The sequence below is a fragment of the Homo sapiens genome, chromosome 2 (assembly GCF_000001405.40).
Source record: "Homo sapiens chromosome 2, GRCh38.p14 Primary Assembly".
Lineage (NCBI taxonomy): Eukaryota > Metazoa > Chordata > Mammalia > Primates > Hominidae > Homo > Homo sapiens.
In genome coordinates this window covers 48,402,473-48,957,653 of record NC_000002.12, presented here as the reverse complement: position 1 = coordinate 48,957,653, position 555,181 = coordinate 48,402,473, and the positions used below count along the sequence as shown (strand labels likewise).

Below are 555,181 nucleotides of genomic sequence, written 5' to 3'. Positions count from 1 at the left end.
AAGTGCTGGTGACAAAAAATAAATCAGGGAAGAGGGATATGATGTGCGACATTGGGGGCCTCCCTGAGAACGTGACTTGAGTAGACCTGGAGGGAATGGAAAGTGAGACGTGTGGATACTGAGGGAAGAGTGCTCCAGGCAAAGGGAACAGCAAGTGCAAAAGCCCAGGGACAGTAAACCTGCTTTGCTCCAGAAAAACAAGATCGGTGTGGCTGGAGCAGAGAAAAAGGGGTGAGGGAGAGTAGCAAGAAATGAAGACAAAAAAGTACAGGAAGCTATATCATTTCAATTTCTCTATTTCTAAAAGGGTGGAAGCAGGGTGATTAAGAATAAAAAAAAAAGACACCTGAAAGGTTGTAATAAGTATTAATTGAGCTTGTGTGTGTAGATTGCCTAGCCTAGTATTTAACACTAGGAAATTTTGAATTTCAGTCACTTTTCATTTCTTTTAACAGCTTGCTGCACCTAATCCTCCCCCTTTTCCACTCTCTCCTGGTTTCCCAGCCCTCACTCTAATTCTCTCCTGCCATCATCTCTCCAACCACCCCACAGCAAAGCTGCTCTCCTGTGGGGCTGTCACTTTCTAAAGAATATGATACATGGTTCACACCACGGTGATAATAATCTCCTATATTTCAATGGGTTTTTTTTACAAATTCCAGAAGACTTTGGCTTGCATTGGCTCATTAGATCCTCAAAACATTCCTGTGAGGTAGAAAGGAGGACAGGGTTTCCTTGTTATAAAAGAAGAAATTAGCATTCAAAGGTTAAGTGACCTCTCTAGGTTGTGCACCTATACAATGACAGAATAAGCGCAGAATTCAAATCCCTTGGTTCCAGTCTGGACTGTCTCTTTAATGACTGTCACAACTGAATGTGTCCACTTCCCAGGGTCACATAAAAGTAGAGGTATTGGAAACACCAGCCTTAACATGAATAAGGGCAGCAACCTAGTTCAGACACTTCTGGCAGCAAGACCAGGCCAGCAGCTGACCAGGGACTGTATTCTCACACAGCTGATGCTCACTGTCCATGCTGAAGCCTTGATGATGTGAATTTAATCAGATGAACAAGGAAAATAGAGTCACAAAGCAAAGCCCAGTGATCCAGTGAGCAGAGCTTTTTCTAATTCCCTGTAATACCTTTTCTCCTCCTGATCCCAAGCACAGGGCACCCCCTGACTGGCACGCAGTTGAGCTCAGCAGAAGCCAGGAAGAGAGAAAAATAAAAGTCAATGAAATGTACTGTGGCTCAGGAGAGCCCTAACTCATGGGCCAAACTTGACTGTGAGCCAGTGTAGTTAAGAAAGAATTTGACAGCTCTAAGGTGTTTCCTCCAGAGGAGAATAACCTTTAATTTAAGCATGTCTTTGTTCATCCCTAAAAGAGACCATTTGCTGGAAGAGAATAAGACCATTGCCTGGCCGTGGCTATTTTCTCTGCTGCAATCAGGCATTTTACATTTAGGTGCTGGTTTGTAATGAAGCAAGTTAAGGGCAGATATGTGGTCCCCTTCCTGGACACCATGCTTTAGAGGACCCTGCTCTCTCTTGCCCTCCTCTGGCCATGCCTTACCCATAGGCAAGGAATCTGGGAGCCCATGAGGCCAACGGCACATGAGCACCCAAATTTGCACTGAACATGTTCTGATACTTGAGGCCCCAAAATCTCCTGCCTGAGTACTCAAGGTTTGCCTTGACCCTCTCCACCCGAGGGTGGATTACACCCACAGTGTGCACACTACAGGCCTAAGGATGGCTGTTTGCAGTGTGTAAATGGAACTCAGAGGTGCAGGCTGAGTGGCATAATGCATGCTCAGTGCAACCAGGGCACACACAGAAAAGGAGCTCTGCAGGGCAGGGCTTCCATTTGTACCCTTGCTTGAGTCCTGAAGATGTGAGTGGTGGTCTTCATGAAGAAGTAGAGATGAGTCAGTGTTCTCCCTCGCCGACTGCTGAGAAAACCATTCAAAGCACAGCTTGCAGGCCAGTGTTGTCACCTTCACTTGGGACACATGCACTTTGGCTATGGCTCTGCCATTCAGATCATTCCATATTTATTAGAACCCTTGGCACTTAACTCAGTTGCCATCTCCTTCCCCACTTCTGCACCTTCCTGATGACTTCAGCATCCTCATAGATCACCCAGTCTGGACCTCAGCCTCACAATGCTTTGACTTACCCGTTCCCAGTGCTTTACACTTTAATAGACCTGGGTAACTTGTAGCGACAATCCCAATCCTGAAATATCCAGAAATCGTCCCCTCACCTCGGAAATCTTCACCTTCAGAAGCCGACTCCCTCCTCCCTTGCTATTCTACCAACCTCCTCAACTTTCCTCCTGGAGCATGCCTTGCCTTTTAGGCTGCCATGCCTTTGCTTATGCCATGTGCCCTGCCTAGGCCCTCCCTGCATTTGTCTGCTGGATATGCCTTCTTTATCTATAAAACTCAGCTCAAATATCACTTTTCACTGAATGTCCATGACTAAGCACTAGGAAGCAGGCACCATGCTAGGCAGCAGGATTACAAAATTAGTAAAGTATCTTCCTTCCCCCACACAGACCAACTCAGGAAATAGACAAGTAAACATAATTCCATCTGTGTGGTCATTTGAACAAGTTACTATGAGAGCACAGAAGGTTTTACCAAATTCAGTTTTACCAGGCAGGGCACTGTGCCCAATGAGAGAGAAGGATGCCCTGCCTGGAGTTTTACACATTCATTTACCTTCTTCAAAACAATATATTCATTGGAGGCAAAATGGGAATAGCCCATCTGATTTCTTCTACTGACTGGCATGCACTCAGACAGAGGTTCATCTTAGGAAATAAAGGAGCTAATATTAGTTCAGCTCTTATGATGTGCCTGTCAAAGAGAAAGTTTCCTCAACCTGCCTAGGGTTGGCAGAGAAAGATTAATAGGAGAAAACGTACGAATTTATTTGATCAAAGTTGTACACGTCACAGGAGCTTTAAGAAATGAAGACCCAAATATCAAGGAAAATTGTCCATTTGTATGCTCAGATTCAGTGAAGAACAGACAGCTGTGTCAAATTTGATTGGACAAAAAGGGTATGGTCTAATGGTAGCAGGCAGAGGGAGGAAACCCCGCAAGACCTGTCTGTTCACATTCTTCTTTGCCTCTCTGTGTGGCAGCTCTTTCTCCTGGGTTTAGGGCAGGACTCATTCTGGAATGAGGGTCTCATGATCATGTATCAGACAAGTTAGGTCAGAGAATTTCTTTATGGCCAGCCCCTACACAGAAAGGCAGGGGAACGTTAGAGTAATATGTCTAGGTTTTATGGCTGTCTTTAGGGAAGAGCTCTGGTTTCTATGACCCACCTTGGGGAAAAGGAATTCTAGTTTCTCTGGTCTGCCTTGGGGAAGAAAGGAGAGCAGGAGAAAGAAAGGTGGGAGAAGGCCAGAAAGACTTTGTTTCTGAAGCTCTTTCAGTTTCCTTCAGTTCAAAGCACTCATCACACCAAGACACCATACTGTGGGGTATCACATTCTGAGCCCTAACACTTCCAATATTATGCTATGAATTTACATCATGATTTCAGGTAATTATTCCAACAATGCCACAAGGTGAGCATTTGTGTTATCCAGTTTCACAGATGCAGAAACTGAAGTGGAAAAAATTGACTAGCATTATATGGCTGGCAAGTGATCAAACAGGATTTTCTCATTATTTCATTCACTCAATAGTTATTGAGCTCATAATATATGCCAGGCATTATGTCAGACTTCATGGATACAGACAGGTACACAGTAAACAAGGTGGCCACTGCCCAAATGGAGCTTGCATTCTGGTGGGGAAGACAGATAATAAACAACAAGAAAGAAGCAATATAACAGATTGGGACAGTGCTATTAATATAAGTAAATGAAGGAGGGATATCATCAGGAGAATCTGGGAAGGAGTGGATGCTACCTGAGACAGGATGGTCAAGGATCTGCCTAGTTGCAAAGCACTAGACTTTCCACAACCCCTTCTACCCTCCAGTGGGCCTCTGCAGTATATATGGCAACCAATTCTGGTTTCATGTATTCTACCACTTACTCCAACTCTAGTAAATATCTGCAAAGCTTACCATTGCCTACGACTCTCAGATTATTTCCCCAAGATGCTGCAGAATCCTTATAATGTTTCTCAGCCTCAATAGAATGAAAAGCAGGTCTGTGCTTATATCACTTAATGACCAAAGAGGAAGGAAATTTACAATTAAAGTGTACTTTGCCAACTGTGGATGAATTAGTTAGGTCACTGTGATCTACAGGTTAGATGTCTGTTCAGCAGTGTCCTCTACTTGAGATTCCAAGGAGGTTGAAGCTCACTACTCGCCACCCCTCGCACCCCCCTCCGTTCTCTTCTTTCCCTTACCTGCTTCCTCACACTGATTCAAAATCTCCCCCATGGCCCGGGCACGGTGGCTCACACCTGTAATCCCAGCACTTTGGGAGGCCGAGCCAGGTGGGTCACCTAAGGTCAGGAGTTCGAGACCAGCCTGGCCAACATGGTGAAACCCTATCTCTACTAAAAATACAAAAATTAGCCAGGTGTGGTGGTGGGTGCCTATAATCTCAGCTGCTCAGGAGGCTGAGGCAGGGGAATTGCTGGAACCCAGGAGGCAGAGGTTGTAGTGAGTTGAGATCATACCGTTGCACTCCAGCCTGGGCAACGACAGAAAGACTCCATAAAATGAAAAAAAAAAAAAAAGAACAAAAAACAATCTCCTTCATATCACCTTCATATCAGTACCTCACAACACCTGAAATCCCCATCCTATCAATCAGATGCATGATGGTGGAAAGAGCGTGAAACATGTCCAAAGTCCTAGTTTGAACTAGCTTGAAGTTTGAACTCTACCCTTCACCCTGTTTTGGAAAGAATGTGTGAGTTGGAGTATGTGAAAGAATGTCAGAAACTGCCCAAACATCATGAATATGGGTCCAGCTGGAATACAAATGTTGTTGGGAACAGTCTCTAACTAATGGGATTTAATTAGCTGAGCTCCTTCCACCACATCACTTTACCCTTAGGGAATGGGTGCACACAGCGCTTGTGTGATGCAGCTGGAAGAGTCAGGGCACTGGGGAGCCAGAGTGAATCCATGTGGAATCAGTGCTTACTAGGCAGCCAGACGGGCAGCATTAAAGCTTTGGGGACGTGGGTGCTTAAGGAGAAGAAACAGCCAAAAGGAAATGAAGGAGCATTAAACAGCAACCCAGCCATGTCACGTGACTCACACTCCTCCTGCGCCAGAGCCCAGTGTGAGCCCCTGTCTGACAGTCAGTCACAGAGGACCCAGCAGCAAGGCATGATTATCAACAGAAATCAGCTTAGCAAAATGCAGCTGTAACCCCAGAGGGCACAACTGTGACCCTTTCTGCCAACATTGTTCAAATGCAAGGACAGAGATGGTTTTCCAGAAGGCAATGACTGCAAGAGCTGTCCACCCCAGACCTGCGAAGAAAAGTAAAGCCATAGGGAAATGGGGACTATAAGAGATAAGGATATAAGGCCTTGTGATGCTTTGGATAAGGAAAGAGATATAATAACTTTAGATGTAGACAAAATATTTTAGTTAGGAATATATGCTAAAAATGAAATGGCAATGACTGAATGAAAACACAATAAAGATAGAAATAGATCTTTTAGCTTCTGAAAGCTAAAACTATAAAACTTTTCTGTAAAACTGTCTTTACAAGTTTATAGCAAGCCAAGATTTCCTAGTCAGAACTCAAAAAGCATTAATATATAAAAAATTGATAAATTGGGCTTGATCAAGTTTAAACATTTCTGTTCATCAAAAGACACATTAAGAAAATGAAAAGGCAGGGCAAACCTGTGAAAAAACACTTAAGACACCTCTAACCCAGGACTCATATCCAGAATACATAAAGAACTCCTGCAAATAAACAATAGAAAGATAACCCAACAAATAAGGGAGGGCAAACACATCTACTTTAGGACCCAGCAGCTCCTCTTCTAGTTACTTACACAAGAGAAATTTTGAATGTACATAACAAAAAGGTATACAGCAGCCTTATTCATAAAAACCAAAAACTGGAAAAGCACCCAAATGTCCATCAAAAGGTGAATAGATAAATAAATTGTGGTATATTTGTACCATGGAATACTGCTCGGCCATAAAAAATGAATAAATTACTGATATACAGCACATAATGATGACTCAATCTCAAAAACACTATATTAAGTGAATGAAGGCAGAGCCAAAGAGTAAATACTGTATTTTTCCATATATATAAAGTTCAAGAACAGGAAAAACTGATGCACAATGATATAAGTCCAAAAGCAGTCATCTCAGGGATAGAGGGTTGACTGAAAAGGAGCACTGTCTATAATAACGGAAATAGTCTATGTTTTGTGTGGCAGTTACACAGATGTAAAGAATTATCAAACCGATCAAATGAACACTTAATATCTATGCATTTTGTTGTATGTAAATTATACCTCAACTTATTTTAAGTCCACAAAAGAAATCTAACTGTGTTCCTTTAGTAACAATTAGAAAATATAGTAGAAAAAGGGAAAAAAATCCTCACAATAGCAATAACTGTAAGGTACCCAAGAGTACATACAATAAGGACAAGACTTTCACAAGAAAACGTAAAACTTATTGAGAGAAGGCCTAAGTAAACGAGGAGATAAATTACGTTCATCAATGTGAATTTTCAATACTACAAATGTATCAATTCATTCCCAAATGAATGTATAAATTCAATACAATTCAATGAAATTCCAAACTTTACTTCATGGGTAGGGATTTATAGAACTTTAGAGATCAATTTGGCTATAGTAAAAATGCGCTTATCGGCTGGGCACGGTGGCGGCTCATGCCTGTAATCCCAGCACTTTGGGAGGCCAAGGTGGGCAGATCAAAAGGTCAAGAGGTCAAGACCATCCTGGCCAACATGGTGAAACCCCATCTCTACTAAAAATACAAAAATTACCTGGGTGTGGTGGTGTGTGCCTGTAATCCCAGCTACTCGGGAGGCTGAGGCAGAAGAATTGCTTGAACCCAAGAGGTGGAGGTTGCAAGGTTGCAGTGAGCCGAGATCGCACCACTGCACTCTGGCCAAATATGCCCCAAGGAAGACTTAGAATATTCACTTCTGGGAATATGCCCCAAGGAAGACTTAGTCTTATGCACAAGAAGACACATATGAGAATGACCATTGCACCATTCTTTAAGAAATGCCAATAAATATATAAGTTGCTTTTAATTATTTCTGATTGTTGAACTGTTTCCTTATAGTTGAAAAACGGGTCTGAGGCTGACTTTTTGGATTCAATGATAAATCTTTTGTGGGATAATTTCATGGTTAATTTTTAAAAATAAATCTTTGTGTACTCAAAATAATGTGCATTCTGTGTTTGTTCATTATTTATTCACCTTTCCTCCTGGAGTCATTGCATCCTTTTGGATTTAATTGGATTTAATTGCTTCATCCAAAATTCACTTAATTCACTTAACTCCAGGAGTTCTTTCAAAATGATAGTAATTATGTGTATTTCAATTTCACATTATAGTAATAATTTGGCCCATCATGAAATTTTAGTTTTACTGTCTTCTTTTCTTCTTCAACACTTTGAAGATATTAACTCATTGCTTTCCCACATCTAATGTAGCTGCTGAAAACTATGATTGTAATCTAATTTTCATGTTCCTTTTGGGTAATATGCTTTTTATCTTGAAGCCTTTTAGAATGTTCTATTTTTAATATTCTTTAATGTTACTGTAGAACATTTCTATGTGAGGAGGTCACCTCTCCTGTTCAGCACTCTGTGTCCTTTCCATTTGAGGTCTATTTTTCTTCCTACACGATGCTCTTGGAAGGATACTTACACTTCAACTTCAGTCCTCCATATTTGTTGACTTGCATTCTTTCTATCTCTTTATCCTTTTCCAATGTCTTCTGAGGAAGTTCCCGGCCTCAATATTTCAGTCTACTGATATATTATTTTGCTGTATGCATTCTGATATGTGGCCCATCTATTGAGCAATCTCAGCAATTATGTTTAGACCCTCAATATCTCCAATTTGTTCTTCATATTTTCTTCTCCCTGTTTGTTTCAAGAGTCTCCTTTATGTTTCTAAGGATAATTACTACACCTTCTTTTTTTTAAATTATTGTCCATTCTGTTTCCTCTGGTTTAGCTTATTTATTTTGTTAAATTACTTTCACGGAACTCTTACTATTCACATCTTACCATTTTTCCTCGTAAGCTCATCTTTTATTTCTTTAGACTATTGACTGCTTTTGCAAATGATGTCTATGTGGGAGAGGGGTAAACACTTAGGCCTTGCCCTTTTCTCTATGTGAGTTGGAGGAGGATGGTCTTCAAGGCAGAAAGTCTCAAAGGTTGCAACATGAATTCAGCCATCCTCCAAACCCCACCACCACTCCACCAAACACTCTCTGGCCTCTCATCACCAGGCGTGTTCTTAAGAACAAAAAGCCTGTGTAATTTCCTACTCCACTTGGTGGAAGGAGAAGGCAAGAATGCTCAGGGGACATCCAGGTGTTGTCACTACTAGCTTCACATTTTGACTCCAGAGCTGCCCTGATGTTACCCTGCCACTTCTGCCTGATTCTGTTGCTTTCCTGCCCATAGATCTAGGCAACCGGTCACCCAGAGTACTGTGGGGAAAAGAAAGGAAACACTAGAAAGCTTTCTGCCACCCGGATGTCTCTGGCTTTCCTCCTCTCCAGGCTGTCGTTTCTCCCAGCCTGGCAGCCAAACACATTCATCTTCCTAAGAGTTCTCACATTTTCATGTTAGCTAATAAAAATGGTTGAGATCTGCCAGCGTTTTCCCTGCTGCTGTTCTCCATTGTTGGGTTCAGAAAAGAAAACCAACAATTTGCAAAGACTTGAGCCATGTGGGACTCCAAAAATAGTAAGGCTACATAACAAAAACTTTGTCATTAATACCCTATCTCTTACAATTTATTTTAAAAAGTTTATCTTGGCTAAGTACAGAGCTAAGTATGTTCTAGCTGAACTCAGCCTACACAGCTTTCCTGACCATCGTCAAACCAAAGAGAGAGTTTCAGAATCAATTGAGTTTGATCAAAGTTCACCAGGAGTACTTTAGAGAGAATATTTGACTACTTTTAGCCATTTCTCAGGGCAGGCACAGTGGTTCATGCCTATAATCCCAGCACTTTGGGAGGCCGAGGAGAGAGGATTGCTTGAGGCCAGGAATTCAAGACCAGCCTGGGCAACATAGGAAGACCCTGTCTTTTTTAAAAAAATGTTTAATTAGCTGGTTGTTGTGGTACATGTCTGTATTCCCAGCTACTTGGGAGACTGAGGCAGGAGGAGTATCACCTGAGCTCAGGAGTTCAAGGTTACAGTGGGCTATGATCATGCCACTGTAGTCTATTTCTAGCCCGAGTAACAAAGTGAGACCCTATCTCAAAACAAACAAAACAACGAAAATTTCTCAAAGGCAGAAACTCATGAGAGGAGTGAATAGACAGTCACAAAACCATATCCTCTATAGGGTACAGTTCCTGCCATAATTTAATTCATTTTTTTCTCTCAGCATATGCTTTCAAACTCCCGTCTCTCTTTAGCTGTTCCTTTCCTTCCAGGAAAGATCAAATCTTCATCTATTTTGATTCTATTCTATTCTAATAAGAAGATATAGAATGGTTAGGATAAAGTCTTTCATGGCTTCTCCTATCAGAAAGGATACAATCCAGTTCCTTCAAGTAATTCTGGGTAATCACTAATTACTCTGAAACCGAGCAAGACGCTTTCTGTGGCTCCATTATGGAATTTCTGGATTAGAGAGGACAGAATCAAATTCCTTTTCTCTGCCAAAGGCTATTTATCATTTGAAAAGCATCCTGTGAAAAACTGAGAAAAACAGTTATAACTTGAGCCTCCAAGAAATTTACCCCACTAAGGACATTATTTTCTCCTAGTAAAATAGTATCAATTTATAAGCCAAATAATTTATTTCTGCATAACTGGCTAAGATGTCCCTCATACAAGGCCCTTTGATTAAGCATGAAATAAAACCCACTGCCATTATTTATTATATTGACTCTCAGATTGAAAATAAGGCCTTAACATTGAATAAAGATGTATCATAAGCCCTCCTTATGTCCCTCAACTGTAAAATTGGAACACAAGACCATCATCATGGCTTTTTATGAGGCTTCAGTGACAACTAAGGGGGTTCAACTAATCAATAATAATAATGGAATTCCCAACAATGAACATCTTCTACTTCACCTTTCTGTGGCTCTAGACACACATGCAGACACACACACACCCCACAATGCCTTTATAGAACATTTTCCCTTTCAGTTTTTTCCTCTATTCCTTTCTCTACTCTCAGTCTGTAGCAAAGACTCTCACTCCCGGTTCTCCCAGTGAGAGAAAGATCTTTTACTAAGACTCCATCCACGTGACCAAGGAAGAAAGTTAAAATTAGAAAAAAAGTAGACCAAGACCAACCAAGATTCCTCAGTGCCTTCTTTCTTCTCCTACTGTAGACACACTACACCTCCACCTCTTTTTCCCCACCACTAAAAGAACAGGAAAAGGTCTTGGGGAAAACTGGCACAGCCGCTGACAAGGTAGATATCATCATCTCCCATTTTACAGGTGAAGTAGCTGAAGCCCTTGGAAGGAAAATGACTTCCCAAATATGCTACAAGCAGCAACAGGTGAACTAGAATGCAGATTTTGTGCTTCCTAAGACAGTATTCTCCCCATTTCCCCCACTGTAGGTTTCTAACCAGGTACTCAAGTGTTCTCAGTTCATCATAGTCTGTATAGTCAGAAGGACACTAACATTCCCTAATTTTTATTACTTCAAGTATCAACCATTTCACAACACCAAAAAAGCTTCTCTATGTCAATGTAATAGGTTTCAACCACCTGCAGTCGACTGTATGCCACCCTTTGTTAGTGGGCAGCTTGCCAGGCTAATACAAGATCACCATCTAGTGGTGAAATCAAGTAACTACAGGCTACACAGTAAATCAGATTCTTCTCTGCACCCCCCACATCTAACCCCAAGCCTATGGGCTAAGCCACTGCTTATGTTATTTTCAGCAAACTTCCAGAAATAATTTACAAATAAAATTGATAATTTTCCATTACATAAAACATGACATAATTTTAAAATTCTTTTGAGATTTAGGCATCTACCAGGTCAATATAAATATACTTAGACTCACATACACATAATTTTCTACCTGCCCAGCTGATTGCTCTTAGCAGCCTGCAGCTTGACATCCAGTGAGGCTCCAAGTGAAAACTAGAGATGAACCACATTGCAGATGGTTGTAGATAATCACAACTTCAGGTAAGTGCTGGACTCTACTTTCATTAAAGTTGTTCCAGAGGCAGTATCAGAAAGTACTCTCCAAACAAAAATAGCTGCTTCTAAAAAGAATGTGAATGTTGATTTCACTCCCAAACAAGTATTTCTTGAACATCTATTATAAGCTACAAAAAATAATATGAAGTATCTTAGATAAGCATTGAACGGTCCTTTAGCAATCTAGATTCTGCCCACTACTCATTATTTTATGGAACCTGCTACCATCATAGTAAACAAATATACATATTTTAAACACAAAACTCTATAATCATTTTTTAACACAATCACCATGAGCTTCTCTGCCGCCCTTAACACCGTTGACAAAGTACTCATCCTAAAAGCCTCTCCCATTTTTAATTCTTAGACCTGCACACCTCTGATAATGCTTCTAGTTTTTAGTCTCCCCATGCCTCCCAACAATGTATGTATCCTCCAAGGATATAACCTGGGGCTCCCTGTCTTTTTTTGTCTTTATTTTCACAATCTATCACATTTATGATTTTGACTATAGTATCCGTATATCCATTCCTGACGTCTACTCTAAGCTCTAGTTTAACTTTTTTTTTTTTTTTTGAGACGGAATCTCGCTCTGTCACCAGGCTGGAGTACAATGGCGGGATCTAGGCTCACTGCAACCTCCACCTCTCGGGTTCAAGCGATTCTCCTGCCTCAGTCTCCCAAGTAGCTGAGACTACAGGTGCACCACTACGCCCAGCTAATTTTTGTATTTTTAGTAGAGACAAGGTTTCACCATGTTGGCCAGGATGGTCTCTATCTCTTGAACTCATGATCTGCCCGCCTCGGCCTCCCAAAATGCTGGGATTACAGGCGTGAGCCACCGCGCCGGACCTAGTTTCACTTTTTTAATTGTCTTGTGGCTATCTCCCACCGGAACTTCAAACTCAACGTACCCAAATCAGAGATCACAGCTTTGCTCCCAACTTCATTTCTCTTTGCTCATCATTTCAATCCATCAGGCTCCACACTTCGCTGTTACTTTAACTCCTTCCTTTCCCAGTGCCCTCTATCTAATCAGTTCCCAGGGCAGTCAGCACTACATCTGCACTGATTGCTCATCATCCCAGTTTTCCATTTCTCTCCAGGGTCACTACTGTGATTCATGTTCTTATTCTCTCCTACTCTGACCACATCTGTCAGCACATATTTGTTCTAAGCATATTTTTGAAGAAATGACCATATACCAGACACTGACTAGGTATTGGGAATATAGCAGGAACCAAACAAGACAACAGCCTTCCTCTGATGGGCCTTATGTGTTATTGTAGGGAAAGAAAAAACAAAGGAGGAGCAAAGAAAGGCATACAGGAAAACTTCAACATTCTCTCCCTCAACTCTTTTATTCAACAGAACAAGATGCTCTATTACCATCTCATGCCGTATTCTGCACTAAAGTGAACTGTAATGAAACCCAGAAAATTTGAGAGACATTTTACATAGCTAATGGTAAAAAAGAGGAAAAGCAAATGCCTATATTGTTTCCCTAAACCTCAACTCTTGCTTAACTTTATAAAGTCATTTTTATATGTTAAGAAACAACTCCTAAACATTTGAGGGAAGACGGAGTTAATTAGCCAAAAAAAAAAAAAAAAGTGTACTTATGCCTTGCTGTAGCTAAGACTGTGAAACAACAAGCTTTTGTTACTAGGAGGAGAATTAGTTGTGTGTGCCTGTTTCGATCATTTCGTTGGAAACCTAAAAATCTAAATTATGGGTATTATACTTGAAAGGATTAGCTCATCAAATTGATGCTTATTGAGCCTAAAAAGCAATCAACAAGACTTGTGTTTTTTCATAGTCCCAACATTAATTGCTGATTTTAAGGACTTATATACTTGAGTGATTGATTTATCCATTCTTTCATTCATTCACTGAACAAATGTTTATAAAATGTCTACTATGCGCCAGGGATGGGGCTGATTTCTGGGGTAGAGAAATATGATGTTGTAATTATCCTTAAGAAATTTGCATTCTAGCATGACAAGAAATTGTGAAACAATGAGAAAGATGAAAGCTATAATTACAAATCAGACAAGGTTCTACACAGAAGGTTCTGTGGAAGACGGTAGGGTGGAGTCCCACAAATGTTCACCAAAAAGAGACACCTAGGTTGGGCCTTGAAGGATGAATGTTTTTCAGTCAAGAGGAAGAAGAATGTCACAGACAGAAGGAAGAGGATGTACTCAGAGCATGGAACAGCAGAACATTTTCCACTGGGGCAACTGCTAATAGATGACATGATAAGAGCTCCTACTTCAGACGACAGAGGAGGAATGGACCAGCTACCAAACTTGAGCAGAAATATCAATATGGTATCAGACTTGCACAAAATTAGCAGATATTGGCCAGTTTCCGGTGTTAGCTTGTTTGACACGTACTCAAATGACCAACAACCATGCAATATGAATAGACATATGCATGAATCTATTCCAGTAGCATCAGTCAGTGGTAAACTTTCAGACTTGTGAGTCTGTCTTTAACCACTTCACAATTCCTACACAACCTTAAATTAACATACCGTGAATGTGCTTGGTTTGTCTAAGGCAACCATGAATTTATTAAAAGGAATTTTTGTTCTCCCTGCCAGTTTGTGTTATCTAGTATTTGGCTGTTTGTGTTGTTACCACAGCAACATTTGGACAGATAAATTTGGCACAGAACATGTGGTACTGCTAAAATACCGCTTTATGAAGTACTTTCTGGTACTATTTCCACCAGGATAGTCAAAGATAATGTAAGGGAGCCACTGTCTGGGCAGGAATCAAAACAGAAAAGGGGATAAAAAATAAGGCACTGGGTTAGATAAGGGCTTCGTGGACCATGTCCTGTAGCAAGTGATCAATAGTTCTTTCTGGAACAGTCTCTGAGGCAAACCGTGGGTTAAATGATGCTAATAATGCCAACGTGAACTTGGCCCTCCCAAAGGAGGAAAGGGTAGTCAGGTTTTCCAACCTAATTGGCCGTCAATCACTTTTTCACCTAGAGGCTCAGTGACCTTCCAATGAAACACACATTTAAGAAATGCTGGGTTAGATAATCTTATAGCTTCAAAAAATTATATCAACAGAAGATACTTAAATGCATATTACTAAGCAAAAGACGCTTATCTTAAAAGACTACATATCACATGATTTTAACTATATGACATTCTGGAAAAGGCAAATCTATGGAGACAGTAAAAAGATCAACAGTTGCCAGGGGTTAGGGATGGAGAGATGGAGGGAAGAGCACAGAGGATTCTAGGGACGGCGAAACTACTCCACATGATACCATAATGGTGGACACGTCCATTTGTCCAGACCCATAGAATGTACGTCAAGAGGGAACCCTAATGTAAACTATGGGCTTGGGTGATAATGACATGTCAATGTAGCTCCACTGACTGTGACACATGTGCCACTCTGGTGGGGGAAGCTGTGGGTGCAGTGGGGAGGCTGTGGGTGTGTGGGGCAGAGAGTATATGATACTGCCCTAAGTTTTCTGCTTAATTTTGCTGTGAATCTAAAAGGGCTCTAAAAATTAAAGTTTTTCAAAAAAAATTATATTACATTCTACATGGAATAACTACAAAATTAGAGGAACATCTTCTCACTGAGCTGTGATCCTCAAGGTCCCTTTTCTATATAGTAAAAACAGTATTTGGATTTTGTTTTGTTTTTTCAGTTACAGCCTTACCTGCATTTTTAAACACAACTTTCAGGTATTTGGGGACTACATTATTACCAAATCTTGGCTTTGGGAGTACATTATATAGGTCTTATGAACTCATTTCTACTGAGAATGAATTTACTTGCCCCACGTGTCTCTGTACCTAATTGTCAGGAAATGTCTACTTTTTTTGTTGGGGGTTGGGGGGGTGCGTATTTCTCTATTTCTCCTCAAGCTGTAGGCACAATTATTGAATAAGCCCTGTACTAGGTACTGTGGTAAAAAGACAAGAAGTAGAAATCTTGGTCCCTTAAACACAAAGAGTTTGCAAACTGATTGGGGAAAATTAAAAATTGCAAGGGGCAGAGATGAGACAATTAGAAAAATATATCTAAGATTGATTGGCCAGGCATAATAGTAGGCCTAGGTATTTAGTAATAAGATGTGGCCCTTCTCCTCATGGAGCAGAAGTCTATGTAGGGAGAAAAATGTTAAATCAGCAAAAACACAAACAAGCATATGTGATAAGTGGCACAAAAAGAGCATGTGTCATGTAGCCTAATGAAGCTAATTTTGGATCTGGAGTAGGCTTCTCTCACGATGTGACATTAGTCCATTGAAAAGCCAGGGAGTGGTGTTCTAGGCAAAGGAAGAGCATGTGCAAAGTCTGAGATGAGAAACTGCTTTCAGTTCCTGAAAAGATGCATTGCAAAGGGGAGTGGGCATAAGGGGAAAATGGAGAGGTGAGCAAGGCCCAGCATGCAGGGCCTTGAGGCCAAGGGAAGGAATTTGCCTTTTATTCTGGTGAAAATGGAAAGCTTTTGGAGCATTTTAAGCAGAGGAGTGTCATCATCAGCTTAATGTTTTAACAGCATAGGACACTGGGAATCACCCAAATTTGCTGATTCAGTCACTGATCCATTCTCTAATGAAATGGAAGTCCAGAGAAGGAAAAAGTCACGTGGGTTGAAGTTTAAACGTGACATGAGTCAGTTAAAACTGACTCTAGCTATTCGGGGAGGGGGTGGATCATTCACTGGGAAACAGAGCCTATCCTAGAGTTACAAGAAGCTTCCTAAGCTATCAGTGGGGGTGATATCTGTGTGTGTATGTGATGGAGAAGAGGTAGGTCTTCTCATTCAAAGATCTTGATTTGAGCCGGGAGGAGAGAAAGATACTGCAAACAGGAAGGACAAACTAAAAGGCCTCCCTTGTTCCTTAGCATCAGTGCATCGATCTTATGCCCCAGCCTCTGCTATTATAACAAAATCTTCTTTGAGAGATGTAACATCGCCAGCTGCTATTTGAGTTGGTGACATGCTTTAGCCAGGGATTAGGTAGTTAACAGTCAGCTGAAAACAAGATAGGTTAGCAGGGCCCAAGTGAGTGGAACTCAGAGTAAAGAAGTAGCTGGTGATGTGGTACAAGACTCCCTCTTCCACATTCTTTTCCTTCCCAATGCTGAACTAGGAATCAGGAGACTCAATCCTAGACCTTGCTCTGCTGCAACCTGGCTGTGTGGCCTTGGGGAAATCATTCACTTCTCTGAGCCCCTTCTGAAGCACATGTAAATTGTGAGAGTTGAACTATATGCTCATGAACGTGCTTTTCCATTCTCACTTGCTGTTATTCTATGATTCTCTCTACTGAAAGAAAGCCCATCCTTGAGAACTCTTCATAGCAAAAGTAGGGGGAGGGTGTGCAAGGGAAAGAAGAGGAGGAGGGTTCTACATTTGAACAGCTGCCAAGCTCACAACAGTGTTGTAATATGCCTGTGTTGCTCCCTAGAGACAAGGTCTGGGCTTAAAGAATAGCCCAGGGGCTGAGATAATACAAAGAAGCGGAAGCATTTTGCTGCATGCTCCACACAGCCCATTTCATTTTTAATACTGCAAGCAAACCCATGACGCGCAACTCTGCCTCACACTACCAAGGTGGAGAGAGCCTCCTGTCTTGGGAGGCAAAGATGCTTTTAGAGCATGAGTTCAGAATGTCTGGTTCCCAGGAGTCACTGATTATAATCAAATAGCATAAGATAAGCTTGCTTTTGAAAATATGCAAAGTTTGATTTGTGTAGATTAAAAGGGCTCCTAGTTTATCAAATGATCTTTGAATTTTTATTGTATTTTAATATAAAATGTTCTCATACATAAAAAAGTATAACAGGGTGGGTAGCCAAAATAAGATTTGTCTTGTATTGATAATTGTCAAAACTAGGTGACTGGGTACATATGCATTCACTATACCATTGTCTTTACTTTTGTATCTGTTTGAAATTTTGCATACTTAATTTCTAAAATAGAATAAATTTGGTCAATTTAAAATGTACCCAAATTGGATTTTTCAAATATATTTCTAAGTTCCATTGAAAAACCAGATATCTGCATAGGTCAGGGATTAGCAAATTATGGCCCATAGGCCAAATCTGGTCTACTACCTGTTTTTGTAAACAAAGTTTTATTGAAACACAGATAGGCTTATATTTTTTTGTATTATCTGCAGGTGCTTTTATACCATGATACCAAAGTTGAATAGTTACAGACCATTCAATAAAGACCATATAGCCCATGTAGCCAAAAATGTACTTATATGCCTTTACAGAAAAAAATTGCTGACCCCCTAATCTATAGATTGTAGTATAAACTGCCTTTGGCATATGTGAATTGTGGAGACAACACATACCTAATTCTAATCCTAATACCTCAGACTGGACCACGATACCAAACATCCAACATAGACAAAACAGCTAGTCTCGGGGGTCCAATACTTTGTCATGATGGAAACATTCCTTATCTGTACCTATACAGTAGCCACTTGGCCACATGTGATTATAATATTAAGCATTTTGAATGTGGCTATGGAGACTGAGAAACTGAATTTTAAATTTTATTCCATTTTAATTAATTTAAACGTAAATATCCACATATAGCTAGTGACTACCATATTGGACACCACAGAGCTGGAATTTTGATGCTTTAGCCAGTGAGTGGTATACTGGTAAATGTTAAATAACAAGGTGGGCACATGCATACACACACCCTCCTCGATTTGTAGTGTTTGCCAAGTTTGCTGATTTCCGTGCTGTAAATACTCCCACTACGGCAGATTTCAAACCACTGATGTGATGTCACCAAATGCTGAGTTGAGAGATACACAGGATTGGTGCTCACGAGCCAGTGCCAGCTGGCTGCAGCATACCAATGTCTAGCCTTCTGGGGATACAGGCTTCTTAGCCACACATGATAAAGCATACAAGGTGGCAAAGAAGCTCAGATAAGCCAGAAGTGAGCAGAGATATCAGATTCATTTGTGGCTCTGAATAAAGGCAGGAAAAGAAAACAAATACAAAGAGCAAAACTACTCAAAAAGGTAGTTCTACTAAGGAAGAAAGTGGAATCCAAAGGGGCAGCACAGGGAAGAAAGCTCAATTTCTACAGAATAGCCTCCTTCCAAATAAGCCTCATCTTTTTGAGGAATATCTATGCCAAGCAGGATATCTTTCCATACATCTCAGATTTTCAGTGCCCGAGAGGACCAAGAACAAACAATGTTACCCACTTCTCAAATCTTGAATGCTTGAAGATTCACATGAAATTTATCATTAGGAATAGAAGTCATCCCAGCAGCCATCCTGCTTCAAACCTACAGTTATGAAAAAGACCAAACTGTAAAGGGAGATAGCAGAGGTAAAGGCTTACAAACAAGCACACCTGCTAAAGGGAATTCATCACTGACTCAAAATAGAAGCAGAGATCTTATAGGCTAGCAAATTCTGGGATCCTATTTTTCTTATTCCAAAGTCATATAACCTAGACACTTGTATTCTTGGAGTGCACTTTCACAAAAGGAGCCAGCCACTCAGCTTAGGCACTATTTTAAGATGGGAAAACAGCGAAAAGAGAATTTAAGCTACATAGCACAGGACACAGCGAAAGCAGGGAAGAGAAAAGGATGAGCTTGGTGGAAGGAAAAAGGATGAGGAGGAAAACTGAGGAACGGCGGAACCAGAAGTAAGCCAAAACAAAACTAAATGCTGGCAAATATTGTAGAGGATACTAAAAACTCAAGGCACCAGAAGAGAGGAAGGAGAGAGGGAGGGAGGGAAGGAAGGAGGGAAATCAGTGTAGCATTCAATAAATATTTACTAAGCTGCAGTCAACAAGCTAGCTGCTGTGCTGCAGAGACAAGGTAAATAGTGCCCAGCCCCAGAGCCCTGTGTGCATACTCATGAGAGAAAGAACATGTGCCCGTGTGTGAGAGTGTGATGGCGTGATAGGGAAGGGGAAATTTTGTTGATTTTTTCATTTCTAATTTTGATTTTTGTGGGTACATAGTAGGTGTATATATTCACAAGTTTCCTCAGATGTTGATACAGGTATGCAATGTGTAATAATCACATCGTGGAAAATGGGGTATCCATCCCCTCAAGCATTTATCCTTTGTGTTTCAAGCAATACAATTATACTCTTTTAGTTATTTGTAAATGTACAATCAAATTATTATTGACTATTGTCACCCTGTTGTGCTAGCAAATATTAAGTCTTATTGATTCTAATTATTTTTGGGGAGGGGGGAGAAAGGGGAAATTTTGGAAGCAGGATCTCTAATCAGCCCAAGGGAGGATCAGGGAAGTCTTCCTGAAGAAATATCATCTGTAGCGAAACCTGAAGAATGAGTGAACAGGAACTAACCAGGATAAGATATGGGAAGATCATTCCAGATAGCCAGAAAGGCATATTTAAAGGCCTAGGGCCAAAGAATGCCTAGTCCATTGGTGTGGGGACCATACATCCCTGTTTGCCTGGGATGGTCCTGGTTTGTTCTTATAGTCCAGATGTAATTATCAATGCCTAACTATCAACAGACAGTCTCAAAAAGTATCCCCTATGTGGTCTCTGGCAGAATTTGGAAGGGAACCTAATGGGACAAAGAGTGACCACCTCCCCCGACCACCTGTTTTCTGCAGCAAAAGGAACCCATGCTGAGGCCCCAGGGCCCCGTGATGGTGCGGTGTGTGTGCTGGAAGGGTAGATGGGCCAGCGTGAAGTGTGGTGAGCTGAATTAAGGATAGGTCCTGCCAGTATGGAGAAACAAACAGGAAAAAAAGACTGGGGAGAGGCAAGTATTTCAAAAAGCCAGAACCAAGTACAACAGCTAACCCCCTGATTCTCCCAGAAAGTGGTTTAAAAGTGCCTCCAGGCAAAACCAGAGAGAAACTTGAGTGTTATCGACCAGTTAGCACATGATTTTGATCCTTCATCTAAATTATTTAGAACAAAGTTACAGGGGAATTTAATTGTAGAAAATAGACAACGAGAGTCAGATCCAGAGGGGAGCTGAAATTCCTAAAATGTTCTGTTGCCATCACAACGAAAGAGACTATAACCTCTTTATTACTACAGCAGGCAATTATTTGAGTGCTCTTTGAGCCCCTCTGTGAGTTGGAGTCGATGGAACAATAATGAAAGAAAGACAATTCTTTTATCACCAGAAAATAAGTGCTAGTTTTCAAATAACATTTACACTTCTCGATGCCTGGGTGATATTTTTCAGTGACCACCATAGGGCTTAGAAAAAGAGAAGTTATGTCAGACTGCTCAAGGTGACTCACAGCTGGTCTTGTCCCTGGTTTGATGTGGGTAGAGCTGACCTCAAGAGACTGAGATAGGACACTTGAGCTACCCAGGATTGTTCTGGGTCACCAGGTCCTAACTCCATCCCTCAGCAAGACAGGAAGCCAGAGACTCTTACCTTTAGCACTTTTGTTTGCTTTCCCGCTGAACATTCTGTGGCATCACCTCTCCCATCCCAGGTTCCTAGCGCCCATATGTTCTATGAGCTTGGTTCTGTGGAGTTCCCAAGTTACTGCCACAATCACTGAGAAAGTGACCAGTGTCAACCAACATCAATGGCTGGTCCCACCAGTTGCCATTATTCAACTAAATTCTACTAATTTTGACCTGTTCTGCCTATGTGAGCTCTCAAATTTCCATTAGGACCCAGGAGAGATTTGGATAGCTGGGTGTCCTTACAGCAAAATCTGAATTAGCCAAAATATTCAAGGAGAGAGAATTGTTCACTCCAGTTCTCTATGGAATCCAGTTCTCTCTGAATCAAGAATCAAGTTGGACTCTCTGTTAAACAGAAGATTCAAAACCAGTGCCAGAATTACAATAGGCTATGGCATAATGGAAGATGAGGGGGGAGACCTTCACTGCCTATTGTTTATGCCTGAAACCATGGACTCTTAGAACATTAAAGCTTTAAAATATAGTTTGGAAGTCATCTAGTTCAGCCCATTCATTTTACAGATATACTGAGTCTAGGGATATTGAGTTACCCAAATGGTGTATCTTATTATAGCAAAAGGATATTTGTTACAAGGGGAATGGCATATATAAAAGACAGAGATGGGTCCCACCTTCTGATGCTTCTGATGACTGTTAAGGTCTCTTCTCTCTTTTGATGTAGTTATTTATCAAAGGACTAACATGTGGTCCCCAATATTCGGGCAAGAAGGGAGGCACAGAGACTGGTATTCAAATAGAGAAGGGACTTAATGAATATTAGGTCACACATCCAAGAATCTCTTAGAACTTTTTCTATTTGGGTCAAGGTTATATTTTCTACAGGGATGGAAGATTGGTGGTGGGACATGAAACTGGCCCTGGTCACCTCTTGGTGAGTCCAAGAAAAAGACAGAATTGTTTCTTGTATCCATGGCAGGTAAGGTATGGCCAGTAAAATTATAATTCGATGAAATTCAAGCAATGGCAAACTTTTGTAATTTGCTGCTACACTGCAACATGAACTAACATCACTATGAGAAATGAGAGGAAAGCCAGCACAGTGGCTCATGCCTGTAATCCCAGCACTTTGAGAAGCTGAGACAGAAGAATCACTTCAGCCTGGGAGTTTGAGATCAGACTGGGCAACATAGGGAGACCCCATAGCAACAACAAAAAAATAAAATTAAAAACAGCTCGGCATGGTGGCACAGGCCTGTGGTCCCAGCTAGTCAGGAGGCTGAGGTGGAATGATCACTTGGCCCCAAGAGTTCGAGGCTATAGTGAGCCATGATCACGCCACTGCACTCCAGCCTCTGTGACAGTGCAAGATCCTATCTCAGAAAAATAAAAAAAGAGAGAGATTATTTGTTTGTTTGTTTGCTTGCTTTTGAGACGGAGTCTCGCTCTGTCGCCCAGGCTAGAGTGCAGTGGCGCAACCTCAGCTCACTGCAAGCTCCGCCTCCCGGGTTCACACCATTCTCCTGCCTCAGCCTCCCGAGTAGCTGGGACTACAGGCACCCACCACCACGCCCGGCTAATTTTTTGTATTTTTAGTAGAGATGGGGTTTCACCATGTTGGCCAGGATGGTCTCGATCTCTTGACCTCGTGATCCACTCGCCTCGGCCTCCCAAAATGCTGGGATTACAGACGTGAGCCACCGTGCCCAGCCGAGAGATTAAAATGGTAAATAAAAAAATAGAAAACTAAAAGGAAAAATAACAGCGTTCTGTTTTCTTGATTTTGCTGATACTTCACATTTAATAACTCTTTGAACTAAGAACCAGGCCCATTTTCCTGGTTAAAAATGCCTACTCATACAAAAGTGCCCTGGGGACATGAGTTACCATGGCTAATACCAAGTTTGTTGGCATAAAAACTACAAAACCATGACCAACCTAGCAGACACCTCAGAGATAAGTCACAGTTAAAGAGATACAGCCTAGGAAACCAAAATGTATTTTCAAAATAATTTTGCTTGCGTTTATCAAACACTGAATGGAGACATGGTTCATAAAATTCCCTTTCCCTCCCCATCCACTTTCCTTTCATGGGCAGTTCACAGAGTTCCTCTCTAATCCAAACCTTTCAAAAAACTCTTTTCCCACCTCTGCCACAAGAATCTTATTTCCCCCATCACTTTATGGTGGCCTTGATGATTCATTTAACCCAGTCTCTATTTTTCAGTCCTAACATCTTGATATCATCGTGTCCAATCATCCTGCAATTCCTAATATCCAGGTATCATTCCACAGAGACTGAACCAGAGATGGCCTGAGGTCTGTCTCTATACTCAAAAGCAGTCCCCCATTTCAGCTGGAAACTCTGGTCTAGCTAACAGGACTTAGCTCGCTCTCTCTTTCACTGAGAAGTTGTTCATTCCCAGACACTCTCCAGTCTCCCATGCAAATAGATTATTGGCAAGCACAACCCACCTTTCCTTAGGACTCATCTGCACTCTAGAGTAAAAGTTTAATCTCAAGCCAAGATCCCTTCTACTTAGAAGATGTCTCCCTAGGGAGGTAGGGCAATGCCATGAAGAGGTCAGCTGTCAGCCTCACAAAGACCAGGGTTTTAATGCAGATCTGTCATTTTCTATAAAATCAGATTAACAATATCGACCTTTCAGAGTTGTTGTGAGGATAAAAATGAAATACTGGATGTAAAATACTCAGCAAGGATATCTGTTATTTTTATTTTTCATTATCATCTTGGTCATTCTAGAGGCTGGCAGCTACACTGGCTTTGCTCCCATCAGTATCATTTATCAGTTGCATTCTGCATCTCATCTCCATAAACGGCCCCTCATCTCCCCTCCCAAGTGGCTCATGTATATGTTTTCTATCTCCCTTTGCTCCAGGGCTCAGTGTCTCCCACTTCAATCACTGATAAACATGTGTGCATGGTCATGATGATCTGCCTGCTATACCTGCACTGACACTAACCCTCGGCAGTTATATGTCCATAAGAAGGAAGTCATAGGGCCGGGCAGGGTGGCTCACGCCTGTAATCCCAACACTTTGGGAGGCTGAGGTGGGCGGATCACCTGAGGTCAGGAGTTCAAGACCAGCCTGGCCAACATAGTGAAATCCCGTCTCTATAAAAATACAAAAATTAGCCGGGCATGGTGGTGGGTGCCTGTAATCACAGCTACTCAGGAGGCTGAGGCAGGAGAACTGCTTGAACCCGGGAGGCAGAGGTTGCAGTGAGCCAAGAATGTGCCACTGCACTCCAGCCTGGGTGACAAAGCAAGACTCTGCCTCAAAAAAAAAAAAAAAAAAGGAGGTCGCCCTTATCCCTTTTCCCCCCAAGGCCCAGAGCATCTGCTCCCTAAGTCATTGAAATTGCCTTGGTTTTGAATGGAGGTTTGTCAAAATCTTCATAAAGTGCTCATATGAAATTCTATTATCAAGAGGCTTCTCTGGAAATGACAATGGTAATGAAAAATATGGACTAAAGTATCAAAGCTCAATTTTTTAGCAGTCAAGATTATATTTTTTCATTAAATTGAGGCTGCAAAGCAAAAAAAAAAAGATCATTAATCAGACTTATAATGAAAAATTACAGATAACATATTCCTGTTCAGAGTAACCAGAAGTATAGACACTCAGAGAAAAAAACTGATGTAGAGGAATCTGGGGGAGCTGCCTCTATGGGGCATTTAAATTGTCATCTCTTCCCACAAAAATCAGCCTCCTCAGCACTCCTCAGAATCAACCTTTGAATCAGTGTCAGAGCAACAAGTGACATCTCTGACCTCCAGGAGAAATTCAGGGAGCTCAACAACAACAAACAGAGTCCCATAAAAGAAACTGCAGAGGGCAACATCTGGGCTTGCAAAGCATGTTACTTATTCCTCTGCTCAGAAACTGCCAGGGGTTGCTGCCATCTATTGTAGCAAGGCCTAGCTACTCAGCTTGGCGTCCAAGGTTCTCTCTAAACCTGCACAGGCCTGCTTTCCCCACCTAGGCTCCCACTGCTCCCCACCAATACCCTCTCTGAGGACTAAGCCAATTCCTTCCCGACATCATGCTCCCTCCCACCACCTCCGCTTTGTCCATGCTGTGTCCACAACTACCTTTTCCAACCTTCACCGATGCCTCATGTCTCCAAATTCTCAATGCAATGATGTCTTTATTTGTTCCAGGTCAGTTACTACCCTTCCTTAATTAGACTGTTTGTTCATTGAAAGCAGGGGAAGGAACGTTTACATTTCTGTATACCCCGTAGTCCCTGCCACAGGCTGGATTCATAACAAGTGTTCAATAAATGCCATTGAGCAGTTAACTTTTTTCTGGGTAAAGAGAGTTGAATGTAAATGAATATATTTCTTGGCAAAAGTGAAGATAAAAAAGAGAAAAGAACATTCGATGAATACTGACAAGGAACTACACTGTGCTTTTCATGTTGTCTCAAAAATTCTTCACGATAATTCTATGAGATTATTTGTTAATCTGTAAAATGGGGTAGCACAAAGTTCTGAGGAGGTTAAGCAACTCTGCCAAGGGTATACAATTTGTAATAAACAGAGCACAATTTAAACTCAAGTCAATCTGACTCCAGAGCATATGCTCATTCCAAGAATTTTTATGATTGCCGTCACTGTCATCATGGTCACCTGCAATAGTGCTGAGCCATTTAGCTGTAGAGAGACTTTTCATGGCCACTCTCTGTGTCTTTGCAGGCCACAGGCCTCAGGTAAACAACTGCAGACATAAATCTATCCACGGCAAGGCACAAGCCTTCACATTTTCCTTGACCTCTTCTCCAGAAGGGTCAATAAAAGAGGCAAAGAGCACCAGTTCTTTGGGCCCCTTCCCACATGTCTATGCTCCTCCTACCTTTGGTCAACTCACCGATTAGGACAATGGTGAATAAAGACTTGGGTCATGGCCGGGCGCGGTGGCTCACGCCTGTAATCCCAGCACTTTGGGAGGCCGAGGCGGGCGGATCACGAGGTCAGGAGATCGAGACCATCCCGGCTAAAATGGTGAAACCCCGTCTCTACTAAAAATACAAAAAATTAGCCGGGCGAGGTGGCGGGCGCCTGTAGTCCCAGCTACTCGGGAGGCTGAGGCAGGAGAATGGCGTGAACCACAGGGGGCGGAGCCTGCAGTGAGCCGAGATCGCGCCACTGCACTCCAGCCTGGGCGACAGCGAGACTCCGTCTCAAAAAAAAAAAAAAAAAAAAAAAAAAAAGACTTGGGTCATTCAAATACACAATAACTAAAGGGTAGTATGAGAAAAAGGAGACTCCTTTCTCTACCCCATCCCAGCCATGTGTCCCTGGGTAAATCTCTTCATTTTTCTGAGATTCAGCTGTCTGATCAGTAACTTAAGATCCTTTGAGACTCCAAAAGCTGGTGTGACTCTAAGTGCTACATAAGTGTTGAAAATTAAGACCCTAGATTTTCACATTAAAGAGCAAATTCAATTTTGCCTCTTTTGGAGAAGGGATTCAGCCAAATAATCAAAGTTCATTTTAAAGGACAATTTTTAAGGGTAAAACTGTAACTCTTGCACAAATATAAAACATAAAAGGAACATGTGTCAAATATTTTATATAACCTATTAATTGATGATAGAACAGTAAAATGTTACACTCAATGAAAATAATTCAAAGAACATATAGACAATCAGGAATGCTAAAATAAATTTAAAAATAGATGTGGTCTATATCCATACGGCAATAATGCATTGCATTTAATGGGACAAGAATCATTGGCTTTATGCTTAGGTTCTATTATACAACTTAAAGAGTTTTAAAAACAGCTCATAAACAATGAGAGGAATAGACGACTATAGCATCAGATAATCCAGATGGGTATGCTAGACAATACCTAGAATCCCAAAGAATACCCAATAATCTCTTTTATTCTGTTTCTTTTGGTGGGCAGGGGGTGCGTATTGCAAAGTCTTTTATACAATTAACACATATCCTATCTGTCTCAGATTGTATTCCATGGGAGAAGCAGGAAAACAGTGACAAAGTCAACAATGAAAGAGAAGAAGTTGAGCTGAACAGTCAGAGCCTTATAAGCCAAACTGGCTTCTCTGATTTTACAGGACATCCTCACTTTAGTGGGCATGCTGTGGTGAGAATCCACACCAGGTCAGTAGTCTTGGGCTCCTGAGCCTTCTTCCATGTCTTAAAACAATCCTTTCTGAAGGAGGTACTGAGGAATGGCTTGCGATTAGGTCCCTGTAACATAATATTTTAAAAATCATAGTGTTGCCCAGGGAAGAGAAACATCAATATCACCTGGGAGAATGTTAAAAATGCAGATTCTAGGCCATGGCTCTAATGTCCTGAATTAGAATCTGCATTTTTCACATGATTTCCATGCGATTTGGATGAAAATAAGTGTTTGAGAAGCCGTGGTTTAATTAAAATATCACAGCACTCCCACTTATCAAGTAACTGTGCCATCTTCATCAAGTCAATTCACTTTATGGGCCTCAGTTTCCTCACTGTAAAATAAGAAGGCTGGATCCCTGGCCTTGAAGATCCCCTCCTGGTCTCTGAATCCATTTTCTGAAGATCTCTCTCTGATGTCAAGCTCCAAGACCAATGTCATGCCACCTACCTCTGGAGCTTGAGTAACGCAGAGATTTAGCTGAGCTGTGCTTACATTTTCCTCTGTGTCCTTCTCTGGGAAAAATAAATTGACACAGTGACTCTAATGACATTACCCCTCTGTCTGGAGTACCAGCAATGTGCCAGGATTCCCTGAGAACCGCATGAGTAAGAAATTGCACCATCTGCTTTCACGTCAGGAGTTTCCACAGTTTTGCTCCCTGATGGAGTGTATTGCCTTTTAAATCCCAAAATAATCAATTCTGACAAGAAAAAGTCAGATATGCTTTTCAAATTATGAAAACACACACAACACTCAACAAATTTCCTGACAACACGGTATAAGGAGAAAGTGAATTGCCCACTTATTTTTAACTTATTTGTTTTCTTCAAGTAAGCCTGCTTGTTCTGCAGGGAATCTCTGACCTCAGGGCTACACAGAAAAGCACAGAACTTTACAAAGCCCTCTCCTCACCATGGCAACCTACAGCCCCCTCTGTAGTGAGCCACAACTGTACTAGGTCCATGTTTACGGGGAGGGATGGGGTGGGGAGGATCCTGTAAGGAAGCTTCCACATTTGGATGCAAATAGTGCTACCTACATGAAGATGAGGTATTTTCCACTATTGTCCTTTATTACACGAACATGGGTACTATCCCAGAATTTGTTCCAAGTTCAACTCCAGTGCCTATTTGAAATCTATGTAGGGCACAAAGATTCTGAACCAATGGGCTCCACAGCAATATTTAAGCCCTCACTGCAGTACAAGCACCACCACACTCATCAAGAGAAACTAGCTTGCAGCAATTTCCCACTTGTGTTCATTCAGCTCCCAACTCTGCCCCTGGGTACCAGAACCCTCCTGCTACCACACTGATCTCTTCTCTCTCCCCAGATTATTCAACTATTTACTGGGAATTTGTGGAACACCTATTCTCTGCCAAGTCCTGAACCTAGAGCTCAGGCTTTGGTGGTAAGCAAGACAGGCACAGACACAGTCTTAGATCTCTCATGAAGCTCAGAATTTGTTGGGACGCACAAATGTTACACGGATAGAGACCCAAGTCACTTCAATACATAATTTCAGACTAAAACAGTGAAGCCTGATCCAGTCGTGACATTGAAGCAGCCTTCCATGGTGGATTAATTTCCTGAAAAATGTTTTTCTCCCCATATCCCACAGTTTCTTAGAGTGACTCTCCCCTATACAGTCAGAGAAATTCTGTACTCTGAAAGACGAACAGAATTTTTATAATAAGAATACAAAGACAAAGAAACAGTCCATTCACAGATTTTGAGTTCCAAAATACACTTTTAAATCTGTTATAAGAGCAAACTGACTTGGAAACCAAAGCTTTCATTGGCAAGAGCTGGGTTTCTGGAGAAATAAGAGCTTTCTGAGTTCTCAAAGCCTACACTTGAGGATCAATCAGAAAACACTGAAGGAATCAGAGTATCAGATTACTCCATGATAATGCTTCAAAAGGAGAATAATTGAAGAGTGAATGTACATATTTACATGGTCCCAGGGGTTAGCTGTAAGAGGGAAAGTCAGCACATTTTGTGGATGTCTTATGACCAAGAAAAGAAGCATGTTAACAGAGGTTGGGTGGTGGACTGCCCTGCTACGGAGGATATGAGAATGTTCGTAAGTCTCTCTTGACAATGATTACCCCTCCATGGTCAGACAAGATGGAACACCTTGATAGAAGCCAGAAGGACAGACACCATGACTAGAGATAAACCTAAAAGCAGTCACAGAAATAAACGCTATGTGGCTAGAGACCAAGGACTTGATATCTTCCCAAATGCCTTGACAATTTGCAAGCACCCCCACAAATTAGACATATTCCCATGGAGACCCAAAGGTGAGAAAAAACATCGCAGATGACTAAACTTAACTCTGGAGTTACAGAGAAAATCCTGGAAGTGATTGGGTTTAATGGATTAGCAAGATTGTGGGGGTTTTCCCCACCATTAGACAAAACAAGGCTTAAAAGTAAGGTAGCTGAGAAACAGAATATAGAATAGTCCATATCTGTTGCATACCTGAGTTATGTGGGTTAAACAGAGGACACCTACTACACTTTTCTGAAGGAGGACATTAAACAGGGACATACTAGAAAAGTAGGTATTTGCAGGTGAATCGAATTCTGAGTAGGAACAGCACAAATGATGTTGAGGCCCTTAACCAATGCAGGATTTGCTTAGCCTAAGAATTAATGGTCAGTGTGTCTGGAACAGTGTGAGGTGTGACAGGCGAGAGAAGGTCCACATCAGGCAGAGGTGTTTTTTTTTTGTTTTTTTGAGATGGGGTCTTGTTCTGTTGCCCAGGCTAGAGTGCAGTGGTGCAATCTCAGCTCACTGCAATCTCCTTCTCCCGGGTTCAAGAGATTCTCCTTCCTCAGTCTCCCAAGAAGCTGGGATTACAGGCACATGCCACCATGCCCAGCTAATTTTTTTTTTTTAAGTACAGATGGGGTTTCACCAAGCTGGTCTTTAACTCCTGACCTCAGATGATCCACCCACCGTGGCGTCCCAAAGTGTTGGGACTACAGGCATGAGCCATGGACCCAGCCTGAGGTTTCTTGCTAAAAAGTTTGGACCTCATCCTCAGAGCAAGCAAGGGGGAGGCACTATAGAGTTGTAAACAAGATAGTTATATATTAACAGCCATATGTTTTCACAAGATGATTCACTGATTTCAAAAGTTCATCCTCTGCTGCCATCAACCCCACACCCACATCCTCACACACATTCATCTGCCCCAAAGTTTCTCCTAGTTCACTGTCCCATGTTCCAGGACTCCTTTCTCTCTCAGGTGGTGGGCTTTCCCCTCTTTGTACAGAGTATTTCCTGCCCTTTGTTTTTATTTCTCAATGAGGTTACTTTACAAGTTAAGATGAGAGTATCAGGTGCTATTATAACAATATTTTGGTCAGGAACCAGAGAATGACCTCATCTTGCCCAGTTAATTACCCCTATCCCTCCCAACAAAGTTCTAGGAAGGTATTCACAGAAAACAAATGCAGAATGGAAATCAGGGTACCATTTTATTCCCAGCTGCATAAGAATGCTCTATGCCTGTGCATAGCTCTAATTAAAGGCTGAGTTGGATCAATGTTCAAGGTCAAAGAAAGGACCCCTATTTACTCTCTCCCTTTTCTAAATATTACAACAAAGATACTCATAAGTATCAACTGCGAATTAGAGAAACAGCTGAGACCATTAAAAAAGGTAAAAAGATTGGGTTCTGATCTTTTTTAGACATAATTAACCCCACTCTATCCCTCCCTTTGAAGCTAATCAAAGTCTCAGGCTTTGACCAATCAACCTGAGCAGAAGGGAGATGAAACCTCAAACCCCACAACCAGAGATAGGTAAAATTATTCAACCCCATCTTTGTTGCCAAACTTGACATTATAGCTTAATCCATTGGATTGACGGGCTAATCCAATATCAGTCACAAAATGTGGCTGTCACCCTTGAGGGAAGAACCAAAAAATTCATATCAGTCACAAAATGTGACTGTCACCCTTGAGGGAAGAACCAAAAAATTCTCGGGGAAATCTTGCTCAAAGAACAGTTGTGTGAATCAAATGAGAAGACAGGCTCATAATCAGCTCACTGCTGGTTAAAAACATGTCCTTGGTGCATTGCCTCACCTGTGAAAATCTGCATTTTGAAAAAGGACTGCAGGAGAAGCCTCAAAAGAATTCATTACTATCCTTGCAAAGTCAAGCAGGAAGAAAAGCCCATGTAGGACACATTTTTGACCACGGGGGTTTTCAAGAGTCTCTCAAAAATCACATACCAGAGATTACTTTCATCTTTCTCTTCATCTCTTCATTGTTCTTATCAGGCTAGATCTGAGATAATTTTATAAGAAAAGCTGATTCAAGGAAAAAAAAATCATAAAATATTTTAACTATCATGCCACCAATTAAGCATGATCAAAGTTCAAACTTTATTCCCAGGTTTTCCCCAAAATACTATCTCAAACACTGATTTGCAGTCTGCTTTCTACTATTTAACAGTAAAAAGTTAAAGAGAATATTCCTTTTTTTTCTAGAGGAAAACAATAGATACTTGATTGTTACACCTTATAAATCAGATTTTTTTTCAAATTCAAATTTTTAATCTTTAGTTCAGAAAATGAGACATATTAGGAAATATATGAGTGGATTGCTATTGCTTAAATCTTTATATATATATATATATATTTTATTATACTTTAAGTTCTAGAGTACATGTGCACAACGTGCAGGTTAATTACATATGTACACATGTGCCATGTTGGTGTGCTGCACCCATTAACTTGTCATTTATATTAGGTATATCTCCTAATGCTATCCCTCCCCCTCCCCCAATCCCACGACAGACCCCGGTGTGTGATGTTCCCCATCCTGTGTCCAAGTGTTCTCATTGTTCAATTCCCACCTATGAGCGAGAACATGCGGTGTTTGGCTTTTTGTCCTTGCGATAGTTGGCTGAGAATGATGGTTTCCAGCTTCATCCATGTCCCTAAAAAGGACATGAACTCATTATTTTTTATGGCTGCATAGTATTCCATGGTATATATGTGCCACATTTTCTTAATCCAGTCTATCATTGTTGGACATTTGGGTTGGTGCCAAGTCTTTGCTATTGTGAATAGTGCCACAATAAACATACGTGTGCATGTCTCTTTATAGTAGCATGATTTATAATCCTTTGGGTATATACCCAGTAATGGGATGGCTGGGTCAAATGGTATTTCTAGTTCTAGATCCCTGAGGAATTGCCACACTGACTTACACAATGGTTGAACTAGTTTACAGTCCCACCAACAGTATAAGAGTGTTCCTATTTCTCCACATCCTCTCCAGCACCTGTTGTTTCCTGACTTTTTAATGATTGCCATTCTAACTGGTGTGAGATGGTATCTCATTGTGGTTTTCATTTGCATTTCTCTGATGGCCAGTGATGATGAGCATTTTTTCACGTGTCTGTTTGCTGCATAAATGTCTTCTTTCGAGAACTGTCTGTTCATATCCTTCACCCACTTGTCAATGGGGTTGGTTTTTTCTTGTAAATTTGTTTAAGTTCTTTGTAGATTCTGGATATTAGCCCTTTGTCGGATGAGTAGATTGCAAAAATTTTCTCCCATTCTGTAGGTTGCCTGTTCACTTTGATGGTAGTTTCTTTTGCTGTGCAGAAGCTCTTTAATTAGATCCCATTTGTCAATTTTGGCTTCTGTTGCCATTGTTTTTGGTGTTTTAGACATGAAGTCCTTGCCCATGCCTATGTCCTGAATGGTATTGCCTGGGTTTTCTTCTAGGGTTTCTATGGCTTTAGGTCTAACATTTAAGTCTTTAATCCATCTTGAATTAATGTTTGTATAAGGTGCAAGGAAGGGATCCAGTTTCAGCTTTCTACATATGGCTAGCCAGTTTTCCTAACACCATTTATTAAATAGGGAATCCTTTCCCCATTTCTTGTTTTTGTCAAGTTTGTCAAAGATCAGATAATTGTAGATGTGTTGTATTATTTCTGAGGGTTCTGCTCTGTTCCATTGGTCTATATCTCTGTTTGAGTGCCAGTACCATGCTGTTTTGATTACTGTAGCCTTGTAGTATAGTTTGAAGTCAGGTAGTGTGATGCCTCCAGCTTTGTTCTTTTGGCTTAGGATTGACTTGGTGATGCGGGCTCTTTTTTGGTTCCATATGAACTTTAAAGTAGCTTTTTCCAATTCTGTGAAGAAAGTCACTGGTAGCTTGATGGGGATGGTATTGAATCTATAAATTACCTTGGGCAGTATGGCCATTTTCACGATATTGATTCTTCCTACCCATGAGCATGGAATGTTCTTCCGTTTGTTTGTATCCTCTTTTATTTCGTTGAGCAGTGGTTTGTAGTTCTCCTTGAAGAGGTCCTTCACATCCCTTGTAAGTTGGATCCCCAGGTATTTTATTCTCTTTGAAGCAATTGTGAATGGGAGTTCACTCATGATTTGGCTGTTTGTCTGTTATTGGTGTATAAGAATGCTTGTGATTTTTGCACATTGATTTTGTATCCTGAGACTTTGCTGAAGTTGCTTATCAGCTTAAGGAGGTTTTGGGCTGAGACGATGGGGTTTTCTAGATATACAATCATGTCATCTGCAAACAGGGACAATTTGACTTCCTCTTTTCCTAATTGAATACGCTTTATTTCTTTCTCCAGCCTGATTGCCCTGGCCAGAACCTCCAACACTATGTTGAACAGGAGTGGTGAGAGAGGGCATCCCTGTCTTGTGCCAGTTTTCAAAGGGTATGCTTCTAGTTTTTGCCCATTCAGTATGATATTGGCTGTGGGTTTATCATAAATAGCTCTTATTATTTTGAGATACATCCCATCAATACCTAATTTATTGAGAGTTTTTAGCATGAAGGGCTGTTGAATTTTGTCAAAGGCCTTTTCTGCATCTACTGAGATAATCATGTGGTTTTTGTCTTTGGTTCTGTTTATATACTGGATTACGTTTATTGATTTGCATGTGTTGAACCAGCCTTGCATCCCAGGGATGAAGCCCAGTTGATCATGGTAGATAAGCTTTTTGATGTGCTGCTGGATTCAGTTTCCCAGTATTTTATTGAGGATTTTTGCATCGATGTTCATCAGGGATATTGGTCTAAAATTCTCTTTTTTTGTTGTGTCTCTGCCAGGCTTTGGTATCAGGATGATGCTGGCCTCATAAAATGAGTTAGGGAGGATTCCCTGTTTTCCTATTGATTGGAATAGTTTCCGAAGGAATGGTACCAGCTCCTCCAGATTTTTAAAAATGAAGACTATGGATATGACGACTTAAATGCCACCTGAAGTGGAGAAAACACAGAGAGAGAAATAAATTGATCTAGTCACAGGAGTGGTGGAATTTCTTCTTTTGAGTGAGCCATGCTGAGGGACATTCCTAGCCACTGCCAGATGCCATCATTCCCTGGTCCTCCTACGGGAACTTTGAAATGATCATTTGCACATGATGGCAAAGAGTGGCTGGAGTGTAGTGGTCCTATCTTGATCTCAGAGGAGGTTGCAACATTTCCTACTTATCATCTTGCAAAAAAAAGATAAAAATCATGCAAAAGTGGCAAGAACAAAAAGAAACAAAAAGAAAGTCCACTTTCAGCAAAACTGGAAGATAGTTAAAACCTCAGATCCCTGCCTTGAATGTTCGTATCCCTCCAAAATTCACGTTGAAACTTAATCTCCAATGCAACAGTATTAAGTGGTGGGGTCTTTAGGAGTTGATTAGGTCATGAGGGCTCCTCCCTTGTGAATAGGATTAGGAAAGTTTTTCGATGGAGGAAACTAGCTTGGTCTAGTTTGCCCTTCCAGCTTCTGCCATGTGAGAACACAGCAACAAAGCATCATCTTAGAAGCAAAGACTGGGCCTTCACCAAACATCAGACCTACTTGTGCCTTAATCTTAGACTTCCCAGCCTCGACACTGTGAGAAATAAATTTCTATTATTTATAAATTACTAGGTCTCAGGCATTTTGTTATAGTAACACAACAGACTAAGACAAAAATTGATACTGAGTGTAGGATGTTGTTATAATAAATAATTAAAATTGTGGATGTGGCTTTGGCACCACATAATGGGTGGAGGCTGAAAGAGTTTGGAGGAACAGGCAAGAAAAAGCCTGAATTGCTGTGAACGGAGCACTCAGGGAGATCCTGGTGAGGGCTCAGAAGAGAAGAGTTGTAGAAAGAGCCTCATTTCTCTCAGATTATCTAAGTGGTTGTGAACAGAATGTTGGTAGAAATAAAGACACTAAAGACCATTCTAATGAGGTCTTAAATGGAAATAGGTATCAATATATGATATTGGAAACTGGAGGAAAGGCCATCCTTGTTATAAAGTGGCAAAGGCCAAATTGTGTCCTTGACTGAATTGTGTCCTTGTCCTAGTGTTTTGTGGAAGTTGAAACTTAAGAGTGAAGAACTAGGATCCTCGGCAGAAGAAATCTCTAAACAAAGTATTGAACGGGCTGCATGGCAATTACTTCACTGCTTATAGTAAAATGCAGAAAGAGATAAACTAAAGGCACAATTTTTAACTAAAAGGGATGCAGAACTTAATTGGAAAATTCTCAGCCTGTAAAAATGAGAAAACACATTCTGGAGAGAACACCAAGGATGTAGCTAAGCAAACATTTTGATGGAGAGATTAGTATAAATAGAAGAAAGTTGGGTGCCTTGATCAAGATGATGGAAGAATGACCTGAAAGGTATTTTGGAGAACTTTGAGGCTACCACTCTCACCATAGGTCAGAGTACCAAGGCTTTGAAAGCAGAATGGTTTCCAGGGGCGAGCCCAGGGTAGCATGGGACTTGGGCCTTGCTGCCCAGGGCCACCTCAAGCTTCTGCTCCACACATGCTAATGCAGCAATCCTTAGCCACCCTGGTGTGGCTTGGGCTGCCATTCCAGAGGGCACAAGCTATAAGCCTTGGTGGTGTCCATATGGTACTGATTCTGCAGGTGCAGGGTGCACAAGCTGAGGAGGCATGGCTACCGCCACCTAGATTCCAAACAGCACCTTGGAGAGACCTGGGGCCCAGGCAGAGAACTTCCACAGAGATGGGCCACCACAGAGCATCCCCATTAAGGCAATGCCCATTACAGCTATGGGGTCAGGGCCACTGCAGACAGCCTCCACTAAGAGGATGCGCTATGAAGCCTTAGTGGTGTGGCTTACCCCAAGACTGAACAACTGTAGATCCACCAATGTCCAAGTCTAGCCCAGGAGAGCTACAGGCTCTAGGCCTCAACCCATGAGAGCTGTAGCATGGGCTGTACCCAGCAATGCCATGGAGCAGAGTCCCCTGAAGCCTTGGGAACCAAACCCCAACCAAGTGACTAAAAAGTAAGACATGGAGTCAGAGATTATTCTCAAGCCCCAAGATTTAATGCTGTTTGCCTTGTTAGGTTTTAGACTTACGTGGGACTTGTTACCCCTTTTGTCCTTCCTATTTCTCCTCGTTAGAATGAGAATGTCTATCCTATGCCTGTTCCACCATTGTATCTTGGAAGCATATAGCTCGTTTGATTTCATAGGCTCACAGCTGGAGGGGAATTTGCCTCAGAATGAATCATACCTTGTGTCTCAGTGATATCTGATTTAGATGATATTTAGATAAAACTCTGAACTTCAGACTTTTGAATTCAATCAGCATTGAGTTAAGACTTTAGGTGCTATTGAGATAGAAAGAATGTATTTTGTATATGTGAAAGACTTGAACTTTGGGGGGCCGGGGGTGAAATGCTATGGTTTGAATGTTTGCCTGCCTCCAAATATCACGTTCAAACTTAATCTCCAATGCAGCAGTATTAAGTGGTAAAGGCTTTAGGAGGTGATTAGGTCATGAGGGCTCCTCTTTTGTGAATGAAATTAAGGCCTTTAAAGGGGCTTTATACAGTGTTTGACCCTTTTTGCCCTTTTGTTTCTTTGGCTATGTGAGGACACAGCATTAGTCCCCTCCAGAGGGCATAGCAACAAGGAGCTATCATGGAAGCAGAGACCAGAAAGACCAAGCTTTCACCAGACACTGAATCTGCCAGTGCCTTGATCTTAGACTTCCCAGACTCCAGACTATGAGATACAAATTTCCGTTATATATAAGTTACCCAGTCTCAGGTATTCTGTGATAGCAGCACAGACAGACACCCATGCACACACCAACTCTGCCTACAAAAATTCAAGAGCTGCAAACAACAATTGTAATTTAGAAGGGGCCATGCAGCAAGGAGCCAGAAAACAGATTCTAGAGAGAAAGACTAAACTGCGGCTTCCAAAAAGCGTGAGACAACATTTACTCCTTGAAAGTGAGGGGCACACACTGTGATGCCAATTTTAGTTTGTAATAGAAAGACGGGGATATGCAAACTGAGGGTGTATCTGTGAGATCCAAGAAACAGGGAAAGCTGGGATAAATGAAGAAACATGTGTTTTCAATCTGTGTCTATGGCGTCAGAAGAGAATAGAGAAACGTATTTAAAATAATAGTAAATTAAAAGCAGTAGAGCTGACTATCTTTGTTGAGTGAAGACTAAATGAAATTACACACAAAACTCTGGATCATAGAAAAAAATACTAATCTGAATAGCCTTTCTCCTCCCTTACAGTTTAGTGGGTCAAGAAATGTTTGCCTCTTTTAAAGTTGAGTCATTTTTTTAAAAAGCGTAGAATTCATACAAAGATAAGATGGAAAAAAGAAAAGAATAAAGAAAAGCAAATGCTTTTTAAAGAAAGGCGAAGAAGAATACAGAACAGTCCCATGGAGAAAAGGAAAACTGCAATAGAAATTTAAAAGAACTAAAAAACAATGTCCTCTGTTAGACATGCACACAAAGCTCATATGCGAAAACTCAAGGAAGAAAGAGCAAAACCAGAAGAGCTAAATATGGGCTGGAAGCATTCAGAAAAGAAAAAAATAGGGCCCTCACAGAAATAAAAGCAAAATTAGAAGGAGCAAAATGGAAAACAACCACCAGTTAACACAGTATGAGACATAAAGAGACATGAAGGAAAGAAAAAAATTAAGTGGAAATAAAGTTTAAGAAACTTCAGAGAAGGTAATTGATATGGAAGACAGTTAAAGTTAGCCAGAATAAAAATAATCAGAATGTCCAAAAAAAGAAAAAAAAAAGCAAAATTGAGAGACTGAACTATACAAATGGACAATATCAAGACCATATATACAAACACAACTATGACCTACACTCTGCAGTGACCAGAAAACCAAATAACAACCCCTGTAGCAACTGGCCCAAAACAGCTAGGACTTGGTCAAGAACTATCAGCTTAATTCCATGTTCTCATCCACCCCTGCAACCCTTCCCACCCGCTTCCAATTAGGAACAGCCTGAGAAAGCCAAATACACTCCTCAAACCAATCATAAAACACAGCACTTCCCCATTTCTTCTTTTTATCAGGTTTGTCAAAGATCAGATGGGTGTAGATATGCAGCATTATTTCTGAGGGCTCTGTTCCATTGGTCTATATCTGTTTTGGTACCAGTACCATGCTGTTTTGGTTACTGTAGCCTTGTAGTATAGTTTGAAGTCAGGTAGTGTGATGCCTCCAGCTTTGCTCTTTTGGCTTAGGATTGACTTGGCAATGCGGGCTCTTTTATGGTTCCACATGAACTTCAAAGTAGTTTTTTTCTAATTCTGTGAAGAAAGTCATTGGGAGCTTGATGGGGATGGCATTGCATCTATAAATGGTGATGGGAAAACTGGCTAGCCATATGTAGAAAGCTGAAACTGGATCCCTTCCTTACACCTTACACAACAATTAATTCAAGATGGATTAAAGACTTAAATTTTAGATCTAAAACCATAAAAACCCTAGAAGAAAACCTAGGCATTACCATTCAGGACATAGGCATGAGCAAGGACTTCATGTCTAAAACACCAAAAGCAATGGCAACAAAAGCCAAAATTGACAAATGGGATCTAATTAAACTAAAGAGCTTCTGCACAGCAAAAGAAACTACCACTGGAGTGAACAGGCAACCTACAGAATGGGAGAAAATTTTTGCAATCTACTCATCTGACAAAGGGCTAATATCCAGAATCTACAATGAACTCAAACAAATTGACAAGAAAAAAACAACCCCATCAAAAAGTGGGCAAAGGATATGAACAGACACTTCTCAAAAGAAGACATTTGTGCAGCAAACAGACACATGAAAAAATGCTCATCATCACTGGCCATCAGAGAAATGCAAATCAAAACCACAGTGACATACCATCTCACACCAGTTAGAATGGCAATCATTAAAAAGTCAGGAAACAACAGGTGCTGGAGAGGATGTGGAGAAATAGGAACACTTTTATACTGTTGGTGGGACTGTAAACTAGTTCAACCATTGTGGAAGTCAGTGTGGCGATTCCTCAGGGATCTAGAACTAGAAACACCATTTGACCCAGCCATCCCATACTGGGTATATACCCAAAGGATTATAAATCATGCTGCTGTAAAGACACATGCACACGTATGTTTATTGTGGCACTATTCACAATAGCAAAGACTTGGAACGAAGCCAAATGTCCAACAATGATAGACTGGATTAAGAAAATGTGGCACATATATACCATGGAATACTATGCAGCCATAAAAATGATGAGTTCATGTCCTTTGTAGGGACATGGATGAAGCTGGAAACCATCATTCTCAGCAAACTATCCCAAGGACAAAAAACCAAACACTACATGTTCCCACTCATAGGTGGGAATTGAACAATGAGAACACGTGGACACAGGAAGGGGAACATCACACACTGGGGCCTGTTGTGCGGTGGGGGGAGGGGCGAGGGATAGCATTAGGAGATATACCTAATGTTAAATGATGAGTTACTGGGTGCAGCACACCAACATGGCACATGTATACATATGTAACAAACCTGCACGTTGTGCACATGTACCCTAAAACTTAAAGTATAATAAAAAAAAAAACACCACTTCTAGTTAGGCTACCATCTAGTCTCAACAACAACAACAACAACAAAATAGAGTCACAAAGTCAAGAGGGAAAATGTTCATAGCAATGTTCAGTGGTAGAAGAGAGTAGCACAACACCTTTGAAACCTTCTGAAAAGAAGATGAGATTCAAGGATTTTTATGTGGTTTAAATAAAATGGACAAATTGGATTATTTGCATAAGCCCTCTTATTTGCAACAGGAATCTACTAGAAGCCCAACTCTATCCAACCAAAGATTACTAGTAAAGTTATAACAAAAAGACAAGTAAAACAAAGTCCCCTGTGCTTAAATGGATTACCAAGCTTAAAACAAATGCCAAGTGAAGAGTGACAGAACAAAATGCAAATGTGATATGCCCTGACTATGTAGAATTATTATAACCAACAAATATCAACAGAGGAAGAAAAAAAAATGAGAGGCATGGTAGATACAATGATTCTGCTGAGGATAAAGGATATGCTTTTAAAAAATCAAATCCAAGACCTAATTATATAGAACAATACAAAGGTAAATGGTAAGAAGATAATATAATTGTATTACCAGGAAGCAGAGCAGGAAACAGAGAGGAAAAGGTATGCCCTCACTCTGTCCATTGGCCGTAGGAGAAAATCAATAGGTACTATATAAAGAAATAGAGGATTGGGATATTATATTTGTTATACTAATAAATGTGAAAGAGTTGAACTCACCTCTTTAAAAAGACATATTCAGATTATATCACAACATAAAATTGAATTCTGTGCTGAATATAGAGTCTCAGAAAAGCTGAAAATAATAGAATGGACAAAAATATATTAGGCTAACTCATACAAAAAGAAGAAAATCACCATCTGAATATTATACAAAGTTAAATTCAGGCTAAAAAGTATTTAACAAGTCAGGGAGGGGTATTTTTTTAATACCAAAGGGTACAAATTTCAATGAGGATAAAACAGTGTGAATATATATGAGCTCTAGAGTAATATAAAGCAAAATCTTTAGGACATTCAAAGTGAAGTAGAGAAAAAAATCACATCAGGCTATACAGTTAGTGGACAGATTTATATTGGGTTCATGGTGGCGTCATGCACGCAGACTCCTGCAAGTTTCCCTAAGTTCTTAGAGGATTGCTTTGCCATTTGATCTGAGATTTGCACAGTTCCATAAGAATGGCCCTTGTGGATAAGCACAAGGTCAAGAGGCAGCGATTGGACACAGTCTGTGAAGGTATACGCCCCCACGTCCTGAACGGCCCCGAGCACCCCACCCCCTGTGGCGTTGCTGGACCACTGCAACTGCACCGTGGATATGCCCATCCTGAAAGACCTGACCACCGTGGCCTTCTGTGATGCACAGTCCACGCAGGAAATCCACCAGAATGTTTTAAATGAAGCCGTGGGCGCCATGACGTACCACAAAATCACCTTCTCCAGGGAGGACCTGGAGAAGTTCAAGGCCCTAAGAGTGACTGTTGCAGATAGGCACTGGCCACGACAATGTGGATGGACATCAAGGCTGGCTGTGAGCTCGGGATTGCTGTGTGCAACATCCCTTCCGAGCCGAGGAAGAAACAGCCGACTCCACCATCTGCCACATCCTCAATCTGTACCGGAGGAACCGTGGCTGTACGAGGCGCTGCGGGAAGGCACGTGGGTACGGAGCCTGGAGCAGAGGTGGATCCGGAGCAGCCTGCATCCCTGCGAAGACGCTGGGCCTCTTCGGCTTCAGTGGCACGGAGCAGGCAGTTGCAGTTCGAGCCAAGGCCTTCGGATTCAGTGTCTTACTTTATAATCCCTACTTGCAGGGTGGGACAGAGCAGTCCCTGGGCCTGCAGAGGGTCTATGCCCTGCAGGATTTGCTGTATCAGAGTGACCACCTCTCCATGCACTGCAGTTTCAAGGAACATAACCACAACCTCACCAATGACTTTACTGTAAAGCAGATGGGGCAGGGAGAATTCCTTGTGAACGCAGCCCGTGGTGGCTTGGTGGACAAGAAAGCCTTAGGACAGGCCCTCAAGAAGAGCAGGATAGAGGCGCAGCCCTCGACATGCAGGAATCAGAGCCCTTTGGCTTTGCTCAGGGTCCGTTTAAAGATGCAAGGAATTTTATCTGTATTCCCCACACTGCCTGGTACAGTGAGCAGGCGTCACTGGAGATGAGAGGCAGCTGCCACCGAGATCTGTTGAGCCACCACAGGTTACATTCAGAAAGCTTAAGAAACTGTGTGAACAAGAATTCTTTGTCACATCAGCGCCTTGGTCAGTAATAGACCAGCAAGCAATTCATCTCGAGCTCAGTGGTGCCACATACAGGTATCTGCCAGGCATCGTGGGTGTGGCTCCAGGAGCACTCCCTGCAGCCACGGAAGGGATCATCCTTGGAGGCATCCCAGTGATTCACAATCTCCCGACAGTGGTACATCCTTCCCAAGCTCCCTCTCCCAACCAGCCCACAAAACACGGAGACAATCGAGAGCACCCCAACGCACAATAGCAGAGAATGCCAAAAGGTAATCATTCCAATACACTTGGGACCAAGAGAGTGAACAAATAGATGGAATAAAATAATTTGACGGTCTTTTTAACTGATTCTGGACATATCCATCATTGATGTTGCAGTGTTAAAACTACAAGAGCTAGAAAACTGAAAATGTCATCTGCTTGTGGAAGTGCTGAAAGACTAGGATGTGATTTATTAACAACCAACTTCTGTTATTGTGTGTTGAGTTTTTCATCCGTGCATGAAATCACACAAAATAAACAGAGCTTTTTCCTTTGTCAGTCCCTTGAGCATAGCAGGTCCTGACACCCTGTTCTAGAATATTGCATCAGGAGTTCAAACATCAAAATAAAAAATATTAAGAGGAAATCCTTATCCTGTGACTCTGGTCCCCTCAGTCTACAGGGGCTGGTTGCCTCTTTTTGCTAATAGGAAGATTGCATTACTACAAAATGGGGAAGCAAACTGTTTGCCTGTGGTAGACACTTGACACATAGGATTGAAGACAGTACAGGCTCCTGTACAGAGAAGTGTCTCTCACATCTGAAATGCCTACTGAGCAGACAAGTTGGTTGTTTGGTAAAACCCTCTAATGATGAAAAAAGTGTTAAGTTTCACAAGCTGTTTGTACTCAAATATATTTTCTCAGTTTCAGATCCTCTGCTATTTTATTGAGTGGAAAGACTTGAACTAAAAGGTTTAAGAAGATAATGTTGCATTTCCTTATGTCTCAGGAAACACTTTTTATGGTAACTTGTCAGATTGCCCATGAGCAAACCCACTTTTTTAGATGTTGATAAAGTCTTCTTTTCTTCATGTGATACTTCATACAAGAACACTTCAGATGTGTTAGATGTGACTGATTTTAACAAATCCTATTAGATTTGTGTCAACTAGTTACATGTTCTATTCATAGTCTTTTGTGAATCATTGCCTTTTTGTTTAAAAGGATGGCCTGTTTTGAGCCTTTGTATAGGTACCTTCCTGTTTTTGTGACAAACAAGATTTTAAAATTGTCCTAAACAGAAAAATAATGGCTATCAGAAGTATGTTTTGTTTTAGTTTGAGTTGCTATTACTGTACTTATTGTAAAGCTGGACATTTAGCATTCACTGCCATTTTTAGTAAAACGTTAATTTTAAAAAATATAGTGTCATAGACCTGACAAAGAGCTCATATGCAAAATAAATAAGGAATGCCTATTTTTATATTGGATTGCTAAATAATAACCCAATATAAAAATAGGTAAGGAGCTTACACAGTCACTTAACAAAAAGAATATTCAAATGGCTTATAAACATATGAAAAGTTACCTAGCCTTATGAGTTCCTTATGGAAATGTAAGTTAAAAATACAATGAGATGTCACTTTATTCCCACGAATATAACTAAAATTAGAAAGATCAACAATATCAAGCATTGGTGAGAATGAGGAGGAACAGGAACATTCATATCCTGCTGTTACAAGAAGAAACTTGTACAACCACTTTGAAAACTGTTAGTGCTTTTTTTTTCTAACAATGCAATGCCTAAATCTGTACCAATAGAAATGGACACACACAAACACACGGACACACACAACCCCAAATGAATGTCTGAGAATCTTCACAGCAGCATTATTCATAACAACCCTAATATCCAGTAACAGAGGATGGATAAATTTTGGTGTATTCATATAATAGAATACTGCAAAACAATCAAAATTAGCGTATTGCTGCTACATATAACAGTATGTATGCATCTCATGATTATAGCTCTTTCAGAGAAGTTAAACACAAAAGTATACATACTTTATGCACATCAATGGCCATATATGATTTCATTTATATGGTATATGAGCACTAGCAAAACTAAGTTATGATTTTCAAAGTCGGAATGGTGGTTGCTTTGAAGAATTTGGAGGGAGAGTGATTGGAGAGCTATAGAAAATGTTCCTGGGATGCTGTTACAAGGGCATTCACTTTTTCATAACTTAATTGAGCTACACGCTTTTGATTTGTGCATTTTTCAGCATGCATCCCATACTTCAATTTTAAATTTCATTTAAAAAAGAAAAAAAACTTCAACAGCCAAAAGTATTTTAAGTTTATTTCTATCGGATTGAGCCACTGGAATTGTGGAGTTTATTGCAGCAGCTAAAACTATCCTAACTACTACAGAACTTTAGAGGTCATCAACAATCATTTTACAGATAAGTCAACTGTGGCCTAAAAATTAAGGGACTTAACCAATGTCACAGAGCTAGTTGTCTATTAGCCTCCAAATCCAGTTATTTTTTCTTTTTCACTATGTTTCACTGCCTCAACTTAATGTGCACACCACTTAACACTCTCATCCCTCTTGGCTCCCAATAAACAAACCATAATAATAGAAAGTGTTATCTACCCACTCAACAGACAATTTCATATGATAGTACCTACTGCAATTGCTTCTGAAATTACCCAAATGTCTTCCTGTAAACCTTAGTAATTGAGTTTGGCATATAACACACTTTGAAAAAGAAATAATACTTTTCCCAAATCGAAAACTTTAATTTATTTATAATAATTTATAATTAATTAATTTAGTTAATTCCAAGTGTTTTGCTACCCCTAAATCATGCATCTATTTTGTAGTTTTTTTAACCTATTAGCGTTGTGATGGATTAGATGTCTCAATTAAGCCAAATGATGCCCTATAATGTCCCTAAAGAGTGGTATGAATGGAAAACTTTAAAATAAACATGTCTGGACAAAAATCAAATATATGAACAAAGAAAATCATATGTTTTAGACACTCAAAAGAGCAAACTACAGAACCTTAGGAATCTTTTAAGAGAAGGTTTCTTAGGAAAAGGATTCTTAGGAAAGATTCTTAGGAATCTTTTAAGAGAAGCATTTCTCGGCATTTGTCTTTCAGTGAAAATCTCAGCCAGTCCTAGGCAGCTGTCCCCAGTTTTCAGCTTAAGTGAGACACCCACTGGAGGCTGAGAGAGTGGCAGAAGAGAACCCAGTCCCACACTTCATCTTCCCCAGCTAAGACTCCTGTTCTGGAATATGGGAGTCACGTTCAGAGTCCTTCAAGTAAGAGTTGTGTTGATCTCATCTCAAAGAAAACTCAGCAGAATAATTTTGTGGAACAACGGTGAAGCCGGCCTTCCCAGTTTCTCTCCCTTTTTTTTTTTTTTTTTTTCTGAGACAGGGTCTCACTTTGTCACCCAGTCTTGAGTGCAGTGTCACAATCACAGCTCACTGCAGCCTCATCTTCCTGGGCTCAAGTGATCCTCCCACCTCAGCCTCCAAGTAGCTGGGACCACAGGCATGCGCCACAATGCCCAGCTAATTTTTGTATTTTTTGTAAAGATACAATTTTGCCATGTTGCCCAGGCTGGTCTTGAACTCCTGGGCTCAAGTGATCCTTCCACCTTGGCCTCCCAGTGCTGGGGTTACAGATGTGAGCCACTGCACTCAGCCCCCAGTCTCCATTCTTGACTACACCCTATCTTCTAGTATGTTGCTGTATAGATTGAATTGTGTCCCCTCAAAATTCACATGTTGAAATCCCAACCCCTTGATGTAACTGTATTCGGAGATAAGACCTTGAGGAGGGTAATTAAGGTTGAATGAGGTCATAAGGGTGGGCACCTAAATATGATAGGACTGGGGTCCTTATCAAAAGGGGAAGAAACATCAGAAATCTCTCTCTCCCTCCACATGCACAGAGGAAAGGCCATGTGAGGACACAGCAACAAGATGGCTATCTGCACTAGGGAGAGAGCCAGTATGAGAAACCGAATCAGCTAGCACCTTGATCATGGACTTCCCAGCCTCTAGAACTGTGAGAAAAAATAATGTCTGTTGTTTAAGCCACCCAAGCTTAAACATTTTGTTATGGCAGCCCAAGCATACTAATACACTTGCTAATTTGGGCAACTGTGTTGCTGCCAGATCATTTCTGGGCAAAATCCTTTCTTAGTGACATTTGCATCTTCAGAGGGAGCACTTAGAGACCCCAAACTCTTCATTATCAAAAAAGATTGATCCCAAATGGTAAAACTCTAGTCATCATGACAGATCTTGCAAGGAGTTATGTGTAGAAAATAGACTGGCAAGTTTAGATGGAGACAGATCAAAGAACTTTAAATATCTAGCTAAGAAGTGTGGAATTTATTTCAGAGACAATGATGAGTCACTGAATGTGAGAAGAAGCTATCATGGCTAAAGCTGTACTTTGGAGAGATAACTCTGCCAGCAGTGCAGAAAATTTTTATTATTACTATTATTTAAATGATTTTTATAATAGCTAGCATTGATTGAGCACTTACTCTTTGTCGAGCACTCTGTATGCATTATCTCTACTTAATTAAGTGAGGGAAAATTGTAAAAAAGACTAAAATGGACCAAAAAGATTACTGAGTATTATAAATGGAAAACAAGCCATGATCTGGGTTATGATCATTTTTAGCTATTCCTCAACACTGTAAAATGCAGAAAACTGACAACGATGCAAATAACTTTCATCCACTGAAATGCAAATGAATCTGCCCAGCGGAATGCAATCGATTGTTGCCTTTTAATAGACTCAGCTTGCACTTATTTGTACATTCATTTCGGCATTCCTTATTGCCTATATTATGTGTGGTTCTTTGAATTGTTCTGTAAGCCAGTTATGTCATCTCACTGGTTCCCTCATTTATTGATGAGTTACATAAAATCTGACATACTTATTATATATAAAATTGGTATTATTATCTCCAATTTAAAGATAAAGAAACTGAGGCTTTGAGAAAGAAAACCTGCCAAGTTCACATGGTGGCCTTCCAGTCAGAATGGAAGATTAATAGACTTTTCTGACGACCAGATTGGCTTCCATATGCCCTATTTCTGGAGCTTGTCTTTGAAGTCCTCCCCATCATCCCTCTGCAGGGAAGTCTCCCTTCTGTATCATATTATGCCACCATCCACAGTGCTCCCGCCATTGCCTGACCCATCTGACCAAGTAATAACTGTAAACCAATAATGGAAAAGTAATCACAAGAATTGCTATTCTGTAAACTGGATTTGGAGAAACATAGCCTCCATTTTTTTAATATATTCTGTCACCACCTTTGTGTGTAAGTAGGTGGAGGAGGTGGGGACAGGTGGAATGGCAGGAGGAATGGTCGACCACTTACAAACACTGCCCACCATCATAAACAGAGGCTCTACTTCTCTGCCTCTAATGATAGCAGTGGAAATATTAAAGATACTATTCATAATGATGATTCCTAATCATTCACACTCACATATTCCTAGTACTACAGATTTATAGTCTAAATGAAATCATAACATGATTCCCAAATGAAATAGTAACATGACAATGATTCTCTTTAAATATGTGTACTACTATAAGTTTTAAGTGCTTTCAGAGTACTATTATGAAATAGCCTTAGGAAATAGGCCAAATTTATATTATTACTCTCTCCATTTTACAAGTTCCATACAAGTGAAGGGACTTACCCAAAGTTGGCCAGTAAGACATTACAAAAACTGACTTTTTCCTCCTTAATCCAGATCAGGTCTTTCTGACTATCCTAAAGTGCACCATCCCATCTCATCTTTCTTTCCCCTTACACACATATACAACACATATGCATATATGCACACACAGTATTAACCTTAGCCCACATCAGCAGGTCAGTACTCACAGCCTCATAGACATTCCTTCTACTTTCCACAATCCCACCCATTCCCCAAACCCCACAGCTTTAGGCTAAACCCTCCTCCACTGGGTCTTTGGAGATGGAGTTTCACTCTTGTTGCCCAGGCTGGAGTGCAGTGCCCCGATCTCAGCTCATTGCAACCTCTGCCTCCTGGGTTCAAGCAATTCTTCTGCCTCAGCCTCCCAAGTAACCAGGATTACAGGCATGCGTCACCATGCCCAGCTAATTTTTTGTATTTTTAGTAGAGATGGGGTTTCACCACGTTGGCCAGGCTGGTCTGAAACTCCTGACCTCAGGTGATCTGCCCACCTTGGCCTCCCAAAGTGCTGGATTTACAGGCATGAGCCACCGTACCCGGCCCTCCTTTGGGTCTTCATTTACATGTTTCTTCTTCCACCATCCTGGACTGGACGAGCTGCGTCTCCCACTTGCTTCCATGGTGTCCTACACTTCTCCCATGAGAAAATTTGTCACATTACAATGCAATTGCCTCTTTACTTTACTATGTCACCTAATAAATTGTGAGCTCCACAAAGGCAGAAACATAGCATATTGAAGATGATCAATAAATGCCTATTTCATGTTTAAAAGAACCCGTATGGTGTCTTTAAGAACAGATCCAACCTCAGGCGAGACCCAGGTCTTCCCTGAAGTCTCATATGGAAACCAATAGCTGGGCTCAAGCATGGCTTTGAGTGAAGCTGAGTAGTCAAGTCTTGAATTTCCAACAAGCAATGTTTTCTAAGAGAAATAAATATGCCCCTCAGGGCCAGCATTTCCCCAGGCCCAAATACATTCCAAAAAAAAACAAACTAAGCTCTTCCAAAAACTGCTTACCAGCTTGCAGCCACCAAGGGAGTCACTCACTTATGTCTTCAGGGGTGTCAATAGGAAAACATTTTGCCCTCGGCTGTGTCACTGGGGAATGGGAAGAGTCAGGTCTCCTGCCTTGGCTGGGAGGGAAGGTAAATTTAACCTGAATTCTCTTTCCTGCCTCTGAGATCTGGCTTCTCCTCTCTGACTACCCAAACCTCCCCAGTCTTTAATAAAATTACCTAATATTCATTCAGCTTTTACTATGTGTCAGGCACTGTTTTCAGCACTTGAGATATACCAATTCATTTAATCCTCAAAACAATCTATGAGGTAGGTGTTACTATTATTCCTATTTTTATAAATGAAGAAACCGATGCACAGAAAGATGCAGAAAGCCACCAAGGTCACTAGTAAGTGGCAGAGTTGAGATTCATACCGTTTAAGTCTGGCTTTTATCTGCCTTGAGGACTATTTTGGGCCCCACTAGTTCAGGACTGTGTCCTCCAAGAAACCTACCTGACCACTTCATCCCAGGCATCAATTCTGTCCCCACTCTGAAGGCTTCTAGCAATTACTTTCAGCACAATCTAATGGGTAATTAACTCCCCTTCTGGTGTTCTAGTGTGGAAGTCAAGGCTAAAAGATGCTGTCCCCTCATCTGCCTTTAGCCCCAAATGGGAACTTCACTATGCATAGTATTTTGTCTTCACAAAAGGAATGGAGGGGTTGGTCAAGTGAGGATGAGCTTCGGCTATGCAAAAGGACAGCTTCTTACTAGCTAAGAGAAGATTTGTCACTCAGCAGAATTGAAAAGCTGTGTATATTCCCAAAGAAAACCTCCACAAGACTATTTAGAAAGTTATTATAGCTCTAAAAGGAGAAAAACCTCTAATGTTTCTCATTGCCTAAAATAACAAAAACTACTAATAGATATACTTTGCCTTCCATTACATGACAGGTGAGCTCTGTAGCACTATTAGGAGACAGCAGAACAGGGAGTTAAGCTCTGGGCTACAGAGCCTGTTTCCTCACCTTCATTTTATAAATGCTTCATAACTAATGATGCTGAGATGACAATCTTTATCCTTTGGCAGAAATCAATAGTCTGTCAGAGGAAATCCTTTCAGGCAGAGATTATTTAGTCATCTTCATATCATCATCATGATGAGAGATAACATTTATTGAATTCTTATTATGTGCAAGTCATTGTAGATGAATTACCACTTCTCATTCTCCTTCTAGCCTTGGAAAACATTAAATATCAGGGGGCACGAGGCACTAATTACTCACATTAAACCAAGCCAGTGCCTGTCCTCAGACAGCTTTATTTCAAGCAGCCTGAAAGAGGACCCACAAAGTGGAACAACAAAACCTGTCCTGCACATCGTTGAAAAACAAAGTTTCTACATAAATGGTGATATGATTTGTAATGTCCTAAGAAGTAGGTTCAAATCCTTCCTCAGCTACTATTTGACTACAGGCAAGTTACCTAGTATCTCTGAGCCTGAGTTTCCCCAAAGGAAAAATGGAATAAGAATACCTCACCAGAGCTGTGATGGCCGAATGATACAATAGTTGAGAGCACCTAACAGAGTAAGCTCTCAGCACGGGCCCACTCCCTTCTCTCCGATGTGGACATCTGAGACTTCCCCTTTGATATGTCAACATTGTTGACCAACTTTTATAGAAATCTTTCTAAAACTCTTTTCTAACTTACTACACAGAACAAAATGTACATCTTTTAGCTTTTTCTTTATAGTCCAGGGTCATAACCGAGACACAAGACTGCTTCTACATTGAGTGGCTTCAGACTACAGATTCTGCTATGTTCTTCCTCTTTTCGGGAACTTTTTGGAGTGTCAGCTTCAAGCAGCCCTCCCTCCCTCCACCCTCATTCCTCCCTTGCCTGGGCTTTGCCACATCAGCAACCTCAATTTTCACAAAACTAATTCAAAATAGATTCTGGCCAGAAGACATCTCTGCTATTGTTTCCTGCAGAGTGACTTCACAGACAGGCCTTGTGACAGCTCCTTTCCTTTGTCCTCAGAGGTCTTTGGCACTGACTTCCATATCTGATGATGTTTTCCAGATGTTGAAGTACCTCCCCGCCTCCCAAAAAATTCAGGAGATAGGTTGCTACTAAATACTTATGTAACTTACAAAATGTATTTTTCCTTTAGCCCGCATTAGTTACTTAGTTTTTAAGCCTTAGGTGGGAGAGTAAAAAGTAGGAAGAGATAGAGATAGCTTTCTGATAATTCCTTTTTTTCCTGACGTTCCCAGATAGTTGGTCTGAGTGTATGTAGCTAAAACTGAACATAGTTCTGAAATTGATAAGTTTCTCCTTACAGTGGCAGACAAGTCCTGGCTGAAATCCAAACCAAAGGGAGGTCTTTCTAATAATCCTCAAAGTGTTTCCTCTTCCTCTTTGCCTGTCCAAATAAACCCAAGCTTGCAGATCCAGTTAAAATCTTGTCTTTTTATGACATGAAGTCTTCCCTAACCAACCCACTCTGACATGTCCTTCTCTGCTCTGGGCTCAGTTATTCATCCAGCCCCTTGAGACCACATTGGCAAGGTTGCCTCCCACTGGGATTTAACTCTTCATGTGTGACCTTTCCTCATTACTCCCATCATCCCTCTGACCACATATAGAGCTTGTACTATCTGTAAATTTTACTGGAAATCACTGTGGGCAATGAATCTGTAGAAACATCTGTCCCACCCCTATTCCCAACACCTAGTGGTTAAAACTTCAGCCTTTCTGGGTCAGCCTTTGGGCTTTCAGGGTATATGTGGATGGCTACACCCTGGAAAAGTAGCACCCACCTCTACAACACACACACACACACGCGCGCGCGCGCGCGTGACCTTAAGCCAAAGGGGAAGTTGTTGGCAGCTCAAAAACTCTTGCCTCCAACCGGCCTGTTGTCTCAAGGGTAGAACTACTCAGCCGATTTGGGTGCACAACTAACTGGCTCAAAATAAAACTTCAGGCTTCCAGAGTGTGAAGAGCTAATAAATCCTTAGTGAATAAAGCTTTCTAAATTGAGTTTATTTTATGAGGCAATTCGAGAACACTTCTGGCATTTTGTACTGGAAGAGCAAACTGCAACCGTAAATATTAACAAGATGGTAGAAGGGGTTCAGGGGTTGGGAGGTGTGGAGTAAGGAAACTGGACATCAGACATGGTTCCCAAACAGGATATCCAGTTAAGTGAGATTGCTTATCACTGACCCCTGCTCGCTAATCCAAGCTACTTTTAGGAAAATACACTTTCAAGCAAGACGAACAATGTGTACTCCGTTGGAAGGGGACAGTGCTTCATTGTGTTAAAATCACATGAGCGTGAATATTATTAACTCTGTGTTTGTCAAATTAAGGGTCTGTTCCCAACACAGATTCTCCTACACTACCTCCATCACTTGTAGAAGGTTTTGTATATGTGCATGGTGTGTGTGTGTCTATGTGTGTGTGTATGTGTGTTTGGTTGTGGTTGCTTTGTGTTTGTTAAGTGCCAAGTGTATCTCTCTGTGGGTTGCTACAAAGTAATTTGATAAAAGTAACAGTTAAAGAGATAATTATGTGCCTTAGGGTTTACATGGATTATCTCATAATCATGTTGCCATTATTCTCAAATTACAGATGGGAAAACTAAGGCCCAGGAAACAAGTCACCTGCTGAAGGTTGTACAACTTGCAATTTATGTATTATATTGTATTTTTTTGACACAAGGTCTCACTCTGTCACCCAGGCTGGAGTGCAGTGGTATGATCTCGATTCACTGCAACCTCTGCCTCACAGGTACAAGGGATTCTCCTGCCTCAGCCTCCTGAGTAGCTGGGATTACAGGCACCTGACACCACACCCAGGCTAATGTTGACATTTTTAGTAGAGACGGGTTTTCACCATGTTACAACTTGCAATTTAAACGTAGAGATTCAAATGTCGGTCCCCTCACTCCAGGGACAGGCTTCCGAGCCCCTGTGTGATGCTGCTTCAAAGGCAAGGAGTCAACAGACCAAAGCTCTGAGGTTCTGAAGGAGTTTATGAGCCTCAGAGCTCTGCACTGAGGCTCTCACCCTAAGGGGTAAGTGAAGTTCTCCACTAGGCAAAATGTGTACACTATGGGAGGCATTTCTTGGCAATGGGAACATTCCCTGGAACTTCCAGCATTCAGGTATCAAGCAACCTATGCTCTTGCCTGGGCTCTGCCTTTGAAAGCTTCATAAGCCCGGGCAGCTCAGCCCATCTTTATATTCTACTTCAACAGGACACAGAGCTGTAACTCAGCAAGGAGCTAAGAAAAGGCTGAATCAGGGCCAGGGAGAAAGATAGGCTTTGGAGGTTCCTCAGTGTGAGCCAAGGCATTAGCATCACAGACACCTCCTGCTCTTTCTAGGTGGGTAGCTTGTCCTTGCTAAGTGCCAGTGGGCTTAGGATTTAGGCTAATGTGATCCAAAGATTATACCCCCTCCCTAGGATACTGCAGTCAGCTCATATGGATCCAAAGTCTCATCTAAAGAACTCTATCACCATGGGAGATATGAGGCCCCTTTCCTCCACCCACTTATCCCCCAATCCCACCCTGATATCCTCTGCCCTTTTCAGCTGCACCATCCCAAAACCCTACTGCTCTGTGGATATGGCAGGTATGTGGCGTGGTAGGTATGCTCGTATCACTGTTAAGACTCCTGTGTCTCCACTCAGAGAGACAGTGTACCTGAAGAATAACAGCCAACATCAGATGGATCATGCACAGGGTATTAGAACAGAACACATCTGTCCTAATATCGGTCGTTTGTCTTCAGTTTTTAATTTAGGCATCAAAATGATAGATATCAGTATATCAAAGGAAATGGAAGGCAGACCTCCCAGGCCGACATGCACAGTGTAAGAATTTACAAAGAGAATGAAGACAAATCTGTTCCCTGAGGCATGAACCCCTCAACCAGATTAAGGATATAAAATTGAGTCATAGAAGGATCTTAAATTGATTGAGAGAGACTCCTAAAATGTCTCTCCCCCATTTCTCTCATTGGCCTGACCCACTGTAGAAATCCCATCATTCTTTGTCATAGCCACATGTTAAAATTAAAAATTTCTTTGGAGGGAGTGGTTTTAGGCTGTGATTCGCCACTCCACTCTCTTTTCAGGGATAAGGATGAGCTGCCTCTAACAACTCACCAAAGAGGGCCTCCAAGGCAACCACTCAGGATGCTCTGTACTATGGCTTCTACAACAGGAGAACACTGGGGACTGGTGCCTGGCTCATGTCTGAGGAAGATCAAAAGGACTGTAGACTGAGGTCTGACTGTGGCACAGGAAATGTAGAATTTGAGTAAAAAGCAACTGCGTGGTGACAGCTGAAAGAGGCTGCTGCATAGGAACAAGCCCATGAGTGACATGTGAGCCACCCAGGAAAGAAAACAGACATGAGGTCTTCGTGGGCCCTGGGAGGGATGCCAGTAAGAGGCTGGCAGTATATCCAGTGTCTAAAAGCTGAGGCAGGAGTCCCAAGGGAACACCTGGAATAAGAGAACAAGGAGAGAGGCCCAGCTGGAGAACCCCAGAGAGCCTACAAAAGCACTCAACAGAGAGAAACTTCGCTTTAACCACTTTCCAGTCCCCGGAAGCGAAGCACATATCCACCCAGCCAATAAAAACTGTCCTCTTCTGTCCCTCCCTCTCACACCAATTCATGGTGTATCAAAACAGCAGCCAAAAAAAAAAAAAAAAAGGTAGTGGGGGAGTGGAGGGGAACATAGAGCAAGATCCCCCATTCCCACTCAAAAACTCCCACAGTGAGGAGGTGCAATCTTGAGGGTGGAGCAGGGAAATATTTCAGTTGGTCCACTTCAGAATTTTGATATACATATATTTTAGACTGGCTATTCTCATTTCTGAATTGAGTCTGTGTGAATGACGGTGTCCACCCGACTGTCTATTTCCTAAAGATAAGCACAAAGGCCATGAGCCTGCCAGTATTTGCCTCCAGGGGCACAGAACGAACCTCCGCAATGAGTTAATCTAGATCTAGAGAAGGTTGTGTTCTCTCTCCCTCACAAGTCCTGTTTCTTCCCCCTACTGGTTATAAGCAAAATGGCTACAACCACAGTCAAGTTAAGTCCTCTCAATTAGAGCAAAATGATCCAATGGGTTCTCTCTCCACCCCAAACAAGGTCTTCTGTCCTTCACGTCTTCATCCCCCACCACAAACACTCTGGCCTGAGAGCAGCTTCCCTAGGAGCAGAGAACCTTCATGGAGTCAAAGTTACCACTGAGAGAGTCAAAAAGAGCAGAAAGGACTTGAATCTCCCCATAACATTTTCAGCCCCTTCATTGGGCCCCATGGAGTACAATTTGGGGCCGCTGAAAAGCCTCCTACTCCTAAAATGTCTCTCCCCCATTTCTCTCATTGGCCTGACCCACCGTAGAAATCCCATCATTCCTTTGTCATAGCCACATGTTAAAGTTAAAATATTCTGAGAAAGGTGAGACACTTTATATTCATCTTTCAAACCTTATTGTAAATTACTATACTTCTTAAAATTTTAGTCTGTGGTGCTTTTTGATAAACTGGTATTTCATGTATTCATGTATTCCTTTAATATTATTTAACATTATGATACGGTTTGGCTGTGTCCCCACCCAAATCTTATCTCGAACTGTAGTTCCCATAATCCCCAAGTGTCATGGGAGGGACCTGATTGGAGATAATTGAATCATAGGGGCGGTTACCTACATAATGTTCTGATGATGATGAGTTCTCCCGAGATCTGATGGTTTTATAAGGGGATTTTTCCCACCTTTGCTGTGCACTTCTCCTTGCTGCTGCCATGTGAAGAAGGATGTGCTTGCTTCCCCTTCCACCATGATTATAAGTTTCCTGACACCTCCCCAGCCATGCAGAACTGTGAGTCAATTAAATCTCTTTCCTTTATAAATTACCCAGTCTTGGGTATGTCTTTATTAGCAGTGTGAGAATGGACTCATACACATTATCACAATTTAAGTATCATGACTAAAACAAATCAAATTATAATACTGAATATGCTTTTTTTAAAAAAATAAAAACATCGCTCCAGAAATTCTGATCATTCCATATCTGAGGACTCATGCCACCACTGCCACATCCTCTTGGTGGAATACCAGCTTAGAACTGTCAGAGAGCATAGTTTAGAAATAAAAAAAGTAAGACTGACCCATACTGGATGGTCAGAAGGAGCAGGGAAAAGGGAACAGGCTTGCTGATGATGGTACCAGAATAATAGGGTGTCATCTTAGGTCAAGGAGGCACAGTAGGCATGTCGGGATCTTAGGGTTTAGGTTTTCTAACCACTGATACAGAACCATCATGTTTTCCAAAAGGATAGAGAACAGTATGTTTGAGTTTAGGACTGCAAAACTCTGTCTCATAAATAGCATCCCATTTCTTATATATAATAATTCATTGCTCATCTACAAAGATGTTTTAGAAAACCAGCTGGGAATCAGAGCATGCAGGAGACAACTTTGAAAACAGACAGTTTTGCACCTTTTAACAAGCCACGTGACCCTGGGCACATCCCTTACTTTCTCTGAGACTATTTTTCTCAGTGGTAAAAATGGGGTAAAAATAGATATCCTGAACATCTGCTGTGAAGCTTGAACCATCACTAGAAAGTATGTTGAGCACAGTACATTGCACACAGTAGGTGTTTGACATCATTTTCAGCAACTTGTATGACAGAAGCTTTCCCTACAGACTCTGAATACCAGGAACAACAAAAAGATGAGGGTTTCAGGGCCGCAAAAGATAAACAACAATGTGAGCAAGATTTTTCCCAAGGGGCATTGATGCCATCTGCCTGGAATGTCAGACACAATGATAGCATCAGCTGGTAAGCAGTGGCCTCTGAGCAGATGCTGCTTCACTTTTGCTGTCTTGGGCTCTTAAGAGGAAATCATTCTAGGAAAAACCTAGGATAATCCTACCCCCAGCTTACTGCAGGTCAACCAAGGGAAGGGATGTGGAGGAATTCCAAAGGAGCTGGGTAGCTGAAGAGGAAAGGGGTGTAGAAAGAGGAAATGGGAAAGTCCCAAAAGACTATCTCTGTCAGATTCCCAGTCCTGCCCCAGCCTCTCCCTCCTTCCATGGCCTTTCCCCACCCCTCCCTGAATACCAGACACACAGACACACACAGAATTAATTTGAGCCACACAAAGCCAGTCTTGTCACACTCCAGGCTAGGAAATGACAGGCTGCATTATCTGTGCCCAGCTATTCTTTTGTTGGCACTAACAGGAAGGCTTCCTACTATCTCTGCCATCTCTCCCTATCTACAGCCCCAGGCGGCAGCCCCAGCAGCCCCAGCAGGTGCCTCCATCCTGAATCAGGATGGGCCCCTCCCCTGTTCAGACAGTTTTGTTCCTAGAAGGAAGTCTCACATCCAAGCTGCACAGGGCTCCAGGAGGAAGGTCTCCTCCTTACTGGGGGCAGTTAGTACTGGGAGGATCCAGAGAAAATGGATGGCAGCTCATACCTGGTGTCCCTGGGCTGATAAGAGGAGCCTGATCCCCAACTTTAGAGGAGGCTCCAGCCTGCTGGGAGCATCCTGACCAATCTTATAGGACAAGTGTGGTCCTGAGGCTGTTTCTCAGCCTCTCAGTAAAACAGCCTCTCTCCTCACTCCCTCTTTCCCAGCCACTACAGAGAGCCCCTCCCAACTCCCTTCAGTGAGAAGAGTCTGCAAAGATCCCACCTCTGCTCTATGCCTGTCCTTTCCAGCATCATAACAGACATTATCTTATTTAAAGACAAGGTAGGCATTTTTGTATCGTTATTATAAAGCCTTTCAACATAGACATAATTATACATATTTTACTTTTGGGAAAAATGAAGATTAAGGATGTTAACTAACACACCCAAAAATCACAAGCTTAGTAAGCAGTAAGTGAAGATTTTAACCAAGTTTGCCTGCTTACAAAAACAACACTCTTTATTACAACAAACTGCCCTCTGGACATTGACAAGAATGTGGGGTGGGTATGGCTCCCAAATCCAGGGCAAACAGGTGATACCCATTCCTCTCACACATACCCCCACCCCAATACGGGCTCTTTGAATTAACAACAGCCCTAAGCTTCTGTGCCACAGGTCAGGTCTCACAGGGTCTGGGGAAGTCAACCTGTTGGCCCCAGGACACAAATAAATAAATGACCAAAATGCATGTCCCCTCGCCATAGTATAAAGCCACTGCTAGAAAGTATCACCCAACCTAAGACTACATTTCACAGCCTACCTTGCACTCAGGGCAGCCATGCAGCTACTCTCGCCAGTGAAATGTGAGCAGATGTCCTCATCAACCATGGGCTGAGGTTTTTAAGAAGGAAATTCACCATCTTCACTGTTTCTTTCCCTCTCTGTAGCCAAAAGAACTCCAAAACACGCTAGTGGTTCTCAACGCTGACTACACATTAGACTCCCCTGAGCCTTTTAAAATCCCATTACAAGCGCCACACCGAAAACCAATTAAACCAGAATCTCTGGACTAGGATCCCGGCATCAGTTTTTAAAGCTCCACAGGTGATTCACATGATCAGCCAAGACTGGAACCACTGCCCTGGGGGGATGGTGAAGTTGCAAAGTGGAAGAAACCTGGGTCCCTAAACAGTTCAAGGAAAAAACTCACTCGCAACAATACATTTGACTGTGACAGGGAGAAATAAACTTCTAATATTTTAAGCTACTGATACTTTTGAAATGTAGTTCTTACAGCAACCAGTATTATTCTAACTAATGTAGTCCATTAGGAATCCAGACCTAATGAAATATTTTCATTGTTATTCCAAAACAGACTCAAAATGCTTTTTGCTGCCACTATTTCCTTTCCATAGGTGGGGCTCAATCCTTGATGTCTGGGAACTAAAAGGCACCTTTCTGTGTCCACAGATCCATGAGATCAAGCCAAACTGTGCTGAAACAGCCAACAAGCAACCATATTTCACATATAGCACAAATACTACTTCAAACACCTTCTCGTTTATTATATTGGTTTATCCTCTGTCTTAGTCCATTCAGGTTTCTATAACAATATCATAAACTCACAACAGAAATTTATTTCTTATAGTTCCAGAGGCTGGAAAGTCCAAGATTAAGGTCCCAGCAGATTTAGTGTCTGGTGAAGGTTCACTTTCTAATTCATAGATGGCCATCTTCTCACTGTGTCCTCACATGGTGAAAGAGGCAAGCAAGCTACGTTGGGCCTCTTTCATAAAGGCACTAAATCCTGTTCTTGAGGGTGGGGTCCTCATGAACTAATAGTTGCCTTGAAGGCCTTACCTTGTAATACTATTACTTTGGGGATTAGATTTCAACATATGAAATTTGGAGGGACACAAAAATTCAGACCATTGCATCCTCATAAAACGTCTAGGAGGAGAACCTCCTCCTAAGTTATACGATATCATTTACAGATGGAGAAATGATAACCCACAAAAGAAAACTATTCCAAAACTTACATGGTCGATGAGTGGCAGAGCCAAAATCTAGAAATAATTTTGCAGAATGGTGCGCTAATTTTCCCAATTTTCCAAAGCAGAGTTCTTTCCACCATACTCTGAAATTCTTACCCATTTGTTGGAGCCCCCAAGACAAAAGACAGGAACTAAGTTGCCATGGGAGAAGATCCAAATATAAGAAAAGGAGAGTGAGCCAGGTGAAAAACATTGGCTAAGCTTGGGGTGTGCCTCAAAAGCCTTTATGGTGGCATTAGATCCTAGATATAAAGGCTCAGAATTGACCACTTATGGGGTCCCCTTATGGGGCTTATGAAGAGCCCCCATATCCAGAAACAGGGCAGATCCACAAGTTCTAATGTAAGGGACACCTTACATTAGACAAATTAATGTAATGTAAGGAACATAGCCTAGTCAGCAAGACTTAAATCACTTATTGAAGCATCCTCCTCCCTTTTGGAGCAAGTATTGCTATTTTCCAGTCTTCTGCTAAAATCTCAGTGTACCCTTAGCACTGAGTCCCCGCCATCCCAGGGTGATGAATATCAGAAGTTCCTCACCCCTTCCACCTCCCCACCCAGTAAGAGAGACCTGGGAAAGCATAAGAAGACTTGGTTTAAAAAAATCCTGCTAATTTCCTTCCCAAAAGGTTGCCAAAGGCTGAGCTTGCAGCCCGCTTTGCCAGACTCCAATATAGTGCTGAGATATGTGGCAAATAAAAGAGGCCCAAGTTTGCATAAGAGAAAACCTAGAAGTCATACTCATGTCCCTGATGACATCACTGTGGCCCACACCCAGTTGGGCTTAAGCAGCAATGATACCCCCGTAGAGCTCATTTCTTTTAGCAATGCAGTCTGTTCACACTGCTTACTGTCTGACCATGTCCTGCCCTCTAGACAGGTCACTGTGATCCAGAAAGTGCATTGGTAAGTACCTTCAAAGGTTTTATGTAAATCATCTCCAATCTCCTAGGCTCTGAATTAAAGGCAGCTTTCACAGGTCCACCACATTGCAAAACTATGATGGCACCATTCCCATCATAGTCTACATTAATGACACCCCCTAGAGTTGTGCAGTGGACAACTGGCATGGCAGAACACTCTCAATTACAGCCCTGCCTCCTGCCTTCTCTTTGCAGGAAATTACACCTCATCCAGCTGAATGCAAGATAACTCTGATAGGAATTTGCTGACTAGAAGAATATCAGCTGACAGCACTAAATGAAAATTAGGCAGCAGCTTAAAAGAAAAGAGAACTGTCCCCTCAACTTGCCCTAGTATTTGGTAACACCCTGAAACATATATTTAAATTGAGTTACTGGTTCATAAATCTGTTTCCCTCACCAGATTATGATCTCCTCTTGGTAAGGGATGCTATCTTATCCTAGCACCTGACACAGAGTCTGGCACATAGTAGGTGCTCAATATCTTTGATGATAAATGGATGAATGAGTGAGCAGATGCATTCATTTGTGAATGTTTTGACTATTCTACACCAAACACTGTTATAAGCACTGGAGATGCAACAGTAAACAAAGCAGACAAAAATCCCATTCCTGCCCTCATCAAGCTTACATTCTAAAAATTTAATGAGTAAATAAATGAGTAAAAGTGCTGACTAAATTTGGGCTTCGGGGGGGGCAGTATACAATAATAGGTGACAATTACTGAGTCCTAACCACATGCCAAAGTCTGGACTCATAATCTAGGCTGTACGGTGAACCATTTGAGAGAAAGCCTGCAGAGTCATACTGTTAGAGTCATCCCCAGTTCTGCCACTTGCTAACTATGTATCTTTGGGCAAGCTAACCCTCTTAGCCTCAACTTCCTCCACTGCCAAGTGGGCATAATACAGTTATCATAAGCACAAAATTATGCAGCTCCTGTAGAGACCATTTAGGCTGGTTCCTGGTACACACTAAGCATCCATAGGTAAATAGCTATTGTTACTATCCCATTTAACCTTCACATCAGCCCTATGAGACAGATAACATCAGCATTTTGGTAATGCATAAACTGAGGCTTTAAAAGGTAAAAGAAGTTATCTACGGTTATACAAATGAGGACTCACAAGGCCAGATTCAAACCAAGCCTGTTCAGTTCCAAAATCCATGCTCTTAACTGCTAAGACTTGTACAAAGACCAGCATTGCCACAGTAAGTATCATAAAGAGCCTAGAGGGACTATGGGAAGAGCCTCCACCCAAAATATATCCTTATTAGCCAAGTACAGTGTTTATTGGTCTTTCAAGGTAAAGCATATCACTCCAAGTTCCTTTTATAAAGTAAATAAATTTTGACCAGTGCAGATGGCCAGCTGCAAAAGGATCCCAAGAGAATGAAACTCTGAGGCTACTGATTTTATTCTAGGTTTTGTTTTATTTAGGGGGTTGGACTGGAGACCAACCTATCATCTGGGAAGATTAGGCTTGGGCAGAGCTACACTGAGCTGGTAATAGGAGGGCTCCAAAGGAGAAGTGGTTACAGAAGGGAAAATTACCATGAGGATACAACAGGTTGTGGGATATCATATTTTTGTACAATCTGGAACAGAAGAAAAAGCAAGTAGACACGGTGAGAAGGTGGTGCCACTGGGACACATATGTGGGCAGACTCAGTGCAAATGCAGCCCTTCAGAAATGCCCCTTACGGTTGGTTCCTTAAACTGACTGATAAGGAGGAAAAAGGTAAGTTTTCCACCCTGCTATAAGCACAGACCATTCTTTTTTTTTTTTTTACACTTTAAGTTTTAGGGTACATGTGCACAATGTGCAGGTTAGTTACATATGTATACATGTGCCATGCTGGTGTGCTGCACCCATTAATTCGTCATTTAGCATTAGGTATATCTCCTAAAGCTATCCCTCCCCCCTCCCCCCACCCCACAACAGTCCCCAGAGTGTGATGTTCCCCTTCCTGAAGCACAGACCATTCTAATCTTCCTCATCTGGTATCACAGGACAGGGACCAAGCACACAGGAGAGATAGAGACTGAGCTGAACCCACTGTCATCCCCACTGAAGAGGAAACACAGCTGACCCCAAACCTCTAAGAAGGCTGAACTGGAATGGGTCAGTAATTTCACTCCAGCATAGAGAGGTCAGAAGAGCCCCAAAGGAGAAGAAAGAAAGAAGAGAAAATAGAGGTCGAAGGGGGGAAGAAGGAAGAGATAGAGAGGGATCTCCCACCATCCCAGACCTAAGCAACAGACCAGGTGGAGTTTTCTTCTCCTGTTCCTTTGGATGCCCCCACCCCTACACATTTTTCATATTACCCTTTCCAGAATCTGGAATGAAAATTCCACCCGTGAAACAGCTCACCCAACCCCACTTCCCACCAACCACCACAATGGGACTCTCTCTGCTCATAGATCACCTGCCCATATTAACAAATATCAATCACTATATTTCACATAGGCAGGGAAATAAGCAAGCTCTAGACCCTGGAGACAAAGAAGGAAGGATGGAATTGCTGAGAGAAAGAAGAGTGAAGTGCCTAAAGTTCACTTTTGAGGTTTATAAAACATTTTTAAGACTGACATCTGACCTCTGAAGGCTCTGCAATCCCTTTTTCAGGTTTATTTCCCCAGGTGCTGAAGAAGTAAGAGGGAAAAGGTCCAAACATCAGTTTTAGGGTTTAGATCTGTTTGACACTTTTGCTCCAAGGAAAATTTCACTTGAGTGTAAAGATTTATCAGTAGTGCTAAAAAGTCCCTATTCCTTAGCTTATTCTAGAATAACCATAAATGTTGCAGAGATTATGGATAGGTGAGTGGGTGGATGGGTGAGTGGGTGCATAGGTGGTTAAGGGATGGATGGATGGATGGATGAATAGAAAGATGGATGGATGGATAGAGAGATGAACAGGTAAATGGATGTGGATGAATAAATGGATGGATAGATGGGTGGATAAATGGATGGATCTCTATATCACAAAGAAAAATTTATTCTTTGCTTTCAGACAGTAGTATTTTTAAACAGTGGTCATTAGGAGTTGGCATATGGCATTGGAAATGGTACCATAACTAATTTAGCTTTCTATGTGACTAAAGTATATTTAGTCAAACCCACCAAACTCATACAAAGACTGCTTTCTCATCAAGCGACATTTTTCAGCCATTCTTGGATTCTCTTTCCACTCCATCCCTCAGATATCTAATTTTCTCCTACAGCAAATATCACACCTACTAGAAGAGAATTCCAGCATCCCTACCCCCAGCTCTGACCTCTGTCCTGACCTCCTATTCTGACCTCCTATCTTCTCTCCTGCTGTCTCCTTTGTGTTCATCTGGAGGCCCCAGTATCACTTCCAGCCCAACATGCCTATACAATGTTGACATTTCCCTTCCCCATGTCAATCCTGGTCCCTTATCTAACTCCTCTATTTCTAAAGACATAATATCTCCATTCTCCAAAGTTTTAATAATAAACCTAAAATCAGTTTTTATTATTTTCTTCCCTCCATACATGATCAGTCACTATGTCATTTTATCTCACTGTTACAAAAGCCTTTTGAAAATGTTCCAACCTGTGATTTTTCCTCTTCACAATCAGTGCTATGCACACACTTATTCATTCATTTATTCATTAATGCTACTCAAAGTATTCATGCCTCCATATGCTTGGTGCTGAGCTCTACACCAGGGATTCAGAGATGAATAAAACACAGTTGATGACCTGAAGTATCCTAAAATCTTAGTAAATACTTTATAAAATAATACATTGACTATGTCTATCTCCTTCTCAAAATTTTTGGCAGGTACTTTATTGTCTGAGGTCTATAATCATTGCCAAAAACTGATTGTATTCTTGGTCTTGAAGGCTGGGTTTTGGTGCAAACTGAATTTAGTGCTTATAGAATAACTACTTTGAGTTGCAACCAGCTATATCAGAATTTGTGTCCATGCCCTATATATTCTCTTCTCAGAGTTATGCTGCTGAGACTTGGGATGCTAACTTGGGGCTCAAAGAAATAGCAGAATTGGCTAAAATTAAAATATTGGTGATAAATAAGGTAGTCATCTGGAGCTAGGAATGCTGACGCTGAAAGAGCATAAAAAAGAATACCAATAATAATAGTAAAAACACTCTCTTAGAATATAATAAATCAAGAAGCATAACCCCAAGTTAGCAGTGCTGGCACTTCTAAACCACACTGGGAACAGACCCTAAAAATATCAGAATGGCTCCTAGGAGGACCTCCATGATCTATCCTGTTTAGCATTCCCTCTGATGGGGGCCCCAAAGGAAAATTCTCAATAAAAACAATATTAATGAATTTCAAAAAGAAGAAAAAGAAAAGCAAGAAGTCGAGGGAAAAGTTAACATTATAAGAAGGCTCAATCAACTACAGAGGTAAATTGGGTCTTTTCAGATTAAGAAGAATTTCTGTCTCTAAAAAAAGCACCCTCTCCCTGTCATTCTGATGCTCAAATCCCAGAAATCTTCACTCTGAGGGCTGTAGGGGGAAGGGAAAAAAAAGGAGACATAAAAGAGAGTGTGAACCTGATAGGCTAAAGCTCTCTTCCCCCGACACTTTGGATTTTCAGCTGGGTTAGGGACTTTGGGGCAGGAGATTCTCTGAAGGCTGTGATTTATCCACAGAAAGCAGAAAGTGAGCTAGGTAGAAACCGGCTCCAACATATAGAAAATCTACCGATGGGCAGCACACACTGAGTGCATGCCCTTCCTGAACAGAGCACAGAGGCCAGGCCCAGATAGGAATCAATGTAGGTGATTTCAGTCATTAAAAACCCAGAATGTGAAAACCAGAAAAAAAATCTTTACATTCTATCTCAGGAACCAGAAGCTGATAGATGCAGATGAACAAGGACTGGAGGCTGACGGACTGCCTGAAGCTCCAGGAACAGTCATTTCACTTTTTCTCACCCCTTATTGTCGTCTCAAAAGAGATTAATCTAACAGATTAATTTACTTCACTGGCTTTACAATTCAAACATAGCCAAAAGGGTTGGGTTTGTTGGCCCTGTGTCTCTTTAAGAGACAATGAGATGCTGCTAAATTTTTAACCCCTAGTCTTTGGAGAGAATAAAGACTCTCACTAAGAATATGGCTTCTAAGTACCTGAGGAGGAGAATGGGCAGAAATAGAAGTGGATAGGTGCCCGATGCTATTGGCTTTAGAGGAAGATTTGAATCTCAACTCGGCCACATGCTTACCTGCTTGATCCCAAAAATGTCTCTAACTCTCTCTGAACCCCAGGATTTCTCTTTTGCAAGCTGGGACTCACCTACCTTGCAGAACTTGAAAAGGATCGACTAAGACATTGTACCTGGGACAAGTATTGCCTCTCTTTCCATTTCTTTCCCTACTAGATTTGAATTTTTCCTTAAACCAGTTCTAAGTCAACATTCTAACTCCCCTACTCTACTTAATTGTGGCCACCTCTTTGCCTATCAGTGTTGACCAGCTCTGCCCAATGACAGTGAAGGAGATAGATTTGGATTTACTTTTCCTTCCCAGCTACAATTCTTGGGGAATTTTAAGGGGGTGGCGGGGAGGCTCTGTATCACCTGAGTTAATAATGGAACTAGTGATAGAGGATTCTGCAGCCAACAGACTACCACGTTGGTTACTAGTCCTTGCTGCTGGAAGGTCCTTCTTCCCTCAACCTGACACTCTATTCTTGGACATACCTCAACCACTGGCCAGGAAACCTGAGTTCTGCCTATACTCTAACATTTACTTGCTAGATTATCATGTGCAGCTAATTTATCCTCTTAGAACTTCATTTTCCAATGCATAGACATGCTTTGGATAAAAAACATGCTTGACCCCCCACAGAAAGTAGTCATAAAGATCACAACAGATTTAAAAGTTAAAATGCTTTACAAGTGTAAGAACTTACTAATGTTATTTGTATCTGGATAGCTTCAAGGAAGAAATGGAAACTGTTTGAGAGGAGAGTGCCAACTTCAAGAAGAGCCTGCCCTTATGAACTGAAAGAATGGAAAGAAAGGAGGGAAGGAAGAAGGAAGAAAAGAAGGAAGCAGGAAGGGAGGGAGGGAGGGAGGGAGGGAGGGAGGGAGGAAGGAAGGAAGGAAGGAAGGAAGGAAGGAAGGAAGGAAGGAAGGAAGGACTAGGCAAATTCTACCCCATGTGCTAACAAGCTGCTCTGTTTCTATATGTGCTTGGAAGAGTTGGGAGGATCAGAAAAAATTCTTATATTTACAAGCTAAGCAAAGAGAAAAATGCCACCATAAAAATTGACAGGGAGGGAGGGATAATATAATAAAGCAATACAGAGTGTCCTATAACCACAGAAACAATAACAACGCTAAAACAGAAATAGCTTATTAAGTTAAAACAACAGTAAATCTGTCAGAACAGCCCATAGAAACTCTCATCTTATGATAGTAAAAAGCCTCTACCAGGCCTATTGTCTTATACTTTCATTAAACTACAGTTTTATAAGCTAAATTATTGCCAGTTCTTGCTCAATTCCCAGAATGAAATCTAGTTAAACTCTTAATTTGGGAGATATATCATTTGCAATTGACAGGGACTTAATAGACAGTTCCCAAAGCCTGACTTGACTTAGGAAAACAGAGAACCGAGGTGTAGAAGCGCTGAGCCCAATATTTTGGGTTTGGGATGTTATCCAGATGTGACTGATTGTGACTGCACAGAGGGGACTGTCCAGGCCACTCTCTTAGACTCCCCAGCCACTTTCTGACCAAGGCAGAGTGGAACAAGGAAGCTGATGTTTTCTCCCTTCAGCTAAGAGGGAGTTCACATCTCACAGGAAGGTAAAGTTCAAATGAGACAGCTCTACTCCCTCATTAGCAAACTAGGACTGTAGTCCTTGCAAGTCTCCACACCAACCCAGCACTATATGTACCAAGCAGCCTGTAACTGAGGAATGGGAGCATGCCCTTGCTGGTTCAGCACTGGTTCTGAACCACTTACCTTACCCAATCCATGGATTAATTTGCTCTCAATTCTCTTTGCTTCTAAAGGGATTGATTGTTTGCTTAGTCTGTTCCCAACTTCTACTAACTACATCATGGTTCTCCACTACCATGTCCTCAGGTTATTCTTCCAGCAAGCCTGCCTGCAGCTGCCAGCCTCCCAAGCCAGTACAACCCCAGGGGCCTCTGTTGGGCTCTGTTTTCTGAAAGACAAGTCCTCCCCCTCCTAGGATCGCCCAGATCAATAAGCAGGGACTAGACATTAACTGCTGCACACAGAACTATTAATGGACAGGGATCCGGGCACTGGAAGGTACACGTGCTGCCCCGGGCCCTTAATGCAACGAAGAATTAGGTATTGGGTAAGTTAATGTAAAGGAGTGCACTTTGGATAAAGTTATCTAAGTACCCGTTTGGCTATGATTGCCTGGATTTTCTCTGGTATCTGGTGGAGAAGCATTTTTGTGGTAGTGTCTCAGAAAAGCATTCTTGTTTTCAGTGCCACCTACATATCCAGTTTTATAAGTGAAATTATTTCCACTACTTGAAAACTGCCAAACATCATCTAAGGACTTGATAGAGCCACGTTATTTTTTTATACTGCTTAGCACCCCCGCACAATAGCCACCAACCTACCTTCCACTTATTCAAACCCCAGCCCCACTCCCACATCCCCCCGCCCCATACCTCACCCACACACACAAACCAAATAAATATTCTTTCCAGGCTCCATCTCCCCAACTGCAGGCCTGATTCAAGCTTTTCCCTCTACGTGAAATTATCTCTTGCACAAAGCAAACTTCTGCCAGCCTTCACAACCTTGATCAAGTCTCACCCCTTCCATGCAGCCTTCCTTGGTTCCTGGTTCCACCATGTTTGAAGTAATCTCTCACCCATAGTATGCCAAGGCACCATGTTTCTAGTCCCATTAAAGCATTTACCCTTGTCCACCTAGTATAAATGGGAGAATTACTGAGAAAGAAACTGGTATGAACATTGTTTTCCCTATATCCACCTATATTCATTGTTGGAATAAGGGAGCCAACAATGTTTTCTTTCCAAGATCCAAGTTGATTTTTACAAACACATACATGTGTGCACACACACACACACACAAACACACACACACCCAGAGATTCAGGAAGGAAGGGATTTATGTTTCAGGCCCATTAAAAAAGACTGAGGTCAGGTGGTTGCAGGAGAAGCATGGACATGAGTGCTGTAAGGAGAAAGGGAGAAGCCAACAGACATGAGGGGAGTTGAAGTTTCTTTTGAGAGAGAGGTTAGGGCAAGATGCTAGTGCCCTCACTCAGAGGCAATGCCCTGGATGGGTCAGGATAGGAGATCGGGGGCTTTTGGATGGCAGTCTGCAGTCACTGGGGGAGACATAAGAGGGGCATCTCTGTGACTTCCCACAGAGCATCAGGACTGGGAGACAGAGGAACGGGATCACTCTCTACATTGCCACTGTCTAGACAAAAGGGCAAATGTGAAAATGAAAACACCACGGACCAAGGACCTGGCTCCTCCCCAGTTTGGGGAACCAGGTAAGCCCCATACTCTGCTGTGATCTCATAGATTCAGGGAGGAAACCCCAATAATGACTAAGATTTAATTTCTCATCAAACAAGTAGATGGAGACTCATAGCGATACACTTTGATCTATTAAAGTATAGAATGACAACATGGATTGTATTAAAAATTCAACCCTGCTACATTGGTGTTCAATCACTCCTGGGTGTGTCTGCCTTCCCCACTGGATTGGAAACCCTTGGAATCAATACTCTTCTCCTCCCTCATCTGATGTTTCCCTATCCCACCTCAAGTTTTCCTAGTCTACGTTATTGTAAGCAGTCCCCCTCACCCCAGGTCGCAAAATAAAAACTAAAGGAAATGGTGCCATTTCACTGGTTGCAAGCCACAGCCAGAAAAGGCAAGTGGGGAAGTCATCTTTCTATAAATCCCCAATTCTGCTGGAAAAGCAGACAAAGGCAGCTGGGGAGCTAGGCTGCTGCTTTGTTTTTGCAACTCTTTCCATTGCAGTGCCCTTTATATATGCAACCCGGGTGAAATGCATCATAAAAGGTGACATTTTATCACAGCAGTTTGTAAATTTTACAGAAGCAGGAGCCCTGTAAATCACCCAGCTTATTCCCTCGCTGACTTTATTACAGCAAATCCAGTCATGGATAAACTGTATGCCAGTTTACTTGAAATTTATCTTTTTTCTTCAAGCTGAACTGAGTCCTTTTAATATTCTTCTCTCTTCTAATGATAAGACATAATGATAACCTTATTTTCTATTCAGACAGCTTTAAGGACTCTCATTTCTCTAGAAATGCAGTTCCTATTCGGGCCCTCTTTTCTGCCAGAGCCATTTAGAATTCGTTTGTTGCAGCAGAAAATGTGTGTACCTCCTTGCCCCAAGTCTTTTAACTCCCTAGAACTTACAGTTATTTTTATTCCTCATTTTTCCAAAGTCTTCTGCTTTCTTGGTCCCAGCCTTTTCCCCCCTACAACAGCTGTGCCCACCTAGCCCATCCCCAGAGTCCCCTCCTCCAGATCAGACATTTAGGGATCAACAGCCACATGAAATTGCTCATCCACCCACCCCCTTGAGCTGCCCAATACATGTGGCTATTGAGCATTCAAAATGCGACTAGTTCAAATTGAGGTGTACCATATGTGCAAAATATGCCCTGGCTCGTGAAGATTTTTATATCAATTACATGTCAACATAATAATAATTTAGATTAAAAAAATTGGTTAAAAGACATGCTAAAATTAATTGCACCTGTTTCTTTTTACTTTTTAATGTGGCTACTAGAAAACTTAGAATGATATTTGTGACTTGTATCACAGACTGTTGGACTGTGCTGCTCTGGCTACATCCTATCACCTTGCTACATGAAGACTCACTTTCTCCAAGAAGGTTTCTCTGACCTCTCTCATCACAATGTTTTCTTCCTCCTTTGGCTTCCATTTCACTTACAGTGAAATCTCACAATTTAGAAGGTGATGGTTACTTTAGTCATCCCAACCCCACAGGTTTCTCTGTATAGACCCACGAGAGCAGGGAGAGTATTTTATGGTGACTTGAATTCCCCTTAGCACTTTTGATAGTTATTGGTGCACAGTGAGGTGCTCAGAAAAAGGGTGGATGAATGGATGTGAAAGACAATTCTTGAACCTCACTGGCACAGTGCCAGGACCTACTGATCAGGATCACAACTCTCTACAAGATTACAGTGTTCTTGAAATGAGGGACCCCCTCCTGACTTCTTCATATCCCTATGGGGCCTGAGTGCTGCAAACAAAGACGTGTTTGAGTGTGTACTAAATTGACTGAGGTCCTATTGCACCAGGGGACAAGACAAGGTGTTTTCCTCAGGCCGAAGAAGCAAGAACAGGCCTAGAAATGGGCTCCCTGCTGGGAAGCAGCCACAGCCACAGATTAGCTCTTTGACTAATATTACAATTGCTATCTCCCTTCTCTAGACCATTGTGTAGGCCTCCACCTGAAACTATATTCCTAGAATATAATGCTCTGATCACATCCTTGCCTCATTCAAGAATCTACCACAGATCCCTTTTGCCATGGAACAGTGTCTGAGTCCTTTATTTTTTTTTAACTTTTATTTATTTTTTAACTTTAATTTTAATTTTTATTTTATGAAGGTTTGTTACATAGATAGACACATGTCAGGGGGGTTGTTGTACATATTTTTTCATCACTCAGTACCCAATAGATATCTTCTCTGCTCCTCTCCCTCCTCCTACCCTCCCCACTCAAGTAGACCCCAATGTCTGTTGTTTTCTTCTTTGTATTGCACCAGGAGACTTGTGGCTAAGGATAATAGCCTCCAGCTTCATCCATGTTCTTGCAAAAGACATGATCTCATTCTTTTTTATGGCTGCATAGTACTCCATGATGTATATGTACCATATTTTCTTTACACAGTCTGTCATTGATTGGCATTTAGATTGATTCCATGTCTTTCCTATTGTGAACAGTGCTGCAGTGAACATTCACAGGCATGTGTCTTTTTCGTAGAATGCTTTATATTCTTCTGGGTATATACCAGTAATGGGATTGCTGGGTTGAATGAAAGTTCTGCTTTTAGCTCTTTGAGGAATCGCCATACTGCTTTCCACAATGTTTAAACTAATTTATACTCCCACCAATAGTGTATAAGTGTTCCTTTTTCTCCACAAACTTGCCAGCATTTTTTTTTTTGACTTTTTCATATAGCCATTATGACTGCTGTGAAATGGTATCTCATTGTGGTTTTGATTTGCATTCCTCTAATGATCAGTGGTATTGAGCTTTTTTTCATATGATTGTTGGCCACATGTATGTCCACTTTTGAGAAGTGTCTGTTCCTGTCCTTTGCCCACTTTTTAATGGGTTTTTTTTTCTCTTGTAAATTTATTTAAGTTCCTTAAAGATGCTGGATATTTGACTTTTGTCAGATACATAGTTTGCAAATATTTTCTCCCATTCTTTAGGCAGTCTGTTTACTCTCTTGATAGTTTCTTTTCTGAGTCCTTTAATATGCCAACCTGCCTCCCCAACCTCATCTCATACTCCCTAGGACATTCCTTCCAATTAGTCTCCCATCTGTTCCACAAATAGTCCCGGATGTGTGTCCAAGATGATCCTCCTTCCTGTATCAGCCTCTCCTTTCTTCTGCGCCCACCTGACCTCTACCTGTGCTAAAGACTTGGTTGAAACCAAGCTGGTGAGCTTCTCCGTGAAGCCTCCCAACTCCTCCAGCCCACTCCAATCTTCCCAACCCTGAGCACCTAAAATCCCATTTGTAGTCACTGCCAAGTTCAATGTACTGACATCGTCTTTCTCCAGCCAGATGACAAGCCACTCATCTGCAGGAACCATATCTCATAAACTCTGGCAGAGTGCTAGACATGTTGTAATGTGGAGTGAATTGAGGCCAAATTGAATTAAGCCGGTTAAAACATTACTACTCTGAAAATGGTAATATCTAGTGTCTCCACATGACTGGTAAGGAAGAAGGTAAGTCCTTCTTACCTTCCACCCTTGAAAGGAAGATCTCTGTCTTGCATCCGAGGATGAAATTCACAAAGGCTAAACGAGGAACCACACCTCACAGGATCTTCACTGGAAGTGATTCTGAGGTTGGGATGAGCTTTTTCTAGGGCCAAGCAAACCCAACTGAGTCTTAGGAAGTTAAAACTATGAGGAGCCAAAAAAATTACCTAACTCAACTCCTCATGTTACAGGTGTGAGAACAGTGGCCTAAGATAGGGGAAATGATCTGCCCAGAGCCCCAGGAATAAGTGGTGACCAGGTTCAGCTTTGATTGCCAGCCTGGTATGAGGGTGTTTTTCCTTCTATACACAAGGTTCCCAAACCTTGATCAAAGAACAAGCTGTATCAATACCACCTAGAAAGCTTTTCTAAAAATAAACACTATAGGTCCCCATTTGCAGAAATTTTGAATCACTAGATCTGGGTGACACAGGGAATCTGCATTGTTATAAAGCTTCCCAAGTGGCTCTGATACATTGCTAAGTAGAGTCAGTGGCTGCCACACTGTTCTTGGTGGGGCCTCCATGGAGTTGATGCCCTTTTAGGGATCCTCTGGTGTGTGAAAGGCAGTATCAGAAGATAAGCACATGAAATTTCCTCCTCCCCATGGCTTACTAGCCAGGCTCTATCCCGCTGAGATCACACAGAAGCTGCAGGTGTGGTCGGGGGAAGGTAGGACTGGGAGAAGGAGCAGAGGTTGGGGGAGGCCAAGGGAGAGGGGAGGCACCTCTGTCCAACCCCAAGAGGATCCTATTTCCTGATATTCACTGCCCACCTTTATATGCCATTTGGTTAAAAGCTAAACAACTCAGCCAGGCATAGTGGCTCACATCTGTAAACCCTGCACTTTGCAAGGCTGAGGCAGGCAGATCACTTGAGGTCAGGAGTTCAAGACCAGCCTGGCCAACATGGTGAAACCCTGTCTCTACTAAAAATATAAAAATTAGCTGGGCGTGGTGGCAGGCACCTGTAATCCCAGCTACTGGGGAGGTTGAGACAGGAGAATCGCTTGAACCCAGGAGGCAGAGGTTGCAGTGAGCTGAGATTGGGCCACTGCACTCCAGCCTGGGTGACAGAGCGAGACTCCATCTCAAAACAAAAAAGTTAAACGATCCAATCAAAAGAGTAATGAATGAAATATTGAGAAAAGACTTTAAAAGGTATTAGGTTCTGAAAATTGCAGAGGATTAAGTTATCTGGTTAATTCGGAGAAAATTACAAAGTAGGTGAAAAGCTCTGTGAACTTTCAAGCACGCTTCCATGTATAAGATGTCTTGCCTTCCAAGGGGCTCTCAGCAACTAGAGCCAAACTGACATCATACTTACCCCCGACTGCCTGCTCCACAGTGTACCTCTGCTGAAAGCACTGCCTGGTTAGTTAGAGTGTGTGGTCTGCTAGGGTATTAGTTCCAGTTCTTAGTCAGAGACCTGAAATACCAGGCTTGACCTTAGTGTGATGGGCAGACTTGGGATTTTGGAATGAAGGGAAATGAATGTGAATCCCCGCTCTCCTGCTTGTTTGAGAAAGTCATTTATCCTGTCTAAAATCGGTTTTTACAGCCGCAAAACCAAGAAAGAAAAAAATCCTACCTCTCATGTGAAGATTAAGTAAGGTAATATGCTCAGAAAACATCCGTTCCTTTTCCGGATTCTAATTCTAGGAAACTATTTGCAGAGGTTCACATGTATGCACACGTATTCACGCACAACTTGATCATGAAAAATTATCTAGATCCCTGCTTAAAGAGTAATCTGTGGGCCAGCAGCATAAGCTTCACTTGGGAGCTTGTTAGTAATACAAATTCTCAGGTCTCCTTCTCAGACCTACTGAATCAGGGTCCCAGAGAAGCCTTTCTCTAGAAGTCTGATTAAAGCTAGAGGTGTGACATAAGTAAAGAGTCTGGGGGCATGTTTTAATCCTGGACTTAGAGAACCAGAATAGTATCCATAGCCCTGACCTTCTTAGCATCCTGTTTTAATCTAAGGAGACTTTGAGGAGTTGAGTCACTAGGCTAACCAGGACCCAGACCAGTGTGATCCACTCTATTCTCAATTGTAATCTGACCTTAAAATAGGTGAGTTCTGGGCTTCAGGGATGCTAGTCTCTTTGCACATAAATCAGGTCACATTCTCTTATTGGCATAGGATGGATTTCAAATTTTAACATGAACTCAAAAAGGAAGACGTACTTAGCCTACAACTGGAAAGAATGGATGTCTGATTGATGATGAACCATAGTTCTTGAAACATGAGGAAGATTCAGAAAGGCAGAAAGGAGGTGAGGGAGGACACTCCAAGAGCAGCAAAGGCCATGAAGGGAAACTATGTAAAAAGAAAAAGCCAGCAACAAGAAGGCCAGTTATGTCCAAGTGGAGGATTAGAGAGGGAGAATTGTAGAGAGAAACAAGTAGTGAAGGGCCTTGAATGCCAAGCACAGGAGTTTAGAGTTTATCCTGTAAGTCATGAGGGGCCTCAAATGTTTACATGCTTTTGGTTTTCTATTATTTATTTGTTTATGGAATAGGTGTTGCCTACATGTATGTTGGAAGATAATCCTCCAAGAGACTGGCATGTCTGCACATCTCAAACTATCTCTTCCAAGAATAGCAAACAACCTTGGAAACTAGAGATGGTATATTCCTCCAGGTCAGAGGAAGGATTTGTCTCCTGACCAATGTAGTAAAGCTTAAAAACCCTTCCCCAGAGATATTCCAGAATAATAAAGATAAAGACTTCTCCTACCACAACCTGGAGAAGATTGGCATACTTCTTAGAGTAAAGATAATGTCTTTACTAAGAAATGAATGATGGGCAGGTTGCCAACTCAGAAGTGAAGGATGGGCAGGTTTCCAACACCCATATATAGGATCAGAACTTCCTAATTTGGGGGTTTCTCTCCTGTAATGCACCCCACTGCATATACAGGTACAACCTGGTCATCATGTCACCTGCAGATATGAGGCTTGGAGAACTGGTGCTAAGAAATTACCTTGGCCACAGTTTTGCTGTATATATGACTCTTTTTCTCTAACTCAGAGGTCGTCTGCAGAGTGTGTGTGTGTGTGTGTGTGTGTGTGTGTGTGTGTGTGTGCGTGCGTGCACACAACACAGTGTGGCTGTCTAACTTGTTAGTTTGCATGAAGAGTAAAATCCCAGACCCTTCACAGTTTCTGATTTAACAATACAGTGGGCTTAAAATAATTTAAAAAAAAAACACAATGCTGTTGACCCAGAGTAGAAAAAACATATGATGCCACTGTTCAGCAAAACCAAATAAGAAAAGATTTAACGCTGTTTTACAGGCAATGACTAAACTCTCTGGTCTTTGTTCTCAACTGGAAAAAAAAACTAGACTGAAAAACTTCTTATTACTACAGCACAAGTCTAAGCAGTCCAGCTCTGTGCAGAGATATAAGCCCAACAGACTTTGTCAGCATGAGAAAAGTGGCAAGAATTTTTTTTAAGTATGAATTAGAAGATTTAGTATGACATGGAACAGTGGGAATGGGCATTAAGATAACAAGAGCTTCAGAGATGCAGTCCATTTAGAAATGTAGTCTTAAAGAATTCTATGAGAAGATGCTGACAAGTTTCCTTAATTGATATTAAAGTTCGTCATTCAATAAAGAAACCATTCTAAGGCAATTCAGTGTGGAATGTGAACTGCAGTGAACACAGACAAGAAATTAAAAAGCAAAATGTTGAAAGAAGAGAAGCTGAATAGAAACCAGAAATGGCTAGCATTTTTTCCAATTCTTATTAAGGAGAGATGAGGTAATAAAAAATCATACTATATAATGATTGTAGTTCTGCCTATAAGTTACATTTAAGTTAACTCCTCTGTAAGTTATATATCCACTCCATAGTATGAGCTTAGTCATCCAAAATGAATCTTTTTATTATCCTCCTCAAATTCTGAGGGAAAAATACTCTCTACCTATTGTAAGAAAAAGTTCCTGAGGCACACTGGCAGCCCCAGCCATCTCAGGAGTTAGCACTGAACAAACCACATGAAACTATAGTGTTACAAGAACATGGTACTATACTTATTGGCCATCATTCTGGATCTGCCACTCAGCCTGCTCTATCCAAAGCCACAAAGTCACCTCCCTCCATAGGATAAAAAACTACCTGACACACAGTCTTCTCCACAACCCTAATAACCTCTACCCCTCCATTCTCATCTCAGATCCTCAGAGTACCACCCACTGCATAAGCCTACACATACTGCAGAAAGCAGAGCCAGTTCACCATATGCTTTTCATCTTCATCCCAAGTTTTCATAATTTCCCCAGGAAAGCTTTGTATTAGCTCACCAAATGCAATGCCTGCCTCCTCCCGCCTTTTATGAAAGGGAACTGTTGAAAAGCATCCACATTCAAATCTTCTGTAGGGAAAATATCAATATGAGAAAAAGTCTGCTATCCTCCTAGAGATATTCCAGTGAGGGCAGATGGTGTTCCCAACTTCACTCAGTTCCCAAGAACAGCACCAGCCATGTGTAATAAGGGTGATTGGAAAGGGCACTTGATTGGGAATCAAAAGAATTGTATTCTAAAATGGCTCTATTACCAACTAACTTTCAACCTTTGGCAAGCCATTTGACCTCTCTGGGCCTCAGTTCCATCTGCAAAATAAGGATATTTTGTCAAGACTCCTGCCAGCTTTAAAAAGCTATGCTTGTGTGAATAAGAGGAGTAAGTAATGACTTACATAAAGAAAATGGAAAGGCATCAAAAAGATACCCACTGTCCCCAAATAATAATAGAATTTTAAACCTAACACAAATATAGTACTTTATAATTTTCTTTTCCCTTTCTCATACCCTTTGTCCATTTGATACTCACAACTAAACAAACTAAGGGAACCACCCTTTAGGTACACATATTCCAAGTGGAAAAAAAAAAAAACAGAAAAATCACAATGCTTGTCAATGGCAGAACTGGCACCAAAATTAAGTATGCAAACTCCCAGATGAGGACATATCCTCTACCTTATAGGGGCTGCTCTCAAGTTCTAAGGAAGGGGAACAGTAGAGGCCATATCATTTTGCCTCAATGTGTCTCAAATATGAGCCATTCTTTATGGTTTTCTTTTTTTTTTTTTTTTTTTTTGATACAGAGTCTTGCTCTGTCACCCAGGCTGGAGTGCAGTGGCATCACCTCGGATCACTGCAAGCTCCACCTCCTGGGTTCACGCCATTCTCCTGCCTCAGCCTCCCAAGTAGCTGGCACTACAGGTGCCCACCACCGCACCCGGCTAGTTTTTTGTATTTTTAATAGAGACGGGGTTTCACTGTGTTAGCCAGGGTGGTCTCAATCTCCTGACCTCGTGATCCGCCTGCCTCGGCCTCCCAAAGTGCTTGGATTACAGGCGTGAGCCACAGTGCCTGGCCTCCTCATGGTTTTCTACTCCACCAATATGGCAGCTGCTCACAACTCTTAGTATATTCACAGAACAGTAAGACATGCTCTTTTTTTCTAATGAAAAGGAAGCAAAAGATTGACTTGGAAGTTTTCTGGATGCTATCTTAAGGACCATGCTTGCAAATCCATTTGTATAACTGGGGGCCTCACAAATATGAAGCATTTCTATCATCTTGAAACCCCTACAATGAATTTTCCAAAAAAGAAAAATTACTTACATCTGAAGTACACAAAAATTAGTCAATATAATTCCAAAGACTGATTATATGACTTCAGTTCTACTCATAAAATGCTATACCTGGATTTCCTTTTTCAGAATTCAAATCACTGTTTCTAAGCCCACCACATTCTATTTTACATGCTCGGAAATGAAACCAGGATTTCTTTTACATTTCAAACCCCCTAATTGATTCTTTTAGTCATACATTTTTTTAAAAAGTATAAAAGAAATTTATTTTAACTCTGTGACCAAAGTTTGATTTAAAAAACAATACAAAGCTATTTCTACCTAATGTCGGCGGTGGCGGGGGGTTTGGGAGGGCAGGCAAGTGCTGTTAGCAATTTACAGGAATAAAACCCATTCAACTGTAAGGTAAAGTGGACTTCTTAAATGATCTGTATGTATATTTGGTACAATTTTTGACAAAGTAGAATAAGAACTCTAAAATGGTACTACATTTTCAAGTCTCTAATTACAAGATGTAGTTACCTAATTACACATTGTTAGTACCCAATTATATAGATCCACAATAATTTTGTAATTGTGCTTAATTACACTAATTAAGTCAGTAACCCACAAAAAATACAAAGAATTCTTATGAAGAAAATCCTTAGTAAACTGGATTATATTCAATACTTAGCAAGAAATAACCTTTAAAAGCAAAGCTATTTCTCACATTTTGTCACACTCACAACTTCTTAACCTGAAACTATTGCCTAAGTATGACTCTACATGATCCATTCCCAGTGTAGACTGAGTCACAGGATGAGAGAAACAGTGGCTTAGAGCAATAAAAGGAAACTTTGAGATCTACTTTAAGTCTGTCTTTATAATACGTGAAATTGAGCCCCCAAAGGCTATCTGACCTGTCCAAATTTACACAATTAGTGAATGGTAGAACTGGAGTAGGAGCTCCATTTTCTAAATTCTCAATCCATTGTCCTTTACCTACATCAAGTCTTCATGCAGAAAGCCAAGGATGCCTCAGAGACCAGGGCTATTAAAGATATTAATCTGAATGTATCAGCTCCAAGATCCTGCTTTCTCTGTTTAACTGGGTGTTATCTATCTGGGACTGCATTTAACAGCCCAAATTCCAAACAGCAGTGCCTTCGCTAGACAGGGATTTTTATTTTCTTCATGTAACACAATGGCAGAGGAGATATATGGGAGCTCCACAAAGGTTATCTAGGACCTGGGCACTTCCAGCTTTCTGCCCTGCCATTCTTGGGATACAAACCTTGTCCTCATTCTTAGAATGGCTGCAAGATCTCCATCCATGATGTCTGCATTCCAGGTGGCAGGAGAAAGTAAAGGGGATGGATGGGATGGTGCTTAAATTAAGAAAGTAGAGTTTTCCTAGAAACCCTCAGCATATTTCCCATGAGCCAGAACTTCGTTACAGGATACTATTAGCTGCAAGCTAGGCTGGGAAATCAGGTTCTTTAGCTAGACATGTGCCACTGACAACAAACGGAAGGAAGGAAGGAAGGAAGGAAGGAAGGAAGGAAGGAAGGAAGGAAGGAAGAGAAAGAGAGAAAGAGAAAGAAAGAAAGAAAGAAAGAAAGAAAGAAAGAAAGAAAGAAAGAAAGAAAGAAAGAAAGAAAGAATATTTCTGGGAAACTGACAGTGTCTGCCACAGCTTGCCTGTCCTCAGGGGTGTCAGAGATAAAGACAGGAAATAAAGAGGTGCCAGTCATGGTATAATGGAAAAGTTACCTTGTTGGAAGCCAGAGAAGCTGGTCCTCAATTTCCTCACCTAAAAAATAAAACAGCTGGACAAGAGCAGTGATGTCCAAACTTTTTAAGCAAGAGAACACATGTTTTTACTCATGTAGAAATGCTATCTATAAAATGGACCAAGGCAGAGCTGCTTCTCTCTTACTGAGGCTGGGTGGGTAAGCAGAGAGGAAGGCTGTGGTGGACACTGCCATGTGCTACTCAGATTCCCCCTTTAAGGGATGTCTTATTACCACAGCTGCTGGGGCTGAGGGCAGCAGACAGCCTTCAGCCACCAGCCCTCCAGAGATTGCCTCAGCTGCTAAGAGCCCCTCAACGAAGATTATACTCCCTTCTCTGGGTGGCCCACATTCAAAGACTGATCAAATATAAGCATCTGGCATTAACAGTCCAGCCAACTTGGCTCAACCTGGCCCAACCCAGGACAGCTATGGAAGGCCATCCTAGCTCCAGACTCCTGTGCAGTAGACAGACTCTGGTGTTGGGCTGCATCACCCTTCAATCTCCCTTGTACCTATATCTCAACAGCCCCTGGCTAGGCTAAACACTGGTTCTTCCTGGAACCCAGTGTGAAAATCTTCAACTGATTTCTTCAAGACTTCAAACAGAACACAACAATGCTCTAAATCAAACTGGGGAAGACTGGAGTATCAAAGAAGTTTAGGGAAAGCTGGAAGCTGAGATGGCCAGGCTAGAAGGGCTTTTCGGGAAAGGTAAATTAAAGCCAAGAAATGGAAGAGCAGAAAATGAAATCTATCTGTGGGATAAAACATGGGGAAAGACAAGTATCATATCTTTAGTAAATCCTGGTATTAGCAGAGTACTTCAGTGGCATGAAATACTTTCATATACATTCATCAATTTCACAAATTCTGGAGAGAAAATATAGTGGCCACTGGCCGTTTGTTTTGTTTTGTCTTATGTTTGGCCATCTATTAATCCCAAAATCTTCCTGTTGGGGGGAATTCCTTTCTTTGGGAGTCTCAGGAGGAACTGTAGAGACCGAAAGGGCAGACTCGTTTCTTCCAGCCTTCACCAACATAGGCTCAGCATGGAGCCTGGATGCACAATCAGATGCTCCTTCCTGGAGCTTTGCATCTGCAGGGAGGGACCCACAGACACAGAAGCAATTAACAATGATTCAGGGGCAGCAGTGGAGTAAGGAGGTATCTAATACCTGTTTTACAGATCAGGAAAATGGGTCCCAGAAAGACTGACATTTTTCAAGGCCCCACAACCAGCATATGGCTGTGCTGGGACTAAGATCAGTGTTTTTTCCAAGACATGCAGTTTCTAGAATTACCAGCAATGTTTTTTGAATAGTATGTGAAATTGTCCCCTTAGTGACTTCTCTGATTTTTCTTCTGAAAAATGAACATCTTTTTGGTTATGGGTTCTTCCGACAGTTTTAAACTAGTATCTGACTCTATTAAAAATGAACGCTGTCAGGAGCATATGTGAGCTAATTTCCTTGCTGATTAGCAGTCTATTGCCTCTCATACTTACTAAGCCTTCAGGGAAGCCTTCTCCAGGAAGGATAGAGTCTTTGGGAGGTATTTGCTGTAATCATACTTCATCGTGCATGTTCATGACCTCACTCTTTTCTTTGGAGACGGCAATCAGGCAAGTGTTGATGGAAATCTCTCTTCTGATCAGCCAGAGAAAGAGTCATGGCCTGGGACTCCTGGCCTTTGTTCTACGGCACAAGGTGGGCATTAACATTGGCCTTTCCAAGAAATAGGCCCGTTTGTCCCCACTACTGGCCAAAAGAAAATTGCAGGCCAGTGTGCAGCCTGAGGCTGGGAGAAGACAGTCATAGACAGAAGTGGTGCACTTTCCCAGGGGTCGTGGTACCCTCCTTCTGGATATGATAGGGCAGAAAAGGCTCCTTTAAATCACAGAAGCTTAAGGATTCAAGTCCTCTCCAAAACCAAAACTACCCTTTCCTGACTTGACTTCACTTTTGCAAACAGCCTCCCAGCTAGATATTAGCAGCACTAGAAACTCACCAAGACATCACTATCTCACCTTTCTCTGTCCTTCAGAAAGTTCTTGCTTATATCGATCCCAAATCTATCTTCCCATAGTTTCTAAAAATTTGGGCCCAAATAACCCAGTTATATTATTGACATAAAAATTAAATGTCATTCCACATACAATGCCTCTTTGCATATTAGTGGAATCCCTTCCCCCATCTCTACCTAAAGACTTGCAATTTGTCCTTAAAACCCAGCTCAAGCCCCTCCAGGAATCTGGTGACCCTGTTAACCACCAGTATCACCACCAAGCTGTGTTCCTGGTGCTCTTTGTTCATATAGACATCTTGGTACATATCAGCCTCCATTAAAAACTGCTGTGCTCCTCTAGACTATGAGCTCCTTGAGGGTAGGGTCGGTTTCTTTCCTATTGGTATCGCTGGCATATGGCATATCAATAAATACATGTCAAATTTTAAAAATCTTTTTGAAATAATGAATAATAAACCACTTCTGAGATGCCTTCGGGAACTATACACAGCATGTCTGGTGTTGAATTTTCTCATCACCACAGCCACCCTATGGGGGCAGACATAAGTGTGAGCCTCGCAATCTCCCAGCTACAAAGAGTTTAATCAGCCAAGGGCTATGGCTGCTTTCTCAGAAATCCACCACCTTGTTTGTACACAGGATATGCTTGCCCTGGGCTGCTTCCACTCAGTGCCTAAGTGCATTCGTGATATTAAATCCTGATAAACACAAAACACCTCTGCCAGCTAACTTTGGTTCAAGGACTTCCTAAAAGTCTTGCTAACCCTTCCTTAGCCTGCATGGTAGTCTGGGATGCTTCCACTCAACTTCCTTCCCCACTCTTGCAATCAGGGTCAGACTTGTATTGTGGTCTGATGGCTCTCCCAGCCTTCCCTGGCTCTTTTCCTAACATTCTCTCAAGGCATTTCCCTGAAAAAATCCTTACATGTTTAATCCCATATGGTCGTCTGCTTCTCAGAGGTCCCAGACTAACCATCCATTCAATTCTATGTCTAAAACCCTCTTTAAAAGAGGTACCAGTTGTGGTGGTGCATGCCTGTGGCCCTAGCTACTTGGTAAGCTCAGGTGGGAGGATCGCTTGGGCCCAGAATTTCAAGGCTGTAGTGAGCCTGGATCATTCCACTGCATTCCAGCCTGGGTGAGTGACAGTAGAACCTGGTCTAAAAAAAAAAAAAGCTACCTTGATCTCCACATAACAACTCTGTGTGGTCAGAAGAGCACCTCACAACCATCTCCTCCTTCCTTCTACAAACTATGTTTTCATTAAAAGCAACCTAAATGACACTTTCTTTGCAGCCAGCTCATACTGTTGACCCATATTGAGCAATATCATCCAGCAGCCTACTTTTGAATAGGACTAATTCATAACCTAAAATGCCCTTTCTCACCTCTCTCCCCAACCCATCTCTGCTTGTGATTAAGATCCAACATGAATTTCACTTCCTCTGTGGTTTTCTGGCCTCACACAGCAAAACCCATCCCTTAGCACTCAGCATAGACCTCTATTATACTGCATCGAACAAACTTTTCTGGAAACTTCTGTCTCCCCAGAACCCAACCGCTTCTAGGGCAAAGACCGTATCTTAGTCTTCCCCTAAGTTCAGCACCAAGATGGTAGAGTATGGCTGTATGTTAGATTAATAAACAAATGCCTTTTCTCTTTAGATAATTTTAAAGCTCCTTGGGGACAGAAATCAGACCTTTGTCTCTTGCATCCCCTACAGTGCCTTGCTCAGGGACGAGTACATGTAAATATTTAATAAATATGTACTGAGTTGAACTGAAGTCCTGAAAGTCTTTTACGGCACCTCAGTCTCATGCCAAGCCCAAGGTCAGAAAGGATGCTCAGGGGGAAGGAACCAAAAAAGAAAAGAAATTAAATACATCAGGCTTTCCTGTGTGAGTGGGAGGATCTTGTCTCCAGGCTTCCATTCTTAATGCCCCTCTAATCTGGCCTCTACAGGACAGCCACAGTAATCTTTCAAAAGCCCAGCAGACCATGTCACTTCTTTGTTCAAACTGCTTTGAAAGCTTCCCATTGCACTGAGGACAAAAATCCAAACTCAGTTCTAGGGCCACAAGGTCTGCCTGACCTGCCTCCATCTCTTCACTGCAGCCCAGCTGCTGGTGAGTTCCTTTAATTCCCCAAACTCAACCTGTTCCCCTGCTCCCTCTGCTCCCAGAGCCTTCATGTACCGTTCACTCTGCCTCGAACCCTTCCTCTTCTGCACGACTGCTTTCTTCTCATCCTGCCCCCAACTTCAATGCCACCTATGCAGCTCATTACACCTGTAATCCTCTATCGCCACGCTTCATTCATTTCCTTCATAGCACTCATCATAATTAATAGCTGAGTGGTCTAAGTTCACTTTCCTCAGGAATATCCTGTCATCATTTCTCTTAACATAAGAAAGCCTAGGATTGCCCCAGGAAAGACTTAGATTCCTCTCTCATCAGCCTACACCTTGGCCTTTACTGGCTCTGCTGGCCCTCAGCCCCAGCCACTTCTCCCTAATTTATTCTCAGACTTGAAATGTCCACCCTACAGCACCTGCTTTGGGCTCTCTGACTTATCCCAAGGTGAATCCTTATCACAGGTTTTACCTATCATTATTATCTGAGAGACTTATTAGATATTCTCCATGCCTTATAGAAGCCAAATGAGACCATGGTGGAAAGGGAAGGAGGGTGTCTAACGCAGGCCCTCTTTCTGCCTAAAACTGCGTGCTGCCATTTCTATGCTTCAGAAGCCATCACATTGTGGGCAGGGCACCCTGCTGAACCTCCTCCTCCCAAAATGCCCCCCAGGAAGTGAGGTGTGTACCGCCTCTGGTCTTAGATCCCAAATCTATCCAGACGTGTCTACTTTCCATCCTCCCAACCCAGGGTTTGAGCAGGGCCCAAGAGTAGCTCTCTTTTGTTTTCCTCTCCTACTTCTCTCAAAACTCCCCACCAACAGCCCAGAAAAAAAATTCTTACCTCCAAAAACTCCCCAGTAATCATCATGCATTCTGTCCTATTTTGTGGTTAATGTTTTTTACAAAACATCATCATCAACAACAACAAAAACTTTTGCTTTAAGTCATTCACATATTTTTCTTAATATTCAAAGCTTTTAAAATTTAAAAACAGTAACTTTCTGTTCAAGCAGCTGGCTCTTTGAATACTCAGGGCAAGGAGAAACAATACGAGAAGACGAAGATGGGAGCTTTGTCAAAAGTAAGATTTAAGGCAGACTTCAGACCGGATTAGCCTTTACCAGGTGGTCTTTAAAGGGGATGAGAGCTCATCCCCTGTAAAGGAACAGATATGGGGATGGTGTGACTGAAATGGACAGTGCTATTTGGGGAGAAGTGGGAAAAAGGATTGCAGAGGCATGGGAATGGGTAGATCATGGGAGACACTGAGAGACTGATGGAGGAGTGTGGATTTTACGATTTAGTCATGGGTGGCTATGGTAGCTTCTGGAGCAAGGGGCTACATGAGGACAGCAGGATCTTAGAAACGTTAGTTGGGTGCCTCTGTAAAAGAGCCACTCAACTCCTTCAAAAGTGATTGTGAACAAATAGACAGTTACATAGTGACTAAGTGACAGATTGCAAATATTTTACACTGATTTCGTCGCTGAACTATTGGACAAAAGAAAAGGCTGTGTGGGCATGCAAGGTCTGTGAAAGAGGCAGCAAGTGCAGCACAAAGCAGGAGAAAGCAGGGATGCAGACAAAACATCAGTATAGATTATATAGAATTTTTTCAAAATTGAGGAGTAACGCTAACCACAGGTTATTGCTCACTGCAGTTCACAGGTAGAAAGAGCCCTTGCTCCCTTCATGCTCCTGATTTCAGATTCTCTTTGCCCTATCTCCAAATTCTCCTCGCCCCATAATTTAACATCACAGGGCAAACCTCAGCCAGTCTCCTCAGCTCACATTTAATGAATTCTAAAAACCACTCCTGCAATTACTAAGGAAAATGCTTGCCAAGTAGCCCATCCTTACCCTCCCTTAGCAAAGGTCAACCTGAAGACAGAGCAGTAGAAGGCTTTTCCAGTGAGCTCCCGGGGTTTGCTGAGAAAAACACAGGCTTGGCCAGTGACTTCAAAATGACAGACTGACTTTGCCATCCACATCTACTGGTTTGGAGGAGCTATCACTTAAAGGCTGTCTGATTGCTTGTGAGCCCCCAGACCTACAATGGACTTTCAGCAGACAGGCTCAAGAAAGGAACGTGCATCTCTTGTAAATGCAGCACCCCCAGATGGCCTTATGTGTTGAAAATCACTCACATCTGCAAGTGGTATATCCTTTTGACAATAGGTAAAGTGTTTTTAACCACTTCTTTCTTCTCTGTCTCCTAACCTCCTTGATGCTCCAGAAAAGAGAATCTTCCAGAGCTCTAGGCAACTGTAAGGCTTCCAGACAGGTAATCCTCCAGACACATGCTGCCAGGGAGGGAGACCTGGTGCAGCCATGTGGCATCCAGAGCTGCTTCTGGCACAGACAGATTTGTAAACCAAGGCGTTAACCTGTTTCTCTTGAGCAAGAATGAAGGCAGGCCTAAGGCAAACTAAAATGGAAGAAGTGGAGAGGCTGAGCACTATGGCTGGAAACAAGGAGCTGGGACTGCTCAGCACTGTCCTCGTCTCCCAAAGATGTATAATAGGACAGAAGGGGCCTCCCACTTCCTGATGCACAAATGGGATTTCAGTGACAAAAGGCTCATGAGGGACCTGTCTCTGGCTAAGCAAACATACAAAGCATGTCTTGCTACCGCCTCTAGTTAATTTCCTCTAATCTTATGCATATACTCAATGTCAAATCTAGATTACTTTCTTAGAAATATAACCAGGCGGCACCTCCCTCCATGTTAACTTTCTGAATTCTTCCAGGCATTCTGTTTCTTGGAATAATGCCAGGGATAATACCCTCTCTCCAGCTTGCTCTCTTTTCCTTTTTCTCCTGGGTACATTTAAAATACTGGAGAAGACTTCATTTCACAGAATTATATTAATTAGAAAATACAGTATGACACACATGTATTTTCAACACTAAGGATAAACTACACAGAGACATGGGAATTCGTGGGATACTTGAGCCTGGAGAAGCCATCCATCTCACTTGCATCTGAATGTTGCTTTATGAGTCAGGGCTTTCCTTATGCAGCGACATCTGCCAGGGCTCATTTCTCACAATATGAGCTCCTCTCTGCTGCAGCTAGCACCTATGGTAAATCTGTGAGCCAGGCCACCATAGTGACCTGTTCAGCTGACTTATCTTGGTTCATGATTTTTCATAACTGAACAAGTCCTGTTTCTATAGAATGAGTGGGAAAAATGTAATCCCCTTTATTGTAGCACTCTCTCTTTTTCCTATCCTTTCCTTCTTTTATCGGAGAGTCCTGCTATCTACTGGGACCATTAAGGTACCCAGTACCCTAGTCCAGTTTCACTAATATTAAAGCTGTTGGCCAGGTGCAATGGCTCACACCTATAATCTCAGCAATTTGGGAGGCCAAGGTAGACAGACAACTTGAGCCCAGAAGTTCAAGACCAGTCTGAGCAACATGGCAAAACCCTGTCTCTACAAAAAAAATACAAAAATTAGCTGGGTATGGTGGCATGCACCGATAGTCCCAGCGACTTGGGAGGCTGAGGAGGGAGGATCATTTGAGCCCAGGAGGATGAGTCTGCAGTAAGCCATGTTCACGCCACTGCACCCCAGCCTGGGTGTCAGAGCAAGATCACCCTGTCTCAATAATAAAAAAAAAAAAAGCTGCTAATTTCCACGTATTCTAGTGACACTTTGCAGCCTATGGTCCCTGCTCAAGAGACAGACATAGATTGCCATGTTTTGTCCCACAAGTGACTTCCCCACCCATGCCTTGGTCATAGTTTATGGGGCCAGAGGTGAAATTCTCAACCCAAAGACAAACAGTAGGCTGGTTAGCAGCCCATACAAAATATTTTTTCTCTCTGAAATTTGAACTGAGAAACATAGGAAAAGATTGGTCCATTATTAGTAAAAGCCAAAATTGAAAAGATGCCTTAATGGAAAAGTAAAGTCAAGGCATGTTGAATTCATGAGCAAGGCACATATTTATGAAAGAGAAGAAACTATGAGTAATGAATAGAGGAGCAGTCATATCACGTCTTGAAAAGTCTTAAAAAGACACCAGGCAGCAGCCTATGATGCTGAAGAATCTGCTCCCCAGATCCTGGGATGTTTTCCATTCCAGCTGAGGTCAAGAAACATGTAGCTTATCCTTTTACTTATTCACTGGGTCTTTGCCCCTTGTAGTTGAAATAACCCTATACGCACATGTGTGCACACACACACACAATCTGTCTCTCTCATCATAACACCTATTTTGGTCTCACACAAACTTATCATAACTCATAATTTCGGTCTCACACACACTTATAATTTTGGTCTTTTACTTACAAATGTAAATACTTAAATACACATATACAATACTGATTAGAGACATGTGCACATGAAGCTAATATGAAGCTAGTTTCTGTTCCAGTAATATTATTATATCAGCTTTAATGCCTGTATGAATCCAATCTTAACACATAACCTATTGTAATAACACCTTCTTGGTCAAGCACATAAGGCACAGCAGAGAAGATTTTTCAAAGAATTTAAATTTTTAAATAAAATTTTAAAAATTAACGAGCTCATGTACACTTAAGATGTATGCTGTTTATGAAATGCATGTTATATCTCAAAAAGACAATTGTTTTAAAGAATGAACTCAGAGATGCCTAGAATTCTTAGAAAAATCAAAGTAATACTTTATATTTGTCCCATATTTTAAACTTTTCTAGGCAATTCCACATTCAGTGAGCTAAAAAAATCTTGAGATAGATTGAGCTGCCAACATGCTGTTTTTAGAACAGAGAAATGGTAACTTACATGGGATGTTAGTGGTAGATTCTGCACCAAAACCTTTGTCTCCACCAATTCCTAATCTAGTAACAGCATTTTAATTATTCCCACCTGGATGAACCTAACGTTAATGCAATTCAACCCTGCAGATATTGACAAAGACATTAAACAACCTATTCCTTTTTATTTGAAACAGGGTCTCATTCTGTTGCCCAGGCTGGAGTGCAGTAGCATGATTTTGGCTCACTGCAGCCTGGACCTTCCAGGCTCAAGTGATCCTCCCACCACAGCCTCCTGAGTAGCTAGAACTATAGGTGCTGGCTACCATGCTCGGCTAATTTTTTGTAATTTTTTTTATTTTTTTATTTTTATTTTTTTGTAGCGACAGGATTTCTCCTTGTTGCCCAGCTTGTCTCGAACTCCTGAGCTCAAGCAATCCTCCCCCTCAGCCTTCCAAAGTGCTGGGATTATAGGCATGAGCCACCACGCCCAGCCAACCACCTATTTTTGAGACAGATATTTCCTAGTGATGGGACAGATGTTGTGACATTTAATCTACTGATTTATACTTACTATACGCTAAATTGCAGATGTTTTTAATTGCCTAAGGGGTGTGTGTGAAGCCACCACTGACCCAGCTGATAAACAGCTTTATGGTTCCTGCTTTAAATATTCCATGATACTGGACACTTCAAATAACCAATGACAACATTGGCATTCTACAGCAAGTTATTTCTAAAAAAATTTTATTTTAGGTTTGGGGGTACACGTGGAGGTTTGTTATATAGGTAAACTCGTGTCATGGGGGTTCGTTGTACAGATTATTTCATCACTCAGGTATTAAGCCTAGTACTCAATAGTTATTTTTCCTGCTCCTCTCTCTCCTCCCACCCTCCACCCTCAAGTAGGCCCCATGTCTATTGTTCCCTTCTTTGTGTTCATAAGTTCTCATCATTTAGCTACCACCTGTAAATGAAAACATGTGGTATTTGGTTTTCTGTTCCTACATTAGTTTGCTATAGATAATAACCTCTAGCTCCATCCACATTCCCTCAAAAGATATGATTGTATTCTTTTTTATGGCTGCATAGTATTCCTTGTGTAAATGTACCACATTGTCTTTATCCAGTCTGTCATTGATGGGCATTTAGGTTGATTCCATGTCTGCTATTGTGAATAGTCTGCAATGAACATTTGCATGTGTGTGTCTTTATGGTAGAATGATTTATATTCCTCTGGGTACACACCCAGTAATGGGATTGCTGGGTCAAACAGTAGTTCTGCTTTCAACTCTTTCAGGAATCGCCCTACTGCTTTCCACAACGGTTGAACTAATTTACACTCCTACCAACAGTGTATAATTGTTCCCTTGTCTCTGCAACCTCGCCGGCATCTGTTATTTTTTTACTTTTTAATAATAGCCATTCTGACTGGTGTGAGATAATATCTCACATGGTTTTGATTTGCATTTCTTTAATAATCAGTAATATGGAACTTTTTAAAATATGTTCGTTGGCCGCATGTATGTCTTTTGAAAAGTGTCTGTTCATATCCTTTGCCCACTTTTTAATGGAGTTTTTCGCTTTGCTCTTATAAATTTGTTTAAGTTCCTTATAGATCACAGCAAGTTCTTAATCTCTGCTGTCACCATTGGAACCACTGTTCTTTCTAGAGCTATGATTCTTTAATGTTCTTTAGATTCTATTGGTTACTTCCTGTATTGATGTACAGGTAAATGGACTCAGGCATACATTGAGTTCTTCAGATAAGAGATTCCTGGGAATCACATATTTTGAAAACCAAGAAACAGATCATTATCAGGAAGAGAGGAGATTCCAAATGCTGCTGGTTTGAATTTTTTAACTTTATAAAAATGATATTTATTTTGAACTGGGTTCTGGTCATTAGGCATCAACATAAAGACTGATACATCTTTTCACCATGGCTTTCTATTAAAACCAGGCCTAAAATAACAGTACTTTTTGGATTTGGGTCAAGTTAATGTTGCCCCAAGAAGTTCCCCACCAAGTCTCTCATTTGACTCTCCCAAAGACTTTGAAGATAAGACAAGTACCATCCCCAGTCATAAGCTGAGAAAACTAAGGACGCAGGGATTTGTTTTAAGTCACACACCAGACTAGTGACAGGCAGGAACAAGATCTCAGACATCAGTACTACTACTAAATACGTATGTAGAATTGACCTTCATCAACCACATAACAAATTATCTCTAAACGTAATGACGTAAAGAGAGATCTGAAAAAAATAATAATATAAAATTAAATCCCAAGGCTAACCTAGGATCAGCACAATCAGCCAGCAGCACCATCATCTCAGGCTGTAGCAGCACCAAGCCCTTCCAGAAAAGCCCGGACTTTCCAGAAGCATCCTCAGCAAGTGTCACAAGGAAGGAAGCCAGAGGCTGCCCATCGCATACCTGAAGAGAGTCAACCTAGTCTCCTTAAACATTTCTTCTGCTCCACCCCTGAAAGAAGCAATGATTAAACTTTGAAGCCCTGTATATCTTAATACCTTGGAAACATTTGCTATGTATATCCTCATTAAATGAAAACATTGCAACGGCATTTAGAGTTTGGAGCTGAGGGGGCTGGGAAACATCACACTGCAGCAATAATGACACAAACAGAGAAACATTAACATTTCTGATTGTTCATTTCAATCCACAGTCAGGAGCAGCAGCAGCCACTATCAATTTATAGAAATGGGCTTTAATTCCTGAGTGACAATCTCTGCTACTCAGACTCAACATAAATGAACTCTGTGTGTGCACACAGATAAGTGTAGTGCCATGAACTATACACGTATGTATCTGGTGAATTAAAATGATAGCTTTTCCTTACACCAGTTTTAACTCCTGACTAATGCCCATGATATAGTCAGAAAGTCAACTGCAAGTTCGTGTTTGGCCAACAGTTATAAATGGCATGTGGACATTCTTAAGAACAGATTATTTTAATACTCCTTCAAATAAAGGCAAATAAAATCCAGGTCTAGATTTTGTAGCTCTCTAAGATAACCTTTGTCAAGTGGGGTTCAAAGACTCTTGTTTCAAAGTCAGCTGGTCGTGGCTGTTAAAATTTCAGACTATTTGGCACTTGCTCAGACCTAAAGAATGAGAATCACTAGAATGGGTCCCAGGAAACTGCAATTTTAACAGGCACTCAAGGGAATGTTATGCATCTAGGCCTAAGGAAGAGCTGGGAAAGTAGAGAAAAGATTAGAACCTTTTCTAGAAAGAATCCCAGAGAGCTAAGAGCAATACCAAAAGAGAGAGGTCCAGTTATTACCCCAGCCCTGTCTCCCCAGCTGCCATTAACAACCTCTGCCCCTTGAAAGTTCAAGGTCAGCACTGCCAAGGCCTGTGTCCACAAAGTCCAGACTTACTGATCCTATACAGATCCCTACCCCACCATCAAGTAAGGCCCAGGCATGCACCTGGCCCCCAAGCACCTGGTCTCTAACTTGGAGATGATGATTTTTTAGCTCCTGTATGACACACCTGTATGAAACCAACACTCCCAGGGGGTGTCCTGTCTCTGGAGCTGTAAGTCCAGTTCTCCTTTAACCCCAGCTTTCCCACAGGGAAACTCTGACCTTCTGGCCTAATCCCTCCAGCCTCTCCTTTGACTGCACTCCAAAGTTGGACTCCTCTATATCATCCTTTGCCAGCCACTTGAGAGATCTTGGGAAAGACATTAGTTGCTGTGTGTGAATATTGTAATTATACAGATGCTATGACCATTATCATTAGAGCTTGCAAAAGGAAGACCTTTCCCTGTGTGAAAAAGGAAGGAGCTCACCTACAGGCTAAATCACTCTTGGCTTTAACTAGTTGGGAATGTAAGCTATTGCCTGTTAAACTGGAAGTCTGAACCCTCCGGGGACTACAAACAAAGTGAAAAAGTGGCTGTGATATATGTTGGTGGCCTATGTTAGTTGTCATCTCCAAATGAAGAGAAACTAAGATGCGAGAATGAGGAGCTCACAGCCTGTAAAGTTGTGCCAATCCCTCCACCACACACACACACTATTCCCCATCCTTCTGTCCTCCCCACACCCTGCCCACACACGCACACAGCATTGTGTTGATTATCAGGAAGAATCAAAGAACAAGGCCTGAAAACCTTGAGTGCAAACTACTTGTGGCAGGATCAGAAATCTGAAGTATGTAAACCAACTTTCTTTATCCTTGTTTTTATTTCCTATTTGTTGTCCTCTAACATTTAGTAGTACTTAAAAATTCCAGCTGCTTCAGCTGTGCTAAGAGAATCAACAGAAATGATTTTTATTTTCTTAGGGAAGATGTCTTCTCATAGAATGTCTTCTTAGGTCATGTATAAGTAAAACTTCCAAGTTGAGTTTTGAGTATATCCATGCCTTGGATGAGGCAATTTAAAGTCAGGGAATGGTGGTGAGGAGGATATACTCCTAAAATAAGCAGGATAATCCTAACAATAACTGAATTATAAGAACTCAAAAAAAAATGCAACATGTCAAGCAAGATTTGAGCTTCTTGCCACAACTGTCTTCCCGTTATTTTTCTTTGTTTAATAAAAGGGGACAAGGAATGAGGTGGAGAGGGAGGAGTGGGAGGAGATGTGTGTACCAACATAAGTCCACTGGTTTTGTAAACTAAAAGGCAAAACCCCCTACACGCTGATTAGAAAAAAGAGAAAAGTTTACTGAAAGCCAGTGAAGTTTCCAATATTTTTCTAAACCTTTGCATAAACAGCATCCTGCAATGTAAACAAGAAAAAATGTGAAGTTGGTATTATTATATTCTTTTTGCAGATGAGAATATTGAGCATCATAGAGATTTTTGCAAAAATAAATCTAAGGGCCTGATATGGTTTGGATCTATGTCCCCACCCAAATCTCATGTCAAATCATGATCACCAGGTATGGCCTGGTGGAAGTTGATTAGATCATGAGGCAGTTTCTTATGTTTTAGCACCATATCCCTTGGTGCTATCAAGGCAATAGTGAGTTCTCATGAGATCTGGTTGTTTAAAAGTGTGTGGCACCTCTACCCACCTGCTCTTGCTCTGGCCATGTAAGACGTGCCTGCTTCCTTTTTGCCTTCTGCCATGATTGAAAGTTTCCCTGAGGCCTTCCCAGAAGCTGAGAAGATGTCAGCATCATACTTCCTTTACAACCTTTGGAACCGTGAGCCAATTAAACCTCTTTTCTTTATAAACTACCCAGTCATAGGTATCTCTTTAGAGCAATGCGAGGACTGACTAATACAGGGTAAATATCTAGCAAGTAGTAAGATCCAAGTACCATTCCAGGTCTGTCTGGTTCCCAAATGTGTTCACTTTCAGCCATGCTATATGGCTTCCACCAGAAGCATACTTAAACTTAACACAGAGAATCAATCAGAATCACCACTGCATAATAAAACTTCAAAGTTGTATTTTCCCACATCTGCATCCATAAATCAGACCCTCTGGACACTGACACCAGCCAGACCGCATAGGCAATGGTCAAAATGTCTTGGATCCCCTGGCCTGGAGTGCTAACTTCTGCTGCCCTGCTCAGCTTTCCTCATCCCACTCTATTTATCAGCACTTAGTACAAATTCACCCATCATTCCCACTGAATATCATGCTTAGAAGCCAGGGACATGCAATTTATGATACATAAGATAGTTTCTCCCACAACAGAGCTTGAAGCTCCTCGATGAATTAAAACTCACATATATGATCACATTCTCCAACTGCTCTAAAACTAAGACTACTAGAAAATTTGCTTTTACAAAGCCTGAAGGCTGGGTTGGTTGACTGTCTTGAAAAAGACAGCCCATGGTGCGCATCTCTGGCAGTATGTTTCCTAGAGAGTCAGCCGACGCCACATGGAAGTAAAGAAGCAAAGATGCATTTGACCCATCTGAACGCCTGTTGGCAAGCTCCAAAGTGAAGCACTCATCTACAAGAGAAGCTACAATACAATTAATCTTTCCTTTCTTCAAACCTAAAAAGAGATTTTTTTGCCTTGACTGAAAAGGTGTGTTTTATCATAACAATTTGCTACACACTTGCAAGTACTATCTAGATATCCATTAATCCAGATGCAAAGCAATCAATGCATTCACTATCTGAAAGACACAAGATGCATTTCAACACTACGACTGTAATTCACAGACCCCTCCTGGGCTGAGAGATCCTTTGCTTTAAGCAAATCACTGGGAGACTGTGGACTTGATCACCTGAGGCTTCATGACAACTGAAACTTGACATACACTATTTGCCATGACTTTGTGCTGCTTCCCACCTGGGGATGACAGTGCCTTTGCAGTTGTAGGCTTGATAGTTAGGTCATATTAGCTGTGGTCTCTTTGGAAATAAATATAAAGGGAAAAAAGTGGTGTGTGTGTGTGTGTGTGTGTGTGTGTGTGTGTGTTGTTCTCAAGGAGTGAACTATCCTAGTTCACTTGTGAGATGGCCTCTCCCAGTCTTTCCCTTAACTAAAGCTGCCTGGAAGACAGCCCCTTTTTGCGGAAGTGGTGCTAAAGCTGACTTTGTGCAGAAGGGGCCACTGATTGTACTAAAGACCAAACGGGAGCACACTCACATTTTTTTAGTGCTCTTTGTCACGGCCTGGCACAAGACTATGTCCAACCGGAGGGAGAAGTTATTAGCTGATTCAGATACATTAACTTTCTCATGAAAATTGAGTTGAATTGGAGATAGAGAATGAAACATGGTAGTGGCACAGGAGTATATCCCAGTGAGTATGTGAGTTCTGTTTCTAAGAGGATACCAGAGTCCCTAAACTCTGGATATAAACAACTTGAAACCTCATGCTCTGGAGCCTTCCAGATCTTAAACGATATCTCAATCTCCATAACCTCCAGCAGTGTAACTATATAATTTTTAGAAAGACTTATGTTTTCCATATTATTCCACAAATCTTACATTAAGTATCCCCATTACTGGAGGTAAACCAAGGGGCTTTGGAAAAAGCTGCATACTCTGTCTTCCTATTGGGAGGTTCACAACAAAGCACAACAGTATATTAAAGGCTCTGGTAAATGCTGCAAAAAAAAAAAAAAAAAACACCTTTTTACCTTTAGCTCAGCATTCCCCAAAGATCTTTGTTCATAAAACTCCATGCCCTTCTCAGAGTAACTATTAGTTTGTTGGGAAACTAATAGAAACCCCTCTTAACATTATGGGCATGTTTACAGACAATATTGCCCTGGCCATTGAAGATGGAGACATCAGTTTTAAAGAAAGTTGGGAAAGGTGAGAATCAAAAGGATCCTTTGGACTAGAGAGCTTTAGATGGGTCCAGCACAACAGAACAAAGAAAGAGCATGAGCAAAGGCACAACGGCAGTGATGAGGGAAGAGGCAGGAGCCAGGAGAGAGGAAGGGGTAATCTCAGGACAAGTTGAATAAGAAAGAGTGTGCCTGAACCTTGCCATCAGTGCTACCATTATGTTGCCAATTTATCAAACAGTAGTCTTTTAATACATCTATGGTAGCAAACAATAGTCTTTGAATATATCTATGGTAGCCCTTGATTTGTTTTAGTCTGTATTCACATCCCTATTCTTGTTTTAAATTCACGGGGGAAATCTTTAAATAAATCTTCTAATTTTTTCTCCAAGAGACCTCATTAATAATAACTGAAAAGATGATTAAAATAACACTCTGTGTAGAACAAACTGAGTCAAAATTACTGTAAGGAGTAAATTACTCTAACAGAGATATAATATCAATGCCATCATTTATTAAAGATTTGCTGCCAAATGCTATCTCAATTCAAATGTATCCTTGGGTTGTAGCCTGGTCTTTGCCAGGGCATCTAGAGAGAAAAAAGATAAATGAGACCTGGAGTTTGGTCTCCACTGGCCTACCTGTATTGTAGGAAAGACACGGATGAAGGACTCAGGGTGAGGGAAGCTCTAAATCTCTTCCAAATCCAGCTCTGTTTTATAAGCCCAGTCACCTTCCTCAGCTCAGCTAAGCCCCTGCTTCTAAAAGATTCCCTTTCAAGAACATTTAGCCCCAGAAGCAAGGGGCATGACCCAGGGACTCCATGGCCTCCATCACAGGACAGAGATTGTACTCAAGCTGGGAATGTCTTCCCACAGAACACTTTAGGCATTTTTCCTACTACAGGCTCCTGCGTCCCTGTAGTAGGAAATGTCAAAATGGTCATTTTGACATCTCTCAGCAGGACCAAGGGTCTCCACCTGGCAGGGCTTGACAGGCTGGCCACTGTGACAGACTGTGGCAGAGAATATTAGCCAGGGCAGAAAGAGGATCAGTTAACAGGGACCTCAGCTAAGGAAACTCCCACTGGGGGCTGAGCTCCTGCTGGTGATGATGAGCCCCGCACTCGAGGGCAGTGACTCACTGGAGCACAGTCCCCTGAGAGTCCCACAGCAAGGAGGACAGGCATATGCATTCATGTATTCACTCATGAATACATTCATTCTCTGCTGAGTATCAGGGACTGTGTTGAGGGCTGGTAAATCTAAGGAGGGAGATAGATGGAAAGGAAAGGGGACATGAGAGGAAGGGAAGGAGGCAAAACTCCAGCTAATAAACCAGAAACCAATTCAACACTAGGAGTAACCAAGAGACAAGAGTGCTAACACAGATGCATCAGCTCAGATGACCTCTGTGCTTGAAAATCCTCATCAAGGAGGGGAGGAGAATGGAATAACTGTTGATTATCAGATGATAAAGCTCTTCCTCCTCCCTATTCTCCCCTACTCATTTACTTGTCCCAAAGTCAGAGGAGCATGGCAGGTTACAGCAAGAGACACCAAAGGTATGAGTTGTTTCCCTTAGTATTTGTGTTAGTCCATTTTGTGTTGCTATAAAGGAATACCTGAGACTTGGTAATTTATAAAGAAAAGAGGTTTATTTGGCTCATGGTTCTGCAGGCTGTACAAGAAGCATGGTGCCAGCATCTGCTTCTGATGAGGCCTCAAGATGCTTACAAACATGGCAGAGGGCAACAGGGGAGTCAGTGTATCACAAAGTGAGAGAGAAAGCAAGAGAAAAGAGAAGAGGTGTCAGGCTTTTTTTAACAACCAGATCTCATGGTAACTAATAGAGTGAAAACTCACTCATTACTGAGAGGATGAGAATGGCACCAAGCCATTCATGAGGGATCCACCTCCAACACTGTGACAACGTTTCAACATGAGATTTGGAGGGGACAAATATCCAACCTATGTCAGTATGTTACTAACAAGTGATCTTGGCTAGAATTAATAAGTCCTCAAAACAAGACTAACTTCCTCCTGTGAAGTGAACAGAGATACAAACCTGAAAGGCAAACAGATATTTGTACATAAAGGGTCCTAAAGAGAGGGGTATTATTTAGTAATATGAGGTAGCCTCTGCCCTCTATGAATTGGGGTGGAACCCAAGAATCAATTTCTTATAGCTCCCCAGATGATTCCCAGATGCAGCCAGTGCTGAGAATCACTACCCAGACTCCTTTTCCTGCATAGAAAAGACTCTGCCAGTGCCACATGGTTAACCCAAATGAGCCTCAAGTTAACCTTCCTCAAGGATTTTACTCCTAGAAAAATCCCTAGAGAAGCTGCCTATTCCTTCCATGATCTCCCACCCCTCTGAGCACCCAGCACCCCAAACCTCTCCTCCAGGACTTCATCACAGCATGTGTTTGGGAGAGGCTCAGTTGCAGGTCATTTGTATAGTAGTGAGAATTAGAAGCTGGGTTGTTTCTTCAACCACGAGTCACCTTGGGCCTGGAGTCTCACTATGCAATCTATGAAAGGGCTTTTGAGGCATCAGAGATTCAATGAAGCCATCAAGCTTGGAGCAGACTTTCATTTTGCCTCAAAAGTCACACCCAGGAAGTGATTATCAAGAACTGAATACATTCTCTGTTTCTGGAAGTTTTTGTCCTGTACAGATAAGGCAAGGGCTTTGAACTGTTAGTCTCACTCTACAGTAGGCATTCCCAGGATGGGAGAACCTGCACCTTTTTAGCTTAGAGCAAGATGTTAAGGCAGCTAAGACAAGGGTTTGGCTTTATGGAAACCAATTGCTGATGCCAAAGAGCAACACCTCTAACCACATTCACATACTTGAAGCTAATACATACGTGCTCAGTTCTTTTCATCATTATCTTACTTATCTTTACCATAGCCCTAGGAGATGAATACTAATATGAAGCACACAATATAGATAAAGAAATGAACAGTTAGGCTATTTAAATTACCTAAGTGCAAGTAAATCGCAGGGAGGAATGAAATTTGAACCCAGGTCAAATTGCTACTAAGCCTTTTTAAGGCCCTGGCTATACATCTTCCCATGTTCCACCAAACATTGCCCCACAGTGCCGGCTGACTCAGAGTCTCAATCAGCCTTCATGCTTACTGATAGGAGCCATGGGTCTTAATGGAATCTGAGTTGGACAAAGTGACCAGATCACTATAACCATTCCCATTGCCAGAAAAACAACCAAAAGAATAATCTTGCTTATGTTATTGGTCAAGGTCTTAGCAAAAAACAATTCTACTTAGATGTTTCAAATGAAGAGAACGTAATGAAGGGACTGCCCTGAGAGGAATGGGCAGCACTAGAGAACCAACAGAGTGCTGAGCTTAAGGAACTAATCACAGGAGAAAGCCATCCCATCCCCACTCTGGGGCCTGAACAAGCAAGGGAGAAATCATTGTAATTACAGGTAAAGGGGGAGCCACCCGCAGGAGCTGTGGTCACCCAGGGATGCAACCAGACCCTTGGTGATGAGCAAGGAGGAAGCTGGGAAGAAAGTCCCCAATTCTGTCTCTCCCACACTCCCAGCTCCTGCTGGTGACTCCCCCTGGCCAGCCCAATCCCGGAGCCCAATAGCAAAGGAACCTGGGCCAGGCAGTCCATAAAAATCAGCCTTCTGGGGCAGAATGCAGCAGAAAAATGGGAATAAATGAGTCTGGGGTGGGAGCAAGTAGGGAATGAGCATGAAGAGAAAAATGTAGTTTTACTGGGACAGTTATGCACATTGTAATGGATTTTTTTTTTTTACCAAAGAATTCAAGTAATTTTCCTAATAACAGTGTCTGTGGTTAAAGGTGTTCACTGTATGCCTGGCACTGTTCTAGGTGCTTCACAGATGTAGCAGATATAAATCTCAGTCCAGACTCAGGGGTGCATGAAATAGTGGACCTTTCTATTTTCTATAAATTAATATTTATTTTGAGATCCCATCCTACCAGGCTGGCATGGCATTTCACCTCAGTCATCTTTTGGGTGTTAGCAATCCAAGAGGCAATACACAGTGTCAAGGTACTAGAGCCCTCCAGCCTGGGTCGTGTGTGCACACAGCCTCTCTCAGGTGTATCCATTGTCCCAGCCAACATGGCATTTCTCATCCAGTGGCTCACTCCATCTTCCAATGCTCCCTAAATGGGGCCAATGCAGGGAACCCCACCTAGAGATGCATGTACCTGCAGCCATTCTTGTCTGGGGTCCTGTCAGGAAGTAGGTCCTGGATCCCTGCTTCTCAAAGAAATGCAGAACCTCTAGAGGAACTAGGGAACCTTTTTTTTTCCGTCTGAGGAAAGCCCCTCCCTTCCTCTTGCTTTTTCTAACCACTCTGTTTCTTCCACAATTCTCTCTTCTACTTCCTCTGGAAAACCTCTACATTGTCTGATAGCCTTGTGCATTTAAAAACAAAAGCTGGAAACCATCTGCAGGCTACTTCTGCTTCTTTTCCCCTCACTTAGCTCTTCTTGGACATTGCATTCTGCACAACGTGTGGGAAGCAGGGAGGTGAAGGAGAAATACAGGCAGGAAAAAACAATTAATACCTACAAATACAATGCAGCTGAACGTATTTCTTTGAACTTTAGGACAACTGTATTAATCATGTTGGTTTTTTAAAAAAATTTTGTAATTTATAATGGTTTCACATCTTGGGAACTCGCTAATCCTGAGAGACTGCCCCTCCCAGGGCTAGCTAATTCCTAAAGCCGGTAAAGGACTTGTTCATCAGGAGCATGCCTGTAATACACAAACCAACAAATCCAAAGCCCATACTCTGAACTAGCTCCTCTATCTGGCTTTGATATGCCAGGAGGCAACATTCCTCTACCCAAATTATCCCAGGATAAGGCATCAGACAACTAGGACAGCCCCTACACCCTGGAGCCGGCTAAAATTTTTCAAACTAGCCAGTACCAAACCTGGTCAACATAACCACCCATTCCTTCCCACAAAAACCACAAAAAGACCCTGTCCTGCCCTTTCTTTCTTTCCCTTCACCCTCCTTCTGCCTCCTGTCCCAGTCTGGTGCTTCCCCCATGTGGCCCTGCATAGTGTGCTATATACCTCCTGTTTCTAGGGATCTGTTGAACATAAAAGTCTTATTCATGACAATCATTTCCATATCTGTGTATCTTACCATACCTGAGTAAAACAAATCCAGGGTAAGATTTAGTACAACATATGCACCATTTTTACCAATGACGCTCAGAGTAGTTCAGTTACTTTCCCAAGGCTACATAGCAGGTAAATTCTCACCCATCTGCCTCTAAAGCCTACTCTTCTAATTTTCCAGAAGTGGCAAACAGGTTTTACAACATAGACCAGTTCGGAGTGGCCGGTATGGCTAGCTAGAAGCTGTGTTAAGAAGAATTCTGATGCAATAAAAAACTCATTGAGAAACAGTGCCATTATTAGTTGGCGAGGACTTGGTGAGTGCAGGAGGCATGTGTATTTTGCATCTGTTTACTGAAAGTTAAGCCATTTCTTATATATAATAAAATGAATTGAAAAAGATGGTTTGAATTTGTGCAATGTATCAATAGAGCCATAAAGAGAATCCATCAAGAGGATCTCCTAAGAATCAAGCACTGAGGGAGTGGAGGAAGAAGAGGAGCTTATGCACACACGGAATCCCCCACCCAGAGTGGTGCCAGGAGGACACAGATGGACACAATGCCACACCCTTTTACAGCCCACCCTTTCATCTCCAAGCAGGTTTTTCTGTTGGGTCAGCTCTCCTTTGTTCTTGTGGCACTTCTCTTCATCTTTATTTTTATTTCATATTTCTTTTATTCAAAGGCAGAAAAAGATAGCCACTGTGCCTGCATCATGTACCTTCTGCTTGGGATGACACTAGAAATTAACTTGTAGATCCCACTACTTATCTGTCACTTCACTTCACCTTCCCACCCCAGCCAACCACCTACCCCAGGGATATCAAGTCAGCAAAGTGTGGATTTCATTACATTTTTTTTTCTTGCACTCTCCTTTCAGCAGCTCTTAATATCATTCCTTTTAGTGCTGTAGTTTTGTTGCTTTTTGTTGATTTGTGTGGAACTGGGGATCTTTGTCAGTTTAATTAAGAAAAAAATCACATTGCTGTATATGCTTGTCAACTTAATTTTCAGGATTTGCCTTGTTTTACATTGTAACTTTGGGGACAATTTGTTCTGTCTTTAATCAACACTTGCAGGTTTTGTTGTGTTTCTTTTAATGTTTTGCTATTTTGCTTCCAAGCCCAGTATGGACAAAGATGATTCACATTTTCCCTTGTTTCACAGCCTGTACCATCATGTTTATATCCACTTTGCTTTGAAGAAAAAGGCAACCCATTTGTGTTTTCATTAGAGGAAGCAGTTTGAGCATAATATAAACTAGTTCAAAATGTACTGAACAAAGAGTCAAATGAGCTGGTGCTAGTGCTAGCTCCACCAATTTTCTGGCTGGCTGTAAAAAGTCACTTGCCTTCTCTTATCTGTAAAGTGGGAGTATCTGAACTTCACTAGACAAGGCGTGAAGCCGATGTTAACTTTGGAATTCATGGATCCTGTGTTAATGTCTTTTGGTTGCAGGCAACAGAAAATTACTCTGCCTAACATAAATATAAAATTGAGAGCAGCTTGAGATCATTTACAAAATTGCAGGAAGAACTGAACTGTCAGGCATAGGGAAGATACAAATCAAAGTGTTGGAAATCCAAAGAGCAGAAACCTGCAGTGCTTCATTCAAAGGCATTGCCATAGGTGATTCAGCTCCAACAGCCTGCCATCCACCCATGCCTTGGCTCAAGTTTAGAAGTTCTGGAATAAAGACTGCAATTGGCCCAACTTATCCCTGGAACCAGGGCGTGGGATACTATTTGAAGGCCCAGCCTGGAACAGTATCAGGGGTAACAGCATCTGTTACCAGAAAAAGGAATGGGAAGGGGGTCAGGAAAGTATAATAGGCAGATAAAAATAAATAACTACCATGGTCCATTGCCTGGTAGCTGCCCAGGACACACACACACACACACACACACACACACACACACACACACACACACACACACATATACACAGAGTTCTTTAGGTCTCGAACTCTCTAGGTCTCGAACTTCTCATGATTATATCTCTATGGTCTGCACTTAAGTGTTAAATGATAAATGTTAAGCAACCCCAAGTAAACTGAGTAGAAAAGCGAAAATGCAAGAAAAACTTTTTTTAAATGTTATACAGTATGAAAGAAGATGCAAGTAGAGGCTGTAACTTCATTTCTCCAGCTGGCCATAATACTACAGCTGATGTTTATAGTTTTCCATGACTTCTAATATCCACTCTATGTTCCTCTGACCTTTAACCAGAACCTCTGAAGAACCAGCTGGGTTGTCAAGACAGGAGAAATGACTCTTCCAGGGGGTTTGAGCCCCTGATGGTTTTTCCTGTAGAGGGATACAGCAATTACACATTAACCTTGACCACTTGGCTTGGCACCATAAAGGCTTCCTCAGATTGCACCCATTTTTTACATAGTAGCCACCTGTCTTCTCCTTGGTAATCAAGGTGAGTCATCCAGTCAACTTCATAACCACCTTTTTCTGTTTGCAAATAGTGTGAGAAGCCTAACATGGGCCAAGTGGCAGTCTCAGCTTCTGATTCAATGGACCTATTCCTGTCACTGATGGAAGAATTTCCCCTTTAGATATCAAGACCTCTAAATCAGCAGAAGCAAGATTCACAGGAACACGAACCATAATTCATAAAGCAGGTTACTTGATAAAATCATCAGATTCCTCCCCTACCTCACTGAGTGTCTGACAAGAAGGATAAGAATTAGGCAGGTGAGAGTAACAAAAACCTCAAATAACAATAGCTTAAGCAAGACAGGATTATATTTCTCTCCCGTAAAAGTCCAGGTAGGTGGCCCAGAGCTAATATAGCATTCCATGGTGCCAGGAACCCAGATTCTATTATCTTATTGCTCCATTATGTCCAATAGGCTCCTAATGATTCAATAGATTGATTTGATCTAAGCTATCATATCTGAATTCTAACCAGTAAGAAGGAAAAAAGAGAAAGAGAAGAGAAAAATCCATTCCTGGAAGTTGCGCCAGTCACTCTTATCCCACTTGCCAAAATTTAGCTACATCATCCCACTGAACTACAAGGGGTCTCGAAAATGGAATCTTTACTCTGAGATGCCTTGGACCCCTCAAAAAATCAGAAATTCTATTTCTCTAGAAGAAAGGGAGAAAGAGTATTAAGGGATAACCAGTGGTCTCTGCCACTGAGAATGAGGGAGAACTGCCAGTTTTCTCCCCTAAGGAAAGGGTAGTGTGATGTGCCTACAGCAGTTTGGAGAACCAGAGTCTCCAAATGCCCAGGATTCTCTTGGAAACCCTCATCTCAGTTGTCTAGATTCCACTGCTTCCCAAACAATGTTCTAACTAGCCACAGCCCTGGCGAAGATGTAAATCTAACTGATACTGTAATGTAGCAACTATAAATGCTATCTCTGTGTTTCATTTTCAGCATTCTCAACCCTGTAGAGTTAATAAACAATAAGAGATTCTTTCTACATGATCACATAAAAGCTTCAAATTTCATTCCATGCTTTGTGGTGAGAATTGTGAAATATAACCCTTTCAGAACAGTTGTCAGAAGACCCTTGTCCCCAGATTCAACATTTATCATCCCTTTTGCATGAGTCTATGGTTACAGCTATCTTACCCATTTCCCCAGAGCTTCATTTTCAAAGAGCATGCGGTCCCAAAAGAACAGTGTTGATAACTTGAGTAGTTATTTTATACTTTATAGCATACATTATACTTACAAACCTAAAATAAAGGGGAGGGGGTGAAAATCTCATTTCCTTTTGCCCCATCTTGGCCCAGTAACCAATTCTAAGTGGCCCATATATCTCTTACTTGCAACCCACTCACTATTACCAACTCTGGCATAAGTTAAGGTGCCATGATGCAGTGTTGGGAGGAAATGTCTTTTAAGGCTCATACCATTAACCACTATAACTTTATCCTCCTTATAATGTCATTTTTGACCTCCAACTCACTCCCTCATTCACTGAAGATGAGGACAACTGTAGGCTTCCTGAAGTAAATGCAAAATTTTATGCATATGTTGTGTACTTTCCTAGAGAGCCCATACTTTCCATTTTATTGTCAAAGGACCCCATGACCTCCCCAAGGATAATTAAAAATAACTTCCCTGGCTATTAAAATTGCCCTAAGTGTTTTTCACCTGTGACATTATACATTCCAATGTCCTACTGTCAGTGCATAGCCTCCCACCTTCCAGCTTTCCTTAGCTACTCCTCTGATGTCTGGATGTTCACTACCTCTTCAAGGTTTCACCTTAATCTCTTTCCAATTTAAATTCCAAGCTCCATCCTATCCACAACTCTTCCTTTATTCATTCATCAACTAAATCAATGTTTACTGAGAATTTACCATTTGTTACAGACACAAAGACAAGACAGAGAGTTTCCTGCCCTACTAGAGAATACATTCTGATAAGGAATAGAAAAAGAAAACAAGAAAAGAATGAAATAAATTCAAATTTGTGATTAGTTTCATGAAAGTAAACAAGAGCTAAGCAAGAGAATATTAGGGAAGCCTACTTTAGGTAGTGTGATAGGCAGAATAATGACCCCCAAAATGTCTACATCTTAACCCCTGGAGCCTGTGAATGTGTTAGGTTACAGGACTAAGGTTCCAGATGAAGTTAAGGTTTCTAATCAGCCAATCCTCAAATAGGGAGATTATTCTGGAGTAACTGGGTTGGCCCAATGTAATCACAAGGGTCTTTAAAGGTGGAAGAGGGAAATGGAAGGAAGAACCAAAAATATGGCAGCATGAGAAGCACATGACCCACTGTTGCACATTTTGAAGGTGGAAAAAAAGCAGCTACAAGCTAAGGAATGTAGGTGACTTCTAGAAGCTGGTAAAGCAAAGGAAACACATTCCTCCCTAGAGCTTCCAGAAGGAACTCAGTCCTGCCAGCACCTTGATATTACACTTCTTACCTCCAGAAGCATAAGATAATAAACCTGCATTATTTAAACCTCTATATTTTACAGTGATTTGTTATGGAAACAATAGAAAACTAATATAGAGTAAATAGAAAGGCCTGTCTAAAAGGATGGCATTTAAAATAGACCCAAAAACATTAATAAATGTCATGAGATGAGTGGAGGAAAAGCGTTCCAGGCAAGGGGAAGGGCATGTGCAAGAGCCCTGAAATGGGAGAGAGCTTGGTGTATTACAGAGGTGACCGGAGACTGAGGGGGAAAGCCACATATAGGAAGTTATAGCAAGTCAGAGCAAGATTCTGCAGACAGATCACATGAGTCATACTAAGGAATCTGGATTTTATTCTAGATGTATTCTAAAGTACGAGGTAAGGCCATCAGCTAGAAGTGAGGATAGATACATAAGAGTTTTGAGAAAACAGGTGGTGTGAAAGAGTCCTCTTAAGGAGTAGGAAGGCTAATTTACCAATGAAACACAGTAGGTTCAGTAGCAGAGTGGAATATTCACTTAAGGTTCATGATCACAAGTTTTGAATGAAAACAGTCAGCTTGTGGGTATGTTTTCTCCAGTGACATTCAGCTAACATTTATTGAGCTTCTTAATGTATGTCAAGGACTGTCATAAGTACTCTAAAAAAATTAACTCTCTTAATCCTCGTCACAACTCTACCAGGTGGGTGCCCTGTCATTATCTTCTCTAAGTTACAGATGAGTGATTATAAACATAAACATGGCATCTAGGCAAGTCAAAGAAGGATGAAAAGCCAGTACATTGATGAAGAGTGAGAAACTGGTGGAAGAGGCGGGCGCTGTGGCTCACGCCTGTAATCCCAGCACTTTGGGAGGCCGAGGCGGGAGGATCACGAGGTCAGGAGATCGAGACCATCCTGGCTAACACAGTGAAACCCCGTCTCTACTAAAAATACAAAAAAAATTAGCCAGGTATGGTGTCAGGCACCTGTAGTCTCAGCTACTAGGCAGGCTGAGGCAGGAGAATGGCGTGAACCTGGGAGGCGGAGCTTGCAGTGAGCTGAGATCGCGCCACTGCACTCCAGCCTGGGTGGCAGAGTGAGACTCCGTCTCAAAAAAAAAAAAAAAAAAGAAATTGGTAAGGAGGAAGAGGGAGGATGACTGGATTGAAGATTTAAGTAAGGTTGAAAATGGGAAGCAATGGGCACACTTCCACAAGTAAGCTAGAAGGGTGGGAAGTTAAGGTTGGAAAGTAACATGTTTAAAATTGAGATTTTATATGTGATGGCAGTCCTGGGGTCCAAGGTGTGGCCATGAGATTTTGTGGTTGAGGAGGAGGCAACAGAATGGTCATTAAAGATGAGTAGGTTTAGCTAGGTGCAGTGGTTCATGCCTGTAATCCCAGCACTTTGGGTGGCCAAGGCAGGCAGATCGCTTGTGCTCAGGAGTTCAACACCAGACTGGGCAACATGATGAAAACCCCATCTCTGCTAAAAATACAAAAATTAGCAGAGCATGGCGGTGTGCACCTATAGTCACAGCTACTCAGGAGGCTGAGGTGGGAGGATGGCTTGAGTCCAGGAGGCAGAGATTGTAGTGAGCCAAGATTGCGTCACTACACTCCAGCCTGGGCAACAGAGCCAGACCTTGTCTCAAAAAAAAAAAAAAAAGATGAGTAGTTTTAACTACTCAAGTTCTCAAGCACCGGATGGTTCATGTTGATGATGAAGTCACCAAGAATTATATGAAGAATTAGACTATGAGTCAGATGGTAAAATAATGAATAAAAGCGGTAAAGAAATCTCCATGATAAACCAGTATAGGGCAAGGGTATTCAGAGCTGAGTGGCTAACCCTCAAACCTAATAATTTTGAAACGCAGAAAGGAGTTCATGGCCTGGAAGCAGGATAGATACTAACCCATATCCTGCCCTAAGGTATGTGAAATGTGGAACACAGTGTCCACTTAAGAGATGCCCTTGGGGGCAGGCAGGTTTTTATTATGCAGGGGTTCCAAGCTTAGATACACATTAGGACCACGTGATAAATATTTAAAAATCCAATGCTCAGGCCATATCCCCAGGCTGATTAAATCAGAATCTCTCAGAATGAATCCTATGTATTAGAACTTTTTTTTTTTTTTGAGACAGAGTCTTGCTCTGTCACCCAGGCTGGAGTGCAGTGGTGTGATCTCAGCTCACTGAAACCTCCACCTCCCTGGTTCAAGTAATACCCCTGACTCAGCCTCCCGAGTAGTTGGGATTACAGGTGCATGCCAACATGCCCAGCTAACTTTTTTGTATTTTTGTAGAGATGGAGTTTCACCATGTTGGCCATACTGGTCTCGAACTCCTGAATTCAGGCAATCCGCCTGCCTCGGCCTCCCAGAGTGCTGGGATTACAGGCGTAAGCCACCCCGCCCAGCCCATATAAGAACTTTTTAGGATCCCCAGGTAAGTACAATACGAAGCCAAAGTTGATTCTAATAAGTTAAGATGAGAAAGTGAAAAAAGAAATATTTTAAGTATAGATTGAGGATACATGGCAGGGGTGAGCAAACTTTCTGTTAAAGGTCCAGATAATAAATATTTTAGGCTTTGTGGGCCACAAGTCTCTGTCACAATTTTCATGCAGTGAAAACTTATGTTTTAACCACTTTAAGATGTAGGAATTATTCTTGTGAGCTATACAAAAACAGGCAACAAACTAGATTTGGCCTATGGGCCATCATTTGCCAATATCTGATATAGGGGAATTTGTGGTCAGAGAGCTGAAGTTCCAGAAGGCAGAGCAGTAGAGGTTGACAAGGTTTTATGTCCTTCGTGTTTCCGATACACCTCCTGGACCAATCTGTGACCCTAAATAAACCTAAACATCTTACACGTAGCAGATGAACACTCTTGGCAAAAATCACACACCTGTGAAGCCTCTTAATCTGTCTCCCAGCCTCCACTCCTACCTCCTCCAATCAATTCATGGCAGCCAGAGAAATATTTCTAAAACACAGATCATGTCATTCCTCTGTTTAAAATCCTTCCAAGGCTTCCCAAGGTCCCTCAAGTTTATCCAAATTTCTCAACATGTTTACTACCAGCTGGCTTCTGCAGCACTCTGGACTACCTGCTTCTTGCATTCTAGTCATCGTACATTTTGTTTTTCAGCTCCTTAAAGTCCCCTTTGCTCACTGCTCACTGTTCTATGGGTCAGGACAGCCCTTCTCCACCTTTACTCTGCTTCTTCCATTAGGTTCCAGTTTTGATGTCATTTCCAGCAGGTCTGGATTCAGTACTCTTCACATGTGCTTCCTTAACATCCAGCCCACACTCCCATTCAAGAGCTTATCATGCTGCTTGGAACTGGTGGTGTCACCTTAAACAAGTGTCACTTGATGAATTAATCATCTTTATTCTTTGTTTCCCACTGACCCTGAAAACCTTATCATCTGGGGAATTTTTCCCCTGCCACTAGATAAAAACTCTGTCAGGCCCTCTGATGTAATTTGGTCTCTGATGTAATTTGTCTGTGGTAAAACACAGACTCGATTGAGAAAATATAATTTCCACTCCAATATATTAATCCACATTTCCATCTTCATTCATGGTTAAGACTCTTTTGCGTTTCTTTACCAGTTAGAAACCTATGATAGACAGGCTTCCTGCCTTGAGAAAAGGCATATGGTTGGCTTCATCTCTCTTTGACCTCTCCAGAATTGGAACACCAGGGAGGGAGAAGAAGAAAGGGACTCAGAAAGCCCTTACTTGACTGATAGGGTCTTAAATTGGCATCTTACCCTTGGCCTAACTAATTTTTAAACTTGATTCTTTCTTTGTGAGTGATTTCAAGGTTCTTTGGAGGCTCCTTCTGACTTGCAGCTCCAATGCTGGGTCACTGTCATTGGTTCCTCTACCGTTGCTTCTTCTTCCACCTCAGGTTTTCCCACCACCCAGAGATTCTCTTCATTATCAGTGTCTCCTTCCCTTAAAGTCCACTTGGACAGGAGTCAAAACAGCTCTAGGCAGATTTTTTCTCCTGCATGACCAAACGGTCCTTACCCTTTTGGCCCTGATATATACTGGGAATGCAGGCCAATCTCAACCCATCCATCCCAGTTTTGCTGAGTAAGAGTCTTGTCCTCTAGATTTCTTGGAGAAGAGTCAAACCCAAGTCCAATTGCAGGGGGCACATATTAAGTTCTTCAGTTGGTCTTACTGAATCCCCTCTCTACAGATTTAAGGTGACAAGGTGCAATTAGATAGTAATAGCTATCTAATTAATAAGACAGTAATAGCTTCTTTAACACACCCACAAATCTCAGTGGCTTACACAATAGAATTTATAATTGGGATGGGAAGGTGGGATAGGAGTATCTTCTCCATGAAGTCATTCAAGGTTCCAGGATAATGGATGCTCCTCCATCTTTAACACATTGCTTCCGAGGTTGCCCTGAGCATCAATATCTAGTTAGTAAATGGGGGAAGAGCTTGAGGCTTGTGCAGGGAAGTTTTTAATGGGCCAGGCCTAAGAGTGAGCATTCATACTTCCCGAGACGTTCTACTGGCTAGAACTCAGTCACATGGCCACACCTAGTTGCAAAGAAAACTGGGAAGACTAGCTTGAGCAAGAAGAAATGAGTTTGGTTCATGGTCTTTGCCACAAAGGAGAAGCACATCTTGGTTTCCTTTCAAGATAGTGGGTGATGATCTAAGAAGACCATGGGACTCAGAATCAGGACACCTGGTTTTGATCCCACTCTACTACTAACTACCTGTCAGGCCTTAGACCAGCCAGTTTACCTCTCCATGAACCTCATTTTCCTCATCTGTAAAATGAGAGATTGGACTATAAGCTCCCTCGGCCCAAGCCCTCTCATTCTGTTGTTCTATGACCCTAAGGAAACTCAGCTGGAAATGGTGCAGAGCCATAACTCAAAGGGCAGTAGTGCCATAGGTGGAGTGAGGGAAGATGTCTGTGTCACACACAGGCAGCAATTACCCTCAATAGTATTTTTTTAGAAAACTGAAAGACAAGGATCTTCTGGGAAGGCAGCACATACAGAAGCTAAAATGATACTGGAAAGTCTAAAATATGCCTAGAATCACACCCTTTCTCACCACATCCATTGTTACCCTTAGTTTCCTAATTCATCTCCCTCTATGCATGCTCTTTAAAAGTTTCAGACTGTTGGACTGCATTACTCCAAATGATACCACTTCAATTTAATTTTAAAAGTAATTATAGAGCACACCATTCTTATTCCTCACATCACTTAAGATTGGGATACCAACCAATCCCTACTCATCTTGACCTCTGCATACCCCACTCCTTCAACTCCCCACCAAAACCCTTCCACCTGCTCCATGAAATAATTCCTAGCCAAAGGTCACTTTCCCTGCTTTCAAATCCTACTTTTACTATTTCTCATCCACTTAGTGCTCCCACATGACAATCTAGTTAATTGTGTACGTCTTAACTTCTCTACTAAATTGTAAGTTCCCTGAAGGAAGATACCATAGATTATACTATTTGTATTATGCACCATGCTAGGTGCTTAATTATTTATTGAATGAATGAATAACTAATGACTGTGGAGAATTGTTAAAAAGCAGCCCTGCTGGAAACAACAGTGAGCCCTGTTTCAGCTTGGCAAGTACATTGTTTTCTGATTGTTTTTCTCAGAGTCCACTGTGGCCGCACTGAACAATCTATAGGAAGAACTGTAGGTGTGAATCTTCAGCCAAGATAACGATTGAACCAGGGTCTGATTCAATTCAGTCTTGCCCAGGGGCAGTATTAAGAAGTGAGTTAAGTGAGAGATCATATTCTGTCAAATTCTGAGAAAATGGCTGGGTGCCTGCCAAATGAGAAATCGCAGCTGTACAGTAATTTTTCTTTTTCTGTCTTTTAAATGTGAAGCTGTGTGCTCTGAAACAAAACAGAGGAGGGAGATGAGAAGATTTTTGGAAAATTCAATCAATGTGGACAATTGTTCTGTTAAATTCAGACAAAATAAGACTTTCCTCCTCAGTAGCAGGAAATTATGAGCTAGTTATATGAACCCATGTTTCACCCTCCATTTCCCTTTGGCCTGTCTGAATCAAAGGCCATAAGCTGGGCTGCAGCTAGTTAGCTTAGACATGCAGAGCCTGCAGTTTTCATCATATCAGCCAAAAGCCTGGTACCCTGGGGGTCCATTAGCTACACTTTTTCCATGTATCCAAAATGTACCCTGACCGCAGATGTACAGCATGCCACAAGCACAAACAGATCCAGGTGAGGTGAAGGACCAGCACAAACACATCCTCACTATTAAAGAAGCAGCACAATGGCACATCCTACCAGCATTAATAGCTCCACCTCACGGCACCAGACACAGTATCTTGCCCACAGGACGACTGTATCCATCTGATCATGTGTTTACCGTGATGACACTCAGAAAATAACAGCTAACACGGAGCTTCTCCTCTGGACCACACACAGGGCTAGGCACTTCACACACTTTGTCTCCAATCTTTACACCAATCCTGGGAAGCAAAAACCCATTTTATTAATTGGGAAATTGAGGTTCAGAGTGGTCCTTCACGTGGTCCAAGGTCACAAAGTCAGTATGTGGTGGGCCAAGATTCCAACTAATGTTCAACTCAAGAGCCATGTATTTTCCACTTAAGCACACTGCCCAATTCTTTTGCCAAGTCCACCAATCCCACTCTTGGGTCATGTGGATGAGAAAATGGGGATAATGAGCACTCTGCAGATAGCAGTGCCCTTTCATATACACTATCTCTTTTGTTCCTTGTGGCAGCCTGGTGAGGTATATAAAGCAGATAAAAACTCCATTTCACAAATCAGGAAAGTTAGGACTGTTTGAGAAGTGAGAACTCAATCTCATTTCTTTTTCTAGATCCTGAGCCTGCCCACTGTTATGTGAAAACTGAGGTATAAGAGTAAAATTATGTTCTTTTTCCCAATGAGTAAGTCACATTTCTGTATTTGTGAACCTCTTGTGGTTTTCCATGACTGAAGGATTAAATCTAACCACATTATTACATCATATAAGGCTTGTCTAATCTGCTGCCTGCCGGCTTACTAGGCTTCCCTTAGCTCCCTTCCTGCCGCTCCACCCTTGTTCTGCCATCTTGAGCAAACTATTAATATTATGCATTCTTTGAAGATGTCATGACATCACACATCCTAGCCTTTGTCCATGCTAGTACTTCTGCCTGAAAAACACTTGATACTTCCAGGCTCAGCTCTTCCCCAGTGACCCCTGGCAGAGATGGCTATTCTCCATCAGCCTTGCAAAGACACCTGTTTCATCAACCCAAATGAGATGATCCAAATGTAGTGCACTTGTAGGATGTTCACCTTGATTCACGAGACTCCACTAGTAGTGACTGTCTTCCTCACCTCATTGGCAATGAAAGCTGAAGTCCTCATAAGGGACTACAAAGCTCCACACACTTTGGCTACCCATTATATTACTGAGCTTATGGCCCCCGACTCCTCTCCTGTCACTACTCACATTGGCCTGTCACTCTTCAACATTCCAGGCATGCTGTCACTTCAGAGCCTTTTGTCTTACTCTTCCCATTATCTGGAGTATCTTCTTCCCAAGCAATCCACAATGCAGACTCTCTCACTGGTGCCTTTTGAGCGAGACCTTTTCTGAACCCCCTATTACATTTCCATCCTTCCTCCTACCCCAGTGCCCTTTATTCCCCTTACATACTTTATTTTTCTTCAAAGCACTTTTCAACATCTGATAGACTACATATTTTATGTATTTTTAAACTTTTCTGTCTTTTGAATGAATAAATAATGAGTCTTTGTAGCCCCAATTCCTCCCACTCCCAACTAGTCCCCAGTACAATGCCTGGCTATGGAATTATCTGATCCTCTCCACTGCCTAGAAGATCCCAAAGGATTGACCAAGCTCATTTGGTTTCTGTGGGCCAGGAACAAACCAAAGAACCAAGCGCAAATCACAATCCAGGAACAGAGCTGTGGGTTGGGGCAGGCAAATTGTGTCCAGGCAGTCCTTCAAATCAAGTGGGTCCTGGAATACTCACTATGGGGAACAAGGGTGCAACCAACAGAGCAGATAGCCAGGGACAAAAGAAAGCAAGCCAGGGACAAACTAAAGCAAGCCAGGAACAATGAGTCAAAATAGGTAAGGGAGAGGGCAGTGTGAGAAAAATCATAGAAATGGTGGGCTTTGATATGTGCCTACTGATTAATTCCATAAGCAGACCAGAGTCAATAAAGCTAATAAATGTTTGCTGAATAAATGAATAATCAATGGAAAAGCTAAGGGGACAATCCTAAGCTTCTGCCTTTCTGGCTTCTCTATTCTATACATTCCCTGTGTGGAAGGTGTGATTTGCATCCCTGAGGTATAGGTGCCATGCCAGCACCAACCTCTAATTAGCATGAGCCAATGCAGAGCACTCCAAATGCTCAATGCAGGCTCTTTATCTTTTTTTCCTGGGAAATAACACCAGGGTTTCCAACAGATCCCTTTGGCAGAGCTATTCCATTTGATAAATAAAGTACGGGCTTTGAGTTCATGGTCTGCAGTCCTGGTCCCAGCATGAGAAGCTCTCCTTTGTGGTTCCACTAAGCAAGTGCAAAGCAGAGTGTAAGACAAATTGCTATTCCACCTACCGAAAGCAAGCAAGCACACTCAGCAGCACCAGGGACATCAGCCAAGCACAAGAAACAAGGCATTGTAAAAACATTGCAAATTGGCACCATCCACTTAGAGAGATATAACCTCAGGTGTTTGTTGACTAGGAGTCATGAAAAGGTTGGGCAAGCACACATAGGTGCCACCAGATGCTCTCTACCGCTACAGGTTATACTGGAAAGATGGGAGATGAAAGAAGGAACCAGAGCCAAGAAGTGACCATTTGTTCCTTTCTAGACTTTTCTCGCCATCCCCTTCATTCTACTGACAGTGATAATTTTCTGAGTGAATCCAGGACTAGGTTGAAGGGCCATTTTTTCTTTAAAAAGGTTATTTGTATTACATGAGTACTCTATGAACTCAAAGCCCAAAACAATACAGATATAGAAATCTGTATCAACATTGACAAGACATAGGTATAGATATAGACATAGATCCAGATACAGTTATAAATATAGATATATAGTGTAAAATGGAACATTGTATCCTTTGCTTCCACACCTCCAAACACGTGCCACTTTCCAAAGGCATGACAACTTAGGGTTTCCTTTAAGTTACTTACTTATATATTTCAATCATATATGAACACATACACACTTTTTGCATTAATGGGGTCTTTATACATATTTTTCATGCTTTTTGTCACTTAACAAAATGTCTCAGAGCAGACAGGCAGAGCAAGATGGCTGAATAGAAACCTCTACCAATCATCCTCCCCAAGGAACACCAAATTGAACAACTGTCCATACAAAAAAAGCACCTTCATAAGAACCAAAAATCAGGTGAGTAATCACAGTACCTGGTTTTACCTTTATATAACTGAAAGAGGCACTGAAGAGGGTAGAAAAGACACTCTTGAATCACCAATACCAACCGTCCCCTACACCCCAGCAGCAGCCACGTGGCACAGAGAAAGAATCTGCACACTTTGGGGAGGAAGAGTACAGTGATTGTGAGACTTTGCATTGGAACTCAGTGCTGCCCTATAAGAGCAGAAAGCAACACTGGACCGAACTCAGCTGGTGCCCACGGAAAGGAGCATTTAGACTAGCCCCAGCCAGAGAGGAATGGCCCATCCCAGCAGTTGGAACATGAGTTCCAGCAAGCCTTGCCACCATGGACTAAAGTGCTCTGGTATTCCAAATAAACTTGATAGCTGGGCGTGGTGATGCATGCCTATAATCCCAGCTACACAAGAGGCTGAGGCAGGAGAATCACTTAAACCCAGGAGGCAGAGGTTGCAGTGAGCCAATATCATACCACGGCACTCCAACCTGGGCAATGGAGTGAGACTTTGTCTCAAATAAATAAACAAACAAACAAACTTGAAAGGCAGTCTAGGCCACAAGGACTGCAATTCCTAGGCAAGTCCTGGTGCTGTGCTGGGCTTGGAGCCAGTGGACTTCTGGGGCACAGGACCCAGTGAGATACCAGCTATGGTGGCCACTGGAGGGCTTGCATCACCCTTCCTCCAACCCCAGGCAATGCAGCTCACAGCTCCAGGAGAGACTCCTTTCTTCCCCTTGAGAAAAGGAAAGGGAAGAGTAAAGTGCTCTTTATCTTGCAACTTGAATACCAGCTCAGCCACAGTAGGATAGAGCACCAGGAAGAGTCCTGAGGCCCCTATTCCAGGCCCTACTTCCCAGATGACATGTCTAGGCATGCCCTGGGCCAGAAAGGAATCTGCTGCCTTGAAGTGAAAGGCAAAATTCTTTACCTGCTGACTGAAGAGCCCTTGATCCCTCAATACTCATCCATGGTACCCACAGAGTACTCACCATAGGCTCCCGGTGAGACTCAGAGAGGCGATAGGTTCAGAGGAGACCCAGCACATTCCTAGCTGTGGTAGCTATAGTGAGGGGACTCCTTATGTTTGAGAAAAGTAGAGGGAAGAGTAAAGGGGATTTTGTATTGCAGCTTAGATACCAGCTTGACCACAGTGGAGTAGACCACCAAGCAGTTTCTTGGGGTTGCCACTTCCAGAACTTGGATCTTAAATGGCATTTCTGGAACTGCCCTGAACCAGAGGGGAGCCAACTGCCCTGAAGAGAGAGTCCCAGGTCTGGCAGCATTCAAAACAAGCTGACTGAAAAGCCACTGGGCCTTGAGTGAACATTAGTGGTAGCCAGGTAGTACTCACCACAGGCTTGGGATAAAGGTGGCTGGGGAAAGACACTCCTCTGCTAATAGGAAGAAGAGGAATGAGTGAGATGGACTTTATCTTTTGGCTTGGGTGCCAGCTCAGCCACAGTAGAAATACAGCACCAGGTAAATTCCTAAGGTTTCTGACTCCAAGCCCTGGCTCCCGATGGCATCTCTGGACCCAGCCAGGACTGAAGGAAACTCACTGACCTGAAGGAAAGAACACAAGCCTGATGGTTTCACCACCTGCTGATTGTAGAGTCCTAGGTTCTTAAACAAACATAGATGGTAGCCAGACTGTATTTACCATGGGCCTTGGGCAGTACCTAATGCGGTGCTTGCTTCAGGTCTGACCCAGTACAGTCTCTGTAGTAGTGGACACAGAGGTGCTTATGTCACCCCTCTCCCAACTCCAGGCAGCATAGCACAGACAGACTGTGTTTATTTGGGAGAAAATAAGGGAAAAGAAATAGAGTGTCTGCCAGATAATACAGAGGATTCTTCCAGATCTTATCCAGGACTACCAAAGCAGTACCTCTACCAGTCTGCAAGTGCCACAGTGTTACTGGGATTGGGGTACACTTTAACACAGATATGGCTGCAGTGACCAAAAACTTAGATCACAACACCTAAGTCCCTTAGAATACCTAGGAAGCTTTCCCAAAAAACGATGAGTACAAAAAAGCCCAGATTGCAAATACTACAATAAATACCTAATTCTTTGATGCCCAAACACCAATGAACATCCATAATAATCAAGACATCCAGAAAAACATGACATGACCTCACCAAATGAACTAAATAAGGCACCAGGAACCAATCTCAAACAAAGACATGTGACTTTTCAGACAGAGAATTCGAAAAAGCTGTTTTGAGGAAACCTAATAAAATTCAAGATAACACAGAGAAGGAATTCAGAATCCTATCTAATAGATAAATTGAACAAAGAGGTTGAAACAATTTAAAAGAATCAAGTAGAAATTCTGGAGTTGAAAAATGCAACTACCATACTCAAGAATGCATCGAGTCTCTTAATAGCAGAATTGATCAAGCAGAAGAAAGAATGAGTAAGCTTAAAGACAGGCTATTTGAAAATACACAGTCAGAGGAAACAAAAGAAAAAGGAATAAAACATGCCTACAAGATCCAGAAGATAGTCTCAAAAGGGCAAATCTAAGAGTTATTGGTCTTGAAGAGAAAATAGAGAAAGAGAGAGGAGTAAAAAGTTGATTCAAAGGGAAAATATCAGAGGACGTCGCAAATTTAGAGTAAGATATCAATATCCAAGTAGAAGAAGGCTATAGAACACCAAGCAGATTTAACCCAAAGAAGACTACCTCAAGGCATTTAATAATCAAACTCCTAAAGATCAAGATAAAGAAAGGATCCTAAAATCAGTAAAAGAAGAGAAACAAATAACACAAGATGTAGCTCCCATATGCCTGGCAGCAGACTGGAAACCTTATAGGCCAGGAGAGAGTGGCATGACATATTTAAAGTGTTGAGGGAAAAAAAAACTTTTACACTAGAATAGTATATCTGGTGAAAACATCCTTGAAGCATGAAAGAGAAATAGACTTTCCCAGACAAACAAAAGCTGAGGGATTTCAACAACACCAGACCTGTCCTACAAGAAAAGCTAGAGGAAGTTCTTTTATCTAAAAGAAAAAGGATATTAATGAGCAATAAGAAATCATCTGAAGGTACAAAACTAACTGGTAATAGTAAACATACAGAAAAATACAGAGTATTATAACACTGTAATTGTGGTGTATAAACTACTTTTATCTTACATAGACTAGATGATGAAACAATCAAAAATAATAACTACAGCAACTTTTGAAGACATAGACATAAAATAAGACATAAAGACAAACAACAAAAAGTTAAAAAGCAAGGGGAAATAGTTACAATGTAGAGTTTTTATTAGTTTCCTTTTTGCTTGTTGTTTATGTAATCAGTGTTAAGTTGTCATCCGTTTAAAATAACAGGTTATAAGATAGTATTTGTAAGCCTCATGGAAACCTCAAATCAAAAACATACAACTGATAAACAAAAAAGCAAGAAATTAAATCATACTACTAGAGAAAATCACCTTCACTAAAAGGATGACAGGAAGGAAGGAAAGAAAGAAGAGAAGATCACAAAACAACCAGAAAACAACAAAATGGCAGAAGTAAGTCCTTAATTATCAAAAATATCATTGAATGTAAGTGGACTAAACTCTCCAATCAAAAGGCACAGAGTGGCTGAATGGATTCAAAACAAACCAAAAAAAGGCCCAGTGATCTGTTGCCTATAAGAAACACACTTCATCTATAAAGACACACATAAACTGAAAATAAAGAAATGGAAAAAGATATTCCAAGCCAATGAAAACCAAAAAAGAGCAGAAATAGCTATTCCTATATCAGACAAAATAGACTTCAAGACAAAACTGTAAGAAGAGACAAAGAAGGTCATTATATCATGACAAAACATCAATTCAGAAAGAGAATATGACAATTGTAAATATATATGCACCCAACACTGGAGCATTCAACCATACAAAGCAAAGATTATCAGAGCTAAAGAGAGAGACCTCAAAACAATAATAGTTGGAGACTTCATCACCCCACTTTCAGCACTGGACAGATCTTCCACACAGAAAATCAATGAAGAAACATCAGACTTAACGTACACTATAGAACAAACAGACCTAGTAGATATTTACAGAACATTTCATGCAGTGGCTGCAGGATACATTCTTCTCCCCAGCATACGGATCATTCTTAAGGTTAAGTCATATGTTAGATCACAAAATACATCTTAAAACATTCAAAAAATTAAAATAATATCAAGCATCTTCTTTGACAACAATGGAATAAAACTAGAAATTAATAGCAAGTGGAATTTTAGAAACTACAAACACATAAAAATTAAACAATATGCTTTGGAATGACCAGTAGATGAATGAAGAAATTAAGAAGGAAACTGAAAAATGTCTTGAAACGAATGAGAATGGACACAATATACCAAAACCTTTGGGATACAACAAAAGTAGTACTAAGAGGAAATTTTCCAGCTATAAGTGTCTACATCAAAAAAGAAGAAAAACTTCAAATAAATAACCTAACAATGCATCCTAAAGAACTAGAAAAGCAAGAGCAAACCAAACCTAAAGTTCGTTGAAAAAAAATGAATGATAAAGATCAGAGCACAAATAAATGAAATTGAAATGAAGAAAATAATACAAAACATCAAAGAAATGCAAAGCTGTTTTTCTGAAAAGATAAACAAAATTGACAAGCCTTTAGCCAGGCTAAGAAAGAAAGAGAAGACCCAAATAAATAAAATCAGAGATGAAAAAGGAGACATTACAACTGATACCACAGAATTTCAAAGGATCATTAGTGGCTATTATCAGCAACTACATGCCAATAAACTGGAAAATCTAGAGAAAATGAATAAATTTCTAGACATACACAACCTACCCAGATTGAACCAGGAAGAAATCCAAAACCTGAACAGACCAATAGCTACTAACAAGATCAAAGCCATAATAAAAGTACCCCAGTAAAGAAAAGCCCAGAACCTGATGGCTTCACTATTGAATTCTACCAAACATTTAAAGAGAAACTAATACCAATCTTATTCCAACTATCCCCAAAAATAGAAGAGAAGGGAATACTTCCAAACTCATTTTATAAGGCCAGTATTACCCTGATACCAAAAGCAGACAAAGACATTTCAAAAAAAGAAAACTGTGGGGCCAATATCTCTGATAAATTTTAATGCAAAAATCTTCAACAAAATACCAGCAAGGCAAATTCAACAATATATTTAAAAAGATAATTCATCACAACCAAGTGGGATTTATCCCAGGGATGCAAGGATAATTCAACATACACAAGTCAACCAATGGGATACATCATATCAACAAAATGAACCATATGATCACTTCAACTAATGCTGAAAAAGCATTTGATAAAATTGAACATCCTTCATGATATAAACCCTAAAAAAAACGGGTATAGAAGAAACATACCTCAACATAATAAAAACCATATGTGACAGACCCACAGCTAGCATCATACTGAATGGGGAAGACCTGAAAGCCTTTCTGCTAAGATCTGGAACCTAACAAAAATGTCCACTTTCATCACTGTTATTCAACATAGTACTGGCAGTCCTAGCTAGAGCAATCATAAAAGAGAAAGAAATAATGGGCATCCAAATTGGAAAGGAAGAAATCAAACTATCCTTGTTTGCAGATGATATGATCTTATATTTGGAAAAACCTAGAGAGTCCACCAAAAAACTATTGGAACTAATAAACAAATTCAGTAAAGTTGCAGGATACAATATCAACTTAAAAAAATCAGAAGCCTTTTAGTATGCCAACAGCAAACAATCTGAAAAAGAAATAAAAAGCTAATCCCATCTACAATCACAACAAATAAAATTAAATACCTAGGAATTAACATAATCAAAGAAGTAAAAGATCTCTGGAATGAAAACTATAAAACACTCATGAAAGAAATTGAAAAGGACACCAAAAAAATGAACATATATTCCATGTTCATCAAGTGGAAGAATCAATATTGAATCAATATTGTCAAAATATCCATATTACTCAAAGCAATCCACAAATTCAATGTAATCCCTATCAAAATGTCAATAACATGCTTCACAGAAATAGGAAAAACAATCCTAAAATGTATATGGAAGCTCAAAAGACCCAGAATAGCCAAAGCTGTCTGTATTAGTCCATTCTAATGCTGCTATGAAGAAATACCCAAGACTGGGTAATTTATAATGAAAAGAGGTTTAATTGACTCACAGTTCTGCATGGCTAGGAAGGCCTCAGGAAACTTACAATCATGGCAGAAGGGGAAGCAAACACATCTTCCTTCACAAGGCAGCAGGGGAGAGAAGTGCCGAGCAAAGGAGGAAAAGCCCCTTATAAAACCATCAGATCTCCTGAGAACTCACTCACTATCACAAGAACAGCATAGGGGTAACTGCTCCCATTATTCAATTACCTCCTACTGGATCCCTCCAACACATGGGGATTATCGGAACTAAAAATTCACCATGAGATTTGGGTGGGGACACAGCCCAACCATATCATTCTGACCCTGTCCCCTCTCAAATCTCATGTCCTCACATTTCAAAACACAATTTTGCCTTTCCAAAAGCCCCCCAAAGTTTTAGCTCATTTTAGTGTTAACCCAAAAATCCAAGTCTGAAGTTTCATCTAAGAGAAGGCAAGTCCCTTCCACCTATGAGCCTGCAAAATCAAAAGCAAGTTAGTTAATTCCCAAATACAATGGGGATACAGGCACTGGGCAAATACACCCATTCCAAATGGGAGATATTGGCCAAAACAAGGGGGCTACAGGCCCCACACAAGTCTGAAATCCAACAGGGCAGTCACCAAACCTTCAAGTTCCAAAATGATCTCCTTTGACTCCATGTCTCACATCCAGGTCATGCTGATGCAAAAGGTGGGCTCCCATGGCCTTGGGCAGCTGCACTTCTGTGGCTTTGCAGAGTACAACCCTCCTCTTGGTTGCTTTCACAGGCTTGCATTGAGTGTCTGTGGCCTTTCCAGGCACATAGTACAAGCTGCTGGTGGATCTACCATTCTGGGGTCTAAAGGACAGTGGCCTTCCTCTCACAGCTCCACTAGGCAGTGCCCTAGTGGGGACTCCATGTTGGGGTTCCAACTCCATATCTCCCTTCCACACTGCCCTAGCAGAAGTTCTCCAACAGGACTATGCCCCTGAAGCAAACTTCTGCCTGGACATCCAGGCATTTCCATACATGCTCTGAAATCTAGGCAGAGGTTCCTAAACCTCAATTCTTGACTTCTGTGCACCCACAGGCTCAACACCACGTGTAAGCTGCTGAGGCTTGGGGCTTGCACCCTCTGAAGTAATGCCTCAAGCTGTGCCTTGGCCCCTTTTAGCCATGGCTGGAGCTGAAGCAGCTGAGATGCTGTGCACTATGTCCCAAGGCTGCACAGAACAGGGTGTCCTGGGCCTGGCCCATGAAACCAGTTTTCTCTCCTAGGCCTCTGGACCTGTAACGGGAGGGGCTGCCATGAAGGTCTCTGACATGCCCTGGAGACATTTCCCCATTGTCTTGGCAATTAACATTTGGCTCCTTGTTACTTATGCAAATTTATGCAGTGGCCTTGAATTTCTCCTTAGAAAATGGATTTTTCTTTTCTATCACATTATAAGGCTGCAAATTTTCCAAATTTTTATGTTCTGCTTCCTCTTGAATGCTTTGCCGCTTAGAAACTTCTCCTGCCAGATACCCTAAATCATCTTTCTCAAGTAATAAGTTCCACAGATCTCTAGGGCTGGGGCAAAATGCCACCAGTCTCTTTGCTAAAGTATAGCAAGGATCACCTTTATTCCAGTTTCCAACAAGTTTCTCATCTCCATATGAGACCACCTCAGCCTGGACTTTATTGTCCATATCACTATCAGCATTTTGGTCAAAGCCATTCAACGAGTCTCTAGGAAATTCCAAAGTTTCCCACATCTTCCTGTCTTCTGAACCCGCCAAGTCTCTAGGAAGTTCCAAACTTTTCCACATTTTCCTGTCTTCTTCTGAGCCCTCCAAACTGTTCCAACCTCTACCCATTACCCAGTTCCAAAGTCACTTCTACATTCTCAGGTATCTTTACTGCAGCACCCCACTTCCTGTGGTACCAATTTCTGTATTAGTCCATTCTTATGCTGCTATGAAGAAATATCCAAGACTGGGTAATTTATAAAGGAAGAGGTTTAATTGACTCACAGTTCTGCATGGCTGGGAAGGCCTCAGGAAACTTACAATCATGGTGGAAGGGGAAGTAAACACATCCTTCTTCACAAGACAGCAGAAGAGAAAAGTGCTGAGCAAACAGGGAAAAGCCCCTTATAAAACCATCAGTTTTCATGAGAATTAACTATCATGAGAACAGCATGGGGATAACTGAACCCATGATTCAATTACCCCCCACTGGGTCCCTCACATGACATGTGGGGATTATGGGAACTACAATTCACAATGAGATTTGGATGGGGACACAGCCAAATCATCACTATCCTAAGCAAAAAGAAAAAAACAGGAGGAAACATATTACCAGACTTCAATTTATGTTACAGAGCTATACTAACCAAAACAGCATGGTATGAGTATAAAAACAAATGCATAGACCAATGAAATAAAACAGAGAAACAGAAACAAATCCATACTTCTACAGTGAACTTATTTTTAACAAAGGTGCCAAGGAACATACATTGGAGAAAGGACAGTCTCTTCAATAAACGGTGCTGGGAAAACTGAATATCCACATGCAGAAGAATGAAACTAGACCCGTATCTTTCCCATATGCAAAAATCAAATCCAAATGAATTACAGGCTTAAATCTAAGACCCCAAACTCTGAAACTACCACAAGAAAATACCAAGAAAACTTTCCAGGACAATGGTCTGGGCAAAATTTTCTTGAGTAATAGCCCAAAAGCACAGGCAACCAAAGCAAAAAAGAACAAACAAGATCACATCAAGCTAAAAAGCTTTTGCATATCACTGAAGACAATCAACAAAGTAAAAAGAAAACCCACAAAATGGAAGAAAATATTTTCAAACTACCCGTTTCACAAGGGATTAATAATCAGAATATAAAAGGAGCTCAAACAACTCTATATGAAAAATATCTAATAATCCAATTTCAAAATGGGAAAAAGGATCTGAATAGACATTTCTCAAAAGATAACATACAAATGGCAAACAGGCATATGAAAATGCGCTTGACATCACTGATCATCAGAGAAATGCAAATTGAAACTACAATGAGGTATCACCTCACCCCAGTTAAAATGGCTTTTATCTAAAAGACAGGCAATAATGAATGCTAGCAAGGGTGTGGAGAAAAAGGACCCCTCATACACTGTTGGCGAGAATTGTAAATTAGTACAACGACAATGCAGAACAGTTTGGAGGTCACACACACACACAAACTAAAAATAGAGCTACCACATGAACTAGCAATCACATTGCTAGGTATATAACCAAAAGAAAAGATATTATCATATCTAAGAGAGGTTCCATGGTGTAATGGTGAGCACTCTGGACGCTGAATTCAGTATATTAAAGACATATCTGGGCCAGGCGCGGTGGCTCATGCCTGTAATCCCAGCACTTTGGGAGGCCAAGGAGGGCGGATCATGAGGTCAGGAGTTTGAGACCAGCCTGACCAACATGGTGAAATCCTATCTCTACTAAAAATACAAAAAAATTAGCTGGGCGTGGTGGTGCATGCCTGTAATCCCAGCTACTCAGGAGGCTGAGGCAGGAGAATTGCTTGAACTCGAGAGGCGGAGGTTGCAATGAGCTGAGATTGTGCCACAGCACTCCAGCCTGGGCAACAGAGCGAGACCGTGTCTCAAAAAAAAAAAAAAAAAGGAGAGCTCTGCATTACCATGTTTGTTGCAGCACTGCTCACAGTAGCCAAGTTTGGAAGCAAACTAAGTGTCCATCAACAGACGAATGGATAAAGAAAATGTGGTATATACACATAATTGAGTACTATTAGGCCATAAAAGGAATGAGATCCTGTCATTTGCAACAACATGGATGGAACTGGAGGTGATTTTGTTAAGTGAAATAAGCCAGGCACAGAAAGACAAACAATGGGTTCTCATTTATTTGTGGGAGCTAAAACTTAACACAACTGAACTCATGGAGATAGAGAGTAGAAGGATGGTTAACAGAGGCTGAGACTGAGAGTTTTTAACATGAAGCATTGTCGAATTATATCTAAGGCCTTTTCTGCATCTACGGAGACAACCGCATGGTTTTTGTCTTTAGTTCTGTTTTTGTGATGAATCACATTTATTGATTTGCATATGTTGAACCAACCTTGCATCCCAGAAATAAAGCCTACTTGATCATAGTGGATTAGCTGTTTGACGTGCTGCTAGATTCAGTTTGCAAGCATTTTGTTTAGGATTTTTCCATCAATGTTCATCATGGATACTGGCCTGAAGCTTGCTTTCTCTGTTGTGTCTCTGCCAGGTTTTGGTATCAGGATGATGCTGGCATCATAGAATGAGTTGGGGAGGAGTCCCTTCTCCTCAATTTTTAGGAATAGTTCCAATAGGAATGGTACTAGCTCTTCTTTGTAGAGCTAGTATGATTTTACCAGATCTACATCTGGTAGAATTCAGCTGTGAATCCATCTGGTTCTGGGCTTTTTCAGTTGGTAGGCTATTTGTTACTGATTCAACTTTACAGCTCATTATTGGTCTGTTCAGGGAATGTATTTCTTCCTGGTTCAGTCTTGGGAATGTATGTGTCCAGGAATTTATCCATCTTTTCTAGGTTCTCTTGTTTGTGTGCACAAAGGCATTCATAGTTGTTTCTAATAGTTATTTTTATTTCTGTGGGGTAAATGGTAAAATCTCCATCATCATTTCTAATTGTGTTTATGTAGATCTTCTCTCTTTTCTTCTTTGTAACTCTAGCTAGTGGCCTATCTTATTAATATTTTCAAAAAACAAATGCCTGTAATCCCAGCACTTTGGGAGGCTGAGGTGGGCGAATCCCAAGGTCAGGAGATCAAGACCATCCTGGCTAACACATGAAACCCCGTCTCTACTAAAAATACAAGTTAGCTGGGTGTGGTGGCGGGTGCCTATAGTCCCAGCTACCAGGGAGGCTGAGGCAGGAGAATGGCGTGAACCCGAGAGGCGGAGCTTGCAGTGAGCCGAGATTGGGGCACTGCACTCCAGCCTGGGCGAAAGAGAGAGACTCCATCTCAAAAAAAAAAAAAAGAAAAGACGAAAACAAACAAAAAAAAACTTCTGGATTCACTGATCTTTTGAATGGCTTTTCATGTCTCACTTTCCTCCCATTCAGCTCTGATTTTGGTTATTTCTTCTCTTCTGCTAGCTTTGGGGTTGATTTGTTCTTGCTTCTTGAATTCTTTCAATTGTGATGTTAGATTGTTAATTTGAGATCTTTCTAATGTTTTGATGTGAGCATTTAGCGCTATGAATTCCCCTTTTAACACTCCCTTAGCTGTGTCCCAGAGATTCTGGTATGTTGTATCTTTGTTCTCATTAATTTCGAAGAACTTTTTGATTTCTGCCTTAATTTCATTATTTACCCAAAAGTCATGCAGCAGGAACATGTTTGATTTCCATGTAATTGCATGATTTTGAGCAATTTTTTTAGTCTATTTTTATGGCACTGTGGTGCAAGAGTGTGTTTGGTGTGATCTTGGTTATTTTTCATTTGCTGAGGATTATTTTATGTTCAATTATGTGGTCAGTTTCAGAGTATGTGCCACATGGCGATGAGAAGAATGTATATTCTGTTGTTTTTCAGTAGAGAGTCCTGTAAAGGTCTATCAGATACATTTGATCTAATGTTGAGTTCAGGTCCTGAGTATCTTTGTAAATTTTCTGCCTTGATGATCTGTCTAATACTGTCAGTTGAGTGTTGAAGTCTCCCACTATTATTATGTGGAGGTCTACATCTCTTTGTAAATCTCTAAGTATTTGCTTTATGACTCTGGGTACTCCTATGTTGGGTGCGTATATATTTAAGATAGTTAGGTCTTCTTGTTGAATTGACTCCTTCATCATTATGTAATGCCCTTCTTTGTCTTTTTTGACCTTTGTTGGTTTAAAGTTTAATTCTGAAATTAGGATTGCAACCCCTGCTTTTTTCTGTTTTCCATTTTGTGTGGTATATTTTCCTCCGTTCCTTTATTTTGAGCCTGTGGGTGTAATTACATGTGAGATGGATCTCTTAAAGACAGCATACCATTAGGTCTTGCTTTTTTATCCAGCTTGCTACTCTGTCCCTTTTAAGTGGGGGCATTTAAACTTTTATATTCAAGGTTAGTATTGACATGTGTAGATTTGATCCTGTCATGGTGGTGTTAGCTACCTTTACCTTTCCTCCACAACCTTGCCAGCATGTTATTTTTTGACTTTTTAATAATAGCCATTCTGACTGGTGTGAGATGGCATCTCCTTATGCTGGCTTGTTGGTGTGGTTGCTTTAGAGTGTCACTGCTGTGTATTTCAGTGTGGTTTTGTATTAGCTGGTAGCAGTCTTTCCTTTCTATATTTAGTGCTCCTTTCAAGATCTCTTGTGAGGCAGTCTGGTGGTAATGAACTTATTCAACATTTGCTTATCTGAGAAGTATCTTATTTCTGCTTCACTTAGGAAGCTTAGTTTGGCTGGATATGAAATTTTTGGTTAAAGATTTTTTTTTCTTTACCAATGTTGAATATAGGTAGGTCCACAATGTCTTCTGGCTTGTAGGGTTTCAGCTGAGATAGCTGCTGTTAGCCTGATGAGGCTTCCTTTGTAGGTGACCTGGGCTTTCTCTCTAGCTGCCTTTAAAATTATTTCATTTTGACCTTGGAAATTTTAATGATTATATGTCTTAGGGATGATCTTCTTGTGTAGAATCATGCAGAAGTTCTCTGCATTTCCTGCATTTGACTGTTGACCTGTCTAGCAAAGTTGGGGAAGTTTTCAGGGATGATATCCTGACATGTGTTTTCTAAGTTGTTTGCTTTCTCTCCCTCCCTTTCAGGGATGCCAGTGATTCACAGCCTTGGCCTCTTTACATAACCCCATACTTCTCAGAGGTTTTGCTCATTCCTCTTCATTCTTTTCTCTTTATTTTTGTCTGACTGTGTTATTTCAGAGAGCCAGGCTTCAAGTTCTCAGATTATTTCCTCATCTCAGTCTATTCTTCTGTTAATATTTGTGACTGCTTTGCAAAATTGTGTTTTTCAGCTCTTTTAGATCCATTAGGTTCCTTTTTATACCAGCTATTTCATCCTTCAGCTCCTATATTGTTTTGTTGTGATCCTTAGTTTCCTTGGATTGGGTTTTGCTATTTTCCCAAATGTTGATAATCTTTATTCCTATCCATATTCTGAATTCTATTTCTGTCATTTCACTCAGCTCAACCTGGTTAAGAACTCTTGCTGAACAACTGGTATGGTCATTTGGAGGATATAAGACACACTGGCCATTTGAGTTGCCGGAGTTCTTGTGTTGGTTCTTTCTCATCTCTGTGTTTGAGTATTCCTTTAACTGAAGTGTAGATTGAATACAGTCAATAGACTTCTTTTCTGAATGTTTTCACAGGTCTGAGGCTTTGTGCGTGGTCTTTATTTGAAGCTGACTTCTTGTCTTTGGTTTCACAGAGGGTTTTGTTAACAAAGTATTTTTGGTGTTGAAGCTTTGGGGTGTGATCCAGTAGCTGGTGCTTAAGTGTACTGGTCAGTTGGTAGACTTGTTCTCAGTTGTGTGGCTCCCCTATGTTTCCTCACATTGCAGCCATGTTCCCTCTCAAGACTCTGAAAGTGTGGGCTCTTCTGCCTCTTGAGTGCCGGCCGTAGATCATGGCTTGGCACTTCTATGCTGCCCATTGCAGCTCTGGGATGATCTCAGGGTTTATGTTCCTCCCCAAACTTACAGCAGCAGAGGAAGGGACCTGGTGGCCAATGGTATTTTTCTTGTCTCCTGGGGGCTCCATACCAAAGAGATAAGATCAGCAATTGCTCAGTGCAATCACCTCAGGATGGAAGGTCTGTGCTGTGGGCCCAAGTCAGGATTCCCTGTCTACTGATGAGCAGAGGGAGTGGGCGGGACCTGTGGGAGATGAACTGGCCTCCTTTCTTTGGGTCAAATGCACCTTGTTGGAGGTGTGGATAAGGCACTTAGTATCTTTCCTCCTTCATTAGTCCGAGGGCAGCAAGGGCAGTTCCACTGCAGAGGCAGTGGTAGAGAGGCTTTTGGTTGCCCCTGGGGACTCTGTCTAGTGAGTTACAGAGTTGCTACTGGCTCAATAGCCCCAGTGGTGGCTGGCTGCGTACTCAGACCTGGAGAACCTGCAGGTGAGGAGATATGGGAATAGGCACCCACATAACATTTTGGCCACTTTTCTGTAGGTTGATGCAGTATGCTGGGGATCCCCTCCAGACCCTAGTCACCTCAAATTTTCTAGTTCCTGGAGGTATCGGCAGTGAAGGCTGCAAAACACAAATATAGTGGCCTGTCCCTCCCTCTGGGAGTTCTATCCCAGGGAGGTACTGACCTGTTGCCAGCCTGAATTCACCTGTAGGAGGTGGCTGGAAATCCTGGTTGGGAGGTCCCACCCAGTGAGGAGGAACAGGATCAGCAACCTGCTTAAAAAAGCAGTCTGGCCACATTTTCATAGAGCAACTGGGGGTCTGCTTCCCCCAGTCACCTTGGACTCTCCAAAACCCAAAGGCTGGAAAGGTTAGGTCACCTAAATAGCAAAGATGGCAGCAGGCCCCTCCCGCTAGGAGCTCCATCCCAGGGAGGTTTGAAACCTCTTTCAGTGGCAGAACTCTGGCAGGGGTGGCTGGAGACCCCAGTTGGGAGGTCCTGCCCACTGAGGAACTGGAACAGGAACCCGTTTTAAAAGGCAGTCTGGCCACGTTTTCGTAGAGCAGCTGTGCTGTGCTGGAGGTCTACTCCAGCTCCCAGACACCCTGAACTCTCCAAAGTCCAAAGGCCAGAATGGCTAAATCAGCCAAACAGTAAAGATAGCAGCCAACCCCTCCCTCTGGGAACCCCACTCCAGGGAGACTCTAAACCTCTGTCAGCTAGAGATCACCAGCAGGGGTAGCTGGAGACCCCAATTAGGAGGTTCTGCCCAGCAAGGAGGAATGGGATTGGGGACCTGCTTTAAAAAGCAGTCTGGCCACACATTTTGAGCTGTGCTGTGCTGGGGGTCTGCTTCAGCCCCTAATTGTTCCGAAATGCCCAAAGCCCAAAGGCTGACACAGCTAAGTTGGCCAAACGGCAAAGATGGCAGCCCACCCCTTCCCCTGGGAGCTCCGCCTCAGGGAGGTATAACACTGCTACCGGTGGCTGGCTGGAGTTCCAAGCCAGTGGGTCTTATCCTGTGAGGTGTCATGCAAGTTGCGCCTGCAGACTGTCGCTGCTCAGCCCCTTGCATTCAGCCCTTTTCCTAGGGATATATATGGGAGAGTCTAACCTCCTGCTTTGCCAGATTTGCAGCTGCTTTTGTCAGGAAGCCCAGAAAACCCAGGTATCTAAGGCTCCCGGGTCTCTGCATGTGCCTGAGCAGCTGCTCTTCCAAGACTCTAAGTAGCTCTGTATGTCAGCTGAAGGCCCTGGTGGAGTGGGTTCACCAGGGGAATCTCCTGACCTGAGGGGTTGCAAGGATCTGTGGGAGAAGCATGGGTTCCCAGGGTTGCACGTTTATTCACCACTTTCCTGGGTGCGGAAGGGTCCCCTAGCTCCATGTTGCTCCTGGTGGGTCATCATCCTGCCCGGCTTTTCTCTGTTCTCTGTGGGTCGACTTGTTTCCTTGATTAGTCCCAGTGCATGTACCTGGATGTTTCAGTTGAAGGTGCTCTATTTACTTGCCCCTTCCATTCCTCTCCATTAAAGTGGCTCACACTAGCAGTTTCTAGTCACCCATCTTGACCACCCTCATACTTACTTTTCAAATTAATTAATTTACTTATACTCTCTCTCATCCTTATAAAGAGGGTTTAAAGCAGTTTACAACATGTAAGACAAATTGGTAAAGACAATTGATAAAGAGATCAGAGCAAAGAAGAAAACAACAGTAGAATAGTATTTGAAATTACAGATGGTCCCTGACTGACAATAATTCAACTTATCCCTTTTTCAACTTTTAAGTGTGAAAGAAATACACATTCGGTAGAAACCATACTTTGAGTACCCATACAACCATTCTGTTTTTTACTTTCTATATACTAGTCAATAAATTACATGAGATATTTAATACTTTATTATAAAATAGGCTTTGTGTTAGATGATTTTGCCCAACTGTAGGCTAATGTAAGTGTTTTGGGCACTTTTAAGGTAGGCTAGGCTAAGCTATGATGTTTGGTAGGTTAGGTGTATTACATGCACTTTTTACTTGCAACGTTTCCAAATTATGATGGGTTCATCTGGATACAACCCCATCATAAGTCAAGGAGCACATGTATAAGCAAACTGAATATATTTAAAAAATGATATCAGATTGTCATATACAAATGTTAAGTGTCCCAAATTTACTTCTAAGTGTCAAGGCAGTCACAGCTTTAAAAAATGTATTGACAGGAAATACAAAGAACATAAAATTTTCCAACTCCATTTGTTCAGGAGAATGGTAGATTTTCCTAGTATTTATGTCTGAAAAAAAGTTTCTCCTATGGTCCTCATTACAAGGCATGGTGAGATATAGTTGACAATACCCTCACCAATACTCCTTCAAAAAGTACAATAAGCAACTTTCATATGACTTGCTTAACCCCAAAGTCCAGCTCAGTAAAGTCCAGTTTAGAAGAAACCAAAAACAATGTCATCCAAGTATGCTGTTCTTTGATGGTCTAGTTGGACCTAGGGATGGATTTTGGGCTGCCTGGAAAAACTGATAGCCTTCCAACAATCCACTGAAAGTTTTATTTCTCATAATTGAGCTCTTGATAAGAAATGAACAACAGAGTTCAAGGTCATGGTCTCTAGCAGAAACCTGGAGTGCAGACATCCCAGGGCAGGTCTGTATCCTTTAACAATCTACTGAGGAGGAACATTCTCTTCATACATCTCTTCCATAAGAGACATTCTCTTATGAAAATCAAAGTGCCTGAGTAGCACAGCACCTGAAAAAGAGGGTCTCCCCACTTCTGCCAAGGAAGCACCTGCTGGGCAGAGTCAAAATCCTTCCTCAGCAAATGGTTCACAGTTGGCCCTATTGCACAAAGTGGCTTGATAAGGCCTCAGCATTCAGGCTGACCATGTTTCACTGAAGTTAGGAATTCTAGGAACATTATATTCAAGGTAGATTCTTGTTTCATGTCCTTGGACCCTAAATATGGCGGTAAAGCAAAGAAGATTCAGGTCAATGGAAGTATGAAGAAATTGTTCAGGAAGCAAACAGTTCAATTTAATACTGAAAGGGGGGCAGGATTGAAAGGAGGAAAAGAAGTTATTTGGCTTGTCATGGAAAACTACAGAACAGAAAACCCTAACATAATTCAGCTCAGAATCACACTGACTGCATCTCTCTTATCTTTTCAGGCTTACACACACATAGTGTGCAGCAGGTGCTGCCCCTTGTTGGCAGGGGCCTACAGCCAGACTGGGACCAGAAATGAAGTTCTGGAAAGCCTATCAGCCAGTGGTCCAAGCTGCATCCTTCAGTATAGTTTTGTCAGTAAAGCTAGCATGTGTTCTTCATCTTTCTGACTCCTCAGAATTGTGGAGTGAGAATAGAGGAGTGTTATTTACCGGCCCCTGAAAACCCTAATGTAGGATACGGACAAGAAAGATGAGGAATGTACTGATGGACTGCAACTTCATTCCTCGTAGGCTCTGACAGACAACAGGAAAAGGATTTAGCAGCTGAAGCTCTATACCAGAAAGAGCAGCCAAAATTAGCTAACGAGCTGCTGGCCACTCCAGCACAGTTAGGAGGTAGTAACATATGCATATGGAATTTCCTATTCTTGTTACAGTCCTGACAATGAGGGTAAGGTGTCAAGTGTCTTCATTCCTCAAGCTGCAACTCAAGGTGACTGAGTCATTAGCTCTGTTACTGCTTAGCCATGGTCTTGCTCTCCAGAATCTTCTCTGCCAGCTTTTAGCTACTATTCTCAGTTTTGGAAAGAAAGCTCTGGAGCCTCTCAGAAAACTTTTTGCACTAGGGTCAAAGTAAGCAGAATATAAATGCTCCCTGGCATTTCCAAGTATAAATAGGTCCAAGATGCCTCATTAGGAGCCTCACTGCTTGCTTCTGAAGCACAAGTTCCATCTCTGTCTTCACCTGTTTCTCCAGGAGAATAACCTCATTACCTTACTACAATTACCGATTTGCTGGAAAATAATCTACATCCCTCACCAGCACCGGTAACCTACTCCCAACTACACAGCCAAGATTTCAAAACCATTGATCTTCTTTAGGGAAAATATTCTGATGCCTTTTCCTTTTCTTTTTGAAAACAGTAATCGAACTCATCAATAAGCTGCTCAGGACTTAAATCCTACAAATCTCTAGCCAGAAGCTAAGAGGAGTATATTAATTTCTGGTTGCAAGCAACAGAAATGGACTTTCTGGAATTAAATGGTAACGTAAGTAAAAAGAGAATATTCTGGAAAGCTATGGTGCTGCTCACAATACTGAAGGCAAGACTAGGGAACCAAGCTTGGAAAGACAGAAATTAGGAGACTCCACAAGTTCTTACTGTCAATTGAGCCCAGGCCCCACAGCTGGAAGAGCTGAACTTAGACTGTTCCTCTACCTTAGGTATACTGTACTCAAGACCAAAGTTCTGATAGAGAAAGAAACCAACACACTAAGTTTTAGTCCTATCCTGCCTCTTGCTATACCTAGGCTGTGAAAGACAGATCTTAGGAAACGAGCTTCTAGAGTTTCCTTCAGCTGCCATGATGGGACAGAAGGCCCTGAGACTTATCTACCCATCACAACTGCACACAAAGGAAGGCAGTAAATTCCCCTAAAGGAAATCAAAGTGCTATTAGGAAAAGGCAATGCATACTGAGTAGCAAAACATAACAAATGTCCTTCCTGGGAATGCTAAAGCCAATTCTCTTCTTTTACAGTTAAGGAAGCTGAGATCAAGAAAGTTTAAATAACTTAAAGGTCAAAGAGCAAGTTAGAGGAAGAGATGGAACAGAAATTTCATCAAATATTCTATACCCTTACTACCCGAAGTGTGGTCTGTGGACGACCTCAGCTGGGGGCTGGTTAGGAAGGCAAACTTGCAGGCCCCACCCCAAACCTACTGAGTCAGAATCTGCATTTTAACAAGATGCTGGGGTAATTCACATGGACACTAAAGTCTGAGAAGCACTGCTTTATTTTTATAGGTCTCTACTTCTGTGTCATCCAGTGGAAACTGAACCCAGGTGTTTCTCACATGACTTTGACTGATGATGGTCTTTCCTCAATTCACAGGAAAAAAAGACATAATTGTTTCGTCATTATGTTCTAAACCCTACAGCCTGTCCCTGTGTTCTATTAGCACACTCAGACAGAGAGCAGATTATGTGATCACCAGAAATGTAACAATAGGATGCACCTAAGCCAAATTCCAACAGAATGATGGGAGGAATTCTTCAAATCAGGACTTCATATAGGCAATGTTGAGGATGACCAGTCCCAACTGTGAAATCGGAACCAAAACTGTAATGATAAGAATTGTTCCATGGTACTTGGGTGCAAGAAATATCACATTTCTTTATTGTTTTAAATCAAATTAAACAGTCCCACCTGTTGAGCAGAAAATCTATGTGCAATTATTTAGGACACCCTCTCCACCTTTCCTTGGTTGAATCAGAACCCAGAGGCTTATATAGTTCTAAAAAAACACAAATTAAAAATTTCAAGAGAAAAGGGGTTGGCAGGGGGAGGGGGGAGAAATGGCTCTTTGTCCTCCAGATGGCCCTGGCCACTGACTTTCCTTCTGCTCAAGCCACTGCTCTAGGAGGGCTGCAGCCACACCCAATATCTGCAGACCTTCTCTCTCTGTCAGCAGTCTGGAGAAGTCATCCTTCCCCTACTCCAGACTGAGGTGTCATGCTTCATTATGTATGGTGCAAGTGTGTTCCTGATAGTGAGATTCTATTGCATACATATAATACAGGGGTGGTTTCTGCTAGCAACATTGTTCCTTGTTTGCCTGCTGGAGTGAAGTATATCACCATTTTATGGTGCTCCACAAAGAGTATGGTGTAAGCAAAGAACACCGGCTTGTTCAGGTGATATCACCCAAACTACTTTGAGGGCCGCTGATCTTGGCTGCCGGCAATATATAGATAGCCTTTGCTGCTGTTAGGCTTTGTGACTCAAGCACTCCTGCAACTGTTACATCTACACCAATTCTTCTTAATGTTAAACCTATAATGTGTTGCTCTTCCAGTTCCTTATCACCGCTTTCCTCCTATTACATATTCCTTACCTACCAGAGAACATGATGGGATTATGGTAAAGGCTTCATGGCTCAGGTTATTTGAGAAACTTAGGAAAGGGTTTCCTCAATGAATGACTAGTGTTATTAAGACTGTAGATCCACTACACAGAAGGCAGTTCCATCTCTGTGTGTGTGTATATGTGTGTGTTTTAGGGATGAAAAACAAGGGTATAGATGTTAAATTCCATGGGGTGATTTTAAGCATGAGCCATACTTACACACTATCAGATGCCTGGACTATCTTTTACACACTATCAGATGCCTGGACTATCTTCACCAGAAAACTTTTTCATGCCATAATTAGAAATAAGATTTTAATTACAAGTAATCTTGTAATTATAATTAATTATGATTATATAATGATTATATAATATATTATATAATTATTATATATTGATATAATAATTATATAATTATATTTATCAGTAATTATAAAGAATAAAGAAGCTGCCATTAAGCCTAGGATTCAGTTTAGGAGAGGGGATACTTCAGGTACATAATGTCAGGGAAGAGCGAGCCTTGAAAATAGAGAAAAGGAAAGTGGACACCCCAAGAACATATTCATCATCTTCACAATTTTGCCAATATCCTATACTAAGTGACGGTCTCTTTATTGCATCCCAAAAGGCCCTTAAATATCGACATTACCAGTTTCCTTTATTCCTTCTAGATCAGGAATTTTAGAACCAGTGGTCACTCTGATAATCATTCCGGTAAACTTACAGATCAAGAGGTCTTCCAGAATTTTCAGGTTCTAATTGACCCAGTGAACATGGTGAGCATAAGAGGGCTCTCTAGAACATGTTCTACAGCAACTAGAGTAGAAGAAGAAAATAACTGGATTCTTATATATGCCTGATTGTATTATTTGACCAATCAAAGCAACAAACACTGAGTTATATACAATTCCAAGAGATACATAGCGGGGCTTTACCTTCAAGGAGATTTTAGTTTGTTTGAGTAAACAGGCCATGTGCATAGAAAGAAAACAAACAACACACAATGGTCTTCAGTAAGTACCAAATGAATTGAACAATTTCAGTGAAGTTCAGAAGAGAAAGGAAGGGGTAGAGAAGTTATCAACATTAGCCAGAGTGATTTAGGAAAGTTTCATGGAGGCTTGAGAATTTCAACTTGACCTTGAGCAAGGATTCTTAATTTAAGGTCAATGTTCTCCTAAGGAGTGCATGAATGGAGTTTCAGGTCTCAATGAACCCTCTAGAGATACATTTTTGTGGGATAAAGTTAATGGCCTTCATCAGATTCTCGAATGGATAACTGAAAACTTTACAAGCCATTGCTTTGCAAGAAATTGCATAAGTAGTGACAAATAAAGGCAGCATCCTAATTAGAGGAACAAGTAAACAAGAGAATGGTGAGAAAATGAACAAGCCATGTTTAAGTGGAAAACATGCAGTATCAGTCTGGTTGTAGAACTGGACTCATGTTCATACAGAAATTTCAGGAGATAAGCTTGGAAAGCAGATTGGAACTGGTGCTAAAGTCAAATCCTTGACTATCAGGATTATCCTGTGGGCTGTGTTCAGGTGAACACTCATAGAGTTTAGGATGATTAATCTGACCACTTTGCGCAGGATGAGGTAGAAGTTGCTGAGCCATGGCTATAGCCATGGAATGAATGAGAAGGATTCTAAAGCATTGAGAGAAGAACTGATAAAAATTTAGTAACTTTGGAGTATAGGAGGAGAGAGGAAAGAACTAAGGATGACTCAAAGCCTCAAGTCTGAGTGTCTGGAGGGAGACTCACTTGTAGAAATAGAAACAGTGGATAGAAAGCTGGTTTCTCAGAGAATGGTAAAGGCTTTTATTTCCAACAGGTAAATTTTGAGATGTTATCCCAGGAATAGTTGACAGCCCCTTTATCAATGTTGCCAAACATTCACATACCCAAATATACAATCAGAGACATCTCTAATAGTATTCTTCCAGCCCAGTGCCCTCTATACCAGACAACAGATTTGGTCTGACTTCTTGGGGTACTCTGGACTGTTAACTTGAGGCTGTATTATTTTTGGTTTTTATTAGCAATCTTTCCTGAAGCATTTTCTCCAAATGACGTTACCACAGTGTGATTAGGAGACGTGCAAGGACATAAACATTCCAGCAAGATAAAAGCAGCCCTGCTTTCCCAGTACTCTCATAGCACTTCAACTTCATTAGGTTCCATGTTTCATTACAGTCAATGTCATTTAAGTTTTTATGTGCATTTCAAGGCTATTTGTTTTGACAAAGGATTTTAAGAAAACGCAGTTGGAACTTTCTGGGTTTTATTTAACTTTATAACCATCTAATTTACTCACCAATAAAGGGATAACTAAGCATTCCTTTTATGCTTCTAAAAACCTCTTTGCATAATTTTGAAATGCAATGCAAGATTCTGCAAGGAGGAAATTCATGACAAGGAAATGCTGACACAAGCTATCTAGTGTTGGGTGCCAGGGGTTAGGGACTCGGGAATGCCTCTCTTCATTAGCACACAAACACCCTATAGGACCTGAAGACACTTCCTCTATCATTATATGCTGCTTTTCTAAACAAGTGTATCTCTGACCCTGATGCTTACAGGGATAGATGAAACCCAGCAGGGAGCTCCCCAAAGCCTAGGAGTGCCAACAGACTGGAAATAATAGTAACTAAGAAGAACCAGGATGACTTGTGCAGAAATGTGTAGATTTTACAGATATGTTGTTCATCTCTCCCCAAGATGACACTCCAATTGATCCAGATAGATCATCTAACTTGCCCCTTCATGAATCAAGCCACTGCTCAACTCTTCAGTTTTGTTCAATATTCTCCACTGCTGGGTAGGACTTCCCTCTTATCTATCTAACTACAGCGGATCTTTCAAAATCCAGTTCAAATCCTGCCTTTTGCTTGAACCTCTTTCTGTTTATTTGAGGATTCTAGATTGTTAACTTCTCTCAGTCACTCTACCAACAAATGCTTTTGAGCACCTAATATTTGCAGGCATGAGAGTCCAGTTGTACTTACTCCTTATTTTTTCCTCTGATTATTTGAGTATATTAATCTCATCACTCTCATACAGGTGATCACTTCACTTCCTTTGTATTTCCCATGATGCCACAGCAATTCCCAGGCAGAGTATCAATTAAAACCCATATGTGAACATGTGCCTCATGTGTTCCAAAGATAAAAAAAAAAAAAAAGAAACAAAGAAAAATCGGGGAAAATCCAGAACTAGCCGTCATTTCAGCACAATTAGATAGAAAACTAAAATAATGAAAATGTGAGGCTTTTTTAATTTAAGCAGAACCAAAAACAAGCCCATTGGAAAGTACTTCTGATATGATAAGCTGAGGAATGTACTTGAATTGCTTTGTAAAGTACAGGAAGGGAACAGAACTAATTCCCACTTGGATCTCAGTGACTAGTCCTGAGAGGGCTTTGTGTTGCTGCGTGCAGGTTGCCCTCGGACGTGGGCAGCAGCTCATTCACCTCATCCATGACAACAGCCAATATGTGCTTCCAGAAATGGCCCTAGAAATTACATACTCTAAAACTCATGTCTAGTAAACTTCTCCTCAGGTCACCCTCCAAGCATAAAATTTGAACTCCCTGGAAAAAAAATAGCATCATAAGCAAAAGAAAATACAAAGTCATTATCTTTAGAAGAAGAAGGTATTTTTGAGACAGGAGAAATATGTGTTAGTACATCCTCATATTTAGGTTTTTTTCCCTAATTACGAAGTCAATGCCACTACACTCTCTTTCCCCAATGCAGGCAAGGGTCTCTTTTTTATTTCATGGCTCCCAAGTAACTCATATGGCCCTACAGGAAGCAATAAATACTTACCCACCTGAACTGCTAGCTTTTCACCAAACATATGGCAAGTTTTGTGGGCTTCTTAACTATTGAATTTCCATATCAAATACATTTTATGTTTAAATCTTTTATTTATAATACTTTTGAGTAAATCCAAACCAACAAAATATATCTCTGAGGCAGAGAGTTTAGCAGATGAATAAAATTTGCTAACTTTTATAACTTTCATAGCATGGCTTTTATAATGCAAGGGGAAAAAAGCAGAGCAATTAAAAATATTGTCTATGGACCCAGAAGTAAGAAAAAAAAAGAAAAACCATTATTTAAGTACCCACTGAAGAAACATCTGCTCAAATACACGATTTATCCTTCTCCCAGAACAGAGAGAAAAAGATATGAGTGTGCTCTTTAAATGAGAGGCATCTTTGCAAAGTGGTTGCTGAGAAGCTTACCTTTGGTTTCAGTTCTAAGAAAGCCATAGAAATTTCAATGACAAGTCACAGACACTGGGGAAAATGTTATCAACACATACTCCTGTGAGCTCTAAAATTATATAGTCCTGGAGTTGAATATTAACTTTGTCAAATGTTAATAAAATGAACCCACTTAATAATAGCCTGAAGGTCTGTGTGACAATGGGAAAGTTTCATAGCCTCTCTGAGCTTCATTTACATAATGAAGATACAAATCATAACCTCTCAGTACTGTTGTAAGGATTAAACAAGATCATGTGTGACCTCTGGTACAGTGTCTGGCTGGCTAGCATACAGTAGAAGTTCAATAAATGTTGGTTGTTCCTCCCTCCATCTTGAGACCCCTCCTTCTATCCCATGGACCCAAGCTGCTTAGAAATTGGGGGTGCCATTCAGATCCATCCTAAAATAGCATTTACTAAAAGCATCTTTGAAAATAGCTCTTCATCAGTTTGTCCATCTATAAAATGAAAATGATATTACCTTCATTATCTACCTTATCGCTGCTTTAAAAACTATATAGGGCTGGAAAAATATGTCAGTGAAAAGACAAAAATCCTGTGCTGATCTTCAGAAGACTGGGTTCCAGTCATGTAATGCTGGTCAAGGAACTCAGCTTCACAGTCCTCATTTTCCTTGCATTTAACATACAGATAATGATACTGCATTACCTACATAGGGTGTAATTACATATTATATAGGGTGGTGGTAAACCCTTCTTTCTCATTCTCTTTCTTGATCTTCACACCTATGAACCCCGGAAGAGATTTGGCTCATAGTAACACAACTATTATTTGAGCCTAGATTTTACACCATATCTGAAATCCTAAAGTTTTGTCTTTCCCAATTCTAGATGTTGACATTGAGAGGCAGAAAGTAAGTTCTTTGAAGGCAGGGGCTATGCCTTTCTCCCTTAAGAACTGCACTCCTAACATAAAAAGGAGGAAGATCATGTCCTTTGCATGGACATGGATGGAACTCGAGGCCATTATCCTTAGCAAACTGATGCCAGAACAGAAAACCAAATACCATATGTTCCCACTTATAAGTGGGAGGTGAATAATACATGGACACATGGTGGGGAACAACACACATTGGGGTCTGTCAGAGGGTGAAAGTGGGAGGAGGGAGAGGATCAGGAAGAATAGCTAATAGATGCTGGGCTTAATACCTGGGTGATGGGATGATCTATGCAGCAAACCACCATGGTACACATTTACCTATGTAACAAAACTGCACATCCTACAATGTACGCCTGAACTTAAAATAAAAGTTTGAAATTTTTTAAAAAAAGAGCTGTACTCCTACCTCAGCAAGAATCTATATTTTACCTTGTACATCAAATGCCAATTATGTGTACATCAAATACCAGTGTGTTCATCAAATTGATTTTGACGTGTTCTCATTTTATATATTTATAAATGAATACTCATGCAATTTAGCACAATGAAGCAGCATAGTATATTAGCTAAAGTATGGACTTTAAACCCAGAGCAGCTGACTAATCATAGCTCTGCTACTTGATATCTGTGTGTCTGAGAAAAAGACTACATCTCTCTAAACATTGGTTTCTCCATCTATCCCATGGGAAAAAAAAACTAGACCTATGTACAAGGTATTAGAGAAAATAAATGAGATGCTGAATGCTTATAAAGAAGTCACGCTAGGTGCGGTGGCTCACACTCATAACCCCAGCACTTCCGGAGGCCAAGGAAGGCAGATCACTTGAGGTCAGGAGTTCAAGACCAGCCTTGCCAACATAGCGAAACCCTATCTCTACTAAAAATATATATATATATACACAAAAATTAGCTGGACTTGGTAGCATGTGCCTGTTAATTCCAGCTATTCGAGAGGCTGAGGCATAAGAATCACTTGAACCTGGGAGGCTGAGGTTGCAGTGAGCTGAGATAGCACCACTGTACTCCAGCCTGGGTGATAGAGTGAGATACTGTCTCAAAAAATAAAAACAAAAAATAAAAACAAAAACAACAACAACAAAAAAAAAAAACAGAGAGAGAGAGAAGAAGAAAAAGAAGAAGGCATTTTGTATCTTCAGAATCTATCCAAGAAGTGGGCAGAAACAGAGATCCCTACATAAAAGGTAAGAAGGAAGTGGAAGTTTGGGCACCTAGAGAACTCTAAAAAAGTCCAAAGTCACCAGGTGAGGTAGTAGAGAGAGTTTAAAAGGCTCTGGAGAGGGAACAAAGTTTTCTCTTTCCTATGTTCAATCCTACTCCCAGTGTTTCTGCTTTAAAGAAATGAGCTAAAGGGCCAGGTTAAGAAAAGGAAATATTCATTGAGGTAGAACATTACCCCTGAAGGTGGAGAAAAGATTGCTTTTCTCTTGCATCCCTAGGTTCATGGCTGAAGCCCCTGTAACAAAAGACAAGATAAAAGCATACAAATTTATTTAATACAAGTTTTACATGATATAGTAACCTTCAGGAATGAAGACGCAAAGAATCAGGGAAATCTGTGTATTTTTATGCCAAGTTTGATGAAGAAGTGGATAGTTGTAGAGATATTTGATTAGACAAGCCAGTTTGTTCAGATTCTTCTCTGTGTTCCTGTGGTTCCAAAGTTAAGCATATTCCTTTCCTCTGAGTATGGGGTAGGCACTTCTCACATGAGGGTCTTAAGAACTGCTTTAGAGGAAGATCAGAGAATTCTTTTAGGGCCTGCTTCAGGAGAGAAGAGCAGGAGAAAGTCAAAGAGATCTTCTTTCTTCTGCTGTTTCCTCAACTGCCAAGGTGCCATATTTTGGGGTAACATGTCCTGAAACCCATCACTCCAAAACTTGCAGGTTTGCTTCCTTTCTCTTTTCTGCTCTTCTTCTCACCTTCTAACTCCTGAAGCTCATCATTCTAGTCCTATTAATAGTTCCCCAGCAAACACACTTGTTTTCATTTTAACCACTACACACACACACATACAATCTCATACTATAACCTCACATATACACAAAGAGATAGAAGCATGCACACATGTATGTACATCCTTTACTCCTAATCCCTAGCTTCCAAACAGCTCAAGAGACCCACATATGAGTAGTAAGAATTGATGGTATTAATGCTGGTAAAATACAACTGATAGGGCTTCTGGTTAAACTTCACAGATTGAACATGTGCATTTTTCTCCACTTCCTCTCAAATACCATTAAAATTATGATAATATTCAAATTGTGAAAACTGGAGAGTAGATGGGCTGTGGTAAATTACTTGTCAGACCAGAGAAAACTGAAACCTAAACTAGGAGTCAAGGTGGCTTGTGCTGCAGTCCCCAGAAAAACTTAAGAATTGAAATCACCATGGACTTCTGAAGAATCCCCCTCTAGGGAAGAACAAAGGAGAGGGTTATGCAACACAGGATGGGAAAAAAACAATGCAAGGAAATATATCCATTATACCTCAATAAATCCGTTAAAAAGCAACAAAAAACCCCACACACATAAAAAAAAAACTACAAAGGAATTAATTGGAAGTTAGCATCCTAAGTGGTGAGACATCACCCCATCCCCAGTTTCTGGAACTCTAGGAACTAAGCTTATACTTCCAGGCAGAAGATGTGAGGATCCTCTGCAGAAACTGACCAGCTCAAGAAAAAAAAAATAGCGATGGTGATATTTAGGGGTCCTCCAATGAAACAGCTAAGTCTGCATGCCATCATCCATATTTTGGCACAACCCCCTTTCCTTCATGCGCATCTTCCAATCATATTTTTAGCACTTTCCTCTTAAAATGGAAAGGTATTTGAGGGAAACCTCCAACATAAAAGAGAAAGATACAAACAAACAAAAAGAAAAGAAACTCAAAAGAAAAGAGACAACACAAGAAGCAGAAGAGAATTTCAAATACACTCAAAAAATGTTATCTCAAAGATATAAATAAGGAATCTATGGATGAATAGTAAAATGTCATATAAAGGAATATAATTGGAGAACAAGAAAGATGTGTTGAAATTAAAAATATAAAGGCATACTTTTTAAATTTATGTTATGGTTTGGCTGTGTCCCCACCCAAATCTCATCTTGAATTGTAGCTCTCATAATTCTCACGTGTTGCGGGAGGGACCCAGTGGAAGATAATTGAATCACAGGGGCATTTTCCTCCATACTGTTCTCGTGGTAGTGAATACGTCTCATAAGATCTGATGTTTTATAACACTTGCTTGGCTTTCATTGTCTCTTGCTGCTGCCATGTGAAACATACCTTTCACCTTCCACCATCATTGTAAGATCTCCCCAGCCACATGGAACTGTGAGTCCGTTAAACCTCTTTTTCTTTATAAATTACTCAATCTTGGGTATGTCTTTATCAGCAGCATGATAATGGACTAATACAGTAAATTGGTACCAGTAGAGTGGGGTGCTGCTGTAAAGATACCCAGAAGTGTGGAAACGACTTTGGAACTCAGTAACAGGCAGAGACTGGAACAGTTTGGAGGGCTCAGAAGAAGACAGGAAAGTGTGGGAAAGTTTGGAACTTCCCAAAGACTTGTGGAATGGCTTTGCCCAAAATGCGGATAACGATATGGACAATGAAATCCAGGCTGAGGTGGTCTCGGATGGAGATGAGGAACTTGTTAGGAACTGGAGTAAAGGTGACTTGCTATGTTTTAGCAAAGACACTGGTGGCATCTTGCCCTGCCCTAGAGATTTGTGGAACTTTGAACTTGAGGGAGATGATTTAGGGTATCTGGCAGAAGAAATTTCTAAGCAGCAAAGCAATCAAGAGGTGACTTGGCTGCTATTAAAAGCATTCTGTTTTAAAAGGCAAACAGAGCATAAAAGTTTGAAAAGTTTGCAGCCCAACAATGTGATAAAAAAGAAAAAACCCTTTTCTGAGGAGAAATTCAAACTGGCTGCAGAAATTTGCATAAGTTAACAAGGAGCCAAATGTTAATCACCAAAACAATGGGAAAAATGTCTCTAGGGCATGTCAGAGACCTTTGCAGCAGCCCCTCCCATCATAGTCCCTGAGGCCTAGGAGGAAAATATTTTTTCATGGGCCTGGCCCAGGGCTCCCTGCTGCGTGCAGCCTAGGGACTTGGTGCCCTGCATCCCAGCTGCTCTAGCCATGGCTAAAAAGGGCCAAGGTATAGCTTGGGCTCTAGCTTCAGAGGTTGCAAGCCCCAAGCCTTGGCGGTTTTCACATGGTATAGCGCCTGCAGGTGCGCAGAAGTCAAGAATTGAGATTTGGAAACCTCTGCCTGATTTCAGAGGATGTATGGAAATGCCTGTATGTCCAGGCAGAAGTTTGCTACAGGGGTGGGCTCTCATGGAGAACCTCTGCTACGGCAGTGTGGAAGGGAAATGTGGGGTTGAAGCCCCCATACTGAGTCCCTACTGGGGCACTGCCTAGTGGAGCTGTGAGAAGAGAGCCACCATCTTCCAGATCTCAGAATGGTAGATCCACCAACAGCTTGCACCGTGTGCCCGGAAAAGCCTCAGGCACTCAACGCCAGCCCATGTAAGCAGCCAGGAGGAGGGCTGTACCCTACAAACCCACAGGGCCAGGAGCTCCCCAAGACCATGGGAACCTACCTCTTGCATCAGTGTGACCTTGATGTGAGACATGGAGTCAAAGGAGATCATTTGGGAGCTTTAAGATTTGATTGCCCTGCTGGATTTTGGACTTGCATGGGGCCTGTAGCCCATTTGTTTTGGTCAATTTCTCCCATTCAGAATTGCTATATTTACCCAATGGCTGTACCCCCATTGTATCTAGGAAGTAACTAACTTGCTTTTGATTTTACAGGCTGATAGGCAAAAGGGAGCTGTCTTGTCTCAGATGATACTTTGGACTGTGGACTTTTGAGTTAATGCTGAAATGAGTTAAGACTTTGGGGTACTGTTGGAAAAGTGTGATTGGTTTTGAAATGTGAGAACAAGAGGTTTGGGAGGGGCCAGGGGCAGAATGATATGGTTTGGCTGTGTCTCCACCCAAATCTCATCTTGAATTGTAGCTCCCATAACTCCCACATGTTGTGGAAGGGACCATGTGGAAGATAATCGAATCATGGGGGCGATTTCCCCCATACTGTTCTCATGGTAACAAATAAGTCTCACAAGATCTGATGGTTCAATAAGGTGATTCTCCTTTCACTTGGTTCTCATTCTTTCTTGTCTGCTGCCATATAAGATGTCCTTTCACCTTCTGCCATGATTGTAAGGCCTCCCCAGCCATGGGGTACTGTGGGTCCATTAAACCTCTTTTTCTTTATAAATTACCCAGTCTTGGGTATGTCTTCATCAACAGCATGAAAATGGACTAATACAATTTACTACATTAGAAGATAAGGTTGAAGAAATATTTCTAAAATTAGAACAAAAAGGCATAGGTAGAAGATAAAAGAGAAAATAGAGTCAATCCAGAAGATCAAATCCAATATCAGATTTACATAAGTTCTAGAAATCAGTACAGAAGGTCAGAGGAAAGAAAACAATCAAAGAAGTAATACAAAGAACTTTCTGGAACTAAAATACATGAGTCTCCAGATTGAAATGGCCTAGTAAATATCCTGTAAAATAAACAAAAAAAAGGCACAAACCATCCCCATGAAATTCCAGAACAATGGAGATTAGAGAAGATGCTTAAAGCTTCCAGACAAACAAAAAAAGCAGGTAAGAATAGCATCCTATTTCTTAAAAGCAGCAGAAGCTAAAAGAAGATGCCTACAAAATTCTGAGGGAAAATACTCTCCAGCCAAGAATTCTATGCCAGCCAAATCATGAATCAAGTAAGAAGGTCAGATAAAGATATTTCTAGACATGCTCAATCTTTTTTTAAAAAAATAGAAAATTGCCCATGTATTCTTTTTTAGAAAGCTTCAGCCAAATGTGTTCCAACCAAACAACTGAGAAAACCAGGAAAGAAGGAGACATGAGGATCAAGAATAGGGACTCCAACACAGGAAAGAGGTCAAAAGAATCTTAAGATGATAACTGGGCAGCAAACTGAGATAGCAGCTCGTCCACATTTGGAGTAGTTGACTAGAGGCTCCCAGGGAGATGTCTCCTACAGGAATAAAGGAACTATTTGATTACTTCATGTGTTTAAATGGAGTAAAACGAGTTTTACAGCTTTAGTGAAATATATGGGAATGAATTATTGATAGATACATAGAAAACTAAGCAAATGATACAGGAAGTCAATTAATGATTCCAAGGAAAAGTTGCAAAAGAAAAAAATGAAGTTGTAGAACACTATGTCTCAGCTGTAAATAATATTGACAAAGTCAAGATGAACAAAAATAGTGGCTTCGCTATATTGAGAGACAGAAGGAGAGACATTAAGACATTAAGGAAGTGTATAAAAGGAGTTATTTAAGAGAGCAAAATCATCATCCTTTTATTTTACCTAGTTAGCTAAACAGCAAAGAAAAGCAGCTAAGAGTTGAAAGTGGTTCCCTACCAGAGACAGAATCAGGATGAGCAGGCATGAGACAAGGAACTACTGATTTGTGTAAACCAAGTTAATTAAGATACCAGTAGCAGGGAACTGGACTAACGGTGGCTTACTATGTGAGGATACTTGTTGTTTACTTTTTCAAAAAATGTACAGAAATAGATGGGCTTGGAAGCTCAGTGACATCACTGAGGACTCATTGCTTTCCAGCTTTCTGCTCCACCATCCTCAGTGTGTTGCTTTTCAACCTTGTTCACTCAGGGCTGCAAGGTGGCTGCCACAGATGCAAACATTGTGTTCACAGGCAGATCATGGGAGACAGATTGCCCGTGACTGAGCAAGAAAGTTGTCTTCATGTAACTCTTCCCTCTCATTAGTGAATCAGTTAGGATTAGTTTTGATAATGAGTGATAGGGACCCAAAATTAGAATGTCTAGAGCAAGGCAAAATCTTGTTCTCGCCACTCTAGAGGAGGTAGGTTGTCCAGGATTGGTATGAGGTTTACTTACTCTGTGATCCCTTCAGAAAACAAGCCTCCATCTCTCTTGTCATTCTACTAGTCACAGCTTCCTTTCTCAAGGTGACTTCATAGTTCCAGAAGGTTACAGCAGCTCCAGCCATCATGTCAACATTACAGCCAGCAGGATGGAGGAATGAGGAATAAAAAGGACACATGAGAGCTTTCTTTTGACGAAATTTCCTGAAAGCTGCCACAAAACACTTTTGCTTATATCCTACTGGCCAGGATTTAGTCACAAAGCCACAACTAGCTAGAAAAGACACTGGAAAATGCAGTATTTATTCCTAGTAGCCATATGCACAGCTAAAACTTAAAAGTTCTAAAAAAAAAAAAAAAAAGGGAAGAACAAAATAACAGATACCTGGCAGTCTTCACCACAATTAGAAAGGAAAATATCTTTCCTGGAAGACCCTGAGTAGAGTCCACCTTACATCTCGTTAGCCGAAACTGGGTCACATGGCCACCTCTGCCTATGAGAGAGGCTGGTGATGGGAGAATCTGGACTTTCATCCTCTGCAGTAGAAAGCAAGCAACAGAGACAGGGGTTGAGAATGGCTGCAAATAGCCAAACAAGTGCCTGCCTCACAAATCTTGTAGCACAATTTGACCTTAAAGCTATATACACATATTACTTTTATGTTTTAATGTCTATAAATTTTAAAATGTATATAAATAACAAATAAGTAAATTTGTTTTTATGGGAAAACTTGTCAAGATCTGCTGCCACACTCCCTCCATCTTCTTAGTGAATAAATAAAAGAAAAAAGTTACAAAGTCAAAATACATACACACAAATAATAGCAATGGCTATTCATATAGTCTGTTTATGTCATGCTTTGCCACATTGATTCTGTCATTTATTCAACAAACATTTATTGAATGCTTGCTATGTACAAAGGTATATGGACATGACTGAGTCTCAGTTCATGCCTTCAAAAAGGTCACAGGTTTGAAGGAGAGAGACACAAAGCCCATTTTTTACAATACGGCATGACAAGCACTAGGTTGGAGGATTGCAGGGGATGACAATTGCAACAACCCAGAGAAGGGCCATTGAAGTTGGCCCAGCAGACAGGGGAGGCTTCCCTGAGGAGGTAATTTTTGAGCTGTTTTGAAAGATAGGCAGAAATGTGCCAGGAGATGAAAAGGGCATGGAAAGGACATCAAGCCACAGAAGAATGAACACAAAGGCATGCATCACATTATAGCTAGGAAGAATAAGCCACATTATTACCCTGTCTATCACAGATATGAACAGGTAAGCATGCAATTTACATTTAACAAACATTTGGTAGAGTGAATCAAGAGGAATAGCAACTCTCTTAATCTACTTCAGCTTAACTAGTACTCTAGATCAGGAGTTGGCAAACTATGGCCCTCAGGCCAAATCCCATCTGCTGCCTGTTTTTGGAAACAAAGTTTTATTGGGATATAACTACACTCATTCATTTACACATTGTCTAGGGCTGCTTTTGTGCTATGATGGAAGAGTTGAGTAGTTGGCCATAGAAACTGTAGAGTCTTGCAAAGCCTAAAACATGTACTACGTGGTCCTTTATGGAAAAAGTTTGCTAACCCCTATTCTAGATGAGCTGATATCCTTCATTCCCTTTAAAACATACAGCACTCTGAGCTCAAAGCTAACAAGTAATAAATAATAATATATCCTTGCATCCCACCAATTTAGTTATATTCTTTCCAAGAGTAAATTGTTCCCAAATGTGTTTTGTCAGTTTCATGTGTTGATGTAAATATCTAATTCAATAAAATATTGTGTATATTAATAAAATGAGTGTGAAAAGGAAGAATGTTTCTATTTTAAAAATTAAGCAGAATACATTGAAAAATATCCATCACACCATGCTAATAAAAGTTATCAGTGAGTCAGATGTGAATGAGACAACTATAATTATAAAATATTAAGATTTTACCTTGCAAGTGTGTATAACTTTCACTCCATGTTTTAAAACCCTAAAATTAGAAATCAGAGATGATGCATTTAGGGGAGATGTTTATACAAGAAAGACAACACAAAATTACGATTAGCAATACATCCTTAGAGAGCAGTCTTGGCTCAACATCAACTGACAGGAGTTCCCCTAAAAACTCAGATTAAAATTAAACTAAATATTTTAAGTAAGTAAGTGAGTGATTAAGCAAATAGTATGTAGATAAATATTAATGTATATTTACTGGATTCTTTTTAAAATGATTCCATGACTTAACCAACTCTTTACTGTAAGGAGAGGAAAAGACAAAGTAACTGTGTTTGTTTGTGTGAACAGAGACATAAGATTTCAACTCCCTAAATTTTCTGGGGCCCATCTTGTTCTGCAAGACTCATCTCTCAACCAACCACTGCCTTGACCCCAAAAGGGGTCCAGCCTATGGGCACCCATTGCTGCCCAGTGCCAGCTCCTGAGAAAGTCAGACAAACAGGACTCAGACCTCACACTCCTGGCTCTGGATCAGAAAGGAAGAATGAGCTGACACTGGCCCCATGATGAGCAGAAATTAATTACCAGGTTAGCCTGTGAAAATGTCAACTCATTAAATCCCCAAAGTGCGACATCTAAGCTCTGACAAGCGATCTAGGAAATAAAATGGAAAAAAATAAAACAGCCCCTCTTCCTTACAAGTTACACAAATTCAAAGTTCAGAAAACTTTTTCTTTGGTCTCTTTGCCCGTCACCTCATAGAACCTTGGATCCACCTTTAATCTGGAGCTTCAAACAAATCCCTGCTTCCTTAGGGCTCTAAAAATAATTGTGTTCCTTGTGGTACATTAACTCTTTTCAAAAGAATAGTCAAATTGCTCATAAAACAGCTGGTTATTTTCTCAAGATCCTTGATTAAACCTTGTTTTTTCAGAGAAGCCTATTTGGTTTTTTTCTAGCTAATTTCCCCTCTGCCCCCAAAGGCTATCCCTTCCAGAGAAAGAAAAAATGCTTCTTATTCAGTTTTCCATCCTGGAATCACAGCGGTGAGCAATGTGACATCAGATATGGCATTAAGAAATCTTGAGCCCACCAGGAAGCTCCCTAAAGAAGGGCCATGTTCTCCAGAGTCATCCTGGGCTCTCAGGCTCTCCACCACCACCAAGGACAGAGCTATGCAGGCAGGAGATGCCCCAAAAACACACACTGAAGATGAGGAACAAACAATGATGAAAAATCCAGGACCCAGACTCCATATAAACCTGCCCTCCAACTAAGTCAGTTTCCAAAGACATCATTCTTCCTCTTTCTAAACCTCTGCCCACATTGTTTGCCCCCACCTCCATCCCCAAATTTCCAATGCAGGTCACATTTCACCTTTTCTTCAAAATCTTTTCTTAATACTAAGTGGGGCCCTCTGACATTCTCCCTGCCTCACCCATCTATCACTATTTGGTATGAACATTTATTGTGATCATTGGCTTAAATTCAATCCAGCACTATTTTCTATTCTGTCTTCTAGATTCCAACTTACCCATGTCACATCTGAGAGCAAGGCCGTGCCTTATTCCTCCTTTTTCTCTTGCATTGTATTCAGCAAAACAAAGTATTTTGCAAAACATGTTTTCTTTTCCTTCTCACTTACCTACCGTCTTTTCACAGCCCCCAAATAGCAACCAGTGTCCTTTGAGTGGAAGCCCTACTTGGGCCAATTCCTTAAGCATAGGAACCATATGAATACAAAGCTTCCAAAATGCTTCGTACTAGGAGTCCATGAATTAACAACCCCAGAATCTCATATTCTATGCCATAACATAATTATGTTTGCTTATGAATAGAGGAAACAAAATTGCCCTCTCAAACTCAGGTGTAGTGGGCAGTCTGTATGGTGGTATTCACCTTACAGACTGGTATTCATGCCCTTGTACAATTTCCTGTCTTTGTATATGACCTGTACCTACCAACTTACTTCTAATTAATAGACTGTGGCAGAGCCATGGAATGCCATTTTCGAGATTAGGTTACAAAAAGACTATGCCCCTGTATTAGTCTCTCTTTCTCTCTCCCCACACCTTGCCTTTTCTTTTCCCCAGTCTATCCCCCTCTCTTCTCCCTCTGTCTCTGTCTGTCTGTCTGTCTGTCTGTCTCTGTCTCTCTCCCTCTCTCAGCCTTTTCTCTAAGGTAATCAAGTTGCTATGTTGTGAGTAATAGCTCTGTGGAGAGGTCCACAGAGCAAGGAAATGAGGTCTCCAGTCAATATCCAGAGAAGACTTGAGGCCTGATACATGACTGAGCTTGGAAACAGATCTTCCCCCAGTCAAACTTTGAGATGACTTCAGTCCCAGCTGACACATTGATTGCAATCTTATGAGAAACCATGAGCCAGCGACATCTAACTAAACATTCAGTTTTGTTTTGTTTTGTGACAGGATTTTACTCTGTCGGCCAGGTTGCAATGCAGTGGGGCAATATCAGCTCACTGCAATCTCCGCCTTCCAGGCTCAAGTGATCCTCCCACCTCAGCCTCCCTAGCAGCTGGGACTACAGGCACATGTCACCACCCCTGGCTGATTTTTTTTTTTTTTTTTTTTTTCTGGTGGAGACGAGGTTTCACCATGTAGCCCAGGCTGGTCTTGAACTCCTGAGCTCGAGCAATCCACCCACCTCAGCCTCCCAAAGTCCTGGGATTACAGGGTTTGGTATTTTAAGACACCAAATTTTGGGGTACACAGCAATAAATAACCAATACACCAAGTTTTCCACAAACATTAGATTTTTTTTCTGCAAAACTAAATCTAATGTAGGCCCCCTCCTCTCTATGCCAGATTGGCAAGAAATTATCTTATTCAATCCTGTAACTCTATATGCACATCTATATCTCCCAGAGTACTATCAAAGTCTCAGGGTATTTGGGACAGGGTATTTGAGGAAGGGCCTTCAGTCCTTGGTTTGTACTGGTTACCACTACTAGGCTCATTGCCCAGCTGTGCATGGCCCTTGGAGTTAGCGGGTGAAGAAGCTCCACACATTCCCTGCCAAGCCTCTGCTCTACCACTGGGACTTTTGCTGAGGCTAGAGCCCAGCACTCAAGGCCAGCCTACCCTCTGCAGTTCTCAGTTGCCAATCAGGGATAGGGGCATCCGGGCCCCTCATAGCCCTGCATCCCTTCCCAGGCTTCTCAGAATCTCCTTTCTCTGTCAGTTCCAACTCTTTTCTTCACATCTCTCCATCCCTGCATATACATACACATGCCCTTACACAATTTCAAAGAGTTTAGAGTTTTGAGAAAGCCTGAAAGATAATTATCTTCAAGCTGCTACTGCAACAAGAACACAATGGCCTTCTCAGAATTCAGGAAAATTTTTAAAAAAAATTGTTCTCATTCTTTCTGATGCTTCCACGCCCTCAACCAAAATACAAATTAAGGTTTCAATAAATAATCTCACTGCACTTATTTTCCCCACATATTCAAGAAGAGATTTATGCTCCAAAAAGGGTTGCCATGTTTACCCTAAGGTTTGTAATACCTTCCAGCACTCTGCAGTGAACCACCACCTACCACCTCCCAACACACACCACCACACACACAGCACTGTAAGCAGCTCAATAATGGTGGAATGAGAGACTTCCTAGTAGGAACCTACTTCTTCCAAATCTCCCTCACTCTATTAAAGAATAGCCCAAGCAACCAGCCACAAGGCAGGCATCATGCAGGCATAATTGGAATAAGCTTCTACTAATTGTGTGTGATTTAAGTTGAACCAGGGAAGTCTCTCAGACACAAAATATCTTCCTAGTGGCCTGTAACAATCACTAAACTTCATTTTTAGAGCCTGGCTCATTTGGGTTTAAAGCATTGTTACTCCAAAGTTAAATTATCTATTATGCTACTTTTAGCCAGGAGCACCTTCTTGGAATTTAGCTTATCAGTTCTTTTCTAAGAGTCAGCTTATTGAAAAAAAGAGTGGGTTCTGCTATAAATGGAGGAAGAGGAATAAAGAGGTTTTGAACAGCAGCAGTGAAGGCATCTTGACTGCTCGAGGCAGTCATTGGGAGTGGGATGAGTAGAAAAATGCTCCTTATTACTGTAAATGTGTCACGACTATTGGGGTTATAATACATTATATTCTGTTATGGTTACTCCATGAAGACTGATTTTTCTATGAAGGCCTCCCCTGTAACTAGATACGGCCTCATGAAGGGTCATTGTTAGTGTTCAGTAATAAAGGTATACGCTAATGTACGAGAAGAAACCAGAAATGAAAGATCTAGACATCAGAGTCTAGATGTCTGGGTGGATATCCATAGGTGGTATGTACAAAGATAATGTCCTCCCCATAAAGAGAGACCAGGCTGGGTCTCTTCCCAAAGATACCTGAAGAATACGGTAGGAACTGTCTGCACTCAAAAAAGATCTATTTATAAAGAAAATTTCATAGTGTTCTTTGTATGGTAGTTACTTGACCCTCAGCTTGTGAGAGACCAAATCAGTTGAGCAACTGCCTGAAATGTCCCTCTTGAAGGGGCTACAACACTGCCAGAAATTCAGCAAGGAGTAAATTGTATTTACTGAAGCTCCTCTAAAAGAAAAAGCGTACTGATTGAAAATAATTTGGGAGGGAAAGATTGAGAGAGACCCTGAGGGTCAGGTCTTCCAAAAATGGTAAAACTGGTTAATCACTGGACTTTTGATTTTCTGAATTGGGTATGAAGATGTGGGTTAGTGGTTAAATTACTCAGGGATCATCAAGGAAAGGCTAAGTGCTACTATCATGAGTATTTCTCTCTGCTCCCCAAATACATCACTTGCAAAGACATATCAGATGGAAGAACACCACACTACTATCCTGCTTGTGGGCTTAGGTCTACCTGTCCTACTCATGAGAAAGTCTAGTCTTAGTTCAGCTGGACTACTGAGAATCAAGGGAAAGGAAACTTGTATCTCACTTGGATCAGTGTACTCGTGAGGCCACTTGTGTTGGTCTCATCCAAGAAACAAACCGCAAAAACAAGATAAATCTATGAGCAGTCCAATCCCCGAAGCCCTACCCCACAGGAGATTCTCCTCCATATAGGGCCAACTTCAGAAGAGCTAGAGTTTGCTGCCATTAACTAGGAAGGTATCATTTCCTTCCAAGGTGGCACTGAGAATGCATGATGAAAGAGATCACAAGAAGAGATAAGAGAATTTTAAAGATGGATAAAGACTACCTTGTTCACAGTTCAGAGGACCATCCCTGGACATAAACTTATTGGTTAGAACGTGCTGTCATAATAAACATTCATAAAATAATAAAGGACAAATATTCCAGATATTCTTCTCTTTACAGGTGAGGTTCTCTATGCAGCAGCAATAGAATGAGGAGGAAAGCTGAAGAATGGCTCATATTGTCCATTTCTCCTCACCAATTGCATTCACTCCCACTTTCTACTTTCTCCACTGGCCCCACCATCAAAAAGCACTGGATTTCAGATCCATGGATAGCTCTTCTCCTTTTGTCCCAAAGCAAAGAGTATGTACATAAAATGTTCAGGGCACAAACACTATATTTGGGCTTCCAAAGTAGCCTACCTCATGTAAATTTTTTATTCTATGATGGTTCTCTCTCTTGTTCCTAAGCTCATCCCTGGACTAAAAATCATGACACTGTTAGAGCTTACAGGGTCTTTAAAGAACATCTGACTTGCCAAAGAAAACCAGGTCTAGAAAGGAACAGTGATTTGTCCAAGATTCCACAGTTGTTTGTGGAAAAGACACAGGCCTTTCTGTGTATTTACACAGGAGGACTGCTGCCTCTAAGGCTGGCTTCCACTGTTTTTAGCTTGATTTCACTCAATTTCGATTTATTTAGCTGTGGCCTCAAGCCACCTTCTCTGAAGGGCTTACTCAAGGCCACGCTCTCCAGAATCACCTCAAAATGCTGCTGCTGAGAGCCAACATGATTCATGAATCACTTACAAATTTCCTATATTCTTCTCTCTAAAGTATTACCAACATTAATTTTTCTTTTCCAGGCCAGCTCAAGGAAGAATAACAGCCCCTCTGTAGCCTGAGGTCCTCACTGAAACACAGCATTAGGATGAGTGAGGTGTGGAAGTCAGCCTGGGCAGGAGACTTCCACAGAGCTGTTCTCAGACCACTGAATCTACAGTTTCACAGCAAATGAGATTGGAAATTTCACCTTCTATGCTTGATCTTTAGGTTTAAGACTTTTGTCCTTGTGAAAATGCAAATATCGGCTGGGTGTAGTGGCTCACACCTGTAATCCCAGCACTTTGGGAGGCCGAGGCGGGCAGATCACCTGAGATCAGGAGTTCAAGACTGGCCTGGCCAACATGGCGAAAACTTGTCTCTACTAAAAATACAAAAAAAAAAAAAAAACAAAAACCAGCCGTGGTGGTGGGTCTCTGTAACCCCAGCTACTCAAGAGGCTGAGGCAAGAGAATCATTTGAAACCAGGAGTCGGAGGTTGCAGTGAGCAGAGATCACGCCACTGCACTCCAGGCTGGGCAACAGAGTGGGACTCCGTCTCAAAAAAAAAAAAGAAACGAAAAAGAAAATGCAAATATCCCTGTCAATGGGTGGATCATTATAGAGCATCAACAAATGATCAGAATGCATAGGTGATAGGAAGGGAAGAGAGAGCAAATAGCAAAAGGCCAATGTTGGAGAAGGCAAAGATGAGAAGAAGAAAAATAAGGAAAGAGGTCCTCCAAGGGCTGAGAGGTTAGAAGACAAAACAGAGAACCCTAGGGAAGCATTTTGGCCCACCCCATCCCTCACCACTGCACTTAGCTTTTAAATAGTAGCTTTCCCTGTCTTCTTGGCTATTTACAGTTACCTTATTAACGAGGTGGATCCTGTGATTCCCATTGCATCTCCATTTGCAAAAAATAGAGATGCCCAAATAGCTCCACCTTGAGAAGAGATTTGGAATTATTTCACCATCACCACCACCTTCAGCCATTCAGGATTCCAACATTTTTGATCCTAAATACCTAGAGGTTGTGGGCTATGTCCCCTGCCTAGAAAAATAAGGGGGCTTTCTCAAAAGTTTTATGCGTTAAGTTCAACAGAGGAAACACAGACAAAAAAAGAAAAAACAAAAACAAACAAACAAACAAAAACCTCCAGTCTTTTCCCAGCTTTGTTGTAGGAGAAATAGGGTTAAAAAATTACCTTTAGTTATCTGGGTTTCATGGTTTAACATAAATATTTTTTGTCTTCTTCTTCTTTCTATTTCCTGTTTCTTGATAGACTACTACAGTGAGTTAGAGAAAAGGCAGTCTTTGGATACAGTCCCCACAAGACTGCTCCCACTTCAGACATCGGTTGCAAGTTCAGAGGTCCCCAGGGCCACCCACACTTCAGACTAGCTGGTTAAAAAATTGGGGATTCCCACAATCACCCTTAGGTTCAAAAATTTCCTAGAATGGCTCACAGAATTCAGGAAAATATCACACTTTGGATCACAGTTTTATTATAGCAAAAGGATACAAATTAGAGCCAGCCAAAGAAAGAGTGAAGCACAGAGTAAGATCTGGGAGATTTCCAAACACAAAGTTTCCACTATCCTCAGGGACTTGTTACCCTCCTAGCATTGATGTGTGACAACTCACCCAGAGTATTCCCAAGCAGGGAAGTGCACCCAAGCTTCAGTGTCCAGAGTATTTGGGTTTTTTTTTTGTTTGTTTGTTTGTTTCATTATACAAGCACGATTGATTAAATCAGCGCCCTCCCGAATGAACTCAATCTCCAGCCTCCCTCTCCTCCCAAAAGGTAAGGCTGATATCACGTGGCTGAAAGCCCAAACCCTCTAATCACATGCTTGGCATTTCTAGCATGGACAGCCTCCCCCCGAGTCATCTCACTGGCATACACTATCAGGTCAGGTGCAGTCTGAGGAATCCGCTATGAATAGCAAAGACACTCCTATCATTCTGGAAAGTCCAAGGGTTAGAGATTATCTTCCAGGGGCAGGGACAAAGGTCAGGCCTCTCATTGTGTAAATTTAATTCTTCACTACATAAAAAAGCCCTAATATATATATAAAACATATTTAAAAGGTGTAAATCACTCATAGTGGATAGTAGGCTCTATTATAATACATACCACAATATATTATTTTAATAAATGTCAAACATCTAATGAAGAAAGTGATTGATTCCATTGCTTAAGTAGGGCTCTATGAGGTAAAAATGACCTGCTTAGGCTAACTATAAACTGGGCTTTTTAAACAGAGTCAAACCTAATCCTTCCACATTGACCTCCCAGATGAGTTAAAATGAATGAGGGTGGTAGAAGAAACAAGCATGTATTGTTACCTTGAAACCAAATGGTTGGAGGTGATAAAACTCTCCAAAAATATCCAAGGACTCTCCTTTTTTCTGGCAAAAAAAAAAGTACAAAACATAAAAAATCAAATTATGTGTCCCTTGTGTTAACAGGAGAAATTCCAAATGTTCCCTGCTGGTTCTTGAAAAGTGCAGTTTCATAGCCTTGCCCTGTGCCAAGGCTAGGGTGAGGCTCCCCGGACCATCCATCATAGCCTCTCCTTCATGGCCCTTTCCCATGAGCCCACAGAAGGGATGTAAAATTCTTGTGATAGCAGATGTTCAAATTAGACTTAGAATGCTTTTGTGAAAAATTGCAGCAGCTCTGAGACATATTCCTCTAAAGATTTCAAAGAGCGTATTCTTTCCATGTGCTTGTTTTTAAAGAAAAGTAATGAGCCTTCAGCCTTGCTTTCCTAGATGCATTTCCTTTCCTCAAGTTTTCCAAAATTTCAATCCAATTATATTAATATAGTGTACCTAAAACTCTTCAAAGAATAGTAGGGAGTCATAGAAAAAGGAGAAGTGGTCCCCACCTTCAGTTTATAATCCATCTCAGGAAATAATACTAGCATATTCAGATCCTTTAAATAGGAAAACAATGTGACATTTAAGTCAGTATCTCAAACTCTTGGAACCAGGCAATCCTCTTGCCTCAGCCTCCCAAAATGCTGCGATTAGAGGTGGAGCCACAGTGCCCAGCCATTCAAGTCAGTTTCAAGAAAAAATAGTTAACATAATGAATATCTTAAGAATTCAAGGTGAAGAAAAATTGAGGCTTGACTAAATATGAAGAAAGCCTTCTCAAAGGATGTGAAAGTTAAGTTAGGCCTTGAGAAAGAATAGGAACTTTAGCCCACAGCAAATGGGGAAGGGAGAGACATTCCAGAAAGAAAAGCTAGCATATGAGAAGGTATAGACGTAGGAGAGAGAAAAATGTTTACTTATCTAGGGAAGTTTTTTTTTCGGGGGGCGGGGGTAGGGCAGGTAAGGGATAACCTGATAGAGAAGTAAAAAGCATCCGTGCCCCTGCCCCTGAGAACTTTGAAGTCTATAGTTTTTTAGAAATATTCAGATTAGAGATAGAGGATTTATAACTAGTTGTCTTATTACTAAAATGGACCTGCAAATGCTTACATGACAGAAGAACTATGAACAAATATTGGAATAGGTATTTGAATAGGACTACAGCATCCATTCTATTATGGAGGAAAATTATTTCTTAGAGAACTATATTCCTTAATTATGTGTTAGCTCAAAAGATACTTTTCTCACCCCAAGTTCCTACTGTGAAATATAATACTGGGTGAAATTCAAGCACATAAACAGGTATTCACAAGCCAAACAGCATCAGAGGAAAACAACTTAGAGGGAGAATTCTATTTTAACAAATGTCCTTCGAAGTTCCAGCCACACTGGGCACAGGCCAATAACTCAAACTAACATTATTTTATTGTCACAAGTCTGAGAAGGCAGGATAATACACTGGGTAGTAGAATTGGGATCCAGTGTAAAATGTGACATTACATGATGGTTCAAGCCCAACCAGATGCATTTTAACAGGAATAAACTCAATGCTCAAGTGTACAATGTAGAAAATATGTCCTGATATCATAGATTAAAAAAGAAAAACCTAAAAGTCATAAATATAATACGGTTGTACCTAGAGAGCAAAAGCAAACTTGGGCTGTGTTAAAAGCAGGTCAGTGTCCAGAGGCAGGGAGGAGATTGTCTGATCTGTTCTGCACAGGTAGCATCACCTGGGCTCACCACACACTTTAAATAGGAGCACAGAGATCCAGAGGTAAGTCAAGAGCAATCTATGAGCTTTCACCTGGAAAAAAAAAATCAATCTAGGGAAAAAGGAACATAATTGTTGACTTCAGTATCTGTGCTAAACAGGCGGGATTAGATTGGTTCTCTACTGTGCAGTTCCCCAACTTTCCAAACCAAAAATCAAGACACAAATAGTTTTTGTGCCACTTCTGAGTGTAAGACTTAACCTAGGATATATGGTTTGAATACGGAGAGCTGGAAGTTCCAGCATGACCCTGTGATAGCTTATAAAATAGTAAGTATTTGAAATCAGATATTATGTTCTAGAAAATCTGGGGCTTATAGTCACAGAATACAATTATAATGAATTAGAAGAAATTCTAAGACAATAAATTCCAGCTCATTATGAGGGAAAATATTCTAACAGAAAGAGTAATCCAAAAATCAAATGCTCTACCTCAGGGGGTACAGATTTTTGCAATAAATATTTATTGTGAACTTGCTAACAACCATTATCCTGCCCTAAAGTCATTCAGGGTCTAGGGTAGAAGCTAAGCAAGGGAATAGACAACGACAATGCTCAAGATTAAAAAAACAAAAGAAAAGTGTAATAGAGGTAAGAAAAAATGTAGAACAGGAGCCTGCATAGTGAAGAGTGGGGAAAATGATGCTTGAATTTAATCTCAAGGTTTGGTTGCAATATAAAAATTTATTAGATTGGAGTCACCCAGGAATCAGAGATATAAGTGGAGAGGGCATTGTCATAATGCAGGAATGATACAGCAATGGCCTGAGCTAGGGCAGAGCTAGGGGTGTTAAAGAGCAATTAATATTAAAGAACCATTAAAGAAGCAGAATAAACAGGACTTCAATTAGGCTATGAGTATGAATGGTGTCAATGATAGCTGGGTTTCCTTGAAAGATGGTAGTTCCATTCAGCCAGATAACAGACAACAAGGACTTTCGCCAAATATGAATTTAGTCCTGGACAGGTTGAATTAGGAAAGTCTGGAAAAACAACCTCGTGCAGGTGTGCAAACAGTTGAATACGTGGGTCTAGCATTCAAATAAAAGAAAAAGAAAGAATTAAAAGACAAAGTTGAGGATATCTCATAGGAGGTATATCAAAAAGACATATCAATAAAAACTAGGAGATCTAAGCAGTCAAACATCCAAAACGAGGAATTCTTAATAAGTAGAGAAAATACAGGATGGTTGAGGGAATTGTCAAAGAAAAAGATATAAGAGTATTTTTGAAGGAAACAAATTTCCAGATTAAGAAGTCCAAAGGCCCAACATAATGATGAAAAAGAAATTCACAGCATGACATGACTATGAATTTTAAGAATCCTGAGTATAAAGTAAAGATTCTAAGAAGAAAAAACAAATAACATACAAAGAACTAGAAATAAGAATGGCATCAGACTTCTCAACAGCAACACTGAAAATTAGAAGACAGTGAGGTATGTCTTCAAAGTAATCTGAGAAAAAAATGCCTAACTTACAATTCTATACCCAGCCAAACAGTGAATCAAGAGTGAAAATAGAGTTATTTCCTTACATGCAAGGTCTCAAAAAATATACTTCTTATGCATTCTTTCTCAGGAAACTTCTAGAGGATAAGTTCCTACAAAACAAAATAATTACTGCCAAAAAGAAAGAGGAACATATGGGAGCCACACAACAGTGGGCACAGGATAAAGGAGGTCAATAGAATTCCCACTATAATAAGAAAGCAAATCCCATGACTACAGCTGGGCAGCCATTTTATAGAGCAGCCAGTCCAGATTAAAGCAGAAAAGAAAAAGGCTCTGAGAGACAGGTTTCCAGAAGAAAATAAAAGTGATAGATTTTCTGATAGGCTTATAGTGTGGAAGATTGGATTGAGAATAATTTTATAGTTACTGAAGGATATAGGAAGACTTAGCAACAGACTGGAAGAAAGGTAAGTAAATTTAATAACAAAACAAAAAGAACCAAAAGTTGAGTCATTCATAACATAGCTCTGGGCTCAGCATTGAGCAATGTTATGTTGACAATTATTAATTATGAAAATAATGAATATAGATGTGATCAAATGCATTATAAAATTATATTAGGAAGATACAAGGTGATGAAATATGCATGAGCAATGAATAACATCAGAAATCTATTTCTGGGTAATAAATCATCCCAAAACTTAGTTAAAACAACTGAAGTCTGCTTATGAATCTGTAGCTTAGCAATTTGGACTGGGCTCAGACAGTTCTTCGCTCCCATGGCTGTTATCTGGGGGACTCCAGATGACCTCACACTCATGTTTTGGGACTGGTGCTGGCTGTCTACTGGTAGGCCTAAGAGCCTCAGCTAGGATGCCTTGTCTGTGTTTCAAGTATCTTATCACCCTTCAGTCAGATCGGGTTTGTTTACATGACAGCCTCAGAGGAGTGTTCCAAGAGCAGAGGTGAAATGGTTCTTCAAGTCTAGGTTTAGAGGTCCCACAGGGTCATTGCCAGAACATTCTCTTGGTCAAAGGAAATCATATGGCCAGTCTAGATTGTATGGGTAGAAAAACAGATCCTACCTCTTGACAGGAGGAGCTACAAAGGCACTTTGGAAAGCGGTATGCACACAGGGATGGGAGAATTTGTTGTAGCCACTTTTTCAAAGACTCCACCATAATGATATGTAAGAAGTAAGCCTTTATCTTCTATAATGGGAAGTGAGTATAATGGCCAATGTAGGAAAATCAGCAAATCCATATGAAATTTGTAAATATGGTAAACAGAACAAACAGCTGAAGAGTTTAAAGTGGGTGACTTTGAAGAAGCGGTCTGGGTGAAGAGAGGCAGGACAGGTGACTGCTGTTCTTTGTTATAAGCTGTCTATAACTTTTTGACTTTCAAACTATGAAATTTGATTACTTTGAAAAGCAAAACAAAAGTAAAATGTTTGGCTGTACTAGCAATTCCATTTCTGAATATATACCCCAAAGAACTAAAAGCAGAGACTCAAACAGATATAGCACTGTTCATAGCAGTATTATACATACCAGCCAAAGGAGGAAACAACCTAAATGTCCATCAACAGATGAACAGATGAACAAAATGTGATATACACATATAATGGAATATTACTAAACCTTAAAAAAGAAGGAAATTCTGACACATGCTCTAACATGGATGAACCCTGAAGATGTTATGCTAAGTGAAATAAGCCAGACACACAAAAAAATAACTATCATATTACACCACTTGCATCAGGAACCTAGAGTAGTGAGAGTTAGTCAGAAGCATAGAGATAGAAGGTAGAATGGTGGTTGCCAGGGACTGGTGGGGAAGGGAGAACGGTGAGTTATTATTTTTTTATTTTATTTTTTATTTTTTGAAACAGAGTCTTATTCTGTGGACCAGGCTATAGCGCAGTGGCACGATCTAGGCTCACTGCAACCTCTGCCTCCCGGGTTCAAGCGATTCTCCTGCCTCAGCCTCCTGAGTAGCTGGGATTACAGACGCGCACCACGCCCGCCTAATTTTTTCTTTCTTTCTTTTTTTTTTTTTTTTTTTTTTTGTAGTAGAGACGGGGTTTTACCATACTGGCCAGGCTGGTCTCGAACTCCTGACCTCATGATCCACCCGTCTCAGCCTCCCAAAGTGCTGGGATTACAGGTGTGAGCCATGGCACCCAGCCGGAATTTCATGAAAGAGTTCTGAAAATAGTGGTGATGATTGCACAACAATGTAAATATACACAACAACGCTGAACTATCCACTTAAAAATGATTAAATGGTAAATTTATTTTATGTATATTTTACCTCAATAAAAAATAAACAAGTGCTGCAGGAAAAAACAAACAAACAAAAAACTTTGGCTACTAAGGGAAAGAAAGGTAGTAAGTGGTTAATAAGAGAGGCATGATGTTAAGGACTGGACTTTGTTTGCTTTTCCCTCTTTCTTTTTTTCTTTTCTTCTTTTTTTAAGAATAGAGACGTCTTGAGTTTTTTATGCGCTAAGTGAAAAGAACCAGTATAAAGCTGAGGTTTGACACAGCTGATAGGGGGATAACTGGTAGAGAGAAGCATCTGCTAAAGGAGTATCTGGGCAATTGAGGCTTGCCTGCACTGGCTTGTGCTAAAGATTGTTTGAGTAAGCCCCTGGTGAGCTGTCACAGACTGGAGCAATGACTGCCTTCCACTCCTGAGAGCTCTGCAAAATCAGACATGCCTCACAAAATCCTATGGAGTAAAATATGTCACCTGACAGGAGCATTCACCAATCTCTTACCATTTATGCGTTTATCACTCAATCTGCTTGCTGAACTAGTTGGAGGAAAGAGTATTTTTTATAGATTGTATGGTCAAAATATTGGTCATCTGTTTTAAGAGGAAACTTAACTGCATTCATTGTTATTGTTTTTCTAAAGAGTGGACTATAACTACTTCCCTTATTTTCTAGGATGATTTAAGGAGCAAACTCTCTGGCCATCATAGGAAAAGGATGGCTTTTGAACGGTTTTGAGCTTTTGGCTTCTGGGGTCATCAGAGTCCATTGCAAATGAATAACAGCAGAATCAGTATGGGGGCTGAGGAGGTGAAACAAGAAAAGAGGAGTGTCTCTGAGATAAATCAAAAGAGAAATGAGATTTTTTCCAAACTAAAAAGAGGTCACAGGTCTTAGTGAATCTTGCTCAGTCCTCACCTAATTAGCCCATTGCCTTCGCCTCTATCCATAACAGTACCTAATCTTTAAGAGTGATATGACCTTTGGTGCCATATGGAGCTGTGAAGAGAAAGGAAAACTGAGTGTTCTAGAGACCTGGTCTGAGACAGAGGTGACACCATATTACCTAGCTTGAAATACTGGGCTTATATGAAACAATCTCGATAAAATCTGATATACTTTGCAAAGTGTGATGTTACTGATTTAGGAGAAGAAAGATGATGATGGCATATATAAAATCACCAAACATTCTTATTCTATTGAAAAAGCAATTCTTTGCACCAGGTTTGATATGAGAGAGTTGGCAAAATATCTTCAAACTGCGACCCTTCCTCAAAGACATAAACCATATCATTTTACAAATAAAGAATAAGAAAATACTGCAATTATGCTTATTTTTCAGTCACACTGACAGCCACATTCATCTATATTCTTAACAGCAAATGTAATTATGAAGAGTGCGAAACAAAGAAACAACTATTTAGATGCCACTTTTCCTAGCTTTTATCTGTGGGCACCGACTTATATTTCAAATGACATTATATTTCCTGGTTTCCCTTATCCAGAAATTCTAGGGACAGCCTTAGCCTCTGACCCAATGAGGGTCTCATCCTAGATCATGGTGGCAGGACTCAAGGTCTTGCAATCTGTGTGTTTCCATGACAACCAGGCACCATTATAGAGTCTGCCTCTTCGAGAGACATTTTATAGCCTTTTTTCTGGAGAAAAAGGAAAGAGGAAAAGAAAAGAAAGGAGAAGGAGAAAGATAGGCAGGTGGGGAAAATAAAAGGGAAAGGAAGTAAGAAAAGAGAGAACATGATACTAGAGAGAAGATGAAAAGCCATTAAATATGGAGATAGCACATCAAACAGCCTAAAGCGTACATACACTTTATTTGCAATCAGAAAGACTTCAGGGAACTTTCAACGATATTTTTTTCTTTCTCTATTTCTCACTTTTTTCATTCTGAAGTTCCCAGCACCCTGGCTTTTCTCAATGTTTTATCTGCATGAAAGTTCCTCTTGGAATTTCAATCAACCAGCACTGTCAAGTTTTTCCCTTTCCTTTTTACATTTACTATATAAAAATGAGCAGGGGGTCAACTGCAACTGAAGGAAATCACTAATCATTACAATACTCAAATTGCAGCCCCCTGGTGTATGAAAAATTGCTTTTTTACTGCAGCCAAACGTGTGCTGGGTTCATCCAGAACTTTACTATGAAAGGGAGCACAGATATTCGTCCTACTACAATCTTGCCAGCAATTGTAGAAAACTCATGAGACTAGAATGGATCTTCAAGATGCTGCAGAAACAACAATAACCACACACACACACAGAGAGAGAGAGAGAGAGAGATAGACAGTTTGTTCTCTGAGCAGTTTCCCTTCTGTCACTTAACAATACCCACTCTCCCTCCCTTTTGATTTATTAAAAGTGGCACTGCATTGCTCCTAAGTTCTTTAGTTCTTCCTTTCCACTTACAGGCAATTACTTTGAAAACTGTACAAAAATTGCAATAAAGTATTGCTCAATTCTTGAAAATATTTTACATCCCTTCTAGGAGAAGGACAGAGAATAGGAGAGTGAAAAGTCATACCAGTATTTTTTTTCCAGAAAATCTGTGAGGAGAAAAATACATTTCATAATAGTTAATATTCTCTTCAACTGCATCCCTTTAAATTTCCAAAGGAACAGTGATACAGTTTTCAGCCTACTTATGTTTGGATTTTACAAAGAAATCTGAGGACATCTAATTTAATGATAAAAGAAAACAATTTAGGACCAAATTAACTGGTTATTTTATGCTCTACCCCTCTGCTTCTCTCAGTCATACAAAAATGCTAAAAGAAATGTGAGAAAGACAAAGAAGAGTGTTGAGTGAATTCGCCCCCACACACAGCTTGCACACAGCAGGCCGGAGAAAGTGCTGCATCCTACAGGGAGAATATGCGAGGCAGTAGGAAATGAGGGTGAAGAAGAGAGGAAAGCAGGTCCAAGGAGAGTCTGACGAGGGTGGGAAATTGAAATATGTGGAGAGAAGGTGAGAGAGAGATGGTAAACGCAGAGTAAGGTGGAGAAGAAAAAGAACAGGATTTTTTTTAAGAGAGGAAAGTGGAGAAGCAGAGAGGAGAAAGAAAAGGAGCAAAGTATAAATGACAGCAAGACAGCAAATAATACTGCCATATAGAAACAGAAAGAATTGGTCAAAGGAGAAATGGTAGTATTGAGATGACGACACATCCACGCCTGCCAGGAAGACCTTGCTCTCATCTAAAATGGCGGCCATCGAAGCCTTCCTGCTCTGGGTTCCTTTGAATTCTTGAGCCAGTGCCCCTGAGGATGATCTGATTAATGAATTGTGGCGGGACCTCATTGCATCTTAACGATTTAGGATTTTCGTTTCACTTCCTGCCTGTGGTTATGGATCTTTTATCTGCTTTATCTGTGAAGCCTAACGAATTCCTGTTAAGTCTTTATAGCACTTGTCCTTTCCACTTAAATCTTCCCCCGATCCTATTTACCAAGTTTACAGTTCAGAGTGTTGTGTGCTAAATTGCTTGTGTTTTTACAACCATCACTAAATGCTGACTCTAGAAAGTGGTTAAGTTGCCAAGAGGAGAATCCTTGGGCAAGGAATAAGTAGAGCCTTATAGGTAGTGCATCCTTCCTTCTTCCATCTGCTGTGTCTGCTGTCGTTGGTGCAGAGATTCAATATGCACTGAGGGGTCCTCCTAGGACCTCTGCTTTCCTAAGGTCTGAAAGGAGGGAGGTTAAGTGAAATGGATTAGCAGTCAGTAGGCCGAAATTCTGTCCCAGACTTGCCATGACAAACCAGGTGAGCTAGTCCAAGTTGCTTAAGCTCTCTGAGCTGCAGTCTTCTCATCTGTAAATTGGGATCAGTATACCTCCCTCTTCTACAGGAAAGCTGGGAGAGAAACATGGTACAATTAGGGAATAACAAAAAAGGTGGTGTGATGGCTACAGTCGGTGATACTAAGGGACTGAAGATAAAAAGGAACAGGTACGGTGGAGTCAGATAAAACATGCCTTGAATCTCTCTATGCTTCTCAGTTCCCCACCTGTAATGTGAGTAGAAATTATGCCATAATTTTTTATACAGACATTGGGAGAATGTTTTAGCCCTTTGGATGTATAAAAAGTGCTAAGGAATCCAAAAGGGCTGCGTCCCTGCTCTAATCACCAACACCCTCCTGCAACCCCAGTCCTTCGATGTCTTGTCTCCTGAATTCCCCTAGCTCTGCATATAGGCCTATCTCTGTTATGGCTAAAGCAGTACCAAGGAAATCACTGGCTGCTCACAGTGCCTCTCAGCACAGGATATTCAGAATCATTTTATCATGAGGTCCAGGATCCTTAGAGAAGTATGCCAAATGTACCTCCGTCAAATAGTTTCATTACAAAAACAGAGCCCTGTTAAGACAAAACAGCAACATTTGGAAAGACTATGGTGTTTAGTGTGCTGCCACTTATTTCCAACCCAGTGCCACGTCTTAGTCATTGTCTCTCTTGCATTACTTTCTTCTCCTTCTATCCTTGCCTTCAGAGATAATAAAGTTCTCAAGTTAGGAATTCCATCAATAGTGAAATTTTCAAAAAGGAAAGATACCCTAATACTGTGAGGTATAACGTACTACTAAAACAACTCAAATATCCTTCTAGGTCTGTGTGCTTGGATTCAAACTACTAGGTAAAATTTAAGTAACATCTGACACCAAATATTTCGCTATTTAATTTTTAATTGTTAAAGCTAACACAGTCTCTGAAATACACAGAGGCCCACAAAAAAACCCATTAATATGGAATAAAGAAATGAATGAGCTAATTAACTAAACTAAAATGCAAATACTCCAAAGAATGGTAACTCATTAAGCATCTTTATTAGTCTTTAAACCTTTTTGTGAATGCAACTTTTTTAGGGGAAAAAATTGAGAGGAAATAAACAACAATCACTGAATGTGGACTACATGCTTAGTGCTTTCTAGACACGTTACACAACTACTTATGTAGGATTCATATGTTTAATCCTCACACCAACCCAGGACATATTGACATCATGCTTATTTTACATCTGGGGAGATGAGGCTGAGAGAGTTTATGTGACTTGCCTTGGGTCACAAAGTTGGTAGAAATGGGGAGAGTAGGAGGGTCCTAGGTGCTTAAAGTAAAGAATGGCAAGGAAACATTGTGAAAAAGGATAATGGGCCCAGCAAGGAGCACCTAGATATCCAAAGATAAATTTTGGTGACTTAATAAATTTGGAAGACTGCCCTACAACTCAGTCTCCTACTTAGTTCATGCCATTTCCTCATTCATTCATTCATACTACAAATAGTTACTGAATTCCTACTACATGCAAGGCAGTGTGCCCACTATTGCAGGATGATATCAAGATGGAAAATATGGAACTCTGTTCTCCATGGGCTTACAGCCTAGCAGGGGAGAATATATATGCGTAGAATCCTGGTATTTTTAATGCAAGTAGATAATTATGTCTGCTAAGAAGAGCAGAGATAAAGCCCTATGACCATTTGGAAGAAAAAGAGACAGCTTTTAAATAGTGAGGGTTAAGGAACGCTTCCTAAAATAGATTGCCCAGAAGGATGGCCAGATTTTATATATGTAGAGAAAGGAAGGAAGGGCATTCTAAGTGGGGAAACAGAACCAACAAAAGTACAAAGCAGGAGAACATAGAACATGTGTGAAGAGAGAGTGGTTTCATTTCACATCTTTATTTATAGTCCAGAATTCTTTCACAAGCGCTAGATTGATTTTCTAACTGCATGCAAGATATCTCTTCTTAAAGTTTCCAGGACAATCTCAGATTTGGTACAACCAACACTGAAGTCACGTGTTCTCTATGTTTGCTAATGATACTATCTTCTTGCCAGTCACCAAACTTGAAACCTTATTGTCACCTTTGACCCCTTCTCCTTTGTCCTTATTTCCAACCCAGTGCCAAGTCTTACTCATTGTCTCTCTTGCATTACTTTCTTTACCCAGGCCCCTCACCACAGTCTCCTGTAGCATCTAGTCTTACTGCCTCCTGCCTCCACTGCCATCAATTAAGTACTTTGGAGGCATAGTCGTGATCACGTGACTGTCCTCGTTTTAACGCACTCTATTCAGAGTTTACCACAAACGTTCATTGAACACTTTTCATGTGCCAGACACTATGCTAGCTGCTTTGTGTGTATTACCTCGTCTAATGTTTGTATCAGCAGTAGAGGTAGGATTTTTATCAGCACCGTTTTATGTAGGCACGCTGGAAGGAGCTTAATCTGCTCTTTCCACTGTGGTACAGGTATATCTGGGCATATCTGGAGGATCTGGGCCCAATCTACATTTTCAACCTCATATTCTGCTTTTTTCCTTTGTAGAGGAGGAAAATGATTTTTTCCTTCTGCCCATTGTAGGTTCATTGCCCAGAGCCCTTGTAACAAAAGACAGATTAACAAAAGAAAAATATACTAATTTATTTATCATAGGTCTATGTGACACAGGAGCTTTTATTAGAAAATGAAGACCTGAAGAAGAGGTCAAAACTGAGTGTTTTTATACTAAGTTTGATGAAGAGTGGAAAGCTGTGAAGAAATGAAATAAGACAAAGGGAGTATGAGCTAAGTGTAATAAACTGGAGGAAACAGAGAGGTTTGTTTTATCAGATTTCTCTTAGCATCCCTGTGTTGTCTTCAGGGATAAGTGTGCTTCTTTCCTCCATGTATAGGGAGGGCACCTCTCACATGAGGATCACAGGAGAGGGCAGTATTCAGTCCAAAAGAACAAAGTATTTCAAGAAGGAAATGGGTAGTGAGCAGGACAAAATGACCAAAGAGAAGTGGCTTGAGCAGAGGACTTCATTGATCTCTTCAAGAGCACATTTGGTGAGGAGTTAAAGAATAAAGAGTAAATGAAGTGTATATGTGCCACATTTTCTTAATCCGGTCTATCATTGATGGACATTTGGATTGGTTCCAAGTCTTTGCTATGAAGTAAGATGGAATGAAAGCAGCAGGAACAAGCTACTCTTTTGAGAGGTCTGGCAGTATGAGGGAAGGAAAAAAGAGAACCCCTTTGTCAAGGGAGGGATGTTAGGATGCTGCAATCACCTGAGCACCTTCCCAGGCAGAAAGGGAAGAGGCAGGAAAAGGAACACTGACGGCATAAGAAATAGGAACCCTTCGCAGCTCTTTCCAAAAGATTCACCAGACAATGAAGTTAAGGGAAGAATTACCCTATACCATTTAAAGTAAGATTTAACTTGAAAACATTTCCTTTTTTGGAAAATATATATGTCTTAAAACAGGGTATGCCATCACTAAGAGGTTTGATGTCTTAGCAGGTGACTAAATGGCAGAATGGCAAAAAATTAGACAATATACTTCTTCCAAGAGCCCTCATGACCTGCCAGGACCTGCCATGTCTTGTATAAGTTGATATTAAGTGCTTAATTTCAGTATAACTATAAGCTAACAAAGAATGACTCATGATAAGCTACTTCAAAGGAGTCTTCATTTGAAACATTTCTATAAGGTCTTGCTAGAATGTGTAAAAATCCATGGGACCATCAGAGAAGGGACAAAAGTTGTTGAATGAAACTACTAATATCTGAGTAACAAAACTGAAAAGTGTTTATTGAGGAATCAGACTTGGAAATCCCTACTCCCCATTCTTATTTAGAGGGACAAAGATAAAACATACACATGTTCCTGTTTAAATATTGCCAATAACTTAATCACTTTAATCTTATTTTGGTACCACAAATGATTATCTTAAATATTTGGGGCTCTGGCTTTCATTAATTTAAATCCAGTATTTTTTCATGTGGACATTTACTTTTAATCAGCCTCTACAAATGAGCCTGATTACTGTAAGTATTAATAATAATAATAAACTTGTTAATGACTTCTTTTCCCTCTTAAGTTACAGGATTAAGCACCACCATTTATTTATACTCATTAGCATTTTCTTGACTGGAGAAACTAAATCAAATGCAAATGCAAGCTTATTTTCTATGCACAGCCACACAAACTTGTCAACAAATTTTTCCATTCTTTTCTTGTTTTCCCACTTTTATGTGCATGCCAGAAAGCCATTCACTCTACTCTCCAAAGTAAACTGGGCTTATGTCAGATAATCATCAGGGGAGAGTGAGGGGCCAGATCACTTGTACCACCACCATCATTAGTTATAGCAACAGCTGCTATTGAACACTCACAGGCCAGGCACTGTTTTTGAACTCCATGTACATCTTGAATAAAATCTGTGAGGTAGATACTCATAGGATGTCCATTTTGCAGATAAGGAAACTGAGATGTAGAGGAGGTTAAATAGAAAATGGCAGGGTTCCTGTCTCTTGGTTTCCAAAGTTGGTAGTCTCAGTCACTGGACTGCCAACTCACCCATGAAATACTCACATTATTTTGCAAGACCCCCAGCTGTACATCCTTCAGAAAGTAAATGACCCAGGCCAAGATGAATCTGAGACAAAATTAAGCCAAGAAAGTGGATGCCATTTTAAATCCACCCACAGTCATGTTGAGCATCAGGTAAAAGGACCAACTCCTGGGACCTAGAGGGGTCTGATCATCAATAGTCTGGGGCCTTGGAGGAAGGAGCCTCTAACTTCCCAGTCATTGACTGAGCCACAAACCAACCCAGTAGCCAAAGACAGATGTAGGGAATATGCACAGACTGATAAAGCCACAGTTGCTGGGAGCAGATATTGAGACAAGTCCAGTGTCACCCTACAGAAGAGACTGGGGCGACAATATATTAAAAGCCTAACAGAGACAATCAATCCCAGGTGAGTGGTATAAAAGCTCTAAAACAATATGGTTCCAGATTTTCTTTTTCTGACTTTATCAAGTGTCTCCTGTTCCATTCTGCCCATTCTTCCCTCCACTCTGGCCCCTGCCCAAGGCACAGCTTTACACACCTGTGACTCCCAACCATGTTCAGACCATTTATAATTTCCCAGCTCCAACACCTTTCACTATATACCAGATCTAGCTCTGCTACCTCTACTCCTGATCCCTTGGACAAGATGACCATTCATTTTGTTGCCCCTAAAGAATACATAGTTGTCAGATCCCAGTTCCTTCTGGGAGTAAATCTCAGGATTAAGTTTGGCAAGATATTTACACATTCTTACCTTTAGGCTAGGCCTAATTCAAAATCAAAACCTCAAAAAGCAGCAGAAGACAGCAACCAGGCTTTTTCAACTTTTCATGGGCTTAGCAAATCCTAAAGGCTTGAAAGCAAGAAAGGAGTCCCAAAGTTGGTTTAACATACCAAAGTCAATCGATGTAATACACCATATTAATATGATAAAGTATAAAACCAAATGATCATCTCAATAGATGCAGAAAAAGTATTTGACAATATCCAACACCGTTAATGGTAAAATAATTTTAAAATCAAGATAGTGTAGTACTGACATAAGGACAGGCGTATGGGTCAATGGAATAAAACTGAGAGTCTAGAAATAACCAAACATATTTATGAACAAATGATTTTAGACATGCATGCCAAGACAATTCACTGGGGGAAAGATGGTCTTTCAAGACATGGTGCTAAGACAACTGGATAAAAAATTGGACTCCTACCTCATACCATCCACAAAAGCTAACTCAAAATAAACCTAAATATAGGAACTACAATTGTAAAGCTACCAGAAGAAAACGCAGGAGTAAATCTCTGTAACTTTCAGAGCTGGGCACGGTAGCATGCACTTGTGGTCCTAGCTACCCAGGAGGCTGCAGCCAGAGGATCACTCAAGTCTAGGAGCTGGAGGCTGCAGTCAGCTATGACCATGCCACTGCACTCCAGCCTGGGTGACAGAGCAAGACCCTGTCTCTAGAAAAAAAATGAGCAATCTTTGTAACTTTAGGTTAGGCAATGGTTTCTCAGATATGACACCAAAAGTACAAGCAACAAAATATAGATAAATTGGACTTCAGCAAAATTAAAAACTTTTGTGCACCAAATGGTATAATCAAGAAAGTGGAAAGACAACTTATAGCATGGGAAAAAAATATTTGCAGATTTTATATCTGACAAGATACTTGTACCTACAATATACAAAGAACACTTACAACTCCCCAACAAACAGAAAAACAATTCAATTAAAAATGGGCAAAGCGAGGCCGGGCGCAGTGGCTCACGCCTGTAAACCCAGCACTTTGGGAGGCCGAGGCGGGTGGATCACGAGGTCAGGAGATCGAGACTATCCTGGCTAACACGGAGAAATCCCGTCTACACTAAAAATACAAAAAAAAAAAAAAAAATTAGCTGGGCATGGTGGCAGGCGCCTGTAGTCCCAGCTACTCAGGGAGGCTGAGGCAGGAGAATGGCGTGAACCCCGGAGGCACAGCTTGCAGTGAACCGAGACTGCACCACTGCACTGCAGCCTGGGCGACAGAGTGAGACTCCGTCTCAAAAAAATAAAAAAAATGGGCAAAGGGGGCCAGGCACGGGGTTCTCACCTATAATCCCAGACTTTAGGAGGCTGAGGTGGATGGCTTGAACTTAGGAGTTTGAGGAGGCCAGCCTGGGCAACATAGTGAAACCCCATGTCGACAAAAATAATTTAAAACATCAACTGGGCATGGTGGCGTAAGCCTGTGTTCCCAGCTACTTGGTAGGCTGAGGTGGGGAAGACCACTTGAGCCTGAAAGGTTGAGGCTGCAGTGAGCCATGATTACACCATTGCACTCCAGCCTGGGTGGCATAGTGAGACCCTGTCTCAAAGAAAAAAAAATGGGCAAAGGATTTGAATAGAAATTTATCCAAAGAAGACATATAAATGGCCAATAAGCACATAAAAAGATGTTCAATATTATTAATCATTAGTGAAAGGCAAATCAAAGCCACAATGAGATGTCACTTCACACCCAATAGGATGGTTATAATCAAAAGGAGAGCCAACAAGAAGTGATGCTGAGGATGTGGAGAAATTGGAACCTTCATAAATGACTGGTGGACTGTAAAATGGTACAACCATATTGGAAAACGGTTGGACAGTTCCTCAAACAGTTAAGAACAGAGTTACCATAGCAATTCCACTCCTAGATATACACTCAAGAGAAATAAAAACTTACATTCACCTAAAAATTTGTATACAAATGTTCATAGCAGCATTACTTGTAATAGTCAAAAAGTGAAAACAACCCAAATGTCAACTGAACGACGAATGGATAAACAAAATAAGGTATATCCATTAAACATAATATAATCTGACAATACAAAAGAATAAAGTACTGCCACTTGCTATGACATGGAGGAAACTTGAAAATAGTATGCTATGTGAAGAAAAGCCAGACACACACAAAAATACACATACTGTATGATTCCATGTATATGAAATGTACAGAATAAGCAAATCCATAAAAACAGAAAGTAGTGTAGTGCCTGGGGATGGATCAGGAGAATGAGAGAAGGGAGCAAGAAGAAAGAGTAAGTGCTAACGTACACAGTTTCTTCTAGAGGTTCTTAAAATTGTTCTAAAATTAGATTGTGATGATAGTTTTTCCTTGAGTTTTTAATTTAGAACAAAAAAAACACAAAGAAAAGTAGTTGATGGCATGCCCAAATTCAGGTCTCTCCACCACATTGAAGAACAGGAACCTGGTAGAAGATGTAAAAATAAGTCCACTCTTTTCATTTATGTTCCATATAAACTTATATGGATCTACTCTACATAGTCATATGCTTTCAAAACTTTACAGGATAACAAACAAATGGTGTCCATCAGAAATCTGGAATGTAATCCCCATCTCTGTCAGTAGCTTGCTGTAGGACTGGTTTACATCAAAACCTGTACATTATTTCCTCATTAATAATGTATCCCTGTTCTGTGTGCCTGCACAAGTGTCAAATAAGCAACAAGAAAAAAAAATGGAAACCTTTCATGTGTTCAGAATACCCATGGATAAATCCATCTGAATGTATCTGAAGAGCTGGTAAAAGAGCCGCCAGGCTGTGCCAAGAGCAGTAATGTGCTGGAGAAGGCTCATTCCACTTCTCAAGAGCCAACCATGCTCCTCTCATCCACACTCTATATTCAATGACATCACATGAGTAGCTTGAGATCAGCCATAGTTTTAGAATGACATCCACTTTCTCAGCTTAATTTAGTCCAAGGTGTCTCACGGCTTGAGCAATTTCCTTTCTGAAGACCTTTCAGTAAGGGAACTTATGAACTAATGTGTCTTATGAGCAGTCCAGTGATTAAAAGCATCTGCTTTGGAGTCTGAGAGACAGAGGCTCCAGTCCTGTCTGGCTCTGCCATTTCCTAATTACTTAACCTCTTTTCCAGAGAGCTGGTTTACCAGCACAGCACTGGCAGCTTCCAAGGAAGCCTCTCATTTTAATGGCATCATGGCTCACAGCTTGACTTAAAGACCATGGGTTAGGACCTAATAGAAAGGCCATTTTGAAGACAAAACAGTGTCTGTCACTCAAAATTGTCCTCCAGCAGAGAGTGAGTCCTAGATAACAAGGGGCTATAATGAGGAGCAGATGCTTCTTAAAGATTCCTGCACCATATGGAACAAGAGCCCAGGGTATCCCTCAGGTTTCTTTACTGGCAGGCAGCTAGCAGAAGCTAGGGCAAGTTGTGGAGCACTCTGCAGAATCAAGTGGACCCTGCCCAAGCTGGGTTTGGACTAGCTCACATTTGGAATAAATGGAAAGGAAAACGAGACAGCCACTTGTGGACTTGTGAATTAGTTTGCACACACACACACACACACACACACACTGCTTACTAACATGAACAACCTGCTTCAAGGGTCTGATGGCTCATTCTTATTCTTTGTGATCCCTGCTGACTCTTCTCCAAAGCCCAAGAAACTTAAACTCTTAGGTCAGATGGATGGCTCTTTTATTTATTTACTTATTTTTTTAGATACCCAATTATCTTTTATTGAGGCCTCTCTGGGGTAGGTCAAATAAGCCTTCCTCACTGGAAGGCTTATTTATTGGTGCTGCTTCCTGAGTCCTGGGGATTCATCACATCAGGCAGCATGGGTGGGCTGAAGAAGGGCTCGATGTGCAGGGCCTCATAGGTGTCTCTGACCCGACCCAGAAATCCAGCCCCACTGCAGCTGTGGCCTGTGGCTGGGGAAGCCAAACTCATGCATCGTCTTGCCATCACCAGGAGCTGGTCACCCTTGTACAGCCGTTGCTAATCAGGCAGCCATTTCAGGATATCTTCAACAGCATGGTGCTGGACTCCTTGATGTCCGTGAAGACGGTGGTCATGGCCCCAGCCCAGCCCTACTCTTTTTTAATAACAGCTTTATTGAGACCTAATTCACACATCATACAATTCACCCTTTTAAAATGTATAATTTGGTGGGTTTTAGTATATTCACAGAGTTCTACGACCATTACCAATATGTAATTTTAGAACATTTTCATCACCCTAAAAAGAAACCCCACACACATAGGCAATCACTACCCATTTCTCCCTCCCCCAGCCCCTGACAACTACTAACCTACTTTTTGTCTCTATGGATTTGCCTATTCTGAACATTTCACAAAAATATAAAAATTCAACATATGTCCTTTTGCAACTAGCTTCTCTCGTTTAGCATAATGTTTTAAAGGTTCATCTATTCTGGAGCATGTATCAGTACTTCATTCCTTTTTATTGAAAAATGATGTTCCATTACATGAATATACTACATACTGTTCATCCATTTGTCATCTGATAGACATTTGGGTTGTTTCTACTTTTAGCTATTATAAATAATGCTCCCGTGAACATTCATGTACAAGTTGGTGCCCAACTCTTTAGGCATTTGAATCTTTCCTGGCTGTGCTCCTGGGCAGATAAATGGACCTGCAATAACACGTCTCTTTTAGGCTCCCCTAGCACTTTCTTCTCCATTCTGTACTTTTTCAAGAAAACAGGTTGATACTCTTTGCTGGTCTCCCTGCCTCTAAGCTCTCTCCAAGTCTAGTTCTCCACACATTTTGACATCAGGTATATTTTTATTGGAATTGATCTTTATGGCATCAATTCCATGCTCAAGAGCTTTGGCTAACACTCAAAGCCTAGAAGCCCCTGTCTCTTCACACCACCAATCCCTACCTTCATTCAATCTCTGTTTATCAGGAGTCACCTTGCAAATCTCTCTGCTATCTTATGCCCACCTCATCATTTATCCATCAAACATTACTGAATTCCTAGGCACGGTGCTGGGTACTGGAGGCATCAAGAGATGACTGAAAAAGATCCCTAGCCTTGAGTTCATTTTCTGGATCCGAATGGAGTAGGGAGGGTTGGTGGTATTGGAAAGGGTGAGTAGACATGTTAACGGAGAACAAATAAGCAATATGCAGAAATGGACTATTGGTCCAGTCCTGTTGGTGACTCATCCAACCCTCTTAGAATCTTTTTCTAACTCCAGATGAAGTTTTTGATAAAACTTTTTTGGCACAGGATTTTTATAACTGAAATTTTGTGAACTCTTTTTTTATTTTATTTGCACAAGAATACAAAAAAAAAAAAAGAGTAAGCAAGTAAGCAAGCTCCATTTGCCCCAGGCAATGCTGAGGCTAGAAAGTGGGAGGCATTCTCAGATTGCCCTGAACAGTCACATCTGTATGTCGTCAGGATTATCAAAATTGCCATGACAATGACCCAAAGGTTCTTCCTCAGATAAACCCTGCAAATACTCAGCAGATTTCAGCCAGACTCAACTGCATGCCCTTGAGGTTTGCAGTTTGCATGCTGTAAAAAAGCTGGAAGTGGGGGTGGGAGGGTGGAAGGAGGAGGTAGGATGTGAAGCAAAGGGCAAGAGGCCAGCTGAGGCTGCACAACCTTGGAATAATGTTTAGCTCAAATATGAAGAGAGCTCACTTGACATCCTGACTTTGTCTTTCTTTAGAAATGCTGAGGTAGATCTGTAAGCAGCTTCAGGTCAAACTGTTAAGTGTCTAAAAGTCTCAGAACTCTTCCCCATCTATTGACCAGAGGAGGATGGACCTGTGAAGAGGGAAGGTACGTGTAGTGTTTTATTCCCCAGAGAGTCTTCCTCAGACCCTATACCTAGGGCTTGGCCCCTTGACAAACTCTGATATCATTACATTTAGTCTTCAGAGTCCTGGCCTCCAGTTTCTTGACTCTCCTAGCCTCATTTTCAGACCTGATTCAAATGGAGACCTGTTCCTCTCATTGGATGAACACACTTAGGCCCAGAAAGTGAAGAGACTAGATACTCTTCAGCTGGGGATGCTGTAGATGAAATACTTTCATCAAAAGAAGGTTGGATAAGATGATCCCTAATTTTATTCCAATCAAAGGTTCTACAATTCTAAGATTTACCCAAAGGGACCCAGCTATTTTGAGGCAAAGTTTGGACCAGATCCCCGGTCTCTCCCCTCCCAATCCAGAAGCCACTGGAGAATGAGCCCCAGTACATCTTTGATGATGAGCTTATCACCAATTTGGATTTTTAGCTCAGATCTTAAACATCTGTTAAGTACCATGTAGACATTATCTTCACAGTTTTCATGAGAAGGAGGAGTGCATGGAGGGATGAAAGGGGAACAGAGCAAGAAGACATGCAGAACTCCCTTTTTACAACTGATATTTTCCTTAAAAGCTGAAAACACAATCACATTCTGCAAACCAAATTCCATTTTCAAATGAAAGTTCAACTGCCCTATAAATGGATATTACTGTGAATTTTTATAAAGGGGGCAATCCTATCATTGTAAAGCAAATGACCACTCCTTAATGTATTAATGTAGGATATTTAGATGTTTGTGTTTGGTTTTGATTAAAGCTCTGCCCATATTCTTGTAGCCATTTTACCATAAAACTAAGACAGTAAAACCAAGCTCCAAAAAGACCTCATGTCTTGTCCAAGAACGCCCTAAGACTAACTCCACACTATCATGACTCAAATCCCTTCCCTAGTCACCCAGTTTCACAGCCTAGATCTCTAAGGAACTAAGGGACTTGATCTGATCTCTTCAGTTTGCCCACATCAGATCCGAGAGCTCCAAGTTGGGCATACCTCGAGATTTTTTTTTAAGCAAGGCTTTCAAACAACCTTGTGCTGGAAACTGGCATGGAAGCAGAGGCTCATGTCCCTGACATACAAAGTCACTCTGAATTCCCCTAATTCCACAGCAATTCTCTGCCTACTGGGTCTTATTGCTTAACAGGAACATAAGCTCCTCTGACATTGACCTGGACAAGTGCTGCATATTTGGGAAGACGAGGAAAAGGCAAGCACAAAACATCTTTGAGCACGTTACCCACCTGCTTGATTTCTGCAGGCTGTTCCAGTGGCCTGACTCCCCACTCTGGATGGGGAACTCTTGAGACCACAGGCTCACAAAGCATGGGCTCCCTGGGAAGTGGTGAGCTGCAGAAATAAACTGCTCCTTTCCTTAAAACAATCAGCCGGTGACTCAGCCTGTAATCCCAGCACTTTGGGAGGCCGAGGCAGGCGGATCACGAGGTCAGGAGATTGAGACCATCCTGGCTAACACGGTGAAACCCCGTCTCTACTAAAAATACAAAAAAAATTATCCGGGCGTGGTGGCGGGCGCCTGTAGTCCCAACTACTCGGGAGGCTGAGGCAGGAGAATGGCGTGAACCCGGGAGGCGGAGCTTGCAGTGAGCCGAGATCGTGCCACTGCACTCCAGCCTGGGCGACAGAACGAGACTCCATCTCAAAAATAAAAAATAAAAAAATTTAAAAAAATTCAGCCCTGCAAACTCACTCTTAGTAAAACAAAAGACATTAAATTCTTACTGTTTTTCTTTTTTCTCTCAATTCCCTTTAATATGATAGCAGCTGAACTCACTGCTCATTGACCAGGCCATTCATTTACCAATTAGGTACAGGTAGTAGCTCGCTTTTGTCGTTTGTTTGTTTTTCTTTTTTTCTTTCCTTTTTTTTTTTTTTTTTTTTTTTTTGGAGATGGAGTCTCGCTTTGTCCCTCAGGCTGAAGTGCAGTGGCACGATCTTGGCTCACTGCAACCTCCGCCTTCCGAGTTCATGCCATTCTCCTGCCTCAGCCTCCCGAGTAGCTGGGATTATAGGCGCCCGCAGGTGGTAGCTCTTAAGTTGCTATCAGACCCTGATGGATTACCCCTTGTAAGAAATTAACCTCCTCCTACCTATTTGAATATTCTGTCTCCAAGCAGGCTACGTGTTCTCAGAAGACTGAGGCAGGGCCATATGTCTTTGCTTTACCCACAAAAAGTCTTGCTAATAATGTTCGGAGTAGAGATGGCACTCAATAAACTCATTAATCTACGGATGATAATTTTTAAGTGCCTACAACCATTATGAATCTCAGTCTACAAACTGGGATATGCCAAAACAATTCTTCTTCTTTATTTTTATTAAATCAAATTAATTTCCATTTTGAGTTCACATGCTCCTAGACTTGCAGGAATTTCAATGTCAGGCATTTACAGGAGTCTTCTTTCTCCTCAAGGTCTCCCTAGAATCCAGGGGGCTTCCATGGTGCTCAGAAAATTAGGATTAGGGCCTCTATCTTCTTGTCCATCGTAGTCATTGCTGCCCATGACGAACCCTGGTATCTCCCTGCTGATAAAAAAGATATATATACCATTGAGAACACAGGGACCTAAGGTTAGGCCTCCCTAGGTTCACCATTCGCCCCCTCTCAGAAATCTTGCTACGTTAACTAAACACATTAAAGAGGGGACATAGCGTCCTCCCACACCAAAAAAGAACACAGTACTATTACCAAATGAAGAGGATACTGGGTAGGCAAGACAACCAATGCCTATCACAAACAGAAGAGAGCATTCCAGGTAACAAGTTGCCAGGAGAAGAGCAAAACATCCTCAGCAATATTAATTATATTTGATGCTTAAAATGAACTTGGAGCATTTGCAGATACAAATACCAATAACTGACTGAAGAAAAGTGATATAAGCATTAAAATAAAGAAATGACCAACCCCACAGAAGACTGTGTGGGAAGAGAAAAGAATGAGCCATATCCTATATAACGAAGATAAATGGGAAAGAAAACTGTGGAACAGATGATAAAGAGGACTGTTTTCTTAGGAATCAAGATTTTCTCAGTTATCTTGAAAGGAGCAACTTGAGATTTATTCAAGAATTCCACTTCAAAACCATATGTCATTGCTGTATAGAAGTATGTCTAGGCTAACAATGTAGTAAAATCTACATACTTCTCATAATAATGTGTGGGTTTAATTATCGTTAACTATTTTTTATGGTCTTCAAAGTGCCTGGTTAAAGAATTCTTCCTATTATTAAATATGGATACCTTAACTAGATATAATTCCAGGAAAGATTCTTAGCACCAAAGTAGGCAAAAACCAGGTAAGCTGTGCTGATTAGAGATGATGTCTCAAGATTCATTTCTCTGTGTGTGTGTGTATACTGCACATGGATTAAGTCTGAAATGCAGAGTTTTAAAAACAAAATAGCTATGTCAGGGCACCATTTCCCAAACTGGTATCCCACAGATTAGCTCTTTAATATTCTGTTTGAGAGAAAAAAAAGGGAATGAAGTTTTATAAGTTAAGGGGAGTAGAAATTAGAGACAGAAGTCTCCTATTAGAAGACCACTGAGGTAGTTCACTGGCCAGGTATTAAAGACTGTGATAAGGAAAATTGATTGTGGGGGCAGGGGAAGGAACAGCTAAGTGAGGCATCCATCCAAGAAGTAAAATCATCAAAAGAGTGTCTATTAATGACCCAAAAACCCAGGAGTCATAACCCTTTGTTCTTAACCATCAGCTTATCTTTCCTCAAGAATAAGTAGTTCAGCAATGACATAGATAAATCTTAAAATAATTATGCTGAGTGAAAGAAGCCAGAAAAAAAGTGCATAATGTATGATTCAAATTATATAAAATTCTAGACTATGCAAACTAATCTCAAGTGAGAGAAAGCAAATCAGTGGTTGATTGGGGCTGGGAAGCTGAGATGGGTGGCCCAAGGAGGGCAGAATTACAAAAGGGCAGGAGGAATCTTTTGGGAGTGATGGATAGATTCATTTTCTTGATTATGGTGATGGTTTTACATGTAGAGATGTCAAAAATCATCAAACTGTACACTTTAAGTATGTACAGGTCATTGTATACCAATTATACCTTTATATCTGATATAGCTGTTGAAAGAAAGTAAAAAGGAATGGAAAGGAAAAGAAAGGAAAGGAAGAAGAAAGAAGGAAGAGGGAAAGAAGGAAGGAAGGAAGGAGGGAAGGAAGGAAGGAAGGAAGGAAGGAAGGAAGGAAGGAAGGAAGGAAGGAAGGAAGGAAGGGGAAGGGAGAAGAATATGTATTTCATTGAATTTTATCTATAGCAGAACTTCTCAACCACAGCACTACTGACATTTTAGACCAGATAATTCTTTGTTGTGGGAAGCGAGCTGTCCTATGCATCTTAGGATGTTTGGCAGCATCCCTGACTCTACCCACCACATGCCAGTAGCACTACCCACCAGCAGTGATGACCAAAGATGACTCCAGATACTGCCAAATATCCCCTTGTCAGTAGAAAAGGAGAGAGAAATGCCCCCAATTGAGAACAATGTGTCTGCAGGGATTTAGCAGGTTACCAGGAGGTTAAGGAAGAGAGTAACCTGAGTTCATGTAAGCCAGGATATCCATTCAAACCTAAAAATTAATGCTGAGGATGGAACAGAGCTGCAAGCTAGATGCAGAGGGAGGGTGCTGGAGGGCTGTGTGGCTTCTGACAGCATGCCATGCCATTCCTCTTCTACAGCAAAGCCAGTGCTGTAGAAAAGGAGGATGAAACTGCAGCAAAGCAAAACTCAAAGGAAAAGAGAGAAGTATTTAAATAATAACTTGAATTTGTTTATATTTCCCAGAGTACTTTTAGTCACATTATCTTACAGGGTTTTTACAAAGTCCATGTGAGGAGGAGGGGGTAGATATTGCTCTCCTCATTTTTCAGATGTGGAAACTAAAACCTACAAGGAGTATCCATCAGCCTCTGAGTTACTAGGTGTCTGAGCACACTGTTAGACTTCTGAGCCTCACCAGTAAAGGAGGGTCAGATAATCCCTCACCATGTTAGATCTTCCAGATAAAAGTTCTGAAGGGATGTGATTAAGAATTCTTAATCTCGGACGGCAATCCAACAAGAAACAAGCTGTAACACTGCAAGTAAGGAATTTAGGAAGTTTGGCTTAAAGAAGTATTTCTAGGGTGAGTTTTGTCAGAAAAAAGAATGTATGATTGAGGGATATTGAAGAACATCCTCTTCTAGTGCTTAAAAATAGGAGATACTTACTTCATTGGAATGATTTAAAGTCACTGATGGAGGGTAGGAGGGTAAACAGAAGACCATGCCCAGCCCCGTAATTCCTTGCACCAATAAAAGGAAGGGAGATCATTCAGAAGTGAGGGATGGAAGATCATTTGAATTGAGAATCTAGATTCAACTTTGGCATGAGTAAGAAGGGGCTACATTTCAAGTGTACCCAGCCACTCCTTCCTGCACCCTTTGTCCTTCAGAGATATTAACACTCTCCATTTAGAAAGACATAATCATTTACATGTAGTGAGAAGATCATGATGCCTCTCCTCAAACAAAGAAAACATTGCTCCCCAGAAAAAGAATCTCAGGCCTGTGAAGGAGGTAGAGAGATATTTGGCAAAGGGGCCTTCATGAACCACACCAATATTACAGTTGGAAGTTAGTTAGTTATCAGAATGTAGTGACTATCCGTGTATGTGTGTGTGTGTGTGTGTGTGTGTGTGTGTGTGTACAATGCAATGATATTTTGATGGCCATGCTTGCATTTAGGAGTGTCTTTCTTCTAGATGAGCTCAAAGAAAGTTCCATATGGGCTTTTAAATTTTGTAATTATATATTTTAACAACTTTATAGTGAACTATAAACAGAATAAATGAAAAAAGAAAAAAATCCAACCCTCCTTAACACAAAAGCTAAATGAGAATCAAGATACAATGGTCCTCCTTGCCTTAATATTGTAAGATACAAATTTTTTATAATTGCAATAAACATGCCCATATTATTTTAAGGTTCTATTTCACTCAATATCACATAATCTATATTTTTTCACATCCCTACTTCATACACATATTTTAAAAAAGCAATGTGATCTTCAAATTGTTAACATGCTAGATTATTTAACCAACTTGCTACAGTTTGATCATTCACATTGTTTTTCACTGAAAGGAAAAAAGTCTCAATGGAAGTATGATAGTTCCCTTCCATTATTTTGCTCATTCATTCATTCCTTCATGGAACATGATAGAATGAAAAGATGGAAGCATCTTGAATCCTTGGCAGTATCTTATTGCCATTATATCAATGCTAGACTGCCTACCTCCTAGACCTCTACTTATTTAAGCCACAATAGTCAATTTCCTGCTTCATGCAGCTAAGAGATATCCTGATACACCACTGAGGCATCTTTAGGTCTGCATCTCATTTCTCCTACGTTTGAAGGAGAGATGGCCCTCCTGCTTTTTGAACTAGCTCTCCGCATGCATTCGTGACCCCGTTTCCTCTTCTGCCTCCTCTTAGGCCGCGTTCTTACAATCATGTCCTTTCTTGTTTGCATATTCAATCTTTTCCTCCATTCTGGCTCTTTTTTATGTCCACTAATAAAACTGTTAGGAACTTCTTAGCCTAAAAAAAAAGACCCTTTCCTTTGAAATATGTTTCAAAGTACTAAGCACACCCCTAAGTTAATGCTGTCTTCCTTGTTCTCCCTTTACTACCAGACTTCTTGGCAGACTGCTCTATACCTACTTACTCTTTTATATCTACTCAGTCTCTTTCAAGCTGGCTTTCACCCCATAACAGTGGAATCAGCAATAAGTTCACCAATAACCAACCTCCTAATTAGCTAGTCACACAAGCTTTCTCAGCCTCCATCTTCCCCCGACTTTCTGCCTGACACTTCTGATTACCTTCTCTTCTTTTAAACTTTTTCAAAAAGTATAAACATATTACAGAAATGTTGGAGGAAAATTATTTTAAATAAATAATTATTTAAGTAGTTATTAAACATTTAATTTATCTAGTAAATGAATTAATTAATTTAAATATTTATTATTTTAATTTATTTTGAAAACGAACGTTGAAATGTAACCATTTATTTCCCTTCCTTTCCTAAACACCACTAAAATATTTTTCTTTAAAGAATATAGCCTCCCCCAAATAAAAGGAACACACCCAAAAGATAAAGGGAGAAAAAAACAATCTTTGGTTGCCATGAGACTACTCATGCCCCTATCCATGGGAGTGGAATTGACCAAGGATCCCCACTGCTGGGCTCTGAAATCCTGCTACATCCACAGCTGATCTTGACCCAAGCCATGCTTCCCCAGGGCAGCTCCCAGCTAATCATTACTCAATGAGTATGCTAGGGAAATTCAGGCAGGTCCATTCCCAGGGTCCAACAGCCAGCTTTGACTCAAATACTCTTGTCAGCCTTGTTGAACTTTCCTCAGACTGCACTGTGGTCTAGGACATTACCACTCAGCATTCCTTTCTTCTCTCCTTCATTCTCATTTCAGTCTGACACTTTCCAAGTCTTTTCTGGCTCCCCCCACACCACCATTTTCTCGCACAGAGGCAGTTCCCTAACAAAATCCTTGTACATTTAATATCGTCTTGGTATCTGCCTCTTGAAGGACCTGAACTAATGCACAACTGTAGGTGAAAGATCTTAACAAATATTTGGAAGGCACGCAGATGGATGAGCAGTAGTCAACGTAGCAGGATACCCTGAAAGCCCTACAGAAAGAATCTGTAGGATCTGATAAGCATTGAACTGGATTAGCAGAAAGTCTCAGGTCTTGGAGACTCAAGTTATTGCAGTAAGGTAGGGGTATAGTGTGGAGCTAAAAACAGATCTATTAATTGAAAGTCTGTATACAGAGAGGTTAAACCACCAGATCCTTGCCCATCCTCCACCAGCTAAGCTTCACCAAACTTCTGATCTACAGAAACTGTGCAGGCAAGTATTATATTTTTCACTATTAGCTTTTTTTTTTTTTAAGACAGGGTCTCACTCTGTCACCCAGGCTGGAGTGCAGTGGCATGATCATGGTTCACTACAGACTTGATCTCCCCAGCTCAGATGACCCTCCCACCTCAGCCTCCCAAGTAGTTGGGAACACAGGCTTATGCCACCAGGCCAAGCTAATTTTTTAATGTTTTATAGAGATGTGGTGTCCCTGTGTTGCCCAGGCTAGTCTCAAACTCCTGGGCTCAAGCAATCCTCCTGCCTCAGCCTCTCAAAGTGCTGGGATTACAGGTGTGAGCCACCACACCTGACAATATTAGCTTTTAAAAGCCATTTGGCTAGTTTTACCATGAACATTGCTTTAATGTAATTTTTCGTAAGTAAAAACTTAAACACAAGTACTTTTATTACAGGGCTGTTAGAGTGGGCTTCAATAGCTGAGATTATCTGAAACTGGGAGAGCTGGTCCAAGCAATCTGAGAAGCATGTAAAAGAAGTGTGAAAGAACAGATGCTAGTATAAAGTACAGAGTCATAGGCAGCATCCTAAACCAGACAAAGAGAGAAGAGTTGGAAAGAAGAGTTGGAAACCAACTCAATAAGGAAAGGATGGGATTTAGGATATTTACACAGCTATTTTGGCTATCTGAGCACCTTATAACTGCCAAGAATACCAGTTGGTATCCATGGCTTGCTTTATAGGCTACCAGGTAAATGGTACACATACTTAACTGACTTAAAGGTACAAAATTGGGACACAAAATTACTTTCCTTTTTTTCTCAAAAAACATACTTACATTTTTGTATTTACAATATAAGTTTTACTTTGTATTCTAAGTTTTTCAATATACAACTTTTTCTATATCTCTAAATTAGCCAAATTGTCATTTTAAATTATTGCATACTTCATTAAGTGAATCATAATGTCTTTATATCACTGTAATGTTGCTGAGTATTCAGGGTATCTCAAATTTATCATATAGATACTGCTATAATGATCGTTTTCATTCTTATGGCTTATTTACTGTGTTCAGTTATTTTCTTTGGAAAGTTCTCAGTGCTAGAATCACTGGATTGTGGGATATACACATATGCCTGGCTCTAGATGGGAATTACCATATTGCTTTCCAAAAGGCTTAAATCATTTTAAATGCATGAGTGTATGTTTTATAATTATTTCTCTGCCATTTGGTGCTTCCTTTAAGTGACTTTTCTCTTGGCTAATTTAGGAGTAAAGTCATACACAGGGTTTTAATTTTCATGTCTTAATTTCAAGGAGGAATAAACTACTTTGTTTTCGCCTGTCCTTTGTATGGTTTCTTAGGTGGATGGTCGATTTCACTGCATGTTCCACTCTCCTCATATCTCTCTGATGGCCCCTACTCCATCTTCTTCCCTGGCTCCTCCGATTCCTCCTTTTCCCCATTGTGGGCACAGGCATTCCCATGGTGCTGTCCTTAGCCCGTTTTTCTTCACCATGGGTTTCTCTATCAATCTGAAGAAGTGTTTTCCAGAAGGCCTTTGGGGCCCCTCCTCCCTGCATAAAAGTCTCCTCGGACACTTTTTAAATTCACATTTCCTGTCCTGACATCAAGTATACAGAAGCAGAATCTCCCAATGCGCCCTCCCAATCCATCTCTTAAGGAACTTCTCAAAAGTGATTCTTAAACTTTGACAACGACAAATGTAGGATTCCCAAATTTGTCTCTCCCATTTTAGTGTTTCTCTTGCTTTACGTGAGTGTATTTCAGCTGCCTCCTGAATCTCTCCAGGCAGATGTCACCTCAACTCTGCACATCCAAATGGCACTCTTGGTCTTGATCACTCCCATCTCTCTCAGGCATGCTCAGCACTTCTGCAAATCAGCTTCTCCTTTTGCCGAAAGAATTCTCATTTCCTGAAAACAAGAGCAGTATTCTTACAGACTGTCAGCCCCACATGCAAAATTCAGTACCGCCTGCTATTTCTAAACTATTCTTTGAAGGAGATTCCCCTTTTGATAAGGGCCTTATTAGCCCTAGGGTAATGACTGGCCTCTCTGTCTGCATGCCACATCATGCCCAGAAGGCATAATTCAATGTGACAGATATTATCAGCAGCAGGCCTTCGGATAGTGCATCTCTAATAGAGCTGGCATCCAAGCAAGCAGTGTCTCAGCATGCCTGAAAGAAGACCCTATACAGGCTGAGGAAGAGGATGAGAAAAGAGGGCCATTGCATCCACTCAAAGCAAGCCAAGAGTTAAACATGGGTTTCCTTCACTCCCCCTAATCTCTGGGTTCTGAATGCATCTGAGAGAAAGCCGTATGTAGGGTCTACTTCCTGGCACAGCCTTGATGGGGGGAAGCTTCCTATGGGGATTCCTCCCCTCCCTTTAGAGGGCCCACCTCCTATGCTCTACATATCCAGTATCCTCACACCACCCTGAGGTCTTCCAAACTTATTCTAAAAACAAATAATTCAGATGAAGATACAATTGATTCAAAGTGCTCCCACCCTGTGTTGTATTTTCATTTCAAAAAGGAGCCTGGAAAGGGCAATGCCCTCAAGGAATATATTGATAACCCTGGAATTTCTAGACCTTGAATATCTGGATTGAGGTATGGAGGGGAGAAGAATAGGAGTCCGGATGATCTTTCCTGTCCTCACCAGGCCCACACATTAGTCTGCTAAATGGATACTAAGGTGAGCTCTGGCTTCCAGATCAGTGAAGGGGTTCTTTGCCATAAAATCCATGTGCCTGAAAATTTGTGAATAAGTTCATTTTCTCAAAGTGTATTCCCAAGTCAGTATTCTTGAAGTTTCTTAAAGAAACACCAGGTTGGTAGCTGGCAAGATGGCTGAATAGGAAAAACTCTGGTCTGCCATTCGCAACAAGATCAATGCAGAAGGCAGGTGATTCCTGCATTTCCAACTGAGGTACATGGTTCATCTCACTGGGACTGGTTGGACAGTGGGTACAGCCCACAGAGGGCAGGCAGAAGCAGGGTGGGGCGTTGCCTCACCTGGGAAGCACAAGGGGTGAGGAGATTTCCCTTTCCTAGCCAAGGGAAGTCGTGAAAGTCTGTACAGGGAGGAACGGTGCATTCTGGCCCAGATTCTGTGCTTTTCCCATGGTCTTCGCAACTGGCAGACCAGGAGATTCTCTCCAGTGTCCGGCTCGGTGGGTCCCACCCCTACGGAGCCCAACAAGCTAAGATCCACTGGCTTGAAATTCTCGCTGCTAGCATAGCAGTCTGAGGTTGACCTGGGATGCTCAAACTTGGTGGGGGGAGGGGCAACCACCATTGCTGAGGCTTGAGTAGGTGGTTTTACCATCACAGTGTAAACAAAGCCACAGGGAAGTTCAAACCGGGCGGAGCCCACTGCAGCTCCCTGGGACAGAGCAACTGGGGGAGGGGTGGCTGTGCGTGCAGCCTCAGCAGTCTTAAATGTCCCTGCCTGACAGATCTAAAGAGAGCAGAGTTCTCCCAGCACAGCATTCGAGTTCTGATAAAGGACAGACTGCCTCCTCAAGTGGGTCCCTGATCCCCTGACTCCCAGTGTATCCAGACTGGGAGACACCTCCCAGTAGGGGCCGACAGATACCTCCTATAGGAGAGCTCTGGCTGGCATCTGGCGGGTGCCCCTCTGGGACGAAGCTTCCAGAGGTAGGAACAGGCAGCAATCTTTGTTGGGCAGCAGCCTCCACTGGTCATACTCAGGCAAACAGGGTCTGGAGTGGACCTCCAGCAAACTCCAGCAGACCTGCAGCAGAGGGGCCTGACTGTTAGAAGGAAAGCTAACAAACAGAAAGGAACAGGATCAATATCACCAACAAAGACCAAAGATAGATAAATCCATGAAGATGGGGAGAAACCAGCACAAAAAAGCTGAAAGTTCCAAAAACCAGAATGCCTCTTCTACTCCAAAGGACCACAACTCCTCACCAGCAAGGGAACAAAACTGGACGGAGAATGAGTTTGATGAATTGACAGAAGTAGGCTTCAGAAGGTGGGTAATAACAAACTCCTCCAAGCTAAAGGAGCATGTTCTAACCCAAAGCAAGGAAGCTAAGAACCTGGAAAAAAGGTTAGACAAATTGCTAACTAGAATAACCAGCTTAGAGAAGAAAATAAATGAACTGATAGAGTTGAAAAACAGCACAAGAACTTTGTGAAACACACACAAGTATCAACAGCTGAGTTGATCAAGCGGAAGAAAGGATATCACAGATTGAAGATCAACTCAAGGAAATAAAGCGAGAAGACAATATTAGAGAAAAAGACTGAAAAGAAATGAACAAAGTCTCCAAGAAATATGGGACTATGTGAAAAGACCAAATCTAGTTTTGATTGGTGTACATGAAACGGACGGGGAGAATGGAACCAAGTTGGAAATCGCTCTTCAGGATATTATCCGGAAGAACTTCCCTAACCTAGCAAGGCAGGCCAACATTCAAATTCAGGAAATACAGAGAACACCACAAAGATGTTCCTCGAAAACAGCAACCCCAAGACACATAATTGTCAGATTCACCAAGGTTGAAACGAAGGAAGAAATGTTAAGGGCAGCCAGAGAGAAAGGTCAGGTTACCCACAAAGAGAAGCCCATCAGACTGACAGTGGATCTCTCAGCAGAAACCATACAAGCCAGAAGACAGTGGGGGCCAATATTCAACATTCTTAAAGAAAATAAGTTTTTGTTTTGTTTTGTTCGAGACAGAGTCTCGCTCTGTAGCCCAGACTGGAGTGCAGTGGTGTGATCTTTGCTCACTGCAACCTCTGCCTCCCAGGTCCAAGCAATTCTCCTGCCTCAGCCTCCCTAGTACCTGGGACTACAGGTGTGTGCCACAATGCCCGGCTAATTTTGTGTGTGTCTGTGTGTATTTTTAGTAGAGACATGGTTTCACCATGTTGCCTGGGATGGTCTCGATCTCCTGACCTTGTGATCTGCCTGTCTTGGCCTCCCAAAGTGCTGGGATTATAGGCATGAGCCACTGTGCCCAGCCAGAAATGATTTTTCAACCCAGCATTTCATGTCCAGCCAAACTATGCTTCATAAGTGGAGAAATAAAATCCTTTACAGACAAGCAAATGCTGAGAGATTTTGTCACCACCAGGCCTGCCTTACAAGAGCTCCTGAAGGAAGCACTAAACATGGAAAGGAAAAACCAGTACCAGCCACTGCAAAAACATACCAAATTTTAAAGACCATCGATGCTATGAAGAAACTGCATCAACTAGCTAGCTGGGCATAATAACCAGCTAGCATCATAATACCAGAATCAAATTCACACGTAACAATATTAACCTTAAATGTAAATGGGCTAAATGCCCCAATTAAAAGACACAGACTGGCAAACTGGATAAAGAATCAAGACCCATTGGTGTGCTGTATTCATGAGACTCATCTCACGTGCAAAGAGACACATAGGCTCAAAATAAAGGGATGGAGGAAGATTTACCAAGCAAGTGGAAAGCAAAAAAAAAAGCAGGGGTTGCAATCCTAGTCTCTGATAAAACAGACTTTAAACTAACAAAGATCAAAAGAGACAAAGAAGGGCATCACATAATGGTAAAGGGATCAATGCAACAAGAACAGCTAACTATCCTAAACATATATGCACCCAATACAGGAGCACCCAGATTCATAAAGCAAGTTCTTAGAGACCTACAAAGAGACTTAGACTCCCACACAGTAACAGTGGGAGACTTTAACACCTCACTGTCAATATTAGACACAACAACGAGACAGAAAATGACCAAGGATATCCAGGACTTGAACTCAGCTATGGACCAAGCAGACCTAATAGACATCTACAGAACTCTCCACCCCAAATCAACAGAATATACATTCTTCTCAGCACCACATCACATTTATTCTAAAATTGACCACATAATTGGAAGTAAAACACTCCTCAGCAAATGTAAAAGAACAGAAATCACAACAAACTGTCTCTCAGACCACAGTGTAATCAAATTAGAACTCAGGATTAAGAAACTCACTCAAAACCACACAACTGCATGGAAACTGAACAGCCTGCTCCTGAATGACTACTGGGCAAATAACAAAATGAAGGCAGAAATAAAGATGTTCTTTGAAACCAATGAGAACAAAGATACAATGTACCAGAATCTCTGGGACACATTTAAAGCAGTGTGTAGAGGGAAATTTATAGCACTAAATGCCCACAAGAGAAAGCAGAAAGGATCTAAAATCGACACCCTACCATCACAATGGAAAGAACTAGAGAAGCAAGAGCAAACAAATTCAAAAGCTAGCAGAAGACAAGAAAAAAAATTAAGATCACAGCAGAACTGAAGGAGATAGAGACACAAAAACACTTCAAAAAATCAATGAATCCAGCAGCTTGTTTTTTGAAAAGATCAACAAAATAGATACACCACTAGCAAGACTAATAAAGAAGAAAAGAGAGAAGAATCAAATAGATGTAATAAAAAATGATAAAAGGGATGTCACCACCGATCCCACAGAAATACAAACTACCATCAGAGAATACTATAAACACCTCTATGCAAATAAACTAGAAAATCTAGAAAAAATGGATAAATTCCTGGACACATACACCCTCCCAAGACTAGACCAGGAAGAAGCCAAATCCCTGAAGAGACCAATAACAAGTTCTGAAATTGAGGCAGTAATTAATAGCCTATCAACCAAAAAAACCTCAGGACCAGACGGATTCACAGCCAAATTTTAAGACGAGATGGTACTATTCCTTCTGAAACTATTCCAAACAAAAGAAAAAGAGGGAATCCTCCCTAACTCATTTTATGGGGCTAGCATCATCCTGACACCAAAATCTGGCAGAGACACAACAAAAAAATAAAATTTTAGGCCAATATCCCTGAAGAACATCAATGCAAAAATCCTCAATAAAATACTGGTAAGCCAAATCCAGCGGCACATCAAAAAGCTTGTGCATCATGATCAAGTCACCTTCATCCCTGGGATGTAAGCCTGGTTCAACATATACAAATCAATAAATGTAATCCATCACATAAACAGAACCAATGACAAAAACCACATGATTATCTCAATAGATGCAGAAAAGGCCTTCAACAAAATTGCCTTTCATGCTAAAAACTCTCAATAAGTAGGTATTTATGGAATGTATCTCAAAATAATAAGAGCTATTTATGACAAACCCACAGCCAATATCATACTGAATGGGCAAAAACTGGAAGCATTCCCTTTGAAAACCGGCACAAGAAAAGGATGCCCTCTCTCACCACTCCTATTCAACACAGTATTGGAAATTCAGGCCAGGGCAATCAGGCAAGAGAAAGAAATAAAGAGTATTCAATTAGGAAAAGAGGAAGTCAAATTGTCTCTGTTTGCAGATGACATCATTGCATATTTAGAAAACCCCATCATCTCAGCCCAAAATCCCTTTAAGCTAATAAGCAACTTCAGCAAAGTCTCAGGATACAAAATCACTGTGCAAAAATCACAAGCATTCCTATACACCAATAACAACCAAAGAGCCAAATCATGAGTGAACTCCCACTCACAATTTCTTCAAAGAGAATTAAATACCTAGGAATCCAACTTACAAGGGATGTGAAGGACCTCTTCAAGGAGAACTACAAACCACTGCTCAAGGAAATAAAAGAGGACACAAACAAATGGAAAAACATTCCATGCTTATGGATAGGAAGAATCAATATCGTGAAAATGGCCATACTGCCCAAAATAATTTGTACATTCAATGTTATTTCTATCAAACTACCATTGACTTTCTTCACAGAATTGGAAAAACTACTTTATATTTTATATGGAACCAAAAAAGAGCCTGCATAGCCAAGACAATCCTAAGTAAAAAGAGCAAAGCTGGAGGCATCATGCTACCTGACTTCAAACTATATTACAAGGCTACAGTAACCAAAACAGCATGGTACTGGTACCAAAACAGAGATATAGACCAATGGAACAGAACAGAGGCCTCAGAAATAACACCACACATCTACAACCATCTGATCTTTGACAAACCTGAGGAAAACAAGCAATGGGGAAAGGATTCCCTATTTAATAAACGGTGCTGGGAAAACTGGCTAGCCCTATCTGGAAAGCTGAAACTGGATCCCTTCCTTACAAAACTGGATCCCTTCCTTATACAAAAATTAACTCAAGATGGATTAAAGGCTTAAAGGTAAGACCTAAAAACATAAAAACCCTAGAAGAAAACCTAGGCAATACCATCCAGGACATAGGCATGGGCAAAGACTTCATGACTAAAACACTAAAAGCAACGGCAACAAAAGCCAAAATTGACAAATGGAATCTAATTAAACTAAAGAGCTTTTGCACAGCAAAAGAAACTATCATCACAGTGAACAGGCAACCTACAGAATGGGAGAAAATTTTTGCAATCTAACCATCTGAAAAAGGGCTAATATCCAGAATCTACAAAGAACGTAAACAAATTTACAAGAAAAAAACAACCCCATCAAAAAGTGGGCAAAAGATATGAACAGACACTTCTCAAAAGAAGACATGTATGCAGCCAACAAACATGAAAAAATGCTGGTCATCAGAGAAATGCAAATCAAAACCACAATGAGATACTATCTTATGCCAGTTAGAATGGCAATCATTAAAAAGTCAAGAAACAACAGATGCTGGAGAAGTTGTGGAGAAATAGGAACACTTTTACTTTGTTGGTGGGAGTGTAAATTAGTTCACCCATTGTGGAGGACTGTGGAGATTCCTCAAAGTTCTAGAACTAGAAATATCATTTGACCCAGCAATACCATTACTGGGTATATACCCAAAGGATTATAAATCATGCTACTATAAAGACACATGCACACATATGTTTATTGTGGCACTGTTCACAATAGCAAAGACTCAGAACCAACCCAAATGCCCATCAATGATAGACTGGATAAAGAAAATGTGACACATATACACCATGGAATACTAGGCAGCCATAAAAAAGGATGAGTTCATGTCCTTTGCAGGGACATCAACGAAGCTGGAAACCATCATTCTCAGCAAACTATCACAAGAACAGAAAACCAAACACTGCATGTTCTCACTCATTAGTGGGAGTTGAACAATGAGAACACATGGACATAGGGAGGGGAACATCACACACCCAGACCTTTTGTGGGGGTGGAGGGCATGGGGAGAGATAGTATTAGGAGAAATACCTAATGTAGATGATGGGTTGATGGGTGCAGCAAACCACCATGGCACGTGTATACCTGCGTAACAAACCTGCACGTTCTGCACATGTACCCCAGAACTTAAAGTATAAAAAAAAAAAAGAAAGAGAAAAGAAACACCAGTCTCCTGCATATACTGTGGCCCTCTTGGAGATCCAGAATGCATGTTAAAAGTTCTCAGAGGCCAGTCACAGTGGCTCACACCTGCAATACCAACACTTTCAGAGGTCAAGGCAAGAGGGTCGCTTGAGATCAGGAGTTCAAGACCCACAAGGGCAACAAGCAAAACCCTCATCTCTACAAAAAAATAAAAAAACTAAGAAAGTTAGTCAGGTGTGGTCCCAGCTACTAAGGAGGCTGAGGCTTCAATGAGGTATGATCATGCCACTGCACTCTAGCCTGGGTGACAGAGTGAGACCCCAACTCTAAAGTAAAAATGAAAATAAAAAATGTTCTGGAAAACTCTTTAGTAAAGAACCTTGTTTAACTTTTTTAACCCAATTTTCCTCAAATTTCTTGAGTTTTGGTCCCTTTCCCCTAAATACTGCTAATTAGCCTGGCAGAAAAACAGTATCCTGTGGTACAAGGATTCCCTAACCCCCAGGGCCTGGCCTGTTAGGAATCAGGCTGCACAGCAGGAGGTGAGCAATGGCCAAACAAGCATTACTGCCTGAGCTCTACCTCCTGTCAGATCAGCGGCGGCATTAGATTCTCATAGGAGCATGAACCCATCATGAACTGCACATGCAAGGGATCTAAGTTGCATGCTCCTTATGAGAACATAATGCCTGATGATCTGAGATGAAAGAATTTCAACATGAAACCAGCCACCCACACCATCCGTGGAAAAACTGTCTTCCACAAAACCAGTCCCTGGTGCCAAAAAGGTTGGGGAAAGCTGCTGTAGCACACACTTTAATTAATTCGACACTGATTTTAAACAATCAAATCTTGTTTCTTTGTTGATTTATATCATCATTTCAGAAAACTTTCTCACTTTCCTTGTGTTGCCTCTGTCTAATATTTTAGCTTGAAGTTTAATTGCTAAACCAAGTTTTCAGTAAGAGGCCTTCCCTAAAAGAAAAATGATGTTAGGTAAATTATGTAACAAAATGCAGTTTCTCTACAAAGAGGAATAACGTGATTCTACTACACTACTTCTTTGTGCACTCATTCATTTGTTCATTCACTCATTTGACTTGTTTATTCCTAGAAGTACGATGATAAAGGCTGTCAATGCAAAGGAGAAAAATTCACTATGACTATAATGAGTCCTGTGACAGAGATAAGAATAGAAAAGCCCTATTTCTCTCCTAACTGGGAAGGGATGAGGGAAGTTGGCAGGTTAAATAAAGTTCACAGCAAGGCTGATAGTAGAGATGAAGAATTTTGGTTGCAAGTGAGAGAGACTCAACTCCAACTAGACTAAGCAGGAGGGGAGTGTGTTAGCTCATTACTTAGGAAGTCCAAGGGTAGAGCTGGCCTCAGGCATGACCAGTTCCATGAAGTCAAAGGACATTAACAAGACTGCTTGCCCCCATCTATTTCTCATCTCTACTTTCCTCTAGTTGTTGCCAGCACAAACAGGCTTTTTCCATGAGACAAGAAGGACAGCAGCCCCTAATTCATTCACATCCTTCCAGCAACATGACCAAAAAGGCAAGGCCCCTTCTCCAACTCTCTCTCTCCATCAGCCTTAGAGTAGGATTCTCATGCCCCAGACCAATCATCACATTCCAATTACCAGCCCAGCTTCCTATCATCCTGCAGCTTCAAACTCCTGCTGAGGCCCACAAGAACCCCAGGGCTGTGTGGGAGGTGGCACAGATGATCGCAGCTCTGATTTTACATTATGTAGACAGTGAAATGGAGATGAAAATTCTAAACAAGCAATAAAGAATTTGCATGAAATTTTGGAGTGTAACTTTCATGGACTGTCTTTTTTATTCTCCTTATTTTGTTTTGTTTAGTTTTTTTACCCCAGGTAAAAAGGTGAACAGCTCAGAGATGTAACTGTATTTTTCTCTTCTTAAGCAATTTTTTCTTCCTCTGCCTACATTCACCTTTTCTTCCAAGGGAAAGGTAAAACCACTGCTTTTAAGTGAGAAGAAATACCAGTTATTATACTAACAGGGTATGTGTTCAATAATCAAAAAACCTTGCCTATTCTACTTAAGGTTTTAAAAATTACTTTGCTAATCCCATTACTGGGAATACCCAAAGGATTATGAATCGTTCTACTATAAAGACACATGCACATGTATGTTTATTGCAGCACTATTTACAAGAGCAAAGACTTGGAACCAACCCAAATGCCCATCAATGATAGACTGGATAAAGAAAATGTGGCTCATATACACCATGGAATACTATGCAGCCATAAAAAAGAGTTTATGTCCTTTGCAGGGACATGGATGAAGCTGGAAGCCATCATTCTCAGCAAGCTAACACAGGAACAGAAAACCAAACACCACATGTTCTCACTCATAAGTGGGAGTTGAACAATGAAAACACATGGACACAGGGAGGGGAACATCACACACTGGGGCCTGTTGGGGGATGGGGGGCAAGGGGAGGGAGAGCATTAGGACAAATACCTAATGCATGCGGGGTTTAAAACCTAGATGGCGGGTTGATAGGTGCAGCAAACCACCATGGCCCAGGTATGTCCATGTAACAAACCTGCACGTTCTGCACATGTATCCCAGAACTTAAAGTAAAAATTTTTTTAAAAATTACTTTGCTAATGTCTTTCAACTCCAATGTGTTAATGTAACTTCAGATGCTATTGAGTTTTGACCTAGGGTGGCATAAAGAAAATAGATTCCATGATTTTGCAACATGGCTCATTCCATAAATAAATAAATAAATTTCAGCAATATAACCAATTAAATAATTTTAGACATTTAAACACAGGTATACAGAATATACTATTTCTATGCTTATACATATCAAGGTTTCTTTTAAGATGCATCAAAATTATTAGGCTTCACTCAAAGTCCTTAATAAAGATTCTTGAGCTTTGTTTTCTTCAGGCAAATTTAATTCTAGGATTACCATTTTTGTATTCCTCAAATTGTGCTCTAGGACTACATGCATCAAAATTACACGAGAAAGCTTGTTAAAATGCAGATTATTGGACCCCACTCTATATCTATGGAATCAGAATCTCATAGGGAAAGTTCTAGGAATCTTCGTATTTAAAGCTTTGCAAATGGTATTTCTGCACCCTAAAATATGAGAAGCTCCATTCTAAAACTTTGGAGAGTTTTAATTGCAATTTCTGAGTTACGGTGTCAGTATGTTTTTCTATCTCTAAAGTAGGATAAAATATTTGTGAATTCTGTGAACTTTATTTTGTCATTAAAATGTAATCAGCAATCTTTGTGGGTCATGTTGGTTTGAAGTTCTCTGACAAAGTAGCTATAAGCATAGTTAATGAAACAAAGTCCTTTGGATTTAAAAATACTCACTCATAATGAGTATTAATGAATAAGATAGGTAAATTCCATTGTAACAAACTTTTGTGATTATAACAAATGAATCAATATGATTTTATTATAATAGTTACATTGCAAGAACTGATGTGATAATTAAGATCCAACTGAAATTAATCTAGATAGTAAAATTTTATGAAAACTCATTACAGTTGTTAGCTTTCTTCCAAACGAACAACCTCAACTCCTCATAAACAGGATTTTATTTCCAATCCAAGACAAGTTATAAGAAGTCAATATATACAATCCAATTCCTCCCACTAGCAATTCTGTAGGAGCTGCTTAGAAAGTCCTTGCATCTTTAGAGCCAGAAGAGCCTTAGGGATAGTGAACTTCAACCCTTCTTCTTACAGATGAAGAGACTGAAGGGCAAATCTCATGATTGACAGCAGAAACAGAAGGAAAATCCTAGTGTTCTGATTGCCTAGTCCTCCTACTGGAGTACAGAATTAAATGATTCTTCTGGAATATCCATTGTTTTCAAAGATTCAGGGGTGGGTGGGAGCAAACTTTTTTTATATATAACAGGTACACTACAGGGTTAAAAAAAGAAAAAAGTCACATAAAACATGAGACTTGAAAGAAAAGCCATTCAGGCACCTTGAGTTATTCATTCTTTCTCTCCTTCCATTCAAGATACATGGTGAAAACTTTTAAAAATCCCAGTGCCTACCCCAACTTCCCTACCAAAATCTGACAAAACTAAAAGAGAACAGAGAACATGACACCCAAAGTCGTCATGTATAATTACTTTTTACATATCCAGATAGATCCAGCGTGGTTGAGAATAAAGCAAGTGAGGGTATCAAGCTCTTCTCAGATAGTTTACTGAGCATCTACTACAAATCTGGGCCTCACTTATTCACTCTATTATTCAACAGACACATATGGAACACCTACTAGGAGCTAGAAGCTATGACATGCTCTGTTGATATTGAGATGAATAGAGAGGGGAAAGCAAAATTAAACCCACAATTACAGTGTGTTAGATTACCTGCTGTAGAACCAGGTGTTATGGCCACAACTACTCAACTAGGATGACTCAGAGAAGAATCAAAGTGGAAATGACATTGGGCTGAGTCTTGAAGGACAACTGGGAGTTTATCTAATGGAATAATGGAAAAAGAAGAGAAAATAGTGGGGACAGCCCATGCAGAGGTATTAAAGGGTGAGGAGTCATCTATAAGCAGTTGAAGAGAGGATCCAGAGAAGACAATATTATAGACATGAGCATTGTTTTTGTGCCATCTAGCACAATGTGGCCAAAGCCAAACAAGTTTTTAAAATAATAATAATCTACCCTCCTTGAGCAACAGACTGTAGAATGGTGAATGAAGGAGCCCATCCTTGAGAACTGGCTTCAGAGTGAAAGAAATCTATTCTTATATTTCCTCTCTTCAAAGCCTTAAATGCCTTCCCAGCTTTCAAAGTCCACCTCTTCCAGCAAAACTGCTAGGATTTCCAGAATCCAAACAGAATCCTTGGAAGGAAGAAATGATCAAATCAAAGAGGGGATATTATGGATCCCCATGATTACCGTAAAATTTTGTCTCCTAAGTTCTTTGGTATGTAGATCATAGCAGCTTTTTGCATTGGTGAGAGGTGGTAGGTGATAGACATGAGTTCCAGGTTTCACTACTTTAAAACCGTGTGACTTCAGGGAAGCCACATACCTCTTGGGACATTTTTCTCATCGCAAACACCCTGCTAGTTCAATGTGGAGCTTAAACATGATGTGAGGCAGAGCACCTGTTACAAGGTCTAGCCTATCCTGGGCCTTCTATGGGGCAGCTGCTACCAGTATTAGGCAGTTTCATTCATTCATTCAACAAATCTTTACTGAGGACTTACCATGTAGAAGCCAGAAGGAATACAAAAATAAATCTGAATTGGATTTTGCTCTCAAGGACCTCCCAATCTATAGAAGAGATACAGGACCAAGCCAAATAGCTATACCATAAATAAGAAAGCATTTACCACCAAGAGAAATTACTGGGGTAGTTGGGAGGATGGGCAAAGATTACTTGTAGAGTGGAGGGATTTGGTGAAAGAGAAGGGGAAAGGATTAGGGGTTGAGGATAAAAGAGAGGAAAAATGTCTGAGCCAGGCACTCTTACGCCTTCTGATGTGGGTATAGCGAGTATCCATCGGACCCTTTCACAAATGAAATAAAAGGGGTTCCGGGAAGCGTCACAACTCACTCAATTCAGAACTCCCCACCTCTAATCCAAAACATTTGCCATTAAATCTCTTTACCTCCTATAGCTAGGGCCATTTGCAGATGGTAGGGGACAAGACAGGGGAAAGTAGCAGGAAGGAGGTTATTGGGTCACTGGGCACTGTCGCAGGTCAAGGCAGAGCAGACTCAGCGGGGTGCGCGGTAAGAGGGGGAGGGCAGGGGCGGGCCGGCAGGGAAGGGTGTGTGGAAGGGCAGCCAAGGGGCGGGGAGAGGGGTGCGGGCCGCACTCAGAGGCCGTCCAAGACACTGGCAAGCCGCAGAAGCCCAGTTCGCCGGCCATGAAGCAGCGGTTCTCGGCGCTGCAGCTGCTGAAGCTGCTGCTGCTGCTGCAGCCGCCGCTGCCACGAGCGCTGCGCGAGGCGCTCTGCCCTGAGCCCTGCAACTGCGTGCCCGACGGCGCCCTGCGCTGCCCCGGCCCCACGGCCGGTCTCACTCGACTGTGAGTACACAGCGCTCCCGTCGCGGCGCCCTTGATGCAGGACCCTCCATCGCTCTATGCCACCTTCCCTCCCTACTCCTTTGGCCCCCTTTCCCTGGAAGCTTGGAGAAAAACGCTTTGCCCTATCAAATTTCCCCCACGTTTTAGGGTGATGAGAACCCAAAACTTGGTGGTTGTTTTTACCACCCCATGCCTCTGAGAGCCCCAGCCCCATTCTTTACCCCTGGTTGGGGCTGTGGCCGGGGGAGTAGAACTATTCAGGAACCTCAGGGGAAGGCCTGCTCTCTGCCGCTGCTTGAAGGGAATATGGGTGTGACGCTCCTCAACTCCTCTGGCAGGGGTCTCTGCCAGAGAAGTCTTACAGGCCTTTGAGCCTTGGGCCAGCCACGTCAGGGAAGGTGAATGTGAGCTCTGGCACCCTGTGGTCCTCTAGGAATGGAGTGCTCAGGCCCTATGGCCAAGGGTGACCTAATCTGTCAACTGACTGCTGGCAGTCACACGGGCATCTTAGTGAGCACACAAGCCGCTGCTCCACCGTGCCCAGATGTGCTTGAACTTCAGTCTCATGGTCTAATGGACCAAAGGCCCTGTGCCCTGCCGCTGGCACCCGCGCACCACCTCCACACTCACAGGCCTGATTGAGGGATTGTATACATCAGCAACCTGGGGGAGGGCGTTGTTTCTGGAGTAATGGGGTAAAGAGGAGAAGGGGAGCCTTTAGTACTAGACTATCAGGGTGTCATCAGGTCTCCTTTCTCCTATTTAGAAAAAAAAGTACCACATATTTTATAATACTATTTACATGAAATGTCCAGATAAACTGAAAGTAGATTAGTAGTTACCAGGGCTGGGGAAGCGGATGGGAGGGACAGTAGGTGACTACTAATCAGTGGGTATGGGCTTGGGGCGGGGGGGTGGTGAAATTTTTGTAAAATTAGATTGTAGAGACAGTTGCGTGTGAACATATTAAAAACAATTGCATTGTCCACTTTAAATTCTATAGTGTAGGATTTACATCTCAATACAGCTGTGAAAAGAGAAAAGGAAAGAAAAGAAAGGGAAAAAAAGACAAAAGACAAGAGTATCTAAAAGGCTGGTAGAGGTCTTGATCATGTCCTAACAATTAGAGATGATGGAATTCTGTGCTGGGGAAGGAAGGAGACCACCCCCTCTGCCATTTCCTTTGAGCCCCCAACAGTCTGTCACGGGCTGTTTCATAGAGGAGACTCACCCTCCCTGCCAGGCCAGGCTTCTTCATGTGGAAAAGTTAAAGGCCTTCTGGGAATAATTGTGGTTGAGAGATACAGTTAAAGGGTTGAGGGGTTTATATTAATTAGTTTCCATTAATTATCTTGTCAGGTCCATTCCCTGAAGGAATGGACCATGCTGATAGAATTTGTTTCAATCAATCCACAAATCCATGCAACAGGCCTTCCAAGTTCCAGCCCTGGTCCGTCCCTGACAAGCATGCCATGTTGCTCTTAAGAATGACTGTACTACTAACAGACTTTCTCACTTGCCTGCTACTTATCATACAGATTAGAAGAAACTGAGATCCAAGGAGAAGGAATAACTTGCTCAAGGTCTCACAGCTATTGAATAGCAATTCAGGATTTTATCTATTAATTATCTTTTTAAATTTGCTCATCTTTGTAAGAAAAACTACTGCTTTCTTAATAAAACACACACACACACACACACACACTCAGTTTCTCCAAAATTAGTACTGAGCAAAGAACTCCCACTGGGGGCATGAATGGGTGGGCCAAGTCCCAGTTCCTTTTCAATTCAGCTTTTCAGTAAGATCTCTCAAGGGCTCCTGCTGCCACGTGCTGTTCTCAGGAGGGGACCCCCTTCCCTGGAAAAGGCTGAAGTAAATTTTTTTTAAAAATCCCACTTTCTCCTGCTGCCTTTCAGCAGGGTTTCAAGAATCCTAGAACCCCTCAAAAATATCTGATAGGGCTGACTAGGTTTGGGGGTAGAGACCCTGAGCATCCACCACCAGGAACATCCTCTGCCAGTCATTTAGCCTCCTTAGCCAAGCGTGGTGACCCTCACAAGGTTTCATTTCCTGAGCACCAGATGGTTGAGAGATGCCCTCATCTTTCAAGAGATGCCCTTGTCACTCTGTGGAGGTTGAGCCTATGCAGGCCAAAACAGGGTAACTTTTGGCACAACATAGTGACACCAACATCCATATGACAAGAGAGGTGCATGTTAAGCAAAGGGAGGGTTGTTACTTCAAGGCAATATTTCTCAAAGTATGGTCTTAGCTCAGCAGTATGAACATCACCTGGGAAATGTTAGACTGCATATTCTCAGGCCTCAGCCCCAACCTACTGAATCAGAAACTCCAGGGGTGGGGTCCAGCAGGCTACAGATTAACAAGCTCCTCAGGTGATTCTGATGCATACTAAAGTTTGAGAACCAAGGCACAGCTCTCCAGGGAGGTATCATCTTAGAGAGGAAAAAGTATATTTTAAAAGTCCTTGTGCCATACACTTCCCTTCCCCACCCCCCCCCCCCCCCGCCAAAATCCGGCATAACACCTATTTATTGCAAAAAGGCATAAAATCAAAATCCTAAACCCAGAGGCAGACGGAAAATAAGCAGAATTGAGGGAAGTTTTTTTTTTCCTCAAAGAGGACTGCAGGAAGGAATCCATGGAGGACAGACTGAAGATACAGGGAATGAGGGAGGAATGTTAATTGTCAGATCTCAATGGGGGTAGGAGGAGAGCATCAGTCTAACAACATGGGGGAAAGATTAACCTTAGAAAGAATAAGAAGTTTTGAGTCCTGAGGTAAGAAGACCTATGGGTAAAGGAATAACTCAATATTAAGACAAAGGACAGGAAAAGTGGACAGGTTCATACTGAAATCCTCTTTTCTTGATGATGAATGCATGAAATGATAAACAGTAATTATGAGACAGAAAACTGCTATGATGGCAAGTTATCAGTTCATAAAAAAAAAAAAAAAGAAAGCTTAAATTATGAGGTAAGTCTTCCAGGAGGAGAGGATGTGGTCTTGCACTACATTATCATAGACTTTGCCTCTGCAGAGAGAAGGGGAGCACTCCAAGTTCTCAGGGTTGGAGGAGGCAAGTACTGCAGAGCACCTTAGGATTCAGCATTAGTCCCTCAATAGATGTTAATTTATGCTTTAGTCATTTGGGGTCCTAGTAACCTTACCTTCTAAGACCTCCATCCAAAGTTCACTATTTGGTTTAAGAAGAAGAAAAAAAACAAGGTACATGGATTATAGCTGCTTATCACTGACAAGCCTGCTGCTTACAAATTTTGAAAATGGCATCGTTCAAATTTTTCCTCCCCTTTCATATTTTATGAAAAACATAGGTATTTAAAATCTAAAATGTGATACAAAATATAACCTCCCACATTTCACTCACTTTAATTGGGGAAAAAATGAAAGAAAAAACTGATTTAAAAAATTTCCTTTCCTTTCTTATTAGTTCTAGGCAACTGGAAAGAGGAGAAAAAAATCTCACCTTGCCCATGGCTATATAAAGATCTTTGTCTCTATGACAACAGAAAGGTTGATCTGCTTGATATGGAAACAGCTTTTGAAAAATCTGTTAGTAAGAAAATGCTAATAATAATTATGGCAATTTATTTTTTGCATGTTGTACCTACTGAACAGAAATTAAACTTTTAGATTTTGTTGAAGACATAATCCAGAGGCCTTGGCAAGATATTGGCTTGGTACAAAAGTAATTGCCATTACTTTCAATGGCAAAAACCATGATTACTTTTGCACCAACCTAATGCAATGTTCATATCGATCCAGCATTACTCTTTCCTGACACCTTTCTTGAGTGTCTTCCTCTTCCTCTCACTTGCAGTGTAAATCAGGGTCCAAAACAGTGTTCAGTGCCGTAGTGTCTTTGAGAAGCCCACAATGTAAGTGGAAACACACCCCCAAGAGACTGGTATAGGTGTAGAGAGAAAGACAACAAGGCTCTAAGGAATTCACAGAATGAATTAATCACTATGAACTGAAGTCTCCAAGGGAAGGCTTCATGGGCCAAGTGTTAAGAAGCTGAACTGTGAAGAAGGAAAGAGGGGTCCTGGTGGAAGAACCACAGGTTAAAATCAACTAGAGATTCGTTGCTGAGAAGCAAGGAAGAAGGTTGAATAAATTCTTCCCAGGCTGGGGGGGAAATATTTCTTAAGAGAAGACATAAAGTTATTAGAGAGCTTTGATTACTCAGACGTTGTGCAAAAAGAAAAAAAAATCCCAATATGTAGTTATTGACTAATAAGCTTTCAATTAAAGCCATTATTTGATGATTGGTTGCAAAGGCATTAAGTAAAAACCATGATTAGGAGTCACTTCCCCATGAAGCCTTCCCTGATGCCCACTGCCCCACCCCCACTCCACCTCCATCTTCCCCATCCACATACTCACTTCAATATCCTGGGCTTACATATATTTTTGTACATATCTCACCATAATGCAGCCATTTGTTCAACATGTGCCTCTTCTGCCAGAGCAGGTTTCTAAATCTTAGCAATATTGACAATTGACAATTGGGGCCAGATAATTCTTTGTTATGGGAGCTGTTTTGAACCTTGTAGAATGTTTTCCAGCATCCCTGGCCAGGAGCGCTGCCTTCCCAAATTGTGACAACCAAAAGTATCTCTAGACATTTGGCAAATGACCCCCGGAGGGGGCAGGGGGAAATTCCTCCCCACCCCTTGGTTTTGAATCATTGTGCTAGAGTAAGAACCACCTGAAGAAATGTCATTCAACTCAGGGTTCCCAGAATTTCACATGTAGTATAATTAAAGTGTTACTGAGTTTCATGATTAAACTGAGATAGCTGAATAGGAACAATTAACTCATGCAGAAAAGAAGCATGTCTACATCAGCTAGCATGTATTACAGCTAAATGTCATTTTTTAAATCTCTGTTTTAGAAAATGGGGAAGTGAGAAAATGCTATAGGTTCTGAAGGGAGTTATTTGTGTTATGTCAGCATCCAGGTCCTATAACAGAATTTGTAGGCTTCCAGTCTATCATTTGAATGGGAAATAGCAGACATATCAACTTCAGGGAAGCAAGACCTGAAGCTTACCTATATCAGTATATTCCATCTAGATTGTTTTCATTTTATTTTTTTAGACTCAGTAGGGAAGAATCAATCCCCAGCCCAAGATTCCTTAATAAAAACAAACTGAAAGCAAACAAAAACCACCAAGGCAGCCTGAATTGAGACAGATGGCCTCCTGGTGTAGCACACAAGGTAACAGCCCCCAGGAAAGAATCCACAGACAGAAAGAAGACTACCACACTCTTGCAAGCAAGACAGCTTGGCCCTACCCTCAGCTTTCCTAAATCTGGGCCAGCCAAAAAATCTCAGAATTAAGAAAGTTTATGTCCCACCTCCCTAGCCTACCCTCACCACCACCACAACCACCCCTAAAGAAACAAAGGCCCAAGGTTGAGGTTAATCTGGAACCTTAGTTCTGACTCAGCTCTCCCAGCCATGCCTCAAGGCAACTCTTAAACCTGACCTTGCTGATACACAGACTCCTCGGGAGAAGCTCAGGAAGGACTAGATTTTATTTGTTTAAAAATCACTCTGCTGGGGAAAGTGAATGATAGCCCCTAGCAAGACACTAAAAAACAAGCAACAGAGTTCCCAAAATCTCAACGCAAGTGTAGAGCCAAAAGGTTCACACACAGATCTCTTTGGCATTGGACCCAGCTCCCTCCTTGGAGAGTAGTAATTCCTTGGGTTTTTCTTCTTTTTTTTTTTTTTTTTTAATTTCAAAAGCAGTAAATCAGATTAATTCAGGGCTCCAGTTCTGCTCTTTTGCCCACCTCTATCTTCTTCCTAAGCCCCTCAGTTGGCTTCTTTTCATGTCTTGAAATGAGGCAACAAAGGTCTCTTTCCAAAATATAATCTCCCAGAGTGGCTACACCAAATGTTGTCTTGGCCATGTGTAATTCTGATCTTATACTTGAGGTTTTAAAGCCAGTTGAGTCACAGTGGTGAAGAGAAGCCCTGCTGCTCACTTCCACAGCTGAGAGGGCTGGCTCCATGGGAGCATATGTGCTTTGTTCCAGCAGCTCCCCTTGGCTGCAGAAAAATCATATTTAATGCAGATTTTAGCAAATTCCCACCCAGCTTTTTTTCTTATGAAAGGAATTAAAATAATCCCTCCCACCAGGCAGGTGGGCTTTCTGACTTGGTGGGCAGCTTCTAGCTGCTTCTCCACAGGGTCCTCATGTACTCCCAGCTTCTGCCTCACTGGAAGATGACACCACCTCCTGGCAAACCACTCACAGCTGCTCTCTATGTGGCCCTGAACCTCAGTTCCTTAATGCCACCTCAGCCAAATTCAGAAAAGTACAATTTATAAACAAAACTCAACTTTCAGAATGAAGATTTAATTCCTTGCTGCTGTTACACTTGTCCTTGACTCTGATGTAATGAGGTTACGCTACTCCTGGGTTCCTAATTGCACCTCATGAGTAGCAGCAGACAGCATTTCTGAGCCCACAGAGGTGAGGATGCTGTGGTGTGACAGGGTAGGGTCCAATGCAGTCCCCAAATTATTCAAACTGATCAACAGGACAGACTGGGCAGAACTGGGTTCTAGCACCAGGTCCCCTTTTTCTAATTTGCACTGTAGGTATTGGCTCAATGATGAAATCTCTTTGCTGTCTGTAAAAGGGACATGATGATTCCTGTCCCTGAGTGGGACCAGATATAGTGAAGATAAATGAGACCAAAAAAAGCCAAAAGTATGGAAATAAAGTTTTCACATAGCTACAAGGTATTATTGTAATAATCTGATGATGCAGAGAAGACTAAAAAACCCACAGCCCATATGTGAGGTTGAACAGTAAATATCTATCATCCAAGGGGCAAGCCTGATGGAACAGTTTTGTTCCTGGGAGGTGTTAATTAGAGAAAATGACCCACTAGGCCTTCTCAACCTGGAAAGTGAATAAGTTAGAATCCCAAAACAGCAGAGCTCATTATTGCCTTGAGTCTAATTTCTGGCCTTTTCAGCCCAAACTTAGCTGCCCCTGACACATACCTCCTAATACCTGATTATTGGCTGTTTTTGGTCCTGTCTGCCCAGCTAAAGCATCCAAGCCCATTCTGGATCTTTTCCTCCCCCCTTTCCCCATCCCTAAGCCTCAGACTGGACACACAGAAAGCCTTCAGGTGAGACTTGTTGGCCACTCAGGAAATACGTACTGAAATGTACAAGATAGCATGCAGGATCCAAAGATACCATCTCTGCCCTCCAGGAGCTTATAGTCTTCCAGATGTAGAAGAGGTATCCTCTTCTCAAATGACTACAGGGAAATGGAGAATGTGATAAATGCTAGATAAAGGTTATAAACAAGATAGGAGTTCAGAGCAGGGAATCATCTCTTCTAGCCAGAGTAACAAAGAGGCCTCAGAGGAAGTGTCATTTGAACTTCCTCTGAGTGTTTTAAGGCTCATTCTCTATAGAGGCAGCTGGACTAGCATGGTTATCCCCTAAGCTCAGTTCTGGCCAGCTTAGAGAGACCACTGAGGAATCGCTATTCAAAGCCTTCGGTCCTCTCACTGAGCAACAACATATGCCCTGTGTTATGGACTGTCCATAGAATAGTGGATTACTTCAACCTGGAAACCTTGGGTGGGGCTCTGGGTAAGTCTTTTTTCATTTGCAAGCACCAGAAATCAATTCTGACCATTTTAATCATAAGAGATTAACTTAATAGAAGGATAAGAAGGTAGAAGTATGCTGTGAAGATGTAAGGAGAATATCTGGCATCTTAGCAAAAGCTGCTCAGGGAGCTTTCCCCTAGATTTACAAGGAGTCGGTTCCAAAAACGACTCCTCTCTGTCCCTCTTTTATAAATTTCCAATTCCCAAAAAGAGAATCTGACTGACCCAAGCACACCCAGCATAGAATCGATCTGCTCAGTCAGCAAGATTCTTCCACCATAATGTGGCGAGTTCTGAGGTACTTCCAGAGAAGGGCGCATTTTTGATACAGGCAACCTCATAATGGTTGCTACCAGAGGGGATAAGTTAGTAAAAAGTGAAGGCACACAGGCCAGTAATTTCAGGCACTTCAAACCCATTCTCAGGCACAGTGGCTCACGCCTGTAATCCCAGCACTTCTGGAGGCTGAGGTAGGTGGATCACTTGAGGTCAGGAGTTTGAGACCAGCCTGGCCAACATGGTGAAACCTTGTCTCTACTAAAAAATACCAAAAAATTAGCCAGGCATGGTGGTGCTTGCCTGTAGTCCCAGCTACTTGGGAGGCTGAGGCAGGAGAATCCCTTGAACCAGGAGACAGAGGTTGCAGTGAACCGAGATCGCACCACTGCCCTCCAGCCTCTGCAACAGAGCGAGACTGCCTCATAAAAAGAAAAAAAAAAGTAAAAGAAAAAATAATAATAAATAAAAGTATGTAGTATATCAGTTGCAACCAACTTTTACACAGTTACTTTAAAAAAAGTTTTTAAGTGTTGGGAAAGAGGCGCTTTTAATGAAAGAGCTTCCTGAAGCATATCTGCAATGTCACTGCCTTGGCAACATAATATTCTCAGCTTCTGAAAAATATTTTCAAGAAATCATTACAGGTGAGGCAGACATTCCCCAGGGAGAACCCAACATGTAGTTTTATTTACCAGAGTTATTCTTGTCATGTTATATTATTGCTAGACAAATTCTAGTTTAAGGAGATAGAGATTGGGTTATTTTGCTTTGTTTCTTTAGAAAATGTTAAATGGGTTTTGAGTAAGGGCTTAGATATACTTACCATTTTCCTCTGAGGCTTTATATTTTTAATTTACTTGTTGCACAAATGACATGAAAAATCCATTATCCAGGAATCTTCTTAACATCTTGGTTCACATGATAAGACATAAACTCCTCACACCATCTTGGGTGCTGCGGAATGGCTGTCTTAGAGGAGAGTCACTCAAATTGCATTTTCCAATGGGAAAGTTTCAACTGACTGATCATTAAAACAATCAATGCTCAAATGCAAAATCTGCAGAGTGGCTCTCTAGAGTTGAAATATTTAATTGAAGGTTGTTCTTTATCACTTCTTAAAAAGGCTATCAGAAGAGTCCTAAAAGAGATATCTGAGCCCAAAAGAAAGATACCAATTGAGAGTATTTATTCTCCCTCTCAGTTGTCCTAATCAGAGGAAAGTCAAGATTTAGGAATAAGCCATAGGCATGCTATAGACTTAAAAGTGACTGACCCATGACAAACAGAAGAATCAATTCCTAAGTATGGAACCTATCCACCCCTACCCCCTGCCAAGGAAATAGAGATGTCATAAAATGTAGCCTAGGTGGCCTAAATCTTTCACAGTAAGCAGCTGTGAATTATTAATAAAAATACTTATTGAGTCTTCATATTGTACTGCATGCTATATTAGTATTATGTAAACATAGATTTTTTAGATTATACACACTTTATAGATGTGAAATGAAATTTTGATTTGAACCCAGGCTGGCTCCAGAGTGTGCGCTCTTAACTACCACACTATGGGACTTCAAGAGAGAAAGCAAGTGCCACTGGTGATGAAAACCCTTTCCATAGAGTATGTAGTACCTGAGACGGACCTTTTTTTTTTCTTTTAATTTTTAATTTTTTATTTATTTATTATTATTATACTTTAAGTTTTAGGGTACATGTGCACAACATGCAGGTTAGTTACATATGTATACATGTGCCATGCTGGTGCGCTGCACCCACTAACTCGTCATCTAGCATTAGGTATATCTCCCAACGCTATCCCTCCCCCCTCCCCCCACCCCACAACAGTCCCCAGAGTGTGATGTTCCCCTTCCTGTGTCCATGTGTTCTCACTGTTCAATTCCCACCTATGAGTGAGAATATGCGGTGTTTGGTTTTTTGTTCTTGCGATAGTTTACTGAGAATGATGATTTCCAATTTCATCCATGTCCCTACAAAGGACGTGAACTCATTATTTTTTATGGCTGTATGGTATTCCATGTTGTATATATGCCACATTTTCTTAATCCAGTCTATCATTGTTGGACATTTGGCTTGGTTCCAAGTCTTTGCTATTGTGAATAATGCCACAATAAACATATGTGTGCATGTGTCTTTATAGCGGCATGATTTATAGTCCTTTGGGTATATACCCAGTAATGGGATGGCTAGGTCAAATGGTATTTCTAATTCTAGATCCCTGAGGAATCGCCACACTGACTTCCACAATGGTTGAACTAGTTTACAGTCCCACCAACAGTGTAAAAGTGTTCCTATTTCTCCACATCCTCTCCAGCATCTGTCGTTTCCTGACTTTTTAATGATCGCCATTCTAACTGGTGTGAGATGGTATCTCATTGTGGTTTTGATTTGCATTTCTCTGATGGCCAGTGATGGTGAGCACTTTTTCATGTGTTTTTTGGCTGCATAAATGTCTTCTTTTGAGAAGTGTCTGTTCATGTCCTTCGCCCACTTTTTGATGGGGTTGTTTGTTTTTTTCTTGTAAATTTGTTTGAGTTCATTGTAGATTGTGGATATTAGCCCTTTGTCAGATGAGTAGGTTGTGAAAATTTTCTCCCATTTTGTAGGTTGCCTGTTCCCTCTGATGGTAGTTTCTTTTGCTGTGCAGAAGCTCTTTAGTTTAATTGGATCCCATTTGTCAATTTTGGCTTTTGTTGCCATTGCTTTTGGTGTTTTAGACATGAAGTCCTTGCCCATGCCTATGTCCTGAATGGTAATGCCTGGGTTTTCTTCTAGGGTTTTTATGGTTTTAGGTCTAACGTTTAAGTCTTTAATCCATCTTGAATTGATTTTTGTATAAGGTGTAAGGAAGGGATCCAGTTTCAGCTTTCTACATATGGCTAGCCAGTTTTCCCAGCACCATTTATTAAATAGGGAATCCTTTCCCCATTTCTTGTTTTTGTCAGGTTTGTCAAAGATCAGATAGTTGTAGATATGCGGTGTTATTTCTGAGGGCTCAGTTCTGTTCCATTGATCTATATCTCTGTTTTGGTACCAGTACCATGCTGTTTTGGTTACTGTAGCCTTGTAGTATAGTTTGAAGTCAGGTAGTGTGATGCCTCCAGCTTTGTTCTTTTGGCTTAGGATTGACTTGGCGATGCAGGCTCTTTTTTGGTTCCATATGAACTTTAAAGTAGTTTTTTCCAATTCTGTGAAGAAAGTCATTGGTAGCTTGATGGGGATGGCATTGAATCTGTAAATTACCTTGGGCAGTATGGCCATTTTCACGATATTGATTCTTCCTACCCATGAGCATGGAATGTTCTTCCATTTGTTTGTATCCTCTTTTATTTCCTTGAGCAGTGGTTTGTAGTTCTCCTTGAAGAGGTCCTTCACATCCCTTGTAAGTTGGATTCCTAGGTATTTTATTCTCTTTGAAGCAATTGTGAATGGGAGTTCACTCATGATTTGGCTCTCTGTTTGTCTGTTGTTGGTGTATAAGAATGCTTGTGATTTTTGTACGTTGATTTTGTATCCTGAGACTTTGCTGAAGTTGCTTATCAGCTTAAGGAGATTTTGGCCTGAGACAATGGGGTTTTCTAGATATACAATCACGTCGTCTGCAAACAGGGACAATTTGACTTCCTCTTTTCCTAATTGAATACCCTTTATTTCCTTCTCCTGCCTAATTGCCCTGGCCAGAACTTCCACCACTATGTTGAATAGGAGTGGTGAGAGAGGGCATCCCTGTCTTGTGCCAGTATTCAAAGGGAATGCTTCCAGTTTTTGCCCATTCAGTATGATATTGGCTGTGGGTTTGTCATAGATAGCTCTTATTATTTTGAGATACGTCCCATCAATACCTAATTTATTGAGAGTTTTTAGCATGAAGGGTTGTTGAATTTTGTCAAAGTCCTTTTCTGCATCTATTGAGATAATCATGTGGTTTTTGTCTTTGGTTCTGTTTATATGCTGGATTACATTTATTGATTTGCATGTGTTGAACCAGCCTTGCATCCCAGGGATGAAGCCCACTTGATCATGGTGGATAAGCTTTTTGATGTGCTGCTGGATTCGGTTTGCCAGCATTTTATTGAGGATTTTTGTATCAATGTTCATCAAGGATATTGGTCTAAAATTCTCTCTTTTGGTTGTGTCTCTGCCCAGCTTTGGTATCAGGATGATGCTGGCCTCATAAAATGAGTTAGGGAGGATTCCCTCTTTTTCTATTGATTGGAATAGTTTCAGAAGGAATGGTACCAGTTCCTCCTTGTACCTCTGGTAGAATTCGGCTGTGAATCCATCTGGTCCTGGACTCTTTTTGGTTGGTAAGCTATTGATTATTGCCACAATTTCAGATCCTGTTATTGGTCTATTCAGAGATTCAGCTTCTTCCTGGTTTAGTCTTGGAAAAGTGTATGTGTCAAGGAATTTATCCATTTCTTCTAGATTTTCTAGTTTATTTGCATAGAGGTGTTTGTAGTATTCTCTGATGGTAGTTTGTATTTCTGTGGGATCGGTGGTGATATCCCCTTTATCATTTTTTATTGCATCTATTGGATTCTTCTCTCTTTTTTTCTTTATTAGTCTTGCTAGCAGTTTATCAATTTTGTTGATCCTTTCAAAAAACCAGCTCCTGGATTCATTAATTTTTTGAAGGGTTTTTTGTGTCTCTATGTCCTTCAGTTCTGCTCTGATTTTAGTTATTTCTTGCCTTCTGCTAGCTTTTGAATGTGTTTGCTCTTGCTTTTCTAGTTCTTTTAATTGTGATGTTAGGGTGTCAATTTTGGATCTTTCCTGCTGTCTCTTGTGGGCATTTAGTGCTAAAAATTTCCCTCTACACACTGCTTTGAATGCGTCCCAGAGATTCTGGTATGTTGTGTCTTTGTTCTCGTTGGTTTCAAAGAACATCTTTATTTCTGCCTTCATTTTGTTATGTACCCAGTAGTCATTCAGGAGCAGGTTGTTCAGTTTCCATGTAGTTGAGCGGTTTTGAGTGAGATTCTTAATCCTGAGTTCTAGTTTGATTGCACTGCGGTCTGAGAGATAGTTTGTTATAATTTCTGTTCTTTTACATTTGCTGAGGAGAGCTTTACTTCCAAGTATGTGGTCAATTTTGGAATAGGTGTGGTGTGGTGCTGAAAAAAATGTATATTCTGTTGATTTGGGGTGGAGAGTTCTGTAGATGTCTATTAGGTCCGCTTGGTGCAGAGCTGAGTTCAATTCCTGGGCATCCTTGCTGACTTTCTGTCTCATTGATCTGTCTAATGTTGACAGTGGGGTGTTAAAGTCTCCCATTATTAATGTGTGGGAGTCTAAGTCTCTTTGTAGGTCACTCAGGACTTGCTTTATGAATCTGGGTGCTCCTGTATTGGGTCCATATATATTTAGGATAGTTAGCTCTTCTTGTTGAATTGATCCCTTTACCATTATGTAATGGCCTTTTTTGTCTCTTTTGATCTTTGTTGGTTTAAAGTCTGTTTTATCAGAGACTAGGATGGCAACCCCTGCCTTTTTTTGTTTTCCATTGGCTTGGTAGATCTTCCTCCATCCATTTATTTTGAACCTATGTGTGTCTCTGCACGTGACATGGGTTTCCTGAATACAGCACACTGATGGGTCTTGACTCTTTATCCAATTTGCCAGTCTGTGTCTTTTAATTGGAGCATTTAGTCCATTTACATTTAAAGTTAATATTGTTATGTGTGAATTTGATCCTGTCATTATGATGTTAGCTGGTTATTTTGCTCCTCAGTTGATGCAGTTTCTTCCTAGTCTCGATGGTCTTTACATTTTGGCATGATTTTGCAGCGGCTGGTACCGGTTGTTCCTTTCCATGTTTAGCGCTTCCTTCAGGAGCTCTTTTAGGGCAGGCCTGGTGGTGACAAAATCTCTCAGCATTTGCTTGTCTGTAAAGTATTTTATTTCTCCTTCACTTAAGAAGCTTAGTTTGGCTGGATATGAAATTCTGGGTTGAAAATTCTTTTCTTTAAGAATGTGGAATATTGGCCCCCACTCTCTTCTGGCTTGTAGAGTTTCTGCCGAGAGATCTGCTGTTAGTCTGATGGGCTTCCCTTTGAGGGTAACCTGACCTTTCTCTCTGGCTGTCCTTAACATTTTTTCTTTCATTTCAACTTTGGTGAATCTGACAATTATGTGTCTTGGAGTTGCTCTTCTCGAGGAGTATCTTTGTGGCATTCTCTGTATTTCCTGAATCTGAATGTTGGCCTGCCTTGCTCGACTGGGGAAGTTCTCCTGGATAATAACCTGCAGAGTGTTTTCCAACTTGGTTCCATTCTCCCCGTCACTTTCAGGTACACCAATCAGACGTAGATTTGGTCTTTTCACATAGTCCCATATTTCTTGGAGGCTTTGCTCGTTTCTTTTTATTCTTTTTTCTCTAAACTTCCCTTCTCACTTCATTTCATTCATTTCATCTTCCATCGCTGATACCCTTTCTTCCAGTTGATCGCATCAGCTCCTGAGGCTTCTGCATTCTTCATGTAGTTCTCGAGCCTTGGTTTTCAGCTCCATCAGCTCTTTTAAGCACTTCTCTGTATCGGTTATTCTAGTTATACATTCTTCTAAATTTTTTTCAAAGTTTTCAACTTCTTTGCCTTTGGTTTGAATGTCCTCCCGTAGCTCGGAGTAATTTGATTGTCTGAAGCCTTCTTCTCTCAGCTCGTCAAAGTCATTCTCTGTCAGCTTTGTTCCGTTGCTGGTGAGAAACTGCGTTCCTTTGGAGGAGGAGAGGCACTCTGCTTTTTTGAGTTTCCAGTTTTTCTGCTCTGTTTTTTCCCCATCTTTGTGGTTTTATCTACTTTTGGTCTTTGATGATGGTGATGTACAGATGGGTTTTTGGTGTGGATGTCCTTTCTGTTTGTTAGTTTTCCTTCTAACAGACAGGACCCTCAGCTGCAGGTCTGTTGGAGTACCCGGCCATGTGAGGTGTCAGTCTGCCCCTACTGGGGGGTGCCTCCCAGTTAGGCTGCTCAGGGGTCAGGGGTCAGGGACCCACTTGAGGAGGCAGTCTGCCTGTTCTCAGATCTCCAGCTGCGTGCTGTGAGAACCACTGCTCTCTTCAAAGCTGTCAGACAGGGACATTTAAGTCTGCAGAGGTTACTGCTGTCTTTTTGTTTGTCTGTGCCCTGCCCCCAGAGGTGGAGCCTACAGAGGCAGGCAGGCCTTCTTGAGCTGTGGTGGGCTCCACCCAGTTCGAGCTTCCTGGCTGCTTTGTTTACCTAAGCAAGCCTGGGCAATGGCAGGCGCCCCTCCCCCAGCCTCGCTGCCACCTTGCAGTTTGATCTCAGACTGCTGTGCTAGCAACAAGTGAGACTCCATGGGCGTAAGACCCTCCGAGCCAGGTGCGGGATATAATCTCCTCGTGCACCGTTTTTTAAGCCCATTGGAAAAGAGCAGTATTCGGGTGGGAGTGACCCGATTTTCCAGGTGCCATCTGTCACCCCTTTCTTTGACTAGGAAAGGGAACTCCCTGACCCCTCGCGCTTCCCGAGTGAGGTGATGCCTCGCCCTGCTTCAGCTCGCGCATGGTGCACGCACCCACTGACCTGCGCCCACTGTCTGGCACTCCCTAGTGAGATGAACCTGGTACCTCAGATGGAAATGCAGAAATCACCCATCTTCTGCGTTGCTCACGCTGGGAGCTGTAGACTGGAGCTGTTCCTATTCGGCCATCTTTCTCAAATTGTCGGACCTTTTTTTTTAATTATACTTTAAGTTTTAGGGTACATGTACACAACATGCAGGTTTGTTACATATGTATACATGTGCCATGTTGGTGTGCTGTGCCCATTAACTCGTCATTTAACATTAGGTATATCTCCTAATGCTATCCCTCCCCACTCCCCCCACCCCACAACAGGCCCCAGTGTGTGATGTTCCCCTTCCTGTGTCCATGTGTTCTCATTGTTCAATTCCCACCTATGAGCGAGAACATGCAGTGTTTGGTTTTTTGTCCTTGTGATAGTTTGCTGAGAATGATGCTTTCCAGCTTTATCCATGTCCCTACAAAGGACATGAACTCATCATTTTTTATGGCTGCATAGTATTCCATGGTGTATATGTGCCACATTTTCTTAATCCAGTCTATCATTGTTGGACATTTGGCTTGGTTCCAAGTCTTTGCTATTGTGAATAGTGCCGCAATAAATACACGTGTGCATGTGTCTTTATAGCAGCATGTTTTATAATCCTTTGGGTATATACCCAGTAATGGGATGGCTGGCTCAAATGGTATTTCTAGTTCTAGATCCCTGAGGAATCGCCACACTGACTTCCACAATGGTTGAACTAGTTCACAGTCCCACCAACAGTGTAAAAGTGTTCCTATTTCTCCACATCCTCTCCAGCATCTGTTGTTTCCTGACTTTTTAATGATCGCCATTCTAACTGGTATGAGATGGTATCTCATTGTGGTTTTGATTTGCATTCTGAGATGGACCTTTAATCCAGGGTAGAATTTGACCAGCAGAGAAGGGAGATGTGCCAAACAGTAGGAACCATGAATGACATCAGGAAAGTGTGAGTCAAGTTCAGGAAGTACAAATAGTTTGATTTGCCTAGGGAGGTGCTGTTCAGTAGAAACATAATGTGAGTCACACGAGTAATTTTCAATTTTCTAGTGCCCACATTTAAAAAGTTTTCAAAATGTGAAATTAACTTGAATAAAACATTTAATTTAGTCTAGTATGTATAAAATATTCTCATTTCAATATGTTATCAATACAAAAATTACTGAGATATTTTACATTCTTTTTTCTTACCAAGTCTTCAAAACCTGGTATGCATTTTATACTTACAGCTCATCTCAATTCAGACTGGCCTATATTTCAACTGCCCAGTGGCCACATATGGCTAATGGCTGCCATATGAGACGGTGCAAGTCTAGTGTATTGGTTACATGAGGGCAAGAGTGGGTGATACAACTGGTGAATAAAGATTGAGCCTTGAATGCCAGGCTGAGACATTTGTAGATAGGTTGGCTGAGGGGGTGGCAAAGAAGCTGCTTGACATGAGAATGACATAGCAGGAGTTGTCAGGAAGAGTAATCTAGATTGGTCAGGGGAAAGCAACGATGGAGTGACAGGAAACCAATTAGGGGACTCTAGAATAGTCCAGGTGGAGAAAAGAATGGCCAAGAGTAGCAGTGTGTAAGGAGTAAAGGGGCTGGAAGCAAGAGACAATGTGGAAAGCAGAATCTACCAGAGACTGGGTGTTCGATGGGAGAACAGAGGAAATGTTCACGCATGGCATCTGGTAAATTCTCAAATAATACTGAAGGGAAAAAAAATAGTGTAGTAATTAAGTGTAGAGGAGGATAGAGGAAGAGAAAAAACATTCTGGTAGGCTCCAAAGCTTCATGGAGAAGCAGGGATTTGAGCTGCATTTTGAAACTGAGCTATGTCCTCAAGAAGCTGATGGCTCTTTTCAGGAGGCTAAGTTTTCACACACAAAAAGCAGAGGATCATGTAGTAGAGTGTATCGACAAACATCCAAATGAACAGTACTGATGTGACTTGATTGTTGGAGGACAACAGCACCAAGCCAGGAAGGAAGAAACCAATGCTTTAGTCCAGATCTGCCTCTGAATTGCCATGTGGTTTCAAAAAAGTCATTTCTCTTTTCCTAAGATTCTTTCTCTGTAAAGTGAGGGGTTGGACCAAATGACTTGTAAGCAACCCTTTCACTCTGACTCCTTGAGCCTAGTACAGTAACTGCAGGGAGCAATCAACAATAATCAAAACCACCTGGATGTATTTTTAAAGACTGTTCCAAAGTTTTCTGGTGTAAAGCGTAACATATTGGATGTTCATCTATACTGACTTCATATTTCAGTTAACACTGAAGCCTCAGCTCCCTCTAGGTAAATGCTGAAGACAATAGGCCAATAAGTGAAGACATTCCCTGTAATGAAGCCACCAAATAGTCCGATGCCTTTGACAGCTCAAAGATTTAAAATCATTTCAAAAGAGGAAAGCTATTTTTATTTTATTCTAAGATGAAAGCAAGTTTATTATCATTGTGAGCAGCTTTGAAAAGAACACAGAACTTCTTAAGACACTGTTAAGTGTAGAACAAGATCTTAATAAATACAAAAACACCAAATTCTTTTGAATTTAAATAATTAAATAAACCTCTTCCCATTTCAACAAGTTCATTAGGCAAAAAAGCTTTAACTCTCTGATTTCTCTCTTTTTTCCCTTCATCTGATTTTGTAGTGTTTTAGAATTCAGGATATAGCTCTAGCAATAAACTCATTATCTGTGGAAAATGAATGGATGTTTGTAGCTTTCTTAAATCAATAATATAGTTGGCATTTTTAACAACAATTAGAAGGTAGTGAATAAAAACACTTCACTTCTGCCATGTGTTGGGCAGAAGGAAAAGTAAAAGCTCTGGCAAGTGACCAAAGAGCCTATACAGTCTTTGGAGACTCCAGATTGGTGCTGCATTTCTTCCCTGGCTCTTCTCTCCCTCTGCACCTCCTCAGCCTGAGGGCATCAGAAGGCTTCCCTGCCCTGGGAAACATCTTGTATTCAAGCTCTGAAAAACCAAGGGGAGGTGAGAAACCTACAGTTATAATTTGCTTTATGCAATACCTGTCCTTAAAAAGAGAGAGTGTGTCAATTGAACTCTATTTTCCATTCACCCAGGGAGTTTGCTATTTAAAGCAACCCTGCAGTAAATCCATCTATAGAACAAAGAAATATTTGATAGTGCATATGTCTCCCAATTGATAGGTTTTTATAAGCAAGGATTTCCAGATTTTTTTAAAATTTTTAATATATATAACATACAAAACAAATCTTCTATTTTCTTAAAGGGGGACACTAGAGCCCACCTGACTGAAGCTCTCCAGGTAACATTACTTTGAGGATTAGTTAACAAAAATTAAACTGGACAAATTGGCTCCTTCCAAGGCCATCTGTGTCATTAAACTCAAAAGAAAAAAGAAGAGGGGCCCAAGCCCCAATCCTGGGTACCCAGGAGACATTAGAAACCACCAGGGAGGACATGATAAGGTGGCGTTATCTTCTTTAAGGTAATTAGATTTATCTGGATGCTGTAAATTTTCCTGTCACTGGACTCTGACACAGCTGCACTGAGTGCTTGGCAATTGGATTTGGCTGGGAAGGGGATCAAGTCAGGGCCCAGGTAAGAATTGATAGGAAGAAGGTCTAAAGATAGGATGGTCCTTCTGAGTAGTCCCACCCGGAGGCAAGGGGGCTGGGCCTTTATTCTATACATTGTCCAGTCACTGGATGAGGGCTGCCCAAAAGAGAAGACATAATCCTGGGTGAGGTAGCAATCTTGGTCTGTGTATTGGTCCATTCTCACACTGCTATAAAGAAATACCCAAGACTGGGTAATTTACAAAGAAAAGAGGTTTAGTTGGCTCACAGTTCTGCAGGCTGTACAGGAAGCATGGCTAGGGAGGCCTCAGGAAACTTACAATCATGGCAGAAGGCAAAAGGGAAGCAAGCACATTTTCATGTAGCCAGAGCAGGAGGAAGAGAGAGAGGAGAGGTGCTACACACTTTTAAACAACCAGATCTCATGATAACTCACTCACTCTCATAAGAGCAGCAGCAAAGGGGAAATCTGCCCCCTTGATCCAATCACCTCCAACCAAGCCCCACCTCCAACACTGGGAATTACAATTTGACACGAGATTTGGGTGGACACAGACCCAAACCACATCAGTCTATAAGCATAATTCTAGGAGAGCAACTCAGCTGAGAGCTTCAGCCACCCACTCTTTCCTAGCAGTTGGCGAAATTGGTGCGTCAGTACTAAAGAGTGACTTGGGTAGCCCACCACAGTATCCACTACAGAAAGTAACCCAACTCCACTGGGTAGTCCTAACACAGGGTCACCGTCTGTGCCAAGGGGCCCAGTTTGAAAGTCAGAACTAAGCAGTAAGAGATACTAGCTTGACCCTAACCAGACAGCAACCAGGAACTGTTCTAGGGCAGCAGTGTTCCCTAAGGGGTAGAGATACAGGGATCAGGATCTGGTGATTGAGAAAAAGAGAAGGCAGGAACTAAGAGAAGCCCTACTCCTAGATGGATTCTGGGGAGACCAAGCAAGCTACAGAATAAGAAATCGAGACAAAAACAAACACCAGCATAGCATGTGGGAAGGCACTGCAGGTGCACTCCTGCCCCCAAATATTAATATTATTGGGTCCAGTTTAGACGATGCACAAGCCTCGCCAGAGTCATGACCAATCACAAGATCCCAGTACTAGGATGAATGACTTAATTCCAGCCCTAAGGAGGACAGACTGTTTCGATTTCAACTTTAACACACAACTAGAAGGGTTGGGGACCTGCAGATGAGATTAATGAGTAGATGGAAGTTCCAAGCTGATGAAGCTAACGCAGACTTTGTAATCCAATTGAAGCATTTGTTTCAACATCTGTGGCAAAGGCACTTGGGCAAGGTGCCACCTGCGTTGCCTCATCAATTTATTTAAAAACAAAAGTTCAAAACTGCAAAAAAGACTGTGAAAATATAATAAATTTAAGTAGCTGCATAGTTCTACAGCCATATTTTTCCACAGCCGTCTCACCTTTCAAGAGAGAATCTCCACCCTGCAAGTTCAACCTCATATTTTCCCAGTAACCCTAATTCTTTACCACCCATCTGAGGTGCATAGTTGTGGTGTATCACCCTCTTTTGCTGAGACAGAAAGGGCTCTGTCCTTCCTTTATTTTCTTTGCTTTATGCATAGCTTTCATTCCTTTTTTGACCCTGGACAGCAGAGCTGCTGAACTGTCCTTGCCTTAGGCATTTTTGCCCTCAGTTCTCCTTGGCTTCTGCTCTATATCAAATGATACCGACTAGACCTTTCCACAATAGTTCACAAAACTATTGGAATACAAGTATGCCTAACTCCAAAAAAATATGAAGGAAAGGAAAGGAAGGAGGGAAGAAGGGAGAGAGGAGGAAGGAGGAGGAAGAAAGGTAAGCAAGCAGGCTGCCAATACATCAAAATAAACCTTTTTTATTTTCCATTTGTCTCTCTAGTACAGAGGGTTAAGTTGGTCATATTTCTTCATTCAAGTAACATTATCACTAGTCCATTCAAAGTCCCTCTCTGTTTTTAGTTATTTATTTTATCTCCTTCTCCCACTTCTGTTCCTCTCAACTCACCTTAGATAACAATCCTAGTGTATGTTCATGTGCAGGAGGAGGTTAATGTCTAGTGTTTCGTTTACATATATTTTAATTCTGCAAACAGTATATTATATCTCCGTAATTTCTTGTTTCTCTCAGTTCCATGATTTGAAGATCCACCCATGCTACTCTGTGTGCCTTTAGACTCTCACTTCTACAGGCTCTCCTATTCAGTTAGGTGTGTACGGTCCAAATTTTACATACTCCCTCACCTAGTAATGGACACCCAGGTTGCCTCCAAGCCCCTGATGCCACAATGCTGTGAAGAAAACGTTTGTACAAGATTCCTTTAAGTATCAATTTGAGAATTTTTCTCAATGTATACAGGAGTGGAATTGCAGGGTTATTAAGATCATTGTTCACATTGCTAAAAGTTTCTGGCATCATGGAAAGAATCATAGATGCATCCAATAGAGAGTGGGACACCTTCAAAGGGAGTACATTCAAACAGTTATCAACAAATCATAAACTTTATTAATAAATTCTGGAGACAGATACTTGAATGCTTAGGAACTGCTACCCATCAAAGACGAATCAGAAATGAAGATGTGACATTTCTGAAAAAAAAAACATATAAGTCTGTAGGGAAAATGGTTTTCGATTCACAGGACCACATTCTCTGTGTTGCCTCATGGGAACACATCTGTTGTGAAAAGCACAGTGCACCTGCCTAACCCCACCTCTCTCCCCATTCCCTGGCCCCCAGGACTCTTTCTTGACCCAGCCATATCCACAAAGTCACCTGCTGTTCACTTGGTGTCTCTTTTATAGGGGAGGCTCTAGTTTCACTCTCCCCACTGCTGCCTTTCCTGCTCTGCAGCATCAACATCAACGCTGCAAAATTTCAGCTTGCACCAGGGCTGCTTCTGTAGCCACTGGAGACTGCCATTGCATGATCTACAGCTTCTTGCACTTCTGTCCGACCTTTGCTCCTCATCCCTCCTCCCTACATCAATCAAAAGCTCAGGCAACCTCCCTGATCAAATCTGAACCAAACTGCTCCTCTGGGAGTCACACCATGCTCCCATTTGGAGGAGGAGGCTGCCTGCTGAGAGACTTCAGCTTCTGGGCTCCATTTGCATGAATAAACAGCTCTGAAGTGTTCTGCTGAAGCTTTTATGTAAACACTCTCCAAAATATGTTCTGCACTGCATTATCCCCAGCAATAAAGATTCTGGAATCAGAATTTGGCTGTCAGTTTTATTGATGCTGCAAGGGGTACAGTGGAATACAGCTTTCTCTTCTGTAAATTTATTGGTTTGGCAGTGCAGAGAGCAATAAAACTGTGTTTTTAATCAGGAAGCCAAGCGAACATGATTCCAGAAGAAATATAGGAAGCAAATATGCCATCACAAGAAGATTTCTTCCCACACTGTCCCTGTTCTTCTCGGATCCTTTGTTAAATGAGTTTAGGTGTTAAACGATGTCCTTCTTGGGAATGCCTTCGGGAATAGAATCAGAGACCAAAGTTGGATTACTTTCTCTAGGTTATATCATTTCTAAGAGATTATTGAGTGAAAATATTTTTCTGAAATGAAATTTCCTCCCTATTAGCACCTAGGGAGGAACGGCTGGTAAACCGCTTTGCAGAAGAAATAGAGCGAATGTGACATGCTTCCTCTCAGGAGAAGCAAGGTTGCAATGTCTGTCCCTCCACCTTGCTCACCAAGACATGGGATTAAGAGTGACATGCTTTGGCCAGTATTGCACAGGGAAAGGATGTCTGGAGTCATTCTGCCTCGTTGTAACCTTGTTCAGGTTACTTAGTCTCTTTGTGACCCAATTTCTTCTGCTATGTAAGAGAAATTCCCACCTCACACCATTGTTGAGTGAGTAAAAGAAGGTCACAAATGGGTGTGTATAACTCACATAGTAGCTTACAACTGTAGCAAGTCCCTTCTGGGACTGTAAGAAATCTTACTTTCATCTGCCCATCATGGAGGTGTTCTTTCCTAGAAGCTTAAAGCAGTCTCTGCTGCATAGACATGTTAAAAACAAGACAGCATCTTTCACCTTTGTTCTCATATTCCTGATACTCACATACTCACTTCCCACCTGAAATATCCTTGCCCACTCCCTTCCTCTCTGCCAGTCCTTGGGCCAAAACATTAAACCATTGTAGATACTCAATAAATGTTGGCTGCATGTTCGTCCCTGCCTTGCAGTTGCTTTCTCCTGAGTTATCTTAACCTCCAGTTCCTTTAGCATTCACACATCATCCTATACTGGTTTTGCATTTCTGAGTGTCACTCTTTTCTCAAATCTTAAGTACAGCATAGATTTTATTTCAATTTCAAGAATATTTAGATTTTTCCTGTGGGTATAAGTGAATGCCTGAAGGAAATGATCTCATAGACATTCCCCGCAAATGACATGAGATGCCCATGTGAGTTAACCATAGGATCAAAGTTGTCTCTTTGGAATAATATTGAAATAGGCTACCTGGGAAAGACAGTAGAGATCAAGATGGGAGCATGTTCTTAATGAATCTTCTGTTTTCCTGCCTGCATGATTTCCAGTTGTATTTTCATCATTAATGTCTCCACTCTACTCAACATAGTTTTTGTCCATCTTCCCAATCAAGTCTATAGGATCACTCTACAACTATTTAACTATATACTTGGTGCCAAGCCCTGTTCTTTACATGGATTATCCTGATTAATTATCACAATGACCCTGTGAAGTAGGAATTATTATTGCAATTTTACAGACAAAGAAACTGAGCTGGAGGGCTTAAATAACATGCTTAGAATCACATAGCCAAGTAGTGGGACAGCGAAGATTTGCGTCCAGGTATGCCTAATCTCAACGTTCACAGTCTTAACCGCAAAATTATACACTCTTTGATAAAGACCAAGAATAAGTCATGGCACATCTCTTCATTGATTTAAGTTAGAATCCTCAGCCTGAATCCAGTTCTTGGGAACTCTGAAGTCTCTGTCTCTCACACACATACACATACCCATTTTATTCATGAACTTAAAAGGCACCCTATCATAAATCTTAAACTCTTGGATTTCCTTTTTTCTTTTCTAGATCACTTGCCTACCTCCCTGTCAAAGTGATCCCATCTCAAGCTTTCAGAGGACTTAATGAGGTCATAAAAATGTAAGTAAGTTACTGCATATCAAAAGACATTCGTAATTGGAATAATGAATTTTTTCTAAGAGAAAACACATTTGAAAGGGGATAATTTTTCTAGGAAAGAAATTGTGTTTAGGATACTCACATATTTTTATCTTTGTAATACAAATAATAACTAGAGACCTTTGAAGAAAAGGTATGATTTTTAAGAGTCATTAAAATACAGATAATTAACCTTGCTTCAAATGACTGAATGCATTTTATAAGTGATGATATACCTTTTAAGGAGAAAAAAAGATAGATTCCAATCATAAAAATTCTCCTTCTGCTAGAGCAGCTATTCCCTTGTGTCACATTTTTAGATAACACCCACATAGGAAAAAAAATGTGTTGGAAATTTATTGTGCATCAGAAGATAATCTTTATATCTAAAATATAAGTATATGACAAAAACACAGTATTTATAACTATATTGATGAAAGGCATTTATCAAAAGTGTAAAGCACCTGGATAATGCAGTATGATCTCATGTTTGTCAGACATAACTTCGATCATTTGTTTCTGGGTTTCAGCTTCTAGGACCAAAGTTCCCATACTTGGAGAGAGAATGTTCTCAAGGGCCCAGTATTCCAGCATCTTTCTTAATATTAGCCTGAGTCAAAGGACCTCATGGCCATTGAGTTCTCACAGTGCATCTCCAATCTTAACAATCCACTGGACTTTGGAAGCAGATTTGCATCTCTAAAGAAGATGCTACAGCATTGATCTTAGCTCCTTTGGGAACCTCTATTGCCCTTTAGGGTATTAGTAAGCAATTAGAATATTTAAAATAATTCCTCAAGAATTACTGCATATTATAGGAAATTCCCTGCAGGTTACGGACTTGTCGGTTTACTTGAGCTTAACCCACACTCTTCTGCTCTCAAGTTGGAATGTTGAGTTTTGATAACCTTTAATGCATTAAGACCTCCTACTGAGAAAAGGAGCTACAGTTAAATAAGCAAACCAATAGGTAGGAATAAGATGAATCAGCCAAGAATAATCCATTCCTGTGTTGTTAAGAAAAGACATTAGCTACCTTAGGCTCTGCCTTTCTGTGGGCTAATGCTCTCATCAGTCTGAAGCCTTCAGTGAGCCTTAACCTTAGAAATAAGCAAATGTACAGTTTGTGAATTTGAGACTTTTTTTTCAACTGGCAGGAAATGGTAGCGTATGTTGGGATTTTAGGGTAACATTGGCATGACTTACATGCTTGCGAATCATATATGACAAAACTGGTTTCTTTATTTTTGTATTGTTTTCAAAAAATTCAATTATTCACTACTGCATTCACTTATTCATTCATTTTGTACTCTTAACGCTGTGCCAAGCAACATGAAGCCACCAAGGATTCAGAAGTGAATAGAATATACTCTTTGTCCTCAGTTTGCTCACAAGTGAGAAAAACAGTCAAGGAAGTAGGTAATTGTAATTCAGGATGGATACCATGTGCAGGAGTTGACCACCTTGCAACGGCCTCAGCACGAGATTTTGGGAAACTAAGGGTTAAGAGTTATGAAACAATTCAATCCATATTAAAGCCTCACTAGAGTGACAGAATTGGGACCCAGAGATCCATATCCTAGTCTTGAACCTTAATACAAATACTATTTGCCTCTCCTCTCAGGGCCTTAATTTCCAGAGCTGTAAAACAAGGGAATCTGACTAGATTTTCTCAAAGGGCCTATGCAATTCTAACAATCTGTGGCTCTGAGTCAGAGATAAATAAGAGAAAAACTTGTCACATAAACAGGGGCTACTAAAACTTGCATTTCAACTGCACTTGGGTTGTAGGTGCCCATCAGTGCTCCTAAAGGGAGATGTTAGCACTGTATGATTTGGGGACAACTTGCACATCTTTGTTCTTTTCAGGGGGACACAGTGGTGTCCCCAGTTGTTGGGTCACACACATAGCTCATAATCATGCAGACACGGTCATTTCTTTCATGTTTCTTTCTCTTTTTCCCCCTCCTCTCTTCCCTAGTGAAATCTCTCAGATTGATTCCCTGGAAAGGATAGAAGCTAATGCCTTTGACAACCTCCTCAATTTGTCTGAAATGTAAGCATCAGCTAACAGACAGTTTACTGCTGTACACTATTACCCTCACTGGCTGGAGCCCACTTGGTATTTGTATTCAAGCATCCACTGCTAGGAATCCAAAAGGAAAAGACTACAGCAATTACTAGGTCTGGGCAGGCACTAATTTTTCTCACTGCAGTGGCCTGTAGGTTGCTATGGTGACAACTGCTTCTCCCTGGGAGCTGTATAAACTCTGAAACATCACAACACAAAGATAGAAATTAAAATTGACATTATGAACTCCTGCCAAGTAGCTCTTGCCTATGGAGGGTATGGAGTACTTGGGATAGTGGGAAAATTTGGAAAAGAGCTTAGAGATCATAAATTGGTTCATTGGGGGCTGTTTTGGCACATTCACTCATTCAGTGAATGTTTCTTGAATACCTACAGTGTAAAAGCTGTGTGATAGGCATGTGTGTGTTGGGTTTGTTGGGTTTTGTTGTTGTTATTGTGATGTTTTGGAATTAACTCTTAGAAACAACCCTTGCCAAAGTATCATTTCCCCAAAAAATCACAAAAAGGATAGGAAAAGACTGGTTCAATTCAGTTTTCAAGTGATGAATCTGTGGCCTGAAGAGGTTAACCTATTTGCCTGACATCACACCGCAAGTTAGTGCCAGAGCTGAAATTAGAAATCAATGCATGTGACTTCTACACCAGGCCCCCTACTGCTGCTTTTACTCAGGCGCAAACCTGAGTTTCCAGAAGAGCACTCAAACTTTACCTACTTTGGAGTTTCAAAAGTTAGGGAAGGGGAAAAGTATTAGCATCAAACATTTTTTGAGCTCTGTGCTTGGCATTTCTTCTATGTTGTGTCATTTAATCCTCACAGCTACCATGCAGAGTGGGGGTAATTATCCCTTTCGTCCAGGGGAAGGAATGGAGGCTTGGAAAGGCACAGAAACTTGACCGATGTGACACTTCAGACCAGGGGTATCCAATCTTTTGGCTTCCCTAGGCCACACTGGAAAAAGAATTGTCTTGGGTCACACATAAAATACACTTACACTAACAATAGCTGATGAGTTTAAAAAAAAAAAAAAACTCATAATGTTTTAAGAAAGTTTACAAACTTCTATTGGGTCGCATTCAAAGCCATCCTGGGCCACATGTGGCATGCAGACTGTGGGTTGGACAAGCTTGCTTTAGACCATGGCAGGACTGGGGTTCAATCCCAGACTGTCTTTCTTCAAAGCTCCAGATTTTCCACTATACCACAGGGTCCCCCTATAAATGACCCAATGAATAATTACCTGAAGAGAATAATTAATTGGTAAGTACGTGAGCAACTACCATGTGTCCAATACAGGGCCAAATGCTGTTGGAATACAGAAGAGATAAAATATAAATGTCCACCATGAGATGACAGTGTAGCCAGGGAAGTGAGACTACTCACCAATTACAGAGAAATCCAAAATAATGAGTAAGTGCAAAAGACATAGTCTGGACTTAGCTGAGAAGCAGAATCACACATTGGGCTCATTACAATTACAGACGACAGTCCTATCCCAGACCTGGAAAGCTGCAGTTTTAACAGACTTCCCAGGTAATGCTAAAACACAGCTTATATTGAGAACCACCAGGGCAGCTAATGATAAATAAAGCTTCCCGTGATGCAAAGCAACATTCATCAACAGAAAGAAACATAAAGCACTCTCAGGGAAAGTTTATGGATTCCCAAAGAAGGTCCTAAGACTAGCATGCTAGCTCCATGAAGGCTTTTTTTGCTTTGTTCACAGCTGTATTCCCAGCACATAGAACGATGCTTGCCACATGTAGGTGCCCAATAAATGTTTGTTAAATGAATGAATGACTGGGCTAAGGTCAGGCCCCAAAATTCTTTTATTAAATTTCTTTTAATCTTTTTTTTTTTATACAGGGTCTCACTGTGTTGCCCAGACCGACCTCAAATTCCTGGGCTCAAGTGATCCTCCCACCTCCTTGCCAAGTAGATGGGACTACAGATGCACGCCACCACACCCAGCCCAAAAGACCTTTAGAGATAAAAGTCCCTTCCATCCCACCCACATAAGGCTCTATATGGCCTATGATTGTTTGACTCAGTTGTTGTAGAAATAATTACAACAAAATATCACTCACATCTGAAGAATCAAAAGGGCTGAGAAGATGGAAACAGGCACAAGTGGTGGGTAACTGTAGTGTGGTGGAACAAGCACTAAACTGAGGGTCAGAAAAACTGGGTCACATCCAAGTTCTGCTACTTCTCAGCTGTGTGACCGAAGACAAATCATTCAACTTCCTAATTTCAGCAACTATTATAACTATTGTTAACACTGGTTGAGGCCTTACTGTGAACCAGACACATATATTTATTCCTCAAAAACAACACTATAAGGAAACCAAGACACAGAGAACTTAAAGTGATATATCTAAGGTCATACGATTAGTAAAATCAGAATGAAAAACCAAGTTGACTCCAGAGCCCATGCTCCTAACCAATATACTACATTCTCTCTATAGAACAAGGTAATTATTATTTCCTCAGGTGGCTGTCACCTGGATTAAGAAACCCAAAGGCATTTACTGGCCTTTTATTTAATACAAAGTAGACAGGACTTAGCAATGGTGACTACTTTTTGTAGAGTCACAGTAATTAGGGGAATGAGGGAGTTGGGCGGGGAGGGCAATAACATCACAGTGGTGTATGGCTGTACTTTTATACTTTGCCAAACCCTGCCTCATATTATCTCTACCTGTTCTATTACTTAAAACCTACTAACCTGTGAGGCAGGAAGACTATGTAATATTATTATACAAATTTTACAGAAGAGACACTAGCTCAGGGAAGTTAGGAGGCTGGACATCATGACACAGCAAATTATCTTCAGCATGAGTATAAAATCCCCCAAATTCAAGCCTCTGGCTTTTGCCCTGTGCCATTCCACAGACTGGTGCCCCTCGGTATAACTGCTCATGTGATTGCCGGCCAATATGAAGAGGACGAGTTTGCTTACAAGGGAGAGTAGGTAATTTGCTCATCTCTCCTGAGAGGAGTCTCTCATCACCCTCAGTGTACAGGGTCCACAGTGGGGCAGAATCTGCTTGGCCAGGAGCCCTGGATGTCGGTGCTGTCTGTGGTGGGGGAGAGGGGTGGGAGGGTGCAGAGACAGACTCCCTGCTCTGATCCTTATACCCACCTCTTTAGAAGCTTGAGAGCAGTGCTTCCTGGAAATAGGGAACTGGCTCTCACCAAGCCATTTCCATCCCCAGAGTCGCTAGGGGTCCTCCCAAGCATATGAAGGTCGCCTGCTTTTGCTGATGCCATTTTCAGCCAGCAACTTCTGGTGACCATGATCTCACACATTTCAAACAATACACATCTATTAAACAGCAGCTTTTTTTTTCCCTCTCTCTTTACAGACTGATCCAGAACACCAAAAATCTGAGATACATTGAGCCCGGAGCATTTATAAATCTTCCCCGATTAAAATACTTGTGAGAAATTTTCCTTTTTAAGCAATTGGGGAGGGGAAGATGGGCATCTGATGAAAATCAAAACAAGGAAAAGGTTGGAAAGATTTTGTTTAACCATATACATGGCACTATTTGCATGTTCCTCTTCAGCCTTCTGATTTAAATTTAATTGTCATTTCTTGTCAGCCACCGAGCTGGGTGCTTTTACATACATGTAAGTGGTTCCCAACATTTTATCAGTCCTAAACACCTGGGAAGAACGTCACCCCTCTGTAGTGATTTTCAAGGTTGACAATGGGTATGGGAGATGGAGGTCATAACACTTTAAAAAGGGTAAATCAGAATCTCTGAAGTGAATAGAGAGTAGGTGAAAGTGAGAGTGGCAATTCTGGTCTGACTCTCATCACGGGTTAAGAGTTTCTGATCTCCTTTATCTCATTTTTTTCATTTGTTCATTAAATGAAAACTTTTTAAGTATTGCCTTAAGGTAGACACTGTGCCATATAAACTAAATCATTATTTTCCACTTCCCATTAATTCTAACTAAGTCTGTCAGTTAGCATTAGAAATTGAGTACCACTGTAGCCTGCCACAATCATTGCCTTGTCAGCAATACCAAAATTCCTGAAAACTATGAATTTATCACTATGGATCTTTTCACATATCAAGTCATCCCTATTCACAAAGAAAAATTTGCGTCTCCCTAAAACAGACATCCCTCTTTTTTCTTTAAATTTCATAAACTCCTCAGAGAATGTAAAGCCCACCTCCCATCACTGCCCAAAAAAAGGAAAACAGAGAGAAGGGACATCTCTCTGGTACTTCACGTCATCAGTCTTGCTCTGGGGCCTTCTATAAGAGCTGCTACTGGAACTGGCATAGCTCCTTTGTTAACTCTAACACTGAACAATTCCAAACTCAGGTGTTCTGTTTTTCCAAACCTCCAGGGTGTCTATAGGGCACATAAGCATACGGTAGCATCAACTACTTTGAAAAAACATAAGAAACTCCCAGAACCAAATTTGACCACTGCAGCCTCTTATTATCTAAGAATCATTGTCTTTATTAAATAGTATTTTCATCCAAAACTGTGATATTCACCCAACCCAAGTACACGTTGCAGTCTAATCCCACACTGCTATCCCCAGCTGTAGACAGAGCAGAGATCCAGTGTGACCTGGGCTTTTGGATAAGAAGGAGAACCAGAGAGAGCCAGAAGAGAAACCTGGCTTTGTTTCATTGTCACGAGGGTGACAGACAGTTCATATTAGTTGTCCAGATCCCATGACTGGTGAATCTAAAACTCCAGTGGGGAAATCCAGATGCCTAGACTCTGAGGGAGCCCCATTCTTGTAATAAAATACTCTTCAATTTCACCTATCACTTAAGCCTCTCTCCTCTTCAGAGGCTAAATAAAAGGTGGGAAGAAAAGAAGAGCCTTGAATAGTCCCAAACACCAAAACAATGTTTAGTGATTTCAATGAGATGCAAAGAAGAACTTCCTGAATTGCAAGATAGCTAAATAAGGGAAGATTTTTAATAATGAGCAATATGGATTTATCATAAAAGATTAATTTTCTTGAAGTATTTGAATCAAAACCTGCTCCAAAATTTAAGGATGCTTTCTCGAACTATCAAGAGCTTGTAATAAACTAATTACCAAAAGAAAGTGGAATGCAATACGGGAAAATGTGATTGATTTAATAAGAAAAGACAGGCTACAAATATAAATGAAAAAGACCTTTAAATTTGGCCCCAGTCCCCAGGTCTCTAAATAGCAGTCATTAAAGCATCTTCTCCCACAGCATGAGGGACTTCTAAATTGCAACAATCTTTCTCAGCTAAAAGTAGTCCTGATAACACCAAACTCAATATTTTTAAATTTAATGTGAAAGTTGTATTTGCAAAATGCCTTTGTACTCTCTTTTTATCTTTATGTCTTAATGACAATCACTTTTACCCACTCTCTGCCCACACCACTATCCTGTCCCTAATCACAGGAGCATCTGTAACACAGGCATCAGAAAGTTTCCAGATGTTACGAAGGTCTTCTCCTCTGAATCAAATTTCATTCTGTAAGTACCAGGCTGATTGCTATGCATAACAGTTTCCTATTTGCAGCTAAAATTTAGAAAGTAAATATTTCTCATTTCTTTCCTCAAGGGAAATTTGTGATAACTTACACATAACCACCATACCAGGAAATGCTTTTCAAGGGATGAATAATGAATCTGTAACACTGTGAGTAAACTCCCAGATTTGTGTTCTGCCATACAGCCTCCTGCTAGTCTCACTACTAGGTTGGGGTGAGCTTTTTCTCATGTTTTACCACATTCCTCACTCACTGGTGACATTCTTCTTAACCTAAAATGCTAAGGGTGAAGGGAGTTGTGTAAGATCACAGCTGGGTCATATGTTCACATGACAACCAACCAACCAATTCAGTTTAACCAAACAGGCCCTGAGGATTTTTAGTGACTGAGTCTCAAACTTATGAAATTGTTCACTGCATTAATGGAGAATGCTCTAAGGCTGGGAAGACACAGTCTAGAGAGGAGTGGCTTTCCTGGCTTAAAAAGAGCATAGAAATTTCAAGATTTCAACAGAGAAGAGTTTGGAAGGATATTCTCCAAGTAGGAAAAGTAGTTGATCAATGGACCTTGCTCTGTCTCTCTCATTTTCGCCTTCCTCTTGGGTCCCTCTCACTTTGCTTCTGAAGCAACACTATCTATACTCATTCTCTCTATTCCTTAATGCTTAAAAATAATGTGTTTTTATTTGACAGTTACTCGTCAGGTTACCAGGCTATCCCTTTCATGGTGTTTCCTAAGGCCTCACTATTCAAACTATGAGCCATGATCTTCAGCATCTTCTGAGAGCTGGTGTATAAGTCCATTCTCACATTGCTATAAAGAACTACCTGAGACTGGGTAATTTATAAAGAAAAGAGGTTTTAATTGGCTCACAATTCTGCAGGCTTTGCAGGAAGCATGATTCTGGCATCTGCTCAGCTTCTGGGGAGGTCTCAGGAAACTTACAATACTGATGGAAGGTGAAGGGTGAGCCAGCACCTCACATGGCCAGGAGCAGTAGGAAGAGAGAGAGCAGGGAGATGTCACGCACTTTTAAACAATCAGATCTCATGAGAACTCTATCACAAGAACAGCACTAGGGGGATGGTGCTAAACCATCCATGAGAAACCACCCCCATGATCCAGTCACCTCCCACCAGGCCCCACCTCCAACACTGGGGATTATAATTTGTAATGCAATTTTGTGGAAACACAGATCTAAACCATATCCTCTAGTTAGAAATAGCTCACCGCAGACCTACTAACTCAGAATATGCTTTTTACAAGATCCCAAGTGATTCACATGTACATTAAAGTTTGAGGAGCACTCCACTAAGATAACTCAACCCATGTTCTTCACAGGACACTTGCCAGACTTCCTTCCCTCTGGAATCCCTGCCATACATCTTCACATGGGAGCCCTCCACTGCCGTACCATTCAGAAGCAGCATCCTGGGCAGCATATTTTATTTTATTGCAACTGAGTCTCGCTCTGTCACCAGGCTGGAGTGCAGTGGCGCAATCTTGGCTCACTGCAACCTCTGCCTCCTGGGTTCAAGTGATTCTCCTGCCTCAGCCTCCTGAGTAGCTGGGACTACAGGCGTGTGCCACCACACCCAGCTAATTTTTGTATTTTTAGTAGAGACAGGATTTCACCATGTTGGACAGGATTGTCTCCATCTCTTGACCTCATGACCTGCCCTCCTCGGCCTCCCAAAGTGCTGGGAAAACAGGCATGAGTCACCACCCCCCGGCCTCATTTCTTTATACCTAAAGCCCAGTGACCCTGATTTAATTCTGCTCCTAAAATCCATATCCCTCTCACTCTTTCTGCTTTGGTTACAGCCCATGGCAAAATTGTGATGAGGCAATAAAGGAGCTCACCCTTAAAGAAAAAAGAGAAAACATGGATTGGAATGACTCTGAAATGAAGAGATAGATGTGAAGCAAAAGAAGAGATCATCTCAGAGGACTCTCTTTTATATCACTGGATTCTAAAAATTGGTATCCTTGGTGCACTGCCTTTGTATAGTACTTTTACTTTGTGTAGATGTAATTTTACATGTATAATTGTCATGTTACAAAGCTGTGACCATGTAGCTTCATCTCAGATTAATGCAATCAAAAGAATACAGAGCAGCAACCAAAAATAATTTCAAAAATAACCCATACTCTTTACTTGCAACTCTCAAACACCAGGAAAGAGATTCTGTTGATCCTAGAAATATTTCTCAACAGTCTCTCCACTCCTGCCACTTCCCTCACACACCACAGCTCTACCGGCTGCTTATAAAGTGTTTTCAACTCACCATTGCATAATGGATCTGGAACTACTCATTCATCATGTCCCCCACCAAAAACAAGGTATTCAACAAACAAATTCCGAATGAGGTGATATCACATGCCTTAGGATTTGGGGTCTCCCCACATGTCTATATCAAGAACACAAAAGACACAGGATTAGATTCATGTCCTCGAGAAGTTCATAGTCTCAATGAGGGGGAAAACATAAAATAATAAAATAATAATACAAGCTAGTAGATATTCACTATGAGAGTGTGTGGTACCTAGAAATAAGATCTTAGAGAAGTCCTTTTGGGCTGGGGAAGTCAGAGAGGCTTTATGGTAGAGCTAACAGATTTGAATTAGACCTCATGGAATCAGTAACGTTTATATGGGTAAATGTGAAAATAGCAGCTAATATGTATGTAGCCCTTATTAAATACCTGCACTGTTTTTAAGTACTTTTTAAGTCCCATAGCAACCTTATGAGATAGGAACTATCAACCCTACTTTTAGATGAGGAGACCAAGGCATCAAGAGGTTAAGTATCTCTATCTCAGGTCAAGATTTGGTCCCAGACAGTATGGCTCCAGAGTCATGTTCTTAACCGTTATGCGGTACCACAACATACAGAGAAAGGCAGAGTAAGGAATCCAAGTGAAGAGATGGCAGGAGCAAAAGCATGGCAGGAGGAGAACAGGATGAGGCTACTACTTGGGAGTAAACATGCTGTTTAAGGAATGGAAAGTGAGTTTAGATAACTGGCTGAGATGGAGAGGACACTGAATTGCAGAGACCCTTAAGTGCCAGGACAAGGAGACAGGCTTGGAGGTAACTCTGGAAAAAGTAATAAAATAATCTATTCAATAGAGTAGGCTTTATTCAAAGATCACAAATATCCATGACTCCCTTCAACTTTGATCTAAATCTAAAAATAATCAGAGACCAATAGGTATTCCTCCGAGGTAAATGTACAATGATGGGAGTGGAGTGAAGTAGGAACGAAAAGGCAGAAGACATGGAGGAGGGTGAAGAAGAAAACCAATGTTGGGATAATCCATAGGTAACTATGAGCTCACAAGACTGGGCCACCCCACGAGACTCAAAGAGTAACCAAAGATTCCTTCTCACACATCATACTTCAGTATGTGCACAGAGAGCTTCATGGTTTTCTAATGACAGGGACATTAACTTATGTTGCTCATGATTTTAAGAAAAAGAGTGCATGCCAGTAGGGTGTAATTTCCCCACTCTGAAGTTAATAAAGATTGAGGCTCCGTCTCTCCCAGAGAGCCTGTGGGACATTGTAGTTCCATCCCCCTTCTCATTCTTGGCCCTTCATCTGGAAGGGGAGTGATTAGTCATTTATTTGCCTGGCACTTGTTCTCTGCTGAATGGGCCCCTCTGTAAGCAAAGGATCGTGTGGAGCAGCCTGCTGGAAAAAGGGCATTACGCTTAAAGAGGAAAGCCTTATTTTCTCAGCTATAAAGTTCAACTCTCTAATTAGAAAATAATGAAAGCAAGCCTTCTCTTTTCATTATTAGTGGTATTTGAGATTTTGCTTTTTGTAGAACCTGTCTTGCCCTCCCCCTACCCAAATCTTTACCAACTGTGAGCTCATTTAATGAAAACAAAACACTTCACTTGATGCTGGAGAAACTCAGTGGGGCTAATGCTAAAACTATGCATTATGCTTTTATGTCCCTTTATAGCCACTTTGGTTGTTCATTAAATCTCCTCAAGAGGCCACCTTGAAATGCCCCTCCTTCCCAAATAAGCAGAATTTAGCTGTGCCACCTTCAAAATATTCTAGGTGATTGGTCACACCAGTCTCAAAAAAAGAGACAATCTTGATTCACATCTTAACTCCACAAAGAAATGGAAAGGTCATAGCAATTAATTTTCTAAGACCCTACAGAGAAGTGATGTCTGGAAAGGCATGATGATTCCAGGCTGCACCCATGACAAGCCACAGTAGAGAGACTGCTGGGTCTCTCTACTGTGTTGAAATAGGGAGTCTGGGCTTCAGTCCTGGCTCTGTGTCTAACCAGCCAAGCAGCCTTAGTCAGGTCATCCCACTTTGACATAGCTCACTGGGTTCAAGCGATTCTCCTGCCTCAGCCTCCCAAGTAGCTGGGACCACAGGCGCCCACCACCATGCCCGGCTAATTTTTTGTATTTTTAATAGAGATGGAGTTTCACTGTGTTAGCCAGGATGGTCTTGATCTCCTGACCTCGTGATCCGCCCGCCTCAGCCTCCCAAAGTGCTGGGATTACAGGCGTGAGCCACCATGCCCGGCCTAGAATCCTTTATTGTTATCATTCTTTCTGATGCCTGTCACCCTTTTTATTATTACATATAGTAAAGACATATAAGTTGACATGAACATGGCTGAGGTAGAAGGAAACATGAAAACTCAGTGCTGCTGAGAGGCAGGAGGCACAGCAATACAGGGAGAGGGATCCATTGCTATAGAGACTATGAACCCCCAGAAATGGGGGGACCCTGATTCATAACTAGAGTTACAGCAGCACATAGTAGTAACCAGGTCACAGTTACCCATCTAACCACTGCCGGCACATCCACTAGAGAAGTGTCTTCATACGTAAGGAATTATTCAGCTATAAAAGGACTTCAGCAAAGTTCCACATAGGGAAGAAAGTGGTGAATTTAGGACTTCCTTTTCTTTTCTTTAGAATTCTGTTTGTATAGTCATTTGAAAAAAAAAATTGCTTACAAATATACCACCATATTTTCTAAAAGATATCTTCTAAAACGGTATGCTTTGCCTTTTAGCAATGGGTCCACTTTTTTGAGACCCTGAGTATCTGTAAACATAAATTAAGCTTTCTTCTTCAAAATCATCCAGAAACCAGGTGATCCAAAAGGAAACTATAGAAGAATGTCTAATACTGTTAATATTAGAATCCCAGAAGTGCTTTTAGAGCCCCAGGAATATTTGGGGTTCATTATAAAGCAGCATTCAGAATTAGAGTATCATCTGTGATTAATATCTAAAGCCCAAATCTTATTTTGAACAAAAAGGTGCCATTCTGTGTGATTCACAATTACTGACATTTGAGTAGAGAACCTAGACAATGCTTTAAAGTTAGGTACAGCTATTGTAATAGAGAAGTTGGGGGAGGCGAAAAATCTTCATTTTTGTGCCTGTGACAAAATCCTCAAAGTAAAGCAAAGGAAGCCTTCCTCATTTAATTCTGACACCATGATGTTTTGGAAAAAAGTTATCTGAAGTGACTCTCCAGATGTTTTTTTAAGGGCATTAAAAGCATTGTGCAAGACTGACAGCATGAGGTCTCCCACTCACATTTGTAATTTCTCCAAAGTAAGGAAGCTTCTCTTTTAATCACAACAAGGCAGCACATTCTATTGTGTGTGACCGGTAAGAAAAGAGACAAGAGCAACTGAAACAGTGGGCCACGTTGTTTAGAAAGTTGAGACAAGCAGGACTGAGGCTATTCAGAAAAAAAAAAAAAAAAAAAAAAAGACATGGAAAATGTCTAAAGGCAAAAAAGTCCATGACGCTAGTACAGACCAAAGGTGTTTGAGAGCCTTCAGCACGTGAGTACATTTAGTGCAGCCCAGGCCACTGACCTGACTTGCTCTGCCCAGGAAGAGAAAGACCCCCTACTTCATTGGAGAAGGATGATAGTGCAATTAAACAAAATGCTTGTATTTCACAGAAATCCTGTCCAGAGCATGGAAAGGGAGATCGTTTACCTCTGTTCTTGTCAGAAGGCTAGAGGCTACTGAAAAATATAATAATAATAATAATAAGATCAACACATTAAGCATTTATTGTATTCCAGAACCTACTTATAAATGTTTAACATATATTTACATTTTCAGTCCTTACAATAGCTTTATGAGGTTGATACTATTATCATACTTTCAGATTAGGAAACTAATGTAGAGAGATGGTAAGTAACTTGCCCAAAGTAATTCAGATTGTAAGCAGCAGAGCTGGGATTCAAGCAATTGGGTTCAGTGCCTGCAGACTTAACCACAAGGGTACACCTGTGACACTGTGAGTCTAACAGAAAAGCATAAAATCCTAACATGTATCAAACAAGGATCAGGGCAGCATGCAGCTGTGATGAATAATGGGCATCTAGACAACTGTTAGCAGCTTTGGTGAAAACAAAGCAAGGGCTATCTTTTCTTCATCTACTCCATGTGTAGTGCGATCATCACTTAGAAGGTAGAGAAAGCAATCCAGGGACTAGACTCTGGACACAATTCCAAGCCAATGACCATCTGATTTGCCCCATGGGAATGATGAGAACAGTATCATCCTATGACATACCCTAGGGCAAAGGTTCTCAAACTGGCATACTGAAGGCTCACTAGGAGAGCTTGTTATAAAAGTGCATATTTTTGGATACCACTATTAGTTTCTGATTTAATAGGTCTGAGTCTGCATTTTTGACAAGCAACTCCAGGTGATTCTAATTCAGTGGATGGAGGAGAAAGTTTTGACAAATACCGGGCAAGAGTCTAAGAAATCAAACTTAAGGAAGTTCAGAAAAAGAGTGTGATTCCTTTATCTAAAAGAGACTGCTATAAAGGAATTCAACCCCTAAAATGACAGGAGACTGCCAAAGACTAACATCCTAGGTGCAAAATTTTAAAAAATTCTGGTGAAATTGAGCTTCTAAGGAAACAACAAGGTTGTGTATAATTATGCAAGACAACAGGCATCAACCCTGTACCTATGTTCTCAGATTCCACAATATAGAAGGGGAAGAAAACTACTGAGAGTGGCATCCAGTAATCCAACATGGTAGAGCTAGTATGTGAAACTGATGATTGGCTTTGCCTCCATTGCTTTATCATCATCTGACCCATGATTATATTTTATGTTTTTATTGTTTGCCTCCTCCAGAGAAACATATCCTCCTGTATCTAGAACAGTGCCTGGCACCTGGGAGTATTACAGTAAATATACATTAAATGAATGGGATGACCAAATGAGAATATGTAAGATGAATTTCTTACCATAAATCATAACCAAACAATTTTGAAGGCTACTGACTTAGATGGAAATATAAGTTATTTGAGAAAGGCCTGTGGTGTGATGTAAAGTTAAGCTCCTTGTATCTGCCAAGACCCTAGCTTCTCTTTGCAGGGTTGCTGGAAGCTGGCCAGGGACAAGCTGTGGGGTGTAACTTGAGAAATGGTTCAGAAACATGCTTCAGATTCTGCAATATAGAAAGGGATGAAAACTATTGAAAGTGGCATCCAGTAATCCAATATGGGAGAGCTAGTATGTGAAGCTGTAAACTCTGAAGAATCTCAGAAGAAAGCATATGAGAGCCTGGGAAACCATGGAAGCCTCCCCTTCCCGGGGAAGGGCAAAGCTGCTGCTTTACTCAGGCTATTGACTGAGCTAGGCACCAGGCATTCTGTGAGGCCCCAGGAGTTTAAGAAATGAATTAAATATTCTCCCCTGCCCTCTTTGAACTGACTCTAACGAGGAGACTTAAGAATTATTTTGTAATCTCTAGTTATATTTTCTGAATTTCAGAGCTTAAATATTATACTTCAACATGAGTCACACCTTTATTTATATGTTGGTTTGTCTCAGCTGTGTTGTGGGTTGGTGGAAGGAGACCACACATACATACACACAGAGTACATACATGCTGTTGATGTTACACACATACTCACACCCCACAAAGTGAAGCTCCATGCTCATTTTGTTTAACAAAGACTAGAGAGGCCTTGCAGACAACAGCTACCTGGAGCAGGAACAAGTGAAGCATGTTTCTGAACCATTTCTCAAGTCACACCCCACAGCCTGTCCCTGGCCAGCTTCCAGCAATCCTGCAAAGGGAAGTTAGGGTGTTGGCAGATATAAGGAGTTTAACTTTACATCACACCACAGCCCTTTCTCACGTGGGTTTTACATCATCATTCACAAAGAATTTATACAAATATTTCCATCTAAGGCAGTAGCTTTCAAACTTGTTTGGCTATGATTTATGGTAAGAAATTCCCATTTGGTCATCCAATTTATTTAATATATATTTACTGTAATACTCCCAGGTGCCACGCACTGTTCTAGATACAGGAGGATATGTTCTCACGGAGGAGGTAAACAATAAAAACATAAAATGTAATCATGGGTCAGATGATGATAAAGCAACGGAGGCAAAGCAAATCAGGGAAGGAGTATAGGGAAAGTAGGGGGAAACAGGAAATTGGTGTTTTAAATAGGGCAGCCAGTAAAGGCCCCACTGAGAACACGACACGAAATACAATCCTGCAGGAAGAGGATGGGTAGCCCATGAGGATATCAGTGGAGGAAAAGTAAAAAGAATCAGCAAAATTGATGTGCTGGATGTAGCCCCAGACAAAGCATATCCTAGTCCCATTTATGCCAGTTGTAGGCTTTAGACAAGTCACTTTCCCTCACTGAGCCTATTTCCTTCTTTGCAAAATGACAATGTGCTGCTTGATTCCCTCTAGACTCCTTTGTGGCTCAAACATTTCCCCATATCTGTGTTCTAAGGATCCTCTTATGTCTTATTCTGGGTAGAAGTATACATGTATGTGTGTGTGTTTGTGTGTGTGTGTATTTATAGGTATATACCATAAAAAATGGTGGGATAAAGTTTCATAAACATTAATACCCTAATCACTTGCAAAATGCTCTAATACTTTTTATTTTTTCTATGTAGATTTTTTAAATGCTGGTTATGCCCAAGTAAATTGATTCACTATGCACTAATGGTCTTAAAGGACTGTTTACAGACATTGAAATCTTCTTGGTTGTGGAGCCAAATCTGACATCAGCAAAACCACATACTCATCCAAGAAAAAAAAAAAAAAAAGTGGGCTCAGTGCTGGAGGCTTCCTCTGCCCTCAGCTTTCAACACCCAGAAAACCCATATGCCCACACCGGCCTGCAAAACCAGAGGAAAGGCTTAAGTGTTAAACATCTCTGGCCTTGGATCCCAGCTATGCCACTGTTTTCCTTTGACATTAAGCAAGCTACATAACCACACTGAGGGTTAGGCTTCTTGTCGGTATAATGGAAATGATGATGAGGATTAAATCATAAAATAAACATAGAGTGGCTGATGAAGTATCTAGCACTTAATAGACACTTAATAAATTGATGGTGGTGGTGATGATGGAGAACTAGATATTATGAATGCCTGTAATAACCTTAGTAATATATGTTACAGGAGGAAAAATGTGTTTCCAAACTGTTTCTTTCAGTTTCTTCCCATTCCTAAACCCTCTCCTCCCTCCTTCAGCAAACTATATGGAAATGGATTTGAAGAAGTACAAAGTCATGCATTCAATGGGACGACACTGACTTCACTGTAAGTATTTGCTTATTTCCCCAGCTCAGGAATAAAAATGAAATATTACTCTGGCTACAAGATCACATTCAATCTTCAGCAACTAACTCAGGGCAAAAATAAACTTTCAAGTGGCTAGCCCTCAGTGTTTCATGCATGTTACTAGGCAACTGGCTGGCTAGAAACCCCAGAGCACCCTGATTTCAAAGACAGATGCAGCCTGGATACATTGAAGTTGACAGTTTACTGCAATATTCAACACCCTACTTTATGCCTCCTGCAACTCAATGCCTCCCTCTCTAGCCCCCTCACTCAGGTTGATGGTGTGTTAGAGGAAGCAGAATTTCAGAAAGAAATTCTTCTCCTGGCCCCACTGCAGAGAAATCAGATAACACCACCATTTACCAGTCTTGTCAGCCACAACAGACCCACTCAGAGAGTCCCATCTCTGTACTGCTAGTGTGGGAGGAAGCTCATTTTCCACAAGGTAGGGAGCTTTGTGTTTTCACCACACCCTACCCAGTTCTTGATGTTAACAGCCTTTAACTCAAGAAGAGCATCGCTACTGTTTCCCTCACTGTTCTCAACCTCTCTTTCCTTCTATGGCTCCTCTTCTAAAAGAGTGGCATATTCACAAAGTTTGTGGGGCTGGGGACATTTGAACCATAGCAAGTACAGGGTGAGGTCACAGTCACCCTGCAATTTGTGCATAATAAAAACTAAGAGCACATGAAAAGTTCGATTAAAGCCAAAATTATGGAAAATAAACAAAAAAGGCTTTTAAAATCAATAAGTTGTATAAACCATGATCTATACTAATGCTTCTCAAATTTTTACACACCTACGAAGAATCTGCAGATTGTTAAAACACAGATTCCTGGGCCCTACCCCCAGAAACTTGGATTCAGTGGATCTAGGTAGGGCCTGAGAATTTGCAATTTTAACAAGCTTCAGGAGATGCTGATGCTGTCAGTCTGAAGTTGGGTAGCACAGTCTAATGTTGGGTAGCAAAATTCTGTACAATATGCTATTTATTTTTAATTATAGATATGTAACCAAAGCCTCTATTATATTGATATGTGCTATATCGTTTGGTGGCTAAAAGAATAGACTTCAGAGTGAGTGGGACTCAAACTCCAGTCCCACTATTTAACAGCTGGTATGACCTTAAGCAAGTTACTTAACCGATCTAAGCCACAGTGTCTTCATTCATAAAATGGATCCAATAATAGGCTTGTTTTGAAAATGTCATATCCTCAGTACTTAACGCTGTGCCTGGCATAGAGTAGGTGCTTATTTATTATATAATATATAATATAATTAATTATAAGTAAACAATTCAACAAGATTATACTTTTGTGTGCTTAGCACAGCATAGTTGCACATACTAAGTGTTCAAGAAATTGTAGAATTTTTTAAGTTGTTCTCCTATCATGGGGTGAATTTGCTCTCATGTTCTTTTTGACTTGATGACTTAATGAAAGGTTCATTAACAAAAACCCTTAAGTTAATGAAGTGTTCACTCTGGCCAATTAAATCGATTTCTGACAAACTTAAATCAGAGGCATTTATATCATCTCCTGGCACAGTTCTCTCAGATGCCTCATTCCATTATTCACTCTACAAATGTTTACCAAGCATCAGCTGTGTTTGAAGAAACATGCTGTATTTTGAGGGGGAATGAAGATGATTAAGTCCTAGTGTCGCCCTACAGGAGCTTACAGCATAGGAAGAAGCATCTCCAAATAGTGTATAAACTGCACATTGACTACTAACTAAAACAGAAGGCAAAGCATGAAGCCTCCCCAGAGAGAGGTAAAGTCCTCTGGGATTTCAAAGGCAGCAGGAAAAGAAAGTATAGAAAGCCTCTGAGAAAGGTGGGCTTTGAGCTGGGCATAACTTAGGCAAAAAGAGAGGAAAAATGCCTTCCAAGCAGAGGACAGCCAGAAGAATGGTCCAGAGGAGGAATTATAAGATGTGTTCATAGACCAGCAGATAGTACTTTCTAGATACGAGTTAGGGACAAAACAGGAAGGGCCTTAGATGCCATAGTAAAGAGTTTAGACTCTCTTCTCCAGAAAATGAGAAGCCATTGAAAGTTCTGAGATGGAAGTATGAGATGAGTGCTTAAAGAAGGTTCATCTGTTAGCAGGAAGGACGGAAGGCTGGAAGGGGTAGGGCAGGGCTAGAGACACAAATGCCAGGATCATCTGAATAGAGGGGATAGCTGAAGTCCTGTGTGGCTGAGGTCACCTGAACAGGGGGAAAAATAAAAGAACTGAATATTAAATTAAAGGGAAACAAGATGAGCAAGAGAAGCAAGAGCAAAATAAAACAGACGGGAGAAAAACCAACACAGTATGTCTGTGTGAGGTCAGGAAAAACAGAAATTTAGGAGGGAAGATTTCAGATGGTCAGCAGCATATCAGCTGTTACAGAGATGCCAAAATGGACGTGAACTATGAAAAGTTCAATTAGTCAACGTCCTGTATACCCTGTATCTCACTGTTGCAAGAAAGAGGAAATCAAGAACATGAGTCAGTTTGCCAAGAACAAACTTAATTTCATTCAACAAACATTTATTAAGCACCACTGATATACTAAGCACCGTGTTAGGTACTGAGTCTGCAATGGTAGAGAGGTCACAGTCCCTGCCCTTATGTAGTTTCTGTTCTATCAGAAAAGACAGACAAAAAAAAGCAAATAACAGATAAAATTATTACAAGGGTAATATATACTATGAAGGAAATAACCTGTTACTGAGATCTGAGAGAGTATGAGGGGTGAACGATTTAGGCAAGGTATCCAGGATGGCCTCACTGAGGACGTGATATTTAGGCTGAGCCTGAAGGATGACAAGGATTCCACTGTGTCAACAGTGAGGGAAGCACGTTACAGAAAGAGGGAGCAGATATGCAAAGGTCCTGAGCTGGAAAAGGAACTAAGTTGGTAAGTCCCAGGAATTGAGGGGAGGCCAGTGTGGCTGGAGGGTCTTTAGCAAGGGGGAGACTGGAGATGAAGGAGATGGAGCAGGACTGAGCAGCCATGGGAAAGGAGTCTGAATTCTCTTCTAAGGGCAAGGTCACCCATTAAAGAGTTTAAGTAGCAGGGGAGGAGCAGTTTTCAAAACTGTCAAGCAAAATTTTCAAACGATACATTCAACCCTTCCTCATAAATAGACCTGTCCAAAGTTGTTCAGAACACAACGATACTGAAGTCCTGCAAAGTTCGCAAACACCTGACTTACTAAGGCAGCACAGGAAAGACAGGGGCAGCCGCAGAAGGTGGCCCTGAGGCACCTGAGGGGTCTAGGAGTCAGTCCATACTGTTCCCAGAGCACCCAAGCTGGGAAAACTTTGGCGGAGCTTGTGGGTTCTTCCCCTGTGCTTCAAAAGGTCATCCTGCCTGTGCTTCTCACACCGCAAGGTCACATCATTGGGAGAATTCTCAAAAGTGACCCCCAGGAAAATGTGGGAAATTGATTTATTTTTTGACCAAGTTGCATAATACAGAGTTATCAGTATACAGAAAGATCTGAGTTTTAATAAAACGTGTGAAATGCTCTGTCACGAAATTTGAACAATTAATCTGACTGGGCTGACACAAGAATAATTTGCTCACAGAGCCCAGTTTCAATGATTTATAACTATAACTGAACATAATTAAAACAAACGGAATCAGGAAGAAGAGCCATGGAGGTTTAGGAAGAAAAATTTCTTTTGATTTATATTTTAAACAGCAGTTGATTCTGACAATCTCATCTCTTTGAAAGTAGAAATATACCCAGGGGATGGGACGATGTGAGATTGACAGGTGGATTCTGATGAAAGGGCTGAGGGTTTCCAAAGAAAATGCTTAGTAGAAATGTGGAAAACAGCCACCCAGAGTGAGATGCAGGGGTTTTTGCAGTTCTTAAACAGCAATGAAGGCGGGGAATGGGTGTTAGTATGTTTGTTTTGCTGTGTACACTGTAATGTGGTAAGAGAATCATGTTCCCACGCTTGAAATCATCACATCAACGGTAGATGCACACTGTTCCCACCATCCACGGTTTTCCAGATGCTCTGAATCACAACCATTCTCTTATAGAGAGGAAGTGCTCAAAAGAAGGCTGGCAGACTTGAGCCCAGGGATTCCTCTTCTAGCTCCCTCGACTACTCAAAGAAGGGCCTGTGCTTAGAGATACCAGTGTCAGGGCCCAGAAAGGAGGCTGCCTAGGAGGACCAGATTGTGCTGCTCCTAAGGAGTTTAGCCTGAATGACTTTGAGCTCAAGGCAGCAGAGCCCTCAGGGAGCTACTTCCATAACAGCTTTTGGCTTCTTCCACAGCCTTGAGAGTAGAGGCCCTCAACACTTTTTCCATGACACACACATACACCTGGCGATGATCATTTACACTGCACAGCCCCATGGGGCAATTTTCTACAGAGGCTGTAAGTCCTCCTCTTTCTCACCCACAGAGAAATGCATATCTGAAAGAAAAAGAATGCAAATTACACTACAAAAGGGATAACTTTGAATGGACCCTACTTTTTCAAGTATTTGCAAACTTCAATAAATTACTATTAGCACACTCTGAGACCTCCACGGTCACAATGACTGAGAGGCTAACAAAGAGTAGGCTGCACTTCAGCCGTTCAGTCTTGGCCTCTTGGAGCAGCAATCTCATCCTTATCCAGCTGTCTGGTGGTAAACTTTCATAACTCCAGGACAGGAGGGGGTGAGTACTTTAAGCTGTAGGACAGAGTTCTACCAAGTGAAGGGGGGAATGGAAGAAAAAAGGTGTGGCCAACACACATGCCAGTAATTTCATAATTTCATTAAGAACTAGCTTGTCTTTTTCCCACTTTCCCTCCACTTACCCTTTTTCCCCCTTTTAACCCTATACATCATGCACATAGCTTGGTCTAAACATGTGTATATGGAGCTACGAATGCTTACACATGAGGTACAAACTCCACTAAGGGCAATATCCTTCCCCACAGGGAGCTAAAGGAAAACGTACATCTGGAGAAGATGCACAATGGAGCCTTCCGTGGGGCCACAGGGCCGAAAACCTTGTGAGTAGAATGGTGCTGCCTCCCCTCCCTGCCCAGTGTACCCCAACAGGACTGCTTAGGGTGTCCCTCCACATCATCCCCAAGCTGATATGTGAGACATCAGCCTCTACACCTGAAAAGGCTGCTGTTGGAAAGACAAAGTGTATCACAGCTGCCATAATAAAGTACCCCAAACCGAGAGGCTTAGACAACAGAAATTTTGTCTTATGGTTCTGGAAGCTAGATGTCCAAAATCAAGGTGTCAGCAGGGGTTGGCTCCCTCTGAGGGCTGTGAAGAAAGCATCTATTCCAGGCCTCTCCTAGCTTGTGCTAGTTCTTTCTGGTTGTGGCAGCATAATTCCAGTCTTCACATGGTACATTGTGTATGTGTGTGCATGTGTGTGTGTGTGTGTGTGTGTGGGTGGGTATCTCCAAATTGCCCCTTTTAATAAGAATAGCAGTCATATTGGATTAGAGCCCACCCTAATAAACTCATTTTAACTTCATTACCTCTGTAAAGACCCTATCTCTAAATAAGGTCTGAGGTACTGGGAACGTCAAGATATGAATTTTAGCTGGAGGATACAATTCAACCCCTAACACCAAATATGAGGGGTGGCCTCATGTGCTGGCAAAGAGGCTGGCTACCCACCTGGAATCCACTCATGGGAATCTAAGGCCAAAGATCTGGCATGCCCCTGGCACTTGGTTGGACGGGGCTGAGCTGCTGTCAGACTCTCTGAGGGTGCAAGGATTAGGGCCAGGCTCTCTCAGTTAAAGGGGTTTTAAAGGATACATGGGAAATTGTTTCCAAGACGGCCGAATAGGAACAGATCCAGTCTGCAGCTCTCAGCGAGATCGATGCAGAAGACGGGTGATTTCTGCATTTCCAACTGAGGTACCTGGTTCATCTCATTGGGACTGGCTGGACAGTGGGTACAGCCCACAGAGGGCCAGCTGAAGCAGGGCAGGGCGTCACCTCACCCAGGGAGCACAAGGGGTCCAGGGATTTCCCTTTCCTAGGCAAGGGAAGCTGTGAGAGACTGTACCTGGAGGAACGATACACTCCTGACCAAATACTGTGCTTTTCCCATGGTCTTCACAACCAGCAGACCAGGAGATTCCCTCCCGTGCCTGGCTCGCTGGGTCCCATGCTCACAGAGCCCAGCAAGCTAAGATCCATTGGCTTGAAGTTCTTGCTGCTAGTAGAGCAGTCTAAGATAGACCTGAGATGCTGGAAGGGACATCCGCCATTGCTGAGGCTTGAGTAGGTGGTTTTATGCACACTGTGTAAACAAAGCTGCCAGGAAGTTCGAACTGGGCGGAGCCCAATACAGCTCAGCAAGGCTGACTGCCTCTCTAAATTCCACCTCTGTGGGCAGGACATATCTGAACAAAGGCAGCAGCCACAGTCAGGGAATTACAGAGAAAACCCTCATCTCTCTGGGACAGAGCACCTAGGGGAAGGGGCAGCTGTGGGCACAACTTCTGCAGACTTAAACGTCCCTGCCTGACAGCTCTGAAGAGAGCAGTGGTTCTCCCAGCACAGTGTTCAAGCTCTGATAACAGACAGACTGCCTCCTCAAGGGGTCCCTGACCCCCATGTAGCTTGACTGGGAGACGCATCCCAGTAGGGGCTGACAACCACCTCACACAGGAGAGCTCTGGCCAGCATCTGGCAGGTGCCCCTCTGGAACAAAGCTTCAAGAGGAAGGATCAGTCAGCAATACTTGCTGTCCTGCAGCCTCTGCTGGTGATATCCAGGCAAACAGAGTCCGGAGTGGATCTCCAGCAAACTCCAACAGACCTGCAGCTGACGGGCCTGACTGTTAGAAGGAAAACTCACAAACAGAAAGGAATAGCATCAACATCAACAAAAAGGGCATCCATACCAAAACCCCATCTGTAGCTCACCAACACCAATGACCAAAGGTAGATAAAACCACAAAGATGGGGAGAAACCAGAGCAGAAAGGCTGAAAATTCCAAAAACCAGAACATCGCTTCTCCTCCAAAGGATCACCACTCCTCACCAGCAAGGGAACAAAACTGGTCGGAGAATGAGTTTGATGAGCTGACAGAAGTAGGCTTCAGAAGGTGGGTAATAACAAACTTCTCCAAGCCAAAGGAGCATGTTCTAACCCATCACAAGGAAGCTAAAAAACCATGAAAAAAGGTTAGGCGAATGGCTAACTAGAAAAATCAGTGTAGAAAAGAACATAAATGACGTGACGGAGCTGAAAAACACAGCATGAGAACTTCGTGAAGCATACACAAGCTTCAATAGCCAATTAGATCAAGTGGAAGAAATGATATCAGTCATTGAAGATCAAATTAATGAAATAAAGCAAGAAGACAAGATTAGAGAAAAAAAAGTGAAAACAAACGAACAAGGTCTCAAGAAATATGGGACTATGTTAAAAGACCATATCTACGTTTGATTGGTGTACCTGAAAGTGATGGGGAGAATGGAACCAAGTTAGAAAACACTCCTGAATATTATCCAGAACTTCCCCAACCTAGCAAGGCAGGCCAACATTCAAATTCAGGAAATACAGAGAACACCACAAAGATACTCCTCCAGAGGAGCCATCCCAAGACACATAACTGTCAGATTCACCAAGGTTGAAATGAAGGAAAAAATGTTAAGGGCAGCCAGAGAGAAGGGTTGGGTTACCCACAGAGGGAAGCCCACCAGACTAACAGCTGATCTGTCAGCAGAAACCCTACAAGCCAGAAGAGAGTGGGGGCCAATATTCAACATTCTTAAAGAAAAGAATTTTCAACACAGAATTTCATATCCAGCCAAATTAAGCTTCTTAAGTGAAGGAGAAATAAAATCCTTTACAGACAAGCAAATGCTGAGAGATTTTGTCACCACCAGGCCTGCCATACAAGACCTCCTAAAGGAAGCACTAAACATGGAAAGGAACAACCAGTGCCAGCCACTGCAAAAACATACCAAATTGTAAAGGCCATCAATGCTATGAAGAAACTGCATCAACTAACAGGCAAAATAACCAGCTAGCATCATAATGACAGAATCAAATTCACACATAACAATATTAATCTTAAATGTAAACGGGCTAAATGCCCCAAATAAAAGACACAGACTGGAAAATTGGATAACGAGTCAAGACCCATCAGTGTGCTGTATTCAGGAGACCCATCTCACATGCAAAGACACACATAGGCTCAAACTAAAGGGCTGGAGGATGATCTACCAAGCAAAGGGAAAGCAAAAAAAAAAAGCAGGGATTGCAATCCTAGTCTCTGATAAAATAGACTTTAAACCAACAAAGATCAAAAGAGACAAAGAAGGCCATTACATAATGGTAAAGGGATCAATTCAATAAGAAGAGCTAACTCTCCTAAATATATATGCACCCAACACAGGAGCATCCAGATTCATAAAGCCAGTTCTTAGAGAACTACGAAGAGACTTAGACTCCCACACAATAATAATGGGAGACTTTAACATCCAACTGTCAATACTAGGCAGATCAATGAGACACAAAATTAACAAGGATATCCAGGACTTGAACTCAGCTATGGACCAAGAAGACCTAATAGACATCTACAGAACTCTCCACCCCAAATCAGCAGAATATACATTCTTCTCAGCACCATATCGCATTTATTCTAAAACTGACCACATAATTGGAAATAAAACACTCCTCACCAAATGTAAAAGAACAGAAATCACAACAAACTGTCTCTCAGACCACAGTGCCATCAAATTAGAACTCAGGATTAAGAAACTCACTCAAAACCGCACAACTACATAGAAACTGAACAACCTGCTCCTGAATGACTACTGGGTACATAACGAAATGAAGGCAAAAATAAAAATGTTCTTTGAAACCAATGAGAACAAAGACATAATGTACCAGAATCTCTGGGACACATTTAAAGCAGTATGTAGAGGGAAATTTATAGCACTAAATGCCCACAAGGAAAGGCAGGAAAGATCTAAAATTGACACCCTAACATCACAATTAAAAGAACTAGAGAAGCAAGAGCAAACACATTCAAAAGCTAGCAGAAGGCAAGAAATAACTAGGATCAGAGCAGAACTGAAGGAGATAGAGAGACAAAAAACCCTTCAAAAAATCAATGAATCCAGGAGCTGGTTTTTTGAATAGATTAACAAAATAGATACACTGCTAGCAAGACTAATAAAGAAGAAAAGAGAGAAGAATCAAATAGACGCAATAAAAAATGATAAAGGGGATATTACCACTGATCCCACAGAAATACAAACTACCATCAGAGAATACTATAAACACCTCTATGCAAATAAACTAGAAAATCTAGAAGAAATGGATAAATTCCTGGACACATACACCCTCCCAAGACTAAACCAGGAAGAAGTCAAATCTCTGAATAGACCAATAACAGGTCCTGAAATTGAGGCAATAGTTAATAGCCTACCAACCAAAAAGAGTCCAGGACCAGGCAGATTCACAGCTGAATTCTACCAGAGGTACAAAGAGGAGCTGGTACCATTCCTTCTGAAACTATTCCAATCAATAGAAAGAGAGGGAATCCTCCCTAACTCATTCTATGAGGCCAGCATCATCCTGATACTAAACCTGGCAGAGTACACCACAAAAAGAGGGAATTTTAAGCCAATATCCCTGATGAACATCGATGCGAAAATCCTCCATAAAATACTGGCAAACCAAATCCAGCAGCACATGAAAAAGCTTATCCACCACAATCAAGTCGGCTTCATCCCTGGGATGCAACGCTGGTTCAACATATGCAAATCAATAAATGTAATCCATCACATAAACAGAACCAATGACAAAAAAACACATGATTATCTCAATAGATGCAGAAAAGGCCTTCGACAAAATTCAACAGTGCTTCATGCTAAAAACACTCAATAAACTAGGTATTTATGGAATGTATCTCAAAATAATAAGAGCTATCTATGACAAACCCACAGCCAATATCATACCAAATGGGCAAAAACTGGAAGCATTCCCTTTGAAAACTGGCACAAGACAAGGATGCCCTCTCTCACCACTCCTATTCAACATAGTATTGGAAGTTCTGGCCAGGGCAATCAGGCGAGAGAAGGAAATAAAGGGTATTCATTTAGGAAAAGAGGAAGTCAAATTGTCTCTGTTTGCAGATGACATCATTGTATATTTAGAAAACCCTATCGTCTCCGCCCAAAATCTCCTTAAGCTGATAAGCAACTTCAGCGAAGTCTTGGGATACAAGATCAATGTGCAAAAATCGCAAGCATTCCTATTCACCAATAAGAAATTAACGGAGAGCCAAATCATGAGTGAACTCCCATTCACAATTACTACAAAGAGAATAAAATACCTGGGAATCCAGCTTACAAAGGATATGAAGGACCTCTTCAAGGAGAACTACAAACCACTGCTCAACAAAATAAAAGAGGACACAAACAAATGGCATTCCCCATTTAATAAATGGTGTCAGGAAAACTCGCTAGCCATATGCAGAAAGCTGAAACTGGATCCCTTCCTTAAACCCTTATACAAAAATTAACTCAAGATGGATTAAAGACTTAAATGTAAGACCTAAAAACATAAAAACCTAGAAGAAAACCTAGGCATTACCGTTCAGGACATAGGCATGGGCAAAGACTACATGACTAAAACACCAAAAGCAATGGCAACAAAAGCCAAAATTGACAAATGAGATCTAATTAAACTAAAGAGCTTCTGCACAGCAAAAGAAACTATCAGCAGAGTAAACAGGCAACCTAGAGAATGGGAGAAAATTTTTGTAATCTATCCATCTTGACAAAGGGCTAATATCCAGAATCTACAAAGAACTTAAACAAATTTACAAGAAAAACACAAACAAACCCATCAAAAAATGGGCGAAGGATATGAACAGACACTTCTCAAAAGAAGACATTTGTTCAGCCAACAGACCTGTGAAAAAATCCTCATCATCACTGGTCATGAGAGAAATGCAAATCAAAACCACAATGAGATACCATCTCATGCCAGTTAGAATGGCAATCATTAAAAAGTCAGGACACAACAGATGCTGGAGAGGATGTGGAGGAATAGGAACACTTTTACACTGTTGGTGGGACTGTAAATTAGTTCAATCATTGTGGAGGACAGTGTGGTGATTCCTCAAGGATCTAGAACTAGAAATACCATTTGACCGAGCGATCCCATTACTGGGTATATACCCAAAGGATTGTACTATTAAAGGATCATGCTGCTATAAAGACACATGCACACGTATGTTTATTGCGGCACTATTCACAATAGCAAAGACTTGGAACCAACCCAAATGTCCATCAATAATAGACTGGATAAAGAAAATGTGGCACATATACACCATGAAATACTATGCAGCCATAAAAAAGGATAAGTTCATGTCCTTTGCAGGGACATGGATGAAGCTGGAAAGCATCATTCTCAACAAACTATCACAAGGACAGAAAACTAAACACCGCATGTTCTCACTCATAAGTGGGAGTTGATCAATGAGAACACATCGACACGGAGGGGGAACATCACACACCAGGGCCTGTCGGCGGGTGGGCAGCTGGGGGAGGGATAGCATTAGCAGAAATACCTAATGTAAATGACAAGTTGATGGGTGCAGCAAACCAACGTGGCATATGTATACCTATGTAACAAACCTGCACGTTTTGCACATGTACCCTAGAACTTAAAGTATTTAAAAAAAAAAAAAAGATACATGAGAAAGTTAGGAGGAATAGAACATTGAATCTGACAAAGCCTGAAACATCCAACATGAAACATCCAACATCCTGCAGAGAGCTGAAGCTGCAGTCAGGCTTCAGGGAGAAATGCAACAGAGTTCCAGATACTGTGCTGCTCTCACACACGGCGACCAGTTATCCCATCATAGAGGTGGCAGTCCACGACACCCTACTCTAGCAGATGTTATTTATTCAACAAACATTGATTGAACCTATCCTGTGTACCAGGCACCGTGGTGAACAGACAGTAGTAAGTAAAATAGCCCTGGTCCTTGCCCTTAGTGAGATGACAGTCACATAAGGGAGACAACAACAAACGCAAAGCAATAAACAGGCATGTCATTTTACAATGAGAAAAGTTCTAGAAAAATGGTGAGCAGGGTAACCCAGTTCATTTGTTTGTTTATTCATCCGTTTATTCACTAACTCTTATGAACCCATACTATGTGGTAGTCACTGGATTAGGCATCAGGGAAATGGCAGAGAATAAGAAGAGACAAACACTTCTGCCTTCATAGGATGGGGAAGACAGACAAGGATTGAATAAGTAAATAAAATATGTAGTTGTCCAAATGCTATTGGTTGTAGAGGAGAAAACTCATTTGGTTGGGGGGAAAGGAGTTCTGGAGAGGGGGAATTACTATTTTAAAGGGGATGGTGAGGGAAGACTATCCTGAAAAAGTGTCGTTTGAACGAACACCTAAAGGAACTAAGAGAGCAAGTTACGTGATTATCTGCAGGAAAAGTGTTCCAGGAGGGGGAACAGCAAAAGCAAAGGCCTGAGACAGAATCTTGCCTTGTGTATTTGAAGAACAGCAAGGAGGCCAATATGGCAGAGGGAGCAAAGAAGGGAATCACAGAATATAAGGACAGAGACGTGGCAGAGAGCTGGATCATGGCGGGGCCTGTGGTCACTTATATAGACTTTGTCTTTTTTTAATGAGATGGGGAGGCTTTGGGGTTTTGAGCAAGGGAAGGAAATGAGCTGTCCTTGTTATTCTTCGTACTGTAGATCCCGCCAAGATCAACTCATGGCTCTGTCTAATTTCTGTTTCCACCATTATAAAACCCAAAGTCTGTCTACTTCCTAGCTCCTGCCCCTCAGCCCCTCACTCTCTATTTCCTAACTCCTTCCTGCTATCCACTTTTGACTCTCTACTTCCCATTCCTGCCACTGTTGAGCCCTGACTGTGCTAGTTCCTAGCTCCCACTGTCAACTCCTGACTTCACCTATTTCCTAGCTCCTGCCACTGTCCAGTTCTCACTCTGTCTACTTCGTAAGTCCTGCCACTATCGACTTCTGACTCTACTTCCTAACTCCCACCACTAAAATTCCTAGATCTTTCTGCTTCCTAACTTCTGTCGTTGTCAATCCTAACTCCCTCTAATATCCACTCAACCCCATAACTTCTGTTTACTTATGACTTCCACTACCTTGTGGCTCCTGCCCACTGCTTTCTCTGCTCTCAACTTCTGGCAACCTTATCCTAGGGGTCTTTTTCTGCATGTCTCATATGCAAAGCATACCAGACTCCGAATCTTGTAAGTTGGCTGAATACTCTCCAGTTTAGCACATCCTGTAGGCAGAGCTGTTACAGCAAGCTGGCCATCTACTTGGTCACTAGGCAAACAAAGAGAGCTGCCTCTGGCTCAGGTGCAAAACACAACCAACCCACTGTGTTCCCAAGACTCCTGCATGACAGTATTTGCTTGAAGAGCTGCTTGGTTAGCTCCTTAGAAGTGACTGTGGGCACTACAGACCCCTACACTCTCATGTCCAAAACACTAGCACCAGACCTAGGTCTCTTCCTTCCCAAGGGGTTGTTCTCATTATACCCCTAGGACTTGAATCGTATCTAAAAGCATCCACTCCACCCTTACTCAAAAAGCATTTCTCCCACTAGTCTGTTACTAAGACTGAAAACCCACTATCAGAGGTTCACTGCCTTGTAACGAGGCCTTACTGTTTCTAAGAACCTAATTTTAAATGTACCCACTCAAAAGACAAACAAAAAAGCCACCAGATCTTCAAAGAGCTCAATCCCTAACATGTCTGAGATAAAAACCCTATAAAGCAGAATGAGAACCCTGGTTACCTAAATCAACAGGGACACAAAAGCAGGAAATTCTGAAGCCCCTGAGACAAATTTTGCTGCCTTAATTTTTCCACTGAGGGCCTACACCATCATCATTCCATGTTGTCAAGTTCATCTTCCATCTATCACCTATTGGTCCCCTCCCATGTGCTGAACACCAAGTCTTGGGAATGATTGCTGAGGGGAGCTGTGCTGCTTGGAAAAGTTTTGTGAGGCACCAGCAGCAGCCACTTAGAAGATAAGCAGAATTGTTTAATTCCCATTGACTCTTTTCTCCTAACACTTAATGTGTTTGGAATTTTCTTGGGCATTGCCTCAAGTCTAGTAAAACCAAAGAGTTCAGGACCTTGTTGACAAAGCCTGAGCTTTTCACACAGTTCAGCTTGCAAGGCTGAGTGTTCGCTTGCTTTGAACAGATGAATCATTAGAGAACATGCATTCTGCATTAGAGAATGCATTAGAGAACATGCATTAGAGAACATGCATTCTGCTTCCTAGGTAGATGATGGCTAATGCCACACAGAAGCTCTTAATAAGTAACCAGGCTGTGCTTCATGAAAACCTCTCCTGCAGGGCTTAATCAATCAAAGACTGAGGCATCTGAAGCCCTGAATAATTTCCCCTGGGGTAGAGCACAAAAGCTGATGTAACTGCATGTGCTGGCTGTCGCATAAAGCAAGTGGTTATTTCACTTCTGCTAAGTAGAGAGAAGTGGAGGAAGAGAGAGGGTGGGGAGGAAGAGAGAGGGTAGGGAAAAGGAGTTGGAAGAGGGGAGAGAGAGAGAAATGCTAATAAATGTATGGTAGGTGCAAGGAGTTATACTTAACCTTGAAAAGAATAATGAGGCGCACATGAGAAAAAATACAGACTCGCTTTTCTGAATTCAGATCTTAGTGAGAGTAATTGAAATGGAGAATTAAGGGGAAAGCAAGATGGAGAAAAGATTCCTCAGAGCCTATAATGATAATATTGTTGAGGGGAGGTTTCATTCTCTGAATAAAATGTATAAAATATGGCCGGGCGCAGTGGCTCATGCCTGTAATCCCAGCACTTTGAGGGGCCGAGGTGGGCGGATCACGAGGTCAGAAGATCGACACCATCCTGGCTAACACGGTGAAACCCCGGTCTCTTAGCCGGGCGTGGTAGCGGGCGCCTGTAGTCCCAGCGACTCGGGAGGCTGAGGCAGGAGAATGGCGTGAACCCAGGAGGCGGAGCTTGCAGTGAGCCGAGGTCGTGCCACTGCACTCCAGCCTGGGCGACGGAGCAAGACTCCGTCTCAAAAAAAAAAAATGTATAAAATAAATAAATAAAAAGCATTTCTCCCCTTTATTGTTCAGGGATATTTCTTCCACCAAATTGCAGGCCCTGCCGAGCTATGGCCTAGAGTCCATTCAGAGGCTAATTGCCACGTCATCCTATTCTCTAAAAAAATTGCCATCAAGAGAAACATTTGTCAATCTCCTGGAGGCCACGTTGACTTACCCCAGCCACTGCTGTGCTTTTAGAAACTTGCCAACAAAAGAGTAAGTAGAAACCAAAAGGTAAAGCCTACCCAAGCTGTGGCAGAAATTCAGATTTCAAAATAGTCAATGAGTAGACAGCTCCACTCCCCTTCACTCCCTACCTTCTTGGCCAGCTCCGTAGACATGGGGTCACTTTCAAATAGACAAGAAGAAAACAAACTGTTCTGTTTCCTTGTGGAAACTGCTACCAAATAGTTGATTCACCCTGCAGCTAGAAGACCTTTGTAGCCAATTCTGGGTAAACTGAATTAGAGGCCATTTTAGCATTTGCAGAATGGAGTACAAAACTGGCATCTCAAAGGATTTGTTCTAATCCTTATCAGAGAGCATCATTTTTTTAAGTGAAGGAAGAAGCCTCAGGAGGGCAAAATTTACCTAATGTTTAAATCTTTGATTTAAAAATGGACACAAAATATTACAGAAAGTTTTCAAAACTATTTCTCTCCTAGTAGACGAGCATCTTCTATTTCAGAACAGAATTACAGCTAAAGATAAGCTTAGCATGGGAACAGGAAGGGAAGGAGCTCCTGCATGGTTTGCATCCAGTAGTGGGTATCTGATTCCGTTCAGTCCAGGGTGGGGGACACGGTGGCAGAATTTCGTTCTTTCCTCAGAGCACTGTTTTCCAGACTTTTTTGACTGAGATGCACAGTAACAAATACTTTGGTATTGCAACCCAGTACATGTCACATATGTAACAGAAATAAAGCTGAGTGATACTTAACTTTTTAATATGTAATATGCTGATATTTTCTTATTTTACTCTATTTTATTTTATGCTTTTTTTATTTTTAATGCCAGTCTTGATGCACTCTATTGCTTTCATGACCCACCAATGGGTCACACAACTCACAGTTGGAACAACACTGCCCTAAAGGGTTATTATTGCAGCCTAAGGAGATAGGATCCATTCAATTACTTAGATAAGGCACTGAGAGAGTGACACCAGATGCTGCTGTCTTTGTTTGGAATCAACCAAAATGAATTATTTATAATTAATCAACCAGTATGCATTATTTGTACCTTGCATATAGGAGGTTCAGCTCCACCTGAGGCTTTTTGGGTAGCTGAGAAGACAAAACACTTGCTGTATTCACAGAGTCATGTGCCATTAACTGATCTTCCAAAACATTAACTGAGCACTTACTATGTTTCAAATACTGTGTGAAAGCCTGAGGTTACAAAGATAAGTCACAGACAGCTGTATGGGAGCAACACACAAGAGAGCCAATATTTAAGTCCAACACGGCAAATGTTATGACAGATCTGAGAACAGAGCAGAGTGTTCTGGGAGCACTGAACAAGAGTTTGTTAATGGCAGCAGGGATTATGGAAGGCTTCCTGAGGGAAGTGATTTATGCTGAGTCTTGAAGAACAGGCAGGAGTTGTCTAGACAGAGTGAGAAAAAGCAAAGAAGATAGAATAGCTCATGTGAAGACAAAAAGGCAAGAGACAGTAGATGAAACTCACTCAGAAAAATTGAAACATGGACACATGGAAGAAGATGAGTCAGAAGAGGAAGCCAAGGAGATGTGGGCCATGATGGTCTGAGTGCCAGGCCCGGTTGTTTAGAGGATGGGGAGCCATGAAGACTTTTAAGCAAGATGACTCAAATTTGCTTTTATAAAATACCACTTTGCAGCAAGGTAGAGGATGGTTTGGGGGTGAGCAAAGCTGGTGAGAGAACAATTAGGAAAATGACAGAGATACTGGTTTATGATAGAGCTGATTCTGGATACCCACATTTTTTGGCAAAGAAATCACACCCCTTCTGAAATCACTGGCATGTGAAAATTTTAGTTCAGGGATTTTTATTCCAGTAGGTGAAAGAGACAAAGTATTCCTGCAAGGAATTGTCTCATAAGTATTGTAGAAGAATAATACATAGAAATGTCCAATTTGAATTGCCTCATTTATCCTTCCTCATCAGTAAAAGTTGAGGCCCTCACAGCCTGCTCTCTTTTCCCATTTTTCTTTTTTCTTGGCGGGGGCAGGGAGGAGGTGTGGCTTATTTTCATTTATTGACCTGACTAATGGGTACGTAGGTGATCATTCTGTGAGAAATCATTGAGCTATACATTCATGTTTTACCTGCTTTCTGTGTGTTACAATTCAATTTTCTGATGTTTTACAAATTGCTATTACAATATAAGTCTATTTGAAACTTATGAAAAGGAAAATAGGCAAATGTCACATATCTTTTCTGGTTGCGGCCTTGCACCCTACTGCCCTCAGGGAAACTTGATCTGACTTCACCAAGCAACCTTTTGGAAGTAGTCCCTTCTGAGCCTGTCCTTTTCCATAATGTCCAAATTCTTAATGAATGCAGTTGATAAACCTTGTAATAATGTGTCAACAGCATGATACTTCTTTCATAGAATATGCATGAACTGTGTAGAAACAATGCATTGTCTCATCAGAGAAGATGCAAATTTCATTCTCTATGAAAACAAAGATGGACTGTCATGAGAATGCCATCAGGGCACTGAATATGAGGAGAGAAGAAATAAGAGACAATCAGGGGCATTTGTAATTATGAAGAAACCACTGTTTTTTTTTTTCTGTAGACCTCCTCTGTGGACAACCACTATTTTTTTGATTCAACTTTTATTTTAGATACAGGGGGTACATGTACCAGTTTGTTACATGAGTATATTGCATCCAGGAAGTGAGCATAATACTCGATAGATAGTTTTCAACCCATGCCTCCCTCCTTCCCTGACCCCTCTAGTATTCTGCAGTGCCTGTTCATATGTTCCCAGTTATGTTCATATGTTCCCAGTGTTTAGCTCCCTCTTTTAAGTGAGAAGATGCAGTATTTGGTTTTTTAATCTTGAATAAATTTACTTAAGATTATGGCTTCCAGCTCCATCCATGTTACTGCAAAAGACATGATTTTTTATGGCTGCATAGAATTACATTGTATATATGTACCACATTTTCTTTATCCAATCCAGGCACCCAGGTTGATTCTATGTCTTTGTTTTTGTGAATAGCATAGCAATGACCATATAAGTGCACATGTCTTTTTGGTGTAATGATCTATTTCATTGGGTATATACCGAGTAATGAGATTGCTGAGTTGAATAGTAGCTCTGTTTTAAGTTCTTTTAGAAATCTCCAAACTGATTTCCACAGTGGATGAACTAATTTACACTCCCACCAACAGTGTATGAGAATTCCCTTTTCTCAGACTGTAAAAGTCCTAAATGAAAACCTAGGAAATACCCTTCTTGACATCAGCCTTGGCAAAGAATTTTTAGCTAAGTCCTCAAAAGCAATTGCAACAAAAACATAAATTGATGAGTGGGACCTAATTAGACTACAGAGCTTCCACACGGCAAAAGAAACTATCAACAGAGTAAACAGACAACCTACAGGATGGGAAACAATATTCACAAACTATGCATTTGACAAAGGTCTAATATCCAGAATCTATAATGAAATTAAATGCATCAACAAGCAAAAAAATAAATAATCCCATTAAAAAATGGGCAAAGGGCATGAATAGAACAGCATTTTTTCATATGCTTATTGGCTGCTTGTATGTCTTCTAAAGAAAAAATGCTCATCATCACTAATCATCAGAGAAATGCAAATCAAAACCACAATGAGAAAAACAACAGATGCTGGCAAGGCTGTGGAAGAAAAGGGAATGCTTATACCCTATTTCTTTATTCATTTGTATCTCCCTTAAATTTCATCTCTAGGTAAGTGCTCCCCCAGGTGAGAACAGGCCTCATTTTATTTTATTGGTATTTCTCTTCTTTCCACAGGCTAAACTTCTTAGAGGGAAAGATGGAGGAGTAGGGAGCACCCACGTATGTTTCTGCACATAAGAAAAAATAACCTGAAATTCACATCATAATGTCAGGTCCAGCATCTTCAAATCCTTACAAAAAAGATGCCCAGTTACAATTCAAAACCATGAACACAGAATGACTATTTGTTAAGGCCAATGTGGAAAGGAGAGTGGTAAGGAGCAAACCTTAATATATCATAAAAGTAGCTTTTAGTAATCATTGGAAAATCCTTGATTCAATATGACAAATTTAAGTTTTTTCATCTCTAGTGCCCACACAAAATGCTTAGTATTCAGAAGCATTTTATCTAAGCTGGAAGCACTCTAATGACAATTCAGAAGCCTTTACTCTCTCCTCAGGAAGCATTTCAGTTAGGACAATGGTGCAGAACGAGATGCTGGTGTAATAGGTAAAGAATTTGCATGAACAAAGCATAAATAGACGCACAGTCAGGTTTAGCCTGAAGTCCAAAAGCTCAAATGCTTTTTTTAACCTCTTCTCTTTCAGACAGAATTTTTCACATTCCATTTCTGAAAACTTTTCCAAACAATGTGAAAGCACAGTAAGGAAAGTGAATAACAAAACACTGTAAGTATTTGCATGCAAGGAAACTCAGAAGTCGTATCTTGTTCTGTGTGCACCTTATTATCAGCATCAATTATTTTCTTTTGATACAAGTCTTGGTTACGGAGCTGTTGCAAAGCAACTTTTAATAGTTTTAAAATGGGAATTTTTTCTTTGCAATTGGCATCAAGTTGATCAGGTATGTCTTTCAACTGTTTAAAAAAACTATTTTAAAATGTTCCTTAATATTTATTCTACAATTGTATTAAAGCCTCCTCAAAAATTAAAATTTTGCAGGTATGTTGATGTCACCAAAGGCTGATACAACTGATACCTTCATTTGTAAGAATTTTCCCTAGTCACATGGTCAACATTCCACAAAGATTAACTAATTGCAAACGTAGCTTAAAAGTAGCCACTTCCCTTAAAGGAGACTTAGGCTACCTCGACAACTATGCTCCTGAGCTTAAAATGAGTCTTAATGCTATCGCTACCACATACACTGGATGGAAGCTACATCTCTGTTTTACTGACTAACTTTTAACACTTTTCTGCTATAAATGCTGGCTGCCTTGGCATTTCACTTATCTTCAACTGTAAAAGAGCATGCCTCAAAAGATAATCCCAGTGTCCCTATGGCACATTTACTAAGATTTAGAAGTTTTATTATGCCCCCATGAGTCCTCCAGACTACAAAACTAGATGTCCCTCTAAGATACTTTGCCAATCTCTTTCTGAAATTTTCTCTTCTTTTCTTTTCCTATCAATCTCCAAGTTAGACAGATGCTTCAGGTTGGTACGGTGGAATGACCCTGGACTTTGGGGTTCCATTCCAAGTATATGAATCTTTGGAAGTAACCTTCCTGTAACAGAGTATCGCTGGCAAAATTTATCCCTTTTGAGACCTTTCTCCTCATCTGTAAGGAACAGCAGAAATACCATTTGGCTTTCAGAACCATGAGAATGAAGGAAGTTGCTAAGCAATGCGACAACACCAAGGGTAAATAAGTATTACTGTCTCTTCTTTTCCTTTTCTCGCAGTAGGTCTGGCACCCATATCCTCCAGTGGCCTTTTCTTCACCCTTCCCTCTCTTCTTGCTCAGTATTCTATCAGCAACCTTCTGTGTAACTCTTTTGCAACCACATGACTTTATTCTTATCATCAAGAAAACATTTATGGATATAGTTAATAATAGCACCAAGGAGTGGTTTGAGGGGAAGGAAGACTTTAAACCATCCTCAATATAATCCTCACCAGTCCTCACCATAAACCTTCTCAAATGAGCATATACAACCTTAAGTTTGCTATGCTATCACTGCTTTAAGACAAGTCCCTAATCTCTAGCATCTCCAAAACTAACTGAAATTAACATAAAATCTAAGTAAAAAGAGCATTCTTCTTGTGAAAGCATTTTATGATAAATCTCCTACCTCCTACTTCCCACCAGATAGCCATTCCTCAGTCCCTAGAGTTTAGAAATTCTAGAGCCAGCCACTAAGGCTTACGTATTCTCCCCAAGATAATGTGTCCTTACCTCTATGGTTGGCCCTATTGTCCTCCTAAAATTCCCATCTTTTCTCCTTTCTTTCTTGTGACTGGAGCAGCGGTGCTACAGCTCTCCTTCCTCTGATTCAATATTACTAAGCCCATGTGAGTCCATTCATACTCCCCACATAGCCTCTAATACTAAAGACAGCTCTGTGCTGGGCTTTGTCAATAAGCATGATGCTGCCCTCAGGAGCCATCCCAGGACACAAATACCAGTAACAGCAGGTGGGCATTTAGTCCAAAGATAAATCACCAGGGAGAAAAATTGCTAGACATATGCCCAGAAGGGCAAAAAAAGAAAGGACAAAGGACCAGACAGCGAGAGGAAGTGAGAAAACATGTTTGACCTCTTGTTGATATAAATTTAACCAGAAATCATGGCAGAATTTTTAGAAGTTTTACAATAGTGCTTCTAACAGCTGAAGTAGTTTTGATAAGGGGAAAGGAGTAAAGGAAATCAGGAATAGCTGGACTGTTTTCATCTAATTTAACAAAGGCTATTATTTTGTATGAATCATCCAGAGAACTTACTTAAAATGCAAATTCTTGGGCGGTGTCTCTATAGATTTTTTATTCAGGGTTTGGGGTAAAGCCAGGGGTCTGCATTTTAACAAACACCATGGTGATTCTGATGGAGCTGATCCAAGGACCACACTTTGAAAAACAATGAGAGAGAGTGAAGTTAGGGGAAAGGTCTCTGAACTGTGATTATGAAGACCTCATGCTGCCACTGTCACTATCCCCAAGAGACCTTGGACAAGTCACTTACCTCCTTTAATCTTGGTTTCGTTACCAATAAAATGAAAGGATTCAATCAGATGGCCTTTAAAACCCTTTTTTTTTTTTTTTTTTTGAGACAGAATCTCAGTCTGTCACTTAGGTTGGAGTGCAGTGGCACGATCTCAGCTCACTGCAACCTCCACCTCCCGAGTTCAAGCGATTCTCCTGCCTCAACCTCCCAAGTAGCTGGGATTACAGGGGCATACCACCACGCCTGGCTAATTTTTGTATTTTTAGTAGAGACAGGGTTTTGCCATATTGGCCAGGCTGGTCTCAAACTCCTGACCTCAGGTGATCTGCCAGCCTCAGCCTCCTAAAGTGCTGGGATTACAGGCATGAGCCACCGCGCCCGGCCTTAAAACCTTTCTAATGCTAAGAAATTTATGATCTATTTTCTTTAATAGTTCTTTATAACCATCTCCTCCCTTTAAAGATTAAAAAATGATAATTATATTGATGTCTGTGAGAAGAGGACAAACAAATGTGCTGGTTATAACAATATTTAATAATAAAACACGAGAGGTTCCTATGCGGTCTTCTGTACATAGCAGCAGCCCTTCTCTAGTTCCAAACTGGGCTCCACAATACTCTAACATATTTTCTTTTTAAAAATCTGTGTTCTTTCCCTTCAGTATTGTATTCTTCCAATTTATTATCTCCTCCACTCACTGAACTAGGTATGCACTTAAAATACAAAACATGGGAAGTTAGCTTTCGAAAGCAGAGAAAAATATGCTTTTAATAATATGTAGGAACCATAAGGCTCCTCATGTATTATACAAAAATGTATTATAAATACATATATGTAATGGCCTTGACACAAAAATTATGCCCATTTCTCCAGTTCCTAAGATTGTATTAGCAGAAGATGGGTAAAAACAAAAATGTTTGTTGAGCCTACATGCATCATGCTGTGTGCTCATTGTCCCTGTATCCTCTCAGTTCCTTTCAGAGCTAGAATCATCCTGGTTTAGAATTATTCACTCTACAAACATGTATTGAATGAACACTCTGAGCCAAAACTGTGCTAGGCACTGGGATTTCAGAAATAAGTAAAACCTAGTCCTCTGTTTTCAAGAAGTGATTAGACAATTAAAGAAGATAGACATGCATCATCACTTAATTGCAATAGGTTTTGATAATTGCAATTGTATTAAGTGCAGCTCTGGCAGGAGGATAAATAATACTTGGGTACTATAATCAAGAAAGCCTTCATAGAAGAGCTTATCTTTACAGATGAGGAGGAATTCACCAGAGAGATGAGGAAAAGAAGAAAATTCTAGGCAGAAGTACGTACAAAGACAGAGGAGTGAAACAGTAGAACTTATTCAGAGAACTACGAGTCATTTTATGTGACCAAAGGGAAGGTTGCCCAAGGGATCTGCAAGAGCTAATTTTAAGAATCCCTAATATTGATTGCTTCAAGAATTATTCTAAACATTCTACATGTATGAATGCATTCAACTCTTAGCACAACTCTAACATAGAAGGTATGATTATTATCCCTACTTGGCAAATAAAGAACTTGAGGCACACGGATATTAATTAACTCTCCTGGGATTACACAGCCTGTACGAGCCATGCTAGGAATGGATCCTGGCAATCTTGCTCCAGAGCCCATTCTCTGAATTCTGCAGCACTACTGCTTCTTAGAGATGAGGTTGGAGAGATAGGCAGAACCCAGACCAAGGAGGGCCTTGGAAGTCATCACAATGAGTTTGGATTTTATCTCATAGCCAGTAAGAGCCTGGGGCAGGTTTGAATTCGATAAGTGAAATTAGTAACTTTGTATTTGGGAAAGGCCATTCTAGAAGGAACATACAGAATGGACTAGGGAGAGAGCTAAAATTGGAGAAAGGATATCAGGAAGAAAACTAATTGCTCCATAAGAGAGGACAAAAACCTGGGCCGGGCGTGGTGGCTCATGCCTGTAATGCCAGCACTTTGGAGGCCGAGGCGGGCAGATCACGAGGTCAGGAGATGGAGACCAACCTGGCCAACACGGTGAAACCCCGTTTCTACTAAAAATGCAAAAAATTAGCTGGGTGCGGTGGCATGCGCCTGTAGTCCCAGCTACTCAGGAGGCTGAGGCAGGGGAATCGTTTGAACCTGGGAGGCAGAGGTTGCAGTGAGCCAAGATTGTGCCACTGCACTCCAGCCTGGTGACAGAGCAAGACTCCGTCTCAAAAAAAAAAGAGAGAGAGAGGAAAAGACCCTAAACTCAGGAAGTATCAGTGGGGTTGGAAAGGAGTGGCAAAGGAAGGACTGTTCTTTCACTAGGGACAAAGTACCTCTTAAGCCTCCCTCTGTCTTTGACTCATACCCCTAAAGAGCAATGTTTTCACCATCTCTTCCTATTGTCCACAACTATATTCTTCCTCTGCTCCTAAATTTCTAATAATCTATCCTTGGTTTCTATTTCTCTGTTGGACTATTTGATTAGCTAGGGACTTAAGTGCAAACAAGTCCACCAGTAGCTAATGACTTTCAACAACATGAGCCTTCCAATTCCATTTGTGTTCTACTACATACGAACAGCTTGGTAGCAGTTTGGTTGGCAACTAAATGAGAGATAAATAGTTAAGAAAATGCCAAGAAAGGATTATTTTAGATTTACCAAGCATAGATTGTCTTTCTAAACTTGTTTTCCAAAGAAAGTCATCCTTTGTAAAGAGCTTCATTAAGTTTTTGTATCAATGTTATATATATATGTATGTATGTATAGTATATATATGTGTGTATATATGTATATATGTGTGTATATATGTATATGTGTGTACATATGTATATATGTGTATATATGTATATATGTGTATATATGTATATATATGTGTGTATATATGTGTGTATATATGTGTGTGTATATATAGTCTAAATGGCTTTTCATTCCCTTCTTAAGGTACTCCTACATCAAATCAGAGTTCTCAAATAATTTAACAAATAAATGTAAGGCTGAGGCTATTATGGCTTTGTTTCCTTTTGTTTCTTTGCCTTTAAAGAAACATAATTCTTGAATTTTTTAATACTCAGAGAAAATCCCTTACCTCAAGCCAATAATTCTTCTTACAGTTATTCTTCCATGCTTGCTGAGAGTGAACTGAGTGGCTGGGACTATGAATATGGTTTCTGCTTACCCAAGACACCCCGATGTGCTCCTGAACCAGATGCTTTTAATCCCTGTGAAGATATTATGGGCTATGACTTCCTTAGGGTCCTGATTTGGCTGATTAATATTCTAGCCATCATGGGAAACATGACTGTTCTTTTTGTTCTCCTGACAAGTCGTTACAAACTTACAGTGCCTCGTTTTCTCATGTGCAATCTCTCCTTTGCAGACTTTTGCATGGGGCTCTATCTGCTGCTCATAGCCTCAGTTGATTCCCAAACCAAGGGCCAGTACTATAACCATGCCATAGACTGGCAGACAGGGAGTGGGTGCAGCACTGCTGGCTTTTTCACTGTATTCGCAAGTGAACTTTCTGTCTACACCCTCACCGTCATCACTCTAGAAAGATGGCACACCATCACCTATGCTATTCACCTGGACCAAAAGCTGCGATTAAGACATGCCATTCTGATTATGCTTGGAGGATGGCTCTTTTCTTCTCTAATTGCTATGTTGCCCCTTGTCGGTGTCAGCAATTACATGAAGGTCAGTATTTGCTTCCCCATGGATGTGGAAACCACTCTCTCACAAGTCTATATATTAACCATCCTGATTCTCAATGTGGTGGCCTTCTTCATAATTTGTGCTTGCTACATTAAAATTTATTTTGCAGTTCGAAACCCAGAATTAATGGCTACCAATAAAGATACAAAGATTGCTAAGAAAATGGCAATCCTCATCTTCACCGATTTCACCTGCATGGCACCTATCTCTTTTTTTGCCATCTCAGCTGCCTTCAAAGTACCTCTTATCACAGTAACCAACTCTAAAGTTTTACTGGTTCTTTTTTATCCCATCAATTCTTGTGCCAATCCATTTCTGTATGCAATATTCACTAAGACATTCCAAAGAGATTTCTTTCTTTTGCTGAGCAAATTTGGCTGCTGTAAACGTCGGGCTGAACTTTATAGAAGGAAAGATTTTTCAGCTTACACCTCCAACTGCAAAAATGGCTTCACTGGATCAAATAAGCCTTCTCAATCCACCTTGAAGTTGTCCACATTGCACTGTCAAGGTACAGCTCTCCTAGACAAGACTCGCTACACAGAGTGTTAACTGTTACATCAGTAACTGCATTATTGAATTGTTCTTAAACCTGTAAAAAAAAATTACCTGTACCAGTAATTTTAACATAAAGGGTTGGATTTAGGAAATTATTTATTTTTAGGTACATTAGGCAAGAGACCTCTACCTAGTAGAAAGTGTAGTCTATGACCACTGCCACACTAAAAACTATTTGTCATTGTTACATGGCATAAATACTGAAGTTGAGAGTGTTTAGAAATTTTTATAGAAATTTTGACACAGTAATTTTGTTTGATGAATCTTTTAAAAAACTGAGGAGGTATTTTGCATATCTTTTTTTTCATTTTCGTAATTTGTATTGCATTCTATAAAAATATTAGTTCATAACAGATCAGAAATTTAAAATAACTGGCCTTTTTCCTCAGGTAGTTTGAAAAACACACTCTAGAGATGCACTGTCCAATCCGGTAGCCACTAGCCACATGTGGCTAAATTAAAATTAAATAAAATGAGAAATGTAGTTTCTCAGTTGCACTAGCCACGTTTCAAGTTCTCAATGGCTACGTGTGACTAGTGCTTACCATACTGGACAGCACAGACACAGAATATTTTCATCACCACAGAAAGTTCTATCTGTTCTATTATAGAGACTTTTATCTATGCCCTATCTGGATTCTACTTATTTATAATTTAAGGTAAACATCTGAAAGCACATTTCAGCCTATTTGCTTAGTGAAACATTAAGCTGTAGACTGTAAACTCCTCGTGAGTAGGAACCCTGTCTCAGTGCATTTTGTTTTCCTGCTTCCTACCTCAAGATCTTGGCAATGGTACACTACAAATGTGCTGAGTTAGAATTACTCTGAAGTTATGAAACATATAATGAAAACAATTTTTTCTAGAGCTTATATTTTTATTTGAATGAAATAAAATGTTTAAATATTTAAAAATAATTAAGTTTCATCATTTCTATCCTTTGGAGAGTATAGGAAAAGACATTCAATATTTGCTGGAAGATATTTTTACTTACTAGAATTGTCTCTTATAGGACAACAAAACTATGGTTTTAACTACAGTGTTTTTTATATGCTCCTTTGACTTTTTTAAAGTAACTCTTATTGAAAGCTAATTCTATACCAAACATCTTGAAAAACGTTATATAATTTAACCCATTTAATCTTCATAAAACTCTATGATGTAGATACTATTCACATTTTATAGGAGAGCAAAACCTACAATTTGTCAAAGTTCTCAAAACGAATAAAAGATCCAACTAATAGAATTTAAACTCAAAGCTCTGATTCAGGACCCCAGCCTCTTAATCACTGTATTTTACTGACTCCCATATTGGTAAAACAGTCATCTAAAGGTTTAATATGCATTCAAAGTTCCTTAAATTTTCCCCAACGTTTTATTATCTTTTCAAATGTGCAGAAAAATTGAAAGAATTGTGCAGTGAACACCCATAGAGCACCACTTAGGTTCAACAATATTTTACCACATTAGCTTCATTACATATGTATATAATTATTCATTATTTATCAATTCATCTTATTTTTGATGCATTTCAGAGTAATTTGTAGACATCAGTACTTAGCCCTAAACATTTTGGCACTTTTATTACTAACCAAGATATTTACATTTCTAGATAAAATTTATATATAATGAAATGGACGAATCTTAAGCATACCATTTAATGAGTTTTGAGAAATGCATACACCATGTGACCCAAACTTCTGACCCAAACTTCTATCAAGGCATAGTAATATAATATCATCACCCTCAGAAAGTTCCCTCATGCCCCTTCCCAGTTAATTCCTGACCCCCAGCCCCACAGGGAAGGATGGTTTTTTATTTTTCTCCCACCAATTAGTTTGTCTGTTCTAGAACTTCATATAAACAGAATCATATAGTATATACTCTTTTGTATAAGGCTTGACTCAACCCAATGTGTTTGCTACTTATCCATGTTACTGCTTGAATATTGCTGATTAATATTACATTGTATGAATAGAATATTGTTTCTATTCTTCTATTAATGAATATCTGTGTTATTTCCAATTTTTAGCTTTGAGATTTTATTATATAAATGTATAGACATAACTAGACACTCTACACATCCAATCTGTTTTCAATCCTTATGCCACTGTGCAAAGTGATTCAAAGAGATCATAACATTATAAATTTTATAAAATCTGTTCTCTGTACTGTGTTTTTCACATTTCTGATTTTTCTGCTGCATAACAAGTTACTTGTCTTTATTCAGATGCAGGCCTCTCTCATAAGCTAGTGTTCTAAAATTTGTCTCAGCAATATAACAGAATACTAATTAGTCATGTTGCTGTATACCTAACACAAACTTTCTGTTTCATATATAAATCCCAGAACCAAAACAGCTAAGTAAGCAAAAAAAGCACAAAGGAAAAAAGGGAAATAAAATCTATTCTTGTGGAGAAACTTTAAATTACACACTCAAATGCAGTTTGAGACCAAGCTACTTGTACGCATACTCTCAATAACTTTCATGACCTTTGCACAAAAACTGATGTTTATTTTCTACATTATAAGTTTTAACACATGGAGTTACAGTTTATTGTCTCCCTCATTCTCATTCCCATATTCCCATATTCTTCAGTTGCTAAGATCTACCAGTTATTCTTTTGAATTGTCTTCTACACCAGTTAATATTCCAGGGCCAGGCATGGTGGCTCATGCCTGTAATCCCAGCACTTTGAGAGGACAAGGCAGGAGGATCACTTGAGGCCAAAAGTTCAAGATCAGCCTGGACAACATAGCGAGACCCCATCTCTACAAAAATTAAAATTAAAAAATTAGCCAGGTGTGGTGGCAACATGCCTGTAGTACCAGCTACTTGGGAGGCTGAGGCAGGAGAATCACATAAACCCAGGAATTCGAGGTTGCAGTGAGCTATGATCATGTCATTGTACTCTAGCCTGGGCAACAAAGTGAGACCCTGTCTCAAAAAAGAAAAAAAAACTTCCCATGTAAATGTAAACTGAAAAAAATATTGTATTCCTATTGCCACACCCACATCTCAGATCATTTTCCCCTTACTCCTGGAGTATCTCCCTAATTTTTATTCCTATCCAATCTTTCCCATGTCCATACTCTCATACCCACTACCACTGATTAATTGTCATAAAATCCTATTTCACCTTATTATATACCTGCAAAAAAAATCCTGAGCAATTCATCAGACCTATAAATTTAAATTTCAGAGCTTAGCCTAACATTCAGAGAGCTCTAACTTTAATTCTACTGATCTACTTTAAATCTACTAACTTTATTTCCTGCTGATTTTCTACATGAAACAAACTGTTCTAATCACTTTTCCCTAGCCATGCCCTATGAATATCCATGCTGGAGCCCATGCCATTCTCACTGTCTGAATATCTTACCCCTTACCTGTCCTTCCCTGCATCCTTTAAGGCCCTAAAACAACCATAGGTTCATCTTTTTTATCTTTTTTCTTAAAGAAAAACAAAACAAAACAAAACAACCAGAGTCTCACTCTGTAAGCCAGGCTGGAGGACAGTGGTGTGATTAAGGCTCACTGCAGCCTCTACCTCCTGGGCTCAAGTGATCCTCCCTCCTTGGCCTCCCAAGTAGCTGGAAATACAGGCATGCACCACCATGCCTGGCTTTTTTTTTTTCTTGTACAGATGGGGTTTAGCCATATTGCCCAGGCTGGTCTTGAACTCCAGTCTTCAAGAAATCCTCCTACCTTGTCTTCCCAAAGTGCTGAGATTACAGGCATGAGCCACCGTGCCCGGCCTTTTTTATTTTTAAAAAATTAAACTCTCTTTACTTTCTCCTTAATCTACTATAGTCAGGACTCTTCCTTTATCCAAAATAAAGTAGGGCATAAATAATGTATAACCCACAGTGGTCTCTCTCTTTGGACTTCTTTAGCATTTGTCCTCTGCATCACTCATTTGTCTCTTACCCTACACTGCTGGGTATTATTAATTATCTTTACAAGCACACCACTTATTCACCTATGATAGGAGTTTTTTTAGTGATACACTCATCTCTGTTTCCAACTATATCTAGAGTCTTACACATCATAGATGATTAATAATTTTTTAGCTGATTCACTTTTATAACTGAAAATAAAATTGTCCTAGTTAAGAAGCATTTCCTATATGAGATGGTCTCATAGAAAACGTGTATCCTTATTCTGTATAATCTCTCATACCTAAATCATAAAAATGCAATACTTGATAAATTTATATTTCTATTTTGTATTTTTTAACCAACATTTGATATTATCACTAGTAGGTTGCAAAATGGCTAAGAGGGGTTAATTCATCTGGAATAACTCATCTAAATTTACAAAATGATTTTAAAGGGCAATGGTATTTTTTCCTCCATTTATAACATTTGCTGTAAAAGGCATGATTTTGGTTTCCTCAAATTGTAGTGGGTCCACATGTAAATTAAGAATCTCTGTCACAAATATTTCAATAAATGTGTTTATAATTAGAAATAATGTTTTCCTCAAAATGAGCAATATTTTTATCTTTTTCCCCCTAAGAGTTATTACCTAGGGCTTTCTACTTATAATTTAGCTTTCTAGTTATAAATCACAACATTCTCACCTGGCTTAGTGTGTATTTACATGAAAACCAGGATAATATTAACCTACTAATATGAGTCAAAATAAAATCTCCCACTAAATCCCCTCCCTTTTTACCCACGACAATTAACTGATGCTATTCACTCTAAAAGTTATTCTTTTTCCTACACAACCTAAGTGACTGAAACTGAGTGTGTCAATAGATTTCTTGCTGCTCTATGGAGACTGAGCTACAGAGGTGATTATTTACATATATTATAGCCATGACTGAGGTGTTCTGCACATCGAATAAAATAGGTAAATGTACCAGACAAGGTCAGTTGGTCAGTCCCTAAGAGACTAACTGTACGAACTCAGCAAGATCTTCTTAGTCTACAGAGAAAAGAAGAAAGTATGTAGGAAAGAGCTATAGCATAGGCCAGGTGTGGTGGCTCACACCTGTAATCCTGGTACCTTGGGAGGCCAAGGCAGGCAAATCACTTGAGCTCCCAAGTTCAAGACAGGCCTGGGCAACATGGCAAAACCCTGTCTCTACAAAAAATACAAAAATTAGCCGGGCATGGTAGTGCATGCCTGTAATCCCAACTACTTGGGAGGCTGAGGCATGAGGATCTCTTGAGCCTGGGAAGTGGAGGTTGCAGTAAGCCAAGATAGCACCACTGCACTCCAGCCTGGGTGATAGAGCCAGACCTTGTCTCAAAAAAGAGAAGAGGAGGAGAAAGGGAGGGGAGGAGAAGGGGAGGAGAAAGGGAAGGGAGGAGAAAGGGAAGGGAGGAGAAACAGAGGGGAGGGGAGGGGAGAGGAGAGGAGAGGAGAGGAGGAAAAGAAGGAGGAAGACAGGGAGGGAAGAAAGAACTACAGCATGCTAACAAAAATACTTGAGAAATTCTCAAAGCATACTGACATAGAAATTTCTCTACCTATAAAAGAGCTTAGAAATGACATTTGCCAAGAGACTGTCTTTATAAGAACTTAAGAAACTTAGAGTATTTTGTTATAAAAATGCAATAGGAAATGTTTACCTCGGACATAATAAAGAGGTTCCTGAAAGTAAAAGTAATATGATATCAAAGCCAAGTCTCAGGTAAACTCTCCTGACTTACAGGGCTTTTAAAGAATAATTTTCTCTTTTAAAATTAACTAGTGTCTCACCCTATCTTTACTACACAGGTTAAAAATGTAGGTAGTGAAATCAATTTAGTGGGTCAACACCATCAATTTTTTTAATGAAACAAAACAGAATCAAATAGATGATGTCGGGAAGGCTATCATATGCTAAAGGCAGCATGATTTTCTGAAACTTTTGTTTCATTTGTGTTATGTGTGTCAGTAGACATGCAAATATATACTGAGTTGCTAAACTGTATTTCTTAGGGTAGATTCTGGCCAAAAAATGTTAAAGTCACTGTTCAGATGACTTCTCAAGAACTAGGATTTTTCCTAGCATTATCTGAGACCAATAAAAAGGTAACAGATCCAAAATAATTTGGTGATCTCTTAATTCTCTCTGTAGTCACCAGTGAAACTATGTAATTGGTTTATGTTAGCATGCAAGGAAAATTATTATTATTGTTTTGTGATAAGCGTACATTTAAATTGATTTTTTGCATTTTTAAAAGATGAGGGGCATGAGGGCAAGCAGAAACACAAATGGAACAACCATGACTAATTCTTTAATGATAAAGTATACTACACAAATAAAGAGGCCCAATATCATAACAGTATTTGTAATATACCATTTAAAAAATCACTAAAGTAAAATGAGATTTTAAAGTTCACAGTGAAAAAGAGGAAAAGAATTTTAGAAACAAATATTATTGCCTCCCCCAGGCACTTGAACCAACACATTAATTCCCAGTTCCCAGGTGTGTACACCTTATCAATAAATTCAGCCCTTAATTTGCAATAAAATTTGCCTGGGGAAAATACAGAATGACTGGGTGGGCCTGAAAGAAAACAGGAAGAAGAAAGTACACTCCTCAGCCCTGGAGTGGGTACATTTCAGAGACAGATGCAAAGGGCTCTCTTTTTGCTTTCCATGTAGAGAATACAGACATTTCATGGAAGGCAACACCCTTGAAAAGAACCCACAGCTCCTGGGAGTTCTCAAGATCCAGAGAAGGATCTAGAATAGCACTGGTAATAAGGAAAAGGTCAATCACTCTAAGGATGAAGAGGGCCTAGTGGGAGAATACAGTTAGGGGACCAGCCCACTCACTAGTACTAACTGAATCCTCATGCAGCTGCCTACTTTAGGCTGGAGACAATACCCCATCCACATTGCCCAGGACCCAGAGGAGATCCATCCAGATTTCAAGAAGATATACCAATAGCTGAGCCTCCTGGGTAGGACAGAAAAGTGTTGGAAAAAAATTAAACTCCCCAATAGGGTTGCTTTCCAAAAAGATACAGGGAATTTGCCCTGTAACCAGTCAGATCCAGGCATCGAATCCTTAAGGAGCTTTAATAGGCCATAACCTACTCATCCCTGCACTGCTCTTTTTATGACAGTTACTGTCCTTAAAAACACCATTCAGGGATAAAAACAGAGCTCCTAGACTTACAGACCATATGTGCCCCACCTGTTAAGAGCAGCAGAGTGATGGGGAAAATATTTCTTTGAGAGACGTGAATCTACTAAGGAAAAGAGTATTATAGAATAACTTATCGGAATATTAATTTGCTTTGGTTTTTATTGCCACAGGAAAATGAGGGCTATTTATCTGATGTTTTGTTTTCTCTCTGTGATTTCAAGACAGTTATCCAGTCCTCCGTATCTCAAATGAGACTGCCAAAGCAGAAATTCCTGAAGAGAACATCTCTTCTTGACTTTTGTTTCAGAAAGCCTAAAATCAATGAAGGAGATCCCTGTTAAGAAAAAGAGAGTGAGGTACTGCCTTTGAAGAGGAAAGGGTTTGCAAAGGGGTCTTCCACCGCACGAAAAACAGAAAAAGTAGGGAGAGAGAAAAAAAACGCACCATGATTAGGAAAAATACAGACATATGAAATTTCAAGAAGTAGAACAGGAACCTAACCTACTTCCTCACAATTCCCCAGAAATATAAAGAAGAATGGCCTAGCCAAATGATAAGTCCAGAGAGGCTGATCCTTAGCTACAGGGATCCTAGCCTCAGCAAAGATTTTCATGTTCAGATAATAGTATAGGCGCCTGCCTCCAGGGGACTATCTGGGCTTAAACAGTCAACATACTTCCAGTGATCAGTACAGAATTAAAACCCAAAGACGCCTTCTTGAATATCCCACTACTTAAAAGACTCCCAAGGACGTTCTATAACATGGTTTGGTGAGAGGTGGGAGGAATGCTGATCCCAATCTAATAACTGATACTGACTTTACCATGAAGGGGAACTGAAGTGTGATTTAAATTTTACTTCAAGAAAAAAGAAATGTGATACTTCTTCATGTTCCATTATCCTGATGCATCTATGCTTTGTAATGGTATAGAATGAGAGTTTTAAAAAACCCTGTTAAGACATAAAACAAAATACATATAAAATTGTGTAATTGTATCTGCATCTGAATTATAATTTTATTAAATTCCATACAGTGAACTAAAAATTTGAACAGCTCTGTGCTGGACTATATTCAAAATAAAAATGAATTCACAATATGCAATATAATCCAACTGATGTTCACAAAATAGATGTACTGAGCTCACAAGGTTTACCACTCTGCATCACCAATGGCTTTTGCAAATACATAGTCTCTCCCTCCAAAACACATAACACCATCTTTCAAATAGAATTTCCATTTGTTCTTGCTTCGATGAATCTGGAGGGAGAAAAGTAGTTTACATTAATTAATTTTACAAGTTAAAGGATCACCTGCATTTCTCTGCTACAGTAAATGGGATTATTCTCACCCGAAATGTGAGTGCCTTAAAATTAAAATCTCCTCAAGATAGTTTGTTTATTCCATAAACATTTGAGTTCCTATGTGTTAGACACTGTTTTAGGCACTGGAAATATATTAGTTTAAGATACATATATTTCTATACTGTATATATTATATATAAAAACACACATCCTGTATATGTAAAACCAAAAAAAATCCCTGCCTTTTAAGAGTTTACATTTTAATAGGGAAGGACAGAAACCTAATACATAAGTAAATTATGTAGAATATTAAGCTGTCATTTGAGGTGACACTTGAGCAAAAACTTGAAGAAGGTAAGGAGTAAAGCAAGGCAGATATTTACTCAGGAGCATTCCAGATAAAAGGAATAGAAGTGAACAGTCCTAAAGAGGGGCATGCCTGGATTGTTCAAGAACAGCACAGAGTCCAGTATGTCTGCAAAGGAATAAACAGGGAAGATGTAGCCAATATTATCAGAAATGAAAAAGTGATACTTCATCATGAGGAAGAAAGTCCCAATAAAGCACTGAACAAGGTCAGAATATACAGCTTATAATCTGTAAGACTCTGCTGGCTGTTTTCTAGATTCCATAAATCAGCCTAGACACAGACACAATAAAAAATAAGAAATTTTAATACTTCAAGAGGTAACAAGCCATAAAATCATTGCTACCTCTAAGTAAACTGCAAGTGACTATTTAAAAGCCCTAGGAATATATGATCTGAGATCAAGAGTAAAATTTAAACCTAGTTGTTGACTACAAATAGTCAAATCCAAGAACAAAGGCTGTGACTGGTATTCAGATGCATTTTGTGAAGCATAAGAAAACACACAGGATAAACCCCTATTTTTGTGGGGGGGTTTTAAAGTCCTAATAAATTTTTTCTGAGTTTTATTCCCAAATTGTCTTGCACAGTCACTTGCACGTGTCTTAAAAATCTCTCGGGAATACAACGGTGACAACAAACATCCCAAACTCAGCACAGGTAATAAAATATAAGCAGCATTAGGAGAACAACAGAAGCAACAACTAATTGTGGTACCTTTATCTAGTGACTATATTTTTTCTAGATATACAACAATAGTTCAATGTTAGGAACTTATTAATATAAAAATCATATTACTTCAGTTACTGACAAATCATATAATCACCTCTAATTGTGTTGAAAAAGTATTTAATAAAACTATTGCATATTAGATTTTTTAAAACTCCAGAAAAAATATTAAAGACTGTGTATTACACACACACACACACACACACACACACACACCCATCTCAGAGTTTACAACTATGACACTTATACTGTCTTCCCCAAACCTCACAATCTTCCCCATCTCACTGGGAAATGACCACTTATTCTTCTAAGAGCTCAAGTCAAAAATCTTAGAGGTATTCTTTATGCTTGCTACTTACATCCCATATCCAGATCCATCAGTAAGTGTTAGTTCTACCTACAAAACATATTCATATTCCAAAAACTTCTACCACTTCCACTACTGTTACTCTTATCTCAGCCATCATCTTCTCTTGCCCAGGTCAATACAATAGCCTCATAACTAGTTCCTGTTTTTACCCTTGTTCCCTGACAACACCCACTTCAGTCTACTATAAACAGGATACCCAGAGTGTCTGCTAAAAACATAAATCAGATGTCATTTCTCTTGTCGAAACTCTCCAATGACTTCCCATCCAAAAACTAAAGTCCTTACAATGGACTACAAAATCCTTTATTTTTCCTCACTTACTGCTCTGGCCTCTGCACTGTTCCCTGAACACACGGGCATACTCCTACCTCAGGACTTTTGTATTTCTTGTTCTTTCTGTTCAAAATGCTTACACTCTAATATCCTCACAGTTCATTCCCTTACTTCCTTCTGATCTTTACCCTATTACATTCTCAATAAGGCCCCCCTAGACACTCCATCTAAAATTGCAATCTATTCCTCCCCAGCATCATTAAAATAACAAATTTTATTAATTTAATGTGATCTCAATGAAAATACCAACAGGGTTTTATTTTGAACCAGACAAGTTGATTCTGGAGTTAATATGAAAAATGAACAAGAATATCCAGGAAAACTCTGCAAAAAAATTAGTAAAGAATTACTAACCTTACCAGACATTAAAAATCTTAATAATTAAATCAGAGTAGCATAGGCCTATGGACAGACAAACCAATGGAACAAAACAGAAAATCAATAAGTAGACCCAAATACATTTAGAAATGCAGTAGCAGATGATAAATCATGTCTTAACATTAGGGACGAAATAGATTTCTTAAAAAATGTTAGGAAGATTGAGTAGCCACCTGGAAAAAAAAAAATAAAAAGTTGAAACCATATGTTACATTATACACCAAGACAAACACCAAATGAATCAAGACTTGAGTATATAGATATAGATATAGATATAGATGATATAGATATAGATATAGATATATAGATATATATGAAATACTTGAAGAAAACATGAGCTTCCCTTTAAAACTCTGAGGTAAGAAAGAACTTTTTATTCATGGCTCAAAATGCAGAAGACATAAAATTAAAGATTGACAGATCCAAAATCTACATATTGAAAAGAAAAAGCAATGAAAATAACTGAGTAAAAAGTACTTCTGTGTATAACAAAAAGCTCATTTTCTCCAAAATAATATTGAGCTCTTAGAGATCACTAAATATAAGACCAAATAATCCAATTTTTTAAATAGACAAAGATTATGAACAAACAGTTCACAAAATGTAAATACAAAAGGCCCTTTAACATATGGAAAGTTAAAAATTCCAACAAGGTATCACTTTTCATCTTTCACAATGGCAAAATGCTCTTAGAGAGCATTTTGGGAATACCTAACCACGTACATTTGCCCTTTGACCCAGAATCCCATTTCTGGGGATTTAATAGATATATCTGCACACATTATGAAAATGTCTTATATACATAGTGGTTCAAATCAAAAGACTGAAAAATCACAAATATCCATCAGTAGAGGATTGGTTAAATGAATTTTAGTAATCCTACAATAGGATATTATACAGCCATTAAAATATCATCACAAAGAAAGCCTCCTCATATGGGAAGATCTGACAGATACGTTGTTTAAAGAAAAAAAGCAAGGTACAGAATATAGTGTTATTTATGCTATCTTTTGTATTTGTATTTGAATAAAGAAATTCGATGAAAACTAATATAACTACTTATTTGCATTCAAAACAGGAAAAGGAGCTACTAATAGAAAGCAAAAATGATGAAGGAATGTGAACCAGACTTTTCATTGTATACCTTTTTACAGTATTTTGATTTTTTAACCATGTGTATGCACTATCTATTCAAAGGAAATGTACATATATATAGACTATTATATAGAGAGATATATAGATACATATAAAGAGACTATATATACACATATATACATATCTCTCTCTGTATATATAAAGAAACCATGCTACACACCTAGAAATTAATCATTGTATAGCATCTAAGGGATAAAGTCAGCTATAAGCAAGTCTGCTAAACTGTCAAACGAAGATATAGGATATTCAAATGGTTTCACATTCCACTATAAATAGTGTCCTATTTGTAGCACAGAACACCTCCATCTGTAGTAAAAGGTTTCATTTCACCATTAATTTTCGCTATAATATCTTTATTATTTAAATCCTTATATTAATTTTAGACATTCTCTAGGCCTCTGAAACAAAATATCTATACCATTTAACTAATTCTCACCCAGTATGTAAACCAGTGGCCTTCATTTAGCCCTTTTGCACTGTACATGTTTATATTTTCAAAGTTTTCCCCCCAATTGTTAATCTCTAAATTTTAAAGATAAATTCCATCTGTTAATCAAATCCAAATAAAATATACTAAAGAAACCAAACACTGCTTCTCAAAATTTAACGGCCATACAAATCATTTTGGAGTCTTGTTAAAATGTACATTCTTATCCAGTACTCTGGCGTGGGACTCAGGATTCTGCATTTGTAATAGTTTCCCAGAGGAACTGATACTACCTGCCTTTAAAATAAGCTGAGTAAGTTAGCAGAGTGGCATAACAAAAGCGTGCTAAGCCCATAAAACACACTGAATTAGTAAAGCTCTAAAAGAGACTACTGAAAGTTCTTTCAATTCACTTGAGTTGGGTTACATTCAATACTATTTGAAACAAATCAACCAGTGACCAGCACTGGAAAGTTTTTCTTTCATAAAGATTCACTATAACAGTGTTCCTCACCCCACTTTGACCTTTAGATACATTCTTTTGGCTATCTTCTGACTACATCACTCCCCTTTTAAAATGTTTCAATGGTTCCCCAATGCCCTGCTTTCCATTAATTTTTTACCACTGTTCTTAAAATATTCACTAAGTAGAAGGGTTCTCAGATACTAGATTTGTTAGCAGTGTATATTTAATATCACCTCTATCTATTCCATAAGGTTATTATAAGAAACAAAAGATAATATATGATAAAACACCGCAAAAATACAAAGTACTACATAATTAATTACAAGGTATCTCCCACATTGCGGCAAACAAAGGATACCACATCCATAATGGTCTAGAAAATTCTGCATGAGACTTTATGGAATGTATATATAATTAAGTACCTTATAATGTTTTTTTATAGAAGGCAATATATTGTTTATAAGAAACTAAAACAAGTTTCAAACTAAGAACTGTTCCTTTTCTATCCCCTATTCCTTCTTATGTTTATATTTGTATTCAGCATCTAAATTGCGGTTTTCTATTTGTATAAAATGTTATAGTGGAGAAAGTGACCTTATTTTCAGAGAAAAAGATTTCTTTTTACAGCAATTCAAAACATTATTCTTTGTTTCCCCCTAAATATATTCAAATTGTGACTGGAAAAAAAAAAGGCTAAATATGTAAATACGCATTAGTTATCAGGGAAACACAAATCAAAACCGCAATGATATACCATTTCACACTCATTAGAATGGTTAGAATTAGAAAGTCGGATTATGGCCAGTGCTGGCCAGGATGTGGAGAAATTGAAACCCTCGAACACTGCTAATAAGAATGTAAAATAGTACAGCCACTTTGGAAAATAGTCTAATAGTTCCTTAAGCTGTTACCACATGACCCAGGAATTCAACTCCTGAGTATATGCCAAGACAGATGAAAACATATGTCCACGCAAAAACCTGTACCCAAATGTTCATAGAGGCATTATTCATAGCAGCAAAAAGGTATCTATGGGGTTCAGAACACATTACCCCATATGTGTTCTGGCATCCTGACATTTGAAAAAATGGCAGAAGCAGGAAAGTCTTTCTGACCTTGCCCTCACCCTTCTCCCCTGAACCAGGCCATAAAAGGATTATCTGACCTTCCTTTAAAGTAAGTCATAAAACCTTTATTACAGAGGTCCCTACCCTATACACAAAGGAAAATAAGTGTCCTTATCTCTGAAGACACAGAGACACAAAAATCTGAACAAACAGGCCTTACTACGTTTCCTCCAGTTTATTGTCATTAGATCATATCCTTTTTTCCTCCTATCATACTTCGGTATGACTGTCCAGAAAAATAGTTTTCCCTGTTTCTTTGGGTCTTCATTTCTAAATATTCCTGTGTCGGCTGGGTGCAGTGGCTCACACCTATAATCCCAGCACTTCCCAGGTGGGTAGATCACGAAGTCAGATCCAGACCATCCTGGCTAACACGGTGAAACCCCATCTCTACTAAAAATACAAAAAATTATCCGGGCGTGGTGGCAGGCGCCTGTAGTCCCAGCTACTTGGGAGGCTGAGGCAGGAAGATCCTTTGAACCCGGGAGGCGGAGCTTGCAGTGAGCCAAGATCACGCCACTACACTCCAGCCTGGGCGACAGAGCCAGACTCCATCTCAAAAAAAAAAAAAAAAAAAAAGTTTCCTGTGTCAGTAAAATGTACGTTAAAATAAATTTGAATGATTTTCTCTTGTTAATCTGTCTTTTTTATAGGTGCCTCAACCAGGGAAATAGCAATGGGTAAGGAAAAGGTATTACTTTTTTCTCCCCTACAGTGGAAACAACCCAAATGTCCCTCAAAAGACAAACGGAAAAAGAAAATGTGGTATATCCATTCAATAGACTATTATTCAGCAATTTTTTTAAAAAACGAAGACGTGATATATGTTACAACATGGATGACTCTTGAAAACACTGTGCTAAGTGAAAGAAGCCAGTAACAAAAGACCACATATTATATAATTTCTTTCATATGAAATTCCAGAATAGGAAAATCCATAGAAATAGAGAGTAGATCAGTGGTTTCTTAGGCCTACAGGCTTGGAGTAGGGAAAATGGGGAGAATACTGCACTAAGAAACAAAAAGTATGGGGTTTCTTTTTGAGGTGATAAAATGGTTCTAAAATTGACTGTGATAATTGTTATACATATCTATGAATACACTAAATAAACCATTGAATTGTATACTTTAAATAGGCGAATTGTATACTATGTTCATTATATCTCAAAGCCACTTTAAGAATATAAATATTCATGAATTAAGGACAAAAACTCCCATTTGACTACATAATCACAGCTGTAGTGTTTTTTAAAAAGCAGTATTATTTTTAGTTGCTAGAGTTAGACTGCTACTAACATAATCTCTAGGCTGGAAACCTGAGAGACACCTTCAACTAATGACCAAGTCCCACCGATTTTTCCATCATAACCTCTGACTTCTCCATGTTCTTACACTGCCATCCTCTGTCTGGGTTCTGGGCACTTCACGTCTGCCCTACCCACTTTTACCATTTGCTTTTTCCAAATCAAACACATCTGGCTTTTAAACCCAATTACAATTTTCTCAATAACCTTCTCAGAAGGCTAGTGTCCCTCAGACCAAGTTCAGATTTTTCCTACTAGCATTCAGGATATTCTAATCTGCTTCCTATTCTGTCTCCCACCCAGCTTCACTTCCTAGTACTATACATCCAATAAAAGACACTTTGTTCAAGCCAGAGCTATCTCTTCAGTGTCCCTTGTACATACTACATCCATTCATTTCTCTGCTTTTTATTGGGCTATTCTATCTGATGCTTATTCTCCATATTTACCTGTATCCTACAAGTCATTCAAGACCCATTTCAAAACCCCACATCACCCATGGATTTATGGGGAACTCCAACTACAAATGATTTCTTACATTTCCTAGCCACTTCTAGGGCTTACTATCTGTGCTGCATATCTTAGCATTTGATTTACCTGCCACTCATCTTAGCATTTGATTACATTCCACATATTTTAGCATTTGATTTACCTGTCACATATTTTAGCTGTTGATTTACCTACCATCTCATTGTATGTCTTTCTAGTTTTCCAAAAGAAACATCTTGTTTCAATAAGATCATTACTTCCTTAAGGACTGTCACTTTTTCTGGTATCACTGAGATCACATAGCACAGCGCTAGACCCAAAATACACACTCAGAATTTCCAGAATTAAACTGCTGTTTTGATTAATTGTGAAGTGTAACTCTTCATCTTATTTCCCATCATTTTACATACCTTTCTACTATAAATGCAGTTAATAAACCCAAAGTCCAAAAGGTAAATACAGTACCTTATCATACTGACAGACAATAACATTATCCGTGTCAAACAGGTCTGGCACATCCTGTTCACTAACATCATCTCCAGAATTTAAAGGGTCCTAAAGACGAAAGATGATCACATTAAGGAATTTTATGATGCTTTAAATTGTTTAAAGATAAAGAGACATATAGAAATAAAGGAACTTGTCTCGGCGTGGTGGCTCATTCCTATAATCCCAGCACTACGGGAGGCCTAGGCAGGCAGATTGCTTGAGGCCAGGAGTTCAAGACTTACTTGGGCAACATGGTGAAATCCCATCTCTACTGAAAATACAAAAAATTAACTTGGCATGGTGGCACACACCTGTAATCCCAGCTACTTGGGAGAGTAAGGCAGGAGAATCATCTGAACCCAGTAAGTTGAGGCTGCAGTGAGCTGTGATCACACCACTGCACTCAAGCCTGAGCGACAGAGCGAGACTCCATCTCAAAAACCAAACCAAAACAAAACAAAGAAATAAAGGAACCTAGAGCAGCAGAATATAATTGTACTAAAAGTCAAATAGCCTGGGTTTAAATCCCTGTTTGAGCCGGGTGCAGTGGTTCATGCTTGTAATCCCAGCACTTTGAAAGGCCAAGGCAGGAGAATCACTTGAGGCCAGGAGTTCGAGACCAGCTTGGCCAGCATGGTGAAACCCCATCTCTACTAAAAATATAAATATTAGCTGGGCATGGTGGTGTGCCTGTAATCCTAGCTACTCAGGAGGCTGAGGCATAAGAATCATTTGAACCCAGGAAGCAGAGGTTGCAGTGAGTCAAGATCACACCACTGCACTCCAGCCTGGGCAACAGAGCAAGACCCTGTCTCAAAAATAAATAAATAAATAAATCCCGTTTGGCCATTTAATAATTACAAGACTGACCTTAGGCAAGTTACTAAAACTCTCCATATCTCAGTTTCCTCATATCTAAAATCAGGATAGCAGTAAGAACCACAGGACTTTGGGACTATTAAGATAAGGCATTTAAGACTTAATATGATGCCTGGCACATATATAAGGCTGCCATAAATTATAGCTAATACTACTTACACACTTTTTAATAAGCACACTCTACCTGGATTTTATGACATTTACTAGAATTAGAGCAGATACTATATGTTTCTACCTAGGCTGCCTTCTTTAACAGCCACTCCCATTGCCTAGATCACCTACTACCTCTAGTTAAGACCAATACAGAAGCCCATTCCCAAATATTTATTATTGGTTTTAAATTACAGTTGAAGATTAAAAGTTTAAATCCAAGCATATAATAAGTCTTTTTTTTTTTTAAAGAGTCTTGCTCTGTCACCCAGGCTGGAATACAGTGGCATTTCTTGGTTCACTACAACCTGTCTCCTGCAATGCTTTTGCCTCAGTCTCCTGAGTAGCTGGGTTTACAGGCATGTGCCACCATGCCCTGCTAATTTTTGTTTTATTAGTAAAGACAGGGTTTCACCATGTTGGCCCAAGCTGGCCTCGAACTCCAAACCTCAAATGATCCACCTGCCTCAGCCTCCTGAAGTGCTGGGATTACATGTGTGAGCCACCGTGCCCGGCCCCAAATAAGTCTTATTTCAAAAGAGTAAAGAAAAGATTAATCTTGCTATTCCTTTTGGTTCCAAGGCATAATAAAGTAGAAATGTTATAAATTAATAAAGGAAGTCTCAGCTCAAAAGTCATCCTCACCTCTTCTACAATGTTTACTTGAGGGTCTTCATTATCACTACTGTTTGTGGCTGAATCCTCATTTGAAATACTGTCAGCTTCTTCTTCAGGTACCTTCAGATCTCCCCCGTCAATATTCCCTAGAAATTCATTCTCATCTGCATCTCTTGTACTTCCTATTTCTTCATTGGAAGATGTATCACCGCTTCCATCTACTTGAATTATTTCACCAATATCATCATCAGTAACCCGAATGCTTAAATCCACCTGAGAATTAGAATCCTAAAAAGAGAAAGAAATACAATAAAGTTCAAGTCAAATAAGGTATATAAAATATTGAATCCAAATTTAAAATTAACAAACATTCCACAAATGGTCAGTTCAAGCAAACTTCTCTCTTATGACATTAAAATCTAACTTTGAATTTTAGAATAAGCCTAGCATTTCTATGTAACATAGGAATAATTTTTTAAATTATAAATAAAGTAACCCACTTACAATCACAGGGAGACAGCAAATGAGTTTATTACTTTCAGGTAATATTTACCAGTTTTTATACATACCGTCTTAAATTTATATAGTACCTATTAGGATTTAACTATTTCATTTGACTTTAAACAGTAATTCAATGAAATAGAAAAGACAAATGTCATTGTGCTTAATGGATAAATAAAAATGTAAAGGATTACACTAAGTGAAATAAGCCAAACACAGAAGGACAAATCTTACATGATTCCACTTATATGAGGCACCTAGAATAGGCAAATTCATAGAAACAGAAAGTAAAATCGAGGTTACTAGGGGATATGAAGAGGGGAATGAAAAGTTATTGTTTAATGAGTACAGAGTTTCTGTTTGAGAAGATGAAAAAGTACTGGAAATACAGAGTGGGGATGGTTGTACAACATTGTGAATGTACTTAGTACCACTGAAATGTACACCTAAAAATGGGTAAAATGGCAAATTTTTATGTTATAGATAATTCAGCACAACAAAAGTAAAAAATATATAAAGGAAATTTAGTAATCACCTCTGGTCACGTAGATGGTTATTATTTTATCATTACCTTCATCCAGCACAGCTAACAAATAAACCCCTCTGCTAAGTATTTTATAGGCATTTTCTAATTTATTTGTGTATTTATTTATTTATTTATTTATTTATTTTTTGAGGCGGGGTCTCGCTCTGTCGCCCAGGCTGGAGTGCAGTGGCGCGTTCTCGGCTCACTGCAAGCTCTGCCTCCCGGGTTCACAGCATTCTCCCGCCTCAGCCTCCCAAGTAGCTGGGACTACAGGTGCCCGCAACCATGCCCGGCTAATTTTATTTTTGTATTTTTAGTAGAGACAGGGTTCCACCGTGTTAGCCAGGATGATGTAGATCTGCTGACCTCGTGATCCGCCCGCCTCGGCCTCCCAAAGTGCTGAGATTACAGGCGTAAGTCACTGCGCTTCACTCTTCAGTGTAGGCTTCTATATTGGTCATACAATACTACCCACCCCAACCCATTAGTTTGTCATAGACAGGACAAAGATCAATAAAATGTCAAGCTCCTTAAGATCAGGGGCTGTTTTATATGATTATATATGCTTCAGAATCTATAGCAGTAGTTCTTAACCTCTTTGGAAAAGTAAGAGGCCCCTTGAAAACTTGGTGAAAGCTCCAGATGCTATAATGCTGGTTGTTTTGGAAATCCATACATAATGTTGACACACATATTACATAAGCAACAGGTTACATTAGCTTTAAGACTGGAATATAGAAATGTAGCCCAAGCAAATGGAAAGGATGACTTTCCATCCTTTACAATCAGAAATATAAAGGTTATAGTAAGTGAAATAAGGCAAACACAGGACAAATATTATATGATTCCACTTATATGAGGTACCTAGAACAGGCAAATTCATAAAAACAGACAGTAAAATCAAGGTTACCAGGGGCTATGAAGAGGGGAATGAAGAGTGATACAGCACCCAAAAAGCCTTCATCGTATCAGCCTGGAAAGTCTTGGGAATTTGCAGAGTCAAGAAGGCTCCTAACAGAAGCCAAGAAGTTTTACTAAGGTTTGAACAGATGCCCTTTATTCATATTTCTTCTGAGTTTGCAAGTCATGGGTGATGTTTAATACAATAATACACATCTCAATAACTTAAGATACAACTTTAATAATATGCATATACTCAACTTATTTTTTGAGTGGACAACTGCCCTTCTAGGATTCAAACCCATATGAATATTACCAATAATGAACCCTCAAAAAAGTATACCCAACAAATAATACTGTGTAGAAAAATTCAAATTGACTAAAATTATGTAAGTTTACATGTAATTAATTTTTACTACATTGGAAACAGATTTGCTTCACAGATGAAATATAAGGAATATCACATGTATGCAAAAATTAATGGCTATGTGCTCAAAAATGAAAATAAGTCCAAATTACATAAATAAGATAAATTTGTATTCTGTTACGAATAAATTAGAGAAATCTTAGAGGGCCCACAGCCCATAATGTAAAAGCTGAAAAGAATGCCACTACCATACTAACAATGAACAAAAGCTGGATAAATTACAAAATCACAACTTTTCTTGAAGCAGCCTGAAATCCAAGGAGGGACAGCCCTTACAGATGGGACATACAAACATATCTCTCTATAAGAAGAGTAATGTCCATTCCCAACTATAAATACTATTTACTTCAGTCTCTCTTTATATATAAGATGTCTGACATTCAATCAAAATTAATGAGGCTGGGCATGGCCACTCATGCCTGTAATCCCAGCACTTTGGGACACTGAAGCTGGCAGATTGCTTGAGCCCAGAAGTTCAGGACTAGTCTTGGAAACATAGCAAGATCCCATCTCTACAAAAAATACAAAAAAAAAAAAAAATTAGCTGGGAGTGGTGGTGCATGCTGAAGAGGTGGAGGCAGGAAGATCACCTGAGCCCAGGGAGGTTGAGGCTGCAGTGAGCTGTGATTGCACCACAGCACTCCAGCCTAAGTGACAGAGTGAGACTCTTCTCAAAAATAATAATACAAACTAAAAGCAACAAAAACCAACCATCACACTGCAAAGCAATCAAGAGAACCAGACTCAGAGACAGTTAGAAATGTCAAACTATGATTGATACACCAAATAATTTAGGGAAAAAAGTGGAAAAAAATCCATGAACAAATAAAGAATTTCAGCACAGATAACAAGTTTGGGGAGTTAGGAAAATAAAGAAAAAAGAAAAACAAGAATTTTAGCACAAAATTCTAACAATAAAAACCACAATATGAGAGTAAAAATTTCATGTGAAGGGGTCATCAGTAGATGTGACACAGCAAAAAAGAATCAAAAGCATTCAGGAAAACAGAAAAAAGGAAGAACACAAACACACACACACACAAACACACACACACACACACACACACACACCCTGACAAGTTGATTAATAACTATATTGAATATAAATGGCCTAAACATCTCATTTAAAAGATAGAGATTATCATACTGGGTTAAATTAGCAAGACCCAACCATATGGTGTCTATCTGGCAGGCCGAGGTGGGCAGATCACAAGGTCAGGAGTTCAAGACCAGTCTGGTCAATATGGTGAAACCCCATCTCTACTAAAAATGTTTTTTAAAAATTAGCTGGGCGTGGTGGCACATGCCTGTAATCCCAGCTCTTCAGGAGGCTGAGGCAGGTGAAATGCTTGAACCTGGAAGGCAGAGGTTGCAGTGAGCTGAGATCGCGCCACTGCACTCCAGCCTGGGTGACAGAGCGAGACACCATCTCAAAAAAAAAAAAGAAAGAAAGAAAGAAACTCACTTTAAATACAATGACACAGGTAAGTTAAAAGTAAATGAACAGAAAAAACACATACCATGCAAACACTAATCAAAATAAACCTGAAACTGCTATATTAATATCAGAAAATGTTAACTTCAGAACCAGAAATATTATCAGAGATAAATAAAAAACATTAAATATAATAAAGGGATCGATTGAAGATGACAATCCTAAATACTTATATACCTACAAACATAGCTTCAAAACTAAACTAAAAAGTAATAAAAATAAAAAATAGACAAATCTAAAATTACAGGTGAAGACTTAAAATTCCTCTCTCAGTAGTCAATAGAAAAAGTGGACTGAAATTCAGTAAAGATATGGAAACCCTGGACAATGCAATCAACCAACTTAACCTAATTAATATATAGAGAATACCCCACCCAAAAATAGCCAAATAGCTTCAAGAGCACATATCATGTTTGCCAAGATAAACCATATTCTGAAACATAAAACAAACCCTAACAAATTTAAAATATATAAAGTATATTCTCTGACCACAAAAGAATTACACTAGAAACCAGTAACAGAAAGATATCTGGAAAATCCCCCAAATATTTAAAAATTAAACAACACAATTATAAATACCCAATGGTCAAAGACTAAATCATAAGATAAATTAGAAAATAATTTTAATTGAATGCAAATGAAAACATAATGTCCAAACTTTTGAGATGTACCCAAAGCAGTGCCTAGAGGGAAATTTACAGCATTAAATTATTATATCAGAAAATAAGTACGTCTCAAATCAATAGCATAATATCCCACCTTAAGAAACTAGAAAAAGAAGGCCAAAATAAGTCCAAAGTAAACAGGAGGAAGGAAATAATGAAAATTTTAAAAGGGAAAAAAAGTGAAATTAAAAACCAAAAAAAAAAAAAAAGAGAGAGAGAAATCAGTAAGGTCAAAAGTCCATTCTTTGAAATTATCAATAAAATTGAAAAACCTGGCCAGGCAGGGTGGCTCGCACCCGTAATCCCAGCACTTTAGGAGGCCAAGGCAGGCGGATCACTTGAGGCCAAGAGTTGGAGACCAGCCTGACTAACATGGTGAAACCCATTCTCTACTAAAAATACAAAAATTAGTCAGGTGTGGTGGCACACACCTGTAATCCCAGCTAGTCGGGAGGCTGAGGCACGAGAATCACGTGAACCCAGGAGGTGCTGGTTGCAGTGAGCCGAGATCATACCACCTGAACTCCAGCCCGAGCAACAGAGTGAGCCTCTGTCTCAATAAATAAACAAATAAATAAATAGAAAAACCTCTAGCACGACAGACAGAGAGAGAAAGAGAGAGAGACAGACAGAAGACACAAGCAAACAGTATTAAGAATTAAAGAAGGGATGTTACATAGATCCTAGAGGCATTAAAATAATATATTATCAACTTTCAATAAATTTTACAACTTAAGTAAAATGGATAAATCCATTGCAAGAAATTACCAAAATTTACTCAAGAAGAAACAGATAACCTAAAGAGACGTATCAGTTAAAGAAATTTAATTCCATTAAAAACCTTCCCACAAGGAAAAATTCTAAATTCAGAAAGCTAAAAACTCTATCAGAAAACAGAAGAGATACAGATACATAGCAATTCATTCTATGAAACTAATATTACCCTAATACCCAGCACAAAATAACAAAACTACAGACCAGTACTCCTCATGAACATAGAAGCAAAAATCCACAACGAAATCTTAGCAAATTGAATCCAGCAATATATAAAATGAAAGCTGAACATTCAAAAATCAATCAGTGTATCTCACCATATCAAAACATGAAAGAAGGAAACCCATTTATTTCAATAGAGGGGAAAATTGTTTAAACATCAACTCATGATTTAAAAAAAAAAAAACTACATTAAAGAAAACTGTTTCCATCTGATAAAGGATATCTACAAAAAAAAATTAAAACCATACAGCTAACATAGCACTTGGTGAAAGATAGAATGCTTTCCCCTTAAAATCAGGAACAAGATTTCTGCTCTTGGCACTCTTATTTAATTTTGTACTGGAAGTCCTAGTCAGTGCAATAAGCCAAGAAAAAAAAACACTCTGGGAAGAAATATTTTTTTTTATTCATCAAAATAGATTATAGTCTACATAAAGCAACCCCAAATGGTCTACAAAACAACTACTAAAATTATTAAGTGGGTTTAACGAGGTCACAGGATATTAGGTCAATTTACAAAATTCAACTGCATATCTATATAGTAGCAATAAACAATTAGAAATTGAAATTTAAAAACAATACCTTTAGACCAGGTGTGGTGGCTTATGCCTGTAATCTCAGCACTTTGGGAGGACAAGACAAAAGGATCGCTTGAGTTCAGGAGTTCAAGACCAACCTTATCTCTACTAAAAATTAGCCAGGTATGGTTGTGTGTGCCTACAGTCCCAGCTACTCAGGAGGCTGAGGCAGGAGAATCACTTGAGCCTGGGAGATCAGGGCTGCAGTGAGCTATGACCTGCCACTGCACTCCAGCCTGAGCAATACAGCAAGACCCTGTCTCAAAATATAAAAATAAAAAAAATTTTTAAATGTTTATTATATAGCATTTTATGTTTTAAATTATTTTCAAAAAATACATTTTTACATTAGAGATCTCAAAATGGGAAAATAACAGTGCTTTACACTTTAATACTTCTAGGGACATTGTTTTAGGACAAGTAAAATAAACATATTTGAAGGATTAAGTTTCAGTTTTGATTGATTGAGATTGATTCAGATTGATTGAGATAGGGTCTCACTCTGTTGCCCCGGCTTAAATGCAGTGGTCCAATCTCAGTTTACTGCAGCCTTGACCTCCTGGGCTCAAGCGATCCTCCCACCTCATCCTCCCGAGAAGCTGGAACTACAAGAGGGCACCACCATGGCCAGCTAATTTTTTTGTATTTTTTATATTGATGGGGTTTTGCAATGTTGCCTAGGCTGGTCTTGAACTCCTGAACTCAAGCAATCCTCCTTCCTCAGCCTCCCAAAGTACTGGGATTACAGGTATGAGCCACTGTTTCCAGCCAAGTTTCAGTTTAGAATGCGTAATATTTTAATCTATCTACAAGGGAGACCTCTTTCCTAAATAAACCTCTCTCTTTTTTTCACTTTTACTTTAAGTTCAGGGGTATATGTACAGGTTTGTTATGTAGGTAAACTATGTGTCACGGGGGTTTAGTTTACAGATAATTTCATCACCCAGGTAATAAGCATAGTACTCAGCAGGTATTTTTTTCTGATCGTCTCCCTCCTCCTACACTCCACCCTCAATTATTCCCGTGTTCATTGTTCCCCTCCTAGTATCCACGTGTTCTTGTTGTTTAGCTCCCACTTATAAGTGAGAACATGTGGTAGTTGGAAATAAATTTAAAAAATATATACCTTTAAAGCATCAAGAGAAAAGCAACGCATCTATGTACAAGGAATCCCCAGTAAGTGTTTTGGCAGATTCCTCAGCCGAAGTTTGAAGACCACAAGGCAGTGGGATGATATATTTAAAGTGTTAAAAAAAAAAAAAAAAAAAAGATCAACCAAGATTTCTGTATCTGGCAAAATTATCTTTCAACAATAAGGGAGGGAATTCCTTCCAGTCTCTCTCTGCCGCTGCAAAACCCAGCTAGAGTAGTTCCTATTGCCATGGATCCCCTTGAATAAACTCTGCCTTACCATCCTTTAAAAAATGAAAGATAAATTAAGACATTCCTAGATAAAAACCAAGGGAATTCATTATAGTTAGATTTTCCCTACAAGAAATATTAAAAGGAGTCCTTTAAGTTAAAATGAATAGATGCTAGATAGTAACTTGAAGCTACACAAAATGTAAAATTATCTGGTAAAGTTAAATACATGGACAAATACATAAATCAGTGTTAACATAATTTTAGTTTATAATTGATTTTATTCTTCTACATCATTTAAAAGACAAAAGCATTAAAAAACTATGTTAATGTGTAAATAAAATATGAAGAAGTAATCTGTAACAACAATAAGACAAAGTAGGGGAGGGCAAAGTTGTAAACGAGTAAACTTTTTGTATGTGATTGAATTTAAGTGACTATCTGATTAAAACAGGTTATTATAAGCCTAAAATATTATATGTAATACCCGTGGTAACCACAAAGAAAATATCTATAGAATGTACACAAAGGAAATGAGAAGGGAAACCAAAAATCAATTAAACACAAAGGAAGGTAATAAAGGAGGAAATCACAGAAAACCTAAATACATATAGAAAACAGCAAAACGGCAAGAGTTAGTTCTTTCCGATCAGTAATTACTCTAAACGCAAATGAATTAAACTCCCCAATCAAAAGACATAGTTTAGAAGAATGGATAAAAAACAAGATCCAACTATATGCTCTCTATAAGAGACTAAAGATCCAGGATATGAATAGGTTGGAAGGGAAAAGATGGAAAAATAAATTCCATGCAAATGATAACCAATAGAGCTGCAGTGGCTATGTTACCACCAGAAAAAAAATGGATTTTAGGTCAAAAACTGTTATTTAAAAAGGAAAAAATAATTTTTAATCACATAATGATAAAATAATCAATATACCAAGACGATATAACAATTATAAATACATGTGCACCAAACATCAGAGCCCCCAGATATATGCAACAGGCCAGGTGCAGTGGCTCATGCTTGTAATCCCAGCACTTTGGTAAGCTGAGGCAGGCAGATTACTTGAGGTCAGGAGTTCGAGATCAGCCTGGCCAATATGGTGAAACCCCGTCTCTACTAAAAGTACAAAAATTAGCCAGGAGTGGTGGTGGGCACCTATAATCCCGGCTACTCAGGAGGCTGAGGCAGGAGAATCACCTGACCCAAAGGCAAAGGTTGCAGTGAGCGGAGATTGTGCCACTCTACTCCATCCTGGGCAACAGAGTGAAACTGTCTCAAAAAAAAAAAAAAAAAAAAAAAAAAAAGTTTGGGGATGCAGTGAAAACAATGGGGAGGGACATGTATAAGTGCTTACATTTTAAAAGAGCAATCTCAAATTAACAGTTTAACTTTACATCTTAAAAAACTATAAAGGAGAGAACAAATCAAAACTAAAGCTAGCAGAATGAAATAAATAATAATGTTAGAGAAAAAGAAAACACAGAATGAGAAACAATGGAGAAAAATCAACAAAACCAAGAGTTGCTTCTTCAAAAAGATCAATAAAATTGATAAACCTTTATAACTAGACTGATAAGAAGAAGAGAAGACTCAACTAAAATTATCAATGAGGGTCGGCCATGGTGTCTCACACCTGTAATCACAACACTCTGAGAGGCCGAGGCAGGTGGATCACTTGAGGCCAGGAGTTAGAGACCAGCCTGGCCAGCATGGCAAAACCCCAACTCTACTAAAAATACAAAAATTAGCCGGGCATAGTAGAGCACACCTGCAATCCCAGCTTCTCAGGCGGCTGAGGCACAAGAATCATTTGAACTCAGGAGGCAGAGGTTGCAGTGAGCCAAGATCACACACCACCGCACTTCAGCCTGGGCGACAGAGACTCTGTTTCAATAATAATAATAATAAAATAAAATTATAAATAAAAGAGGGGACATCATTAATAATTTTACAGAAATATAAAGAACTTTAAGAGAAAACTATGAACACTTACACCACAACAAATCAGATAATCTATTTTAAAAATTAACAAAGTCCTAGAAATACGCAATCTAGACTGAACCAGAAAGCAATAGAAAATCTTAATAAGTATATTAACTGGAAAGTAGACTGAATAAGTAATCAAAACCCTACCTACAAAGAAAAATCCAGAACCAAATGTCTTCACTAGAAAATTATACCAAACATTTAAAGATGAATACCAATCATCCTCAAACTCTTCCAAAAAATGGAAGAACAAAATATCTCCAAACTTATTTTATGAGGCCAGCATTACCCTGATACCAAAGACAAAGACAAAACATAAAAATTACAGACCAATACTTCTGATGAATATTCATGCAAAAATCCTCAACAAAATACTGGCAAATAGATATAATAGCACATTACAGGAATCCTACACCATGGCCAAATGAGATTTAATCCTGGGATGCAAGGATAGTTCAAGATAAAAAAAAAATCATACTGAATGGTAAACCCCTGAAATCTCTAAGATTAGAAAGAAGGAAAGGACAACTACTTTCACCACTTCTAATCAACACAGTACTAAAAGTGCTAGCTAGGATGATTAGGCAAGTAAAAGAAATAAAAGACATCAAAATTAGGAAAAACTAAAATTATCTCTGTTTACAGATGTTATGCCTTTATATGTAGAAAATTCTAAAGTTTCCATACACACAGACACACAAAAACAAACTGTTAGGAAAAATAAATAAATTCCACAATGTTAAAGAATACAAAATCAACACACCAAAATCAGCTGCATTTCAACAAATAATTAAAAACTCAAAAAGAAAATTAGGAAAATAATTTCATTTTCAATAGCACCAAAAAGAATAGGTTATTTAGGAACAAACAGAACCACAGAGGCAAAAGACTTGTATATGCTGAAAACAACAAAAATTGCTGAAAGAAAATAAAGACAAAAATCAATGGAAAGACACCCCAAGTTCATGGATTCAAAAATTAATAAGGTTAAGATGTGAATATTATCCAAAGCCATCTAAAGAGCCAACACAATCTCTATCAAAAACCCAACAAGAGTGTTTGCAGAAAAAGAAAAAAATCTATCCAAAAATTCAAATCTCAAGGAATGCCAAATAGCCAAAACAATCTTGAAAAAGAAGAATCAAATTGAAAGTCTTAAATTTCTTGATTTCAAAACATACTACAAAATTACAATAATAAAAATAGTGTGATATTGGGATTATGTAAAGCAATCAAATATATGAATTACTGGCATTCTTGAAAGAGAAAAACTAAACAACCTAGAAAACATATTTGATGGAATAATTCAAGAACATTTCCCTAATCTTGCTAGAAAGGTAGACATCCAAATACAAGAAATTGAGAGAACACCTTCAAGACACTATACAAAATCAACATTATCAAGGTGTATAGTTACCAGACTATGGAAGGACACTGCTAATATATATATAAAGGCAACTAGAGAAAAAAGTCAAGTCATGTACAAAGGGAAACCCATCAGATTAACAGCAGACTTCTCAGCAGAAACCTTACCAGCCAGGAGAGATTGTAGGCCTATTTCTAGCATCTTAAAGGAAAGAAATTCCAACCAACAATTTCATATCCCACCAAACTAAGCTTCATAAGTTAAGGAGATATAAGAGCTTTTTCATACAAGCAAGCACTAGCTAGATTAACAAAGAAAAACAGAGAGAAGATCCAAATAAGCACAATAAAAAAGACAAAGGTGACATTACAACCAATCCCACAAAAATACAAAAGATCCTCAGAGACTATTATAAACACATCTATGCACACAAACTAGAAAATCTAGAGGAAATGAATAAATTCCTGAAAGCAATCTCCCAAGAATGAAACAGAAAGAAATTGAAACTCTAAACAGACCAATACCTAATTATGAAATTGAATCAATAATAAAAAACTTACCAGCCAAAAAAAATCCCTAGACCATTCTAAAATTAATGTGGAACCAACAAGGAGCCTGAACAGCCAAAACAATCACAGACAAAAAGAACAAAGCTGGAGGCATCACATTACCTAACTTCAACCCATATTATAAGGCTACAGTAACCAAAGCAGCATAGCACTGGTACAAAAACAGACACATAGACCAATGGAACAGAATAGAGAACTTAGAAATAAAGCCATGCATCTAAAGCCATCTGATCTTTGACAAAGTCAACAAAAATAAGCAATGGGGAAAGGACTCCCTATTCAATAAATGGTGATGGGATAGCTGGCTAGCCATATGCAGAAGAATGAAACTGGACTCCTACCTTTCACCATATACAAAACTTAACTCAAGATGGATTGAAGATTTAAATGTAAGATCTCAAACTATAAACAATCCTAGAAAAAACTTGAGAAACACCATTCTGGACATCAGCCTTGGGAAATAATTTATAACTAATTATTCAAAAGCTATTGCAACAAAAACAATAATTGACAAGTGAGACCTAATTAAACTAAAGAGGTTCTGCACAGCAAAAGAAACTATCAACAGAGTGAACAATCTACAGAATTAGAGAAAATATTCACAAACTGTGCATCTGACAAAGTTGTAGTATCCAGAATTTATAAGAAACTTAAACAATTCAACAAGCAAAAATCAAATGACCACGTTAAAAAGTAGGCAAATGATATGAACAGATACTTCTCAAAAGAAGATATAGAAGCAGCCAACAAACATATGAAAAAATGTTCCACATCACTAATCATCAGAGAAATACAAATCAAAAATGCAATAAGATATCATCTCACACAAGTCAGAATGGATATTATTAAAAAGTCAAAAAAAAAAAACAAGAGATTCCAGCAAGGCTGCAGAGGAAAAGGAATGTTTGTACAATGTTGGTGGGAATGTAAATTAGTTCAGCCACTGTGGAAAGCAGTTTGGAGATTTCTCAAAGAAAATAGAGCTACCGTTCAATCCAGCAATCCCATTACTGGATATATACCCAAAGGAAAAGAAATATTTCTACCAAAAACGTACCTGCACTCTTATGTTTATTGAAGTACTATTCACAATAGCAAAGACATGGAATCAGCCCAGGTGCCCATACATGGTGGACTGAATAAAGAAAATGTGTTACATATAAACCGTGGAATACTATGCAGCCCCAAAAAAAAGAAATCATGTTCTTTGCAGCAACATGCATACTGCCGAAGGCCATCATCCTAAGTGAATTAACACAGGAACAGAAAACCATAAAGAGATGTTCTCACTTACAAATAGGAGCTAAATATTGGGCACATACGGACACCCAGTGGTGGAAATAATAGACATTGGGGACTCCAAAAAGGGAGAAGGGGAAGTGAGGGCAAGGGCTGAAGAACTGTTTTGGGTACTATGCATAGTTCCTGGATGACAGGATCAATCACACCCCAAACCTCAGCATGATGCAATATACCTATGTCACAAACCTTGCACATGTACTCCCTGAATCTTAAATAAAAGCTGAAACGATAAATAATAAAAATTAAAAAATAAAACCAGTGTGTTATTAATGTATAGACAGGTGTATACACCAATAAAATAAAGATCCCAGCAACAAACCGTTACATAAAACGTCAATTTTCCATAAGGGTAACAAGACCATTCAATGTGGAATGGACAGTCTTTTCAACAAATCATTTTGGGAAAACTAGCACCACATTGAAAATAATGGAGTTGAACCCTAAATTTATACCATCTACGAAAATTAACTCAAAATGGATCAAAGAGCTAAAGATAAGAACTAAAACTATAAATCTCTTAGAGGAAAACAGGTGGTGAAAATTTCATGACATTGGATTTGAAAATAATTTATTGGATATGACACCAAAAGCATAGGCAACAAAAGAAAAAAATAGATAAAATGGACTTCACCAAAATCAAAACCTTTTGTGCTCAAAAGACATTATTAACAGAGAGTAAAGGCAACCCATAAAATGGGAGAAAATATTTGCAAATCATACATCTGATAAGAGGTGAATATCCAGGATATATAAAGAACTACAAGTCAACAACAACAGAGCAAACAGTCCAATTTTAAAAAAATGGGCAAAGGACTTGAATAGACTTCTCTACAAAGAATGCATACAAGTGGCCAGAAGAACATAAAACAATGTTCAACATCACTAATTATTAGGGAAATACATATCAAAACTACAAGATACCACTTCAAACCCCTTAGGGTAGCAATTATTAAAAAAAAAAAAAAAAAAAAAAAAAAAAACAGAAAATAAGCGTTGGTGGGGATATGGAGAAATCAGATGCTTGTGCACTACTGTTGAGAATGTAAACTGGTGCAGCCTCTATGGAAACTGTATGGCAGTTCCTAATAAGATTAAAAGTAGAATTGTCATATGATTTTGCAGTTCCATTTCTCCATATATATCCGAAAAAATTAAAGACAGGAATTTGAAGAGATATTTGTACGCCATGTTTACAGCAGCATTATTCACAATAGCCAAAAGCTGGAAGCAACCCAAGTATCCACAGACACTTGAATGAATAAACAAAATGCAGTATATACATACAATGAGATATTATTCACCTTAAAACAAGGAGATAAGTTCTGATACATGCTACAACATGGATGAACCCTGAGATATTACGCTAAATGAAGAAGGGCAAGTACTGTCTGATTCCACTTATATGAGGTAACTAAAGTGGTCAAATTCATAGAGATGGAAAGTAGAATTGTTGTTTGTCAGGGACTGGGAGAGTGAGAAATGGGGAGTTACTGCTTAATGGGCATGGAGTTTGGGAAGATGAAAAATTTCTAGAGATGGGTGGTGGTGATAGCTACACAACAATGTGAATATACTTACTGTCACTAAGCTATACAGTTAAAAATTGTAAAAATAATTTAAAAATAAAATAAATAGTTAATTTTATGTGTACTTTAGCACAGGAGAAAAATTGAATTTTTAAAAATCAGTAGTGATATACTATACTATGTGGCAAAACTGATCAAAGTACTGGTGGCAGGAAAAACTGGCACAACCTCTTTTTAAAATATTGTGGCAATGTACTTCAAATGCCTTAGAAATTTTCAGTTTTTTCTACCTTTTAAAAAATGTATTTTAGGCTGGGCATGGTGGCTCATACGTCTATAATCCCAGCACTTTGGGAAGCCAAAGTGAGACAAGTGCTTGAGGCCAGGCATTTGAGACAAACCTGGATAACACAGTGAGACTCTGTCTGTCTCTACAAACTAATGAATTAACTAATTAAAAATAAAAATATATTTTTAAAAATGCAATGCAAATGAAGCTTAAAAATAAGAATAAAAATGTTCTTGATGGCAGTTTTAGGTACCATTTATAATAGCACCAAAAACCATGAAATATTTAGATAAAAATATAACAGAATATGTATAATATGTATATGCTAAAAACTAGAAAATATTAGTAACAGAAGTCAAAAACCTAAATTAAAAAAAAAACTTATGTCCATGAATTGGAAGACTCAATATTGTGAAGACGTCAATTCCCCTTACTGATCTATAGATTCAACACAAACCCAAATCAGTCTTAGCAATTTTTCTTTTTAGAAATTGACAAGCGCATCCTAATATTTATATGGAAATATAAAGGAATTAGAATAGCCCAAACAATTTGGAAAAAAGAACAAATTTGAGAGATTCACACTCTCTGATTTACTATAAATTTACCATAATCAAGACAGTGTGGTCCTAGCAAAAAGATAGTCACATGAATTAATGAAACAGAGTGAACCTTCAGTAATAAACCAACACAGATGTAGTAATTTTCACTAAAGGTGAAGTGCTTTAGATACATAATGTGCACAGACAGCTAACTCAGTGAGACAAGGCAGTCTTTTTAACAAACAATGCTAAAACAATTGAATATCCATATGTAAAAAAAAATGAGCTATCCAGGCACGGTGGCTCACCCCTGTTTCCCCAGCACTTTGAGAGGCTGAGGCAGGGGGATCACCTGAGGTCAGGAGGTCAAGGCCAGCCTGACCAGTATGGTGAAACCCTGTCTGTACTAAAAATACAAAAAATTAGCCAGGCATGGTGGTGGGCACCTGTAATCCCAGCTTCGCGGGAGACTGAGACAGGAGAATCGCTTGAACCCAGTGAGCTGAGATCATACCACTGTACTCCAGCCTGGGCGACAGAGCGAGACTCTGTCTCCAAAAAAAAAAATGAACCTCCATCCTAACCTTGCACCATATACAAAACTAGCCCAGAATAGATCACAGGCCTAAATGACAAAACTATAACTATACAGTTTTTAGAAGTATTATAAAATCTTTGCAGCCTTTGATAAGACACATGAAGCAGAAGTCAAAATAATATACGGGACTGAAAGTCAAAATAAATAAACTGGAAGATAAAAATAATAAACTGGACTTCATCAAAATTAAAAACTTCTCCTTACCAAAAGATAGTGTTAACTACCAAGGATGTGGTGTACCAACAACAAATCTTATACATTGCTGGTAGAAATGCAAAATTCCACCATACATTGCTGGTGGAAATACAGCCACCTTGGAAATGAGTTTGACTGTTTCTCATAAGCATACGTTTATCATCTTATCTAACAATCCCACTCCTAGGTATTTACACATATAAAATCTACATATAAATGTTTTCGGGGCTGTTTCTTTTTTTTTTTTTTTTTTTTTTTGAGACACAGTCTCACTCTGTCTCCCAGGCCACAGTGCAGTGGCATGATCTCAGCTCACTGGGTTCAAGCTATTCTCTCTCATGCCTCAGCCTCCCAAGTAGCTGGGATTACAGGTGTGTGCCACCATGCCCAGCTAATTTTTGTATTTTTAGTAGAGATGGGGTTTTGCCATGTTGGCCAGGCTGGTCTTGAACTCCTGACCTCAAGTGATCCAACCGCCTCAGTCTCCCAAAGTGCTGGGATCACCCAGTGCCCGGCCCTTTCAGGGGCTTTATTCACAAATACCAAAAACTGGAAACAACCCAAATGTCAAACTGGTAAATAAATGTGGTATAACCATACAATGGAATATACTGATACATGCAACAACATGGATGAATCTCAAATGTATTGTGCTAAAAATGCATGCTGCATGATAGTGTCTAATATTCTGGAAAAGGTAAACCTACCCCAAAAGAAAACAGGTCAGTGAGTGACCGCCAGGAACTGGGGGTTGAAAGAGGGTATTGACTACAAAGGCACATGAGGAAACTGGGAGGTAATGAAAATGTTCTCTATCTCAGGTAGGGTTGTATAACTTCATGTTTGCCAAAATTCATATGGTAAATCTAAAAGCTACCTTTTAAAAGATGAATTTTATTGTATATATATCATGCCTCTTTAAATTTGAGTTATTTTACTTTTTTTTTTTTTTTTTTTTGAGACAGAGTCTGGCTCTGTCACCCAGGCTGGAGTGCAGTGGCGCAATCTCGGGTCACTGCAAGCTCAGCCTCCTGGGTTCATGCCATCCTCCTGCCTCAGCCTCCCGAGTAGCTGGGACTACAGCCGCACGCCAGGCTAATTTTTTGTATTTTTAGTAGAGATGGGGTTTCACCATGTTAGCCAGAATGATCTTGATCTCCTGACCTTGTGATCCACCCGCCTCAGCCTCCCAAAGTGCTGGGATTACAGGCGTGAGCCACCGTGCCCGGCCTAAATTTGAGTTATTTTAAAGTCAATTAGTTCGAGTCCAGCCTGGCCAACACGGTGAAACCCCCGTGTCTACCAAAAATACAAAAACTAGCTGGGCGTGGTGGCATAGGCCTGTAATCCCAGCTACTTGAGACGCTGAGGCAGAAGAATCTCTTGAACCTGGGAGGCAAGGGTTGCAGTGCGCCGAGATCACACCACTGCACTCCAGTCTGGGCGACAGAGCGAGACTCCATCTCAAAAATAAATAAATGATAATAATAATAAAGTCAATTAGTATAAGATTTGTCCTAGGCCTAAACCACATGTTGAAATTGGCTGTTTGTTTGTTGTTTTTGAGATGGGGTCTCGCTCTGTTGCCCAGGCTGGAGTGCAGTGGGACGATCTTGGCTCACTGCAACCTCCGCCTCCCAGGTTCAAGTGATTCTCTTGCCTCAGATCCCGAGTAGCTGGGATTACAGGTGCCTGCCACCACACTCCGCTAATTTTTGTATTTTTAGTAGAGACGAGTTTTCACCACGTTGACCAGGCTGGTCTCGAACTCCTAACCTCAAGTGATCCATCCGCTTTGGCCTCCCAAAGTGCTGGGATTACAGGCAGCAGCCACCATGCCCGGCCTGGCTTTTCATTTTAATAGCAACAAGTACTGAAAACTTTAAGCCACAAGATCTTCTGTTGAAAAATGAATCAGAGCTTCTATGTTACCTTGCCAGACAAGGATAAGCTTATAAAGGAATACTGAAGATTCCAGGACTCTTCTACTTGAATTTACGTAGCCTCATACCATTTTCCTTCAATCAGTGAGGCCCTCTTTACTCTGGGAGAGGATTAAAATTACAAATCTAAACTTAATTTCAAAACAGCAAAAGAGTTATCATTCTCAACTTTTTTCTTCAGAAGCACTTCCACCAGGCATTGAAAAATTCACATGATTATCTGACTCCAATCTCTTCTGAAGTGGTAATTTGACCAAAATAGCCAGGAGTTGTACAGCAACATCCATAACTGATACCACAGGACCATGAAAACAAAGATTTAAGTCTTTCATATAGCCAAACGTCCACCACATAGATCATCAATGAACTCCTCTAGATCAAATTGTTATGAGGGGGCTTTTGCTCCCTCTCAAAAATAGTAAATGTCTCCCCAAGGATCAAACAAGGGCTTCAAGCATTGTCCTTTGAAAAGCCAGAAAAATTCTGCATGAAGAATTTAATATTCTGCCTACATTTTTTGATAAATGTCTTGGGAAACACAATAATTCAAAACCGTGGCTCTAATATATTTGAGTTTTATGTCAGCAGATGAGACTTCTTTTAGAATTATTGGCTGTGTCTTAGCACTAATGCATGCCATGTGCTGAAATAGACAGCAACGCTTTCTTTACTAAAGCAGCAAAACCATGTTTGCCAAGCATCTCAGGAGCTCCAATGGTATAGAGTACCAAATTTTACTAACCAAACTTTTCATTATTACAAAGATGTCAGTTTCCAATTTAAAAAAAAAAAAAAAAAAGAACTCACAACATAAAAATTCTTTGATGGTATCAATGTACAAATAATGATTAAAATCAGATGTTGGCAGCCCTAAGAAACACTGGTATTTTTAGCCTGTTGAATGTTAAAGGAAAGTCGCTGCTGATACATCTATGAATTCCAGCCAAACGTGAAAGAAATGTCAACAATTCTAATGCAGATGATGTCATCTGACAGAGGAAATGCTTCCTTTTTTTTTATTTTCTCTGCACTAAAACAAACCAGCTCAATAATGTCCAATATTCTCAGCTTAACCAAGGTGTCTTTGATTGTATGTGGCTTCTGTGACTGGGTAGTACAATAAGCAAGTAAATAGGATGCTTCATGATAAAGCTTTGTTCGCCAAATCCAGCTTCCAGTCTTTGCAATTTAAGCTTCCCTCCAATGAAAGAACCCTATTTTCCCAATGGCTAGTAAAAATTTGCAGAACTTCATACCCATATGTGGGGATAAATATAAAACAAGATAAGCCTAACCTACAATACACATTCTTTTCACATTTTCAACGTAAACTATATCAAATTCAGTGGTCTATAATTGTAATGGCAGGGCATATTTTCTTTAATTCTTAACAGGAATTTAATTTATTACAATAGAGTAACAATGATAATTATATATTGCCTGACCATGTACAGTAGCATCCCATGCCACTCCACTCTTATTTGGAATGAAATATATCTTAATATATTTTGACAGATATAAAAAATTATTTTGTTAAATTGGCTTTCTTCTTATAATGAAGAAAAAGTCACATATCTGGTTTAAACATCTCTGATTTTGATATATTAATTTCACAATGGCATATAGAGACTCAAAAAGTATTTACTCAATTTAAATGAATTCTAAAGTCAATTATTGATAGGACATTTTATATTTTAGAGGAATATGTGTGGACTTAGAAGAAAAATGAAAACTCTTACTTAGAAGTTATATATTCTCTTATCCTCTCACTCCATTTTTCACTCATACATTGATTTTGAGCTACATCAGTGGTTCTTAGCCTTGACTATATATTACAATCACTCCAGAAGCTCTTAAATATTGATGACTAAGCCTCATTCCAGATCAATTAGATTTAATCTCTTAGGGTAGACCTGCACTTTTTTTTAATGGCCCAATGATTTGATCATTCAGCCAGGATTCAGAACCACTGAGCCAAATAAACGTAATTCTAGATCCTATCCTTAAAAGCTTATACTCCACTACACACGAGTGTGTATATATTCTTAGATTACTGCATATACAAAGATAAATGTAACTGTCAATGCAAAGAGAACATATCAATGTATCTTTGAACTACATTATGACAGACATACTTCAGGTGACAAAACAGAAGAGCTACATCCAATTTAATAATGAAGGAAAAATTAGGTGGAGAAGTACTGAAGATTTCTGGAGGAAGTAATGAATAAGCAGGAATTAACCAGAGGAAAGGATGGTGGGAAGAAACTCCAGGCATCAAATAGAGGGGATAACAAAAAGCAAAAAGAGAAGTAGGAAATAACAAGGTTGAAAACCAAGAATCACTCACGGTTTGGTGTTCCCAGTAAAGTATATTCATGTGAGGAAGGAAGAGTAAATAGGAAACTTTGGCAGAGAAAGAACGCGTAATATGCTTTGTATATGTATATTAAGGTGCCTGAAGTTTATTTATTATAGGTGAAGGGCAGTCGGTGATGTGTTAAGTGGAGAAAAGACACAACCAGGCTGCATTTGGGACAGATCTCTGGAAGCCACCAGGAAGAGAGTGCTAACATGCACTGAGCATTTACCACGGTGCCAGTGTGCTGCTGAGCACTTTACATTAATTTTCTTAACTAATCCTACCACAATTACATGGTAGATACTATTATCTTTATTTTACAAATGAGTAACTTCTCTAAGTCATACAATTATTAAGGAATAGAGAAGGGATTCAAAACAATTCTGATCCCTGAAGCTTAGGCCTTTGACCTCTAGGATGGATGGATTGGCAGGAGCAGAGTAAGAGGTAGAAGAGACTACACACTGATAAATTAGTTAGATAAAATTATCCCACATGAGAAACAATTAGGGCAATGGCACTAGGAGTGGAGATGAAGGAACAGATTCCAGGAATATTTACAAAATTTAAAAATTGTCAAACTCACATGATTCAGCCTTAAAAAGGAATGAAATTCTGACACATGCTACGATATCGACTAACCTTGAAAACATTATACTAAGTGAAATAAGACAGTCACAAAAGGGCAAATATTGTATGATTCCATTTTTAAAGTACCTAGAAGAGTCAAATTCAGACAAAGAAAATAGAACAGAAATTACAAGGGGCAGAATTAAAAGCTATCAAGAATATATTTTGTGAAACAGAATGTTCAAACAACATAGATCCTTACCTCTTAAACCTATAGATCCATAAGCTCTCCAGTAGTTTACAACACAGGAAAAGTAAACAAGTATAGTTGATTATAACTTGCTTTAAGTTACTTATAAAAAGAAAAACTACTTGTAAAGTCTTTGAAAATTAGTTCAGCATAAACCTACCAAACTGCTTACTATCTTAAAGGTAACTTACAATAAATAAATAAGCATTTTACATATACTCTTGTACGTTTGGATTTTGTGTGTTAGACATAGACCTTTTTTAAAACTAACAAACAAGTTACATGAAAAGTTACCCAATATATTACAAGCTCATAGAGCATAATAGCACTAATCTAAAGCTTACTATGGTGCCAGAAGCTTTAAATACTTCATATATATTATCTCTGATAATTCTCAAAATTACAAGATTGGTATTAGGGGCCAATTTAAAGACTAAAATTGAATTTCAGGGAGTAATGTTATATAGTTTGCTTGCAAGTAGTGAACCTAGAATTTGAACCTACTGTGGTTCCAAAGCTTATGTTCTCAACCACTACCCCCAATCAATCCTTGATTAATATCCCTTAACTAATCTATTTCCCCATATCAGAAAAAGTACATGATGACATACAATACATAACAGTAGAATAAGTCCTTGACTCATCACACCAAACATCTGCAAAATTCACACAGAATCCAGGTAAAAAGTGCCTCCAAAAGTAGTAGTGATGAAAACAAACATTTTACATTTGTAGTTAGTTTTACCTCAAAATCAAATGTTTCATACTTATTAGTTTAACCTACATTTATTTACTAAGTGTTATATGTTATGTTAAAAAACGTAAAAAAAACCTCAATAAAACATTTTAATATGAACACTTATAGAAAAACTAAAAACAGATTTGCTCAGAGATCTTGAACAGGTTTCAATAAATATCTGAAACATTCTAAAACAGGCCAAATAGTTTCTGATTGTCATTTTCTTTGTTCCTGGCCTTTCACTATGCCCTATGTCTTTCCCTAACTAGCAAAATTTAAATATCATGAAGATAAAATATTAAGGTTGTGCTTAACTATCCATTGCTACAGATTTGTACAGTGGGTCTAGATGATGGCTAAACCACTAGCTGGAGCAAAAACCTTTAAGTATTTTTCACATGTCCTAAATTGTGTAAATAGAATTAGCCACAAGATGTATTTTATATTTGTAAAAAGAATGCAATTTTTTTAATTTTTATAATCCAAAATTCTCCATGAGTCTTTCTGCCATTACTATGAATTCCTTGAAAATTAAAAATTCAGACCTATTTTCAATATCAAAAGTTAACTAGAAGCTAATTTTTAGTGGTTTCAATACCAAAAGAAATTAAGTAAAACTAGTATTTTAGTAGGCAGGGAGAAACAAAATTACTAGCAACATAATCCCTCATGTAGGGAAAAGTTTCCATATAGGAATTCAGAAAAATTAGGTAGAGCAGGAAAAAAAAAACTTTGTGGGCTTCTTTTGTATATTACATTTGATAATTAATTATCTCAAAACATTCCACAAACTACTGGTCTGGATTTCTGGGTCTTTTAATTTTTATCTGCAGACATAAAATAAGTTTCCCAGTATAAGAGACTGGTAAACAGATTACCTTTTAAAACAAACGCATTTTCTCTGAAGAAGTATTATAATTCATTTATTGAAATGAAAAATTTAGAAATGCTAAGCATGAATATTTCAAGGACTGACAGTTATACTAAAAACAACAATAAAGAAAGAATCTTCTTGGTTGTACCACATGTGAATGTATATAACACTACTGATCTGTACACTTAAAAATGGTTAAGTTGGTAAACTTTATGTTACGTGTATTTTATCACAATTAAAAATTTTTTTAAATCACTAGAAAAAAGAAATAATCTTCTAAAGAAAAAAACAAAATATATATAATTCTGATTAACATTACAGCTTGAAAATATTCAGGATATCCAGTTACTGGCCACTATCTGTCCCCTGATACCAAGAAGTTGGACACAGAACTATACCTTCTCTGATACAGGTATGTTGCTGGGTTCCTCTATATTTCTTGGTTGCTTTACAGAATCACATCCATACATCCTATTTTTAAGAATATGAAGCTGAATATCAGTCACGTGCTGGTGGAGAGCCCCATGAGGGCTTGTGGAGAGGGACTCATCATGCAGATTTTGAGCCATGCTAGCTGAACCACTGAGCACTGACTCCACATTAGAATTTGTTTGAGAGACCTGTGGAGAAAATACAACACCTGGAAGACTGATATAGTGAGAACTTTCCTGATGACACAACAAAGCTTCAGGCACGATTTTATGCTCATTTCCAGGAGATACAAGTATATCACTGGTGGCATTTTCTAAGTGTTTCCTATCTACTGGCCCAGAAGGTAGAATTGCGGGTTGCTGTAGCACGGTTTCAATTCTCTGTGATTTTTCAGTAGTTGCTTGAAGAGACCATGGATTCAATTGTGGAACACTAGTTTGTATTACTGAAGGCTGGCCAAGCTGTTGAAATACTTGCTGAATTGGATGCTGAAGAATACCTGCTCTTCCAGAAGTCTCTGTCACCATAATTGGTACATTGACTTTATAAAGGTGACCTTAAAAAGGAGAAAGCAAAATTGTAAGTATAATAGAATTAAAATTTCCTTTGACAACCACCACAAAAAAAAAAAAAAATCTCATCCACAAAGGCTGGAAAAAAATACACCAATATGTTAATGGTGGTTATCTCTAGGGGTTTTTCTTTTATTCTTCAGACATTTTTGGATTTCTACAATCAATATATAAATTCTTATTTTTTTAATTACATATGTTTTGCTTTAATTCCAGACTTTTCCCACAATTGCTTTTATGGCACACTTTGAGATACATAAAGGACACCAATATTTAATCCATGAACCTCTTCCATTGTTTGATAAATTAATGTTATCAGCCAAAAAACTGGATTTTAACAAACATAATCATGTAAAATATACTTCATATATTTAAAATGCCATATAGCAAGACAATGCTATCCAAAAGAGAGTTTAATGATTTCAAAAGTAATCAAATTTCTTCTCCTTTCTTCCTCTAAAATAACACTATAAAAGAAAAAAAAAAAAAGGCCAGGCGCGGTGGCTCATGCCTGTAATCCCAGCACTTTGGGAGGCCAAGGCAGGTGGATCACGAGGTCAGGAGATCAAGACCCTCCTGGCTAAAACGGTGAAACCCTGTCTCTACTAAAAATACAAAAAATTAGCCGGGCGTGGTGGCCGGCGCCTGTAGTCCCAGCTACTTGGGAGGCTGAGGCAGGAGAATGGCGTGAACCCAGGAGGCGGAGCTTGCAGTGAGCAGAGATTGCGCCACTGCACTACAGCGTGGGCGACAGAGCGAGACTCCATCTCAAAAAAAAGGACTTATTTTTGAGTGTTGAGTTAGGTGCTTTACTTAAACTTTACAACAACCCAAAGAAGAGGTATGATCCTCTTCAAAATCAAGAGATGGTGCTCGGAAAAGCAGAAACCGGTTAACCTCCAAACTATTGGATGTCCTATCAGACCATGCAATCCCTAATAAGAAAGGGGGCAAAGGTTGATCATCCTAATCTTTAATCCGTAATTAGAGCTAGCAGGAATGCAGGTAAGTTATTTTATTTTGTATTTGTTAAAATTTAGATAACTGACTTGAATTAGAAAAAATATATACAAAGAACCCCTATACAATGTTGGGAAAGAGAACTGGGAATCAAATATAGGACAGGCCTAGTACAGTGCCTTTTGTGGTAGATTGTCTCTATAACAATCAAAACCACCATTTATCATTACTTTTAAAATCAATTTTATTAAAAGTTCTTATAACTTCTGGTATATAGTTTATTTAAAAATCATGAAGCTTAATGTCCAAAAAATAGTACCAATGCTGAAAACAAAAAGATTCTTAGAATATACTCTCACCAGATACAGTCTGTAGTGTCACACCTGCTGGTACATGAATGGGATAACCAGGAAAAGTAAAGTTTGCACTGGAGTTTGAAGTGCCCTAGATATAAGAAATTTATATTAGAAAGTTAGAAAAGGACTTTACTTGTATCTTTTTTTCCCTGATCTCACAGGGAGTCAAAAAATCTGATTCTGGACAATAGTTTGACAATACTTAACATTTAATATTAGGGCTGAGTTCTTTGAATAAAATAGTTTTCAATATCGATCATCCCATTAAGGATCAAGAGGAATCCTATTCTACAGTTATTAGCAATGAAGCTAGTAAGTCCTAATGAACAGTATAAACATTAACTCAAAAAACTTGCCCAAGACATAGCTTTGCAGGGCCATTGGTTCTCAGACCTGCAAAAATTTGAAAGACTGATAACATCCAGTGTTGTTGAGAATGTGATAAAAATTGGTTCTCTCAAACTACTGTTTGTATGAATGTATATTGGTACAACCCTTTTGGAGGATAATTTTTGCAATATATATACCAAAAATGAAAATACAAATGACCTTTGACCCATGAACTCTACTTTTAGAAATTTATCCTGATTATCACAGAAACACACAGACATATACACAAGCATAATCAATAGAATACTATATTAGAAAAATGCTGGAAATAATTTAAATGTTCACCAACAAAAGTTTGTTAATTAAACTGTGCTGCATCCACGAAGGTCAATTTGTACTAACTGAAATTGAAAGCAGTCCATCTATATTACTAAATTAGAAAACAGAAATTACAGAAACAGTAAAAAGAGTATCCCTACTTTTTATCCTAAAAACTAATATAGCTTTCATGAAAGAAGTCTGGATGAATAAACATCAAAGAGTTAAAACATTTATTCTTGGAGTATAAGACTACAGAACTCTTTATTTTATTTATAAATGTTTTGCATTTTTATTTTTAAGAGACAGGGTTTCATTCTGTTGCCCAGGCTGAAGAGCAGTGGTGCAATCATAACTCACTGTAATCTCCAATTACGAGGCTCAAGTGATCCTTTTGCCTCAGCCTCTCAAGTAGCCAGGACTACAGGCACACACCACCATGCTTGGCTAATTTTTTTAAAAAAATTTTGTACAGGCCGGGCACGGTGGCTCACGCCTGTAATCCCAGCACTTTGGGAGGCCATGGTGGGTGGATCACTTGAGGTCAGGAGTTTGAGACCACCCTGGCCAACATGGTGAAACCCCATCTCAACTAAAATACAAAAAATTAGTTGGGCATGGTGGCGGGCGTCTGTAATCTCGTTACTCGGGAGGCTGAAGCAGAAGAATCACTTGAACCTGGGAGGCGGAGGTTGCAGTGAGCCGAGATCATGCCACCGCACTCCAGACTTGGGTGACAGAGTAAGACTCTGTCTCAAAAAAAAAAAAAAAAAAAAAAATTGTATTAATATGGTCTTGCTATGGTGCCCAGTACCTCAGTCTCCCAAAGCACTGAGATTACAGGTGTGAGCCACTGTGCTCAGCCCATTTTTACTTTTTATTAATACAAGCTTATTACTTATTTTAACAGGAAAAAAAATATTTGTTTGAATTCCAAAGGCAGAGGTATTTCTTCATTGGTCTCCTATCAAAAGCAGCACCATTCTTTCCAAAAATCCTATTAAGGTGTGTGGTTTTGGCTGTTCTTAGTGAAGAAATGGAAATAACTAGCCCACTAAGCATTTGCCCTACAAAGGCAACCTATGGGCTGAAAGAAAATTAAAAAACAGTTAGTAGATTATGTACTACTCTCAGTACCATGGAAGAAAGATAAAAGTGAAAAGCTGCTATTCTTCTCTACCCGAAAAACTACTTGGTTTTCTATGTTAACTTGTAAATGTATCTTCTGCCTTCAAGTACTAAGGGGGAAAATATAAACAAGCTATACTTCACGAAGGTACAAAATGACAAAAATATTCCAGTTTAATTAAAGTCAAAACTATGATGTTGCTCCATTCTAGAGGGGAAAAAAAATCTGAAAAAAAACCTCAAAATTATTTATTTAGGATGTAACAAGCATATAACATTATATAGTGTATTAAAACCCCATACAACATAACTTCAGACATTTCCTAACCTTGTAGGTACAGTCTTGGAAGATGCTAACAACTGCTCTGAAAGACAGGAAAACTTGGCAAGAAAATGTCAATTCTGGAACTTCTGCGTTTTATTACATCTATGCTACAGATGCTATTCTGTCACCCCACTCTTTACCACATCTTTTTTTTTTTTTCTTTGAGACAGAATTTTGTTCTTGTCACCCACGCTGGAGTGCAATGGCATGATCTCAGCTCACTGCAACCTCCGCCTCCCAGGTTCAAGAGATTCTCCTGCCTCAGCCTCCTGAGTAGCTGGGATTACTAGGCGCCCACCACTACACCCAGCTAATTTTTGTACTTTTAGTAGAGACAGGGTTTTGCCATGTTGGCCAGGCTGGTCTCAAACTCCTGATCTCAGGCAATCCACCTGCCTCAGCCTCCCAAAGTGCTGGAATTACAGGCGTGAGCCACCGCGCCCGGCCACATCTTTTCACTTTCAACTGGAGGGTAAGAAATTACATCTATGTTCAGCATTTTGCCACCACTCGCTAACAGTGGGACATGTCTTTTAAAATATATTTTAAGTAAGCTACATACCAGTTCTGCTGTGGTAAAACTTGGAAGAGTTCTACCAGCAGGAATAACTAATGATGCTGCATAGGAAACAAAATAAATATACATTCATTAGAATTTACCAATTTAATAAAATCACTAAATATAGCTTATTTTTAAAAAATATTTTCTATCACTAACAGGTTAAACCATGGTGAATTCTAAACTTCCTGATTCCAAGTGCGGTAAAAAGTAATTATATTTTTTGCAACAACTTCACATAAAGACTTTACAAATAAACTCCTTTAAGTGCTGAAAGAAAATATCTCATTGTAATCAACTATACTGTACTTTGGAAATCCATAACAAAACACCTAGATTGTCCTTATTAAGTCAAGTAATATTTATTAAATATTTATTAAAGTGGCACATTTCCGTGAGACTATAATATTGAGCATAAATATGTTAACCCAACATAAACCCATTCTAAATTGTATAGGTTCAACATAAATTCCAATTCATTATTTTATGAAAAGTTATTTACAGTACTTTGGTCAAGTAAGCAAGCACACCTGAACAGTTTTAGGAACAAATGAATAAGAACATGTCTCCTCAAGTCTCTGCAATAAAACAGGTACAATTGCTAAAAATATGTAAGAAAACAAATCCCCAGAATGACAACTCGACCTACATTAGACCTACAGTCCCATATATCTTTCCTTTATTATCTACCAGTTTTCTATGCTAACCAGCCTTTCATTTATAATACATCTCAAAGATTGACCAGCTAGTTGTAAATGTAATCTATCATTTAAAAATAAGCATAAAGAAAAAATAATAACTACAGTAGAAGGATCTTAGTTGATCAATGTAACCATATACCTTAGATACTCAAGGTTCATTTTACCTGAACATGACTAAATATAGCTGTTAGAATGTCATTTTCCCTCATCTTTAATAAAAACACAAACTTTAGCATGTTTATATGTTAATGTAATATTTATTATGGCCTGTTTTTCACAAACTGCATTAAGGAAAATTGCCCCAAAGATCTGTTCCTGACATTAGAATGGCTCCGTCACATAAAACAAACAACTCATAAAAGCAAACATTTTTTTAAACTAACCATTCCTTCCACGTTAAGACAACAGAAGAAAGGCTACAGATTGATGGTTAATGAAGCACAGAATTATTTTTATCCTCTGTTCATCTACGACCTTGCTTATTAACAGGCATTATTTTAGAAAAGCTAAATTAGAAAGAATTGAACTGGCAGGAACACAGTGGTATTAGTCTTCATTAGCTGAAGTGAGCAAAGCTTAAGCTGCTGCAGCTTAAGTAATAGCCGGAGAGGAAATAAAAATCTGTTAACACATTGTCTAAAGCAATTAAATGAATTCCTTGAGAAAAAATAGCAACAATCATCCTCTTTTAGGTACCTTGCAATAAATCCTGTAAGATAATTCTCTATATTTAAATAAATCAAACAGTACAATAAGAGAGTTTTTAAAGTTTCTTTATAGACATTGGAATAAAAGCATTGAACAGTTTTATAATGAAGTTTCATGCAGCTCCTACTTAATTTTGATACTAAACTAACAAGTTATATACTTGAACATATAAAAATAATAACTTATTTTTATATGCTCACAAGTTATACCTTTAAATGTGCATCAAACAAATTTTAATATTCAAGATGGTTTTAATAACAAAGTAAGTTTTAAATGAGTATATATTTTTACTCAAACTAAAAGTGTCATAACTTTGGTCTTCATGTGTATGTTCTAGAAATACTAAATTTTTTAACTTTTATTTTAAGTTCAGGGGTACATGTGAAGGTTTGTTCCACAGGTAAACTCGTGTCACAGATTTTACAGATTATTTTGTTTTACAGATTATTTCATTATCCAGGAATTAAGCCCAGTACCTAGTAGTTATCTTTTCTACTCCTCTGCCCCCGCCCACCCTCCACCCTTAAGTAGACCCAGTGTCTGTTGTTTCCTTGTGTTCATGAGTTCTCATCATCTAGCTCCCACTTAGAACATGCAGTATTTGGCTGTCTTTCCTGCATTAGTTTGTTGAAGATAATAGCCTCCAGCTCCATCCATGTTCCCACAAAAGACATGATCTCATTCTTTTTTATGGCTGCATAGTATCCATGGTGTATACGTACCACATTTCCTTTATCCAGTCAGTCACTGATGAGCATTTAGGTTGATTCCCTGTCTTTGCTATTGTGAAAAGTGCTGTAATGAACATTCGCATGCGTCTTTATGGTAGAATGCTTTATATTCCTCTGAGAATATCCAGTAATGAGATTGCTGGGTCAAATAGCAGTTCTGCTTTTAGCTCTTTGAGGAATTGCCATACTGTTTTACACAATGGCTGAACTAATTTGCACTCCCACCAACAGTATATCAGTATTTCCTTTTCTCTGCAACCTCACCAGTATCTGTTCATTTTTTACTTTTTAACAACAGCCATTCAGACTGGTGTGAGATGGTATCTCCTTGTGTTTTTGATTTGCATTTCTCTAATGATCAGTAATATTGAGCTTTTTTTCATATGCTTGTTGGCTGCATGTATGTCTTCTTTTGAAAAGTGTCTGTTCATGTCCTTTATCCACATTTTAACGGGACTGTTTGTTCTTCTCTTGTAAATTTGTTTAAGTTCCTTATAGATGCTGGATATTAGACCTTTGTCAGATACATAGTTTGCAAATATTTTCTTCCATTCTGTAGGCTGCTTCCTCTGTTGATAGTTTCTTTCACTGTGCAGAAACTCTTAAGTTTAATTAGATCTCACTTGTAAATTTTTGCTTTTCTTGTGATTGCTTTTGGTGTCTTTGTCATGAAATCTTTGCCTGTTCCTATGTCCAAGATGGTATTGCCTAGGTTGTTTTCTAGGGTTTTTTACAGTTTGGGGTTTTATATTTAAGTCTTTAATCCATCTTGAGTTGATTTTTGTATGTGGTGTAAGAAAGGGGTCCAGCTTCAGTCTTCTGCATATGGCTAGCCAGTTATCCCAGCACCATTTATTTTATTGGGAGTGCTTTCACCATTGCTTACTTTTGTTGACTTTGTCAAAGGTCAGATGGCTACAGGTGTGCAGCCTTATTTCCTGGCTGTCTATTCTGTTCCATTGGCCTATGGGTCTGTTTGTACCAGTACCATGCTGTTTTGGTTACTGTGGCCCTGTAGTATAGTTTTAAGTCAGGTAATGTGATGCCTCCAGCTTTGTCCTTTTTGTTTAGGATTGCCTTGGCTATTCAGGTTCTTTGTTAGCTCCATATGAGTTTTAAAATAGTGTTTTCCAGCTCTGTGAAGAATTTCATTGGTAATTTGATAGGAATAGCATTGCATCTGTACATTGCTTTGGGTAGTATGGCCATTTTAATAATATTGATTCTTCCTACCCATGAGCGTGGGATGTTTTCCCATTTGTTTGTGTCTTCTGATTTCTTTGAGCAGTGTTTTGTAATTCTCATTGTAAAGATCTTTCACCTCCCTGGTTAGCTGTATTGCTAGGTGTCTTATTCTTTTTGTTATCCTGGTTTACCTCTCTGCTTGGCTATTGTTGGTGTATAGGAATGTTAGTGATTTTTGTACATTGATTTTTGTATCCAAAACTTTGCTGAAGTTGTTTATCACCTGAAGGAGCTTTTCGGCCGAGACTATAGAGTTTTCTGCATATAGAATCATATCATCTGCAAATAGGGACAGTTTGACTTCTTCTTTTCTATTTGGATGTCCTTTATTTCTTTGTCTTGCCTGACTGCTATAGCTAGGACTTCCAAAACTATGTTGAATAGGAGTGGTGAGAGAGGGCATGCTTGTCTTGTGCTGTTTTCAAGGGGAATGCATTCAGCTTTTCCCCATTCAGTATAATGTTGGCTGTAGGTTTGTCATAGATGGCTTGTATTATTTTGAGGTATATTCCTTCAATACCTAGTTTCTTGAGAGTTTTTAACATGAAAGGCTGTTGAATTTTATCTAAAGCCTTTTCTGCATCTATTGAGATAAGCATTTGGTTTCTGTCTAGTTTTGTTTATGTGATGAATCACATTTATTGATTTGAGTATGCTGAGCCAACTTTGCATTGCAGTGATAAAGCCCACTTGATCATGGTGGATTAGCTTTTTGATGTGCTGCTAAATTCGGTTTACAAGTATTTTGTTAAGGATTTTTGCAGTGATGTTCAACAGGAATATTGGCCTGAAGGTTTCTTTGTTGTGTCTCTCCCAGGCTTTGGTATCGGGATGATGCTGGCCTCACAGAATTAGCTGGGGAGGAGTCCTTCCTCCTCAATTTTTTGAAATCGTTTCAGTAAGAATAGTAGCAGCTCTTCTTCGTACATCAGGTAGAACTCAGCTGTTTATCCATCAGGTCCTTGGCTTTTTTTGGTTGGTAGGCTATTTATTACTGATTCAATTTTGGAGTTCCTTATTGGTCTGTTCAGGGAATCAATTTCTTCCTCGTTAAGTCTTGGGAGGGTGTATGTGTTCAGGAATTTATTCATCTCATCTAGGCTTTCTAGTTTGTGTGCATAGAGGTGTTGTTCACAATAGTTTCTGATGGTTATTTTTATTTCTGTGGGGTCAGTGGTAACACTCCCTTCATTTCTAGTTGTGTTTATTTGGATCTTCTCTCTTTATTAGTCTAGCCAGCAGCTAGACTGATGGTTTCTGATGGTTATTTTTATTTCTGTGGGGTCAGTGGTAACATTCCCTTCATTTCTAATTGTGTTTATTTGGATCTTCTCTCTTTAGTAGTCTAGCCAGCAGCCTATCTATCTTATTAATTTTTTCAAAAACCAACTCCTGGATTCATTAATCTTTTGAATGGTTTTTTGTGCCCTGATTTCCTTCAGTTCAGCTCTAATTTTGTTCATTTCTTGTCTTCTGCTAGCTTTGGGGCTGAAGTGTTCTTGCTTCTCTGATTCTTTCAATTGTGATGTTACGTTCTTAATTTGAGATCTCTCTAACTTTTTGATGTGGGCATTTAGTGCTATGAATTTCCCTCTTAACACTGCCTTAGCTGTGTCCCAGAGATTCTGGTATATTGTATCTTTGTTCTCATTAGAAATAGTAAATTTAACAATAAATTTTAACATAGCAAGAATTCAACTCCACAAACATAATTTTAAGAATGTTATAATACACTAACATGGCATAACAATATCCACATTCATAAGTGTATTGTTTCTTATTCACCATCAAAAATTCTTTGATACATTGCGGCAGTTATAGTTTTATGATTCTTGGATCTTCTTTGAACCAATCCAAATTTTAATAATAAAATTACATGATTCAGGAAATATAGAAACAGGTGAATTTCTTCTTTGTGAATACGCATTAGCATAAAAGATGTCTCCTGATGACCAAACAATATTCTAACTCTCAAATCACCTAAAGAACCAACCACATTGCTGAAATTTTCAACACATCTAAGTTCAAGAACAATCGGACATACAGTTTACACCTATACTTTAGGAGTTTTAATGCTCAAATATGAAAGCAACCACAAACCTCTCAGTGTCCCTGTTCCTCCCTTCCCTTCCTTCCATCATGACTGATAGTATCATTTTAAAAAGATCATGTGACATGAAGACCAAATACAGAAGCTGACTTGAAGTCCCCTAGAAATAAGGTAATCATAGGGTGACTACACGTCCCAATTTGCCCAGGACAGTCCCAGTTTACACCTGTTATTCTGAGGTAATTATTAATAGAACCCCATTTGTCTCTCTCTCAAAACTAGATTATAAATTACATATAGTCACCCTACATGCAGAACAACAGTTCTCGGAGTGTAATATACAAACCACTGAGGCTACCTAAGACCATTTTCAGGGTGTTTATAAGGTCAAAACTATTTTCATGATACCAAGACAAAGTATGCCTTTTTCTCATTTAGTATTTTTATTTGGTTTTGTTGACATTTGAACTGATGATGCAAAAGCAATAACAAGTAAAACTGTAGACATCTTAGCATGAATTAAGTTAGTAGCACCAAACCTTGCAAGTGGTCACTTTATTCTCAATTGCTACTCACAGTTAAAAAAACACAACAGACAAAAACAGCAGGAACAACCACAAAGATATTTCACTTAAGGTAAGAAAGTCCTTTGCATAATCTAAGAATTATTATACTAAATTTCAACTAGCAAGTATACTTCCTTTTAATATTTTACGAGATGAAATAGAAGGATAAAGCATTTCTGCAGCATGCAAAAGTACAAGGAAAAGCATTTGTGTCATTGTTTAAGCTGGGAGTTAATATAGCCTTTTTTTCCTCAGGTGGCAGATTAAAGCCTGTTAGCAGGCCTCCACCATTTGGAAATAACAAAATAGTAAATAAAGATCAATGGTTTGAGCTTTAATTCAAGAAGGAAAATGAGAATCTAATGGAATCATGCAGGATACTCCAAATCCCAAAGACGAGAATCCTGCCAAACAGCCACTGTGATGGCATTTGGCTGATAAAAGTAAGTGAAGCCCCAGTACATGAGAGAGAAAGACAGCCTCCCTCAGTGACTCACCTTTCCACAGGAGATCAGAGCAACTCAGGCTGAGGGAGAACTTTTTTTTTCCTCCCAATCCCTGAAGCTAACTTGGGGAAAGGGTTGGAGACGCTGTGAGGGAAAAACACTAGGAGAAGCTGCAGACACTTTCCCAGACATAGGACCAAGCACAGGATGCCATTTTTAATCTGGTTGCATACAAAGTCAGCCATTCTAGGTAACCCAGCTGCATGGCCATACAAGCATTTTACTCTTGCGCCACAGACTGAAGCACCTGCTCTGGAGCAGGGTAGTAGCCTCCACAGCCTCCACCACTTCTGAGGTGGAAAGCACCTCAGAAGTAGGTATTGGAATTATACTCTTCCCTATTGCAAGCCTGGAGTGGGAGGAGAGCTGCTACAGTTGCAGTCTCTCCTGGGCAATGAGACTTGCAGCCAGGGCCAGCTTGGCAATCTGAAACTGAACTGCATGTGCCATCACTTGGTGCCCCTGCTGTTCCCCTGGGATCGAGGTGAAGTGGGGTCCCCTCTGCTCCACCCCCCAAGCAGAAATCCAGGCATTCAGGGCACCTGCTTGCGTGACCAGCAGCCTGAGCCACTCATCTTTCATGGACAGAGATCATGCTGCAGAAGGGTCATCTCCACTCCATGCCCAGGCAGATGTCTAGACCTTTGGAGCACCCACTCACCTTGATTAACAGCCTGATCCACTCCACCCTTCCTGTGCAGAGATCCTGGTGCAAGGGGGCCCTCTCTGCTACACACCTAGGCAGATCTCCAGGTATTCATAGCACCTGCTTGCCTGGTCCACTAGCCTGAGTCATCCCACCCCTCCTATGCAGAGATCTTGATGCAGGAAGGCCCTCTCCACTCCATGCCCAGGCAGATCTCCAGATATCTGGAGCACTCACTACCCTGGATTAGAATTTTAGGCTGCCCCTCATCACTGTGCAGAGAACTTGGGGCCAAGGAGGTTTCCCAGTTCCATGCCTAGATATACCTCTGGGCACCTGGTGGCTGCCCACTGGATTCTCCCTCAGCTTCAGTGCTTGTACCTGCCACTGGGGGACCTGTAGATGGATGTGCCCAATCTGGCCCCACTCTTCATGGCCCCTGCCCTCCCAGACTGTCAAAGGTCAATGCTAAAGAAAAAATCTTAGAGGCAGCTAGAGAAAAAGGTCAGATCCTGTACAAAAGGAAACCCTTTAGGCTAAAAGCAGACTTCTCAGCAGAAACCTTACAAGCCAGGAGAGACTAGGGGCCTATTTTCAGTATTCTTAATGAAAAGAAATTCCAACCAAGAATTTCATACCCTGCCAAGTTAAGTTTCATAAGCACAGGAGAAATAAAGGTTTTTTCAGACATGCAAGCATTAAAGGAGTTAGTTACCACTAGACCACCATTACAAGAGCTCCTTAAGGGAGTTCTAATCACGGAAACAAAAGACTGATGCCAGCTACCATGAAAACACACTTAGGCCTATAAACAGACCCTATAAAGTAACCACACAACAGAAACTACAAAGCAACCAGCTAACAATTTCATGATAGGATCAAAACCTCACATATCAGCCAGAGACACAGTGGCTCATGCCTGTAATCCCAACACTTTGGGAGGCCGAGGCAGGCAGATCACTTGAGGTAAGGAGTTTGAGATCAGCCTGGTAACATGGTGAAATCCCGTCTCTACTAAAAATACAAAAATTAGCCAGGCGTGGTTATGCTCGCCTGCCATCCCAGCTACTCAGGAAGCTGAGGCAGGAGAACCTCTTGAACCCGGAGACGAAGGTTACAGTGAGCTGAGATTGTGCCACTGCACTCCAGCCTGAGTGACAGAGCAAGACTCCTTCTCAATAAAAACAAAACCTCACATATCAATATTAACCTTGAATGTAAATGGTCTAAACACTCCACTAAAAAGGCACAAAGTGGCAAGTTAGATAAAAAACAAGATGCACATAAAACACCCATAGGCTCAAAATAAAGGGCTGAAGAGTGATCCACCAAGCAAATAGAAAACAAAAAAAGAGCAGAGGTCACTATTATTATATAAGACAAAACAGACTTTAAACCAACAATAAAAAACAAAGAAGGCCATTATATAATGATAAGCATTCAATTCCACAAGAAGTCTTAACTATCCTAAATATACACTCACCCAAAATTGGAGCACCCAGAATTACAAACAAGTACTTCTAGACCTACAAAACTCTTATACAGCCATACGATAATGGTGGGGGACTTCCCCCTATTGAAATCCTACTGAAAACATTAGATCATCGAGGCAGAAAACTAACAAAGAAATTATGAATTTAAACTTGACCAATTGGACCTCATGGACATCTACAGAATACTCCACCCATTGGCCATAGAACAATACTTTTCTCATCTGCACATGGAACATACTCCACAATTGACCGTATGCTCAGCCATAAAGCAAATCTCAATAAGTTCAAAAAAATTATCATACCAACCATACTCATAGACCACAGAGGAATAAAAACAGAAATCTCCTTTTCCACCCACTCCTCCCACCCACCAAGCACTGCTCCAGCTGCATCATGTTCACTCTAATCTCTGGAATCCTGCTAAGCCAGCACCACCGCATCTCCCTTCAGCTGCCATCAAGATTATCTACCCGGACCTTATCAGCCATGATGAGCTGTTCTCCAACATTTACAATATCTGGGAGATTGCAGACTGGCTGTGCCTGGAAGTGGGACGGGGGGGTGGGGAAGAAGATAGTCAGTAGGACAGAGGGTAACATTGACAGAAATGCCTCCGCAGAAGGCCCTGAGGGTGAGGGTACCGAAAGCACATTAATCACTTATGTTGATACTGTCATGAACCATCACTTGCAGGAAACAAACTTCAAAAAGAAGCCTACAAGAAGTACATCAAAGATTACATAAAATCAATCAAAGGCCAACATGAAGAACAGAGACCTAAACAGTAAAACCTTTTATGACAGAAGCTGTAGAACAAACCAAGCACATCTTACTAATTTCAACAACTACCAGTTTTTTACCAGTAAAAACATGAATCCAGATGGCATAGTTGCTCTACCATGAGGATGGTGTGACCCTGTATATGATTTTCTTTAAAGATGGTTTAGAAATGGAAAAATGTTAACCAATTGGCAATTACTTTGGCTCTATCACCTGTCATCACAACTGCTTGCTGCCTATCACCCACATGACACAATGACTTAAGATAAATTGGACTGATGTCAACTTGAGCTCTTCATTTATTTCGACCATTATATCTTTGGAGTGGAAGCATTGTTTTTAAGAAAAACAGGTCGGCTGGCGTGGTGGCTCACGCCTGTAATCCCAGCACTTTGGGAGGCCAAGGCTGGTGGATCACAAGGTTGGGAGTTGGAGACTAACCTGGCCAATATGGTGAAACACCATCTCTACTAAAAATAAAAAAATTAGCTGGGCATGGTGGTGCATGCCTGTAATCCCAGCTACTCAGGAGGCTGAGGCAGGAGAATCGCTTGAACCAGGGAGTCGGAGGTTGCAGTGAACCGAGATCACGCCACTGCACTCCAGCCTAGTGACAGAGTAAGACTCTGTCAAAAAAAAAAAACAAAAAACTTGTCAAGTAGGTTGTCTAAAAATAAAATGCACTTAAACTCATTTGAAAGAATCCTTTTTAGTTTAATATATGTTTATGCTAAATCCATCCTATAGTATTCCTGGAGAGGTTAGAGCCTGGTTGTAAGCCACTACTAGGATGAATAAGACTATCATTAGATAACTTCTATAGAGGGAATTACTTCTGGGACTGGAATATAAAAAAGAATCAAGTTTTAATTCTCAGTTGAGTAAAGGAAGAGACCACGCTCACAGCAGTACCAACATCTGAAGTAGAGCCTTATACATTTTTATCACCTACAACAGAAGTAGTTAACTCTGGAAGACATTGCCAAGAGAATAAAAAGACTAATAACAGTTGGAAGCAAAAAACAACAACAACAAAAACAAAAACAAATGTATACCAAGATTTTTCCAAATCACACAATTACATGGAAATTTTAAAACTTGCTCCTGAATGACTTTTGGGTAAACAACAAAGTTAAGGCAGAAATCAAAAAATTATTTGAAATAAATGAAAACACAGACACAACATACCAAAAATCTCTGAGATGAAGCAAAAGCAGTATTAAGAGGAAACTGTATAGTACTAAATGCCTACCACAAAAAGTTGGAAAGATCTCAAATTAACAATCTAACATCAAACCTAGAGGAACTAGAAAAACAAGAACTAACCCTAGAGCCAGATGAAAAGAAATAACTACAATCGGAGTGAAACACAACAAAATTGAGACCCAAAAATCCATACAAAGAATCAATGATTTTCTGACAGTGATCATTAAGGGGGAAAAAAAGAATCAATGAAACCAAACACCGGTTCTCTGAAAGGATAAACAATATCGATAGAACACTAACTAGATTAACAAAGAAAAAAAGGGAAGATTCCAATAAGCACAGTCAGAAATGACAAAGATGACATTACAACCAATCACAGAAATACAAAAGATCCTCAGATACTATTAGAATACCTCTACATACACAAACTAGAAAATCTAGAGGAAATGGATAAATTCCTAGAAACATAAAATCTCCCAAGATTGAATCAGGAAGAAATTAAAACTCTGAACAGACCAATATCGAGTTCCAAAATTGAATTAGTAATAAAAAACCTACCACCCAAAAAAAGCCCCAGACCAGATAGACTCACAGCTGAATTCTACCAGATGTTCAAAGTAGTGCTGATACTATTCCAAATATGCTGAAAACTATTCCAAAATGTTGAGGAGAAGGGACTCCTCTCTAACTCATTCTATGAAGCCAGCGTCGCCTTTATACCAAAACCTGAAAAAGACATGATAAAAAAAGAAAAGTATAGGCCAACATCCCTGATGAACACAGAGCAAAAATCCTTAACAAAATACTAGCAAACTGAACCCAGCAGCTCATCAAAAGTTAACTCACCACAACTAAATAAGCTTCATTCCTGGGATGTAAAGTTGGTTCAACATATGCAAATCAATAAATATGATTTATTGACAAATACAATAAACAGAATTAAAAGCAAAAACCTGTGATCATCTCAATATACATGGAAAAAGCTTTTGGTAAAATCCAACATGACTTCATGATAAAAGAAAAACCCTCAAGAAACTAGGCATTGAGGGAACATACCTCAAAATAATAAGAGCCATCTATGACAAACTCACAGCCAACACCATGCTAAATGGGCAAAAATTGGAAGAACTCTCCCTGAGAACCAGAAAAGACAAGGATGCCCAATCTCACCACTCCTATTCAATATAATACTGGAGGTATAGAACAATCACTCAAGAGAAAAAGTAAAAGGCATCCAAACAGGAAAACAAGTCAAACTATCTCTCTTCACTGACAATATGGTCTTATACCTAGAAAATCCTAAGGACTTCACCAAAAGACTCTTAGAACTAATACATGTCTTCAGTTAAGTTTCAGGATACAAAACCAATGTATAAAATTAGTAGCATTTCTTTACACCAACAACGTTCAAGCTGAACGCCAAATCAAGAACACAATCCCATTTGCAATAGCCACACACAAAAATAAAATACCTAGGAACGCATCTACTCAAGGAAGGGAAAGATCTCTACAAGGAGAACTACAAAACACTGCTGAAAGAAATCATAGATGACACAAACAAATGGAGAAACACTCCAAGCTCATGGAATACAAGAATCAATAACATTAAAATGGCCATACATCCTAAAGAAATCTACAGATTCAATGCTATTCCTATCAAACCACCAATGTCATTTTTCACAGAACTAGAAAAAAACTGTTCTAAAATTCATATGGAACCAACAAGGAGCCTGAACAGCCAAAACAATCATAAGCAAAAAAGAACACAACTGGAGGCATCATATTACAGAACTTCACCCATACTATAAGTCTATAGTAACCAAACAGCATAGCAACAGTACAAAAACATAAACATAGAACAATGAAACAGAATAGAGAACTCAGAAATAAAGCCACACACCTACAGCCATCTGATCTTTGACAAAGTCGACAAAAATAAGCAACGGGGAAAGGACTCCCTAGTCAATAAATGGTGATGGGGCAACTGGTAGCCATATGCAGAAGAATGAACTAGACTCCTACCTTTTACCACATACAAAAATTAACTCAAGATGTAACTGGGCAGCTTAAATTCAAAATACATTTTAAAACTTTTTTTTTCCTTTCCCTTTGGATTCAAGACCTAACCTTGAAGCAAACTTCAGAAGCCTTTTCCCTTAGCCTGAAAATAGACTTCATGTCCTTCCCTTTCTCACCGCATATACTCCCTTCACATCTATCTAACTGTATGCTAGTATCTAATTATGTGCCTAGTTAGAAGTTCTAGGGGCTAATCTTGAGACAAACAGACCAAGCCTGGGGACCCAGCTGCAAAACTGCAGTGATAAATGCAAGGCAGCTAGTCCACAACCTTGCCATTGTTGAGATGACTCCAGCCCATGCTCCAGGTGGACTGGAACCCAAGAAAGCCAACAGAACAAGACACACAGACGTTGTACTCAGTACAATTCTTACATGCCTTCCATATCAAGTTTTACCTTTTTAAACCCTTGCCTTCCCTCATCAAAATTCAAAATCATTGCTTTGGACAGGAATCAAGCCACTTCCTCCTTGCCAGCTTTGGAAATAAAGTCACTTTTTTTTTTTTTGAGACGGAGTCTCGCTCTGTTGCCCAGGCTAGAGTGCGGTGACATGATCTTGGCTCACTGCAACCTCTGCCTCCTAGGTTCAAGCAATTCTCCTGCCTCAGCCTCCTGAGCAGCTGGGATTACAGGCACGCACCACCAAGCCTGGCTAATTTTTGTATTTTTAGTAAAGACAGGTTTCACCATGTTGGTCAGGCTGGTCTCAAACTCCTGTCCTCATGATCCGCCCACCTCGGCCTCCCAAAGTGCTGGGATTACAGGCATGAGCCACCGCACCTGGCTGCAAAGTCACTTTCTTCCTACCACACCTCCCTCTTGTTAACTGGACTCTGCAAGCAGTGAGTGACTGAACTTGCATTCAGTTACAAAGATGGGTTAAAGTTCTAAATGTAAGACCTCAAACTATAAGAATCCTAGAAGAAAACCTAGGAAACACCATTCTAGAAATCGGCCTTGGAAAATAATTTATAACTAAATTCTCAAAAGCAATTGCAACAAAAACAAAATTGACAAGTGAGACCTAATTAAACTATAGAGCTTCTGCACAGCAAAAGAAGCTACCAACAGAGTGAACAGACAACCTACAGGATGGTAGAAAATATTCACGAACTACTCATCTGACAAAGTTGTAATATCCAGAATCTATAAGGAACTTAAAACAATTCACAAAAAATCAAATAACCCCATTAAAAAGTGGGCAAAAGACATGTACAGATGCTTCTCAAAAGATATAGAAGTGGCCAATATATGAAAAAATGCTCCACATCACTAATCACCAGAGAAATACAAATCAAAACACAAGAATATACCACCTCACACCAGTCACAATGGCTATTATTAAAAAGTCAAAAAGCAACCAATGCTGGCAAGGCTGCAGAGAAAAAAGAACACTTGTACACTGTTGGTGGGAATGTAAATTAGTTCAGCCACTGTGGACAACAGTTTGGAGATTTCCCTAAGAACTTAAAATAGAACTACCATTTGACCCAGCAATCCCATTATTGGCTATATATCCAAAAGAAAGAAATCTTTCTACCAAAATGACACATGCACTCCCATGTTCATCACAGTACTATTCACAACAGCAATGACATGCAACCAATCCAGGTGCCCATCCATAGTGGATTGGATAAAGAAAATGTGGTATATATACACCATGGAACACTATGCACTCATAAAAAACAAAGAAATCATGTCCTTTGCAGCAACACGAATGCTGCTGGAGGCTGGTATCCTAAGTGAATTAATGCAGGAACAGAAAAACAAATACCACATATTCTTACTTTCAAATAGAAGCTAAACATTGAGTACCCATGGACATAAAGATGCCAACAAGAGAAAATGGGTACTACTAGAGGGATGAGGGTGAGAGGAAGGCAAGGGTTGAAAAACTAACTACTGGATACTATGCTCAGTACCTGGGGGTACTATGCATTTGTACCCCAAACCTCAGAATCATGCAATATACCCATGTAACAAACCTGCCTGTGTACCCCTGAATCTAGAATAAAAGTTGAAAAGAAAAAAAAACATGGCCTCTTTTTTCAAGAAACACCATTTTTACTTGAAAGAATATCTGACAGCAACTATAGTTATTCAAACTGGGTATCTGGCAGACATTTTTTTAAACATAAACTAAGCATGCCCATCACTTTAAGAAAAACTAACAGCATGTATTTGCCAATGATAAAACTCAACTTTTCAAGCAAAAATTTAATTTTGGAAAATTCATATCAACCACAATGGATGAGAGGCCTAGTTATATCAATGAATATGATTTTTTTAAACTTGTATAATGAACAACGTTTCAACTGTATGACAGGAAACCAATTTTTCCAAATAACCAATGTATGCTGTAACATTACACGTGTTAAAAAGCCATTCAAAGTGCAAGGTATACCAATAAACCCTAATGAAATATTCCAAAAAGTTCCTTGTGGTTCCAGATTCCATCATGCAGCTAACCTCTCAGAAACTACCATTTGTTGAGTTTTAGTGTAGTTATCAATTATCTGAAAATACTATTAAAATGCTTCCCTTTTTTCCAACTATGTATCTGTGGAAGGCTAGATTTTCTTCCTATACTTTCACAAAAACAACATATCACAACAGATTGAATTTAGGAACAGATATAAAAAATAAAGAGATCGAGGTAGTAATTAAAAACCTCCCAACACAGAAAAGCCCAGAACCAGATGGCTTCATGGCTGAATTCTACCAAATATTTAAAGAGGATGAACTCAGTAAAGTTGCAGGATACAAAATCAACAAAAAAAATCAGTGGGATTTGTGTACACAAATAACTACCTATCCAAAAAATCATAAAAACAATCTCATTTACAATAGCATCTTAAAAAATAAAATTCTTAAGAATATATTTAACCAAGAAGGTGAAAGATATGCACACTCTAGGAGGCCAAGGTAGGTGGATTGCTTGAACTCAGGAGTTTGAGACCAGCCTGGGCAGTATGGAGAAACCCTGCCTCTACAAAAAATACAAAAATTAGTCAGATGTTGTGGCACATGCCTGTAGTCCCAGCTACTTTGGGAGTCCGAGGTGGGAGAATGGCTTGCGCCCAGGGGGTGGAGGCTGCAGTGAGCCAAGGTTGTGCCACTGCACTCCAGCCTGGATGACAGAGCCAGACCCTGCCTCAAAAAAAAAGATATGTACACTGAAAACTATAAAACATTGATATAAGAAACTGAAGGACACAAATAAATGGGAAAATACCCATGTTCATGGACTGGAATAACTGATATCATTAAAATGTCCATACTACCCAAAGCAAAATATGGATTCAACAAAATCTCTTATCAAAATTCCAATGACTTTCTTTATAGAAATACAAAAAAAAGTCTAAAATTCATATGGAACAACAGAACACATTAAATACCAAAGCAATTCAGAGGGGAAGAAAAAAAAAGCAGAGTTGGAGGTATCACATTTTCTTGTTTAAAACTATATTGCAAACCTGTAGTAATCAAAACAGTATGGCACTGACAAAAACAGACACAAAGACCAGCAGAACAGTATAGAGAGCCCAGAAATAAACCCAAACACATATGGTCAACTGATTTTCAACAAGGGTGCTAAGAGGACACAATGGGGAAAGGATAGTTTCTTCAATAAATGGTTGTTGGTGGAAGAAGTGAATTTCCACACACAAAAGAATGAAATGGACTCTTATTTTCATACCATACATAAAAATCAATTCAAAATAGACAAAAGACCTAACCATAAGACCTTAAACCATAAAACTCCAAGACAAAAACACAGAGGAAAACCTGTTTGACAATGGCCTTGGCAATGATTTTTTGGATATCACACCAAAAGCTCGGGCTACAAAAGCGAAAATAAATAAGCCAGGCACAGTCGCTCACATCTGTAATCCCAGCACTTTGGGAGGCCGAGGCAGGAGGATTGCTTCATTCCAAGAGTTCAAGACCAGCCTGGACGACACAGCAAAACCTGGTCTCTACAAAAAATGTGAAAATTAGCCAGGCATGATAGAGTATGCCTGTAGTCCCAGTTACTCATGAAGTCGAGGTGAGAGGATCAATTGACCCTGGAAAGTCAAGGCTACAGTGACCTATGATTGCTCCACTGTACTCCAGCATGGATGACAGAGCAAGACCCTCCCTCAAAAAAATAAAATAAAATAAAATAAATACAGACATCAAATTAAAAAGCTCCTGCACAGCAAAGAAAACAAATAACAAAATAAAACAGCAGCCAACAGATACGGAGAAAATATTTGCAAACCATATATCTGATAAAGGGCTTAATATCCAAAATATATTAAAAGATTTACACAACTCAATAACAGAAAAACAAATAACCTTTTCAAAAATTGGCAAAGGACTTGAATAGATCTTTTTCCAAAGACAACATAAAAACAGCTAACAGGTATACAAAAAGGTGCTCAACATCACTATTCATCAGAGGAATATAAGTCAAAACTGCATTAAGATATCAACTCACACCTGTTAGGATGGCTATTACCAAAAAGAAAAGAGACGACAAGTGTTGGTGAGAGTACAGAGGAAAGGAAACCCCTGTACTCTGTTGGTGGGAATGCAGAATGGTCAGCCATTGTATAAAACTGTGCAGAGATTCCTAAATAAATTAAAAATAGAATTACCACGTGATTCAGCAATCCTTCTTATGGATATATACCCAAAGGAAATTAAACTACTACCTCATAAAAATATCTACACTTCCAAGTTCATTGCAATATTACTCACGATAGCCAAGATTTGTAAACAACCGAAGTGTCTGCAAATGGACAAATGGATAAAGAAATTGTGGTATGTCTGTATACACACACACACAGAGGAATATGATTCAGCTTTTTAAAAGAGGGAGAGTCTGCCATTTGTCACAACATAGATGAAACTGAAGGACATTATACTAAGTGAAATAAGCCAGACACAAAAAGAAAAGTATTGCATGATCTCATTTATATGTTAAAAAAAAAAAACCACAAATACAGACATAGAGAATAAAATAGCAGTTACCAGAGGCAGGAAGGGAGAAAATAAGAAGATGTAGGTGAAAGGATCCAAAGTCACAGATACATAGGATCAATAAGTCTAAATATCTAATAGATAACATGAGGGCTATACTTAATAATGTTGTGCTGCACTTGGGATTTTTGCTAAAAGAGAAGACTTAAGGCATACTAAAAGTACCTAAAATGAGCACCTATGTGAGATGACAGATATGTTAATTTGCTAGACTATACCAACCTCTTCACTATCTATCTATCTATCTATCTATCTATATCAAAGCACTATGGTGAACACCTTACATACAATAAAATGTAAATAAATAGAAATAGATAAGAATCCAGCTCATTTCTGCAAACCTCATTAAGCCGACATTAATTGATGACACTCTTCTTACTAAATATTTTTGTTCTCGAAGAATTATTACTCATAAATATATGCTATTATGTTAACATGTAATTAAATTTTTAAATAAACCAATATTTTTTAAATTTTTGTTTTAATTTCCAACATAGTAAATAGATACTTACAACCCACATTTTAAAAGCTATTTGGGGTCCTTAATTTTTATGAGCTTAAAGGGGTCCTGAGACCAAACAAAGTAGAGAACTGAAGATACAGGAAATTACTACACAAATAAAAAACGAAGAACATATGATAGAGCAAACAAGTTTCTGGGTTTAGATTCAGGGGGTATGTGTACAGGTTTGCTACGTGGGTATATCACATGATGCTGAGGTTTAAGCTTCTATTGATCCTGTCACCCAAATAGTGAACATAGTACCTGACGGGTAGTTTTTCAACCCTTGCCCCCTTCTCTCCTTCTCTCCTTTTGGAGTACCCAGTGTTCGCACCTTTCTGTCTGTATGTACCCAATGTTTAACTCCCATTTATAAGTGAGAACATGCAATATATGGTTTTCTGTTCCTGTGTTAATTCACTTAGGATAATGGCCCCAGCAACACCCATGTTGCTGCAAAGGACATTTCTTTCTCTCTTTTTTAAGGTTGCATAGTATTCCATGGTATATATGTACCACATTTTCTTTATCCAATCCACCATGTATGGGTTGAGTTGATTCCATGTCTTTGCTAATGTGAGTAGTACTGCAATAAACATACAAGTGTGGGTGTCTTTTTGTTAGAACAACTTATTTTCTTTCGGGTAAATGCCTAGTAATAGAACTGATGAGTTGAATTGTAGCTCTAAGTTGAGAAATCTGCAAACTGCTTTCCAGTGGCTGAACAAATTTACATTCCCACCAACAGTGCATAAGTGGTCCCTTTTTTCTGCAGCTTCACCAACATCTGTTTTTCAGTTTTTTAATAATAGCCATTCTGACTAGTGTGAGACGGTATCTCATTGTGATTTTGACTGAGCAAACAAGTTTTAAGATGGTACAGACAAAGGCAAATGACTTATTGAATTGTAGATTTAATTTGAACTTGCTATCAAAAGAGATAAAAAAATTCTAGAAGTTTAAGTTATTTTAATCAGGCTTTTAAAAGCATACCATGAGAAGATATAATTAAGAAGTACTTCAATTTTATGAGACTATTTATTTCAAGAATCTTACTGTTTGGTACCTAAAGATGAAGAGAGACAGGAACAAGCCTATAAAGCACTTTTAAGGGATACATGTAATTCCTCTGAAACCTCTTCATTATAAATGATGTAGAAGAGAATAAGGAGAAAAACTATTTAAAATGTAATTATTTCTATTATTCTAACTGCTAAGATACAGAATAAGGAGCTGAGTAAAAACAAACTTGATACACTAGTTGCAAGACTTTTGTTATTTAAATCACTGGTAATATTACCATCTTGCGGCAAAATCTAGTATTGCAATTTTGAATGACAGAATCTTAGAAGTGTTCACCATGCTTTTTTTTTTTTTTTTTAAGATGGAGTCTCACTGTGTCGCCCAGGCTGGAATGCAGTGGCGCGATCTCAGCTCACTACAACCTCTGCCTCCCAAGTTCAAGTGATTATCCTGCCTCAGCCTCCCAAGTAGCTAGGATTACAGGCATGAGCCACCACGCCTGGCTAATTTTTGTGCTTTTGTTTTTGTTTTTAAGTAGAGACAGGGTTTCGCCATGTTGGCCAGGCTGGTCTAGAACTCCTGACCTCAGGTGATCCACCCACCTCGGCCTCTTCTGATAAAAGACAGTCAAGTATTTTCCTCTTCCATACCCACCACACCCTCATGCCAACCATAAGTTAAAAAAACATCTTTAGCATTCTGTAATAAATAAAACAGTGATTAACAAAACTCCAAAGGAATGTTATTTAAACAGAGAAGGAGATGTCCCAATGAAATAGTAGTTTAAAATTAAAGCATAGCCAAAAACCCAACTGATGAAAAATGTTTCAATGTGTCAACAATTAAAACTGCCAAGACTAATTCTTACAGAGCAAAATTATACTTTATTAACACAGTATTCGATAAAACTTGTATTTGCTAATTCAACATTCATTGTTAATTTATTCATTTTTATATGTTAGAATTGCTGCCACATGTAAATTCTCCCACTTTGTAATAGAAGAAGTACAAGCATCCTTACAATGTTCTCTTCACCTTGGCCCATGTAATTTTCATGTGAATTTTCCCAAGCATGCAAAGAACTATCTGCTTATTACTGATAATCCAATCCAAAATCTACCCTCACTTCTTGCAGACTACTCTGCTGAATTTCAGCTAAACCCAATAAAACTTGTTTGTATGCGAGTATACATTTATATATACACATATGAGTAACATAAAGATTATAAGAATCAGAAGAAAAAGAAAGGAATCAAGCATACAAGGATAGAAAACTCTTAAGTTTTATCTTTTATTAGCTAGTCCCTTCCAGTTTAAATTGATACGCATAATGTGGACAAACATTTCCCTTAAAAGCAGAAGTCTAGATTTGCTAAGTCCAAGAATAAAGATAAATGCACATGATCAATTTCTAGCCATTATTTTATATATCCAAAACAGTGAGGTAGCCTGAATAATCTCCATATTCTGAACTCTCCATTTTGCTCCCAATATATCAGATTTATAATATACACAAAAAATAAGAGAAAGAGAACACACAAACTTGCAAGCACTCACCTTTCCCTCTGCCACTTCTAATCCTTGACTAGACCCAGTCAAATTATCTGAAATTACCAATGGGTGCTCCCAACAGCTGACAAACTATGTGACTTTCCTCTAAAGAAAGGCTTTATCATCTTTGTAAAATTTAATATTTAAAATAAAAACTAGTTCGAATAACCTGAGTTTTTAATCAATAATTACATGGGGCAATGATTTATACTGTGTTCATTTAATAGAAATGATTTAGGTGTCCAAGCCTTCTCACCCTAAGAACATTACCCTGTCTAACTGAAAAACATTCCCAAATGAGAATTTGTTCTGAAGATACTAACAGTACTCATTTACTAATGGTATCCAACCTGTTGACGATTGCAATGTTTGGTGCAAGCTGTGCGGCAACTGAAGAGTAAACAGAGGTGATTGGATGCTATTTCTGAAGAAGTCTTCTGTTGCTTTAGACTGCAAAACCTTGGTTTCCCAGAGCTGCAGAGGGGAAAAAAAAAGTTTACTTTAAAAAAATATATACACATATAATGATACTTCTCTTTTTTTCAGTTTCTTAAAAACTAACGTCATCCTGATGGCACAATGAATGGGTAAGTACTAAACTATAATTTGAGAGATCAGAACTATATCAGTTTTGTATGCTGAAAAAAACAACAAAAGACAGGAAGAAAAAGTTGTATCGGCTACAAACCTGCTTCAAGTCTTTTAAAACTTGTTCCTCTATACCTTCTTCAGCAAATAGATTCCGAACTCCTTCAATTACATCTTCAATTACAGATCTGTAGAGTTTAGGCTACATAAAAGCAATTGTTAAAGTTTCATTTTATTTATTTATTTATTTATTTATTTATTTATTTATTTATTCTTGAGATGGAGTCATGCTCTGTTGCCCAGGCTGGAGTGCGGTGGCACGAACTCAGTTCACTGCAATTTCCACGTCCCAGGTTCAAGCAATTCTCCTGCCTCAGCCTCCTGAGTAGGTGCGATTACAGGTGCATGCCACCATGCCCCGCTAATTTTTGTATTTTTAGAGAGACAGGGTTTCACCATGATGGTCAGGCTGGTCTCGAACTCCTGGCCTCGTGATCCACCCGCCTCAGCCTCCCAAAGTGCTGGGATTACAGGCATGAGCCACCACACCCGGCCTGTTAAAGTTCTGACTTCTCAAGTTAGAACATATTTGGCCTTAAAAGATATGCAGTGCATACCTTCTAGTCTTGTGAAGTCACCATTAAAACTTTTACTATGTACATTCCTATTCCCAATATAGTCTTAGCTTTCCATAAACTGTGTTAGCTTCAGACCCATAGTCTCAGCCTATCTACAAGACTGAATTACAGAACTACAATAACATATGAGCTAATAATCTCAAAGATGCATGGTTATTGTCATGTTACTTGCCTTTTGTGTCAGTATTTAACCTCCTCAACTCCTTTTAAAAGGGAAATTAATGTAAGTCAACCAGAAATAGACCTTCTGTTTTCAATTTACCTCTTTATCAAAGTGGCCAAAGGAGAATTTTTTAGGGTTCACTATATTATTTCCACAAATATAAATAAACTCCAAGCCAGAAAACTGGGGTAAACACTTAAAATAGAGCAATTAAAGCTCATCTCACTTCCAAAATACACAAAGTCCAAAAAATATATATTCTGGACCATTATCAAATACACCTGTTCCAAAACGGATTTCCTACCAGAACCTAAGAAGGGCACGAACAACCTTACCCATCCACAGTGTGCATACTGAAGAGACCAAATAACATTCTAAAATACCTCCTAGTCAAACATGCCATGACAATGAAATTAAGCAGATTTCTACCCAGATTAAACACTAGTTATAGCAACAAAAAAGAGGGTATGTGAAAAAACTCAGCCCTTCATATCTATATAAACTATGCCCCCAGGCCAAAATGGCAATGCTATGTGCTGACAATACTGACTTAGTGGAAGTTCCACCGGCAAGAAACAGCAAAGCAGGAATTTAGTTGAGTTGCTCTTATTTCAAATTGCTTAATCACGCCAAAATGAAAATTGTGGCACTCTAGGATTGCCTTTTCATCCTACCCTATTCAGTACTCATTAAGAGTACTAAATAAATACTCCTAAATACTCCTGTTCATGCCAAGAGTAGCTGTGCTTTTTTTTTATTATTATTATTATTTTTTTTTTTTTGAGATGGAGTCTTGCTCTGTCACCCAGGCTGGAGTACGGTAGCACAATCTGGGCCCACTGCAACATCTGCCTCCTAAGTTCAAGTGATTCTCCTGTCTCAGCATCCAGAGTAGCTGGCACTACAGGCGTGCACGACCTCACCTGGCTAATTTTTTGTATTTTTAGTAGAGATGGGGTTTCACCATGTTGGCCAGGCTGGTCTCAAACTCCTAAGCTCAAGTGATCTGCCCACCTCGACCTTCCAAGGTGCTGGGATTACAGGTGTAAGCCACCGTGCCCAGCCCCTAAGAGTATTTAGTATTTAAAGCTATGCTTTAATCCTTCTAAAGACCCAGGGTAAACCTATACGAATAGGCCAATCAGTAACATTTAAATAATGTTATTCACAAGCACATGCATTAAGACTAAATGCCCCTAAATTAGGTGCTTCTTCTAAAACAGTTTATCCTGATAAAGGCATACTAAATTGATGCTTCAGTGGTAGTCCCAGCTAGTGTGATCACGCTTAACACCGAAGGAAAAAACTCTTAGGTCTAAAAAATCTTAACACAGCAGTAGTCAAAAAGTACCCATTAGAACACAGTTTTTCAGAAATCAAAATAGGTATTGAACATATTTTCTCTTCTATGACCACAGACTTTGTATTGCATCCCTGTTATTAAAACTATGTCTAGTCCATCTTAACTCCTCTATTTAAAATACAGACACTCCTTCATAGAATTCACAATCAGATAAATTGGCATACATAGTAACCTTATATTCAGGCAGAGTATAGGTATTTTATGTATCTTAAAACGCACTATCATAAAACACATATAATTAAAGTAGCATGTCTCTAAAAATGGAGCTGTTATACTGCATATATAATACCCGGAACCCATAAAATTACACAGATCTGGACAGGCACATTGCCTTTCACGAAATGTGAAGTCTGTTGAGATGAATTGGTAATAAAGATGAATCCTTGATTTTTGTTCTTTGATTCAGGTTTTTAAGATTGATGGTCTCCTAAGTGCCACTGAGACTAGAAATTCTCACTGTGCAAATTAAGTGTCCGTTAGAGGTAGGAGGGTAATGTAGGTTGTACACTTAAGCATTAAGTTGTTAAAGGACAACGAAATGGGCGGGTAGTGAAAGACACTAAAAACATGTGGGGAGGTAACATGAGATATCACATTGTTATTTCAAGCAGTAAATAATACAGCTTGGAATTAACAATGTCCACGGTAAAATTAACACAACCGAACTTGGAGGTTTTCTAGTATCTAGGAAACCAGCAGGGTTGAGGATCAGTTCCACCTCTAAACACCCCAACTAGATAGCCTCAGTTTGGGTAAAAAGAGAAAAAGGGCACTTGTTCTTTTGGCGGGGCTGGCCCAACTTCCTGCTGAACTACTGGCCCTCAGCAGCTTCCTCCAACACAGACGTGAAGAAGAGCCCCAGCCCCTAAGGAAGAGAGAGGGTTTATGACAATCTGTAAAGTGTCAGGGGGAAACAAAAGGTGCAGGGTTCGGCTGCCGTGAACCCGGAGTCCCAGGGCGCTCCCTCTACACAGAGCCTGAGGTCTTCCTTACCACCGGGTTGAGGCAGGCCATGACAGCACCTCCAGCACCTGGCCCTTTGCGCCTGCGCGGCACGCAGTGCCCTCGGAGGGAAACACTGGGCACGTTTTGAACGATGTACGTCAGGTGCGCAACCACGGAGAACGCCGGGGGCGTGGCTGGGCAGAAGAGAACGTTAATAGATGGAGCGGGTTTGAGTGGAGGTGGGGGTCAAGGCGGAGAGGCGGTCGGCCTGTGTGAGAAAAGAGACCCGCTAAAACGGATGGTTAGGTTGGGTCTAGCCGGCTTTGGGCCGTTCACAGGTTGTTTCCTCAATCCGTGAAAGATGAAAATCGAGGAGGGGAAATGCAGGGGTAGATCTCAGTCTAACTTCAGCTTTGAAGAAGATGGGGAAAGAAAAGAGGGGAGACTAGTGATATCTGTCCTCTGCATTTACCAATTTTCATTCCTCCCCCTACACCCCACTCACAGCTGAACTCCATTTTTTGTTGTATAAAAATATAACAAGAGCCAAATTTTTCTAAGACTTGTCAGCGTGGTACAGCAGCATCAGCAGCATCTGGGAACTTGTTAAATATGCAAATGATGGGTCCCACCCCAGCCCTCCTGAATCAGACTGGAGGATGGAGCCTAGCATTCTGTAACTTTAACATGCTCTCCAGGTGATTCCAATGGGCGCTGACATGAGACCCCCTGACCTAAGACAAAGAGTCTCAATTTTGGGTGCACATTAAAATCACGCGGGGAGCTTTAAAAAAAAGTTTAGTGCCTGGATCCCACTCGGCAAAATCTGATTCTAATATGCAGCCAAGGTGGAAAACCACTGCTAAAAGAAAGTCAGCAGCTAATACGTTCCTATCTCCTTTTCTTAGTTAGGCAGAAATCACCAGCTGTCTACCTACAATAATTCTCTCTCCTGAAGGGCAGAGCATCTTGGGGCATACGTTACCTAGCTAAGACTGAGGGAAGATGTAAGCACAGATAACCTGGAGGATTAGAAAAGGGAAGAAGTCACCATCTGTTGCCACAACTCTGCCTTTTTGGCAGGGTCTCACACTGTTGCCCAGGCTGCAGTGCAGTGGCATGATCACAGCTCGCTGCAGCGTCTACCTCCTGGGCTCAAGCAACCCACTGACTTCAGCCTCCCAAGGAGCTGAGACTACAGGTGTGTGTGCCACCACGCCCAGCTATTTTGTGTGTGTGAGTGTGTGTGTGTGTTTTGTAGAGACAGGTTTTCGCCATGTTGCCCAGGCTGGTCTCAAACTCTTGGTCTCAAGTGATCCACCAGCCGCAGCCTCCCAAAGTGCTGGAACTATAGGCATGACTCGCCGCACTTGGCCACAACTCTTCTAAACAGCCTTTCTATCCTGCAAATAGGTCTTGACCTAACCAGATGGATACGTTATTTGATGATTAAAAACTCTATTATATTTAAAATTGGCTGTTTATTTATTTATTTGTGCAAGTAAGTGCAGTAGAGCTGTTTATCCCCTACCACTGTGTATGTGATTTGCCTGGGTCAGGTACCTTATGGTTTGTGAGTTTCAAGTAGCTGATTTATATGATACCCTTTAGAAAACTTTCCTACATTGAAAACTATTAGAAATTTCTTTTACAAAAAGCCAAGAACTATATATGGTCATTTTAATGGTCATATCTCTCCACCTGGCAATTTACTACCAGGAGTGTTCAAAGTGACTTATCTTTCACCCAAAGTAGGAAAGCTAAAAGCAGTCATTGATTCCTACTGATATTATAAAATCCAATTAAATTATTCAAGCTGGGAAATAAGAAAGCTAAAAGTGTCTCTTGTTTTCCATCTTTTTCATAGGAAGGTTTTAAAGCTTTATTTCTAAATGCTTAGGATTGGTAATCACCTAACTTTCTGTGACAGCATACTGTTTTACTTTATTACACATTCTGCCCTTCTCAGAACTATACGTAGATCATGTATATTTTTTAAATTATTCTTGGATCTTGGTACCCATAAAAAGTGTAACTAAAAGTTGAATTGTTATTTCTTAGTACAGTCAGTATACTCAAGTTATGGAGAGGCTATGTAATGTTAGCAGAGAAATGTCAGCAAATTTCATTTGCCCCTTGCAGTTTGTCTGAATGGTCACTAGTCATTTCTTCCCAATAACAGGCAATGACTACTAGAGGAGGTATGCTTTAACACAAGTTCTAGGTAAATCCAAGTTGCAAATCTGCCACGTGGACCTGTGGTAGCCAGTTTTCAAGATGGCCCCCAGTGATCCCTGCCTCCTGGTATTGACCACTTGGTGTTGTCCCCTCCTACCTTGTACCATGGTAGGTTTATTTTACCACTAAAATAAAGAAGAAGTAGGTCTCCCTCTCCCTCTCCCGTCTCCCTCTCCCTCTCCCGTCTCCCTCTCCCTCTCCCGTCTCCCTCTCCCTCTCCCGTCTCCCTCTCCCTCTCCTTTCCACGGTCTCCCTCTCATGCCGGGCCAAAGCTGGACTGTACTGCTGCCATCTCGGCTCGCTGCAGCCTCCCTGCCTGATTCTCCTGCCTCAGCCTGCCGAGTGCCTGCGATTGCAGGCGCGCGCCGCCACGCCTGACTGGTTTTCGTGTTTTTTTGGTGGGGACGGGGTTTCGCTGTGTTGGCCGGACTGGTCTCCACCTCCTAGCCGCCAGTGATCCGCCAGCCTCGGCCTCCCGAGGTGCCGGGATTGCAGACGGAGTCTCATTCATTCAGTGCTCAATGGTGCCCAGGCTGGAGTGCAGTGGCGTGATCTCGGCTCGCTACGGCCTCCACCTCCCAGCCGCCTGCCTTGGCCTCCCAAAGTGCGGAGATTGCAGCCTCTGCCCGGCCGCCACCCCGTCTGGGAAGTGAGGAGCGTCTCTGCCGGGCTGCCCATCCTCTGGGAAGTGAGGAGCGTCTCTGCCTGGCTGCCCAGTCTGGAAAGTGAGGAGCGTCTCTGCCCGGCCGCCATCCCACCTGGGAAGTGAGGAGCACCTCGTCCGGGCCCCCATCCCATCTAGGAAGTGAGGAGCGTCTCTGCCCAGCAGCCCATCGTCTGAGATGTGGGGAGCGCCTCTGCCCCGCCGCCCCGTCTGGGATGTGAGGAGGGCCTCGGCCCGGCCGCGACCCCGTCTGGGAGGTGAGGAGCGTCTCTGCCAGGCCGCCCCGTCTGAGAAGTGAGGAGACCCTCCGCCTGGCAACCGCCCCGTCTGAGAAGTGAGGAGCCCCTCCGCCTGGCAACCGCCCCGTCTGGGAAGTGAGGAGCGTCTCCGCCCAGCAGCCGCCCCGTCCGGGAGGGAGGTGGGGGGCTCAGCCCCCCGCCCGGCCAGCCGCCCCGTCCGGGAGGTGAGGGGCGCCTCTGCCCGGCCGCCCCTACTGGGAAGTGAGGAGCCCCTCTGCCCAGCCAGGAGCCCCTCTGCCCAGCCAGCCGCCCCGTCCGGGAGGGAGGTGGGGGGGTCAGCCCCCCGCCTGGCCAGCCACCCAGTCCGGGAGCTGAGGGGCGCCTCTGCCCGGCCACCCCTACTGGGAAGTGAGGAGCCCCTCTGCCCGGCCACCACCCCGTCTGGGAGGTGTACCCAACAGCTCATTGAGAATGGGCCATGATGACGATGGCAGTTTTCTGGAATAGAAAAGGGGGCAAGGTGGGGAAAAGATTGAGAAATCGAATGGTTGCCGTGTCTGTGTAGAAAGAAGTAGACATGGGAGACTTTTCATTTTGTTCTGTACTAAGAAAAATTCTTCTGCCTTGGGATCCTGTTGATCTATGACCTTACCCCCAACCCTGTGCTCTCTGAAACATGTGCTGTGTCCACTCAGGGTTAAATGGATTAAGGGCGGTGCAAGATGTGCTTTGTTAAACAGATGCTTGAAGGCAGCATGCTCATTAAGAGTCATCACCACTCCCTAATCTCAAGTACCCAGGGACACAAACACTCTGCCTAGGAAAACAGAGACCTTTGTTCACTTGTTTGTCTGCTGACCTTCCCTCCACTAGTGTCCTATGACCCTGCCAAATCCCCCTCTGTGAGAAACACCCAAGAATGATCAATAAAAAAAAAAATTAAATTAAAATAAAAAAAAAAAAGAAGAAGTAGTAGCATATCACCTTTGAGATAAGGTTATTCATAGCTGTGGATTCTTTCTTGGGCTCACTCTCTCATTTTGGAGGAAGCCAGCTGTCATGTCATGAGGATACTCAGGTAGCTTATGGAGGGGTCTATTTGGCAAGGAACTGAGACTCCAGCCCACAGTCAGCAAGTATGAGAAACCCTCAAACAGTCACATAAGTAAGTTCGGAAATAGATCCTTCCCCAGTTGAACTATCAGATGATTGCAGCCCTGACAAGCTTTACTACATATCTTTGAGTTATCTTGAACCAAATCTACGCTCTAAGCATCTCCTAGATTCCTGATCCTCAGAAGCTATATGAGATCATGAATATCTGTAATTTTATTTGCAGTTACATTTTGGATAATTTGTTACACAGTGTGAAATAACTAAACCAGCACCCATTCTCTGATTGGACTGTCCCTCATTGTAATCTCAAGTGTCTTGAGTGACCTCACCAGTCACAAGAGCATTTGAAAAGTATGTAAAAGAATCTTTTAACACTTACGTTTGATAGCTTATCAAATTATCATGAAATATGCAGAATAGTATAGTCATGATGGTTACATTTCTTTTGTCAATTTTTTAAACTCAGAGAGGAAGTATGTTGCATAAACAATCCACTTTTTTTAGAGAGAGAGACAGGGTCTAGGTCTATCACCCAGGCTGGAGTGCAGTGGTATGATCATAGCTCACTGCAGCCTCGAACTGCTGGCCTCAAGCAATCCTCATACCTCAGCCTCCCAATGTGCTGGCATTATGAGCATGAGTCACTACATCCAGCCTACAAGGTACTTTTGATGGTAAAATTGAAATTTCAAGATCCTACAGCCTCAGTGAGGCAATTTTACAGTGGCTATTTTTTGTTAGTAAATAATGAATAAAAAAGAAATGCCAAAACTTAGTCCTTCTTTAAGTACCTATTCCTTTGAATTACACCTCTGCCAAAGCATAAAGCTCCCCCTTAACTGGCCAACACAATTTGGAGCATCAGATTTTCATTTTTCTCCTACTTTGTTTAGAGACCATAATATATAATATATATGTTTATTACTGATAATCAATACCAGTTTTTGCAACATTTAAGCAAATCTTAATAATCAGATTAATTTTCTTCCCCATGTGTCCTCACTACTTTTGCCTGGAGGTGTTAGTGATACTCTTCTGAAAGTAAAGAAATAATTTCACTTTGCTTATTGTGAGCAAAGGCCATATTTGTGAAGTCCTTTTGTTGGATAAAAATGTAAAGAAAGGCCGGGAGCAGTGGCTCACCCCTGTAATCCCAGCACTTTGGGAGGCCGAGGCGGGCAGATCACCTGAGGTCAGGAATTCAAGACCAGCCTACCAACATAGTGAAACCGTCTCTACTAAAAATAAAAAAATTAGCCAGGTGTGGTGGTGCATGCCTGTAATCCCAGCTACTCAGGAGGCTGAGGCAGGAGAATTGCTTGAACCTGGGAGGCAGAGGTGCAATGAGCCAAGATCATGCCACTGCACTCCAGCCTGGGCGACAAAGTGAGACTCTGTCCCAAAAAAGAAAAAAAGGAAAGAAAAATATTTTAGAGGCAGCCCATTATTTTTTACGTATTAAACTTTCCAGTCAAATACAAAGTATTTCAATAATTGTATAGACTCTAATTATTTATTGGTGATTAAAATACAAGTTGGTATTTGAGCATATGACTAAAGGCAGCAAATATTCATAATTAACTTCTGAACATTTTGCAACCAATGCACTAAACCCAGGGTGTTTCTCTGACCCTGTTTCATCCTTTACATCTTACAGGAAATGAAAATCCAGATAATCTCTGCCTCACCCTGTAACTTTGAAATGGTTACAGTGTTGGCAGTTCTGATTTATTTTATACTCTGCACTTTTGTAACATTTTCAATTTTCTAATACAGCTCCAAAATCAACTTGCTTTATTTGAACATCTGATTCTATTCCACCATGATGAATTCCTCCTCCCACTCCAACAAGATTTCAGTTAAAGTGACCATGTGACACAATGCAATGGAACACTGTTAATGAGTATATGACTGCCTACTTCAAAATATTTTAATATTCAAGAGATGTATATATCGTGCACGTATTACTAATTATAATTAACTCATAAAAAGTATGTGGGATGACTTCAAACACAATTTTCCTCATCACTACTTTTTCAACATTCTCATCAAGGTCTTGATAAGGATTCAGTAATTTCCTACCTAACAAATGGTTATACTTTCATTTCTTTAATCGTAATGCATATAATCATACATGTACATAAAATATTAGCAACAATAATGTTTATTGTCTCCAGTTAATTCTCCAACCTAGACAAGGTGGAGATAAAGACAAATAATTTGAACTTAAGGCTATGACCTGCAGAAAACCAACCAGCTTTGTTCCCTCGATAACTGTGCTTTTCTTTTTTCCTAATTTGTCTCATTTTATAAGAGGTAAGTGGCAGCATCTTGACTGTTCTATTCTGTTGTCTTAGATGCTTCAAATATTCGGAGAGGCAGGGACAACATAAAATAAACACACTTCTTCCTATTCATTCTGCTATGAACAGCTAAAATGTTATATATCTAAACAAACATAAGAAGACTCTGAAAAGTGAGGAGAATATGGCAGGCCAATTATGGACCTCGCAATCCCAACAGCCACATAGCAGTGAGTTCTCTGATTTTCTTTTTGCCTCCCATATCCTAGATTGGGTGCTGGAGAAGCTGGCAACCCAGAAATACCAATGGTCAGAGAGGAAACATAAAAAAGCTTGCTTTTTCTAGCCAAAGGACCAAGAAAGGGTCATCAAGACAGAAAACTTTTAGACAATAACCACTGTATTCTATCCAAACACCACAGAAAACCACTGTGGCCCCTTTCCTACCACTATCATCCCTACTTGTGATTGCATTTTCTTTTGGCTTTGAAAGTGGCAACGTCAGTGTTTGCTTATATGTGTTTACATGGGATGAGCTAGTGAATGATTCTTTATGTGAATGTTTTTCATTTGAAGTTACATCTTATTGTTACATGGACAGGTCAAGGAAATTAAGCACGGGATATTGTTTCAAGTACAAGAAAAAAAGCCATCTACAGCCACACAAGCGTTCCAAGATACCTTTAACAAGAGAGATGTTTTCATTTCATGATGAGAAACAACACCCCTTGGCCGTGCACGGTGGCTCACGCCTGTTATCCCAGCACTTTGGGAGGCCGAGGTGGGTGAATTGCTTGAGTCCAGGAGTTCGAACCTGACCAACATAGTGAAACTCTTTCTCTACTAAAAATTCAAAAAATTAGCCAGACATGGTGGTGCATACCTGTAATCCCAGCTACTTGGGAGGCTGAGACATGAGAATCACTTGAACCTGGGAGGGGAAGGTTGCAGTGAGCCGAGATCAGGCCACTGCACTCCAGCCTGGGAGAGAGAGGAAGACTCAAAAAAAAATTTTTTAAGTCTCAAAAAAAAATTTAAAAAGAGAGAGAGAAAAGTAACACTTCCTTCATAAGTTGCTGGCTATTAAATGAGAAAACACAGTCCCAGACAAACAACAGGTGCTAAAAAGCTAAGGGTGCTTCCTCTCCACTTTTACCAGCTTTCAAAAACAAGATTAAATCAAATTTTAAAACAAATATTTTAATATTTTTCAACCCCTTGGATATGTGTATGTGTTTATTTTTTAAAGGACATTTGCAACCATAAGTGTAATAGATTTTTAAATTTCTTGAGGGCTTAGGCTGTGTATTATTCATTCTTATATGCCCCTTGAGTTCCTAGCATAGTACCTCAAATATGAAAAACACTCATTAAAAGTTATTGATATGAATTTATTCTTAAGCTCTTATAAAATGGAATTTCTAGCCTATATGTGGGAGAAAATTACGGATTAAAATGCAACTATCATAGGGAGAAAAGTAGTGCATTGATCTAAATTTATCCGATCATTCATTCATGTAGTGTTTCTTATTGAACACATAGGTCGTAATCTCTGGCCAGGGGATTAGCCCCATATCACTGGCATTGCTCCTACCATCACCTACCACCACCCCTGCAGATGGTTCTCTTCCCAGAAAAAGAGAAATAACTGGGCAGAGCCACCCCAGTCAAAATCCCAAAGAGGGTGGGCAAAAAGAAAAAGATGCAAGTAATTACAATATAACAGGATTAGTACCAAAAAAAATACCTGTGAGGTTCACCTAACCTGAATGGGGAGGGCCAGGGAAGGCTTCTTAGAATTGGTCCCCTAAACTGAGGTCTGTGGAATGAGTAGGAGACAGAGGAAGGGGGCAAGGAAGAATATTCCAGGGAGAGGGTACTGTATCAGCCAAAACTTGGGGCTTGAGAACATGCAGGGTTTGAGAACATGATGGGTTTGAGGAAAACAGAGCAGTTTGTTTGGTTTGGCTAGAGGGTAGAGAATAAGGCAAGCTGTGGTGAAAGCTAAGGCTCACTGGTAAGCAAATGCAAGATAATGTGTCCCTTCCTGACTGCAGCACAAAGGGTGGACTGGAGGATGGAGGACAGCCACACTGAAGGTAGAGAAGCAGTTAAAGGTCTGTGGGGTTTGGAGGAATAAGTAGCTCCACTGGAAAAGCCTGCAGCAGAAGAACACCAAGATCTAAGTTACTGACATCTACCCTTCCGTGGCACTCAATCATATAAGACAAAAAGAAGGAGGCAGGGAGACCCTAAAAGCCTTGAGGAGGTGTGGGGGAAGGGACTGGAGCATCACTGATGGAGGAAGAGGCAAGAAAAAGAGGGCTACAAACATCGTCTAGGTCACAGTCTTACCCAAGGCCATCTCTGATCCCAGTGAGAGTTTAATATAGAATGTGTCCTTTTCCACAATGAGTACTTGGCAAAGCCTTTGAAAAGTGTTTCAGAATATCTCAAAATTATCCACTGGAGAGGCAGGCTCTTGGCATTTAACAATGCCACTGTTCAAAGATGCTCTTTCCTTGTCCTTTTCATGGCACTTGAGGACCTTTGGATGGAATTCTCTCTGAGCAGTGTGAAAATATCAAAATAAAACTCTACAGAAAAGGACAAGCACTGCTCCCGGGCGGCCTCTCCCACCCCCACCCGGCCACTCACAGCTCTGTAGCGTCTCTCTCAGAGATGAAAAGCAGAAAAAGAAACTGAACTCTAGAGTGCTCACAAATGTATTTCCCAAATCAGAGCTGCCTTAACCATTTATTCCCTGTTAGAGGGAATTGATCATCTCAGTTCTAAAATCACAATAATGTCCTCTTTTGAGTCAGTATAGCTGATATTGAAGCATTAATACCAGTGACATCCACGGCAACCTCTACCATGAAAAAAAAAATACGGTTAAAGAACACATATTAAAGGAAGTGATCAAACTTTTCAAGAAAATAAAATTGGGCTGAGTACAGTGGCTCACGCCTGTAATCCCAGCACTTTGGGAGGCCGAGGTGGGCAGATCACTTGATGTCAAGAGTTTGAGACCAGCCTGGCCAATATAGTGAAACCCTGTCTCTACTGAAAATATAAAAATAGGCCAGAAATGGTGGCGGACACCTGTAGTCCCAGCTAATCGGGAGGCTGAGGCAGGAGAATCACTTGAACCGAGGAGGCAGAGGCTGCAGTGAGCTGAAATCACACCACTGCCCTCCAGCCTGGGTGGCAGAGTGAGATTCTCTCTCAAAAAAAAAACAAAAACAGAAACAAACAAACAAAAAAACCCAGGGGGAAAAAAAGAAAATTAAAATCGGTAATAAAGAGTCCTTAAAGAAACAGGATCCTCCATCTCTGGGATGGTGAAAAGTCTCTGAATCCCCTGTTCCACTTCTGGGAAAGAAACTAAGAAAGAACACCTTAGATGACAGGCCTGCATTCATCCGTACCCATAGACTCTGTCTTGCCTCATTGCCGTGGATGAACTGTTTGTGCTTTTATCTGTCAGCCCCTCTGCTGGCGCCTTGGGTCCTTTCCCCTCTCATCTGCTCAGAGATATGGCCTTAGCAATTGTCTCTCTCTCTCTCCTTTGCATCGTTAATTTTCTTTTCTTTTCCTCCCCCCTCCCCACCCACGCTGTCACTCAGGCTGGAATGCAGTGACACGATCCTGACTCACTGCAACCTCCGCCTCCCGGGTTCAAGCGATTCTCCTGCCTCAGCCACCAGAGTATCTGGGACTACAGGCATGCACTGCCACACCTGGCTAATTTTTGTACTTTTAGAATAGATCGGGTTTGACATGTTGGCCAGGCTGGTCTTGAACTCCTGACCTCAGATGATCCACCTGCCTCAGCCTCCCAAAGTGCTGGGACTATAGGCATGAGCCACTGCACCCTGCTGCATCATTAATTTTCCTTTCACCAGTGGATCATTGCCAATTCCTTTCAACAGTGGATCACTGCCAATCCAGTGGTGTACCAAGTATGGGGAAGTGGGCAGTCCTGGGCACAGGCAATAATGAGAAGCATTGTTTACTGATAATTTAAACACAATGATGAAACAACAGAAAGTCAGTCAGCTTTTGATTATCACCATGTTCTGGCAATTCTGGCAAAAGAATGTCCACAATTAAATACTCTATCTCCCCTCCCCACCAATTTTTTATTTAATATTGGCACGCATTCTAAACAATAAGTATAATAATTGTTGAGTTTTAATAATGCAAATGAAAGATTCAAATCAGCATTTTTTTTTAGTTTCTTAGCGTATAATAAACATTGTATCCTACATAGAAGTTAATTTGGAGAACTCCCAGTTATACACTTGGACCTCTGACACATGTGGACTGATACCCATATTCGTCTCGGGATTCATAATGGTCCAGGTGCAATTTGTGTCTCTATTCCTTTGGTACCATGTATTCTTGGATTTAAACAATAGATTTAAAATAAACTGTGATTGTAAAGATGAAGAAATAGAATTTAGGTTACTTCTTGTTTTTGTTTTTTTTTGGATGGAGTCTTGCTCTGTCGCCCAGGCTGGAATGCAGTGGTGCGATCTTGGCTCACTGCAACCTCCACCTCCCCGGTTCAAGCAGTTCTCCTACCTCAGCCTCCTGAGTAGCTGGGATTACAGGACCCTGCCACCACGTCTGGCTAGTTTTTTTTGTTGTTGTTCTTGGTTCTTTTTAGTAGAGACAGGGCTTCACCATGTTGGCCAGGCTGGTCTCAAACTCCTGGCCTCAACTGATCCGCCCGCCTTGGCCTCCCAAAGTGCTGGGATTACAGGCGTGAGCCACCGTGCCTGGCCAATTTTTTTGTTTGTTTGTTTGTTTGTTTGAGACAGAGTCTCACTCTATTTCCCAGGCTGGAGTGCAGTGGCACAATCTCTGCTCACTGCAACCTCCGCCTCCTGGGTTCAAGTGATTCTCATGCCTCACCCTCCCAAGTATCTGGGATTATGGATGCCCACCACCATGGACAGTTAATTTTTGTATTTTTAGTAGAGACAGGGTTTCACCATGTTGGCCAAGCTGGTATTGAACTCCCAACCTCAGGTGATCCATCTGCCTCAGCCTCCCAAAGTGTTGGGATTACAGGCGTGAGCCACTGTGCCCAGCCAAACTTAGGTTACTTCAATTCTGTCATTCTATGTGACCATTTGGAGTTTTTATTTGTATCTTTAAATTTAAAAGACTAAAATGGAGTGTGAATTGCAAGATGTAATATTTTTGTTTAGTAAGTTTTGTTTCATTACTTTATACATTAAATATTTACTATTTTTGAGTAATAATATTTTTAAATTGAAGTTTATTCTTCTATTTTAATTGTGAACTGTTTTTGTTGCACAGCTTTGAAATTATTCCTAACACATGTATAGTTTGCTATGAGTGACATATGTTTTACTATGATAAGAACTTGCGATGTACTCCCACTTCCTCCGAGAATGTTACATCACACCTTATCAAACCCCATATGTGAACTACTGACTTCAACTACTGGACTCCAAAATACAGTGGTGTGCTTCATAACAATGTTTCTGTCAATGAGGGACGGCTTATAAAATGGTAGTCCCATGAGATTATAATACCATAGTTTTACTGTATCTTTTCTTTGTTTAGATATGTTTCGATACACAAAACCATTGTATTACTACTGCCTACAGTATTCAGTATAGTAGCATGCTGTTACCAAAAACATGTTTGTAGCCTAGGAGCAATAGACCATACTATATAGCTTAGGTGTGTAGTGGGCTATACTATCTAGGTTTGTGTCAGTAAATTCTATGATGCTTGCACAACAACGAAGTCTCCTAACAACACATTTCTCATTTTGTACATTTTCCCATTGGTAAGTAATGCATGACTTACCTACAAATCTAATAGTTTGGCAGACACTTTGAGAGATTAGGCCATGGCATGACTGCACTCTGTTGAGTTGCTTCTCCAAAGATCGTGAGCTCCAGGTATGGCAGGACTACATCCTGTTAGCCTTTGGGGTCATCTCCGAAGACTCAGCAGCAACACCCACACTCTTGCATGGAGGGACCTCCTGTGTCTGCATGGATCTCTGTTGTGCTGATCAAGCTATCTCTCCCAAAATCCTCTCTTACACTCATACCTGACACTTCAACTAGCTTTCACTTTCCATAGAGCCTGCATTCATCCTAATTGAGCAACTAGGCTTTAGTAATTTTGGAACTCATTCATTACATGGTTAATGTACTTCATCTATCAAGTGTATTCCCTATGAGATTTGTTCTTGTGATTCTTTCCCTCTTTAAACATCATGGAAAAAATTCCCTGTGTGTGACAATAAGCCATGTGAGTCGTGAAATAATATTTTGATCACCTCCTTATTTGAACCATACAAAACAGCTTTAAAATAAATAATGAATCAAAACAATAAAATATCCCACTAATAGTATGATTTCACAGTTGCCTAAATTGTACCTTTCACAGATACTTTAATTTTATTAAAATTCACTTATTAATTACTGGACAATTATTTACATAGAATATTAGTGTATCATCTATAATAAAGAATCGAAGTTCAAACTATTAGGTAGATATAAAAACTATGAATAAATAGGTGTGCTTTTTTTATCCTGCAGGAACTTTGTTGGCATTCTTAAGATTATGAAACCAGCAACTGGTTTATAATTATTCTGAATTTGATAAGAAAATTTGAAGTGGGATTACCATCCTAATATGAAATGACATTGACCCAGTGAAATTCAACCAAGAAAAATTTTAAAACAAAGCAGGATGTGATTGAAGCAATGGCTAAATTTATTTTAAAATATGTAATGCCTACAATACCACACATATAGTTAATGAAAATTCTGAAGAAATACAAGCTGGCATAGTCAAAGCACCTAGGCTAGAAACAGCAAATGATTCGGATGACATGGGCTAAAAGATAACAAGGAATCATTTTCTATAAGCATTAACAATAAGGAAGACAAAAAATTTTAGCAAGAGTCAACATCAAGAAGATAAAAATAATAGTAATGACAAAGAAAGAGCCAGAGAGCAGACAAAGTATCAAGACTTGAGTCTTAAGGGATGTCAGGGAAGTATTGAGATCTCATCCTCCCCAGCCACTGTTCCAGTGTTCATATTGACAGCAAAACTCCTCAAAAGAGCTGAAGGGGAACAGGTGTACTGGCTCATGCCTGTAATCCCAGCACTTTGGGAGGCAGAGGTGGGTGGATCGCCTGAGGTCAAGAGTTTTGAGACCAGCCTGGCCAATATGGTGAACCCCTGTCTCTACTAAAAATACAAAAATTAGCCGGGAGTGGTGGCACACACCTGTAATCCCAGCTACTTGAGAAGCTGAGGCACAAGAATCACTTGAACCTGGGAGGTGGAGGTTGCAGTGAACTGAGATGGCACCACTGCACTCCAGCCTGGGCAACAAGAGCAAGACTCTATTCCCAAAAAAAAAGGGGGCTGAAGGGATTCGTGCCATCCCAAAATATGCTGTTTTGGCATATTGATTATTTTAATCTGAAGGCACTTGAGAAACAGCTCATGCAGAAGGGCTCTGATATGGTATGGATGTGTTTCCCCTCCAAATTTTATGTTGCATTGTGACCTCCAGTGTTAGAGATGAGCCTAGTGGGAGGTGTTTGGGTCATGGGGGCAGATCCCTCATGAATGTCTTCATGCTGTCCCTGCGATAATGAGTGAGTTCTCACTCTGTTCATTCATGCAGAGCTGAGCCTGGAAGCTCCTCCTCTCGCTCCTGCTTCTTTCTCACCATGTGACATGCCTGCTCCCGCTTCACCTTCTGCCATGAGTAAAAACTTCCTGAGGCCTCGCCAGAAGCCAAGCAAATGCTGGTTCCATGCTTGAGCAGCTTGCCAAACTGTGAGCCAATTAAACCTCTTTTCTTTATAAATTACTGAGTCTCAGGTATTCCTTTACAGCGATGCAAAACAAACTAACATAGGCTCTCTGACCTCCTCATTTCTACCTAAAAACAGATCATAAAATTTTCCATGAAAAAGGTGCCTTCCCTGTACTAGGAAGAGAACATTCTTATCACCAGAGACTAGGAGTTGATGCCGAAATGGACTTCCACAACAAACTACCAAAACGACCCTGTCTTTCGTTAATTTCCCCCATGTATTTCCTAGGCACTGTCCTACAATTTAATGCCCCAAGCCCAAGCCCCTTTGTCTTGTCACATCCCCATAATTTATTGTTCTTTGCGTGAAAATGTATATAAGCTTCACGGCCTACTGTCTTCCTAGGGTCTTCATTTCCCTTTTGAAGACTGCCACGTCCGTGTAAAAATATTAATAAAATTGGTATGCTTTTCTCCTGTTAATCTGTCTTATGTCAGTTTAATTCTTGGACCAACAACAGAACTGAAGAGGGTAGAAGGAAATTTTGCTTCCCCTACAAAGCCATTTACTCCCTGAGTCCAAACCTGCTTGAGTTTGCTTCCATTGCTCTCACTTCAGTGACACTGTTTCTGTCAAGGTCACCATTTCCATGTTGCTAGATTCAGTAGTCAACTCTCAGTCCTCATCTTACTCTAGCAGCAGCATTTGAGGAAACTCATTACATCCTTTTTCACTTGACCCCTGGAATGAATGCCATTCTCTTTTTTCTTCTACTCCAGCTACTCTTCCTCAGTGTCCTTTATGACATTGCCCTCATTTTCCTGACCTCTAAACTCCAGGGAGCCCAAGGGCTCAATTCTCAGCCCACTCCTAGTGTATATTTACTCCCAGGTGATCCCAGTTAGTCCCATGGCTGAAAGCGCTGATATCTCTAAGAGGCGCATCTTTATCCCAGCCCTCTTTCCTGCCTTGTACATTCAATTGCTACTTGCTGTCTCCATTAGACGTCTAATAGGCATCTCAAAGTTAACACATCCAAACATGAATTCCTGATCTTTCTCCCCAAAACCTGCTCCTACAACACCCTTCCCCTCGTCCATAAAATCAACTCCACTCTTTCGTTGCTCAGGCCAAAAATCTGGCAGTTGTTTTGGTTCCCTTCTTTCCCTCACGCGCCACATCTAATCCATCGGCATATACTATTGGCTCCATATTTCAAATATGTTCTGAATTCAACCATTTTTCATCTCCTGTCACCACTCTCAATCACCGTCACCTCTCACCTGATGCTATCATCTGAATGTTTGTGTCCCACGCAAAATTCATATATTGAAACCTAACCCCCAAGATGATGGTAGTGAAAGGTGGGGCCTTTGGGAGGTAATTAGGTATGAAGGCTCTGTCCTTATGAACAGGATTAGTGCCCTTATAAAAGAGGGTTCAGGGAGCCCTTTTGCCCCTCCTGCCATGTGAGGACACGGCAAGAACGTGCCTACTATAAGAAACAGACAGGCACTCACCAGACACTGAATCTATTGGCACCTTGATCTTGGACCTCCCAGCCTCCAAGATTGTGAGAAATTTGTGTTGTGAGAAATTTCTGCTATCCCTCAGTCTCAGGTATAGCAGCAAGAAAGGACTAAGACACCTGAGATACTGCAATAGACTCTTAACTACTTTCTTTGCTTCTGCCTCTACCTCCTTTTTATGTCCACACGATCATCTTAACATGTAACAAAGTTCTACCCCTCCTCTACACAAAGCCTTCCAGGGGCTCCCATCTCACTCAGAGTAAAATCCATGGCCCACAAAACCCTAGGTGGTCTGCCTCCCCCACCTCCCCACAATCTCTCTGATCTCTTTCCACCTCCATCCCACCCCCTTGCTCACTCCGATATGGCCATCCAGCAGCCATCTGTCCTCTGTGATGTTCCTCTGACGGGTTAGCACCCCGAGTCCCGCACCTATGCACTAGCAGAGCCCTCTGCTGGACACACTCTTCCCTGGGGATCTGAGTGGCACTCTACCTCATTTCTTTCAGGTCTCGCTGCTAGAATGTCATCTCATCAAAGAGAACGTCCCTTACCAACCTATCTAAAATGGCACGCTTCTACCACTCTTTATTGTTTTACCCTGCTTTATTTTTCTGCATAGCAATAATCACAACTTGATATTTATTGCCTGACTTCCCCCACTATTATATGCTCTCTATAACAGCAGGAATTAACTGTTTTTGTAATTACTTGTCCCTAGTACCTAGAAAAATGCAGACATATAGTAAGCACTTAAGAAAATTAGAATGATCAGCAAGATGATTATTTGGAACGAAGGTCACATAGCATTTTGAGGTGACTCAGAGTGCCAAACTGGCAGCCAATGTCTTTAGGAAGCCTTCTGTACTTCAGAAGGCTTTGGGAATGCTGCGTGCGTACAGCTACACTCATAGACTACTCATGATATAAGACTTTTGGAAAGAGAGTGTCCTAACTGGCTTTACAAAAAACAACAACATCCACCCAGGGAGATTTCTGAGAGAAATACAGAGCCCATCTTGAAAAGAACAATATTCATTACTCCTTTCTGAGGACTGAAACAGAACCAAGGCTTGTCCCTGAGTCAAGGCAGCATGAAATATTCTCCTGAAAGCATATATCTTTGCTTGTTCTTACCTAAGAAGCTGAAAGTACAATCCTGGACTGGAGATTTTTAGAGACCACATTGACCTTGACACATGCCAAAGCAGGATGAATTAATTATAATATCTTATAAATCTTTTAAAGAAAGAAGATTTTATTAACTCTCATTAGAAAAATTTTGTTTGAAACCTGTGGAGAAGGAAGACACTGTTTTTCTTTCTCTGTAACAGTTAGAAATGTTCAGAGACAAGCATAGTATTTAAATCTTTCGGATGTGTAAAACTGTATTTGACAGCATTTTTAGACTAGGCATTAAGAATACTTTAATGTGTTTGTCTATTGCATTAATTTTAATTATACTCCACTGGACTCACAATGCTTTGAAATGCTTTATTAAATGCCCCCAAGATCTTGCACTAATCATAATACAAGCACCACCAAATTTAAATGCTTATATTTCTAGAGCTGGGTAGCATCAGCTTGCCCGAGAGCACCCTCTTCTGTTTAAAGAATGTACTGCAAATTACATTTCATGGAGTTCACAATTCTGGATTCTACAAAAGGGACTTCTCAGGAAAATGTCAACACGCACAGTCATATTATTTAAAGAAGCCACTCTTCCCTCTGAAGTTTGGAAGGCTGTGCGAGTGCAGATACATGAAGGGTAAGCAGCAAAACCCAGAGTCTAATGATGCTGTGCCTTTCTTCCCCAGGAAGTCTCACGGAAATGAACTGAAATATTTTAAAACTTGGGGCAATTAATCTAATCAGTTTTCCTTTTCCTTACAGAGGAAAATGATTACATTCCTTACAGATGATTTTAAAGGCACAATATTATCTGTAGCTTGTATCTATGGATTTTTGTAATTCAACTATTTGCTTCTTGACTAGCAACTCTGTCTTGCTTTAAAAATTAGTCAAATTCATATTTCATTGCCATTTCTAAGCAGGATAACAAAAAGTGCTTGTATCATATGACCTAGGGAAATATGTGGATAATTAGATTGAGCCCGTGAAATTCCCATCAAGAAAGGTAAATATTGGCGATTACATATGATTCAACAGAATACACATAACCCTGTGTTTTAGGGCCCTGGCTAAGGGTATAAGTTCCTTGGAATACAGTAGTTGCAGAGGATGGGGAGGGTCTAGGAGAGACAACATCAAAATCTACCCTGTGTCTACACAAAAGCGGTGGGACAGTCTAGCCAGAGTTGAGACAAAACAGGGAAGAATTGATTGATGGGATTTTGAGGACTGTTGTTACAAATATGGTCAGTTTTTGCCAGTCAATCCTTTTGCTGTTCCTGAAGAACTAGGGCCAAGCCTTGTGAGTGCTAGCAGTGGCTAAAATGGTGCTTCATGCTCTGTCTTCTATGAAGTACTGATGCCTTTTTGAAATATTAACTTTAGTAGCTCAATAAAAATTTAATTTCAACACAAGGCAGATTTCTTATAAAAAGGAGGGTGGAGAGGTTGTTAGGTTCGTCCTTTATAAGCACTGATTCCCTTCATATCTCCTACAGCCTCCCTCCACTCCCGCACAACTCTCCTCCACTCTCCCCCAACTCCCTACCACCCACACGTATATCTTACCTGATATATATTCTGTGCAATTTTGTAAAACTGGTTTTCTAAACTTTAAAAATGTGGCTTTTAGGTGCACATTAATTCTACAGGACTACTCTACAAGTTGCCAAAGGTTGAAAATTCCATGGAATTCTGTGGACAAAGTTTTTCCTGTTTTCAAGGAAAAATTGTGAAAGGCTTTGAATAGTGGTAATCTTATGCATGTATTCATTTCATATATTTCTTTTTTTTTTTTTTTTTTTTTTTTTGAGATGGAGTCTCACTCTGTTGCCCAGACTGGAGTGCAGTGGCGCAATCTCTGCTCACTGCAAGCTCCGCCTCCCGGGTTCACACCATTCTCCTGCCTCAGCCTCCCCAGTAGCTGGGACTATAGGCGCCCGCCACCACGCCCAACTAATTTTTTTTTTTTTTTTTTTTTTTTTTTTGTATTTTTAGTAGAGACGGGGTTTCACCGTGTTAGCCAGTATGGTCTTGATCTTCTGACCTCATGATCCACCCGCTTCAGCCTCCCAAAGAGCTGGGATTACAGGCGTGAGCCACCACACCCAGCCTCATATCTTTGTGAGTCATGATTATACCCTATTTTTAAAATCATCCTTTATAACATTATCAACTATACTTTGATGATGTCATTTTTCCAGGATATGCAAAGAGGTCATGGTCACTGACTCCTTAAGAGTGGAGCCTGACATATGCCTGACAGAGGGTCAATTGTTTAAGGTTATTGAAATTGATTTCATACCTTAAGAAAAAAAAATAGCCCCAGGTCTTGCAGAAGAAGATATAAATTCACAGCACAGTAAGAATAGTTTGAAATACATTTTTAATTTTTGAAAAATCAATATGTAATCTACAAAATATTTTGTTACATGATTAAGGCTCAACCTGTCTTATATTTGCATTGACAGAATACAAAACTGTATTTTAAGTAAGACATTATAATAGTCATTGTTAAGGAAGTCCTTCTAACTGACTTTATAAGAAAAGGGGCTGTATCACAAGCATAGCTCTGGAATGAAGGGAACTAACATCCTAGAACTGTCTAATATATACATCAGGTTGTAAAATTCCAGCCTTTATTTATGTGCTGGAAAGTATCTTTTTTACATATCTTTTTTTAGTGGATAAACTCTTGTGATTCCCACAGAAAAAGGAAATGTTCTTAAATTCAGATCTGCACAAATCATCTACCCATGAATTCATTTACACAGTTAATATGATCCTGTAACTGGAAAGGTGACCAGACTAGTCACAAACTGGTCAACTCCTTGGAAGTCTGCTCATTTGACTCCAAAATGGTCAAACTCACAATGGAGTGATCTAAGCAAAATGAATGCTAGAAAGGAATATTTCCTCCCTCATTCCTTTCCTTCCCCGCTTCCCTCCCCTAAAAGCAAGGGTTTTTTGAAGATCACTATTCCGGCAAGGGCAGTTCTACTTAATTTGAACCCTACCTGATTTTTCACCTAGAGTTCTGTAGTCACATCTGACCTTCTGCCAGTTCTGAGGTCAGAAGAATTGAATAAGCCTCCCCTCCCTACACAGAATGTTAATTTAACATTAAGTAATGAATATTTAAGGATCCTAATAGATGTGCGAATTAACAATTATGCTGTAACACCCTGCTGTTAATGCTATCAGCTTCTGCATTGCCACAGACAATCCATTTGGGCTTTAGTCCAGCTTTTGCTATTATATTGTCAAGACTGAATCTTGAGATGTCCTGAAGGCCCGGTGGCTTGTGAGTGAATAACCTGGGCAGGGAGGTACCCACAGATACTAGTCAACCTGTGAAGCATGAGGGGCAACTAAGTGAACCCTTTGCTGAATATATTTTGAGGTGTAAATAGTCATTAAGTTCATCCTAATCAGACTGTGAGTTCTTTGTGGGCAGGATGCCATAAAACACACTTAGAAAGGAATGGCAGTAATTAACCCACCTAACTTCACTGGGACTGTGGGCAGCATCAGTTTCGGCCGGCCTCCACATTCGTTCTGAGCAGACTGAAGTCACTGTAGAGTGCGCCCACACCAGATGATAAAGAAAGATGGTAGAATTTTTTTAATGACATACACACACAGATTTGCCCTACTCTACATCAACAGTGAGCCTCAAGCATATGATATTATAAGCAAGGCATCAAATGAAGTTAAAAAGAGCAATAGCGGCCGGGCATGGTGGCTCACGCATTTAATCCCAGAACTTTGGGAGGCCGAGGCTGGTGGATCACCTGAGGTCAGGAGTTCGAGACTAGCCCGGCCAACATGGGGAAACTCCGTCTGTAGTAAAAATACAAAAGAATTTTAGCCAGGCATGGTGGCTTGTGCCTGTAATCCCAGCTAGTTGGAGGCTGAGGCAGGAGAATCCCTTGAACCCAGGAGGCGGAGGTTGCAGTGAGCCAAGATGACACACTGCACTCCAGGCTGGGCAACAGAGTGAGACTCTGTCTCAAAAAAAGTAAAAAATAAAAACAGCAATAACAATTCCTTTCAACCAACCATCACCTATTGCATTCTTTGCCTTTACAGTAAAATAATGAAAAGCAATAAAATCTGCTGATTGATACAGACCATCATAAATGTTTGTCTTAATCTGTTTTTGAACAGATTTCAATGAATGTAATATAATATTAAATATTAAAAAAAACACATGAAATAAACTCTGTAGGCCAACACATAAATGTTGTTTGGAAGAACACTAAATCAGTTTTGACTCAAAACAAATCTAGCAAATAGAGAAAAATATCTCCTAATTATGTTTAAGACTCAACATAAATTGAAGGTATATTAATACCACATGGGGGAGTTTGTTTTTCAGACTAAAAACAATACCTGGAATATAGATTTCATAAATTTTAAAATTCTCACTTTTCACTGTAAATGCTGAAAGGAAATTATAAACAGAATTATAACTGCTAATGCTATTGACTTTTCATTAGAAACCAAACTATTATAGTCATTTACCTGACTCTGAAGAATAAAAATGTTGCCACTTAGAAATCTGGGTAAAATACCAAGTATCTTTCACTTTGCTCACCTTTTAATGAAAAATACTCTAAAATAAGCAGAATTAGCATAAAACAGCATGATAGCAGAACTAGTATAAAATAATCATAATGTGATTTAGACTTCTACTCAAGAGAGGCTTGTGTTCATTACAAATAATACTTTATCAAAATATGTCCTTAGAGTCTGTACTTTTGGAAAATAGTATTTATAAATTTTAAAAATTCATATTTAATATACACAAATATGTTAACTAGTGTCTAATACTCAGATTCCATTTTGAAAGGAATCCTGCCAAGTGAAAGGAAATATGTCTTAGTGATTTATACTAAAATATGTAGGACAACAGAAATAGCTTCTTTGCAGCACGCGCCAGAAAACAAACACATTTTGAAAATGACAATACAGTAGGAGAGAGACAGGTACCAAATATAGCCAATTATTATTTACCAACGGTAAGAGGACAGGTAAATAAGTAATTCAAAAGCACAGATACTTCCAGATCTACATTTTAGCCTGTGGTTTCAACATCATTCTACACCTAGCCACATTTCAGAGGCAAGAAAGAGGGAAAATTAACTATTTTGGTTTATGTCTCCTTTGATTCCCTTACCCTCTAGTACAGACACTAAGCAGCAAGAAGAGATGGGAAGAAATGAAGACGGCACCTCAGTAATCCAGAGAGCAAAACAGTCAGCCACTGAGTAATCAAAAATCATACTGGCTGCGGGGTCACACAACGAGTAACAGTGCCTTTGAGTTTCAATAGGAAGCAAAACATCACACGAATTATAGAAACATTTTAGATCGAACCCCTAGGACAAAAACACATGAAAAGCAAAAAATACAGATTGTTCGGTTTTAGGTCTAAACTTCTCTAAACACAGCCATCAGACCTGTCCTAAAACCGCTATTCAGAAGTCATTTCCACTCTACAGTAGCAGGACTTGGTGTGGTTTCGGTGAATTACATATTTGACAAGTGGGCTGTCATCATAAACTCTTGCTACTCCTACTGAGTTATGCAGTCACCAATTTTATCTGGGTCTTCTCCATCGATTTTAATCCACTTCTTTTCTATTTCAACCTGTTATGCAAAAGCAAAACACAGGCAGCATTAACAAATGCAACACAGCACTCACACCTCTTCAGTCCTATTTTATACATGTGGCACAGACTGCACAAACCTCACCCTTTGGACACAGACACAGCCCTCTACCCTCCTACAGTAGCTTCCAAGTGAGGCGCTCTGCTCTCCTTTTGAACAACAGAGCCCCTCAAATCCTCCCCGCCAGGGTCAAGTCTTCAAGAGCACCAAAACTGTCTTCTAAGTCAAACGTAGTTTTTATAAAATGTATACAGAATATGTATACTGAAAAAAAATTTACAGATCTGACTAGACATATGATCAATTATCCCTCTACCTGAATATATGGCTGTATCATGTATCTAGCCATTGGCCCCCTTAAGATTTATAATGCACCCAAAATTATCTAATTGAAACAAGCCATCTTACAAACTATTAGGTTGCTGCAAAACTAATGGCAAAAACCGTGATTACTTTTGCAGCAACCTAATAGTAAACCATCTGCTCTTCATCATTTTTGTCTCAGCTCAAATGTCACATCCTCCTGGAGGTCCTCCAGGACTACCCCTGATAAAGCCCTCCAGTCACTCTCTATCCCGTTACCCTATTTTATTACCTTCTTGGAATTTGTTATTAGTTGAAATCATATTTATTTATTTATTTATCTACTAACTATTTTTCGTTTACCCCCACTAGAAACTATGCTCCATGAGGACAGGGACTTTGTCTCTCTGTTCACACTGCTGTGTCCCTGCATGTGGAGCAGTATCTGGCAACAGATAATTACTAAATGGAAGAAAACATTTTGAAACTGCCACCAGGTGCACATCAACTAGTAAATGCTACTAAAGCAAGAGATACTTTGTAAAGTAATTTTTAATTGTCCACTAAAATTGCATGAACCTGGCATGCCCTGTGAATAGGAAAATAAGTATAAACACAGTCTCCATGCCACTTGACCCACATTTCAGTCACACATAATATATATATACCTAGTGTTATAGGTCAGGTTCCCCAAGAAATAAACTCTGAGATGGAGATCTGTGTGCAGAAAGTTTACTGGAGAGTGCCGTTGAGTTCAACATTCATGGGGGAGTGAGGCAGGAAATGAAGCTAAATGGGCAGAGAGAGAAGCTGGGATGCAATGTAGTCAGAATGAAGGCTTCTGTCCATGCCCTGGAGAGCTGAAGCTGGGCTGACCTACAGCGTTAGCCCAAGTTGATGCAAAGGGGCCTATACACCCCTGCATAGATTCCAGGAAGGAGGCATGACCTCAGGAAAGGCAGCTATCTTCAGCGGCGGCAATTCCCACCTGCTGGGGAAATACATCCTTCAGGTCTGAAGGGGCTGCACAGGACAGCACTACCTATCATTACTTTTATCAGTAGAAAAAGATAACTGGACCCAAACATAGACTTCTAAACAGATAGTCCAAAATAAAGAAAAATCCTGACTCACATTACTATAGTATAGGAAACCCAGTTGATATTAGCGATGTCATGTATAATATCACTATTTTTAATAGAAATAAATTAGTAGAAAATCAGAATGGCATTAATCTTTGCTGCAAGTCAAGCAACACATAGATTTTAAAATGCTATTTGAGAGGCACATGTTCTCAGGACCTCCTGAGGGCTGTGTAACAGGCAAAATTTAAATTTTTAAAAATAAAATAAATGCTATTAGAAATTATAAAATGTTGCTCATGTGAAAGACAGAAGGGAAACATACATTCTAAACTGAACCACCTGTCTGTAATGCACTATTTAATTTTTGTGATTTTTGAAATATTTTCTAGTTAAAAATACTTTTAGGCCAGGTGTGGTGGCTCACACCTCTAATCCCAGCACTTTGGGAGGCCGAGGCAGACAGATCACAAGGTCAGGAGTTCGAGACCAGCCTGGCCAACATGGTGAAACCCCATCTCTACTATAAACACAAAAAATTAGCCAGGCGTGGTGGCAGGCACCTGTAATCCCAGCTACTCGGGAGGCTGAGGCAGGAGAATTACTTGAACCTAGGAAGCGGAGGTTGCAGTGAGCCGAGACCATGCCACTGCACTCCAACCTGGGCAACAGAGCAAGACTCTGTCTCAAAATAAAGAAAACCTTTTAAACAAAATCAGCAAGATGCATCACCATTTCAAGATACTGTGGGAAATATGTGGCAGGAGACATCCATATATCTACTAAACTTGAGGATAAGAAGGGAAAACAAGTTTAGAAACAGATGTAAGTGTATGTCCTCCTTTAGTTCATCTGCCTAAGAATGCAGAAGAGCTGATGGCAAACATTTAAAACTACCATAATACCAGGCTGGATACGGTGGCTCACGCTTGTAATCCCAGCACTTTGGGAGGCCGAGGCAGGAGGATCACTTGAGACCAGGAATTTGAGACCAGCCTGACCAACATAGTGAGATCCCATCTCTATTTAAAAATTTAAAATAAAACTTTAAGCTACCAATAGGCTAGGCATGGTGGCTTACGCCTGTAATCCCAGCACTTGGGGAGGCCGAGAGGGTCAGATTACCTAAGGTCGGGAGTTTGAGACCAGCCTGGCCAACATGGCAAAACCCCATCTCTACTAAAAATAGAATAATAATAATAATAATAATAATAATAATAATAATAGCTGGGTGTGGTGGTGGGTGGCTGTAATCCCAGTTACTTGAGAGGCTGAGGCAGGAGAATCGCTTGGACCCAGGAGGCGGAGGTTGCAGTGAGCCAAGATAATGCCACTGCACTCCAGCCTGGGTGACAGAGTGAGATGCCGTCTTAAAAAAAAAAAAACTGAAAACTACCATAATAGAGTAACTCAGCATTTCCTAAAGCATGCTCCACAGAACACTATTCCACAAGATAGGGATAAGTGTTTTACATACACATACCCACAAAGACAAGACACAATAGCCAATGAGTTGGGAAAAACTGGGTTAACTAAGTTTAACAAGTTTCCTTATTGCAGGACTTCTTGGGAGCCTTTATTTAACATTAATTTAGTATACGGCATTCCCCAACTTATTCTTTTGTTGGATAATTATATGGGACACATGTTCTGCAGCACATATTTTGAGAAATGGTGTCCTAACATCATAATTTTTATTATAAATATGCTTCTAAAATGTAGATTCATTTTTAATGTCCTGTTTTTCATTGAGAGCTAAATTATTAAGTGTTCCCAACATTCTCCAGAATGGATAGGAAGAACTAAGCTCAATGGTGGCCATCAAGTTTCCATAGCTGAGATCCTCTCTAGGGCAAATCTCACCACACATATACACACACACACAACACATACACGATCACAAAAGACAGCAAAACAAATATTTAAAGCCAAATCAGGTCACAGTTCTAGAAGTTTTGGGATGTACCTGGATGTTGTAGCAAGCTCGCTGCTGAACATGTTTCTGTGGCTGGACATCACTCTCCACTCCCAGAGACCTGACCTCTGTCCTTGAGGCACAGGTGTCAGGCACGGAAAACTGAACAGTAGCAAATGGATACCAATCAGAGGGAATTTCTTGGTCTGATCCAAGCTCTAATTTGTATGACAGACAATGGGGATGATCTAGACCTCGAGGGAAAAAAAATCAAATAGTCAAAGTATTTTAATGGCCATTGAACATTTCTCTTGAACATAAAAGGCACTCATCTCTCTCCTTAATAAGGAATTTCATTAGCACTGCAGCAGTGCAAATTCCATTTAAACAACATACCATGAAAATCTACAATTTTGCACCAACTAGGGGGAAAGCTGTCTGCCATTTTTAAGTACTAGCTTTAAAAACAAGTACAACTTCATTACTATTTTGAATAAGAATGGCAAAAATATAAAAATAAAAAATATATTACTATATGCAGGCACAGATGAACTCCTAAAAATGTTTTCAATTAGAAATATTACTAATATTAATTAGAAATATTACTATATTTAGCAAATTATATTAGTATATAACAATATAATTACTATATTATACTAATATAATTTGCTAAATATTTATTTTAAGCAATATTTTTAATATTAATGTTTAATTTATATTAAACAATATAGTAATATGCTTAAACTTAATTGTTTTCCTTAATTAAAAGATATGAGTAATATTTATATTAAACATAATTATTTGGCTACAATGTGCTCAAGACCTGTACAAGCCTCTTTCTCTTAGACTGAGTAACATCTTATAATTATTAATTTATTCATTTCCTTACCATCTATTTACAGATAACTCAAAAATAAACTTCAGCCCAAATTAAGTCGCATTATTTTAAAATTCTGATTTTTAAAAGTTAAACTTAACTTTCAGAAAATGTTCCAGGCCAAGAATTCTTTTTTCAGTGGAACAAATTATTTTTCCCTACTGTAATTCTCACTCATCCTTCCAAAATACTTTGACTGGAACAGCTATACAGAGTAGAAATGGGCATATTGGCCTTTAATATTTTAATCTAATATTGGTTTTCACTCAATTTGTCACTTATTGAGCATCTGTGCTATGCCAGGCCAGGTTCAGTGCCAGACCCAGAGATACTGGATATATTTCAAAGATTTTAGATGGGGGTCATATAGTGTGTGTGTGTGTGTGTGTGTGTTATAAGGAAATGATCAATATTTTCATTGTAATCACTGCAGCAGCTTTACAAACATTCCATGATTCTGTTGCATTGTTCATAGCATCTCCATATCTAATGTGGCTATCTTTACTTAAATAAATGTATGAGATAAAGAGTAATTTCAAGAACCAGATTAAATTACTGTACCACTGACATAGCTAGAGAAAGAGCATTTCCATCAGAATATAGCTTTAGGCACAAAAACAAGAGTTTAAAGGATTTCACTTAATTCTTAAAAGATAAATTACCTTTCGTTCCATACAACCTGTTTCTTGTAGAGTGACTAATAGAATTCTAAGGCTGTAAAAAGCCTTGAGAAATCATCAATCAGTTAACCAACAGATGCTCATTAGCCATCTCTACCACTTACAGGAAGGGTAGGACAACAGTGGCCTCTGAGGTGCTCTTAACAACCTGATCACTGGAGGCAAGTGATAACTTCATTCTCATACACACACACCCAGAAAGATTGCAAACCCCATTACTCTTTTTAGTCCTCTGTCTGCAGTGAGGATACAGTAAGTTCATTTACACTTACTGCAGGCATTCTTCTGTCTTGTTATGGCAAAGTGGTTAAGGCTAGGGTTACAAATTGCTTATCTCTCTGAGCCTCAGTTTCTTCATCTAAAAATGTGGATAATGAGGATAACCTGAACCTTATAAGGGCTGTTGTGAGGATTAACCAGTTCATATGCATACAGCACTGGGGCAGTAGTATTCTATAGCAATATAGATGAGCCAGACATATTATTTTGCAAAGTGCTATTCAATTATAAAGCCAGTATTATTTAATTACTATAATTTTGCTAATAAAGGGACTGTGAATGTTACACATTCGGAGTTAAAAATTATACTACACATGATCTGATTTGATACTCACACTTTATAAGAAAAAATTATTTGGGGAAATTTTACGATGAAAATTGAAGAACTAAACCCAAATTGAAGACTTAGTGGTACAAAAAATGTCAGAAACAAAACCTTTCTACCTGCTTTTCTTTAAAAATGGTAAAAGCCTTTTTCCTTTCAAGTTTTCTGGCTTATTTTTTAAGGCTTTTGAAAATGCTAAATGCTCTACAATGTTTAGTAACACACTCCCTCTTCAGACTTTCTGCCCCACAGGGACAGGTGTCATGTCTGTCCTTAGCACAATGTCTGTCATGTTTGGGGCTTAACAGATTATTTTCAAATTCACCAATTAATGAATAAAAGATAGAGGAAAATCGTGTTGTCGCAGTGCTGACCACCAGGGGGAACTGTCCAGCTTTGGTCATTGTTCACTCAACATAATTCCTTTTCTTAGGACGGGGAATGTAAATCACAAAATCTTAGGTCTAGTTGATATCCAGTCCCTCCTGAACCAAAATATTTTACACCTGAAACTGAACTGTTAGAGGGCCGAAGGGAAAGAATAGCAAGAGGATGACAGAGTGGAGGAGGAGAGAGCAACCAACGTGCTGATGACAGGGCAGAAGAAAAAAAGAGAAAAGTCGAAAAATTGGGAAGTTAGAGGTAGATATATTTAATTGCTCCTCCACCACTCTCATTCCCCTTAATAATTCTGTGCCACCATATACACCTCCTCTGGCTAACCAGCATCCTCATTTGTCTTCAGCTGTCTTTCTCTTTCTTCCTTTCTCTTTCTCTCTCTATCACCCCAACAAAGCCTAAGCTCCTCTGCTGTCATTCACACCTTAGTATGAATGAAGTCTGTGAGCTAGTGCCTCAGGCAAACCTTTGTTGCAAAATGAAAGACCTGCCCACTGTCAAAGGAATACTAAGCATTGACAAGCTGGTTAGAAGGGACATTAAGGGACCAGCAGCCCTCCCCACCTTTCCAGAAATCACAGGTGATTTCCCCAGTAAAAAAGGTCAATCCTGATCCCTCAAATTCCCAGGAAGGAAAAAAAATTTAAAAAAAAGTTTTATAATTAGAACATAGTAGACTAGTTTATATGTTCTTGCCAGGTGCGGTAGGTAGCTTATACCTATAATCCCAGCACTCGGAAGGCCAAGGCGGGTGGGTTGCCTGAGCTGAGAAGTTCGAGACCAGCCTGAGCAACACGGCAAAACCTCATCTCTACCAAAAATACAAAAAATTAACCAGGTGTGATGGCACGTGCTGTGGTCCCAGCTACTTGGGAGGCTGAGGTGGGAGGATGGCTTGAGCCTGGGAGGTAGAGGTTGCAGTGAGCTGAGACCTCGCCACTGCACTCCAGTGCTATTCATTCAGTTTCCATTTTCGAAGTATCTTTTCAAATAATGCAAAGTTTTCCGAGACAATCTTGAAAAGGATAAAATTTTAAAGAGCTTTTTAAAAACTTTATGTTCTCTAAATACACAACTGATCTAAAAGTCATATAGAAAAATAGAGATGCATTCTGGGATCCTGCTATTCTAAGCGTATTCCTTGGGCCAGATGCATTGGCGTCACATCAGCACTTGTTAGAAACACAGTATTCCAGATCCCACTTGCTCAGTCAAAATCCACATTTTAACAAGGTGATTCCTGGGCCCACAAAAGTTTGAGAAGCACTGCCTTAGGACAAAGATTTCCTCTCTGCTCCAACCTTATTATTACCCTACTTCTCAAGAGGCAAATTAGCTTATAGCCTGCCCTGGCACCCTCTCACTCTCTGCATTGCCCTCCCTACCCCCTCAACGGAGAAGCTTGGGGCAGGGCCCTGTAATCCCAGAAATGTCCTGCCCCAAGCCAGGCCCACAGCTGCACCATGCCCTCTGGACGCCACCTGACACAGCCCCACTGTGTTTTCCCTGGGCCTCCTCTTTGTGCACAGACCTGATCTCAATAAAGCAGCTGTGATCCCAAAGGATTTGTTCAGTGAATTATCACTGTGTAATTGACTGAAATGCCTGTAAAATGTTGTCCTCTGTGGGCCTGGTGATATGACGGTTTTACAAAAGAATTCCTGAAGGCCAAGATCAGGTCCAGCCAGTTTCCCTGGAAATGTCCATTCTTGTCATTGTTCTTGGTGAGCTCCACTGCTAATAAATACTCATGGGAGGCCGGACGCAGTGGCTCATGCCTATAATCCCAGCACTTTGGGAGGCCAAACTGGGCAGGTCACGAGGTCAGGAGTTTGAGACCAGCCTGGCCAATATGGCGAAACCCCATCTCTACTAAAAACACGAAAATTAGCCAGGCGTGGTGGTGCGCACCTGTAGTCCCAGCTACTTGGGAGGCTGAGGCAGAAAAATCTCTTGAACACAGGAGGTGGAGGTTGCAGTGAGCCAAGATGGTGCCATTGCACTCCAGCCTGGGTGGCAGAGCGAGACTCCGTCTCATAAATAAATAAATAAATAAATAAATACTCATGGGAGAGCAATAACAGAGGTCTGGAAGACAAAGGCATATGCAGAGCAGGGAGGAATGATCTCTGCCTAGGGGATCACGTCAGTAGTTCTCAACCCCGGCTGCATGAGCCTTTATAAACATCAACACCTGAGCCTCATCTTCATAGAGCCCGATTAGTAGGGGATGGGGCCCAAATATGGGTATGTGTTTGAAGCTTTAATGATGCTAACATGTGGCCAGGACTGGGAAACAGACTTTAAAAGGATGAGTGATGAGAAGATCCCAGGCTATCTCGGCTAATGGCACCATTGCCCACCTATCCACCACAGCCAGAGCACCTGACCTTGTCCCATTCCCTCCCTTTCCCTCATGCCCATAGAGAATCTGTCATCACTTAGGGGCACCTCCCCTGAATTCGCTCACCCATCTCTTGCCTCTCTCTCTCTGCCACTGCCTTTGCTCAGCAACCCTTACCTCCTCCCAACTTCCCTGTGTCTATAATCTACTCCTAAATCTTTCCTCTGCACTGCATGCCAGCCTTTCTGAAACAAGATATGATTCTGTAGCAGTCATGCCGAAAACAACCCCGAGGCCCTGTTGACAGATAAACTTCACACCCCACAGCATGGCCCACAAGGTCTTAATACACTGGTCTCTTCCCCGACCACTCCCTCAGCCCCAAAACTTAGGTAAGATCCCCCACCCACACACCTGTGGTTCTGCTGTTTCTTTCTTTGATGGAAACTCTATTGACTCTCCCAGCCATCAGCTCTTCAGCGAAGCCCTCCCTAGTCCCCAGGCAGTTTATTACCCTTTCCTCTGGGATCCCTAAGTGCATATGTTTGTCCAAGCCTGGAACTATGCACTTTTCCACAGTGCATTTGGGTAGCTGCTTCAGAGTCTGTCTCACCTTCTAGACTGTTAAGTTTCTGGTAGAGTAGGAATCATGTTTGTGTCTGTATCTCTTAAACACTCAGCACAGAACCTATACCTAGAAGAACTTTAGTAGATGTTTGTGGAGTAAATGAGTGAGACTCCTTCTCAATAAATTCTTGTTGATTGAATCAGTTAACTACACCAATGACTCTGAAAAAAATGCAGTATTATAAACAGGATCATTTTCACAAAAAGCTTCATACGTGTCTGCACTCCCAAAATTAGAAAAGATGATTGGTATGGGTTCTCAGTTTGAAAAATAAGTGTGGTTACCCTGGCCAGGCTTTAGCCAAGTGCTTATTTCCTTCAGGGCCTCCCGGAGCACCTGCTCTAAGTAGAGCAATAGGAATGGACTACAAAGGGAGCCTGTGCTCTTGTCCCTCTCACACCACGTGGGCAAGCCCACAGCCTGAGCCTATTGTGCTTCTCTCTCAAAAGCATAATTACCACTTCAAGTCTATGCAAAAACTGCTTTGGACCTTTTGTTCTAGTCCTCGAGACCATCTCTAGGATCAACGGAAAACAACAGGAGTTAGTTTATCACCCAGATTTCAGGGGAAACCTGCAGATCCAGGAGTTTCCAATAGGCATTCCAGCCTGCCTGACTTTCTGCCTGCCTCTCTTTCCCTTTTTGTTGAGCAAAACAAAAGCTAATACTCTGATTTTGTTTAAACCCTCTAACCTAAAACTAGCACAAGTAACTTTTAGAATAGACCATTTGGAACCTTGTATGAAGACCTTAAAACTGGTTTCTCTGGCATGATGATGCAAATGGTTCAATTTGCCTCTCTAGCCAAGTTATAAAAGAAAGCAGGGGCCAGGCACGGTGGCTCAAACCTCTAATCCCAGCACTTTGGGAGGCCGAGGCGGGTGGATCACCTGAGGTTGGGAGTTCGAGACCAGCCTGGCCAACATGGTGAAACCCCATCTCTACACAAAATATAAGAAGTTAGCCGGGTGTGGTGGTGCGGGCCTGTAATCCTAGCTACTTGGGAGGTTGAGCCACTAGAATTGCTTGAACCCAGGAGGCAGCGGTTGCAGTGAGCCAAGATTGCACCACTGCACTCCAGCCTGGGTGACAGAGCAACACTCCATCCCAAAAAAAGAAAAAAAAAGAAAGCAGGAAACATCATCTCAGTGGATTATATCATAGAAGATACTGACCTTCCCTCCCATCACAGCAGAGTTGATCAGAATGTGCTGTTTGAGACCATTTACTGTGACCAGGCTGCACCATCACCACCTCACTCTGCCCTAAGCCTGAGCTATCCTTGCTAGTATGGGGGAACTGAACATAATTAATCTGAGTCTTGAGAACGCTGTGGGGTGAAATTTGGCATTAATGAAGAAGGGTATGGGGTGTCAGGAAGAAAGACAATGTAGGAACTTCCCTTCTGCACAGGGTCCTGGAGCTCCTCAGCTCACTAGGCCTGTGTCTCTCACCTGAAGGATCCTGCCCATAGCTCAAGCTCTCATCAGTCAACAGGTGTTAAACCAACAAACAGAGAGTCATGGACAAGGTGGTCCCATGGCCTCCAGGGTACGGGCAGTGCTGCCCCTCAAGTCAATTGTAGTCTGGGGCTTGTTCTTCTGGTTCTACAACTTTACAACACCTGGAGAGCAGTGTTCTTCCCTCTGGCTACACCTTGTATCTGGAGAGATCTTAAAATACTTGGAATCTGGCTCCCTCCCCACCGCCCACCCCCGCCAGAGATTCCGATTTAATTAGCATGAAGTGAAACCTAAACATTGAGATGATTTAAAAGCTTTCAAGTTATTCTAATATAGTCAGGTTTGGCCAGGCATGGTGGCTCACACCTGTAATCCCAACACTTTGGGAGGCCAAGGCGGGTGGATCACTTGAGGTCAGGAGTTCAAGACCAGTCTGGCCAACATGGGAAAACCCCGTCTCTACTAAAAATAAAAAAACTAGCCAGGCGTGGTGGCTCACGCCTGTCGTCCCAGCTACTCGGGAGGCTGAGGCAGGAAAATCACTTGAACCTGGGAGGCAGAGGTTGCAGTGAGCTATCGCACTGCACTCCAGCCTGAGCAACAGAGTAAGACTCCATCTCAAAATAATAATAATAATAATATAGCCAGGTTTGAGAAACACTGCCATAAGGCCACCCCAAAGAAAAATGCTTCCTCTGAAGTCCACAGCCTGGAGGGGCCTAGATGAGCTTAAATTTCTCTGAAGGACTACAGCAGCTGTGAGCCATCTGGAAACAGGGATCAGATTTTTATTTATCTTTATCCCCAGCACTTGATGTGGCACTTGGTATACAGTAAGTACTCAGTAAAGATTTGGATGGATGGGCCGGGCACAGTGGCTCAAGCCTGTAATCCCAGCACTATGGGAGGCCGAGGTGGGAGGATCACAAAGTCAGGAGTTTGAGACCACCCTGGCCAATATGGTGAAACCCTGTCTCTACTGAAATACAAAAATTAGCCAGGCATGGTGGTGGGCGCCTGTAGTTCCAGCTACTCCGGAGGCTGAGGCAGGAGAATCACTTGAACCCGAGAGGCGGAGGTTGCAGTAAGCCGAGATTGTGCCACCGCACTCCACCTGGGTGAGAAAGCGAGACTCCATCTCAAAAAAAAAAAAAAAAGAAAAAAAAGATTTGGATCAATGGATGGATGGATCGATGGATGCATGAATGCATCAACTCAGGTCCCCCAACCCCACCTCCAATTTAACTCCAGAGACCAGTGACCAGTGCTCTGCTAGGGGGGAAAAAAAAAAAAAACCAACAACCCTCAACTAAAATAGGAAAGAGCTCTAATTTTAAAATTTGGTTTTTGACTTTATTATATTATGTCCACTACTATTTACTTACTACTCCAAAATAAATGTGGTACTATAACTGTCTTTTCAAGTTCTGACTTTTAGATAATTTTTATTTGCAAAATTTTTAAAAATTAACTGAATTTTTAACACTCACGTGTGTCCACCTAATTCTAAAACAACCAGTTTAGGCCAGATGAGGTGGCTCACACCTGTAATGCTAGCATTTTGGGAGGCCAATGTGGGAGGATCCCTTGAGCCCAGGAATTCAAGAGCAGCCTGGGCAACATAGGGAGACCCCGTCTCTACTAAAAAACAAAAAATTAGCCAGGCACGATGGTATGCATCTGTAATCCCAGGTACTGAGGAGGCTGAAGCAGGAAGATCACTTGAGCCTGGGAAGTGGAGGCTGCAGTGAGCCGTGATCGTGCCACTGCACTCCAGCCTGGATGACAGAGTGAGATGCCATGTCAAAAACAAAAACAATACAAGTTGAGATGACCAAATGGGTGAATTCAGTCAACAAAAATCAATTTGGGTAAAAATGAAAGCAGTCTTATTTCAAAGAGCAGGGAGCAAACCTAAGGAAGAAGTGGTATCAGCTGAGAATGCAAAGAAGTTCAGGTATATTCATGGATGACAGATCTTTAGAGATTAATTAGGGAATCTCAGCTATATTAGAAATATTTTTAACATTTGAAGTTGATGCGTTAATCTCAACCATGGATATCAACGAATTTTCTCTTAGTGCCGCCATCCACAACAAATTCCTAGCCTAGCATGGTATTTCGTATGATATTTAAAAAATGTTCAACAGTTAAACTTATCTGGTAGAAATAGGTGCAAAAGGAAACAAATAAACCAGCTGTTTAGCTAAATGTTCCATCTCCTACCCCAAAGCACAGCCTCAGCTGACAAATTGCCATCTGTCTCTACCTGGTTTCAACCCAAGGAGGAAGGTAAGAATATTTAAGCTATTTCCCATGAAAATAAACTTGGGGTGTTGAATATTTACTTGAATTTTTGTCTGGAAGCCGATCTATCTTCCATACCACTGCCTGGTAGGCACTCTCATATTTTGCTGACCCCACAGTGACTTGAATGACAGGTTCAGATTCAAGTTCCTGTAAACTCCCCAGACATGCTCGGCGGTTCATTTTAGCTTTCAGAGACTTCTGCCTCTGGAGGTTCATGGTCCAAAGGGCCTTGATCCACTGCGATGGGACAGGAAAGTGTATCCTTATATTGTCACAGGACCTTAAGGAACCAGCATAGGATGACCTCTGCGCCAATGAGGCCATGTTGACAAAAGCCTGAAGTTCCACGTATGCTCCCTGGACAACCACTACAGACTTCAAGGAAAAGGGAAGATTATCCCCATTATACAAAGTCTTGAAACGCATCAGCTCAAACCGGCAGGCATCCAGAGGTACAAACTTAATGATTCTTGATTGCTCAAATTCTTGTACATTCACACACTTATGAAAATGGTAGTCAAGAATATCAATCCCCTTTTTTTCTGAGTCCTTCTCATAATAGGATTCATCTCGCTTCGGCAACTCAAGGTCATTCAAGGTTAAAAAGCATTCCAGGTTCCCATTCACAAAGCAGAGGCAATAAATTTGAGTTATCACAGCACTTTCAACAAATTTTCCTTCTTTTGTGACTTTACCCCAAAAGTTGTCCACAATTTCCAAGGAAATTTCTTGCTCCTCGTAGTTCTTTTTTGGTTTTGAAACAGCTGGCAACTTCATCAGCTCCTCCTCCACAGTAGTCAGAAAGTCAAGGAAGTCATGGTACGATGTGGACCCCAACTTCAGCATCTGCTCTATGTCAGGTTCATGAACTACTTCTGTCTTAGAATGGTATTTCCTTTTTTCTGTGTAAGACACATGTTCAATCTTCACAGTGTGGATTTTTCCTGCTACACTGAAGTTCTCAACCTTGGGTTCAGAAAGCCTACAATATGGATCAAGCTGTATCTCTTTAAATGGTTTTTCTAATCCCTGTTCATAATACATCTGCAAAATTCCTCCAGGCAAAACTTTCAGAAAAATTGGTCCCCATTGCCGGGAAGACATCATATTCTTCTTCTCAGGAATTCTCAGCATGAAAGACCATCCGGATTTTGGCTGACTCCTGAAGAGTGTGTGGGGGACAAAGGAAGAGGCATTTTCTTCAGCACATAGACAGTGCATAGACAAACTTCTAAGTGAGTCTTGGTTCTCAGCTGACTGGAGATGTTCAAGCTTCTCACAGATATAGTTGAGTGAACACTTATTTAGGCTTTTTTGGTCAATAGGCATCTCCTTGTTTCTTGATGAGAACATCTTTTTGCTTCCTGGTGGGTCAAGGGTGAAATGGGAATCACTGCCTTCATCTTTCCAAAATGGACTTGAAAAAGCACAGTCCTCTCGAAAATACTGAAACTGGGGGAGATCATCACTTTGGAATCCTAGGCTTTCAGCCTGTTGAGGATTAACTTCATCTGGAAGACCTACTTTGGGAGTTGGATGTGTACATGAGTGGTCACTGGGTAACAAGGCATGGGATAAACATGTTGGTCTGGTAGGCAGTAAGGAAGATTCTCCTCCTGATATTGCGAGTGGGCTGTCTGAAGATGATTCTGGAATAGGATAAAGCACATGAGTCCCTGCTTTGGGGATGCCAGGAAAACCTGGGAAGTCTTTGGTAGGTGTAGAAAGAGGAGAGTTACTTGGAGGTCCTGGACTGAAATAAAAATCTACAATGGGGGAGGAGAGAGGAGTGCTGCTGGTGGAGGAAGATCCACTGGGAAATTCCCTGAGGCCAGGAAGGTTCAGCTTCAGTCCATTTGGTCTACAGACACCTTGATTCTCCAGAGGAAAATTCTTTGACTTTTGAGAAGATTGAACAGCAGGATCATCATCAAAGGTGACCCATTTGCCTGGATTTGTGGAGCACATCTTTGGGATCAGATTGTGGTCTTGTCAAGAAATCAAATAGGTTGACTCTGTTAAAAAAATAAAATAAAGAGAAAATAGGTATATAAAATGAAGGGGGGAATCATTACTAAATGTCTTTACTTCTGATAAATGCTTAAAAATTATAATTCTGTTGGTGGCTAAGTGGATTAAAAAAAAAACATGATCCAACTGTATGCTGTCTATAAGGTACTCACTTTAGATTTAAAGACAGACATATGCTGAAAGTGAAAGGATGAAAAAACATATTCCATGCAAATGTTATCCAAGAGAGAGCAGGAGTAGCCATGCTTAAGCAAAATAAACTTTAAGTCAAAAACTATCATAGGAGACAAAGAAGGACATAATATAATGATAAAAGAGTCAATTCACTAGGAAGACGCAACAATTATAAATATATATTAACCCAGCTGGGAATGGTGGGTCACAACTGTAATCCCAGCACTTTGGGAGGCCGAGGCAAGCAGGTCACCTGAGGTCAGCAGTTCGAGAGCAGTCTGGCCAACATAGCAAAACCCTGTCTCTACAAAAAAATACAAAAATTAGCCAAGCATGGTGGTGGGCACCTGTAATCCCAGCTACTCAGGTAGCTGAGTCAGGAGAATCTCTTGAACCTGGGAGGCAGAGGTTGCAGTGAGCTGAGATAGTGCCATTGCACTCCAGCCTGGGTGACAGAGTGAAACTCCATCTGAAAATATATATATATTTATATATCCAACATCAGAGCACCCAAATATATGAAGCAAACATTAACAGAACTGAAGAGAGAAATAGATAGCCACCCACTAATAATTGGAGATTTCAACACCATACTTTCAACAATACACAGAACATCCAGACAGAAGACCACTAAAGAAACAATAGACTTGAACACTATAAACTCAACTAAACTGCCATACATATACAGAACATTCCACCTAACAGCAGCAGAACACATATTCTTCTCAAGCACACACAGAACATTTGCCAAAGCAGATCACGTTAGGTTACAAAACAAATCTTAACAAATGTGAGAAGATTGAAATCACACAAACATTTTTTCTAACCACAATGGAATAAAACTAGAAATTAATAATAGAAGGAAAACTAAAAAATTCACAAATATTTGAAAATTAACATACTCTTGAACAACCAATGGATCAAAGGAGAAATAAAAAAGGAAATTAGAAAATATCTTGAGACAAATGAAAATGAAAACACAGCACACCAAAACAGTACTCACAGGGAACTTTATAGCCACAAATGCGCCACTGCACTCCAGCCTGGGCAACACAGTGAGACTCCGTCTCAAAAAAAAAAAGGAAGAAAGAGGGCTGGGTGCAGTGGCTCACATCTATAATCCCAGCACTTTGGGAGGCTGAGGAGAGCAGATCACCTGAGGTCAGGAGTTCGAGACCAGCCTGGCCAACATGGAGAAACCCCATCTCTACTAAAAATACAAAAAATTAGCTGGGCATGGTGGCACACACTTGTAATCCCAGCTACTCAGGAGGCTGAGGCAGGAAAATCGCTTGAGCCCGGGAGGCAGAGGTTGCAGTGAACAGAGACTGTGTCATTACTCTCCAGCCTGGGCAAGGAGAACGAAACTTTGTCTCAAACAAAAAAAAAAAAGTGGTGTTGAAAAAACTTGATATCCACATGCAAAAGAGTGAAACTAAACTGTAATCTTATACCAGAGATGTCTAATCTTTTGGCTTCCCTCAGCCACACTGGAGGAAGAATTAAGGCCAGGCACAGTGGCTCACGCCTATAATCCCAGCACTTTGGGAGGCCAAGGTGGGTAGATCACTTGAGGTCAGGAGTTAGAGACCAGCCTGGCCAACATGGCAAAACCCAGTCTCTACTAAAAATACAAAAGTTAACCAAGCATGGTGGTGGGTACCTGCCCAAAAATTAGCCAGGCATGGTGGTGGGCAGGAGAATTGCTTGAACCTGAGAGGAGGAGGTTGCAGTGAGCTGAGATTGCACCATTGCACTCCAGCCTGGACGACAGAGAGAAACTCTATATCAAAAAAAAAAAAAAAAAAAAAAAAAGGAAGGAGGAGGAGGAGGAGGAGAAGGAGGAGAAGGAGGAGAAGGAGGAGAAAGAGGAAGCGGAGAAGGAGGAGGAGAAAAAGGAGAATTAGAATTGTGTTGGGCCACACACAAAATACACTAACACTACAGATAGCTGATGAGTTAAAAAAAGAAAAAAAAGGATCTCATGTTTTAAGAAAGTTTACAAATTTGTGTTAGGCAGCATTCAAAGCCGTCCTGGACTACATGTAGCCTGTGGGCTGCACGTTGGACAAGCTTGTCTTATATCATACACAACCATCAACTCAACATGGATGGAAGAGGCTGGGTGCAGTGGCTCACACCTGTAATCCCAACAACTTTGGGAGGCCAAGGTGGGTGGATCACCTGAGGTCAGAAGTCCAAGGCCAGCATGGCCAACATGGTGAAACCCCATCTCTACTATAAATACAAAAAAATTAGCCAGGCCTGGTGGCACACACCTGTATTCCAAGCTACTCTGGAGGCTAAGGCAGGGGAATTGCCTGGGAGGCAGAGGTTGCAGTAAGCCAAGGTTGTGTCACTGCACTTCAGCCTGGGCGACAGAGCAAAACTCCGTCTCAAAAAAAAAATAGATAAAAGATTTAAACATAAGACTTGAAACTATAAAACTCTGGGGGGTTTTTTGTTTTTTTGGTTTTTTTTGGCCGGGCTCGGTGGCTCATGCCTGTAATCCCAGCACTTTGGGAGGCCGAGGTGGACGGATCACCTGAGGTCAGGAGTTGGAGATCAGCCTGGGCAACATGGTGAAATCGCGTCTCTACTAAAAATATAAAAAATAGCCGGGAGTGGTGGTGGACGCCTGTAATCCCAGCTACTCAGGAGGCTGAGGCAGGAGAATCGCTTGAACCCAGGAGGTGGAGGTAGCAGTGAGTCAAGATTGTGCCACTGCACTCCAGCCTGGGCAACAAGAGTGAATCTCCTCCCCTACAAAAAACAAACAAACAAAAAAACCTGTTTTTTTTTCTTTTTTTTTTTATGAGACGGAGTCTCGCTCTGTCGCTCAGGCTGGAATGCAGTGGCCCGATCTCAACTCACTGCAACATCCGCCTCCCTGGTTCAATCAATTCTCCTGCCTCAGCCTCCTGAGTAGCTGGGATTGCAGGCACGCACCACCACGCCAGGCTAATTTTGGTATTTTTAGTAGAGATGGGGTTTCCCTACGTTGGTCAGGCTGGTCTCAAACTCCCGACCTCGTGATCTGCCCACCTCGGCCTCCCAAAGTGCTGGGATTATAGGGATGAGCCACCGCGCCCGGTGAAAACTATAAAACTCTGAGAAAAAAATGCAGAGGAAAATCTTCATAACATTGGTCTTGGCAATGATTTCTTGGATATGACAGCAAAGCACAGGCAACAAAAGCAAAAACAGAAAAGTGAGACACCATTAAACTTAAAAGTTTCTGCACAGCAAAGGAAACAATCAACAGAGTAAAAAGGTAACATAAAGAATAGGAGAAAATATTTGCAAACGGTATTTCTGTCTTTCTTTTTTTCTTTTTTTTTTTGAGATGGAATCTCGCTCAGTCGCCCAGGCTGGAGTGCAGTGGCGCGATCTTGGCTCACGGCAAGCTCCATCTCCCAGGTTCACGCCATTCTCCTACCTCAGCCTCCCAAGTAGCTGGGACTACAGGCGCCCGCCACCGCGCCCGGCTAATTTTTTGTATTTTTAGTAGAGACAGGGTTTCACCGTGTTAGCCAGGATGGTCTCAATCTCCTGAACTTGTGCTCCACCCGTCTCTGCCTCCAAAATGCTGGGATTACAGGCGTGAGCCACCGCGCCCGGCCTGCAAACGGTATTTCTTATAAGGAATTAATATCCAAAACATATAAGGAACTCAATAAACTCAACGGCAAGAAAATAAATCATGCAATTTAGTAATTGGCAAAGTACTTGAATAAACATGTCTCCAAAAAAGACATACAAATAGCCAGAAAATATATGAAAAGATGCTCAACATCACTAATCATCAGGACAATGCAAATCAAAACTACAACGAGGTATCTATCACCTCATACCTTTTAGAATGGCCATTATTTTCTTTTAAAAAAAAAAAAAAAAAGGATAATATGGCCAGGCACAGTGGCTCACACCTATAATCCCAGCACTTTGGAAAGCCGAGGCGGGAGGATCACTTGAGGTCAGGAGTTCAAGACCAGTCTGGCCAACATGGTGAAAACTCATCTCTACTAAAAATACAAAAATTAGCTGGGTGTGGTGGTGGGTGCCTGAAATCCCAGCCACTCAGGAGGCTGAGGCATGAGAATCACTTGAACCCAAGAGGCAGAGGTTGCAGTGAGCAGAGATCCCACTGCACTCCAGCCTGGGCAACACAGTGAGACTCTGTCTCAAAAAAAAAAAAAAAAAAAAAAAAAGAAAGGAAAACAACAAATCTTGGCAAGGATGTAAGAAATCGGAACCCTTGTGCATTGTTGCTGGCAATGTAAAGTGGTGCAGCCATTATGGGGAACAATATGGAAGGCCCTCAAAAAATTAAAAATAGGGCCAGGTGCGGTGGCTCACACCTCTAATCCAGGCACTTTGGGAGGCCAAGACAGGTGGATCACCTAAGACCAGGAGTTCAAGACCAGCCTAGCCAACATGGTGAAACCCTGTCTCTACTAAAAATGCAAAATTAGCCAGGCGTGGTGGCGCACACCTGTAATCTCAGCTGCTTGGGAGGCTGAGGCAGGAGAATTGCTTGAACCCAGGAGGCAGATGTTGCAGTGAATGGGTATCACGCCATTGCACTCCAGCCTGGGCAACAAGAGCAAAACTGCATCTCAAAAAAAAAAAAAAAACAAACAAAAACTAAAAATAGAACTACCATATGATCCAGCAATCCACTTACGGGTATTTATCCAAAAGAATTCATTTATTTATTTATTTATTTATTTATTTATTTTTGAGACGGAGTTTTGCTCTTGTTGCCCAGGCTGGAGTGCAGTGACGCAATCTCGGCTCACCGCAACCTCTGCCTCCCGGGTTCAAGTGATTCTCCTGCCTCAGCCCTCTGAGTAGCTGGGATTACAGGCATGCACCACCATGCCCGGCTAATTTTGTATTTTTAGTAGAGATGGGGTTTCTCCATGTTGGTCAGGCTGGTTTCGAACTCCCGACCTCAGGTGATCCACCCTCCTCGGCCTCCCAAAGTGCTGGGATTACAGGTGTGAGCCACAGAACCCAGCCTATCCAAAAGAATTTAAAACAGGGTCTTGAAAAAATATTTGCACTCTCATATTCACTGCATCATTATTTACAATAGTCAACAGATGGAAACAACCTAAATGTTAATTGATGGATGGATGCATAAAGAAAATGCAGTATATTCATACAATAGAATATTATTCAGTATTAAAAGGAAGAAAATTCTGACGCAAGTTGCAACATAGATTAACCTTCAGCACATTATGCTAAGTGCAGTAAGCCCATCACAGAAGGACAAATCCTACATGACTCCTCTTATACGAAGTATGTAAAGTAGTCTAACTCATACCGCAGAAAGTAAAATGGCATTTGCCAGGAACTGGGAGTAGGTAAAAATGGGAAGTTGCTGTTCAGTGGATATAGTTTCAGTTATGTAAGATGAAAAGGTTCTAGAGATTTGCTGTACAACAATGTGCATATCGTTCATAACACCGTTTTTAACAGTTGAAAACTTTTAAAAGAGTAGATTTCCTGTTGTGTAGTTTCATTTACCACAATTGAATAAAACTGAAATACATTTGAATCAACTCAATAAATCTTTATTTGAGTGATCACTATGTACCCAGACCTTGTTAGTATTGTGAAAAACACAGGAGGAGAAGATTAAAAATCCAATTTATAATGAACTTATAACCCATTGACAGTCCAAAAATATGTGAGGTTTACACTTTAGAAGCATTTTCAAATTCACAATCTCGTTTATCAAAAAGACCCTGTGAAGTGTATTATTATTCCAGTTTCATAGCTGAGATGACTTGGCTTTAGGTTCATTGCCTAAAGTCGCCCAGCCAGTAAGAGGTAGAGCCAGAATTTTTTAAATAACAGCTTTACTGAGATATAATTCTTATACCATGAATTCACCCTTTTAAAAAAGTGTCAGTTCAGTGGCTTTTAGTATGTTTAGTATGTTAACACAATTGTGAAACCATCACAACTATCAAATTCCACAACATTCTTTCTTTTCTTTTTTTTTTTTTCGAGATGGAGTTGCACTCTGTCGCTCAGGTTGGAGTGCAGTGGCACGATCTCGACTCACTGCAACCTTTGCCTCCAGGGTTCAATCGATTCTCCTGCCTCAGCCTCCCAAGTAGCTGGGATTACAGGTGCACGCCACCACACCCGGCTAATTTTTGTACTTTTAGTAGAAACAGGGTTTCACCATGTTGGCCAAGCTGGTCTCAAACTCCTGATCTCAAGTGATCCACCTGCCTCGGCCTCCCATAGTGCTGGGATTACAGGTGTGAGCCACTGCACCTGGCCAAATTCCACAACATTCTTTTCATCCCAATAATAAACCCTGTATGCTTATTAGTAGTCACTCCACATACTCCCCTCCCCACAGGCCCTGGAAACCACTAAACTACTTTCTGTGCCTGTGAATATGCCTATTCAGGACATTTTATGTAAACTGAATCATACAACATATGGCTTTTGTGTCTGGCTTCTTTCACCTAGCATAATGTTTCCAAGGTCATCCATGTGGTAGCACATATCACTGCTTCCTTCCTTTTCAAGGCTGAAGAGTAGTCCACTGCATGGAAATATCACACTTTGTTTATCCATTTATCAGTTGATAGACATTTGGTTTGTTTCCACTTTTTAGTTACTTTGAAAAATGCTGCTCTGAATATTTGTGTATAAGTTTCGTGTGATCCTTTTTCTTGAGTATATACCTAGGTGTGGAAAAACCAGGATTTGAATACAGGTCACTTCAGCCCAACCTGATACAACAAATTACTGAAATTATTCTAATGACACCAGAGGCAGTGAAGTGTAGGGACCACAACACTGATGTGGGGCTTGGGTAACCCAAATTCTGGGCACCACTCTGTCACTCACTAGCTGTGTGCACAGCCTCTCCAGACATTCAGGGATTACACTAGAATGAGCTCTGTGGTCCTTTCCAACTCCAAAGTGATGCTATGGCGGCTGACATCCAGTGGAAAATGCTGTCAAAAGCAGAAATTGTATTACCACTAAATACATGGGCTTTAGTGCTGGGATATTTATTTATTTATCTTTCAGAAGTGGGATCCTGCTGTTTCCAAGGCTGGTCTCAAATTCCTGGGCTGAAGTGATCCTCCTGCCTCAGCCTCCCAAGTAGCTGGGATAGGGCAAACGGCCCAAACTGACAGAAAATGAAAGTCCCTGAGATCTACTGATGTAAAAATGCAAACCCTGCTGGAATCATGCCCGTGGGAAAGGCCTATTTTTCTCCCTCCAGCCCACTGTCTTGCCTCCCCTTGTGGATAATGAAGCTTCAACCAATGCAATCATTCAACCTTGGAAACCAGCCAAGACAAAAAGTGACAGGGCCTGGGGCTCCGCTAGGGACAGAGCACTCACTGTTGTCATTTGCTGCATCCACACATTCCTGAGGGCACAAAAACACACAGCGGAGGGCAGCCCAGGCTGCTGGCTCCCTGGAGGCCATTTCACTGTCACTGCCCTTAGGCTGAAGTTGCTGTGAAGCACCTTCCCTCAGAGCAGGGAGAGCAGGGTTTCGATGGGACCCACGAGGAGGCTCACAGGTAGGAAATCAGCAGCACTATATCTCCATCTCACCCTCTTCAGAAGGCCAAAATAACCCTCCTATAGGGGTGAGAGCTCAGGAAAATATTTACTTTAGTTGGGTTTATTAAAAAGAAAAGAAAAAGAGGAAATAATTCCGTTTCAGACTGAATACGATTCTGATGTATGCCAAAAATTTCACCTCATCAGTTTTCCTTGTAGCTTCAAAATTTGCAACAGTGGTGTTGGTTTCTTCAGTTTTTGCTTATTATGAGACAAATAAACTGATTTCCATAAGCAGGAGAAAAGAAATCAAGCCCATTACTTTGTAAGCAGCCCTGAATTTTTTAAAAGCAAACCTTACACAAACATCTCCTACCTTGAAACCCAGATCTATGCAAAGTGCACTCCTACCCCCTCACTGTCCACCTTTCACCCCCGTCCAGGACTCTTCCATAGGAGGCACTCAGCAAATGTGATGTGAGTTTATTCAACCAAATAGAACTTCATATGGTGCCCAATAGGAACCCAAACCTTTGTCCTGGAAGTTTAATACTGTTCTGGAGTCAGCAGCTCTGATTCCCCATTGTCGAGGGGAGGCCTGCTTCCCACTGCCCTCCTCTTCCTCCCCTCTTCAATCTCTTGCTATCTTCCTTTATTAATCCTTTTTGTTTTTTCCAGAGATGGAGTCTTCCTCTGTCACCCAGGCTGGAGTGTAGTGGCATGATCTTGGCTCACTGCAACCTCTGCCTCCCAGGTTCAAGCAATTCTCCTGCCTCAGCCTCCCGAGTAGCTGGGATTACAGGCGCCCACCACCATGCCAGGCTAATTTTTGTATTTTTAGTAGAGACAGGGTTTCACCATGTTGGCCAGGCTGGTCTCGAACTCCTGACCTTGTGGTTCACCTGCCTTGGCCTCCCAAAGTGCTGGGATTACAGGCGTGAGCCACCGTGCCCAGCCTATCAATCCTTTTTACACTTGCTTCCGTTTCTCTTACCTCTTTCAGCTGATCCTTCTATATGACTTCATCTTTCTATTCTGGTCTCAAAACCCCCACCAGCCAGTTGGCACAAAGTCAACAACTAAGATCAATTTCATGCAGCACCTTCTTTCCCTTTCCTTCCCTCCTAATCCTCTCATAGGAAAGGGGGCCACACCCTGTCCAGAGCCTTGGTCTGTTAGAAGCCTATTGGGTCTCCGAGAGATAAGAAGGCTAAGAGAAGTTTAGATGCATTTTCCTCAGTCATCTGCTACTTTACCCTATGCACTTTGAGACCCTGGAATCCAAGAGTATTCAAGGGGCAGCATCTATGTAATTTCAGTTTTGTTTTGTTCCTGCATTACAAGTAGGGTTGGTCTAGATATGTACCTGTTCCTCCCAGAAAGCCCTTCACAGGCAACGTCTCATTTAAACTGCATGACAATCCAGAGCAGACCACAGCTTCTGGGCACTTTCCCCAAAGTCTCAAATCCAGTTAGTGCAGAGCTGGGAACCAAACACTCCTGGCACCAAGTCCCCAGCTGCCTTCCTCTGAAGCAAAGATTCCTCTATTTTGATTCCCTGGCTTTTCCCTCAGCTGTGGATTCCATCCCAGCCTGCATGCCCCATACTTTTCAAAGGTCTACTTTCAATCTGGAATACCCTGCAAACTCCTAGAGGACAATTCCACACAAAATTCAGAGACAAGGCCAGTCACAGTGGCCCATGCCTGTAATCCCAGCACTTTGGAAGGCCAAGGCGGGCAGATCACTGGAGGCCAGGAGTTCAAGAGCAGCCTGGCCAACATGGTGAAACCCTGTCTCTACCAAAAATACAAAAATTAGCTGGGTGTGGTGGTGCTCCTCACAGCTACTCGGGAGGCTGAGGCAGGAGAATCGCTTGAGCCCAGGAGGTGGAGGTTGCAGTGAGCCAAGATCACTCCACTGCACTCCAGCCTGGGGGATAGTGCAAGACTCTGTCTGGGGAAAGACAAAAAAAAAAAAAAAAAAAAAAAAAAAACTCAGAGACAGTTGAGACATCAAGATTCTGAATGAGGCCCAGAAAGAAAAGGAGTATGTATTATGGCTAGAATTTCTAGAAATCCATTTCTGAGTTTCGAAGGTTTCTAGGAAAGTGTTTGCTTCCTCTTTAGACTATTAGACATTTTCTTCAGCTGTCTGTTTTCAAAGCACTGAACTCAAGAAGAAATTAAAAGTAGGCACACATGCCTATTCACACCAGGAATAACAAGGATCTAGTATACAATGGTTTGCAACCTTAGACCTCAATATGTGTGACAAATGGCATTCAAAAGCCTAGCACGTGCTCTTGGATGTACCCAGAATTTAGCACTCCCCATATTTAGGGAAGCCCTGAACTAACTAATTGTCCCTACCATTTTAAGTGGTGATCAGCAATAGGAGGGTTCACACAAAACACGAACAAAGGTTGCACTTGCACACAGTTTGTACAATCCACCCCTTTCTCCCACTTAAGAAATCATATTGGAATTCTTTTTTTTTTTAATTTGAGACTGAGTCTCACTCTGTCACCCAGGCTGGAGTGCAGTGGTGCAATCTCAGCTCACTACACTTCTACCTCCCGGGTTCAAGTGATTCTCCTGCCTCAGGCTCCCGAGTAGCTGAGATTACAGATGTGCATCACCATGCCCTGCTAATTTTTGTATTTTTAGTAGAGATGGGGTTTCGCCATGTTGGCCAGGCTGGCCTCAAACTCCTGACCTCAAGTGATCTGTCTGCCTTGGCCTCCCAATGCGCTGGGATTACAGGCATGAGCCACCATGCCCAGCCTGGAATTCTTGTAAGAGTATTACGGAGATTATCATGAATTGACTCTAAATCGTTTAAAAATACATCTTTCACAAACAGCAATACCTTAAATATTATTACAAATTGATTATCTCTAATTCAAAAACACAAAATCTGAATTGCTCCAAAATTCAAAATGTTTTGAATGCCAACATGACACTCAAAGGAAAAGCTCACTTGAGCATTTTAGATTTGGGGATGCAAATACTCCAAAATCCAAAAAAATCTAAAACACTTCTGGTCTGAGCATTTGGTGTAAAGGATACTCAACCTGTAACAATATTGCAAATTACTTGCAACAAGCCCTATAAATAAGAAGCACTGGTATGGAAAAACAATCTCACAAAAAGGAATTTGAAGATAAAATCTTTCAAGCCATCATAGGAAAAAATTCATATACTCTTTGTGAGTCAGACTGAAGCTTTTTCAAGGAAAGAGCATGTCTCATTTATTAAGACATTTTCCACACTGTCTACAAATGCCTGTGACACAAATACAAAAAGCTTAATACATTTCTGATTGAATAATTTTAAATGGTCTTTTCACTTTTCCACAAATTAAGTCTCTCTACTTCCCTCCCAGTTCAAAGAATCATTGGATAAGACATTTTCCACACTGTCTACAAATGCCTGACACAAATACACAAAGCTTAATACATTTCTGATTGAATAATTTTAAATGGTCTTTTCATTTTTCCACAAATTAAATCTCTCTACTGCCCTCCCCAGTTCAAAGAATCACTGGATTTTAGGGTTAGGAAGACATTTAAGGCTTTCTGTTCAATTAACCACACTAACAAACATTTATCAAATAACTATGTGTTCATGGTGTGCTAAGGGCTGTAGGCTGTATATGCATGATCTCATTTAATACTCACAAACTCATGAAGTAATATTATCATTATTTGGTAGAAAAGGAAAATAAGTTCGGAGGAGTTAAGCTACTTGCCTAAAGTTGCTCGACCAGTAAGATGTAGAACCTAGACTGTGACCAGGTCTGTCCAGTCCCAAAGTCCACCACCCGGAGGTCCAGAGAGATCCAATGCCTTGCTGGTGTCAGGGGTCCTGCCTTTTCTGCACTTTCCACCACCCCACCCTTCACTAATGAAATAGCACCAGGGTAGAGCCACCACCACTTCCTGGAGCCAGGAGCTCTAGATTGGAAGGATGCTGTTCTCACGTGAGAAGAGCCTATTTCTCCAGCAAGCCCACCACACGTATCTGCCCCTTGGACATCAGGCTGTGGGAAAAGCAGACTGATAATTTTCCCCAAGGTTGCTCAAGAACAACAGCTCAGTACAAATTTGGGTCATTTCTGAGAATGGCTTTCATAACTCAGCTCGCCCTATTTCCTGCCCCTTCTTGACTGCATCAACTGACTGTCCTGCCCTTAGTGATGAATAATTTCTCAGAATTGTTGTCTAATAAATAGATTTAGGTGCCCTGCCTCTCTTTTAGTGGCGATTCCAGTATTCTCTGTAATTTTCCAAATTTTGTGTAACTCCCTGCAAAGTTCATCCCTCCCACACCATCATCCCCTACTCCCCTCCAACCTCAAGAGTCTACTTCTGCCGTTCTTTGCAGTTTTCCTCTACTTTTCTTCATAAACCACTCAAATAAAATGTAAATATGAAGTTCTACCTTCTCCTGTAGATTGTTGAAGTCAGATTAGATGCATGTGATAGGTGAAACAGCAATCCAGGTCATATGGCAGCTGAAGACTTTGTCCCCACTTCAGTATGCATCTGTGGGGAAAAGCACGCCCCAATGTGGTCCCTAATGTCTGGCTCCTCTGTTTCTGCTAGATGTTGGGGGAGGACTGATGCCAAGGAGGTATTCAGCAGAGCTCAGGAAGGCATCATCGACACCTCTCAGTAGCCTCCTGGTATCAGCCCAACCAAACTGTCCCTGTTGGGTCAATTCCTACTCAAGCCTCAGGAACACCCTCTCCTTCAGCAGAGGGCTGAATTGAGTCCTTTATTCCTGTGGCTTTTCTTTGCTCTCTAACAATGCTGCATAATCTACAGAAAGAATGTCTTAATTTCAGTGTGTCTGTGCGGTTCCATTGGCTGTTTTTCAAATAAGGAATTCTCAGACTCCCTATAGCGCCAGACTCCTCAAGAGCAACACTGTAACTAGACTTTAGCAGCATTTCCAAACCCTCAGTCTGTTTTTGTATGATTGGAGGGCTGCAATCTAGCTACTGTACATTCCAGAAACAACTGTATATCCTGGAAACAAAGCCAAAGTCAGGGACAGGCCAGTGTGTTAACATGCAGCTGTGAAGAATTTTCTTAAGGGCTTGCTATGACAGTATTTAAAATACCATTCCTGGCCAGGTGCAGTGGCTCACGCCTGTAATCGCAGCACTTTGGGAGGCCGAGGCGGGCAGATCACCTGAGGTCAGGAGTCCGAAACCAACATGGCAAAACCCCGTCTCTACTAAAAATACAAAAATTAGCCGGGCACGGTGGTGGGCGCCTGTAATCCCAGCTACTCAGGAGGCTGAGGCAGGAGAATCGCTTGAACACAGGAGGCGGAGACTGCAGTGAGCTAAGATCGCGCCATTGCACTCCAGCCTGGATGACAGGGCAAGACTGCATCTCAAAAAAAATAAATATATAAAAATAAAATATCATTCCTGTAAAAGGCTTCGTTCTAAAGGGGAAAGCGAAAGTTTGGAACAAAAAGGAATCATCAGAAAACACAATACCTTAAGGAAAATCAAAAAGCCTCACCTTCATCTTAGGTCATGGGAGAAGTGCCCACAGGCTGCATGAACCATATTATTAGCACATATGTTCTGCAGCTCATAATGCTTAATCGCAAACATGTGGGGTATTTAGTTCAGCTATGTGACAGGGAATAACATTTGTAAAATATTAAACCACAGCAAAACCTAACCATGCTTTCAAATATTGTCAGTGCTGGTTCCAGCTCAATTCCCTAACACTGCCCCTCCCCTACGGCATTTAACCTTCATTTTTCCAGCATAAACTTGGGTGCCAACTTTTTTTTTTTACCTTGTTCTAATAATCTGTTCATTTCCTAAATTTAGAGAATAGTGACATAGATTCTCTCTTTGACCAAATTCTAGCCAGGCTCAGAGTCTGCTTCTTGAATAGGCCTTTCAACTTCAGCCTGTAACGACTTGAACAAACACTAATATTGCTTCCAATGGCTCGAGGCCACACCACCACAACACCAGCCCCTCTTAAAGTGCCCGCCTGAGAAAACGCAAGGCTGCCTGAAGAATTCAATGTTTGTTTCAATCAATGCCTGAAGATAGGGTCCCTCTAGCGTCAGTGGGAGAGTAGGAGCCTAACTTTGATAAATGCCAGTTTGCAAACCCAGATGGATTTCACATGGACCAACCCCTCCTTCCCACTTTTTGTAATTTTTCACTTCCCTGACTCCCTTGAGCTCATTCTCCCTTTAAAATGCCCAGTCACAGGTCGGGTGCGGTGGCTCACGCCTGTAATCTCAGCACTTTGGGAGACTGAGGTGGGCGGATCACCCGACGTCAGAAGATTGAGACCAGCCTGACCAACATGGTGAAACCCCGTCTCTACTAAAAATACAAAAATTAGCCGGGCATGGTGGAGACTGAGGTGGGCAGATCACCTGACGTCAGAAGATCGAGACCAGCCTGACCAACATGGTGAAACCCCGTCTCTACTAAAAATACAAAAATTAGCCGGGCGTGGTGGTGGGCACCTGTAATCCCAGCTACTTGGGAAGCTGAGGCAGGAGAATCACTTGAACCTGGGAGGTGGAGGTTGCAGTGAGCCAAGATGGTGCCACTGCACTCCAGCCTGGGTGACAGAGTGAAACTCCATCTCAAAAAAATAAAAACTAATATGCCCAGTCACCTCTGTACAAATGGAAATTGAGTTTGGTTCAAGCTAGACTCTTTTCCCTGTTGCAATAGTTATTACCAATTAAAAATCTATTCTCACCACTTTAACTAATGTCCAGCTGTGTTTATCTTTGACAGTAATATGAACAGAATCCAACCCAAACTGGCTAGTCCCAGAAAATGGTCATTACATGAACAAAGAGAAGATTTGGAGTTGGGTGGGTATTCGGATTTTAGAATTTTATCCTTATTATCATGACATTTCTATGATGTATCCATACCATGTTCATGTCACTGCCATAGATGCTATAGAAATTTGCTAAGCAGGTCACTGAGCCACAGTTTCCTCATCTGTAAAATGGTAATATTAATTTTACCTCATATGTAAATTGCCTCATAAATGTACTCGATATATGTTAGTTTTCCTTTCTCCTCCTCTGTCCCTACTCTAGCCTTTAGAACACCTGCTTTCTCCAGTCAGGAGGAAGCTAAAGAGGCCCAACTCTGGACCTTGGTTTACCATCAAGACAACTTGCTATGAATCTTTTTCTAGAACTGTGTCTCCATTCTGCCTAACTTATGACCATGCCTGTATTCTGCCCTGGGGATCTGATAATATAATTCCCTGTCTTAGATCCCTGTGCCCAATTCCCTGCTCAGGGATCCTCCTTTGTTATGGGCTTAATGTTTGTGTCCCCACAAAATTCCTATGTTGAAACCTGAATCCCAATGTGATGATATTTAGAGATGGGGCCATTAGAAGGTAATGAGGTCATGAGTGTAGAGCCCTCATGAATAGGATTAGTACCTGTATAAGAAGTCGGAGGCTGGGCGCGGTGGCTCACGCCTGTAATCCTGGCACTTTGGGAGGCCGAGGCGGGTGGATCACGAGGTCAGGAGATCGAGACCATCCTGGCTAACATGGTGAAACCCTGTCTCTACCAAAAATACAAAAAATTAGCCGGGCGTGGTGGCGGGCGCCTGTAGTCCCAGCCACTCGGGAGGCTGAGGCAGGAGAATGGCATGAACCTGGGAGGCGGAGCTTGCAGTGAGCAGAGATCACACCACTGCACTCCAGCCTGGGCGACAGAGCGAGACTCCTTCTTATAAAAAAAAAAAAAAAAAAAAAAAGAAGAAGCCGGAGGGCCAGGGACAGTGGCTCACGTCTGTAATCCCAGCACTTTGGAAGGCTGAGGCAGGTGGATCACCTGATATCAGGAGTTCAAGACCATCCTGCCCAACATGGTGAAACCCCGTCTCTACTAAAAATACAAAAATTAGCCGGGCGTGGTGGTGCACGCCTGTAATTCCAGCTACTCAGGAGGCTGAGGCAGGAGAATCACTTGGACCCAGGAGGCAGAGGTTGCAGTGAGCCAAGATCGTGCCACTGCACTCCAGCCTAGGTGACAGAGTGAGACTCCATCTTAAAAAAAAAAAAAAAAAGAAAGAAAGAAAGAAAGAAGAAATAAGGAAGAAGAAGAAGAAGAAAGAAGGAAGAAGAAGAAGAAGAAATAAGAAAGAAGAAGAAGAAGGAGAAGGAGAAAGAGAAGGAGAAGGAGAAGGAGAAGGAGAAGGAGGAGGAGGAGGAGGAGGAGGAGAAGGAGAAGGAGAAGAAGAAGAAGAAGAAGAAGAAGAAGAAGAAGAAGAAGAAGAAGAAGAAGAAGAAGAAGAAGAAGAAGAAGAAGAAGAAGAAGAAAGAAGAAGAAGAAGAAGAAGAAGAAGAAGAAGAAGAAGAAGAAGAAGAAGAAGAAGAAGAAGAAGAAGAAGAAGACACCGCCACTGCCACTGGAGGACCTAGCTCACTCTCTTTCTGCCATGTGAGGATGTAATGAGAAATCAGCCATCTGCAACCCTCACCAGAACCCAACCATGCTAGTACCCTGATCTTAGACCTCAGCCTCTGGAACTGTGAGAAATAAATCTCTGTTGCTTATAAGCCACCTGGTCTATGGTATTTTGTGATAGTAGCTCAAACTTGAAGACATTCTTGAAGATACCATCTCTCTAAATGGAGAAAACTTAATAGGTTTGTGGAGAAAATACCCATGGTCAAATGCCTTTGAGAAATCCTTATCAGAAAGGGCTTACAGGTCTCTTCATGGCAATCCTTCCCAGAGCCAGTCACGGGCCTCTAACAGGAGGGAGAAACAGGTAGTTTTCCTTAAGAACCCACGTGGAGGGCAGGCGTGGTGGCTCACACCTGTAATCCCAGCACTTTGGAGGGCTGAGGTGGGTGGATCGCTTGAGTCAGGAGTTCAAGACCAGCCTGGGCAACATAGTGAGACCTCATCTCCATTAAAAGTTAAAAAAAAAAAATTCGCCAGGCATGGTGGCATGTGGCTGTAGTCCCAGCTACTTAGGAGGCCGAGGTGAGAGAACTGCTTGAACCTGGAAGGTTGACGCTGCATTGAGCCGAAATCACACCACTGCACTCCAGCCTGAATCACAGTGAGACCACGTCTCAAAAACAACAACAACAACAAAAACAAACAAACAAACAAAAAAAGCCACGTGGAGGGTGTGCCTCAGAACCCTCAGGAGCATGCTGAAGACACAAGAGTCTGAGACTAGGGAACACACAGTCCACCTTTACCTCTGGACACCTCGGCCTTTTGTATTCTATTGCCCACTGTCTGCTATGACCATGGGTACTGGCTCTGTGCCTATAGCAGCTTCTTTGACTTAGCAGGGTCTTAGCATCACTCAGGACAAGTAAGAGCCACAGATTCTTTTCCTGGGAGACCAGCAGTCCGCGTAGGAGGACATCCCTGCCTTTGCTTTCCAAGACAGCAGACCAAAGAGCTTCCACACAGACCATGACTGGAATGAGCTCTTGCTTTTGACCTTGGCAAACATGTGAGGGCTTTCTTCCCCAGAGCATCCTCTGGGCATTGAGAATGGCACCTGGCAGCTCTCATCACAGCCCCTCTGACTGTCAACACTCAAGCCTCCCACCCATAGGCCCCAGGACTCTCCTGGCTAAGGTGGAGAAATCAGGGGATTTCCCATGGGAATGGGTCTCTGCAATGCTGCAGGATGCCCAGTGTGCACTCTGCCTAGGGCCATGGGGCCACAGTCTGTCTCCACTCAACCTTACCATGTCACCATTCCTGGTTACCTGCCCTTCACAGGCCTCTGGGAACCCTCCTCAGTTTCCCACTTCAGAGGGCAAGGTCAGTCAGTCTCTCATCTACAATTTGAGTAAGTATCACTGAACTCTTGGGCTGTTCTCTCTGGGGAAAGTGAGCATCCAGTGTGTTGTTCAACCAAGTGTTGTCCAAGTTATCAAGGAGGAAGCTCCCTTAATGGGGGCTTTCCCTGTGCTGGACACAGTGCTGGGGCTCATGGTCTCAACCAGCCATCTGTCTGGCCTATAGGTCTGCTCTCCACCCACAGAACCTGTAGGTGGCAAGATGGGCAACTTCTGAGCCACAATTAAAAGGAGCTCCTCCTTCATAAGCTTCTGTGCTCTAGCCACAGCAAAGGCTCAACCCAAAAAGGCAGAAGAGCACAGAGATTTAGCATCACCAGCTTTCATGCCAAAGTCACCTGGCCTCTCATGGCATTTCTTCTACTTAGCATCTCTGAGGCAGTGTTGCTTCGTATCTTTTGGCCTCACTTTGCTTTTCTGTAAAGTGAAAATAAGTAACACCTACTTCACAAGGACCAAATAAATTAACGTTAGCAAAATTCTGCATAGTAGGCACTTTAAACAAATGCTTGTCACAAGTATGGGCAGGGTGTTCAAATCAGCATTCGCCATTGCTACAAGCCTAGGATCCCTGAGCAGCAAGGCGGTGTCAAACCTGCAGGCATCCCCACTGGGAGTTCTGAGGTTTCTGAACAACTCTGAACTGGTCTCTCATTCTCAAACAACAGAATATCAAGGTTCAATCCCAGTGTGTTCTGATTTGAAAAATGTGTAACATGAAAGGAACTAATTAATCAAGCAAGTCAGAACAGCACCTGCAGATGTCAAAACTAACTGGGAAAAAGACTAATCAAAAGTAACATGAGGCCAGGTGCGGTGGCTCACACCTGTAATCCCAGCACTTTGGGAGGCCAAGGTGGGTGGATTACTTAAGGTCAGGAGTTAGAGACAAGCCTGGCCAACGTGGTAGAACCCCGTTTCTACTAAAAATACAAAAATTAGCTGGGCGTGGTGGCGCACGCCTGTAATCCCAGCTACTCGGGAGGCTGAGGCACGAGAATCACTTGAACCGGGGAGGCAGAGGTTGCAATGAGCTGAGATTGCACCACTGCACTCCAGCCTGGGTGACAGAGTGAGACTCTGTTTCAAAAAAATAAAAAATAAAAGTAATGTGGGAACTTCATACATGTGGCTGACGACTGAAAGGTGAAAACCTGAAAACCTGGGTTAATATTCATTACCACCACCCAGGACTTAGCATTACTCTGTACCAATGGGTCTCAAACAGGAGCAAGTTAACTCCCCAGGAAACATTTGGCAGTGTCCGGAGACATTTTTCATTGTCACAACTGACAATCAGGAATGCTACTAGCGTCTAGTAAGTAGGGGCCAGAGATGCTGCTAAACATTCTACAATGCACAGGGCAGCCCCACAACAAGAATTTTCCAGTCCAAAATGTCAAAAGCAAGGAGGTCAGTGAGCTGGGATCCACCCTTCTGTATGTGTCTGCTTCGTAGATAATGAATCAGAGGCTTCTATTTGATGATTTTCCTGAGGTTCGCACAATCAGAAAATGATGCTATCAGAGTTGAACCCTGTCCATAGCCCCAAATTCTGCACTTTGCCCTATAGTATACTGACTTCCGAGATGGAAATCGGAAGGGAGAAAGGGCAGATAAAAGAATATTTGTAAAGCCTTGATGGGATTTGTACACCAAATATAATCTAGAAAACAAAGGAGAGTGGGGCATCTGGCCCTTGGACTAGTGGAGCCACAGGAGAGACAGGACAGGGAGCTGGTTTTATGCACATTGGTCAGGTCTGAGGTATGTCCACATGGAAGCCTCATTCATGAAGCTAGACACAAGAGGCAGTATCCAGAGAGAAAACCAAGGGCTAGAGGTAGAGAGTGGAGGTCTTTCAGCGCTGTGAGAGCTGAATGCAAGACAATGGGTAAAGCCCCAGGGCTGGGTCACTTTACAAGAGGAGGAAATGAAAAGGAGAAAGTAAGACACACACAAAAAGCTAAGGTGAAACCAGGAGGTGGAGGAGCCCCCAAGGCAGAAAAGTTCCCTCATGGGCCCTAGAAGAACAGCAGAGAGCAGAGACAAGGGGAGACTTTGGGGCTTGCTGATTAGGTGGGTGGGGATAAAGTGAGGGCCAATTTCAAGGAGGCTAGGCTGCCAGTCTGGAAGCAAGGGAGCACGTGGCCTGCTTGCCCAGCATGGATGCTGGGGCCTGGGGTAGAGGCCTGGATCTTAACCCCCACCCTCTCGCCCAGCTCCTGGGTTTCTGCAGCTGTGCTCACTGCAGCTGTGGAGCTGTGTTGTTTCCTGGGTGGACTGGTTTCTGGCAGCCCTAGCAACGGCTGCCTCTTCATACCCTATCTACCTTCTGTTCTCAGGAGCAGCACGAAGAGGACCCCTGGGCTTCCTACTCTCCAAAAAATGTAGCCCACCCCTGGCCTTCAGAAGGAGGCAGACAAGCAGGCTTCGTTCAGGCAAAGACCTGCAAACAAGGCCTGCTTTCAGGGCTGCCTGCTGGCATCTGTGTTCTGTGGGCTCTTCAGTGGAAAGAGCAGGGCACTCAAAGACAAATGAGAAAGGGCATTATCCCTAAGGGGTCCCCAGGTTTGGGCTGGGGTGCAGGACCCTGTGGTCACTAGATGGTGATGCCTGAATTTTGATTCTGAATTCTCAAAGGAAGCTGGGAAAATGATGCGAGATCAAGTTAGCTGAAGAGCGTTTGGCTCAGATCACACATTTTAAATATGCAAATTTCCTCCTTCTCCTCTCCCCTGAAGGTCCACTGTCCTTCCTGAAGATAAGCAGAAAGTCCTGGAAGTTTAAAGAACTATAAAAAGGATCTCGCCAGGTCTTAACAGTTCAGTGGGGGGATAAGTGAAACCAATCAGTTTGCTATGAAAATTGGTCAAGTAATTTATCTTAATTACCATGTAATTGCTTTTAGTGTTTTGAGAGGAGACAAGTAACTAAATGGCCCAGAAAGGATATTTAATACCCTAAAACGTAATTCCTTCCCACACACAAAACAAGCTGCATTCAGATTGGAATGGCCTATATGAGAAGTGAAGGACCACCATCTACAGAGAGTCACCCAGGATCTCTACCATTGGATGCTGGGCCTTGGGGAAATGTTGGCCAAAGGTTCTGGTACAAATTCTTGTATCACACATCCCCTGCTTATTCATTCAGCAAAGACCACATCCCCTAAGTGCTGGGTTCTGAGTTAAGCACCATGGAAACTGCAGAGGTCTGATTCCCTGGTGGTATGGTAGGAAAAGGGCTTAGAAGTTAGAGAGATTTGTGTTTCAATCCCAGCCCTGCCACTGCCTAGCAGTGACATGGAGCAAGTTACTTCAATTCCCTGAGCCTCTGTCTTCTCAGGTGTGAAACAAGGATAACATTAGTTACGTTTATGCTCTGGATGTTTATGTCTCCCAAAATTCATATGCTGAAACTTAATCCCCAATGTGACAGTAACAAGAGGTGGGCCCTTTGGGAGGTGATTAGGTCATAAGGGCTCTGACCTTATGAACAGAATTAGTGTCTTTATCAAAGAGGCCCCAGAGAGCTTGTTTGTCCCTTCCGCCATCTGAGAACACATAGAAGGTGCCATCTGTGAGGAACAGGACCTCAGCAGACATCAAGTCCACTGGAGCCTTGATATTGGACTTCCCAGCCTCCAGAACTGTGAGCAAGACATTTCTCTTCTTATAAGCTACTCAATCTAAGCTATTTTTTGTTATAGCAAGCTCAAGGGAGTAAGACAGTTATGTTAAATGATTCTTGCACATACTAAATAAAGTAACATCTGTAAAATGCCAGGTACATGGGGGAGATGTTAAATAGAAGCTCTTGTTACTACAGGTTGAATATCCCTTATCTAAAACGCTTGGGACCAGAAGTGTTTCAGATTTCAGATGTTTTCAGATTTTGAAATATTTGTATTATACTTACCAGCTCAGCATCCCTAATCTGAAAATCCAAAATCTGAAATGCTCCAATGAGTATTTCCTTTCAGCCTCAGGTCAGCATTCGAAAAGGTCCTAACTTTCGAGATTTCAGATTTTGGATTAGGGACACTCAACCTGTATAGATGCCTGCTCCTAAGGCTTTTATAACCTTGTAGGAAAGGCCAGAGAAAACAACAAATGAAAGATAAAATGTGCTCATCCTTCTCTGCTAAAGTGCACTGGGAGGTTAGGAATGAGCAGTATCAAATGCAGCCCTGGCTCAGGAGCAAGGAAGGCTTCATGGGGAAGGGACATCTGCTTGAGTAAAGACATAGGGCAGCAAACAAGCCCTTTGCCACTATACCCTCTGCTCATGTTTCTGTTGATTTGAGTTATGTGCCAGTTAACGCCAGTGTAAAAGAATTTCTCCCACCTGGCTTTATTCACCCCAGTAAGCAGATACAAAATCCAATTACACACACTGTGATCATAGCTATGGCAGATCTCTTCTCTGGCTGCCTAAACTGGGCCACAAGCCACTGAGCAGAGATTAGCAGTATTGTGTGTGTGCCACAAAATCAAATGCATATTGGTTTGTCCATGGCCAGTCCTAGGCTGTTGCTGACCATCATGCTCACCTGGAAATGTCCACATCACTGTGGACACAGGCAAGTACTGCTGAATTACAGATAACATAACAACAGCATGTTTGCTTCTATTCCTCTCTACTTCCACGGAATTCCATTGATATATATGTGTATAAATACGTAACAACTTGAACAATACTCAAAATAGAGAAAGATTTTTTTCTTTCTCTATTTTGAGACAGACAGAGTTTCGCTCTTCGCCCAGGCTAGAAGTGCAATGGTGCGATCTTGGCTCACTGCCGCCTCTGCCTCCCGGGTTCAAGCGATTCTTCTGCCTCAGCCTGCCGAGTAGCTGGGATTACAGGCATGTGCCACCAAGCCCAGCTAATTTTTGTATTTTTGGTAGAGATGGGGTTTCTCCATATTGGTCATGCTGGTCTCGAACTCCCGACCTCAGGTGATCCACCCACCTCAGCCTCCCAAAGTGCTGGGATTACAGGCATGAGCCACCGCACCTGACAGATTTTTAAAATTCTTTATTAAGGTCCTATATACAAAGCAGTTATAAAAGATTGGCATTAACTTTAGTAATGTCTTAGTCTCAAAAGCAAACTTCAGCACACAAAAAATAATATTTAAGTCTCCAAGTCTATGGGGAGTGCTTGCAAAATACTTGTGAACTTTATTGAATTTCAAAGACTACCAAAGGCTTTAACAAAAAATTTTGCACTTAGCCCCTAACCGCGAGTGATCCGCCAACCTCGGCCTCCCGAGGTGCCGGGATTGCAGACGGAGTCTCGTTCACTCAGTGCTCAATGGTGCCCAGGCTGGAGTGCAGTGGCGTGATCTCGGCTCACTACAACCTACACCTCCCAGCCGCCTGCCTTGGCCTCCCAAAGTGCCGAGATTGCAGCCTCTGCCCGGCCGCCACCCCGTCTGGGAAGTGAGGAGTGTCTCTGCCTGGCCGCCCATCGTCTGGGATGTGAGGAGCCCCTCTGCCTGGCTGCCCAGTCTGGAAAGTGAGGAGCGTCTCTGCCCGGCCGCCATCACATCTAGGAAGTGAGGAGCCTCTCTGCTCGGCCGCCCATCGTCTGAGATGTGGGGAGCGCCTCTGCCCCGCCGCCCCATCTGGGATGTGAGGAGCGCCTCTGCCCGGCCGAGACCCCGTCTGGGAGGTGAGGAGCGTCTCTGCCCGGCCGCCCCGTCTGAGAAGTGAGGAGACCCTCTGCCTGGCAACCACCCCGTCTGAGAAGTGAGGAGCCCCTCCGCCCGGCAGCTGCCCCGTCTGAGAAGTGAGGAGCGTCTCCGCCCGGCAGCCACCCCATCTGGGAAGTGAGGAGCGTCTCCGCCCGGCAGCCACCCCGTCCGGGAGGGAGGTGGGGGGGGGTCAGCCCCCCGCCCGGCCAGCCGCCCCATCCGGGAGGGAGGTGGGGGGTCAGCCCCCCCGCCCGGGCAGCCGTGCCGTCCAGGAGGGAGGTGGGGGGGTCAGCCCCCCGCCCGGCCAGCCGCCCCGTCCGGGAGGTGAGGGGCGCCTCTGCCCGGCCGCCCCTACTGGGAAGTGAGGAGCCCCTCAGCCCGGCCAGCCACCCCGTCCGGGAGGGAGATGGGGGGGTCAGCCCCCCCACCCGGCCAGCCGCCCCGTCCGGGAGGGAGGTGGGGGGTCAGCCCCCCCGCCCGGGCAGCCGTGCCGTCCAGGAGGGAGGTGGGGGGGTCAGCCCCCCGCCCGGCCAGCCGCCCCGTCCGGGAGGTGAGGGGCGCCTCTGCCCGGCCGCCCCTACTGGGAAGTGAGGAGCCCCTCAGCCCGGCCAGCCACCCCGTCCGGGAGGGAGATGGGGGGGTCAGCCCCCCCACCCGGCCAGCCGCCCCGTCTGGGAGGGAGGTGGGGGGGTCAGCCCCCCGCCTGGCCAGCCGCCCCGTCCGGGAGGGAGGTGGGGGGGTCAGCGCCCCGCCCGGCCAGCCGCCCCGTCTGGGAGGTGAGGGGCGCCTCTGCCCGGCCGCCCCTACTGGGAAGTGAGGAGCCCCTCTGCCCGGCCAGCCGCCCCATCCGGGAGGGAGGTGGGGGGGTCAGCCCCCCGCCCGGCCAGCCGCCCTGTCCGGGAGGGAGGTGGGGGGGTCAGCCCTCCGCCCGGCCAGCCGCCCCGTCTGGGAGTTGAGGGGCGCCTCTGCCCGGCCGCCCCTACTGGGAAGTGAGGAGCCCCTCTGCCCGGCCAGCCGCCCCGTCCGGGAGGGAGGTGGGGGGGTCAGCCCCCCGCCTGGCCAGCCGCCCCGTCCAGGAGGGAGGTGGGGGGGTCAGCGCCCCGCCCGGCCAGCCACCCCGTCCGGGAGGGAGATGGGGGGGTCAGCCCCCCCACCCGGCCAGCCGCCCCGTCCGGGAGGGAGGTGGGGGGGTCAGCCCCCCGCCTGGCCAGCCGCCCCGTCCGGGAGGGAGGTGGGGGGGTCAGCGCCCCGCCCGGCCAGCCACCCCGTCCGGGAGGGAGATGGGGGGGTCAGCCCCCCCACCCGGCCAGCCGCCCCGTCCGGGAGGGAGGTGGGGGGGTCAGCCCCCCGCCTGGCCAGCCGCCCCGTCCGGGAGGGAGGTGGGGGGGTCAGCGCCCCGCCCGGCCAGCCACCCCGTCCGGGAGGGAGATGGGGGGGTCAGCCCCCCCACCCGGCCAGCCGCCCCGTCCGGGAGGGAGGTGGGGGGGTCAGCCCTCCGCCCGGCCAGCCGCCCCGTCTGGGAGTTGAGGGGCGCCTCTGCCCGGCCGCCCCTACTGGGAAGTGAGGAGCCCCTCTGCCCGGCCAGCCGCCCCGTCCGGGAGGGAGGTGGGGGGGTCGGCCCCCCGCCCGGCCAGCCGCCCCATCCGGGAGGGAGGTGGGGGGGTCAGCCCCCCGCCCGGCCAGCCGCCCTGTCCAGGAGGGAGGTGGGGGTGTCAGCCCCACGCCCGGCCAGCCGCCTCGTCCGTGAGGGAGGTGGGGGGGTCAGCCCCCCACCCGGCCAGCCGCCCCGTCCGGGAGGGAGGTGGGGGGGGTCAGCCCCCCTGCCCGGCCAGTGGCCCCGTCCGGTAGGTGAGGGGCGCCTCTGCCCGGCCGCCCCTACTGGGAAGTGAGGAGCCCCTCTGCCCGGCCAGCCGCCCCATCCGGGAGGGAGGTGGGGGGGGTCAGCCCCCCCCGCCCGGCCAGCCGCCCCGTCCGGGAGGTGAGGGGCGCCTCTGCCCAGCCACCTCCCCGTCTGGGAGGTGTGCCCAACAGCTCATTGAGAACGGGCCAGGATGACAATGGCGGCTTTGTGGAATAGAAAGGCGGGAAAGGCGGGGAAAAGATTGAGAAATCGGATGGTTGCAGTGTCTGTGTAGAAAGAAGTAGACATGGGAGACTTTTCATTTTGTTCTGCACTAAGAAAAATTCCTCTGTCTTGGGATCCTGTTGATCTGTGACCTTACCCCCAACCCTGTGCTCTCTGAAACATGTGCTGTGTCCACTCAGGGTTAAATGGATTAAGGGCGGTGCAAGATGTGCTTTGTTAAACAGATGCTTGAAGGCAGCATGCTCGTTAAGAGTCATCACCAATCCCTAATCTCAAGTAATCAGGGACACAAACACTGCGGAAGGCCGCAGGGTCCTCTGCCTAGGAAAACCAGAGACCTTTGTTCACTTGTTTATCTGCTGACCTTCCCTCCACTATTGTCCCATGACCCTGCCAAATCCCCCTCTGTGAGAAACACCCAAGAATTATCAATAAAAAAATAAATAAATAAATAAAAAAAAAAAAAAAAAATTTTGCACTTAAAGTTTGAGTAGAAACGCATACGTGGGAGCCAATGACTGGATGTGCCAACTGACATTTTCGACCTTAGCCTATATGTAAATTTACAGATCTCTAAGTCTCAACCTTGGGTGCTTGAGCCCCTGGCAGGCTAACCTCTTTCCTCCCAACTCTGAGTCCAATTTAAAGAAGCAAAAGGCCGGGCGCAATGGCTCACGCCTGTAATCCTAGCACTTTGGGAGGCCGAGGCAGGCAGATCACCTGAGGTCAGGAGTTCGAAACTAGCCTGGCCAACGTGGTAAAACCCCGTCTCTATTAAAAATACAAAAAATTAGCTGGGCATGGTGGTGCACGCCTGTAATCCCAGCTAGTTGGGAGGCTGAGGCAGGAGAACTGCTTGAACCAGGGAGGTGGAGGTTGCAGTGAGCCGAGATTGTGTCATTGCCCTCCAGCTCGGGCGACAAAGAGAGACTCTGTCTCAAAAACAAATAAACAAATAAATAAAATAAAATAAAGGAGTAACACCCAGCCTCCTCAGGAAGCCCAAGTCATCTCAGGTGCCTCTGCACAGCCCAGCTCAGCAAGGCACACTAGCTCCCAACAGATGCAGCCCAGCACAACCAGGAGCTCACACCACCTCTAAGGTGATGGATGGTCTCCACTGGACACCACCCAGGGTTCTGCTCTCTCCCCACACCCATCTCTCCAACAGACTTTGTATTCCTGCTCACAGCACACAGAAGTCCTTTGGGTGAAGTCCCCACAGCTATTTGCCTGGCCTGGGAACCATGAAGCCAGTATTTAGGTTTTCTTCTAACTCTGCTTCTCTCTGCCTTTGTAAGTTTGAACAAGTCACTGCTATCAAGCAGTTTCCAAGGTCCCTTCAAACTCAAACAATCTACGAGGATCAATTCTCCTAAGAAGGGGTCTAAGGCCAGTCATGGTATCTCACGCCTGTAATCCCAGCACTTTGGAAGGCCGAGGCAGGTGCATCACTTGAGATCAGGAGTTCAAGACCAGCCTGGCCAACATGATAAAACTGTGTCTCTACTAAAAATAAAAAAATTAGCCAGGCATGGTGGCATGTGCCTGTAATCCCAGCTACTTGGGAGGCTGAGGCAGGAGAATCGCTTGAACCCGGGAGGCAGAGGTTGCAGTGAGCCGAGACCATGCCATTGCACTCTGGCCTGGGAAACAAGAGCAAAACTCCACCTCAAAAAAAGGAAAGAGGAAAGGACAGGACAGGACAGGAAAAAAACAAAACAAAACAAACGAGAGAGAGAGAGAAAGGGAGGAGGAAGAGCGGAGGGGAGGGGATGGGACGGGATGGGAAGGGAAGGGAAGGGAAGGGAAGAGAAGGGAAGGGAAGGGTCTACAGAGAGGTATTTGCCCCCTGAAGCTGCCTTTCTGTCTAAACTCTTGAGCCTTCAGGCCGGAGGTTTTCCAAGGCACAGCAACAATATCTTTCATACCCTGCTCTTCTGAAATGTCATCTTGCCCCTCTTCCATCAAGAGGAAGACTCTGTTTCCCCTCCTCTTGGATCTGGTGGGCGCTGTCACTGCTCTGACCATACAATGTAGCAAACATGATGTTGTGACAATTCTAGTCATACCCCTGAAATGACCCAGAAGCTTCCGTTTCTGACTTGTCAGAGTCTGAGATGCCATGTAAGAAGCCCAGCTACTTTGCTGGATAGAGAAGCCACATGGAGCAGCCACTCCAAGGCACCACCTTGGATGTCCATTTGCCATCAGGCTGCAACTACATGAGAAACCTCAAGCAAGAACCACTCAGCTGAGCCCAGTCAACCCATAGAACCAGAAGAGAAAATATTAAATTGTGATTTTCAACCTCTACATGTTTTCTGTGATAAAACATACATAAAATCTACCCTTTTAACCATTTGTAAGTGTACACTTTTATTTAGTTATTATTATTATTTGTTTTTTGAGATGGAGTCTCACTCTGTTGCCCAGGCTGGAGTGCAGTGGTGCCATCTTAGCTCACTGCAACCTCTGCCTCCTGGGTTCAAGCGATTCACCTGCCTTGGCATCCTGAGTAGCTGGGATTACAGGCGCCTGCCACCATACCCTGCTAAATTTTTTTTTTTGTATTTTTAGTAGAGACGGGCTCTCACCATGTTGGCAAGGCTGGTCCCGAACTCCTGACCCCAGGAGACCTGCCCACCTCGGCCTCCCAAAGTGCTGGGATTACAGGCATGAGCCACCACACCCGGCCTGTAAGTGTACACTTTAGTGGCATTAAATACATTCACATTGTTGTGTAACCATCACCACTATCCACCTCTAAAACTTTTTCATCTTTCCAAACTAAAACTCTGCACCCATAAAACACTTAGTCCTCATTCATCTTCTCTCCAGCCCCTGCAACCACCACTCTACCTTCTGTCTTCATGAATTTGTCTACTCTAAGTACCTCATATAAATGGAATCATACAGTATGTGTCCTCTTGTGTCTGGCTTATTTCACATAGCATTATGTCTTCAAGGCCCATCCATACAGAAGCTTACATCAATATTTCATTCCTTTTTAAGGCTGAATAATATTCCATTGCATGGACATGCCCCATTTTGTTTATCCATTCATCTGCTGATGAAAACCTCAACATTTTGGAGTAGCTGCTCTGCAGCAACAGATCACTGGAGCAGCAGGCAATGCAGCCATGGAAAGCAGAGCTGGGTTCCCACGGCAGATGTCAGGACCTGGAGAGTCCACCCAAAACACAGGACACCAGGAACTAACCCTCAGAGTAGGTGAAGTTGGTGACTGACCAGGAATCCGGGTTGGAGCTCCCAACATCACTTGTCACAGTGGGCTGGGTGTCTCCTCAGGTCTCTAGGCTGGGAGCAACTCCAGCACAGGGGATGATAGGATCTTATTCATGCCTGGGTTCTCTGCCCTGGCATAGGCTGAGGGCCTGGAGTCCAATCAATGTTTGGTAAATGTACCTGACACTTCAGCCAGGTTCTGACTCATCCCAGAGTTTTTTACATGCTCCTTGCAAGGCAAGAGCCATGCCAAGGAAAATGCGGGAGACTAACTGCTTCTGGCTGGGAAAGAAAGGGAGAGGAAGCAGCAAAAGGACATTCTGTCAGAGAAAAATTCACTTCCAGACAGCTCAGGATCTCCATCAAAGCGCCCCGTCCCCAGAATCAGGCAGGTAGCCACAGCTGGCAGAGACTTTACCATCTGAAGGTTAGGAAGGTATCTAGGGCATCAAGCTGAGCCAACAAGACAAGGCCAGGGGCAGGGGCAGGGTCAGAGGGGCTTGGCCCTTGGTCATGGCACAGGCCATGGAAAGTAGGGAAGGGAACTTGAACTATGAGCTCAATTGCATACCCCAGCCCTGGAAGCATTGGGGCATGACCTTCCTTCACTGCAGGAGGACTCAGATTTGTTGCACTATGTCCCCAAGCCTCTCACCCATAACAAATTTACCCAGGAAACACCCATCTATAGTCCAACCCATTCTCCCTGTTGCGATGTTCCACTTGGCCACATAACTAGGGTGCCTGACACAAGTCAGGACACACCAGAGCATAGATGTTAATTCCAGGTTTAAGAAGAAGTTGTTCTTGATTGGCTTAGAGTGAATGCCACCCAGGTAACAAACCTGCAAATGTACCCCCCTAGATCTAAAATGATCTAAAAGTTGAAAAAATAATAATAATAATAATAAATACAGAAACCAGTAAAAGAAAGAAAAAATAGTTACAAAAAATTTTTTTTAAGTAAAAAGAAAAGAAAAAGAGTGAATGCCAACCATACAATTGCTCACTTAGAGGTTGAACAAAAAGGACTCAAGTTGAATTTCAGTTATGTGTTTAGGTTTTCCAGTCCCTAAAGATAAAGTAATGCCTTGAGCAATAACTCTGAAGGTGTTTTCCTCTATTTTCTTCCAGGCATACACCTTGAAATTTAGGAACTGCTTAACATGTGGAAAGCAGCTATAAACATCAGTGAAAGAATTCAGAAGACAGGAACTTTGGACTTTGAGCTAACCAGTTATCATCCTTGAGCCTCAGTTTCCTAATTCATAAAATAGAGAATAATATTACATATTCCCATGGTTTGGTTATGTGCATTAAAAAGAGTAAATATATAAGATACATATATATATATAATATATATATACACACACATATATATCCTCATAAGAAACACTATAAATATGTGGGGTTTTTGTCTTTTTTTTTTTTTGAGATAGAGTTTCACTCTTGTTGCCCAGGCTGGAGTGCAATGGTGCAATCTCAGCTGACTACAACCTCTGCCTCCTAGGTTCAAGCAATTCTCCTGCCTCAGGCTCCCAAGTAGCTGGGATTACAGGCACGCACCACCATGCCCAGCTAATTTTTTGTATTTAGCAGAGAGAGGGTTTCACCATGTTGATCAGGCTGGTCTCAAACTCCTGACCTCAGGTGATCCACTCCCCTCAGCCTCTCAAAGTGCTGGGAATACAAGCATGAGCCACCGCGCCCAGTATATAAATATGCTTAAGATATATTTATATTCACTGAGTACTTGTTGATAGCTGCTGAATAAATGACTGAATAACCTAAGATTCTGACAAGACTCCCATGTGGTGAGAGCAAGTCTTGCTCCACACTTCAGAATCCTCAACTAGAGCATCTACTAGATCCCAGAAGTCACCTCACTGCCCAGGGGGCCACTGCCCTGCTGTCCCATGTCTTAACAACTGGTTTCCCAAGCCAGTACTCTTCCCTCCTGTCTGGACTTATATTCTCCCAAACTGCTCAGCTGGAGCTGGCCTGATGTTGAGGACAAGAGTCGGTCCCACCACCCCACCCACCCCCAGCCAGGTTCCTACCTCCAAACCTGGACCTAGGCTGCTTTTTCTTTTCTCTTTTTTTTTTTTTTTTTTTTTTTGAGATGGAGTCACTCTGTCGTCCGGGCTGGAGTGCAGTGACACAATCTTGGCTTGCTGCAACCTCTGTCCCCCTGAGTTCAAGCCATTCTCCTGCCTCAGCTTCCCAAGTAGCTGGGATTACAGGAGCCCATCACCACACCCGGGTAATTTTTGTATTTTTAGTAGAGAAGGGGTTTCACCATGTTGGTCAGGCTGGTATTGAACTCCTGACCTCAGGTGATCCACCCTTCTTGGCCTCCCAAAGTGCTGGGATTACAGGCGTGAGCCACCGCGCCCGGCCTAGGATGCTTCTTGAACCACTGACAAACCAGAACCCTAGGTCTGTCCTCAGGGCACCCACATCTTTGATACCAGATGGAAACAACTCATTCATTCCCTTTCCCTGGTTTTCTGAAGCATAGTTCCATGGAAGGTTTGTGGACCAGCAACCTCCTCTACCCACCCCAGGCCTGGACTCCATCCTTGACCTTTACTTACAAAAGGAGGCTCCTGCGGGTTCTTCTACCTTAAGGTGCTTCAGGGAGCATCATATAAGGCAATGGACTTGAAAGTTTCTTTGAAAAATAGGAAGCACTTGATAAATTCTTCTGCTCTTGTTACTCTTTTTAGTTTACTTTAGTGTGGTCTTACTGAGTCTATGGAGGCCTGGGATTGTTTCCCGGATAAATTCTTTTGGTACAATGACCACACAGAGGGAAAACAGCTTGCTGTTCTTTGTGACTCCAGTGCTATTAGCAAATGCACTGTGATCTCCAAGACAGAGGCGGTGAGGGAAATCAAGAAATGTGGGTTCCGGGCTCATTGACTCTGCCAGTAAATTAAGCAAGTCACTAACTTCTCTGGGCATTTTTCTTCATGTGCACAAAGGAGCTTAGAAGCCGCCCACATTCCTATTCACTCGGATACCAAGAGGGCCAAGAGTTTGAAAAGAAAAACACTGTGCAGTAAAAATGTTGTAGTATTCAGTGGGCATGGAGGGTTTAGAAGGAAGAGATAAAAAAGAAAAATGAGGCCGGGCATGGTGGCTCACGCCTGTAATCCCAGCACTTTGGGAGGGTGAGGCAGGCAGATCACCTGAGGTCAGTAGTTCAAGACCAGCCTGGGCAACATGGTGAAACCCCCACATCTACTAAAAATGCAAAAATTAGGCAGGCATGCTGGTGCACGCCTGTAATCCCAGTTACTCTGGAGACTGGGGCTTGAGAATCACTTGAACTCGGGAGGTGGAGGCTTCAGTGAGCCGAGATCACGCCACTGCACTCCAGCCTGGGCAACAGAGGGAGACCTGTCTCAAGAAAAAAAAGAAAAAAAAAAAGAAAAATGAAAGAAGAAAGGAAACAAAAGACAGAGAAAGCAAGCATTTGGCATAAAGTATGAGGCTCTTGAGAAAGCAAGAATGGAATGCCATGGAAGTTCCCAGTACAGAGCCTCAGAGTCACTGTCTAGATTACATTTACCCCAGGGTCCCCAGCAGACAAAAGTGGAATGGAAGGAAAGGAAGTCTCCCATCACCTGAGGTGGCATAAGCATGTAGCAGAAGCAGCCAAGGCTCAATGCTATGTGCTTTTACAGCTCAGGTCAGAGCGAGAAAATAGATGAGGAAATAATAAATGAAGTCCACTACCTGTAAAAATTGTGTCATGTCCCTAGAAAGGCCCTGGCCAAGCCACATCCTGGCACATGAGGTCCCATTCAAGGAGCTCCACTTTAAGGGGGACATTCAAAGACTAAAGAGTTACCAAAGGCTGGTCACCAGGACATCAGGGCATGCTGAGATCATTTCACAAAAGGAAGGGCTATGGGATCTGAAAGTGTTTACCTAGACTTGATTTGGTAAGGACATGAGAAGCAGAAAAAAACTTTAAAACGCATCTAGCCCAATGCTCACAATTCAGAAATCCCTAATACAATGTTCCTGATGAGGAATTACCCTGTGCTGCGTAAACTCTTCCAATGAAGGAGACCTCATTACTGTATAAGTGAGTTCATCTCATTATCATGTAGACAAGATTAAACTTTTCTCCTTCCTATTAACCGCAAATTAACCTCCTCCCGGCTTCTATCTATGCTCCGGGAGACATCAACTAAATCTAAACACTTTTCACTTGACCACCCTTCAGATAACTTGAGACAAACAGCTGGCATTGATGGCTTTCACAGAGATTTCTGGAAGTCTTCCCTGAGAGCAGGGCACATTTTCAGCATATCCCTGAAAGCACACTGCCCAGCCTGCTTCCACACTTGTTTCCTGGTGATCTCAGGCCAGCTTTGACCCCGCACGACCATGGGACACTGACTGCTATCCCCGCCTCAGGGCTTCTCATCCTGGCCATGCCTCGTAGCTCTATGTTTGCTTAACAACTAGGTTGTGGCCTCCTGCCTCACTTTAGGCGAACTCTGGTCCATCTCTTGGTCTCATCTTTGCAGCTCTGCCCAGTGCTAAGGGCCTGTCATGAACACACTCCATGGTGAGGCCTAAAAATCAGAGTCCCAAATTCATGCCACTTAATGTAAAGCACCGGTCATTTGACTTTAAGCCTAATAATGATTGAAGTTAGACTGTTCAATGGGCATTAAATATTATCTTTTCTAACATTTCATTTGAGAGATGAGGAAATAAGAGTCCAGAGAGATCAACTGATTCATTTGGAGTAACATAGCTGAGAAGATAAACATGAGCTCTAATCTTATTTTCCAGCCCCATATTCTTTCTGTAGTTAAAAGGAAGTAAGGTTACATTATGCCTCTCTTCTGAGTATATTTTCCATAGTTTGTGTGGATGTGCATTCATTCTTTATTTGACTCAACAGAAACTCACTAAGCACCTACTATGTGCTTTGTAAATATTCTCAGTAAGATTTGAAGTAAGCTGCCCATTGGGATCTATGTCTTGGTGTGTGTTCATGCAATGTGGTGAAAGGTGTGTGTGAATTGATTCTTGTATAGCCAGGCACAGCAGCTCATACCTGTAATCCCCACATTTTGGGAGGCCAAAGCAGGAAGATTGCTTGAGGCCAGGAGTTTGAGACCAGACTGGGCAACATAGCAAGACACCCCATCTCTAAAAATAATAATTCTTCCATGCATTCATTCAACAGCAATAGCAATAACTGACAACTCTTAAAACTATGCTATACACTGCTGCAAGTAAAAACACATCATAGTCCTTTAGCTTAGGGCATTTTCTGTCTAGGAGACAATTCTGAAGTACTTTGTTCATGTGACAAAGACAAATCCAGTGTTCTGTGGGACACAAAGCCAGATGCCTAATCAAGATTGGCAGGAATGATGGTGGCAAGTGTCCATAACTGTGATGGGGGGACAAAGATGCAGGTCCTGGAGAACTCCAAACACCTCATGGAAACATGAGCTTCAGAGCTAAATCTTGAAGGCTGATATGCTCAGGCAGAACAGAGTGCACAGAGCTGAGTGTGTGTGCAAAGACAGGGAGGCAGGAGAGAGCCTGACTGCAGGGAGACAGCCAAGCTGGAGCCAGGAGTTAATGCAGGTGACACAGGGAGAGAACTACAGGCAAGTGAGGTCGAAGAAGCCATTCTGTCTCACGATAGAGCTTGATTTTATCCAAAAGAAAATGAGGATGCAGTGAAAAGACTTAAAAGAGACAATAAACAGGGTCAAATCAGAATTTTAGAAAGAGTGAAGGACAGACCGGAAGATGGCAAGGCCAATGGCAAGAATGTCAGATAGGAGGCTATGGCAGGAACTCAGGTAAGACATGAGGGTTGAAACCTGACAACTCTGCCCCTACACATTTATTTTTTAAGTATGAAATATAAGAGGAGAGAAAGAATTGTTTTTCATATACATATCCCACAGCATGGGGAAATTTCCCCAAAGCTTTGCAGAACTGCAACATCACCCTCATCATTCTCCACAGTGACTTGGTGGCCCCAGAAAGTAATGTCAGCCTTAGCATCATGACCAATTGTGATATGTAGGTACCTGAAACAGAGCAGCTGCTCATTAAGTGGGGGCTGAATGCCTGAGCCACATACATCACAAAGGGGTGGAGGTAGAGAAGTCCTAAACAAAGTGAGGTCAGTGCTGGGAAGGACTGAGAAGTCAAGTCCAAGCAAAGTAACAAATCAGAAGACAAACAGAAAAGTTCCAGGAAGGATAAGGTTAAAGGAACTAGGTGATACATAGCCATGGAGAGTGAGGAGCACAGGCAGATGAGGAAACCACTAAAGGAGCCAGCGCCTGTCTGGTGAGGAGATTCTGTGTCTCCGTCTCCAAAGGCAGAGAGTGACTGAGGCAGCCCTCGAAAGAATCATGGAAAGATGGCCCCTCTGGTTAGACAGACAGCAAGCCAGCCGCTAGGGGCAGGAGTTTGTAGCAGGGACACATGTCTGGCCGGGGTCTGTGCGCGCCCGTGTGGTTGCACACATGTGAGCAGTTAAGTCAGAACATCTGGCAGAGATGGGAATATGTGGGTGCAGAGGAGGCCAATACCGACAAGCAGGGGCTGTTGAAAGCTGGCGAAACCCCATCACATGTGTTATAAAGCCATTCTCACTTGGAGTTTATAGTCAGGTGATTGATAAAGATGATGTCAGATGCCTAAAACAACAATTTCCTGCCTTACCGAATAAAAATGTTGACCTAGGCAAGTCCAAGCCTATCAGACAATTCCCAGGAAAGCCTGATCACATTTTTTTAAACAAGGTAATTTTTTCTGAAAATCAGGAGCACCTGACCACCAGTGTGCTGCTGAGAATGACCTCAATTAGGCACCCTCTGCTGAAACCAAGACTAACAAGAGTCACCGGGAGTTTCACAAAATGTATAAGGCTCTGCCTCAAGCCACAAATGAGCAACAGGCCTGGAGCTACACTAGGAGGGATTCCTGGTTGCAAAGGATTGAGATTAAAATTTTTCTCTACGTTCGTGTTAACATTAAACCAATGCCAACAAAAACAAGGTTTGTAGCATCAAACCTTATGGCCGGGCTCAGTGGCTCACGCCTGTAATCCCAGCACTTTGGGAGGCCAAGGCAGGTGGATCACTTGAGGTCAGGAGTTCAAGACAAGCCTGGCCAGCACGGTGAAACCCCTGTTTCTACGAAAAATACAAAAACTAGCCAGGCATGGTGGTGGGTGCCTGTAATCCCAGCTACTCGGGAGGCTGAAGCAGGAGGATCGCTTGAACCTGGGAGGCAGAGGTTGCAGTGAGCCAAGATCATGCCATTTCACTGCAGCCTAAGCAACAGAGCAAGACTCTGTCTCAAAAAAACAAAACAAAACAAAAAACGAAAACAAACCAAAAAAACTTATGGCCTTATCATCCCTCCAAACTGTCCCTGAATATGAGTTACCATAAGCTAGGAAGAAAATATTCAAAGGTATAAACAGAGGCCAATGTGTCAGCCCTTTCTCTGAATTTCTGGGCCATAGCTGTTTTAAATTAGATCATCAATGCTCAATTTCTCATGAAACTCCTGACTTAGCTCTGCAATGGAAAAGCTATTTTTGTGCTCTGAGCCACAGATATTTACATGAAGGCAAATCCATAATTCCAATTACGTTTTATTTTCATGATAGTCTTTTCCTCTCCTTAAGAAGTCATGATCAGAGGTCTAGACAGACAGACACACACACACACACAAAATCCAGAGAAGAAAAAAAAGAATAGTCATAGCTATCATCATTATTATTATTTCTGATGAGATACTTGCAAAAAGCAACATGTTCTGAGCCAAATACAGATTCCACAGGGCCCAGATAAATGACTGTTGTGAAACAGGCAGATTTTAGGTCTTGTAAAATTCTCAAAAAAATACCTTCAGTTCTTCTATCTCCTCCAGCCACCCCTTTGGTGATTCCCTACCCCCACCTACTCCTCAATCACTTGGGGACTTCATGATCCCTCCTGGGAAAACCTAGTCCCAGAAGTGGATCTAGCTTATATTTACATGTTACATAGTCTCTCTGGGGTCTTTTCATTTAAAATGTTATCGTTGTCGGGAGTGGTGGCTCACGCCTGTAATCCCAAAACTTTGAGGGGCTGAGGCAGGCGGATCACCTGAGGCTAGGAGTTCAAAACCAGCCTGGTCAACATGGAGAAACCCCATCTCTACTAAAAATACAAACATTAGCTAGGCATGGTGGTGTATGCCTATAGTCCCAGCTACTTGGGAGGCTGAGCCAGGAAAATTGCTTGAACCCAGGAGGCAAAGGTTGCAGTGAGCCGAGATCCCACCACTGCACTCCAGCCTGGGTGATAGAGCAAGACTCCAGCTCAAAAAAAAAAAAAAAAAAAAGTTATCTTTAAAAATGAAATAAAGAGTTTTTATCTCCTAAAAGGCAGGAGCATTAACAAATAAGGCAAAGAGATATTTCTGGTTAAGAGGGACATGGTTCTTAAGTAACAACATAGCTACTCTACAGAAAGATCCAACAATAGGCTGGGAGGGCTATAACAGCTGGTACAGAAGCAAAATAAACTGGCTGTCCAAAAAGTTTCAGGAAATTCGCCCAAAATAAATCTAAATTGATTACCAAAAATATCAAGATATGGCCGGGTGCAATGGTTCACACATGTAATCCCAGCACTTTGGGAGGCCGAGGCAGGCGGATCACCTGACGTCAGGAGTTTGAGATCAGCCTGGCCAACATGGTGAAACCCCATCTCTACTAGAAATACAAAAATTAGCTGGGCATGGTAGCAGGTGCCTGTAATCCCAGCTACTCAGGAGGCTGAAGCAGGAGAATCGCTTAAACCCAGGAAGCAGAGGTTACAGTGAGTGGAGATCATGCCACTGCACTCCAGCCTGGGCAATAAAGTGAGACTCTATCTCAAAAAAAAAAAAAAAAAAAAAGTCAAGATATTAGGAGTAACCACGGCCACTCCCCAAAAGTGTCTCTGATTAGACCTTCTTTTTTTTTTGAGACAGAGTCTCACTCTGTTGTCCAGGCGGGAGTGCCTTGGTGCAATATTGGCTCACTGCAACCTCAACCTCCCCGGCTCAAGCAATCCTTGTGCCTCAGCCTCCTGAGTAGCTGGGATTACACGCATGTGCCACCACGTCTGGCTAATTTTTGTATTTTTGTAGAGATGGGGTTTTGCCATGTTGGCCAGGCTGGTCTTGAGCTCCTGGCCTCAAGTGATCCACCCACCTCGGCCTCCCAAAGTGCTGGAATTATAGGCTTGAGCCACCATGCCTAGCCTGATTAGACCTCCTGAAGCACAATTCTACTTTGAAAGAATAAGAATAGGAGAGTGGAGATAATGGGAGGAAACTAACATTTGTGAGCATTAACATAATGCTTATAATAAGGTTATATTATTTCCAGTTATCTCACTTGATCTTCAGAACAACCTTTTGAGGTGGATTTTGTTATTACTGTTTTATAAAGAAGACAATTTAGACTCAGAGGTGTTAAGTAACTTGCCAAAGGCCACATATCTAATTAGTGGCAAAGCTTAGATTCAAACCCAGATCTGCTTGACTCCAAAGCCCATTTCTTTCCCATTGTCACTGATAGAAGGACACTGATAAAGCTCTTAAAAGGGCCAGAGGAGAAGGCCAATGACTATGGGGAAAATATCTTTGTGTAGACTGCTTTCAGCATTATAAATAGGCTCCACTGATATGGATCAACATTCCCAGAGATGGAATCAGCCACAAGTAAAGAATCAATTGCTCACTGTAAACCTCTGCACTGTTAGAGACACACGTACACATGCATGCCCAGCAGAAACAGAACATCGTCTTCATATCCAAGGACAACAGGAACTTTTCCACATGTTTTTTCTTTTCAACATAGATGTGAGTTAAGATGCTAGTTGAGCATGAGGTTTTGATCTACTATAGAGAATCTAAAGGACAGCATTTAGGGACTGGAGCAGCATGGTTGGGAAATTCAGATCTTTTCTGGACTGAAAACATTGGCCAGATGAGAGTGAGACACCGCAGTAAGCGTGCAGGGTTCCAGATGGTGGCAGTGGCACACGGTATTATTTATTCAGACCTCTTCTCTCCCGCATTCTCTTAGTAGCAGGAGATTTCACATGCAGGAGCCAATGTACATGTATTTACTTTGCTGTATTCTGTTTTTTTGTGTGGTTTTTTTTTTTTTTTTTTTTTTTTGAGACGAAGTTTCACTCTTGTCACCCAGGATGGAGTGCAATGGTGCAATCTCGGCTCACTATAACCTCCATCTCCTAGGTTCAAGTGATTCTCCTGCCTCAGCCTCCCAAGTAGCTGGGACTACAGGCGTGCACCACCATGCCCGACTAATTTTGTATTTTTTTTTTTTTTTTTTTTTAGTAGAGATGGGGTTTCACCATGTTGGTCAGGCTGGTTTTGAACTCTTGATGTCAAGTGATCCGCCTGCCTCAGCCTCCCAGAGTGCTGGGATTACAGGTGTGAGCCACTGCACCCGGCCGACTTCGCTGTATTCTATTTTACATATAAGAAAATAATTTTTTTTTTTTGAGATGGAGTCTCACACTGTCTCCCAGGCTGGGATGCAGTAGCAGGATCTCAGCTCACTTCAACCTCCGCCCCAGCTTAGGTTCAAGTGACTGTCCTGCCTCAGCCTCCTGAGTGCTGGGATTATAGTCATACAACACCATGCCCAGCTAATTTTTGTATTTTTAGTAGAGACAGGGTTTCACCATGTTGGCCAGGCTGGTCTTGAACTCCCCAACCTCAAGCTATCTGCCCGCCTCAGCCTCCCAAAGTTCTGGGATTACAGGCGTGAGCCACTGTGCCCGGCCCAAAATAAACTTTTAAATTAGGAGTTAATTTAATTAAGTTAATTAGGAGTTAAGAACCTCAGTCAGTATGACGGATTGGGTAGAAATATCCCTCTGTATAGGAAAAACTCTCTAACCATGTTTTTCCTCCACTCTCACACCATAATAATCACCAACACAGAAGACTTCTTGTGACCAAATGTGTGGGGGCTTTTTCCAAATACACCAAGCAACAGACACCAGCTGGGTGTCCTCTAATGAACTATCTACTCTGAGATAGTGTCAGATCCCATAGGCTGAGGGCTAGTTCCCAAGACTGCCCCTCCCCACATGCCAGTCACAAGTCTGAGCCTCAGGAACTTCTGACTGACCCACTTCAAGTTGAGGCTCAAGAGCGCCGTCTTTGGGTTCAGCGAATTTGCTGGAGCAGCTCACAGAACTCAGGGAAAGTTACTTAGGTTTACTGGTTTACTATAAAGAATACTGCGAAAGATACAGATAAGCGGATGTGTAGGGCAGTATGAGGAAAGGGGCACAGCCCTTCCATGCTCTGCCTGGGTGCACCATCCTCCAGGAACCTCCCTGTGTTCAGCTATTCAGAAGCTCCATCAACCCGGTCCTCCTGGGTTTTTATGGAAGCTTCACAATGTCAGCATTCCTTCCTCCAGGGCATTGGGTGCATCAACACTCTCACAGGCGGAACATTAGAGTCCTGCCTTGGGGTAAGTGAAAGGAGGGCAGAAGGTCAGAGGGCTGCCTCTGAGGCCTAACACACCCAGTATTATAACAACAAAAACTGTAACAAGGGCTGTGGGGTGTTATGAGCCAGGAACCATGGATAAAAACTAGTATATATCATAACACCACATCCTCCCATCCAAACACTTCAAAACACTGAACAAAAATATGATAACAAAAATATCATCTAAAACCTAGATAAAGTAGAAATCTCCAGGTACCAGAAACAGAGGGAAGTGGAAGTTAGGTCAATGTATGGAAGCTGAGGCCAAGGGGCTCATAGAGAAATCCACCGCAGCAAGAGGCCTAAATACCTGCGAGCTGGGGCTTTAATGACCATACATGCAGTGAGGGGGTCCAGGAGATGGTCACCTTACACCATGAGCTGTTAGTGAGGCACTTACAAAAAGCTGGAGGTCATAAAAAGCTGCTCCATATGTGAAATAGGTCTAGAGGAACATCATTTACTAACCTGAGAAAACAGCCAGAAACCTTGTCATCTGCTTGGGCAAAGAGTAGAAAATGAGTGGCCTATAAAATTTGAAATCAGGCGTGTAGTACATGCAAGAAATAAGGTTAAATGTATACAGTGGCTCACGCCTGTAATCCCAGCACTTTAGAAAGCTGAGGCCCATTGATCGTTTGAGCCCAGGAACTTTAGTTTCTACTAAAAATACAAAAATTAGCCTGGTGTGCTGGCATGCCCCTGTAGTCCCAGCTACTGAGGAGGCTGAGGCAGGAAGATCGCTTGAACCCAGGAGGCAGAGGTTGCAGTGAGCCAAGATCACACCACTGCACTCCAGCCTGGGTGACAGAGCGAGACTCCATCCCATCTCAAAAAAGAAAACATATATCATAACACCACACATGGGTTAAAACTTGCATGATGTAGCTAAAGCAGTATTTAGAGGTAAATTTATAGATTTAAATAAATTTACTGAAAAACAAAAAGTAAGCTAGGCATGAATTCAAGTAGCTAGAAACAGAAGAAATGTAGATAAAGGTAAAAATAATGAAAAACAAAAATATAGATAAGAACAAGCTGTTTATTTGAAAAGATTAAGTAGTAGACATCTATATTAATAAAGAAAAAGAGAGTTGGCACAAATAAACAATATTAAGAATAAAAAAAGGGCAAGGAGTGGTGGCTCATGCCTGTAATCCCAACACTTTCAAAGACTGAGGCAAGAGGATCACCTGAGGACAGGAGTTTCAGACCAGTCTGGTCAACATAGCAAGACCCCATCTCTACAAAAAATACAAAACTTTGCTGGGCATAGTGGTGCGCACCTGTAGTCTCAGCTACTAGGGAGGCTGAGGCAAGAGGATAGCTTGAGCCCAGGAGTTTGAGGCTGCAGTGAGCTATGATGGTGCCGCTGCACTCCAGCAGTGGGTGACACAGCAAGATCCCATCTCTAAAAAATCAATAAATAGGCCGAGAGCAGTGGCTCATCCCTATAATCCAAGTATTTTGGGAGGCCGCGGCAGGCGGATCACTTGAGGCCAGAAGTTCGAGACCAGCCTGGCCAACATGGCAAAACTGCATCTCTACAGAAAATATAAAAAAAAAAAAAAAAAAAAAAAAAATAGCTGGGTGTGGTGGCGCACACCTGTAATCCCAGCAACTCGGGAGGCTGAGGCAACAGAATTGTTTGAACCCTGGAAGTAGAGGTTGCAGTGAGCCGAGATCGCATGACTCACTCCAGCCTGGGCAACAGAGTGAGACTCTGTCTTAAATAAATAAATAAGAAATATAAGCTAGATTCTCAGCACCATAGGAAAGGTAATAAAAAAATTAAAAAACAAAAAAGATAGAGGCAATATTTATAAAACCCTAAGAGAAAATTACGAATAACTATGCTAAGAAGCCCAAGAACACATGAATGGATCATCTAAACTAAATTATCAAAACTGAATCAAGAAGGAATAGAAAGCCTAAATTCATCACTAATCATTTATGAAACTGAATCACCAAAAACTTGACCCATATGCCCTTTATAAGTGGTTCAGATGATTTCGTAATGAGTTTTACCAAATTTTAAGAAACAGATAATCTTTATCTCTTACAAACTAGTTAAGAAAAACATATATGCCAGCCAGGCACGGTGGCTCATGCCTGTAATCCCAGCACTTTGGGAGGCCGAGGAGGGGATATCATGAGAGCAGGAGTTCAAGACCATCCTGGCTAACACGGTGAAATTCCATCTCTACTAAAAATACAAAAAATTAGCTGGGCCCACGTGGTGGCGCGTGCCTGTAATCCCAGCTACTAAGGAGGCTGAGGCAGGAGAATTGCTTGAACCCGGGAGTCGGAGGTTGCAGTGAGCCAAGATCATGCCACCGCACTCTAGCCTGGGAAACAGGAAGACTCTGTCTCGAAAAAAAAAAGATAAAGAAAGACATATACTTATGATTACTTTATAGGGCCAATACAAGCTTGATACCAAACAATATAAGAACAATTTCCTTTTTTTTTCCTTTTTTTTTCTTTTTTTTTTTTTGAGATGAAGTCTTGCTCTGTCGCCCAGTCTGGAGGGCAGTGGTGCAATCTCAGCACACTGCAATCTCCACCTCCCGGGTTCAAGTGATTTTCGTGCCTCAGCCTCCCGAGTAGCTGGGATTACAGGTGCATGTCACCACGCCCAGCTAATTTTTGGCATTTTTAGTAGAGATAGGGTTTCGCCATGTTGGCCAGGCTGGTCTTGAACTCCTGACCTCAGTTGATCAGCTCGCCTCGGCCTCCCAAAGGGCTGGAATTACAGGCATGAGCCACCACACCCAGCCAGACCAATATTTTAAAAAGAAAATTCTAGAACAACTTCACTTATGAACATTTGCAAAAATCCAAAGTAAAATACTAGCAACCGATACCCTACAGAATAATATACCTGTATATGTATATTTATGTACATGTTTCAACACAATTAATACGCTCATCTTATCACAATGTAATATCAAGAAAAAATGATCATCTCATATAGTTATGAAAAAGACATTAAAGCATTAAGTAAAATATATACTGTCATGATATAATTTTTACCTTGTTAAAAAATATTAAGAATAGAGCAAAGTTCTTAGTTTAATAAAGACTATCTACTGAAACCTTAAGCAAACTTCACGCTTAATGGAGAAACTTTAAGAGCAGTTAAAGTTAAAGACAGTAAGAAGACAAGGCAAGGGTGCCTGTCATCACAGTTCTATTGAACACTGTACTGGACCATCTACCCCAATGCAGTATGGTAAGAAAAAGATGTAGGAGTCACAGAAATGGAAAAGATAAATTATCGTTGTTTTATGATTGTCTATATAGAAAATTCAAGAATTATCTATATGCAGACTATTAGAACTAATAAGAGAATCAGCTGGGATGCTGGGTAAAAAAACAAAATTCAAAAATCAGCAATGTTTCTTTCTATGGGCCAGCAAGTAAACTAGAGAATATACTAGGACAAAAGATATTGTTTAAAATATCAACCAAATCTATAAGATATAAATACAGCAAAAGTTGTAGAAGACATTTATAGGGGAAATCACCAGTAATCATTCACCTGAATAAAAGGAGAAGATAGGAAAAGCCAGCACTGTAAAGATGTCAGTATTAATTGAATGCAATTTCAAAGAGAATCTCAACAGGATTTTCTGTGTGTGTGCAACTAGACAAACTAACGTTTATATAAATTGGTCAAATCCAAGATGGCCCAGAAATTCTGAAAAAATAAAAAAGTAATAATAGCTAACAATTTTTGCGTTCTTCCTTATATAGCAGGTACTATTCTAACTTTTTTTTTTTTTTTTTTTTTTTTAAGATGGCATCTCACTCTGTCACCCAGGCTGGAGTGCAATGGCACGATCTCAGCTCACTGCAACCTCCGCCTCCCAGGTTCAAGCTATTCTCCTGCATCAACCTCCCGAGTAGCTGGGATTATAGGCACCCACCACCACACTCGGCTAATTTTTGTATTTTTAGTAAAGATGGGGTTTTACCATGTTGGCCAGGCTGGTCTCGAACTTTTAACCTCAGGTGATCTGCCCACCTTGGCCTCCCAAAGTGCTGGGATTACAAGCGTGAGCCACCACACCTGGCGTATTCTGACATTTTCATGCACTATCTCTTCACAGTATCTTTGTAATAGATACTATCATTATTTATATTTCATAGATGAGGAGACTGAGAGAACTTGGCAACTTGCCCAAGGTCACACAGCTCACTGGGTAATCACAAATCCTCACAAATTTGGTTTTTAGGTTTTTTGATTTATTTTTTGAGACAGAGTGTCGCTCTGTCACCCAGGCTGGAGTGCAGTGGCCTGATCTCAGCTCATTGGAACCTCTGCCTCCCCAGCTCAAGTGATCCTCCCATCTCAGCCTCCCAAGTAGCTGGGACCACAGGGCACACCACCATGCCCAGCTAATTTTTATATTTTTTGTAGAGGCAGGGTCTCATCCTTGTTGCCCAGGCTGTTCTCAAACTCCTGAGCTCAAGCGATCAGCCCGCCTCAGCCTCCCAAAGTGCTGGGATTACAGGCATGAACCACCGTGCCCAGCTACACAAATTTGTGTAATCACAAATGCTCACTGACTGCTGGGTAGGATAAAATTTTCTAAATCCATACCTAGACATACCTGTGGAACATTTTAGAGAAAATTTTAAAAGCTACCAGGGAGAAGGCAGATTATAATAAAATGACAATCATTTGTGATCAGACTTCTTGTCCTGACCTCAGGTGATCCCCCCACGTCGGCCTCCCAAAGTGCTGAGATTACAGGCATGAGCCACTGCGCCCAGCTGAAAGCCTTCTTCTTAAGGCATGTTTGTTATGTGATGGGCCAGGGGCTCTAAGAATGCTGATCCTTCTGGGGATCTCAAGGTACCTTCCACAAAGAGAATGGATGAGTGATCCCAGGAGCTGCTTGCCTGTGAGGGGACATGGTAGTACAGGATGTGGGCATTTTTTCCCAGAGCTCTCCCCAGAATCACTCACACTAAATATTTCCACCTCACCCAATCAGTCAAACTCACCAATGCATGGGATCACCCACATAGGCAAGCTTTCGAAAGATAATTTATTGTTGTGTGTTCATAGTAATAAGCATCCAGCAATGAGGTTTTTTTTTTCTCTTTCTTATTCCATGGTAAACCCTTTATTTCCCCTGGCATTCCATGTAACACACAGGTACATTTGAGCCTCGGTGCTTTCCCTGGGTCTTTCTACCTATCACACTCTCCTGACGCTGCAAAGAATGATGACACCCTGTAATCTGCAGAGCTCTGAAGACATAATTTGCCTGATCTACTTTAAAAATCTTGCCCTGTACTGAGGACTGCTCCAGAATCCCATAAGGTACCTGGAATTCCAGGCTGGCCAGGAAGCCTCCATGGAATTCGGGATTCTTCTTGTGAGTGGAGCTGGTTTGCAAGGAAGGGGTGAGCTACCTCTAAATCTGGAGCAGTTACCAAAGACTTCTAAAGAGAAGTGACTGGCGGAGCTGGAAGAGATGGGAGGCATTTTCCATTTTACGTATCAGTGTGTTTTTGTTTTTGTTTTTCTCCCTCCTCACCCCCTCTTAGGAGACAGGGTCTCGCTCTGTTGCCGAGGCTGGAGTGCAGTAGCGTGACATAGCTCACTGAAGCCTCCATCTCCTAGGCTCAGGTGATCCTCCCAGCTCAGCCTCCTGAGTACTTGGGACTCAGGCATGTGCAACCATGCCTGACTAATTTGTGCCACTTAGTCTTCAACCCCTGGGCTCAAGTGATCCTTCCACCTCAGCCTCCCAAAGTGCTGAGATTATAGGCATGAGCCACTGTGCCCATCAGTTCTTACTAAAGCATGAAACATTTTCCCTTTCCTTTTCTACTTATTCCTTATAATTAAAATAATAATAATACATGTGCAGGGAGATGGTAGACAGTAGTGACAGAGATGCATAGACTTTAGCCACCGACCTGAATTCAACACTTGATTCCAGCACTTAGTGGCTGTGTGACCATGGATGAGTTACCCTTCTGGTTCTAGTTTCTGAAACTCCATAATGAAAATAATAGTAATATTTACCTCAAAGAGTTTTCGAATAAAATACCATATGTAAGTGCTTAGTTCTCAGTAAATGTTAGCTATTATTACTATAAAAGTTGAGAAATACAAGTACAAAGAAAATTTAAAAACAGCTATACTCTCACCATCCATTTTGATGCACATAATTCCAGTATTTTCTCGATGTATTTTCAAAGAGTAAAATTATAGTGCTTTCCATTTTATAACTTGCTTTCAAAAATTAACCCCAGGCCAGGCACAGTGGCTCACACCTATAATCCTGACACTTTGGGAGGCTGAGGCTGGCGGATCACCTGAGATCAGGAGTTCGAAACCAGCCTGACCAACATGGAGAAACCCCATCTCTACTAAAAATACAAAATTAGCCAGGCATGGTGGCACATGCCTGTAATCCCAGGTACTCGGGTGGCTGAGGCAGGAGAATCGCTTGAACCCAGGAGGTGGAGGTTGCGATAAGCTGAGATCACGCCATTGCACTCCAGCCTGGGCAACGAGAGCAAAACTTTGTCTCAAAAAAAAAAAAAAAAAAAGTCCTGTGTAATTCAACATTCTTATACAACATGATTTTAAAAGGTCACAGAGTATTCCTTTGGGTTATTTTACATCTTTTATCTCTTTTTTTTTTTTTTTTTTTTGAGACGGAGTTTTGCTCTTGTTGCCCAGGCTCCAGTGCAGTGGCACAATCTTGGCTCCCTGCAACCTGCTTCAGCCTCCCGAGTAGCTGACATTATAGGTGCCTGCCACCACACCCAGCTAATTTTCTATATTTTTAGTAGAGACAGGTTTTCATCATGTTGGCCAGGCTGGTATCGAACTTCTGACCTCAGGCGATCCACCTGCCGTGGCCTCCCAAAATGTTGGGATTACAGGTATGAGCCACTGAACCTGGCCTACATCTTTTTTTTTCTTTTCTTTTCTGAGACGGAGTCTCGCTCTGTCGCCCAGGCTGAAGTGCAGTGGTGCAGTCGGCTCACTGCAACCTCCGCCTCCCAGGTTCAAGTGATTCTCCTGCCTCAGCCTCCCGAGTAGGTGGGATTATAGGTGCCCGCCACCATGCCCACCTAATTTTTGTGTTTTTAGTAGAGACGGGGTTTCACTATGTTGGCCAGGCTGGTCTGGAACTCCTGACTTCATGATCTGCCTGCCTTGGCCTCCCCAAGTGCTGGGATTACAAGCGGAAGCCACCGCGCCCGGCCCATCTTTTTTTTTAAGAGATGGGGTCTCACTTTGTTGCCCAGTCTGGTCTTAACTCCTAGCCTCAAGTGATCCTCTGGCCTCCACTTCCCACAGTGCTAGGGTTACAGGCATGAATCACCACACCTAGCACTTCACAGGCATGAGCCACTGTGCCTGGCCTTTTCCTTTTTTATTTATTTGTATCATTTTGCTTCTTAACCACCTCTGCCTTCCTTGCTCTCCACTGGTCCCACACTTCATGTATTGATATTTCCAACTCATCTGACCTGTCCAGGTGATCAGTGGCTGCTTTCTGTGGCTGTCTGGGGATGTAGCCTTCATCTCACCATCCAGACCACCTGCTCCTTAGGTCCAGGCCCCCGTGGCCTTCATTACAACCCCAGCCTCTCCTCGGGCTGCTGGGCAGACTCTTGTACCCGTGGCAAACCATCCAGTCTAACAATATTTCATGAGATAGTGCAAAAGCTGGACAAGGCAGAAAGGCAACTTTTCTGTAAACAGTATAAGGTTGACTTACAGGATATTAAATGCACTATTAAAAATTCTCAGGAAGAGGAAGAGACTGAAGATTTTTATCTGAGCACAGTACATTGTTTTTCTAAGCAACAGGGCCAAACAAGCTCAGAATTTATGGACTTACTTTTGTTGTTTTTTTTTTTTTTTGGACTTACTTTTTGAATGGAAGTCACAGTCACAACACTTGCCTATCAATTATTTATTTATTTATTTATTTATTTATTTATTTATTTATTTAGACAGAGTCTTGCTGTGTCGCCCAGGATGGAGTGCAGTGGTGTAATCTCGGCTCACTGCAACCTCCGCCTCCCAGGTTCAAACGATTCTTCCGCCTCAACCTCCCAAGTAGCTGGGAATTACAGGTTCCCGCCACCTGGCCCAGCTAGCTTTTGTATTTTTAATAGAGACGGGGTTTCATCAGGTTGGCCAGGCTGGTCTCGAACTCCTGACCTCAAGTGATCTGCCCGCCCCGGCCTCCCAAAATGCTGGGATTATAGGCATGAACCCCGTGCCCTGCCTTAATGATGTTGTGCCCTGCCTTAATGATGTTTTGAGACCACAATAAAACCTAACTGATTCATACCAATGGGGAACTGTCAAACTGCATCAGTGGAGAGAAGTGAATTACATCCTTTTTAACATAAACTCTTTTATTTCCAGTAGAATTCAAATAAAATAAAATCTTTATTTCCAAATGGTTCAATACTTGGACCTGTTTTTTAAGGGGTTGTTCAGAATCTGATCTACTACATTTGTTACAACCACATTTATTGTTTGTATGGAAACAGGAATGGCTAAAGTTTTGAGAAGTGTGTTCTTCCTAAAAACGTAAAACATTCAACATCCCCCAGCAACCATGCTCACACAGTTCGCTCCTTGGTAGAGCTTTTTCTTCCCAGATCATGTGGAAGAAAACCCCAGCTCAGGCTGCTCCCGGCTGCTCTGGTTCTGAGTGAGTGTGCAGAGGTTTGCAATATCAGCCCAGGTCAAGCCCTGAAAAATCTCTCCAGACTCCAGACTTGATCTGTCCAGACCCATCCGAGAATTAACAGGCTCCCCATCGTGCCCACAGAAGCAAGACTGTCATGGAAACACTGATTCAACCATAATAACTACTGACAGAAAAACCACACAAATGAACTAAACAATTCTTCCACCCAATCAGAGTCCAGGGGAGTCCATAGCCTCAGGATTAAAATAAGTAGGGCTGTTTTTATTATGTGGTCCAGCTCGTTTGAGCCTCTCCCATTGCCTTGTTTTCACAGCTCCCTTTTATGAGAAAGAAAGTGGGGGTGGGGGAGTTGGGAGGGAGACTAGAGCTATGCAGACGGGAATGCCAGGCTGGGAATACCAACAAACAGTGTGCTGCATGTCAGGCAAATTAAAACTTCTAGCCTGGAGGAGGCTGTAATCGTGTTTGCGGTTAGTCTGAAAACAAGCTACACTGAACTTCTATCTCCCAGGAAAACAGTCGAGTGTGGACTGAAGTCAAAAATGAGTATTTTTAGCAAGCATTCTCTCTCTTCCGTTTATTTTCTTCCTTCTTCTGTCTTTAGATATTAGAAACGCTAATTACATGAAGTATCATTATTATTCGAAGAAAGCACAGTTAGAAGGGTTAAAAATAAAAAGATGCCAAACCAACAGAAGCAGTACAATCCTAAGGAGGAATATATTTTAATTTTTCCCTGTACCCACGAGGTTCAGTTTGTGGGTCCAAGGGACCCAACCCCAATACCCAGTGAATGGTCATACCTGCAGGAAATATTTGGGCCAGTGTGGTGGCCCCCGCGGCTGTGGCCCCGTGGCCTGGCTCCTTGCCTTCCAGGGCAGGAGGGGACTCCGGGCTGCAGGCACAGGCTAAGGTCCGAGCTGAGGTACCAGGGAGCGGGGAGGGACAACAGCCCAAATAACAGCAGTCAGAAGGAGGAGGGAGTCCGGGAGCGGGAGAGAGACACAGAGACCCCGAGGGAGGCGTGAGGGGCGCAGAGCTGGTGGCCCGGGTCCGAGAGGTCGAGGGGCCGCGCGCGGGTGAGAACGAGCCCCGGCCCCCGCCCTCGGAACTGAGTCGATATTCCTTTTTTTGCTGTTTGAGTTTTCTCTTTAGAGTCGGACCCCGGTCCCAGCAGCAGTCTCAGAACAGAGGGGAGCCGAGGAGTCCCTGCCGGGAGGCCATCCCTCTGCGGGCCCCAGGGCGCCCCTGGGGGCGGCCAGGGCGGGCGCGGGGAGATGGGGAGGCGCCGAGCGGCCCTGGAGATGCCCGCGTCCCGGGGCGCCCGCAAACTTTCCCAGACACGGCGGGAGGCCCCACCCTGGAGAGGGGGGGTCCCAGGCCTCCCGTCTCTGTCCCCTGGGGCTGGTCACTCACCGGCAGCGCGGTTGGGGCTCCGATTCTGGCCGCAGCCAGCCACACCAGGAGGCGGAGGAAGAGGAGGGGGAGGAGGAGGGGGAGGAGGAGGGGGAGGAAGACCCGGGGCCGCCGAGTGGAGGGCGGGGAGGGGCGGCCGCGGCGCAGTGACTCCTCCCGCTCCCGCCCCCGCCCCCGCCCCTCCTCCCCTGCTGAGCCTCCCTTCTCTCTTCACGCCTTCTTTCTCACCCCGAATCCCCCAAAGTTTTTCTGGTGTCCGACGCTCCGTTCTCTTCCCTCCAGCGCATCTTCTGTCCCCGAGTCTCCAGCCTCCCAGAGGAGGGGAGAGCGCTCCCTCCTGCAAAAGTCGGGGGGCGGGGGCGGTAAGTCTATGAGTTACCTTTCGATGCCCTCTTGAAGCAGATAGCTTGGACCCGTGGAAGGTCTGAAGCCACCCAGCACCCCCAGACCTTGTCCTCACCTCTGGGTGGGGATGATGGAGGGCCTTTGCGGTCGTGCTTTCTAAGTTGCTTCATGGAGTTTTGTTTTGTTTTGTACCCCCCGCCTCACCCCACCCCCACCCCCCACCCCCCACCTTGTAATTAGGAGAACTAAAGAATTATATTTGAAAGGTAAAGATGAAGCCCCACCTTCCTGGGCGAATCAATCATAGCAGGAGGAAGGACACAAGATAGTTTAGTGAGGGCCAAGCTGTGGGGGTGGGGAGGAGGTAAACGCGTCCAGATGCCTCCTCTTTGCTGCCTCAAGAGTGCATGGAGAGGGAGAAGGGGCGTTGTCCTCCCAGGAGAGGCTGCAGGGTGTCTCGTAGTCCCTATTCCATCGCCTGCTGGCAAATGACTCCAGGCAAGTCACTTGGCATCTCAGCCTCTTCCTCAAGGGGGGCTGCCTCACTGGGAGCCAGTCAGAATGAAGGCACCCTCCCCACCCCTTTACCCTGGAGAGACACCAAAACCCAGGACGAGAGACTGAGCTGAGTTTGAACAGGCTCAGAGGGGAGAGAAGAGGGCATTTTAGGCCCCATGGCATGGTGCTTTGGAGGTTGGCAAGACTGGAAGGCTTAGGGTAAGTGGGCAATGTTTAGATGGGAAGGTGGAGCTGGGCATGAAGCAGAATACAGGAAATCTCTGAAAGTTTTCAAGCGAAGGTGTAGAGTAGGCACTCAGTGAATCCTTGAGGATTCAAAATGGCAAATAAGAAATATTGGTTTAACAGTCCTGTAGGATGGACCACCTAGGAAGAAAGGGGTTGCATCCAAAGAGAGGGGTTAGGAGGCCCCGGTGAGCATCTCAACTTGAAGTACTATGCTGGAAGGTGGAAAGGCAATGAATTATTTTTTAATCGTAAATTTCCTTGAGGAGCTGGGCTAACTCATAGGCAGTGCACCCAGGGTTGGTGAAAATCAGTGGACACTTCTTTGTATTTGCACAGCAGTGTAATTCTTTTTTAAATGTTCTGTCAGGTGTAGCCTTGTTTTTGACCTTGGAGTTCGCTGGTGAAATGGAAATATAGTCAGTACCCTATTTGACCTCCAGCCAGTGTTAAGAACCTGCCCTCGGGGCTTTGAGGAAGGAAACTGACGTTCCAGGAGGGCACTCCTCGAGCGCCTGAAATCACACAGCCAGGATCTATTTAGGATACTTTTATTCTCAGATAAAACTACTAATTGTGCTTATGCTTAATATATCCTAAACACAGAAAAAGGCACTGGTTTCTCCTCAGCTTCTCATTTCCTCCAGCTACCTTCCAGTAATGGTTAAGAGTTGAGGAAGGGCAACTTGCCTAGGGAAGAGGAGAGCCTAGGGAATAGGAAGTCAACTGACTGGCTGGTTAACTTGTCAGAGATTGTTCCATGGAAACAGACAGGTACTGGACCCCTAAGTCAGGCTTCTGGTAAGGAGCTGAGAGAAGTGGAGCAAGAAGGACACAGGAAGCAGGAGGAGGAGGAACGGAAGAAAAAGAGAAGGGGCAACTCTTTGTTGTCCTCATGCTTTGACCGCAGGCATTTTGGGGTCCCCAAATTGAACCCCCAAATTGAACCTTTTTGGTCCTGTATCCAGCCCACCTTTCACCAGTGGGTCTTCCACAGAGGCCAGCTCATCTCAGAAACTGCCACAGCTAACTGGAGACAGGACTCATGCAGGAAGCAACGACACATTTGACAAACAGTAATCATCATTGCATTTACAGAGTTCTGTATGCACCTTTTAAACTTTGTCATCTTTGAAAGAAGCAGTATGGCCTTTATTAGTGGGTAGCCACCTGGTGAAAGAAATCTCTTTTGGAAACTCTGACACTTCTGCAAAGCAAGGATGCCCATAACTTTCTAAAGACTAATACAGTTGGTTGAAAACCATTTTGTCTTTTGCAAAGGACAGGCCTTCCCCCTCTGTGTGATTCAGCATTGCCCCAAAGGTTGCCAGTTTCATGAATGAAGATTTATTTCTTGCAACTCCACCATGTATTTCCAAAGGATCCTTTCTGGTAGTGTCCCTTTGTATCAAAATCTGGTGGTAAACAGCTTAGCCTGGCCTCAATAGCTAAGCCACCACAGCCGTTCATCACAGCTGTGAGCTCATTTTACTCCAGTTACTGTTCTTTCTCTTGCTTTACAATAAGTAGACCCTCAAACTATGTCATTCTCCTTTTTATTAGCAGATTTCTCTTTCCTGGCAGTTTTTTCATGGAAATATTTAGAACTTCCCAACTGTTTAACAAGAGATCCCCAAAGTATCTGTAGATATGACCTAATAGATTAGCTTGGAATTCCTCAAAACTCATGTCAGCTGAAGCTGTCAGGATCATTTAATATACATCCAAGGGGAGGGACACACTGAGAACTAAATGCTTCGTAGGAACATTCCTCTCTAAAAACTTGGCAACAGCAAATCTCTGTTTACATTATAACACTCATTCAAACTACAGCTTTTTGGCTGGGCACTGTGGCTCATGCCTGTAATCCCAGCACTTTGGGAGACTGAGACAGGCAGATCACCTGAGGTCAGGAGTTCAAGACCAGCCTGGTCAACATGGTGAAACCCCATCTCTACTAAAAATATGAAAATTAGCAGGGCGTGGTGGTGGGCGCCTGTAATACCAGCTACTCAGGAGGCTGAGGCAGGAGAATCACCTGAACTCAGGAGGCGGAGGTTGCAGTGAGCCAAGATAGCAACACTGCACTCCAGCTTGGGCAACAGAGCGAGACTCCATCTCAACAAATATTTATATTTTTTATGTATATATATTTTATGTATGTATTTTATATATTTATATATTATATATATTTTATACATATATAAGTATGGTTTTTTTGAAAACCATAAAATCTCCCAGTGGATGGCTTCAACAATAGTTAAAATGAAATCGAAAAAATTTAAAAATCACCATCTTGAGTACATAATACATTTTGCTCTCATGTTTGATAAACAGTTTTTAAATGAATTTTTTTTTTTTTTTTGCTATAAGTAAACCCAAATACTCTGGATGGAATATTCCAGAGATAAATAAAAAGCCCACATCTTCACTGAAAATGCCAAATGAAATCAATGATACTTAGGAGTATGATAATCAGTTCAGAATGGCTCAAGATTGACTGTCCTTTGTCCTGAAGATGGGATACTCTTGAGTGTAGTTGAGCCACATTGATCGTTGCTACAGCTGGCCACTCCCTTGGCTTGATTCCTAAAATGTATCCAGTTTTCATTTACTGAAAACCTACTGTGTACAAGACATTCTCCTAGGCACTGTGGGGGAGAAAGTATAAGGCACAGTTCCTGCCTCACAGTATCTGTTGCTGTTCAGGAAGATGGCATGCATGAGAATAACTACATGAGATATGTTGACAATTTACCACAGTACAAGAGGTCTCCTAAAGAAATATAGGAAAGCCGAAGAAAGGGAGAATATTCTTCACCATCTCAGCAAGATGTATGTGAATGACATTTTGTTCTTAGTTAACTGATCCGGTGCTATTTCTATTCTTGGGCCTATAAGATGTCACCACTAAGCTATTCCACTACTATCCAGTGTTTAGGGAAGCAGTGGGGTTGAGCTGAGAAATAATTAAAGCCACTGGTAAAACAAACACAAAGGTTCTAAATGGGGAGATACCTTTTGAGGCCCCTATACCTGCAAGCAAGCCAACAGATTCCAGCATGTTTCCATCTACCAGTCAATTCTTTCAATTCTTCTAATTTTTTTTGTTTGTTTGTTTGTTTTGAGACAGGTTCTCACTCTGTCACCCCGGCTGGAGTGTGGTGGCGCACTCTTGGCTCACTGCAGCCTCAACCTCCCTGGTCACAGGTGATTCTCCCACCTCCGCGTCCTGAGTAGCTGGGACCACAGGCACACGCCACCACACCCGGCTAGTTTTGTTGTTGTTGTTGCATTTTTAGTAGAGGCAGGGTTTTGCCACGTTGCCTAGGCTGGTCTGGAACTCCTAGTCTCAAGTGATCTGCTCACCTCAGCCTCCCAGAGTGCTGGAATTATAGGCATGACCCACCGCGCCCTGCTGTATTCCTCTTCCTACAAAGAGTTATCGTAATGCTAACCTTTTTTTTTTTTTTTTTTTTTTTGGAGATTTGGAAGAGCTATAATGGGTTTTCCTGCTCCAATGCTTTGATTGCCAGTTAATTTCCTAATTTGGAGCTAACTACTAAACTGCTTAAAAATTTAAGACAAAGAGGCAACCACTTACTGACAAGCTTTCCATTTATTGCCATGGTATCTGAGGACATGGCTCTTAGCCGAGAACAGAAGCTTCCTCTTCTGTCGTAAAACAAACTATTCCCTTGTTAATATGGCTGTGCCAGATGTTTTCTTAGCCATCATCAACCAAATACGTTGCTATCTTCATATGTAAAAGTAACAGAAGAGTTTGAAGACTTTTAAGATCTGAGAGCAACTTCCAGGGTTAATGCTATATAAAACTATAAACTGCACATTTTTCTTCCTGAATTCATATGTTCTTTATGAATTATAAAGGCTTAAATTCATAGCCATTTGGAGAGAGCCTTTTGTTCCAACTCTTTTAGTGGCTTCCTTAGCTAACTGGATCTTCAATTTTTTTTTTACACCTTTGTTTAGAAATGGTGTAGCTGAGTTTTGTTTTATTTTGTTTCAAAGGGTAATGAACTTAGAAAGTGGTCATGTTGTTAAAAAGTATCTGTGTGAGCATGCACACGTATGTTTATTGTGGCACTATTCACAATAGCAAAGACTTGGAACCAAGCCAAATGTCCAACAATGACAGACTAGATTAAGAAAATGTGGCACATATACACCATGGAATACTATGCAGCCATAAAAAATGATGAGTTCATGTCCTTTGTAGGGACATGGATGAAGCTGGAAACCATCATTCTCAGCAAACTATCGCAAGGACCAAAAACCAAACAACGCATGTTCTCACTCATAGGTGGGAATTGAACAATGAGAACACATGGACACAGGAAGGGGAACATCACACACTGGGGCCTGTTGTGGGGTGGGGGGAGGGGGGGAGGGATAGCATTAGGAGATATACCTAATGTTAAATGACAAGTTAATGGGTGCAGCACACCAACATGGCACATGTATACATATGTAACTAACCTGCACGTTGTGCACATGTACCCTAAAAGTATTAAAAAAAAAAAAAAGTATCTGTGTTAGTTAAGCCGGGCCTGCTGGCTCATGCCTGTAATCCTACACTTTGGGAGGCCAAGGCGGGTGGATTGGGCAGATTGCCTGAGCTCAGGAGTTCGAGACTAGCCTGGGCAACACGGTGAAACTCCGTCTCTACTAAAATACAAAAAATTAGCCAGGCATGATGGCACCCGCCTGTAGTCCCAGCTACTCGAGAGGCTGAGGCATGAGAATCCTTGAACCCAGAAGGTGGAGGTTGAAGTGAGCTGAGATTGTACCACTGCACTCCAGCCTGGGTGACAGCACAAGACTCTGCCTCCAAAAAAAAAAAAAAAGTATCTGTGTTAGTTGAACTGATAGTTTCTTACCAAAAACAGTGGAGAATCCAGTTGTATTAGCTTTGCAAATTGAGTAGTATTGCATGTAACAACTAAATGGGGGGGGGGGAGGGGGAATGGTGGCCACGAAGGATATGACAAAACAAAGGCTTTTTATCAGTTTCTTAAACTGTGCCTGGAGGCTCTTACCCCTTCAACCCAGGATCGCTGGGTTTGCTACTGAACACAGTGTGAATGGTGCCCTCCAGAGCTGTGCAACCAGGTAATTTACTCCCCCTCTTCCTATTAAATAACTTTTTTTCTCATTTGAAATTTTTCTTTTTTTTGAGATGCAGTCTCCTTCTGTTGCCCAGGCGATCTCGGCTCACTGCAACCTCCGCCTCCTGGGGTCAAGCAATTCTCCTGCCTCAGCCTCCTGAGTAGCTGGGATTACAGGCATGTGCCACCACACCCAGCTAATTTTTGCATTTTTAGTAGAGACAGGGTTTCACCATGTTGGCCAGGCTGGTCTCGAACTCCTGACCTCAAGTGATCCACCTGCCTCAGCCTCCCAAAAGTGCTGAGATTACAGGCATGAGCCACTGAGCCAGGCCTCATCTGAAATTTCTTATAACACAATTCCAACTTTTTTCTCACTTGGAATTTGTTGTAACATAAGCGCAACTTTAATTAAAAACACATTTATATATGCATGAAATAAAAAGCAGGAACAAGCAAAAACGTTAATAGCTAAATCTCTGCTCCTGATTCTTTTCCTCATTTTCCAAATTTTTCAAAATTTTAATATATATTTTTTAACAGAGATGGGATCTCCCTATGTTGCCCAGGCTGGTCTCAAACTCCTGGGCTCAAGCGATCCTCCTGCTTCGGCCTCCTAAAGTGCTGGGATTATAGGTGTAAGCTACTGCACCTGGCCCAATATTCCAGATTCTCAACAATGGGCATGTAATATATAATCAGGAAAAAGCAGGAAGTTTTGCTTCAGACAATTTTGAAAATTCCATCTTCTCCAGAAAGCAATGAATGATTTTTTTTTTTTTTTTTTTTTTTGAGACATAGTCTCACTCTGTCACCCAGGCTTGAGTGCAGTGGTGTGATCTTGGCTCACTGCAACCTCTGTCTCCCAGGTTCAAGCAATTCTCATACCTCAACCTCCTGAGTAGCTGGGATTACAGGAGTGCACAAGCAGGCCTGGCTAATTTTTATATTTTTAGTAGAGACAGGGTTTCACCATGTTGGCCAGGCTGGTCTTGAACTCCCAACCTCAGGTGATCCGCCTGCTTTGGCCTCCCAAAGTGCTGGGAGTACAGGCATGAGCCACTGCTCCTGGCCTGCAATGAATGATTAATTAAAAGAAAAGTCCTTCTTTCTTTTTTTTTTTCTGGTTTTCACTCCTATGCAGATTTCAATCCCTACTCTGTGCATGGACTGAGAATCTCCTCTTTTTTGGGGGGTTGGGGGGGACAGAGTCTCACTCTGTCACCTATGCTGGAGTGCAGTGGCATGGTCTCGGCTCACTGCAACCTCCACCTCCCGGGTTCAAGCGATTCTCCTGTCTCAGCCTCCCGAGTAACTGGGACTACAAGTGTGTGCCACCACACCCAGCTAATTTTTGTATTTTTAGTAGAGATAGGGTTTCACTATGTTGGCCAGGCTGGTCTCGAACTCCTGACCTCAGGTGATCCACCCTTCTTGGCCTCCCACAGTGCTGGGATTACAGGCGTGAGCCACCACACCCAGTCTCTTGTTTTTGGTTTTTTGGGTTTTTTTGGAACGGAGTTTTGCTCTTGTTGCCCTGGCTGGAGCGCAATGGTGCGATCTCAGCTCACTGTAACCTCCACCTCCCAGGTTCAAGCAATTCTCCTGTCTCAGCCTCCTGAGTAGCTGGGATTACAGGTGCCAGCCACTACGCCAAGCTAATTTTTTGTATTTTTAGTATAGACAGGATTTCACCTTGTTGGCCAGGCTGGTCTTGAACTCCTGACCTTAGGTGATACACCCACCTCAGCCTCCCAAAGTGCTGGGATTACAGGCATGCACCACTGCGCCTGGCCAGATCTCCTCTTTCACTTCCCATGTCACAAGAGGCCCAGACAAGAGAGAGAATTCTTTCAAGAGGTAGGCTGTAAACACAAGTAGAGGGACAGGGCAGTCACTAGAAGGACTCATGGAGTTGAGCAAGGGTTGTTTTAAGGATGAGAGACACTTGATGCCCAGAATATTGAGGAAGGCAGATCCCAAGACAACATCAGTGCTGCCAGCCCAGAGATCAAATGAGGCAGCCTGGAGCACGTCAGATGGTTCTGGGAGAGAATTCCTGAAGAAGATGGAAGTTGGCTGAACACCCAACTGAATTTGACCACACTGTAAGGAGCCTTATACACTTGGGAGTGAAGTTAGGAATAAACTAGTGATAAGTACCATAGAAAACATAGTAAATAATTTTTTTTTTTTTTGAGACGGAGTCTCACTCTGTCCCTCAGGCTGGAGTGCAATGGCGCGATCTCAGCTCACTGCAAGCTCCGCCTTCCGGGTTCACCCCATTCTCCTGCCTCAGCCTCCCGAGTACCTGGGACTACAGGCGCCTGCCAGCAGGCCCGGCTAATTTTTTGTATTTTTTTAGTAGAGACGGGGTTTCACCGTGTTAGCCAGGATGGTCTCGATCTCCTGACCTCGTGATCCACCCACCTCAGCCTCCCAAAGTGCTAGGATTACAGGCTTGAGCCACAGCGCCCAGCAGTAAATAATTTTTTTTAAAAAGACTCCAGGGAAAACAGAGTTGTACAAGAAAGGAAAAATAATCACAGTATGTTATATGACTCAACTATCACCAGTATTTGAATACTCATAATGAAGTATATGGTGAATACTGACCCAGTCCAAATGTTTTTGGCTTTTTGAGATGGAATCTTGCTCTGTTGCCCAGGCTGGAGTGAAGTGGCAAGATCTTGGCCCACTGCAACCTCCACCTCCCAGATTCAGGTGGTTCTCCTGCCTCAGCCTCCCAAGCAACTGGGATTACAGACACACGCCACCATGCCCGGCTGATTTTTGTATTTTTAGTAGAGACGGGGTTTCACTATGTTGGCCAGGCTGGTCTTGAACTCCAGACTTCAAGTGATCTGCCCATCTCGGCCTCTCAAAGTGCTGGGATTACAGGTGTGAGCCACCGCACCTGGCCTTTAGTTTTATTTTTTTAGAGGCTGGGTCTCACTCTGTTGCACAGGCTGGAGTGCAGTAGCACAATCACGGCTCACTGCTGCCTTCGAACTCCTGGGCTCAGGCAATCATCCCGCCTCAGCCTCCTAAGTACCTAGGAGTACAGGCATGAGCCACAAGGCTAGACCCAAATGTCAATATAACTAGTTTAAACAGTGAGTATATGTATGTGTATGTGAGTGATGCAAAGGGGAGGCAGATGAAACAGACAAATACTCATCTTCCAACTGTAAATTCAATTAATAATGCCTAACAAGAAGAGCAAAGGTAGCATGCCATTTGGAAATATAGATAACAAAATAGTGAATGAAAGTGGTTTTTCTGTGGGGAGCATGAAATGGCGGGAGGATCAGGGGTCTGTTTGGTTTTGCCTTATTTTATCTTAGTAATAACTGTTTAAGAGCAGCCTAACTCAAACTAAGTTCAAAACTTAATTAAAAATACAGATACGGGCTGGACGCAGTGGCTCACGCCTGTAATCCCAGCACGTTGGGAGGTCGAGGCGGGTGGATCACCTGAGATCAGGAGTTTGAGACCAGTCTGACCAACATGGTGAAACTCCGTCTCTACTAAAAATACAAAAATTAGCCGGGCGTGGTGGTAGGCGCCTGTAATCCCAGCTACTTAGGAAGCTGAGGCACGAGAATCACTTGAACGCAGGAAGCGGGAGTGCCACCAGAGATGGCACCATTGAACTCCAGCCAGGGCGACAGAGTGAGTCCCTGTCAAAACAACAACAACAAAAATACACACACACACATATATTTATACAGATACTACTTTAAAAATAAAAGCCTCCATTTTTTTTTGTTTGTTTGTTTTTCAGATGGAGTCGCACTCTGTCGCCCAGGCTAGAGTGCAGTGGCATGATTTCGGCTCACTGCAACCTCTGCCTCCCAGGTTCAAGCAATTCTCCTGTCTCAGCCTCCCGAGTAGTTGGGACTACAGGCGGCCACCACGCCCGGCAAATTTTTGTGTTTTTAGTAGAGACGGGGTTTCACCATATTGGTCAGGCTGGTCTCGAACTCCTGACCAGTGCTCTGCCTGCCTTTGCCTCCCAAAGTTCTGGTATTACAGGCGTGAGCCACCATGCCCTGCCAAAAAGCCTCCATGTATTATCTCTTCCTTATTGCTCTGAAATAATCGCAGGACAGGATGAACAAATGAGTTCGTGGTTATAATTTGCGTGTTCACTTCCTTGTCTCACTAAAAACAGGCTGTAAGCTCTTCTCAAGGGCAGCCAGCACGTCTGGTGAGCGTGCCACAGTCTGCTCAGCACTAAGCACGCAGCAGGCACTCGGCACACACTTGCCAAATGAATGATGACATGGGTAAGACAGGCTCCCATCTTTACAAACACCCGCAGAACTGAAGTATTTATAGACGAAATGACCCAGTGTCCGAGAATGGCCTTAAAATATGCCAGAAAAAAAGAAGTGTGGAAAAAAGATAAAACAAGATTGGCAAAATGTTCATAAGGAGTGATGGGGACACAGGGCTTGTATGAGTCTACTTTTGTGCATGTTAGAAAATTCTCATAATAAAACAGCAACAACAAGAACGTTTACACAGAAAGAGGACCAGAATGAAGGGATGGCGTCATGGCATAAATATATAAAATTCAGAATCTGGTGTTCGGCAAGGCTGGTGTAACAAGGAATATGTAAATAAAAATGAGGGATCAGGGGAAGAAAAAATTACGTCAAAGGCAAACCATATGCCAGGGACTTTAAATTAGCTCAAGAAGTTCACTAAAAGCTGACTGAAAGGAGGCACAGGGGTACTTAGTGAAGATGTAGAAAGGGGATGTTGAATGAAATACTGCTGGAGTTGCTAAGAAATTTAGTATTTTTTTCCTTGTTTTTTTCTTTTTTTCTTTTTTTGAGACAGGGTCTTGCTCTGTCACTCAGGATGGAGTGCAATGGTGTGAACATGGCTCACTGCAGCCTTGACTTCCTGGGCTCAGAAAATCCTCCTGCCTCAGCCCCTCATGTAGCTGGGACCACAGCTGTGCACCAACACCCCCAGCTAATTTTTAAAAAAAATTTGTAGAGATGAGGTCTCACTCTGTTACCCAGGCTGGTCTCAAACTCCTGGGCTGAAGTGATCCTCCTGACCCAGCCTCTGAAAGTGCTGGGATTACAGGCATGAGCCACTACACCCGGCCAAAATTTAATTTTTGTCTTCCAAATATACAGTACCTGAAGGAGTTGAAAGCCCCCAATTTAAAAGGCTCATAGCACAGTAGTGAATAATCCAAGCTGAGTCAGGCTAGACTGGGTTTGAATCCTGGCTCCAGCAGGTACTGTGTGACTGTGGGAAAGTTACTTAGTCCCTCTAAGCCTTGGCTTTCTATCTGTAAACTGGGGATAGTAATGGTATGTATGAGATATGGTTGCTGGGAAGTCTAAATGAAGTAATACATGTCAAGTCATACCTACACCTAACTTATGGTAAGTGATTAATAAACAGTGGTTATTATATGCCTTGGGAGATGACCGCCAAGAGAGCAAAGATCTAAGTTAAGTCAGAAGAGCACAATTTTGCCAGGGATCCAACTGTGCCCTCTACAGTCCTGCCCTATCCCTCAGCCCTAGGAAACCTCCCACGGAAACTGTCCCCTACAAAATGGCCAGGCAGTCCACAAGCACTGCCTCAGAACCTATAGGGCCACACACCATGCAAGACAATGGAGGTGGCTGGTCTGGGAGCTCTTTTGACAGCTGTCACAGATGGTGGGAGATACAAGTCTCAGCCACCAAAGCAAAGAGTGAAACAATCCCAAGATTCACATTGTCTCTAAGGGAAAAATAAGGCTCATTGCTCAGGAGACATGAAACTTTCCTGATCCAGAGGTCTGAGAGTTTTTACTGTAAGCAGTTAAAGTAGAGGGAGGGTACACTGTGTATATGGAAGAGAATGAGGAGAAAGTGAGCTAAGCAAGTGTCACATACACACTACTACTAGATCTTGCCCAGCAGACAACAAGGAGCCATCGTGAAGGCTTTCCATCTGGAGAATGGCTATGGCAGAGATATGTTTTAGAAAGATGGCCTAGCTGGGTGCGGTGGCTCACGCCTGTAATCCCAGCACTTTGGGAGGCTGAGGCGGGTGGATCACCTGAGGTCAGGAGTTCAACACCAGCCTTCCCAACATGATGAAACCCCATCTCTACTAAAAATACAAAAATTATCTGGGCATTGTGGCGGGAGCCTGTAATCCCAGCTACTTGGGAGGCTGAGGCAGGAAAATCGCTTGAACCTGGGAGGCAGAGGTTGCAGTGAGCTGAGATTGCACCATTGCACTCTAGCCTGGGCAACAAGAGTGAAACTCCGTCTCAAAAAAAAAAAAAAAAAAAAGAAAGAAAGAAAGACGGCCTGGCAGAAGGGGTGGAAGGACTGGAGTACAGGAAGACAAGTAGTCCAGACAACTGGTATTCAGGGCTCAATTTAAGATACTGAATAAGGAGAGATCAGAAGTGCATGGCATTGCAAAGGCAGGAAGATTCAATAAGATGACCAATGAGATGTGCCAGGTGAGGAGGAATCAAAAGTGATTCCAGGTCTCCCGCTTCCTTTACAAACAGGTGGAAGCTACTTGCTCCTCCCTCAATCCTCCTGCTCAGTCAAGTTTGTTCAGGCCAAAGCCTTTGGCTTCATCTTTGACTCCTCTCTTTCGCTCACACCCCACATCCGGTCCAATCAACATTCATTCAACAAATATTAACTGATGCCAGACAGTATTCTAAGTACAGGGAACGCAGCAAGACAAAAACACCTGCCTTCCTGAAGCTGCATCTAGTGAGAGAAACAGGTAATAAATAAGATAAATAAGCAAAATATATCATATGTTAGATTATAAATACTAAGGATTAAAATAAAGCAGAGTAGTAATAGAAGTGTAGGGGAAAGGAGTCGCAATCTTAGATAAATCTGTCAGCAAACTGTATCAATGGTGGCACAAACATATAGTCCTAGCTACTTGGGAGGCTGAGGCAGGAAGATCGCTTGAGCCCAGGAGGTCGAGGCTGCAGTGAGTGTGAGCACACCACTGCACTCCAGCCTGGGTGACAGAGTGTGACCCTGTCTCAAAAAAATTAAATTGATAAAAAAAGTATGGGCTAAGTTCAGTCTATTTGGAAGCTGAGGGAGAGGACATCAGTAGAATGAGAAATTGAAGATCTAAAAGTGAAAAAACAAGCACCAGAAAAGGTATGGCATTAAGAGCATCAGAAATACCCTACCTTTAAGGGTAGCAGAGATGCCTCTGCCTCTGAAGCAGGGGAGAACGGGAAGCATGGGTAAATATATGAAGCGGTGGGGCAGTTGAGAAGTGTTTTTGATGGTACAGATGGTACAAATCCTAAGAGTGAAGGGGGCAGACCTTAAGGAGAGAAGTGGTGTAGCCATTATTGAAATTTAGAATAAAAATGGACTAAAAATACCCAAAGGACTGTCCTAGAACAATGAAAGGCTGGCAGGGGCTCAAAACCCTAAGTTCTTGACAGAGCTAGTTAGGATGGCTCTTTTTTTTTTTTTTTTTTAAGACAGAGTCTCACTCACTCTGTCGCTCAGGCTGGAGTGCATTGGTGCTATCTCAGCTCACTGCAACCTCCATCTCCTGGGTTCAAGTGATTCTCCTGCCTCAGCCTCCCAAGTAGCCGGGATTACAGGCACATGCCACCACGCCTGGCTAATTTTTTGTAGTCTTAGTAGACATGGGGTTTCACCATGTTGACCAGGCTGGTTTTGAACTCCTGGCCTCAAGTGATCCACCTGCCTCAGCCTCCCAAAGTGCTGGGATTACATGTGTGAGCCACTGTGCCAGGCCCAGCATGGCTCTTTGATGTTTCCCTCGCAGTGTTTGGGGGCCTACTCACAGCTGCAGTGAAAACAACTGGCTGAGTAGATAGAAAACTGACAATGGACAGGGCAGAGAAAACAGAAAGGGCAAGGGGGCTAGGGACTTGAAGGGCTGGGAAAAATGGAACTGAACCAACCAACCCAGAGATCCCCCAACTCAGGATCCGAATGCTTTCACTGTGGTGAGGACTGGGCCTAACAACCAGAGTCTCTCTGTATGGCAGACAGCTGAGGACTTAGGGCAGAGGCCAAGGAGTTGGCTTTTGTGCTGAGCACAGAGAGAAGCCGGTGATGGGATCTCAGGTAAACTCCGGAATAAAGCATTTTAGAGGGTGACTCACAACTGTCTAGAGAGTAGACTCGAGAGATGGTGCCACAGGCGGAGAGGTAAGGAGAAGTGGGTTTCAGGAACTCCTCAGCTAATCTGGAGGCCTGGACACGGTTGAAATGGGCCTGTGAAAGCAGTTCAGAAAGGAGTAATATATTTAGTGCCTCGGGAGTAGGGGTGGAGAGTGCTGCCAGAGCCACTCCTGACACTAATACAACACAATGTTTATGATATCAGCCAAGGGAAGCCTTAAAGGGCTCAGGCTCTTTGCTTGAAGTGTGGTTTAAAGTAGCTTTCAAGGCAAAACTCAAGAGCCTTACTAAAGGATTAACTGTAGAATTATTCCAATTTGAGGAATCCGAGGATTACACCTAAGTCAGTTGGCATTTGATATGTTTTGTAACAGCCCACTTTAATAGGGTTCAGTTTCCTTTATCAAATTTTAATAGAGAGACTGAAAGTGTGATATAAGTATGAATTTATTGACATGAACTTCCTTTAGCTATTACTCTAACACAGGGTATCAAAGAGCTGAAGATAATGATACTAAACCCACAGGATCTGAAGTTTGGAGGGCTCCCTCTCCCTCAGAGAGAAAGAAGAGAGAGAGAGAGAGAGAGAGAGAGAGAGAAATATGAACAAATCTTTTAAAAAGAATCTGGAGAATGCCTTCAACTATAATAAGAAGTAATGACAGTTTGACAATTTAAGCATTTTTTTCCAGAAACATATATCTATTCCATAGATACCAAATCGATTACCATATAATTGAGTTTGAAAGTATACAAAATATTTGTTCTTACATACTGAAATTAAAACCTAATTTTAAAAAGTGCACAGTAAAAACAGCATAAGGAAACCTACAATATCCATGACATACGTATTGTTTTCCATTTACTGCCGACATCAACTTCTGTATTTGCCTCACTGGTTACAAATATGTTTTAAATATTTCAAGGCCGTTTCCAACACTGACTAGTTTACTAGGTCCAACAATACTTTAGCTTCCTGAAGGCAGCCAGCATGGACGTGGTCTCAGCCCTGCGGCTCTGTGCAGCAGGAGCAGGTCTGGAAAGAACAGTCGCCAACCAGCTATTTCAAAACTATCGACTCTTGTTCTTTTTAGAATTCCCCTGTGCAAAGAAAAATATCAACAATAAGAACATAAACATAAAAAAAAATAACTCACATAGTTTATAAACCAAGCTGTCTGAAAGCCATATTTCACTTTGGAACACTAGCTTCCAAAAAGGAGAATAGCTGATAACCTTGCATTGTTAACTTTTATTCAATAATCGCAAAGCAGTTTGTTATACTCTCTCTCCTCTCTGCTTCCACAGACCCTATCCCTCTCGGGGCTGAGGACAGGAAATAAAGAAAGAAAAGAAAGCAACTATCTTGGATTTATCAAAACTACAAACATTCATTTTGTTCCAAAGACAAGAGAGTCTAAGATTTCAAGAAGCTGAATAAAAAAATGTTAGCCTAAACCCCAGCACTTTGGGAGGCCGAGGCGGGTGGATCACGAGGTCAGGAGATCGAGACCATCCCAGCTAACATGGTGAAACCCCGTCTCTATTAAAAATACAAAAAAATTAGCCGGGCATGGTGGCGGGTGCCTGTAGTCCCAGCTGCTTGGGAGGCTAAGGCAGGAGAATGGCATGAACCCGGGAGGCGGAGCTTGCAGTGAGCCAAGATGGCGCCGGGAGAATGGCATGAACCCGGGAGATGGAGCAACAAGACTCTGTCTCAAAAAAAAAAAAAAAAAAAAAAAGAACATGTCTCGTCATTGTTTAAATAAACACCTTTTCTTTTAAAGGTCTTAATAGGTAATAACTCTGAATATGTGCTAACTAACACCCAAACGGCACTGATTATCTGTCAAAAGTCAGCTTGGATACTGGCTGAGAACAAATCAGAGAGAAGATGACTTATTCCATTTCCTCAAATACGGAGATTTGGATTTTCTAGTTTTGTATAATTTTTATTCTTTCTGGAGAGGCTCCCTTCTTGGGAATACATTTTAATTAAATTCCTGTATTTAACTCTTAGGCATAAATACATTTTCTTCATGGAAGAAATGCTTGCAGAATATAAACACTAAGAGCAAGATCATAGCAAACAAATGGTTGAGGATGTTTACTTTGTATCCAATGCAGACAATGTCAGCCATAAGATGATGCTATAGCAATGTAAATTACTAAATGGGGGAAAAGCAAACTACAGGATTACAGAATGATCAAAGACAGGTTAATGACATAAATTCAAACTGAAGAAGGGTCTCTCAGAGTTTTATTAATGGCTGGTATTTTAAGGAAAAGATCAACAATCTCTAAAATGCTGTGTGCTGTGATTCACGCCTGTAATCCCAGCACTTTGGGAAGCTGCAGCCAGCTTATCACTTGGGCCTGGGAGTTTGAGACCAGCCTGAGCAACATGGTGAAACCCTGTTGCAAAAATACAAAAAAAAAAAAAATTAGCCGGGCATGGTGGTGCATGCCTGTAGTCCCAGTTACTAGGTAGGCTGAGGTGGGAAAATCTCTTGAACCTGGGAGGTGAAGGTTGCAGTGAGCCAAGATCTCACCACTGCACTCCAGCCTGGGTGACAGAGCAAGACTCCATCAAAGAAAAAAAAAAAGTCAGAGGAAACTTGAAAATTCCCTAACTTCTGAAGTAGCTGCAATCCAATTACCTTCAGGACAATGAGCTTTGCTGTACTCAACATGTACCTTTCTCAATTCAAAACCAAATACTTCTGAAGTTCCAGAGATTGAAAAGTTTTCAAAAATTATTGCTACTTCTTTTCAAATTTTAGGTGCTAAAACAGGCTTTCTCATACTACTACACTAAAACAAATTATACATACCATGAGAAAACCCAAAACACGACCTCTTCAATGTGTGTATTTTCTACCACTACTAAGAATATAACTTGTGAATTAGATATTGCTCTGCTGGAATATGGAATAACAAGAAACCAAAAGGTTAAGGGAGGCTTTCCTTAAAAGGACCAGCCCCCTGATCGCCAACTCCCTTACCCCCAAGCTCAAGTTTCCTGAACCACAAGTAACTGGAGAACCATAATGAGAACCATATTGGGTGATTACAATAATCACAGAAACAGCCCAGAAAAGCATCAGAGACAGCCTCCAAAGCAGCAAGCAATCAATGAATATCACGAAACTATGTTGATAAACAAAATCATATATAATGCAGATTCCAATGCATTAACATGACGTATTTTCCAAGAAGACCCTAAATGAACAGAATCCTGTCCTTAACACCAACAGCAGATGCTAAAATAAAGCCATGGTTTCTTCATCTCTATTTCTCCCCAGTATACACAGCAGGAACTCAATAAATGCCTGCTGAATCACAAAGGGGCAGCAGCAGATCTCAAAGACTGCAGGCTGGAGATGGTAAATCCCAGCTGATGGTGGTATAATACTGAGTTATGAAAATGGACTAAGCACATGAGATGATGCCAACTAAGTGAGCCCCTGGCCTCCCAAAGTTTACCTTTCATGGCAAAACAGTACATACGTTGTTACAGTAATAAAGACACGGTATGTGGATATGCATTTCAGCCTAAACATATTGCCCAACATCTACTATCTCAGTCTGGGCAAGCAGAAGGATTATGGGAAAGGAAATCTAGTTAAAAGGGTAAGACATTCCAAGGTTATATTAACATTTATGAGAATAAATTTTCTAACATTTACTCTTCAACAGTACCATTTTAGGTCTTACATAAACAAAGAGCAATCCTTTCCTAAAGCCCTTTGTGAGTCCCCCTAACTTTTCTGCAACAGTAGGAGAAATGCCAAAAATGCCAAAAAGCAGCTGATACAGTATTAAAGCCTTAGAGGCCAGACTTTCTCAGCTTTTAATTCAGCCAAAGACACTTAATACTTTTGGAAAAAAGGACAAATGATATTAAGGAAAATTATTTATACATGCTTTTTTTTTTCTTTTTTAGAGACAGAGTCTCACTCTGTCGCACAGGCTGGAGTGCCGTGGCACAATCATAGCTTGCTGTAACCTCAAACTCCTAGGTTCAAGCAATCTTCCCACCTCAGCCTCCCAACTAGCTGGGACTACAGGCACAGGCCCTCATGCTTGGCTTATTTTTTCATTTTTTTTTTTTTTTGTAGAGATGAAGTATCACTATATTGCCCACTCTGCTCTCCAACTCCTGGCCTCAAGGGATCCTCCCACCTCAGCCTCCCAAAGTACTGGGATTACAGGCTTAAGCCACTGCCCCTGGCCCTTACAAACACTTTAAATCTTATGTCCTCTTCCTCCTGAAATGCATAACAATAAAATACCTCACATTAAATATTATATTGCAGAGAGACTACCTCACCTCACCTCACATACCTTACTGGACATCTTTAGTGTGTCAATCTCTTCTCTCTGTTTAGATAATGTCTCATTCATGCTGCACAGGTGGTCACTCATCATACTTAACTGATCCTCGTAACTCCTCTTGGTAGTTGTCAGCTCATCCTAAATAGCAAAGAAAAAGACAAAAATCAACATCCCACGAGTCGTACCACTCTGAAGCTTTTTTAATTCACAAAAGAAAAATGTGGAGTAGGGAAATTATAGTTTCCCAATAATTTACTGTATATTTCAAAATAGCTACAAAAGAAGAATTATTATGTTCCCAACACAAAGATAAATGTTTGAGGTGGTGGACCTCCAAATGACCCTGATTTGATCATTACACACTGTACAAAGGTATCAAAATAATCAAAATACCATGTCCCCCCCAAACATGTACAACTATTTACATCAATTTTTTAAAAAAATTCTTTTACTTGTAAAAGCAACCTATAAAGATGGTCTATCTGATCAATTGACATGCAGCTTAAGGCCCAGGCCTAACAAGAGAACAAAGTTAAAAGAAATGGCAACAAGTTTTTCTCAGCCTCCAAAGTAGATTCATAATTTCTTTGCAAAAATTTAAGGGTTTCTTTCTATGCCAGGTATAAAATTGTAAGAAAAGCCATATGGCCTCATTATCTTTCCAAATTCCCTCAGGTTTTGCTGAGCCATAGGTGAGGCCTACAACACATTGCCTCCATCCTATGCCTCGATGGCCTACAGCCCTCCCGGCAGCACCGTCCCTGAAAGAAGCACCCTTCATCTCTCTTCCCATTTCTCATGCTCTCTTCTGCTGCCTAAAATCTAATCCTGTGTGCCTAATTAATCTGATAAATGAATCTAAAGCAAAGAGGAAGTGGGTGTTGCTGTAGTGCTGTGTTTTTTCCTTGCCTGGCATCATGTTTTTATTAGCAGAGGCTTTCTGAAAACAAAGATTTAAAACCAGGCAGTGAGTAAGAAGGAATGTTATAGCCCCACCTTTCAGTTTAGATCCGTTTTATGCAACAGGAAAGAAAAGGAACAGAGTACTATGTACAGAACAAGCCTACAGCTCACCATGATGGGTATGTACAAGGAAGGGGAAAGAAAAATTCTGGGTAAATAAGTATTATTTAAGCAAAAGCCGACTATAAAATGATTTACAATTAGAATCAAGTCAGAGAAACAATACAACTACTTTTTGCCTAACATAAGTAAGATGTTATTTTTAAATGAATCAGAAATACAGTGGTTATCTTAAAAAGCATATCTAGAGATCAAATGCCTTTGGAAAAGAAATGCTGCTTTGCTACCAAAGAACTTTCAATGAAAAAACATTAAAACCATTCAGGTAACACTTAACTCACCTGAAGTCTGCTGATGTTCTGACTGGCAAGTTTCATTTCTTCTGTCAATGCTTCCTTAGACTTTTCAGCCAAGGCCAGTCTTTTAGACAGTGCTCGGCACTGTAAAATCAGAAAACATTCCATTACTAGAGGGAGCACTTTCTAAAACCAAATTTGCTTCGGGAAAGTTTGTTAAAAACACTTCTCAAAGCCAAAGCTACTCATTCATTCCACAAATAATCTGTTGAATACCTATAGGCATTGTGTCACACATCAGAGTACACCTAAGAAAGAAGTGGCCCCCAGCTTTGTCATTTCAGTAAGGGGAAAAAAGTCTACCAACTTAAGATCAATGTTTTTTTCTTCACTCTAGCCTGATGACCAGTGGTTATATATAATACATAAGAACTTTCTTTTTTTTTCTTTTTTTGAGACGGAGTCTTGCTCTGTTGCCCAGGCTGGGGTGCAGTGGCATGATCTTGGCTCACTGCAACCTCCACCTCCCGGGTTCAAGTGATCCTCCTGCCTCAGCTTCCCGAGTAGCTGGGATTACAGGCATGCACCACCACACCCAGCTAAGTTTTGTATTTTTAGTAGAGACGGGTTTCACTATGTTGTCCAGGCTGGTCTCAAACCCCTGACCTCAAGTGATCTGCCCACCTCAGCCTCCCAAAGTGCTGGGATTACAGGTGTGAGCCACAGCACCCGTTCTTTACATAAGAACTTTCTAGATTTATCTAGAATTCATTTATATTTATACTAGATAAAAAGAAAAGTGATTATTACAAAAGTTATCAGGAGCTTCTGACCACGCACTATGGATCCTAAGGTACTTTTCTTGTGTTTTAAGTCCTTCATTAGAGACCACATTATAGGAGCAATAAAAGCTTTACCATCCTACCCTACAGATTATGCGCTACTTACAAGGGAAAAAATGAGCACAAGATTGCAAAAATTCCAGGCTGCTTTCTTTAGGGGTTCTACCAATCCTACTCTATCCAGAGAGTGTGTAGATCAAAACGATAAAAGAAAAATCCTATTTCACAATATTGTTCAAAGAGGGTATGAAATTAAAAGGCTCACTAAACTTTCTGATAAGGTTACTGACAAGGAGAATCTGTTGAAACACATGCAAATGCTATGTCAACATAAGGCGCTCAGAGCAGTAAAGTCATGTGGGAGGGGGGAGGTCACCACTTCCTGTTTACCAATAAGGAAAAAGTAGGACAATTTAAAAATTCTTGAATCACAATTGCACAGAAGATATTTACTAAAATAACTAAATGTCTTGGAAATCAAACAGCCTAAAAAAAATTCCTCAGCTACTTATTTCATTTCTCACAAAATTTTAGGGCAGTTCAGCCAACCAAGTCAACCGCCTCCTATTAACCAAACATCTATTCTGTGCTCAGCAATGAACCTGACAAAGAGGAATATAGGCATGCAAGGCACAGGTCCTTGTGAAAAGGACAATCAAGTCTGAGACACTAACTCAGAACCAAACAATGAGGATCCATGCCTGCTGGACTGCCGGCTTAGTGATTCAGCATTTCCACTGCTAGCCATTCAGTTTGCTGTCCTCCCCCTTTCCTGCATTCCAACAAGCTGTCACTACTGATCAGCTTATCAAACATGTATTCGATGGCTGCTTGTGAACAACACTGAGCTAAGCACACAATTTATTTTAGCAGGAAAAAGATGCAAAGCCCCTCTTCACTTTTAGCAACTGGCCTCCTATCAACCTCTTCAACTCTAGTATAAGAGAAAATCAAAAAGTCAGGTCTCAATAAAGGGTTTATCTTTCCTTTTTCAATTTAACAACGTTAAGCATTATAATCATCTATCTGCCATCCATAACTGACTTTTTAATATAAAGTTTCAAGTCAGAGATCTTGAAGGCATTCTTTTATGTTGAGCAGCATCCATTCTACCTTACCATTTGTTTCCTACTCCTTGGTATCTCTACTTTCTCTCTTCATTTGCCCCCTTAATTCTATGAATTGTGTATAATTTTATAGATGATACTGCATAGTGCAATAACTTTTTTTTTTTTTTTAAAGGCAGAGTTGTGGCTGGGGGTGGTAGCTCATGCCTGTAATCCCAGCACTTTGGGAGGCTGAGGCAGGCAGATCACCTGAGGTCAGGAGTTCAAGACCAGCCTGGCCAACATGGTGAAACTCCATCTCTACAAAAATACAAAAATTAGCCAGGCATGATGGCGGGTGCCTGTAATCCCAGCTACTCAGGAGGCTGGGGCGGGAGAATCGCTCGAACCCAGGAGGCGGAGGTTGTACTGAGCCAAGACCGTGCCACTGCACTGTAGCCTGAGCAACATAGCAAGACTCCACCTCAAAAAAAAAAAAAAAAAAAAAAAAAAAAAAAAAAGGCAGAGCCTCACTCAAATCAGTCTTATATTTATTGAAATAAAGATTTTTAGTTGGTATACAGACTAGTCAATATGAACTCCGGGCCAGGCGAGGTGGCTCACACCTGTAATCCCAGCACTTTGGGAGGTCGAGGCCAGCGGATCATGAGATCAGAAGATCGATACCATTCTGGCTAACACGGTGAAACCCCGTCTCTACTAAAAATACAAAAAATTAGCTGGGCGTGGTGGTACACACCCATAGTCCCAGCTACTTGGGACACTGACTTCTCTCTTACAGTGAACAGCATGAAAACAGGACAGTGTCCTAACTCCTGCAGGGGTTAGGAAAAAAACCACCAATCTAATTAAATCTACACTCACCTCGGCATAAAAATGCACTGACTTACTGTCAGCCAGCTGCAACTGAGACGTAAGTTCCACTATCCTTGCCATGTAGTGATTTTTAATTAAGTCTTCACGAGATTCCACATCTGGAACCTAAATAGAACACAAATACACATAAATAAACAAGTACCAGTGAGATGAAGCATTTCTAGAAAAAAAAAAAAAAAAAGACAACATTTTGTACATTCTCACTTGAACTTTGATGGGGAATCACTGTTTTCCTACCCCCTCGAAGAAACTTCAGACATAGCAGGGAAGTGTATATTCCAAATTTCTTTTATTTAGCATCTTTCTATTTCAGAATGAAGTTATGGCTTCAAGAAAACAGAACTGAAGTAATGGGAAGCCCACTGGAACCCTGCCCCTCCATCCAGCTTTTATTAGCCACAAAACTGACTTTTTTTTTTTTTTTTTTTTGAGGCAGAGTCTCACTCCGTCACCAGGCTGGAGTGCAGTGGCGCAGTCTTGGCTCACTGCAAGCTCCGCCTCCCAGGTTCACGCCATTCTCCTGCCTCAGCCTCCTGCGTAGCTGGGACCACAGGCGCCCGCCACCACGCCCAGCTAATTTTTTATATTTTTTAGTAGAGACGGGGTTTCACCGTGTTAGGCAGGATGGTCTCGATCTCCTGACCTTGTGATCCGCCTGCCTTGGCCTCCCAAAGTGCTGGGATTACAGGCGTGAGCCACCGCGCCCACCCAACATACTAACAAATTAAACTATTTCTATATTGAACAGTTTGTGGCCTTTGTCCCAGACTGGTATTTCTACTAGTTACTCAAACAATGACACCCTGTTGAGTTTAGTTTAAAAATACACGCAGAAGTTCATGATTATCTATATTACAAGAATAAATACAGAAATCAAAGAATCTTCCAGCTTACTTGAACTATATTAACCAGTTTGCCATACTGAGTGGTAAGTTGGATGACTTCAGTGTTTATTTATTTATAAAGTTACATCTTAAAGTGGCCAGGCACAGTGGCTCACGCCTGTAATCCCAGCACTTTGGGAGGCCGAGGCAGATGGATCACCTGAACTCAGGAGTTTGAGACCAGCCTGGCCAACATGGCGAAACCCTGTCTCTACTAGAAGTACAAAAATTAGCTGGACATGGTGACATGCGCCTGAAGTCCCAGCTACCTGCGAGGCTCAGGCAGGAGAATAACTTGTACCCGGAGGCAGAGGTTGCAGTAAGCTGAGATCATGCCACTGCACTTCAGTATGGGCAATATAATGAGACTCTGTCTCTAAATAAATAAATAAATAAAGTTACATCTTAGAATATTTCAAAATTCAAAAGTGCAAACCTATCTGACAGGCCAAATCTGACCTGGGTTCACTTGCTTTGTGGGCAAGAAACAGCTACCAAGTACACTGTACTTGGTCAAGGCCCTAGATAGCCCTTGCTAAGCCCTGCTTTCCTGGCTGCCCACTGCGAGGACTAACACGGCTCTCAGCCTCATGTAGTATGCCAGCAAATGAAGGCCCAAGCAGGAGCCACACCTTGTCAAATCTCCATGGCAAGTCACTCAATAAGGCAATTACAAAAACAGGCTATAATTTGTTGGTGACCATCAAAACAGAACCAGAGAAAAGCTACATGGATCCATACACGAAGGTGGAAAACACTGGCTCCACATTTGCTAGAAGTGTCAGGAAAAAACAACAACAACAATTAGACAAAGATGGCTTTTGCAGGACTTTGTCAACAAACATGCTGCCAGATATTTACTAACAAACAACATGATGACAAGCACATGTTACCTCACTGTCAGATGTCCTGGTTAAAGTCCCAATCTAGAACATAAGGGGAAAAATCTTTTAGAACAGAATGTGTACATTTCAAGCACAATAGATCAAACGCTTTTAATATTTTCTCCTCTCCGTTCACAGAGCATTGAGGGTACAGAACTAGAAGATCATCCTTGGACTGTCTTTTACTACAAGGACATGAAGATAGGTAGCTGCATTTACTATTTCTGCCATGAGGCAGTAACCAATAATGATCATCACCAAATCTTCTATCAAAATGCTGATTAGCCATTCTCACTGAAACCCAACAAATCATCTAGGAGAGAAGAGAAGATCAGCTTTTAACCACAACTTGCCATTTCTACACCTATTCCCAAAGCAGTAGCCAAGAAGGGGTAAAGACGTTTTTACGGTGACCATAATAATTAAACATTCCAAACAGAAAATGCAAATAATAAACACTCTAGTTGAAAGCTCAAAAGGAGAATATACTTTTGATATAGTTATTATGACATGAGTAAGCATAAATTTCAGATTTAAATTAATGAAAACAAAAATGTAATTTTAAACACATTAAAATGCTACTAGATTTTTTTCTTTCTAATTTTTTTTTTAGACACAAGGTCTCCCTCTGTCACCCAGGCTGCATTACATTGGTGCAATCATAGCTTACTGCAGCGTCAAATTCCTGGGCTCAAGAGATCCTCCGTCTCCAGCCTCCTGAGTAGCTGAGATTACAGGCATGAGTCACCATGCCTGGCTGCTGCTAGATTTTTTAAAAGTTTGTTTCTACAGTTTAAGATTTCAAAAACAGATGGTCATGATTTCTGAATTCTGGTTATTGTTCAAGGTGGTGGGGCATGTGCTTGGGCACAATGACAAGGAAACTACTGGAAACTCAGTGTCAATGGATTCTGTCAATAAGATATTACACTCAATGAACAGTTTTTTTTTGTTTGTTTGTTTCTGAGACAGAGTCTCACCCTGTTGCCCAGGCTGGAGTGCAATGGTGCGACCGAGGCTCACTGCAACCTCCACCTCCCGGGTTCAAGCAATTCTCCCGCCTCAGCCTCCCGAGTAGTGGGGATTACAGGTGCACGCCACCACGCCCAGCTAATTTTTTGTATCTTTAGTAGAGGCAGGTTTCACCATGTTGGCCAGGCTGGTCTTGAACTCCTGACCTCGTGATCTGCCTGCCTCACCCTCCCAAAGTGCTGGGATTACAGGCAAGAGCCACCGCACCCAGTCAATAGACAGTTTTAATGTATTCTAAATAATTTCCTCTGGAGTATTGTTCTGAACACTGAGAGTATATCAACTGAATGTGTACTAATGAATGTTATGCCCACCTGGCTGTAAAAGAGTCTTTGATAAGAACTTTTAAAATAGAAGAGCCATAATTTTTCTACTTTATGAAGTAGAAGTAGCAATTACTCTCTTTTAGTGAAAAATTGCTTGGAATAATACTCCAATCATTTAATTTTACATATTCAAATATGACTGCAGTTTATAAAATAAACTGCGAGGAAACATCTATTCCACCTGCTCATCCTCACCCCCTTACTCCCGGGTTATGATTTGAAAATGGGTACAGCACCAAGTCCTTCAAAGGAATGGTACTGTATAAATGCAAGGAAAACTTTTTTTTTTTTTTTTGAGACATAGTCTCGCCCTTTTGCCCAGGCTGGAGTGCAATGGTGCGATCCTGACTCACTGCAACCTCCGCCTCCTGGGTTCAAGCAATTCTCTTGCCTCAGCCTCCCGAGTAGATGGGATTACAGGTGCCCACCACCACGCCCAGCTAATTTTTTTTTTTTTAATCTTTAGTAGAGATGGGGTTTCACCATGTTGGCCAGGCTGGTTTCGAACTCTTGACCTCATGATCCACCCGCCTCGGCCTCCCAAAGTGCTGGGATTACAGGCGTGAGCCACCGCGCCCGACAATGCAAGGAAAGCCTTTAACACAGATTACTTTAACATTTTCTCATATGATACTAACAATAGTATAAACTGATACAGTCCTTTTAAAAAATAATTTGGTAATAAAGATCAAGGAATTTGAAAATATTCATGCCTTCTGAAGTAGTAATTCCAACTCTGAGAATACATCCTGAGGTAATCATTTAACATGCAGAAATAACCTTATACATAAAAATGAGACATTATTTAAAATAGCATAAGTTATAACCAATATCTAATCATAGGTAAACTAAGGTATAATAGATATGGAATACTATGAAATCAGTAAGTTTCTACTGAGTTTCTTATAACAGGATGTTTATGTTTTAACATTATGCTAAAAGATTTGAAATTTTATGTAGTACAGTGTCAACTATATATGAAATTTAGTAGAAAAAAACGATAACATTGGTGGCTTGATTATTCAGGATAATGTCATTTTTATACTTAAAATATATGTTTAAAAATTCTATTAATTTAAGCAATGCTTTTCCATTCCGGCAAAAAACAGAAATGTATATTGTTCTGTGCTTTTACTTTAAGGCTATTGCTATCTTTTTTTATAATATATAATAGGTGGCTGAATATTCAAATTATAATACTAGGTATCTTGCTAAAAATAACAAGCATTTAACTCTTGAAATGTTACAGAGTTAGAAATAAGTTTCTAGGCTGGGCGCGGCAGCTCACACCTGTAATCCCAGCACTTTGGGAGGCCGAGGTGGGCGGATCACAAGGTCAGGAGATTGAGGCCATCCTGGCTAACAAAGTGAAACCCCGTCTCTACTAAAAATACAAAAAATTAGCCGGGCATGGTGGCAGGCGCCTGTAGTCCCAGCTACTTGGAAGCCTGAGGCAGGAGAATGGCGTGAACCCGGGAAGCGGAGCTTGCAGTGAGTGGAGATCGCACCACTGCACTCCAGCCTGGGCCACAGAGCGAGACTCCGTCTCAAAAAAAAAAAAAAAAAAAAAAGAAAAGTTTCTATCTGAGGTTACTTTTTCTGCCTCAAAGTGACTGAACCAAAGTAATCTCCCTGTAGGATGAGCTTCCTTTGTTAATCAATTAACACTGAAATGGGCACATACTTGCTCCCAACACCCAAGAGGAAGAAGACAGAAAAGACACAAAGACACACACACATACACAGCCACACAATTAGTTCCCTTAAGGTCACTTAAAGGGCATGGGGGTAAAAAGAAAGGCTGAAAGTAGAAACATCAAGGAAAGCAGAAAACTCCATCTCTTTTTATTTCTATTGTGCACTGTGTGCAAGGCAAGACTCCAGGTTATTTTCGGCAGAAATCTGCTGTTAGCAGTTAACCTGTCTTTTGTTATAGGAGTGCTGGCTGTGACCCTCATGATGGAGAGAAAAGGTATCAGGTCCTTTCCACCCCTACACTAACTAGTTGATTTAAATAGCAACTTCTAAAGTCACCAAACCCAACTAAGGTCATTATCACTCATGGCCCAATAGTGTTCAGTACTAAAGATTTTTCGTGTCCCTCCCTAGAAATTTTTTTCACTTACATATGTAAGAATAGCGTTTTCCATTGAAAATGTTCAAATAAAAAGATAATCCAAAACTTTCAGCAACTGACATTAACAACTCAAATATACCAGCATTGTGCTTCTTCAGCAGCACATGTACTAAAATTGGAACGATACAGAAATTAGCATGGTCCCTGCTCAAAAATGACCTGAAAATTCATGAAGCATTCCACGTTTTAAAATTATTAATTTATAAAGAAATATATATGCCAGTGTTACCAATTCCAGCACCTCAGTAAGGCAAGCAGTAAGCAAATGAGTTTATCTGATGTTTATTTGTTTTTTTTTTTTAGAGTCAAGGCCTCAATCTGTTGTCCAGGCTGGAGTACAGTGGCACAATGATAGCTCACTGCAGCCTCAGACTCCTGGGCTCAAAAATCCTCCTGCTTCAGCCTCTGGAGTAGCTGGGACAACAGGCGTGGGCTACCACACCTGGCTAACAAATGAGTTTATGTCGGCTATTCTGTTTTCTGACATGGATCAGACACAAGGCCATCTTGGTTAAGAGGGCAGGGCTTGGGATGAGACATCCCATCACTTATCAAGTGTGTGACTTCATGTGAGTTATTTCTCTTTGGTCCTTGGTTTCCTCAACTATGAAATGGAGTTATGACAGTACCTACAATCCTGTGTGAGGACTGACTGACTGACTAATACTTTGGAAAGTCCTTAGACCTGTGTCAGGCACACGATTTCTACAATTACAATGTCATTGTCAGCAGCACCCTCCCTGGTCTAGTCTGGCCACCACCAACTCTAAGAAGAAGGAAGGAATGGATACAGGCAATGGAGCTGGGGAGAAGAAATCAGACATAATGAACAGTCTGACCCCATCATTTGAGACAGACACTGAAGGAAAAATCTAAAGGCAAGGGAGTGGGGGCAGTTCTTAAATGCTATTTGGATGGATGTTGGAATTCTTTTGTTTGTTGAATGTCCCTCTCATTACCTCATTTATACACCGTAGCTAAATGCTAAACCACTGATATGGAGGTAAAAACAGTCATCTTGTCCCATCAGAGGCAACATGCAGGACTTGTGACTGGAACAAAGACTTGCCTTTGGTGAACACTACAGGATTGTCCTGTGAGTGTGGCGACCATTCAAGGTCACCATGACCATTGGTCATGAACATTCATGGTCAACAAACTAGGAAGGTATTCTTTTTGTTTCTTTGGGGTTTTTTTTTGTAGAGACAGAGTCTGGCTCTGTTGCCCAGGCTGGAGTGCAGTGGCATGATCTCAGCTCACTGCGACCTCCGCCTCCCAGGTTCAAGCAATTCTCCTGTCTCAGCCTCCCGAGTAGCTGAGACTACAGGCGCAGGCCGCCACGCCTGGCTAATTTCTTCTGTATTTTAGTAGAGATGGGGTTTCACCTTGTTGCCCAGGTCTCGAACTCCTGAGCTCAGGCAATCCACCCGCCTCGGCCTTCCAAAGTGCTAGGATTACAGGCATAAGCCACGCACCCAGCCCAAACTAGGAAGTTTTTATTTATTTATTGCATTTCTAAAAATTTTAATTGTTGTTGTTGTTTTTAGGTTTTATTTTTATTTTTAAATTGTTATTATTTTCTATTTGTTGCTTTTCTAAAAATTTTAATTCTTGGGTTTTTTCCCCCCATACCTCCCAGAACAAACAATGATTCTTTTTTCTCTTCTATATTTTATTATGAAAAATGTCAAACATGCAGAAAGGTTAGCGGTAAAAAGTATAGTAAACATCTGTATATCTAGTATCTAGATTCAATAATTGCTAGCATGCCTGTTTTGCTTTATTGATCTGTGCAGATATATTTTTTTGTAAACATGTGAGCGTAAGTTGCAGACATTTTGATACCTTACTCTAAGTACACTGAAATCCATCTCTAAAAAGTAAAGATATTCTCCTAAATAATAATATCATTACCATACCTAGGAAAATTCACAATCATCTGAGGTTCTGACACTGTTTAGATGCAATAGGGCCTAAAGATAAAATCTGGTTTGTATATTTAACTAGCAGGTATGCTCTGAATGAGGTGGAAGAACCATGACTTGCTCTTCAATAGCATCAGTGAGCTTCAGGAGTAAAGTCAGCAGAAAAGCACACACCTTAGGACAGGGTCTTCAAGAAGCACCATGGCTTTCAAGCTCCTCAAGCTTGTAAAAAAAATGTTTGTTAAAAAAAATACACCTAAAAGACTCCTTTGATTATTAGGGTTTTTCCTTCCTGATTTCTTTTTCTAGATTTTCCTAATTTTTTACAGTGAACAGAATAGTGTAATTAGAAAACATTTTTTAAAGTAACTTTAAATTCTATAACAGCAATATAAATGTTTTTCACTTTCTAAATCACTGTAATTATCAATAAGGCAAGAAATACAAAGTTGCAAGATAATGTGCCAACAATCTGCCTCATGAAAAAGAACCTGATGGGTTTCTACAGTATGTGTATATTATAAAGCTTTACACTCTCTAGGAATAGATCATAGAAAATTGGGTTAAAATTGTATTTGTGGTTATTTCTTTTTTATTATTACTTGTTTTTGTTTTATTTTACTTTTGGTAGACACAGGGTCTCACTATGCTGCCCAGCTGGTCTCAAAGTCCTGGGTTCAAGTGATTCACCCACCTCAGCTTCCCAAAGTGTTGGAGTTACAGGCATAAGCCATCACTCTCGGCTTCCTGTGGTTATTTCTATTAAAGAATTAGGCATTTGGTCCTTTGTTAGAAACATAATAACCCCATATTACAAATGTTTTTATGGAAAAACAGAATCATCTTAAATTTAACTTACTATATCTTTTCCAGGAACATAGTCCTCACCATGAGGAAGTCTCATGTAAAATCACAGGGAATTTAATGGTTACTTTTTGAAGGAGATATCCTGCTTACTAACCAGCATTCTTCTAGAGTACACGGATCACTCCTGTTATGAACTGATGTATAATTAAGATGGTTACTGTGGCCTGCGTGTTTGTGTCCCCCCCCACCCCCAATATCCTACGTTGAAACTCTAACCCCCAAGGTGATGGTATTAGGAGGTAGGGCTTTTGGGAAATAACCTAATAGGATTAATACCCTTACAAAAGAGACCCCAGAGAGCTCACCTGACCCTTCTGCCATGTGAGAACACCATGAAAATGCTGCTGTCTATGAACCAGGAAACAGACCCTAACCAGACAGTGAATCTCCCAGCACCTTAATCCTGAACGTCCCAGCCTCAAGAACTGGGAGAAATAAATTTCTGTGATTTACAAGATGCTCAGCTTATGGTATTTTGATATAGCAGCCTGAATGAACTAAGACAATGGTTAATGTTGAACATTAGATACTTACCAATTAGCATTTAAAAAAGAAAACTGAGGACAACCAAGAAGACACTTACTAGACTGGTGCTCTGAATGGGCTCCAACACAGCCTTAGCTGTGGCTTCATCCTGGCCAGCAGTATTTGACACAGCAGCATTTTCCTGGGCCAGCCCAACCAGCTGGGCACTACCTGTATTCTTCAGCTTATCTGCAATTCGCTGGTTTTCTTTCTCTAGCTTGATTTTGGCTAATTGTGCTTCCAACATCCAATGTTCTTTTTCCTGCTCCAGTTTAGAAATCTTTTCCAAACTCTGTTGAACCTTGAAAAGTAACAGAGTGTTGTATCTTAGAGACTAATACAGATAAACCTTAGTGGCCCAAAAACTATCTTACAGAATGTAAACCAAAACTACCCCACAGAGGTAAAAATATAATAATAAAGTTTGACCCTCGAATAGGAAGAGATTTATTAGACATGATACAAAAAGCACAACCATAAATCGAGAAATTAAACTATAGTGAGATAAAAAAAAAAACTCTACTCATTGAAAAACATCAAGAGTGAAAAGAAAACTCAGAATTGAATTAGAATCTGTAAAGCATTTATCCAACAGAGACCCAATAACTAGAACATACAAGGAATTTTTGCAAACCAATAAGATAGACAACTCAACAGAGAAGAAGGCAAAGAAAAAAAAACCCAACAAAAAACTTGAACAAGACTATAAACAAATTAAAAGGTATGCAATGCCACTAATTATCAAAGCACAGCAACTTAAACCATCCACTTAATTAAAATATAAAAAGCAGAGAATACAAAAATGGACATGTTTGTAAACAATTAGAACTATAGGTTGGTGCAGGCCAGGCACGGTGGCTCATGACTGTAATCCCAGCACTTTAGGAGGCCGAGGCGGGCTGATCACGAGGTCAGGAGATCGAGACCATCCTGGCTAACACAGTGAAACCCCATCTCTATTAAAAATACAAAAAATTAGCCAGGTGTGGCGGCGGGCGCCTGTAGTCCCAGCTACTCGGGAGGCTGAGGCAGGAGAATGGCGTGAACCCAGGAGGCGGAGTTTGCAGTGAGCCGAGATAGCGCCACTGCACTCCAGCCTGGGCGACAGAGTAAGACTCCGTCTCCAAAAAAAAAAAAAAAAATAGAACTATAGGTTGGTGCAAAAGTAATTTTGTAGTTTTGCCATTTATTTAAAACTAATATCAACAACCACAATTACTTTTGCACCAACCTAATACCATATACTGTGCTGAACACAAAAAGCCAGACCTGAAAAAGCATAATTGCATTTAATAAAAAGTTCAGTATCAGGGAAAAAAACTAATCTATAGTGCTAGAAGGCAGGAGAATGGTTACCTTTGGGGGAGAGGAGAGCAGTAACTGGAAATGGGCATGAGGAAGGCTTCTAAGGTCCTAATAATTTTTAAGGTAAACCTTTGCTATGAAAAACTCTCAAATCGTTTTTCCTCTGTTCTCACACTTTAACAATCAATACAGAAGACTTCTGTGACCCCAAAATATGTGGGGTATTTCCCCATCAACAAACAAGTAGTCAGTTTTGTTGTGGACATCAGCTGGGTGTCCTCCCATTTAATTCCACCACTATCTACATGGAGATAGTGTGAGATCCCACAGATTGTGAGCTCAGTTCCCAAAAATGCCTCCCCTGCAGACGGCAGTCACAAGTCTGGACCTTGAGAACTTGTGACTAACCGGCTTTAAATTGAGGTTCCCATGACTCCCTTTTTGAGTTTGATTAATTTGTTGGAGTGCCTCACAGAAGTCAGGGAAACATGTTTACTGGTTTATTACCAAGGATACAGATGAAGAGATTTAGAGTGAAGCAGAGGAAGGGGTGCAGACTTTCCATGTCCTCCCTGGGCATGCCACCCTCCAAGAGCCTCTATGTGTTCAGCTATTCAGAAGCTCCCAAACCCTGCCCTCTTGGGCTTTTCATGGAGACTGCACTGGATAGGCATGATTGACAACCATGAAGAAATGTGACTGGACCTAAATCCAACAAGCTCCACTGGGCGCAATGGCTCACGACTGTAATCCCAGCACTTTGGGAGGCCAAGGCAGGGGATCACTTGAGGTCAGGAGTTCAAGACCAGCCTGGCCAATGTGGCGAAACCCTGTCTATACTAAAAATACAAAAACTAGCCGGGCATGGTGGTATGCACCTGTAATCCCAGCGACTCTGGAGGCTGAGGCAGGACAATCGCTTGAACCCAGGAGGCAGAGGTTGCAGCAAGCTGAGATCACAACACTGCACTCCAGCCTAGGTGACACAGTGAGACTCCATCTCAAAAAAAAAAAAAAACCCAAAACCCAATAAGCCCTGTCTTGTTTAGATTCTTCTCTGTACAGCAGCATTTCTCCCTCTAGGGTATGGGGCAACACCTCTAGAATGAGGGTCTTATGCCCTATAATGCTGTAAAGTCAGATTAGAGTCCTGCCCTAGGCAAGTTAAAAGAGGGCAAGAGAAGATCAGAGAGAGAGATTCCATTTACTGTAACAAGGACTATGGGAGTTACCAGCCACCAACTGTGGACAAATATATACATATTTTTTTTTTCCTTTTTTTCTGAAAAAGACAGTGCCTCCCACTCCCACCCACTCCCTAAACTCAACTGACCACTAAATATTGCACATTTTTCATTCTTGCTCCTTTAAGAAATAAAAATAACTCAGAGTCACTAGCTCTTGCCCCCTCTTATACTTTGGTATTTCAGACATTTAAATCTAGCACCTAAAAAGAAAGAATTAATCATCATGGCCAAAGTGTGTTGATATTACTTTAGTTCCAATTATACCACCAACTGAATCAAGATGACTTAGAGTGTCAACACATGTTTTTCAACAAATTATGTCTATTTGCTTTTTAGTATGTATTAAACAATTCATTTCACATGTTTATTTATGCAGACTTTTGAATCATTCTACGTATCTTAAAAACTTTCTATGGGGGATTTAACATTTCTGTTCTTTAACAATTTCCATAATTTTCCCAGTGCCATACTTGCTGTGCAAGGCCTTCTCGACTTTCAGTAGAGCTGAGAAGGATGCGGCGGTTTGCCAGTGCTTCTTCATAAGGCACAGACTCCAAGAGGGGCTATGATAAAAGCATCATAAGAATTAAAGAAAAAATATTGTATCACCCCTCCCCTGCATCCAACATACACAAAGAATGCTAAACGAGGTGTGACAATAAATTCAGATGTATGTCAAAGCAGACTATTTTCTTTAATACACGTGAAAACGAAGATAATTTTTTAAAAGAAAAATAATAGCCTGGGCGCGGTGGCTCACACCTATAATCCCAGCACTTTGGGAGGTCGAGGCGAGCGGATCACAAGGTCAGGAATTCAAGACCAGCCTGGCCAATATGGTGAAACCCCATCTCTACTAAAAATACAAAAATTAGCCGGGTATGGTGGCACGCGCCTGTAGTCCCAGCTACTAGGGAAGCTGAGGCACGAGAATCACTTGAACCTGGGAGGCGGAGGTTGCAGTGAGCAGAGATTGTGCCATTGCACTCTAGCCTGGACAACAGAGCGAGACTCCGTCTCAAAAAGAAAAAAAAAAGAAAAACAATAAAGAACTTAAAGCAATTATAAATGGTCACTGACTTACCTTGGTTCGACTGATGACTTTACGATGGTGCAAAAGCAATGCATTCAGTAGAAATCATATTTTTGAGTACTTATACATACAACCATTCTGTTTTTCACTTTCAGTACAGTATTCAGTAAGTTACATGAGATATTCAACACTATTATAAAATTGGCCGGGAGTGGTGGCTCACCCCTGTAATCTTAGCACTTTGGGACACCGAGGTGATGGATTGCTTGAGGTCAGGAGTTCGAGACCAGCCGGGCCAAAATGGTGCTACTAAAAATACAAAAATTAGCCAGGCGTGGTGGCACACACCTGTAATCCAAGCTACTCAGGAGGCTGAGGCAGGAGGCTCCTTTGAACCCCGAAGGCAGAGGTTGCAGTGAGCAGAGATTGCATCACTGCACTCCAGCCTGGGCGACAGAGTGAGTAAGACTCCATCTCAAAAATAAATAAATAAGGCCAGGCACGGTGGCTCATGCCAGTAATCCCAGCACTTTGGAAGGCCGAGGCGGGTGGACTTCCTAAGGTCAGGAGTTCGAGACCAGCCTGACCAACATGGTGAAACCCCGTTTCTACTAAAAATACAAAAACAATTAGCCGGGGGAGGTGGCAGGATCCTGTGGGAGGCTGAGGCAGGAGAATCGCTTGAACCCAGGAGGCGGAGGTTGTGGTGAGCCGAGATCGCGCCATTGCACTCCAGCCTGGGCGACAGAGCAAGACTCTGATTCAAAAATAAATAAATAAATAAATAAATAAATAAAATAAAATAGGCTTTATGTTAGATGACTTGCCCAAGTGTAGGCTAATGTAAGTGTTTTGAGCACATTTAAGGCAGGCTAGGCTAAGCTATGATGGTTGGTAGGTTAGGCACATTAAATGCATTTTTGACATGACTTTTTTTTTTTTTTTTTTTTTTTTTTTTTTTTTTTTTTTGAGACAAGGTCTCACTTTGTCGCCCTGGGCTGGAGTGCAGTAGCGTGATCACGACTCACTGCAGCCTTGACCTCCCAGACTCCAGGGCTCCTCCTGCCTCAGCCCAGCCTCCCAAGCATGCACCTGGGACTACAGGCATGCACCACCATGCCAGGCTATTTTTTTTTTTTTTTTTTTTTTTGGAGAGACGAGGTCTCCCTATGTTGCCCAGGCTGATCTCGAACTCCTGGACTCAAGTGATCCTCCCACCCTGGCATCCCAAAGTGTCGGGATTACAGGCATGAGCCACTGCACCCGGCTGCAACATTTTCAACATACAATGGGCTTATCAGGACGTAATCCCATCATAAGTCAAGGAGCATCAGTATAAGCTACACTAACTAAAACCATAAGGACTTGCACCAAAATAGATGAAGAACAGAATAAAATATCCAGAAACGAACAAAAGCATACATAAAAATTTATTATGTGGCAAATATTGCATTTCTAACTGAATGGAGAAAAGATGGACTAAATAAACGGTACAAGGACAACCAGCTAATTATTGAAAAAAAATAATTATTTAGATCCTTCTTTGACATCTTATATCAGAATAAATTCTGGATGAATTAAAGATCCAAATCTAAAAATTTATTTATTTATGTATTTTTTTCCAGCTACTACAGGCTGCCTGTCCAAATGTAAAAATTGAGACTGTAAAAATGCTGGAAGAAAATACACGTGAATGTTTCTACCTTGGAAATCAACCCTGGCTAAGAATGATCACCATGAAGAAAAAGACCTATTTGATGATACAAAAATAAAAACTTCTATTTTGAAAAACTATTACAGCAAACTAGGGAAAAATATTTCCCACATAAACACAAAATTAACATTCTTAATACAGAGACAGCTCTTTCAACCCTAATTAGAAACATTTATTTAAAAATAGGTAAGGCCGGGCGCAGTGGCTCACGCCTGTAATCCCAGCACTTTGGTAGGCCGAGGCAGGTGGATCAGGAGGTCAGGAGATCAAGACCATCCTGGCTAACATGGTGAAACCCCGTCTCTACTAAAAGTACAAAAAATTAGCTGGGTGTGGTGGCGGGCACCTGTAGTCCCAGCTACTTGGGAAGCTGAGGCAGGAGAATGGTGTGAACCCGGGAGGCGGAGCCGAGATCATGCCACTGCACTCCAGCCTGGGCGATAGTGCAAGACTCCGTCTCAAAAAAAAAAAAAAAAAAAAAAAGGTAAATGACCTAAAGAGAGAATTTATACAATAAACACAAGTGATAACTATGAAAGGATGTTCCACCTCATTAACAAGCAAATATATACATATGAACCAAAACAACAGCAAGAAACCTCTCCTGAGATTGATAAATATTAAATGCATGGGTTAAATTCATATTTCTACTACAGGCAAACTATAAATAGGTAACCTTCCTGAAGTATAGTCTGGAAAAACATGCCAAAATTTGAAACACTCACAGACTTTGAACCAGCAATTCACATAGGGAGATAGGTAGCTTTTATACCGTGGGAAGTATCCTTCAGAGTGCCCATTTTGAAGGACAACTAGCAACTACTATTAAAACTTAAAATGCACAAGCCACATGGCCTACAACATTCTACTTCTCATATTCCACCCATGTGCCTAAGGAAACATTTACAAGGCTATCCATTGCAGTATTATTGTAACAGTAAAAAAGTAGAATTAACCTAAATGCCTACCAATTAAGGGAAACCTAAACAAACTATGGAACATCCATATTATAGAATTCTATGCCGTATCTAAAAGGAACCTAGTGAGTTCCACGTGAAATGACATAGACAGTCTCTAAGTCATTATTTTAAACAAAAAAAAGCAAATTGCAAAATGAAACATGCATTTGGGAAGAAAAAAGGACAAGAAAAGAGAAAAGGAGAAAAGAACAAAAGAAAAGTGAAGGAAGGAAGGAAGAAAAATTCTTTGTTTATAGATTGCATGCTTATAAATGCTCAAAGAGCCTGAAAGGTTACACATCAAACTGATAATTATGGTTACCTCTAGAGAGGAACTGGAATTAGGGATTATAATTTACCTGTAATGATCTAATTTAATATAAGAATGTGTTTATGCACTGCATAGTTAAAACGTTTAAAGATGAGAAAAAAGTAAAATGCACAAATTGCAGGTGCAAGAATATCCACTGTAGCACTCCACTGTAACAGTGAAAAACAGGCAACAACTTAAATATCTACCAGCAATGAATTAAATTATAAATTTACAGAAGGAAACACCATAAATAAATGATGACAGCTGGCAGCTCTGGGTGCACTGTCTATAAGTAGTCCTGCTCCCCAAGGAGCAGCTAAAAAATAAAAACATAGTAATTTATATTTTATATTTTATTATTCCTATTTCTTTCATTCTTTTTTAATGATGTCCCTTGAGTCATGTATTTTATAGATACAATTTTTGAGATATATATAAATATATCCTCAATGCATTAAGAGAAAAAAATATTCTAAAACAGTACATGCACCTAAATACATTCTGCTTTTTATAGTATGTGTGTGCATGTGCACTCAAACATATAATAACATTTTTTGGATATAAATATATTGTTTTCTAAAAAAGTCAATTATAGCTACATTTGGGTGGTAGGATTACAGGTGACCACAATTTTCTTCTTAATATACTGCAGTATCTTCTCTCTTTTTTTTTTCTTTTTTTTTGCAACAACTGCATATTCTTATTCAGAAAAAAGTCATACACATATTTCTTTTTTTTCTGTTTCTACAAGTTTAAGAGTCTCTGAAGTTCAATATTTACTGTTTGGCTGGCTACCTCACCCCAGGCGCTCTATCAGGCACTTGGGACATGAGTCCAACATGGCCTACGAATATAGGCAACGCTGCTTCTCAGGTAAAGTCTGGGTCCTGTCACCTCCTCTTCCCCACAGCCCTCCCCCAACACCCACCAACAACCTGTACCCCAATATCGTATAAAAAGTCAACAATATAAACTGCAGAAAAACTCTTGCCATTCTCTAGAATGACTCCTGATGTTTCCTCTGATTTAAATATTAACAGCAGCTAACAAACCTTTCTCAAAGACTTCATATAGGCAGCAGCTTTTTTCTTATACTGTAGCATGCATTCAGCTGAAAGAGGACTAATGAATCCACTCGCTGCCTTAGGTCCATAGCTCAGTGAAGCAATGAAGTAGTCCAAATTGTTGCTGAAGAAGGATGCAATCTAAACAAAGTATGACAAGGAAATAGATTTTGTTTTCCAACAATATATCTAAAATATATATCTAATAGTTTTTGCAGCAAAGTTTAAAGATGTTGAGAATGGAAATGGAAATGAAATTTCAACACCTGCCCCAAAGTCCACATTTATTTATTTGAGAATACCTAGGCAATGGTTTATAATAAAAAGAGGACACCAGTATAAATAGTCAGAACAAATTTCTGACATGTCCTTTTCTAGACAATTTCTATTCTTCCTGAAAACCAAGACTGATACTCATTTATTCTGTAGGTGACTTTCATGAGCTCTTTACCTCATTGATTTCTGCCACTGTTCTCAAAATATCCATGTTCGGATTTCTAGATTCCATATTTTAACTTTGAATATTTCATATTCTAACAGAAGATATAACATAGTATCTTGAATATGTAACTTCCATTTAAATTTAATTCTATAAATCTCAATTTAAAAATTACAAATATAGAAAAAAAAGACTGAAAATTCAGTGGACTGTTATTTACAGATTTAACATTTGTTAACTCTATGTAAGCAGCCACAAAGATCTATCACTTTCAAAGCCATGATTTTGAATCTGTGGCATTTGGTAATATTTGTGATAATGCTACCTCTGTGGTTTTGTATCTCAACAAGTACTTTAAAGTGACTTCAACATGTGTCTTTTCATTGAACCTGTAATAGTAGGTCATGATCATCTGGATCATTAAATACTTAATTTCACTGCAAACTGACCAAAGTGCAGTTTCTTTTTTTCTTTTCTTTCTTTTTTTTTTTTTTTTTTTTTGAGTCGGCGTCTCACTCTGTTGCCCAGGCTGGAGTGGAGTGGCACAATCTCAGCTCACTGCCACCTCTGCCTCCTGGGTTTAACCAATTCTCCTGCCTCAGCCGCCTGAGTAGCTGGGATTACAGGTGCCCGTCACCACATCCGGGTAATTTTTGTATTTTTGTTCGTTTGTTTGAAACAGAGTCTTGCTCTGTCACCCAGGCTGGAGGGCGGTGGCACGATCTCGGCTCACTGCAACCTCCACCTCCTGGGTTCAAGCCATTCTCCTGGCTCAGCTGTCCCAGTAGCTGGGATTACAGTTGTGCACCACCACGTCCCAGCTAATTTTTGTACTTTTAGTAGAGACGGGGTTTCACCATGTTGGCCAGGCTGGTCTCAAACTCCTGACCTCGTGATCCTCCCGCCTCAGCCTCCCAAAGTGCTGGAATTACAGGCGTGAGCCACCACACCCAGCCTAATTTTTGTATGTTTAGTAGAGACAGGGTTTCAACATGTTGGCCAGGCTGGTCTCAAACTCGTGACCTCAGGTGAGCTACCGTGCCCAGCCCAAAGTGCAGTTTCTTTAAGAATCCTTTGATAAGCCAGGTGCAGTGGCTCACGCCTGTAATCCCAACACTTTGAGAGGCTGAGGCAGGGGTACTGCTTGAGCCCAGAGTTCAAGACCAGCCTGGGCGATATGGCAAGACCTCATCTTTTCAAAATTGAAAAATTAGCCAGGCATGGTGGTGTGCGTCTGTGTTCCCAGCTACTTGGGAGACCGAGGTAGGAGGACTCACTGCAGCCTCAACCTCCTGGGCTCAAGTAATCCTCTTACCTGAGCCTCCCAAGTAGTTGAGACCACAGACGCACACCATCATGTGTGGCTGATTTTTTAATTTTGTAGAGATGAGGTCTTGCCATGTTGCCCAGGCTGGTCTTGAACTCCTGGGCTCAAGCAATAAATACTCCCACCTCAGCCTCTTCAGTGCTATATGAAATGCTGATATAAATAAAAATGTCTGGCTAAATGCTTTAGCCAGAAAAGTTACAGTCTTGTATACATTAAAGAATATTGTATTTTGATAAATTTTAAAAAGTAATCTGTAAAACAGAGTATTCTACTTTGGCAAAAATTGGTCAAAAGTTAATCACTAATGGTCTGAAAGGTTATATTTTTCACTGATATTTTACTATATCAAATGAAATTCTACGTTAGGTAGTATTCAGTAAAGTAAGGATACCAAAAATCTTGAGCTATATATAGTCCTTGTGAATGACATGGATTCACACAGTGTTTGCATTTGGATCATGGTAGTACATTGTGAGGTTTCTTTTCTTTTTTCTAATATTTCTACATTTTCCAAACTTTCTTTAATATGAATATACTACACTTTCCTACTGGGTTCTTAATGGAAATTACAAACTGTAAAATTAGGTTAATCAAATCATATCAGCTAAGTATTTAATATTAAGCTGATACCAACTAACATTAGTTCAAATATTTTGGTTGAAAACCATTTATTAAAATTCCAGAGTGAAGATCAGATATCTTTCCTTGAGATGACATTTTACGGTTTCAGGCAAAGTAAAGCTAAAATAAACTATGACGTATGCAAGTATTTAATTATTTCAGAGTTCTCAGGAGATTGAGACCATCCTGACTAACATGGTGAAATCCCGTCTCTACTAAAAATACAAAAACAAAATTAGCCAGGCATGGTGGCAGGCACCTTTAGTCCCAGCTACTCGGGAGGCTGAGGCGGCAGAATGGTGTGAACCTGGGAGGTGGAGCTTGCAGTGAGCTGAGATCATGCCACTACACTCCAACCTGGGCAACAGAGCAAGACTCCGTCTCAAAAAAAAAAAAAAAAGTTGGCAAATACAGAGACTCATAAAATACCAACATTCTCTCTTTTCAGAATTTTTCTTAACTGAATCAGTTAGGATTATCCTCCAAAAGCATCTGGCATGCCGTGGATGAAGGAGGTGAAAGGGGAGGCAGTGGGGATGGTCCTCTGGCTCAGGAATCCTTTGCACATAGATCTGTAAGCTGACAGAACCTAAAGATAACACGTTTTAATCATGACCCCAAGCTATAGCAAGTGGTCACAAAGCCAGTCCAACTTTGGAAATATGACACTGAAATGTCTAACATGATCTATGATCATTTCTGACTACTGCAAATCACTTGAAGAATATTTGTTCCTATTATGGTTAACCTGTCAGAAGCAGAATAGTATATAAAGACAGACACAGAGATAAGCATTTCCTTTGGAAGTCATGCTGAGTCTGCTGCAATAAATGGGCTAAGATAGTTCTGAATACAGTCCTTTTGGTTTTATACATGTAGGATGTTCTCAGAAAAATCTTAATCATTAAAGTTGTTGATGACAGCCACATGAACGCACACTCTGAGAATATAACTTCTGCTGAAACAGGAATATCCATGATCAAAACATTCTTTTTTTTTTTTTTTTTTGAGATAGGGTCTTGCTCTGTCACCCAGGATAGGGTGCAGTGGCTCACACACGGCTCACTGCAGCCTCAACCTCCTGGGCTCAAGCAATCCTCCTACCTCAGCCACCCAAGTAGCTGGGACCACAGACGCACATCACCATGCCTGGCTAATTTTTTAATTTTGTAGGGATGAGGTCTTGACATGTTGCTGAGGCTGGTCTTGAACTCCTGGGCTCAAGCAATACTCTCGCCTCAGCCTCTCGAAGTGCTGGGATTACAGGTGTGAGCCACAGCACCTGGCTTATCAAAGGATTCTTAAAGAAACTGCACTTTAGTTAGTTTATAGTGAAAATTAAGTATTTAATGATCCAGACGATCATGACCTACTATTAAAGGTTCAACGAAAAGACACATGTTGAAGTCACTTCAAAGTACTTGTTTAGATACAAAACCACAGAGGTAGTATTATCACAAGTATTACCAAAAAAGAAACATACAAAAACACTAGAAGGAAAAAACCCAAAGTATTAATGGAACGTATATTGTGGTGGGTTTGTTTTCTTTTTTTGTATGTTCCCAGTGTTCTATATGGCAGACCCTTCATATACACAACGATCTATATTGAGACTACCTAGAATCTTCTAATCATCCAATATTGCATTAAAACATAAACAGGGAGTGATCTACACATCCAAGACAAATGCTAAACAGTCACTGTCACATTGCTTTAAACATTAGGTAGGAAAGCAGCATGCAGTGCATGTGCCCATAGTCCCCGCCACCCAGGAGACTCCCCTGAGTCCAGGAGTTTGAGTCAAGCCTGGCAACATAGCGAGAGATCCCTCTCTTAAAATAATAAGTCAGAGTACATACTGGGTAGGAAGCAGAGGAAAGAGAGACAACTTTATTTTACAGTAAACCCTTATATTACAAAATCCTTTTACAGATCCATTTTCCTATGTCCCTCAGAAAAAAAGCACATATTTAAGAGTTTTAACATCAATATACGCCAGAAGAGAATTACCTTTCCTGCTCCATTTGTTAATGCCACTACTGATGACAGGATACAGTCATTAGTTGTTATCAGCTTCTGTGTTGCTGTTGGAAGTTCATGCTCTATTGCAGCTTTTTGACTATAATGTTTGGAAATATCTATAAAAGCAATTACATGAAAATTCATTATTATCTATATATAAGTCACATACAGATAACCAGCCCATTCACTTCTCCTATCTATTCTTCTAAATTTATAAAGTAAATTTGACAAAGAATGGTCTCAAGTGTCAGGATTGCACTGAGTATCAATTAGGTCACAAATCTACATGGAAAGAACAGAGAGAAGTAAGGATCTCTGAACACCATCTTGGCTATCTTTACTACAGCCACCAAGATTTCCTCGTCGGAGTATTAATTCTAACATTGGGTAAATGATCCTGTATTTACCAGTTAAAAACCACTATTTACCAGTTAAAAACCACTGTTTTGATAGTGTAACAGGCATTGAGGAGAAATTATCTTGTATTTATATAAACAACCCACCAGGCTGGAAAGGAATAGCCAACACAACCACACTGTCTCACAGTCCTTACTGGGCTATAGCTAGTTTCCTAGTGCACACCCTAACTAGCAATGAGAAGTATCTGCACAGCCAAATACGGATTGGACGCCCCAGTGCCTGACTTCCTATGCAACTGTCTCCAGTCCAAGAATAGTACAATAAAGGCCTGTGGTTAGGAAAGCATAGAAGAGGTATACATATATACACATATGTATTAATTATATTATATATAATTGTATATATTAATATAATATATAAAACTATATATAATACAATTATATATAGTATATACAATTGTATATATTAGTTAGTATATACAATTGTATATATTAGTTAGTATATACAATTGTATATATTAGTTAATATATACAACTATATATATGTCAATCACAAAACATGAAAATTTTTATAGCAATTCTGTACAAACAATTTCATTAATTTAGAATCAAGAAATTTTGTTGATTGTTTTAGACTATAGATAATTAATGGAGGAAATAAGACTATTTGAAAAGAAATAGTATTTGAGATTTAACCTGAAGTGATCATGATGTTTTAACTCAAAATTACTATGGTCCATGAATGAGATTATTTTCACTAACATTTTAAAACTAGGGAATTTAAAAATTATTAATATATTCCTATATTTATATACACTTGTAATAAATACGTCTTTGATTTAGGATAGTTTTAGACTTATAGAAAAGGTATGGAGTTTCATTACACCCTTTAGCCAATTTTTCCTACTGTTAACATATTACTATGGTACAGTTGTCACAGAAAAGGAACCAACCAATTGGCAAATTACTATTACATTCAATATATTTTTGAAAAGAAATGATTATGCTCAACATAGTCATAAGATGTCCAAGTGTATAAAAATTCAATTAGGATGCTGAATGCTTTTTGTTTTTTTTTTTACATTTTATTTTAGAGGCAGGGAGTTTATGTGCAGGTTTGTTATGCGGGCATATTGTGTAATACTGGGGTTTGGGCTTCCATTGAGCCCATCACCCAAATGGTGAACATAGTAGTGGGATTGTTAATACCCAGTAGTGGGTATTGCTGGGTCGAATGGTAATTCTATTTTCAGAACTCTAAAAATGAGAGAAATCTCCATACTGCTTTCCATAGGGGTTGAACTAATTTACATTCCCACCAACAGTCTGTAAGTACTGAATGCTTTTTGTATACTGAATTGCTCATCCCTAACAGACATTTTCTTTCTACACATCACAGACAGTTTTATTCAATATTTCACTGGAAGTATATACAATGTTATAATAATACAATTTGGTTGGTAAGCAATCTTGGTTGATGGTAATTGAGGTACTCATGAAAAAAGTACAATACTAAGAACAATGCTATTGTAGCTTGATTATAGTCATTCTCACAATCAAAATGTTTACTCTTGGCAGGATGCAGTGGCTCATGCCTGTAATCTAGCACTTTGGGAGACCGACGTGGGCAGATCACTGGAGGCCAGGAGTTCAAGACCAGCCTGGCCAACATGGCAAAACCCCGTGTCTACTAAAAATACAAAAATTGCTGGGTGTAGTGGCATGTGCCTGTAATCCCAGCTACTCAGGTGCTAGAGGCATAAGAATTGCTTAAACCCAAGAGTGGGAGGTTGCAGTGAGCCAAGATCATGCCACTGCAGTCCAGCCTGGGCAACAGAGCAAGAATCAGTCCAGAAAAAAAAAAAAAAAAAAAGTTTATTCTTTATTTAGTCCAAAGATTTTAATTATTTAGAGTGTTTCTTGACATTAAATTTTAACTCCAAAATGTACAAAAGAATCATGTGACTTAGACCATAGATTTATTTTTCCTTTTATGTTTCCCACGAGTCTACCAACTTCAGACCTCTGAGACTAAAGATCAAACAATTCTCACTTAGAATATGCTCCTTGAAAGGGCTGTATTTGCAACACGACCCCCAAATGCTGAAGGAGCCAAGAAATCAAAGAAGGAAGCAGGCAAATCCAGTTTATTGGTATAGGATGATTTATTAGGAGGAACTTACAGACACAAGCATGGTCTTGGGTGGCTGCAAAACAGATCTCTGCATGGCAAACCCCCAAACGCAGGGCTTATATCTTGGGGAAAAAGTATGCGTGTTCTGAAAGGAATGTGTGGGTGGCTACAGGAGTCACAGCCTATGATTTTTGTTATGGCGTCAAAGTTTGTTTTGAAGGAATCTTACAGTGAATAGGTATTCCTATATAAAGAGTAATACATTAGGCTGGGCACGGTAGTTCATGCATGTAATCCCAGCACTTTGGGAGACCGAAGCAGAAGGATCACTTGAGTCCAGGAGTTTGAGACCAGCCTGGGAAATATAGAAGGACCCCACCTCTATAAAAAAGAAATTTAAAAAATTAAAAATAAGAAAGAGTAATACACTAAATTGACATTTTGGAGGCATTCCCAGACTCAGGGTTAGTCAGAAGTTACATGGTGGATTAGCATTTAAAATAAAGACACTCTTGGCCAGGCGCGGTACCTCACGCTTGTAATCCCAGCACTTGGGTTGGAACAATGTGTACTCTGTTCTGTTTCTCATTGTGCATTACAAGGAACAGGGTAGAGAAGGGTAAAATACTATGTGCACTACTTTGCTAAATGAGCTTATAAAGCAGTACAAGTCAGTTAACGTGATGCCTCTAGCTTTATGCTTTGTGCTGTTTGCTTTGGCTATTCAGGCCCCTTTTATGGTTTCCTGTGAATTTTAGGATTTTGACATTGGGCCAGGTGCAGTGGCTCACGCCTATAATCCCAAAACTTTGAGAGGCCGAGGCAGGCGGATCACTTGAGGTCAGGAGTTCGAGACCAGCCTGGCCAACATGGCGAAACCCTGTCTCTATTTAAAATACAAAAAAATTAGCCGGCATGGTGACGCACACCTGTAGTCCCAGCTACTCAGGAGGCTGAGGCAGGAGAATCGCTTGAACCTGGGAGGGAAAGGTTGCACTGCACTCCAGCCTGGGTGACAGAGTGAGACTTGTCTCAAAAAAAAAAAAAAAAAAAAAAAAGGAAAAAAAAGTATCTTTATTTTATAGAAAATGTAGTACGTATACGTCATAGAACACTATGCAGCCATAAAAAGGAACGAGATCATGTCCTTTGCAGGTACATGGATGGAGCCAGAAGCCATTATCTTCAGCAAACTAACGCAGAAACAGAAAATCAAATACTGCATGTTCTCACTTGTCAATGGAAGCTGAATGATGAGAACACATGGACACATGCCAAGGAACAAGACACACTGGAGCCTGATGGAGGGTGGGGGATGGGAGGAGGGATAGCATCAGGAAGAATGGCAAATGGATGCTGGGCTTACTATCTAGTTGATGGGATGATCTGTGCAGCTAATCACTACGGCACACATTTAACTATGTAACAAACCTGCACATCCTGCACATTTACCCCTGAACTTAAAAGTTGAGGGGAAAAAAAAGTCATCTGATGATGTGTATACACACTAAACTTTGGGAAACGTTGGTCTATATATTTTCATAATTACAACTACAGACTATAGTCACTTTAGAATAAAGTAGACATCCTAAAAAAAAAAAAAAAAAACAGTGTCTTTATTTTAAATGCTAATCTGCCATGTAACTTCTGGCTGACCCTGAATCTGGGAATACCTCCAAAATGTCTAGATGATATATTACTCTTTATATAAAAACATGTATTCACAATAAGTTTCCTTCAAAACAACCCTTGATACTGTTATAAAAAATCATAGGCTGTGATGCTATACCCACTTACACATTCCTTCCAGAGCACATGTACTTTTCCCTCAAGATATAAGCTCTGGGTCTGGGAGGTTGCAGTACTAAGACCTTCCCGTCTTATGACTGCCCCAAGACCATTCTTCTGTCTATAAGATACCCCAATAAATCACCCTATACCAACAAAGTGGATTTGTCTGCCTCCTTCTTTGGTTTCTCAGCTCCTTTAACATTTGGAGGTGACTTTACATATACTCCTCTTTTACAAAACAAAATGCCACTTGTTAAATAATTGAGTCACTCCTGTTTTAATTCCATGTAGGATACATATTTTTATAAATCCCTCTGTTTACACTGAGACCAACCTATCAACCAATAGATTAAGAATCCCTTATCCAAAAAGCTTAGGACCAGCAGTGTTTTGGACTTCAGATTTCTTCAGATTTTGGAATATTCGCATATACATAAGAAGGTATCTTGGGGACAGGATCCAAGTCTAAATAAGAAATTCATTTATGTTTCATATATACCTTATACATATAGCCTGAAGGTAATTTTGTACGATACTTTTAATAATTTTGTGCATGAAACTAAGTTTTGACTGCAACTTTATCATGTCACGTGAGGGCAAGTGCGGAATTTTCCACTTATGGTGTCATGATGGCACTTGAAAAGCTTAAGATTTTGAAGCATTTTGGATTTCAGATTACCGTATTAAGAATGCTCAACCTGTATTAGCATAAGAAAATTTATTTTTTTTTTATTTTATTGTTTCATTTTGTAGAGACAGGGTCTCCCTATGTTGCCCAGGCTAGTCTCAAATTCTTGGGCTCAAGTGATCTTCCCACTCAGCTTCCCAAAATGCTGGGATTATAAGCGTCAGCTATTGCACCCAGCCAGCAGAGGAAAAATTTTAAAACAAAACTAAAAAACTTGTAGCCACAGAGGTACTTGTGGTTTCAAACTGGTTCTACGTTAAGTAAAGTTCTGGAAGAGAGGACTACGACTAAGTCTTAGCTCCTCAAACCAAAAGCCTCACAGGAAAAAAGCACCATCTCTTGGATTTTTCTATAGACCAAACTAAATTCTGCAGGACTGGAGTTGAATATTGTTAACTGCCACCCATACTGCCTATCCAAGTTGTGATTTCTGAAACCAAGGCTAATTCTGTAAGTACAGTGACTTTCAAAGTTCCTTATAATTGGGGCCAGGCCCAGTGGCTCACGCCTGTAGTCCCAGCACTTTGGGAGGCCACGGCAGGTGGGTCACCTGATGTCAGGAGTTCAAGACCAGCCTGGCCAACATGGCGAAACCCCATCTCTACTAAAAATACAAAAATTAGCCAGGCATGGTGGTGTGTACCTGTAATCCCAGCTACTTGGGAGGCTGAGGCAGAAGAATCACTTGAACCCAGGAGGCAAAGGCTGCAGTGAGCGGAGATCACACCACTGCACTCCAGCCTGGGCAATAAAGCGAAACTGAACCTCAGAAAAAATTATAAAGTTCCTTATAATTGAATACAAGCCACAGAAAGGCCCATACCGTAGACTGAATGGTAAACTGGTGCTTGGTAACACTGCTGAGACTAAGAATGAATCCCAGTGCCACAGATTAGGTCCCCCAATATATGCCTCTTATCCATGTTATGAAACACAGCTTTAGGTTTTTAAAAATTATTCTCTGTGCAATTAGTAATTGGTCACTAATTGTTAACTAAAAACAATGAATCATCCAGGCACCTGGACTATTTCCAATAGTCCTTAATAGATTGCTCCTGCCCGTCTCCTCCTTCCCCTGCTTTCCCTACCCCAACAGTCTCTAAAAGGAAAAGAAAGGGAAAAAAAACCTAGAAGCAATTGCAAAGTTGTAGATTAGTCAGGACTCAGAATCACACGCTAAGAAGCATATGAAATAAAAGGTTCCCCTCGGCCTTTCAGCAGACTACATTTTTAGGAGCACAGAAGCAATTGAAAACTGACCAAAATGCAAAACCAGACTTTCATTTCTTAAGGCTATGCCCAACAAGACAGGACTTTAAAAGGCATTTAAAATATTAAAATGCACAGGATGGTGGAAAGTTAGTGTATTCCTTCTGGGGACTTGAAGCCTTGGTTTCCTCAATTCCTTTGTGCTTGGGCTCTAAGAAGCGCAACGTATTTTGCAAAAGGCCTCTGAATAGCATGTCTGGTTTTGTACAATTCACACACCTGCCTAAAGTCAGTGTAACGTATTTCTGGCTAAAGTACTGTACACAAGGACTGTACACAAGGATTTCTCTTCAGCACTTTGTTTACCTCCAGAAATAAAACAGATGGGAAAAGCAGAAGGCAGTGAGCTGTGCACTCAACATAAGCCAAATGCTAATAAGCCTTTATCTGGGGTCTATTACCCTTGGCAGTGTTTGTTTAAATCTTATTCAGGCAGATCGAAGAAAGTGGGGCAAAGGTTTTAAGCTTACGTTCTTTTTCAAGGCCTACCTTTCATAACGTCATGAAATCCATGCAGAGCAGCACCAACATTTGTTAACACAGAACTGTAGTTTGTCCGAAGGAGTCCATCTGGCTCTGTACCTAGGAAATCAAAATCACAAATCTAAGCATTTTCCTGAAAAATGGACTGCCCATTGTATCCCTCTACTTTTGGGAAGATAGAGAATGAAGATTGGTTGTAATGTGCTAGAAATAATGCCTCTTAAAATCGTGGCAGATACATTCAGACATAATGGTGATACACATAAGCACATCTAAATGATTTGCATCTCCTATGTCCACAAATATTTTTTAATGGTTGAGAAACAAAATTCAGTTGTTAAGCAGGATTAAGTCTGTCATGATTCTTTGTAAAACGAAAGTCTTTGTGAATGTTTACCTTGTTATTATATAATGCATTTTTCATTCCCTACACATTATTTGCTGAACATCGCTAAAACACTCTTACCCAAATATCACAGAGTTCTGCTTCTGCCATGTCAGCGTGAGGAGCTCTGTGGACCTGCTTGCCCTCTGCAAAACTGGTAAAATTTGCAAAAAGGACAATCACTTAAAGTCTCTGGAGACGGTTCTAAGGGCAACACAGCACATGATTTACTCAAGAAAATCTGTAACAACTCAGTAATAACAGTGAGAGGCTACGGTATTTAAACCAAGAATCACTACCTCCCTCCCACAGCTCAGGGAGACAGAAATTCCATTCCCAATAGGTATAGCCAAGAACACGGGACTTCGTCTCTCCCAACTCCTAAAGAGGTCTGGATTTCTCCTCTTGCTCCCAGCTACCTGTTGCTGAAGCTAAATTCTGAGCAAGTGTGGACAGAGGCGGGGAACGTTCCCCTTCTTTCACCCAGCCCCTACTCCTAAGATGGAGGCTCTACCTTGGGCGTGGTGCTGCCAAGAAAAGTGGGGCCCTGATCACCCTTGCCCCAGCTCATCAACAGGAGTTCCACCCTGAAAGAGGCAGACCAAGGAGACCGGGGGCTGCTGCCTACCCCCTCCACTAAGGGCGCAGTTTCTAACAAGGGGGTGTCACTTAGAGAAAAGTATGACCACTGTCCCTAGCCCATAGAGATTTAGCCCAGGAGATAAGCAAGCCTTAAAACAAGAGCTCTTAATCTCTTCTTAAGGAACTGACTTAATTTGTAATACAGTGTGGAGAAGTTCAAGCCTAAGGGTGTACTCTAAAAAATTATGGCTGTGGTAAAAGCAATGAAGAAGAAATTGGTAGATTAGCGATATAAGTTAAACTGTGGGCTGCCTGGTTTACCAGAGAGAACAGGAAACAGAAATAGCTAAGAAGAGCCCTCCTGGGGTCAGAATGAAGCGCAAACACTGATCTCAAAAAACTCTACCTGCTAGGTGTACACTAGGTCTATAACTATACCCGTAAAAGAGCCCAAACTGAATTGATTCTCTGAATAGACAATTGATGCCCCACGACATTTTGAAAATGAGAGCAATCAATCAGCAATCAGCAGAGCTTAAACCTGGGTGTGATCAGTGAAAGAGACAGTGAAGGAGAGCCCTGCCACCATCGTCATCTCAGGGTGACTGTATGCATGCCCAAGGCTGAATCCTTGAGAAGCAACATCATGGCACAAAACTTACATGCTAAAAACTAGAAGATGTGTTTAAAGAAATTAAAGAGCTACATAAATGGAAAAACATACTATGTTCATGAATCAGATGACTAAGCTTAGATGGCAATACTCCCTGTATTAATTTCCTAGTGCTGCTGTAATGAAGTACCACAAACAAGGTGGCTTAACACAACAGAAATTTATTTTCTCACAGTTCTAGAGGCCAGAAGTCCAAAATCAAGGTGTTGGCAGGGTCACACTCTCCCCAAAGGCCCTAAGGGAGAATTCTTTCTTGCCTCTTCCAGCTTCTGTTGGCCCTAGGTGTTACTTGCCTGTGGCAGCATAACTCCAATCCCTGCATCTGTCTTCATATGGCCTTCCCCCTTGTATCTCTGTCTCCAGATTCTGTGTGTCTCTGTCTCGAAATCTCTCTCTCCTTATAAGGATCCCATTCATTGGATTTAGGACTCTCTTTAATCCAGTATGACCTCATCTTAATTTGATGACATCTGCAGAGATCCCATCTCCACAGGAGATCACACATACAGGTACTGACAGTTAGAATTTCACATATTATTTTGGGGGACACAATTCAACTCACAACCCTCTCCAAAATGATCTACAAGTTCAATGCAATCCCTATCAGAATCCCAACTGACTTCTTTGTAGACATCAACACAAGCTGATTCTAAAATTCATACGGGATTGCAAGGGACCTCAAATAACCAAAACAATCTTGAAAAAAAAAAAAAAAGTAGGAGGGCTCACGCTTCCTAATCTCGAAATTTGCTATAAAGCAACAATCATCAAGATATTATGGTACTGGTGTGGACAGATCAATGAAATAGACCTGAGAATCCAGAAATAAATCCATATATCTACAGTCAACTGATTCTCCACAAGGGTACCCAGACCATTCAATAAGGAAAGAATAGGCTTTTCAGCAAATGGTGCAGGGACAACTGCATAGGCACAGGCACCATATACAAAAATTAAAATGAGGTTGGGTGTGGTGGCTTATGCCTGTAATCCCAGCATTTTGGGAGGCCGAGATGGGCAGATCACCTGAGGCTAGGAGTTCGAGACCAGCCTGGCCAACATGGTGAGACCCCCATCTCTACTAAAAAATGCAAAAATTAGCCAAGTGCAGTGGCGCACACCCGTAGTCCCAGCTACTCGGGAGGCTGAAGCAGGAGATCACTTAAATCCGGGAGGCAGTTTGCAGCGAGCTGAGAGTGTGACACTGCACTCCAGACTGGGTGATAGAGTGAGACTCTGTCTAAAAAAAAAAAAAAAAAAAAAAAATTAATTCAAAATTAATCATAAACCTAAGTGTAAGTAAGAGTTAAAACTATAAAACGCTTAGAAGAAAACACAGGGTAAGTCTTCATAACCTCAGATTTGACAGCAGATTCTTAGATATGACATCAAAAGCATCAGCAACAACAACAACAAAAATGGGAAACTGGACTTCATCAAAATTGAACATTTTTGTTCCTCAAAGGACACTATCAAGAAAGTTAAAAGACAACCTATAAAATGGAAGAAAATATTGCAAATCATATATCCAATAAGTGACTTGTATGTATAATACATAAAGAACTCTTATAACTCAATAATAAACAGACAACCTAACTGAAAAATGGAGAAAAGATCTCAATAAATATTTCTCCAAGAAGATATACAAATGGCCAATAAGTACATTAAAAGATAGTCAACATCACTCGCAATCAGGAAAATGCAAGTAAAAACTACAATGAGATACCAGTTAATACCCACCAGAATAGCTAAAAATCAAAAAACCAAGTAATAACACTGAAGAGGATGTGGAGAAATTAGAACCCTCATACACTGCTAGTAGGAATGTAAAATGGTACAGCACTTTGTAAAACACTCCAGCAGCTCCTCAAACAGTTAAGCAGAGTTGCCACATGACCCAGGAATTCCATTCCTAGGTATACACCCCAAAGAAATGAAAAGAGATGTCCACAAAGAAACTTGTACATGAATGTCAATAGCATCATTATTTGTAATAGCCAAAAGGTAGAAACAACCCAAATGTCCACTACATGACAAACGGGTAAGTAAAATGTGATACATCCATAAAATATAATAGCATTCTGCAATAAAAATTGAGTACTGATACATGCTACAACTTTTATGAATCTTAAAAAGCATGATGCTAAGTGAAAGAAGTCAGAAAAGACCACATACCATATTATTCCATTTAAATGAAATGGGTAGAATTGGCAAATATATAGCCAGAATGTAAATTACTAGGGTTTACGGGCTAGGGAGGGGTGGAACAGGGGAATGGGAGGGCAATAGCTAAAATACACAGGGTTTCTTCTATGGGTGATAAAAGTGTTCCAAAATTTACTGTAGTGACAATGCACATTCCTGTGAATATACTAAAAACCACTGAATTGTAAACTTTAATTAATACATTGTATGGTATATAAATTATACAATAATGCTGTTAAAAAAAACCATAGTACCAGAAAAATTATGGCATTCTTAAAAATGTCATTTAAAATGAGGTCCATTCAGTTACCCAAAAATACTTTTTTTTTTTTGAGACAGTTTCGCTATTGCTGCCCAGGCTGGAGCGCAATGGCACGATCTCAGCTCACTGCATCCTCTGCCTCCCAGGCTCACGCGATTCTCCTGCCTCAGCCTCCCGAGTAGCTGGGATTACAGGCACGCACCACCACACCCAGCTGATTTTGTATTTTTAGTAGAGATGAGGTTTCTCCATGTCGGTCAGGCTGGTCTCGAACTTCCAACCTCAGGTGATCTGCCCACCTCAGCCTCCCAAAGTGCTGGGATTACAGGCATGAGCCACCGCGCCCGGCCCTGAAAATACTTTTTTTGAAGTTAGGCCAAAGGGGAACAAATGGCATTTTTACTACTAAAGCTCCCCTACGCTACTTGTTGGAAAGCTGCTACAAATTCTTATGATGTGTTCCTTTCCATACAAAAAACAGGAAGGAAGGGAAAGGAATTAATATTTAATGCATGCTCAATGCCTGATATTTTACATAATTTATTTTTATTACTTATTTATTTCAGAAGCAGTGTTGCTTTGTCACCCAGGCTGGAGTGCAGTGGTGTGATCATAGCTCACTGCAGCCTTAACCTCCTTGGCTCAAGTGATCCTCCCACCTCAGCCTCCAGAGTAGCTGGGACTACAGGGAAGTGCTGCCACATCTGGATAATTTTTAAATTTTTTGTAGAGATGGGGTCTCCCTGTGCTGCCCAGGATGGTCTTGAACTCCTGACCTCAAGCCATCCTCCCACCTCAGCCTCCCAACGTGCTGGGATGACAGGTGTGAGTCACCCAGCCTGGCCGTACGTTCTTAATTTAACTCAATAATCACAACATTTAACTCCATTATATAAATAGAAAACCAGAAGTCCAGAGAGGTCAAGAGCTTTGCCCAAGGTCATAAATGTATAAGGGGCTAGAGAATTTGAATTCAAGTTTTCCTGATGCCAGATCCTATGCTCCTCTCACTCTACTTAGCTAAACCATCTCCCTTTTCCAGCTTCTTGTACTCTTAAGTCCTTGAAGTTGACCCCTAAGCAACAAACATACTTACTTGGCAAGGCAAGAAGAGCTATGTAAGTCTGCAGCTTCTCAAACACAGCTGTCATTTTTTTCATGTCCTGGGACAGCTCTAGATTCCTGGCTCTTAACGCAGATGTGCAAAGAGAGGATTCACATTCTTCTTCTAAACTAGGAATAGGCAGATTTTTAAGAAGTGAGCATCCCAAACGATTTTCAATTAGCTACTAGCAGCCAACCAAGTTCTCAAACAACTATATCCAAAGAGAGATATTGCAGAAAAAAGAATTTGATCTCATTTGCATGGCTCCATTTTTTTACATCATGATACATACACTGCTTGCTGCAAATACCAATGGAATATAAGATGACTAAATGGAATAACAGATAAAGGCATATGTCCATTATCTTTCCATCCTGAGAGCAACACAAAACATTAGAATATTTCTAATGTTCTTTTTCTTTTTTGTTTGAGACGGAGTCTCTCACTGTCTCCAGATTCGAGTACAGTGGCGCAATCTCGGCTCACTGTAACCTCCGCATCCCAGGTTCAAGCCATTCTCGTGCCTCAGCCTCCTGAGTTGCTGGGATTACAGGCACCCACCACCACGCCCGGCTAATTTTTGTACTTTCAGTAGAGACAAGGTTTCACTGTGTTGGTCAGGCTGGTCTCGAACTCCTGACCTCGGGTGATCCGCCTGCCTCAGCTTCCCAAAGTGCTGGGATTACAGGCATGAACCACCACGCCCGGCCATATTTTTAAATATTCTAAATGTTAAAAATCATTAAAATATTTACAGGAAAAAATTTTCACAGACTAAATTCCTAAAGAAAATGAATTAAACAGGAACTGGTATTATTAACACTGACACCAGCAAGAGAATCTAGAAAATCTTTTCCAGTACACATAGTTTTTCCAAAGCCAAACAGATTTACAATCTAGAGGCTCAAATTTAAAAGTAAACGCTTAACATTCATAAAATGCATTTTACCATTTTTAATTTTAAATAGTTACTTGGGAAAACTTAATTACAAGGTTTTTAAAAAATGTAGTGTCTTAACTATTCATTTTAAAATGTGGAGGTAATCAAGCAAAAAAAAAAGGTTTTTAGACAAAGCCAGAAAAGGTAGCATAGGAATCATAATCATTTCCATTCTCTCTCCATTGCAACTTCTCTTCTACTTTATTTATAGCAGACAGCTTCATTCCATTCTAAGCCCATTTACTACTAAACAACAGGTCATCTTGTCAATTAAAGTGGTATTTAAACCAATGCCCCCAAAATTGCTGAAAAATATTAATAACTCGTGAAGCAGGGCTGAAAGCATATGGGACAGAACATTCCAAAAGTAGAAATCTTAGCTTAAGAAAGAATTCATCCAGTGTTTTACAAAACATAATCATGGAAAAAATGAAGCAAGATAAAATTCATAACTCTTTCAAGTAGTAAATACTTGTGCAATGGTTCTTAAACAGATTCTTCTTAAACATAAGCCAAATCAAAGTTACATTCAACTTTAATGTTAAACCTCTAGAGTCGATTTTCAAAAAATCTTTATACAGAACTATAACATATAATGATCTAAAATAAAACTATTAGTTCATAATAATTAGTTTAAGCCATAATTATCTGATTCCCAGTATTTCCTAATATCCTATCATATGCACAAATCACAGAATTTTGTTACTGAAATATCTTGTAAGGATAGAATTAGGAAAGAAGATGTCTCTTAATATATATTAATTTTTTTAATAATAAAATTGTATATTTCTTAAATGCCAAACTTACTACTTTAGTTTTACAAGGACTTATAATTACTTATATATTCTTTTCTTTTTTTTTTTTTTTAAGAGACAGGGACTCTATCACCCAGGCTGATATAATTACTTATACATTCTTTTCTTTTTTTTTTTTTTAAGAGGCAGGGACTCTATCACCCAGGCTGCAGTAACAGCTCACTGCAGCCTCAAACTCCTGGGCTCAAGTGATTCTTCCATCTCAGCCTCCTAAGTAGCTAGGACTACAGGCACAGGCCACCACCTCCAGCTAGTTTTCTTTTTATTTTCAGTAGAGACAGGTCTCCCTATGCTGCCCAGGCTGTTCTCGAATTCCTGGCCTCAAGTGATCTTCCCGCCTCGACCTCACAAGGTATTGGGATTACAGGCATGTGCCACCATGCCTGGCCTATTTTCAGTATCTGTAAGTAATTAACCTTTTTTTTTTTTTGAGACGGAGTCTCACTCTGTTGCCCAGGCTGGAGTGCAGTGATGTGACCTTGGCTCACTGCAACCTCCGCCTCCCAGGTTCAAGTGATTCTCCTGCCTCAGCCTCCCAAGTAGCTGGGACTACAGGCATGCACCACCACGCCCGGCTAATTTTTGTATTTTTAGTAGAAACAGGGTTTTGCCATGTTGGCAAGGCTGATCTGAAACTCCTGACCTCAGGTGATCCACCCTCTTTGGCCTCCCAAAGTGCTGGGACTACAGGCATGAGCCACCACACTTGGCCAACCTACTTATTTTCTAAATTTTATTTTACTGTAAAATATTATTTCTCTCATGTTCCAGTTGTATTGTTCTTTGATTTTTTTTTTTTTTTTTTTTTTTTTTTTTGAGATGGAGTCTCGCTCTGTTGCCTAGGCTGGAGTGCAATGGCGCGATCTTGGCTCACTGCAACCTCCGCCTCCCAGGTTCGAGCGATTCTCCTGCCTCAGCCTCCCAAGTAGCTGGGACTATAGGGATGCACCACAACGCCCGGCTAATTTTTGTATTTTTAGAAGAGGCGGGGTTTCACCAAGTTGGCCAGGCTGGTCTCGAACTCCTGACTTCAAGTGATCCACCCACCTCAGCCTCCCAAAGTGCTGGGATTACAGGCGTGAGCCACTGCGCCCGGCCTTGATTTTTTTAAAAAAGGGCTAAATCTTAGAATGGAAAGATTTAAATGAAATAGGTGTCTTGGTAGTTGTAAACCAAAAGTATCAAAACTTACAAGCAATATTATCAAATTTCTAATAATACGTATTATTTTTTCTGCCCTTCTAGAAATATTTAAAGTAGAATATCAAAGGTTACTAAATGACGTATTCTGTAAGGGCTAGAGTAGATAAGGTTTTTAGTTTATAACAAGTCACTAATAACAAAAATAAGAAAATACACCATTTCAAAGAAACCTAAAATTTATAGATCCTAACGTAGAAGGAAACTATTATGAACACCCATCTAGGTGTTAACTGCAAAGGGATGATAATGGTAACCACAGTACAGAACAACTGAAAATCTGTAACTGACAGACTATAATTCAACTTTCTTAAATTTAAGTTAATGCTGCTCAACCATGCTTTTCCTTTTTCACGGAAGTCCAAATTAACTGTGAAGCAGAAAAGTCAGGCAGATCACAAGAGGCACATGTTAATATTTTATTAACGCCAGCCAGATCAGGTTACACCCACAATTCCCCAAGTTCCCTGGCCTCCGGGGGTAACTACCTTTTTAACTGATAGGGAAGAATCTTCCTAAGAAAACATATGTAGGAGGTTAAGTGTTCTGAAAAAGTTTTCAATTTCACAGTTGTCTCCTGGAAAAGAAAAATAATTTCAAGGTTAAAAGTGCTACTGGACAAAGAGGAGCTCCCAGTTTCCAGAAGTAAAACAAGGAAGAAAATTACCAAGACAGTCACAGTATCCTCAGTGATACTTTCAAATAAATGAAGCATTCCTTCCTCAAGAGGGCGGACATAGGACGCATTTTCATGAAGGTATTGTGAGAACTAAACAGGAGGGAAAGTATTGTGAATTAAATCACTGGAAAATAACAAACATCAACACATTTCTAAATGGACCCACCAAATTATAAACCTAAATTGTAAACCTGATAATGGCTCACTGCAGCCTCAAACTCCTGTGCTCAAGTTTTGGAAACTTTTATTGGAAATTTGGTTTAAAAGCTAAACACAGATGCTCCCCTCTAATAGTCCCAGATGATACCCCCAAGTCCCTATCCCATTCTAAATCGAGGAACTAGAAGAGGGGTGACACAATTAATAACCAGGCATCAGAGGAAATAGGGAGCGAATACTGCATTAGAACCTAGGACCAACAGGTCAGCCTCCCTGAACACCTGCTTCTCCATAGAGGTCCCAGTATAAAAACAAACAAACAAAAAAGATTTGAAAATCAAGACTGTACGACAAAAATTTTTGTGTTATATACCCAATTTTTAAAAAACAAGCCTATTGAGGAAAGCTTATTTTTAATGTATACGATATTTGGTGTTAACAAATTCCAAGGATGTAATTATCAAAATGAGGATACAGAAACCTTTTTTTTTTTTTTTTGAGACAGAGTTTCACTCTGTCCCCCAAGCTGGAGTGCAGTGGCGGGATCTTGGCTCACTGCAACCTCTGCCTCCCGGGTTCTCAAGCAATTCTCCTGCCTCAGCTTCCCAAGTAGTTGGGACTACAGATGCTCACCACTACGCCCAGCTAATTTTTGTATTTTTAGTAGAGACGGGCTTTCACCATGTTGGCCAGGCTGGTCTTGAACTCCTGACCTCAGGTGATCCACCCACCTCAGCCTCCCAAAGTGCTGTGATTACAGGTGTGAGCCAACATGCCCAGCTTAATAACTTTTTATAACTGTCACTGATAACCTTAATATTTACAAGGGACTAATTCAGTATGAAGAATAGCTTCAGAAAAAAATCCTATAGGCATTTAGAAAATTTATAGGCAAAAAGATTATTTTCATTTATTAAATATCTCAATTATCTAATGTTACATAATAGCTCAAATTTCAATTTCTCAGTATAGAAATGTAAGATCTCATTTTGCAGAAATGTGATTCAACTGACCCCATCCACTACAAACTACACAGACACATGGCCCTGGGTAACTTAATCTCTTTGGGCTTCAATCTTTAGAGCTGTATAATATAATGCACTCTAAGCTTACAAGTCTAAAGGTCTACTTTATGATGTTATGAACAAGTTTAAACACTCCAGTCATCTTTTAACAAATGGTTTCTGAATCTCCTTCAATAACACAGACTTATTACAAAAATCACATAGGATCTTTTATAGGCCAAAGCACCAAAGGTAAAGTAATGAGAAATACATGAATTATTCAAAGTAATGAAATGACTCAAACAAATTAAGATTAATATATTTGATTCTCACTATGTGGGTATAACATGGCAACAAGCTAAAATAAAATTCCAATAATGGACAAAGAACCAGTATTGGATAGTATATTCTATCCAATACTGGTTAGCATATATATATATATATATGCTCTCTCTCTCTCTATATATATATATGCTCTATATATATATATATATATATATATATGCTCTATATATATATATATATGCTCTATATATATATATATGCTCTATATATATATATGCTCTCTCTATATATATATATGCTCTATATATATATGCTCTCTCTCTATATATATATGCTCTATATATATATGCTATATATATATATGCTCTATATATATATGCTATATATATATATGCTCTATATATATATGTGTGTGTGTGTATATATATACATACACACACACACACACACACACACACACACACACAATTCAAATATATTGATATGGTTTGGCTGTGTCCCCACCCAAATCTCAGCCTGAATTGTATCTCCCAGAATTCCTACATGTTGTGGGAGGTGTCCAGGGGGAGGTAATTGAATCATGGGGGCCAGTCTTTCCTGGGCTAGTCTCATGATAGTGGATAAGTCTCACAAGATCTGACAGGTTTATCAGGGGTTTCCACTTTTGCTTCTTGCTCATTTTTCTCTTGCCGCTGCCATGTAAAAAGTGTCTTTTGCCTCCCGCGATGATTCTGAGGCCTCCCCAGCCATGTGGAACTACAAGCCCAATTAAATCTCTTTTTCTTCCCAGTCTCAGATACGTCTTTCAAGTCTTTATCAGCAGCGTGAAGACGGACTTATACATATATATACACACATACATATATACATACACACACACACACACACACACACACACATACATTTTTTTTCTTGAGACAGGGTCTCACTCTGTTGCCCAAGCTGGAATGAAGTGGCACAGTCTTGGCTCACTGCAACCTCTGCCTCCTGGCCTCAAGGGATCCTCCCACCTCAGCCCACCAAGTAGCTGGGACTACAGGTACAAGCCACCACACCTGGCTAATTTTTGTTTTTTTTTGGTAGAGACGGGGTTTCACCATGTTGCCCAGGCTGGTCTTGAACTCCTGAGGTCAAGCGATCCACCCGCCTCAGCCTCCCAAAGTACTAGGATTACAGGTGTGAGCTACTGTGTCTGGTCAGAAAATATTTTTTAATATTACAGGAAGTATAAAAGAAAGCATAACTACATTAAAATGTTGCAGTACTGTCTTCCCTATCCAGATCTTCTGAAAGCTTTTTCCCACAGTGATATTAAAGAACATTTCAAAGGCCCAATGTTTAATTTTTACAAACTTCAATAGACGTGTAGAGTCAGACCAAAATTGATGAAAGCCAAGCACCTAATGATGGCTTCCTATGTGTAAGACATAACGATGATGATCCTAAGAGCTAATCTTTATTGGGTGCTAGTATTACATGCCACGCACTGTTTTTAGTGCTTTACATGTATTATCTTATTGAATCCTCAAATACGCTTACCTGTGAGGTAGGTATTCTATCTCCCATTTTAAAGATGAGAAAACGGAAGCGCAGAGAGAGTAAGTATATTTCCCAAGAGGACATAACTGAGAAAGTGGCAGAAATGGACTGGGAACCCAGGAAGTCTAACTCCTGAGTCCAAGTCTTTGCTGCACTAATAGGCACGTAGGGGACCCACAGACATAAACACTGTTCAGACCCTGAAAATACTGCATGATGCACAGAAGAAGCAGGGAATAAGAATCAGGTTATGTAGGACGAATGGCATGACTCATATTTCAGACTGCCACATCATGAGGCACTTACAGCACACATGTATAGCAATTTCCCTCAATTTCCACCCTGTGAGAGTCAGCTTCTAAGATGGCTTCAATTGTCTCCACTTCCTGGTATTTTTGGTTTTGTGTACTACCCTCTCACATTGTTTCAAGGTTGGTCTGGTCTGTGTGACCAATACGATACTGAAGAAGTGATGATACGTGACTACCTAGGCTATGTCAAAAGGCACTGTGGCTTCCACCTTGCTCTTAGATCGCTCACTATGAGAAATGTTAGCTGCCATTTATGAGGACACTCAAAGAGCCAGGCAATAAGAAACTGAGGTTCCCAGCCAACTACTAGCACTAACTCACCAGGCATGTAAGTCGGCCACCTGGGATGCAAATCCCCCAGCTCCAGTGACATCCTGACTGAAACCTTATGAGAGATCATGAGCCAGCTAACTAGCCCCTCCATTCTTGACCCGCAGCAACTGTGAGATAGTAAATGTTTGTTGTTTTAAACTATGAAGTTTTGGGGTAATTTATTACATAGCAATACATAGCTAATATACTCACAACATTTATTTTATCCTTTTCGGTTAAATGAAATTTTGTAAGCTACCTTAAATTGTTTTTTAGAATTAGCAGGGGAGAAAAAAGGGAAAGAAAGAAGCAAAATCTAATGGCCCAAAAAAGGCACATGGATTGAAGAAAGTGACATTTAAACCCTGTTTGAACCTCACAAACCCTGAAAATGCCCCCCAAGCTCAACTGGATAAGCAGTGTGTCTCCCACTCCATAACTCAGCAGGAAGGAAAAAGGTCAACTATACCACACAGGTTGTTTTACTCCTAAACATGCCCAGTGATGAAAGTTACACTGTGAGTACAATCAGGGAGAGAAATGCCAGCAAATTAATTTTTCCGACAATAAAATGGCACTTTTATGTCACCCCCGATCAAAAAGCTATAAAGGCCTCAATCCTACAAACAAAGTGAAGGTCTATGTCTTGGCCTGCCCTTAGGGGCCTTTTAGAACCTGGAGCCATTTTTTCTCTTTCAACCTTCCTTTCCATACCTCCCCTTCTGAGGACTTCACATTTCAGCCAACACAGTTTGCTCATTATTCCCTCCCCATGCCTCACCCTGTTCCCAACCCCCACACTCCCTATGCTTTCCTGCTCCATGATTTTGTTCATGTCATTCTCTTCTGGGGGAAAAAGTGTATCCCACTTCTCTCCTCCTATTTAAACCTTGCTAATTTTTCAAGACCCATTCAAATCCCCAAAGAATCTTTCCCAGACATTACCACCTACAGTGACCTCCATTCCCCGGTGATCTCATACCACTTACTGGCCATACCACTCACTCGCTCACACTGAGGTCTTTTAAAAACTCCCCAAGGGCCAGGCACAGTGGCTTACACCTGTAATCCCAGCACTTTGGGAGGCTGAGGCAGGCAGATCACCTGAGGTCAGGAGTTCAAGACCAGCCTGGCCAACATGGCGAAACCCTGGCTCTACTAAAAATAGGGAAAAAAAAGAAAAAAAAAATTAGCCAGTGTGGTGGTGCACGCCTGTAGTCCCAGCTAGTTGGGAAGCTGAGGTGGGAGGATCACTTGAGCCCAGGAAGCAGAGGCTGCAGTGAACCAAGATCACACTGCTGCACTCCAACCTGGGCAACAGAGCGAGACTCCACCTCAAAAAAAGAAAAAAAAAAAACCTCCCTGATATGGTTTGGTTCTATGTCCCCATGCAAATCTCATCTTCTAGCTCCCACAGTTCCCAAACGTTATGGGAGGGACCCAGTGGGAGATGACTGAATGATGGGGGTGGGTCTTTCCCGTGCTGTTCTCACAATAGTGAATGGGTCTCACGAGATCTGATGGTTTTAAAAATGGGAGTTTCCCTCCACAAGCTCTCTTTTTGCCTGCCACCATCCACGAAACACATGACTTGCTCCTCTTTGCCTTGATTGTGAGGCCTCCCCAGCCATGTGGAGTCTAATAAACCTCTGTAAGTCTAATAAACCTCTTTCTTTTGTAAATTGCTCAGTCTCCAGTATGTCTTTATCAGCAGTGTGAAAACAGACTAATACACTTCCCTAGAATTTAATTTCTTAAGAATCTCTATTTTTGCCATATTTTATTTTGAGAGTAAAAACTATGCTTTTTGGGTTTTTTCCATGTCCTTTGCAGTACTTGGATGGTGCACAGAAGAGGTCTAAAAACAAACAATATCTCCCTATTTTGTTCAGGGCAAACAAAATGTATCCTGAATTAAATTTACCTTCTGATTCAATGGAGATATAGTGTCAATGGCAGAATCAACAGGAAAAATTTGAATCCTCTGTTCTGTGTAGGTATGAAAGTTTAGAAGAGCCGTCACAAGATCCTGAACAAAAGCCAGGGCCTGCCCAGCAATATCTCGCATCTTCAGCTTTAAAATGAAAAATATATAGTTAAGGTCAACTCTCAAATTATTATCCTAAAAGAACTTTATTGAGTCTGATCTGGAGAAAACATTTGAATCCTAGTGTGATTATTCCTTACTTTAAATTCATCTGCTCCCACTTGAATTTTAATATTCCTATCTAAGTAAATTAGAAAGCCACCAATTTGGCAAATACACCTCCTGCACTTAACCCAGACCACTTAAGTATAAGGTCTACCAATCCACAAAAAAGTATGGCTCAAAACATTAATGCATCTCATAATTTAGTTCTAATGTTATCAGACAAGGGAGATAGCAAAAATCTGTGTTACTTATGAATGCAATAAAAAGCAAGCTACATTTGAATAAATGTATGAGAAACACGTAAAGCAACAGTTAAATGCAATGACTGAATGCACTAAACAGAGGTCCAAACACAACTAATTCTTGTTTCTGGAAAGTCTGATGTATATATAACTGAAAATAAAAACATGTACTTCATCCTTTACCTGGTGTCTCCTATTGTGGAGTGGAACGTTCAGAGCGTTGTACTGACTATATTCTACAGAAGAAAAATAATGTACATTAAGTCTCTCATTTCACATATACTGGAAAATAACTTAAATGCAAAATAATGAATGCTCTGAAGCAAAATCAACTTTACATAAGAATTTAAAATGATCAACAATACAGAATAATGGAATTTACATAGAATCAGTGGTTTCTCAGATAAAGTAATACTTCCCATCTTTTTTTAACTTCAGGCTTAAAAAAAACCCAAACAAATCCAGTGTTTCCATTTCTAAGAAATCATTTCAAATACTGCTTTCAGGCTTATCAGGACTACTTAGAAAGGCTCATGACGTTCTTGCTGTTTTCAGTCATTCTCCCTTCTAAAATAACCCTCCACAAAGCCGCCACGCTAATCAGCAAAAAATACCACTGTTTTCCTGACACTACATTACCGGAAAAATCTATCACTGTCTGCCACTGTGGATCCCAATGACTCAATCCTAACTTTCCTGGATGGTATCACTATCTTTCTCAGTCTTCCTCTCTACCCTGGTCTGTTACTAACCTCTGGCAGCTTCCTCCTACCTAGCCATACCTCCTCAAACTCCTCCTTAATGAGCTGCATCTCTCCTCATCTCTACTCATCCCTTCAGCCACTCAAACCTGCCCTTCTCTGCCCAGGTTCTCAGTCAGAATGACCCCAGTGCCAAAATACGATTCAGAATGTTCCTGTGGCATAGTCACCCAGTTCCCTTTTATGTCTCCATTGCTACTCACTGGGCTATACATTACCAGCTTGATCTCCCATCCACCAACACCTCTGGACACTTCTATCAGCCATCTTTCAGCCTTGCTTGTTTTGCTTCCCAGCCTGGTCCATTGTTTCAACAACGCTTTTGCTAACACGAATCCCGAGTAAAGTCCACTACAATTTACTCTGCCTAACTCCAGGGGGCTTCAACTCTACTCAGCAATCCACAATTTCATTGCCGTGTGCCTATTTTATTTCCCATGGCATCTATCCCAAACCTTTTCTGTTTTAAGCTCCTAATACCATTCCTCCTCTCCTCTCCACTACCCAATGGATAGGATGGCCTCTCCCTACTCCACCAAGAAAATCACAGCCAAAGCAAAAGAGTTCTTACACTCCCCACCCTCCACCTCGGTCTACTGCTTGCATATCCTTTCCTCAGCTAACCGTCCTCCTGGGCCCTTCTGCTTCTGACCCCCTCAGGACCTTAGGACATAATCACTCCCTGCTTCTATCTTCAGTATCTCCTCATTACAAATAAAGCATTTGCTGCAGCTCATTTAACTCTTGTGTCCACAGTGAGTCTCTTCCATTACTTAATCACACTTAATTCTCTGCCCTGACTCCTGTCCCCAGCCTTTTCTTTCACTTTGCCCGTCTGTCAGGCTCTCATGCTTCTCCATTTCCTTCATTCCCACTGCTCAAAAAACAGCACTGCTCTGCCTATTTCCTCAGCACCCATTCACCTCAACTCCCTGTGCTGGCAATCTAGTGTCCACCTACACCCTGCACAGAAGCGCTCCTCGCAAAGTATACTAGTCCTCTCGAGGCCACAAAATCCAGTCACCAAACCCAGTCGCCTTGATACATCACCCTCTGACCTCTCCACAGCAATGCGCAGAACTGACCTGCACCATCAGGTTGAAACTCCCTTCTCCAGCTTCTACCTCACCCCGTTTCCACAGCTCCCCTCTGCCTCCTGATCACTGGGATGGAGAACTCACCAAGGACCCTGCACAGGCCTGACTGCACTGTGCACCCACCACTCCCAACATGAGGGCTCCTCCAGCCCAATAGTGTTGACATCAGTTTCTCTGCCAAAGTCTAGTCTTTCATTTAGAAAGGCATACATCAGCAGTTATATAGATACATATGAACCCATCTGTCAGAAGATTAAACAACAACAAAGTTAACCTCGTTGTCTCTCCCATAAACCTGCTCCTGTCTACCTCTTTTCTTTCGGTCAACTGCATCACCATCTTCCCCATGACTGCCTCTTTCTCCCTTGTCTCCTTGAAAGGACCAGTCTGCTCCCTCTCCTTCCACAAGATCTTCCACATCTCCCCAATCCAGGCTAAGCCTCCACAATAGTACGCCAAAACTATCATCACAATAGTCTTTGACTCCCTTGTCCCACTCCTAGGTAATCTACACTCTGTTGCCAGATTAACCTTGTGAGTACACATATAGCAACATGATGTTCCCTGGCTCAAAAACTTCTCCAACAACCCCATGGCCTTATGAATGAAGTTCCCAGTCCTTAGACCAGAACACTAGGGTCCAGTCCCACCATACCTTTCAGAACTTACATGTCCTTGCCCTGCACATCCCACCCACCCTAAGCCTCCTGTCATACTGGATTACTGCTCCTGAGGGCATGATGACACCTTTTCTCCTATATACCATACTTCACGTAATTCCTTAGATTTTACCCTTATCTCTGCCCAATAAAACCTGCTCACATATCCAGGCCCAGCTCAAAGCACCCTTTTTCTGGGAAGGCTTCCCCACACCATGCCACCAGCAGTAACATGTCCTTCTCTGAAACCCCAGGAGGTTCTTTATGGCACAGTCTAGTTTATATTATTGACATTTCTACATCTATCTCTGCCTTACGAGGCTATAAACTGCTTGAGGTAGAAATTTTGACTTACCAATTTTTGCATCCCCTATGCTACTGACCTGTCTAGGCACTCAGCAAATGATCTTTAAATATTTCAGGACTAAAAGTAATAGTCCACATGTGACAAGAAAGGGACCTAAAACAGGGTGACAACTAGTATTAGAAAAGGAAGGATAAATCCATGATTCAGAAGGAAATTATTAAAACCTAATGATTGAGACAAGGCTTAAAGGGAAAATGTAATGCCACAGTTTCAAATCCAGTGAATCCAGTAGTATTTACATTAATGTAGAAGCTAGAAGCAGGTGTTATTTTCAAAGGGGAATTTAAATTTTTGATACAATAATGACATGGGCTGATTTTAATCTTAAATCAAACTGCTATTTTTCTTTTTTTTTCTTCCTCTTTTTTTAGGTCTTCCCTAAAAAAATTTAGGGGAAGTAAAATATTAATTTCAATCATGTGATTACAGAAAAAGGAAATGTGCATCAATTTGAATGTAAGTTTCAAAATCCAAACAAGCAAATATTTTCTTTGCTTTTGAGGTTTTGACTTCTTACCTAAAGGTTGCAAATTTGGCACCTATTACACATGTAAAGTAGTATTTTTTAACTTTTTGTTGTTCCTGGGAATGTAAATTATCAAACCATTCCCAGGGTGAATAGGAAGCAAGGCTTAACCAAGTTAGCTTCGTAGCTATTGCTGGGAATTGACCAAGGGGTAAGTCATAATTTTAAGATGATTTAACTCCCACCACCAAGCCTCATTTCCCCCACCCCAATCAACAATTTTTCTTGTACAAATATTCAACTATTTATGTGCAGGTTGTTTTTTATCTTGGAAAATGCTAAATACATGCAATCAAAAAATGTGGATTTGGGCTTCTTCCAAGAAGACCAGCTTTGGAGTAGTTATATGACAATTTAAAATCTTCCTGTTAAATATGATTACCACGGCTGATCAAATGAACAAAGAGAAAGCAATCTTCTGTGGGGCCAATTAAATTTTTTGCCCAAAAGATTAAAAATTACTTTAATTAGTTGGCTACCACAGAGAGATTCAAAGTTACAAATAATGGAAAACTGTACATAATACCTACTTGTATCATTAAAAGGTACTTTTTCATTGATGATTGATAAGGATTCCTCTAATCTACCTGACAAATCTTCATGAAGAGTCTTTAACTGTAATTGACTGCAAAAAAAAAAAAAATACAAAACCACATTATCACCAATCACTGAGTGAATCCTCATTTATTTGTTACCTCAACAGCTGGTAGTAGGCTTCCAGAGAACTGCACCTGACATCTGGGATACTCTTGGCAGAGAGTTGTTAAAAGAGGAAGATAACAAAAACGCTAACCTGGCTTCTCAAGTCCCAGGGACTTCTGGAGAATGATGTGGAAGTTTGGAGGAATTTATCATGGTACGAGTGTCTTAGCCAACCTTACATTTATTTCCCCAAGCTCAAAGTAATCTTAGAAATAATATTTCCCCAAGCTCAAAGTAATCACAAATGTTCTCGTTACAACACATAAGTATTCACTAGTATCACTATAGACTTTTTTTAAGTACATACTGTATTAGCCTTCTTTTCCCCTTGAACTCTTTCTGTGTTTGGTTCAATTATGTACACATCTAAATCATGCATGTAATTCTAACGATGCAACAAAATCGATATGAGAAATTCACTTAGTTGATCCTATTAAAAACTAAAATATTATCAAATAAATGTTGGAGTACACCTTTACCATGCATTACTAGTATTTTGATTTTAAAATTTATGTATCTCCAAATTAGATCGCATAACCTCTATTTTATTCAAAATGTACCATTAAAAGATTGGCATGGTGATTATCAGTTTTCCTTCCTGGGACTATCAGAGGCCCCTTCTGTTTAGAGTAGTTTCAAACACAAAGTCTCCAGTCTTCAGTGCAAGAGCTCCAGAACACGATCTGCCACAGCCCCAAACCCTTGCAGGCTGAGAACTAATACACAGGCCACTCTATCAAGAATGCTTAGGGCCCCGGAGATCCCAGAATTGAAAAGGACCCTGTAGATTACTCCCATTTTCTCCTTTTAAATGTAAGACAATTAAAACAGAGGAGCTGCTACAACCAAAACCCATGTCTTCTGAGTCTTGCTTCAGAACCCTCTTGGAATTCAAGTTTCCACATACCATTCTTCCGTTCGAAGTCGACATTCCTTGGCTTCCTTTTCTAGAGTCTGAGATTTCACCTGAATTTCAGAAGAAAAAGAAACACAGATGGCTCAGGCTACGACAGATAGGAGCACACTTAGTAAGACCCTGCAGGCAAAAGTCTCACCAGAAATGACTAACTCTAAGTGGATAGACAATTTATTAATACAAAAGCTGTAACTATTTTTTAGTGTGCTCTCACAATGGGGCTTACTTCTAGTTTAGCCTTGTCGTTCTGCAGCTTCTCAATGGTTTCCATGTACTTCCGGGTGAGACCGTCAACCACAGCTTGGTGCTGGGCTGCTTCTGTCTCCAGAGTGGCCAGTCGACTCCTCAGCTCTGCTTCCACATGCTTGTGCTGCTCATCAGCTTCAAAAAACTAAAAAGAGAAGACCATTTTCTCTTCTCACAATATCCTAATATACATAAATGAGAAAAATAACAGCAGTGACTATTCACTGAGCAACTTCCACATGGTTCCATATGCTGACTATGTTAAACCCACACAGGCATTATCTCATTAAATCCTCACAGGATATCAGAAGTAGCTACTGTTATTCCTCTTTACAAATATGGAAACTCAAGCTTAAAAGAGTTAATAACTAGTCTAATGTCTCACAGCTAAAATATAGTAGAACTGAGATTTGAACACAGGAAACCTACTCCAAAGCCTGCACCTCCTACCTCTCAGTCTCATGAATTTCTGTTTTAAACAATGTCTGGCATACATAGAATTCAATTGATCAGAGTATAACTTTTCTACTAAGCTAACTTTCACATAAAATAATCAAAATTAAAACAGGTGTTATTCTTAAAACAGGTAAAGCTCTTTCCTGTAATTAGAGTCCAATACTAATAAAGAATTGTGAATACTTAGATATAAAATACACTGTGGTCAAAAACAACTTTTTCAAAGACTGAAAAGCGTGTCTGTTTGTGTGTGTGTGTGTGTGTTTCCTACCATTTGACCAAAAAAAAATAAGTAAGGAGGTTATAGTTGGATACACTATACTATGAATCTTTTTTTTTTTTTTTTTTTTTGAGACAGAGTCTCACTCTGTCGCCCAGGCTAGAGTGCTGTGGCTTGATCTCGGCTCACTGCAAGCTCCGCCTCCCGGGTTCACGCCATTCTCCTGCCTCAGCCTCCCAAGTAGCTGGGACTACAGGTGTCTACCACCACGCCTGGCTAATTTTTTGTATTTTTACTAGAGAAGGGGTTTCACCGTGTTAGCCAGGATGGTCTCGATCTCCTGACCTCGTGATCCGCCCACCTTGGCCTCCCAAAGTGCTGGGATTACAGGCATGAGACACTGCGCCCAGCCCACTATGAATCTTAGAATATGCTCAGTGGTTTGGGGGCAGGCACTAACTTTTCAACATTCCATAAATATCTGAGTGCCTGACATAAGTAAGACACTGTCCTGGGACTAGGCATAGGAAACATACATGGTTCATACCCTCAGAGACCTTACAGTTTAACAGGGGTAGGGATAAGAACCAACTAAACATCAGTAAATTAAAAAACTAAACATCAGTTAAAAAAAAAAAAAAAAGGGAGGGGGAGGGAAAAAAGCAAATACCATTTATTGGTAAGCTCCCATTTAAATGATACATGTAATCACTTCCCATATAAAATGAATAATGCTCAGTATATTTCTGCACTGTTAAGTTATAAAGCTATTCTGCTGTCTTCTGAACAAATGCATATACTTCAAAGCACACATCCACATTAAGACTGTGTGATATTTAAGAAATGAATAAGTGACAGTGACATATATACTTGAAGACCATAGAAGACATTAAAATACCCACGCAGACACAAAACACTCTATGTGCATTAGCTTTTCCACATTAACAGATCACAGACCCATTTTTTAATTCACATAGAAAAACAGATTTTCTCACTTGTATATGCAACCGTTCATTCTCTTCTATCTTCTTTTGCAGATCTTCATCAAAGACACTCTTCTGCTCTTGACTCAACTGAGAAGAAGATTCTCCACTTTTCTGATGGAAAGAATAAGTTATGTCCACATAACTTTCATCCTTTAGAGAAACATCCTAAGGTACACAGATTCTCTATCATCTTAGAAGCTTGTCTCTTCTATGTGTTCACCATTCTCAAACAATCCTGCAAAAGCTATACAGTTCATCATTTAACTTTTCCTATGTGACACAAGTTGAAACTGCAAATATTGTAAGGAGCAGGAAAGCTTTAAAAAGAGAGAGAAAAGAACAGATAAGGCTTACTATTCTTTGCAGATGAATTCAGGAGTAGTTCTGCTGGAGGACGGAGCAGACCTAGAAAGCTCCAGCAATATAAAATAAGCTCATAAATATCATTTCAATTTGATCTTTTGGTTTGGGAAATGAGAGTTATAGCAATTTCATGAGTCGGAGTTGTTAAACTCCATAAGAAATTGTAATAAATTCTGTAACAGCATCCACAAAGGTAAGTTTATACAAAAGTTCATATAAATTTCTAAGTTAAAAAATATATAAAATAAAGCTATTATAAATAAATAGGAAAATTCTCAAAGATTATTTTAAAATCCCTTCCTTTAAATTTTTACTAATATGAACTCGTTCTACATAGAAGAATAGCACTATTTAAAACATCTAATAATGAGTATTTGTTTTCATGTAATACATAGAACTGAGACTATTCAAGGAACAGCCTAACAATGAAACTGTGTTCAAACATCAGTCACCACCCTTTCTCTGCTTTTTTTGTAGTCTCACTTCTCACTTAAAATGAACTCACCTACTAATCCAATTTGAATCAGTGATTTAAAAGCCCTTTGAAAATGGAGTAGCCATATAAAAAGAAATTAAATATCCATCATGTTTGGAAAACAAGAGGTGCATATGGAACACTGCAGAACGATGTATTCAGGGTCCTTAGTGCTTCCAAATTTGATGAGCTTTAATTAAAATTAATTCTCAATATTACACCCAAACCTCTGCTCAACAGTCCTAGGCAGGGATATTAAGAACCTGAAGAACATGTTTGAAGTTCAGATGACTATTCTCTCCCCAAGGGTCTTTCAGAATTTCCAGGGCATGTATCTTTTTTTTTTTGAGAGGGAGTCTCACTCTGTCGCCCAGGCTGGAGTGCAATGGTGTGATCTCGGCTCACTGCAACCTCGGCTTCCTGGATTCAAGCAATTCTCCTGCCTCAGCCTCCCAAGTAGCTGGGATTACAGGCACATACCACCATGCTGGGCTAATTTTTTGTATTTTTAGTAGAGACAGGGTTTCACCATGCTGGCCAGGCTGGTCTCCAACTCCTGACCTCCTGATCTGCCCGCCTCGGCCTCCCAAAGTGCTGGGATTACAGGCGTGAGCCACTGTGCCTGGCCTGGTATGTATATCTTGAAAAAGTTTCCCAAGTGATTCTAATACATAAGTGTTATACCCTCTCTGTTGCCTCCTTTATTTGAACACTAACACTCTCGGGAATGCTTCTATGTGGGGAAATGCATATGGGAAAACTATTAACATATAATTATGGCAACTACCCATTACATGGGAAATATGGCCCTAGGCACTTTTACATGATACCATACAATCCTCACAACAAACCTGAAAGGCTCATTGTCACTTTGCTGATGGAGAAACTAAGATTACAAGGTTAAAAATTGTGCCGAAAGTCACAGATTTATTAAAGGCAACCAAAGAATTCAAGCCTGGGCTTAAATCTGAAGCCTGTGCTCTTCTGGCCATACTGCACTCCTTCAGAGTCACTGTGTGCCTTCTCCTTCCCTTCTACCCATTCTACTGTTACTGCCTCAATACATACATTTGTGGAGTGTTAGTCTATATACATACAAGACTTAAAGACTCAATCACTACTTCTACCCTTAAAAAAAAAAAAAAAGAGCAGCAATCTCTTAATCACAATGTTCAAAAGTACCAGATTATCCACCTTAGAGCAATAAGAATCCCACCTCACCATATAAAACCATAAGGCAAAAAAACTCATCTCTAAATCTCAAGACAAGAACACCAAACTGGCCTCGTAAGAATAAATGCTAAGAAATTACATCTGCAGTAAACTTACAAACCTAAGGTATAAGTGTTTCAACTGCTACTATTTTTTTTTTTTTTTTTTTTTTGAGACAGTGTCTCACTCTGCCACCCAGGTCGGAGCGCAGTGGCCTGATCTCGGCTCGCTGCAAACTCTGCCTCCCAGGTTCACGCCATTCTCCTGCCTCAGCTCCCCCGAGCAGCTGGAACTATAGGCGCCTGCCAACACGCCCAGCTAATTTTTTCTATTTTTAGTAGAGACAAGGTTTCACCATGTTAGCCAGGATGGTCTCAATCTCCTGACCTCGTGATCTGCCCGCCTCAGCCTCCCAAAGTGCTGGGATTACAGGCGTGAGCCACCGCGCCCGGCCGCTACTTTCATATGAGTAGTAACGCTTTGACAATCTCCCTCATTTTATTTGCTCAACCTTGGATTAATGGCAACCTGGTATAACCAAAAGATGTCAAAAATTTTAGCTAATATAAGATATTCCACTGTCTCTTCTCGGCCACTAAACCAACTACATTTGCTCCTAATAAGTTCTTTAAAATTGACTATCATATAAATGTCCCTAACATTTAATATATATTAATAATAAGAGTCTGCTTTCTTGACCTAATATCCAGGTGTAACAACGGAACATTAAAAATTCAGGGCCGGGGCCAGGCACGGTGGCTCAGGCCTGTAATCCCAGCACTTTGGGAGGCTGAGGCGAGCAGACCACCTGAAGTCTGGAGTTCGAGACCAGCCTGACCAACATGGAGAAACCCCTTCTCTATTAAACATACAAAATTAGCTGGGAGTGCCACATGCCCGCAATCACAGCTACGTGGGAGGTTGAGGCAGGAGAATCACTTGAACCTGGGAGGCAGAGGTTGTGGTGAGCTAAGATCGTGCCATTGCACTCTAGCCTAGGCAACAAGAGTGAAACTGTCTCAAAAAAAAAAAAAAAAAAAAAAATTCAGGGCCGGGAATGATGGCTCATGCCTGTAATCATAGCACTTTGGGAGGCCGAGGCAGGTGGATCGCTTGAGTCCAGGAGTTCAAGGCCAGCCTGGGCAACATAGTGAGACCCCATCTCTACAAAAAATACAAAAATTAGCCAGGCATGGTTGTGCACACCTATACTTCCAGCCACTCTGGGGGCGGAGGTGGGAGGATCACTGAGCCTGGGAGCAGAGGTTGCAGTGAGCCAAGATCACACCACAGCACTCCAGCATGGGTGGCAGAGCAAGACCCTGTCTCAAACAAACAAAGAAAAAAATAATTCGGCAGTGGGGTCTTCTGTTAAAACCAGGATGCCCTGTAGGTGTCAGTAACTAACGACAAGGTCACACTAACTTGCCTGTATTTGAACCTACCTTGTTTTTCTTGCCTCGTGGTTCACTTAGAGCTAGTTCATCTTGAAGTAGTTCTACCCTCTTGGCAAGCTGCAGATTTCGAAATGTCAAACTGTCCATTTCCTGTTGTAGTTTTCTCAATGACTGATCCTTCATTTTCAGTTGCTCCTATATCAAAGTGAAAACAGATTGGTCCTCACAGTTTAGCTGTAAGGTTTAGAAATTTTATTAAAAATTATTTCTATTTCACCAAAATATAATCAAAACCTCTTGCTTTAGGAAATTCAGGTTGTATGTGTATCACTTCAGTTCTTAAGTTTTTAGCACTTTGTGAAAAGATAATCTTTTGGCTAAACCAAGTAAATATAAAAATAAGAGCAACTATACTAAAGTAACAGATCGTGATCAACTAACATCCTATGACAGTGAACAGACACAAAGATTGAGGCTACAAATTTATAAACTTATTTGATTTATTTATTTATTTATTTATTTATTTTTTGAGACAGAGTCTCGCTCTATTGCCCAGGCTGGAGTGCAGTGGCACAATCTCAGCTCACTGCAACCTCCGCCACCCGAGTTCAAGCATGTCTCATGCCTCAGCCTCCCGAGTGGCTGGGACTTCAGGCGCACACTACCATACTCGGCTAATTTTTTTGTATTTTTAGTAGAGACAGCATTTCGCCATGTTGGACAGGCTGGTCTCAAACTCCTGACCTCAGGTGATCCACCTGCCTCGGCCTCCCAAAGTGCTGGGTTTACAGGCATGAGCCACCATGCCTGGCCAAACTTAGATATTTAAAAAGAACCTCAGATTTACTGATGATTCCCTTCAGTGAAAAAGAATGGGAAGAAATATACTTGTATTCCATTTTTTCTGTAAATCCTCCCTGAATTTAAATTAGTCAAAATGAAGTCTGCAACACACTTAATTGTTCTTCAACTATTCTGACATATCAAAGATAAAAATCAGTATCATACCAAAAATATTTTCATATGCTGTCCTACAATAATTCACTTTAAAGCTAAATGACAATAGAAACAAAATCTAAAATATTCTGCTAACCTTTTTGACACACCCTCTGGTGACCATTTTGTTCTGTTTATGCCATAATGGGGTATGAAAATGGAAAACTAAAGAGAAATATTTAGTTTCACTCTTTTTTAAAAGAATTATTCTAACTATATTTTACTTATGATGTTCTGACAACTTTTTATTCACTGATTGTCAAACACAGATGGCCATGTAATACTGTATATTTAAAGAACTGGGCTGGCACAGTGGCTCATGCCTGTAATCCCAGCACTTTGGGAAGCCGAGACAGGAGGACTGCTTAAGCCCAAAAGCTGGAGACCAGCCTGAGCAACATAGTGAGACGTCATCTCTATTTAAAAAAATAGAAAATAAAAAAATAACTGTATGTTTACTAATTTCACTGAAACAATTATAAAACATGAAGGTCATGCTTTAACGAACAGATGATTTAACTGTATTGAAACAGCAACCTAGGCCAGGTGCAGTGGCTCACGCCTATAATCCCAGCACTTTGGGAGGCTAAAGAGGGCGGATCACTCGAGGTCAGGAGTTTGAAACTGGCCTGGCCAACATGACAAAACTCCGACTCTACTAAAAATACAAAAATTAGCCAGGCAGGGTGGTGCACGCCTGTGATCCCAGTGACTCAGGAGGCTGAAGCACAAGAATCACTCAAACCAGGGAGGCAGAGGTTGCAGTAAGCCGAGATTGTGCCACTGCACTCCAGCCTGGGTGACAGAGTAAGACTCTGTCTCAAAAAAAAAAAAAAAAAGGAACAGCAACTTAAAAGCCATAGGCTAGTGTCTACACTCTACTGACATTACCTGCATGTTGAGAAAAGTGCTAGAGGGATAGAACAATATGCTCCCATTAAGGAGAAAATAATTTTTTTCCTACATTTGTTTAGTAAAACCTTAATTTTTACTTGTAGTTCAAAGGCAAATTTAGGCCTAGCCCATGTCCAAACTATCATGTCTTTCAAATTTTAAAAATTCAAATCAATGAGCATTGATTACACCTAACAGCGCACTGAAAGGGTAAACCCAGTAATAAAACTAAAAGCCTCCTGTAACACAGGAAATCCAAATATTCCTGTCTAGCAAACTGGCAAATTGTCACTTGTTGTACTATAATTACAATGACTACTGTAATAAACAGTAAAAAAAAAAATAATTTATTTTTCTCATAATTTATATTATATAATTATAATATATAATTATGCTTATAATTCTTAAAATAAACTAATGCTCCAACTCCATTAACCAATCATTAATTTCAGAAAACATCTATCCCAGCCTTTCGCTAAACTCCAGTTTCTGTAATGGGGATGATAATGTTATCTGACCTCATCGGGTTGTTGTGAACACTAAATAAGATAATGGACATAATGGACTTAGCACAATGCCTGGTATGCAGTGAGTGCTCAATCAATAGAACCAGCTGTCACCACGCCTACCACTGTTCCTACCATTACTGCCATCACAGAGTTAATCAAACACAACCAGCAACAGGAGGGTATGAAACACCAGCGCAGGCTACTAGGACAAACAAGGAAAGACTTTCCCCAGCAATAAGTTTAAATATCATTTGGAGATATAATGATCATTTTTTCAACAATTTTGGTGAAACAATAACTTGACTAATAAATCCTGACTATAAAGCTTCTTTTTTAATCATCTTGGCTTGGGTGCAGAGAGCCTGGAAGTATGGGTGGGGTGTTCAGAACCATCTCAACCCTGAGAGTGTGCTAACAGCACCTGAGGAGGAGACACTCAGAGACAGATTTCTCTCCTGTAGGATCCAACAACTGACTACGTAAAAGGACAATTTCTGGGGCTTAGTTGCCTAAGTGGAGCCACCTCAGACATATTACTGATCAGGGGCTTATCCAAAAAGAGACAGAAGTAAGAGGAATCCTAATCCCATCTGTCTAAAGAGAGCAGAGGGAGCAAGAAAGGGAAAGAGCAAAAGAGTGAGCTAGACAGTATATTTAACTGAAACTTGGCCAAGAAGAAATCCAAATCCTAGACTTAATTTATCCATTTAAAAATATCACTAAGCAATATTTACTACATGCCTACTAGAAATGAGGCAGAAACAAATTCCTTCATCTATCATATTTCTCCCCTCAGTTAACAAAAATGCTGATGGTAAAATGTATCACTCAAAGAGTGTCCTGATTAACACAGGTTATTACTATTAAATAACTCAACTAAAGGCAAGATTTAGGGACTAAATGATTCACACAATGGAATCCACTTATTAGAGACCTGCCATCTGCTGAGTGAGAGGGATTCAAATAGGAATATGACATAGCCTCCCTCAGAAAGCTGTCTGTGATGACAACTGATAAGAAGCCTTAATAATCCAGATAAACCGAGCTAAGTAAAGGCCTTGAGGCACAGGAGTAATGCATTAGACAAAGTCACATAATACCTTTTTTTATAATTTTTAGCTAAGGAAATCAAAGTACCTCATGTTCTTACCTAAGCAAGTAGGAAAATTAACCACAAAAGACTGTATTACTGTCCCCTATCCCTAGTGAATCAGTGTCAGAGTTGGAACTTTAACCCAGAAAACCCAATGAACCTGCTTTGAGCAACACCAAATGCTAACTTAACCCTCACAACACAAATATCCTGTTGCCCACCTTTAAAGCTGCAGAATTTGCTTGTTCATCCACAACACCTTTTTTCAGAACCTGATTCTGAGCCCGAAGCTGAAAACAGAGAAAGCAATAATCAATTTCTAATATAAAGCAATTGGTTATATCAAGGAAATCACATCAATTTTACAGGCATCATTACACTGAGTAACTAAGTAGCTTCTCACATATATATGAGAACAAAAAAGTATTAGACCCAAAGAGGGTAGTAGATAACAATAATTCACCATTTTACAGATAAGGAGGACACACAGGCTGAGTTGCCCAATGAAATAAAAAAAAAAAATCAATGGCAAAAATGGGACTAAAATCCAGTCTCCTGATTTCTAGTGTGTCACTCTTTCTATAAAACCAAGTCCCATCCCTAAATAAAAACTAATACAATAAATAATATGGTACTGAATATGCCATGTTCCTTGAAATTCTGACACACCATTCATTTGTAAAATACATACAACTGGACTAATTATAAAGTAAGAATTCCACAGAAAATAAAAATGTGGGGCATCAACATCCCAGTAGGACACTGTGCCTAATATTAGACATGCAAATGTCATCATCAACAATGGCCTCGGGCATCAGCTGGGGCAGTGTACAAAAGCAACTAAGAAGCAGGCTCCATTTAAAAGTTAATAATAGTACCCACTTACATATGAATGCTCACTACAAACTAGGCACCGTCCTAAGTACTTTTATGTATTACTTCATCTAATCCTCACAATCCTGTGAAGTGGGTACTCTAATTACCTCCATTTTACAGATGAGGAAACTGAGGCACAGAGAAGTTAAGTAGCAATGCTGAGATTCAGACTCTACCAGTTTGGACTCCAAAGTCATAATGCCAATTAGACAATACTGGCTGCTATTTCACAAAGCTACATTTAAGTGAAAAAAGCAGTGAGCTGGAGAGGTGAGAGATGCCTTTGGAGAAAGAGGTAAAACTTGGGCTTTTTTTCACAGATAATTATTAAATACTGAGAAATAACGCTATTTTAAATAAAGTATACAAATCAGAAATTATGCAGCTAAATGCATTTTTACTTATGTATACATCTATATAACCACCACTGGCAGGGTTTTAAAAGATAAAATTTACTTCTGTAATAAGAGGAAAGTATTCTCAGTGAAGAGAACACAGAGCACTTAAGCATAAATATACAAGCTCATTGTAGCTGAAGCAAAAGGTTTACAGACTAATATTCCCAGGGCTCAGTGCAGATATCATGAAAGACCAGGTTCTTCTCTGAGAAACTGAAAGAATGAGACATCTTTGTATGTGAGCTTTAAAAAAAAAAAAAATCTATTTCTAAAATTAAAAATAAAAAATTTTTAAAAATCTTTCTAATTCTGCATAGCTCAGATCTGTCTCCTGAGAACACAGAACAGAAATGACCCTTTTCTGTGCCAAAAGAACAAGCATATTTGAATGCTAAATCTTAAACTATTTAAAACTCAATGGAAAATTTAGCTAAGATTCTGAGATAAAATGCAGGAATACTGCAGGATATTCAACAGTTTGAGCAAAAGACAGACTAAAAAGATGAGATTCTTCTATTTTTAGAAAGTTAGAGATGACAGTTCATTACCACAAGAGAAAGCAGACCCAAATATTTGCTCTGCCATTTATTAGACAATATAAACTTGGGAAATTCACTTAACCAGCTATATGGTCTATAGAATGGGAAATTCACTATAACCAGCTATATGGTCTATAGAATGGGTAAATTCATTTACCCTACCTTCCTTCTTCTGAGGCTACTGTGAGAACCAGATAAGAAACCTATGTCAAAGCACTTTCTAAACTATAAAATGCTCCACAAATGGAAACAGAGCTCTTATTATTAGAACAGATTCAAAATGACAACAGATATGTTTATTATAGTTTGCATGGTGTAAGGCATTGTACACCTTGATTGATATGGGTGAGAGATGTAAAAGATATGTTCTCTATTTTCAAAGAACTTACACTTTAAAAGGGAAGATAAAATATTAAAAGATAACTAGCAATACTAGTATTTCCTGCTTGAAAAAAAAAGTAGAAGAGATTAAATTCTCTAGAACACGGGTTGGCCAACTAAGGTCTGAGGGCCAAATTGGCAGGCTATTTTTAAAGTTTTATTGGAACATAGCCATACTCATTCATTTACGTACTGTCTATGGTTGCTTTTGAGGTACAATGGAAGAGACGAGCAGTTGCAACAGAAACCACATAGCCTCAAGCCTAAAATATTTACTGTGTGGCCTCTTACAGAGCTTGGTAAACTCTGCTCTAGAAGTTCAAAAGAGAGAAATACCACTTTAATGTTGACTTCCATGATGTAGTGTTCTACTTTTTAAGCAAATATCAACATAGTCTTGAATAATGTGCTACTTCACAGAATTCAATAAATACTTTCAAATCCATATAGCCAAAAAAATAGCAATACTGCTTCAGTCTTTAGATTTTATTTTATAAATCTAAAGACGTTAGATTTTATTTCATACCCCTGCCTTAGCTGTGATCTGTAATCTCTTACATGTCTTCTTTGTGTGGTATTTAGAAGCTCCTAACGACTACTTCAAGGACTAAGAATGAAGCTTGAAGTTCACTGAACTGATAATTTCCTGTAAAACCAGAACCACAGCAATTAATTTTAAGAAAAAAAACCTCATCTTTCATTTCTAAGGCACACTGCAGACTATTTAAAGCAAACTGAACAGACTGCTTTGTTAAAAAGCAAAATGAAACTTTCAAGCTATTGCTGTTAGGAATTTAATATAACTGATTATAACAAAAAAAATTAGGATTTTCCTTTGCAAAATATTTTTTACTAAACTGGTAACTCAAACATGGTTTCAATGAAACCATTTAACAGACAATGCAGCTTTTTAAGAAACTGTTATCTGAAAGACCTTTCTATTACTTAGTAGGTAGAAATGGAGGAAGATGATAAGCTTGCATACTCTATTGCCATTTTAACTACTCTTTGCAACATTTGATGTTTTTCTGCATTTCAGCATCACTTCTGCCACTCTTACTGCATTACTGAATGAGAAGCTTATAAAATCCTGAGCTGCTCTTATTAGCCTGATCTTTTTTTTTTATTTTATTATTTATTTATTTATTTATTTTGAGACTGAGTCTCGCTCTGTTGCCCAGGCTGAAGTGCAGTGGTGCAATCTCAGCTCACTGCAGCCTCCACCTCTCGGGTTCAAGCGATTCTCCTGCCTCAGCCTCCCAAGAAGCTGGGATTATAGGCACGTGCCACCACGCCCGGCTAATTTTTTGTATTTTTAGTAGAGACAGGGCTTCACCATGTTGACCAGGCTGGTCTTGAACTCCTGACCTCAAGTGATCTGCCCACCTCAGCCTCCCAAAGTGCTGGGATTACAGTCATGAGTCACCACATCCAGCCAGCCTGGTCTTTTAGAATCTATCTTTCTCTGCACCAGTATTCACCACAGAGGGGAGGCAAATGAACACTGTTTTTGTTTTAGATGTAGGTATAAGATTACCGGATGGTCACTACTGCCTCTAGGAGTCCAGAATGGAGACACCAATGCATATGACATAACTGAGAAACAACTGCCCTGAAGTCTCTATTAGTACAGAAAAACTCTCCTGCAGATGATAGAGCTTATTTTCAACAGCTGTGCACCAAGCTCTTCTGTTCCATTCAGTGGGGGAAGAGTACCTCTGAATCCCTCTTAATCCTTTTAAATCTCATTTATCCTTGTTTTGTAATTTTCTGATTCATTTTACCCTTACTTTGAGAGCACAGCCCTTCTTCACTTTGGCCAACCAAATCCCACCTGTTCTCTAGGATCCTACTTTTTACCTACTGGCCCTACTTCCTCCATAATTTTTCCTAATCACTCCCTGACTCCCTACGGCCCATAGAGAGCCTGTGCCTCAGTTCCTTTGGCACTTACTAACAACAAAACATCTCTTTAAAATTAAACTATTCAGTTTTAATTTTGCTTCTAAAAACAGTAAATTTTACATTTTACTAATATATGTATTTCTGTATAGGCTGGGAGCAGTGGCTCATGCCTGTAATCACAGCACTTTAGGAGGCTGAGGCGGGCAGATCACCTGAGGTCAGGAGTTCAAAACCAGCCTAGCCAACATGGCAAAACCCCATCTCTACTGAAAATACAAAAATTAGCCGGGCATGGTGGCAGGCGCATGTAATCCCAGCTACTCAGGAGGCTGAGGCAGGAGAATTGCTTGAACCCAGGAGACGGACGGAGGTTGCAGTGAGCCAAGATCACACCACTGCACTCCAGCCTAGGAGACAGAGCAAATCAATCAATTAATAAATAAATTTCTGTATTCATTTCCCACCTGCCACCTTAAACTGTTCTCCATGGTAAAGACTACAGTATACTTCCTTGTATTTCCTGCCTGCAATGAAAGATCAATGCTATGGATAGAGAAGGAACTCAATAAATTTTTAGTTATTTAATCAGTTAATTTGATTAATCAAATTAATCAAATCAAATTAATAAATTATACATATAAAGGTGTTTAAATGTAATACATTATATAAGAGATTGCCATTACTTTAACAGTTCTCTTTTAAGACTCTCCAAATAATTTGAACCTCATGATCCTATTGGACACCAAGAATCCTCAAAAGCCTTGAGCCTAACTCTCTAATGACCAGTGCCCAGACCTGCTCTCTACAACTCTGGTTCTGGAATAGCCCAACTTCAGTGAGGCCTATCACACAGCTGTTTCTTCTAGGACACAGAGTGCTGGTAAGCTCACTATGACTTCTCTCATGCCACTCTGACAATATGTGATAGGCTAAATGGCCCAAGATTGGGGATTTATTACCTTCAATCACAAACTGTTGGAAGAGTTTTTGGGGAAAGTGAGATGAATCATTCATATGCATTTTCTCAGCTAATCCTCAACAATCTTGTGTTAGAACCACTTTTACATGGCTGTCTTCATGCAGTGGACTTTTTTTGACATTTATACATATTTTACAACCCTATAAAATAAACTTTTAAACATACAGTCTTTTCTTCAATACAAAGTGACGTGTGCAAGACAACCCTATGCCACACCAAAACCCTGATTCAAAGCTTCAGAATACTGAAGTCATGTGCAGACCCCAGCTGCAGTATCTGGCCTGGATGACCCCTAAAACTCCTTCCAGTTCTAACATTTTAAGTATTCCAAATTACTGGGAATCCTACTTAGTCTTTCTTTCTGCCTACTTACTTGTTGCTATCCCAGGACAGGGATAAAGTATGTGCAGGCTACATATTATGCAGCAGTAGCTAGGGTTACTTTGTCACTGAGGCAGGAAAAAACTCACATCTGCCTCAAATGGCATCCTTTCTCCTGCTCCTGCTCCCATGCAGGGAAACTCACTACGACAAAACCCCAACCCTTGCAGTTTAGCTGCCCCTAGGTGAATGGGTGAGTAAATCAGTTAAACTAAACAGGAAGAGGAGGCTGCCCCTTGTCTTTCTAGGGCCTTGTCCCAAGTGTGGTCTTTGGACAGCTGCAATAGTTTTACCTGGAGGCAGAATCTCAGGCCCCACCCCAGACCTACTAAACCAGAATCAGCAGTTTAACAAGGTCTTCAAGTGAGTCATTTAGACATTTACATCTGTGATGCAAAGACCCAGGGTCTAAGCTAGCACTGTCCAACAGAGTACTCAATAGCTACAAGTGGCTATTTTAATTAAATTATTTAAATTAAATAAAACCTAAAATTCAGTTCCTCAGTCACACACTAGCTACGTTTCAAGCACTCAACAGCCATGCATGGCTAGCGGTTACCCTGCTGGACAGCACAGATACAGAACATTTTCATTCTCATGGAAACTTCCATTGGATAGCACTGAACACAAACCTGTTTTCCAACCCAACTTTACTAGTGAATCCTACCTACACATCAGGGTCAAAAAAAAAAAAAAAAAAAAAGCTCATATTCAATTTTAATCCTATCCAGCTCCTGAGTCTATTTCTCTATAAAAGTAGGTGATAAATCAGGTACTGCCAAGTCCTGTTATCTGGAGAGCAAACATGCTGGATCAAAACTGACCCTTTCTCCATACAAGTAGCTGTGTACTAAGAGTATAAGTCTAAAAAGCTCCCTTTATATGCAAAGGAAGCATCAATTGCAAAGTAAACTGTAGAGAAATAATGGATGTTTGGCTTTCCTGCTGGCATCCACTGTCCCAAAAAAAAAAAAAAAGAACTTTAAAAAGATTATCTTTATTTCTGCCAAGGCTACTATCCCAATACCATTCCTTGATCAATGATTTTCAAATGTTAGCATGAATCCAATCACTGGAAAGTTTTGTTACAACACAGATTGCTGGGTCTCACTGCTAGTTTCAGATTCAATAGGTGCAGGGTGGACCCAAGAATTTACATTTCTAACCCATTCCCAGATGATGTTGTTTCAGGTTCCACACTTTGAGAATCATTGACCCAGGGTAACACAAACATTGAAAAGACAATTAGAACTTGAAACTTGCTTACACAAACACCACGGTGCCAGGCAAGAGTGCTCCCGCAAAGAAAGCAGGCTAAAATCAAATGAGCCAGAACTCAGCACTTTTTGCCTCTCTTCTCCATAATGAGATACAACAGAGCATCAGAAGCAGAGCAGGTCATGGAAGAAACAGCAAGTCAGAAATGGTCTTTCATCCTTAATCTATAATGTAGCAACTGAGGTCTTGATTAACTTTCCCTCACATCTCAAGGAGGTAGCTTGCATCTGTTATTAACTTCACAAACCTCTGAAAACCAGCCTCTACACACATTCATTCTCCCTCCCCAAACTCTATTGAACCTGAAATATTAAGAACCTCAAATGACCCTCTAATTGCCCAAACCACTGGGTCTTAATCTCCATTTTTACTAACCTTTCCATAACACTTTCTTTTAGCAATCTGTTTGCCTCAGCAATTCTCATCTGCTTTGACCTCCACAGTTCATCTTTTATCTAACTGGACTCTCAGTGTCTTTAATGGGAGCTCCTCAGACCACTGTTTGTTTGGTTTTTTTTTTCTTCCTTTTCAAGAGGAAAGATTATGAGATGGGACCTTTCCTGGAACAAAGGCTGAAATCTGCATTAAAGAAGAATGAGAAGACTCTGCCAATGTCCTTGGCTTAGGGATCATGCTTGCTGCTTTCTTGATGGGCTTCCTTCTACAGATTAAGAGGACACCTTTTTCCTTTGTATCCTAAATAAGGCAGAAAAATTATGCAACTGGATTTCAGTATCAGCCCACGAAACTTGTACCAGGGAAGGTAATAAAAAGGTGGAATACTCTTAGGCATAGGACTGGAGAGAGCATAGATCTTATCTAGAAATTGCCTGCTACTAGAATTGACAAGGAATAAAAAGCACAAGAAATCTTTTGATCAGGATCTGTTCTCCTGTGTTCTGAAATTCCCATCACATTGCAATTAAAAGAATGAAAAATGGCCTGGTCCAATAGGGGAGATGACCCCAAGTCTGGCAGGCCTCCTACAGTCTCCTTAGCATCTCTTCCTCCTCCAGGCACATCCTCCCGACAGGTGTTTCCCAATTTCTACCCTGATTAACTCTCAAAGTGCATCGTGATGGGACTTACTCCAAAAGTGCTAGCCTTTGTCCTGACTTTTAGCCAGTCCATGTCCATTAGAAAGTTTCAGCCATTACTTCCAACATTACCTCATACTAATAATATGTGAATAACAAATTTAGTGTGCCTTCCAACCCTAAACTTCCTCAACTGTATCTAACCTCTCCTATAGCCCTTCACTCTGAACGGGCTCTTCTTCCCGCTGGCCCTCATTGTGTCAGTGGCAGTCATGTTCCCTCACCTCAGAACTGCAGGGACAACTCTGAGTCTTCCCACATTCACCAAGTCCCAAAATGAATGAGACACAAGGATGAGTGCCTTGTATGTTTGGTTAGTGCCATGCACACAGCAGGCACTCAAAAAAAGGAAAGCTGAAAAGCATTTTTTAACCATAATTCCTGAATCTAGCCCCTACTCTATAGCCCCAGAGGTCACTAACTTTATATAACCCTACATTACTCTCCCCAAAACTATTTCAACAGTCTACTCCCTGCTTTTTTCCCACCAATCTTTCCCTATTTCAATCCATCCTTCACAGTTATCAGTGTCCTTCCTAAAAGTAATGTCACTCCCCTGCTTAACCTTTGGCATCTCTCCATTACTCAAAAGGTAAAGTTCACTCTTCTTACTTGACATCCACAACCTTTCATAATAGGGTCCAAATTATCTCTCCTACCTCATTTCACCACTCTCTGCCATGTGAAAGCTCATTAATCTTAATGAGCTTTCATACCAGCAAACATGGACTGTTCCCTTTGCCTGGAAAGCTACTACTCCTTCATTTCCTCTTCTCTAATCCCCAGTATAACCTCAACGCTTATCCAATGTCTTCGGTAGTCCCACTGAACTAACACTTGTCGTACTATATCATAACTATGTACTACGTTAGAATATTCCATTAAAGGTGACTTGTTAAGCTGAACCCTGCCTCACTCAACAGACCCTGGCAGACTGCTCAAAGGGGGCACATATTGTCTGCTAAACAAGCTTACATATCCAAAAACTTTTCAGTTTTTATTACTTTGGGAGGCTATACAGTTATTTCAGCAATGTAGTCCCTACTCAAAACATTTTGGAACTCCCCTCTTGCCATTTGTAATGGCCTTCTGAGCTTGCTGGCTTTCTGGAGAAGAAAATCAGTCCCCTTGCTTTATACTCACGAAACATTTTCTTATTTTTTTCTTCTTTTCACAGGTGTTGATCATGAAACATTTTCAACCAAAAATAGTAGAGCCAAATTTGAGCATTGCCAACCTCCACCCACCTCCCTTCATCACATGGATTTGTTCCAAACAACTTCTGGCCCTTCAAGCAAGGAAACACTCCTTCAAAAGATGAACACTTGCCATCACTAACATTGTGCCACAGGCTCTTAAGACAATTTCAAATGGAAATGCAACGAAGTTTTGCTAATGGTAGCATCACTGAAATAAGTGTAGTGTCTCAAAAGACTCCTATGTGATGGTGAAGAATTAAGTGTGTATGTTTAGGCACAAGTTTTATTTTTCAAAGAATATTTCATCTTGCTATTTGTCGAATGAAATCTTAAGGAATAAAATGTGTCTCAGTTTCTCCAAATTGCAAAAAGGAATTACCATCTTCCCACTGACTCCATGAATGCCAAAGTCACTGAAAACTAAGCTTAATGACTGTTGAATCAATTTCCAAAGATGTAAAATTCTGCTTTAATAACTTCATTAAAATATTCTTAAACTAGAAACACCCTACCCAGAAACTGCAGCATCCTTTTCCAAGGAAAGGGTTATATCATTTAAAAGACTGATGCCATAAACACGAGAAAGGGGCAGGTCCCCATGTTGCTTAATGTGTATTGAGCACCCGCTGGGTGTCTGCCCCATTCTAGGTGACCGAGGGACAAGAGAAAGAAAAGGATAGAGCCGTAGCACTCAAGCTTTCAAAATCATTCCTGACAACCTCTTGCCAAAGCAGTGAATACATTCATAACCACCCATCCCTAGTGAAGCAGTTTACCCGAATGTCTCTATTTACCCTCTCGAATTGATTCGGGGGAAGATAAATCTCTTTAACCTCATATCATCCCTGTGGGAGGGGAGAAGGGTTGATCTTCCCCATCCCTAGGCTGAGAAAATTGAGGAAGCAGCGAGGTGAGGAGTGGTCCACACCTTTCCCTTCCCTTCTCAGCCAGCATTAGAGGCAAGAAGCCAGAATTTCTGACATCCCAGTCCCAAGCCCGCTACTTCAGTGAAAAGGAAGAATCAAACTCCAGCTTCTCCCTGCAAAAACGCTCACGGACGCAGACACCGCCCGGCCCCATCTCCTGGGAGCTGCAGGTGGAGGCACCGTAATGGTGGACGGAGACGGCTGAGGGGAAAGGTGGGGCGCGCTCGCGTGCCCCTCCCGCAGTACCCCTAGGTCCCGACAAGTCGCTGCCACGGCAACCTGAGGCCGCAGGGCGGGGGACCCCCTACTCCCAGACCACGATGGGTACCTTCGAGTACTCCTGAGCCAGCTTCTGGTACTTCCCCTGCAACTCAGCCGAGGCCATGGCCTCCCCCGCCCCGTACAGGCCAGGCCGCCCAGGCGGCTCAGCCTGTCTCCCGCCCCCAAACCCAGACACGCTCCCGGGAACGGGTCAGGCAGTATCTGCCTGCTTGGCCACCGCAGCCGCCGCCGCCGCCGCCGCCGCGCCTCCTCCTCCACTTCCGGGTTCCCGGGGTGGGAGGAAGGTGGAGTGGGGCCGGGGGCGGAGCGACCACAGAGGGCGGGGCGACGTCTGGCGTCAGTGCCCCACCCTTCGCGCCCGAATACGTGCGTGCGTAGCCTCGCTAGCGTGCCTGGGCTGTGCCCCTGGGACCAGGGGGCGCCATCTTGACTCATGGTCCAAGATGGCGACCTGGAACGCTGAGCGAGAGAATCAAGACGGGAAGAGACTCATGAGAGCCTATAGAATGGGCGGGGGACCTAGGAGAGGGACGATAATTGCGAAGACCAGAGGGCCGGAAGAAGAAACATTCTAAGCGCATCAAGAATTCTGGCCGACTCCCCACAGCCCCGGGTTCCCATGGCAACCGCCTGGCGCTTGATGGTTACATCTTTCAGCACAAGCGTGGAAAGATTTGTGTATTCGGCTATTTTGTCATCCGCATATGATAGCACAGGACATGCTCTGCACTGTAAACTCTCAGACCTTCCCGATATTTGTAACTTTGGCTGCTGCCACTGGCCCCGGCTCCAAACCTTCAGTGTCCTGTATTTTGACATTTCTTTGTGTCCGTCTCTACCCACTTCATTCTCCCACTCCTACCCCTTTACACACACCACATCAGAGCTTTTTTGTGGGGACTGAGTAAAAGACCTTTAGGAAATTTCAGGTATCGATTCCTTCTATGCATGCAGAGTAGATATGAACAGCAAAAATAAAAAATAAAAAAATTGAAGCAGAAATAGTCTGCCTGAGAGATTTTATGTGGATACTGCTTGAATTAAAAGCCTGCCTCATTCATTTAAATTTTCTAAAGATATTCTTCTAGGTATTGTATGCATTGCAACATTAAAATGTTCATTAATAGAGAAATGAATAAATACAGGGCATATGTTTGCCATAAATTACAATATGGCAGTTAAAATTAATAACCTAGATCTATATATGTATATATAAACATGGCAAAAACATGTTGAATGTAAAAAGCAAATTGCAGTATGCTACAGTATGAAATGATACATTTTTAAAATATAAAGTAACATTTTTATTGTTCATGGACACATGTACTAAAAATACAGAAACAAGAACTAGAAGGGAATACATCAAATTCTGGATAGTAGTTGCCTTTAGTGAGAAAAAGGGAAAGGAGATGAAACTGGAGAGGACAAAGGGGCATAAACTTTCTCCTTATTTCTTTAATTTTTTACAGTAAGTATAACAAGATTTTAACATTTATTAGGTAATAGGTACAGGAATGTTATATTGGCACTTTAGAATGCTTGCAAATTTCCATGATTAAAAAAGTATTAGTGCTATTTTTATTTGACTATTAGCCAGGAATTTTATAGTGAAGGGCTGAGTCTATGTGCATTTTCAGCCACTGTAGTGTGTAAGAGAATTACAAACTTTTTTTGAATATTCATAGTTTTCAGTTTGCTCATAGATCCCACTGTCCAGCAAACTTTCAGAACAATAATTTTTAAAATTATTACTCTTAGTTTTCTATGGCACCACCGAGAGGCAGAATTAAATATTGTAAGTGTATCTCAATGCTATGTAAAATAATGGAATTTTTTATTATTTAAAAAATTGCCGGCCGGGCGCTGTGGCTCACGCCTGTAATCCCAGAACTTTGGGAGGCTGAGGCAGGCGGATCACCTGAGGTCGAGAGTTAAAGACCAGCCTGGCCAACATGGTGAAATCCCATCTCTACTAAAAATACAAAAAATGAGCCTGGCGTGGTGGCGGGTGCCTGTAATCCCAGCTACTTGGGAGGCTGTGGCAGGAGAATTGTTTGAACCCAGGAGGTGGAGGTTGCTTGAACCCAGGAGGTGGATGGTGCCACTGCACTCCAGCCTGGATGACACAGCAAGACTCTGTCTCAAAAAAAAAAAAAAATTGCCATCCCAGAAATGACATTCCGAGGAAAGAATGTGCAGTGTTAGCCAGAGAGCCTGTATAAGTTCATTTTACTGAATTTAGAATTTTATTTTGCACTAGTGAATCCAGTTGCTGTATCAGATGCATTGTTTTAAACTCCCAATTGATAAATCTGAATACATTAAAATTAAGAATCTCTGACTGAAAAGACACCCCTAAGCGAGTGAAAAGACAAGCCACAGGGTGAAAGATGTTTTCTATATATATATCCAACATAGAAAGGTCTCTTATCCAAATATATAAAGAGCTCTTACAAATCAATAAGGAAAAAAGGCAACCAAATAGAAAAATGGCTAAGAGACTTCAACAGGCACTTCACAAAGGGAGGTAGACAAATGGCCAATAAACAGGCAATAGGATGTTCACTTCCATTAATAATCAGGAGGAAGTGAAATTCAAACCACAGTGATACACCACAGCACACACACAAAAATGGCTAAAATTTAAAAAGACAAGTGTTAGTGGGGATATGAAACGAGAAACTCACATAAAATGCTGATAGGAAACTAAACTGGAACAGTCAATTACAAAAAGTAATCGGTGTTATCTACTCATTTGAAAAGATACGGCTGGGCGTGGTGGCTCACACCTGTAATCCCGGCACTTTGGGAGGCAAAGGCGGGTGGATCACCTGAGGTCAGGAGTTCGAGACCAGCCTGGCCAACACTGTGAAACCCCGTCTGTACTAAAAATACAAAAAATTAGCTGGGCATGGTGCCGAGCACCTGTAATCCCAGCTACTTGGGAGCCTGAGGCAGAAGAATCGCTTGAACTCTGAAGGCGGAGATTGCAGTGAGCCGAGGTGGCGCCATTGCACTCCAGCCTCAGCAACAAGAGTGAGACTACATCTCAAAAAAGAAGAGTAAAGATATATACTCATGACGTGGCAATTCTACTCTTATGTACATGGCCGGTAAAAATGTGCATGTATTCACCAAGAATATTCACAGCAGCATTATCCATAATAGCCAAAAACACACAAAAAACCCTCCAAATGTCTATCAACAGAATGGATAGGTAAATGAGCATTCATGTTATGGAATACTAAACAGCAACAAAAAAAGACTGACCTACAGCTACAGTAAATTTTAGATAAGTCTCAAATAATCCACAGCAAAAGTCTGATCTTTAAAAACAAATTACATTGTATGATTTTGTTTACATAGTGTTCAAAGAATGGTAGAACTCAAGTAAAGGTTCATGTATGCACGCTTGAGTGATAAAACAGAAAAGTATGGAAGTGATAACCAAAAAGTCGGGAACATGATTACTTTTAGGGAGGAGGAAATGGTAAATATTCGTATGGGGAATGAGATGGGCTTTAAGGGTATATTCGATTTCTTACCTGTGTGATAATGACACAGCTGTGCTAACTTCATGATAATTCCTTGCAAGTTACATATTTGTTCTGTGTAGTTTTTTGTATCGGTATTACATTTCACAATAATTTTTTTTTTTTGAGACAGTGTCTCACTCTGTCGCCCAGGTTAGAGTGCAGTGACGCAGTCTCTGCTCACTGCAACCTCCACCTCTGGGTTCAAGTGATTCTCTTGCCTCAGCCTCCTGAGTAGCTGGGACTACAGGCACCTGCCACCACACCCAGCTAATTTTTGTATTTTTAGTAGAGACGGGTTTCACCATATTGGCCAGGCTGGTCTTGAACTCCTGACCTTGTGATCTGCCTACCTTGGCCTCCCAAAGTGCTGGGATTACAGGCATGAGCCACCGTGCCTGGCCAATAAAATTTTTAAAAATCTCAATTGTCTCATGTTTGCCAGCAATAATTTTCAACCTATAAACATAGTATACTTAGGGGAATGATGTAAAGGAAGGTTGATGGGAATTATAAATACACAGGTGTTAGAATGGTCATTAAGTCATTTAAAAACCTACTGCTTGGGTTTTTAAAATTTCAGTTGCAAGTGTCAGCAACTGAACTCAAATTAGCTTGGACTCAGGGAATTTACTGGAAGGATGTGTGGCTATTTCACAGAAAAACAGGAAGAAATTAGGAGATACAGGACCTCAGGCACAACCTAGACCAGAAATCTGAATGCTGCTTCAGCTCTCACATTGTCTGTCTCTTCTTGCAGGTCTACATCAACTTCTACAGGGCAGCAAGCATAGTTGCCCACTGCACTGAGCCTTCCATCTCACAGTTTTGCCTCCAGAGAAGAACCAGATTGCTTAGCTCCAGTTTGAAAAAAATTCAGGGAGCGTCTCTGATTGGCCCTGCTTCAGTCAGGTTCCTATCCCTGGGACAGTCAGATCTAGCTTGAGGTTTTAGTTACACAGGACAGGCAGGTCAGCCTGGAGGACCCCTAGGTCCTGACCAAGCCAAGAGAGACTAGATCACTCTTTCCCCAAATGAAGACTTCTGTGGCAGATGCCACCAGGGTAAGCAAGGAACACACCACCACAGAGGCCAGCAAGGGTCAGAAGACAGCATCAGGCCCCGCATGATGCAGATCAAGGTTCCCTGCCCTTCCCTTAAAGGCACACACCTAGAAGCCATCTTGGGAGGCGAGAGGGAGAAGACAACTCAGAACAAACAAGCATTTCCGAAAGAAGGAACTGTTGTAAACCAAAAGAAAACTGTTTTCACTGAAGAGACTAGGATAGTATTAACTGAGTTAGCTGTTGCCCTTCCAATGGAGTACAGACTTTTGAGGAAGACTAGATCTGTCATAAAGGGGAGGCTCCATTTTCTCTGCATACCTAAGCATAATATGAATCAATTGTGGTCACACAGCATGAGCAAGAATAAAGTTTTGCTTGTGTTGTTCGTATATCACCCTGAACAATAGATCTGGCATAAAACAGGACTTGGTGGCTTCCTTATGCACCATGGAGGGATAGTGATGGAGAATAGAGCTTGCCAGCTCTCATATAGGAGGCTGTGCAAGATTAAGTTGAGCCCTGGGGCAGAAAAGGGGACTAAGACGGGAACCATCCGGGTCCTGTCTGAAAGGCTACCTCACTTTTCTGTGGAGGATGTTCCATACCACAAAGATTGGATACTTTTGAGCCATGTGGCAGGTGGTTGGGTAGACAGAAAACTGCATAGTAGTGGAAGGGTACGTACCTATTTTATTATTTTAGATAACGGCTGATACAAAAAAGAAAAGTGAGATACTGAGTGAAGCTTGGGAACCCATGATTTGGAGGATGGGTATCAAATCTTTAAGATTAAAGAATAGCTCCTGATTTGAGGACTATTTTATTATTTTATTTTATTTTATTTTATTTTAGACACAGTTTCACTCCATCACCCAGGCTGGAGTGCAGTGATACAGTCTCGGCTCACTGCAGCCTTCACTTCCTGGGTTCAAGCAATTATCGTGCCTCAGCCTCTGGAGTGGCTGGGATTATGGGCGCACACCACCAGGCCCAGCAAATTTTTTTGATTTATTTTTTATTTTTTATTTTTTTAGTACAGACGGGGTTTTGCCATGTTGGCCAGGCTGGCCTCGAACTCTTGACTGAGGACTATTTTAAATGCAATGCCGTTTTCTACATAATCTACCCAATCTAACAGTGAGTGACTCATATTTGAATACATTGCACACTTAATCTCTCACATCCCTAAAAATTCACATAATGGGGGCAAAAAATGGGATTTTGCCGACTTACAGCAGGCTCTGGCATGTAGTGTTTACAGTCAATCCTCATTATTTATGGACTCTGTATCTGCGAATTTGCCTACTAGCTAAAATTTATTTGTAACCCCAAAATCAATACTTACAGCACTTTCATGGTCATTTGCAGACATGCACAGAGCAGTGAAAAGATTTGAGTCACTGGAAGCCCACATTCCCAGTTGCAGTCAAACAAGACGATGCTCACTTTCTTGTTTCAGCTCTCATATTGTAAACGTGTGATCCTTTTGCTGATCATGTTTTTTGCATTTCTGTTGGTGATTTTGCTGTTTAAAATGGCCTGCAAGCAAAGTGCTGAAGTGCTGTCCAGTATTCCTAAGCACAAAAAAGGCTGTGATGTGCCTTATGGAGAAAATACAGATGTATGATAAGTTTTATTCAGGCATGAGTTATAGTGCTGTTTGATGTTAATGAATTAACAATATGTATTAGTAAGGTATCTTTAAACAGAAACACACATAAAACAAAGTTGTATATTGCTCGGCTGATGGAAATGTTGTGACCAGAGGCTCACAGGAACCTAACCCTGTATTTTCCTTAGGAGTAATGTGATTTGCTAATTCAGTGTTCGCTGCAATTTATAGAGCACAACTACTATAAGTAATGAGAACCAATTGTATATAGATCAAGAACAGTGTGGAACTTCCCTTGGTCATACAAACAATGATCGATTATGCCATCAGTAGAGTCATGTGTTTACTATCTTGGCTATGGGATACATTTTCCATGTTTGCACACGCTTGAAAATCAAGAGCTTCTTTCAAGTTTCTCTCTCCACGTCCTTTAAATCATGCATTCTACTTCATAGTAACTTGCTGAATGTGGCAGCTACTACAGTGATATTGGAAGACCAGCTAGCCCCACTAGCACTTCCCCAAACAGTCACTAAGATAACTAAGCAAAGATTTTCTCTGGCCTGGTTTTACAGTCCCCATGGCTGGTTACCATACTTGATTACTGGGCTAACGAACAACTAAGATGTATATATGGATGGACGTAGGCACCTGGAGGGCTTTTTATTACAACATACTGTCCTTGTTGTTATTTTTGTTTTTAATCCAGTGCAAAAATGCATGTCACTCTACCTTAAATGGAAAGGAAAAGAGGAGAGGGGTGGGCAAGGAAGAAAAGAATTTTCCTTCACATGATTTTCTCTTGAGCAGCTAGCTCCAAAGTTCAGGTTTAATAAGTGCTCACTGAGGCAAAAATCTGAACAAATTCTGATGATTTGCAATTTTGAGGAGTCCTACTAAAAATAGGAATTCAGTACTTTGAAGTTTTGCAACTCTTTTTTTTCTTGGCTTTGCCCCAGTGCTTTTCCTATCTCAGTTACAGCAACACAGAAGACCAACTGAGCAAGCACAGAGTCCTGATGTATCTTGTCCAAAGTCACATGGCGGCACAGCAGAACCGAAACCAGGACCCAAGTCCTCCACCTCTACTGCAGATTGTACTTTCCCTAAGCTAGGCTAAGTGCCCCCGTGTGGGAAACCCTTTACTCTTTAGCTTAAAAAAAAGAAGAATGAGTTCTAGACCAGGGGTGACGTGCCAAAGCAAGCCTTATATTTTTCAGTATTTGTTTGAACTTGTACCTTCACAAAAACATACCGTTGGAGTTATTTGGAGGGGATTAGGGGATCAGGGTGGGGGCTGATATAAGTATCCAGTACTTTTTTTTGCTCACAAAATCCAAGAGCAGGTTCTCAGGGAGTGGGTGGGAAGCAGACACAGTAACATTTTACAGCTTGAACCTCATCTCTCTCCGCTTCTCCCCTTCTATCTTTGCTTCATTCTTGTTTATTCTCTTCTCCCAAAACTGTTTTTAATTTTTTTCTGCCTCCCTATTTAATGGCAGGAAATAGCCACATCCAGCACTCAGATTTATATAAATTAGCATACTAGATTTTTTTAAGTTTATGCCTTTTTATCATGGACAGTTTTAAAAGATGTGCAAAAATAAAAATAAGAGTGTAGTGAACCCCATGTACCCATTACCCAGTCTCAGCAGTTCCCAACTTCAGGTCTATAACTCTATCCATGTTCTCTCACCCCACTTGATTAATCTGAAATAAATCTCAGACATTATTTTATGCTTAAATATTTCAGTATACATCTCTAAGAGAAAAGAGCTCCCCCGCCCCTTTTTTGTTGATGGAAGTCTGGCTCTGTTGCCCAGGCTGGAGTGTAGTGGCGCCATCTCAGCTCAGTGCAGCCTTCACTTCCTGGGTTCAAGCGAGTCTCCTGAGTAGCTGGGATTACAGGCGCCCACCATCACACCCAGCTAATTTTTTTTTTTTTTTTTTTTTTTTTTGTACAGACGGGGTTTCACCTGTTGGTCAGGTTGTTCTTGAACTCGTGACCTCAAGTGATCAGCCCACCTCAGCCTCCCAAAGTGCTGGGATTACAGACGTGAGCCACCGCGCCCAGCCCGACCTCCCCCTTTTTTACATAATTATTAACTAAAGTGCATACTTCATTCCTTAAGGTGTTTTTGTTGTTGTTTTTTCTGACATCTTTTTTCTCTTCTTGCAGTGGGAAGTTTCTCAGACTTTCCTTATTTTTGCTGACATGGATAGTTTTTAGGAATACTGGTCAGGTATTTTGTACAGCATGCCTCAGCTGGGATTTGGCTACTGTTTCCATATGATTACTGGGGCCAAATTTTTGGGAGGACAAACAGATAAGGTGTAATTTTCAATATATCATATTAAGGGCACATACTAGAAACCTGTTAATCTTGATACTCTTGATAACCTATGTGAATGCTGTCACAATCAAAACGGAGTCGCTACTACTTAAAAACAAAAAACAAAAAAACCTTAGCAAAGAGAGACCGGGGAGACCTTAAAAAGAGGGTTCTCACACTTGTATACCTGGTAGCAAAAGAGACTCTGGAAAAACCACAACCTTACACAAATGCTATCGCAACGTTAAACAAAAAATAGTTCTGCGGGGACAGCTGCCCAGCAACTGCCTGCCCAACCCTGGACTGGCGTTATGGCATTATCCTTGTTACTGATCTTTGTAGCCAAAGATAATTTTTTTGAAACAACTGTGTAATCTTTCTCATTTTCTTCTTTTAAAAAACCTTTGTCTTCCTTTACCTCCCTGAACACACACATAGTTAACTATGGCATTTGTACGTATTCCCACTGCAGTGTTCTATTCCCAAATTGATAACATTTTCTTTTGGAGAGCCACTCTGTTATATAGTTCAACACCTAATAAATGTTAATCTTGAATTAAAATTAGATATTAAAGAGTTCTGTTTTCTTAAGCATGAGGCCTTCCCTTTTTCCACTGTTAGGCCCTTAAATCTGATTGTATTCGTTCTACTTACTGGCTGTAAAACAAAACATGTGTATTGAGGAGCAATGAGTGACCAGATCACATATAAGGGGGTCAAATGTATTGGATTGTTAAGTTTGGCTCTTGAGGGTGGGGAGGCAGGGGATAGTCCTCAGTTTGTGTGTGTGTGTGGAAGGGGGTTCGAATGTGTATGTTAAAATATATAAATAAATTTTACCATTTTAACAATTTTTAAGTGTATGCTTCCACAGCATCAAGTGCATTCATATTGTAGTGCAATCACCACCACCCATCCAGAACTTTTTTATCTTCCCAAACTGAAACTCCATATCCCTGAAATGAAAACTCGTCATCCTCCTGCCCCCCACCCCTGGCAACCACTCTTCTACTTTCTGTCTCTATGAATTTCATTACTCTAGGACCTCATATAAGTGAACTCATATAATGTTTTGTCCTTTTGTGTCTGGCTTATTTCACTGAGCATAGTGTTTTTAAAGTTCAGCACTGTCATAACATGTGTCAGAATTTCTTTCCTTTTTAAAAAAGAATAATATTCCATTGTATATATATACCATATTTGTTTATCCATTCATCCATTGATGAACATTTGGTTTTTTTCCAACTTTTGCATATTGGGAATAATGCTCTTATGAACATGGGTGTACAAATATCTGTTCAAGTTCCTGTGTTCAATTGTTTTGGGGATATACCCAGAAGTGAAATTGCAGAGTCATATAGTAATTTTATATTTAATTTTTTTTTTTTTGGAGGAACCATCATGCCATTTCCCACAGTGGCTGCACTCTTATGTTCCCACCAGGAATGTACAAGGGTTCCAGTTTCTCCACATCCTTACTAATACTTGTTACTTTCTTTTGCTATCTTTTTTGTTTGCTTATTTACATTATAGCTAACCAATTGGGTGAGAAGTGTTTTCTCCCTGTGGTTTTTGATGTGCATTTCCTTAATGATTAGTGATACCGAAGATGCTTTTTAATTTTTTTAATAATGGCTGAACTAGTGGGTGAGAAGTGCTTTCTCATTGTGGTTTTGATTTGCATTTCCCTGAAAATTAGTAATATTGAACATGCTTTCTTAAAAATTTCAACTTTTATTTTGTATTCAGGCCATACACATGCAGGTTTGTTACAAGGGTATATTGTGTGATGCTGAGGTTTGAGGTACGATTGAACCTGTCACCCAGTAAGCATAGTACCCAGTAGATAGTTTTTCAACCCTTGCCCCCCTCCCTTCCTCCTCAGTATTTATAATCCCCATCCTCTATTGATCCCATCTTTATGTCCATGTGTACCCAATGTTTAGCTCCCACTCATAAATGAGAATGTGCGGTATTTGGTTTTCTATTTCTGCTTTAATTCGCTTAGGATAATGGCCTCCAGCTGCATGCGTGTTGCTGCAAAGGACAAGATTTTATTCCTTTTTATGGCTGTGTAACATTCCATGGTGTATATGTACCACACTGTCTTTATCCAGCCCACCACTGATGGGCACCTGGGTTGATTCCATTTCGTTGCCATTGTGAATAATGTTGCAATGAACATGCTAGTGCATATATTGAACATACTTCCATGTGTGTGTTTATGTCCTCAGGATTGTTTTCTGATTTTTAAAAATTTGTATAAATTTAAGGCGTGCAAGTGAAATTTTGTTAGATGGATATATTGTGTAGTGATGAAGTCTGAGCTTTCAGTGTATCTGTCACCCGAATAACATACATTGTACCCACTAAGCAATTTCTCATCACCCACCCACTTGTGTCTTCAGTTTTTAAAGATGCTTTACAATTGTCCATGGTTTATCTTCTTACTCTACTACAAGTGTCACTATTTTATTCCTTGCCAGTATCACATAAAGACGTAGAGTGAGGGCACAGGTCTTTTGGACCTGCCCTTTAGGTGCAGGGTGGTACGGCCTTACTCCATAGCTCTACAAATAGTAGCAATCATGAGCCTCATCTGAGGCTGCTGGTCTACTTAGAAACGGCCTTCTAACCATTCTCCCTGACTCCAGTCCATCCCCTTTCTTGTCACAGGTTACTAGCTTCATAGATTAAAAACAAGTTTCTATTCCCAGGGAAAAAGACCCAAATTCTTGGGCCCCACCGTGCTTCCTGCACTCAGCTTCAATAGTTCTGATTTTCAACCAGTTTCTCCAGCACCCCATGTGTCTTTGCACACACCCTTTTCCCTGCTCCCCATCACCTCCACAACTCCTTCTCAAACATTACCTCCTCCCCTTTTTGGAGAGCCTTTGGCGCTTTAGCACTTTTTTTTTTTTTTTTTTTTTTTTTTTTTTTTGAGACAGAGTCCCGCTCTGTCGCCCAGGCTGGAGTGCAGTGGCGCTGTCTCGGCTCATTGCAAGCTCTGCCTCCTGGGTTCACGCCATTCTCCTGCCTCAGCCTCCCGAGTAGCTGGGACTACAGGCGCCCACAACCACGCCCGGCTAATTTTTTTGTATTTTTAGTAGAGACAGGGTTTCACCATGTTAGCCAGGATGGTCTCAATCTCCTGACCTCGTGATCCGCCCGCCTCGGCGTCCCAAAGTGCCGGGATTACAGGCGTGAGCCACTGTACCCGGCCTGGCACTTTAGCACTTTTAAAATGTGGACCATTATTTACATTTAAGTTCCTATTATACCATGTTTGGTCATGTGCCCTCGACTAAACTTCAAGATTCTTAGCATGAGAAGTAATGAGAAGTATCTTTTTTCTTTTTGTTTTTTTTTTGTTGTTTTTTTTTTTTTTTGAGACAGTTTTGCTGTGTTGCCCAGGCTGGAGTGCAGTGGTGTGATCTCAGCTCACTGCACCCTTGACTGCCCAGGCTCAAGCAATCCTCCCACCTTAGCCTCCTGTGTAGCTAGGACTACAGGCATGTGTCATCATGCCTGGCTATTTATTTTTGTCTTTTGTTTTTGTAGAGACGAGGTCTCACTATGTTGTCCCACGCTGGTCTCAAACTCCTGGGCTCGAGTGATCCTCCCACCTCGGCCTCCCAGGTGGGATTACAGGCATGAGCCACCGTGCTCATCTAGGACTGCATCTTATTTAGCCCTCTATACTCAGGGATGCCTGAGTAAGCCCCCAATTATGCCTGCCTGAGTGCAGGGCTGTCCATCGTCAGAAAGAAAGCAGCCACATGACACTCCCACAAACACAGAGTGGTTTTCTCACTTTTCCCATTGTGTTTCTGCCCACTTCTGGATGGGTTTCCAGTTTCACCTTCTCCCTCTTATCTCTCTCCTCTTCATCTCCTTCCTCTGTGGTCCCTCCCCCATACTTTCATGCCTTTCACTTCCTAAGGCTCTTGTTTCCCAATCTACTGGGGCAGTGGTCCTGTCTGTGAGCCCATTGGTGTCTTTTGCCTGTCAGATCCTTCAGAGCAAAGCATTTACAAGACAATTTCTTTTTAACTTAATTTATTTTTAACGTTTTGTTGGCCAGGAGCAGTGACTCACACCTGTAGTCCCAGCACTTTGTTAGGCCGATGCAAGTGGATCACTTGAGGTCAGGAGTTTGAGACCAGGCTGGCCAACATGGTGAACCCTCATCTCTATCAAAAATACAAAAATTAGCCAGGAGTGGTGGCACATGCCTGTAATCCCAGCTACTCGGGAGGCTGAGGCAGGGGAATTGCTTGAACCTAGGAGGCGGAGGTTGCAGTGAGCCGAGATCACACCACTGCACTGCAGCTTGGGTGACAGAGTGAGACTCTGTCTCAAAAAAAAAAAAAGTTTTTGTTAATGTTGACTGCATCTCAAAACATAACTTCAGTGCTCTTCAGGCTTCCAAGTTTCTGTCTGTTTACTGTCACTTGTCAAGCACTGCCCTGTCCACCAAAGGAAGAAAAGACAATGCAAAGTACATGTTTTATTTATTTATTTGAGACAGGGTCTTGCTCTGTCACCCAGGCGGGAGTGCAGTAGTACAATCACAGCACACTACAGCCTCGACCTCCCATGCTGAAGTGATCCTCTTGCCTCAGCCTCTTGAGGAGTAGCTGAGACTACAGGCACACTCCACCACATCTGACAAATTTTTTTTTTTTTTACTTTTTATGGAGACAGGGTCTCACTATGTTGGCCAGGCTGGTCTCAAACTCCTGGGGTCAGGTGATATTCTCACCTTAGGCCTCCCAAAGTGTTGGTATTACAGGCATGAGCCACCACGCCCAGTCCAAAGTGCATTTATTTATATAGCCCTGAATTTCAAAGAAGATCATTATTCACTATTTCTTTTCTAAGCCAATCCATTAGCAGGACCCAAATCTGTCCACTGTTCTCCATCTCCACTGCCATCATCTCTTGTCTGGATGCCTGAAAAAGCCTTCTGACTTGTTTCCCTGCTTCTATTCTTGCTCAACTACAATCCTTTCTCCACACAGCCCTCAGAATAATCTTTTATTTTTTATATTTTTGTTTGTTTTGGTTTTTTGTTTTTTTTTTTTTTTTGAGACAAAATCTCGCTTTGTCACCCAGGCTAGAGTGCAGTGGTGTAATCTCGGCTCACTACAGCCTCCACCTCCTAAGTTCAAGCAATTCTCCTGCCTCAGGCTCCCAAGTAGCTGGGACTACAGGCACGTGCCACCATGCCCGACTAATTTTTGTATTTTTAGTAGAGACAGAGTTTCACCATGTTGGCCAGGCTGGTCTCGAACTCCTGACCTCAGGTGATCCACCTGCCTTGGTCTCCCAAAGTGCTGGGATTACAGGCGTGAGCCACCATGCCCGGCTCCTTTTTTTTTTTTTTTTTTTTGTGATGGAGTCTTGCTCTGTCACCCAGGCTGCAGCGCAGTAGCACAATCTCAGCTTACTGCAACCTCCACCTCCCAGGTTCAAGCAATTCTCCTGCCTCAGCATCCCAGGCAGCTGCGACTACAGGCACACATGACCATGCCAGGCTAATTTTTTGTATTTTTAGTAGAGACAGAGTTTTGCCACGTTGGTCAGGTTGGTCTCGAACTCCTGACCTCAAGTGATGAGCCCTCCTTAGCCTTCCAAAGTGCTGGGATAACAGGCATGAGCCACCATGCCCAGCCCAGAATGATCTTTTAAAGCATGTTACTCTCCTTAAAACCCCATGATTCCTCAGAGTACTTAGAATAAAATCCAAGTTCCTTACCATGGCTAATAAAGCTTTACATAATCTGGTCCCTCAAACCTCCCCATTTCATGTAACAGTTATCTATTGCTGCATAACAAACCTCCCCAAAAACATAGTGATTTAAAACAGCAATGCTTTATTATTTCCTGTGATTCTGTAGGTTTTTCTGCTGGCCTCACCTAAAAGCACTCACACAGCTACAGCTATCTTGATGGTGCAACTATGGCTGGAAGGTCTAAATAGCCTCAAGTGTATGTGAAGCAGTTGGTGTTGGCTGTTGGCTGTGCTCCTCAGTTATCCTCTTTGTGTCCACCTGTCCTCCAGTAAGCTAGACAGAGCTTCTTCATAGCATGGTGGAGTTTGAAGAGGGTGATGATAGCAAAGCCCCAAGGCCACTTAAAGTCTAGGCCCTGGAATTGGACACCACCACTGCCGCTATTTTCTATTGAACAAGCAAGTCACAAGGCCATCCCAGATTTAAGGGGGTGGAAAAACAGATAATGTCTCTTGACAGAAAGAGCAGAACATCAATTGTACAGGGGCATGGACATAGGGAAGCATGATTCTCTGGGTGCCATTATTATAACAAGCTATTAGCCCTCATCTCCACTGCTCTTTTTTCTGTTCTTCAAACATACCAATCTTCAGAAACTTTGTACTCATTTTTCCCCAGTGGCACTCCACAATCTCTATTAGGAGGGATTTCGGAAGATAGATCTGCTTGGAAGAGGAAACTAGGTGGTGGACTTACCTTAAAAGTTGAGTGCATAGTGAACACATTGCTCTACTTATTTGGGATGGTTAAGGCAGTTAAACTCCAGCCCCATCCAGCACTTCCTTGGTGCCGTTATCCTTGGCCTGGCCTTTCCCAGATCTTGGCATGGCAGGTCTTAGCTCACATATCAACACTTCAGAGAGACCTTCCCTTACCATCTACTAAAATACTTCTCTTTTCCATCTCTCTCTCTCTCTCTCTGCCTGTTATTTATTTTCTTCCTAACACTTATTTCTACTTGCTGATTAGCCAAGGCAAATCAGCAGCTTCCATGGGATTCTCATTGTATCTTACCTTCTAGGGCTCCAAGCACCTTCTCCAGAAGGTCCTCCCAGAATACAGTGTGTGCAGAGCCAGCTGGAGATATCTGTCAGCACCCCTGTGTTAGGAAGAATAATGGACTCTCAAAGATAGCCACATTCTAGTCCCTGGAACCTAAAAATGTGTTAGGTTACACGGCAAAGGGGAATTAAGTTTGCACATGGAGTTAAGGTTGCTAATCAGCTATTCAAATTGAAAAACCAAAGAGATGGCAATGGGAAAGGACTTGACTAACATTGCTAAGTTTTTACCAGCATTGAAGACGGAGTAAAGAGGACACAAGCCAAAGACTGTGGGTGGCTTCTGGAAGCTGATAAAGGTAAGGAAAAGGATTCTCCCTCAGAGCCTTCAACACAGCCCTGCAGACACATTAATTCTAGCCCAGTGAGAACACTTTCTGACTTCTGACCTCCAGAACTGTGAGATAATAAACTTGTATTGTTTTAAAGCACTAAGTTTAGGATAATTTTTATACCAGTAGATGGAAACTAAATAACCCCCACAGAAGAGACAAGGAAATAACCCATATTACTGTACTAAGCTCCTCTCTTCTACCATGCCCTAAGGCCACTGACCATCCCCACGCAGAGTGTCATCCCAGCCACATTGTTCCAAGTCCCCAGCTCCATGAGTATAATACAATGGCTATCTTGTAATACTGCATGAGTGTAAGCAGTGGTGTGCTGGAGCAGGCTCATACATACTGGCTCTCTAGAGCTGTTAAATTTTCAGAAATTGTGCAAGCCACTTGTTAAACATAGTCATCATTAAAAATTAAATTATATAAACTTACAATTAAGTTATATTACAAAGATAATAAATACTCAAAGCTCATCCCTTCCTTATTTTACTCTATTTAATCATTATCTATGCTTGTGACGTTATTTACCTCTATTGTATCTGTATAGTGGAAATACTATATAATGGTGTGCTATGCATATCTTTGCAACTCGGCATTCAGTGACATTATTTTGGCAGGTTGAAACAGGCCATGGTGGTTGTATTTGCACCACGGAAATAGGCAAATGTTACCAATCAAACCTTCTCCCTTCCCCCATCCCAGAGCCGGTTATTTGTCACCTGCCTATAGGGCAGGTGATATCTGACCTCAGGGTGTTGCCAAGCGCTTCAGGGTGTTCTTTGTACATACCACAACAGAGACCATAAATATCTGACCAAAGCAAGTCCCAGGAACCAGTGAGACAAAATTCATCTATTAGGCCCCTTGAGGCCTCATAGTGTCTGGGTCTAATTCATCTTTGTTTTACCAGTGAAGTGAATGCTCAGTAAATGTCTACTCAATAAAACGAATCCATGATTTCCTCAAGGGGAAAAGTTAAATCTAACTTGATTAAAGCCCTCTAGACTGCACAATGACTAGTACTTTTATCTTCTCAATAACTTATCACAAACATTAATTCAATTTAATTATTAATTTAAATCGATAAGAAATGTTCCCTAAATGTTAGTAGTTATTATCATTACAATTATAACTGTTTAGCCCAGAGTGGATCCAAGTCCATTGATATGTCAATGTTTTTCTATATTATGTATCTTTTTCTTAAAGCAAGATGAGGGAGCTCTCATACTTACATTTTGAATAATACTTCATTATGAGAGCTTTTCTTGTCTTAGCTTTTAGAAAGTTTCTAACAATCAGCCAGATTAAAACTTTTCACTAGCAACTAAAATTGCTAGTGAATTAAAACTGCTAGTGACACATGCAATTACAGACAAATAGTTACACATTTTCCCGCCTTTGCCAAATGACAATGACGGAAAGTTGATAAAGGAAGCTTCTTTACAGAAGAATTCCAGATAATAAATGTAGAGAGATGACAGAATTTCAAAAGCCACTATTTTGTAATCCTTAACAAAGGAATTTATTCAAGGTAAAGATCATCTGAAGCCAAAAGATGAGAGGTTGATGGAGGATACAGTGAGGAATCAGGCCTCCACTCCTTAGATCTACTGATCAGTCTTATTGTCTTAACTGCAAGTGGGGCAAGCATGCCACTTACGTGCTTTCTAATGAGATGCAGGATAAACAATATAGCATCACTTCTGAGTCATTCTTGCCATAGTGACTAACGTGTGTCTTCTCCAGGTTTTATTTTTTTATTTTGAGACAGCGTCTGACTCCATCACCCAGGCTAGAATGCAGTGATGTGATCTCAGCTGGCTGCAACCTCTGCCTCCCTCCTCCAGGTTTTAGATCCAACTTTCAGTTTATAAAAACTCCAGCATTTTCCTTCAGAATTTTGACTAGGCTCAGTGGCTCATGCCTGTAATCCAGCACTTTGGAAGGCTGAGGCAGGAGAATCGCTTGAAGCCAGGAGTTCAAGGCCAATCTGGACAACATAGGGAGACCCCATCTCTACAAAAGATAACCTTTTTCTAATGCTTAGCTGGGCATGGTGGCATACACCTGTAGTTCTAGCTACTTGGGAGGCTAAGGTAGGAGGTTGGCTTGAGCTGAGGAGTTTAAACCTGCCAGTAAGCTGTGATTGTACCACTGCATTCCAGCCTGGGTGACGGAGTGAGATCATGTCTCCAAAAAAAAAAAAAAAAACAACAACAAACAAAATCTAGAAATCAGAGCAGGGACCAGGTAAGTGATACCACAAGGAAGCTGACGGGTATGTGCAGAATATTGAACTATTGGACAACTGAACAAAAAGGGAGACCAAGAAGTGCTTTAGATGAGACAAGTTTTTCCTCATAAAGCTAAACATAAGTGTACACTCTGAAAACATATGTCCATAAAAAGATTTATGCAAAAATATTTATAGCAGCTTTATTCATAATAGCCTAAATTGGAAACAATCTAGATGCTCAGTAAGAGGAGAGTGCATAAACAAATTGTAGTAAATGCGAGCAATGGAATGCAACTCAGTAAAGACACAGATGAACCTCAAGAATATCATGCTGAGCACAAACAGCCATACTCAAAAAGACTACACACTGCAAGCGTGCATTTTATATAAAATTCTAGAACAGGCAAAACTTATCCATGGTGAAAGAAATCAGATAAGCGGTTTGGGGGTGAGGACACAGTTCGCTGCCAAAGCACAGGTGGTAACTTTCTGAGGTGATGGGAATGTTCACTATCTTGATGAGGGTGTGGGTTACCAGGTGTGAGCATTTGTCAACACTCATTAAATTGTATGCTTAATACCTGTGCGTTTCACTATATGTAAGGATAAGTCAGTTAGGGAGGAAGGGGAGGACAAGGAATGGGAGGTGGAGAGAGAGAGAAGGGGAGGGAGGGAGAGAGAGGAGAAAGAGAGAGATAGAGAGACCTAACAACCAGACAACTGCAATAAGTTTTCAAGAAAGCCTAAATGTAGACTGTTTGTATGGTCATTTAGATCAGGGGTGTCCAATCTTTTGGCTTCCCTGGGCCACAGTGGAAGAAGAATTCTTTTACTACACATAAAATACACTAATACTAACGATAGCTGATGAGCTGATAAAGGAAAAATCACACCAAAAAATCTCATGATGTTTTAAGAAAGCTTACGAATTTGCGTTGTGCTGCATTCAAAGCCGTCCTGGGCTGCATGTGGCTCGCAGGCCACGGGTTGAACGAGCTTGATTTAGATGACTCCAAGGAATTATAAAATGTTCTTTTTTTTTTTTTTTTTTGAGACGGAGTCTTGCACTTTCGCCCAGGCTGGAGTGCAGTGGCCGGTCTCAGCTCACTGCAAGCTCCGCCTCCTTGGTCCTCGCCATTCTGCCTCAGCCTCCCAAGTAACTGGGACTACAGGCGCCCGCCACCACGCCCGGCTAATTTTTTGTATTTTTAGTAGAGGCGGGGTTTCACCGTGTTAGCCAGGATGGTCTCGATCTCTTGACCTCGTGATCCACCCCCGTCGGGCTCCCGAAGTGCTGGGATTACAGGCGTGAGCCACGGCGCCCAGCCTACATAATGTTTTTGATGAAATAAGGGCGTGTGGCTATGTAAGAACATGCCAGCCGGGTGCGGTGGTTCACGCCTGTAATCCCAGCGCTTTGGGAGGCCGAGGTGAGCAGATCACTTGAGGTCAGGAGCTCAAGACCAGCCTGGCCAACATGGAGAAATTCTGTCTCTACTAAAAATACAAAAATTAGCCGGGCATGCACCTGTAGTCCCAGCTACTTAGAAGACTGAGGCGGGAGAATCGCTTGAACCTGGGAGGCGGAGGTTGCAGTGAGTCGAAATCGCGCCACTGCACTGCAGCCTGGGGGACAAGAGTGAAACTCCATCTCAAAATAAAATAAAATAAAATAAAATCGGATACATAAAGCAAGAGTGACAAAAACTTGATATTCCAGAACTTGGGTGGTAGGTATGTGGGGATTTATAGTTCTTTTCACTGTTTTGTGTATATTTGAAAAATTTCAAAATAAAAAGAGAGGCTGCCTTAGGTAAACAAAGACAGTATATAATACCCACAGTGTCAAAGCAGAAAGTATATGGACGCTCTCAAAAGTTATTTCTCTTATCAGACCAACTCTCCCTGCTTTCTTCCTGCCTTGGCTGATGATTTACCTTTTATTAAAATTCTCACATTCCAATACCTTGATTACTAATGGTTATATTAATCACTTTTATTTCATATTTCAATCAACAGATCAACATTTATTATTAGCCATGAATATGTGCCGCTGAGAACGTCCGGAAACCTCCTCCTCCTCCCGTTCTCCGTTCCACCCAGAGGAGTCGCTCCCCAGAACGGTCCTTTCTGCCTGGTAGAACCTCGTATCACCACCAGGGGGCGTGCCATCACTGAATTTGCTCCGCGGCTGCTTCAGGAAAGATAAAATCAGCCCCGCAGTCTGAGTAACTGGTTACCAGGGTTTCGGCGCACCCAGGACCGGTGTTTGTCATTGTTTAGGCACGTCTCTGGTGACTTCATTCCACTATACCCAAGTCTTTTTGGGGAAACAATTACCCTATTTGAACAGAACAAGTAAGGCAAATTGGTAACTGGAAGATGACTAGGTGCTTCTACAGGATGTGTTGGGACATCCTGTCTTCCCCTGGGGCTTAGCTTTGGGTGTGGACCCTTCCTTCTCACTTGATGGTTGGGAAAGGATACCCCCCTCTCTGCAGGGGCACAGCCCCTTCTTTGTCCTGGATAGGCCTGGCTAGCAGAGCAGGAGTGAGCTGGCCCGTGTGGACAGGGGCGTCACTGGGGACAGACGAGGGGCCTCGACCTTCAGAAGCCTCTGTGGCAGGGAAGACCCCGAAGATGGCGGGACCGCTCTAAACTGCCAGGCGCTCTGCAGGCTCGGGCGCCCATTCTCTTGCACACCCCTGGGCCTCCCGTTCCCTCTGGCCATGCACTGAGTGCCTGCTGGGCTCCAGGCCACCTTCCTGCTCCGTGAGCCAGGGCTTTAGAGGACACAGGGCTTGAGCGGGAGGATGAGAGAGGGAGGGCTTCTCTCAATCGCAGATCTGATCCTGCCACTTCCCGCTCAAGAAAATCCTTTAGAGGGGGCAGCTTCGGATGGCTCCCTGTGGCCTCCAGTAAAAAGCAGAAGCCCTGTCATGGCCTAGGGGCCTGCACAATCAGCCCCTCCCTCCTCGGTGCCACTCTGCGCTGCCCGTGTTCACTGCCCTCCAGCCCGGGCGGCCTCTCGGTCCCCACTGCCCTGTGCTCACCGAGATGCTGTTGGCTCTGCCTGAAGAGTTCCTCTCCTGGACCCCTCCGTGCTCCCAGCCAAAGGCCTCCCCTCAGGCATTCTTCCTGCATCCTGAGCTTTTCCTTGGAAGCTTCTGCCACAACCATAACCCCATGCTTCCGACTCCCCCACTAGACTCTGAGCAACACAGAAACAACAGCATTTCCATAAAACCTTTTGAAAAACTGAAAATACTCTACGCATCCATCACGACCTCAAGCAGTGAACCAGGTAGCTGAGGCTTTGCTTTCCAAGAAGACTCCAAGGAAAGTGGCACAAAGAGAAAGAAAGTATTTGGGAATGAGAACCCTTCCTGAAGCCTTGGCATCACACCACGGTCAGCAGTCTTCTTTCCCTGTGTGTAAAGCTGACCCTAGCCAGGGATCAAGGGAGATCAGAGCTTATGAAAGGCAGGAGTAACGGCTGAGCAGAGAAGTGGCAGGAGCATGATAGTCATAACCAGACTGCTCAGAGCATAGAGTCCAGAAGCACCCCTTTTGCCTCCCTCTATGATATCTCCCAGTCCCTCCCTGCTCTAGGCCTTCCTAGCAGAGCTATCACCAAAGGGGGCCTCTGGAGGAGAAAAGGAATCAATGTGAAAAATTAAATTCTGGCTACTGTTCCTCTATACATTCATATGTTCATTTAATAGACCAATGGGGTGGTGCATGTGCCAGGCACTGGGATAGGTGCTGGAGATGGCTTTGAAGAGCTCAGACATAGCCAGCTGATGGGGGAGGCCATTAGTAAGAAAATCATTATGGTGCAACAGAAGCACTTTAGCAGCTTCATGTACAAAGAGGACTCCACTAACATAGAGGGACAAAAGCCTGGACCTTCTGGGGATGGAGAGGAGGAAGGCAGGAAGGTGCTAAGTTTAGGGAAGATATACAGAGCAGGTGGGCATTTGAAGATCAGGTTAGCCGGTCAGCCAATAAATGCTTACTGAGTGCCTTCTGGGTGCCAGGCACCCTTATAGGTGCTGGAATGCATCAGGGAAGAAAACAGGCCCTGCCCTCATGGAGGTGGTATTCTAGTGGGGTGGCGGGGAGGGATGCCGCGCATAAATATGAATAAAAAATAGAATAAGTAAGTGCATTCTATAGCGGGTTAGAATGCTGTGGGGAAAATAGAACAGTGTAAGGAGGTCAGGAGAGTTGGAGAGGGGTTTAGCATTTTTGGGGAGGTGGTCAGGTAAGCCTCAAGGAGAAGGTGACATTTGAGCAAGAACTTACCATAAGAGAAGGAATAAGCAGAGCCCAGGTATGGTTACCTGGGGGAAGTGATCCAGACATGGGGAGCAGCCAGGGCAAAAATCCCTGACGCTACAATGTGCTGGCATGTTTGAAGAGCAGCAAGGTCAGTGTGACTGGAGCAGAGGGCAAGGAAGGAGGAGAGAAGGTCAGATTGCAGAGGGCCTTGTGGGGAGTTTTAAAGACCTGGACTTTGACTCTGAGAGAAATGTACCATCATAGGAGCAGCGGTATGCTGGCCAACTAGGTCTCAGAAAAATAAAAATAAAAAGCCCTGGTTTGTAGCATTTGCCAATTTCTGTGGTAAATCTCCCACCTTGGCCTATTTCAAGCCATGAGTGTGGCATTCCTGACCACAGATAGGGGAGAGATGTGCAGGATTGGCCCTCACTAACTAATGCTTGCCATTCCAGCCCACCTCTGCTTTGGAGAATTCTGAGCAGAGATATGACATGATCTGACTGTGTTGCAAGGAGGTCACTCTGGCTGCTGTGTTGAGAGCATACAGGGGGCCAGGGAAGCAAGGGCAGAAGCAGGGAACATTTAGGAAGCTCTTGCAGTGATTCAGGTAAGAGAGGACATGTTCAGAGATTAGGTATTCACTACCAATATGGTGACTCAAAGGCAGATTCTAGGTGTTTTCTGAAGGCAGCATATAGAAGCCCACCTGGATGTCTTGGCAGACAGGATGTGGGTTATGAGAGGAGAGCAATTCAGGGTGGCTCTAAGCTTTGATAGAAGTTTTAGGGGGAATGGGAGGAAAGGCATTCTAGGCATAGGGTACAGCATGTGAAAAGCCACACACATAAGCATACATTCTATTTGGGGACAGAAATGAGGAGTGTGGCTGTTGAACCAGTTATGTGAGCAGAGGGAGCAGATAGGGCTGGTAAAGAGGGTCCTGTTCAGGTGTACCCCAGACAGGAGCCAGAACTTCCAGGCAGTTTTGAAGATATTCCTCCTCCAGGACCGGGAGGAAAATTCTTTTTTTTCTTTTTTTGAGATAGGGTCTTACTTTGCTGCCCAGACTGGAATGCAATGGCATGATCATGGCTCACTGCAGCCTCCACATCCTGGGCTCAAGTGATCCTCTTACCTCAGCCTTCTGAGTAGGTGGGATGACAGGCATGCACCACCATGTCTGGCTACTTTTTAATTTTTTTGTGGAGATGGGGTTTCGCCATATTTCCCAGGCTGGTCTTGAACTCCTGAGCTCAAGTGATCCACCTGCCTCGGCCTCCCAAAGTGCTGGGATTACAGGCATGAGCCACCGCACCTGGCCCCACAGAGTCTTTCTGCACAGCACTTGCAATTGTATTCCAGGTGGATCTTGAACTTCAAACCCCATCTATGCCACAGAATAGTTATTACTTACTCAGATGCAGTCTTGGGATGTTTTTCCTACTTAGATGTTTTGTTTTCCCAGTTAGCCTGGTAGTGTGTGTTCAGGGGCTGACCTAGCCAGGGCTGAACTCACAGAGGCTCTCAGGGATATTTATTGTATTCAGATGACCCAGGCTCCAAAAAAGCAAAGAATAGATATTCAATGTTCACGCTCAGGGTCTGAAGGGGGTATCCATCTGTCTCCACCAAAGATGGAATTCCTTTAAAAGGACCATAAGTGTGTGTGTGTGTGTGTGTGTGTGTGTGTGTGTGTGTGTGTGTCTTTGTAGGTATGTCTGTTTTTGAGGATTAAACATATTAATAACAACTCTCATTTATTAGATGCCTACTGGGCACCAAGAACTTGATATTCTTATTGAAGCCTCACAACAACAACAGTGCAGTGAGGAATGTAATTATGGAATCTCTGATTAACAAGCTGGTCATTAGAATGACATGTGACTCCCTGATTCATTTTATCTTTGGAGATATTTGATGATTCTTACAGCTTATTTATTTGCAAAATAAATTTTATGAATTTATCCCCCTTACAGTTTTTATGAGCTTGCAAGTGTCTGTAATTCAAACCCAACTATGCATGATAACTAAGATTAATTTAAAAAAATACAAATGCATGTCTGCTTTCAAATGTTTGTAATGAATGGTAATATTAATAGATGGATAGCTCTAAGCCAAATGATTTTACTAAAAGAAAATGCTCATTTGAATAACTGCTAGATCATGAAGAATAAATCTTGAGCTAAAAGCAAAATAATGATAATAATGTCAGTTACAAATGTGTATTCTATGTGCTTTGGTAATTTGTCCTAAACTTACCCTTAGGAACACAAGTCACAAAATGCTTCTGTTGCTATGTTGATGCTCAGGATTGTAGAGAGACTTGCTCTGTCCTTGACTCCCTTCATCTACCTCTTGCCACACAGAGAAAGTCACACAAGAAATACAGCTGTCTCCATCCTCCACGTGGCATGAGCTGGGGCCAGGGCTCTTTGCAGTTCAGGTGGAAATCCCCAGGAAACAGCCCTCATAGACCAACTCTAAGCCAGGGTCAAATGAAGATGAGTCCTTCAAAAACAGTTGCTATTCCACAGTGCTGCTTGTGTGTACTGAGGGGGTTGCGATTGCATTGCTGACTGACCCTCACTTCCTTTCTGGACCTGAGAGCATTTCACAACAACAAAGGGTTTTCTAAGATAAAGATTCCAAAAAGCTGGAAAAGAGCCTCTGGCAGTCATGGGGTCGGTCATCAGATGAGCACTTCACTCAAAGTGTCCTTAGAAATAGTGACACTTCTGTTGATGTTTGGTTTCTGTCACCCTGGCAACAACTATCTCTAAATAATCCCTCTCCTGGGGGTACTTCTGAAAAAGAGTTGGGCAAAGGGCTGAGGGAGGAGGTTTGGCCATATTTTCCAACCTGGCGTGAAAGTGCTGAAGACTTTTCTGGGGAGAAGGTGAAGATTTAAATGGCCCTGCAGTGATTTGTTTATGGTTTATCTTTGTGTTTTACACTCCTCTCACTCCTACAAGGGATCAACAGGAAGTAGGCAGAGCTCCCAGAGCAGCTCTACCCACAGAGTAGGCATTCAAGCAGCATCTGTGGGTTGCATGGGATGGAGTGACATAATCTTAAAGGCGTTATAACATTTCTTTTTCAGTTGTTTTGCAGATGAGGAAACAGACAGAGAGGTTAAATTACATGGCCAAAGTCACAAAGCAGCTGAACCACAGAGCCCGCCCCAGGGCTCCTGAGCATCAGCTGCTCCAGCATGCTCCCAGTTCAGCCCAGCCAGCTGAGGTTCCTGAAGGGAGCACCGGCCTGTGGGTTTGCACAGGGCTCTCTGCCCCCAATGCTCTGCCTGGGCCAGGCTCCATAGGAGACACTGGCGCTTTGTGTCGCCCTCCTTGGCACAAGATGAAATCAGGTGGTCCCCATTCTTCCTGCCACACTCCGCCAAATCTATCTGAACACATTTCCTGTGCACAAAGCCAGCTTGCCAATTATCTGCTCCAATTAAGGAGAGAGAGATGTGGTTAATTCAGTCACCCCAGCGAGCTGACCAAGGCAAACGGTGAGGTTGGTATCACTGGCCGCAAGTCCTCTCAGTGGCCCTGTGCATGCTGCTTCCCTTGGCACTCCTTCCTACCCCCAGATGGCCAGTGTGGTTTCTTCACCTCCCCCTCTTTCCCTTTCTGAGCGCCTGGAGTTCCAGAGCTGTGTCGGCCCTGCCTCCCCCATATCAACAGAGAGTCCTATCCCAATCTGTGTCCTCTAATAAACTAGTGTGTGCAGAACAGTTCATGGAAGATCCTGGATTAATATTTAACCCTCAGAGAGAATTAGCTCTCAAATGACATTGCATAGGAGGCATCTTTTGCATTTGTGTCCAAACCCAGGCTTGCCATTGATGAATGTAAAAATCACTCCTGTTTTATTTGAAATACAGACCCCAAAGGCTTAGCTCGCTATTGTCAGTCCTTTCTGCCTCTTAGCACTAAAGCAAAGAAGGCAGACAAAGGGCTGAGTGTGTATTCATTGGTATCAGTTAGAACAACAGGCATGGTCAAGAGCAAAGCTCTCTCCCCGCTAAATTTGTAGGGCAATTATTATGATCCTGCAATTAAGTTTATAGATAATATAATCTACCTACACATAACTTCTCAAAAATAGAATCAGCGTAAGGCCTTCCCTGGAAAGATGCAAAGGAGAAATAAAAGGGAGTTAATTTATAATAAAGTAATATGTATTTCAATAAGGAAATGCTTAGAACTAGCTACCCGAGAAGATGTGATGAAGGAGTCAAATTCTATACTTATTCATACATCCACCATAAACAGGACAACTATAAACACAGATTAATACAGGTGTGTTATACTGAATACAGCTAGTGTTGCCAATGCTAATATAACTCTGTAAAAGGTGAACAAATCCTAGTAAAGGTCCAAAAAGCAAAGTTCAAGATTTATTTGTTTTATGTAACAGTTAAATTCATGGAAAATTAGGTATGTCTGAATCCACGCAAAAAATATGTTGTTTTTACATGGAAAATATAGTTAGGTTCAAGGCACAGGTAATTGATTATCAATATTTTGTTGTTGTTGCTTTGAACCCACATGAACATCTGGGACGGTACCTCCTAGGCTCTCATCTATTAAATCCAAGTAGTTTTCCTATTCATTGTGACAACCAAAAATGCAATCTCTCTAAAAAAAAATTCCAAAGTGCCCTTAGTACAGTGCCCTTCAACCCATGGAAAGCCATTCATTAGCAATTACCTTTGGTCATTACTACAGAGTCCTCAACTGACAATAGCTTAAACAAGATAGGGGTTTGTTTTTCTCTCAAATAAGATAAATTTGGCAGTTAGCAGTCTCAGGTTGGTGTGTCCAAGCCTCCTACCTTTTCTGCTTTAACACCCCTATTTAGCGTTGATTTCCATCTTCAAATCCATGGTAACAGAATGGTTGCTGAAGCTCCAACCATTGCATCTGTGATCTAGGTAGAAAGAAGTAAAAAAGGAGGAAGGCAGGAAGAGCAAAGCCACCTAGTAGATGAATTAACCTCTTTTAGAAGTATCCCTGGAAGTCCCACCCAACAACTCTCTTTATATCTCATTGGCCATCCCAGTCCTCAAAGCAGGCCTGGAAATAGAACTTTTTAGTTAGGTGCTTTGCTGTCTCTAATAATATTGGCTCTATAGTGAGAAAGCCAAAGTGAAGGGATATTGGGTAGGCAGCTAGCCATCTCTACCACATTGTTTCACCCACTGACAATGTCTGGGGAACCTCCTGCAGCCCCCAAACACAGATTCAACTCACAGGTTCTAAGAGAGGTAGGCAATCTTTTGGGTTGCTTGGGTTATGGGCTCAAGTTCCTGTGTGCTTCAATCTTAGGCTGCTATTTTATGCAAGGGAGCAGAGGGAAGGATCTAGTCACCATGATCCATTGTGACTAGATCCTGGTACTAAACTAAATCTTGGGACAGCAGACCCATCTGAGGATAAGGGGCTCAAAATCCCCCAAATTGCTTGAGTCTCTTCTGTGAGAAATCAAGATGCCAGTGTTTTATTTAGCCTCTCACACTTTTGACTTTAGTCATTCAAACGCATATAAGTTTGTGTGTTTTCCAGAGCTTGCACCAATCCTTTTGGAATTCTCCTAGGGTAGTTCTGCTCAGTTTTGCAAACATACAATGCAGTATGCCAGGGATGCAAGATGAAACCAACAAGTTCCCTTTTCTGGAGAGCTTACAGTCCAGGCATGGGGCAAGGGGAGAGAGTGGGAACACAGACAGGCCAGTGCACTCTGAAGTCAGTGCAGAAGGAGGAATGTGTCAAGCAGTGTCTGTCCATGACAGCCGCACAGTGCCATACCTAGAAAGTGCTCAATACATAGTTGTATTTTGACTTGTAATTCTTCTCTGTAATGCCAGGAGAGGACTCTGTTCTTTTCAGAGCTGAGGTTTCTTGGGCTGAGGAGTTACAGCTGCATCTATTGCTAAATGCTCTGTTTTCCCTTCCATTTTATTCCGTCAACTATGCCTAGAAAAAAATTACTGAAATATGTTTTTATTTTATTTCTGCAAAGATTTTCTTGCAGAAATCCTTTTTGGGCTAAAGCCATCCCAAACTCTTGGAACTGGGAAATATCCAGAGATATGCCAAGATAATAAAAATAATCTCTATACTTAGAAATTTCTATTTCTTCCTTAACCTCAAAATCCCTCTGGAGGACAATTTGGCGACAATTTCCCAAGTTTGAACAAAATGTTCATACCCTTTGACCTAGCAGTTCCTCTGCTAAGAATTTATACCAAGAAAACAATTAAGGATATACACAAAGATGCAAAAGTAAGGATGTTTGTTAGAGTCTGGTTTATAATAACGGAAGATTGGAATCCACTTCGATGTGGTTGTTTCCAACATATTCTAAGCAATAATAACAGATCACTGAATAAATATTGTACATTCCATACAGCACCACATTGCATCCACAACAGTGCCAAGCACTGTTGTAAATAGAAGGATACATTAGTAAATAGAACGGTGTGGAACTCATGTTCTAGTTATCTGCCGTAAGTGTATTTATTGACATAAAAATACATTTAGGGTATATTAAGTGAGAAAAGGCAGATTACAAAACAGTAGTAGTAATAATAATACTAACACTTATGGAGCATTTATTATGTGTCAAACATCATGCCAGGAGCGCTACATACGCTAAGCCATTTTATTTATATAAGAACCCAGTATGGGCCGGGTGCGGTGGCTCACGCCTGTAATCCCAGCACTTTGGGAGGCTGAGGGGGGCGGATCACCTGAAGTCAGAGGATCGAGACCAGCCTGGCTAACATGGTGAAACCCCGTTTCTACTAAAATACAAAAAATTAGCCAGGCACGGTGGCGGGTGCCTGTAGTCCCAGCTGCTCGGGAGGCTGAGGTAGGAGAATGGTGTGAACCTGGGAGGCGGAGCTTGCAGTGAGCAGAGATCGCGCCACTGTACTCCAGCCTGGGCCACAGAGCGAGACTCTGTCTAAAAAAAAAAAAAAAAAAAAAGAAACCAGTATGATTCAAAACTTGTTTAAAAATATTTTCTAGGCTGGGCATGGTGGCTCATGCCTGTAATCCCAGCACTTTGAGAGGCCAAAGCGGGCCGATCACTTTGAGCCCAGAAGTTTGAGACCAGCCTGGGCAACATAGTGAGACCTGTCTCTACTAAAAATATAAAAACTAGCTGGGTGTGGTGGCAGGTGCCTGTAGTCCCAGCTTCTCAGGAGGCGAAGTTGGGAGGATCACCTGAGCCTAGGCGGTCGAGGCTGCAATGAGCTGAGATTGTACCACTACACTCCAGCCTGGGTGACAGAATGACCCTGTCTCAAAAAAAAAAAAAAAAAAAAAAACAAACCAAAAAAAAAAACCCACCTTTTAAAAATATTTGTTACTACTTTGTTGAACAAGACAAGCACAAATGCAATAATAAAGCAATGATTTCCTTTTTCCTACATTTATTTCAAATTCTCTCGGGATTTGCCCTTTTCCTGCCCCTGCATGAAATCTCAGGCAGATCTCAAAGCCTTCTGGTCCCTTTCAGTCAGCTGGACTGTCTTCAATAATTAAAATGTCCAGCCCAATCTGAACTGCTTTCAACTGAAAGGGACTCTCCTCCTCCAGGCCAACCTACTTCAAGCTTGCAAGCTGAAGAAGTGAGGATTTAGGGTTAGTGGTTGCCATCCTCCCTCTCACAGCTTGTCCTCTTGCCTTTGGTCTCTGGCCCCTCAAGGTGGGTCCCTGAGGATAGGGATGGGGGGGATGGACGCCATCTTTCCTGGCAGGCACTGTCCAGAGCCACCATTAGTTCCTGGAGGTGTGACAGAGGCACCTTTGCAGGCTCTTTCTCTGGCAGATGGTTTTGCAAGTTGCCCCCAAAATCGTTTATGGAGGACGCTGTCTCTCCTCCAGCTGGAAGCTTCCACTTCTCCCTTCAACCCAGGGTTTCCAGCAATCTCCTTTACATTAACCCTCTTGTTTTGGCCTTTTACCCCCTCCTCAGGAGTCCTCTTGTGTGGTTCTCCTTTAAAACAACCCAGGCCAGCGCCCTCCCCAGGTCCGCATGACTTCCCAGTAAAACTCATGCATCTTTGTCAGCCACTTCTGTCTCTTTATTGCCACCCCCATTTAGTTCTAGCCACAGTCTCACCTGTAGGCTTCTCTTGGCAAAAGGCAGACACCAGTCCGCAAACTTCAGGGAGCCCATGTGAAACTCTCTAAGGGGGTCTCTGGAAGGCCCTCTCACTGGCTTGGGGTGAGGGCATGCACTCCCTCCTCTTCCCCTGGGAGGAAGGTGGGACGCAGCCCACTCACAGGCTTTCCATGAAATCTTGGCTCACTAATGCTTCAGCCCTCACTTTTCATTGACTGCTTATTTCCTGCAGAATCAGTTTCATAATCTCTCAAGTTACCTCTACATAGGTTACATAGGAGGAATAGGCACCCAATTTGGATATTTAAGATGTGGGAATCCTTGGGTATCTATTGTATTGTTATCAGCCTTTAGAGCTTTCACCAAAAGTAAGCGAGAAGAGCCCAATTTTAACACCCTGTTATATACATCTACATGTTCACATATTTGCAGGTTTCATTTCAAAATGTTCTAGTGGGCTGGGTGCTTGCGCCTGTAATCCCAATGTTTTGGGAGGCCAAGGCAGGAGAATCACTTGAGGCCAGGAATTTCAGACCAGTCTAGGCAACATAGTGAGACTCCATCTCTACAAAAAAAATAAAAAAATTAGCTGGGCATAGTGGTGCACACCTGTAGTCCCAACTATTTGGGAGACTGTGGCAGGAGGATTGCTTGAGCCCAGGAGTTCAAGGCTTCAGAGAGCTATGATTGTGCCACTTCAGCCTGTCTCTTTAAAAAAAGAAAAAGTTGTCAGTGTGCTTACCTTTGGTCATGAAGTTATTTCCTCTTTTTTGTTTATCTGTACTTCATTTCTTTACCTGCATTGTACATATGTTAGAAGAAAAATAATTCCTTTTTTTTAATTTTTATTTTTTGAGATGGAGTCTCACTCTGTCGCCCAGGCTAGAGTGCAGTGGCACCATCTCGGCTCACTGCAAGCTCCGCCCCTCGGGTTCATGCCATTCTCCTGCCTCAGCCTCCCGAGCAGCTGGGACTGGGACTACAGGCGCCCGCCACCACGCCCGGCTAATTTTTAGTATTTTTAGTAGAGACGGGGTTTCACCGTGTTAGCCAGGATGGTCTGGATCTCCTGACCTCGTGATCCTCCGCTTCGGCCTCCCAAAGTGCTGGGATTACAGCCGTGAGCCACCGCGCCCAGCTGAAGAAAAATAATTCTTAAAGGGCAAATACTTTTCCAGAAAAAAAGTTTATGCACACACATTTATTTTTTATCTCTTCGTGAGTCAGTTGCAGTAATTCATGTCTTTCTAGGAATGTTTCCCGACGTTAACTAGTTTATTGGCATACTGTTGTTCACAGTATTCCTCTAGAATTCTTTTAATTTCTTTAAGTTGAGAGTGACGTCTCCACTTTCATTCGTGATTTCAGTAATTTGTGTCCTCTCTCTCTCTCTCTCTCTTTTAGTCATTGATCAGGCTAGCTAAAGGTTTACCCATTTTCTTGATCTTTTCAAAAAACCAACTTGTGGTTTCATTACTTTTCTCTATTGTTTTTCTATTTTATTTATTTCCCTTTTTATCATGGTGATTACCCATCTTCTATTTCCTTTGAGTTTAGTTTGCTCTTCTTTTTCTGGTTTCTTAAGATGGAAGATTAGGTTACTGATTTGAGATCTTTTTTTTTTTTCTAATGTAGGCTTTTAGCTATAAATGCCCCCCTCCCCCAAACACTGCTTTAGCTGCATCCCACACATTTTGGCACATTAGGTTTTTGTTTTATGCATTTATTTTTCTACTTTCCTTATAAAGTTCACTTCTAAGAAACCTTAGTCGACCAGACTCAAATTAATAAACTGAAAAATAGGCCGGGTATGGTGGCTCACACCTGTAATCCCAGCACTTTGGGAGGCCCAGGCAAGTGGATCACCTGAGGTCAGGAGTTCGAGACCAGCCTGGCCAATAACGTGAAACCCTGTCTCTACTAAAAATACAAAAATTAGCTGGGTGTGGTGGCAGGTGCCTGTAATCCCAGCTACTTGGGGGGCTGAGGCTGGAGAATCACTCGAACCTGGGAGGCAGAGGTTGCAGTGACCCAAGATTGCGCCACTGCACTCCAGCCTGGGCGACAAGAGCGAGACTCCATCTCAATAAATAAATAAAACTAAAGAATATTTTAGACTTAATCCACCCAAACGTGTCCTTACTATTACCCTACCATGATATTTTCATTGTGAGGCTTTCTCTGGGATTAGTTTGGACAATGAGTGCTATTTTACACATCTATTTGCTGGTTAAAAAAGCTCACAAGACTTCAAACCACCTTTTGTTCACTGGTTCATGTGGCTGTAGCAAATATAGCCAAATACAGGCAAATCTGCCGTGTAACAAAAGCTTTGAGAACTTAAATGTATTTTTGTGTCTATTCTTTAATTTTACCCTTTTGTCCCTTCAACAAACATTTATTGAGCACCTACTATATGTCAGGTCCTGCACCCATCCCCGAAGATGCAAAGGCCACATTCCTCCAAGATATTTTTGTTTGCTTGTTTTTAGCCCTGGGAACCATATTTGAATTACCTCATTTAATGTCATGAACTTTAATAGTATAGCACATTTATCTAAATTTCTACATCTGGTAAGAAAGGCCTCTAACTCTCATTCAGAGGATTCTCAACTAACTCCCCCTGCATATCTGGCATGTCGGGCTGGATTCCCAGCCTTTGCCTTCTCCAGTTTGGCCTACCCCTCCCCTCAACCCCAACCCTGATTCTGGCAGTTCCTGGGCCATCCCTAAAGAGCCTTTTTAACAACAAAAGACCATACAGCATACATCTGAAATAAGGCGGGAGAAGGCCGGGCGCGGTGGCCCACGCCTGTTGTCCCAGCACTTTGGGAGGCCGAGGCGGGCAGATCACAAGGTCAGGAGATCGAGACCATCCTGGCTAACACAGTGAAACCCTGTCTCTACCAAAAGGACAAAAAAATTAGCCAGGCGTGGTGTTGGGCGCCTGTAGTCCCAGCTACTTGGGCGGCTGAGGAAGGAGAATGGCGTGAACCCGGGGGGCGGAGCTTGAAGTGAGCCGAGATCGCGCCACTGCACTCCAGCCTGGGCCACAGAGCGAGAATTTGTCTCTAAATAAATAAATTAATAAATAAATAAATAAATAAGGAGGGAGAGAAGAAAAAATTTCTGTCCCCAGAAATTAGCCAAATCAGGGCACATCTTTAAAACAGGCAAACATTGTCAGCAAATCCCTCTGACCATTCACTTTGCATCAGTATTTCACCTCTAACTGCCTCACCGCGAAGAGCTGGAGCTATGAGGCACCTCTCTGTGCCATACTACCCAGGCTGGCACAATTCAAGTTGCCCACCCTTGCTACCACGTCCCACACCTCCTCCCCAACAAGGCCCCCAATTCCCCCAGTGTACCTGATTCTACCAGTTTCAGGAAGATACTAGTCTGAACTTGGAGCCTCAGTCTTCTAAGAGTCCACTGGTTTGCTAGACTTGGAGCTAGGCGCTGGAGATACAAAGGTCAACAAGACAAGCATCTGTCCCACAGGGGCTCACGGCAAACAGTGGCTACATTACACTTGGTAAAATCACTTGATTTCTGGTACACAGTAGCTGGGCAATTCAGGTAGTGAGGAAGCCTTGACTTGGTAGTAGTCATCCCTCTCTGGAGAGTCCATCCCCTCAGCTGGCCTTCCTTTGCACAACTCTGTCTCTCCTTTGACTCCTGAACGCACAGATTCTCTAAAACCTCCCCTGTTTGGCAAGAGAGGGCCCAGGTGTGGAGGAGGCCTTGTGTATGATTAAGTAGTTCATTGGTTGTTTGTAAGGCCGAGACTGCTCATGGAGCTAATTAAAATGTCATTCAGCTAGCCTGGAGAATAGACTATTCTGGAGATGTCTTGCTCCAGAAAAAGAAAAAAATAAAATAAACAAAGCTGAACTAGTCTTCGAACAATATCTCTTTTTCATCACTGAGTGCCAACTACTCTCATGAAAGGATCTAATAAATGTGTGCATTTTTGGATTGTAAGAGGCCATAATGCCTGAAAACAGTGCTTCTCAACAACTGTCAAATGACTTTCATGGGACAGTTAGGGTCCCATGTCTTTATCTTCTAGATATAAATAATGAAGCATTTATGGACAGAATATAATATCTGGAATTCACTGTAAAATAATCTAGTATGAGAGAGGGTGGAGATGAGGGGCATTTGTTTGAGATAACATTGGCCGTATGTTAATAATTATTGAAACTGAGTTATAAATATATAAAAATTTATTATCTTTTTGTACCTTACTTTTGCATTCACTTGAAAACTTTTATTACGAAAAAGTGAAACAGAAAGAGAACAGTGCTTCTGAAGCTTCCACTTAAGTGCCCCTAACCACGAAAGGGAGAGAAAGTACACATGCCTCCTTTGGGGCCTGGGGCTGTAGTGTGAAATAGTTCCAGTGCAGTAGAGATTTTTTTTTTTAATTTCTTGTTTTACTTCAAAAATTGAGATACATTCCATATTCTATGAAATAGACATTTAGTATAAGTGTTAAAAATTTTAAATTACTAAATTACTTGGGTGAGGGAGAAGAACAACTGTTGCAGCAAGCTGACAAAACAAAGTACCCTCAGGAAGAAATGTCTTGTCTTGGAACATCTCTTCTTCGAAAAGTTTTATTAAAAAGATAAGGCTGGGCTGGGTGCAGTGGCTCACATCTGTAATCCCAGCACTTTGGGAGGCTGAGGTGGTTGGGTCACCTGAGGTCGGGAGTTCTAGACCAGCGTGACCAACATGGAGAAACCCCATCTCTACTAAAAATACAAAATTAGCCGGGCATGGTGGCACATGCCTGTAATCCCAGCTACTTGGGAAGCTGAGGCAGGAGAATTGCTTGAACCTGGGAGGCGGAGGCTGTGGCAAGCTGAGATCATGCCATTGCACTCCAGCCTGGGCAACAAGAGTGAGACTCCGTGTCAAAAAAAAAAAAAAAAAAAAAGATAAGGCTGGCCAGGCAAAGTGCCTCATGCCTGTAATCTCAGCACTTTGGGAGGCTAAGGCAGGTGGATCACTTTGATCCCAGAAGTTTGAGACCAGCCTGGGCAACATAGTGAGACCCCATCTCTACTAAATATACAAAAGCTAGCTGTGCATGGTGGTGGGTGCCTGTAGTCTCAGCTGGTCGGGAGAGTGAGGTGGGAGGATTGCTTGAGCCTGGGAGACAGAGGTTGCATTGAGCTGAAATTGTGCCACTGCACTCCAGCCTGGGTGATAGAGGCAGACACTGTCTCAAAAAAATAAATAAATAAAAATGAGGCTCTTGTAAGGTAGCTGGGTGGCCTAAGTTGGGACAGAGATGAAAGTAAACTGCTCTCCCTGAGCAATGAGCAGTAATTTGGGGTTTGGAGAACTTTGAACTAAAGAGGAAAGGGGCAATCAAGGGAAGAAGAGAGAAGACCCAGTATCATAGCAGGAGGCTGGAGCCCAAGTCAAAGTGATGTTGTTCCCCAGTCCTGAAAATGGCCAACACACATTTAAAAGGAAGGAATTCTAATACACAATGTTAAGTGGTTGTCTGTGTTTTGTGCAGTGCAACCCTCCATTGCTCTAAACGTTTAACAAAGCCTGCTATGGCCATTGCCTTAAGTCATAGTAGTATTTGGGAGAGTGAAGAGATTGGAAAAGAAAATATCTAATCGGGTAACAAGGTATATAAAATGGTGAACAGAGATGAGAGGCAAAATGCAGAGTGGAGATCAAGAAAAATCAGTGGAAATTTGGTCATCAGTATCTCTAGCAAAAATAAAAGCATCTTTGCTCAACCCTGTGGGCTCAGAATCCCTGGAAATATTGGCAATGGTGTTGATTTACCATCATATATTCAGGAGAAGTGAAGTCATTTCTACTTTCTACTTCTTTCTTTTCTTTCTTTTTTTTTTTTTTTTTTTTTTTTTTTTTTGAGACAGGGTCTCACTCTGTTGAGTGCAGTGGTGCGATCTCGGCTTACCGCAACCTCCACCTCCCAGGCTCAAATGATTCTCCTGCGTCAGCTTTCCGAGTAGCTGGGATTACAGGCGCACGCCACTACCGCCCGGCTAATTTTTGTATTTTTAGTAAAGACGGGATTTCACCATGTTGGCCAGGCTGGTCTTGAATTCCTGACCTCAGGTGATCCCCGCCAAATGCTGAGATTACAGACATGAGCCACAGCGCCCGGCCCAATTCTACTTCAATACTAACAATTTCACTTAAAAAAGATGATCCGGCCGGGCGCGGTGGCTCACGCCTGTAATCCCAGCCCTTTGGGAGGCCGAGGCGGGCGGATCATGAGGTCAGGAGATCTAGACCATCCTGACTAACGCTGTGAAACCCCGTCTCTACTAAAAATAAAAAATAAAAAAAAATTAGCCCGGCGTGGTGGTGGGCGCCTGTAGTCCCAGCTACTCGGGAGGCCGAGGCAGGAGAATGACGTGAACCCGGGAGGCGGAGCTTGCAGTGAGCCGAGATCGCGCCACTGCACTCCAGATTGGGCGACAGAGTGAGACTCCGTCTCATTAAAAAAAAAAAAAAGATGATCCCTCCAAGACTGGGGAACTTAGGCACATTCAGGCAGCCAGGACCTGGGTTCCAGTTACCACTGGCAAAAGGGGAAGGTTTCAACCTGTGTCATTGGCTGATGCAAAATGTTATTAATTTTGGAAAACAGGGAAAAATGAAAAGTTCAACATACAAATAATTTCTTTTGATGGCATAATATCATTTTAAGGCCCCTGAAATAGATGATTACAGATAATATGTGTTTATCTTTTGCATTAACTCTACTGGAAAAATGTTTAGAATACCACTAAAGAAGTGATCCTCTCCCATACTTTCAGGATACCCTTGGAGGAAATCTTAGAAAATGTGTTTTCTTGCTAAGAGATCAAGGCATTTATCGTATTAGTTTCCTATTGCTGCTATAACAAATTACCACAAATTTAATGACTTAAAAACAACATAAATTTATTATTGGGAAGTGAGAAGTCTGAAAGGGGTCTCACGGGGTTGAAATCAAGGTGTTGGTGAGGCTGTTGTGTTCCTCTTGGAGGCTCTAAGTGGGAGTGTGTTTCCTTTCCTTTTTTGGCTTCTAGAGGCTGCGTCGGCTCATCTTCAAGCCAGCAATGCCACGGTGAGTCTTTCTCATATAACACCACTCTGACATTCCCTCTCTTTCCTCCCTGAAGGACCCACAAGGACCTTGTGATTACACCCGGCCCACCCAGATAATCCAGGATAATTTTCTTAAAGTTCGTTGATTAGCAAACAATTTCGTCTGCTACTTTCATTCCTCTTTGCCATATAACGGTAACATATTCATAGATTCTAGGAATTAGAACATGACTTTTTAATGTATAAACACACATATAATCATATTAGTTAGATTTTTGCTAAACAAATAAGTAAGTGCTACACATTCTGTTTATAATATCCTTTTGCACTTAATAGATCACGGATGTTGCAATGAACTTTTAAAATATTTATATGTTTTTGCACACTTGCCTTATTATTTTCTCGGGATAAACTCCTTTACATTGAATTTCTAGGTTAAGTGTGAACACTCGAAATTTCATTGACACAAAGGTTGTACCAATGTGTACACCTGCCAACATGGAGCCAATGTTAAGTTACATCGGCCATGCCAGTTTTATAGGTGAAAAAGGCCAATTCTGGAGATCAATCTGTAGCATTTTTGTGATGTTTTGTTGGTTTTGGTACCAGGTGTTTATAACTTTATAAAATAAACTAAGACACTCTCCTTCCTTCCTTCCTTCCTTCCCTATTCTTTGGAATAGCTGAAACAAGAGCAAAACTCCTAGAAAAAACAGGTAGTATTCACTGTGAAACACCTGGACTGGTGTTTTCCTGGGAATGGAAGTAGTAGTGTTTGACAAACTTTTTTCATTTGTCTATGGTAATTGGTCTGTTTGGATTTTCAATTTTTCTATTAAATTTTTCATTTTATCTAAATGTTCAGATTTATCAGCATAAAACTATAAACTTTTTTTTTTTTTTTTTTTTGAGACAGAGTCTCGCTCTGTCACCCAGACTGGAGTGCAGTGGCGTGATCTCAGCTCACTGCAAGCTCCGCCTCCCAGGTTCATGCCATTCTGCTGCTTCTGCCTCCCGAGTGAGTAGCTGGGACTACAGGCGCGTGCCGCCATGCACGGCTAATTTTTTTGTATTTT

At 41.1% G+C, this 555,181-nt stretch overlaps 5 protein-coding genes, 1 long non-coding RNA gene and 4 pseudogenes across 24 annotated transcripts, besides 15 other annotated features; 4 read left to right on the top strand and 6 right to left on the bottom strand.

Moving 5' to 3' along the window:
- Positions 40,938 to 42,589, top strand: CTBP2P5 (CTBP2 pseudogene 5; annotated as a pseudogene).
- Positions 115,743 to 116,942: an enhancer, noted in NCBI's record as "MED14-independent group 3 enhancer chr2:49067851-49069050 (GRCh37/hg19 assembly coordinates)". NCBI's record gives its function as "activates an origin of replication core promoter dependent on BRD2, BRD4, P300/CBP and CDK7 cofactors, and independent of MED14, by STARR-seq in HCT116 cells {active_cell/tissue: HCT116}" and the evidence as "EXISTENCE:reporter gene assay evidence [ECO:0000049][PMID:35650434]".
- Positions 116,035 to 116,535: an enhancer, noted in NCBI's record as "H3K27ac hESC enhancer chr2:49068258-49068758 (GRCh37/hg19 assembly coordinates)". NCBI's record gives its function as "activates a minimal SCP1, AML or CMV promoter by ChIP-STARR-seq in naive and primed H9 embryonic stem cells {active_cell/tissue: H9 hESC(naive and primed)}" and the evidence as "EXISTENCE:reporter gene assay evidence [ECO:0000049][PMID:30033119]".
- Positions 146,319 to 180,289, bottom strand: LOC105374594 (uncharacterized). 3 transcript variants are annotated; one of them, XR_001739459.1, is made up of 5 exons: positions 158,286 to 158,348; positions 156,803 to 156,878; positions 149,955 to 149,994; positions 148,385 to 148,536; positions 146,319 to 148,087 (listed from the first exon to the last, which is right to left on the bottom strand). It is a non-coding gene; the product is annotated as an uncharacterized LOC105374594 (long non-coding RNA). The 3 variants fall into 3 exon arrangements; XR_001739460.2 differs by lacking the exons at positions 156,803 to 156,878; positions 158,286 to 158,348 and adding an exon at positions 180,072 to 180,289; XR_001739458.1 differs by lacking the exon at positions 156,803 to 156,878 and having other exon boundaries at positions 158,286 to 158,349.
- ELOBP3 (elongin B pseudogene 3) lies at positions 176,757 to 177,052 on the bottom strand (annotated as a pseudogene).
- STON1-GTF2A1L (STON1-GTF2A1L readthrough) lies at positions 181,135 to 427,729 on the bottom strand. Of its 3 annotated transcripts, none has more exons than NM_001198593.2 (11): positions 427,666 to 427,729; positions 375,091 to 377,067; positions 365,799 to 366,001; positions 336,702 to 336,803; positions 336,364 to 336,487; positions 315,197 to 315,252; positions 312,537 to 312,621; positions 310,612 to 311,201; positions 287,672 to 287,932; positions 285,974 to 286,063; positions 181,135 to 181,374 (listed from the first exon to the last, which is right to left on the bottom strand). In NM_001198593.2, exons 2-11 carry the CDS (start codon positions 377,018 to 377,020, stop codon positions 181,339 to 181,341), a joined length of 3,477 nt encoding a protein of 1,158 aa, NP_001185522.1. In that variant the 5' UTR covers positions 377,021 to 377,067; positions 427,666 to 427,729; the 3' UTR covers positions 181,135 to 181,338. The 3 variants fall into 3 exon arrangements, with proteins under 3 accessions (NP_001185522.1, NP_001185523.1, NP_758515.1); NM_172311.3 differs by lacking the exons at positions 181,135 to 181,374; positions 427,666 to 427,729 and adding exons at positions 278,050 to 278,319; positions 388,568 to 388,876; NM_001198594.1 differs by lacking the exons at positions 181,135 to 181,374; positions 312,537 to 312,621; positions 315,197 to 315,252; positions 427,666 to 427,729 and adding an exon at positions 278,045 to 278,319.
- Positions 201,596 to 202,372: an enhancer, noted in NCBI's record as "H3K4me1 hESC enhancer chr2:48982421-48983197 (GRCh37/hg19 assembly coordinates)". NCBI's record gives its function as "activates a minimal SCP1, AML or CMV promoter by ChIP-STARR-seq in naive H9 embryonic stem cells {active_cell/tissue: H9 hESC(naive)}" and the evidence as "EXISTENCE:reporter gene assay evidence [ECO:0000049][PMID:30033119]".
- Positions 201,930 to 270,880, top strand: LHCGR (luteinizing hormone/choriogonadotropin receptor). Of its 8 annotated transcripts, NM_000233.4 has the most exons (11): positions 201,930 to 202,143; positions 226,356 to 226,427; positions 228,427 to 228,501; positions 231,904 to 231,978; positions 233,958 to 234,032; positions 234,121 to 234,198; positions 243,600 to 243,668; positions 248,632 to 248,706; positions 258,854 to 259,039; positions 263,350 to 263,430; positions 268,805 to 270,880. In NM_000233.4, the coding sequence occupies exons 1-11, from the start codon at positions 201,983 to 201,985 to the stop codon at positions 269,955 to 269,957; spliced, it is 2,100 nt and encodes a 699-aa protein (NP_000224.2). In that variant the 5' UTR covers positions 201,930 to 201,982; the 3' UTR covers positions 269,958 to 270,880. The 8 variants fall into 8 exon arrangements, with proteins under 8 accessions (NP_000224.2, XP_047300247.1, XP_047300248.1 ...); XM_047444291.1 differs by lacking the exon at positions 228,427 to 228,501; XM_047444292.1 differs by lacking the exon at positions 258,854 to 259,039.
- Positions 207,269 to 207,428: an enhancer, noted in NCBI's record as "active region_15748". NCBI's record gives its function as "activates an Ori minimal core promoter by ATAC-STARR-seq in GM12878 lymphoblastoid cells {active_cell/tissue: GM12878}" and the evidence as "EXISTENCE:reporter gene assay evidence [ECO:0000049][PMID:35858748]".
- Positions 249,922 to 250,011: an enhancer, noted in NCBI's record as "active region_15747". NCBI's record gives its function as "activates an Ori minimal core promoter by ATAC-STARR-seq in GM12878 lymphoblastoid cells {active_cell/tissue: GM12878}" and the evidence as "EXISTENCE:reporter gene assay evidence [ECO:0000049][PMID:35858748]".
- Positions 278,050 to 339,798, bottom strand: GTF2A1L (general transcription factor IIA subunit 1 like). Of its 2 annotated transcripts, NM_006872.5 has the most exons (9): positions 339,759 to 339,798; positions 336,702 to 336,803; positions 336,364 to 336,487; positions 315,197 to 315,252; positions 312,537 to 312,621; positions 310,612 to 311,201; positions 287,672 to 287,932; positions 285,974 to 286,063; positions 278,050 to 278,319 (listed from the first exon to the last, which is right to left on the bottom strand). In NM_006872.5, the coding sequence occupies exons 1-9, from the start codon at positions 339,777 to 339,779 to the stop codon at positions 278,212 to 278,214; spliced, it is 1,437 nt and encodes a 478-aa protein (NP_006863.2). In that variant the 5' UTR covers positions 339,780 to 339,798; the 3' UTR covers positions 278,050 to 278,211. The 2 variants fall into 2 exon arrangements, with proteins under 2 accessions (NP_006863.2, NP_001180416.1); NM_001193487.3 differs by lacking the exon at positions 336,702 to 336,803.
- Positions 324,185 to 324,974, top strand: TPT1P11 (TPT1 pseudogene 11; annotated as a pseudogene).
- Positions 342,297 to 342,800: an enhancer, noted in NCBI's record as "H3K27ac hESC enhancer chr2:48841993-48842496 (GRCh37/hg19 assembly coordinates)". NCBI's record gives its function as "activates a minimal SCP1, AML or CMV promoter by ChIP-STARR-seq in naive H9 embryonic stem cells {active_cell/tissue: H9 hESC(naive)}" and the evidence as "EXISTENCE:reporter gene assay evidence [ECO:0000049][PMID:30033119]".
- Positions 359,141 to 427,500, bottom strand: STON1 (stonin 1). 2 transcript variants are annotated; one of them, NM_001198595.2, is made up of 5 exons: positions 427,438 to 427,500; positions 426,825 to 426,941; positions 375,091 to 377,067; positions 365,799 to 366,001; positions 359,141 to 362,426 (listed from the first exon to the last, which is right to left on the bottom strand). In NM_001198595.2, the coding sequence occupies exons 3-5, from the start codon at positions 377,018 to 377,020 to the stop codon at positions 362,352 to 362,354; spliced, it is 2,208 nt and encodes a 735-aa protein (NP_001185524.1). In that variant the 5' UTR covers positions 377,021 to 377,067; positions 426,825 to 426,941; positions 427,438 to 427,500; the 3' UTR covers positions 359,141 to 362,351. The 2 variants fall into 2 exon arrangements, with proteins under 2 accessions (NP_001185524.1, NP_006864.2); NM_006873.4 differs by lacking the exon at positions 426,825 to 426,941.
- Positions 371,487 to 372,121: an enhancer, noted in NCBI's record as "OCT4-NANOG-H3K27ac-H3K4me1 hESC enhancer chr2:48812672-48813306 (GRCh37/hg19 assembly coordinates)". NCBI's record gives its function as "activates a minimal SCP1, AML or CMV promoter by ChIP-STARR-seq in naive H9 embryonic stem cells {active_cell/tissue: H9 hESC(naive)}" and the evidence as "EXISTENCE:reporter gene assay evidence [ECO:0000049][PMID:30033119]".
- Positions 396,872 to 397,410: an enhancer, noted in NCBI's record as "H3K4me1 hESC enhancer chr2:48787383-48787921 (GRCh37/hg19 assembly coordinates)". NCBI's record gives its function as "activates a minimal SCP1, AML or CMV promoter by ChIP-STARR-seq in naive H9 embryonic stem cells {active_cell/tissue: H9 hESC(naive)}" and the evidence as "EXISTENCE:reporter gene assay evidence [ECO:0000049][PMID:30033119]".
- Positions 426,960 to 427,507: an enhancer, noted in NCBI's record as "H3K4me1 hESC enhancer chr2:48757286-48757833 (GRCh37/hg19 assembly coordinates)". NCBI's record gives its function as "activates a minimal SCP1, AML or CMV promoter by ChIP-STARR-seq in primed H9 embryonic stem cells {active_cell/tissue: H9 hESC(primed)}" and the evidence as "EXISTENCE:reporter gene assay evidence [ECO:0000049][PMID:30033119]".
- Positions 427,169 to 427,368: a silencer, noted in NCBI's record as "silent region_11481". NCBI's record gives its function as "represses an Ori minimal core promoter by ATAC-STARR-seq in GM12878 lymphoblastoid cells {active_cell/tissue: GM12878}" and the evidence as "EXISTENCE:reporter gene assay evidence [ECO:0000049][PMID:35858748]".
- On the bottom strand, positions 442,268 to 516,888 carry PPP1R21 (protein phosphatase 1 regulatory subunit 21). 6 transcript variants are annotated; one of them, NR_024188.3, is made up of 22 exons: positions 516,644 to 516,888; positions 506,578 to 506,646; positions 502,913 to 503,098; positions 499,427 to 499,528; positions 497,736 to 497,900; positions 497,501 to 497,559; positions 496,422 to 496,516; positions 492,665 to 492,717; positions 492,012 to 492,161; positions 486,466 to 486,567; positions 486,287 to 486,375; positions 482,835 to 482,971; positions 477,638 to 477,730; positions 470,896 to 471,023; positions 466,484 to 466,636; positions 461,883 to 461,975; positions 458,919 to 459,161; positions 452,058 to 452,090; positions 450,269 to 450,385; positions 447,541 to 447,639; positions 446,186 to 446,314; positions 442,268 to 442,939 (listed from the first exon to the last, which is right to left on the bottom strand). NR_024188.3 is itself a non-coding variant. In NM_001135629.3 (22 exons), the coding sequence occupies exons 1-22, from the start codon at positions 516,698 to 516,700 to the stop codon at positions 442,910 to 442,912; spliced, it is 2,343 nt and encodes a 780-aa protein (NP_001129101.1). In that variant the 5' UTR covers positions 516,701 to 516,888; the 3' UTR covers positions 442,268 to 442,909. The 6 variants fall into 6 exon arrangements, 4 of the variants coding, with proteins under 4 accessions (NP_001129101.1, NP_694539.1, NP_001180404.1 ...); NM_001135629.3 differs by having other exon boundaries at positions 502,913 to 503,059; NM_152994.5 differs by lacking the exon at positions 452,058 to 452,090 and having other exon boundaries at positions 502,913 to 503,059.
- Positions 448,287 to 449,061: an enhancer, noted in NCBI's record as "OCT4-NANOG-H3K27ac-H3K4me1 hESC enhancer chr2:48735732-48736506 (GRCh37/hg19 assembly coordinates)". NCBI's record gives its function as "activates a minimal SCP1, AML or CMV promoter by ChIP-STARR-seq in naive and primed H9 embryonic stem cells {active_cell/tissue: H9 hESC(naive and primed)}" and the evidence as "EXISTENCE:reporter gene assay evidence [ECO:0000049][PMID:30033119]".
- Positions 449,062 to 449,836: an enhancer, noted in NCBI's record as "OCT4-NANOG-H3K27ac-H3K4me1 hESC enhancer chr2:48734957-48735731 (GRCh37/hg19 assembly coordinates)". NCBI's record gives its function as "activates a minimal SCP1, AML or CMV promoter by ChIP-STARR-seq in naive and primed H9 embryonic stem cells {active_cell/tissue: H9 hESC(naive and primed)}" and the evidence as "EXISTENCE:reporter gene assay evidence [ECO:0000049][PMID:30033119]".
- Positions 455,630 to 455,732, top strand: RNU6-282P (RNA, U6 small nuclear 282, pseudogene; annotated as a pseudogene).
- Positions 509,791 to 510,292: an enhancer, noted in NCBI's record as "H3K4me1 hESC enhancer chr2:48674501-48675002 (GRCh37/hg19 assembly coordinates)". NCBI's record gives its function as "activates a minimal SCP1, AML or CMV promoter by ChIP-STARR-seq in primed H9 embryonic stem cells {active_cell/tissue: H9 hESC(primed)}" and the evidence as "EXISTENCE:reporter gene assay evidence [ECO:0000049][PMID:30033119]".
- Positions 516,683 to 516,972: a silencer, noted in NCBI's record as "silent region_11480". NCBI's record gives its function as "represses an Ori minimal core promoter by ATAC-STARR-seq in GM12878 lymphoblastoid cells {active_cell/tissue: GM12878}" and the evidence as "EXISTENCE:reporter gene assay evidence [ECO:0000049][PMID:35858748]".
- Positions 516,993 to 517,382: an enhancer, noted in NCBI's record as "active region_15746". NCBI's record gives its function as "activates an Ori minimal core promoter by ATAC-STARR-seq in GM12878 lymphoblastoid cells {active_cell/tissue: GM12878}" and the evidence as "EXISTENCE:reporter gene assay evidence [ECO:0000049][PMID:35858748]".

Bases quoted from the DNA above. Each gene is read 5' to 3' on its own strand.
- LHCGR (NM_000233.4), top strand. From the start codon at position 201,983: ATGAAGCAGCGGTTCTCGGCGCTGCAGCTGCTGAAGCTGCTGCTGCTG. The intron at 234,033-234,120 runs GTAAGTACCAGG...TCTTTCCTCAAG, and splicing joins TCTGAATCAAATTTCATTCT to GGAAATTTGTGATAACTTAC. The intron at 243,669-248,631 runs GTAAGTATTTGC...CCTTCCCCACAG, and splicing joins GGGACGACACTGACTTCACT to GGAGCTAAAGGAAAACGTAC.
- STON1 (NM_001198595.2), bottom strand. From the start codon at position 377,020: ATGTGCTCCACAAATCCAGGCAAATGGGTCACCTTTGATGATGATCCT. The intron at 366,002-375,090 runs GTAAATATTCAA...TTTTCCCTCGAG, and splicing joins GCTTCCAGACAAAAATTCAA to GTCTAGATCATCCCCATTGT. The intron at 362,427-365,798 runs GTACATCCCAAA...TTTGCATAACAG, and splicing joins GAGCTTGCTACAACATCCAG to GTTGAAATAGAAAAGAAGTG.
- GTF2A1L (NM_006872.5), bottom strand. From the start codon at position 339,779: ATGGCCTGCCTCAACCCGGTG. The intron at 311,202-312,536 runs GTGAGAGTATAT...CTCCTTTTTAAG, and splicing joins GACACTACAGACTGTATCTG to GTCACCTTTATAAAGTCAAT. The intron at 287,933-310,611 runs GTATAGTTCTGT...TTCTCTTTTTAG, and splicing joins ACATACCTGTATCAGAGAAG to GATTCTAATTCTCAGGTGGA.
- PPP1R21 (NM_001135629.3), bottom strand. From the start codon at position 516,700: ATGGCCTCGGCTGAGTTGCAGGGGAAGTACCAGAAGCTGGCTCAGGAG. The intron at 492,162-492,664 runs GTAAAGGATGAA...TTCATTTTAAAG, and splicing joins TCCACAATAGGAGACACCAG to CTGAAGATGCGAGATATTGC. The intron at 446,315-447,540 runs GTGAGTTAAGTG...TTTGCTATTTAG, and splicing joins AGAACATCAGCAGACTTCAG to GATGAGCTGACAACTACCAA.
- STON1-GTF2A1L (NM_172311.3), bottom strand. From the start codon at position 377,020: ATGTGCTCCACAAATCCAGGCAAATGGGTCACCTTTGATGATGATCCT. The intron at 311,202-312,536 runs GTGAGAGTATAT...CTCCTTTTTAAG, and splicing joins GACACTACAGACTGTATCTG to GTCACCTTTATAAAGTCAAT. The intron at 278,320-285,973 runs GTACTGTATTTA...TTCTCCCTCCAG, and splicing joins TTGTCTGTCAGTATGATAAG to ATTCATCGAAGCAAGAACAA.